Source organism: Eleutherodactylus coqui, chromosome 7, assembly GCF_035609145.1.
Source record: "Eleutherodactylus coqui strain aEleCoq1 chromosome 7, aEleCoq1.hap1, whole genome shotgun sequence".
In the NCBI taxonomy this organism is placed as follows: Eukaryota; Metazoa; Chordata; class Amphibia; order Anura; family Eleutherodactylidae; genus Eleutherodactylus; species Eleutherodactylus coqui.
The window spans coordinates 90840498-91417213 of NC_089843.1; the positions used below are offsets into that span (position 1 = coordinate 90840498).

Sequence of the window (576716 nt, forward strand, 5' to 3'; positions counted from 1 at the left end):
ATACACTAGCCATATTAGAAAATGGCGCTCTGACATCTCAAACGTTTTTTAAAAATGTGTAGTATCCAGGTGAATTTATAATTATGTTAATTTGTCCAATAACTATGGAGTTGTGAAAATGGAGGGAGTATGTGAAAAAACAGACTGTAATTCTTAAATGGCTATTGAAATATATGTGTTAAACCCTTAAAATTAAAGCTGGGAGTCTAAACTTCATATTGATGTCTTTGTCTCAAATCCATTGCTAAATTATGAAAACTGTGTCACTAGCCAAATACTTCTGGACCCAAGTCTATGTTTTCTGCATACTGAGATCAGTTTGTGTTCTCTACTGTAAAAGTGACAGGTCTTGTTGGAGTGCTGTATGGAACCTCTGATCAGGACTCAATGAACCCCAGGGTTCCTGAGAACAATGGCTGGCAAACACTGGCATATAATGTACTAAAGATACTGAATTATTATCATCATTAGGTAGGTATCATACTGTTGTTGTTAACGGAGGCTATTCTGAACAGAGAAGAGTTACAAGGGGTGACCACAAGGGTCCATCCTGCGTCCTATTCTTTTTAATATGTTGGTGAGTGACATAGGAGAATATTTAATAGGTAGAGTTAATCTGTTTGCTCATTGCACAAACATGTACAGTAGGGTTGATACTCCTGGTTGTGTCTTGAACATGGAGAACAATTGAGTCTTACTTGATAAATGATCAAAAAATGGGATCTGCAGTTCAATGTTTCGAATGTAAAATAATGCAGTTGGGGAGAAGGAATGCTCAGACTGTGTATCAGAGCAGGTCTTCTGTGTTATCCAGAACTGCAGAAGAGAAGGATTTAGGGGTTCTGTTTTCAGACAGCCTTTACACTTTCCAATCCACTGTCTGACGTCTAAAGACATTTTAAATGAAGGCTGTACAGCTCCAATGTCAGAATACATCTGGCAGGGTATTCTTACTATAGATTACTGGCCGCTCTGTTGTCGGAGGCCTCTCCAGCATGTCACATACCGCAGTACTGGCTCTAGCCAGCATATGGCGCCATTGTATAATGGCAGAAAGAGAAAGCCCCCTAGGAAACCCTGAATCCAAAATTGGATTGCAAAGCGGTAAACTAGTCCACAGTGTGGTCAGGCAGCTAAAGTAAAGCAAGTAGGATGCTTGGCTGTATAACTAGAGTTATAACCTGCAGAAAGAGGGAGATTGTAATCTTGCTGTATAGAGCTTTGGTGAGGCCACATGTGGAATATTGTGTTCAGTTCTGAAGACTTCATCTACAGAAAGACACTGATAAAATAGAACGAGTCCAAATACAGGCTAAAAAAGTGGGGGTCTCAAGCACAAAACCTACCTGGAAAGACTTAAAGAACTTAATTTGTATAGCTTAGGCCGGCTGCGCATGGGCAGATCAGATTCCGCATGCAGAATATGACCTTCTACCCAGCCGGCATCCGTGAGTACCTGGCTTTCTTTCATCTTCTCTGTACTGTGGATGGTCTGCACGGTGAGTCGTCAGAGAGTTGTAGTACAGATTTAAATTTTTTTTTAAATCTCTGCTTTAAATGTAATTGCAGAAGGATCACAGATCAGACAGCTTCCATTGACTTCAATGGAAGCTGTCCACGCAGAATCTGCGCACAAATAGAACATGCTGCAATTTTTCCTCCGCGAGCGGAAAATCGCAATTGATTCCGCAGTGCAAATCTGCCCGTGTGCAAGCGGCCTTAGAGGAGAGAAGGAAGAGGCGGCGACATGACTGAACCTTTATATATGTTACAGGGGAGATAAGGGACAGGAGGGACATGATGGAAACCTTTATATATGATACATGAAGGAAGAAGGAGAAGGAGAGAGGAGAGGAGGAGGATATGATTGAAACATTTACATATATGTTACAGGAGGAGAAAAGGGAGAGGGGAGACATGATGGAAACCTTCATATATGTTACAGAAAGAAAGAAGGGAGAGGGGAAATGATGGAAACATTTATATATGATACAGGAGGAGAAAAGGGAGAGGGGAGACATGATAGAATTCTTAATATATGTTACAGGAAGGGAGAGGGGAGAGGGGAGAAAGGGGACATTATGGAAACCTTTATATATGTTACAGGAAGGAAGAAGGGAGAGGGGAGACATGATGGAAACCTTTATATATGATACATGAAGAAAGAAAGGAGAGGGGGGATATGATGGAAACCTTTATATAAGTTACATGAAGGAAGAAGGGAGAGGGGAGACATGATGGAAATATATATGCTACATGAAGGAAGAAGGGAGAGGGGGGACATGATGGAAACCTTTATATATGATACAAGAAGGGAGAGGGGAGACATGATGGAAACCTTTATATATCATACATGAAGAAAGAAGGGAGAGAGGGGATATGATGGAAACCTTTATATATGATACAGGAAGGAAGAAGGGAGAGGGGAGACATGATGGAAACCTTTACATAGGTTACATGAAGGAAGAAGGGAGAGGGGAGACATGATGGAAAGCTTTACATATGATACATGAAGGAAGAAGAGAGAGGGGAGACATGATGGAAACCTTTACATATGTTACACGAAGGAAAAAGGGAGAGGGGAGACATGATGGAAACCTTTATATATGTTACACGTAGGAAGACAGGAGAGGGGAGACTTGATGGAAACCTTTACATATGTAACACGAAGGAAGAAGGGAGAGGGGAGACATGATGGAAATATATATGTTACATGAAGGAAGAAGGGAGAGTGGAGACATGATGGAAACCTTTACATATGTTACACGAAGGAAGAAGGGAGAGGGGGGACATGATGGAAACCTTTACATATATTACATGAAGGAAGAAGGGAGAGGGGAGACATGATGGAAACCTTTATATATGTTACACGAAGGAAGACGGGAGAGGGGAGACATGATGGAAACCTTTACATATGTTACACGAAGGAAGAAGGGAGAGGGGAGACATGATGGAAACCTTTACATATGTTACATGAAGGAAGACAGGAGAGGGGAGACATGATGGAAACCTTTACATATGTAACACGAAGGAAGAAGGGAAAGGGGAGACATAATGGAAATATATATGTTACATAAAGGAAGAAGGGAGAGGGGAGACATGATGGAAACCTTTACATATGTTACACGAAGGAAGAAGGGAGAGGGGGGACATGATGGAAACCTTTACATATATTACATGAAGGAAGAAGGGAGAGGGGAGACATGATGGAAACCTTTACATATGTTACACGAAGGAAGAAGGGAGAGGGGGGATATGATGGAAACCTTTACATATATTACATGAAGGAAGAAGGGAGAGGGGAGACATGATGGAAACCTTTACATATGTTACACGAAGGAAGAAGGGAGAGGGGGGACATGATGGAAACCTTTACATATATTACATGAAGGAAGAAGGGAGAGGGGAGACATGATGGAAACCTTTATATATGTTACACGAAGGAAGACGGGAGAGGGGAGACATGATGGAAACCTTTACATATGTTACATGAAGGAAGAAGGGAGAGGGGAGACATGATGGAAACCTTTATATATGATACAGGAAGGAAGAACGGAGAGAAGGGTTATATAAGTTAAATGCATAAATAAGGTTCATGAAGTGGTAATTTTATTAGGAAGCTAAACACCAGAACAAGGGATCACAATATAAGATTAGTTCGGGGAAAAAAATCCAAAGCAACATCAGAAAATAGTTTTTGCAAAAATAGTAAATGATTAGCACAAACTTCCAGCAAACATGGCTGGGAAATTAACAATAAATAAACATAAGTATGTCTGGTATAAACAGATATATATACCAAGCAAATACTAAGGGCTAGATGGACCCTGTGCTATTTATCTGCCATCAATTTTCTGTTTCTATGTATCAGTTCATTTGTTAGTTTGTATCTTCTGTGACTAACTCCCAGGTTGATTGAATATACGGCTCCCAGATTCCCTTTAGACAAATGTATATGAAATCAATTGTACTGTTCTAATTGATCACTTTATCTTTGGGTTAATTGAAGAGGGGTGCTAAATTCTGAAATGTATTCATGAATGAGGATGAGGTTTATTCCTATGGATGGTAGGCTGACAGCTGAAGCTGTGAACTTCCAGAGATTAGTGCACAGCTAAACTCTTCTGCTCATGACCTACATACATACTCTCTATGGGTAGACTGCTCCCGACAATAAGGCATAACATGTCGTGATATGATGGACGACTGGTGACTGGGACCCGAGAAGCTGATCCTGATCTCCAGGCACCTGCACGGCTTATTATGCAATCAAGAGGCAGGAAAAGAGAAGCAAGGTCACATGAGCAGCAGCAGCAGCATCCCCCCTCCCGTCCCCGGCACATCATGCCTCTCTCTAGCTGCCAGTGCTGAGGATCACTACTCGGAGCAAACGCTGCTTCTTCCTGCTACGTCTGGACCACCAACACTTCTAGCAGCCCCTGACCCTCCAGAGCTGGCATCATCCCGGACTCACTGACAGCCTGCATAATCATCTGCAGCAGGAGGGCATGGAGGGGGCACATCATGCCAAGCTGTGTAGTTTGAGCTTCCATGGTCACAATGCTATGCACTGATTGCAAAACACGGGCTCCAAGGCTGGCATCGGTGGCAGGTAATTAAGGCATGCTATGGCTAGTCTTCGGTTAGTCAATGAATGTAAAGGGTAAGAGTTAGGAAATGCAATAATATCCCATTTATGTCTTCTGTATGAGTATAGAGCATGCAGTGATGTACTGAGAGTATGTATGTAACTAGTAATCCCCTTCTGTATGGTATAAGCACAGTATGATATTCAATATATGTTTTCAGTAAGAGTATAGAGGGTGCTATAATATCCCATATATCTTCAGTATGAGTATAGAGCATGCAGGGATACACTATGTACAGTAAGTATAGAATGTGTGGTAATACCTTATGTATGGTATCTGTACAGTATGAGTAGCTGGATACAGTGATATTCCATATATGTAGTCAGTAGCAGTATAGAGTATGCACTATGTATCCAAGTATTGAGTGTGCAGTAATACCTTCTGTATGGTATCGGTAGAGCATGAGTAGCACAGTGCAGTGATGCCCCATATGTCTTCAGTTGGAGTATAGAGTGTGCAATGATACCTTATTTATGGTATAGTTACTGTATGAGTAGGCAAAAGTACAGTGATATTCTATGTATGTCTTCAGTATGAGTATAGAGGGTGCAATAATATCCTTCCTATGTATGTCTTGGATATGAATATAGAGTGCAGTGATGTCTTATCTGTGCATTGAGTATACCTATAGAAGATGCAGGGATACCCCATGTATGTGTTAGGTATGAGTATAAAGCAGTGGCCTCCAACCTGTGGCTCTTCAGGCTATCCTGGAATCAGAGATTGTAGTTTGTAACAGCTGGAGAGCCAGAGATTGAAGACAACTGTTATAGAAGATACAGTAATATTCTGTGCATGTCTTGGGCATGGAGGGTAATGTCATATATCCCATGCATGTGTTTGGTATAAGTGTAGAGGACACAGTGTATCCTATGCATGACGTAAATATGAGCCTAAAGGATGCAGTAATGTTCCATGCATGTCCTTGGTATAAGTGTAGAGGTTGCAGTGATATCCCATGCCTGTATTTGGTATACATGTACAGTAATATTTTATGCATGTCTTCGATATAAGTGTAGAGCAAATGTGTCAAACTCAAGGTCCGCCATGTCGCTTTATGTGGCCCACGACGAGGGCCGGACGCAGGACTATCTCTCCAATTTCTCTGGAGGAAACATCCAATGCTTGGCGGAGGGGGGCAGTGCCAGCACATGGAGCAGGTGCCATCTTGAATTCTGAGCTCCAGCGCACACCTCCACAACATTCTGTTCAGAAACTCACAGGTGATGGCACAGCTCTGAGAGCCCTACCCAGCCACCCTCCAAGGTAGCAAGCTCAGTGCTAAAGAGGTGGACGTGGAGAAACACCATTGTAGTGCATAGAGCTCCAAAGCCAAGTTAAGAAGAAGTTACATTTAGGGCTCATTCACATTGGCGTATGCTGTTTCGGTCCGTGAACCAAAATTGTGTGTATTCACTGTGTATTTGGACCGTCTTACATTTTTTTGCATACAAATTCACAGTTTTTCATGTGCGGAAAGAAAATGTAAGGAGGTTCCATAGATATTTCCAGTCTTCATGTGGAAATATGCAGTGAATACACATGTATAATGCGTATTCCCTGCAGATTAACACAATCCCACCGGCTGTCTGAAATACAGATCAAAATAAGACAAGCTGAGATTTTTTTCACACGCATGAAATAAGTGAAACTCTTATGTCTGAATACCCCAATGCAGAGTCGTAACGTGAAGCTCCTGGGCCCCAATGCAAAACCTGGAACGGGGCCCCCAACTGTAATGCTTTATTCATAGTACTGGGCTTCCTATATGGAGAAGAGAGGCCTTATGGGCCCCCCAAGGCTCCTGGGCCCGGGTGCAACCGCATCCCCTGCATCCTCTATAGTTACGCCCCTGCCCCAATGCGAATCAGTGGTTTCTAAGCTGTCCGTATTACACAGGTAGTACCGAGAGCAAAATATGTCCTTGTGAATGAGCCCTTATAAATAGCCCTTTGAAGGTAACCATAATGCTGATATGGCCCTCGATGAAAATGGGTTTCACACCCCTAGTGTAGAGGATGCAGTTTATCTCATGTATGACATAATAGACATAAATCATACAGTAGTATCCCACATTTGTCTTGGGTATGGGCAAAGAGGGCACAGCGATAGCCCATACATGTTTTTGATATAATTATAGAGGATGCTGTGATATCTCAATGTATGTTGAAGGGAGTTGTCCAGAATTAGAAAAACTTAGTTGCTGCCTTTCAAAAACAGCGCCACACCTATCCACAGGTTATGTCTGGTATTGCAGGTAAGCATCATTGCATTCAATGGAACCAAGCTGCAATGCACCTCACAAACAACGGACAGATATGATATTTTTATTTTTTAAAAGCAGCCATGTTTTTCTAATCATGGACAACTCCTTCAAGTATGAATGTAAAGAATACAGTGGCACAGAATACATGGTATGTGTGATATCATATGTATGTGTGATAGACCTTGTAGACCTTGACCGTGAGTTCGAAACTGCTGTGACTCCCCCCACATGTCTTTGCTATGAATGTAGATTCTTCATGTCCTTTGGACATGATGATGGGGAAATCAGTAACACCATATGCAGATTTGGGGTATGCATTTAAAGAGTGCAATGATACCCTATATATGTATTGTTAGTGTGCATAATACATTGACGCATCATGTATTAGTATGGAGAATCCAATGCCTTCTTTTGCAAGGTATGAGGGTGGAGATGGCAGTTGCACTTTTATATCTTGACTATAATAGGCACGGGAAAATCCAATAATACCAAATAAAAGACAGGTATGAGTGATGAGAATGCAGTGATACCCTATGTATGTTATGGCTATACATATAGAGAGTGTGTCGTTATACCCTATGTATGTTATGGCTATACATGAGGAGTATATAGTTATTCCCTGTGTATGTTATGGCTATGCATGAGGAGTGTGTCGTTATACGCCATTTATGTTATGGCTATGCATGAGGAGTGTGTTGTTATACGCTATTTATGCTATGGCTATGCATGTAGAGTATATAGTTATTCCCTGTGTATGTTATGGCTATGCATGTAGTTATATCCATTGCATGTATTTGATGTGAGTTCAGTGACAGCCTGTCAGTATGTAAATGGATACCAGGAGATTTGACCTCTGAAGCATAGCATGTGTTATTATTACGGTGTACAGATGACCCCCATTGCGATAAATAAAGGTTATTCTAGTCGTAGAAAAGGATATCGAAATGCTGATTTATTTGACCTGAACGGAGGCTTGAGTCCTGGTAGCTGCTAAGTGATTTCTCAGCGTTTATCTGGCACAGATGATGTTAACCGTGCAGGGCATGACCATGTAATAGTCTGGAGATGAGGAGATAATTTAATAGTGGAAATATATAATTAATAGGAAACATTTATAATTCAGTAAGAGTGTTTGGACATTTGGTAAATGGTGTAAGACTCTTGCAGCACGGACGCTGGCAGCAGATGTGTATCCCAATTCAATCACATTTGGGAAATCATTTGGCTGTGGAGTGTCTGCGGCTCGATTGAATGTGGTTGCATTTCTGGGGCTGTGATCAGCATTGTGAGGCTAAAAATATATATATATATTTTTTGTATTTAAGGAACAAAACGTGAAAATTCAGGTGTTTCTAGATAATATGACCTATGGGGATTTGCGGGAGGATTATGATAAAGGGTGCAGTCCAGCAACTACTCTGAGATAAACTAATGTGTAGCTTAGACTTTGTTCACATCATGTGAGCCATACAGCTGAGGCATAGGTTTGGTCTAAAAAGGGAAAAACAAGCAGGTGAACATATGTTTTTGCATTTATCTTTTTTGTATAGTTCAAATTAAGGCTGAATGATTTAATTTAAAATTAAATATCAATTTTTTTTCTCAGTCTTTTCTCGATTTTTTTTTTTTCAGTGTTAATCTCAATTTTCTTCTCTTTTTTTTTTTTCTTTGGTTGTTAAACAGGATAAAAATACCAAGACACCTGTTTTTTCCATAAGGGAATCACATACACAGTAATTTCGGTATACAGAGCCGCACTCTTCAGCTTCCTGCGCACCCCACTTCCGCTAGTCCGATATTGGCTCGACCCACACAGGGCAGGGCTAATCTTGATTTCATGAGTCCGACAAAAGTTAAAATTTTGCCTCAGCAAAATGACGATTAATCAAGTTAATTTGATTAATTGCACAGCTCTAGTCCCAATTAATATGTCCACCGACCAAGGACTAAAGTTTATGTTCAGTTCCATTTTCCTTTCTTTCATTATATGAAGCTCTAGAGTTACCTTCTGAACAGGGTTGACAGTTTACCACCTTACTAAAGCCTCAAATCACTCTCCACCTAGAGACATAGCTAGGAAGGGTTCAGGGGGATCCTGAGTGGGTTTTTAACCCAGGTAATGCATGTTTGCAACTGTAGAGGTGCATCCTAATCATAGTGGTTATACAAAGCCCAATATTACCACTACAAAGTGGTCATATGGTGGTAAATACCAGTTCCACACAGGCCCATTGCATAAATATGATTACAGTACAGTAAAACCCAGTGACGTCCTCTCTGACTGGAGTCGTTCTCTTTTCCTGTCTTTTTGATCTGTTCCAGACCCCCATGATTCCTTCTTCCGGTCATACCTTGTCTCTGCAAACTTTGCAACGCAGACATTTTTGTCTCCTTGCAATTCCAGAACCACACCAATATTTTCCCAATAAAAACAAAGACTGTATCTTTATCTACCCCTAATTCTGTGCCTGTTGCTGCCATGGTGCCCCCATATACTCTGCTTCAAAAATAATATTGACATAACTAGAATTAGTTTCCCTCCCCAAAAAGTGCCACACAGAAGCACGTCTGAAAACAAAGTGCAAGTTAGATAATGCCCCATATTGTGCCGTAGGCAGTTATAGTACACCACACCATAGAAGTGAAACACATAGTAGAGCTGAAGCAGCCTATAGTGTACAATACAAAGAAAGGTAGGGCATGGAACCTATAACTTCCTGCTTTACCATAAGTCACAACTGTATATAGATAGGAGTCCAGGGGGCGGTTGAAATCAGTGACTGACAACCATCTCTCTATAAACAATCATACAGGGGAAGACTGTCAATCACCTAAATCCAGAATGAGCAGGAATTAAAGGGATTGTACCAAGATTACAAGTTATCCTCTATCCATAGAATAGGGGATAACTTGCTGATCTGTGAGGGTGTCACTGATCTTGAGAATGGGGGTTCTGCATCCTTCTTAGGGCTCTTGCACACTTGCGTTTTTTTCACGCGTTATAGCTGCCATTTTTTCACGTGACATCGCTGCTTTTTTTCACGCGATTGTCAATGGGACTTTCTAATGTTCAAAACGCTGGTGCGTTTTTAACATTACAAAGTCCAATTGACAATTGCATGAAAAAAAAGCAGTGATATCGCGTGAAAATAACGCAAGTGTGCAGGAGTCCTTACTGTGGAGTTACTGCACACCCCATAGTGAGAAGGAGACTGAATGGTGCTTCATTCCGTTTAGTGGGACTGTGGAGATAGCCGATTGGCACCGGCTCGAGTATTTCCGTCAGCCCCGTTGAAATGGATGGAGTGCCAATACCTGTGGATAGGGTAAAACTTGTAATCTTGGTACAAACCCTTTAAAATGAAAACAAAATGACAAGCTATGCAGAATTTTTTCCTGGGAAACTATATAACAATCTGCTTGGCTCCTCCCACTCTATAATATACTGCCTGCAAATTGAACTGAATATTCAATGGGACAGGTTCCTTTTAAGGGCAGCTGATCTAAAACTAGATCCAGCAAAAGCAACCTTGGTTTTAGCTTTATAATTTCTGCTAGCAGACTAAAGATCAATGTAAATATCTCCTCCCATATAGATGGGTCATGGGTGCAATCCCACCACATGTGCAGTAGTGTACCTTGCTGTAAATAGCCCATTAAGCTAGTTGATGGACACGATTCTATATTTTTGACGAATAATGCCAACGCAATTAAATCACACATACAATCTCCACGTGGTTATTGCACTTCACATATTTTATGGACTCTATCATGGCCTTCTGACAAGCCTTTATGCAAAAGGAGATGCCTCCTTTCTCTGTCCAAAGGAGCAGATTTTTTTCTTCTACAGTTGAGGATTGTTTTTATTTTTTTTTATGCTATTAGGATAAGGTTCTACACAGTGGTAAACCACATGTGGTCAATGCCCTTCCCTCCCATGGCCACCAATGGGCAAAGTACTTTGCTATTACAGACGCTCCCCTACTTGCGAACAGGTTCTGTTCCAGGAACCTGTTCGTATTCCGAACAAATGTCTGTATGGAGCGGATCGCGGGTGGATCCCGCTCCATACAACGTTGGGTGCAGGCTGTTCTTACAGCAGACACCCAGCAGCTACAGTTCCGACGAACTGCGTCGCTTGTCGGAACTGTTTTTAAATACCGCTGTCAGAGCGGTATTTAAAGTGTTAGCAGTTTCGATGAGCGGCGCGGCTCGTTAGAACTGTAGCTGCTGGGTGTCTGCTGTAAGAAACAGCTGGCACCTGACGTTCAGGGGGCCCGTACAGTGTCCCGTGATAAGATCGCGGGACGCTGTGCAGTTGCTAGACAGCCCTGGGACCTTCTGAAAGGCCCCAGGGCTGCCTATGCAGAGTGCCTATCAAGCGCACGGCTTGATAGGCGCTCTGCATAGGCAGCCCTGGGGCCTTTCAGAAGGCCCTAGGCTGCCTAGCAACCACACAGTGTCCCGCGATCTGACCGGACAGGCTTCTATCAGGTTTGATAGAAGCCTGTCCGGTCCCTGCACAGTATGATGTAATGCCATAGCATTACATCATACTGTGCAGGACAGATTGTTCGTATCTTGCAAAGTTCGTAAATCGAATGTTCGCAAGTCGGGGACTATCTGTAGTACCCTTTCTATCAACAAAATCTTCTGGCTGTTGGCCATGTGGGTGGGCTTTTGGCCTTATGCTATTTACATCCTCACTGATCAATATGAATTTCACTGACTAGACGCCTAAAATAATACATTTTATTAGATACTAGCTAAAAATCGGGATAATAGAAAAATCGCCCATCCATGGCCAAACAAACACAAAAAACAATCAGGAGACTAGTGTTATACACACTGGTCCCTGCGCATAATTCAGCAATGAAGCCCCTATGTCTAGGAAAAAAGGAGGAAATGGGTAAATTATATTTCAGTTTAATAACCAAAGCAAATTTTGACGCGCTAGTAGGGTCTGAAATTGCAGCCAGCAGTGATTTGGACTAGAAGACCCGAGCACTGATGTTTACTACAGTTTATGCGCTAATTAGGTCTACTGTTCATGCTCATTATGTTATGGGCTGAAAGGTCCCAATTTGGCTACTAACACTAACGGGCCAACGCGTTTCAATAGAGGTATAATCTTCAGGGACCTAAATACTCTAATACAGTGTTAGGCCTCATGTCCACGGGCAAAAGATGATTTTAAATCCGCAGCGGATCACCCGCACGCGGATCCGCACCCCATAGGGATGCATTGACCACCCGCGGGTAGATAAATACCCGCGGATGGTCAATAAAAGTTAATTAAAAAAAATATGGAGCTTGAAAAAAAATGGACATGCTCCATTTAAGCGGGTCTCCCGCGCGGACGGCTTCCGCAGGCTTCTATTGAAGCCTATGGAAGCCGTCCGGATCCACGGGAGACCTAAAATAAGAATAAACTTACCCGCAGCGGACCGGGCAGGTCTTCTCTTCTTCACGACCGGATCTTCTTTCTTCAGCCCGGCAGATGTGCCCGGCGCATGCGTGCGGCACGCTGCCGGCGTGCCAAGCACATCCGTCGGCCGAAGAAAGAAGATCCGTCCGTGAAGAAGAGAAGACCTGCCCGGTACGCTGCGGATAAGTTTCTTCTTATTTTAAGCGCTCATGTCCACGGGGCAGGAGGGACCCGCTACGGATTCTCCATGGAGAATCCGTAGCGGGATTGATTTTCCCCGTGGACATGAGGCCTTAGAATAATGTCCTGATCGTGGTATGTCCCAGATACAGATGGGTATCCTACCCCACGATCAGGAAAGGTGGTATCAATTAGAACTAACTACCATCTGAGCAGAGTCCACACTCTCTTTCAAGAGCTTGCCCCAAGTGTAACCACAGTGTCCTAGCATTAGCAAGATAATGAAAGAAATAACCAACAACCCTGATAGTGGATTGTCAGTGCAACTGAGCTGTCCCATTCTGTCTCCTTTTATATCTTCCCAAGGTGCAGCCTCCTGGGGGTGTGTATCCCAAATCGGCCAATAGATGTTACTCCTCATAATGACATCACTCTTAACCACCCTCTATTCATGTGATATACAAATCACATGGGTTGTAGTTATGGAAAACATCCATACACATCTATGTGCCCAGTTTCTTTATAGGAACATGTCCCCAGATCTGCCACAGTACTGTCTAACCATAAGCGGCCACATGACAGCGGGCGCCGCTGCCAGCGGACATCTGCCACACACCCCCAGCAGGCACTCCATATCATAGTCATGATGGATATGCTGCAAAGTACCTGCCGGGGGCACACAACAAATGTCCACCGACAGGGGTTCCCACCACCATGCGACCGCCCCTGACGACCGCCCCTTTCCATAACTAACAATGACATCTGTGAGGCAGCCTCTGAAGAGACAGGTTGTGTCCGGGTGAAGTTGTTATGTTGGTCTGAACTGGATGGAGAAGAAAATTAGAATGCTAAGTAGGGACTATGGATATTAAAAAGCAAAGAGCCAAAGACATCTGTGAGGCATCCTCTGAAGAGACAAGTTGTGTCCAGGTGAAGTTGTTATGTTGGTCTGAACTGGATGGAGAAGAAAAGGAGAAAGTAGAGAGGAGGTCATCTGTTAGTCACAGTATCATTGTTTATTCTGTCTGTAGAGTGATAATGAGTAGTAGCATACTGTTTGTGATCTGACAACACCTATCATATTTTACCATTGTTCAGGTTGACTTTACAGTTTATCCCTTTATTGATCTTATTCTGGTTCTGTATTTATGTACCAAGCTTGGTTCTAATCCTATATTTATGTACTGAGCTTGGTTCTGGGGCTGTGCTAATTTAATAAACTGTTCTAGTATTAATGATTGCAATAATATACAGACGAGTCACATTATTATCACCACAATCGCTGTGTGCTGCATGGACAGCAGCTAGACAGATAGTTGCTGGAGGGTGCGTGGCGAGCTGCTCCACTGTAGTGTTTTCATTGGCCCTGATGGAACGTGATGCTCTGCAGTTTCCACATTGGTTGTTCCCAAAGTTGCTATTTGTCCACTAAGGATAGACTTTTACCACTAACTGCGCTGTTTGATAAATGCTGCCACCCTTGGCCCAAATAATTATATATATATATATATATATATATATATATATATATATATATATATTGCTATTTGACTGAGCAGCAGAACGGCTCGGAGTGCCCTGCTTATGCAGGAGACTTTAGAGCAGAGTCCAATTTTCCCTGTACAACTCCTTAGTTTTAGGCAGCACGGAATCCATGTACCGCCATATGGTGCTTTGGCAGTACCCCATGTTCTAATATGGTGAGGGGAGGGACACCTACTTTATAGCTGCTTCATAGAACATACAGCTATATTATGGCATTGGGTATGAGGCCGGCCCCATGTTGTGAAGCTCTGCTTTTAGGCTCAGTGGCCCACTATGCCAGCCCTGTATGAACAACTTCACTCCCATAAAGATGTCTGTAGTCAGCTCATAAAAGCAATAACACTATCGTAAATGTGATTTATTAGATGAAACAGTGGTAAAGCGATTAAAGATTTCTGGATTTGTGTTCCTGTAGGCTTTGTCATGTTCACTCAGAAGGATATTAAATTTTATATTATAGCTGTAACATAGGAAGAAATTGGAATTTATGTTTTGTACCCTGCAGCCCTAATAATTGTACCTTTTTCCTTAAAGGGAGTCTGTCAGCTTGAACATTCTGTCCAAACCCGCAGGCGTCATGTTATAGAACAGGTGGAGCTGAGCAGACTGATATATAGTTTTATGGGGAAAGATTCAGTATAACTTGTATTTTATACATTTAAACCTCTGCTCATTCTGAGCTGAACAGTCCAGTGGGCGGAGCTATCAGTGATTGGATGTACAGCCATACACAGCTGTCAATCACTGATAGCTCCGCCCACCGGACTGTTCAGCTCAGAAGGAGCAGAGGTTTAAATGTATAAAATACAGGTTATACTGAAGCTTTCCCCATAAAAGTATATATTAGTCAGTTCAGCTTCTCCTGCCCTATAACATCATGCCTGCAGTTGGACAACATGTTCAAACTTACAGGTTCCCTTTAATAATATAACATAGTATATTAGGCCAAAAAAAGACATATGTCCATCCAGTTCAGCCTTGGTTGATGTGAAATCATTTGCTATACAGGTTACAAAGGCTTGGGGAAGGGGGAGGGGTCATGGATGAGCAAATGTTTCTAGTAAGTAAACTACTTATTGTGAAACCATAGATAAGAGACCTAACAACCAACATAAGGGATTTTTTTTACTGTGTGCTTGGTGCAATCTAAAAGTTTTATGTGTTACTCTATTGTTGACCGCTTTGTTCCTGTGCTCAGTTGCTCATTGTGGCAGCCTCAGATGCCCCAATTGCAGTCCACGACAGCTATATACTGTATGGCCTTTAGTCTGCACTAGTGACAGATACCACTTTAACATCAACAGCTACAGATATACACAAAACAGTGACAACCATAAGTGCCCTGTTTAATAGTGACATCCCATAGCAGACCCATATAATTTGCAATAAACTGTCACTTTATTAGAGACACGGACCCTTTCACGATTGGAGACGGGCGCAAATTGTTACTTCCGTATTGAATGTAAATTTTATGTCCTTTAGGCCTCCTTCACACGGGCGACACAGCATCGCCACGAGAAAATCGCAGCGATATCGCATCGCTGGTCTGTGCGATATCGCTGCATCCTCTTGCAGCAATTCTGCGATTTTGTAGCGCTACAAAGTTGCGTGACTTTGTAACACCACATGCGAGGATTTTCGAGGGGTGGCTTGAAATATAAGGCATAGTCTGAAAATAAGTCCTGACTGCAGAAAGAAGAAGAAAAAAAAGTATACTTCACCTAGAAACACTGTCCTGGGCTCCGCTGCAGCTTCTTCCTGGTCCCTTCATTTCTTCGGGCCGGGGATTGAAAAATCCTCCCGATGAATGGCTGTGATAAATTCATCGAGCACTGACTGTGATTGGCTAAGCGTCAGCCAATCAGAGGCAGCGCTTCCACGAGGCAGGGATTTTTCAATCCCCAGCCAGAAGAGATGAAGGAGAATAGTGCCGGAGACCAGGGAGAAGATGCGGCCGGGCTGACAGCGCTTCTAAGGATATGTATACCGTTTTTTCCCCCCCTGCAGTTAGTGCTTAGGTTATGGCTTTAACAGTTGGATTTCCTACTGTCAAAGTTGAATCATATCGCACGAAAATCGCGTTTACATCTGATGCGATGTAGCAGAGACGAAGGCTCCATAGGAAAAGATGGGCTACAAAACCTCACGGGTCGCGTGCATATCGTGGGACTCGCAAGGTTTTTGTGTCGAGATATCGCATGCTACAAAACATTGCATGTGTGAAGGAACCCATAGCAGAGCATGGGCTGTACATACATGCAATTTGTAGCAACGCTACAAAATTGTGCGACTTTGTTGCCGTGTGAAGGAGGCCTTAAGGACAATTATATACATAAAGTACAAATGCAGATCACATAAAATAACATGGGGAATCTGACCTGCTAATGCCAGGAGACCCTACCTGAAAGTGGAGCACTCCTCCTGATGAGGACGACCCCACATCAAGAACCTGGGGCGACCCTGACTTTCCTTAGCTTATGACAGGGAATGTGACAAAAGGTACATGTTACTCAAATATATGAACTACAAATTTACAGGAGGTAAGATGTAACAATGCCTCAGACTAAATGGATCACCAGACAGACTTATCTGAACTGAGACACAGGACTGGACCATAAGCCACTGACTTGACCAGAAACCCCATCAGACTGAGAGTCAATCAAGGAGTCAAACAGGTGTGGCTAACCTGACTAGACCAGATCTTCAAATAGAGAGAACAAACAAGACTGAATGAATAACTGGAGCCCTCATAGAGGAGCAACCAGAATAAATGTACACAGACTAATGCGGATTGGCTGGCTGGGTTGTCCTGCTTCCCAGCCAATCAGTCTGTTCATTCACATGAGAAGTGTCACTATTAGAGATGAGCGAGTATACTCGCTAAGGCACATTACTCGAGCGAGTAGTGCCTTAGCCGAGTATCTCCCCGCTCGTCTCTAAAGATTCGGGGGCCGGCGGGGGGCGAGGAGCGGCGGGGGAGAGCGGGGAGGAACGGAGGGGAGATCTCTCTCTCCCTCTCCCCCCCCCGCTCCCCGCCACAACTCACCTGTCACCCGCGCCGGCCCCGAATCTTTAGAGACGAGCGGGGAGATACTTGGCTAAGGCACTACTCGCTCGAGTAATGTGCCTTAGCGAGTATACTCGCTCATCTCTAGTCACCATCATTGTCCAACACTGAAATGACAGTGAGTATGTGCTGGTATGAAGATTCTGTGAGTTTGGGCTGTGACGTCACCCTGCTCCTGTTCCTAAGTTGGGGCCAGCGCGCTGTGACATGGAGTGAGGAATGTCTCCTTGGCACACCTTGGGTCCTCTGATACCTGTGGATGGTCCCCATGATGAATTGTTGCAGTTCAAAGGAAGTCCAACATGGGTGTTTGTAACAAAGTTGCCATTCAGTGTATAACAGTATCAGACCCTATATGTCGTCCTCCCGTCTTTCCTGCCCATCCTAATCCTTCTGTCCAGTGACATGCCATGATGCCTCTCTAAGGAGATTAGTATGAAAGATACCCTTAGGCCTCCTGCACACGGGCGGAAATTCCGCGGTGGGATTTCCCGCAGAATTTCCGCCCGTGCCCGCTGCCATAGGACTGCATTAGATAATGCAATCCTATGCAGACAGCTGCGATTTGGCCACATGAAAACTTGCACGGTAAACAAATCGCGCATGTCCTATTTCTGTGCGAGCCTCGGAGAGGCCCACACAGAAACGTCATGGCTGACACACAAGCTCTACTTTGCGCATGCGTCGGCTGGGCACCAGCCGGCACATCACAGTGCAGAGAGAGAAGATGCTGGACGGTTGAGTATAAGGTCAGTACCGGGGCACGGGTCGCATCCCGCTGCGAGAATTTGATCTGACCCGGCCGTGTGCAGGTGACCATAGACATATATAGAATTTGGTTGAAACTGATAGCAAGTGTTTGTAATAATAACTATCTCTGCAACTGTCCTAAGAATACATACTGTGATTGTTCTCAGCCAGAGAGTAATCTTGTAGATATGATACCTTTTAATGGCTAACAAAAATACATGATGTAATAATAGCGAGCTTCCGTACCAACGCAGGGTTCTTCTTCAGGCTAATGGATTGGATCTGAAGAGGCATGCATATTTATACACACTTATAACATACATACTTCATACAAGGCACAGATATGGATGTGATTGGTTCGCACTTTAAAAGGAATTCTGCAACAGCAAACAAACTTTTTTTGTCTAGGCACTTTGTTTTCAAGAATACATACAACATGTGTGATATACTTTATAATGCTGGGTAGTGAGGATGTTGTATTATTATTATAACAGCAGTGATTCTTGTCATCAGAATATATTAGGGAATTGCTAATTATCCATCTCCCTTATGTGAGATCCAATCTGTCAAGTTACTAAATTAGACCAGGATTACCCCCGGGCACGATCTAATATGTCTATAGACAGCCTCTGAATCTGGGAAGAAACCTGCCATGGCAATACAAATAAATAGTCCTGGGATATGTGCAGCACGGAGTATTAAATCTTTCATGCATGTTGCTATAAATATATAGCTTCTTCTGTGCTTCCTGATCGCCCCAGACAAGCCCTGTCCTTGATGGACATGTAGGCGTTGTTGTGCCTTTCTCATTCATGCAATTCATTTTACCCTCATTGATTTATTGCTTAGATCTCAGCAATGCACTAGATGAGATAGAAATAATGAATGCAAACCAAGCAGCTCAGACGGCGAGGCACCCATAGAAAATGACACGAGAAAAGACGTGACGGGATCATGGCTCGGACTCAGTAACCTTTTCACCTTGCTAGTGACAGAATGACCTACGTCTTCGAGCTGTTAATTAAATCTGCAATGAAAAACTAATTGTACTTTCTGAATTCTGTATTGTGAACGTGGGGTTGATGCATTTCACATACTGCCTTGTTCAGGAATAGCAGTAAAAAGCGTATTCAGTATACGGACGGATTCACATGAGCGTACGGGTATTTGCGCATAGCGTTTTTGCGGAACGAATGGGAAAGTGACAGCAGGAGCCGATAGGGGAGATGGGAGGCCAACGGGGAGAGTGACAGTGGGGTCAGGATTGCGGAGATGGGAAGCCGCTGGGGGGGGGGGGGGGGGGAGGAACATGGCAGTGGGGCCGGGAGCGTAGATGTCAGAAGGCCAGGGACATGCGTGAGCTGTCAGCTTGGATGTCCGGTACATATGTGTGTCTGTGGAGATGTGTGTGCATCAGCCAATCCGCAGCTGTGCCCGTCACCTTGCCATCCCCTATAACACAACCCATACAACTCCACCCATACTTCCGGTGGAGACATAATGCATCAGTATCGTATTTATGATCACACAGTGGGGTCCACCAGCTGACATCATATTGCTGCCAATGCTGGAGTTATGCCTCATGACTTCTCACTATATACCGGAGGGTTACAGATCACGTGATTGGATCCAGGTGACATCATTGTGCTGCTGACCATGTAATAGGGCCTACCAGCTGACTTCTTCATATTGTTGTTGGTGCGGAAGACATGCATCTACATTTCTCCTGAACATCCCAGATTCTGCTTGACATTTACAGATTTTGGGGACTGTCCTGCTGTCCCGGGAGCCAGGAATTAAATTAAAAAAACAGCCTATACTCACCCCTTTTGCTCTTTCCTTCACTTTGGTCAGAGCTGCTCATGTCTCCTGCTCATTTCCAGGTAGCATGATCATGTGCCATCTAGCAGTGAGCGGGAGACCAGAGCAGTGTGAACCGAAGCAGCGGGAGAAGCAAAAAGTGTGAGCATAGTAGGCTGTTTATTTATTTCATTGCATAAAAGGGGGCATTATTATTGAGTGGGAGCAATGCAAGGGCATTATTACCAAACATGGGCATGGGGGGAACTATTACTGAGAGAGAGAGACTATTGCTGTGAGGGGGGTCAGTAACGGGCACTATTACTGTGTGGGGACACAAGGCCGTGGCTTAGTGTAAAGGGGTGTGGCCTGAAGGTAAAACAAAATACTCCACAAGAATAGTCCATTTTTCCACTGTTGGGAGGTATGGAGCTGTCACTGCTAACTATAGACAGCAGTGTTACCAACAATGTGATTGGATCTAGATGAAGTCATCATGCTGCGACACACAGTATTACCAATCACCTGATCGGCTCCACCAGCTGACATCATCATATTATAGTTTTAGTGATCACGTGAGGTAATCCATTCCCCAGGCTCTTTCTTTCCATTTTATATTCTTCAGTTCTTTTCCATAGAAGGGTCCTCTTAAAGGGGTTATCCAGACAAGATGGGCCCTATACCACTGACTGTGTTAAAGTAACAAAAGGAGTCGTACTTACCTCTCCCTTGCCACAGTGATCAAATGCTGTAGCCCGGCCATCTTCCCAGTGTTTGTTGTGGACGATGATGTCACAGGAAGTCATCTGACCGCTGGAGCCAGTCAGAGGCTTCAGTGTCACTGCCTGTTTTCCTGGCATCGACACTCACACCTAAGCGCCATGATGGAAGGAGTTCAGAATGGTGACACCACAGCTTCTGATTGGCTGCAGCAGTCAGGTGACTTCCTGTAACATCATCTTCCTTAACAAACGCCATGATGATGGCCCCTCTACATGAGTAGAAATCAATTTGCCATTTGGAAAAATCACAGCATGCTCAATTTCTGTGCGGATTCCGCACGGATGGCTTCCATTGAAGTCAAAGGAAGCAATCTGACCTACAGCCCTTCCGCAATGGCATTGCGGAAAGGTTGTGGATCCTGCGTCATCGCCTAGTGATGACACGGGAAAAGCAGGTATTTAAAAAAAAATCAAGCTGTACTGCGCATGTTTGACGGCTCACCATGCAGACCATCTGCAGTACAGTAAAGAAGAAGGAATGTCAGGTACACTCGGATGCCGCCTGGGCACAGGGTCGGATTCCACTGCGGGCTCCAGCATGCAGAATCTGACCCAGTCGTGTGCAGCCGGCTTTACTCTAAATGATTATGACTCTCAAAAATGGAGACCTCTATTGCAGTGCATGGCTACTATGTAATCTAGATGAGCTGCGTTTGACACTTGATCTCACTGTGATACCTCATAGCTTTTCAATGGTGAACCTTATATCTATACAAGTCTTTTCAGAATAATTGGTCTTGTGAGACAAGAAATAGCATTTGTTTTCACATCCGCTAGTCATATGGGAAACACTGTTATCAGCCACCAAGGCCCTGTTGCTACGTACCCGTGACAATGGATGTGCCGGCTATTTATAAAGGTAGTGTGGTGGCGACTGATAAAGGAAGTCATTAAAGGTGTATTCCCATCTCAGCGAAACGTGGCTGAGGTGGGAAAACCAACTGGAATGGGACCAGGGACCAGTGGTAGACATTATGGAAGCAGTTGAGCTAGATGTTCTACACTGTTTGGGCAATTCCAATTCACGTCTGAGAGTCACAGAAACAGCATAAGTCAATGTACAGAAAAAAAGTGGATCCCCGCTCCTTAAGGAATATTATTCGCCAGGGAACGATTGTAACGATCAACTCTTCTTTATTCCTCAATGTACAACGCGTTTCGTCATTAAAATGACTTTATCAAGCAAACAGCATAAGGGTTGCCTAAAACAGCCAGTTCATTTGGTAAATCAGGACGGTTTCAACCTTTGGATAAATTCCACAGCTGTTCTGCAAGTGAAAATACAACTAAATCCATAGCATGTGAGCAGGTTGTTTTAAAGGGGTTTTCCAGTACTGGACAATTGATGATGTATCAACAGCTGATTGGATCCACCAGGGATCAGTTGCTTACTGTACAGAACCGGAAGCCTGTAAGGGGAAAGGGGAAAGGGGAAAAGGGACTTGTTATTTGTATAGCAAGCCAACTATAACAAGCAGGGTACTCATTTTTCCAACCTCGGAAGGATGAAAGCCAGCTACCTGAACCTGAAACCTTCAGGTTGTGAGCGAGAGCTTAGGACTGCATACTGCTGCCTTAACACTCTGCACCACACGAGGCCTATAATGTTATTGCAAGCACAGTTCCCATCATTCATAGAGCTGAGTGTTTCTGGCTCTGTACCCTGACACAGCTGATCGGCTTACTCCTCCCAATCAAGTATTGATCACCTATCCTGCAGATGGGCGATCAATTTTACAGTCTTGGAAAAACCCCTTTAATGGCGTATCCATTGAATATGCCATAAATGCATTAGATGGAAATACCTCTTTTATGGCTAGAGAGAAGGAGGCATTATAGCATGTACGGCTGGAATCTAAGGACTATTTATGACATTGCACCAACTGGTTTTGTTTGTGGAAATAGTCTAGCAGTTCTTCAGGGCCGCTTGAAATTAATTTACTTCCACTTAATTAAATACTGTCCTTACCTGACCTGAATCCGTTGATAAACTAAAAGTACCAATGACTAAATGTTCAATCATTCAGCCTATGTCATCGTAATATTAATGGATTACATAGAACATTTAGGTAAAATAGCATTATACGGTATAGCAGGATTCATGTTCAAGGTCAGCTTGCTTCTCTGATTTTTCTGACAGCTGATTCATAGATGTCAACTAAGGGCCCATTTACACACAAAGATGATCGCTCAAAAGATGGCTTTTGAGCGATCATTTTGCATACCAATTAGTAGCTTATTAATAAGTGTCAGGTGCGGCAGCTATATTTAGAGAACAGCGGGTGGGATGTACTTTAAATACATTCCCTTGTTCTGCTGGGGGGGCTGACAGCTGAGACAATGTTATCAGTGCTCTCTGCGGAGAACACAGTGTTAAGTCCCTGCTATCAGCTTTTCTGCTGAACGATGGATTTTATGCCAAACATAAAATCATCGTTTGGCAGAAAAGTGAAAGATGGGCACATTTACACGCAGCGATTATCGCTCAAAAGATGGCTTTTGAGCGAATTTTGAGTGATAACCGTTGTATGTAAAAGGGCCATTAGATTTCTTTTTAGACTGGGTTCACATGCCGCATTTTTGGAAAATATCACTGCGATTTAAAAAAATTTTTTTTTTATACAGTTTGAGCGAAAACCAGAATTGGATTCAAAGGAATGGAAAATATAGAGGAAGAACTCATACTTCTGAATTCACTTCTGGCTTTTTCTCAAAAAATACACCAAAAACTGCCTTAGTGTTTTTAAAAAAAAAACCAAAACATTGTGTGAAACCAGGCACTCTCAGAGACATCGAAGACACAAGGTCAACCATGTAGTGTCTTCCCTTGTCATATTACTACAGTTCCTCAGACATTTAGACATTTATCTTTCAAAAAGATAGATGTTAGGAAAAGAAAAATCAATAGTTCCCTGTTTGTGCAGAATTTTAAGAGATGTAAATGCAAAAGCTCTCTGATCATTCTAGAAGGTGCGCACAAGCCCGGCACAGTCCTTGAAGGCTACTTGAGGCTCTTGAGCTTCTGCCAGATATATATCCATAAAAGATACTTTATAGTGGTTAAGCTATAACAATGGCTCTCATAAGAATGAATGATAATGACAATGGCCTTGAATAGATGCGAAGAGTGAAATATGTATATTTACTCATATACTGTTGAAGTCATCCAATATTGATGGACAGGGATCACTGCAAGCCCTCTGCAAGCCCTCTAGTCATCTAAATGAAAACCTAAATAATCCGGAGAGAGAATTTTGTCAAGTTAGTTATTCGTTTTAAAGCTCTCATGATATGAATCTAAGTAGTTAAAGGGGTTGTCCAGTTGCAAACTGTTGATGGAGCTATCTGCAGGATAGGCCATCAATAGTAGATTAGTAGGGGCCTACTGCCTGGGATCCCTGCCAATTAGCTGTTCTCTGGACCAGTATGCTTATGCAATGAACTGATTTCTTCAGGAAGTGGACAGCTCTGTTCCCACTGCAGTGGTCAGGTTTTGTGTTAAAGGCCAAGTTCTCATTGAGATGAATGGGTGTAATGCCAAGTATGGCCACTGCAGTGGAAATGGAGCTGTGTAAACTCCAGACATAAACTCCAGGCACAACTGCATCGGCCCAGCAAACAGTGGACACCTACTGATCTATTATTGGTGGCCCATTCTAAAGATATGCCATTAATAGTTTATAACTAGAGATGAGCGAGCACGCTCGGATAAAGCAGTTACTCGAGCGAGCATCGCTCTTCTCGAGTCACTGCAGTCTCATCCGAGCAGGCTCGGGGGGAGGGAGCGAGAGTGAGGGAGATCTCACCCCCCCCCCCCCGCTACCCTCCCCGAGCCTGCTCGGATGAGATTGCAGTTGCTCGAGAAGAGCGATGCTCGCTCGAGTAACTGCCTTAAGATGCTCGCTCATCTTTAGTTATAACTAAACAATCCATTTAAATGGCCTAGTTTGGCCTTCAGTAAAGGTTTTAATTTTTTTATCCCAGTAATCTGACAGTCAGAATGTTTTATTTTACAATCGATGTAGTTGTATGAGCAAATATTTTTTGCAGGAGGGTCACATTTTTCAGTGGAAACATTTTCGGGTACCTAAACTGATTAACTTTTACCAATTTTTTTCAACGGGGTGGGAGAAAAAAACCATTTTGCCATTGCTCCTATTGTTTTATTTTTATGTCATTCATTGCATGGTATAAAAAAACCATTTTAACTTTATTCGACAGTGCGTTACGTTTACGCCAACACCAGATATGTGTAGATTTATTTTATATTTTGATACTTTTGCACAATAAACGTTTGGGACAAAAAATGTTTGCAGCTCGCTCTGAGAGCCAGAAAATGTTTATTTTTCTATCATAGTAGCATCATTAGTGCTTTTGTGGGATGAACTATAATTTTCAATGTTACCAATTTAGGATACATATTGATTAATGTTTTTAAATTTTTTTTAATGGGCGGAGCTACAAAAAAAGGAAATGAAATGTTTTTATTTTTGTGTAATGGTATTCACTGTGTTGCATAAATAACATTTTACCTTTATGATGTGAGAAGTCACAATACCAAATATATATATTTTTTTACTTTTACTACTTGTACACTATATGTGAATTTTTATTGGGAAAATAGACTTTATAATTTTTTTTCTTTTTACTTTAAACCTATTTTTTTAAAATAAACTTTAAGTTGCGATTATTCTTTTCCCACTATTACCGTTCTCTGACAGCATGTAAATCATTGCGACTCACCACGGTGTGACATCCAGCGGTATCGGGCCTCAATTATAAAAACTGTCTAAAAGACAAACCATCTTTGTTCCCCACGGCAATCAATCACAGTGAGGCTTTCATTTTAGCAGAATCATCTGAGAAATGAAAGTTGAGTTGTGATTCGTTGCTCTAGGCAACAAAGAGTTTGTCATCAGTCATGTGTACTTCTGAAAACTGCAAATTTGGTATCCCAACACTTCCCAACACTGAGGATGTAACCATTAATTTTCTTCAAAATAAAGGATTCCTACTAGAGATGAGCGAACGTACTCGGTAAGGCCGATTTCGCAATCGAGCACCGCGATTTTCGAGTACTTCACTACTCGGGTGAAAAGTACTCGGGGGCGCTGTGGGTGAGCAGGGGGTTGCAGAGGTCATGCTGAGGGACCTTGGGGCAGTTTGAAATGGAGAAATAAAAAAGAGCGAAGAATTGTAAGACACCGTAGAGTCATATTCTGTAGCATTTGCTTGGAGGCAGACATCATATGGAGTCATATTTCTAATTAATAAATTGGTTCTGTGTCAATTTTATTTTATTTAGGATAGTTTGGTAGTGGTGGCATGGTAGTGGCATCTAGGAAACACAATAGTACCCTTTAATTATTATAATTTTGTTTAGTCCTATAATACTCCCCTGATTACTCCCATACCACACTGGCAATATTTCTGTATTGCAGTGTATTATTGACAGGCACCCTACATAAGCCCTAATAGACAAATTCACATGGCAGATGCTAGGACCTTTTTTCTTCCCTAACTACCATGACAAACCATCAGCACCCTGTTATCTTGTTGTGTGGATGACAATGGGGTGACAGAGTTGCCCCTCCCTCTTATAGACTCTTTAAATATTGTGGAATTATCTCTGATTGCAGCGATTACAGTGGGATGTCGGCTTTGAGTTATGACCAACCCCGATTGGTATAATAGTACATTAGTTCGCGAGATATATTATTATGTTATGGGGTAGGAATGAACTAGAGGGATTACAAATATGAAATCTACTTGATCTGATTTTGCATTTTGAATGGGAAACATCTCATGCATCCAGGTGATATTCTGTTATGTTCAGCCTCACCTGTGTTAGAGAATGTAACCCAATTTCTGCTAACGGGCACCATTTTTAATTAGTATATAATCTATAACCTGGACTGTACATTGTAGGAACATATTTAGTGTAACAGTAAAACATAACTACATTTTTAAGAATCTTCCAACCCTTTTTCAAGTATACATTTTTCATAAAACATCGCTATAAGCTAAAAGTATAGATCTAACTGTTTCTCTCCAGGCTGGTGCAATTATCCATTGTGAAAAAAGAGACATGAAAAACATTTCTGAAATATGCCAACCGCCATGATCTATTATCAAAGATTGACAGATGGAAAACAACCCATTAGCTGCTCAGCGGGACACTTTATCCTCTGCAGGATATTAAGAATTGAGATCTACAGAGTTAGTGCCCTTAAAGCTAAATAGCAATTGTGATGAAAAGGAAATGATAATCGTCCTCTCATCCCATCGCTACATAAATGACCACTCGGAAGGTAAAAGCTTCTTAATATAATATTCTATCAGTTTGCCAGGTATCACTTTGCTCCCCGTGGCTTAATACTGTGCCGAGAAGTTTTTTTTTACTTAAAATGTTATTCATTGTCTATGTAAGTTGAGGGGGGGGGGGGGGGGGTTCCGTGAACTTTATTGGTTTACTTGCTTGATAGTTTTAACATTCATGTTTTTAAGTACCCAGCTTGTATCATCCATCGCAATCACGGAATAGTGTTAGACTGGTGATACACAACCATATTTTGGACATGTGTTTCCCAGCCTGGCAACGGATATCCTGACCCGAACTCCGAGCATCATAGGAATTTATGCTAATGCATACTTTACAGTCTGTGATGTCCTAAGTAGCAGCTACGGTATGTCCACAACTGACAGGTTACTTACCTTCATTTAGAGTCCATCAGCTCCTCTACAAACTACTCGTATTTGAGCCAAAAATGGACCCCAAAAAATCAACTCATCGGCCAATCTCTCTTGCTGTTCTCCCTCAGTAGGTCTTTTTTTCCATTTTCATACATCGGTCTATCTCTTGGCATGTGGTCACTTTAGATAACTGTTTTTCTAATAGGAAAAACTCCACGAGGAGCAATTTTGAAGACTTTTTCTTATGAACTGCAGAATAATCCAATGGTTTCTGTAAGTTAAGAGCTGATAACAGCACTGGACTCTTTCCAGTTTTGAAGGGAAGTGAATTTGCTGTCTCTCGGGTGTTGCAGTCAGTTTCCATGATTTCTCGTACTCAGTTGTCTGATTCTTTTTGCTTAAGAAGAGTACAGATACCATTTTATCTACTTTTGATGGTCATGGGCCATTAGAATTCTGACATGTAAGACAGTTGGCAGTGCTTGGAAATGTAGGGAATATTACAGCTATTACACTACAGAACAATTATTTTAGGCAACTCCCGTTATTTAAATACTACTGTATTTTCTACTCCTCTAAAAAAAGTGCCAGAACTTTAAAATATTCCAAAATTCAGTTTGCTTGAATCAGTTGAGCAGTCAAAGTTTTTATCATTCTCCTTAAGCTAGATGTTATGCAACTGCTCAGCAATCTTTTTATCTTTCAAGGTTTTACACATATCCGGTGACTTCAAATGCAGATATCTTGGAGGTTTTGCATTTTTTAAGACATGCCACTTGAATAGCGTTGGGATGGGCATCTATAGAAATATATAATTCTCCTACTTGATCTTTTAGCAACACAAGATGCAGAAAGAGGCCTTTTTAGGATAACATAACTCAATAATGCTGATGAGAATATCATGTTCTGGAGCATGCATTTAGTGTGTGATGCGCCGCAGGAGAGACTGTCGGGGTGCACGTATTAATAAATGTCACCCAATGTTTTAGAATAAAAAGCATACATCTATTATTTCTTTGGCTTTAATATTTCCATCACAATAAATCAAATTCCATACTCTCTGAAGCTGAGCAATGAGAATATACCAATGATATAAATAATAAATAAAATGTAATACAGTACTTATGACTAGGGATGAGCGAGTATACTCGCTAAGGCACTACTCGGTCGAGTAATGTGCCTTAGCCGAGTATCTTCCTGCTCGTCCCTAAAGATTCGGGGGCCGCCGCAGCTGACAGGTGAGTTGCGGCGGGGAGCGGGCCAGAGCGGGCGGGAGAGAGAGATCTCCCCTCCGTTCCTCCCTGCTCTCCCCCGCAGCTCCACGCCCCGCGGCGGCACTCGAATCTTTCGGGATGAGCTGGGAGATACTCGGCTAAGGCACATTACTCGAGCGAGTAGTGCCTTAGCGAGTATACTCGCTCATCCCTACTTATGACCTTAAAAGTCGATGACTGATAACAGAAAAGTAAAAGCTGTGACATAGAATGGTTTTAACCAGTTTGTATGATCTTCTCCTTTAACCCATTTAGTGGCAAGTCCGGAAAATCTCCGGGGCTTGCTGCACTGACCATGTAGTTAAACCCCAGAAGATTTCCGTGGACAGCTCTAGTGCTGAAATGTACAGAGCACTGAGCTGTCATCTGAAATCTTCCGGGGTTTTTACTGCATACTCAGCGCAGCAAGCCGCAATGATTTCCCTGCCATAATATGGTGATAATAAACCTGCCACTAAAGGGGTTGTTAGAGTTATTAAACCATAGTTTCAACTGATTAAAGTATTGTAATTAAAGTTATTTTCTATTTGGTCTAGAATGTTCCGGGTGTTAAAGCAGAATGAAAACCAAATGTAGTAGTCTATTACATGGAGGATTATACAATAGCCCTATCAGGAAAGTCGTGAAAAAAACAATCATTTGATCATTATCCAATTTCTGCGTTAAACATTCAAGCTGAAAGATGCGCATTAATAATTGTGGTTGGTCTTTTCTAGCATGGACTATGAAGCTGCCCAGCTGGAGAATCAACATGTGCACAGCGTGTATGAGAGCACAGCTCCGTACTTTAATGAAGTGCAGAGTAAAGCATGGCCAAAGGTTCGACAGTTTCTGCTAGAGCAAAAGCCAGGCAGTCTCGTTGTTGATATAGGTAAGCATTCCTTATTTTAATAGTAGCTCAAACTAAAATCCATCTTCCTGAATAGCTCCGTATGGGGCTAATATAGTGGTTCCTGAAAGTGAGCTAACACTAATTGTTTCCCTGTCTTATTTTATACTACATTAAGTTATTTAGGTCTCTTGCTTCTTGTGGGACAACTGGGATAAGGAATTTGGTATGATTTACTGTAAACTCAGTTATTTCAGTTGCACTACATTTAATTCAACCTTGGACTTTGTAATTAATGTATTGAGTGCTTGAGCACTCATGTTTCCAATCCATACAAACGCAGTAGGAGTTATGGAAACAGCTAAGTACAGAAAATTATTTTGTCAACGTCTGTGACAGCTGCCGTCAGTTCCTCCTACCTCCTCCATCTGGCGGTCACAGTCCTTGAACCTTTGCTACTGTCTGATGTCACAGATGCTGTATCCTTCTCCAGGCTACAGCTCTTGTCAATGCTGCCTGAAGGGCTGCATGGCCGACCTGCCTCTTAAATTACCAGTGGACACACCTAGATTTTCCACTTCTTCCCAATTTGGATAGGCCTGGTTGTTTTAGGTACCCTCTTCCACCACTGGGTGCCTGAGCAGTTAGTCTAGTTTGGTATTCAAGGGTGTGCAGTGCACTTATTCTGGCTGATTCCTGATTTGACCCATATTTGTTCTACCCAACTTTCCCGACTTCTCTCCTGATATTGGCTTGTTTTTGAACTACACTTTCTCTGTTCGCTGCCTGCCCTGACCCTTCACCTTCTATTTTGTTATACAAGAATTTTTCCTGTGCTGACTTCAACTCTGTTCCACTGCCATGCCTTTGTCTGCCCCTCCAATACTGTGATACAGTTATCCTGACCAGTTTGTATCAACTTCTACAACCCCAATTCGAAAAACGTTGGGATTCTGTGTAAAATGTAAAAAAAAAAATATAATGATTTAGAAATCCCATATAACTGTATCTTATTCATACCGTAGTAGAACATAGAACACATATCAGAAGGTGAAAGGGAGACATTCTTCCATTTTATTAAAAAAAAATACTCATTTAGAAATCGATGGCAGCAGCACATCTTAAAATTATTGGGACAATGTTAACAACAGGCTGAAAAAGTAAGTGGTACTAATGAAAAACAGTTTAAGGGTCAAATTTCTACTAAGTCACATGACTGTGTATATGAAGAGCATGTTAGAGAGGCAGAGTCTCTTAAAAGCAAAGATGGTCAGAGGTTCACCAATCTGTGAAAAACTGTGGAACAATTTCAGGAAAATATTCCTCAACGTAAAATTGCTAAGACTTTGAATATCCCACCATCTAAAGTACATAATATGATCAAAAGGTTCAGAGAATATGGAGAACTTCATGTGCACAAGGGATAAGTCCAACAGTCAATATTGGTACTCAAGATCTACAGGCCCTCAGGTGCCACTGCATTAAATGCAGACTGCAATGCAAATCACTGCATCGGCTCAGAAATACTTCCAGAAATCAATCTTTGTGAACACTGTTTGCCATGCAATCCACAAATGCAGACTAAAGCTGTATTATGTAAAGAAGAAGCCATGAATAAAAACATAAGAAATAATTTATAGTCTGTGAAAAACGTAAGGTAAAATATTTCTTTGAAAGCTTGGGGTTAAAAGGAATCCGAAAGAGATGGACATTTTAACTTATTTTCAACATCTTAGAAGTGGGTCATTCCGTGTCAGTTCAACCAACGCTCCCAGTCGACCATCTCAGATTTCAGTGAAACTTTGCACAAAGATAGACCCTGGCCCTAAACTAAGATAGCCAAAATATTAGGCTTTAAAGTGCTTTGGTTCATAAGCTACAGGTCTTAATCTAGGGGGTTGTCATGTGATTACAGCGCGCAACCTGAAAAAAGTGGCGATTTCAATCTATTGCCAAGCCAGTTCCAATGACTAGAGCAATGAAACTTCACACACTAGGAGAACTTTTGGTGCTGAATCCAGCTAAGCTACTCAGACTGCCACTCTTATCATCATTCTGCCACCATTGCATGTCAAAGTAGCTGAAAAATTCTATCGCGCAAAATAAAACTCATATTTTAAGCAGTAATAACTCATAATCAATGCAATCCAACTCAGCTATGAATTTATCAATGTGTACTCCATAGAAATGGTTCTCATTATTCACATTATGGACCCAAAAGGATGCATAGCTCTTAAGATACAATGAGTCAAAAATGGCAAAAAACAGTTTTATGCAAATTTTTACCTTTTTTCAGAGGCAAAAATCGGAATGTACTCCATTTTTTTTTTTGGTCTATTTGAAAGATAATTTTTTGCTCTACAAGATTCGATGTTTTTCATTTTGTTCCCAGACCTTCTAGATGGGAAATTTTTGTTTTGCGTTTTGTCATTAAGCTTCTTCATAGGATCTGTTGATCAGCCGGCAAGCTACAGCTTGACATGGCATCCAGCAGTTGCGCTTCCTTTCTGCTCATTTTGCACTTCACCTTTGCTGGTGCACAATCAGTCACTTGTAAACTATAGTTATTTATTACACAAATGCTAGCCTTAGATAATCTTAGTATCCAATATCGATAGAGTGCTAAATAAGCCCAGTGATCACTGTAATATACCACAATCATTATGCAACACTCAATGATATTCTGACCATCTTAGGCCAAAGCTTGTGGCTCACCTGAACTCGCCATGCAATTTTTGATCACATAAGTTTCTTGAGCACAAAAAGTTGTCTCATTCCAAAAATAATTTACCTTCTCATGATTTCTAAACTAATTATACATCCATGCAAAACTTACACTTATTTTATTATTTGACCTCCGCGAGTGCATAGGACCTTCACAGACATTGATATTTTCCCATCTAGAAGGTCTGGGAACAAAATGAAAAACATCAAATCTTGTAGAGCAAAAAATTCTCTTTCAAATAGAGCAAAAATAAAAATAAAAAAAATGGAGTACATTCCGATTTTTGCCTCTGAAAAAAAGGTAAAAATTTGCATAAAAATGTTTTTTGCCATTTTTGACTCTTAAGAGCTATGCATCCTTTTGGGTCCATAATGTGAATAATGAGAAACATTTCTATGGAGTACACATTGATAAAGTCATAGCTGAGGTGGATTGCATTGATTATGAGTTACTACTGCTTAAAATGTGGGCAAGTGAGCAGCGGGCCCACACGAACGTTACCGGAGATAGGGACTACCAACAGGAGCCAAACACTCACCATGCATACCAGCCCACATAACAGATGGAATTGCTATGAAAGTACGAGGTATTGGTTCGTGGATTGGCCAAGACACTTAAGCCGCAAGCCCATGTTGTCTCACAGTCCCTACACTAATGAGACAACTATCCTCTGACTGCAGGGAGAATAGCTAGACCCTACCTATAAGCTGGGCGACCTCCTCATTAAAGGCGGCCCCGCACTGGAACCTCGGACCTGACTATTCCTAAAAGGTAATATACAGAACCAGACAGCACTGGCACACAGATAGAACCAGATGGAGCTGGCAGCAGACAGATGCAGGACAGAGTGGATACAAACTGACATGAAAGCGACAGAAAATAAACATAAGAACCAATACAGATTTGCAGGAGGCCTCAATACAAGCCAGAAAGCCAGAAAACAGACCTGGGACAGAGAGACAGAAAGGACACAGATCAGATAGCAAGCTGCAATGGAACATGACTGCTCACCAGGGAAACCAAACCATAGAGTGAAGGAATACCAGCTACCTCTTGCAGAAGGCGGATATTTATCTGCAAATTAACCGGCGGTTATTGGCTAGCAGGAGAACACCACACCCAACCAGCTTAACCCTTTGCAATCCAATTTTGGATTCAGGGTTTCCTAGGGGGCTTTCTCTTTCTGCCATTATACAAAGGCGGCATCTGCTGGCTAGAGCCAGTACTGCAGTATGTGATATGCTGGAGAGGCCCCCAACAACAGAGCGGCCAGTAATATACAGTAAGAATACCCTGCCTGCCGGAAGTCATCCAACATCGGAGCTGTACAGCCTTCAATCAGAATGTCTTTAGACGTCATACAGTGGATTGGAAAGGGTTAATCATTAGAGATGAGCGAACACGTTCGGCCCCGCCCCTTTTTCGCCCGAACACCGAACTTTGCGAACACTTCAGTGTTCGGGCGAAAAAAGTTCGGGGGCCGCCGTGGCAGCGCGGGGGGGTGCGGCGGGGAGTGGGGGGGAGAGGGAGAGAGAGAGGGCTCCCCCCTGTTCCCCGCTACTGCCGCCCGCGCCGCCGCGCATCTCCCCGCCCCCCGGCGGCACCCGGACCTTTACGCGCGAACACTGCAGTGTTCGGCAAAGCCGGTGTCCGGGTGCGGATGTGTCCGTAACGGACATGTTCGCTCATCTCTATTAATCATGCCACACCTGTAGAAATGTTCTCCTAGAAACCATAGTACTACAAGTCCCAGCAGCACAACCTAATAGTACCTCTCCTTTAAAAAAAAGGGGCCTCTGAATTCTTAAGGCATAAAAAATTTACCTCTAAACAGGGCCACTGTGCCTTATACCAAAAGGCCACCGAACAGTAGCCTGCATTGAGTATGAACAAATCCAGAGGGGGAAAAATATGGAAATCTCTCCTGCTGAAATGACATGCACAGAATGCATATATCTATATTCCACAACACTTCTGCTCACAACCTGATTGGTTGTTTGGGTTGGCTGATTCACAGTAATTGGTTGTTTGGGTTGGCTGATTCACAGTGATTGGTTGTTTGGGTTGGCTGATTCACAGTGATTGGTTGTTTGGGTTGAATCGAGCAGAAATGCTGTGGAATATAAATATACAGGACGTATCTGTATGGGCCTGTTGTGCACGCCAACCAGTCAGCTAGGGAAGGTACATACCACAGCAATCTGGTGCAAAATGGTAGTAGGCTGGTCATTAAATTATGTTCATCCTGGACTACCAAGAGAAAGCAGAGTATGGGAAGCAGCCAGAATGGACGCCGGGAACTAGGAATATGGGTAGCTAGACACAGGACATGAAATGGATACAAACCGGATGAGCTGCCAGAAACACCAACAGGACAGAGACCAGAATTCAGGCAACTGGACACACGGACAAAACAGAACAGATCAAACAAAGCCCTACATCCACCTACCAATGGACAAAGGGAACAGGATACGGATCGGGCGTTCGGCCACCAATAGACTGGTAGACATACAGAACAAGAACTCGAGCGTCCAACAACCAATGGACGGGTGAATCAGACATCGGATGGAATACAGACATAAACCATGACTGACAGTAACATAGACGTGTCACTAACACAACATAGCATCATGTACAACATAGACCAACATACATCATAATTCATAACCAACATAATGGACAACCAACATAATTCCCCACAGTTTCAAAAGCGGGGCATTATGTTACGTTCATGTGGGCAAGTGAGCCCCAGGCCCCCACGAACATTACCGGAGATAAGGACTGCCAACAGGACACAAAATCACACACCAACACACTAGGGCTAACATGCAAGACAGAACAACCACATAGAACAGGACAGTTCACTCCTCATGTCTAGCCACCAGCACAGACATACAGAACATGACACTGTTCACACCATATACACAGAACAGGGCTATCCACACCTGATGTCTGGCCACCTGCACAAACACTGGACACGACACAGTTCAAACACATAACACAAATACAGGCATGCAAGACCAACATACCCTAGAGCACTGATGGCGGGCCTTTTAGAGACTGAGTGCCCAAACTCTAACCTAAAACCCACTTATTTATCGCAAAGTGCCAACATGTCAGGGGCGGGGCTTATTACGACATATGATTTTTAACTCCTTAATTTAAAAAAGGATAGGGTCACTTCAAAATAGACAGGGTGCAGATTTTGACTGCTTTTTGGATGCGGAAATGCTGCAGAATTTGAACATGGAAATTTCTGCTGAGGACATTCTGCAGTATTTCGCCACGTGTAAACATACTCCAGCAGTGACAGTGACCCCCTGAGCGGCCCCAGCGGTGACAGTGACCCCCCACATAGCGGCTCCAGCGGTAACAGTGACCCTCCACAGCGGCCCCAGCAGTAATAGTGACATCCCACAGTGGCCCCAGCAGTAATAGTGACATCCTACAGTGGCCGCAGTAGTAATAGTGCCCCCCTGAGACCCATATACTTACCCACTTACCCCCTCCTCCTCGTGGAGGCGCTGCTGCAGACTATGATCCCAGGTGCACACTGTGATGTTAGTGTGTGCTGCCGGATGCCTCCTCCCCCTGCTCTCACGGAACCATGGAGGAGACATCAGGGGAGGGAGAGGAGAATCATGGCTGCACACTGACGTCACAGTGTGCCCCGGGATCAGCGCCGCTGAGTAAATACTGGCAGGGGAGCTGCGGCACCACTGACGGTTTTCACTAACATGGTGAGCGGCCGACGGTGGCCCAGCAGGGAGGGCTCTGCGTACCGCCTCTGGCACGCATGCCATAGGTTCACCACCACTGCCCTAGAGTGACGGGATACCAGCTTCCTCTTGCAGAGAGAGGATAAACCCCTTTAAATATACATTAGCCATGAAGTGATATTTTCCAGCAAAGTGAAATATATCTAACATGTCTAGCAAGTTGTGCCAAATTTTTCATGCCATTTTGATAAATTTGTTGCATTTTGGCACCATTTTCGTCAGTGTACAAATTCATGCTTCCAATAAATATTGTTCATCTTGTGGTTTGTCATTTAACCCTTCCATGTGTTTTAACGTAATTCTTTGGAAATGTTTTGTCTGTGTCTTTAAGATGCCTGATAGACATCTTGCTGGCCCCAGCTACCTGAGCTGTGAGTAATAGCAGCCTCCCCTGTACAATGCCAGAAATAGACAATAGATAAAAATAGGCTGCGAAGTGTCACTGCGCCCGAGATGACACCTGAGTAAGCACGACGTACCCTGCATGAAGCATGAGCCACCAGTTCTTATGTAATAGTCAATGAAAGGAACATTTAGAGGAGCAGAAATTATAGCCGCGGAGACAGACCCAGCTAATAAATGCAATGAGTTTAGCTATTTTAACCATTAAGAATTTCAGACTGCTATATTTATTGACCCTGAAAGAACTCTATATCATGAATAATTCTAACGTTTCTCTCCATAGCGTTGTGTGGTAATATATTTTATTGCCTATATGGATTTATGGGCTTTTCATAAAGTATTTTTCCTGGAATTTGAATCTGTAAGAACATTTAAAAATGCTGTGCAGGACTATAAAAAAATATGTCTCCATTTGTTCGGGAACAGCGCCACACATTGTTCATTGGTTTTGGTTGGTATTACAGGTGAGTACCACTGAAGGAAATAGGATTGAGCTGCATTATCACACCACCTCCGGACAGCTGTGGAACTGTTTTTTTGAAAGAAGCAGCCAGGAAGGACAGGAGTATATGTTCTGCTATAGGGGTAGAGACTATTCTGTGAGAGGGCCATGTGTTGGTGTTGTGAGGGGCTGATGGGGTGCTGCAAGGAAGGGGTGTTGTTTGTATAAATGGGAGATATGACGCTGCAAGGAGGGGGCACTAGTGCTGTGAGAGGAAGGTGGGGTAGTGCAGGGAGGGGATGTTGGAGCTGTTTAGGGTATATGTAGCGTTGCAGGGAGGAGGCATTATTGCAGCCTCTTGAGCTACTGCAATACTACAATGTGGTCTGCCACCAAAAGTTCTGCAACCTTGGTATACAGTACCAACACTTATTGTAAGAAAAATCCATCACCTAGAAGGAGTTGTCAGAATCAAATTAAACTTTCTCTGTGTGACTGCAACATTGATATAAGTAAGTGATTACAATATCAGAGCAAAGGGATAATGTATTGTGGAAAACTGAACACTTGTATAGAGGTTGTACCACCTCTAGCTTTCGATGCAAGATGTGATATGAGGGGCATGAAGGCTATGTTACCCTGTTGTACCGCCCCAGCTTGGATACAAGATGTGATACGGGCAGGCATGGAGGCTCTAGTACCCTGTTGTACCACCTCTAGCGTGGATCCAAGATTTGATATGGGGGGGGGGGGGGGCATGAAGGCTATATTACCCTGTTGTACCACCTCTAGCTTGGATACAAGATGTAATACAGGTGGGCATGGAGGGTCCAGTACCCTGTGGGTTGCCTCTAGCTTGGATGCAAAATGTGATACAGGTGGGCATGGAGGCTCTAGTACCCTGTTGTACCGCCTCTAGCTTGGATGCAAAATGTAATACGGGTGGGCATGGAGGGTCAGTACTCTGTGGGCTGCCTCTAGCTTGGATAGAAGATATGATACGGGCGGGCATGGAGGCTCTACTACTCTGTTGTACCACCTCCAGCTTGGATACAAGATGGGATACGGGTGGGCATGGAGGCTCTAGTACCCTGTTGTATTGCCTGTAGCTTGGGATAGAAGATGCGATACGGGCGGGCATGGAGGCTCTAGTAAACTGTTTTACCGCCTCTAGGTTGAATACAAGATGTAATACGGGTGGGCATGGAGGCTCCCGTACCCTGTAGGCCGCCTCTAGCTTGCATACAAAATGTGATATGGGTGGGCATGGAGGCATACAGGTTCACTATGGTGTCCTACAGCATATTGGTCCACATTTACTGTAACTGGGCCTATAGATCATGCAAACTCAAAGGTTGTCGAAGGTGACACCCAAGATGGTCCCGAACATGTTTTTTTTGTGATAAATAAATCTGGTGATGGGTAGGCCACAGAAGTGTGGCAATGTTGTGGAGGCATTCTTGTAACACCCCAAGTATGGCTGCAGGATGACCTAAATATATCACTGAGATGTCATTGTCCTTTGTACCAGTATACTAGGTGTGACTGACTGTTGTATGCGATGGTTCCCCTAGATCATCACACCAGCAGTGGGGGAAGTGGGGCAAAGGTAAGATTGAGGTGCTTACCCCTAGGTCTCCAGACATGTACATGGCTGTTGTCATAAGCTGATTCGCGAGCCGTTTGAACGAAAATTAAATGATTGCCGATCGACATGAGTGTTGATCAGTGCTCGTCACATCAGGCCAAGACTTGTTCACTTGTTAAAGGACCCCTTTTGTTTCTGGGTAATAGTCCTTATTTGTCCTCTCCATCTGTTTACCTGACCCTTGTGCCTAATCCCCCTCCTTTGTTTTCTAACAGTGCAGTGTCTGTGGAGAACAGGCTCTTAACACTTAGTGCAATGGGACTAATATTGACTAGTGTTCACTTTTTCCAGGGGCCTTATAAGGACTGATTCTGTATTACATACATTTACCCACATTATACCTTTTCAGAATTTTAGTGACTCTGAAGTAGTAAAAGTATTTCTATCGTCTTCCAATGTATGCTGCATTATTTAGCTTACTTTCTTTAAAAAATAGACCTTTTCTTCATTGTATATAAGCAAACTTTATGTAAAATACCATCTGGTTATTGCAGGTTGCGGTACAGGAAAGTATCTGAGTGTGAACTGTAACACATACAATCTTGGCTGCGATTACTGTGAACCGCTAGTGGAAATTGGTAGAAATAACAACCTTGAAGTCATGGTATGCGACAACCTGAATCTCCCGTTTAGGGACAAATGTTTTGACACTGTCATCTCCATTGGAGGTAAGTCTGATATTTGTGTAGAGCAATTGTTGTACATCAGCATACATTGTAAGAGTTTACATAAATCATGCTACAGATTGAATCCATATCGATATACAGGGTGTCACAAATGTGTGGAAACACCCATATAGAATGAAAAACGTTTGGCAGACGATGATCCAATTTTGCATATAAGATGTGGAGGAAGTGGGAAACCTGTTAGGCAATGTCACCAAAATGACAGCCATTTTGAATGCTGCATTCTTGGACTCAACTCTCTTTTTTTCAATGGGAAGGTTAGGTGTGTGATATATCAATCTGGCAGAGAATTTCACCAAACAAACAATATTCCCTATAAGTCAGTTAAATCATCAGACTTCTTCAGGAAGAGAAATTTGGTTGTAATTGTAACTCCTGAAACTTCAGTAAAACTTTTCTTAATTCTTTGGTGATTATTTTGTGAAAGATTACTGTGTCATCAGAGACAAAAGGGCAAGTAGGCTTTTATAGCAATGACTCATATGTACCTGCTTATTATTAGGTCTGCTTAGTCTCCATTTACTTCTCTATAAATACTGATCACTAAAATACACAGACACCTTTCTTCGTCATTCTCAGTTAATACAATTTATCTAGCCATATTGAGTCATCAATAGAGTTTTTTCTTCACATGCTTAAAAGGATATTACAATGTCAGCATATAAAAAACTAACTATATATATAAAGATGAAAGCCCTCACTGACTCACTGACTGACTCACTGACTGACTCACTGACTGACTGACTCGCCAAAAGTTCTCCAACTTCCCGATGTTGTAGAAACATGAATTTTGGCACAAGCATAGATTATCTCCAAAATAGGAAAAGTAATTTGGTCCCAACTCGATTATTCAATTCTAGCGCAAAAGAATTAGCGTCAAAATTTAACGTACATAATCGAAATCTCTCACTTCCCAATGTCACAGAAACTTAAAATTTGGCACGGACATTGAATATGTCATAAATAGGAAAAGTTAATGGGTCCCAACTCGATTATTCAATTCTATGCGCAAAAGAATTAGTGTCCAAATTTTACGTACGGAATCTAATTCTCTCACTTCCCGGTGGCATAGAAACTCGAAATTTGGCAGGAGCATTGATTATGTCATAAATAGGAAAAGCTAATGGGTCCCAACTCCATTATTCAATTCTATGTGCAAAAGAATTAGCGTCCAAATTTTACGTACGGAATGTAATTTTCTCACTTTCCGGAGTCATAGAAACGTGAAATTTGGCAGGAGCATTGATTATGTCATAAATAGGAAAAGCTAATGGGTCCCAACTCGATTATTCAATTCTATGGGCAAAAGAATTAGCGTCCAAATTTTAGGTACGGAATGTAATTTTCTCACTTTCCGGTGTTATAGAAACATGAAATTTGGCACGAGCATGGATTATGTCATAAATAGGAAAAGCTAATGGGTCCCAACTTGATTATTCAATTCTATGCGCAAAAGAATTAGCGTCCAAATTTTACGTACATAATCTAAATCTCTCACTTCTCAAAGTCATAGAAACATGAAATTTGCCATAAGCATTGAATATGTCATAAATAGGAAAAGCTAATGGGTCCCAACTCAAAGGTTCAAATCTAGCGCAAAAGAACTAGCGTCCAAATTTTACGTACAGAATCTAATTCTCTCACTTCTTGGTGTCATAGAAACATGAAATTTGGAACGGGCATTGATTATGTCATAAATAGAAAAAGTTAATGGGTCCCACCTCGATTGTTCAATTCTAAGCGCAAAAGAATTAGCATCCACATTTTACGTACAAAATCTAATTCTCTCACTTCCCGATGTCATAAAAACTTGAAATTTGGCACGGGCATTGATTATGTCATAAATAGGAAAAAATAATGGGTCCCAACTCGATTATTCAATTCTAAGTGCAAAAGAATTAGCGTCCAAATTTTACGTATGAAATCTAATTCTCTCACTTCCTGATGTCATTTTATATAAAGGAAACGTCGCATGATTACCTCCCCGTGGTGTTTCCTGGGTAATGCAGAGAGCTATGCAAAATGGTGAACATATGTTTTTCCGGTATCTCTAAAGTAACCACGACTTCATAAGATTTTCCGTGTGAATACCAGATAAACACCAGTACCAAATTAACTCGGGCGAAGCCGGGTATATCAGCTAGTTTATTATATGATGAAGTTTTTTCAGTTTTTCAGCATACTTTCTATCATTTCAGCAATTGGTGGGGGTCTGAGAATCCTGAACCCCATTGATCAAAACTTCAGGCATGTTACTATAACATTTCAGAAGTTTCCTGGATCAACGGTGACACGTGAATTCCTCGTGGTTCTTTTGATCTCTGTTCACAACTCTTCAGTAGGAACCTTCATGATTTATTCCAGCGGACTAGTCTGTCCTGGTTATGTGAAGGATGCACAGGCTCTTACAACATAACCACAATGAGCCGAGCATCTTTGTGTCCATCACATGACCAGGACGAATGGAAGTAAAAACTGAAGGTCACACTGAATGTCACAAGTCTTTTTATGACCATTGTGCTAAAACATGAAATGTCTGCAAACTGTTTCTATAAAATTAATAGTACATAAGTCGTTAGCATTCCTTTTTCTTTGGCTTTGTGTATTTTTATAGTATAACTCTAGGGTATGGCGTATCATTTGGGGTCCTGCATAGTAGGTGGCCGGGAGCACAGTGGCACCTTTATTCCATGAATTGGTAAAGGTCCCTACTACAGCTGGATCCTCATCCTAGAAAAGTGTCATTATATACTATGGTGGAAAACAACTTTAGGATTTCCCAACACTGAAACCAACTGTCCCAGCCCAAGTAATGAAAAGCAACCCAAGATATACCTGCATCTGAAAAACTAAATTTGTCCACCAGAGGACTAATGGCAGCAGTGGTGGTAGAGAGAGCTGTCAAAAAAAATCAACAATGCCCTGGGATGGAGACTGGACCAGCTCACTTCACTGACATGTCCCCAGTGGCCAGCACTTGTAATTACATACACATAGCAGTACTAACCGAAGGGACTTCTGAGCTGGATTACACAATAGAAATAATCAGTTATATAAAAATTATTTTGCATAAAAGCTCATTGATTTAAAAACAAAACTGTGCACAAAAGTGTCCTTTGCCTTTATGAGGTTATCTCATCAGGACAAGCCCTGTTTGCTAAGGCATATAGACACCATACATGGTACTCTCCTCTATGAGTCATAGTGGAGAAACAAAAAGCAGCTCTCACTTTAATCAACTCAGGATGCCCATATTTTAGTAGATTGCCTTTCTTAGGGATTTCAAGAGCTAAAAATAAGGTCTTGTGGAATGAGCCAATCCCTTTAAGTTGCGTTCTTCAATTCTCATTTGTATGATGTTGGAATATAAATGTGTATATACTCTTTTGTTGCATATTAAATCTGTTGTATTCAATAAGAAAGAAACAAATTAAATTTTGATTCAACGTTTTCTTTTCTAGTTTTTGGGCCGGTCGTGTCTTTAAATAGCCGCATAACAATAAATTCCGATGTTTCCTTTTTTCTTCTTAGTGATTCATCATTTTTCCACTAGACAAAGAAGAGTTCGTGCAATAAAAGAAATGGCCAGAATTTTGCATCCTGGTGGGCAGATTATGTTGTATGTTTGGGCAATGGAACAAAAAGGCCGTCGGTTTGAAAAGCAAGATGTATTTGTGCCATGGAACAAAGCGTTACTGCCTCGACGGACCCCAGAAACAAACCAGTGTGAAAATAAAGTGAACCACGATGAGATAAGCCCAAAATTAGTTCAAGAGCCAGAGAGCATCAGCTTACACTTTGATTCTAAGCAATTATACAATACAAACACCCGTAGAGCGGGTGAAACGTGTTGCATGAAGTTTCCCAATGACGAGAGTAGACTTTACAGTGCTATCGGAAGATCTATTCGCTCATGGTTCTTCTCCAGATCCCTTGATGAGTCCACCTTGAGGAGGCAGATTCAGAAGATGAAGTCTTTCAGCCCTGTTAGTGGGTGGGTGAATAGTGCCGTGTCTGTCCAGCCTTCTCGACACTGTAGTCTTGACCTTGGACACCAGAGGCTCCTACTAAAGGAGCAAAGTTTTGATGATGATGAGGTTTTTATTAAAAGTGAATCGCACAAGAAGCATCAATGGTTTTTAGCTTTAGACCCCTCGAATAATGAAAATGGAAGGCATGTTGGTTTAGTCCGCAATGATATAAAGCAAAACTTTCAGCCGGATGCCAAATACTGTAGCTGTATTTGTAGCAGTGAAGGTGATTCATGTACCCAAAAAAAAGTGTTAAAGAGAACTTCGACAACAGAGTCCAGTGACTCGGTCTTGGATGAGACTGTGGCAGCCAGTGACCAAGAGGCAGATGCTTTTGACTTGAAGGCATACATGCGATATTATCATGTTTTCCGCGAGGGAGAACTGTGCAGTCTCTTGGAAAACGAGGTCCCAGAACTTAACATTATAAGTTCTTCTTTTGACCATGGTAATTGGTATATAATTGCGGAAAAAAATAATCTGATCCCATAAGTATTTTATTTTTCCATGAAGTCATGGTTAATTCGTACTACTAAGTTTTAATGTATTCCCTTTTTTTGTACTGCAAAAATACTAGTTTTGTTATTAATTCTATTTGTTATATGTGCAAAGAACAATACTTGAAAATGTTTTTATACAGAATAGCCATTAGTTCATAAGGTGTATTTTTTACTATTTTTGTTTCCTGGTCTAAATATTCTTTCATTCATTTTTTTAACAAAAATGGATAATGAAGCAATACTAATTACGGAAAAACACATTACATGAGGATTTCGTTGCTGCCAGACATCATTTGTGCTTCATTTACCTGTATCTGTCCGGTAATTGGTATTATCAGGATAATTAGAGAATTTTTAGATTATTATTACCATCACTCTTTTTCTAGGCAATTACCTAAGAAGTATCAGATTTTTTTTCACTGCACACTTTATACAGCAAGTAAACCGGTACTTCAAGGCACCTTCAAACATAGTATTTAGTGACTTTCACTACAGCAGGAAGAGGGGCGCATCGGCACCCGGATGCGCCCGTGTGACTAAGCCCTAAGGCTAAGGCTCCCTTTACACTAAGCAACTATTGTCTAAATAGTCGCCCAGAAAAGTCATGGAAGAGTGTGAACGATAGCTGGTTGAAAGCTTTTACAGTAAGCGAGAATTGTTTATTATTCGTTTTGTAAGAAGTCATTCGGGAGGATAGAGGTTCCAGGTACAGTTGTCCCCAAGGTGTTAAAAAATATCAATGACTATGCCTTTATAATGGATGACTTTTCATCAAATAACTTCAGTTTTTTAGCTGAGCTAAAGCTAAACGATGAGCAAATTACAGCTCTTCACCCGGTTGGTGGCTGTGCTTACATTGGACAACTGTCTTCTGCATTCTGTTTGTCAAGCGATTATTTGGCCGATAGACCGTGTAATGGTACCTAAATATGCTGCGTGATGTTGGCTTGAAGTCCATACCAAAATATGAAATACATGAAAAAAATACCATAAAAGCACTTCAAACTGCACTTGTTTTTGACATATTTTATACACACAACAAACCCTTCCTAAATCTGGCACAAAGTAGTCATCATTTATCTGGTAACATCTACAAGATTCATGGTTTATATGGGTTAATTTTAGTTTGTAACAAGTAGTCAATATATAGTCCCTCACAATCAGCATTCAGAAGAGACTGGACACTATTCTTGTCCACCAGCTAAAGTAGGCAGAAAGATTGGGCAATACAAAGATGTAATATGGCTACCATAGAGGTCCTCTATACAAGGATGGAGCTTTTACCACAAGACATGGAGGCCGTGAGCCATTGTTATTAGAATCTGCCAGTAGTTCTGCCGCAGAATTTTGGTCCGTTGAGGTAAAGGCCTTTAATCAATTTCTTCTGGTGGATCTCCTTTAACATCAGCCAAGCAGAGGCATACTGTATGGTCAGTTTCATTGAAGTGTATTGCGGACACACATTGCACTCAGCTTTTTTTAAAGTATGATTTTTCGTAAACATTGCAGTGTTTCAGAATAAAACTTACATGTCTTAGTACATGCCGCCTCACACATGGTTGTGCTGGGTCCTCCATCCTCCAGAGTGAGAGATTTTACTTTTGTACTCAAAAAGAGAGCTCCCTTTTAAAGGGGTTATCCAACCTTACGAAAGGAAAACCCATAACACAGCTGCCATTTGTGTAAAATAAAGATAGGGCCGGTACTCCCCTGTTTACCCTCAACAATCCAGTGCAGCAGCCCCGAAAGTTCCCCGACGGACTTTGTTTACAAGTGTGCAGCAGAGACTTCTAGTGACCGCACTATGGCCACCATTGCTGAGCGGTGATGCCGGTAGTACGGTACATGACCACTGTGGCCTCTGATTGGTTGCAGCATTGACATGCCACCTGCTTGTACACAAAGACCAAGACGATCGTGGGTAAGTGCTGGATCGCCAAGGGAAGCAAGAGGAGAGTAGTGCTTCTTTTTATCATTTTACACAAATGGATAACCCCTCTAAGGGGACATGCACACGGACTGACAAAAAGTTGCATCTGAGTTTCTCTGTTGTAATTCGCATCGGACAGCACATGGACACCACAATGTACAAGACACCGAATTGCCATGTGCTGTTTTTGTCCAAAAATCGGCTATCGGACAGGAATATGGCATGCTGCGACTTTTTTAAAAACTATCAGATCGTGTAAAAAAAAACCAAAAAAAAAAACATCCTGTGTGTATATAATGGGTCCTATTTCCATCCAATTTTCGGACAGATTTTTTAAGCCCGAAAATCAGACAAAAAAACCCTTAGGCATCGGTCAGATGAGCGTTTTTTCCGCGCACGAATAGGCACGCAAAAAGATTGCGTCTATCACAACCAATGCTTTTCTATAAAAGTTTTTACATGTACGTTTTTTAGAGGCGCAAAATACTTGCATCTGCCAAAGATAGGACATGCTGGTGCCACAAGCATCTAAAGGTCCGTGGTGCGCAAAGATAGGACCTGTCCTATCTTTGGAGCGTGCTTTCCATAGACTCCTATGGGAGCTGGAAAACATGCACCTCCGATTGTGTCAATGGGCTACTTCAAATAGCTGGAATTCACCCGGCCAAGTGATTTTTTCCAAACACGAGGGGTAAGCTTTTTGCGCGCCTATTCGTGCACGGGAAAAACACTCGTCTTACTGAGGCCTAACTGTGAATTTGTTGAGTATTTGCTGTAGGTTTTCTGCACCCAACGAATCATTTGAAGTGCTGCATTCTTATTAACAAGAAACCTAAATCGTGTTATTGACCACAATACAAATGTTCGTGTTCGTTTTCCAGTGGACAATGCAATAAACATGCTGCTGTGTACAGTCTGATCTCGTTCTTATTTGTAGTGATGTCAATGATGGCAGACCAGCCCATTGTGTATGTATTCTGGTATCTGTCAGTAGGTGTATAATGGTCGCCTCATACAAGGAACTTGATTGTTTCAAATTGAAACTGGTGTTTTGTAAGGAATAATGTGTTGTATAATGCAATGACAGCAGTAATAAATCATGTTAAATAGTAGGTAGTCTCGCAGTTTTAAATACTCCTCCCGTCACACGCTGACTGTTATCTGGTAGACTGTTGGCATAACCTCCTCTTCAGTGCTGGACAGCGTTGACTTCTATGTAACCAGCTTATGGCCCAATTGAGGCAGCAGCATTTGGTCAGTATTTGTAAGCCCAAACCAGGAGTGGGGCCAAAATACAGAAGAGATGCAAGATTTTCCATTATACTTTTTCTTTGTTGTCCAGGCCCCACTAAAACGCTTCCGTTGAATTTGCTATCACTACGTCCTCAGGCAGAGAGTTTCATAGTCTCACTACTATTACAGTAAAGAACCCCCTTCTATACATTTTGGCTTCTAAATACTGACCGAAATACTGCCGTGTGAAAAGAGCCCAATGCTTACACCTACTAGTACAGACATGGTTTGCAAATTATCCACACCTCCATTCTGCGCCCCACACCCTGGAGAACTTAGCTATAACAGGGTGGGCATCCAAAAGCTGCCCCTTCCTGCAGTACCAACACAGATCAGTGCAGGCGGCAATACAAATGACTGCTTGAGCACTTTGCTGATCACTAAGGTAACTTCATGCTTGCATCCTGCTGTTTACAGGGTAACAAACTTTGCTGACCTCTACGGATGATGCTGCCCCCCAGATTAGCTTTCAGTTGTCAAATACTGATGGGGTATAAAATGTTTTTTAAGTGTTTACTCTCAGTGACTCATTTACCTCTGTTATACAATTATGAATCTTAGAGTTCTAATAATAATCAGATAGTATATTAGTATCTTTTTTTTAATGCTGTGTTTCCCTGAAAATAAGACACTGTCTTAAATTAATTTTTGACCCAAAAGAGGCACAGTGTTTTATTTTCAGGGGGTGTCTTAATACTCCCCTAACAGGCGCCATGCTGGTCCCTCTCACTGCTCTCTAGGCGCTTCGGCAGTCTTCCGTGTCATCCTCCAGCAAGAGATTGCTGTGATTGGCTCAGGACCGTGGCCTCAGCCAATCACAGCTAGTGCTTGATGAGCTAATCACAGCCGTTCAATGAATGACATCATTGAACGGCTGTGATTGGCTCATTGAGCGCTGGCTGTGATTGTCTGAGGCCATGGTCCTAAGCCAATCAGAGCAGTCTCTTGAAGGAGGTGGGGTATTCAACCCAGTTACCAGGAAGAGAATTCTCTGTCACTGCTGAGGATGACACGGAAGACTGCCGGAGCGCTGGGAGAGCAGCGAGAGGAACCGGGACGGTGCCTACGAGGTGACTTTTTAAAAAATGTAGTGTAGCTAGGGCTTGTTTTGGGGGAGAGCTTATATTTCAAAATCAGGGTAGGGATTATTATGGGGGTAGATCTTATTTTCGGGGAAACACGGTAGTAACAGTATGTTAGGCCAAAAAAAACCATATGTCCATCTAGTTCAGCCTATTCCCCCCGTCCTTTTCCAACACTAATTTTAATCTAGCAGAAGGCAAAAAAAAACAACAAGGAGATGGCAGGCAATTTTCCTTTTTTAAGGGAAAAAAAATTCCTTCTCGGCTCCCAGTCTGGCATTCAGAACAATCCCTGGATCACCGACTCTTCTGAAGTAATTAGTGACTATAACATGTTATAACTAGAGATGAGCGAACGTACTCGGTAAGGGCGATTTTGCAATCGAACACTGCGATTTTCGAGTACTTCACTACTTGGGTGAAAAGTACTCGGGTGCGCTGTGGGGCGGGGGGTTGCAGAGGGGAGTGGGGGGTAGCAGCGGGGAACAGGGGGGAGCCCTCTCACCCACAGCGCACCTGAGTACTTTTCACCCTAGTAGTGAAGTACTCGAAAATCGCGGTGCTCGATTGCGAAATCGCCCTTACCGAGTACGTTCGCTCATCTCTAGTTATAACACTTAAGAAAGGTGTCCAGGCCCAACTAAAACGCTTCCGTTGAATTTGCGATCAATACGTCCTCAGGCAGAGAGTTTCATAGTCTCACTACTCTTACAGTAAAGAACCCCCTTCTATAACAGTGTAGAAACCTTCTTTCCTCTAGATGTAGAGGATTTCCCCTTGTTACAGTCGCAGTCCTGGGTATAAAAAGATCATGGGAGAGATCCCTGTATTGTCCCCGAATATATTTATACATAGTTATTAGCTTGCCCCTCACCCATCTTTTTTCTGGGTATTGTAGTCCATCCATTCCATTTATTAACTTAAATGCCTGTCTCTGTACCCACTCAAGCTCTGATATGTCTATCTTGAGTACCCCTGCCAAAAACTGTGCACAATATTCCATGTGTGGTTTAACCAGTGACTTGTAAAAAGGAAAAACAATGTTTTCGCCATGCAGCATAAACGATGGATGATGAGCTGATCGCTCAGTGTAAATAGTAGCTGTTCAGTACTGAACAGCCGCTGTGTTAAGGCAATGGAGAGGGGCGGGGAAGCGCGAGGAGAGAAATCTCCTGCCGCCCAACTGTAAGCCAGCAATACTAGCTCCCTTGCAGGTGCTAGTAGAGGTAAGACTTACCGGCCTGTAGTTTTTTAGTTCAATTTTTTCCCCCTTTTTTGAATATTGGCACCATATTGTCGATGCACCAATCCAGTGGAATAGACCCCATCACTATACTGTCTGTCTAATACATTACTTAATCCCCTTAGGACCCAGGGGTGTATGCCATTGTGATCCGGCAATTTGCCTATTTTAATCTTTTTAAGGCTGCTCTGCACTTGGGTTAGACTGATGACATTTAGTGGAAAGTTTCCATGATCAGTCTGCATCTCATCTATCATTTCATTTTTCCCTGTTAATACATTGGAGAAAAAAAACTGTTTAATAGATGTGCCTTTTTAAAATTTCTTTAGCAATGAGTTTCTGTCTCCATCTTTACTGTTTTTAACATCATTTATTTTTTCCTTATAGGGTTTTAGTGCTTCTTCGCTGCGTTCTTCTGTTAGTAGTTTAAACACTTTCTTTTTGCTATGTATTGCTCTCTTTACATCTTTATTGAGACATATTGGTTTTCTCCTGTTCCTAATTCCTCTTATTCCTGTAAGGTATGAACCGCTCACAGTAAGTAATTAAGATGATTTTAAACATTTCCCATTTATTGTTTATACTCTCTATTTTTGAGGACATTGTCCCAATCAATAAGGTTAAGGGCATCTGAGCTGATCAAGCGTTGCCTTCATAAGTTTAGTATTTTTGTAGCTCCCTGATAGAACTCCCTTTGCAATGGGAAATTTATTATATTATGGTTACTATTTCCCAGGTGCCCTTCAACTTGCATCCCTGTAATTCTGTCAAGTCTGTTGGTTAATATTAAGTCAAAAATGTTCGTCCCTCTGGTTGGGTCCTGTACAAACTTATTAGATTCGCAGGTTTCAGTTTCCCAGTGTATAATGTATATCCAGATATATAAAGCCCCCCATAATAATTACTTCATTATGATTTGCTGCTTCATCTATTTGCCTCAATAATAGATTTGCAGTGGCTTCTGTTATATTTGGTGGCCTACTCAAGACTTCTCTTCATGTTGTATTATATAGAAATATATAAGCACATAGGTAACCAACAATGATCTCTTTCAGCCTGAGAACTGTGACATGACTATGATGTCAAGAAGCTAATCACTAGCCTCTTGACATCATAGTCATGTCACAGTCTACAGCACAGTCATGTCACGCTAGCCATTACTAGCGGTAAAGCCTAAACTTTACCACTAGTGGCTAGAATGACATGACTGTACAAGGTAATAGAGCTTCAGTGCATGGCAGTCATATGACCGATTGTGTTACACAGTAAACAGTCGTTCACATGACTGTCCTTCGGATCAGGGAAAGTCCTGTAGGCCCTGGGAGCAGTGGTGCAGCAGAATCAGATGAGGCATTGAACCCTCGTATTTCAAGGGTTGAATTCCGCAGCATAAAAAAGGCATACTGTAGATTTAGAATCCACAGTGTTTTTGAAAAATGCTGTGGATTTGTTGCGAAAAATTTCTGCAACATGGGAAGGGGATTTACCAAAACACTTCATTCGGATTGGACAGAATAGTTGTCCAAATATGACGGAAATACACTCACAATATGACAACTTGACAAAACTATTAATAACAGAACTAAGCAATAGGAAAAGGGAGATCCTACCCTATCAGATTAATATGGGAAAACACTGCCTAAAAGCAGGGCAATCAGACTGATGAGGACTGCCGCACATCTGGGACCTGGGGGCAACTTAGACTGTCCCTAGGATGGTAAAGGGGTTGACAATTGGCAGATGTAAATAACAATAGTAACTACAGTGCGAGGAAGCAGATCTTGCAATACCGATAAATAAGTATATATAGCGGAGACTTATCTGTCAATGAGATGACACCAGGAGGATGCGGACCAGTCCAGAACTCCTCCATATAAAGGAATAACCGGCACCCTCTAATAGGAAGAGCGGGAATAAATGTACATCATACATGGCTGATTGGATAGCTGGGGGAAACACCACCCCGCCGACTAATCCTGCGCCACGCCAGCGCATGATGTGAATAGATTGGTGTCCAGCGCCAAATGAAAGGGCACATGTGCCGAAGACGCGATCACATGGGCCAGGACGCATGCCATTACGTCACCCCGGATCCACTTCCTGGTTGTGGCTGGTGCGCATACACCCAAAAAATATAATAAATGATAATTTATTATAGACAATGAGCAAACACCACAATTATCGAAAACCATTTAAAATCAAAAGAACATTAGATATAGGAAAAATATGTCACTATGGGAAACTAGCAATGTCCTATCTAACCATGAAAGTGACAAATACTCTTCTGAGCCACGTTCACGTGTATCACTGTGCACACAGTTTACACAAGGATTACAATATCTAATGGCCCTCTGGCTTCATTATATGCTTGGACACTTTACTTCAGGCACTATTACACTATAATGGGATTGTCCTACTTTGGGATTATGTTCATTTTGTCTCTGGTGCAATATTAATTATTTGTATGATTGTTTTATTATTAATGGTTTCCTACATTGGCTATATTTATTAATCTTCCTCATTTATTGTATGGCATCCATTATTTGTATACACATAACAGTCTATAATAAGACGGCTAAGTGCTTCGATCAGTCTCACATTATTGTTATGAGTCTTCCTTTGGATCAACTAGGGGTTAAAACAGGTTGAACTAGATGGACATTGTCTTCATTCAGCCTAACATACTATGTTACTATGTTATTCTTTCTTTTGATTTTAGGTTGTTTTTGATAATTGTGTTTGCTTTGTCTTCATTATATTTTTTGGAAGTGTGCAAAATTCATGATATATCCATCTTTTTCTTTCTTACAATTATTATTAGAGCATATTGACAACATAAATAAGTTGTCGCTACACATAAAAGTTATTATTATTATAAGAAGTGCAGACCTTTTGCCATATACAGTAATTGGACCCCAATATTATAGATGGCATATGGTGGGACTGTCCCTTTTATAGGTTTTACATTAGGGCCCAGGAGCTTTAAGTTACATCTCTATAAAAGGGGTTGTCTAAAATGTAACCACTTTATAAACTCCTCAGAAGAGAGTCCATTAGTTCCTCTCTTCTGTCAGATGTTACACAATGTTATTCATAATTATGTAATTTCTTCTTCGTTGTACCTTTTTGTCAAAAAGCTGAATGATATCCAATATGGCTGCAGAGGTTATCATCCAGCTTTCTTATACTCGCCACTCTCTCGCTTGTGACCAATCAGATTAGGGCTTGTTCACACTTTTGGTTTTGCATATCTGTTTCTCTGTTCCATATTTGAAGCAGAGAAATGGAAATTGTCATGTCCGCAAGGTGCACCACGCCTCAGCACGGATGCAAGATGGTATCACGTCCAAACAGGACGCGCTGGATCAGGTTGGAGACTTAAGATACTGCACAAGTGAACACCAATGGTAAGAACTACGTAATGGACTCACACGCAGACATAACATAAGGACCGTACTGATGATCAAAACACGCACCAAACACCGTGTACACATAACCAGATGGAAGAGCTATAAAAGTACAAGGTATTGGTTCATGAATTGGCCAAGACACTTAAGCCGGCAAGCTCGATTCAACGGTCTTCATTGTCTTGTGGGTCCCTACTCTAGCAAGACAACTTCTACATGAATCCTGCCTGCATGTGGGGCGATAGCCCCGCAAGAGACAGCCCCATGCTGGAACCTAGGGACCTAGCACCCTTGATGGTAAAAGATTCACGCAGAACAGGACACTCCAACACATAAGTGGAGGCATACCACACAGAAGCAGAACTGATAATACACCACATGTCCAGCCATCTGCACAGAATACACAGGATACGTCACTGTTCACACAAACTCACACAGAACAGGACTGTTCACACCTCATGTCTGGCCACCTACACTGAAGCTGACACTGTTCACACAAATACTCGCAAACACCAAGCATGGAGAAAACATCAGGATGTTAAGAAATTAGCATCCTCTAGCAGAGGGGCTGGTTGATTTCGATGGGTTTTCAAAAAACAAAATATTTTGTTAAGTTTACTTCTGTTCTGTTTTGGTTCAGTTTTTCCTTTACTGGAACAAATAGTCTGCTGCATTGCTTCTTCCAGTAGAAAAAAACGGAATCAAAATGTAACTGAAGCAAAGTGAAATGTAAGAGGGTGCCATATTGTTCTTTTCTCCATTGCCCTGGTAACCAGGGTATGATATAAAAGAGCAGTATGAGAAAAACTAGAGTGAAAGCAGACGTAAGGCCCTTTTACACGCAATGATTATCACTCAAAATTCAGTCAAATGACTTCAGATGAGTGATCATCGGTGCGTGTAAACGCTGCTATCGTTTACTATCCAGCTGAACGATGATTATAAGGCGATCTTAAAATCCATTGTTCAGCCGGGGATAAGATAACACAGATTGCACGCTGTGTTCTGCACAGGAGTTGGAGATTACATTGTATTCTGCTGATAGCCCATGCGAGAGCAAAGGAGCTGTGTGCAGAGCTCAGACCACATGCTGTGCTCTGCAAACAGCCTCTAGAGGCCCTTTTACAGGCAAATTAAGCTAATAGTGTTAATGGACATTGGGCCATTAGGAAGTCTGGAGCTGAGTGAGCTGAATCTAGCCTCTGGCTGGGAGAGAGACGGGGAAACACCTTGAGAAGTGCACGAACTGCTCCCCAGCACTCATGGAGAGAGAGAAACCCGCTGCAATTATTAAGGTTGGTTTCCATTTTACTGCAACCATGGGTTGTGATTCTGGTCATCCCAGTTTTCTGAATTGTCATCAATCAGCCAGAAAGAAATGCAAGCTGGTCAGTAGGAAGGGGCAGCAAGATGGCAAGGGATTCTCTGGTGCCAGGGGACCGTCTTTGGGCAGAGGGAGTCAAGCTGGATTTTCCACTGAAGGACTCCACTGACAAATCTACTGGTAGGCCTCTGTTCCCCCAAAGACTACGCCATCCACATGCCGATCCCAATGAGCTGGAACCCGTCAGGCACCATCTTTTGCTGAAGCAAACGGAAATACTTTTTTCTTTAAATATTTCAAAATTAGAGGGATCTGAGGAATCAGGGAACAGCCAGTCAGTATTGTAGCCCATATCACGAGACATGCATGGTTTGACAGAGCCGGGTTCTATTGTAAAGTGGTGGTGCATCTATATTCTGATTTTGTGAGAATAAGGAATGCCGGAGCTGAGGCCCACTGGGACTAGGAGAAGGCAGGCATGACAAAGTTAACGGGGAGGGAAAGGGTTAATTTATTGCAGGGTTGGCAAGGGGGGGAGGGGGGCTAGTGGGGGAATAGTGAGAGAAAGAGCAGAAAGAAGAAAGGGAGGAGCTTATTCCGGGAAAAGAAGGACAAGAAGAACCAGGAAGAAGGACTGAGCAGCAGGACAATGAAGAGTCCCACCCACCCGCACGTTGTGGTGGGAGAAGATAGAAGATGAATTCAAGGAATTGTCATAGCAGAGGTTGGGGTCCTCACAAACGTGGGGTGGGGGGAAGGCAGGGGCCGGATTGCTACCTTCCCCCTTTTTGATGGCTAGCAGGTCTTGGTGTCAGGAGGTAGGTGACTAGAGGCCCACAGACTGGCCCACAGACAAAGGTTCAGAGATAGTATGTGTACCTCTACTCCTCCTAAGCACTGCATCCCTGGACTGCTCCAAGCTGCTATGCACCTTCTTCCATATATCCCACATGTCCTGAACCTGAGCGCCTGCAGATTGTTCGAGGAGTAGGGGACGGACACCGTGAACCAGGAATTAAATCCAAACTTACAGAAGAAAGGAGACACACCAGAATGTGAATGATTATTGATAGCAAATTCAGCCAACGCTAGATAATTGACCCAGAGACTCTGACAATCACTCACATACATTCTGAGATACTGAGCCACTTCCTGGTTCATATGTTCCATCTGCCCATTAGACTCCGTGTGGAAGGCAGAGGAAAACAACAACCCAATATTCTTACAAAAAACTCTCCAAAACCTGGCAACAAATTGGACTCCCCGGTCAGAAACAATATCCTATGGGACCCCATGCAGGCGCACAATTTCTTAGATAAATATGGTGGCTAACTCAGCTTCTTTAGAGCAGTAAAATGCGCCATCTTGGAAAATCTGTTGACGACCACCCAGATGACCAAGCACCCCTGGGACTCGGGCAGGTCAGTAATAAAATCCATCGACAGATGGGTCCATAGCCTCTCCGGAATGGGGAGAGGACAAAACGGACCCTCAGGTCGTCTCCGTACACTTTTCCCTCGAGAACAAGTAGGGCAGGACCTGACAAATTCCCTGACATCCCGAGACATTTGTGGCCACCAATACAAATGGCCACACAGCTCCAGGGTGCCTCGGACCCCTGGATGCCCTGCTAAAAGCAAAGAATGAACCTCCTCCAGTATGAGGAGCCAGAAGGCATGGGGAACAAATAGCCTCCCCTTTGGGAGGCCTTTGGGAACAGACTGCTGAGCCGGCCGGAGTAAAACAGAGGTGTGATATGTAAGAGCGGCTACAACCACGCCGGGCCCAGAATACTCCCTGGCTGAGGCTCCTCTACCTCAGGAACCCCGAAGCTGCGAGACAGCGCATCAACTTTGACATTCTTGGACCCAGGCACATATGTAATTACAAAATAGAAACGCGAAAAAAACAATGCCCACCTTGCCTGACAAGCATTCAACTGCTTGGCGGACTCCAGATAAACCAGATTCTTGTGGTCCGTGAGGACCGTAATAGTATGACGAGCGCCTTCTCTAAGAAATGTCTCCACCCATCAAATGCCCATTTTATGGCCAATAATTCCCTGTTGCCAATATCATAGTTGCTTTCTGCCTGATTAAACTTCCTGGAAAAGAACGCACAGGGTTGAAGACCAATTCGGCCAGGAGATTCCTTCGAGAGGATTGCCCCCACCCCATGCTCAGAGGCATCCACTTCAATGATGAACGGGTGATCTAGCTCCAGCTGAGCCAACACTGGTGCAGTGGAGAAAGCCCTCTTGAGACCAGGAATCAACCCAAGCCCCCTTCCTGGTCAAGTCAGTCAAGGGTTTGGCCACCACTGAGAAGTTGTTAATGAATCTCTGATAGAAGTTTGCAAACCTCAAAAAGCATTGTAACGCCTTTAAGTTGGTGAGTTCCACCTAATTGGTGCGGGCCTTGACCTTGTCCGAGTCCATCCGGATGGCCGATGGAGAAATGTCCCAGAAAAGCAATTTCCTGTACACCAAAAAGGCATTTCCCCACTTAGCATACAATTGATGGTCTCAAAGGCGGAAAAGCACTGTCTGTAAATGCCTGACATGGCTCTCCCAATCAGGAGAGAATATCAGAATGTCATCCAAATATACAACCATAAACATGCCCAGGATATCATGAAAAATGGTATTCAAAAAAACCCGAATGGCATGACTAGACATTCAAAATGCCCCAACGGAGTGTTAAACGCCATTTTCCATTCGTCCTCCTCTCTGATACGGATGAGATTATAAGCTCCCCAAAGGTCTAGCTTGGAGAACCAATGGGCCCCTACGACCTGGTTGAGGAGGTCAGGAATCAGGGGTAAAGAGTACTGGTTCTTGATGGTCAACACAGGGCCGGAGGCCACCATGCTTCTTCTCCATGAAAAATAACCCTGCCCCTGCTGGTGATTTCGAAAGGACGTATATGTCCCTTGTCGAGACTCTCAGTAATATACTCCTTCATGGCCTCGCATTCAGGAACATTTACATCATATATTTCCCCCTAAGGGATCTTGCTCCTGGGAATAAGATCGATCTTGCAATCCCATTCCTGGTGCAGAGGTAACGTCTCAGAAAGTTGTTTGCAAAACACGACAGAAAAGTCCTCAATATACGGAGGTAACCCCTTTACCGTACACTCTGTGGAATGCAACTGGACGGAGACCAAATGCTCACCACAACCTTGCCCCCACCGTACTAGTTCAGAGGTGGACCAATCAAACGGGGGGTTGTACTGCCGTAGCCAGGGTAACCCAAGTACTAAATCCTCCAGGAAGGAACACACCTCTGAATGTAGCGCCCTAATGGAAAAAAATTAGTTCAGGAGGCCTCTTGCTGATTAACCCCGCTGACAACGGAGTGGAGTCGATACCTGAGACCCGGATGGGAGGATTCACTGGTTAAAGACATGCAGACATAGATTTGACAAACTCAAAATTAACAAAGTTCGCGGCAGCCCCCGAATAGATGAATGTCCAACCATTGAAGATATGAGCATTATACGAAATAGAGAACGGCACTAACAATTTAGAACATTCTGGAAATACCTGAGCTCCTAGGCGATCTCTCCGCACATCGCCTAGGAGCGGAAGTTTTCTGACAGCTGTTTCTTGGGGCAGCTGGCAACAGAATGACCTGGACCTCCACAATAAAGGCATAATCTGTTCCTGAGTTGGAATTCCTTGTGCTCCTTTGAGAACAAGGAGTCCACTTCCATTGCCTCAACTCCGTTGGTAGCTGAGGTCAAGGGCGGATTTTCGGACCAGGTCACGGGCAGTTCGAGTCTTGCATCAGACCCTAAGATGGAGGTCGGCCTTTACCGCGATAGTCATAGCCTGTTCTAACGTCTCAGGTTCCGGGTGCGACAACAACAGATCTTTAACAGACTTAGACAACCCAGTCAGAAGTAAATCTTTCATAGCGCGGTCATTCCATCTAGACTCCACACAAAACTGCCGAAACTGGGAGCAGAACTCTTCCGCAGAACGTCTTCCCTGCAGAAGACTCAATAACTTACTCACGGCGTATACCGCCCTATCTGGCTCATCATAAATCTGCCCAAGGGCCGTAAAAAAGGCATCAACCAATTGGCGGGACTGTGAGTCGGGGGGTAGTGAGATACCCAGTTTTGAGGGTCGCCTTTCAAGCGTAAAATTACAATGCTTACCCTCTGGTATTCAGCACCTGACGATTGGGGGTGTAATTCAAAATCAATTCAACGTCCTACGGTCACCCGAAAAAAACATCAGGTAGTGCAATCTTGGGTTCGACCCCCGAGCCCGGGACTGCAGCAATAGTGACAGGAGTACCAGCAACGGTCTGCTCCTGCTGCTGGAGCCTAGCGGACAGATCTTGCACCAACCCTGTTAAGGCTTGCATCTGATTAGCAAGGGCCGCAACAGCCTCCATATCTGGGTTCAAACGGGAAGGTCGAAACAGGTTCCCAGCAACAATATGGCCAGTGTTTCTGTTAGGGCTGGCCAGGGGATCCCTACGCCAACCCTCTCCTGTGTCCCTACCTACTTGCCCCCCTGGGCTAGACCCTGGGGCGACAATTGGGCAACAGTCCCTGTGCTGCTCTAATGTTAGGGTCCCCAAGAAGGAGGGACTGGGAGACCGACAGGTGGCAACCGTGAGCAGACTAGGACAACGATGCGCCGACCAGAGAATAGTCAAGACAACAGGCAGGTTAGAACCAAAAAGTCACGAGCGGAGTACAGGAGGGCAAAAACAGAAGCAGAGTCAAATGCAAGCTGAGGTCAAACCTAAAAACACATTCGAGGTACAGGAGGGTAAAGCAGAAGCAGAGTCAAATGCAAGCAGAGGTCATAACACTATAGTCAGGTCAATGATTGCGGGTGTAGTCAGAACAAGTAGGCAGGACGCGGGACATGCCGCCGTGACCAACCACCAGAGTGGGGGAACCCCAGATTAAGCCGCCAGCCCGGGCCCCAGGAACCCCAGGACGAGCAGTCCGCAACAACCGGACCCCGGCGCCCCTAGTGGTAACCTCATCTCTAACAAAACGTTTGCTACTGATATGAAACCAACCTAATGAAGTACAGTCCATTCATGGTAAGTAAAGAAAAATGGCTGACTTGTTATGCACAGAGATTTGACATCTCGCCAGTGGTGTCCCAAAAAGATTTTAATTAAAGAGGTTGTCTGTTTACTAGACAAGCCCACTTCGATAGGACCCCCTGTATTAAAATAATAAAGTAAACTATACTTACCTTGCTGCTGCTGCCAGGATCCAGCACTGCAGCCCAGCTGTGGTCCTGGTGATTTCTGTGATAGATGTTACAGGAAATCAGGGGACTACTGCAGCCAATGAGAAGCTGCAGTGTCTGCACCCATTCTCCTGGCATTGACACTCACATCCTGAGCACAATGATGCCAGTAGTTCAGAAATGTGATGCTATACAGTTGTCTTTCAAGCCATGGCTGTGGTATGGCTTGATAGACTGCCTGTTATACTGCAGTATAATGTAGGTCCCAGGACCTAATAAGATACGAACTGACAGTCAATAATACACTGCAAAACAGAAGTATTGCAGTGTATTTCATCACTAAACTGCAATTACACCTGTAGTTCTTTTCCTCTGGCAAATGTTACAAAAGTTTTGATAAAAAAATATCACTGAAAAATACGGACGCTAGACCCAGGTCACTGGACTCAAAAGAGTCCTCGTACACTGGCGTCACTAGTTCCTGATGTCTTGACAATCACAAATATAGATCCGCGCCACCACACAAATGAACCGAAGTAAAGGGGATTTTTACTCACCTGGTGCACAGCGGGATTCTTCGTGAACGCAAAGAACCCGCTTGCACCGATGATCCCCGTTTGCCTGTAGAAATAAAGCTGTTTTCTTCTTGCAAAAAAAGGATCCCCAGTGATCCTTAAAGGAGATGCAGCAGTAGGAAAAAACCCCAGTGGGTGATAACACCCCACAATGGGGAAAATACAATCTGTAGAAGACAAAAAATCCTCCTGCGCTCTTTGTTTGGGGCTTTTTGCAATCCGAAATAGGGAGGAAAAGTAAGTGACTCTATATAAAGCAACTAAGATTGTGTTATGTCATGCTTGAAAAAGACGCTCTGAATAGCGTCGAAACGCGTTGCAAGACTGTTATAGTCCTTTTTGTATAAATAAAATATACTTTACTGTATATTTTGGTGATTTGGAAGTCCCTATTTCGGATTGCAAAAAGCCCCAAACAAAGAGCGCAGGAGGATTTTTTGTCTTCTACAGATTGATGTCTTGACAAGGTATTAAACCAAGTTACAATTGCATTCTTCAGAAATCCTTACCCTTCTGATGCTCAATACAGTAACACCTGGATCATACAGGTAATTGTGAACCTATTAGCATTGTATATTGCATATTCTAGAAACTTCCACTCATTACAGAGAACTTGACCTCTTTGCTGCTTGTCCCTATGACATTCTTCACTGCACATTTCTTGTAGATGGAGCTGACATGTCAAATGTTCACAGTGTGTTGTCTATAGCGTTTTATTGCTGTTAGAAGTCAGCCGGCAGACACGGCAGCATATTTGTGGACAGACAGATGACGAAGATGCTTTATTCAGTCATCAGTGAAACATTTGTCTACTTGTAAATTTGCTGCTTGTTTTTTGGTCTGGAAGCGAAGTTTCCAAAGACCGGTCATAGCATGTCTGACAGTCACAAAGATATTGTTTTACCAGTATGAGCACAGCGGTAAGAATGTATGGCTGGGTAGAAATAGCCTCCTGGATAGAGTTTCAAAGTGTATATTTTTATTTTATGCTTTAAATATGTATGTTTTATACATTATTTAGTCTTTGTATAATTAAAAAATTCTATCGCTGGATGGAAACAAGAGTAAATCCATCCACTGACAGTAAGTAGAAAATCTGCCTAAATTAGAGTCTCAGAACTATTCATTATACAAGAAGTATCCATTATTTACAGACATTTGGAAAAGTCCTTTAAGAGGGAAATATATTCACACAATGGTGTACACCAACATCCAGTTCAGGGCGAAGGAACCTGTACATGGGACGATTGTCAGGCGCATAAGCGTCTGACAGCCATTCCAGCGACAGTCTGTCCACACTGATTGGACAGTGTCAGAGCTGTAACATACACACCACTTTGCATTAGAGTGCTGGTGTCTGCCCACTTGACACATTCAACCTTAATTAGCGCATCGTGTGCAGAAAAAAGTGGTCCCAATATTCAGGGAATAGGAGGGAGAGGGCTGGTGAAAAAAAGTGGGCTACCTTAGTGGATCGGTGCCGAGGATGGGTAGCAGGAGCTGAAGTTTTTTTCTTAGGCCATGTTACATCCTTTTAAAGCCAATGTCTTGAAATGCATTTGCAAACTGATAATATTGATAATCGTGGAGAAATGTTGCGGTAATGTGTCGAATATGACAGATCCTCATAATAGAAATATTTCATAACTCAAAATAAAAAATGCTTTGTCTGTGGTTCCAATATTTAGTAAAATATTTGATTTGCTGAGATGTGTGAAAATAGAATAAATTCCATAAATTGTTCTCATTCCACTCAGATGAATGTTATTTATATTTATATGAAGACTGGTCGTCAATCTGAGGCATGTATCAAGAACAGATGGAGTAACAAAACTTGGATCATTTCTTAAAGTGTATACTAAGTGTTCTCCGAAAATATGTAATATACAAAAATAATTCCTGGAATTTAGTATTTGGGCAAATTGTCAAAGGTTATTAAGTATCTGCTAAGGAGAATGTATAACTCTAACATCAATTCTGTAGCAACTCAGCACTTCACTAGGTAGATCCTCCACTGCACTACTGGGGTACTCTGAGGCAACTGTGTACTGACAATGTGGTCCATCACCACTGCATTCACTGACCAATGAGCCAGTTACCCATCATATACTAACAATCTCAGGCATGCCTAAGGCTGGCTGTCCACGGGCGATGCGGTATCCTGCGGCGAAGCTCCACCACGGGAGTCGTCGCCCGGGAGCAGGAGCTGCCGCCAAATCTCAGCCGGTCAGCCCTATCTAATAAATAGGCTGACCATGGAGAATTGGGGCAATTCGCAGCATGCTGCGAATTGCCCGCCGCGAGCGGAGAATCGTAATGATTCTCCACTCGTGGACAGGTGCCGGCGCTTTGGGAAATGTCGGCCGGTGTGATTCGCCGGCGGTTTACGGCGAAAACACTGCCATGGACAGGGGGCCTTACACTCTGAACATGTATCAGAGAGCCTAAACAAAAGATAAAGCAAAGGACAGTTGGCTAAATTCTAGCTTCATTTCCATGGCCAAAAAGGCCTATCACCAATGGCTAAAGGCCCCTTTAACGCAAAGCTAATCTTTCAAATGACTGAAAGATTGAAAGATTTAGCAATCTTTTTGCATAAAATGTTAATGGCCATTAACACTGTATCATCTTCGTTTGCATGTAAAAGGGCATCCAGTAGCTGTTTGCAGAGTCCAGCTTGTGATTAATCACATGCCTAGCTGTGCACACAGCTGCATTCTCCTCCTCATGGCTGCCAGAATGTTATCTGATGGCTCCCCATGGAGATAACAACCTGCTGTGCCCTGGTGGGGTTTATATTAGGATTGGCATATGAAACACCAGTCTTAATAAATTCCCCTCTATAGCTTGTAACTCAACCTGGTCCAGAGCAAGAGCGTCAATCGCAGATCACAGAAAACCCCTTTAATCTTTATTGTAGGCAAAATATTTGAAGGTTTTTAAAGAGATGCTATTCTGGAGTACCTTAATGAAAACATACTTAGAACTCAGTATCAGGCTCCGTTATAGAAAGCAGAGCGTGATATGATACATACTAAGATTTGGTTACCGATACTAGTGGGGTACCACAGAGGTCAGTATTGGACCTTATGGCACTTTTACATGAGATGATTGTATCAGACGTGAAAGTACTCGACAGTCGTCCCAGCAATAATTGTTCCTGTGCTTTCATACAGGAGTGATAATCGCTCAGTGAATGGAAGCGGAGTAGGCCAGAGATCACTCCAGCCACCCGCCACCATTCACAGTAAACAGGCCCTCGTTCATAAGTTGCTGATTTTTTTGATAAGCAGACTGTTCATTATGTGTCTATTGAACACATATGACATATCTATATAATTGATGAGGCAAGAACACAATAAGTTGGACAATATAAATAGTCCTACGGATTGGAAGCCTTTAAGTCACAGCCTGCATTGAATGTCTACAAGAAAGATTCATTGTGCAAAGAAGATACCAGAGGTAAAAGCGATGCAACACTTTTCACGGTAAAGTAACATTTGATTGATGACGAATATGTCAATCATTCAGAAAATGCAAGAACAATCCAGCTGTTCCGCAAATAAGAAAAGCAGCCAAATCGGCACCTAGATTGTGTGGATCTGGCCTCTGTGGAATTCCTGTGGCTTTTCCATTGCAAAATGCCCCCAGTGATTCCGCCAGGTGAGAAGGCGCCCTAAAGAATTGTTATGAAGAAAGAATGATGTGATGGTACGTTTTCTGCACATTAACCCATGCTTATATACCTTCATATGATAGTCGCTTTGCCCCAATCACCATCACATCTAAACTGCCCCCCTGCTGCACAGTTGCAATTACCCCACTCTTAAATGTCTCCAAAAATCATTTTTACTTATGCATCACCAACATATTCCGCAGCGGTAGACAACAGAGCAAGTAGCAAACAAGAAAGATAACTAAATGTCAAAGGATCAAAAGAAGTAACTAACCATGAAGCAAAAAGGAGAAGTGTAGTAAAGAATGATCCATCTATCCAGACACACAAACATATAAATATATATATATATATATATATATATATATATATATATATGGACCTAGAGTGTGGCGAGAAAACAATCCCCACACCATTGGGGACCTGTTACATGGGACAGAGTATTCTGCAACAGAGAACTGACATTGAAGAGCTGTCCTGCATAGTGCTGGAAACATGTCTGAATGTCAGCACAGGGAAATCTAAATATCAGACAAGGTCCACACTGGATTGGAAAGGGTTAATATTATCTACAATCAGGAGGTAATTCTAATGTGCAACATGGTCAGGTGTTGGTTTTTATATAATATTGTTTTCATGTAACTTTGTGTAGTTTGTCATAATGCTTTATTAAATATTTTGGTTGTAGAAAGTAAGATGTGTGAACACTATTCTCTGACTCAAATTTTGAGAGAAGAGAACCTCCCAACACTCTTGTTCCTCAAAGACGAGCCCTTTCTTTCACTGACTACCCTTTGCACAGTGAATACAATTCTTAACCAGTGCCAGGCTTCCTTCAGCTGGCAGCTAGGAAACTGTTTCCTGGTGCCCAGCATTACCGTTAGGGTCTGATGCCACCACCGCATGCAGTGGCTTGCTAGCCCTTTACAACCAAAGTGGCTAATAGGTGCATATACAAATATAGAGCTCAGCGCGGGGATAAATAACAAAAGGGCCACCACTTACATAAAAGTGGCAATATTGCGTATACCCCCTTATAAGTAGGACAAAATCACTTTTACAAGGTATGTGTTATGTTCGTGCAGAGAGCAAGTACAGCGCCCTTCATGGATGTCACTAGCATGTCAGACCAAGATGTAATAAATATTTTCGAATGGATCAATATAGACATATATTATATTATCAGAATGCAGGGAACACAAGTGTCAGGTTGTGCTGCTGGGATCTGTTGTACTACAGGGTTGCAGGAGCACACCTTCACAGGTGGGGGATAATTGAGCTGGCTGGTGTTGAGTTCCTCCTACCTACCAATCCCCACGGGTCTGCTGCATATATATTCACAATCCCCTCTGTAAGAGGAAGCTGGTATTCCTTCTCTCTAGGGTTTGTAGTCTTGCATGCCTGTGTATGTGTTAGGTGTGTGAACAGCGTCTTGTCGAGTGTCTGTGCGGGTGGCCAGACATCAGGTGTGGACAGTCCTGTTCAGTGCTTATTCTGTCTCTGTTTGTGGTGTGAACAGGTTCTATGTGTGGTGGGTGCAAGAAAGTTTTGTTTCGCTGGATTCCTGGTTAGTGTAGGGACTACCGGTATAGCCAGCAGCCGTGACGTGGCCCACTAGCTTCCATATTTTGATTAAAATGTCAACTAATACCTGGCATTTATAGCTTATCATCTGCTACTAGTGTTTGGCTGTCGTATGGTATGATTTCTGGCTCTGTGTGTCAGCTTACTCTGTCCAGTTGTCCCTGTCGTGGTGACATGTTTATGCGTCCTTTCCTGGGTGCATGGTACCGGGAAGCAGCAAGGGCCCAGATCCGAAGATCGCTGGGCCGCCCTTTACAGGGGCGATGTCTCCACTCAGGTAGGTCTTTGTCACTAAACCTAGTAGTAGATCGGGAGAGGTGTATATCTTGTGTTTCCATAAATCCGTGCTTTCGGGTCACGTTCGTGTGGGCCTGGTGCTTATTAGCCCACACAAACGTAACAACAAGATAGGGCAAATAATGATAACAAATATGGGAATGGGAACACTATCCCTTACCAAGTTTGGTGTGACAGATCCTGATTAGAAGCAGGGTGATTGTCCCGATAGAGGCAGACCCATATCAGGAACCTAGGAAGCCAAGTCTGTCCCTAGATGGAAGATGGGGAAGATGTTTAATGCAGAAGGAAAGAGAAATGTATATAACACAGTACTTAGTAGAAGTTAATAAGTCTCACACAGAATAAATAACCATAAGTACTTAGCTGATGGGAGTTCACTGTCTCACTAAATACCTACAGCAGGACAATAACCGGCGCCCATGTAGAGGCGGGCCCAGAATAAATACATTTCCATTATGGCTGATTAGTTGGCTAGGGAAACACCTCCCTGTTGGACAATCAGCCTATACACCACAGGAAATGTTTTAAAAGGGTTATGTAGGAGGACTCAGTATACACTGAGTCCACTGAGGGATTTTCAACAGTGAACACCTCAGAAGCCCTCTGCAATGACATGGAGAAGGCACTTACTGGAACCCAGCACAGAATAAGCCCATTTTGTATATTTTGTAAATTTACTTCATATGTGCTCAGCTACGTGCAGCATTATTAAGTATAGAAAAACAGCAAAAGCAAAACGTGGTTGCAAGCTTGAGAACAGTTAAAAGCCGAAACAGTGCAGTTTGTGCATAGACTGTACTTGAGAAAATAAAGGGACAATTGCAAAAAAAACCCAACATATTCATCCATATTGTTCTGTGTGATATGATAATCTAAAGTGAAAAAATGTAGCTATTCGTCTTCCTCTTCTGCTCTTCAACTCTTGGCCCTCCAGTAGTAGAGCATGTGAAACTCCAGGTCTAGGAAAAGGATCAGGGTATAGGCCTCTATGTCTCTACCTTTAAAAGCTATGTATACCTTTGCTCTTGTTTTTCTTTTAATCAATTTATTTTTGGAAATAAAGCTTTTTTGTAATTGGTTTAAACTAAAACGTTCTAAATATTTGATTTTTATGCTTGTATTGTTTTCCAAGGCACCGCAAATTCTTAGCAAATTCTATAAGTCAGTAAACTGACAGTTCCTTCCCTAGCCTGCGCCCCTGTTGTGAAGGTGCATTCACTGCCTTTCTGCTGAGCTATTACAGAAAGCTGTATGATAATGCCAAGGGATGATGGAGGAGATCAGGAGACCAGAGAGCAGACAAAGCTACTATTACAGAGGGCTGTAATGCACTCTGGGTGAATTTTCTGCTCTTGTCAGTAGGGAGGGGAAACAGGACAAGCAGCTACTCAGAGAGAAGATGAGAGCTGTGTAGTATGGAGTGGGCGTAGCTATGCTACACAACCTCTGAAGGAGAGAGGAGGGTGAGCTGAATTTTCGCACATTCATGAGAGAGACTAGTTGATCAGTGCTGGGAAGGCCCACTGAGCCAGAAACTTGAATGTAGAAGAGTTTGCAAACCAAGTGTTAATGCACTTTTTTTTCAGTAGAGACTTAGTAAAATATGTGTGTATTGATTTTTTTCATGTGCAAAGTTTTCCAAAGCCTTTACGGCAGCTGACAGCAGGAGAAACCTTCCCACAAACCACCTCTCAGCTAGTGCCTGGCAGAACTTTCCTTTCTATCCCTTTTCTCCATGTTAGCATATAGAAGTCTACTACAAATATTACAGGGATTATTCCAGTTGCCAGATTGGAACCAGAAAGTTATTTTTTCCCCTTAAATGGGGAAAATTGGCTTCTACCTCATTGTTGTTTTTTCCCCCCCGTCCTCTGAATCAATCAACATTGGGGGTAATAGGCTGAACTGGATAGTCATATGTATTTTTTTTTGTCCTTGCATACTATCTTATTAATGTTACTAAATATATTGACAGCTGATGACAAAACTGATTTCATAATTGGATACTGGAACAGTTTATTTGTCTGACTGTATCAGTTGTGATGCTGGAGGTGTGCCTAAGCCGGACAGAGAATGTTGTATGCAACATTTCTGTCTGACTATGTCGGATTGGTAGCTCAGGGCATTAAACAGCTAGCTGGACAAGACTGATATGTATAAACCTTCTTTAGCCAATCCCTATATCTAGAATAAAATACTATATTTGTAGCGTTAGAATTAGAGATGAGCGAGTATACTCGCTAAAGGCAATTGCTCGAGCGAGCATTGCCCTTAGCGAGTACCTGCCTGCTCGAGATGAAAGGTTCGGGCGCCGGCGCGGGGGAGCGGTGAGTAGCTGCAGTCAGCAGGAGGGAGCGGGGGGGGAGAGAGGGAGAGAGAGATCTCCCCTCCGTTCCTCCCCGCTCTCCCCCGCAGCTCCCTGTCCGCCGCCGGCACCCGAACCTTTTGTCTCGAGCGGGCAGGTACTCGCTAAGGGCAATGCTCGCTTGAGCAATTGCCTTTAGGGAGTATACTCGCTCATCTCTAGTTAGAATATTAGAATATTATATAATTTGCATTGTAACTATTATTCCTATTTCCACTGAATAATTTTCCCAATATATATATATATATATATAGAGAGAGAGAGAGAGAGAGAGAGAGAGAGAGAGAAACTGCAGTCGCCACCCTTTCTACTAGTTATTAGATAACTTTTTTTGCAGGATATATGCTTTGTTTCTGCTGTGTGTTTTGCTACCTGCTTCTATTTCTGTTGGGTATGTGTTAGTTCATTACTGTCTATCCCCTTCCGTTATAAATGTCTAAAAGTCATAATGAATCAGGATGCTAAATTATGTAATTTGCCTGCAACAGAAAAAAGGTTATAGCCACTAAAACAGCACATCTACTTAAACATGCTACACTATGGCTGGTCAATAAATTAGATTCAATATAGATAAATGTAAATTCGACATCTGGATACTAGTAGTCTGTATGCACCATGTGTCCTATGGGAGCCACTAGTAGAGAAAGAGCTAAGTGCATTTGGATTGTAGATCATAGACTACATAACCGTTAGCAATGCTATTATCAATATGCTGCTTCTAGGGCCAGCAAGATCCTTCTTTAGTCCACATAATCTCCATTACCAGTATGTCATTTTCTGGTCATGCTATATATCTGAGTTCCAAGGTACCCTGGCAATTAAGGGTTAAAATATTTTCAATCCGAAAAGATCAGTTAATTTCAGAGTCACACAAATATTGGTAAAGTATTAGGCTCAAGCTACCCGGTGATGAGATCTTGGACATTTTGTATCATATTTATCCCTGTGATTTGCATATGACTATTAGTCGCTCTGTACCCCCCATTGTATCTTAGCATTATAGAGGCACAGTGGTTGGCAATGGGTTTAAATGGAGCTGTTGAAGGATATAGTGGGATTTCTGGGATAGAGACTTGTGACTATCAATTTTCTGTGCAATATGGTGCAATCTGGCAGTATAAAACGTGACATTGTAAAATTACAGTCAAATTCATGAACTTTATTGAATCTGGATCCTTTATTGCATAAACCATGAATATTCGACACCAAATAAATACAGGAAAATTGTTGCAGCAGATATAAATCAGAATACACATATTATTGGCTAAATTACAAGACATTGAATCATACCAGTATTTTCCCACTAGGGGGCACTCAATCCTTAGTTCTGAAATGTAAGTAAATTTCTGTTACCTTGATTGACTTTTATTCATAAGTTTCAGCATGCAGCATGACTGGATCCTTTTACTAAACTGGATAGGGACCGTTCACACTGAAGTCCTGAGTAACACTGCACAACCCCTTGATCCTGTAAGATCTTGGGGAGGAATGGAGCCGTGCCACATAAAGTATGGCCAACAAAGGGGGCTCTATTTTCATTTGCCTAGATGAACCCACTCTGTGTATTACCATTAAGCCCATTTTGTGTATCCTCTAAATTTGCTTCATTATTATTATGTATGAAGAACAACAAAAGCAAAACTTTAAACCAACAAAACTTGGTTGCAAGCGTGAGAACATTACAGAAAATAAAGGGACACGTTCCGCACAACAAACACAACAGTTCTGGTAACTTGGCTTCTCTTGCTCCTGTTCTGTGTGATATCATATCTAAAAGTGAAAAATTAAAAGGAGTCTTTACATACTGAACATGTAACTATTTGTCTTCTACTCTGCTAACCCTCCTCCTTAGTACTAGGGCATGTGAAACAGCAGCTCTAGGAAAAGGAGCAGGGCATAGGCTCCTACATATCTAGCTTTAAGGCAGCTGACAGCAGTGGAAACCTTTCTCCAACACCTCTCAGCTTGTCCTCGGCAGAACTTTAATTTCTTTGCTTTCCTTCTCTTCCTCCCTTCGCTCTTTTTCTCTCCATTCCTTTTTCTTTCCTTCTCTTTCGTCTTTTCTTTCTTTCCTTCTTTCTCTTTACTTTCCCTTCTCCTTCCTTTCTCTTTCTCCCTTCAGTCTTTGACTTTCTTTTCCTCCCTTCCCTCTTTCTATCTCTCTCCCTTTTTTCACTCTTTCCTTTCCCCCTCTCTCCCTTCCTTTCCTCTTCTCCCCTTCCCTCTTTCTTTTCCTCACTTTCCTCTTTCTCACTCTCTCCCTTCTGCTTTCTTTCTCACTTACTTTCTCTCCCTTTCCTCTTTCTCTCTTTCCTCCTTCTTTCTGTTCTCTTCTTTCTCTCTCTCCTCCTTCCTTCTGTTCTCTTCTTTCTCTTTCCTCCTTCCTTCTGTTCTCTTCTTTCTCTTTCTCTCTCTCCTCCTTTCTTCTGTTCTCTTCTTTCTCTTTCTCTCTCCCCTCCTTTCTTCTGTTCTCTTCTTTCTCTCTCTCCTCATTCCTTCTGTTCTCTTCTTTCTCTCTCTCATCCTTTCTTCTGTTCTCTTCTTTCTCTTTCTCTCTCCCCTCCTTTCTTCTGTTCTCTTCTTTCTCTCTCTCATCCTTTCTTCTGTTCCCTTCTTTCTCTTTCGCTCTCTACTCCTTCCTTCTGTTCTCTTCTTTCTCTCTCTCTCCTTCTTCCTTCTGTTCTCTTCTTTCTCTCTCCCCTCCTTCCTTCTGTTCTCTTCTTTCTCTCTCTTCTCCTTCCTTCTGTTCTCTTCTTTCTCTTCCTCTTTCATCCCCCTTTCTTTTTTTGATTCATTTCCCCATTAGCATTTGGAAGTCTCCTTCAAGTATGTTGACAAGTAATGACAAAACTGATTTCACCATTTGATATTGGAACAGTTGTTTGTCTGACTGCACCAGTTGTGATGCTGGAGGTGCGCCTGAGACGGACAGAAAATGTAGGCAGTATTTATCTGTCTGATTATGGATACTGGATCGGTAGCTCAGAGCATAACCCAACTGGCTGGACAATATGGGTATGTGTGAACTATTCCATGTATCCAGAATGGGATATAATTACTAAAAATAAAAACAATGAAATCCTAGTGTAAACCCACTTACCCCTGATCACCAGAACAAGGTAAACACTGAGACTAAAGGCCCTTTCACATTGCCCGGTCATTGGGCACAAACGGGTCGTATAAAAGGGACAACAATCAGTTGACAAACCAGCAAACACTCATGTATCTGCTAATTGTTGCTTTTCATCAAGCATCAAAATGCTTGCTGGTCAGCTATGTCAGTTATACATCTCCCCTTGTGAAGCCTTAGCTGTACACCCTTTGAGCTGTACTGATTGACTATGTACTAAATGGACCTTTGACTTTACTGCTCGATCTACATCGGTGCATTGGCCTCTAGCTTGCTTCTGTGAAACATTAATTAGCTAAACAAAGCCCGACTACTGTTTACACCTATGAAATATTCAGTCAGTGTCATTTTTGAGAGTTGGAAACAGTGTTGTATCCACCAGAAACGGAGATCCAGGCTACTTGTGTTGGTCATATGGTTATGTCAGTAACCTGAAGCGATCCAATCCGTCAGCACTTACTCTTCATGGTGATGGAACAGCACATAGAAGATTCCCGTGCAATGTGTTACATGACCTTCTACCACTTGAGTAACAGGATTAAATACATTCCGATGAGGTTTATTGGAGCTTAAAATTGCATTAATTGCCATTAACCTGTAGGATCAAGCATTGACATATCTTATCATATCGCTGCTCCAAATAGTACCATTGTATATACCTAGGAAATATGAGATTTCCTGTGCTCACAAAATATATTATTAAATGCTCAAAAAACACTGGGCTCCCTTGTACATTATGTCTTCATGAATGATATCTAATATCTGGATTAGTATGGTTTTAAGAGCTAGTTATGAATTACTAAAATGAATTGGAATCCAGATGAGGGGAGAAACAATACATAGAGTGATGATTTTGTCCATCGGACTTCATTGCAATGGAGGTACAGTGGAACCTCTTCTAAAAACCACTTCCTTGAGAAGACCAACCCTCATTTAGACACATTTTTCCATCGAGAAGTTTTTTGCTTTTTTTAAAAGGACCTCCACTCTAAAAATATCAACGTTTAGTACGATTTTAAGATGGTTTCGATTGTATATTTTTTGCATGAACCAGTCACCCAAACAATCTACAGTAACATTCCAAAAGTCATGGGACAGGAACCTCTATAATATAGGACCCCCCTAGCCATCAGTGAAACGCGAGCTGTACAGCCTGTTGGGGAGATAACAAACTGATAGGTAGGAGGAGAACCAGGAGAGAGCAGTGTCCTTTAGGCCGATAGAGCGAAGCATACTGAGGAGGAGTTTATGGTCAACAGTGTCAAATGCTGCGGAAAGGTCGAGGAGGATCAGTAGGGAGTAATCGCCCCTCGATTTGGCTGTCAGTAGGTCATTGGATACCCTTGTAAGGGCAGTTTCTGTCGAGTGTTGAGGTCGGAAGCCAGACTGTAGGGGGTCTAGGAGAGAGTGCTCTGATAGATACCTTACAAGGTGGGAGTAAACCAGGCGTTCTAGTAGTTTGGAGATGAAGGGGAGATCAGAGATGGGTCGGTAGTTGGCAGCCTCAGTCACGTCCAGAGTCGGCTTCTTTAGCAGTGGGGATATGATGGCATGTTTGAAAGAAGAGGGAAAGATGCCAGAGGTCAGAGAGAGGTTGAATATAGTGGTGAGATGGGAGATGACCACTGGGGAGAGGGATCGGAGGAGGTGTGAGGGGAGGGGGTCACTAGCGTGGGTGGTGGGGCAAGCAGAGAAGAGCAATTTGGAGACTTCTTGCTCTGTCGCTGATCTGAGTACAGACAGTGAGCAGGAGCTAGATGCAGTGCTGACAAGACTAGGGTCAGGGCTAGTCTGGGATTGGGAAGTTATTTCCTGATGGATGTCATCAATGTTCTTTTTGAAGTAAGCAGCCAACTCTACAGCACTGAGATCCATCACAGGGGCTGCGGTTTAAGGCTAAGAAGGGGGTGAAAAGTATCAAAGAGCCATGTAGGGTTGTGCGATAGTGAGGAGACTAGAGAGGTGAAGTGGACTTGTTTGGTGTGGTGGAGGGCGAGGTTGTAGGTTCTGAGCATGAATTTGTAGTGGAGGAAGTCTGCGAACATTTGCGACTTCCTCCACAGCCATTCAGGACTTCTAGAGCACCGCTGGATGAAGTGTATTTGAGGCGTGATCTAGGGTTACCGCGTTCTACATCAGATTGCTCGGGTCATGGGGGGCGCTGCTTCATCCAGGGCATGTTTGCGAGCGGTGTTGTAGTGAGCGGCAGCCAGGTTGGGGCAGGAGGGGAGAGAGATAGGGGACAGAGAGGACTGTAGGGATTCAGCAAAGTCCTGGGTGTGAATGGCCTTAAGGTTCCTGTAGGTGCGGTAGGTAGGTGGGTCTGGAGAGATGTTAGGAAGCGTGACAGAGAAAGAGAGGAGGTTATGATCTGAGAGTGGGAGAGGGGAGTTATTGAAGTTGGAAGCAGAACAGAGACGGAGGAAGACCAGATCAAGAGTGTTTCCATCCCTGTGAGTGGGAGAGGCTGTGAGTTGAGAGAGACCAAGGGAGGAGGTGAGCGAAAGAAGCTGAGAGGCAGATGGGGAGGTGGGGTCATTAGTATAGTATGTAAGGCCGAATGAAGACAATGTCCATCTAGTCCAGCCTGTTATCCTCCTGTGTTGTTGATCCAGAGGAAGGCAAAAAACCCCAAAAGCAGAGCCAATTAGCCCTTTTGGGGGAAAAATTCCTTCCCGACTCCCTAATGGCAATCAGACTAATCCCTGGATCAACCCAGGATAGGAAGTGGGGGAGCCAGGCAGCAAAGTGGTCCAAAAACAGGCGAGGAGCACCTGGGGGGCGGTAGATAACTGCTACTCGCATGGACAGCGGACGGAAAAGTCGTAGCGTATGTACCTCAAATGATGGAAAAGTGAGTGAGGGTACAGGGGGGATGACCTGGTAGGTACATTTCGGGGAGAGAAGAGCACCTACTCCTCCACAACGCCTGTGTGTAAATACCCTAAACCTGCTCATACACATTCAACAACTGTTGGATGAATGATTGTTCATTTAACAGCTGTTTCCCCTGGCTGCCCCATACACATGAATGTTCGACTCTTGTACGTTCATGTGTTTGGGGAGGTAAGCTGCAGCCTGACAGCTCTGTTGGTGGCTTATCTAGAGGGGAACAATTGAATCGAGCGTTAAAATTCAACGTCCCCAATCTTTCTTTTCCCTGACATAATCTGTCAGAAAAAAAGGTTGCACTTCCCCCATATACATTAGACAGTCATCTTACTCTGCAGTTATTGGTGGGTTTGGATGACTAAAGTCTAATGTGTATGGAGGCCTTAAATCATGGTGAGAACTAATGCATGGTTGTAGATATAGTTTAGCTATATATAGAAAATAAAATAATTGTGAGAATGAAAGGCAATGTAATCAGCACAGACTAATACAGCGGAGAAGAGTAGGAAATGAAAAAGAACTGAAGCAATCAGGGGCATTTCCTGGAGTGGGGCAATGTAAAAGGCTTTTAATTTCGATTAGAGAAGGGAGTAGGATGTTGTAAGCTTCACTGCCTGGTTCTTTGAGATAACGGAGTACTTTCATCATATTACCCATCCACTATCCATATGCTTGTTGTATATCGTTTATGTGTTCCTAGAATATAAGACGTTATTTGTATTTTCTATGTATATAGATATATATATACATATATATATCTATATACATAGAAAATGAAATATTACTTTCTTTTCTATGTGTCTTTATCAACCTTGGGTCTTCTACCAGAGACCTGGGAGTTTGAGGGTTCTGTATAGAATTTTGGCTGTTCCTAGTACCAGACTCTTCTAGATAGTGTACTCAGATGTTCTTCCTTGGATTCCCACAGCTTAGGAGTCACAGCCCCAAGTGCTCCTTCCACCACTGGGACCACTTTGGCCTTCACTTTCCACATCCTCGCTAGTTCTTCTTTCAGGCCCTAGTACTTCTCTAGCTTCTCATACTCCTTCTTCTTTATGTTGCTGTCGGTAGTAGCACTTCATCTATCACCACCGCTTCTGGTCCTTGTCAATTACCACAATGTCTGATTGGTTGACCAGCATCTGTTTGCCTGTCCAGATCTGGAAGTCCCACAGGATCTTAGCCCTCCACAACTTTCTGTAGAGTCTTCCATCTGGATTTGCATATGTTTCCTTTATCGTTATTTATTATTTTCCATTACATTTTATCTATTCTGTATAAACATTTGTTTTTTTGTTCAAAAAGCAGTTATTCAAGGGATTTTTTCTAATAGCATCTTATCTCCCTCTTTTTTTTTCAATTGTTGATGTATGTACTATTCCTGGTCCCACTATTCTGTAGTTGTGTGCTTGAAAAAGGAACCTGTAGGTTCCGAAACGCGTTGTACTTTGTTCTATTTTCCACTGGATAAATCAGCATTTATTTACGCATTTCCCTGACCAGTTCTTCACTGCGTCCACTATTTTCTAACACTTATAGCCTCTTGATCTGTATCTGACCGTCTTTTGGGGCTGTTATCTACACTGGAACACTCTGAGCGCAGGGTTTTTTCTCTTTCTTTACTTCCAGTTCCCATCTGGATTTGGGGGGGTTTAGCTCATCTACTATGCAGATGTTCCTGTACACAATACCCACTACTTGGTTGTGCACCCAGAGTATACTGTTCCTTCTTACATCTTGCATCCTGCCACTATGTAGTGGACTCAGACTTCTCTGCACAGTCTACACCTTGCATCCTGTCTAGTGTGGTAGATCTGGTGCTAAACCTGACTGGAACCTACCTCTACAGTAGGGGCCCTTGGGCAAGACCCCTAACACTCCACATGCCTACTTCAAAAGAAATAGAGAATGATATGAACTAAGAGGGTCATGACGACTCAAACATCACTAGGATCATAAAAGTCTGAATCAATGTTGAGGAACCAGGCAATTCTGATAAGTGGGCTCCTGGAACAAACCATGCATTGGCAAGACAAGACTATATATATATAGAATGTGTGGTGTGTGTCTATGGTAATATAGATATATCCTGTAACCTTCCTATCTGCAGTCTTCGGAGAGAATGTCGCCTACCTGCAGGTTATAAAGGGAAGAATTACACACATTTTATACCCCAGAGTAATGATAGCAGTGTATCACCCTGCTAAGGGAGACAGATTCTATGAAGAGTCGATATATTGTAATTTCAGGCTTAGATTTCATCCGTTTTGTCATTGCTTGAGGGTATAGCAGCGCAAGGTTCAGGATACGATGCAGCAGATGGAGTCAACAAAGCATAAAATATTCATTTGAGAACACAGAAATAAAACAACAATGGGATAGTAATGAGTAAGCAACTCTAGACATGATCTACTGTTAACTAGAACTAGAACTTACTGTAGTAATACCTTCTGAATGATATCAATAACACTTTGCTAATTTCAATAACATAATACATAGTTTTTCTTTAGAGGTTGTTTTCTATTTCCCTTTGCGAAATATCTCAGTCCAAAAATTAGAAATTTTTGACACTCCCCCACAGGCATGAACAACTCTCAACCAACACCAAATATCCTTACCAGTTGAGAATTTAACATACAGACATATTTGGCTCCTTGCGTTTCTAGCACCTTCCCTACATCTTCCACATCTGTACACAATCCCCCATCCATGGTGCCCCAGATTATATTTAAAGACCACACAGCAAGTAACGCTTTTAATTCCCTCCACACAGTAAATGTGCCTTATTTTATGCCCCCATACCATAATAATATGCTGTTTTATGCCCCAACATAGTAATAATGTCCCCTTAAGCATAGTAATAATGCTCAATTGTGACCTCTATCAGTAATGATGTCTGGTTATGGCCCCCAGCAATAATCACTACCTCCACTGATCCACTCCAGGATCGGTCCTTCCTCTTTCCGGTAGCTGCAGTTGCCAGTCCCCACCCTTAGATGCTGTAGTGTTCACATGCTGCTTAGCGCTATTGTTTTACCCTGAAAGTGGATGAACTGAAGCAGGAGCTGATCAGTGGGGAAAGTGAGAGAGGTGGTTATAGTATTTAGTTCTGTATGGCTGTTTTGGTCTGGGGATCTCAGGGGGCTTCACTGACTCCCCAGTTGGCCAGCCTAAACCTGCTACTGACTGGTTTCCATCGTGGTGATGTGGGGTGCTGTGGGCTCAATCACAACTATTGCTTACTAGAGTCTGCCCTGAGTCTAAGGTCTCTCATTAATATTTGAATGAAAATTATTCACGCATATAGATATTCTCACGAAAGTGGATCTTCTACACAAAGAACCATAAGTGTCTCTCGTTGACTGTCCAAAAGGGTTGGAGGTATGTCACAGGTCCTAATGTAGTTTTTTTAAGAATGATCAGATGTTAAGACAATTACTAGCTTGAAATTTTGCTTAAGTTTTCATGTGAAAGTAAGAGGACAAAGTAACTATCACAATTAACACATGTAGTTAGCAAGAAACAGAGAAATACAAAGAGGCCTTCAGAAACAGTTGGCCATTACAATAGTGTGAAGCCAATGTTAGGAAGAGAGTAGTTGTGAATATTCGAAATTAACCAAGTAATAGAAGGGGACCTGGTATTTCACATACAAACACAGACAGACACAAATGGACCCAACTTACAAGAGGTTACAATCTGTCAGTAGTGTGAGAAGACGCCTTCTGCTGATCTCAAGCAAGTGGTAATTATTTTACAAGCCTGTCATTACCCTGGTGTATATCCTTGGTCAATCTATAATGAACTGGTGAAAAGCTCATTTACATATTAATTAAAGAATGTCATTTTGCTGGGACACATATTTGTACAATTAATTTGTAATAATGATACTATTTACGCTGATTGTACTGCATGGAACAATGCAGTGTAAGGGTAGGTTTACATGGACAACCGTCGTATGAATAGTCGCTCGAAAAAGTTGCAGCAGCAAGTTGTTAGCATGCCAACGACAAAGCAATTTTTGCTCTTCAAGTTCCGAGAGAGAAAGAGAGAGAGAACACTGGGCTAGCCATTGAAGGAAAGACGATCGCCTGTGTACACCTTACGATAACCGGTCAACCTTCAACTATTTTTTAGGTTAGCTGAAATGAAGCGACTAGTGAACGAATTCTCTCTTCTCACTCTGTTGGTGGCCGTGTTTACACGGAACCTACTCTCGCTTACATTTTCTCTATCAAGCAACTATTTGGACTATAGTTGTCCCTTGTAAAACTGCCATAACTTGCTTATCAGTAAGTGAGGTCACTTTTAGGATATTCAAATCCAGAACGCAGAAAACTTTGCTAATAGAGATGACCGAACGTACTCATTTAGGGCGATTTCGCAATCGAGCACCGCTTTTTTCGAGTAACTGACTACTCGGGCGAAAAGATTCGGGGGGCGCCGGGGGTGAGCGGGGGGTTGCAGAGGGGAGTGGGGGGGGGGGGGAGAGAGCTTCCCCCTGTTCCCCACTGCTACCCCCCCGCTCCACCATGCCGCCCCCCGAATCTTTTCACCTGAGTAGTCAGTTACTCGAAGAAAGCGGTGCTCGATTGCGAAATCGCCCTAAACGAGTACGTTCGGTCATCTCTATTTGCTAACCTTTGAACCCAGTCTACAGGAGATGCACTCAGGGATGTGTTTTGCCCTAGTCATTGGTGCAGAATTACAGATAGCCTGAGGCTGCGAGGATGTGTTGAGACAAGATTAAGCTCCCCATGGAAATAAAGATAGGTAAGTATTTTAAACTGACACTATTTACTGTAGAGCACTCACTGTCTGGCACAGATTTACGTGAAGCACTAAGAGCGGCACTATCCATGGCACAATTTACAGAGGGTAATATATAAGTATGAGACACTATTTAATGGCAGAACTTTATATGAGGCACTATTTAAGGGTACTATATAGTACAATTCTCTATGAGGCATTATCTGTATAGTGAGATCTATTGTCGGCCACTGGCCATAAGATACAATTATTAACATTTATTAATTATAGGGCACTTTCTATATAGTACTGCTTACTCTAATGCACTTTGGGTGGCACTATATGTAACGTAGTATGTAAGGCCGTAAAAATACACGTCCATCCAGTTCAGCCTATTTACTCCCCATGTTGATCCAGAGAAAGGCAAAAAAACAAAACAAAAATTTCCTCCTGACTCCAATCTGGCAATCAGAATATTCCTCGTATCAACGACCCTTCTGAAGTTATTAATGATTATAACATATAATATTGTATCGCTGAAGAAAGAGCAGTATTGGGAGTTTTCAAGAGACCAAGCCTGAAGCCAGAGATGTCTGTAGTGAGTATATTCTAGCAGGGAAGGTCTCCAGCATCAATCAATAAAGTATAATATGGTCCATATAATATAAAACATCCCAATAAAACTAACAGCTAACACTTCAAAATGCATAAAGTATGGTGGCCAGTAATATTTAGTCACTGAACTTATTATTTGGATGTAGGATTAATTTATATGAAGTAAAGTATTAATGTATTAATATTAGAAATGAGCGAGTATACTCGGTAAAGGCAATTGCTCGAGTGAGCATTGCCTTTAGCGAGTACCTGCCCGCTTGAGACCAAAGGTTCGGGTGCCAGCACGGGGAAGCAGTGAGTAGCGGCAGTCAGCAGGAGGGAGCGGGGGGAAGAGAGGGAGAGAGAGATCTCCCCTCCGTTCCGCCCCATTCTCCTCCGCAGCTCCCTGCCCGCCGCCGGCATCCGAACCTTTGGTTTCGAGCGGGCAGGTACTCGCTAAAGGCAATGCTCGCTCGAGCAATTGCCTTCAGCGAGTATACTCGTTTATGAATGCAAACATGATGGTTTCTGGGTATATGTATTGAATCCCCCCCAAAACAATGTTCTTACTCATAGGAGCTAAGTTATGTATACCGATTCTGGTATAAAACCCTGTATTCCCCCAAAACCCATGACTATTGGGGAGCACAGTCCAAAAAATGACCACCAGGACCCGTACTTAACCTAACTTGTCAATGAATGATTGCTAAACTGATTGTTTTATTTTGAATCTTCTACTTCATTAGCACTGTCCAATATCAGTGCGATTGTTCAGGAGTGAGGGCATCATGATGACATTTAGAGAGTGTAAATGGGCCATTAATGGGGTGTATCTAGGTTTAGTGTCTTGGGCACTATATTCTGTAAATATGACCTGGATGCACTTTATATGACCAAATCGTTATCTTCTCTGTATTCTATGTCTTCATCATCACATCATCCCATGTTTTTGTACCCCCATTGCTTTCCTGCTCTTTCACTACATCCATCTCTGTCTGCCTGACCTGGTGGTCCCTTCACTCTTCTCACCTCTGTTCTTTCTCATCTCATCCATCTTTTCAATGACATTCCCTGGATTATTTTATTTACTAACCACAAACTGAATATTTTTATTGTGTGATGTAATTTTTGCTTTTTAAGCCCCTTTTACACGCGATGCTTATCATGAAAATGGCATATTAGATCGAGCAGTTTGCATAATAGTTGTGCATTGTGAATGCAGGAAGTGAAAGTAAAATCAGCAATAAATCTTCAATCAGATCTTTCATACAGACCTAAAATCGTTGTTCTGCTGCTGCATTGATCAGTGGAAGGTCTCAGTTAGACAAGCGTGTGTTTTGCGCTCTCATAATGCACGCTTCTAAAAGAACCAATGGATTCCTATAGAAGCATTCATATGCGCGGAATTTGAAAAGCAAAACAGCTCGCACCTAAAAAAGATAGGACATAGGTGAGCGCTGTGCAGGAGTTTCCATAGAGTCCTATCGGAGTTAATGGAAACTCCTGCGCATGGAATAGCTTCCCTGCCGCTTACAGAAGAGCATTTAAAAGGTGCTTCTGGCCAGAAGCATCTTTTAAATGTCCCGTTGTTAACCCCTTAGTCCCCGTGGGGACGAGGGGACTCCCAGAGGGTTCCGCTTATCCCCATGGGGAGTCTCATCATCACTGAACACTGTGACAGCACTGTCAAAGTGTTCAGTAATAAGGAGACTGCAGCGGGGATGAAAGAATCCCCTGCCACAGCTGTAGCAGAGGACCGCGATGCTATCCCATTGCTTGCAATGGGGCCGGAGCTGCTGCCACCCCATAGAAAGCAATGGGATAAAGGCAACCCCCCGCAGGGATTTTCAGGGAAGGGCTTAAAACATAAGCCCTTCCCTGAAAATAACCCCTAGCTGCTGGGAAAAATAAATAAATTATACATCACCTAGCAGCACTGTCGGGCCTTCGGCGCGTCTTCTCCCTGGCTCCCCGGCACTCTTCTGAATCATTTCTTCTGGCCGGCGATTTAAAAATCCCTGCCTTCTGGAAGTGCTGCCTATGATTGGCTGAGCGCTGTGACCAGTCAGAGACCACTCAATGCTGTCACAGTGTTCAGTGATGAGGGGATCTTTGTGGAGCAGCTGCTCCAGTGAACGGGCAAAGTTTCATGCGCTGCGCCTATGAAACTTTGCCTGTTCACTCGATTTCCGCTTATGTGAGGAGCACATTTGTTTTGCGCAGACAGGTGCGCAAAAAGACAAGCCCGTCTGACCAAGCCCTAAACTGCCTGTTTACTGTGAATGGAGTTAAGTGGGCCAGAATAATCTCTGGCCCTCTCCTTCTCCATTCACTGAATGTGTAAAAGCACTGTGTAAAACCACAGGAGCGATCATCGCCGGGTCAGCTGTCGAGCACTGAAGTATCCGACAGTCCCATGTAAAACGGGCTTAAGAAAGAATTAATGTATACCAAAGCCACAAATATGGTTGGATGTATAATAAAGAACACTGATAATACTGAGAGAAACAATTAAAAATAAACAATAGAAGTAGAAGGGGCGCTGAGAGAAGAAAGACCCTCTTCAGTAATGGTATTTACTTTTTTGACATACATATAGCTGGAACCATATGGTGGCACCACTTTTGCCAATATACATATAAGAGGATGAGCGGATGAGAGTTCAACAAGGAGTTATGAGAAGAGGAGATTTTCCCGAGATTTCAAAAATTTACAGGGAGCAGCGGAGGATAGTAAAATAGAGAAAAAGGAAATACTAACCCCTCTTACGCGAAAGTCATAGTGACATCTCAAAAGTTGGGATTGGCAGGAGTCCAAGTGCTGAGACCCTCACTGATCGCTAAAATGAATAAGCAGAAGCGCTGTGCCCCTTTGGCTGTTATCAGCCAGTATTCTACAGGCTCTATAGATTTTCTATGCATCACGTACACTACTCCTAGTAGGGACAGAAATGGCTGAAGGGGTGCAGTGCCTAGCCGAACGCTTCTACTTGTTTGTTTTAGCAATTGGTGGAGAGCCAGCTGAGCATGTAAGTGTTCTGAATGTAGACCTCGGCCATTGGTGAACAGTCAGGAGGGCCCCATACACACTAGATGATTGGCCGTATCGCCCCAAATCAACGGATTTGGAAGTTGTACAGTGCATAGCAACATTAAATGGGTTTTCTGGGCATTTAACTCCTTGCAGTACTGATGACCTATATTCAGGATAGGTTTTCAGTGGTTGATAGATGGGAGTCTGCTGCTTTTGACCCTGGCGATCAGCTAATCTGAGCCCGTGCACTCACTGCAGTGGGCCAGATGTTGACAGCTCCGTCTACATTGGGGTTGGAAGTGTCATAGAAAGTATAGCTCCCATTGATTTCAATGGGAACCAATCTTTCTATGACACTCTGAACTCTGATTCCAGGGCTAGAGCCAGAAGTGTAATGAAAGGCTTCATTCACATTGAAATCAGTAGGAGTTATACCTTCTATGACACTTCCAGCTCTTACCACCAATACGAACGTCCAGCCTAGCTGCACTGAGAGCCTGACAGAGGATCAGCTGATCAGTGGGGATCCCAAGCGGCAGACCCCCACCGATCAACTTCTGATGACCTATTCTGAGGATACGTCATGAGTACTGTAAGGGGCTAAATGCCCGGAAAATCCCTATAAATCTCTTTTAAGTTACACATGAAGTTTTTCATGCATTTTTATGCCAAACACAGGAGTGGATACAAAAGACAGAAGTATTCACCCTTCCTTCATACCTTTACTTCTTTTTGTATTTATTCCCATGTTTGGTTCAAAAAACTGCCATGAAAACAGTGTGTGATGCCAACTTACTGTCCCTCTTTGGACAGTTCTTTGGATTCCATGATTTGTTTAATACAGTATCACCTGAGGTACAGAGGTTGTACTTTCGCTCAACTTTAGAAACCTTTCATAGCAAGTCTCTTAGATGTGATTTGATAAAGGACACAAGTCTAAACAAGGCTCAGGTCAAGAAAAGGCCAGCTCAACACAAGTTTGTTAAGCAGTAAATAGAAAACAGTAAAAATAATCTTTCTTCCTTTTTCTCTTTGTCTCTACTTTGGTCTGAATTGCACATCCTTCAACTTTACTGCTCCAGGGCAAACTGTTTGACAAGATGACTCCTTACCATATCTGATGACCCTCGGCTTGCTCAAGGTGGTGGAAAAGCAGAAGGTCCTTCCTCTTTAAAAACTTTGCAACACTGTTACATAAAGTCTTCCCCACAGTGCTCCATGTAATGTGTAATTGGCCTTTGTGGTATAAGTGGTATACCTATATATACAAATTATTCCTGCACTAGTCTGGTAAATATTTTTTAAGGCCTAATTTGGATGGCCATAATGTTGCTGTTTTTTAAAGGTACCTTTTCAGGGGGTGACTACCACCCAAATAATCACTGGAAACAGTGGATTTGGATGATAGTTGTCCCAAGAACACACAGCAACCAGGGCAGACGGGGCAGGGGATCAGAGTGAAGAGAGAATCAGACACATGGCAGAAGATTGTGGCACATAAAGCACCAGAAAGTATAAAGCCCCTCCCCCTCCCAAAAGGGTCCAGACTCTCTTGAGCACCATGTAAAAGGAATTGATGCTGCACTACAGGAAGGGGAGCGCAGAGTGTAGTCCGCTGCATAGTGTTGCCAGAGCACTGCAGACCGTGGGTGCAATATTCTGCAGAGAGAGAACAGGGAGCAGTGTGCAGGAATTGTTGGAGCACCAGCGAGAGACTCAGAAGTTGTGAGGGGTACTGCTGAAATGCTGTAAAAGAAAGTTGTAAGTCTGCAGAGATGAGAGAAGCAGCAAAAGCTGTTACAAGGAGCCCTAGGTCCGCTTAATTAAAGGGGTTGTCCCGCGCCGAAACGGGTTTTTTTTTTTTTCAACCCCCCCCCCGTTCGGCGCGAGACAACCCCGATGCAGGGAGGTAAAGAAAGCTCACCGGAGCGCTTACCTTAATCCCCGCGCTCCGGTGACTTCTCTACTCACCGCTGAAGATGGCCTCTTCCTCCGTGGACCGCAGCTCTTCTGTGCGGTCCACTGCCGATTCCAGCCTCCTGATTGGCTGGAATCGGCACGTGACGGGGCGGAGCTACACGGAGCTACACGGAGCCCCATAGAAGACTGCAGAAGACCCGGACTGCGCAAGCGCGGCTAATTTGGCCATCGGAGGGCGAAAATTAGTCGGCACCATGGAGACGAGGACGCCAGCAACGGAGCAGGTAAGTATAAAACTTTTTATAACTTCTGTATGGCTCATAATTAATGCACAATGTACATTACAAAGTGCATTATTATGGCCATACAGAAGTGTATAGACCCACTTGCTGCCTCGGGACATCTCCTTTAAGTATTGGGAAGCTGACTGGGGCAACCATCTGAACAGCAACAAGTATTCCTAGAAATTGTGTTAGAGGAGCATTCCTGACCCTGGACTAGCCAGGGCCAATCAAAGTGAATGCTCCCACTTGACCGTAAGGAATAAAAAATGGATATAGCGCTCACAGGATCCGGGGTAAGCAATTCAGAAGTGGACGAGAGATAATAATGAAAATCCCGTCTTTAATAACATGCTACGCGTTTCGGCTATTAAACACCTTTGTCAAGCATCTTTGAATAGCTGAAACGCGTAGCATGTTATTAAAGATGGGATTTTCATTATTATCTCTCGTCCACTTCTGAATCGCTTACCCCGGATCCTGTGAGCGCTATATCCATTTTTTATTCCTTATGGTTTTATGTTTAAACGAGGACTCCTTTTTGTGAGGAAGCATCTCGGATATTTGGCTTGCTCTCCAGAGGGCTGGATTATGGATAGGGATTAATTCTATATGCCTACTTGGATAACAGGTGCTAGTGGGTCCCCTTTATACTAAAGGTGTGTCCCACCAAGCACCAGGTGAGTTGCTTGTCGTCTCATTGTTAGACTTCTCTATCCTTGGTTTGCTCCCACTTGACATACTGTAAGTGAGGCTGGCCTCTATCTGACTGTAGTTGTGAACACCACAGACACTCACTTACACACCAGGCCTGTTGCGTAGGACTAGAGCAGTCCTATCTGGCTAGCAGTTACTGACTAAGTGCCACAGAGATGAGAGCTTATCCAATAAAGAGATTAGCTGAGTTTCAAGAAGAATGTGTTGCTAGCAGTAAAGCGGTAACCCCTTAAAGAACAGACTGCATGCTTTATAATTCTATTTAACAGGTCTGATCTCCCCACAGCATTATTGAAATTGTTTTTCACATTACTGTTATTTCATACTTTGCATAAAGCATGCTAATCCTAGGATTCAATTAGCTGTAACTAGAGTAATGTGATTCTATAGTAAGGCCTGGCTCACATGAGCATATCGGCACAGCGTATTCTGCGAGTGGGTATTGTGGATGCGTTCCTACTAGAGATGAGCAAACGTACTCGTTTAGGGTGCTTTCGCAATCGAGCACCGCTTTTTTCGAGTAACTGACTACTCAGGTGAAAAGATTCGGGGGGCGGGGGGTGGGGGGCGTGATGGAGCGGGGGGTAGCAGTGGGGAACAGGGGGGAGCTCTCTCTCTCTCCCCCCCACTCCCCTCTGGAACCCCCCCCCCCCCGCTCACCCCCGGCGCCCCCTGAATCTTTTCGCCCGAGTAGTCAGTTACTCGAAAAAAGCTCTGCTCGATTGCGAAATCGCCCTAAATGAGTACGTTCGCTCATCTCTAGTTCCTACCTTATAGAATACATCTCCCTTGGGCCACAGCCTACAAATAAAACCAAGGAAAGTAGGATATGGTCCAATTAAATGGATAGGAGGTAGATTGGCAGGAGTACATGACAACGCGGGAATGCATGACAAGGCGGAGGCAGCCACAACTTCACCACTGTAGTAGACGTACAAACAAAAAAGAAATATCAGCACTTCCCATATAGAAATCTATAGGTGCATGTTAAACTGGGGTCACAACATGTCTTATCTTAGTGTCTATTACATGAGCAGTGCCGTAGTATGGGTCCTTATTACACAAATTTGTAATACTGCATTTGTGAATGAGACCTAAGAGCTTTTTATCAATATGGGCAGCATGATAGTAAAATAAAACTAGTGTTAAGCAAAATGAAGGACACTGATCAGATTCCCATAAAATCTGCTTCTCTTATTTAGAAACAGTGTCTCTTTATTTTGGTCTGTAGGAATCGATGTAGAGATAGAAAAACGATCAAATGGAGCAACCCAGGTGTGGAAAGATCTGGAATGAGGAGCCCGGAGCTTGGTCACAGGGATAGGATGAAGAAGTCTTTTTTTTATTTTAGGAAGGCCCATTCCCCCTACGAAACATTATACCCACATGGTAAACGTATAGAATCGCAGACAACAAAGGAAAAAACTTTCTTTTGGAGGGGTAAATGTGGTGCAACCTTCAGACATCGATAACTGTAATATATATTTGCCAAAAAGATCTTAGTTTATTGCTAAGAACCAGCTTGTTAATGCGCTTCGAGGTATGTGAACCTCTTCCTCAGTACTCGCTGGGGATACACTACATGTATAATATACAATACGTATAAAAACATAATGGGATGGGGAATAATAGATCGAAAATAGAACATAACTCAGGGATAAAGTAGAAAATAGTAATATATAAGAAAAAGGAATGGAGAAAATAAAATACATAAATAAGTACATATATAGTTCAATAATGTACAGAATCAATTAAATGGCTAGTATAAAAATAGTAAGGCTGGGTTCACACAGGGCGGATTTGCCGCGGAAATTCTGCGCGGAATTTCGCCATGGCAAATCCGCCTGCGGCCGCTAATCTCGAGATTAGACAGCCATGTGGACGAGATTTCTCAGAAATCACATCCACATGGGACGGCCAATCCGCTGCAGTAAGTCAGGCAGGAGCCGCGGCTGCGGCCGCCGCAGCCGCGGCCGCCGCAGCCGCGGCTTTCACATATGCAGTATGTCTATTTATCTTTTCTTTCCGCCGCGCTCTCCTCTATGGAAACGCCGGCCGCAGCGGACGAGTGAGCGGCCGTGCCACTTCAAAGCCGCCGCAGGTTTTTCCGCTGCAGTTCTCCTGGCAGAAATCTCGCGTTTTTTGCTGCGGCCAAACCGCGAGATTTCCGACGGGAAAACGCCCTGTGTGAACCCAGCCTAAGAATGCAAACGTAATCATAATTAAATCCCTAATAAACATTTGTCGTGCCATAAAATGTCTTTTTTATCGTTGGACCTAAGTAGACGATTTATGACATGACAAATGTTTACTATTATATAACGTTTTTTATACATATTTGTGCATTGTGTCCCTAGCAAGTACTGAGGAAGAGGTTCACATACCTCGAAACGCTGGATCTTATCAATAAACTAAGGTTTTTTTTGGCAAATATACTTTACAGTTATCTTTGTCTGAAGTTTGCACCACATTCTCCCCTCCAAAAGAAAGTTTTTTACTTCCTTGTCTTTATGCATTTTTGACTTGCCGTTTACCATGAAGTATTGAGTTACAGGCTTGTTGTCTGCTGGAGGGGATAAGTACTATTTCCTATGTCCATCTCCGATGATACACTTCATTACATCAGGCATGTCGTGCGCACAAACAGGATCTTTATTCCTATCACTCAGCACATATTCCAGAGTGGCTGCAAAGCTCATTTGTAATGACAGGTCGGAGGCACCGCACTCAAATGATTTATTCAATGCGTTTGACAAAGTCATGTACCTCCTTAAGTGGTATGGTGCAAAGGTTCCTTACAATACGCTCCGCAGACACATCTTTTTTCCCAGGAAAGATAATGCTGCTGACATTCTGATAACTAGAACACCAGGTAAAGGGCTGGAGGGAAATACTTCAAATCCTTGAGCGGTAATCTCTGTGAACTACAGAAATACTTTCTGAATGATTTCACTGTGAAATCTTCCATTGCTACAGGGACCAGACTGCACCATGTGCTCGGTGCATGATAGCTATGCAAACTATTCCTCTCAAGAATTGGGACCAACCATTCACAGATGTTTAATCCATGACAAATTTAAAAGGACCATAGTCTATCTCGTATACATTTCCTTCTGAGTTCTTGCTCTCATATGGCAATAGGGGTGTAGCTATATGGGACGCAGAGGTAGGAAGAACACATGAGTCCTGGTGTTTGAGGGGGGCCTAAAGGCACATTGGCCACTTAAGAAGACACCAGTATTATAAATGGCACATCTCATAGTTAAAGGCTCAGGTTGGGTTGTCTCTAGACTGGTGAAGCCCTGCTTAGCGTGTATTACAAGTAAGAGGTCAGTGCCGGTAATTTTACTTAATAGGCTTGTGTATGCACAGTCACATTATGTGCTATCTGAAACTTTGCTTCTACTTTGCAAGACTCACCTACCGCCCAGGACATCAATAGTGAGGACTAGGTCACAGGTTGGACTTGTGCCACAATGGCAAGGCAGCAAACGTTTAGAGACTTGGGCTACAGGAGTAATTCAAAAACTGCGTGCACCCACAGTTGAGAGAAGACTGGAGAATGCTGACTTAAGATATTCCGGTGACGTAAATCCGTAATGGGACGATTTCACGAAAGTCATTGTATATTAGGACGGTCGATTCTGACTCCCATTGCAGTCAATGGGAGTAAAAATCTAGTTAATTAATTTGCCCTCTAGAACATCCCCATTGCATCCAAAGCACCTCCAAATTGGATGGGAATACAGCCACTTATCTGGGGAACACTGTGCTCCTCCCAAAAATTGGTCAAAATAGTGTACAGTGGTGTAGAGGTCACTCGGGGCACAGGGGTGTCACTGAAATCAAAGCAAGGCCCACATAGGGTGTCCTAGATCAAAAATTACGCTCAAAGAAGACAGCAGGCGTGCGGCTTGGTTTAAAAGCAATCTCATTAAATTTGCAAAGAATAAATTGTACAATGTGAACAGAACAGCCAAGCATGGGCCTTCTCCAAGGAAAAGCTACAGAGAAGGGTTTCCCAAACTGCAGTCCTTGCAAACCCCAACTGGTCATGTTTTCAGGATATCCTATAGAGAGAACGCCTGTGGCAGTGTCTGAGGCACTGACAATTACATCACCTGTGCAATACAGGGGAAATCCTGAAAACATGACCTGTTGGGGTCCGTGAGAACTGGAGTTGGGAAACACTGACGTAGAGCTACAGCTGTTTCTTGTGCTTTAGAAAATTTTTCATTTTGGGAGGAGGAGAAAGAAAAATGGTGGAAACAGGAGAACAGCAACAGTTCCACCAGCAGCAACAGCACCCTGAGGGCACTAGGTAATCTTTGATATAATTCTATGCTTGGTCATATGTGAGTAAAACTTGCCAGAGTGCTAATAAGTGGAGTCTACCATGGGGGTGCAGAAGTCAGGTGAGGCTGTGAGCCTCAATAGCTGGAGTTAGGCTCATGTCCACGACCGTGCGTCGCTGCAAATTGCATGCGAGTTGCAAGAATGTGTGATAGGCGGTTAATGGAGTCAAAAAAAGTCAATGGACTTTCATTGATTCATGTACACTGGCGTGTGGACACTGCATATCAATACGCAAAAGAAATAAATTGTAGCCAGCGTTATTTCTCTACATACGTATGCAGTGTGGGCCCTATACATTTATATAGGCTGCGTATGATACGTTGCCCATACACAATACATTGATTATGGGCGGCATTTTTATACACATCCCATTTGAACAGAGTGGGAAATAAAAAAATTAAAAAAAAGTCACACAGCGCATGTCCGTGTGACACGTGGGTATGTGCAGTGCCATACACAGTCTCTGCCGGCTCTCTGCCAGCAGAGCGTATGTCTGCAAAATGGGTAAAACGCTGCTGGGAGACCCGCAGTATTTTATGCATACACTGGAGGGTATGACCCCTTAGGCCTCATGTCCACGGGGAAAATCAGGCCAGTGCGGATTTCTGCTGCGCATGCACAATAATTGTCTTTTTTTTTTCATGCGGGAGATCAATTGAGATATGAGTTCTATGAGCTCCCGCACGCATGATCCGCGTTCAAATAGAGCATGCCGCATTTTATTTCCCGGGCGTGAAATCCGCGAATCACTTAAAATACCATCCGCGGCTATTTAATTAACCATGGATGGTCAATGCATTCCCATGGGATGCGGATTTGCGTTTTTTTCTCCCGCGCGGATTTGATAAATATAATTTCCCCGTAGACATAAGTCTTTAGTGATGGATGGAAGCAACGCTGCATATTCCCCTCCCTGCCTCTGGACCTGTATTATCCCCCTCCACTTCCTCCTCTACACTTCTCCAGTGGTTAGAGAAACGTGTTGGAGAAGACCCCCTTTTCTATCCCTGTTCTGCATGCTACAGATGTAATGCACAGGCAGAACCACTTATAAAGAATGACAGTGGGCTTCCCTCGCCTCCAGCAGAACTCTGGGAAGTTGCTTCAGAGGGAGCCGCTCAAAGTGCCGAATTGACCTGTCTTCTACCATCTCCACCACTGACACATCCTCAACCCCTTGCTTTCTTCATGTTTCTTTTGTATTTAGTTTGTTGGGGTTCACATTTTACTGTAGTTTAAAGCAACTTATCAGCTAACATTGCCGTTTGCAGAAAACCACTGCTAGCTGCGTAAGGCCTGCAAATAATTCGTAGTGGCGGGACCGCAAACTGAATAAGCCGCAATTCCTGCTTGGCACGATCTGTGGAAACACAAGGCCACAGAGTATAGCTTGTATTTTGTGAGCTGTACCTGTTTGACGCAACATAATTGAATTCCCCAAACCCCACTGGTAGCTGCGTAAGGTTTGCAAATAATTCATAGTGGCCGGACTAGTGACTTTGAACAAAGTTTGAGGCCACAAACAGAGAACTGCAATATTCTTCATGCCAAAGTGTACTTTGCCTGCATTGCTACTATATACGTTGACAGCAGCAGAAATACCCCCTCTCCCCATGCACAGACCATGTTTCGTATAGGCATATAAACGTGATGCAGCTTCTTTCTCTGCTCCTTCCACTGGAACCCTGTTTAAGTTCTCTGCTGCTATACAAGCTTTCACACCAGCTGCAATATATCCTCTGTAGGATATCTGTCCCTAACAACAGACCGTGTGTTATATAGGCATGTAAATGTGATGCAGCTTCTCTGTTCTGGGCTTAACTGTAACATGGATGTTGGTTACATTGTCCCTATGTTATATATGGCTAAGTCATGTGATGCAGGCATCCAATGAAACTGATGCCCATAAGCAAGATGGAGGACACATTTGATGACATCAGCAGGTTGCCCTGGCTGCTGATTGGCTGTACACTGTTCTCTGCAGCAGACATTGTGGGAAATTAGATTTTCCCATGATTTTCACCATAAGTCGGTTTAGACTAACCCTTTAAATTGAAAGGTTGAAATCAGCTACAGATCTGCACCAAAATCTATATCAAAATGTGCAGCAAATCAGCAATGTGGGAATGCACCTTTTAAACTGACCCTCCAGATTCGGGACAAAATACTATGCTGGGACGGGGGGTTGGGGGTGGTGGGAGTTATGTTACCTGCAGTTGGAATTCTGTGCTAAACCTCCAATTTGCTGGCTCTGGACCATTTTTGGCTGTCCAAGGTAGCTGAAGCAATTTTCTAACTACCTAATGCACACTGTGCACTACTCTCTGATTGGCCAATGCTGATCACATGAGCAGCACTAGCCTATCAGAGAGGAGGTATAGTGCACTGGTAGTCTGACACTATCCGTGCACTGTGGGGATCAGGTAGTCTGAAGATTGCATCGGCCATCTTGGATGGACAATAATAGGGCCCAGAAGTGGTGGATCGATGGGATTAAAGAAAAGAACAACTGCAGATTCTGGGGCAGAATTTTGTCGCTTTAACTCCCTATTATACAGAGCCTTGCATGCCAGCCATGGCAATGAGTCCTCACTTATGACTCTTTGCTTAGCATGGTTAGCAAAATGACTCTATATAATAGGGAACAAAAACATGCATTATTTTTACCCTTAGGGCTCAGTCACACGGGCGCATCGGAGCCGGTCACATGTTCTTTCTTCCGGTGGTGCAGAGAGTCGTCCACATCTGCAGTGCGGCCGTCTTTTAGTGCAGGAACACGGGCGCCCAGGCGCCCATGTGACTGAGCCCTTATGGTGTGTTTGCACATGGCTGATTTACTGTGGATTTTGTCATAGATTTGCAGCAGATTTCATACCTTCATTTTGAATTGAATAGAAAGGGTGATATCTGCTGCAGATCTGCACAAAATCTACGACAAAATGCACAGCAAATCAGCGACATGTGAACTAAGCTTTGTTTTGAAAGGTTGTAGGGCCCATCAGTATGTATGAGTCATATAGTCATAGTATGACTCTAAGGGTGGACACCAACTAGCGGTTTATTTTCTTGCGCTGTGAGATTGAGTGAAAACATTCGCCTCACAGCACAAAAAAAATGCTGCAATATTGCAAATGCTTTCAATGGGGCCGGGAGCAGCAGCAGCAGAGCTAGCCCCATTGAAAGCATAGGGAGTATATCGTGGACTTCTGACACAGCTGTGGCAGAAGTCCAAGATGCTATTCATCAATGAATATTTAAGCACTGCTTGTAATTGGCTGAGCGCTCAGCCAATCAGCACAGCCCTTTCAGGAGGCCAGCTGGAGGACGTGCCTGAGCGGCGGAGAGGTGAGTAAAGAATTTTTTTGTTTTTTTTTCACCAGCTAGGGATGATTTTTCAGGGAAGGGCTTATATTTCAAGCCCTACCCGAAAATCATGCTGCGGGGGTTGCCTAAAAACCACTGCTTTCAATGGGGCCGGCAGCAGCGCCGACATTGAAAGCAATGTGATAGCATCCTGGACTTCTGCCACAGCTGTCACAGCTGTGGATGAAGTCTGTGATATACTCCCTATGAAACCATTGAAAATCATTGGTTTCATAATCATCACTGTCATGTCTCAGGGAAAAAAACCACAAGTGGGTGTCCACCCTAAGGGCGTATTCACATGGGTGTATAATTGAACCTTGCATTGTCTATGTATTTTACAGACCGCAAATGACCCCGTAATAGTCTATGAGACTACTCACATGCCGTCACCAATGCAAGTACCCAATCAGCAGCTGCCTGGATGATGTATAAAGCTTACCAATAGTCCTGGCACCAGCACAGTCACTGTACCACAAGGAAGAACTACTAGATGTAGCCCCTCCCATCTCTGCAGGTCTGGTGGCCCCCCGAGTTTCAGAGTTGGCCTTTTGTATTTTTTCCTCAACTTCCCTGCTGGCTTCACTTACAATTATTTATTTTTTGTACCTTCCAAGTGCCACATCCTTGCCTAGTTTGGTCTGGGATCTGCATTTCTGAGGAAATCTGGTTTGGGGACCTATATTTAGGGAGAGTCTGGTCTGTGGGGTCTGCATTTAGAAATAAATCTGGCTTGGTGGTCCCTATTTAGGCAACAGCCTAGTCTGGGGGGTCTTTGTTTAGGGCAGAAGTCTGATCTTGGAGTCTCTATTTAAAGGGGTTTAGACAAACATGGCTGCTTTCTTCCAAACACAGTGCCACCCTTGTCCAAGGGTTATATCTGGTATTGCAGCTCTGCTTCCATTCACTTCAATGGAGCTAAGCTACAATATTACACACAAGCCTATGGACAAGGGTGGTGCTGTTTTTGAAAAAATGCAGCCGTGTTTCTCTAATCCCGGACAACCCCTTTAAATACAGACTCCAAGAGCAGACTTCCCTCCTAAACACAGATCTGATCTGCAGTCTGTATTTAAGGCCAGTCTGGTCTGATGTCTATATTTAGGAAAGAGTGAGGTCTGAGGTCAGAATTTAGAAGGTTTATTTTTCTGTAGTTTTCCTCACAAATTACATTCCAAGAAACCTTCTGAAGGGTGAATTCACACATAGTGACCGATGAACGGCTGCAAGACAGTCAAAAACCTCAATCATATGCAGTTCTACCAGAAATTGGCTCAGCTTTTACATTTATTATTAATGGGCGTGAGGTTTTGTCGTACTGATGCTTACCAACAAAGCCAAGAGCCATCAACAATTAATCCCAGGAACTGTGCCATTTAAAAATGCTCGTCAACAGAGTTTTTAGCCACATGTGACGTCTCCCGTCACAGAATATGCCATGCATGTCACCTAGGGGAATCCTCATCTACTGGCCATACAATGCACTGGGAAAATTCCTGGTAGGCCAGGCGGGTCATGGACTTGGTGGAGGAGAGGAAGGTTTTTTCGTTTTTTCGTGAAATGAAAAAAAAGCTGTTCTCACCTGTGTCACTCCTCCCTCTGTAGTCCACACCTGCACTGTTCACCCGCTGAATCCTGGGTAGGGCGATCATGTGATGATGTGTCACATGATTCTCTACCCAGAACTTAGCGGGTGAACAGTGTGGGTGAGCACAACTTATTTTTTTCTTACTAAAGATAATGGGCGCTACTGAGTTCAGAGACAGTATGGAGGTAATTACACGGGGCATTACCATGATATCGTGTGTGTGTAGTTTATTTTTCTTCAATTGACAAAATTGTCTGCCATAGAAGCTAAATATAAGCCAGTCTATAATGTTCATTTGCGTCATGTAGGCTAATGGGTTAGAAATAGTTTGCAATGTATACCTCCAGTCAGAGGTATAACTTGAAGCTCCTGGGCCCCAATGCAAAACTGTAACGAGACCCCAAACTATAGTACTGGGGTCCCTATATGGAGAAGAGAGGCCTTATATGCCCCCTAAGGCTTCTGGGCCCGGGTGCAACTGCATCCCCATGCATCCCCTATAGTTATGCCAGTACCTCCAGTCCTACTTTGTTCTGTGCTTCACGGTAAATTTACTGCAGCTGACTATGCACACCACACAGGCTTCTCCTCTCCTACCATCTTCGTAACTGCGGCTGACCCCTACTTACTTGTATTCACCCAACTTGCTCCCGGTCTGGGCCCATGTACAATATGGGCCCAATTTGTAAATTTTTTCCAGGGTCACTTTGATTTCCAAATCTGCCCCTGCCTCACTCATCGAGTGGACCTGAATCCACCAATTCCTGCCCACCACAATCTCCATATACAGTGGAGTCAGGGTTAGACTAAAACGCAGCCACCTTTTCATGGAAGCTTATGGAGAATGTAGTGGCCATGATTTGGCAAACGGGTTCAGGTAATATTTGCAGGTAGCTGTAGGGTGGACTCCCAGGTCAATTGTATTGGTGGGCCTTAAACACCTCAGTCCGACAATGGAGGCTTCTAAACCTTGTGAATATCTGCTTCTCATTTCAGACCACGTTTTGCTATTATCGTTTATGGAAGTGACATTGTATATTTTTTCTAACATCTCTTAAACCATTGGATATGGTTATGCTGTGATGTGTATCTGATCGCTAACATATGGTTTAACATTATTGTTGCCTGCACGTGACACAACCTGCTGCGGGATTCATCTGTTGTTGACTTGATGGCTAGCCACTCATTTGAGTGGTTGATAGCGTGTCAGACATCAGAATTCAGGCTCTAAATCAACTGCAAGTCACTCCAGAAGTTTTCATCATGTCAAGTTTTCAAAACTCTAAGTTTACTAATGAAATATTTTTTCAAATATTTCTCAATATCTACTACTTTCTTGAATAAAGATTAGCCAATTTTTAAAGGTACAATTGCATATGGCTAGTGTGTTCTCGTTATCAGAGCACATTTAGCATATGTGCTTTTTGAGTTCCCAGGACATTCACCCAGTGGAGGCCAAGGGAATGTCGCTTTGTTAAAACGTAACCTTTAAAAAAAAGATATCTTAAAATAAGTGATCAACTTCCTAAGTGCATGAAATACAGTTATGAACCACAAGTGAACTAAAAGGCATACAACTGTGAGCCCTCTACAATATCCACAGGGTGAAGGACCTACAGAAAAGTATATGTCACAGAACATGGAACTTTCTTACCCCAAGGATGAAGATTCCCATGATAAATACTGCGGCATTGTGATGATCACAGCAGTTCCAATATGTACATCCATTCAAAAAATCATATAGGTACTCGATGCAGGGCTTTTACTGATAGGGATATATACAGTAATATTGCATATCATTTTCTCATAATACATTAGATACTATGCAACCCTATGGCTCAAATATGGAGCCAACACCCTGAAAAAGGCAACTCTGTCTGAGGTTTAGCCCTAGCCAAATCACCCTAGATTACCCTAATTGTAAATAAAAAGATGAATAAGAATGCCAGAGAAATATTCCTATGCATTCCACCCACCACATTGGATGGGCCCACCAGAGAACAGTAAAGTATGACAAATAAGGGTACCATTAGGCACTTGGGACATCTGGTCAATCAGGGACTGACATAAAACTTCCATGGAAAAAAGAACAGCTGGCTAAATGTATGGGAATGAGCCCTAAATATATTATCTCTAAATAGCATACCAGAACAAGAGTAGCCTGTAAAGTAGCCTATATATGTATTCCATTTAGCTTTTATGCCCATGGCATTACCATGTGTACAGAGCCTGAACAGTGGCACACATGTCTGTATTACTGCTGTTGGAGAAACGTAGCATTGTATGCCAGCGATTAAAACGAGTAGCCGACCATATAATTCATGGATGCGTCACCACCAGCTAAGTGGAAGCTGTTCTAATATGGCATATGAATAGGGGTTGTCCATGGGAGAGAATCTTTTTAAAAGTTTAGTGCCAGGATCACAAGTTATTCCCTATCCACAGAATATGGGATAACTTGCTGATTGGTGAGTCTCACCACTTAGACCTCACCAATTCTGAGAATGGGGGTCCTGTGCCCCCCATCCTCATCACTGTGGGCTTGCTGCAGCCCCCTTCCCGACAGTAAATAGGAGACTGAAAGGAGCACCGGTCGCTCAAGCGCACTGCCACTCCATTCACTTTCAATGTGACCGCTGATGCCAAGTGACAAGTGCTCAAGTACTTCCGTCAGCACCATTGAAATGAATAGAGTAGTGCCCGTGCATCCTCGGTCAGTACTCCATTTATTATGATGTCACTGTAGGGGGTGAAGCGACCTCGCAGTGACAAGCAGAGAGAGACACAGGACCTCCATTCTCTGGATCGGTGAGACCTTCACCGATCAGCAAGTTATCCCCTGTCCTGTGATCCTGGTACAACCCCTTAAACATTTAATAACTACAAGGATTTAATATTCTGCTTTTTTTTTGCAGTACAAAAAAGGATGTTTTCTTCCTAAATAACACATGTAACTAGATAGTTATGGAGAGGTTTTACCTTCCAGAAGTGTGCAGTGATGGCTCGGGGTAGCGATCCATACCTCCTGCACTAGTGATTCGTCAGGCAGAACATAGTCTACAGTCCACCAACAATAGTTCCATTTGTAAGACAATCCCCATGATGTGTGGCAGAGCCGCTCTCAGCACAACAGGGGAGGGTCTTCCCTTAACCCCCCACTTGGTAATACTATGACTTTTCACAGTCAACCAGAAATGTATACTTCTTTTTGACAAATTGCCTTAACTTGTCAATCACAACACAATTCCTCATTGTGAACATTTCCAGAAGACTTTCTTAGTGAAATAAAACCTGGTATTATGTTTCAGCGATGGCCCTTACATCAACATACAGTACAAACATGAGATCGCGGTAGGCGCAGCGCAGGAAAGACTTGTGTTCATTATGGACAAGATAGTTTCACTTGTTGAGGTGAGTGAAAGGAATGTGAACACAAAGACTGGTAGGAAATTAGGGGCCTGCTAAGGGGTGCAACATGTAGCATTTGTGAAGAGAACATATATTTGATATGATGAAAAAACAATGGCCCAAACTATAGCGAGATGCAGTGTTTGTAAAAAAAAAATCACTTAGAAGGAGTTGTCATTTTGTTGCAAGACTCGACATGCATTTACATCTCACGCAGATATGCAAATGATTAGAGTTGTGGTGTGATTAGATGAATGGTCTTGCCACCTGAGGCCCTAAAATTGGTTCCACCCTTGCCCTATAAAAGGCTCTCAGAGGCTCCCTATATGTAGTGACTAGAGATGAGCAAGTATACTCGCTAAAGGCAATTGCTCGAGCGAGCATTGCCCTTAGCGAGTACCTGCCCGCTCGAGGCAAAAGGTTCAGGTGCCGGCGGTGGGCAGGGAGCTGCGGGGGAGAGCGGGGCGGATTGGAGGGGAGATCTCTCTCTCCCCCCCGCTCCCTCCTGCTGACTGCCACTACTCACCGCTTCCCCGCGCCGGCACCCGAACCTTTCGTCTCGAGCGGGCAGGTACTCGCTAAAGGCAATGCTCGCTCGAGCAATTGCCTTTAGCGAGTATACTCGCTCATCTCTAGTAGTGACCTCTTTTTCTACTTTTGTATATAATATATACATTTTTAAGCATTTTTTATGGAACATTGTGCTTTGGCGAAAAATTGCATAAAGGTGCCTGTCACGTCCGTGCGGCAAAAGTGAACCACGCACAGCACGGGCGCAGGGTGACGTTAATACTTAATGCAGTTGTATTACACCATGCACTGTAGGACAGTTAGCACCACTCCAGGAAGATGGAAGCCTGTATGTCTTGTCTGTGCAGCACAAGAGCACCACTCCTTGCACAGACGCAGGGTGACGTTCACACTATATGCTGTTGTATAACACCATGCACTGTAGGACAGTGAGCAACACTTCAGGAAGATGAAAGCCGGTCCCTAACCTACCAGGGGGTTGAAGGGTCCCTGCCTGAAAGTGGAGTAGTTGTCCTGATAGTTGTCCAGCCCCACTGTCTTCTTCCTGGGCCCTGACTATCCATATAGGAACCCCTGGAGAGATGAACTGACACTAAAAAGCAAGACAATAAGGGTAACAAAAATACAACTGATCGCAAACAACAGCACTAATCTGAATACTGAGCAATTCACCCAGCCTAGAGGAACACCGAACTCCAGCCTTTTCTCTAGGGAACTGAATAAGCAGCATGGAGTAAAGGGAGGGGTAAGAATATAAAGCTCTCCACACCTGTTGATTGGAAGAGCAACTAGAGAACCACACCCCAACTCTCTCCCAGGAATGACTAATAGTCAGCATGCACCCATGCAGCATAGAGAGCCAGCAACCAGCAATCTCTACACAATATGCATTAACCCTTGTCATGCCAAACAAGGTTATAGGTCTGAGCCTGCATCGAGGCTACCATGCCACAACGCTGTTGCGACCGACAAGCCTCAGCAGTGCCATGTATATAAAGTGCTGAGTAGCATTTTTACAATGTACGAGGTGTCTACTTTCAGAAAATATTAGTATGAGGTTTAAGAATGATTTTTTTTCATTTTGTAATGTAGGAGGTAATTACTAAAGGGGCAAAATGTCCAGAAACCCACTAACAATATTTGGAGAAAAGCATAACATGCGTATCCCAATGGCATATTCTATTTGTGTTATCAATTTCTTAATGCTGCTGTCATTGTCTGAGGATTTCAAGAATTCCTGCAAGATGTAATCAACTTTTGAGAACTAACACAATATAAATGACATTAATGCTTGTGGTTTTCGGGTCATCTCAGTAATGCGCGCTAAACAAGTGGAAGCAAATACAGGAGTAAAACCTGAAAATGCTCTAAAATATGATGACCTCCACCTAGGGTTTGAGACTTTGTGGAGCGAGACAGTAAAGTAACATTGAATGTAAATGTTTTAGGAAACCATATGATATTTTTAAACCTTTATGTCCACCACATGAAGGGTTTGCTTCTCCTCTACTTCACTCTTCAGATGTTGGAATGATGTGGTCATAATTGAAGTTCTGGAGATGCCTTAGTGAAGAACTCTGTCTCTGGGGATTATTATCTGTTCCCATACAACGTAATGGTATAATGACTGCAAGCTGGTCCTGACTGTGTGAGAAATCTGCTTTAAAGCTCATATTTCATCTGGTCAGAGAGAAACATCCCATCCCTTGTAGAAACTTGTATAATTGCAGCATTTTGATCCACTAAGCCATGCATTACAGATTTACATTATAACTATACTATTGTTTTGATATAAACCAGTCCCGCTTTTAACTACATGGTAGACATCACACAATAAAGAACTATGAGATTTTGAATGCCATTGTTGAGTGACGTCATCAGAGCTACTTTAATGTGATAATAACAGCTGTTCTTGCCAGTATCTCGTTAACCAGAAAGAAGATGTCTCTATTGTTGGAGATTTAAAAGTAAAGCTTTTCAGAGAATATAGAAAAAAATAATAGGCTCAGTTCTACTTTTGTTGTTACTTGTGTACAGAAAAATGTAACATGACTCAATCCGAGAAGAGAACATGTCTTGTGACATTTATTGCTAGTCAACTCTTATAAATAATCCATTCATTCGAAGTCTTAAATACTGAAGCTGCTCAGCTAAGCATCTAATAAAATAATTCACTAGTCATATAAAAAGTGGTGGATTGACGGTTTTCTGCGCATTGTAAGGCTTTGTGCTTATTGTCAATGGAAGCTCCATTTTTGTAGAGTTTGTCGGCAGTCTCTGCAGATGTGATGGAAAGAATAGCGACGCATGCGGCACTATTCTTCCCTTCAAAAAGAACCTGACGAACCTCATTATAAGTCTATAGGGATAGCAACCCGCAGCACTCACATATACATCAGTCGGCGGAGCAGATATGTAGATCAGATGCCAGCCTAAACCAGGATCAGACCCTGATCCACCACACAATTCCAGTACACATAAGTACACATAAGTAGAAAGTATAACTTTAAAACAACTTTATTCCCCCAGGTCCATGGTGGCAACGTTTCGATCTCCAGAGATCTTTGTCATTATAAGTTCATGGGGGTCCATTGGGTGCTGGTAGTATCCAGTTCAGGATTCTGTCTTCTGCCAAAAATGCAAGACAGAACTATACATTGAACTCAGAATTATCTGTTGAGTCCACATGGCATGACCACATCAATCTATATGTGGGCTGATGGTCCACAAACTAATCAATGTACTGGTCTAGTTTTAAGCCACCATACTGTAAGTTGTGGTTGGTCAGTGGAGGAGGCATAGTGAAGAATTTGCCTTGTTCTCCCACAATGGAAGGTTGGAAAATATTTATAGACTACAAAGCTCAACATTCTATGAATTACTTTAAAAGTGCCTTTTATGATTATTGGCTAACGGTACACTTTTAAAGGTCCAACTATCAGCTGTAACATTGCTTGAAGAAGCAATTTTGACTGACCGTTGCCTGTGTAAGCGCAGGACTTGACATGGTACTGAGCGAGAAATCTCCCATTAGTCGCTACTAGTCAGCTTTGTTTCAGCGACTAATGAGCAACTTCTTGCTTAGTGTAAAAAGGTAGTTGTATATCTTTGAACCTTGTGGCATCATACTCCAAAAGACTTGAGGCTACAACCATTGCCAATGGAGCTTCATCTAAGTACTGAGTATAGGGTCTGAATACTTATATCAATGCAAAATATTAGTTTTTCATTTTTTTTTAATTTACAAAGATTTCAAACGTTCTATTTTCACTTTGTCATTATGGGGTATTGAGTGCAGAATGATGGGGAAAAACTTTTTTTTTAAAATTTGCACAAGGCCACAACATAAAATCTAAAAAAGTTAAAGGGTCTGAAGACTTTCCAAATGTATTGTATATGAAGTGGCTGCTTAGTACATAGATAAGGCACCCAAAGGGTGCCAGCCTCACTAATATGTGTAGTGCACCATGCAGGCTTATAGCCTATTAATGATGCCACATTTGATTCAGCCTGGCAGGTTTCCCTGCAACTGAAAAGTGAACTACACTAACACCGTCACCCTGGGCTCCCCCAGCAACTAAAGCCAGACTGCTTGCTGCAAAAATAATAAGTACTGATAAATACAAGTTATTGGCCAAAATATGTAAGCTCACAACCCATGTCAAGGATTCTCATTTTCTTCCAAGTCCCTACACTAGCGTTACAAGGGAATAAAAAAAAAGGACATATCAATTCACAGAAGGTAGCCATTAGAGATGAGCGAGCATACTCGCTAAGGATAATTACTCGATCGAGCATTGTCCTTAGCGAGTACCTGCCCGCTCGGAAAAGAAGGTTCTGCTGCCGGCGCGGGTGAGAGGTGAGTTGCGGCAGTGAGCAGGGGGAGCAGGGGGGAGAAAGAGATCTCCCCTCCGTTCCTCCCCGCTCTCCCCCGCCGCTCCCCGCCCGCCGCCGGCAGCCGAATCTTTTCTTCCGAGCGGGCAGGTACTCGCTAAGGGCAATGCTTGATCAAGTATGCTCGCTCATCTCTAGTAGCCATACTTACTGTTATACTGATACAAAATGCAAGTGCAGGTATAGACTCGACATCCACCATCACATTTGTACCAGTATATCAGTATGTAAAACCTGTGTAGAGGATCAATGACAATGGAAAAATGGCAAAAGGGAGAGTTTAAAACTTGGCGTGGCTACGATGTGGAGAGAGCAGTAAATCCACCACCATGATTGTTATTTTTGTGCTATGTGAAAAGTTTCAGTTGCCACAAGAAGCATAACTGGGTGTATCCTGATTTGGAACCAGCAAGATGACCTGTGCCACATAGCAGATATTTCAATACCAATGTTTACCAGACTACCTGACCAAATACATTTTTTGCATTTTGCATGTTTTTTCAATGAGTATCCAGTGTTGGCCAATTTTTGTTATTCTAAGGCCTAATGCCCACGGCCGGATTTCCAGGGCGTTTCACTGCAGCTATTGGGTTCTATTGAACCTAGCAGCTCAGTGTACATGCTGCGGAATTCCACCGCGGAATTCCGCAGCATGAAATTACCCACAGCATGTCCTATTTGCTGCGGTTATACCGCGGATGGCTTCCATTGTAGTCAATGGAAGCCGCCCGTTACGCTATACTTCTGCTGTAGCACAGCGGAAGTATAGCGTGAATACGCATCCCACCCACCGCCGAGCGCGTCATATGCCGCTGCCGGCGGGTCATGCTGGAGCATCATGTGGGACTTCGCACGCCGAACCCGGAGATAAGTATGGGGTCTTTGGGGGGGGCGCCGTGACGGACTCCGCTGCGGAGCCCGTCACAGCCGTGTGCATAAGGCCTAAGTTCTTAAAGTAAAGTTCGAAAGAAACTCATCTCCCTGTCTCAAGTGTGTCATTATTTCCATGAGTATTCCAGAGCATGCCTACCCCTCTCTCCCTTCCGGGAAATCTCTGCACCCCTTTACAAATACACAAATTTGTAATAGAAATGGTTACGTAGCAAAAATATTCTATTAGCCATTAAAGCAAGTAACAAGTGGTAGATTATGTCAGCTGTTCCCATTGCATGAACTAAAATCCATCCATGACATGAGGACCAACCATCCTTTCCGATAGGTCTTCTCACAGAAACGTCTCTTGATGCCTAAGGGAAATATCCATTTCTTACTGATGTATATTTATTAATTTCAACGTGATAGAAATGATGTAATCTTCATTCACCCCTGGCTATATACATTATTTGACAGCTCAAAAGTAAAGAATGATGAACTTTTGCTACATCCCAAGATCTTTCTATGGCCCTCCTGTCATCTTCGCCTGTTGTATAGCAGTTACAGAATGTCTGATGTTTAGGCAACCATCATCTTCTGTCTGTAGGACTTGTCTGAGTTCTGTTAATTGTCCCTTTAAAATGCCTTCCTTTTAGTTCCACAATATGTGAGATATTAAGCACTTTCTAATATCAGAAGTATGGTGCTGTAAAACAGCTCTCCTCAAATTGCATTTAGCTTCCTGCTTTCCGCTTCTATTTTCTGCACTGATTTACATTTTTTCCAGATTGCATGAAAAGTTTCTATGATGTTATATATTCACGTGCCAACTTTACATTGAATTTCTTCCAAACTGACTGCTACATCCATTAGCAGGTAATTGTTGTAGGAACTCATAAAATCTGATTGAGTATGGTTTTATATCATTAGCCTGATAGCTTCAGACAAAAGGAACAAGTGAAACAGACGTTCAACATTTCAGGGCTCATTCACAACAGTGTCAGGGAGTTCCATTTTCCTGCTCCGTTCGAAAGGTGCCGGAAAATGGCACTCCCTGGCCGAATGGAACTATTTTATGACGGAACTAAACAGCGCCGAGTGGACCCCCATTGAATATCCGTTCAATTTCCGGCCAGTAGTCCGGCGTTTTATCAAAGTTCACAGGACGTAGTACCACAACTTGCTGCGCTAGTTCATCCTGTTTCCTAGCAGAAATCAGTGACCGAGGTTCCGAATGGAGCCTCTGATGCCGATGTGAACGAGCCCTTATTGTATATCTTTAGTAAAAAGAAAAATAAAGTATATGGCATTCTTTCAGGTGCCTCTTGGTAAGGATTCCTTGACCCACTTACATGGCCCCACTAGAGAATAGTGCAATAACAGAGGTAGACACCGGTGTTAAGTATATTTTATTCCATAGGAGTTATAAAGTGTAGCAGTTGGGTATAGGCTTGCTGGTTATGGTGGCTTGGTAGCTACTATACTGGCACAGGGCTTTATGGTTACAGTTTCTATAAGGGAGGCTTCACACGGGCGTATGCGTAAAAATGGTGGTGATAGCATGACTTTTTGCACAGTGAAGGTTGCGCTATCGTCCATATTTTTGCGTGGTTTTTGTGTCCTTTTTGCGCTGCCAGTGACACACCCGAGCTATGATTTAAAAGGCTGTGCAGCTCAATTAGCCACAGTGTTTTCGCTTTTCACGCAAAATTGTGTAGTTTGAACACGCTCGTGTGAAACCGCCTTAAGAAGAAAATTAAAGGGGTTGTCTTGTGAGTACACCATAGGGATAACTTTATGACCACTTGGAGATTGATCACTGGGATGCCCACGAAGAGTGGTATCAGATTTGGCAATACGCTCGCTCCAGCTCAATTTTTTTTGCAGAGAACGAGCATATTTTGCCCGCGTACCTGCACAAAAATTGTGCATCTTTGCGCAGGCACCACTCGTTCACACGAGCGGGAGAATCACCCTGCCCTGATTTAAATGGCTAATTAGCCTAACGAGGTGTCGGTGATCACGCGCATGCGCAGGGTTTATCACATGCCCAGATGTGCGTGTTTGTGCACCTCCCATAGACCTCTATGGGGCTCTTTGGTGTGCAAATACACACAAAATTGAGTAGGTCCTATTTTTTTTATGCCTGCGAAAATCGGGTTGTGAGATTGAACCCATTAAAATCAAAGGGTTCTATTCTCTGTGTTATTCAAACAAGCATGTCTGAAGGAGCCCTTATGATGAGAATGAACGGAGTAGTGGTCTCACATGTATTCTGTCACTACATTCAATAAGATTGCCGGAGATAGTCCCATTAAAGTGAATGTGCTGGTATAGTGCATGTGCAACCGCCACTCGATGCACTGGATTCTCATTCTCACTATCGGTGGGGCATCCAGTGGTCTTACCTCCATGATTAGCAACGTATTCCCTATCCTGTAGCTAGGGAATTGCTTGTTTTTGTGGGATAACCCCTTTAACTTGGGGGTGACAAGCAACAAGAACAGTATCACACTGAAGGCACACAGCTTACTGTTACTGCCTCTTTGCAGGGCACTTAGCTTATCAGTAGAGATGAGCGAACGTACTCAGTAAGGGCGATTTCGCAATCGAGCACCGCGATTTTCGAGTACTTCACTACTCGGGTGAAAAGTACTCGGGTGCGCCGGGGGCCGGGGAGAGGCGTGGCGGCGCGGGGGGTAGCAGCAGGGAACAGGGGGGAGCCCTCTCTCTCTCCCTCTCCCCCCCACTCCCCGCTGCAACCCCCCGTGCCGCCACGGCGACCCCCGAATTTTTTCGCCCGAGTACGGAAGTACTCGAAAATCGCGGTATTCGGGCGAAAAAGGGGCATGGCCGAGCACGTTCGCTCATCTCTACTTATCAGTTACACTATGTGTTAGGGCTTAAACAGATGGGCACAAGCGCTAATACGCTTGCCGCTATGGAGTGTATTAGCGTATGAACCTGTGGGTTTTTTTGACTATTCAAATTCTGAGCTATTGCGCACAAGTTTGAAAAAAAAAAAAAAGCGGGAAAAAAGGTCCTGTTCTATCTTTTCTCGCACGTAGTATTAACGCGTGAGAATCCCGCTAGTGAAAAGGAGACCATTGATAGTCACGGCCACAAAACGGGAAAAAATCGTCGGAAGAAGCCTTCACTATCATAAGGCAATCCCTTGAACAGAACACAAGGCAACAAGTTACACTTAACTCCTTTGGTCCCCTCAGCAGCTTTTACAGGACTCAACTAGCTCACAGCCAGGATGGCGGATCACTGCCAACATGATCTCAGGGCCTTTGCTTTTGCCGTACTCTAGCAATCTCCAGTATTCTTCAACCTCACAGGAATGCGCGTATGACTCGTGTACTCATCAGTCTTAGGGTATGTTCTCATGGCCTTTTCTTACCATGGATTTGACACAGAATCCATGGGTTGTGGAATCTGCATCAAATCTGTGACAAACCCGTGTCCCATTACAGTGTGGATTTTTTCCAGACGTGGATTTCAAATCTGCATGTGGAAAAAATAGTTGTGGCATGTCACTTTGTGATGAAGATTAGGCACCATTTCCATGAGAAATCTCAGTTGGGAAATCCACAAGTAGATTTCCCCATTGAAAAAAGGCTAAATCATTATGTGGATCCGCCTTAGGGCGGCTTCAGACAACCATATGCGTAATTGTGCATGCCTCAGAGCAATATATTTGCACAGTGAACAAGGCTTGATGAGGTAGATTTACATGCGTATCTGTGGATAGTACTGTACTTTTTGCACAAATACGATCTTGTGATATCATACCGAGCTATGGGATACAATATGATGTCAAAACTTCTTGGACTCCCACCTGGACTTCTTCCCACAAAATCTTGACACTGTCGTTGACCAGCATGGCGAGCGTCTTCATAAGCAGATTTCTATGATGGAATGGTGGTACCAAGACAAGTGGAGTCCCAGTATGCCGGCTGACTATTGTTGGACCATGAAGAGAGAACTCCCACAAGCGAAATATTCCCATCAATCATCATCAAAAACATTCTAGGTAAACTGGATTTTACATAATGTTGACTTAGAAGTACTAATTTTATAAAATTTGAAATGTGTGTCACAAAAAAAAAACACTCCCCGATGGAAAATACATATTTGAATTCAGGAGGCGAAATATTACTAAAATCACCATTAAATATTCTTGTGAAAAAACTCACATTAACCAGTATTATAATCTCAGACTCTACCCTTGATGGAGCCCTTGGCATGGTCCACACTCTTCACTCGGGACCAATCAGACATTATAGTATAGCAGGCGATCATCTATTTAGGCTCCACACTACCTGCAAATAAACATGGTTAGCCCATTACATGGTAAACTGTAATATCAGTAGGGTGGTCCTAGTCATAGTCATTAGGACGTTGGCAGTCCACAACATAACAATTGGCAACTTCTCAGTTCACACTTTTGATAAGGTGGTGCAGTATATGGTCCCCCCTTAAAAGTGTCTGGAGGACCTGTGTCACAGACAATCCATTAGAAGTGTGTAATGATTAATTTGCCCGATGGAGTTGCTGCAGGGGAATTGTAAACTTGCTGACAGATTTTCCCACAGATAACAGCAGGGGACACTTTGTGATCTGCTTATTGTCAAGGGATCCTTCTAACAAGCAGGAGTTGCCAAAAGCACTTGTCACCTTATAACATAAATGATTGACAGGGGTTGTATATAGAGGTGGAAGGGTCTATCAATAGAAGTTGTGAAAACAGCTGCTTCAATACATGCCAAGACATATTTTCTTTCATTGTCTATCTAGATGTGGAGACCACCTTGAAGGTCCTTGTTCTCCCCTAAGTGGTAGAGGAGCCATTGGGTCTTCCACCGATCACTACAAGAAGAGACCCAGGTCCCCCAAAACCCCAAACACACAAGTGTGGCAAGAAGTAAGTTTGAATTGGGTGAGATTAAGCATGTGCATTGCCTCTCCATGTGAAAAGTACAACTCTATGCATGTGCCCTACATCTATGTACACAAATGGTGGTCCTTTTCTAATTTGAAACAACCCAAATTAGGATTTCAAAAGTATGTGGCAAACTTTGGAAATTTTTTGAGGTAGCTGTAGTAGAATTTAAATGAATGGGGGGCAGATCACTGGAGATAACTAGACATAATACAACATGCCAATGGTTCCCTTGGTACTGACTATGGTGCACACCTGAAGAGTAGTCATGTATGGAATAGCTTGCCCTTTCAAACAGTGGGGAGCTATTAATTTACTATACATGCCTTCATTGTATTAACATTCTAATACAGCAACTGAATCATTATAACAACCAGACATATAAAGACCCGGATCTCCTCCTACAGCAGGAAATCACAGAAATTACTGAATGGTCATCAGAGTCAACACTGGGAAAATAATCATAAACTGTTTTTTGGATTGTGCGTCTGGCCAGAGCACTTTTGGATAAGTGAGGAAACCTCATCTACACCTCTGTGGATAGGTATTTGTGTGGGTGCATTCTCTTATGTCAAATGAGCCTGATTTGGAGGACTTTAAAGAACAAGGAAATTGCCTTTATTAATAGCATTAGCATATTGCTTAATAAATAAAAACTCCATGAAAAAACTGACAACAGATCTACAACCAATAAAAAGATAGCTACAGAGGCGTATGAACCATGGAGGCAGACCATGTGGCTGCTATGGGGCCCATTGAGAGAGGGGTGCAGCAGGGGTGTAACTATAGAGGGTGCAGGGGTTGCGGTTGCACCTGGGCCCAGGAGCCTTATGGGACCCATAAGGCCTCTCTTCTCCATATAGGGAGCCCAGTACTATGAATAAAGCATTATAGTTGGGGGCTCTGTTACATGTTTTGCATTGGGGCCCAGAAGCTTCAAGTTATGTCTCTGTGCAGCAAGGTTTAGGTATGGGTACAGGTACAGATACAGATAGAGGGGGGGCCCCAGCTTGCGTTTTGCATCAGGGCCCCTGAGCCTTTAGTTACGCCCCTGGGGTGCAGAGATATTTGTTCGCAACCTATTTTCTACCGTGTGGCTGAAACCAGTGCAGGACTCCCCTCTGTAGAGGGACGGAATTATTTGAAAACAGGGGGTTGAGAATTGCTCGATGGACGTTTCACACGGGACAGGATTAGAGATGAGCGAACGTGCTCGGCCACGCCCCTTTTTCGCCTGAATACCGCGAATTCCGAGTACTTCCGTAAATTCGGGGGCCGCCGTGGCGGCATGGGGGGTAGCAGTGGGGAGTGGGGGGAGAGGGAGAGAGAGAGGGCTCCCCCCTGTTCCCCGCTGCTACCCCCCGCACCGCCACGCCTCTCCCCGCCCCCCGGCGCCCCCCGAATATTTGCGCGCGAGTACTGAAGTACTCGAAAATGGCGGTACTCGGGTGCGTAAGTACTCGTAACGAGTATGTTCGCTCATCTCTAGACAGGATGCTACGCAAACAAAATCCGCACTGCTAACTGTGTATTTTGAAGCAGAATTGCCAGCAGGATTTTGCTATTTCCGGTTCTGGACCAAAATCCACATTTTAGCAGTGCAGATTTTCGAGCTGAAAATTCTGTAGGAGGACATATTCCGCAATGCTGTTGTGCAATATTCTGTCCCTGCAGGGCTGTGGAAAGGGGGTGGAAAGGAAAACCAACACTAGAACCTTCTCTTCTGGGTTCCAAAGTTCAGCACTTTAATAAGTGGCCTACTTTGATCTTTTATGGGGCCCCCTTCTTCTATACATACCACTGGATGGCTAATATCTAGCTTTTTATATTTGTGCATGTCTGCAGAAAGGAGTTATATCACAAGATACTAACGCTTCTTTCCCTTCAGTAGTTATCATCATCATACATGTACGTCAAAATACTAACGACCACCTGTCCGTCAATGCGTGAGTTACATGCTCCGTCCCTGATCACATGATGGTGACATCATCACAGGTCCTTTATCCCTGTGCAGATTATGGGCAGACTACATTCCCTACAAACCTCCTGCGGCCTCAGTTGCCATGAAATACTAATGACCACGTAGCCGCACAGCAGCCGTTTGCGTACAGGACCTGTGATGATGTCACTGTCATGTGATCACTCACCTGTGTGGGAGGAGTCAGGGGTCATATAACCAAGGGGTGATCAGTGTGTGCAGGACTCTGCTGTGCTGCTTGTTATCTCTGTTGTATGGGATAAAGAATGTATGTAGCAGAGCTGTATCTGATGTACATATATCAGAGCTGTGTGTGTGTGACGTGCATGTAGCAGAGCTGTGTAATTTCCTAATATAATTATTAGTCTATAAATATATGCCAGATACTCAATTGAGGGTGGAGATAATGGAACTAACCAGGAACAGATTGATAGTTCTATGGGATGTACAGCAGCACTTCAAGCCCCACATGCTATACACAGCCCCTGTACAGCACTGTGTTACCCCCTGAAAAAATAACTAATGCGGCATTTGATGCAAGAAGTTGAGATGAAGCCATGAAGAAAAGCCATCTGTACACCTCTGTATGAACTGTGGAATACAATAGTAAGTATTTCTATGGGGGCCTTAATAGTGGACCTGCAATACAGCTGTGTGCATGAGTCCTGACTTTCCACTTTTTAAAAAAAATGCGGTATAAAGAGAACACTTGAAGGAAATCTCCAGTTTTAGTAAATGCTTTAATTTAGTAAAACAACATTTCTATTTCAACGCAGTTGGGGCCCCTACAGTCTAAGAGCCTCTTGCTGTATACGAAAAGAGATTTTCACAACCTACATTTCAAATATGCACTAGAGGAGTAGGATGAATCCGGCTTCAAACTGAAAAAAGACCTCCGGAAGGGTGGTGGTACACAAACTTATTTTTTTTTTTGTATGCAGTTTTCTGAGCCAAAGCCTGGAATGGAAAATCTAAAGGAAGGCCTTCGGTTCTGCTCACATGTAGTGTAAATGCTGCGCATTCTCTATGTAGAATTTCAACATGGAAAATTGGTATCATCTACATTAGAGGATGAGATCTGAACAAAAAAATCCGTAACGGAAGTGACATACTGTATGCTGCGGATTCTAGGTCTTTGTTGCATGGAAACGTACACCCAGAAAGGATTGTTCAAATAATCTTTGAATCGGGTGAAAAGTTAAATCGTTATGCAAGCAAAAAAAAAATCATTTTTCATTGTTTGCTAGAAGTTCCGTGTAAAAGGCGATCGTTCAGTCATTTGCAAACCATTCTCAAGCATTTCCAGACTCGCCTGACCAACCGCCAATGGACTGAATGAACTATGATAAAACAATGTAAACGATTATCTGTGCGTGTAAAAAAAGTTGTTTGAAAGCAAACAACTCGTTCACTCATTGCAGTGGTTAAGGCTGCATGTCCACGGGCGTGATTTCGCTGGCGATTTATAGCGTTGCTATGGAAAGCGCCACCGCGGCATCCACGAGCAGAAAAATCATAGCGATTCTCCGCTCGCGGGATTCAAAACGCAGCATGCTGCGATTTGCCGCGATTCTCCACGGTGAGCCTATCTGTCAGATAGTCTCAGCGCGGAAAGCCGACAGCTGTCTTGTGGAGATCTGCCACTAGATATCGCTACGCTCATGGACAGGCAGCCTAATTGCTCTGTGTAAAAGGATCCTTATGGTGCGTTTAGACGAAATGATTATCATTCACAAAATCGTTCCCTTTAAATGCAAGCCAATGACTGAGCCGTCATCGTTCAGTTTCATCCGGCATAAAAATCAGCGCGGCTCGTTTACTTGTTGGGCAGTTTAAACACTGATCATTCAATGTTTCACTTAGTAATGTGAAAAACTGAAGATAAGTAAACAAGAATGGCGCAATTCTCAACGAGAATCATGCAGTCTACACCGGCTGCCCGAGTGCGAACGAGCTGGTGATGACGTCATCAGCTCGTTCGCTCTGGCAAAAGAGAATTGTGAGAGTCTCATTCTGGGCAATTACATGAAATACTTTGAAAGAAACTTTTGCCCAGTATAGCCCATCCCCCATATTTGCCCCCTTTGTATGCCTGTCCCAAACAATGCAGACTGGCTGATTACAATGTATGTCTCACAATGTCACCCTGGAAGAATAGTTCCATTCTTAAGAAATTAAAATATATAAACTGGGGCAATTGGGAGAAGGTAAAACTGTTAGATGGTTCCACCCTGTAATTCAGGATTAGACATCCTGTGTGTCTGTAAGAGTTCTACATCACATTTTACCATCTCCCCGGGCTATGACCTGTGTAGCTGCAGGAGGAAGAGGATGGGGTTCACATAAAAAGCCTTTGTTGTATATAGAATGACTTTTTCTGTTTGCCACTGTTCCTTCTCTTCCATGTGAAGGTAGCCTTGGCTCAGTCCTTGCCTCTTTGTTGTACTTGTTTTGATGACATGTAATGTGGCAGCCTTTACTTTTATGGTCACTCTAGGAATACTTGGGGGTTGGCCTCTGGGCCGCTCTGTGTTTTGATCTTTTATAGGGTAGGATACAGTTGCACAGCTGAAGCTAATTTAATGCTGTGGAACAATTCTGCATGACATCTGCTTCCTCCGCGTCCGTGCACCATACGTTTCTAATAGCAGTAGACATGTTTACTGGCTGTTCATTAATAAGCAATCACTCGACCTAGAAAGTATTTATATCAGGAAGCAATCAGTATTTGTGAATCAATAAAATGTAACGGAAAACAATCACCCCTAAATTTTACTTGGCTGGTCACAGACCCCAAGTCAATGTAGGATTATGAATCAATTAATTGGGTTGTTGCAGAATTACAAGTTATCCCCTATGGACAGGGAATAATTTCTGATCGGTGGGGGTTAGAGATGAGCGAACGTGCTCGGCCACGCCCCTTTTTCGCCCGAATACCGCGATTTTCGAGTACTTCAGTACTCGGGCGAAAAAATTCGGGGGTCGCCGTGGCGGCGCGGGGGGTTGCAGCGGGGAGTGGGGGGGAGAGGGAGAGAGAGAGGGCTCCCCCCTGTTCCCCGCTGCTACCCCCCACGCCGCCACGCCTCTCCCCGCCCCCCGGCGCACCCGAGTACTTTTCACCCGAGTAGTGAAGTACTCGAAAATCGTGGTATTCGGGCGAAAAAGGGGCGGGGCCGAGCACGTTCGCTCATCTCTAGTGGGGGTCTCACCACTGAGACCTCACCAAACCTAAAAATGTGGATACTGCCCACCCCCCCCCCCTCCACTTCACTGCATACTAACTGCACCTCTCATAGTGAGGAGGAGAGTGAAGGGAGCACTGGTTGTACAAGCATGCAGATGCTCCATTCACTTTCACTGGGACTGCGGAGAAGAAAGTGCTCAGGTATTTTAGTCAGCCCCTTTAAAATGAATGGAGCCAATGCTTTATTCATTTCGATGACACTGTGGAGGAAGAAGCAACCCTGCAGTGACAGACAAAGAAGGACACAGGATCTCCATTCTCAAGATCAGTGGGGGTCTCAATGGTAAGAACCCATTCTATCAGCAAGTTATCCCCTATCCTGTTATTCCCTCTGCAGGCTATATCTGTCATTTTCAGTTCTTTCTGAGGTGATGGGAGGAGTCTCTTCTTATGATGTCTTACATACACTGTGCATAGAGAAAATTACATAATTTATTGTATTTATTATACTCCTTTATATAGTGCATAAAAAGTCTGCAGTGCTGTCCACAAGCCTGCATCACTTAAACTGGGCCCTATACCCACAGTGGCTCACACACAGACAGATATAACATCATCATGCAAGACACTAGTAGAGTACTGAGCAGAGGAGATGTGATTTCAGTAGCTATAATATGGTGAACATTCACTATTGTCTGCAGGCAACACCTGTGTGACTCTGCTTCTGTCTGCCCCCTTCCCTCTGCTCTCCATAGACTTCAACTAGCAAAGGGCATCACTTGACAACAGGCAGTGGACAGCAAACTGTTAAAAATTACAAAATGTACAAAATCTGATAGCTTCCCTGCAAACATTACCGGTTTTATACATGAACCTGACTGTGCTTGTTAACAGTTTTATATGGTAATAAGTACTGCCATGAAATAACAGCATATAAAGATTAGTGTATCATATATGGATATAATGAGCATAGAAATAGAGATGTTAAATAAGACACCAGGCTGTGACGCTAATAATATGGGAAAATCTGAAGCCGAAAAGACTAACATGTAAAATGAGATGTAGGCTGACTGACACGATGTCATTAAAAGTAAAGGAAAACAAGAGTTCTTAGATCCTTTGTATTTTTGATGTTTAAAGTGATAATCAGCTTCAACTAGTTCTTAGGAGATTCCCTCTTGTTTTGACTTTAATCCGAGGTGTCACTTATGCTCCAATTTTCAACAGATTTCCTAATTTGTTATTTTGCTTGCGAAGAATTCGCACATTTCCTGAACTGTCAGCATCTCTTCCTGATAAGCATGAAACTGGCAGACTGACCTGTCTGAACCCGTCCTTTTATTCTTCTGGCTCCGTGTTCTATTTCTATATACATAGTTACATATATGAACAAGGTTACATCATTACAAATCAATGGAAACAAAAACTTCACCAACAAAATGTTGAAACCAGCTAAAACCTGCTGGAGTTAGATGATATTGAATCATGTCTTCCTTGTTCCCAAAGTCATTCCTAAAAGGAGTTGATGTCAGGTCCTAAGTATTGAGGGCATGATTAATAAATAAGTATATCAGCAATGGAAGGGTACAATTATACTCTAAATTGCACTGACGAATGATAAGTAGAAAGGAGAGATGTACAGTAAATATTTGGTCAAGCAGTGTGCGTGGAGCCAGATATCTCCCTTATATGGAGTACCATGACTTCCATGTACATGCTCCATCGTGACCCTTATGTACTCTTATATTCTCCACTAGAGAAAAGTACTTCTAGGGGAGAAAAGCTCTGATATTTGGCATCCGATGGGGCATGTCAGTAGGATTTGTATCGAATCCAACAGGAAAAATCTCCATATGCATTCATGTGAAATCATAACGGGGTTGATCCATCAAAAGACGTTGTCCACTTTCCACAGAATAGGTGGTATCTAGTAAATTGGTGGGGGTCTGAATGCTGGGACCTCCACTAATCATGAGAATAAGGGTACTGAAGGTTCCTGGATGAATGGAACTATGGTCTTGCATGCATACCACCGCTACATTCATTTCAGTGGGTTTGCCAGATTTAGGCAAGTTTAGGTACTTGGCTATTTCTTGCCGTCCCACTAAAATGTATGGAGCGACATGGCATATGCTTGACGACCTCTTCATTCATTTGGAGACCCTCAGATTCCCGGTTCTCATGATCATCGTTGTCCCAGTGGTGGACCCCCATTGAGCAGCTAGTTATCCCCAATCCTAGGAGTAACGTCTTTTGGTGGGGCAAGTTCTTATGTATATGGAGTTGCAGTCAGTTTCCATGTCTCTCCATGAAAGCCCTATTATGACTTTGTGCAACACAGAGCCAAAATATGTCCTTGCCTGTATAATGAGCCCTTGCACTCAAGAGAGTACATGTGCTAGAGGCAACCCCTTTGGCTACTATATGCTATATGACCTGTGTGATTCTTTGTCCCTTAGCAGCTTTAGGTCCTTCTTACCTAAGGATGGTATGTACTTGTGCATAAATCCCCCTCTCCACAGCTGCTGCAATACTAGCAAGTAAGGGGCAAACAAGCCAGGGGTCAATCCTTCCTGTCCTGGGATGACATAGTGTCCTGGAGCAATCCAGTACCAAGAAGCAGGAAGGCGAGAGAGCTTCTGCTCCGTGCTCTCCAGTATTTCATTTTTTTTATAAAGTTTTTATTTTATCACAGTTTTGGGTTACCCATCCACCCCTTTACAGATGATTTAAACATGTACTACTATATTAGCAATGCTCCGAAACCACATAGAAGGCTAAGATCATAGAGTGTATGGTTTAATTAGAAGACAGAAGGAAATACCAATAATTACTCAGCTTCTAAGAATATTTTCAAGGAGCTACTAAACTAAACATATGGGAAACTGTACATTCTCTTAACCACAATATAAACTCCTTTGAGTTTCTTATTTAAACATGAATGAAGCCTGAAAAAATACTCCGAAAAGTCAGAGCTTGTCTTGGATTTTCTTCACCCTTTTTCCATACCATTTCATTTGATTCATAACATTCTTCCCCAGCTTTTCATACTTATGAAACTGATGAATGGCAAATCCCATGTATATTTTACTTGGGCAGCAGTTACATATGGGGAAGTGAATGAGTAATGTCTCATTACTTCTGACCACTTCAATTAGTATATTTCATGCAAAAATATTTGACAAAAATGTATGCGGAGTTTGCTTGAGATAGAATGTTTTATATATAGCCGACATAACTAAGCTTATATCAAAAGAGTCTTAGACACAAAATTCTTTCCTAGAACCAAAGGGGGGAACTATCTTACCTGCTGTTGTTCTCTGCTGATATTCCTCCTACCCGCTGGTTCAAGATCCCACTTTCAGATGGCCACTGCAATCTTCTAGCTACCTAATGCACACCGCTCTCTGCTTGACCAGTGCTGATCATGTGAACAGAGCTGGCCAATCAAAGAGCAGATATAGTGCAATAATTAGATAGTCATAAAATTGTGCCGGCCACCTTGAATGGCTGACTACAGGATCCAGAACCAGTGGATTAGAGGGGCATTAGCACAAAAGACCAGCAGCAGTTGTAATAACTGCCTCCTCTGATCTAAGGACAAAATTTTGTCACAAAACTGGAGAGTCACTTTAACATTTGTACAAGTTTTTTTTGCTTATTTCTGTTATAATCTTTTGTTCAGATCCCCATTTAATCTTTTATAACTACAAGAACATCAAGCCAGTATTTAGTAGAGGCATCCTTGCTAACAGATTAAAGCCTTGACTCTATGACTGGCCACACACTTAGGTTGGGTTCACACAGGGCGGATTTGCCGTGGAAATTTTGTGCGGAATTTCCGCCTGCGGCTGATAATCTCGGGATTGGCCAGCCATGTGGACGAGATTTCTTAGAAATCTCGTACACACGGGGCGGCCAATCCACTGTGGTTAATCCGTCAGAAGCCGCAGCTGCGGCCGCCGCAGCCGCGGCTTTGCCGAATGCAGCATGTCTATTTATTTTTTCTTTCTGCTGCGGCCGCGCTCTCCTCTATGGGAGCACCGGCCGCAGCGGAAGAGCGAGCAGCCGGGACGCTTCAAAGCCGCCGCGGAAAAGCCGCTTCTCCCGGTGGAAATCTTGCGGTTTTTGCTGCGGCCAAACTGCAAGATTTCCGACGGGAATCCGCCCGTGTGACCGTGGCCTAAAGATTTTGTGAGATTGAAAAGGCTGATTTAGACCATTTGCTGCCCACCATCAGTGCTTTTTCATGACGCAGACAAGCGTGACAGATGCCAACCGACGGCAGATATCTGACGAAAAGTTGAGTTGTCGAGTTGGATTTGTTTAGTCATTGTTTGATGCTGTAATTCCCATCAATGACAGGGCAGACTAGGCCACAGATCTCGACAAAGATGGTTTGGTAATTTGTTGTTTTAATTTAACCCAATGTTGTTCAAGATGACAATCTTCACAGACCAACCATGAACATCAAGCTGATCAGTAAACAGCCATTAGAGATGAGCGAGCACGCTCGGTAAAGGCAGATACTCGAGCAATTGCGGGGGGGAGCGGAGGGAAGCGGGGGGGGGGGGGGAGAGTGAGAGAGATCTCTCTCTCCCACCCGCCTCCCCCCCGCCGCCCCCCGCAATTGCTCGGACGAGTATGCAGATACTCAAGAAGAGCGATGCTCACTCGAGTATCTGCCTTTACCGAGCATGCTTGCTCATCTCTAACAGCCATCTGAAATCCCTTATGTATGGTCAGATGAAGTTGGCATCAGATTTACATTTTTGCCATTTTAAATTTCCTGTTCTGCCATTCATGATAATATTCTCATCTGTATCTGTGACTCTATGTCTGTATTCGTTACTTTGCAGGAATATTAAGCTTTTCCTAAAATGCAGTTCTCCTGAATACAACAGATTTCTTTCCTACACACCACTGTATTCATTATAACTAGAGATGAGCGAGCGTACTCGGAAAAGCACTACTCGCTCGAGTAATTTGCTTTATCCGAGTATCGCTGTGCTCGTCCCTGAAGATTCGGGTGCCGCTGCGGCTGACAGGTGAGTCGCAGCGGGGAGCAGGGGAGAGCGGGCGGGAGAGAGGGAGAGAAAGATCTCCCCTCCGTTCCTCCCCGCTCTCCCCTGCAGCTCCCCGCTCCGTGCCGGCACCCGAATCTTCAGGGGCGAGCACAGCGATACTCGGATAAAGCAAATTACTCGAGCGAGTAGTGCTTTTCCGAGTACGCTCGCTCATCTTTAATTATAACCATCATCTAGGCCTAGGGAGAACCTGTCAATCTAACCAACCTGGGCGGGGAAAGCTATTAGAGATCCACCCCTTTGACTCTTCTCATTCTCTGCTACTCATTAGAGTATGTTTTCACTGAAATGCCACACTCAAGTGCCTATTGCAACCAATTTCAAGCTGCAGAAGATCATCATCACAGCCAGTGATTGGTGGCAGAGGTCACATGTCTGAATCAACATGGACCAAGAAGCACAAAGATGGGCGGATGACCCAATTGGGGGCAACTGTAATTAAGAAAGGAGAACATACATCTTTTTATTATTTGAAAGCATTCTGAGTGGATGGTAAAAAAAAAGTGGTTGGACAACCTAATATCCAGTAATAGTTTACTGCTGAGCTGGTGTATCTCAGACTATCATCTGTTATAAGAATTGTTTTCATTTTACACATAATACACATCTATTTATCTACCTTTTTTTACAAATTTTGCTATGATTAAAAATTGCACATTTTGCCATCCACACTGCCATAAAAATGACATTCCTTTTTGGATACCACATTGCATACATGAAGTCATACAGTCTTGAGATTAACAACAGGCTAATATCCGTTTCATAGAGAAAACATTCCTCAGCTATGAGGCTATCAGGTGTATTACATCATGTCAGTTTTTCCTGCAAGCTTTACAATGATTGATTTCACACCCCTTTACAATGAAATCTGCTAATTACAATCGCATGTAGCAAATGCTGTAATAAAACCCAGAATGTCAAGAGATGAACCAGGTAATTCACTTAGCTGATGTATGGGAGAACGCATAGCACTAATTGGTATGAAGAATAGCTGCCAACATAGTATGCTATAGTTTGTTCCCTTAGGGGTGGGTGGCCAGCTGAAAGCTTGAATTTAGATTACAAAAATGTCACGCTAATATTACTCTACAGTGTAACACAATGTAGACATTCAGTCGTAGTATTACTTATCTTACCTCGTTCCAGCGGGAAACAACTGGACCCTGCCTCCTTCCTTGCTTTGGCTCCTGGTCATCAGCTGCTCTGGATCCTCTGCAGTGTCAGGTTGCTGAGGCAGTCAGCGGCCGAAGATCACGTGGATGACCATGAAGATAATTTCTCCAGCACCAACATATGATAAAAGAGCAAACGTTTATTGATACAACAAGTTAAAAAAATGGGGTGTAGAGCTTGGTTATATAAAGCACATGCTATTCTGAGAGTAGGGGACTTCTATTTGTCTGAAATGCGGAAGTGGCTTTATTTTATAGGGCGTTACACACTCATTTTTTTAAAACCTTATATATCAATAAACGTTTGATCTTTTATTACACATTAGTGCTAGAGAAATTCTCGTCCTGGTCTTTCGCGTATTACCGGAGAGTTGGCTAATCTCATCTCCATGGACCTACCTGGATTTGCCATGTCCTACTGTTACCCCTGGTGGTGAGCTCATACATACACCTTACTAAAATGTGTCTGAGAATCACATCAGGCTTGATGGCATATTTGAAAAAGGCTTCCGGCCATGCCTTGCCCAGTGTCTGAAGTTTATCCTGTCTTGGCTCTTGCTCCCATGCTTCTGCTACTGTGTTCATTCCTGAGATTGTTCCTGACTACGCTCTTACCTTGTCCTTTGGATCGTCTGCCTGGTACCTGTTCTTCTAGGCCTGGTTCTGACCTTTGACTCTGCTCTTGACAGCTCTACCATCTTGTCCTCTGGGCTGTTGCATTTATGACTACTGTCCTGGTGACGCCTTTTGACTCAGTTCCTGGCGCATTGTTGTTGCATCACTGCTACTGTTACTAAGCTGTGACTATTGAGGAGACCACAACCTGGGGATCTTTCTGTAGCAAAGTCCACATGTCCTCGCTGGAGGGGGAAGCCAGAGAATTCCTTAGCTTTCTCACCCCAGTCTAGTCAGTGCTGAATGGTTTGCAGCTTTAAGAATCCACATTCCAGTATGGGATGATAACAGTAACATCAGGTCAAACATTCTGCATCTGACTCCCTGCTTATGGATGTTTTTGAACTTGCCCAACAAGTAGCCAAAAAGGTTTTTGCCAGCAAGAAATTTAACTGGCTCTCTGAGAAGTTTTCAGACATTTGAAAGGCTTGCAGTCATCAGCTTTCTTTCCTTATGTCACTGCAGCCTGTGCCTACTACTCTGGTTCCAACATCTCATCTCTGTGATCCTGAGACCTGCTGGGATTTCATCAGCGAGTGTATTACATACTTTGAACCAGAGGTGTAACTTGAAGCTTCTGGACCCCAATGCAAACCTGTAACAGGGCCCCCAACTGTAATGCTTTATTCATTCTACTAGGCTTATTATATGGAGAAGACAGACCATGTGGGCCTCCTAAGGGTCATGGGCCCAGGAGCAACCACATCCCCTACAGTTATGCCCCCTGCTTCGAACTTTGTCCCTAGCAATTTCCCCTTAACTGTACCAAGATAGACTATATAATTCCCTTGCTATCAGAGGATGCTGTTGTTATGGGTATCACCCTTACTGGGGTGGAATGACCCAATTGTGTTATCCCCGACCACCTACTTTCCTACATTTCTAAGAGTTTTCAAGGAACTGGTTCATGTCTCCTTTGCAGCCTCTGCATTAATGCATCTGAAACAGGGAAATTCTACAGTCAGACCATATGTGGTCAAGATCTCTACCCTGGCTTCAGAGTTGGCATGGACGAATGAAGTGGTGGGTGCTTTCTATGAAGGATTGTCTGGCCGCATCAATTAAGAATTGGTGTGTCATTTCTTAATCATGTATTACCTATCTTATCTCCATTTTCTGGAAAGGTCTTAACAGAGGGAACATATTCGTTAGTACCCTCATCTAGCTCCAACCTCTGTCTTCCCACAGCTGGGATAGGTCAAACAGCTCTGTCTGAGAGAAGGCCTAATGGTCCATTAACACGTAACGATTATCACTTAAAATTCGGTCAAACGAATGAAGTTGAGTGATAATCGTGCAGTGTAAATGCAAAAACAATTGCTCACTATTCGTTCAAAAGCTATCACTGACTTTCAGCCAGCATGAAAACTATCGCTGGATTGCGGGCTTCTCGTTCCGTGTTAACACTCACACTCCGTGCTTCACATGGAAGGTGAAGCACTAAGCGAGAAGCCCGCAATCCAGCGGTGTTCTCTACCTGTGTAAACGCTCTGCACAAGCGCTAACGGCCATAATGGTGATGTCAGCGCTCGTGCAGTCGCTTAGCCGACTGTCGTTCCATGTAAAAGGGCTATTAGTGAAAGTGGATCCATCCTCTTGGGTGTGACGTCTCCTTTCTACAATGACAAATTCTTGGTTTCTTTCACCATTGGTTTTGGGTCCCTTTGCAAGTCTTGCCTTGCTTTCGTAGACTCAGGAACTGGACAGAACTGCATTGACTATTCCCTCATCAAGATACTCTAAATTCCTCTGCTACCATTCCAGAAACCCTCAAGCCTCACTTCTGTCAGCAGATCACCAGTTCCTCGGGGTGATGTCAGTCATCGCACAGTTCCAGTTCATTTCCAAGTGGGAGTCATGCATACTGAAAAGATTACTTTGCTGGTTCTTCAGCATTACACCAGTTTTGTGCCCTTTGGGTTACCCTGCGTTAAACAATATTCTCTATGATTTGAATGATCATTTGGCCAGATCTACCAATGGGCTCATTCTGTTTATGCATTGCCTCCCAGATCTAGGTCGCATCTGACCGCTCATGTTTTGCACAATTTCTTTTCTGGCTGGATGTCCACTTCAGTACCAAAAGTTCATAGATGTTATTTGCAAGAAGCAAGCAGATACTGTGTTTCCCCAAAAATAAGACATCCCATGAAAATAAGCAGGGGTTTTGCTGAAGTGCTAAATATAAGGCCTCCCCCAAAAGTAAGACCTAGCTCTGTCCCTGCTGTGTGAGTCTGCTGTGATGAGCTCCCACTGGTGTCCGGAAGCTGCAATACTGTCCCTGCTGTACAAGTGGTCCAGGAACTGCTGTGGGTGATCGTTACAGTCTTCAGCCAGTGTGTAGGAGCCAGGTACTTTACACCCTTAATTTTTGTGGCCCTGTGTATGAGTCAGGCAACCAGTGTGTCACTTCGATTCTTTAGGGGGTGATTGTTACAGTCTCCAGACAGTGTGTACATGGAAATAACGGTAGCAACAACAAACTCTTGCTAGGATTCACAGTTTGTCTTGTTATGCTGGTTTGTGATGACAACTACTGTACAGTATATAAGAAATGTTCATTTTTTTTTGTTTAACAATAAATGTGAATTCTTCTTCATAGCAAAATAAGACATTTCCTGAAACTAAGACCTAGTACATCTTTGGGAGCAAAAATTAATAAAAGACACTGTCTTATTTTTGGGGAAGCAGGGTACTCCCTATTTTTGAAGGGCTACAAAATCAGAGATTCAGTGGCAACATTTAAACCAGCAAAATGCAAATGAATACATATTTGAATGCAGGAAGCTTGGGGTAAACATTCAGTAGCATGCCAGAGGCCTGTAAGCATGTTATTGCTGCAATAGGAGAATTATTTTTTTTTTTAATACGCAGAAAGTATTTCTTGTCTGTCATTATCTTGATGTACTGTATGTTCATCATATAGCCTAGCCTTGACACATGTAATTACATGCTATGAAGTTGTAAACACCACCTGATTAACATTGTAAAAAAAATACTTCATCTTGAATCGAAAAGTGTAGTTGACTATACTAGGAGAGCCCTTCAGAATGAAAGCCTGTGGGTTAGCCATTGGGGACTGGCACGGAGACTGATCCCTATAACTACCTGCGTATTTATTAGATATATGGCAAGATACACTATTCTACCAAAAGTAATTGGACATCTGAGCAAGAATCAAAAGTAGTGTTTATTTACATATGTTAATATTTAGTGGGGTCTCTTTTCACCCTAATGACATTAGATACTCTCCGTGGCATACTTTGTATTAACGTTTAATACACTTCAGCTGGTATTTCCCTACATTCATCCTGCAAACATCTGGCAAATTCTCAAAAGGATGTATCAGCCCATTTACAATGGTGCAAAGAGCGTCGTTATTGGACAGTTGAGCAATGAAAGTATGTTCTATGAAGTCACGAATCACACAACTCCATCTGAGGGTGACTACCCACTACAGTTTTTTTTTACTGCGAAATTCGCAGCGTTTTTTTTTCTGCAGGGGTCTATGGGACTTGTAATGTTAAAATCGCGATCGCGCAAAATCGTGATTTCGCGGTAAATTGCGATTTTGCGCGATCGCGATTTTAACATTACAAGTCCCATAGACCCCAGGAGAAAAAAAATGCTGCGAATTTCGCAGGGAAAAAAAAACGCCAGTGGGTGGGCGCCCTAAGACTGGGTTCACACAGGGCGGATTTGCTGCGGTTTTGCCACAGCAGATCCGCCCGCGGCCGCTAATCTCGGGATTAGCCAGCCATGTGGATGAGATTTCTCAGAACTCTCGTCCACACGGGACGGCTAATCCGCTGCGGTAAATCCGGTTGAAACCGCGGCTGCGGTTTTAAAAGAAGCAGGATGTCTGTTTACTTTCTTTTTTTTGTTTATTTACGTCGCGGCCGCGCTCTCCTCTATGGGAGCGCCGGCCGCAATGGAAAAGCATGTGGCCGGGCCGCTTCAAAGCCGCCGCGGCTTAAACCGCGGCGGTTCTCCCGGCGGAAATCTCGTGGCTTTTGCTGCGGCTAAACCGCGAGATTTCCGACGGGAATACGCCCCGTGTGAACCCAGCCTAAGTGGTCTAAGACACTACATGCTGCTTTGACTGGCCAATTAAAGCAGGGTGTAGTGTCTTAGACCACCGATGCATATTGCGTCTTAGACGAATGATATATAGTAATGCACAGTGTGCGTCAGGTAGTTAATTAAGTGGTGTGGCCATCTTTGTTTGACCAGGAGCAGAGGATCACTTTAACCACTTAGTGTTACAGGACGTATCTGCAGGTTCAGGGTATGTATGGAAGGGGATCACAGGTCGATCCTGCTCCATACAATGCGGGTGCTGGCTGTTTCTTAAAGCAGACAGCTGCTCGCAACAGCTCAGATAAGCCGCGCTGCTCATTGGAGCTGTTAGCTATAATAATCTTTATTTGTATAGCACCAACTTATTCCGCAGAGCTTTAAAAGCACGGAGGAAACTATTGTGATCGCGATATTTAAATGCCCCGACCGATGTTCGGCGGCCTGGCATTGCCACCCGCGGGTGGCCATTTGGTTGTCATAGCAGTTGGGGGCCTTCTGGAAGGCCCCAGCACTGCCATTGCAGAGTGCTTGTCAGATCACGGTATAATGTAATGGTATGGCATTACATCATACTGCAGGAGCAACCAAAGCATCACAAGTGTTTGTCCCCTATGGGGACTACAAAAAAGAAAGTAAAAATTAGTTTTAAAAAGTTTTATTAATTATTTAAAAAAATTAAAAAGTAATCAAGGTTTTAAAAAAATTAACAAAAAAACCCTTTTGCCATGTTTATAATAAAAAAACCTAAATAATAAAACAAAAAAAAACATATTTGGTACCGCTGCGTCTGTAAAAGTCTGATCTATCAAAGTAGAGCATTATTTACCCTGTGAACGTTTTAGAAAAAAAGATACCAAAAAACACCAGAGATGTGCTTTTTTGGTCACTCTGTCTTCAAGAAAAAATGAAATAAAAAGTGATCAAAAAGTTGTATTTAATGATACCATTAGAAACTACAGGACGTCCCGCAAAATGTGAGCCCTAGCACAACTAGGTTGAGAAAAGAAAGTTATGGATGTCAGAAGATGATGTCCGAAAATAATTTAAAAAAAATGTAGTATCTTTGGAAAAAAATATAGTGCAGCAAGCTATATAAAATTGGTATCATAGTAATCATACTGAGATGAGCGAACCTACTCGGCCACACCCCTTTTTCGCCCGAGCACCGCCTTTTTCGAGTACTTCCGTACTCGGGCGAAAAGATTCGGGGGGCGCCGTGGGTAAGTGGGGGGTTGCAGCGGGGAGTGAGGGGGATAGGGAGAGAGAGAGGGCTCCCCCCTGTTCCCCGCTGCTACCCCCCGCTCCGCCACGCCTCCCCCCGCCCCCCAGCACCCCCCGAATCTTTTCACCCGAGTACGGAAGTACTCGAAAATCGCGGTGCTCGATCGAGTAATTACTCGAAACGAGTATACTCGCTCATCTCTAATACTGACTCATAGAATAAAGTTATCATGACATTTTTGCTGCAGTGTGTACACCATAGAAACAAGACGCACCCAAAGATGGTGAATTTCATTTTTTTTTCATTTCACTCCACTTAGAATTTTTCAAAAGTTTTTCAATACATTTTATGGTAGTATAAATAGTACCATTGAAAAATGCAACAAGCCGTCATACATCTACATCGATGGTTAAATAAAATACTTATTATGATTTTTAAAAAAGGCAAAGGAAAAAACGAAAATGGAAAAACAGGTCCGCGTCCTTGAGAAGTTAAGGATGATGACGGAAACCAGAAAAGAGGAGAAAATGTGATGATATGCATGGAGCTGTGTTAAATTGGTAATAAGGGATTTTTTGGGGCGGAATTAAGATTTGAGTTTTGGATATTCATGAATATGCCCAGTGGGGGATATACATCTCAGGAACATGTAGGCACATATTATCTGGCTTCTTAAACCCCACCCATCAAATAGAACAACTTAAAATGAGTTGTCCCAATATATAAACTTACCCTCTTTCCCACAGGATAGGGTTTGCATGGGGGAAGGGAATAAGGGTCATCAGTAGACTTCCAACTATGTGGGTTGCACAGTATCTGCCCTTAAGGTCCAGATTTGTAAACATCGTTCAGACAGCATGCATACTGATGCAATTAACATATCTGTGGTTTCCAAGCATTTCTGTGAAGTCCACAAAGGAGATACACCTGTCTGCCAAGTCATTGGTATAGGAAAGGTTAAGTCATCGGAGACAGGTGGAGATAGGAGACGTTTGTTGAACCTGGGGGGTTTTCCGGCTTTTTACTTTAAAAACCAGATACCCAGCAGTCAGAGGTACGACTTATCATATTATTAGGGTGCTTTCACATCTGCAATGGGGATTCTGCTTTCCTACACCATTCAGGGAATCCCTGTGGCCAAACACTTCTGTCTCTGGTTTGCAGAGACAGAAACCCTGAACTGAGCGCTAACACAGATGTGAAACCACCTCAAGTGTTGCTTTGGAAGATGTTTTAAAGCCTGGTTTAGACACAACGATTATTGCTCAAAAGATGTCTTTTGGGCGACTTTTGAGCGATAATCATTGTGTGCATTTACAGGGCAAGGTGATCACTCAAACGTTGCGCTCTGAGCAGGGTATGCAGAAGACAAGCGGGGCCGCTTGTCTTCTGCATCCAGCGGTTCTCTGCTCAGAGCACTCAGCTGGTATACAGCTGAGCGCTCTGAGTGGGGTATACAGAAGACAGCTGGACCGCTTGTGTTCTTCATACCCTGGCTGTTCACAGAGCGCTCAGCTGGTATACAGCTGAACGCTCTGAGTGGGGTATACAGAAGACAGCTGGACCACTTGTGTTCTTCATACCTCGGCTGTTCACGGAGTGCTCAGCTGGTATACAGCTGTGCGCTCCTTGCGGAGTATGAAGAACACAAGCTGGACCGCTGTGTTCTTCATACCCCGCCTGTCTTCAGGGAGCTGGATAAAGCTGAAAAATAGTATCAGCTGCATCCCGCTGTGAATTCCTGATAAGGCTGATTGTTCTATTTCAGCATGTTGAAAGACAACGATCAGCGACTGGTTAACGAAAACTGCACGATGTTCGTGCAGTTAGACCCAACGATTACCGCTCAAAAGACGGCTTTGAGCGAGAATCATTGTGTGTAAATCAGCCTTAACTTAAGGTCATTTAAATAAAGCATTTTTTGTATCCTGGAGTCTAGAAACCGGTAATAAAAGAGTGACAATAAATGGACACCACAGAGCTTCTTTTGAGACATTTAATAGTGCACTTGGCTATATTTTGATAAGACGTATGCATCAAGATATAAATCTATTTTCTAAGCTCTTTTATTTTTATATTTATCACATTTAGCATATTTAAAATTGAGGGAATGCATCCAGATACTGAAACAAAATATCCGAGGTATAAATACAAGTATACATTAAATAATTACGTATGCCATGCAGGTACTATCCAGAACAATACACATTACATGAAAGTGGTATGTACAGCGACACCTTACAGTCATGATGATTACAATGAATAGACGATGTAGATATATATATTGAATGGAATATGTGGAAACACTGATAATGAAAACATTATTATGACTGTTACATTAAACGGATTCTTCATTGCAAAGCATTTAACATAATACTGACAACGGTAACGAAAACAGTCTTTCATCACTTTCATTCCAAAAAGTTCTCCTTTCAGACAGCACACAATTAATTTACCTCTAAGAACTTCCGAGTTTCCTCCTCCTTACTCTAACAAATCTATTTAAAGAGACATCCTATATCTTTTGGGTGCCACAGGCTCATATCATTGCATGGCAATGACTTGACCCTTGATACCCACTGCATTAATCACCTACCTAAGAAGTCTTTACTGTATACGATTGTCATTGAAAGGGATCTCTACACTGGGCAGGGACCATGCTCTTATATATACACAAGCAGTATCCAGCTTTTACATGGAAGCTAAGGATCACCACCATTAAAGTAATTAAATAGTAATATAAATTACTCTGTTGCCTCAAGAGGCACCTTGTCTGTACGTAAAACGATCTTATAGATTATGAACATTAAAGCATATATGTTGCATCTCGTTGAGGTGTATATAAGGTCTATCTTTTCATAACATATAAGAGGATGTTTGTATAGTGTGAAGAGTGATTGACAATAACGGAGTGGAAGGCTCACATGGTTTTGCTGTAGGGTCTAATGGATGTTCTCCAGACGAGATTACTTGTACAATGACAGGTCAGCAAATCTGGGATAGGCAAGAATAGGTTGGTACGATTTGTTGACCATTTGAACTAAACCTGAGTTTAAAACCATTACAAACTATCAGTGTACCAGACACTTAATGACGCGTTGATGATGATGATGATGATGATGAAATTCACAAGGATAGCACTCATTCACACATCTTCACTGTGCAAATATCTGGTAGATAGAAGTATATAGATACCTATACAAAATAAAAGAATGAGTACCAATTATTCCAGTGGATGCACCAGTCCCCAAGAACCAGGATGATGATTTACATGAAAACATCATGAAGGAATGTGGCTTTGTTTTTTTATATTTCTACACGATGCATCTTTCCAATAAAGTATTTTTGCTTCTCAGAAGCCAATTCGGTTCATATGTAATAAAACATATTTGATGATAAAAGTTGAGAGTCTATAGGACGAGTATTTCCAGTCCAGGGCATTAAGCACCATATGGATGAAAAAGCAGCTTGAAATCTTACATATAACCAGTTCTAAACAACAACATACAAAAAGATCCAACAGGTGGGTTCCTAGTCTTCTTTTAACCCCAGCGATCCTAAGGATGAATGATTTCCTCCGAGTTGTGGGTGACGGTTCCTAGGTTTGTCACCTTGACTTTCCAATATTGCTTTCAGTTTGTGGATTGGTAAAAGAGTCTCGAATCCTTACAACTTCAGCTGCACACAATTGTCCGAAAACTTTACTGTACCATTCTGGCATGTGGCCCCTGAAACAGAAAGCAAATAGTAGATATTAGGCATCTATCTACAAATACACTATGTAGCATAGCATCACTTCCATAGTGACATAGTTTATAAGGCTAAAAAATAAGCCATCCTTCTATGCAGCTCAGATTATTATCGTGCAATGTTGATCGAAAGGCAAGCAAAAAAAACTCTATAAAGTAGAAGGCAATTTTTCTAAAAAAAAAAAATTTCTTTCTTGACCCCAAATTTGGCAATCAGAACAAATACCCAGATAAATAACCCTTCTGAAGTAATCTAGTGACTATAACGTCCGCTAAATATCCCTTTAAATAGGAAAAAGGCAGGGTGCAGTCAAACTTCAGTCCAAATTATGTAAGATATGCATAGCTATGCAGGGCTACGTGCTAGTACACATGATTCCTTATCAAGAATATAGTTTGATGTCTATTTCAGAAAATGTCAACTTCTTGGAAGCACAAGATGAAGAATAGTGGTGTGCTGATTACTGATAGATATCTCTAACCCTCCTGACGTTCCGTGCAAGATTGTACTTGCCGAATGAATGAATTACAGCTTTTAGATAGATCATGGATCAACAGAATTTGTCCTCTACATGTTTGGAATTACTAAAGCTGGTTGTAGACGTAAAGATTTGGCAATGATACCATTAGAATTCAGATTTTTTTTAAATTGGAAGTCTTGTTGGGAAGGGGATATAAATACATAAAATATATATCTTATACTATATGAAAGATGATGCATTTGCATTGCACCATTTGTATTTTACTCAGCCCATAATATACTAAACACTAAAGGTCCATTTACACAGGACGAATGTCGGGCATTGAGATAACACAGCGGCCGTTCATTTGTGAATGGCCGCTGTGTTATCTCAATGGAGAGGGGCGGGGGAGTGAGAGGAGAGAAATCTCCTGCAGTGTCCTGCCCCCTGCTGGCCGCTCCGTGAGTGAGCCAGGACCAGTAGCTCCCGTGCAGGAGCATGGGAGTGAGGAAACACAGGGACGAGTGTCGGGCATCGTTTGCCCGACATTCGTCCCATGTAAATGGACCTTTAGAATTGAAGCTTATCTACTAAACACCAATTACATTTTTAAAGCATAGGTGATAAGTGTTTGGCTCAATGGGACAAATTTTCATTTGTTGAAACTGAGATTATAATACTACAGATGTAACGATCATAAAGAAGGAAGTGCGAGAGGTTGTTAAGGATTAGAAAAGCATGGTTGTTTTCTTCCAGAAACAGCGCCAAATTTAGCTGTGGATTGTGTATGCTATTGCGGCTCAGCTTCACTGAAGTGAAGGGACTGAGCTGCAGTACCATACACAACCTGTGTCCAGGTGGAAGTGGTTTCTGGAAGAAAGTAGTCACGTTCTTCTAGTCATGGAAAACTCCTTTAATGATAATTGTTATAGCGAAGGCCATCTTAACTTGAATATCCAAAAAGTCACAGAGTAAAAGAAAGGTCAAAATAATCTTGTCTTATGAGATATTTGCCTACAATGCCATTTTCTTGCTCAAGGCAGTTGTTTTTTCATGTAGTTTTGGGCCCCCCATGCCCAAAACTATATAGAAGTAATATATTCACTGTGACGCCGGACTTCTGCTTTGGTGCTCCAGCACCATGGTGATTGACAGGTGATGTCACCAGGTCTTCTGGCCTGGTGATGTCCCGTAAACCTGTCATGTGGGCTTATAATGTAGGAGGTGGTAGGTTTATGGCAAATTATTGATGACGTCCCTATCAGGCCTTCCATTGGCTGCTGCAGTCAGGTGGATAAACAACCCATGTGTTAGGGCTGGTCAGGGCAGATGGACAGGGAATCCCTATGCCAGCCCTCTCCCGTGTTCCTACCTAATTGCCACCCTGGGCTAAGCCCCAGGGCGACAACTGGGTGACGGTTCCTGCGCTGCACATAGTGTCAGGGAACCCGGGAAGGAGGGACTGGGAAACAGACAGGTGGGAACCTGAATAGCAAACAGAACCTAAACAGCGACCAGAAAATAGTCAACCAGGCAGGCTCTGAACTGAAAACGCAGTACCGAGGTAAAACCAGAGGCGAAATCAGAGGCAAGCAGTAGTCAAAACACTAGAAGTCAGGTCAAAGATAGCGGGTGTCAGCTGAACCAAACACTGGCAATGAGAGTCTGGCTGACCAGGTTTATATGTGAAACTCCCCGCCCAGTAGGCGGGGAGAAGTCACATCACCACCAGGGGGAATTATGAAACCACCTCCCCACGGCGACGTGCACAGACCAGAGTGCCGCGCAGCCGACCAGCAGACAGGCGCGCCCGCACACGATGCGGGGCGCACCGCCGGCCGCCGCGACCAACCACCAGAGTGGGGGAACCCCGGACAGAGACGCCAGCCCGGGCCCCCACACCCCTGGTGGTAACCCCAATTCTAACACCATGTGGCTGCTGCAGCAAAAGTAAATAGAAGACCAGAGGACCGGAGCTGGCAGTGGGGAAGCAGCACGATGATGAGAGGTATTATTTTTATCTTTATATACACCTTGTTCCTCATAACAAAGTTATCAAATATCTATAGGATAGAGGATAAATAGCTGATTGCGTAGAAGGGTCCGATGCTGGGACTCCCACAAATTACGAGAATGGGGGTCCCAAAGGTCCTCGAATGGAATGGCAGTCGAGCATGTGCACCACCGCTCCATTAATTTTAATGACACTGCCAGAGGTAAGCTCAGTGCTTGAACTCAGCTATTTCTGACAGTCCCATTGAAATTTATGGAGTGGCAGTGCACATGCTTGACTACTGCTCCATTCTTTTGCAGAGCTTCAGGATCCTTGCTCTCGAAATTGGTAGGGGTCCTAATGGTCGTACCTCCACCAATCAGCTAATTATCCCCTATGCTGTGGATAACTTTGTTTTATGGGACTACCCCTTTAATGCAAGACACAGATTACCTCTTACCTCATATCTGCTCTGCACATGTAGGTAAGCTTGGATTTTCCTGTGCCAGAAGGCTCAATGAGGTATTTGGACAGAAGCACATTGACTCTCAAGCCAAGTAAAGGGGCTTGATCATGTTCCACAGATGTAGTCTGAAGAGCACAGGCTCCTTTCGGCAAATTAGTTCTCCAAGATCTATGGGAATTAAAGAATTGTAAGCGGCATACAAAAACAAACCTAATGACAGTAAATATTAAAATTTCATTACTATTCACCTTAAGACAACAAAGTCTCTGGCAGGATGTGGAGCCATGTTATTTTGGACATATTGATAAATATCAGTCTGTTCATCTAATGTCTCAATAACTTTGGAATCCAGAAGATCCTCGTCCCACATGTGTTGCTCTTTCAGTAGACGCTGAAGAACATTTTCTGGTTGGGCCGGGATCTCTATAGTGCTTTTCCATAGTCGAAGTGGAGGACCATCTGCAATCTGTGCAGCAAAGAAGCAGAAGTTAGATAACATGGATACAATCTACTGTGAAGAAAACTGTATAATTAATAGAGGGGTTACTTTAGTTTTCATTCTTCCCAGGAATTACTACAAATCTAAACAGGTCCCATTTAAGGTGGTCATACACATTAGCTAGCCTTGGGTCAAACATTCATTGGGCTGACCGTTACCTTGGCCGACACTCCCATACCATACAGATGCATGTTTGACTTGCACACGTATGGGCTGGCTGTTGAAATCTAACTCTCAAATCATTATCTCCTCTGACAGCTGCTGTCCGGAGATAGTCGGGAGACCCCTCCCACTGGGAGTTTCAGCTGATATACATTTAAGGCACCCCTACACAGGGCGATTATCACTTGAATAATTACTTGAAACAGCGATTTTTACAGCCACCGACAGGGCATGGAGCGAGAAATCGCTTGGAAGTCGCTAGTCATTTTGTTTCAGCTCATTGAAACAAAGCAACTAGTGAGCAACTTCTTGCTCACTGTAAACAGGAGTCATTCAATCTTTGATTGACTACCTGTTCAATGTGAATGGAGGTGGGCACCTGGAATCTGGGATCTCGGCATGCTCTGCCTCTAGTCACTTAACGACTATCACTCCTGTGTGAAAGCAAAGAAGTAGACTTTGATGACCTATTCTATTATGAACCTATGTTCTAAAAATACTCACTTTTTTGTAGGCGAGATCAGCCTGCTCAGACGTGGAGCAGCTGACCCAGCCTTTAAACTTGTCCTTGGCCTCTTTGAGTAGATTGTCAATACCCTCTTGAAGGTAGGACTGATAATCACAGGGGCCTTCAGCATTTCCATTAACCAGTTCCTCCAGGCACACTGGCCTCAAGTCGTGTTCCATATAAGAATTGCGACATTTATTCATTTCTTCTGGAATCTAGAAGGTAAACAATAAAATAAAGCCAAATCTGATAATCTGTTCTAACAAAAACTTAACTGTGGTGGATTTACTGCATTTAGGAAACAATTGGGCAGAAATGGCTAAATGGCTCACATCTTGTTATTATTGGCATAGAGAGCAGAGTGCTAAATTTGTATTATTACAGAAGAATGCAACTATTCTGTTAATCCAGAGTTTAAACCATTATGTAACAAGGATGGAAAAAATAGATTTACTATGCAAAAAAAAAAGGGGAAGGCATTAATTTGCAGCTTGCAGTTATGCAATGTCCTCTGTGTGACTGTAATATTTAATATAACCTGGCTCAAAGTACCTGGAAGAGTTTTTTGCATTCAGCAATCATATGTGCCAAGCCTTGGGTGGCAGCAAGGTTTTCATTCAGGTCCTTCTGATCAGGTTTTCCCAAACTTTGCTTTCTTTGCATTACCCTGAGAAATAAACACACAAGTGATAAGATTTCGCTATGGAAACGATTATTTATGACAAAAAGATTCAAAAACATTAAAGAACACTCTGGGCGAAAGTGCTATACAATGGTATGCCTAGGGCATGACCCTAGGTGGTGTGGTATGACAACAGCATTCAAAGAAGGCACAAGAAAGAATCCATGTGCCATGCACCACCTTCTCCAGCCCTGCACTAGGTATAACGCAATGCATCACTTTTGTCATGGGAGTTCCCTGCCCTACAAAAAGAGTGCAGAAGATAATAAACTATTGTAAATATGAGCCGTTACCTTGGGGAAGAGTTTTCTCTCTTTAATGTATTTAAGTGGAATAATGAAGGTGCTAAACAGACAGCCAGGTTGGTTGGTGTCATCTGATTTTCTTCCACAGCTGCAGCTACATCACTCAGGAAGTATAGCAGAGTCTGGAGAACCTCTCGGTTTTCGTCAGGCAGAAGCATAATGGCAGCTTTTATTGCTTGGAGACGCTGGTCCTTTGGAACATCTAAAAACATCATCCAAACATCCAATTAATGCATAGAAAGACAAAAACAGCTCTACACAATGCATTCACAAGGCTAATTAGTAAGCATATCTATTACAAGCAAGCCATAACAGACCATGGGCTACTGATTTTCCTGTGGGTGTCATTTCTATGTATCTTTTGTCAAGGACGACAGTCCAGGGGCGTAACTATAGGGGATGCAGAGGATGCGGTTGCACCCTGGCCCCAAAGCCATAAGGGCCCATAATGCCTCTCTTCTCTATATAGGGAGCCCAGTACTATGAATAAGGCATTTTAGTTGGGGGCCCTGTTACAGATTTTGCATTGGGGCCCAGAAGCTTCAAGTTACGCCTCTGGATAACACCAATGCTTTTCTGCAACTCCAGCTTCCACGAAACAGGTAAAGCCCAGATCCTAAATAGTCCATAGACTATAAGGTTTTTGGATCTTGATAGAATATTTTAGGGGAAGGAAGAATTGAATTTATTGGGTACCACTTAGGCAAGAGATACACAGTGACTTTTGGCTGCGACTGGGGTTGCATGACGGAAAATTGCTGTGGAGCCCTGTGGCCTCACACTCACATTGAGATTGATGGGGTTGCAGTGCAATTCACAAGTTGACTGCAGGTCGCAGGTTTCAAAAAAACACCAAGATTAGTTTTTTTGAGACCTGTGACTCGCATTATGACCTGGTTGACTTCAGTATGAATGCCAAGTTGCAGGGCTACACAACCTTTTTCTGTTGTGCAATCGCTGTCATGGTCAAAAGTTGCCATGTAGCCCTAGACTTTATCTAAAGGGAACCTGTTTCAGTTCCCTATAAACTAATATACTGAAAATGTAAAAAATGCCCAATATTGCTCAATGTGCTTTCTGTTTTTAGTGCTCGTTCACATCAACGCTGAGCAGCGCTGTCTTTTTCCATTGTTCAGTTCTGCTATAGGAGTCTAATAATGGCAAAAGTGGAAGTGCCAGACCAAACCATGCTGAATGGAACCATTGAATATAATGAGTTTCGTTTGGCACCATTATGCATTCCATCAATTTCACAGATAAAACGGCGCTGCATGCAGTGCTATTTCTTCCATTATGTAATAATGATAATGGAAATCAGCAACAGACATTCTGAATAGAGCTTCCATCACTGATGTGGTTAAGCCATTACCAATGTATATCAATAAGTCAAATAAATCAGAAATAGTATTCCTCCAACTTACACTGGTAGATCTGAAGAAATGTTTCTGAGAGCTTGTTGGTGAGAAGTGGCTCCGGCAGGTCCCTGAAATACTGTTTTAACATATCTGCCACATCATAAGCAGATTGTGCCTCATACATCAGGGGATCAGAACTGTTCTCACTTATCTCCCGTAACGCCAGAATCCTGGACTTGACTCCCGATTTTCTGAACAATCCCACCTTTACAAAAAAATATACCAGATTAAGTATCCAACTGATCACAATGCTGCCAACTGAATAATCCTCCAATGTTTCCCCCATAACAAACCTGATCCAGGCACTGACTGCGCAGATATCGCATAGCTTGCTGTATGTTCTGTGGCAGCGGTTGACCAGATCTTTGGACATTAACAGGTAAAGGAACGCCAAATACGATTTTGTCCCTGTAATCTGGAACTTTAACACGCTTCATAAACTTTGGCACAGCCCTGAAATGGAAACATAGAACATGAAACATTTAACAGAGTGAAGACTATGAAAAACACAGTAAAAAGCCGTGTACTCCTTTGTACTCTTTTTTTTTTTAATCAATTGGTTTTTGGAAATGAAGACCTTTTGGAATTAGTTTTCAATAAACATTTCTGATTGTTTGATTTATGTATTTCTATTGTTTTCCAAAGCACTACAGACTAGAGGAATGAAATCTTAGTAGATTCCGTCTGCAAATTCTGACAACTGCTTCCCTAGCCTGCTTCCCTGTTGTGAAGGTGCATTCACTGCCTTTCCACTGAGCTATTACAAAGGACCCTAGGCCAGTGCTGGGGGATGGTAAAGGAGACCAGGAGGACAGAGCAGAGTAAAATACTATTACACAGGACTGTATGGGTGAAATTTTTGCTCTTATTAGCAGTGAGAAGAAACAGGACCACCAGCTACTCAGAGGATGAGACAGACAGAGATAGTTGTGTAGTATTGAGTGGGTGTGGTTTTGCTACACAGCCACTAAAAAGGAGATGGGAGGATGAGCTGAACATGTCTGCATAAATAAAAGTAAACCATGAATGTAGGAGAGCCTGCATGCATGAAAAAGAAAACTCAATACAAAGAAACTAGATAAGTGCATCATTTTATCTGCAGGGAGCTGTCATGCACAAATGTTTCCATATTCTTTAATGGCGATTGATTGCGTGAATGCTGTAGTACCAGAAATGCCCAAGGACAAAACAAGAATGCTGCTGCTTTCCAAGAAGTTATACATTTACAAGATGACACATTCAGCTGGAAAAGCTTGGGAATACAAAGCCTTTACCATGCATTTATTTGGGGGTGTATATATAGGATTTCCAGGAAAGAAGTGTAGTCAGAAGACACGATTCTATTAGCACGGCTACACATATTAGAATAATGGGAGACAGAAGCCAAGAAGTAAGTCAATAAATCCTGTGGTGCAAGTCCCCTAATAATGTCACTTCTTCACCCCCCTCTTCATCAAGAGAAAATAGCCTTGTTAACAAAGGAGGTTTTGTACATCAACTTTTGCAATTAACAAAAGGCTCCAAGTTGGGTCTGCCACCCAGCAGCAGGCATAGCAGCAGGGATCTGGTGTAAAGCATTAGAGGATGTCAGCCAGAAACATCAGTTCTACAAATGAGTGCTTTATAAAAGAAAGGCAATTGAAAGCTACATGGCCCGTTTAAAAAGGGTTTAGCCGAAGAGTCACGTAAAACAATGCTCTAGAATTCCCTTTTATGCTCAAACAATATAAAATACATCTAACACTTGAGCACTCGGCCCACTCGCCGACCTTTCCTTACACACAAATTCCTCGGCACACAATGAACACTGGTCAGATTTTGTTACTTATGTTGCCGTGTTGGCTAATAGCAGAATTAATGAAATGAATAATCCCTTCTTTGTGCATTACAAATAAACTGAAAACATTACGAGTCATCATGAGAAATAACTTTTCTATCCGCCATGACTGTCCTCACATTTCTGGGAACTTAGATAATAGCCGCTCTGAATGGGAAGCACTTTGATGCTGCGGGTTACACATTTTTGTGGTGAAGAGGAAGAAGGGACAATGTTACTTATTTTATCTATGCCACAAGCAAACCTACGAGCCATTCCGGAGTCATCTGATAGTCCAACTAATCTCTGGCTACTATGTGCATGCAAGTTACAGCAAAGAGAACCATTACACCTATAGACAGGGTATAAAAAGGAATTGCCTTGGGCTACAGTAACGAGACATTCATGAATAGGGAGCTATAACATATGATAGACATGTTACATGGACTATTTGTTCCCATGCCTACCCCAGCCAATATTTACTTGGATACATCACAGAAGCTATATACTCACCAGCTGAATCCATGTTTGTTTGATGGGGTGTACTTCTCCAGAAGAGCAGTCAGTTTTAACAGTGAATATTTCTGCAGGAGGTTAATCTGAGTCACTGATTGACAATTGATTTGCAATGAAGCAGATCGTAAACTGGGACGATGAGAACTTTGAAAGCTGTGCCATCTGAACCGATGCCTGTGATATATAAAGTGATGATTAGGATATGAGTGATACTTTTAGGTATTTATAAGTAATTCAATGGCAAGCTCTGGCATACTCGTATGAATCAGACATTCTGGAGGTCTGACTTGCAATTTCCATTACAATGACTGCTCACCGGAGCCGCTGTCTATGCATGCAGTGAGTAAATGTGATTTATCAGATAACATTACACTACAACTGTAAAAAATTGCTATGTGGGCAGGTAAAGACTCGGCCAAGAGTTGCTATTTTTCGTAGTGAGTGACGATCTTGTGGTATTTCACAGTTTTCAAGAGTGCTATGTAACAATTGATAGCTGATATATTGTAATAAATTAAATAATGAATACAAATAACAGCAAATTGTAATCAAGATGGCAAATGAGTGGAGTAAGCATGGTTTCTAGAGATGAGCGAGTATACTCGCTAAAGGCAATTGCTCGAGCGAGCATTGCCTTTAGCGAGTATCTCCCCGCTCGAGACGGAAGGTTCAGGTGCTGGCGCGGGGGAGCGGTGAGTAGCGGCAGTCAGCAGGAGGGAGCGGGGGGGGGGGGGGGGGGGAGAGAGGGAGAGAGAGATCTCCCCTCCGTTCCGCCCCACTCTACCCCGCAGCAAACTGCCCGCTGCTGGCACCCGAACCTTCCGTCTCGAGCCGGGAGATACTCGCTAAAGGCAATGCTCGCTCGAGCAATTGCCTTTAGCGAGTAAACTCGCTCATCTCTAATGTTTTCACATCTGCGGTAAGGATTTCACTTTCCTGCTCTATTCGGGGAGCAGGAAAGTGGAATCCCCACGACCGAACCGTACTGGATGAACGGATGGACTCCATTGACTATAATGGGGTCCGCCCGCTTTCCACCCAGCTGCCTGGCTTTTGGATAGAAGAAAAAGTGCTGCATGCAGTGCTTTTTCTTTTGGTATTTTCAGCCAAATCTATGACGGAACCTCCAGCCGGAGATTCCAATGCAAATGAGAAACCGGCCTAAACTACATTATGTACAATGGTCTAATGAATAATAGTAACCTAGCAATGAGGAAAATAACAGTGGGAGGCTACAGTAGCTACATCCCAGCCAGATATTCAGTAGCTGCGCCCTGTGGCATTTTACGGACCTATGGTCCACTTGGTGGTAAGGCTTGAAGGGAAATGAGGTGATAGACTTTAGGCATCCAGTTAAAAACTGTATTGTAATATGAAACAAAACTGGATTAAAAACTCGGGTCAGATCCTCGTAAGTGGTCCAAGTATTGTGTTTTCTACTTTCTTTTTAATGTCTTTCTGAAGGGTATTTGAGCTGTCAACATTTGTCACCTGTGCTAATTTAAGATTGTTGGAGTTTGACCACTAGAATGTGGGACTCGAGTTCTCTGTGTCATCCCATCAGGATGTCTGCATTGTGTATGGAGCAAAGTCTACCTATGAATGCTACTGCTCCATAACATCCTATGGACCGTACTGAAACAGATGTATGATCATGTTGATAGGTGGTAAGTCTTTAGGGCCAGAATACCACTTTAAGCATCAGATAAATAACTGATTGGATCGTTCATTCTGGCATTGAAACGGCTGCTCTTCAGCAGCACATCCCCCCATGTAAACAGAAAAAAGTGCTGCCTAACGAATGCAAATTGTATGGAGACATATGATGATAGTAGCAATTGTTCATCCTCATATTTGCGATCATCTTGGCATATATAAACTATTAATGAGCCTATTGACATGCCATGTAAAAGGCCCCTTTAGGTGTTTCAATCAATTCTGAACGAAACATTTTCTCACGATTGTTCTCAAATTCCAAATCAACATTGAGGTTAGAAAGTAGTAGACTACGATTTCAGGGTTTGCACTACTTAACAGCACACACTACAACTAATTGTCTTCGTCTTGTGTCAACATTCTTCAGACAATGGAAACGCCTCCAAATATTTAAAGTAGTTGCATATGTACCTTAAAGCAACAATTACAATTTACAGTAACAACAAATCATTTACTGGCATTAATGAATAACAAAAAGACTCACCTGTTGGATCTGGTCAAGGATGCGCCTACACCAGAGTCTCTCCGTCCTTGGATAACTGTTGTCTCCTCACAATCATTCAAAGAGTTCCCGGTGCTGTCCAGGTCACTGAGGGCATTGCAGTCATTATCAATATCTAAGTGAATCTGTTTGGGAGAGGAAGGACACGGAGACACAGAGTCTAGAGCCGAATCTGAATCCCCCTCGTCATAAAATTTCTCTGTCCATTGATTTACAATTCTCTGCATTCCCTTGACATGGTACAATATGTCATCCAGTTCAGGGAAAATGTCCTCATGTTCCAGATCAGCCAAGTCACCATTACTGGAGTACAGAAATGTTCCGGGGACATTGTCATAAATGCTCAACCGGCTTCCTTCAGAACAACAAGAAGTACGTCTTCTACTACTAAAAGAACCTTTGCAGCTGTTGACGCTGCTGACACTGTTTTCCCTTGTGAAGCTGAGATGGTTATGTCCATGAAAACTCACATTTCTCCAGCTCACAGAACAGCTACTGTCTGTAGGGGACAAGTTACCATTTGAAAGTGCTTTTGGAAATGTTCCAGGCTTGTGGTCCTCAGGGATGAAAAACACAGCATCATCACCAAAATTCCTCTGGTTCTTATAGTTTTGTTCAAGAACATCACTAAAAGTTGACTGGTTGAATGGGTCAAACCCTTCTAAGTACATTCCCACTCTCTTGTGGCAAGCACTTAAACTACGTGTTCTTGTAACTGGGCTTGGCGTGCTCACGGCACTACTTGTTTCTGATTGACTACTACTACTGCTGGTTTGTGTGGAGTTTGAGATGCTCCTTTTGCGCACTTTGGGGGCATTAATATGGTTTCCATTCAAAGAGGTTATTTCCACACAGTTCAGCTGCTTTAGCTTATCATCATCTACCCCTTCTTGTAAGATAGGTTCACTGATTGTCAGGCCTGGTTTGGACTGAGATTTTTTTTTGCTGTGAGAAGTTTTGATCTTTAAACTCTCCATTCTTTTCAGAAGGCTCTTCGTTCTAGACCTTGAGTTCTTTTCATTTGCTTTGATGTTGAAGTTAAAATTGGAAAGTTCCTTAGGTGACGGAAGACTACCAAATGAGTCATCATTTGCAAAAAAGTTTCCAGATGAACAAACACTGGTGACAGAGTTGGTTCTAGTGGTGCCCGCCTCACTGGAAACGCGTGCTCTTTGACTGTCACTGCTGGTACTATGAATTGATGAAACTTCTTGGTGCTCACTCAGGTCTGTAAGGATGCTATCCTGGCTTATAGCATTTCCCAACTGATGATTGTCACCCAATGACGGTTTATGGCCTTGAAACACATCAAATTCTTCCAATCTCGACCATCTCTTACTGTCCCGCTGGAACGTCCATTTACCACTGATTGCACAAGGTTCATCTTCATCTGAATCTTCACTCTATGAATTGGAAAGGGATGGTTGTCATTAGACCATTCTTTGAGCAAATAGCATTGTATACTAAAATACTTAAAGGGGTTGTCCAGTTGTAAAATACTGATGGCTTATCCTCAGGATAGACTATAACTGGTAGATTGGCACGAGTTTATAACCCAGAAACCTGCCAATCATCTGTTTATAGGGATGGTGTGCTCATGCACAGAGCTGCAGAAAACAAACAGCTCCATTCACACTGCAGTGGCCAGGCTTGCTATTGTAGGACAAAATTCTCATTCATTTCAATGGGAACTTAGCATGTAAAGCCAAGCCTGGCCACTGCAGTGGGAAAAAAGTTGTCAGATTCCTGCAGAAATCAAATTTGTGCATTACTACATTGGCCCAGCAAACAGATGATCAGCAGGGGTTCCTGGCAAAAAAAAAAACCTTGCATATCACCTACGGATGGCCTATCCTGAGGATTGTCCATCAATAGTTTGCAAATGGACTGCCCCCTTTAAAAAGTCACAATAATATGCTATAATAAATTAAGAATACTATTGAAATAGACATGGTTATTAGTGGAGATATGAAAGTTGGACAACACAAAAGATGGCAATTGGCAACTTACTGCTCTCATTGAGCCTTCAAATCCGGCCATATTAGGCCATGTTCATATCTGCATCAGAGACTCAGATCGCACACATAACACTGGGCAAAGCAGCCCAGCATGTTCCTATTTCGTTCAATAAAATTCTGAAGCCCCACAAAGACAATAATAGTTAATGGGATCCGTCAGGTGCTGCTTGCGCCTGTCATGGGCCAGTTCCAGCACTGTAGTTATTTTTCTTGCTCAACTCCTATAACGGAGCTATATGCAAGAAATGAAAAGCATTGGTGTAAACCCAACTTTACGAAGCACAGAGCTTCGGTACAAATATGGATGGTTTCAGACGAATGTATTTTAATACATCTGTAATATGGATCCATATTATGGACGTCTTGCAGATGACATTATAACCATAGGTCATCAGTATTTGCCTCCATATTGTTTTTATTTTCTACTGGACAAATACTGATCCGTATTTGGCCAATCGAAAATAGCAATATGGAGATAGAAACGCAAAAAATAGGTCATGCTGTGCTTTTAAAAGACGACGACCATAAAAAATATGGCCATATGAATAGATGCATAAATTTACATTAGCTCTGTAATACAGTCTCTAAGGCCTCATGTCCACAGGCAAAAGAAGAATTAAAATCCGCAGCGGATTTTAACTCTTCTCCCGCACGCGGATCTGCACCCCATAGGAATGCATTGACTACTCGCGGGTAGATAAATACCTGCGGATGGTCAATAAAAGTGAATTTAAAAAAAATGGAGCATGAAAAAATCTGGACCATGCTCCATTTTCGTGCGGGTCTCCCGCGGGCTTCTATTGAAGCCTATGGAAGCCGTCCAAAGAATTAACTCACCCGCAGCGGACCGGGAAGGTCTTCTCTTCCTCACGGCCGGATCTTTCTTGCTTCGGCTCGGCGGATGTGCCCGGCGCATGCGCGGCACGTCGGCGACGTGCCGCCGGCGTGACGAGTTCATCTGCCAGCCGAAAAAGAAGATCCGGCCGTGAGGAAGAGAAGACCTTCCCAGCCCGCTGCGGGTGAGTTAATTCTTTTAAATTCCTATTTTCAGCGCCCATGTCCGCGGGGCAGGAGGGACCCGCTGCAGATTCTACATGTAGAATCCGTAGTGGGCCTGATTTTCCCCGTGGACATGAGGCCTAAGGGCTAATGTCCACGGACAGATTTCTGCGGCGTTATTATGCAGCTATTAGGTTCTATTGAACCTAATAGCTTTCTGCCTGCCAATGCTTACGCTGCAAAATTCTACCGTGGATTTCCGCAGTGTGAAAGAAATCACGGCATGTTCTATCTTCTGCGGAAGCACACGCGGCTGGCTGCCATTGTAGTCAAGCAATGTGTGAGCACAGCAGAAGTATCGTAGGAATATGCGTCACCGCCTATCACCGACGCGTCATGTGCTGCACTGTGCATGCGCGCCGGCTCACCAGAAGGGACTCTCACGGCAGATCCGGAGAGGTGAGTATGGGGGGGAGTGGGTGTCATGTCGGAATGCGCTGCGATATTCTGCTGGCGAGAATCCGACACTGCTGAGGACATGTGGCCTAAATCAAGGACCAAGTATGGATCTAGAATTTGCTAATCTAAAACTGGCCTAAACCAAAATACTGCTGTCAAAAACCTTATTTACACATTGCAGGTTGTGTTAGAGTTTTGCATCTGTATTTTGAAGCCAAAATCAGAAAATAGTCTTGGTTTTGATCCCAAATGTTGATGCAAAATGGTGATCGGATAGGCAGTGGATGAATTAAAGTGAAAAGCTGGTTGAGATGTGTGCAAGTCACAAACACATTTACCATCCTCCAACTTACTAAGGTAATTAACTACAAAACTGCTAGAGGCCAAAACTATAGTAAACAAGGGAGACTAAACATCTGTATTCTAAGCAAAACCAGTAAAACCAGCAATTAGCCTCCATAAGGTAGATAAACAAATAGAAGCATCAGGACAAGAGTTATTTCTGTTGTAGGAATGTTTTGGACCAACTCCGTGGCTTAGTCAGTTTAACCTGGCATCCAAAAAACTGCAAATTAGAAATAACTGGTCTAAACTTTCCGTATCGTTTCGGCCAGCCTTCGCTGGAAATCTTTTAAATCCAAATATACCAAAAATCTACATTATTCAAAATAAGGCAAAGCAAAAATGTTAAAATTAAAGCAACTCTAAAATGACACACTCAGGAGGATCCAAGAAGTTTTTGGTCAATTGATTTTCTTTACTACCAAAATATAAATGGCAGCAATAAACAACAGAATCTACGTCCAACTTATTAATAATGCACAGGTACCATTTTACTTGGAATATCTAGATAATCGCCATTTCACCAGTGCAAGAATCCTGCCAAACAGCTGCCCATATCGCAGATTCCTAGCTCTCCGAGTATACCATGAGGAGAGTGGGATATTGGCGTTTTCTCCAAGAATACCTGAGCTATCAAGTTTTAAAGTTGAGATGGTTCAGTCAATTATCGTCCCATGTAAGGCCTCATTCACATCATGTTTCAGCCTATGTCCTTTGGTTCCGATTGGGTTTCCATTTGGATTGCTGAAAACAGAATCCAGATGGAACAATAAACAGAAATCAAAGTGGCAAGCTTTGTTTTCTGACTATCTTTCTGTTCCTTTAGGACATTTGTGCTGGCCAGAATAACGTAGTAGACTACACTATTCTGTCCAATACCAGAAATGCCAGAAAAGAAGCATGATCAAACTGAAATCTTACTGATCTCCGTTTGCCTAATGAAAGTTTATGGTTCTGTCCAGGTTTTTATCTGTATGCCGTTTTCAGTAATACAGACAGAACCATGGGGCAGCATTGAAGAACTATGGCCTACTGGAAACCAGATTAATCATTTAAAGGGGTTATACCAGAATCAACTTTAATCACCTATTCTTAGGATAGATGCTTAAAGTCTGATCGGTGAGATCACCACTGAGACCCTCATCAATTACGAAGAGCAGGGGTCCCATTTCCCCCATGCTCCTTACTGCACTCATTCCAGTGAGGAGGAGATTAATGAAGCCATGTATCTGCGGTGCCACTCCAGTCATTTTCAATAGGTTTCCTGGTGATAGCCAAAAATAAGCGCCCATTTCCGTCAGCCCCATTGAAATGAATAGAGTGGTGGTCGTACATGTGTGACCATTCCTCCATACAATACGACATCACTGAGTGTAGGAGAGGCATCCCCACAGTTACAAGAAGAGGGAGACGTGGGTCGCCCATTCTCAGCATTGGGGGATGGGAGTCAGCGTATCACCTATCCTATGGATTGTTGATAAAAGTTAATTCTGGCACAACGCCTTTAATAAATGACATTCTAAATGACTTTATTTCTATTATTGATAATTTTACTCTTTTTTTCTACCATCTCCCACATCGTATCTACTTTATCTACATAGTTCATTAAGATTCTTTTAAAACTGCAAGTCATTTTAAAATATGGCAAGTCACTTAGCTCGCAACTTCAATGTTAAATAAATTGTAAAGGGAACATCCAATTACATAGCTGACCGGGAAATTAATAAGTTGCATTGTATCTGCTTTGAGATAATTCTTACCTTCTTTCTATTTCGACTGATTTCCAGCTTCATCACCGCACATTTATTCAAAGTATTCAGTCTCCTGTTAGAAATAGAAGAATTAATCTGTAACTTTATATTTAAAAGCGGCAGCTACATCGCTTCTTTGTAAGGTCTCATGCACAGAACTTTTTGAAGTGTATGGAACAATACTATGTCTATGTAGGCCTCTCATTTCACAATGAGGCATAAAGATGCTATTTTTCTGTTGGATTCCATAGTAACAGCAAATAAATCATGTCATGTCTTAATGGACTCAATGTTGAGGCAGTGTAGGGAGCACTATGGGGTGCGTACAGCTACGTGGCACTCAGCTGCACAGAATCTATGCGCCTCTGCAATATGCAGAATGGTCTAAAAGTACATATTTTTTTTAAGGCCTAAATTTTTCATTATTTACCTAAAGTCAGTTCAAGAATCTCAGAAATGGTTTATGTCCAACACATTAAACAGTACAAATAAAACACCGTAGATACATTTTGCACATTAAACCTGCACTGGTTTAGACTTTAGCAAAGCAACAAATTATTTTCATATAAACAGCTTTTTTTAACCTACATGCCAAATGACTTTAAGAAAATTCTTCAAAAATTTGAAAAACAGCCAAGACAAGCAATTCTGTGTCTAAGTACGTCTGTCTTTACTCACAGGTGAAATATGCTGAAATTGCAAAAATCGTAATATAAGCTTTGTACCAATGAGCAAACAGACACCAGTTTAAAGTCCTTACCTTGGATGTATGCTTTACAACCAGCAACGAATATAACGGCACCCTTTATATGTAGTTGCCTGCAATCTTAGGCTATCACATATAAAGCTATGTTAGTAAGCTTTATGTTTATCCAACTCACTAAAAACACTGTGTCTCCAGTGGACTTGTAATTGTCTATCTATCTATCTATCTATCTATCTCATATCTATCTATCTATCTCATATCTATCTATCTATCTATCTATCTATCTATCTATCTATCTATCTCATATCTATCTATCTATCTATCTCTTGTCTACTATCTATCTATCTATCTATCTATCTAATATCTATCTATCTCATATCTATCTATCTATCTATCTATCTATCTATCTATCTATCTATCTAATATCTATCTCGCCATCTCATATCTATCTCTCTATCTCATATCTATCTATCTCTCTATCTCATATCTCTCTATCTCTCTATCTCATATCTCTCTATCACATATCTATCTCTCTATCTCATATCTCTCTATCTATCTATCTATCTCATATCTATCTCGCTATCTCATATCTATCTCTCTATCTCATATCTCTCTATCTCTCTATCTCATATCTCTCTATCTCATATCTATCTCTCTATCTCATATCTCTCTATCTATCTATCTAATATCTATCTATCTCATATCTATCTCGCTATCTCATATCTATCTCTCTATCTCATATCTCTCTATCTCATATCTATCTCTCTATCTCATATCTATCTCTCTATCGCATATCTATCTATCATATCTGTCTATCTATCATTTAAATTTTAGGAAAATACAGCAATGTTGTAGGACCTGTCTGGGTAAATCTCCACAATTTTCCTAACAGCCACTAGCCCCTTTTATTTCAACACTAGTGCATATGTAGTGCCATAAAACTAATGCTCATATACTAGTTAAGCCAACAGCTATATTTCTTGACTCCTTCATACACATGAACGTTTTGTTTGGCCAAGCATTATTGTATTTTCAGTGGGCAGAGGGGAGTAAGGGCCCTAAGCCACTGCAAGACACTTCTGGCAGTAGCCTATCTCTAGGGAGAACAAAAGGATCAGGTGTTGAAAGTCAACGTGTCCGATTCTTTTTTTCCCTCCAACATCATCTGTTGGGTTCGAGGCAGGAGGGTTTCCATACACCTATTGTAGTTGGTCGCTCCTGACAAAATTGGAGGATTCCAATGACTTTTCCCTAATGTGTCTGGAGGCCGTAACCATTTAAAGAGTTCTGTAAAATGCAAAAATACTAATTCTGTAAATATATATATTTGTATATCTATCTTATAATTTTGTTAATCTTTTAAAAACCAGTTCGGTTATCACAACGGAGAGGCAATGATTTTACAGAAAGCATGTTCATTCGCAGATGTGAGACCTTATTGTACATGAGGTATGCACAACAAGCACAGACTGCCCTTTCTTCCACATTTACACATCCAAATGCTAAATCCTAAGCAAATAAGTAGTGCGGTCGACTAATGTTTTTACCTTGCCAAATATATCCTTTACAAACTATTTGAAAAATGTATTTGATATATGCAGCCCGAGTCAGGCCCCAAATATTTGTTAAGGAGCAAACAGACAAGAATAAATTAAATGTTTTTTTGTAGAACAGAAAATTCTTTACTTTTTACATTTTATCTCTTTTCCCAGAATATTCTTTGAGGAAATGACCATGGAGTGTAATCAGAACATCTTGAAATGATTTAACAGGATGACCATTAATTACCTGCTGATAACCCAACTACAGTTATAAAGTAAATGAGTTTTCACAATCATGTTGTCTATAGTCACAGAAGTCATAGAAACACTTCTCAAAGCCGTATGGTATTTAGACATCTAGCGTGGATTGCAATAGAAGATCTAATAGGAAAACATGGCTGCATTCTTCCAGAAACAGCGCCCTTCTTGCCCATAAGGCTGTGTTTGGTATTACAGCTCAGCAGCATTTTTTTGTAATCACATATAAGTGCTGCTGAGCTGTAATACCAAACACAGCCTTACGGGCACGAAGAGCGCTGTGAAAGCATGCAGCCATGTTTTTCTAATTTCATATAACCCTTTTCTTAAACTGTACATACATTTTGCTCATTCAATTGAGACTTCAAACAGTTTTATATCTTATTACCCATTAGTTGAAGATGTGGGCAAAAGGCTTAAGAGCTCCATTTAACCCTTTCCAATCCAATTTCGGATTCAGGCTTTCCTAAAAGGCTTTCTCTTTTCGCTGTTATAGAATGGTGCCATATGCTGGCTAAAGCCAGTGTGTGTGTGTGCGCCAGAGAGTCTCCAACAGCGGAGTGGCAGGCAATAGATGGTAAGAATACCCTGTAGGACGTCTTCTGACATTGGAACTGTACAAGCTTCAATCAGTATGTAGGAAGACGTTAGACAGTGGATTGGAAAGGGTTAATGGGACTTTCTCAAGACTAAGATATTGATGACCTATACTAATATCAGATCGGTGGGGTCTACTGCTTTAGATCCCTGTTGATCAGCTGTTTGAAATGGCCGTGGCACTCAGGGGAGAACTGCAACTTCTTCAGATTTTACTAGGCACAACGCCATACACTGTATAGTGGCTGTGCCTGGTATAGCAGCTGAATCCCAATCATTCCTGTATCCCCAGCGAAATGAACAATGATGAATTTATTTAGTGGTACATGCTTCTTGTGGCTGGTGGGGATCCCAGTAGTTGGAATCCCACCAGACACTTATCGGACATCCTATAGATAGAGGGTAAGTGTTAAAGTTGGTACAATCTTGTTAAAGTCCTAGAGAACCCATTTAATACTCAATAAACTATATGAATGTAACATTTTGCTTATTCGCCCCAAATTCATAATTCCTATATGGAACAGATTACACAATTTTAAACAACAAAATCACGATACGAACACTCACAAATGTTTATATCTACTTCTAGAGAAAACTATTAATACGCATTAAATGACTGGAATACAACACAAAGCAACTGAAATGCTAGAATTATCTAGTCCCATCCAGCTGCACAGAATTTGCCTTTGTGACTGTCCGGATGACTTTGATGTGCAGAGGAGAATCTTGAGTCTTGCTGATAAGACTGTCTAATCTGGGAGACTTTAGTTTAATGTGTCTACACAACAAAATCGCAAAGTCGGCTGAAAAGGATACAGCGGTCTGTTGGGAAGATAAATTTTTACTGTTTGGAGTGTAAGGGAATAGTTCTCAAAATCCGAGGTAAAATCTGTCTGATACGCATGGTGTCAGTTACAAGAAAAATCACGTCTGCTAGGATTACATTTCTTCTGTGTCACATTTTTTGGGTGCCAAGAACAAAACAAGTGAAATATCTTGTCTTTCCCTGACCTTGAGTGTTCCTTTGCTGCTTGGTTGGATCAGTCTCCCTTACACATCCCACTATAAAGGTGCCACATAAGGCAGGAGGAGGACAACGCCGGGTCCAGTGGAAAGTGTTGAATGTGATCCATAAGCACCGAAGATACATTTGTTTCTGTCATGCTCTAGAAATGATTCCTAAACCCCGATTTAAAATCTATGATATCCAATAGGCGTTACGTTTTATTACAGTCCGCCATACATTATAGCGTGTAATCTATATATAGGTTTTCAGTTACATTTTTTATTATACTATTTCATGGCTATACTATTCTATATGTGAAATGACTTAAATCTAACTAATACAGCTGTGCTATTCAATGTGTATATTGTTTTCAATAATCTGGTCTCTTGTATCATAGGGGTCAGTGGCTAACCACGACTTGCTACGGCTAACGTTGGCTTCACATAAGCATTCGTCTAGACTGCAGTTTACGATATGTCAATGTTAAGCAGATGCCTAGAAGAGTGAACAAAACCCCCATCCTTTCGCTTATTTAACAGAAAACGTATGTATTGCAGTTTAAGGAAAGGTGAAACTCATGCTCAGCGCACGTGGTAATGGCGTTCTTTAGATTATAGCATTTGGTTTACTCAACAAAACCCTAAATCAAGTATAGATGCCACCATAAGCCACGGTTCAATGCCTTTTTACTAGTAATGAGCAAACTTTTTCAAAAGGTTCGGATTGGTTCAATTAGTTGGAGCTGAAGTGGACGTTCACCCCACAACTGGTGTATAACACTGTCTATGAGCCATAAAAGTCCTGTATAACACTCTGAGAGTGTTATACAGGTTTTATGGCTATTAAAGAGTTGTACAGCAGTATTCAGCAAACTGAACCAGTAGAACCCAGTTTTGGGTAGAACTGGTAGAAAAGCTCAGTTTGGGTTTTGTGCTGAACTTTCAGCGAAGTTTGACCCGAAAAAGGATCGCTCAACACTATTTTTTACTAGAAGGCACCTTAAAGGGGTTGTCCAACCAATGATTTAAAACAACTAAACCCCTTACTGTGGTGTAACTTAACATTTGAGTGTTGTTCCCATGCTGACACTACACTGGGCACGGTGGTAACCTCAGTGGTGGTGTCAACATTTCATGACAGCCAGTGATCGGTTTTAATCGGTGGTAATGTCTTCAAATATAAAGTTGTATGAGATTAGCAGAAGATCTCTGTCTCTTTTTCAAGTAACCGCCTAAGTCTTGTATATGTGCAATGTCTGGAATTGCAACCTAAAGTAACCCCACACCTTCAACAGCCATTTGCCAAACGCTCATTCGGCTGACCCCTATTTTTCCCAACTCCCCCATACTCATAAATGCCGAGTGTTAATGGACATTCAGTGGCACAGGGGAGTAGGCAGAAGCAAGGCAGCTTTGGTGGTGGTTTATCTCCTACCAGAACAAAAGGATCATGCGCTGAACTGAAATTCAACATCCGTCTTTCCTCCAACATCATCTGTTAGGGAAGAGTTAGGATGCCCCCATGCGCATACTATAGTTGTGCACTCCCACCAAAATCAGAGGGTTCAGATGACGTTTCCCTAATTCGTATGAGGTAGTTAGTCCCATTCATGTGAGATTGACATGCAGTACCAGACATGGCACAAAGACAACAGTGGTGCTGTTTCTAGAAAAATACAGACTAGAGCTGAGCGAGTATACTCGCTAAAGGCAATTGCTCGAGCGAGCATTGCCTTTAGCGAGTAACTCGCCCGCTCGAGACTGCAGGTTCGGGTGCCGGCGCGGGGGAGCGGTGAGTAGCGGCTGTCAGCAGGAGGGAGCGGGGGGGAGAGAGGGAGAGAGAAATCTTCCCTCCGTTCCGCCCCGCTCTCCCCTGCAGCTCCGTGCCCGCTGCCGTCACCCAAACCTTTCGTCTCGAGCAGGGAGATACTCGCTAAAGGCAATGCTCGCTCGAGCAATTGCCTTTAGCGAGTATACTCGCTCATCTATAATACAGACCTTTCCTTCTAATCCGATATACTTGCATAAACACCAAAGTACATAAAAACAGTAAGTAAGCATACATCTTATTAGCAAAACAATGAATGGATCTATTCACACGATGAACACCAACCTGCATAAGGCTTCGATTGCATCTCTGTCCAAGAAGTCATGATCCTTCTTCACAGCAGAGATGTCAATGGGAAACAGTAGATCTAGAGGTAACAGAAGTATAATAGTAAGTGAATTATTTTTTTAAAGTAGTATCTAAAGATGACACAAAAACAAAAAGGTATAAAATGTTTTTTACACTGATTATATTAGACACAGTTTAGTAAGAGGCCGGCGTCAGTGGAGGTCTTAGGAACATAAGGTAACTATAGGGGTTAAAGGAACCAGATGTTTCCTGCACTCTCTTGTTAAAAGCAAAAAAACTTCTAACGATAAATGACTCCTGGTGCCATCTCACATACCATAGTGCTAAACCGGTTCACAAGTTGGAGGTCTACATGTAACCTTGCTAAAATTCACATGGGACACACTGGCAAGGTCAGGGAAGCTGGGCCAAGCAAGAATAAAAGCCTAAAGGCAGAGTGCAAGCCAGCTAAATTTAAACCATCTGCACAGGATCAAAGCCGAATATGATGTGCAACATCCTACCCAAAGATAAATATTTGCCCGCTCTGTACTCATGTTGATAGTATCTTGCAAAATCAGAGGATTAGTGATCAATTATTCACTATGTCAGTGGAACCATTCTGAAGACCGGCATTTGTAGAGGGAGTAGCCAACCTTTAAAGCTTCATCTTATTGGACTGCACATTTTGACATTGTCTACATGATACAGGTTGGCATTTGTCGGGGGTTTTCAAAGAATTTAGATAAGCAGAACAATTTAGAAAGAAAGGCCTAACCAGAGCCAGGGCAGACTGCTGGGTCATGAAGAGGTCTGCTTGACCTATTGTTTTTTCTTGTTGCATTAAAGGAAACAGTCATGCATATGGTTTTAATTCTACAAATCATTACATATATACTTAACTAAAGTGAAAGACAGTTTCACTTTAGTTACAAATTGGGAGTACCCCAAAATGATCCAAAATTGAACCAACCTGGCCATACAAAGATATAAACCAGTCATATTTTAGCATCCACAATATAGTTGAAATACCCAAACCTTCAGCCGTTATACTGACCTTACATCATCTTAGGGTTGTATGGTGATTTCAGTTTGATTCACCAGAGTGTAGGAAGTTCAAGCTTGCATGTGTATTTTAATTGCTAGAGATGTAGCCATACATGTTAGATACATATTGGCCAATCAACGGGATCTGCTAATCACCTAATGTGTATGGGCACCTCCTGACTATCTACCAACATCAGATGTCGGGAGGAATAAGGATAGGGCATTTGGATTTCAATTGCCTGATCCTTTTGTTCTTGGGAGATAAGCCGATGCCAGATGGGTCTTGCAATGCTTTTCATCATCCTGTACATTCAGAACAGATTCACACTCAGGGATAAGCTGCCAGAGCTGTCTGGCAGCGGCTTTCTTTCCCTTTTCCTTTACATTCCACTGAACAGCATATGTAGTGAGGGGAGAAAGTCAATGCCAGACAGCTCTGGCAGTGGCTTGTCTCTCGAAAACAAAAAGATTGGGCATTAGATCAGTGTGTCTCAAACGTCTGTCTTCATGACCCCCCAACAGGTCAGGATGGGAGGATATCTTATAGAAAGAAAACCTGTAGCAATGTCTAAGGCCGCCTGTAGACAACTGGGTCGGATCCGGCAGCGAGAATTCTCGCAGCCGGACCCGACCTGATCACCTGCAGAGAGCACCGCGGACTCACCCGCTCCCGCAGCTCCGGCTCTCATGTGCCGGCTGCCAGGCCGCCGGCGCATGCGCAGAGCGGAGCCGGCGGCCGGTGAGTGACATTTCTGTGCGGGGCTCGCAGAATTAGAGCGTGCCGCGGTTTGTTTGCTGCGCGTGATTTCGCGCAGACAAACCGCGGCCGTCTGCATAGGATTGCGTGCTGTAATGCAATCCTATGCAGGCGTCCAGGGGCGGAAGTTCTGCGGGGAATCCCACCACAGAATTTCCGCCCGTCTGCAGGCGGCCTAAGGCACAGACAATAACTACATAATCTGTACAGTATTATGGAAATCCTGAAAACATGGCCTGCTGGGTATTCATGAGGACTGGAGCTTGGGAAACACTGTAGTAACACTTATCAGCAATAAATTGCCACTTGGAGGTTCCATGCAGACCATAAAATCATTGTTGGTCTGCTCCTGCATTGTTCAATTTAAACAGGCAGTCATACATTTATGAATGACTGCCTGTTTACTGTGAATGTAGGCGGGCAGGCCAGAACTATCTTGGTCAGTTCCGCCTACATTCACTTAGCGGTGTTCCTCCTGTGTAAGCCCACAGTAACGATCATCGCTGGGATGGCTGTAGGGCACTTCCCATGTAAAAGGGGCCTTATATGATCTCCTGGTTATATGAGATATATGTGTATGGCCACTTAAAGTCACTGTCAAACACATGTCACAGCAACTTCTCTTACACAAAAGAGTAATGTACAAGATTAGAGATATCCATGCACCCGATACAACCAAAATTGGTAGGTTTTATTTTATGCATATAACCAGCTTTTCTATAGTTCTGCACATAAGGAATTAGTGGAATTTCCTACATTCGAATTTAGGCATCTGTGAATCATATATGTTCTTATAGAAAAAAAGAAAAAAAAAAAAAAAAGAGTATAAAAACATATAGCTTCATATCATAAACCCATAGACTAGAATAGGTCAAACACTTAAAAAATGCACTTTTGACTACGTTTGACCTCCCATACATTTGTGAACATTTTTTGCGGGATGGAAAAGCATAGCCTACTACACTCACACAAAAAAAGCGTATGGAAACATATCTTTTTTTTTAAACATCACGGTCAATGGAAAATGTATGGTTGTATGTTTCCATATGCTTGAAGGAAAAAAAAGGTAATCAATTAGAAAACGTTATTAAGAAAAAAGGGCTTTACAGTGAAAAACGTATATGTTTTTCAATGTACAATCAGACAGGAGCACATATAAACGTATGGCTATCCATTTAATACAAACGTTTAAAAAAAGTACAGGTATGCCTAAAATGGCTTACGTTTGTATACGTTTTTTTGCGTGTATATGCTAAACGTACATGGGAATCCTAATGTGAACAGCCCCTTACCTGGGTAGTAATAAATGTACTACCATCGCTCATAAAAGAGCTTGAAATGAAGGTTAATGTGACAAAAATGTGGCTATGAATCTGAGTACTAATCACATATTTAGATTTTTAAGCAGTCACAGAGGTTTCCATATAATCCACGTAAGAAATGGAATTTACAAAGAACTGCAAAAGCCATTGAAAGCAACGAGCCTAAGGCTGGCTGCCTAATCATTCCATATGTTTTCCTCTTTCTACGTGGCGCTTGGAAAGACTATATTTACACATCTCCTTATGAATAGTGGGAAGTGTTTGCTACACAATGAATTTCATACTAAACTATTCTGCAGTGGACAGACATTGAACAGCTGCGTTCAACATTTCTTAGCAATATTGGTAGTAAATGACTGAAAGTCATCCTAAAAAGCGCTAAGAACGGCTTTACTGATGGAGAATGTACGCAATCGGAAGATTGTTTCTCATCTCCATTTTCCAATACACGATTGCAGCCTTTACAATGCCCTAATAACATAAAGTTACCTTTGTAATGTTGTGAGAGTTTAAAACAAACTGAACAAGGAAGAACAGAATGTCCAAGTCCATGACTATTGTCATAAAACGCTCACATATCAACAATAGATAAGTTTGTATAATTACTGATTATTGGTTTAAAAGTCTACATAGGCTTAAATATTATGTTCCTGCAGGGCCCAAGTACAGCGCCCCTCACAGACATCACCAACACATCAGGCCAAGACATAATTAATGTCCACAATGGAGATATAGATCACCAAAATGCGGGAAACACAAGATAGGGCAAATAACAGTAACAGAAATACACGGATGGGAACACTATCTCCAACTAGCTTTGATGTGGCAGTCCTTTCCTAGAAGCGGGGCGATGACCCCAGTGGGGAAGGTCCCATGTCCGGAACCTATAGGGCATAGTCTTTACTAAGATGGAGGATAGGGAAGAGGTTTAATGCAGATGGAATGGATATAACACAGTATTTGATAGAAGTGACTAAGCCCAATACAGAGTAAACAGCAACAACTACTTAGATGACAAACGTCCACTGCCTCAACAAACACCTCAGACAAGACAATAACCAGCGCCCATATAGAGGTAGGCCCATAATAAAACCACTTCTATTATGGCTGATTGGCAGGCTAGAGAAAACACCTTCCTGTTAGCTAATCAGTCCATATACCATAGGAGATGTTGAAATAATGCTGTGGAAAAAGGGTACATTATATACTGGGCCCACAGAGGGATTTCCGAGAGACAACACCTCAGGGACCTTCTGTAGTGAAAGGTCGAAGTTGCGGTCAAATTGGCCAGGGTCATGATGTCACCGTGGCACCTCTTACAGATTGTGGCTGGTGTGCCGCAACATTAAATATGGATCAATTACAGTTTTTCATCATAATATCCATTTTGGCTCTGCACTACAGTACTCCTGAGTAATGCTTTGGCCTTCAAAGTAGACATCATATAGTATATTGACTTTTATGTCACATCTAATAGATATGCTAAAATGACTTACAGTTTTTATTTATCAACATACCAATACCAGGGAAGATGCAGGAAGTAAACAAACCAGCTCACTGCCCATTAGAAGCTGATGGAAGAAGGAGGAGCAGGCACCAGACTAGTTCCCAGGTAAAAGTGTAGCAGAAGTAGACTCCAGCAGCAACAATTAACAAAGTTTAAAGGGGTTGTCCAGTTGTAAACTATTGGTGGCCTGTGTGAAGAATAGGTCATCAATAGTAGATGAACAGAGATCTGACGCCAGGGATCCCTGATGATCAGCTATTTGCTGAGCTGGTGTTCTCATGTATTGCGCTGATTTCTGTAGTAAGTGGAAATGGAGCTGTCTACTTACTGCAGAAATCAGCTAACCACATGAACACACTGGCCCATGATTGGCAGAGCTCCCTGGCGTCAGACCTTCAGTGAGAGAAGACCCATTGGCCTCTCCCCAAAAGTTTTGAATAACTGGACACTCCCACATGCTGATGTACTATTGATAGTCTATCCTAAGGGTATGGCTATAAGTAGTTTACAACTGGACAACCCATTTTAGACGTCATGCTTTAAGAATAGACCAAGTTAAAAGCTCATGGTATGCAGGCCATGTAAAAATACTATATTGACATGTTTCATGACAAAGGTGTTGCACGGACAGAAGAAATGTAAGCATTTTTTTCTTAGATCGCTGTAGTCACATCTGTATTTGATATTTTTGTGATATGAGTTAATGTTTCGTTATCTATGCATATAGATGATTTTAATTACTCCCTGATATATCATTGACTGACAGGTATGGTTTAGAGATGAGCGAACGTACTCATTTAGGGCGATTTTGCAATCGAGCAGAGCTTTTTTCGAGTAACTGACTACTCGGGCGAAAAGATTCGGGGGGCGCCGGGGGTGAGCGGAGGGGTTGCAGAGGGGAGTGGGGGGGGGGGGGGAGAGCTCCCCCTGTTCCCCACTGCTACCCGCCGCTCCACCACGCCGCCCCCCCGGATCTTTTCGTCCGAGTAGTCAGTTACTCGAAAAAAGCTCTGCTCGATTGCGAAATCGCCCTAAACGAGTACGTTCGCTCATCTCTAGTATGGTTTCTTCTGGGTTTTCATCCTCCCTTTGCCTCCATGTCTTTGTTTTTGTCTTCTTCTTTCCCCCTCCTCCCTTTTCTACTTCTTACATTTCTGAAACACGTCAATGTGGTGTTTTACATGGTTTGCATACCATGAGCTTTTAACTTACTCTATTATTAAAGAATGAAGTTTTAACTTTTCTTACGTTTTGGTGCTGGAGTCTACTTTTGTTACACCATATAAGAGAAATGTTAAAAGGACAAGTGCTTGACTGATGCGCCTAGCTCATTCCCATTATTACAGGCGTGAACATAAAACCTATTATCTTTCAGGCCTCACCAATGTATAATGGAATGAAGTTATTTTTAACAAAGAGGTAGAAGCAATTGAAAAGAACTACAGTCAAAGCCTTGTCCAGGAAATGGCCTTTACTGACCTACATCTGCAAGTGCAGCTCACATCTTCGTTATTTTTGGCATACTACAAGTTGTTAACCTCTTCTCAGCATGACAGGTTTCCCAGATTTACAAGGACCATTCATTCTTTTGGTTCAGGGAAGCTCAGCCTTTTTTTTAAGGAATTATTTTAAATCAAGTCTCATTAGATAAAAAAAAACAATCCTTTTCTATGAATCAGCTGTTTCCGCTAGACTGTGTGGAATTCTCCTACTAGGTCAAACCATTTTATGGATTAAGAGAAAAGTCTCTTTAATGATGGGGAATAATTGTAGGAAATGAGTTTTCTTCTCCAGCAGAGATGATCCACATCTTTGCCTGCAACAATTCTTCACGTAAGAGGAAGACTCCTAGTAGACATAACAGAGGAAAAGGAACCTGCAGGTATTTAGCTTTTGGCTCACAGTTATCTTACATGCAAATCTAGATTCTTAATCACAAAAACGTACGCATGTATTAGAGCGTCCCCACAAACTGACAAGGTTTTAGAATAGAAATTGCAGCAAGAACTCATAAAATATATAAAACTAGCTATGAAATATACAGATAAGGGATATATTTAACAAGTACTTTTCTTAATCAAGGGTCACAGAACAACAGGCAGATACTTCAATAACGGCAAAAGTGTCAGGAGACGATAGGCTGTATTTAAGCTACCCTTTGACTCTCCTTCTACCAAAGGACAAGTACTTAAAAAAGTAAGGCTGGCCATATATATGAGATTAAAGTTGGCTGGATCTAGACATTTCAGCATAAGCAGCAAATACCCTGTGTATTAAGGATTCACGACTCCCTTACAGCAGATGTTGGGAGGAAGAAGGATTGGGCATGTTGGATTTTGACATGTCCAATCCTAATTTTCACAGTGAGAGAACCATGCATGCTCGGCTGACTGGTTAGTGTAAGGCAGATCAATATATATGTGATTGTTCAGCATAAGACATTCAACAGTCCTTTAGGGTACAACACAAGGCTTAAAGGGCCTCTGTCAGTACCTTTGAGGACCATAAACTATGCTATGGTGCTCAAATCTGATGGAAGAGGCAGTCTAGGGAGGTATGTTTTATACTCACAAGGTCCCCCATTTCTGTGTTGTGTCACTGGAAAGTCAGTGCACGCATACAGAGTGATCCTTCAGATGGTTTTGTGCATCTGTTCTGCCATAGAGATGAAAGGGAAAACACACACACTGAGCTGTCTGAAAAGAGTTACTCTGTGAACGCACAGGGAAATAGTGCAGGAATGGGGTACTGGGGGAGTTATGAACATACCTCCCATTGAACAAGGCCTGCATCACAACGGAGACCTTCTGTTTATTAAAAGAGACTTTCCTACATTTCTTCCAAAAGTGCTTTGGGATTTATTGTTTGCAACATAATTGTTAAAGTTGAAGCACAGGGGTGTACACCGGAGAATATTGCAAATTGTTTGAATAAAAGTTTATTGTTGCTTAAGACGTTAACAGTGCCCTCTGGATATCTGTCTGAGCCTGAGAGTATCCTAGAGGGGGCCCATGCCTGGGGAATAAATATCCCCAGAAAAGGCTGTGGGCGCAGTTGGCAGGCCTAAGTGTAGTTCCCCTGTTGCCCGTGGGACCAGTACACACTTCCCAGGGGCCATGTCCACCGAGAACCTGTCAAAGAGCATCCTCTGCAGGAGCGCCCCTTCCTGCATGTTACAGAGGAACCTCAGACGCAGATGTGAGTAGAGCCACTGGCGTAACTATAGGGGATGGGGTTGCACTCGGGCCCAGGAGCCTTAGGGGGCTCATAAGGCCTCTCTGCTCCATATAGGGGGCCCAGTACTAAGAATTACACATTATAGTTGGGGGCCCTGTTACAGGTTCTGCATTGGTGCCTAGGAGCTTCAAGTTACGTCTCTTAGCTGGTCTTACATGTCATGGCACCAGATCTGTAAGGCCAGAAGTTCAAAGTAGCTAAACCTATATAATATATCTAAGGCCAGAAGTTCAAAGTAGCTGAACCTATATAATACATCTAACTACTGTAACCTAACCTATAACTGGTTTTATGGTTACCAAAGTCTTATACTAGGTCATTGGTTCCTGGTATCTCTGTTTCTCTTTATGGAAAAACAAGCATTTAGCTACTATATATGGTTCCATCTGTGAGTGACCATCAGGTAATACTATATACTATAGGGAAACACAAGATGGCAATGAGATGCTGTAAGATACTGTATATAGCACCTACTAACTTGTATGATATGTCATTTCAAAAATGGTGGCAATTCCTGTCTGACTAATGTTATTTGCTACACCAAGGAAATAACATCATTGAATTAAGAAAAGAGTAGAACTATTCACCAATGTCCTCCACAAATGGGTTAACTAATGCAGAATGTACTACAAGAGTCACTTTGTGGCAGGAGTACTTACCTTCATATAATTGTGCATATTGAGGAAACCCTGCTGCCCGTAACCAATCACATGCTTCCTTTGCCTCAATTTCTGTAAGAGAATGAAACACAAAAACCTCCCTGTTAGTGATTTGCAGAATAACAAGTTCCCCAGTATACTTCCATTAATCTCTATGGAAACAGTATTACCATATACATTTACTACAAGGAGTACATAGCTTTGTCTATTGTCATTCATGACAGCTCCCATTTTCAAAAGTGAGGATTACTCTCTCCAACTTCCTTTTGCTTGTTAGTTAAATCACTAATATATGTGTCTCTCAGCATTGAATAGCAATCAGCCACTTTTAACTTGGTTGACCAATGAATTTTTAAAGGCTTTGTGAAATGAGAATTTGATGCTTTAATTCAAAGATGTGGTATTCAACTGCTACTAATTAAAACAACTTTTGTAATGACTTAACATTAGAAACAGTCCTGATAATCATGTGCAGGGTGATTCAAAAAGAATGGTGCAAAAGTAAAGCCGATTTCTTCATACTTGAACTGACATACAATAGTCAGAATGACATGAACATATAGAAGATCTCTTCAAGATTTTAGTGCACCTTACGATGGGGGCGCCATTGTTGACGCCAGACTACATAAAATAGCACATCTCTCCTGCAGTGGAATTGATAATAAAGGATATTCTGTGACACGTTTGAGCAAGACAGGACTACTAACTTGACATCTGTCATGTCACCAATGACGTCTCCATTGATCATCTGTAAGGTGCATTAAAAACCTGAAGAGTTCTTCTAACTTTTCATGTGATTCTGACTGTTGTATGTCAATTCATGTATGAAAAAAATTAGCCTTACTTTGGCGCCATTCAACCCATGTTATCCCACGGCTTAGCATTTTGAGTGTTCATTCTTTAACCCCCATGTAACAACATGGTCCATGCTCATTAACTTAAACTACCAAAACCAGCACACGATAACTACCGTGTTTCCCTGAAAATAAGACAGTGTCATATTAATTTTTGTTCACAAAGGTTTAACTTTTTTACATGTATAGCTGCCTGGACACTATTTAAATTGACTTTTTTAATTAACTGTTAGCAGGGCTTAAGTTTGGAGTAGGGCTTATATTTCAAGCATCCTCAAAAAGCCTGAAAAATCATTTTGCATCCTCAAAAATTCTGAAAAATCATGCTATGTCTTATTTTCAGGGTATGTCTTATTTTCAGGGAAACAGGGTATTAAGTTTCCCGATCTAATACTAAAATCTACAGTTACCAAAAAAATAATTTCAAACTTCTGAATCTTTGATAATTGTCACCATAATTAAGATTCAACAGACAACAAGCACCATAAACATTATCTCAATCTTTTTCATTGTAGCAGCACAAGAAAATTATACATTGTCAGCTGTACATCATTTTTTGAAAACTTTCGTTAACTTTTTTTAATTTAACAAGTCACCCATCAAAATAAATAAAAGGAGAAAAACAATAAAGTGGGGGCCATAAAGGAAATACATTTACTAGTACTCATCTTGCCATCCAACTATTTGTTGTGACACAAGCAAAGCCAAAGGCGAAATGTTATAGCACACAAAGTTGATAGAACTATGTCATTTTGGTGTTAGAAGCCTATGTGGTGATTCCCTGTTGGTAATAAGTAGGTGACACACAAAGCGGTGAAACCCAATGAACTGGAAATGACTCAACGTCAACAAATAAAGTTCAACCTGTGCTAGATGCTTTGCACAAAGAACACTTACTAGATCTACTTAAGATCAGTCTACATATTTGTTACCACCACCTGTTTAAATTGATGTTTAAGAGAGTTATTCATGTCAGCCACTACAAATTCAAAATGGCTGTGTGAGCGGTACACTTGGCTTTGACAGTCTACACTACAGTCTTTTCTCCATCTCTGATCCAATATAAAGTACAGTGACACAATTCCAATCTGCAGATCTGTGTTATGGCACGGATGGCCTGGGGCTAATGATTATGAACAGCATTGTGTCACCTCCTCAAAGTAACAAGGCGACATACATGCCAAGAAGAAAAGGCCAGGACCCCATAGAAAAGCGGATCCTTTAGTACTGTGTAAAACGCACTCCATTAAGTGAAATGAACACTGACTCTTTCACATTTTGCTTAATCAAGCAAACAGGTGGTGAGCAATCAAATTCTCCATGTTTATCCAGCCTTGACTACATTCAGCCTTCTTGATGTGCCAGAACAAAAAGACTTAATTAGACACAACTGACTAGACAATTTTACCACCTACTTGGTTAAGATACTATTGCTACTCAACATTAACTTGTGACACTTCATCTATTTCTACAAAATCACGTTGAGGTCACTAAAAAAAAAAACCTTTAACATTTGACCCCGTAATTTTAACACTTGGAAAATGTAATAATAGGCAGGTCAAGGCCAGTAAACTTATCTATAGACTCCTACAATAGGTCCAACCAGGAATGCTGTCACTCCTAACCCTCCAGCTCTAATTAGTGAAATGGATTTGGTGAGCGTAGAAAGTGTTGTAGAACAATTCTCATAATCCCAGTGTTGGGGTCTCAGCTCCATAGATGAAATGATTTACACAATGATCAAGTCATTAAAGGGGCAAGGGGTCTCACTGACATACGAGTATTTACAGAACTGGACTTTTGCTGTTTACTGCTGCCATTAGGTTAGAAAAACACATGGAAAGTGGCACGTAGGACTTCTACATGGATCCAGCGATTGACAACTGACCTACTCTAATAACTAATGCCTCTGAAAAGAGCACGCTCTGGAATTTAATTTAGACAATTTGCAGCAGAACATGAAAAGAGCCGTTGAAAAGGCAGGACAGAGGCAAGTACAGAAAAGATTTGGTGGATTCCAGCCAACATGTACAAGAGATGAGTTGATGCAAGAGAAAAGGCTCTTTGGTTACAACATCCTAACAAATAGGAAATGGCTCACACATTGTCAAGAGCTCATATCAGACAACTTAAGCGTGAACCCAGCATAAGATCTTACAATGAAAGAAGAAAACCGACTATAATTGTAATGTGCATTCGCATTATATGAATTTGTATTGGACACATGGTTGACAAGTTCATATTCAGTAGCGCGACGACACAAAATGGAAGAAATTCATGGTTTAATGCAAAACACATAATGCAATGAGTTAGCTGTGATTATACTCAGGAAAATGCTGTAGATGGTAAAAAAGAAGACCCTTGGAAATCTACTAATAGTTCTTTAATAGGCAGCTCAATGTCAAATGGTGGATATGAACAAAGCCCAATGGACCCATTTTAAAGGAGTTGTCTGGGACTTTTTTAATTTTTTTTTTATTGATGACCTGCCTTCAGGACAGATCATTACTTGGTGATCAGCAGAGATAGGCCTCTTAGATCCCCGCCGATCTGATGATGACTGGTGCTGCTGTCATTATGGAATGCTAATATATTAGGTGTGAAGCAGTCTGAGCATGCACAATGGACTGTACAAATGAAATAGTGAGTACACTGTTTTTAGCAAATGACTTTAGTTTATTGACCAGTAAATTTCGAGAAATTGTCCCAGATGTTTCATGATCCAACTAAGGAAATGCCCCAAATCAATTAAGGTGGTCATACACATTAGATAGAAGGTTGATGGTTGAACAACTATTAAAGAATTGTTCACCATACAATTGTTTGTTCAGCAAATGCAGCCATACATGTTTAATGACAAATGGCAAAGTAGGAAAGTTTTTTCTGAGAACAGTCAGTCATACAAAGATCATTCATGGTCGAAAGATATTTCATCAAACCATTGGTCTAAAATTTCAAACATGGCGGACTTCTTTACAGGCATGGGTGGTCCGGTATTGATTGGCTAAAATGCTTGGTGCAATTGTCCATTTTCTCTGAAAATGGTCTGCTACCCACTTGATCCGGGAAACTCCACAAAGTCATGCAAGGCATGAGGCTTAAACCTGCAAGTGCACTTTAAGAACACTCGTCAGACAGCTTAAGCAATCAATGGCATGCACATCCGCAAGGCTGCAAAATACTGAAAAGATGTCGCCCTGAAGGAGCAATGAATTCCCTTTCGTTGTTACAATGGAGGTTTTGGCTGTTGTGCTTAGGCCAAACAGTGGGACTGGACACAGGGACGGTGGCCCAAGAAAAGGAAGCAAGAATGTAGAGAGCAATACAGAACTTAAAGGGTTGGATGTTCATTCTCTACTCATCAAGCACAATCAGGTGAACAAGGCCACCAAGATGCGCAGGTGAACTAATTGTGCTTATAGTCGCATCAACCCAGGGGCATAGCTAAAGGGCTCATGGGCCTCAGTGAAAAAGTTAATCTTGGGGCCCCCCAACGTCTCTTAATCAACCCCTACATGAGCTCCCCCTACCACACTGAGATGACTGGATGAAAAGGAGCAGATTGTTCCCAAACCAGAGGAGGAAGTTGCTTAAAATAAAAGAAAAATTTCTCAAAAGAAGCTGAAGATGCAGAAGCTCATGGCTTGGGAGTAAGTGTGACTTGTACAGAAATAAATCAAATCCTTCTTAAAAAACATACTGCGTTGTATATGGTTTTACCTATGATGGCCCCCTCTATAGGAAAGCACAGTCCATTCCTTTTTATATATGTTACACCAGGGGGGTGGCCACGTGTGGATTAACGCCACTGAATGGGGATACTCCATGTGTGGATTGTCCTGAAATGTCAAAATGCAAATCAGCAAAAGAAATCCGATTTCTACTGCAGATTCCTAGTTTGCATGCTGCAGAATCTGCTGCACACAGATGAGTTCCAGTCAATGAATCTGCTGTGGATTACAATATAAAAAGCCACTACTTTTTATGGCAGACTGTGAATAAAAAGGTCTTCAACAGCATCAGTGTAAACTCTTTTCACACTGTAGCAATTAGTTGCTAATTACTATTCTAAAACTTACATTTGCACACTTGGCGTACACAAAATAATTGATATAGTTCCATGTTCTACATTTAGTTTGTATAAAGTCTATATACTCTGTTAAAACAGCATATATACAGACATAGACTGGCTCCTCATCACCAGATAGCGCCACTCGTTTAGTAGCCGAATTGGTCTTTTGATAATTTCAGAACACAGATAAGATCTTATTGTTTGCTAGGAACTCTGGAAGATGCAGCATATAACATGCACCAGGAAGTCTCTCCTGTACTGCTGTATTGTAATACGCATGCAACAGGCACAGGAGGGGGAAGGAAACAGGAAATTTTTATTGGAAGCAGCCTTATTTGTTAGATGGCTTCACAAAGCGAGGCTTGCGCGTCTAAATGAAGTTTTGCAGATCTCCTTTGTGTACAGAGCTGGGAACTATTAGGCTATATTAACACACTTCCTGGGACTTTAGGACAACATCCTTCAGCCTACGCATAAATGATAACACTTTCCAAGCCAAAGAACTTAAAACTCATCACTTGATCAAATAACGTTCCTGAGATTTTCTAATACAGTAACCATGCAAAGAATACAATGTTCCTCCTTCGCCCCTTCAAAAGATTGTGAAGTAGTGTGAAAAATATCCCCGTAGAGTAGGAGGCAAAATCTTATAGTTGGTTTGTAATAGACAATGTAGTACCATAGAAGAGTACTGACAACATGTTTCACATTCATATTTCATGTGGACATTAAAGACATTTTTGAATTGTAAACCATTGATGGGCTATCCTCAGGATAAGTCATTAATAGTAGATCTGCAGGGGTCCATCTCTTGGGATCCCAATCGATCAGCTGATACCACGTCTGGCCACTGCAGTGGAAATATGATTACAGTGTCCCAGTAAACAGCTAATCGGTGGGTGAGGTCCTTGGTGACAGATCACCACCATTCTACAGTTGATGACCAATCCTGAGATTAGGTCATCAAATGTTGTTAGCTCGCTGGCTTCTCATTCCGTGTAAACGCTCCCTGCTCAGTGCTTCACCTCCTAAGCAAAAAAGGACAAGAAGCCCGTGATCCAGTGGCAAGTCTTTCTGTGTAAATGCTCTGCACGAGCACTGACAACCTTAGCCCTGACGTCAGCACTCGTGAAGTCGTTTAGCCAACTGTCGTCCCATGTAAAAGGGCCATAAGAAATACTACAATTTGTATCTAATAAAAAAATCTGTTGATCAACTCAGGTTTAATAAGAGCAAGAGTCAAACAGATGGCCCTAGAACCTATAACTCAGATGTCCTCCTGGTCATCCTGGCTCCTTGGAACAGCAGGGGAAGATTTGCTTATCAGTGCTCCTGGGTCTTTTAGGGATGCATGCCCTGCCAGATGCGGTGACTATGTACAGATCCACTTCTGTTTACTGTCCCATCAATCTCTCCAGTGGATGTTACCATAGCCTTTTGCTACAACTGAGGTCTTCCGTCTACCAGCAGTTTCTCATTGGACTTTAGGAGATACAGAAGTGTTCACATATAAAGCTGAGGTTAGTGGGTTTAGGGTTGTGTAGCTGTACTACTTCCAAAGGTTGCAAACTAAAGTAGATTGTAAAGTAGTCACACAATAGTACCAGCATTGTGTTCTTGATGTCGAGGCGATGCCATAAGCGGATATAACCAAAGAGTCTATCATAAATGATTTAGTATAAATTGCACTATATAGGATTCTACACTGGTATTTGGTTGTCTACTCCTCATGACCATCCGAAAGCAACCCAGGCTGTAAATCTACAGTTCTTATAACGCAATCCTAGTATTGCTGATTATTTTATCCAACATGCTATAAAGGCCAATGTTTTCTCCTGCCATTTCCTCTCTGCTTCCTTCTGCTCCTTTGTACTTCTACATACTTATGATGAGATTAGAGAATTCAATAAAGGAGCTTTTGTAAGTCTTTGAGAGTCAGATGTACCGAGCTAGCTCCTAGAAGAAGAAGGTGCATTCTAATAACACGATCCCTAGAAGGAGATGGCATGCCAGCCCTTTCACAGAAACGTGATGACAGTTGAAGAATTACTTTATTTGCATCACTGACTGCAGCTTTGTACCCTGGGTTGACATTCTTAAAAGCTACAGAGGCATTTACAACTTCCCAGCAAGACTGTACGTGTACTGTTCAAAGTATACACAAAGTTGTATTACATACCAAAAAGTGTTAGGACGCTCACATCACATACCACTAATCAGACTTGGCTTCTCACCAATTACTTATTGTTCAGGACATTTCAGTCCAGCAAACAAATGTGTCCACTGAGAGTTTAATCGTCCTTCATTCAGTGTCATTGAACACGTATGACTAAAATGAATGACCATAACAGCCAATATTGACCAAAATGTGTATAGCTCTGTCAACATAAATGATTGTTACCCAAACGTTCATTCACCTTCTGGTCACCTTAAAGGGTGTGATGCCAAGATACACAACCCCTTTAAGAATTCAGGGGATTGGAGCGATCAGCTGATCACCTTAAATGCCACTCTCAGCAGCCCCGGCAAGCAGCTGATTTTGCCAGGGGAAGCTTCAGACAGACATTTCACTGCAGGGGAAATGTAGTATTGTAGGATGGTCATTGATATAAATGGCTGTCCTGTAATAACAGGAAGATCCACCAGGAAAGATGTCGCTGTTACCAAGTGGCTCTCCATTCTGGGACATTACGGGTGGTCCCAAGAGGGTGATCCTACTTTATGACATTCATATGGACTGTACAAACAGGATATGCCATCTTGGCCCAAGCCATTTAAGACTGGCAAAACATTTTTTATACGGCATCACAATATTCTGTAGTGATTTACAATTAAGGTGCATTTACACACAAAGATGATCGCTCAAAAGATGGCTTTTGACCGATCATTTTGCATAAACTGCTACTTGGTATTAATGTCTATTAGTACCAATTAGTGGTGTGTGAGCGGCCGAGAGCTGTATTCAGAGAACAGACCACCTGCTGTTCTCTGAATAAATTCTCTTTGTTCTGCCATGGGGCTGATAGCTAAGACAATGTAATCAGCGCTCCCCGGGCAGAACACAGCGTGTGGTCCGTCTTATTAGCTGTTCTGCCATGGACAGGGGGCCTTACTGTCCGCCCTAGAAGCCAGAACTCAGCATGTACATCGGGTTCATCTTTTCATTCAGTGCACACGCACACACACTGTTCTCTATGTGTGTGTGACACGCATCAAATTCAGAAATGACCCAAATGCATTGACATAGGAACAGCTTCCAGCTTTGTCCATGAGGAGACGAGAAGACAGGTGAGTAGAAAAAGTACACTCACCAACCTCAGTGCCCAGATGCTCATACGACTTGGCAAGTTTCCTTTAAAGTGGTAGACTCATTACAGTAGTCATGAAGTTACAGAAAACTGACCATTTCTACTGACCACTAGGGGTGACCAGAGATATTACATCTAAATTGGCCAAATCTACGAATTTCAGCAGGACCAACCAATCATCTAATGTGACAACTCACATCAGTGGAGATAAGCATCGATCGGGCAGTTGGATTTCAAATGCCCAATTCTTTTGTTCTTGGGAGATAAGTCACTGCCACGATGTACGACAGCGGTTTTCTGCCTACGTGCACAACATATGCATACTCTGCTAAGCCGAGAATGTCTTTATATAGGAGTGTCAGTCAAGATAGCCACCAGCTAAAAGAGCATTCAGCTGACCTATCTAAAAGGTATGGGCAGCGTAAGAATAACCTGGTTCCAAAATACCTCTCGAAAGTTCAATATTGGCCTCAACAAATTTGAGCTCATTTTTAAAACCAAAAATAAAAAAGCTCCATGTTTTATATGATCAATCTAACATTAAAAAATGTGCAACATTAAATAGGAGTTGATGCTATCAATGATGTCATTCATCAAAAAGTAATTTCTGCACCGTGGTGAAAGCAGGAAGCTATTCGTGGGCAACACAGATATCAGTGTTTTCAATAAGTGTCATAGAGGAAAAAGATAAATAAATAAACAGAGCCATTCATTCATTCCCTCACTCAGCCACATGGCCTAGCCCTACCATTCATTTTCTAAATGCCTTCCCCCCCAGTCACAGTGCCAGCCACCGCTGGAGGGGAGCGAATGCATAGACTGAGAGGAGCCAGGTGTTTGGGTATACGTGATTCCTGGTAGTTTGGTGTTCTACCTCCATGTAGGACTGTCATGATATGAAACAGTGCAGACTAAAGACTAATCTGAGCTGAGTGACATGATTACTGGTGCGTTCAGTGGAAGATTGTGAATATAGACAAAAATACAAGTTTATAATATATATCTCAGATCTCAACTTTTTGATCCCAAACTATCCTAAAGGGCTTTTTAGGATAGTATAAAAGTACATTAAGACAGTACTATAAAGTCAACAAGACCAGTAGAGCAGCCACTTTTTTATTAGTAGACAGATAATAAGACCTCATGTTGAAACTACCAACTCTCTCGGATTTACCGTTGACCCCAAGACATCCCTGTGACTGGAGTTTCTTTCCAAGCAGTGATCCTGGCCAGGGTAAGCACTACCAGTGCCAGTGCCCCCTCCCTCCATGCTGACCCATCCCAGAGCCTGAGCGTCACTCTACACCAGTTTTAATGAATATTCTGACCCCTGTGTAATTGTATAGGCATTATTACACACTACAGGCAACACATTGTGACTGCTTTAGAGAATTTTTGCTGTGGGTGGTTGCATAAGTCAGAAGTGTTTCTCTTGCCATGATCTGCTTACTCAAATAGTCCTGGGGAAATTTCACAGCCTTAAAATTCTTCCATATTCGTCAGCCTTGTGGTCAAACATAATAAGCAATAAGAAAGACAATCCTGACATCCTGTGCGCCACACACATGGTTATTTACACTACTCTCCGGCTCCCTGTCTGTCAATGTTTAAGAACAAGTAAGAACTATGTTAGGAATGGCTAAGACAAGATGGCAAAAATGTATATGAACTGCATCCAATAACGTGTCAGAAGATCTAACTACTTAAAATGTGATAGAGAGTAGAGAAAATCAGTACAGATGACCAAATTGGCAAAACTAGCCTAATCTTGTACGCTCCAAGTTATTTTATATCTTCTGAATTTCTTGTGTTTTTAATCTAAATCCCTGAATTTGCTTATGCAATTCCTGTCCAGCCCATAGAGAGGTACAATGTTATTTATCGCAGACTATTTCATGTCTATAAGGGTGGCCATACACTTTAGATATAGATTGACCAAACCCACCGATTTCAGTAGGGACAGCCAGTCATATAATGTATATCAGGGCTTCCCAACTCTTCCCAGCGGTCAGGAAAGATAAGCACAGAGCAGCTGCATTTCAACTGCCTGATTTTTTTCTTCTTGGGAGGTAAGTCATTGTCAGATGTTTGGCATTGGGTATCTCCCCTTACAACACTCAGAACCATGCTCAGCGTACATGTGTTTGGGGGTGTCAAATAAGATAGCTATTGGCCAACAGTTATCTAAAATGTATAGGCAGCCAAAGGTGACTGACAGATCATCCAAGAATGAAATCCATGGGAGAATCAGATTTTGACCTAGTCAATCCTTTTGGTTTCCTGCCTTCACCACAGAAATAACATTCCCCTTTGGCCAACCTGGTGCCTTTAGGAGATATATGGTCAGCTTTAAAGACGTTTTCCAGATCTTAAAAACTATTGACCTATCCATAGGATAGGTCATCAACAGTTGATCAGCAGAGGCCCACTTCCTGGCGAATATCGGATTGGCTGTGTTCCTAGGTGTGGACCTCCACTGCTCAACTATGTTCACCGGGCCACTGTCACTATGTGGGGAGCAGATGGCTCCATCCATTGTACAGCGGTCCAACGTCCTATTACAAGCACAGCTCCCATTCCCGTTGACGCAATGTGCCGTGTCCGTGACTATCCGACAACACATGGACAGGCGTCTGTGTGCTATCCGATGTGAATTGTGCTCCAGTATCTCAGGTGCAACTTGCATACAGATGTTTCACTACGACCTTAGTTCTTCAGCTCCTTGACAGTGTCACCTATTATAGTGATTGGTAAGATGGAGACATTGGTCTATTCGTTGTGCACACAAATGCTTTCATGGTATCTTGGTGACACAATACATAGGTACAGTTTATATTAAATACATAACTTCGATACTGGAAGGTTTTTTTTCACTTACAACATATCTAATATACAATACTGCGCCTTCCTAATGTGTCTTTCATACAAGCAAAGGAAGAGGAAACATCTGAAGGTACTATTATGTTTAGAGTGCTTTTTGTCATATACATTGCACGTCAGGGTGGGTCTGGCATTGTCTGGAGCCTCTAGGAGTCCAAAGGCATTGCCTCATTTCCTTCTTCCTGTCACTAGGGAGGACAGAAGTACAAGACCCCTTGTTTACCACTGCTGTTCATCCTGTTCAAAGCAGCATCCTAGTTTCCAAGCCAAGATAGACACCACCCAGAAACGGCATGCCACTAGTCACAATAGTAGATGGACATTTAATATCAGCAATTTGCTTAAAATAATGGCATTTGAGACAGAAGAGCACTTTGAGTTCAGACATTTCACAGTGATATAACTAAGGCCCCCCGCACACAGGCGCTTTTTACTGCAATTAGTGCGGCAATTTCAGCACCACGCTAATCGCAGTACAACGCTCCTATTATTTTAAATGGGACCGCTCACACAGGCGCTCAATCGTGGCACTTATCAGCACCGCAATTTTCGAGCGGTGCATGTTCTATTTTTGGCTGTTTCAGCGATTTTAAACGCTGCGCGTTGCCCATTGTGATGAATGGGCAGAGTTTTCAGCACTGCCGAAAATGCGGCACAACTTGGTGTCATGTTTTTGACAGCGCTAAACGCCCTAGCTACACTACCTGCAAAAAAGCAATACTCAGGCACTGCCCATTTCCCTCCCGCTGGTCTCCGGCGCTCTGGCAGGCTTCCGTGCAGTTGTCAGCACCGACAGCTCATCTTGTGCTGGTAACGAAGATTGAAAACCCATTTAACGAATGGCTGTGATTGGTGCATCGAGCGCTGCTTCGCGAGAGCTGGCTCAGCCAATCAGAGCAATCTCTTGCTGGAGGCGGGGTTTTAAATCCTGGTTACCAGCAAGAGATGCTCTGTCGGGGCTGAGGACTGCAGGGAAGCCTGCCAGAGTACCGGAGAGCAGCAGGAGGGACCTGGACAGCGCCCACTTGGTGAGTATTGTTTTTTTTTTTCGGCTTCTTTGGCTGCGTTTTCAGCTGTGCAAAACACTGGCAAAATGCATGTCAACACTGCTGAAACTGCAGTAAAAACAGCATTTTTGCAAACACCTGTGTAAGGGAGGCCTTAGAGGTATAACAAATCCATTGGCAAAAAATTGTGGCATGTTCGAGAGTATTACACATTATGCAAGTGTCTTAGGGAAACACCATATAGTGGCAAAGAATACCTGTCCATAGGATAAGTCACATAAGTCTGATTGTCACATAAGTCTCACCACTGAGGCTCCAGCTGAGCCAAAAAATTCAGATCCCAAATCCCCTACTGCTCCTCACTGTATAATCACTGCACACCCCACAGTAAGTTGGAGATTGAATGGAGCAGTGCTTGCGCATGCGCACTTGTACTCGGCCGTTTCCATCAGCGCCACTGAAATGAATGGAGCAGGGCCATGTATGCACGACCACCACTGTATTCAATCTTGATGTCACTGGGCAGTGACAAGAGCAAGGGGGACACGGGTCACCCGCTCTCAGGACTGGTGGGGATTTCAGCAGTGGGACCCCACCAATCAGGCTTTGATAACCTATGCTATGGATAGGTAATAAAAGTCAACAATGGTACAACCCCTTTAAGTATGAATGAAACACAGACCATATAAAGGTAACAATACACATTAGAGGAGAGTCTGCCAAAGCTGCTGATTTCAGCTGTAATGGCCGACTATCTTGTGTAAGGGGGTGCCCTGCCTCCCAAACAGCTAATTTGGAGGGGCGAAAAATCCGCTGCTATAAATGTAGTTGTGGTTTACGCCCTTCTCCCTACTGAAAACACATGCACACTCCACCGAGCATGCACGTTTATGGGAGAGTCGAGAACAATAACTGTCAGCCGGACAAGCTGTTCAGCCTACAGCTATTAAAAGGTATACGAGCACCTAATAAAAGCTGAAAAAACTGCATATTAGAACAAATTTACACATGTTTCTTATTAAGAATGAACTCAATTTGTAAAGCAGGTAAAACCACACATGATGCAGTTGCCTTATGAATTCTCATTTGTTACAACCAAAGTGCCTACAAATGATTTGACTGCATCCAAAAACACTGGAAATCGGTTAATTCTCACTTATTCATAGTAATTAAAAAAAAACTTTTAGATATTCTGTATTCTTTCACAGTCATTTAAATAGAAATCTGAATATCCTATTGCAATGGCGCCTCTAGTGGCCAAATTGTACCAATGACAATGAGCACATAAACCAGTGAATAGCTGATGGAATATTCAGCATATTGTCCTGAAAGATATTTTGGCAGAAATATACCAGAATACAAATACCAAGTGCCATTTGTTTAAACAAGTGTCAAATATCCAAATAAAGGACCGTTACTGTGATGCGAACGCATCTGATAAACCTTTTCCACACATTCTTTTCATGCTAGATCTGTCAGGGAAATCTATGCAGAAGATGGTCAGGTAATATGTACGGGACTGCCACCATCTGCTATGATGGGAATGACAGCATTGCAGAACGAACTTTTTAGGTTAAAGCCATCACCTAACACCAATTAGCCACGCTGTAGACTAGCAATAGCTTGTGGGCCAGATGGATGCTGAATTATATCACCCTTCCCGGGCTGCTGACAGATTTATACTCTGAGGTTGTTCTACAATCTGTTACGGTATTATTTTTCAGATGAAGCACACAGAAATTATCTGGCATGCTGCACTTCACCCAGCGAATAAGAGGCTTAGCAAATAAAGTGACCACAAGAAATGCGCAAAAACCACCCCAAAGGGGATCAAACTGTGTACAGATTAGCAAATTAGCTACCACCCTTTTAAAAACAATTTCAGTTTGTTTTCAGAGTAAATAACTATTCCCAGAAATAAATGAACCAAGAACTTGGTATGCGGTCTCCTACATCCAAGACCAAAAGCAATTTAGCCAGACAAAGAGTCCTAAGCAGCCTCAAAAAGTTTACAATCCCAAAGCCAGTTGGTTGACCAAAACAGAACATGACCTTCAGGCCAAAGTTACACAATTAGACTAATGAATTGGCCAGTGATCATACAGCTTTCCTAGAACTTCACTGTAGGAAACAATGATGGTTTTTATGATAGGTCCACCAAAAAGTATCACTAGAAAGCCCAATGAAGTTATTAACTGGGTAGATTAGGTTTATGGGAACTTTGTCATGCTTTAAAGTTCAAGTTGTATTGAAAATAGTGGTGAGAGGTCACTCATTGGTCTAATTGTGGTAGTAATTAAATCGAAGAGTATGCTTGTAAAAATATTTGGGTGGTTTCATCTTTATGAATGTGTATAAACATTTGATCCATTAAGAGAGCATGTAAGGCTGAAAAATAACACATGTCGATTCTGTTCAGCCTATGATCCCGCAATGGTGATCCAAAGGAAGGCAAAAAAACCTCATCATTTAAAAGACGATTTTTCTCATTTTAAGTGAATAATCCTTGGATCAGCAACCCTTCTAAAATAATTAGTGACTAGCACATATAATTCTGTTGCACTCAAAAAACACGTCCAGGCCCCTATTGAAATTTTATGAGTTTAGCATCACCATGTCATCAGGCAGATAGTTCAATAGTCTGACTGCTCTTACTGTAAAGAACCCCCTTCTATGTTGGTGTAGAAGCCTTCTTTCATCTAGATGTAGAGGGCGCCCCCTTGTTACAGTCACAGTCCTGGGTATAAGTAGATCCTTGTATTGTCCCCTGATATATTCATACATAGTTATTAGGTTGCCCCTCAGCTGTCTTTTTTTCTACACTAAATAACCCCAATTTGTATAACCTCTCTGGGTATTGCAGTCCGCCCATTCCATTTATTGCTTTAGTTGCCGGCCTTTGTACCCACTCAAGCTCTGATATGTCCTTCTTGAGTACCGGTGCCCAAAACTGTCCACAATATTCCATGTGTGGTCTGACCAATGATTTGTAAAGAGGAAGGACAGTGTTCTCATCATGTCCACCTAGACCTCTTTTGATGCACCCCATGATCCTATTTGCCTTGGCAGCAGCTGCCTGACATTGGTTGCTCCAGTTCAGCTTACAGTTAACTAAAATCCCCAAGTCCTTTTCCATGTCAGCTTTGCCCAGTGTTTTTCCATTCATTTACAGTTCCATAGACTTTTCCGATTAAACACATTTTGGCAATTCAATCCGTTTGGAAGTAGTCTAACATCTGAGACCAGTACAGAATGAGGGATCCCAATGAGCGGTCACCACCCATCTCCTTACTATCCACCCAAATACTTGAGATTTAAAGAAACCAAGTGCTCTCCTCTCCAGTGAATACCTCACATTGGACCTCTTGATAAATGGGCTTGCCTGTTTAAAACCCTTTAAATGGAAGCAAATATTTTACAGCTTTACTAATAATATAACACATCTGTTTTATGGTCCTTATGCACTGCTTCTGTAAAGTATAGAAGAATTATCTTAGTCGATCATCAGATTGTACCCCTTGCATCTCATAAAGTATGCTAATCCTTATAGTATACAGAGAGAACCCTGTACGAGTACTACATTTTAGCATCAGCAGACCCTATGTTTTACTTGGAGGTAGACAAACAAGCATGGCAGCTTAAGGACACAAGGAAAATTTGTTTTCTATTTGCCCAAGATATATATGGCTTTTACTACCAGCAGGAGGTGTTGCTTTTAGGGAGGGATCAAAAGGCAAACTTATGACATCATAGGCACCACAAACAGGAGGGGGTCATTTGCTTTCTAAAAGGCAGCAGACTAATTAGTGAGCACTTCAAAGAAATGATTTCTTAGGTCTTTGACTTTTAATAATACCCACATAAACGTGTAAGAGTCTACACAACCCTTAAATTATGCAATGCCTATAAGTGTACACACATTATGTACATGCCAAGCTGAAAGGGCATTCCTGACTGGCACTCTCCTTAAGGAGAAACTTTATCTTCCCAGACTGGAGCAACCGTGTTGAGCAAACCGAACCAGTAGACTCTTGTTTTGGGCTGAACTTTGCTAAAAGTTCTGTTTCCTATACACCTGACCGGTTTGGGTCGCTCAAAACTCATCCTGAACACTGGTGTACAACACTGTCTTAAGAGCCATAAAAGCCATGTATAATACTCTAATAGTGTTATACAGGGCTTTTATAGCTCTTAGACAGCATTATACACCAATTTTAGGGTTTTTGGTGAACTTTCACTTTAGTTAAAACTAATTCGGACCGAACTGAACTTCTGCAAAAGTTCAGCAAACTGTCTGGATCCAACTTTTCAAAAGTTTGCTCATCACTACTAGGCAACTTAGGAATAGGTGGCACTGTGGAGGTTTTATTTCATCTTCCTTATTAGGAAAATTTTCATACATTATAACCAAAAATGACCAATTCTAGATTTGTGTGATCTCACATCACAATGAAAAGTACCATTTAATCAAATCATTAAGATACTTAACTGAAAATTATTGGATACGTTTTGCAATAAGTACTGATTTGTGATCATAACTGTAGTTGTGACATAAATTTGGGAATCTAATGAGTTCTGAATGAGAGATCTCTGAGGTGCCTTGAACATACTATACTGGTCATACATTCCATTGATATGCTCCTTGTCACATATTCATCCTTCTTGCATTTTATTTAACGTGCGAGAATAAATCCGGATGCAACATGTGCGCTTAAAAAAAAAGTATATTACACAGCACTTTATAGAACGTGGTATTGGGATCTCTTCCCATTGGGGATCACAGCCTATATTCATCTATCTGTATGTTTTCAGACTATGGGAGGAAAAAAATGCAGTAACAATGCTGCAAAGGTCACAAACCAAAATTGCATACGTCCGTGTGAATGAGCCCTCAAAGAAACTCAAGCCGGAGGGATTAGTAGTAATATTTTATTAACCTCCAAGGGCTGGGGCTTGTACATGTAGTACGTGCAGCATCCAGGGCTCCGACTAGTGCCGCACAATCCCCTCACCCCCCCAGCAAGTTGCCCATCACTTAGATCACAGAAAAATAATTAAAAAGCGACGGAAGGTCCCCGACCCCCTGTATAGTATAGTGTATAGTCTATATACCTGCAGCTCAAGCTTCCAGCAGCTTTCTTAATGAAGTGCTGCCCCTCCAGCCTCAGGCAGATCCCTACACATAGGCATTCCCACGCCTGGGAAGTAGAAGTGTGCAACTGGATACAAAGTCATAACAATATATCACAATATTAGAATAAAATGTATCTTACGTGTGAGGATCATTATGTCCAGCTTCTCTTTACACATAAGTGGATCCAGTGCTGGCACCTACAAAGCTCCTGTACAGACCTCCCTGGCTGAGGATGTCACAGTCATTGCAGATCAACAGAAACAGGGAATCATTTGCTCCATTGAGTTAAAGTATCCAAAGTTTTGGAAGAAGGCAAAAGTTACAGGTGGGCTGTAATCCAGAGGGTATCCCCCACACACAGAGAAGCCATGATGAAGGGTCTTCCTCAATGGGTGTATAGGGGTAGATAGCAGCCTGGAGGTTCCTAGTCCATCACCCACAGAGCTGCTCACATACTGCAGCTGGAAGCACATCTAGGCTCTCACAGCAGCTCTATAGGCGGGTCACCCCATCCCTCCCCTACTAGGAGAATCAATGACGCCTACTATGTGTTGCTATACAATGAGCGCCACCTACAGGGCACATTACTAGCATGCTCCACAAAATGCTCCATTCATACTCAGAAGAAAGCCACAGGTTGTCTTCCTCTCCTGAGCTGAGAGAGACGTGGCTCAATTTTACAGATTTCCATAGTTGGAGCTGTTTTCGATTTGGTTACTGAATCCTGAATATATCTACTTAGAGGTTGCATGTCTGACTTTGTCATTTATTCTTTGTGGCCGCAGTGTGACAACTGTTCCACTTAAAGGAGATGTCCCGCGCCGAAACGGGTTTTTTTTTTTTTAAACCCCCCCCCCCCCGTTCGGCGCGAGACAACCCCGATGCAGGGGTTAAAAAAACCACCCGCACAGCGCTTACCTGAATCCCGGCGGTCCGGCGTCTTCATACTCACCTGCTGAAGATGGCCGCCGGGATCCTCTGTCTTCATGGACCGCAGGGCTTCTGTGCGGTCCATTGCCGATTCCAGCCTCCTGATTGGCTGGAATCGGCACGTGACGGGGCGGAGCTACACCGAGCTACACGGAGCCCCATAGAGAAGAGGAGAAGACCCGGACTGCGCAAGCGCGGCTAATTTGGCCATCGGAGGGCGAAAATTAGTCGGCACCATGGAGACGAGGACGCCAGCAACGGAGCAGGTAAGTAAAAAACTTTTTATAACTTCTGTATGGCTCATAATTAATGCACAATGTATATTACAAAGTGCATTATTATGGCCATACAGAAGTGTATAGACCCACTTGCTGCCTCGGGACAACCCCTTTAATTATAATGCAGTACTTGGAACTGCAGTGTCATTAAAAAACAGAGCTGAAGGCCCTTTTACACGATATGATTATTGTTCAAAAATCACTTAAAAGACCGAAAGTCAACAAAAATCGTACAGTGTAAACGCAGCCAAGGATCAAACGATAAATCGCACAATGTTCATTCAGTGTTCATTGTATGCAGCATTAAATTAATCATTGGTTCATTCACTAATCTTTCAGTTTAAATACCGATCGTTCAGTCGTTCTCATTCCCTTATACAGCGATGATGTATCTGCCTGCATAAACAGCGGATTCTGACTTTGTTCGCTCATTCAAACAATTAATCGTTTGGTGTAAACGGACCTTAAAGGGGTTGTCTCGCGAAACAAAGTGGGGTTATACACTTCCGTATGGCCATATTAATGCACTTTGTAATATACATCGTGCATTAAATATGAGCCATACAGAAGTTATTCCACTTACCTGCTCCGTTGCTAGCGTCCTCGTCTCCATGGTTCCGTCTAAATTCGCCGGCAGCTTGCTTTTTTAGACGCGCTTGCGCAGTCCGGTCTTCTCCATTCAGCACGAGCCGCTTCAGTGTGCTCCCCGCTACAGCTCTTCTGCGCATGCGCAGACGAGCTGTCACTGCTCGGGAGCGCGCTGGAGCGGCCATTCTGTACCTTCCTCTGTTAGAGGAAGGTGCAGAGCTGCCGAGCTGTCCGGAGAAGCCGCCCAGCTGTCCTGGTAAGTGATGGGCCGGGGGGGGGGGGCTGTCCTGGTAAGTGATGGGCCGGGGGGGGGGGCTGCCGCTGCGATGGGGGGGGCTGTCGCTGGGCCGGGGGGGGCTGTCGCTGGGCCGGGGGGGCTGCCGCTGTGATGGGGGAACTAGCGCTGGGCCGGGGGGGGGGGAGGGCTGTCGCTAGGCCGGGGGGCTGCCGCTGTGATGGGGGAACTAGCGCTGGGCTGGGGGGGGGGGCTGTCGCTAGGCCGGGGGGGCTGCCGCTGTGATGGGGGGGGCTGTCGCTGCGCCGGGGGAACTAGCGCTGGGCCGGGGGGGGCTGTCGCTGGGCCGGGGGGGCTGCCGCTGTGATGGGGTGGGGGGGGGCTGCGCCGGTTACCTTCTGCCTGGCGGTGGGTGACAGGTCGGCCGTGTTCACTCCAGGGGTCCGGTCGGCGGCTGCGGGGCGCCTGGTTGCCATGGAGACACATCTGGTAGCGTCTCGGGAGCGCGCACGTCGGGCTACAGCAAGCGATGCGAAAAGAGCTGGCGGCCATCTTGGGAAAAAGTTTTATAAGTTGCTGAAACGCTGGAACGGTAAGTAGAAACCAGCTAGGAAAGTAATTTACAGGGGTAATTAGTAATGTATGTTTAATTAGGGGGACTGGGCAAAAAAAAAAATTCACTGCTTCCTCCAGACATCTCCTTTAAGGGCTCCTTCAGACGGGCATATGTGTTTTTGCACATATTTGCACTATGTACCAGACTGTTTTGCATGCATATTGACGCATTTTACTGCACTTTTTGCACATCAGGGCATGTTCATTTGCATGCAGCAGATGAACACGCCCCGATTTAAATGGCCATTTAGTCTAATGAGTTCCAGATATGTTCTTCTTTTCACTGAATCGCGCAGCATGTTGTGCATATTGCACGTCTCACATATACTTCTATGGGGACCTTGGGTGCGCACAAAAATACAGCAGGTCCTATTTTTTTGCACACATGCGCGCTTAAAAAATGGAAATGTGAATGAACCCATTGACATCAATGGGTTGTATTTTCTGCCTATTGCGCATGTTAATTAAGGTTCAAGTCTATAAACATATTAGAGCTGTGTACACCCTCCAAATCAGAGACTTCTGTGGGGTTCCACTGTACCTCTGTTTTTACAGGCTTAGTTTTGCACACTTCCTTGGGCATCATATAATTACGGAATAGCAATCATCGCCAGCCTTAGCTATGTGTGACCTGTGCCATTGCACCGGGTGCGAATGATCAGATTGTGGAGGGGGGGGGGGGGGGGCATCAGGAAGATGTATGCTGTGGCTCATTGCCCCCTTAGGTCCACCTGGTCAGATGATCTTGCTCCATACAGAAGCATCTTGTGGAGTTATACGAATCATTCTTCTTCTTTCTGATGTTTTTAGGTGTCACTGTCAGCCCATCCCTTAGTCACTTTGTCCACTCTCACACATGCACTTTTTACCGCGTCATTTTGAACACCGCGGTAATCGCGGTATAACGCTCTCATTGATTTCAATGGGACCTTGCAGACATGTGCTCGATCGCGGTATTAGAAAATGCAGCGATTTTTGAGCGCTGGCTGCTCTATTTTACGTTTAACGCACTTCATCACCCATCACAATTATGGGATGCGCTAAAATTGACTCTCTGAGGTAGAGCCTGCATCCGAAAAAGAAAGTAAAAGTGTGAAAAACGCCATGATCAAAATGTATGAGAGTGGCTAAGTTCTGCTTCTGTATTGATGTTATGAGCTTGGTTCTGGTATTGTAATTATGCACTAAGCTTAGTTTGTGCTGAATCTAAGTTATAAGCTTGTTGTAGAGCTGCATTTATGTTATGAGCTTAGTTCTAGAACAGTTTGTATTCTCTGAGGTGTTTTGTATTGCCTAGATAATAGTTCCATAATACAATGTTATTACCTTAAGGCCTCATGTCCACGGGGACAGAACTGCAGCGGGTCACCCGCAGCGTGATCCGCTCCCCTTTGGGATGCATTGGACACCCGCAGGTAATTAAATACCTGCGGATGTCATTTTCCCTTGAGGCGCGGATTGTGTGTGCAGGAAAACACCCGCAGCTGAATTTCTGCTCTCTGGCGCGGGAGCGCAGGAGATAAAAAAAAAAAGGAGTGCACGGCGCATGTGCGCGGCATGCTGCCGGCGTGCCGAGCACATCCGCCGGGCCGAACAAAGAAGATCTGGCTGTGATGGAGGGCAAATCCGCAGCGTCCGGACAGGTAAGTAATGCTTACTTTTTTGCCTCATGTCCGCGGGGCAGGAGGGACCCACTACGGATTCTACATGAGGAATCCGTGGCGGGCCTGATTTTCCCCGTGGACATGAGGCCTTAGACACACCATCAGTTAGCCATGGAGTGTACAGTGAATACCTGCAATGCTGCTGGGAGAGTTCAAAATCTTAGGGCCTGTTCACCTCACGTTTGGCTATCCTGCTGTAATGATCGTTAGATTTATGTGAATATTAATAAATCGATAGGTTTTCAAAAGGACTTCTGTCATGTTTGAAAGTGTCTGAATGTCTCTTTAGATTGCCATAAAAAAAGTCGTCAGTCTTCTAAGAGACCTCCAAGATTTGCTCTGAGGCTAATAATTAAAGGGACCGTCCCGTTAGAAATGCAGTCTTTAAATTTACAGCCAAATCACTTAAAGCAATAAAACAAACGTGTTCTTCTCTGCGATCCAGCTCTGCAGCCTGCAATTCTCCCACAGACCTCTATGGAGCTCTTTGGTGCACAACCACGCCCAAGATGGACCAGGTCCTATTTTCTTGCACCCCGGCGCAAGAAAAAGAGTGAGAATAAACCCATTAAAATCAATGTGTTCTATTCTCACGCACGCATTTTCCGCAGCATATCACGCTCTTCTCTTTAAGCCCTTAGGCTGTATTCACACAAGTGATTTTCCTGTATGAATTCTGTCTGATTCCAAGATGGACAGAACTCAGATGGGGAAAAAAATGCATGAAAATCGCTCAGAAAACTGTCAGTTTTGACTGACCAAAATCACACTCACCCAAGTGAATACAGCCTCAAGGACAGAGTTTTCTTTTGTAACAAAATACTAAGAAACAAGCGATAGATCAGAACTCTTCCCTGTAGAACTATATTTTATGTTCCTTTAGGGATCACTTATGACCTTTAAGTGAACAAATAGAACAATTATGTAACATGCTGATCATTTCAATGCCATTCTACACTGCCGATATGGCTGGTATGATAAGTCTGTGAATGCATGTCTCCAACAGAGAAGTAACAGAAGCCACAACTCTAGTTACAGTGCCCCCAACTCAAAGTGCCCCTAACATAAGGCAGTAAGCCCCAGTGCTCCCAGTGACAGCCACCGTGTGCCCAAGTAACCTTCAGCGCTGTCTGACAACCACCATGGCAGTGTGATTTGAAATGTGAAAACATCCAACATCCTCTCAGTCCATACATAAAGCCTTAGTAACAACCCATTATATATACGGCACGTAAAAACGTTGCTCCGTAAAAAATGGAACATATGTGACTAAAATACGCGCCGGAATATACAGCGGGTAAAAAGTTGGTTCTGGTTCCATCTTTTGACTGATATATGGCGGCGGCTCCCACAGACTCCTGTGGGAACTAGAAAAAAAGACATTTTAGCAGCACCCAACACAGGGAAGAGCTTACAGGTGCCTCTATGTAGGCATTGGAAGGCATTCCGAGGATTTATGCCGAGCGAGAGTTTTCCGGGGTGCAACATATTTTTTTGCTAAAAATGTCGCACCCAGTCATGTGAATGGACGAGAAAACACTAATTAAGCATGGGACTTGATTGTGGAAAATCTTCCATTCATGCGAATTTACGATGTGGACAAGAGAACATAAAGAATTCAAAAATATTCAGAGACGCTGTATACTTACATTTCATTCCTGCAAATGGCAAAACGGAACAATGGCATTATAGTGCCACCTATTGGAAGGCAGCTGTGGCACTGTAGAAGCATTGTTCCATCTTTCCGTTTGCATAAATTTCCCAGAGGAGGATGCATGGCCTTACAAATCTTCTCATAAGGCGAAACTATACCCTTCCTGACCAATGCCATAATCCTCTTGCTAGCCAAGCCAGCAACCTACTGCACACTGATGAGGGGCAGGAACCCCAAAACAGCTGTATGTGCATGGTTTAACTGTGCCTTCCAGAAAAGACTCTAGCTTTGGCTCATATTCCCAGTCATTGTTACAAAGCTTGTTAAATGGTCGGACATTCACTTATAAGAATGCAGCCTTCCAATAGGTGGCACTGTAGAGGCATTTTTTCCATCTTTCCATTTGCATAAATTTCCCAGAGGAGCATAAATTGCCTTAGAAGTCCCCTCAGTAGGTGCTCTCCCTAAGGAGAAACTATACCCTTCCTGACCTACATTTCATTCATCATGTCCAACTCCTGAAATAGAATTTCTGTCTTCTGAAAACATAACTACCCATCCTGTTTTATAGAAGTGGAATGATATGATCTGAAAAGCTGCCATTAAATCATTTGCCGTTGAAAATTAAATTAAGTCTGTCACTAAAGTGAGGAAATTCCCTTGTAAATTCAGAAAGACCCTTATTGTCTCCCTAATTGCTGCTCTCTGCACATGACCAGACCAGAACACTTCTATGTACTGAAGTTCTAAGGAAGATTTATCATTGGCTGAAGAACACGGGAGTTGACTCTCTGGTCACTGGTCATCTCTGTTCTTACAGCCTGTAAAGAACAGAGGCTACATACATTGGTCATATGCTTTTTTTGACCAAATAACCCAGGAAGGGTGAATAGGTTATAGAAGTACTCCCAAGCTAGAATGTCATCAGTCAGCTATGTGATGGGAAAAGCACTAAGAGGATAAATCTTGTATTCACCAATTTAGACATATTCTATAGAATTAGATGGCATAGCTTTGTAACATGGAGATCTGATTGTCTGTCAATTATTCTATTAAAGTCCATACCCATGGCCAAATTCCTACTTCATACCTACCACAAGCGTTGAAGCAGACCTTACTCGTATGGTGTGGTTGCATAAAGCGTTGCAGTCCCAAACTTTTGTGCTGATCCAGTTCCTTTAGAATGGTGTTTTCTATATAACCCTTTTACTATACAAAAAAGGAGGTCTTTTCAGTTACTTGTTTTAAAACCAACTCCCTCCCTCCCTGCGCCGCCTGACCTGAGGTCTACTGCATCCAGAGGCGTAACTTGAAGCTCCCGGGCCCCAATGCAAAACCTGTAACAGGGCCCCCAACTACAATGCTTTACTCATAGTACTGGGCTCCCTATATGGAGAAGAGAGGCCTTATGGGCCCCCTAAGGCTCCTGGGCCCGGGAGCAACCGCATCCCCTGCACCTTCTATAGTTACGCCCCTGACTGCATCTATACACATCTTTTAGTCTCTCACTGTTTGTAGGAGACACTTGTACAATGCTCCACCATTGTGTAACAGCCGCAGTCAGGACACCTTTTCTGTGCAATGTACAGTTGTCCCATACATTACACACACAGCAAGGCACGGAGGACCCATGTATGGACATCTGTGTCTCCTCAATGCAGCAGGGTGCTGTGGAGTTAGAATACGTTTTTTGTTTAAAAAAGTAATTAAAAGGCTTTTCCGGGACTCCTTAGGATACATCATTAATAGGAGATTGGTGGCAGTCCATTGCTTGGAACTCACCCCAATCAACTATTTAAGAGGCTCTTCACTGCATACCAGGCACAGCACCGAATATTTTGCAGTGGCGGTGCCTGGTATAGCAGCTTAATCTCATTCTGAGCTGCTCTTAGACCACATGACGAATGAACGCGATGTCACTGGCCTGAGAAGACGTTGAAAAGCTCAATCCAAGCATCTTGTTCTCTTCAAATAGCTGATCGGTGAGTGTCCAACAAACGACATCACATAGTCAGCACATAGCAATAATGAATTTTCAAAATAACATGTTTGGCAAATTAATTCACAATTCATAAAATAATGGATGAGGAATGGGAGAAGGAGGAATAGGAATCTCTCTGTGGAGGTAATGTTGCATTTGCTAAAGGGGTTGTCCAGTAGTAAATGATTTATGGCCCTTCCTCAGAAAAGACCATCAATAGTAGATTACTGGGGATCTATCTGATGGGCTAGTGTGCTCAATTTAGCTAATTTCTACAAAAAGCAGACAGCACCGTTCTCACTGCAGTGGCCAGGCTTTTTAGTACACCCATTCATTTCAGTGTGAACTTTGCCTTTAATACCAAGCCTGGCAACTGCATTGAGAATGAAGCTGTATAATTCCTGCAGAAATCAGCTTGGTGCATTAGCTAGGTACTCAGCAAATGCTGATTAGTGGGGGTCCCAGGCAGCTGACCACCACTGAACTACTACTGATGACGTATCTTGCAGATATAGGTGTAAGGACTGGCGGTTCGCAGGTCCGTCGTGCCCGCACCGCCGGTCCGATCACACGTGCGGCCGCTGTGCGGCGCAGGGGAGCCTCGGTCCTCGTCACCTCCCCTGGCCGCCGGGCTCCGCCTCGCCGCCGGGTTGCTAGGGACGCGGTGGGTGTTGCCCCGCGTCGCGTCCTAGGTATCCTGGCAACCAAACGTGTGTCTCCTGTCCTGCCTCCTGCAGGGCTGGGGGCGGGTTCCCCAGTGCTGCTGGGTGCACTCAGCTGCTGTCAGGCTCCTTACCCCAATCAGCTGCTAGGGCGGGAGCTCTGACAGCATTTAAACCTGCTGGTGTCTCCTGACCAGTGCCAGTGTTAGTCTTGGATTTCCTGCTACACCAGCGAACTGCATCTTTCTGACTCCTGACTCCTGTTACCGACCCTCCGCCTTTTGACCTGACGTTGCCTTTGCCTGATCCTCTTGTACCGCGTACCCTCTCGTTGCTGCCCCGGATTGTCTGACTCTCCTTGCTGTTGTTTGTTCCAGTGTCTGTCTGTTTGTTAGTCCCCGTGTCCCCCTTCCTTAGTGAGTGTAGGGACCGTCGCCCAGTTGTCGCCCAGGGGCGTAGCCCAGGGGGGCAAGTAGGAAGGGACAGGGGTTGCGGGTATTTTCAGGGACCTCCAGTTTCCCGGACCCCGTGTCCTGACAATAGGCTATCAATTGTTTACACGTAGACAACCCCAAAATAATACCAATCTTCATTTCAAATTACACGCAACAATTCTGGTCTATAGAGAACTTTGGTGTATGCACCAGGAGCAGTTCCCAGTATACTGTATGCCAAAACGTATATGCACAATGCAGTATACATAGCCATTCTCTTGAGACCGAAGAACTACCAAGCAATGCTTACTGTAAATGTAGTTACTTCTATCTATCTCATATCTATCTATCTCATATCTATCTAATATCTATCTCATATCTATCTATCTAATATCTATCTCATATCTATCTATCTAATGTCTATCTCATATCTATCTAATATCTATCTATCTCATATCTATCTATGTATCTCATATCTATCTATCTATTTATCTATGTATCTCATATCTATCTATCTATGTATCTCATATCTATCTATCTAATATCTATTTTATATCTATCTATCTCATATCTATCTATCTATCTCTCATATCTATCTATCTAATATCTATCTATCTCATATCTATCTATCTATCTCTCATATCTATTTAATATCTATCTATCTAATATCTTTCTAATATCTATTTTATATCTATCTATCTCATATCTATCTCATATCTATCTAATATCTATCTAATATCTATCTATGTATCTCATATCTATCTAATATATATCTATTTAATATCTATCTCATATCTATCTATCTATCTATCTATCTATCTATCTATCTATCTATCTATCTATCTATCTATCTAATATCTATCAATCTATCTATCTATCTCATATCTATCTCTCTATCCTTTATCTATATCACATAGCTATTTATTTCATATGTATCTATAATATCTATTTCATATATATCTATTTATTTCATATCTATCTAATATTTATCTATCTATCTCATATCTATTTATCTATCTATCTCATATTTCTCTATCTATGGCCGCCTGCAGACGGGCGGAAATCCCGCGGTGGTATTTCCCGCGGGATTTCTGACACTGAAAGTCTGCATAGGAGTGCATTACAATACGCACTACTATGCCGATGGCCGCGCGAAATCTCGCGCGGCAAACAAACCGCGGCATGTCCTATTTTTGTGCGGGGCTCGCATTCACCCGGCCGCCGGCTCCGGTCTGCGCATGCGCCGGCTGCGCGGCAGCCGGCACATGAAAGAACCGGGGCCGCCAGGCGCGGGTGAGTACGCGCTCGTCACTGCAGGCTCTCGGGTCGGGTCCCGCGGCGAGAATTCTCGCCGCCGGATCCGACCCGCTCGTCTGCAGGCGGCCTATCTCATATTTCTCTATCTATCTCATATTTCTCTATCTATCTATAATCTATCTATCCATCCATTCATCTCTTTATCTTTTTCCCCTTTCATCCTTTGAATAAACTCATTCTTTTAGACTGTCATATAAATCAAATATCTCACAATAAAGCTAATTAAAGAAATATGCTGTAGTGGAGTCACAATATGACCTCCAAGGTCGGACTCTTCTATCTAATATCTATCTATCTATCTATCTATCTATCTATCTATCTATCTATCTATCTATCTAATATCTATTCATCTCATATCTATTTTATATCTATCTCATATCTATCTATCTATCTATCTATCTATCTATCTATCTCATATCTATCTATCTATCTATCTCATATCTATCTATCTCATATCTATCTAATATCTATCTATATATCTATCTAATATATATCTATCTCATATCTATCTATCTAATATCTATCAATCTATCTATCCATCTATCTCATATCTAGCTCTCTATCCTTTATCTATATCACATAGCTATTTATTTCATATCTATCTATAATATCTATTTCATATATATCTATTTATTTCATATCTATCTAATATGTATCTATCTAATATTTATCTATCTATCTCATATCTATCTATCTATCTAATATCTATCTATCTCATATTTCTCTATCTATCTCATATTTCTCTATCTATCTTTAATCTATCTATCTATCCATCCATCCATCCCTTTATCTTTTTCCCCTTTCATCCTCTGAATAAACTCATTCTTTTAGACTGTCATATAAATCAAATATCTCACAACAAAGCTAATTAAAGAAATATGCTGCAGTGGAGTCACAATATGACCTCCAAGGTCGGACTCTTCAAGGCTAAGCCAGAACTGATCTTGAGCAATGACAATATTTTGCATTTCTGGGCTTCAGTGCTAGCTATAAATAGCTGGAAGCTTGCACAATGGAAGTAGTGGAGGGAAGAAAGCTGAAAATAAGGATTTGGGGATCTGAATAAATATTTTTTTGCCAACAAGCGAAAGGCAGAAAAACCAAGTTATATATGGAAGAAGAACCTATTGTAGTCACAGCTAGAGAAGTTTTACAGAATTACAATAGTTCACCTAATTTATACTACGCACATGAGGGAATAATGAGTCTTCTTTTTCTTTCTATTTAGGAAGCTATATTCCAAACGTTAGCCTTCAGTTTATATTAGATGAAACACCAGTAACTCTTTTCCTCCCATATTGCTCTTTATTTAGTCACACAGTCTTTTATATTTCTATAAAGCTTTAGTGAGGGGGAGTAATGACACGGTGACCTCAGTCTCATCATGTAACAAGGATCCCTGTAATGACGTTGTTAGGCACTTAGCTCACAAAGTGATTTCTGTGGAGGTCTACACAAACATGAGATGGCATTGCACTTTCCGCCTGCCCTTGGTATCTAATGTGCATAAAACAAGTGCAAAAGCTATGCTTCTACCTAAGGCCGCTGCAGACGGCCGGGTCAGATACCACTGCGAGAATTCTCGCAGTGGGATCCGACCAGCGCCCTTGCAGGGACCAGTGCAGGTTTCGCCTGCTCATGCGGGTCCGGCACTGTGATGTGCCAGCTGCCGACCAGCCGGCACATACACAGAGTGGAGCCGGCCCGGCACTACTGACGTTTCTGTGTGGGCCTCTCCGAGACCCGCTCAGAAATAGAACATGCCGCGATTTGTTTCCTGCATGTGATTTCACGCGGACAAACCGCGGCCGTCTGCCTAGGATTGCGTTTTCTAATGCAATCCTATGGCAGCGGCCACGGGCAGAAATTCTACGGGAAATCCTAAGGGTCCTTTTAGACAAGCCGATTCTCATTTGAACGAGTAAATGAGAGACTGACATCACCATTAGCTTGCTCGCCTTTCTGTAGTCTATTTAGGCAGGCAAGAGGCATCGTTGGCTCGTTCAAAGAAGCATCATTCAGTCTCTCACATTTGCTGTCCATTAAGTGAATGAGCTAATGATGGTTTTTATGCCTGCATAAAATAACAACCCTTCACAGACTAGACCAACTAAAATTACATTTTCATTTAGAATATTTAAAAAAACATATATAGGGTACCCAGACGAACATCCAAACATAAATAATGAAAATTAGAGTCGATACATTTATATAAGGAAGAGACAACCACTTTTTTGTCAATCAGTGTGAAAAATCTAGGTCTCCATGGTTGAATCAATTCTCAACACCTTAGAAAAACTAAGACTGAAACACTTTCTAGGTATTAGATCTACCTTCAATATAGAGTGTTATAGAATTATGGGGTAGCATTGATCACTTGAGGGCGATATGATGGAATAGCTCTCAGCCATAGCTTTATACAGATGGGTTAAATTCAAGTAAGCCTTATACAGATGGAATATATCAAATGGTCTAATGGTCTAATAATGCATAAAAAGACCATGAGTGAAAAGCGCATGATTCTCATTCGTAGTTCAGTCATTGACTCGCATTTATCGTTCACTTTCGCTAATTTCATCGATTTTTTTGAACACAATCGAAACAATTCTAAATGCGTCTAAAAGCACCATAAGCAGACTGCACAAGAGCGAACGAGCTAGCGGTGACATCACTTGTTTGTTCAAACGAGATTCGGCTCATCTAAAAGTATCCTTACCCAGGTTGAATGGAAGAAGAATCTATGATAGAAGCACCATAATGCAACTATAACCCCCTGGAATGGTCTACTGATAACTGTCTTCTGTTCACACTTTGCAAAAAAGACAAAAAAAGCAAAGTAATGCAACCAAATTAAATGAAGCAAAGATGAAGGTGAACACTGGCATGACTGAAATACAGCAGCAGAATGCTTTCATTTCTAGGATGTACAGATGGGTTACTCTTTAGCTTGATTCGTAACACAACATGACATTGCGGTGTTCCGGGCTATCAAGGTGGTTTATTTATAATTTGAATTGCATTACAATGTGATTTCTTGTGTTTACATAAGAAAACAATAGCTTTTTAAGGGGTTAAGACAGTTTTCTGTGCTGTGCATCTGTATGTAGATGTAAAATATTTGGATTATTATGAATTGCATTAGTGTTATATTTGCTATACTAAATGTCAAATTCTTAGATTATTTGTCAACGATAGGGCAACTTCTTCAGTGGTAAGTCTGTTAATGTCAGTCCCATCTGAAGAAGTTTATTGTTGTTGATAGGCTGAGAATCTCAAATTTATAAGTATAGTAAATATAGCAGTCATGCAATTCAAGATAATCCATATATTCAATGTCTACATATGTTTTATTGCCTAGAGCAGTCTGCTGCTGTATGTTGTATTTGTCTGCTTCAGTACATACTTTGACAGATCAGACTTAGGGTCAAATTTATTAGGATTAATGTTTCATATGCCACTCTTAAACCAGATTGTTTTTAAGAGGCGCATACTTCTTAGGTTGTCTCAAAGACAGAAAATTAATTAAATTTTCCTCCGCTTTAAAGGCTGGTTTAGACACAACGATTATTGCTCAAAAAAATCGTTTGAGCGATAGTCGTGTGCTTTTTGCAAGTTGATCGCTCAAACGAGCGGAGAATGCAAAAGACAAGCGGGGCTGCTTGTCTTCTGCATCCAGCTGTTCGCTGCTCGCAGCGACCGGCTGTGTAACAGCTGGGAGCTCTGAGCGGGTGATGCAGAAGACAAGCGGGGAATGCAGTAGACAAGCTGGGCCGTTTGTCTTCTGCATCCAGCTTTTCCCCGCTTAGAGCGCCTGGCTGTTATATAGCCGAGCGCTCCAAGCGGGGAATGCAGAAGACAAGTGGGGTGGCCCTACTTGTCTTCTGCATCCAGCTGTTCGGTGAGCCCGGCTGTTATACAGCCGAGCACTCCGAGCAGGGTATGGAGAATACAGCTGGACCACTCTGTTCTTCATACCCCGCCTGTTTTCAGGGAGAGGGATACAGCTGAAACAATAGTATCAGCTGTATCCCGCTGTGAATCCCTGATAAGGCTCATTGTTGTCTTTCAGCATGCTAAAAGATCAGCGATCAGCGACAGCTTAACGAAATCTGCACAATGTTAGTGCAGTTAGACTCAACGATTATCGCTCTAAAATGGTGAGAGGCAGGAAGAACATGCTGGACCCAAACGGTGCCAGACGGACCATTTGGGCTATAATGGGATCCATCCATCTTCTGGCGTTTCAGGTGAAATTCACCCAGACGAAATGTTGTGCTATTTAGTCCAGATTTCATACCGGTCTGTGTCAGTAGGTCTGAAGGCCTTCAGTACAGATGTGAAAGGAGCGTTACATTACTCCTATCCAATATTTCAGTCTGAAATTAAGAAATATGGGATATTACCTTTTCCATAACGTAGACTTGGGAAAAAGAAAATTATTTTAAAAAGGTTCTGTTATTTTTAATAGTGTTTTCACTGCCACAAATCAATTAGCATGTCATCAAATTTTCTCCTCCCCATTTATGTAGTTTCCATTCCTGATGGTCTCCCATGGACATCAGTAACTTAAATGAGAAATTTTGCCTTTGGCAAATGAACAGTGAATACATTTTTAAGGGATGGGATCATTACAAATGTCTATGTGGTTCCGCCTTGTGACATGACATAACTTTATACTACTAAGCAAAAATATCATGGTTTTTAATATCTTGGATTACTTTAATGCATTTTTGAATCAACTTGAATTACTTTGAGAAGTTGTTCCTCTTCGCATAACTCGGGGATGATTGTTGGAATGTAGAATCAAGCTTACTGCATACCTGGTAAGATGACTAAGCAAACGTATTTTGAGTTTTAAATAGTCAGAGAAAAGGAATTTATGAATGCCTTGTATGTTAAAGTTATGTATCTATCACCAAGGATCCTACGGTGGATCATCCTATAAAAGGGAGAGAAATTAAAATAAGAGGCTTTTTCACCTGTGAGAGCTGAAATATGCTTCATATGATTATTAAATATCTGTGTAGCAAAGTCTACATTTGGCAAATTACATGTCCAGTAAGGGTGTATTTAAATAACCATTGTTCTACCATCAAGAACCTATGCCCAAAAAACTAAAGAGAAAGATGTTACAATAATTGAGGATAATAGACCTTGCAAAAAGTATGGTGAAATCGGCTTAGCCAAACACTTTTTTGAGTTTGAGTATAGGGTCTTGGATTTAAAGTGGTGCATTTTATTGGAAATCACAGGTTCTAATGACAAACAAATTAAAGGAATTTCCAGAAAGTTAGGCGTTTTTTTCTTTTGATGACCTATCCTCAGTATAGGTCAACAATAGACGATTGGTGGGGGTCTGCCGCTCAGGATCCCCACCAATTAGCTGATCGTTCAGCCTGCTGTCAGTGCAGCAGACCGGACATCATCATCAGTGGTCAGCACTGGAAGGGTAATAGCTGGCGTCCATTGAAATCAGTGGCAGTGATGCCTCCTACTAAACTTCCAGCTTCTCACTGTGGTCAAGACTGGACATTGCAAGCATGTGTCCACGTCTTTTGCCCCTCCTGACTGCTCTCCACATTGGGATAACTACCTGAGGATTTGCTCTACATACTCATGACCATTGCTACTTGCTGCATTATGCTGTCTGGTAACAACAGTTATATGGTGATTATACTTATTCTAAAGTTTGTAGTTCTTCTTTAGTTTACAGATTTATATACTCGTAGTGCATACATATCCAAAGCGCTTTACATCTCTTGAGTCCCTTGAGAAATAAAGTCTGGACATGTGAGGGGCCTTTAATACGGGACGGAATATTCTGCAACAAGTGAAGACTAAAATGTGAATGGCTTACCATTTACTGTGTAGGTTTAGCTACAGTCAGTTTATGTTATACCCTAAGAAAAAAAAAGTCTAACCAGTCTTAAATAAATGAATAAGTGCCATTTAATCTGGAAGAAAAAACAAGAAGGTAATTAAATTAGCCAGACGGATTAAGGCTTTATTATAGATGAGCTGGTCTGCCTCCACTAAGACTTTGTATAAACATCATATAGTTAACACTAAAGGTCACAAAAAGGATCAAAAGGTTTAGCTGAGAGATTATCATTTCTGTAAATATAGAGTATTTTTCTGACCTCCCTTTGGGTTTTCTGTATATATTTGTAAATGGGGGGGGGGGGGGGGGTGTTGTGTATTATTTACTGAATATCAGTTACAGTTGTTTCTGGAGGCTTCATAGAACGCTTAAATATCTGGTTGGGATTTTATTAGAGTTTTGCACCAAAGTCTTCATTTTTTTCTTTTTAATGTTTTATTCATTTGCTCACTTTGATGCGTAATGATGTGAACATTTACTGTGTGTATGTGACATACATACCTACATTAAAAGGTCTAGTAAATTTGGGCACATTCAGAGTACTATGTGTTGAGCACGGTTTCTATGGAACCATTAGGCTCTGTCCACATCACCCCAAGGGCATCTCCTGACGGAAACCTCTAATGGATGGCTGTGGTGCATCCCACTGCACTGGGGATGCATCTCACTTTGGGATATGTTGCTAATAGGCTCCCATTATAAATTAACATACACCACAAAGTATATGTTTTTTTTTATTATATACCTCGTAGTGGCCTGGTCTACTAGCTTATTTCATACCACAAAAAAATAAGACAATGCATATAGGTCCAACAAATGCCAAAAGGACACTCTCTTGGTAAATACTGAATTGCTATGAGCCTATGAATACATCCTGTGCATACTTAAGGAGTCTTCCCTACATATATACTAAACAAGATGTGAATAGGTCATTAGATGTTTATGTGCCATTCTTCCTTAAATGATTGCTTCTAGGGGTTTACCTAGAACAGTATACTTGGGTCTATAGGCACTCCATGTGCTACTGTACCATTTGGCGGCTGTGTGAGGCATTGTACACTCTCCTAGAAACAATTCTGCTTTAATCACAGATTCCAGGAAAATTCCATGGAGGACATTTATTGTGTGCTTTATGCCATCTTACTGGCATTGAAAAGTCACTTTTTTTTTGTTTGTGCAAAACTTTTGCGACTTTTCCCTCTTCTGCACTGCCCGTGACACTTTTCTGAAAAGTGAGTGGGGCTTGTCCTTAGGGGACGGCCTGATTTTTGGATAATTTATGCCAGATATTGGCGTAAATTATGCCAAAGATGTACACTAGGTCAGAGCTGACGCACATTTCTGTGAGGGCACATGGAGGTGCACCACGCCTTATGGAAAATTATACTAAGAGCAGCTTTGGAAATGCCAAATTTCCTCCCATATGGTTTGATGTAAAATCAGTATTGCATGGGATACAGTATTGGCCCAAATAATCCATATACATATTACACATCCACATTATATAAGTTTATATTATACACATTCATTATAAGACCACAAGCATGCGCCTTATGTACAACAATGATAATGGTCATTTTAGTAGCATGACAAAATTACTGGAATATAACTTAGCATCTATTGCTATGCTAAATTTTGAAAGGATGCTTATAATATTTGACATTGGTACAGTGAGTAATATATATTATCTGACACAAAAGATAAGGGGGCTTGTCACAAATTGAAGCTCTTATGACTAAGGAGCTGCCAAGGATACATTTCACTCATGAGTGGGTGTACCTTCATGGAACATACTGCATAGTTCACACTAATTTTTCTTGAGAAGAACAGATTATGGGGCCTTTTACATGTGATGACTATCGAGTACAGAAATGCCCTGACAGTTGTCCCAGCAATAATTGCTCAAATCCCTTCAACCCAACCCAAGTGCCTCCATTCACAGTACACAGGCAGTTGTTCATAGGTGAATCGGCCAGGGCTGGTATTGCAGTTAATGTTCTAACTGAGTTGCAGAGTACAATGCAGAGTAATGGAGCTGTCTGCTTCTGGCTTCACACACAATGACAGCAGCCTGGCAAATAGCTGATCAGCAGATGACCTGAGTGGCAGACCCCCGCCGATCAACTAATGATGACCTATCTTGAGGGTTAATAGTTCAGTTGTGGACAACTGCTTTAATGCAGTTTTTTAAATATATATTGACTTTAATAGGAGCAGTACAAAAACCCAATGGAACCAAGGAGACAGAAAATGAGTTTTGTGAAGTGTGGAACGGTTTTCATATAGCACGCAGAATATTTAAGGGAATTCGCCAGCTACTTTGAGTCCTATAAGCTAAGCCTATGAACTCAAAGTAGTGGATTCACCACTGAGTTTGGGGATGTAAGTTTTATACTCAACCCCCAATTCCCTTGTTGTGAGCAGTCAAACCTACCACTGGATGCATTGAGTGGACTACATAGCCATACGCTACGTAGTCCTCTCACTCAATGCATAGAATGTAAGGACTAATTAGCATGTACCTCAATGCATTCAGTGGCAGGTTTGAGTGCTGACAATGGGGGAACGGTGGGGAAGGTAAGTATATATAATACCATGAGCAAATAACTGAAAAATCAATGTAAGATGCTGTGGAGCACTGGTAAACTATTGTCAGGCACATTACTCTGCGGAGAGCAGGCGGTAGTGGTATAGAGGGAATAATGCATGTCCCTTTAGATAACCGTTACAAACTACATTGTAAGAGAAAAAAGTAGAAAGATGATGGAAGTTTGAAGAGTACTTAAAAGGAAGGGGGTGGGGGGATTCCATTCACAAATACTATTGGATAGGTCATCAATAGTTGATCGGTTGGGGTCCACTGCTCAAGAACCCGGCCAATCAGCTGGGGGGGGGGGGGGGCATGCTGTTAGTGCTATTACACACAGGGGTCAGAGCAGAAGCTGCTCTAACCCCTTAGTAGTGGTTGTGCTTGTAACTGCAGGCGCCCTCTCATTGAAATCCATAGGAGTTATACTTGCAATTCCAAGCGCCGGCCACTACACAGGGGTTGGAGAAGTTGTTTCTGCTCCAACCCCTACGTGTAGCAACTCTGACAGCATGCGTCTTCTCAGCTGATTGGCTGGGCTCCTAGGCGACGGATCCCGGCCAATCAACTATTGATGACCTATCCTGAGGAAAGCTCATCAACAGTATATGTGCCTGGAAAACCCCCTTAAGAATCATCAGTTTTAATCTTGTGATTTGTGAAAATACATTATAGAGAGAAGCATAAAGACATGCCAATAAAGAACAAATGATTAATGCATATATATAGTAAATAATGCTGCATCAAGGGACAGATGAGATCACACATCTCGGGGAAATATTACATAGATTCTATTTTAGTGGTTCACATTTTGTGATTATAGATTTCATCATCCAAAAAGTTGATGTAAGTTCAGAATACCCGCCCCCGCTTCTTGTTTCAATATTGCTCCTGTCAGCTATTCTGTACTCCAAGGCTAAAACAACAACATAATCTCCAGTCATTAATCATTAACCCTTACTACAATTATTTTTGCAATTTCATTCTATGTTGGTTGGTAAAATACGTACAATTTCTATGCTATATGATGAGTTAGAAAATGTATTAGTATTCCATCTGAATTTAAAGGGAATGTGTCATCAGAAAATGACTTATGGTAGAAAACACATTTTTATGTTATACATATTTTACAATAAAAATTTTATATCACACTCCATTTTTAAAAAAATCTCAAATTGTAATAAAACACAATAAATGGTATTTGTGCTCCCCTAAACCACCTGAATAGATTAACTGACTGCCACCAGAATGAAAAACATTTGCGGCTGGATAAGCACAGGGTTTGCTCCAAATGGTATCTTGACTGCATTGATATAATGCCAGGCGGACAAATAAAGGAAAGACACGTGGTGTAAGTATCCATCAGTACAACACACAATATGATGACCAATGTGAAAGGTGCACAAACTGTACTGAATGTATTTAGCATCACAGATGGAAGAATTGGATGTAAATCTTTTAATAAATGACATTCATGTTTATATCCAAAAATCTTTGTATAGCGCTTGTGATGTATAGGATACGTACCTGTGTGCGAATGAACCTCCAATAGTAGCTCCAGGTGGCCCTGGAAGTCTGCTTATAGCATGAAAGCGGCCGTGTTTTGTTATAAAATTCTTAAATCTTGCAGTTTTCGCTCTGGTCTACATACATACTCATACCCCAGGATCCACCATTCACAATAAGTGATATTTACAGTTTACCCATTCCCACTCACTACACAATGACCTCTGGACACATCACAGAGCATGTCCACAACACTCTCCCTTAGGTCTTCTTCTCATGACCATATTTGTGCATGTTTTTGCGCACGTAACATTTCTGTCAAAGTGTGTGTTTACAGCAGAGAGAGAGGGGAAACAAGCAGGCTGCATAGAAGATCTGTGATCCTCCTGTCTTTCGGCCTGTCCCAGGGTAGGGGTGATATGAATTTTTGTTTAAATTTTCACCCCCCCATCAATCAGAGATCATATCTGCTCTCTGATTGTTGCATATTGGGTCTTCCCCAGAAAAGGAGTGAAATGATGAGGATTTGCTCATCTAATCGCTCCTCTGCATAGTTTAACCCCACAGATGCTGCAGTCATTGTTGACCAGGACATCTAAATATGTCTTTTACAGAAAAAAAGGATGTAAAAACTTTTTTCCGCACAAGGCTTTAAATATTGAAAAAATAAAAAGAGCAAGAAAAGCTACATATAATTGGTATTGCCAGGGCAATAATAACCCGTACTATTAAACATTACATCAATAAATTCCATTAAAAAAATTCAAAAATTCTAAAACAACTATTTTCTGAACATCTTAATTCTTGAAAACAAGAAAAAAAAAATTAAAAATGGTGTATACCTCAAAATGGTTCAAATAAAATCTACAAGTTGTCCCACAACTGATACAGCTTTGTTGACTGAAAAATAAAAAGGCTCTGGTCCAGGAATGTGGTGCCACATAAAAAAAAGAGTTTATATTGTGCAGAAGTGGGAAAACGTAATAAAAACCTCTATAAATTTGGTGTTGTCATAATTCTAATGATCCATAGAATAAAGATAACCTAATGTTTATACCACATGAAGAATGCCATGAAAATAAGTAACAAAAATCTTTGGTAAAATAGCTGTTTTTCCACTGATCGGCAGCAAAAAAATTTAATAAATTAAATACATTATATGTTCCCAAAATCGGCTCATATAAAAACTAGAACTTCTGTCACAAAATGCAAGGTGTTAGACAGCTACATTGACGAAAAAGTAAAAAAGATTATGACTAGAGATGAGCGAACATACTCGTCCGAGCTTGATACTCGTTCGAGTATTAGCGTGTTCGAGATGCTCGTTACTCGTAACGAGCACCACACGATGTTCGGGTTACTTTCACTTTCATCTCTGAGACGTTAGCGCGCTTTTCTGGCCAATTGAAAGACAGGAAAGGCATTACAACTTCCCCCTGCGACGCTCAAGCCCTATACCACCCCCCTGCAGTGAGTGGCTGGCGAGATCAGGTGTCACCCGAGTATATAAATCGGCCCCTCCCGCGGCTCGCCACAGATGCATTCTGACAGAGATCAGGGATAGTGCTGCTGGTGCCGCAGCTGCTATAGGGAGAGCGTTAGGAGTTATTTTAGGCTTCAAGAACCCCAACGGTCCTTCTTAGGGCCACATCTAGCCGTGTGGAGGCTGCTTTTTGCAGTGTTGCACATTTTTTTTTTTTGTATATCGGCCGTGCAGAGCATTGCGTCCTGCAGTAATTTTACATTGTCCAGGGCCAGTAGTGGTGAGGCAGGGACAGAAGACATATTTAATGTATACAGGCAGTGGGCCTTTCCAAAAACATTTGGGAAAAAAAATCTATTTGGGCTGCCTGTGACCGTCCTCAGTGTACTGGGTCTCTGCTGGGGGTAGTTGTCCTAATTCATACGCAGCCAGCTAAGTGTTACAGCAGGCTTGCGCAAAATTCTTTCCTGGCTCTGCTGTGCGTTCCATAAGCGAAATCAGCCTCCAACCACAGGCCAATAAGCGGCACATTTAATTACAGCGTTTTGTTTCTGCACTACTGGTAATACAGCATGCTGAGGAGTAGGGGTAGGCCTAGAGGACGTGGACGCGGGCGAGGATGCGGAGGCCCAAGTCAGGGTGTGGGCACAGGCCGAGCCAGTGCGGTGGCCAGGGGTAGAGGCAGGGCCAGACCGAATAATCCACCAACTGTTTCCCACAGCGCCCCCTCGCGCCATGCCACCCTGCAGAGGCCAAGGTGCTCTAAGGTGTGGCAGTTTTTCACAGAGACGCCTGACGACCGACGAACAGTGGTGTGCAACCTTTGTCGCGCCAAGATCAGCTGGGGAGCCACCACCACCAGCATGCGCAGGCATATGATGGCCAAGCACCCCACAAGGTGGGACGAAGGCTGTTCACCGCCTCCGGTTTGCACCACTGCCTCTCCCCCTGTGCCCCAACCTGCCACTGAGATCCAACCCCCCTCTGAGGACACAGGCACGAGTGCCTACCGGCCTGCACCCACACCCTCACCTCCGCTGTCCTCGGCCCCATCCAGCAATGTCTCTCAGCGCAGCGTCCAGACGTCGCTAGCGCAACTGTTTGAGCGCAAGCGCAAGTACGCCGCCACGCACCCGCACGCTCAAGCGTTAAACATGCACATTGCAAAATTGATCAGCCTGGAGATGCTGCCGTATAGGCTTGTGGAAACGGAGGCTTTCAAAAGCATGATGGCGGCGGCGGCCCCGCGCTACTCGGTTCCCAGTCGCCACTACTTTTCCCGATGTACCATCCCAGCCCTGCACGACCACGTCTCCCGCAACATTGTACGCGCCCTCACCAACGCGGTTACTGCCAAGGTCCACTTAACAACGGACACGTGGACAAGCACAGGCGGGCAGGGCCACTATATCTCCCTGACGGCACATTGGGTGAATTTAGTGGAGGCTGGGACAGAGTCGGAGCCTGGGACCGCTCACGTCCTACCCACCCCCAGAATTGCGGGCCCCAGCTCGGTGCTGGTATCTGCGGCAGTGTATGCTTCCTCCACTAAACCACCCTCCTCCTCCAACGCAACCTCTGTCTCGCAATCAAGATGTGTCAGCAGCAGCAGCACGTCGCCAGCAGTCGGTGTCGCGCGGCGTGGCAGCACAGCGGTGGGCAAGCGTCAGCAGGCCGTGCTGAAACTACTCAGCTTAGGAGATAAGAGGCACATGGCCCATGAACTGCTGCAGGGTCTGACAGAGCAGACCGACCGCTGGCTTTCGCCGCTGAGCCTCCAACCGGGCATGGTTGTGTGTGACAACGGCCGTAACCTGGTGGCGGCTCTGCAGCTCGGCAGCCTCACGCACGTGCCATGCCTGGCCCATGTCTTTAATTTGGTGATTCAGCGCTTTCTGAATAGCTACCCACACTTGTCATACCTGCTCGGAAAGGTGCGCCGGGTCAGCGCACATTTCCGCAAGTCCAAGAAGGACGCTGCCACCCTGCAGACGATGCAACATCGGTTTAATCTGCCAGTGCACCGACTGCTGTGCGACGTGCCCACACGGTGGAACTCTACGCTCCACATGTTGGCCAGACTCTATGAGCAGCGTAGAGCTATAGTGGAATAACAACTCCAACATGGGCGGCGTAGTGGGAGTCAGCCTCCTCAATTCTTTACAGAAGAGTGGGCCTGGTTGGCAGCCATCTGCCAGGTCCTTGGAAACTTTGAGGAGTCTACCCAGATGGTGAGCGGGGATGCTGCAATCATTAGCGTCACCATTCCTCTGCTATGCCTCTTGAGAAGTTCCCTGCAAAGCATAAAGGCAGACGCTTTGCACTCGGAAACGGAGGCGGGGGAAGACAGTATGGCGCTGGATAGTCAGAGCACCCTCATGTCTATATCTCAGCGCATTGAGGAGGAGGGGGAGGAGCATGAGGAGGAGGGGGAAGAGACAGCTTGGCCCACTGCTGAGGGTACCCATGCTGCTTGCCTGTCATCCTTTCAGCGTGTATGGCCTGAGGAGGAGGAGGAGGATCCTGAAAGTGATCTTCCTAGTGAGGACAGCCATGTGTTGCGTACAGGTACCCTGGCACACATGGCTGACTTCATGTTAGGATGCCTTTCTCAAGACCCTCGCGTTACACGCATTCTGGCCACTACGGATTATTGGGTGTACACACTGCTCGACCCACGGTATAAGGAGAACCTTTCCACTCTCATACCCGAAGAGGAAAGGGGTTCGAGAGTGATGCTATACCACAGGACCCTGGCGGACAAACTGATGGTAACATTCCCATCCGACAGCGCTAGTGGCAGAAGGTGCAGTTCCGAGGGCCAGGTAGCAGGGGAGGCGCAGAGATCAGGCAGCATGTACAGCGCAGGCAGGGGAACATTCTCCAAGGCCTTTGCCAGCTTTATGGCTCCCCAGCAAGACTGTGTCACCGCTCCCCAGTCAAGGCTGAGTTGGCGGGAGCACTGTAAAAGGATGGTGAGGGAGTACGTGGCCGATCGCATGACCATCCTCGGTGACGCCTCTGCCCCTTACAACTACTGGGTGTCGAAGCTGGACACGTGGCCTGAACTCGCGCTGTATGCCCTGGAGGTGCTTGCTTGTCCTGCGGCTAGCGTCTTGTCAGAGAGGGTGTTTAGTGCGGCTGGGGGAATCATCACGGATAAGCGTACCCGCCTAACATTTCTTAACGGGCTTTTCTAAGATTTGACAAATACATTTTTTGCCATCATCCAGTGCCTGGGAAAAGATTTTGGGGACCAGCTATACAGACTACTGTGTTTGATGACATATAATATGTCCAGAGGGGAAACAGAAAATGTCACTCTACTCATTTTTTATTTGATAGGTTGACATGCAGTATGCATTGCTAGAACCACCAACTGATCAGTATACTTCTATATAAGCTTAAATCGACCATACAGCTACGGTCACCTGTCTAGCCAAGAACCATTTCTCCTGACTTCACCATAAACATGCACACTTTACTTGTCCAAATGTACATATTTATTTTAAAGGGTTTCTCAGATTTAATAAATATTGGTGGCAGAGGGGAAGGCATAGATTAAAAAAAAAAGAAAAAAACCCATGACTTGCCAGGCTTCTCCTTGCCACTGTTGTCATCCTTCAGGACTTCTGGTTACTTGCTCTGAAGCAGTCATTTGGGTTGTTTTCCAATGTGATCGATACAGCCAAAAGTAGGCCTGCAGGGGCGCCATCAGTGATGTCCCTTAAACCTGCCACGGGCTTCTATATTAGTCAGAGTCTTCTGGTCTAGTGATGTCGTCTATCAGATGCCGTGGTGCTGGGGGCTTAAAAGTATATAAAATAACCTCTGAAAACCTGTTTAATGGTGATAGGAGAATAAGCTAGTGGCAGACCCCTCTGTGACTCCTCTGGAATTGGTCATGTTGAAAACCAAAATTTGTCCTTCTTTCCCATGATATTTGCTTTCAAAGGACAGTCAGAAAGCTCATAATCACATGAGATTGTTGGCCAATCCCTTCACATAGGCAAAGAAATGGGAAGACGTAATTTATAATTTCTTAAAATCATGAAAAATAGACTGTAACAACAAAATGGACCTACAACGTGTTGTAATATACATGAAGGGGTTTCTGGCCCAGACACAATAGATACGCACAGATTTCTCTTACTCTCTCCCACGCTCACCCTCGCCGCCCCACCGAATCTGCTCGGACGAGTATGTAGTTACTGGAGACGAGCAATGCTCGCTCGAGTAACTGCCTTAACCGAGCGTGCTCGCTCAGCTCTACTGATTATTTTTTAAAAACAAAGCCTCACACAGCTATATTAAAACAACTAAAAAAAATATGAAAAGTAAAGAAGAAATATTTTAAAAATTGTCTGCCCTATAAAGCTGAAAATTGGCCCATTTATGAAGGGGTTAAAAGTCTGGACAGCACCATTAATTACTGCTTTTTCTATTATGCCATCTTAAAAGTCGATTACAAAAAATGCTGAACTTTCTGTACTTCTTCATTCTAAACAACTATTGTATACAGCCTAATCATGTTTGATGTGCCTACCCCCTATATACAATGGTAACTATTGTCCTGCCATGGTTGTTGATCGAAGAGTAAAGACAATAATAGTCTGAATGCAAGATACAATTCTAATGAGTCCTTGAAGTTATTTTTAATGGGATACAGCAGGGAGCACATGGCTCTTTTCCCCTTCAGAGTGATGAGAGCATTGCCAGATGCAATTTGTTTTTTCGAATCACCCAGGTGCCGTACATAACAGGAGCATAGAAAACCCATCAATGATGGACACAGATGTTTATGACACATCTCATCCGCATTAGTCCTACAAGCCTCCTAGATTAACCATATTAGCTATAAAATCACACATCATAAAACCAAAGATAATAATCACTAAATGTACTTGTCGTTGAATAGTAGACTATGTCTGACGTCATGTAACGGTGACTCACAAGTTGACTTTTAGTATTGTGGACCACAGTTTGAATTACATTGCAGCAAAATCAGCACAGAATTTGTTGGCTCCATTCTTGGCTGGAAGGTGATATTGAACAATGGGCCCCCAAGGAAAATGGGAAATGAAAACGGATTACTGGAAACACTGGTGTTTATGATGGTTAGCACCCAGTGACAAAGCAGCTGTCATGGTGCTGCTGGCACTAACAACAATTGGGCATGGTGTGACATAATGGCATGAGTGCTGGACCAAGCCATGTGATTATCGGCACATGTGCAGTGGCATTCGGTTCTGGATGCTGAGGAAGAAATATCTGTCTTCTGTTGTTGTCATGATAGGCTAATTGAAACGATAGACAGCTCAGCCCGCCTATCAGCGGCTTACGTAGGGTGTTTATTCTGGCTCCTCTTTGCAGAAGATGCTGGTATAACATTTGTTCGGTGCCTATGGGCGTTTGCCTTGGTACTTCTGAATGTTTCTTTTTGGCCCTTTTATGAACTTCCGACTTCGGACTATTGGTGCTCTCGAACTTGGACTTCTTCTTGTTTATTTGTCTATTCTATCTCATCCTCACATATTCCCTTTCTTCCATATTATACCTAGGGGCGTGTAGGTAATCCATCTAGATTCCATCCATTGGGTCACCCTTTTTGGGGTGGGTGCTCCGTTGCACTGATGATTCAGTCAGGGCAGATTAAAGAAAAGATTCTAGGCTTTACCTCCTGTTCCACCACCATTAGTAATATTATTTTGCATGTCTCATGACCCAGAAATCCTCTGTTTTTTTATACATCATTCAGCCTGTCCCTGTCCTCTATCTCTGAATCAGTTTGTCAGTCAGGACTGAATAGATGTGACAGTAGCATCTTACAGTGGCCAGCAATCTCTTCTTTGTCCTATGTAGAACTTTATTCAAACTGTGCACTGTTTTAGGTGTATAGGCCCGGAAAATCTCAAATTCCATACATTTGCATATGTCATTAATTCCTTTTGTAACAAAATATATACTGTATGATATACATTTTTGGCAGGTTTCATTTGCACACTACCCTGCAGAAATTTGGAAACACTTCATGTTGCAGACAAAAAAAAAAAAATCACTAGTCGAAATGTCTCTGGGAGGCTGTCCATCAAGAATGGAAATGTATCCAGACTGAAAAACCTAAAAGTTGATTCACTGAATGCCGAGATTAGCCAAGGCTGTTATACAGGCCAAGGGTGGATACTTCAAGGAGTCCAAAATTTGAAGTTATTACTTGATTCCAAAAGTCTCTTGGAAGATTGAACTGTTCTTATTTTGTTTTTTAAGTTCAATAAACACATACATCCTAAAGCATTGAGATTTTTGATTTCTTTCCACGTTTACATTTTAAGGGGTGTTTTTACATTTTTTGTGTTTTACATTTTCAAGGGGGTGTTTTTACATTTTCAAACGGGTGTTTCCAAATTTTTGTAGTGTACTAGATTTAAAACCATGATTGAATATGCTTAACTGTTAAACAATAGGTATGCAAGTCCATCTGGTTGTGAAGTGTGTAATCTATATATCCAGTAGCTTTCTGATTGCATTGTCAAACTTATTGTTGCCCGTTTCTGGAATGTAATCAACTTGTACAATAGAGATGGGAGCTTCTTCGTGTTTAGGAAAATGTGCACAGTGGAAGGAGACGCTATGTTCCCATCAGCCCTTTCTAATGTTTTATTTATCTTGGCTTATTCAGTGACTCAGGTCCTGCACTGTCCGCCCTACATACTAATTGGCAAGAACATTCAGTAACATAGATTACATAGTTTGTGGCACAATTTAAAGCATATTTGATATGAAAACCCTCCCATTGCACCTGGTTGTAATACTGGCGATCCTAACTCTAATGATAGAGCAACATAGACATCTAGTTCTCCCACGTTTAAAATGCCCTTGATGATTTAGCTCTTTATATATTAATGAACTGGTAAGTTAGTGGAGGCAGAAGGCAGCGTTATTGACCTATGATCTGCTGTTCCACCCCGCTCACTCACCGGAGTTTAACCCTTTCCAATCCACTGTCTGACGTCTGAAGACATTATGATTTAAGGCTGTACAGCTCCGATGTTGGAAGACGCCCATCGTGGTTCTCTTACTGTATATTGCCAGCCTCTCTGTTGTCGGAGCCTATCCAACGTGTCACCTCATGCAGTACTGGCTTTAGCCAGCATATAGCGCCAATGTATAACAGCAGCAAAAGAGTAAGCCCCCTAGGAAAACCAGGATACAAATTGGATTGGAAAAGGTTAAATGTTCTTCCATTTCTCTGCACTGATATGGCCTGATAAAGACGCCAGTCTGTGGTGGTGAAACTCGTTACCCTGTCTTTTAACTTGTGGAAATAAAAGGATTTTATTTTTCTTATGTCTCCTGGTAGTGGCGCCCTACTGTGTTTCTGAGGTCTATCTATCTTAGGCCTCTGCGCACCTTAGTCTTAGTGTAGAGGACTGAAAACAACCGATACATGTCACATAAGTGCCTGACAGCTGTATCAGCAACTATTGCTCCTATGCTTTACACAGGAGCGATACTCATTCAAATGAATGGAGGCTGAGTTGGCCGGAGATCTCTTCTGGCCGGCCGCCTCCATTCACAGTAAACAGGAGCTGGTCATTGATTGCGAGAAGCAGCTTAGCATTCGTTCTGTTTTAATGAACTAAACGACTAGCGACAAGTGAGTGACTCTCTCAGTGCCTTCTTGTATGTACACGGACCAACAGTCTCCTGAAATCACTAATTCGAGTGATTATTTGGTTGACTATTGGCTTGTGTAAAGGTAATTTTAATCACTCTGTATCATGGATAGTTCGATCAAGCAGGCACACATGAAAAACACATTTTTCATCTGCAGTTTATGAGGCCTGTGCTGAACTTTCATCTAGGAAAGTTTCTATTTCTGGTTTATATGCTGCTGTACGGAGACGTCTGTAGAACACATGGATACTTAGAACAGATTTCCTTTTAGTTTAATTACAACTGCACATATCAGAAAACATTAGGCTCCTGATTAGTTTTTATATTTCTTCTAGGTTGTTATTTTATGACATTCTATATTATTTTTAGTCACTGATACAAATTAAATATTTACCCTTTAGGGTGGAAATTTGTTAGAGAACAATTTGGGGAAGAAAATGGACAACTATATTGAATACCCTTCAGTCTTTGAGAAAGATGGGAACATAGAGAGAAGTCTGTTTGGAGGAGGGAAAAGTCTGTAGGAGAGGGGCATAAGGAGCCGTCTGTGTGTAGAGGCATGTTGAGTCTGTGTTAAAGGGTGGACCATGGGACCAGTCTGTGAGAGACAAGGGAAACTATGGGGGGCAGGGTGTATAATACCCCATTTACACTGACAGATGATCGCTCAAAAGTCGCTGAAATGATAGTTTGAGTGACAGTTTTGAGCGATCATCTCTGCATACTTTATAGTAGCTAATTAACTACTATAAAGCTATGCAGGCGCAGCCGGACACCGCCGCTTATCTCTTGCCGAACACTACAGCTGTTTTGCATGAACAAACAGCAGTACTGTTCTCTGTGCTTACAGCCTGTGTCCCGCTGTGAATTAACACCAGGACACCGGCACAGAGAATCTTATCAGTGCAGCCGGCTGATAACAGCCTGCTCCTCTGATAACAGCTGATCACTCAATTCTAGCAAGACATCGTGCACAAAAACTGCATGATGTCCCTGCATTTAGACAGAACAGGAATCACTCAAAAGATTCTTTTGAGTGAATTTTGAGCGATTCTCATTGTGTCTAAATCAGCCTTAACAGACGGAGGCTTGGGGAGAAGTTATGTGAGGGAGAGAAACATAAGAACAGTCTGTGTAAGACAGGGGGGCATGGAGAGCAGTCTGTGTGAGATAGGGGGGCATGGTGAGCAGTCTGTGTGAGATAGGGGGGCATGGAGAGCAGTCTGTGTGAGAGAGAAAAGCATAAGAACAGTCTGTGTGAGACGGGGGTGCATGGAAAGCAGTCTGTGAGACAGGGGGGCATGGAGAGCAGTCTGTGAGATAGGGGGCACGGAAAGCAGTCTGTGTGAGACAGGGGGCATGGAGAGCAGTCTGTGTGAGATAGGGGGGCATGTAGAGCAGTCTGTGTGAGATAGGGGGCTATGGAGAGCAGTCTGTGTGAGATAGGGGGGCATGGAGAGCAGTCTGTGGGAGAGAGAAAGGCATAAGAACAGTCTGTGTGAGACAGGACATGTGGAGCAGTCTGTGTGAGACAGGGGGGCACGGAGAGCAGTCTGTGAGATAGGGGAGGCATGGAGAGCAGTATCTGTGACAGGGGGGCATGGAGAGCAGTCTGTGTGTGACAGGGGGGCATGGAGAGCAGTCTGCGTGAGACAGGGGGCATGGAGAGCAGTCTGCGTGAGACAGGGGGACATGGAGAGCAGTCTGTGTGAGACAGGGGGGCATGGAGAGCAGTCTGCGTGAGACAGGGGGGCATGGAGAGCAGTCTGCGTGAGACAGGGGGGCATGGAGAGCAGTCTGCGTGAGACAGGGGGGCATGGAGAGCAGTCTGCGTGAGACAGGGGGGCATGGAGAGCAGTCTGCGTGAGACAGGGGGGCATGGAGAGCAGTCTATGTGAGACGGGGGCATGGAGAGCAGTCTATAAGCAGGGGAAAAAGAGAACAGTCTGTGTGAGAAAAAGGGGTAGACCGTGTAAAGGCCCATTTAACGTAACGATTGTCATTTAAATGTACAAACGAATTAATAATGCCTTTTTTGCTTTTAAATGCGGAGCGTTTACACGTAAAGAAAATTGTCTGAAATCCTCTCCATTTCCCTCATTAGCTAAGTAAACACTGTATATGTTGTTTGCTCAGGTGGGCATGTGTTTATGCGAGGAATTTCTGTCTGGGAAGTTTTTAATTAATGTGTTTATGCGAGGAATCTCTGTCTGGGAAGTTTTTAATTAATGTGAAGAAAAGCCATTGTCTGGTGCCACATGAGTCATTGTGATTAATTGGGTAAACAATCACACCTACCCCTCAAGTCATTTGAAAGACTGAATGAATCTCATGCAAACCAAACAAACTAACGACTTTTTATGCAGGCTGAAACTCAGCGGTAAACGACAAGTGCACAAACAGCGCACGATGGACGCGTGTTTACACATAACGATTATCTCTCACTTTCGTTCGTTTGAACGAATTTGGAGCAATAATCTTTGCAGGTAAATGGGCCTTAACAGAGACAACAGATGTGAGTTATCCTATAGCTTAATATGTGTGTCAAAACAATGAAAGGGTTGTCTGTGGCCATCTTGCAACAACTTTTTACATGGCTGAACTATTGAATGGATAAAAGGGACAATTACCCACGCTCCTTCACTATCTAGAGTCCTTCAATGTCGAGTTCCTTGAGTGCATCCAGCTCTAACCAACAGCAGACGTGTGACTTTGAGAATATTTATATATGCTGCGCAATTCTGTGGAAAAAAAGAGCACATCAGGACCTCATTAGGCTAAATAGCCATTTAAGCCAAGGTGGTGGGTGCGGTGTACGCATGTGAACAGCCCCCGTTTATGCAAAAAATACTGCACTATGCACCAATACCCCAGCAAGTCAACCTCATTCATGGCGTAAATGCTTTGCGCTGACGCGGGTACAATTGCATGTAAGTCTGTTTGAAGGAGCTCTAATAAAGGCTTCTTCAAATTGGCAATCGCAATTTTGCCGCAAGAAAATCGCGGCAAAATTGCAATTGTGTTCACGTGATTTTTGAGCGTCAGCAATGATTTTTTACGCAACGCATTGCTGTTGCCCGCGATTTTCACACACGATAATCAATAGAAGTTTCTAATGTTACAACTAGAGATGAGCGAACACCAAAATGTTCGGGTGTTCGTTATTCGTAACGAACTTCCCGTGATGCTCGAGGGTTCGTTTCGAACAACGAACCCCATTGAAGTCAATGGGCGACCAGAACATTTTTGTATTTCGCCGATGCTCGCTAAGGTTTTCATGTGTGAAAATCTGGGCAATTCAGGAAAGTGATGGGAATGACACAGTGACGGATAGGGCAGGCGAGGGGCTACATGTTGGGCTGCATCTCAAGTTCCCAGGTCCCACTATTAAGCCACAATACCGGCAAGAGTGGGCCCCCCCCCCTCCCAACAACTTTTACTTCTGAAAAGCCCTCATTAGCATGGCATACCTTTGCTAAGCACCACACTACCTCCAACAAAGCACAATCACTGCCTGCATGACACTCCACTGACACTTCTCCTGGGTTACATGCTGCCCAAACGGCCCCCCTCCCCCCCACAGCGCACACCAAAGTGTCCCTGCGCAGCCTTCAGCTGCCCTCATGCCACACCACGCTCATGTCTATTTAGAATTGCGTCTGCCATGACGAGGGACCGCAGGCACACACTGCAGAGGTTGGCACGGCTAGGCAGCGACCCTCTTTAAAAGTGGCGGAGCGATAGCCCACAATGCTGTACAGAAGCAATGATAAATAGAATCCTGTGCCACCGCCATCAGGAGCTGCACACGTGGGCATAGCAATGGGGAACCTATGTGCCACACACTATTCATTCTGTCAAGGTGTCTGCATGCCCCAGTCAGACCGGGCTTTTTAATTCATAGACACAGGCAGGTACAACTCCCTATTGTGAAGTCCCTGTCGACCCACAGCATGGGTGGCTCCCTGGAACCCACCGGCGGTACACAGAAATATCCCATTGCATTGCCCAACACAGCTGAGGTAGTAATGTCGTGCTTAATGCAGGTGGGCTTCGGCCCACACTGCATGCCCCAGTCTGACTGGGGTTCTTTATAAGTGTACAGATGTAGTAAAAACTCCGTGTGCACCTACAGCATGGGTGGGTGCCAGGAAGCCACCGGCGGTACATAGAAATATCCCATTGCATTGCCCAACACAGCTGAGGTAGTAATGTTGTGCTTAACCCTTTCCAATCCAATTTGTATATGGTTTTCCTAGGGGGCTTACTCTTTTTCTGCTGTTATACAACGGCGCTATATGCTGGCTAAAGCCAGTACTGCATGAGCTGACACGTAGGATAGGCTCCGACAGCAGAGAGGCTGGCAATATACAGTAAGAGAACCCCGACGGACGTCTACCAACAACGGAGCTGTACAGCCTTAAACCCTAATGTCTTCACAGGTCACACAGTGGACTGGAAAGGGTTAATGCAGGTGGGTTTCGGCCCACACTGCATGCCCCAGTCAGACTGGGGTTCTTTACAAGTGGACACATGTAGGTTTAACTCCCTGTGGACCCACTGCCTGGGTGGGTGCCAGGAAGCCACCGGCGGTACATAGAAATATCCCATTGCATTGCCCAACACAGCTGAGGTAGTAATGTCGTGCGTAATACAGGTGGGCTTCGGCCCACACTGCATGCCCCAGTCAGACGGGTTTTTTAGAAGTGTACAGAAGTATTAAAAACTCAGTGTGCACCTACAGCATGGGTGGCTCCCTGGAACCCACCGGCGGTACACAAAAATATCCCATTGCATTGCCCAACACAGCTGAGGTAACGTCAGCTGTAATGCAGGTGGGCTAAAAATTAATTTGATTACACTGTAGGCGAGGGCCCACAAAAATTGCTGTATCAACAGTACTAATGTACATCCCAAAAATTGGCCATGGCCAGCCAAGAGGGCAGGTGAAACCCATTAATCGCTTTGGTTAATGTGGCTTAAGTGGTAACTAGGCCTGGAGGCAGCCCAGTGTAACGAAAAATTGGTTCAAGTTAAAGTTCCAATGCTTTTAAGCGCATTGAAACTTATAAAAATTGTTCAGAAAAATTATTTGAGTGAGCCTTGTGGCCCTAAGAAAAATTGCCCGTTCAGCGTGATTACGTGAGGTTTCACGAGGAGGAACAGGAGGAGGAGGAGGAGGAATATTAGACACAGATTGATGAAGCACAAATGTCCCCGTTTTGGATGGTGAGAGAGAACGTAGCTTCCATCCGCGGGTGCAGCCTACGTATTGCTTACGTATCGCTGCTGTCCGCTGGTGGAGAACAGAAGTCTGGCGAAATCCAGCCTTTGTTCATCTTGATGAGTGTTAGCCTGTCGGCACTGTCGGTTGACAAGCGGCTACGCTTATCGGTGATGATTCCCCCAGCCGCACTAAACACCCTCTCCGACAACACGCTAGCCGCAGGACAAGCAAGCACCTCAAGGGCATACAGGGCTAGTTCAGGCCACGTGTCCAGCTTCGACACCCAGTAGTTGTAGGGGGCAGAGGCGTCACCAAGGATGGTCGTGCGATCCGCTACGTACTCCCTCACCATCCTTTTGCAGTGCTCCCGCCGACTCAGCCGTGACTGGGGAGCGGTGACACAGTCTTGGTGGGGAGCCATAAAGCTGGCCAGGCCCTTAAAGACTGTTGCACTGCCTGGGATGTACATGCTGCTCGATCTACGCACATCCCCTGCAACATGGCCCTCGGAACTGCGCCTTCTGCCACTAGCGCTGTCGGCTGGGAATTTTACCATCAGCTTGTCCGCAAGGGTCCTGTGGTATAGCAACACTCTCGAACCCCTTTCCTCTTCGGGAATCAGAGTGGGCAGGTTCTCCTTATACCGTGGATCGAGCAGTGTGTACACCCAGTAATCCGTAGTGGCCAGAATGCGTGCAACGCGAGGGTCACGAGAAAGGCATCCTAACATGAAGTCAGCCATGTGTGCCAGGGTACCTGTACGCAACACATGGCTGTCTTCACTAGGAAGATCACTTTCAGGATCCTCCTCCTCCTCCTCCTCCTCAGGCCATACACGCTGAAAGGATGACAGGCAATCAGCCGGTGTACCGTCAGCAGCGGGCCAAGCTGTCTCTTCCCCCTCCTCCTCATCCTCCTCATGCTCCTCCTCCTCCTCCTGTACGCGCTGAGAAATAGACAGGAGGGTGCCCTGACTATCCAGCGGCATACTGTCTTCCCCCGCCCCCGTTTCCGAGCGCAAAGCAGCTGCCTTTATGGTTTGCAGGGAATTTCTCAAGATGCATAGCAGAGGAATGGTGACGCTAATGATTGTAGCATCGCCGCTCACCACCTGGGTAGACTCCTCAAAATTACCAAGGACATGGCAGATGTCTGCCAACCAGGCCCACTCTTCTGAAAGGAATTGAGGAGGCTGACTCCCACTGCGCCGCCCATGTTGGAGTTGGTATTCGACTATAGCTCTACGCTGTTCATAGAGCCTGGCCAACATGTGGAGCGTAGAGTTCCACCGTGTGGGCACGTCGCACAGCAGTCGGTGCACTGGCAGCTTAAAGTGATGTTGCAGGGTGCGCAGGGTGGCAGCGTCCGTGTGGGACTTGCGGAAATGTGCGCAGAGCCGGCGCGCCTTTACGAGCAGGTCTGACAAGCGTGGGTAGCTTTTCAGAAACCGCTGAACCACCAAATTAAAGACGTGGGCCAGGCATGGCACGTGCGTGAGGCTGCCGAGCTGCAGAGCCGCCACCAGGTTACGGCCGTTGTCACACACGACCATGCCCGGTTGGAGGCTCAGCGGCGCAAGCCAGCGGTCGGTCTGCTGTGTCAGACCCTGCAGCAGTTCGTGGGCCGTGTGCCTCTTATCGCCTAAGCTGAGTAGTTTCAGCACGGCCTGCTGACGCTTGCCCACCGCTGTGCTGCCACACCGCGCGACACCGACTGCTGGCGACATGCTGCTGCTAACACATCTTGATTGTGAGACAGAGGAGGAGGAGGAGGAGGAGGAGGGTGCTTTAGTGGAGGAAGCATACACCTCCGCAGATACCACCACCGAGCTGGGGCCCGCAATTCTGGGGGTGGGTAGGACGTGAGCGGTCCCAGGCTCTGACTCTGTCCCAGCCTCCACTAAATTCACCCAATGTGCCGTCAGGGAGATGTAGTGGCCCTGCCCGCCTGTGCTTGTCCACGTGTCCGTAGTTAAGTGGACCGTGGCAGTAACCGCGTTGGTGAGGGCGCGCACAATGTTGCGGGAGACGTGGTCGTGCAGGGCTGGGACGGCACATCGGGAAAAGTAGTGGCGACTGGGAACTGAGTAGCGCGGGGCCGCCGCCTCCATGATACTTTTGAAGGACTCCGTTTCCACAACCCTATACGGCAGCATCTCAAGGCTGATGAATTTTGCGATGCGGACGGTTAACGTTTGAGCGTGCGGGTGCGTGGCGGCGTACTTGCGCTTGCGCTCGAACACTTGCGCAAGCGACGGCTGAACGGTGCGCTGAACTACACTGCTGGATGGGGCCGAGGACAGCGGAGATGAGGGTGTGGGTGCAGGCCATGAGGCGGTAGTGCCTGTGTCCTGAGAGGGGGGTTGCATCTCAGTGGCAGGTTGGGGCACAGGGGGAGAGGCAGGGGTGCAAACCGGAGGCGGTGAACGGCCTTTGTCCCACCTTGCGGGGTGCTTGGCCATCATATGTCTGCGCATGGTGGTGGTGGTGAGGCTGTTGGTGTTGGCTCCCCGGCTGAGCTTTGCGCGACAAAGGTTGCACACCACTGTTCGTCGGTCGTCAGGCGTCTCTGTGAAAAACTGCCAGACCTTAGAGCACCTCGGCCTCCGCAGGGTGGCATGGCGCGAGGGGGCGCTTTGGGAAACACTTGGTGGATTATTCGGTCTGGCCCTGCCTCTACCCCTGGCCACTGCACTGCCTCTTGCAACCTGCCCTGCTGATGCCCTTGACTCCCCCTCTGAAGACCTGTCCTCCTGAGTAAGCGTTGCACACCAGGTGGGGTCAGTCACCTCATCGTCCTGCTGCTCTTCCTCCGAATCCTCTGTGCGCTGCTCCCTGGGACTTACTGCCCTTACTACTACCTCACTGCAAGACAACTGTGTCTGATCGTCATCGTCCTCCTCACCCACAGAAAGTTGTTGAGACAGTTGGCGGAAGTCCCCAGCCTCTTCCCCCGGACCCCGGGAACTTTCGAATGGTTGGGCATCAGTGACGATAAACTCCTCTGGTGGGAGAGGAACCGCTGCTGCCCAATCTAAGCAGGGGCCCGAGAACAGTTCCTGGGAGTGTTCCCGCTCCTGAGCAGGTGTCATTGTAGTGGAGTGAGGAGGCTGGGAGGAAGGAGGAGCAGCAGACAGAGGATTCGGATTGGCAGCAGTGGACGGCGCAGAACTGCGGGTAGACGATAGGTTGCTCGAAGCACTTTCTGCCATCCAGGACAGGACCTGCTCACACTGCTCATTTTCTAATAACCGTCTCCCACGTGGACCCATTAATTGGGCGATGAATGTGGGGACGCCAGAAACGTGCCTCTCTCCTAATCGCGCAGCAGACAGCTGCGACACACCTGGATCAGGAGCTTGGCCTGTGCCCACACCCTCACTTGGCCCTCCGCGTCCTCGGCCACGTCCACGTCCACGTCCTCTAGGCTTACCCCTACCCCTCAGCATGCTGTATTACCAGTGATTAGATTTCCCAGGCAGGAAATAAATTGGCGCAAGACTGCAGGGCAAATATAATTTTTGCCCTTTTTGGAAAACGAAAGGCCCCACTGCCTCTAGTGAATGAATTATCTAAGTTTAATAACTGTGCTGTGTCCCTGCTTATGTGTCACAGAACGTGAGGGTAGCAGAGTTATTATAACTCTTGGAGAGCAGGTATTTTTTTTCCCAATTAAGGAAAGCAAATGGCGAAGCCAGCAGTAAAGCGTAGCTGGCTGCGTATGATTTAGCAATGTTTTTCACACAGCTCACACGTGTCCACCGCCCGTAAGGACGGACAGAGGCTGGACAAATAGATTTGTTTTCAGTTTTTTCCCACCAACAGGCAGCACTGCGTATATTCTATGAACCTGAGAAGTTTAATAACTGTGCTGTGTCCCTGCTTATGTGTCACAGAACGTGAGGGTAGCAGAGTTATTATAACTCTTGGAGAGCAGGTATTTTTTTTCCCAATTAAGGAAAGCAAATGGCGAAGCCAGCAGTAAAGCGTAGCTGGCTGCGTATGATTTAGCAATGTTTTTCACACAGCTCACACGTGTCCACCGCCCGTAAGGACGGACAGAGGCTGGACAAATAGATTTCTTTTCAGTTTTTTCCCACCAACAGGCAGCACTGCGTATATTCTATGAACCTGAGAAGTTTAATAACTGTGCTGTGTCCCTGCTTATGTGTCACAGAACGTGAGGGTAGCAGAGTTATTATAACTCTTGGAGAGCAGGTATTTTTTTTCCCAATTAAGGAAAGCAAATGGCGAAGCCAGCAGTAAAGCGTAGCTGGCTGCGTATGATTTAGCAATGTTTTTCACACAGCTCACACGTGTCCACCGCCCGTAAGGACGGACACAGGCTGGACAAATAGATTTCTTTTCAGTTTTTTCCCACCAACAGGCAGCACTGCGTATATTCAATGAACCTGAGAAGTTTAATAACTGTGCTGTGTCCCTGCTTATGTGTCACAGAACGTGAGGGTAGCAGAGTTATTATAACTCTTGGAGAGCAGGTATTTTTTTTCCCAATTAAGGAAAGCAAATGGCGAACCTAGCAGTAAAGCGTAGCTGGCTGCGTATGATTTAGCAATGTTTTTCACGCAGCTCACACGTCTCCACAGGCGTAAGGACGGACACAGGCTGGACAAATAGATTTGTTTTCAGTTTTTTCCCACCAACAGGCAGCACTGCGTATATTCAATGAACCTGCGAAGTTTAATAACTGCGCTGTGTCCCTGCTTATGTGTCACAGAACGTGAGGGTAGCAGAGTTATTATAACTCTTGGAGAGCAGGTATTTTTTTTCCCAATTAAGGAAAGCAAATGGCGAAGCCAGCAGTAAAGCGTAGCTGGCTGCGTATGATTTAGCAATGTTTTTCACACAGCTCACACGTGTCCACCGCCCGTAAGGACGGACAGAGGCTGGACAAATAGATTTGTTTTCAGTTTTTTCCCACCAACAGGCAGCACTGCGTATATTCTATGAACCTGAGAAGTTTAATAACTGTGCTGTGTCCCTGCTTATGTGTCACAGAACGTGAGGGTAGCAGAGTTATTATAACTCTTGGAGAGCAGGTATTTTTTTTCCCAATTAAGGAAAGCAAATGGCGAAGCCAGCAGTAAAGCGTAGCTGGCTGCGTATGATTTAGCAATGTTTTTCACACAGCTCACACGTGTCCACCGCCCGTAAGGACGGACACAGGCTGGACAAATAGATTTCTTTTCAGTTTTTTCCCACCAACAGGCAGCACTGCGTATATTCAATGAACCTGAGAAGTTTAATAACTGTGCTGTGTCCCTGCTTATGTGTCACAGAACGTGAGGGTAGCAGAGTTATTATAACTCTTGGAGAGCAGGTATTTTTTTTCCCAATTAAGGAAAGCAAATGGCGAACCTAGCAGTAAAGCGTAGCTGGCTGCGTATGATTTAGCAATGTTTTTCACGCAGCTCACACGTCTCCACAGGCGTAAGGACGGACACAGGCTGGACAAATAGATTTCTTTTCAGTTTTTTCCCACCAACAGGCAGCACTGCGTATATTCAATGAACCTGCGAAGTTTAATAACTGCGCTGTGTCCCTGCTTATGTGTCACAGAACGTGAGGGTAGCAGAGTTATTATAACTCTTGGAGAGCAGGTATTTTTTTTCCCAATTAAGGAAAGCAAATGGCGAAGCCAGCAGTAAAGCGTAGCTGGCTGCGTATGATTTAGCAATGTTTTTCACACAGCTCACACGTGTCCACCGCCCGTAAGGACGGACACAGGCTGGACAAATAGATTTGTTTTCAGTTTTTTCCCACCAACAGGCAGCACTGCGTATATTCAATGAACCTGCGAAGTTTAATAACTGCGCTGTGTCCCTGCTTATGTGTCACAGAACGTGAGGGTAGCAGAGTTATTATAACTCTTGGAGAGCAGGTATTTTTTTTCCCAATTAAGGAAAGCAAATGGCGAACCCAGCAGTAAAGCGTAGCTGGCTGCGTATGATTTAGCAATGTTTTTCACGCAGCTCACACGTGTCCACCGCCCGTAAGGACGGACAGAGGCTGGACAAATAGATTTGTTTTCAGTTTTTTCCCACCAACAGGCAGCACTGCGTATATTCTATGAATAATAACGGTGTTGTGGCCCTGCCTATACAATTCTTTCCCTGCAGTATCAATGGAGGGTGCAATGCTCTGCAGAGGCGATTTTGAGAAGCCCACAAAAAATGCAGCACAGCTAACAGCAGCCTGGACAGTACTGCACACGGATAAATATGGCCCTAGAAAGGACCGTTGAGGTTCTTGAAGGCTACACTCACTCCTAACACTCTCCCTGCCTATGCAGCACTTCTGTCCCTAATGCCAGGTGCAACGGTCTGCAGAGGCGATTTTGAGAAAAAAAAAAATCCCACTGCTAACAGCAGCCAACACACAGCTATCAGTGGCCCTAATAAGGACCTTTGGGGGGTCTTGAAGCCTACACTAACTACCAATTCTTTCCCTACAGCAGCTCCGGTATAAACAGCACTGTCCCTCATCTAACTCACACCGCATCTGAGGCGAGCCGCGGGAGGGGCCGACTTTTATATTAGGCGAACACCTGATCTCGCCAGCCACTCACAGCAGGGGGGTGGTATAGGGCTTAAACGTTGCAGGGGGAAGTTGTAATGCCTTCCCTGTCTTTCAATTGGCCAGAAAAGCGCGCTAACGTCTCAGGGAAGGAAGTGAAAGTAACCAGAACACCGCATGGTGTTCGTCACGAATAACGAACATCCCGAACACCCTAATATTCGCACGAATATCAAGCTCGGACGAACGCGTTCGCTCATCTCTAGTTACAACACATTGCATGAAAATCGCAAGTTCATGCATTGCGATGGGATAAAAAGGAGGCTCCATAGGGAAACCTGGGCTAGAAAAAAATTCAAAACACAGAAACATGGGACATGCCGCGATATTTTCTCTCACGCCACATCATATGAGTGAAAACATCGCTAATGTGAAGGACACCATTGAAAATCATTGGTTTCATATAAAGCATATATTGGAATTAAAAGTTAATTAAAGTGTCAAAAATGTTCAAGAAGTTCATGGTTAATAATAATTCATCCGACTCGGAGCACAAAAACACAACAAAAACCATAGAGACCTATCTGTAGCCCAATATCCCAGAAACAAATGTGTTTAGGTGGGCTCTCTGCCAGTTCATTGTTAGGCAGCTCTGCAAGGAAAGACTCATTTGCTAGATTTTGAATTATATATAGACTTTTTTACTCCTTGCAACAATGCGGTCCCATTCTCATTGTTCCTGTTATGTAATTGAGGTATTAGCACGCTCTAAACAATTAATTATTGTCCGTTATTATGCTGTATATGGCCGAGAAGTGCTGCCAATAGAGGAAGGGTGAGGTGAAGGGTGTTTGGGGGTTGGTCGGATGAAGGAATACAGACAAAGAAAACCTCAAAGGAAGATGCAAGACACTGTGCCTTTTGTTTTTCGTTCCAAGATGGAAATAACTGTCTCCAGCTCTGATAAGCTCTCCTTTTGATCTCGCTTTCTTATAATTAGTGATAGACACTAGGCCATTTTATGCGTTTTTTTATTTCACATTTTAGGCTTACGGGTAAGCTTATATATGGTCACCCTTAACTCCTGCTGACCGGTATTAATGAGATGGCTTTAGATCGCTGCTACTGTTTGGCTACATTACGATTCACAGACTGGACCACAGTTGTGAATGTTTTGTTATATGAATGCCACATGTAAGCATTTAGCGACTTACATTTCAGCTCTAGGTTTGTGTGTGCTGATTCTATTACTTTATATTTTAGGAATAGATTAAATCCAATTACTAGTATGTTGTCTTGTGAGCACAGCAGTGATGAAACATGGCTGAGTTCCCATATACCCGACCATTGAGATCTCAGACACTCGGCCATCCAGCCTTTTTACCCTACGAAGTTATAGTAAAATGCTGGAGGGAAACTGATGGCAAAACTGATCCCATAGCTTGGTATGAACCAGTTCCATAGCATCTGGCACAATCATTTAGATACCGGATGCCTCCCTGTAGCAGATAGAAAAATGTTGCAAGCAGTGTTTTTCTGTCCGGCTATGAACACCAGATTGGTGCAAAAAGTGCACCAAAATGACATCACTTGTGTTCAGCTTCAGCATGAAAACACTGGGCAGACACAACTGATATATTGAAAGTGAGCCCAAGGCCGGGCTCACACGAACAGGTCGTATTCTGCATGCGGGAGGCCCACAGCGGATTCCAGCTGTAAGTCCGGCCTGTCACCCCGTCTACCTGATTTCTCTGTATTGCGGATGACTGCAGCAGCTCACCATTGGTCATGCGCAGTACAGTTTTTTTTTCATTCCTTTGTATTTTCAGCATTGATGCAGGTACCCACAGCCCATACACAAAATTAATTGCGTATAGGCTGTGGGTCGGATGCCTCTATTGACTTCAATGGAAGCCGTCCACACAGAGTCTGCGGCAAAATAGAGCATGCTGCAATTTTTCTTCCACTTGCAGAATACACAATTCATAAAGTGTGAAGGAACAATCGAATGTTTGTGCTTTTCAATGCCTGTGTTTTGCCGCAGATCCTCCACGCTGATGGCGATCGCGGACTCCACAATTAGAATCTGTTTGTGTAAGACCCCTCTTAGGGTGCTTTATTGTTCAAAAAAATCATTCAAACAAGCGAAAGTGAACAATACTTGTTCTATCTAAATGCAAGCCAACGACTGAATGAACAGGAATGGTACGCTTCTCGCTCATCACTCATTTTATGTAGCATACAAATCATTGTTGGCTCGTTCACTTCTCGTTCAGTTGAAACACGGATCGTTCAGTGTTCCACAGTTGTTATGTTAAACACTGAATGATTCTCATTGGACAAGTCAACAATAAATCTGGCTGTCTAAACAGGCTGCATGATAGCAAACCAGCTAGCGATGACATCACTGACGTGTTCCCTTGTGCAAACGACAAAAGCTCTGTCTGAAAGGAGCCTTGGGCTGGTTTCAGACAAGCATATTTAAGTTTCACAGGGGGCTTTGTTAACTAAATTGGGGTACAAAGAGGGCACTGTTCACTAATGGGGGCAGTATTATCTTGTGGGGCATTATGGGGGCACAAAAGGAGCACTATTAGAGGGGTTGTCTCGCGCCGAAACGGGTTTTTTTTTTCCCATAGGCCCCCCCGTTCGGCGCAGGACAACCCCAAGGGATGTGTTAAAAAAAAACAAAACATATTACTTACCCGAATCCCCGCTCTGCGACGTCTTCCTTCTTCTTCCTTCACCAAGATGGCCGCCGGGATCTTCACCCACGATGCACCACGGGTCCTTTCCCATGGTGCACCGTGGGCTCTGTGCGGTCCATTGCCGATTCCAGCCTCCTGATTGGCTGGAATCGGCACACGTGATGGGGCGGAGCTACGCGATGACGCGTAGAAGGGGGCGGAGCCAGAACTCCGCTCGTGCCGGACAGAGCAGAAGGGGAGAAGACCGCACAGCGCAAGCGCGTCTAAAAAAGCAAAAAGACATCAGAATTAGATGGATCCATGGAGACGGGGACGCTAGCAATGGAGCAGTTAAGTGAATAACTTCTGTATGGCTCATATTTAATGCACGATGTACATTACAAAGTGCATTAATATGGCCATACAGAAGTGTATAACCCCACTTGCTGCCGCGAGACAACCCCTTTAAGTAATGGGAGCACAAAGAGGGCACAATTAAGTAATTATTAAGTAATGGGAGCACAAAGAGGGCACAATGATCTAATAAAGACTCAAAGCAGACTTTTTAAAAACTAATTGGGGCACAAAGAGGACACTATTAACTAATGATGGCAGTATTGCCTTGTGGGGACATTATGGGGGCATTATTACTTTGTTGGGCACAAAGGAAAAAGATAGGAGCACACAGGGGGTGTTATTACCTTCTAGCAAGCACTGATGGATCCATTTTTATACTCATAGTGGATATATTTTTCTTCTTACAACTTAAGCTATTTCCAATACTATATCTATCTAGTAACCTTGTTTCTGGTACCGTATCTATACAGTAAGCTTGGTTCTGGTACCGTAACTATGCAGTAAGTATCAGATCATACTGACAATCTTCAGTCTAGGGCCCATGGAAGACATCTGCTATTTACAATTTTTCAATTGTCCACACCTGAGGATTTTGCTGTGGATTTGCAGAAAATCTGCAGCACAATTTGAAACAATTGGGTTTTCTTGAAAATTTTGACTTTGCCATTGAACAAAATGGGGAAAATCCACAACAAATCTGCAAACATTATGCACCAGAAATTGACATGCTGTGGATTTACAAATTTGCACTGAATGTCGGCTTCTGCATGTCAAATATTTGCAAGGTGTGGATGAGAATTGCTGTCATCTCATCTACTGTACCAATAGATGGGATTACAACATCCTGATGGAAACTTCACAGCAATTCTGTTGTATGTGTGAACAAACCCAGAAAGGCGTCTGCCATCAAAATGTTTCCTAGTAAGGAAACCATTTCTAATGCAATTAAACCAGCTTTGGCCCCTCTTTAGAGGACTGGTACAGTTTTAGTGCCTGTAACTTCAGACATTAGCTTTGCAGATCCACCCCCATGTTTTCTTTAGTAAATAAGCCTACTGATGGAAATTGCAATGAAAATATGAAGCGCACATGTAACTAATCGTATAGGTATGCTAAAGGAAGTTGCATTGAGAAAGCCAGATTAGCTGTGTATATGTCAGAAATATTTAGAAGGTGATGTGGACTTCGGAATAACAGAATCAAATGCTTATGCTGTGATGATTGGCAGGGGGACAAATATTACTTAAGGGAGAACCTGTTCTCCTTTTCAATGGTCTAAAGAAAAGCGCAGTTAACATTTACCAGAGTTACAGCATATTTTCCACATATTTCTGTGCTCCATGATTATTTTATTTGCCTATCCACCTACTGAAAACATAATAAAGTTTGTTTCTCATAAGTACTCCCCACCTTCAACCTGGTATTTAAAGACATATTTAAAATTTATTGCCCGTTTATTTAAAGTCTTGTATAAACCTTTCTATTGATATGTGGTTATGTGTTGGAACCTGAAACTTTAAAACATTTTAAAGGTACGCCTGTCCTGTATATCACCAAAACACCAACTTGGATAGAGGATTCAAAGCCATGTCCAATGCACAAAATCAGATACAGTTGGCAAAGAGTGAAGCAGTGCTCATATCAGCCAGTCGGATTACTTTCATTTTCTAATAGTTATTCCCATAGAATCCCTATTCCAATGGGTTTCTATGGTCAATTGATTTACCTTTTTCTGTACTGGATGTTAGGGATAAGGTTTAATATATGTTATGGATGTCAGATAACTGGGTTGCAAAAAGTGGAAAAACAAATTGTGGACAAATTTTTCTATTCTTTTATAAACTGTACAATTAAATATTTTGAAAGAAAAAGTAAAAAAAGTAACATTATTGTCAGATTACAGCAAAGAAATTAGAGAAATAAGACTTTAACATTCTTTTAACTCATCAGTTTCTATCATATAAGGTAGCATGTCCATTATTAATAGCTATACCTACCATTACTATTTTGAAAATGGTTAAGCAGCTACCTTTCCAACTACCCAATCCAAAATGTAACACTTAAGTCGGGCTCACACTACTGGGTCGGATTGCGCATGCAGAAGGCCTGCAGCAGATTCCGACTGTGAGCCCATCTGGTGACCCTACGTACCTCCTATAACTGTTCTGTGTATGACCATGGAGGCTCACTGCCAGTCATGCACAGTACAGTTTTTTTTTCTTCTTTTGTATTTTCCATGCCGTCGCTGAGCAATGATGCGGGTACTTGCAGCCCATACGTAATGTTAATTGAGCATGGGCTGCGGGTCAGATGGCCTACATTGACTTCAATGGAGGTCATCCATGTGGATTCTGCAGCAAAATAGAGCATGCTGCGATTTTCCTTCCACTCGCGGAATAGGCGATTCGTATTCGCGAGTATGAATGAAAAATCGAAAGTGCGTGCCTTTCAATGCCTGCATTTTACCGCAGATCATCCGTGCGGACATCGATCACAGAATCCTCAATACAAATCCAGTTGTGTGAGACCCCCTCCTTAATATCTGCAATAAGTATTTCTAAATACCCAATCTACTTCCCCATTATCACCATTATTCTCAAATTCTTTTTTTCAAAGAAGCTCTCTGAGCAAACCAAGATGCCCACACCACTCCTCTGATTACCTGAAGCACACTGTACACTAGTATTGCCTTGATGGCTTAAGACACTACACACTGCCCTGATTGGCCAGTGGTGCTCATGTGATCAGCACTGGCCAATATGAGCAGCATGTAATGTCTTAGACTACCAAGCCACTACCAATGCACAGTTTGCTTCAGGTTTTCAAAGAAGCAGTGGGGCTTGTCCAGGACTGGAGGGTTGTCTTTAATTTTTTTTTCACTTTCAAGTTCTTGAAGTTGTGCATACAAAATCTCTACAACAGACCTCTATGTAACCTGCTGCACGCAAGACCTCTAAAGCAGAACCCGATGTAACTTGAACCTCCTGGGCTGTAGTGCAAAATCTGTAACGCGGCCTCCATCTGCTATGTGCCGTATTAAACACTGGAGTGTTCTTATGTTGCCGAGAGGCCTTTAGGCTCCATCAAGCGACTGCTAGCTCTGCATCCCCTATAGCTATGGGCCGGCTCTAAACTAAGTTCTCAGTAGATCATTCACAAATGACCTGTTCCTGGCACCAGTCGTAGCAATGAATCCAAACTTGACAGGAAAATTCCAACTAGTCTGGTCTATTTTTCCATAACATCAGACATAGGGAAAGAGTCTTGAATCCCTAGCAGACAATAGATTGTCAGCAACATCTGCTAAAAGCACATAGTTCATCATTCGATAGACTAGATTAGCAGCACACCTGCCTTATGATGGTTCAGGAGGTACGACTTGGTGCCAAGCGACAAAACATCCTGTTTCGAAAGACTGCAGATACAAAGGTTGCAGAACTGCCATTCAGATGTGTAATATTTTATAATCAAGAATATGTACATATATTTCCTTTGAATAAAGGATTCTGCATTGGAACGGAAGTGCTGGGACTTGTTCTTCTTTTGCATAGTTTATCATCAACTTATAAGAACGTAATGTGCATTCACGGCTTGAAGAGAAGCTGACAGAAATAAGTAGAGTGTAGAGATGAGCGAGCCTACTCTGTTCGGGTGTTTTTGCACTCAAGCACCGCTTTTTCTGAGTAACTGACTACTCGGACGAAAAGATACGGGGGATGCCGGGGGTGAGCGGGGGGTTGCAGAGGGGAGTGGAGGGGGGGAGGGGTTAAGAGAGAGAGCTCCCCCCCCGCTCCACCAAGCCACCCCCCCGCCCCCCGAATCTTTTCGTCCGAGTAGTCAGTTACTCGGAAAAAGCGGTGTTCGAGTGCAAAAACACCCGAACTGAGTACGCTCGTTCATCTCTACTAGAGTGCGAAAAAAGAAGCAAAGAAGACTTTTCCATATTCCTCATGAAGTTTAGCGGATAAAAGAGATGGTATTAGGTGGTGTGCACGATTCTTAAGAACTATATCATCATCTCCCAAATGAATGAGCAAAACATAGCTACTCTTCATTCAATCTCCCTATTCCCATTCTCTTTGCTTTCCTTGACTATTTCTCCCTATTTCTCCTTCTTTTGTTGAGTAAAATTGTTGAAAAGTACCATAAATTTCCACTTTGAACGTGCATGCGTGATGGTGTTGGGCAAGGAAGCCGTTGGTCAAAAGACCGTTTGGCAGATGGTAATTTTTCTAATTTGTATGGCTACATTCATAATGCACCAAGATCACCATTTCATCCCCCCAGTATAAGTAAACACAGTGCCCAGCTACAAGTGATAAATGTATTAAGAGATGGAAGTCTCTTAATATATTTGTTTCATCTGCTTGCACTTCTGTGTGCCAGGTCAAAACTTACTTCAGCTAGGAGCTAGAGTAGATTTTTGCTATAATTTATGCCAGTTTCTGGTTGGGAACATGCCTCCTAAAGATGGGCCCCACCCACTTTTTTGAATAAGTGGCAGGGTGCTGCATAACCGTCTAAAAAGTAGCAATTTTGCCAAAATTCCAGCTTTTATCCTCAAGAATTCTGGTGCAATTGAAATAATAAACAGTTCCCTGTGGCTTCTTCACAGTGTTTTCTTGCACAAAAATGCTATTATTACAGCTCGCCAGCTTACCTGTCTTAACAGCTGCGGCGCATGTCTTCCTGTCCCCCTCAGCAGACATCCTGCTCTGGAGCCTGCCTGGTCTCTGACAGCGGCCGGGAGGGTGTGCGCACATGTCCATGTTCTAAAATGGCACCACATGTACGTTGCAAAAATTTTTCCGGGTAATCAGATGGTACCCTTGACTATATCAGACATCCTCCCGCTACAGAAAGTGGCTGAGTTTGTGGTCTTTAGATGCTTAAGGTGCTATTCAAATGTGTTCTGATTCTCTGGTTCCTGGCCTTGGCTATTCCTGGCTTTGTTGCATTTTCCGTTCCATACCATGACTTCCTATACTGACCACACTGACCTCTGGCCTGTTGTACCATGCTTCTGTGTGATCTGATCTCCAGCTTGTTTCTTGTCCAAATTATGCTACCTGCCCTGATCCGGATTGTCTGACTGCACCTCTGTTCACACCCACAGGTGTCATGCCTTAGGTTGGCTGTCCACGGGCGATGCGGTATCCCGCGGCGAAGCTCCGCCGCGGGAGCCGCCACCGAATCTCCGCCGGTCAGCCCTATCTAATAGACAGGCTGACTGTGGAGAATCGGGGCAATTGCCCGCCGCGAGCGGAGAATCGCAATGATTCTCCTCTCGTGGACTGGTGTCGGCGCTTTCCATAGCAATGCTATGGGAAACGTTGGCAAATACACTGCCATGGACAGGGGGTTTTAGACTATAGTAACTTCAGCTGCCGTATTACTGGAACACTTCCTGATTAATGGCCTGGGATCCAGAGCTCCTGGGCCCCAAAGCAAAATCTGTAACAGGACCCCCAACTATAATGCTTTATTCATAGTACTGGGCTCCCTATATGGAGAAAAGAGGCCTTATGGGCCCTCTAAGGCTCCTGGGCCCGGGTGCAACTGTATCCCCTACAGTTACGCTCCTGCCTGGGGACCCTGCAGCAAAGCTCACATCCTGACTGGTGAGGGTAAAGGGTGAAGACCGGGGCATCTCAGATGTCACCTCTGGATCTAGCCCTAAGCCTAACCAAAATGTGGAACAGTGGATCTACATCTGCTGTTCCTGACAAATGTTCTGGAACATAATAACGATATGCCATGAACAGTCTACCATGGGAATATCCCTTTTCGATCTCCGTTTACACCATGCAAGCGGAATAGGTAATTCTAATGCATTTATAAGGCACAGTTCATTTTTATTATACTGGAAAAATATTTTCCAAAAAGAGGTGGTTATTAGTATAACGTGATAGACGATACATGGATATGCACAAAAGTCACTGAAAAGATGGCAACTGATTGGTAGATCGCTGGTACTGCTCATAGAATGGCAGCATGCCATGTGATGAGGTTACAAGTAGAATTAAAAAGTTTATATACATTTTTCACATTATGACGCTGGCAAATAAAACCAATCTTTACAGGACACCGGAGAGGATGAGGGAAGGTTTAGTAATACTAAGATACAAAACATATAGTTAATGTTATGGTAACAAGTGAATGTTTACATCCTCTCCTTAATAGAAAGTACCAGTCTGGAAAAAAGTTTAGAGTAGCTCTTATATTACCAGCATCAGTATGAGAATCGTTCACTTACCAAGTAACAGGTGTCTGGAATGATGAGCAATTTGATATGCCATGTAAAACTGTGCTGCCAGACCAGTTATGTCATTTTCCCCTCCTTTTACCCTAGAAAACACTATTCCTAAGTAATATAATTCCTGCTGGGCATGTAAATAGTGGACAAGTGTATATATGAAGAAGATTAGACAGCTGTTCTGTTGGAACGGTTTAACAATATATGGTTATTTCATCATTTACAGTTGGCAGAGAGAAGAAGTGGGAGTTTTTAGGTCGATTTACTGCATAATTAAAGGCTTTCTGGTTTTGGGTGGATTTGGGTGAATTTTCAAAGACAACGTATTCCTCTTAACATAATACTTTGTTAGGATGGATCCCACATCATAGACTTAGAAGAATTTTTATAGAGGTTGAATATAAAAGGTATAAAGGTTTATAGAGGCTGAATATGTTTATTGAAAAACAATTGAAAGAGAATGTTGGGGAAATGTAGATGGTATGTCCATGTTTATGACCCATATTGACTATAATGGGGTCGGTCTGGGTTCTGTTTTGCCCTCCAGCATTTTCCAGGATGAATTATTACTACTTTGTCCTCCAACACAAATGTGAATGAACCATTATAGCCATAATTATATTGCAGAGCTGCACTCACAATTCTAGAAATAGTTGACAATATTTTCATTAGACACCCGCTCTCACAATTTAGACCCCTTTTAGGCTGGGTTCACACAGGGCGGATTTGCCGCGGAAATTCCGTCCGGAATTTTGCCGCGGCAAATCCGCCTGCGGAAGCTAATCCTGGGATTAGCCAGCCATGTGGACGAGATTTCTCAGAAATCTTGTCCACAGGGGACGTCGAATCCGCCACGGCAAAGCTGGCAGAAGCCGATGCTGCGGTGCGGATTCACCAGCCGCAGCATGTTCATTTTTTTTTCTTCTTCCGCTGCGGCCGCGCTCTTCTCTATGGGAGCGCCGGCCGCAGCGGAAGAGTGAGCGGCCAGGCCACTTCAAAACCTGCGGCTAAGTGCCGTGGGTTTTGAAGCAGCGCTTCTCCCGGCGGAAATCTTGCGGTTTTTCGTTGCAGCCAAACCGCGAGATTTCCGCCAGGAATCCGCCCCGTGTGAACCCAGCCTTACACCTGTGTTTAGTTTTTCCATTGTTCGGCTATGTGATAGGAGCCAAACAATGGAAAAACTGAAACACCAGATCCAACACATGATAGACATGAACAGCACTGGATGGAAGCCATTCACTATAACAGGTTCCATCCAGCATGTTCTCAGACACAATAGCACAGTATACTATGCTATTTCACCCAGGATTTTATGCAGGATCTGTGCTGGCGGCTCAGAACCCAGGGGGATGTGCTGCTGAAAATGAGGATTTTTTTTCAGCTGTACAAAAGATGCGGTCAGCCTATGAACGAGTGTTTGCTTGTTCGTTGGCTGAACGAGTGTACTTTCACATGGCCTGATGGTTGGGCAAATGAACGTTTATGTGAACGCTCATGCCTGATCAGTGGGCCATGTAAATAGGGCCTTATTTTTCCTAAATTGGATTGCTGTACAGTGTTTGGCACAAAAAGGACACTTGTCAGAATGCAAATTGTCAGTGCAAACATTGAGCTAGGAAGGAACGTGAAGAGAATGCAGCTCTAAAGCCTGCAGAATTGTGAATGCAGCTCTTAGCTGTAATACAGGTTGTAACTGAAAATCAGGGCCCTAGCTAGAGATGAGCGAGTATATTCGCTAAGGCACATTACTCGAGCGAGTAGTGCCTTAGCCGAGTATCTTCCCGCTCGTCTCTAAAGATTCGTGGGCCGGCGCTGGTGACAGGTGAATTGCGGCGGGGAGTGGGGGGGAGAGAGAGATCTCCCCTCCGTTCCTCCCCGCTCTCCCCCGCCACTCCCCGCTGGCCCCCGAATCTTTAGAGACTAGCGGGGAGATACTCGGCTAAGGCACTACTCGCTCGAGTAATGTGCCTTAGCGAGTATACTCGCTCATCTCTAGCTCTAGCGTTTTTTTATCTGTGGGTAGTATGTTTAAAAAAATGGGCCAGACATGGACAGCATATGGACCCATATTATTCTACGTGGCAATATACTCTGCATGAAAAAATTCAGCGCATTCACTAATTTGATCGGTTTTACGGATGAAACGCGCCCATTTAAGTCAATCACGATAGAAAATAATGGGCAGCTCACGGATGCCATCTGTGTGCAGTCTGGAAGCTGTCCATTTCTCTTAAGTGATGCAGAAAAAAAAGAATTTGGTCCGTTTAAGTGAAAAACAGATGTCACATGTAAGTAAAAAACCTGACACGCAGACTGCATATGGATGGCACATGGATCACACACAGAAATGCAGACGTCTGAAAAAAAATCAGTTTAAAAAACGTATCATGGACAATTTCTTTAATGCAAATAAGCACCTAGTATACATACATCATTTCTAAAGATGTGGCTTTGAAACAATTTATAGGCAAACGTAGGATAAATTTATAAAAAGCTGTGACAAATTCCCTTTATTCCTTCATATGATTCCCAGATCCAACCTTTGTTGCTTACTACATCAAGAATTTGAAGGAGAATTTCCAATCATTGCAAGTGATGGCATCAGTGGTGAAGATCCGAGTATAATCTGTAACAGACCTCCCCACAGTTATTATGTGCCATTTATAATAATGGTGGCTTCTAATGTGGCAAAGAGGCTACTGGACCCCTCAGGTTCCAGGGCCTGGGTGCAACAACTAACTCTGCACCCCCTATAGCTACACCCCCGAACAGCATATGTTAAGGCTACACCTTAAAGGGATTCTGTCATCATATTCATGCTGCCAGAACCATGGGTAGCATGAATCCAAGAAAGAGATGCCTATTGCCCCCTTGAGGGTTTTATTCTGAAACGCTGCAGTATTTCAGAATAAATGCGTTTTGAAGTTTGATTTATAGCCGAGCTCCGAGTCACATGGGCGGGCCACACTGGTCTCTCCTCACCCACAGCATGTACAGTGACAGATCTCTCCAGATGCACAAGCAAGGAGAGGAGCTGTCAGTCTTCACACCGCTGGCAGGGAGAGGATGGCACAGCCCACCCCCAAAGACTCAGAGCTCAGCTAGGAGTCAAACTTCAAAGTGCATTGCTTCTGAAAATAAGGGAGATAGACCAATAATTCTGCAGCACCACCTATTGAATGGCAGCATTCTTTCAAATCAATGCTTGCTCCTTTATACAGATCTGTTGAGTAATGATTGGGAATTGAAAACAACCATGGCTCTACAGACCTGTATAAAGGGTCAAGCATTGATTTGAAGGAATGCTGTCATCCAATAGGTGGTGCTGCAGAGGTATTGTTCCATTTCCCTTATTTGCATATTACCCAGAGGAGCATGGATGGCCTTATAAGTCTCCTCACTCACCTTCTTGATGCTCTCCTTAAGGAGTGATGTTACCCCTCCTGACCCACTTTATTCTGAAACTCACACCATTTCAGAATAATACACTCACAGGGGCAATGGGCACCCTTGCATCGGGTTCATGCTGCTCATAATTTGGGCAGCATGAATCTGATAACAGAACCCCTTAAATTTGTTGCTTGCTGGAGAATTCAAGCAATTGGACCACCACCCAACACAAGATGAAGTGGTCAAGGTCTTCTCAATGCCGCATCCTTTCACTCGAATAGAATTGAGTTGGAATATCTGCACAGTGGACTACAGTCCTTTTTTTTAGCAATTAATGAGGGCCCAGTAGTGTGAACCCCACAAATTAACAAGTGACATCATATGTTAATCATATACTCTTTCTTGTCACTGCTAGAATATGCCTTCAACAGTAATAAACGAGAAAGTTCAACTATATCTAGAAATACAGCAATGGCTCTAAGGAAGTAGCCCAGTACAGGGGCGTAACTATAGAGGATGCAGGGGATGCGATTGCACCCGTGCCCAGGAGCCTTAGGGGGCCCATAAGGCCTCTCTTCCCCATATAGGGATCCCAGTACTATGAATAAAGCATTACAGTTGGGGGCCCTGTTACAGGTTTTGCATTGGGGCCCAGCAGCTTCAAGTTACGCCTCTGGCCCAGTGGATTGGTAAAGTAAGGATTTTCTGGGGCTTAATGTTAAGAAAAATTCGGAATTCACACATGTGACGAGTTCATGTCCATTTTATATTTTAGAAGCTTCCATGAAATGTTATTTTACTGATGCTAAAAACTTCAAACTTTCTAACATGACTGTTCAGGGGGATTTAGGTGTAAGTAACATGATGTAATGCAATAAAAGCCTGCATGGATACAGTCCGTAATGATCATTATATGCAAGCAGAATATCTTGGAGACAAGTAAAGCATAGTATAAGAGTGACAAAAGACTGAGATGTATTGGTCTCAGGTTACTGCTGGGCAATAGGAGCCTTCTTTTAGTATGTGAACCCATCTCACATCTGGAGAAGGGTGGTTTCTCAAGGCTAAAATGATGCACTTGAAAAAACTTTTATTACACTTTTCTTTTCCAACACATGAAGTCACTTGGACGCTTTCCATTTCAGCAGCTTTTACATGTGTTTCTAGTTTCTTATGCCCCAGCATCAGCCATGGACTTTACTGAATCATTATGTTTTCAGAGTACGGTGACATTTATTTATTTTTTTCTTTTCTTTCGACAAGATCGAATGTCAGATTGTAATATTATAAAATAAACTGCAATGTTGGCTATTATGAAATATAAATCAAATTTAATGGACAAAACTGAGGCTGTGTAAAGGCTGTTCTATTAGGGGGCTTTCACACTGGCCGGAATTTGGCTACAGGACGCTCTGCGCTGCTGAAAATATTAAGCCATTTTCAATTCAGGCAAATTTTGGGTGTGGAATTTTTGTGGTGTGTCCTGCAGCCAAATTCCACCCCTGTGAAAGTTCAATTAAAAGCCTTTGTCACAGATTCCATCGAAATGGCAGAAAAACAGTGCAATTTTTTTCTGGAAAACTGATGGATACTATGGCAGAGACCCGATGGACCTCATCATGAGAAGATTTTTCTTAAAGGGAACCTGTCACCTGCTATAAGAATCATAAACTACAATAAGTTATGGTTCTTATAGGATAGGTCCCTTTAAGTCCAGGGGTATAGTTTGTATTCTTACCGGGCTCACCTATTCCTGTGCGGTCACCCTGGAAAATTGGCGCGTCATCTACCACACTGTGCGCTGGCACTCCATTGTTCTCCATAGGAGTACAAACACACGGACTGAATGAAATGAAAAGAGTCATACTGATAGATGAAGAACCAACTTCCCGGGTTGACATACGGGAACAAGAAGCCTGGTAAGTATAATAATTACACCCCTGGACTACAAACATTATAACTTAGTTTATGGTGGTTATAGATGGTGACGGGTTCCCTTTAAAAGGTAAGAGGTGTGAGCAGTCTAGATATAACCCATCTCACAGCACAATGTTCACTTCAATGGAGCAGAGCTGCCATACCAGATATAACCCATTCACAGAGGTGGCGCTATTTCTAGAAGAAAGCAACCATGTTTTTCTAATGCTATATATTAGTAAAGTCGAAAGTGTTGTGTTTGCACCTCTACTGTTTCTATACAATATGCCACCAAGTGTTCATTCTAATTGAGAATAACTAAGACAAGGCTTAGAGTTACCACAAACTTCTGACCGGAACATGAATGGCGTGTTTTCAGCTAATAGAGAAACATTGTTGCGTTGTTGGAGACTATTTAGTAATGAAGAGGTAGAAGGAATGTTCAGTTGCTTCTTTGGACCTTCGGTCACATTGCATCAAAGTCAATATCAATTGCATGGCGGCTATGTGTTTACTGCAGATAAACAGTACATTGTCCTCTGGCAAAGCATTAAAAAACCTTGCTGAATGATCTGAAATGTAAGTGGCATTGGTTTTAGCAAGTTTTGCTTTTTATTACTAGTGTGTATGAGGTCTTGAGAGCAGGACCATTGTGAAGGAGACAGCTGGCTGTTCAACTACAAGTGATATGATGGAAGCAGGCTCTCCAACAAACATATGACATTTGCCAGTTTCTCTATAGGTCTTGTTTCTAAGTAAGCGATGTCAGCAATAGAAATTTAGATGTCTTAGGGGGCTTCACATGAATGGATTCTAATTGCAGAATCCGCGATCGCCGTCTGCTCAGACTTTTCTGGGCAAAACTCAGGCTCGCTCGAGCAATTGCCTTTAGCGAGTATACTCGCTCATCTCTAATAATTAACATTGTGTATGGGCTGTGGGTACCCGCTTCATCGCTAAGTGATAGCGCGGGAAATACAAATAAAGAAAAGAAAAATCGTACTGCGCATGACCGCCGGTGGGCCGCCGCAGTCATTTGCAATACAGATAAATCAGATACACAGGGTCACCAGGTGGGCTCACAGACCGAATCTGCTGCGGGCTCCTACATGCGGAATCTGACCCACTCATGTGAGCCTGGCCTTAGAGAACAGAGCAAGTGATGTAAAGCAATGAAACACAATAGTAAGTTGAATTTATAAGCAGCAGTTATTTTTGAGTAATGTTTATTTTTTAATTTATTTTTTTAATTTTTACATTTTTAATTTTCATCTATTTGTTTATAGAATAAGAAATGATACAATTTTCTAATATACATGCGTCTAAAATTCTGTTCACATACCTTCCTTATAAGGCCGCCTGCACACGGGCGGAAATCCCGCGTCGGGATTTCCCGCGGGATTTCCGCCACTGAAAGTTTGCATAGGAGTGCATTACAATACGCACTCCTATGCAGACGGCCGCGGTTTGGCCGCGCGAAATCTCGCGCGGCAAACAAACCGCGACATGTCCTATTTTTGTGCGGGGCTAGCACTCACCCGGTCGCCAGCTCCGGTCTGCGCATGCGCCGACTGCGCCGCAGCCGGCACATGAAAGAGCCGGGGCTGCCAGGCGTGGGAGAGTACGCGCTCGTCCCTGCAGGCTCTCGGGTCGGGTCCCGCGGCGAGAATTCTCGCTGCCGGATCCGACCCGCTTGTCTGCAGGCGGCCTAACACTCCATTTGACCACTGTCTGCACAGTAGAATGGCATAGCCCATAGATCAGTCCTTTGTTCTGCATCTATGGTTTAAATGATTAGAACTAAACATGGTGTGAGGCATGTGACCCTCTACACAACATGTGACCCCACGCATTCATTAAAGTGTACCTACAACTATAACCAATTTCCTTAGATGAATAGTATAAGTGAAGATAAGGGTCCTTTTACAAGGTCAGATGTTCCGCCCCATGAAGAGCATTGATCTCTGATAATAGGATGTCGTTCAGTATTTTCCTACTGTATTTAAAGGGAGCAATCATTGGGAGTATTGGGATGAACAATTGCTAAAGGTACTTTTACACGCATGAGCGCCCAACAGTCGTCCCACGGACTATCATGTCTTTGCTTTACAAAGGAGACATAAATTGGTCAGAGAATATAATAATAATAATCTTTATTTGTATAGAGCCAACTTATTCCGCAGCGCAGAATGGAGGTGGAGCGAGTTGGAGATCTCTTCCGACCGCCTGCCTCCATTCACTGCAAACAGGCAGTCATTAATAGATGAACTACTGCCTTTTCACACGGGCTGATAATTGCTTGCTTTTAAGGTGAACTAAAAACCAAGCGACTCCGACAAGTAAGCAGTTTCTTGCGTGGTTCGGTGTACACAGGACGACTACTGCTTTAAATCGCTGTTTCCAGCGATTTTTCGGGTGATATAATTGTCCCTTTTGCAGGTACTTTAATACAATCACTTATCCCCAAACAATCTGCATATTTTCGGCAGCACATCCTCTGCTTACATGGAGAGATGTGCTGCCAACAAACAATTTTGTTGCCTGCAGGAAAAATGCAATCAGCGAAAAATGAGAGTTTGCATGTTTGTCAGCTAATAGCTGCCATATGTACATGGGGTAATGATTGGGTATGAACACTTCTTAGGCTGGTCAATGGTGCATATAGAAGTCTCTCAAGTAATATGTCGCTTTATGTATAAATGCCTCTTTCTCCACTTAGCAGACATTTTTCATACCCCATGCCTCCCCGCTTCCGTAATGGTATAATCACATGTGACGAATTTATTGCGGATTTTCCATTGCAGACAAATCAGCATCAAATGGTGTTCTTGACACTGATTTTGGTGCAAATTTGCCGCAGATTCCACTTCTTCAACTGAAGGGGATGAAATCCGTGCCAAAAGACATGTTAAAATCTGCACCATTACGAAATTTACTAGTCTGTACTGGATATTCTTTATGGCTAAATGCTGCGAGCCTTTGAAATATATAATCTTGCGTCTGCTAGAATATTATTCTGGCAAACCAAGTATTTTTCTTTTTATGCAGATGGAAAAAATTGAGCAGTGATACGTAAAATTATGAAAGAAATTCAGACAGTCGGCCATGTGGTCCAACTTAACTTACAAATTTAGAATCTTAAAAAGTAGATATTTTTAGACACGAAGCACAAAAATTTTACATATCTGCTGTCATTTGTGTTGAGAAATAGCTCGTATAAAACGTTATCTCAAGAATGATTCCATTTCGATATTCCAAATAATATATCAAAATTTAAAGGGGTTGTCCATGTAGAAAAAAATTGAAATCAGCTCAGAATGCTGAAAAACCCAAAAAATCATATTCATTCTTACAATACCTGATCCCCTGCTGCTCCCGTTCCGCTGCTGCACAGTTCCCTGCTACTCTGTACGTTCGGCTGCAGTGAGCCATCAATGACATTACGGACACTAGGGATAGGTGACTGCTGCAGTCAATCCCTGGCTCATTTCATGAGATGATTAGCTGCAGTGGTCACATGTCCTGTTGTTGTGACATCATTGATGCTGCAGGCAAAAGTGAAGGGTGACAGGCAGGGCTGTAGCTAAAGGCTCATCGGCCCAGTGCAAAAGTTTATCTTGGGGCCCCCCAACTTTTCTCAACCCATTAATGCAGAGGCGTACCTCTTGGGCCCCAATGCAAAACCTGCAACAGGGCCACCAACTATAATGCTTTATTCATAGTACTGGGCTCCCTATATGGAGAAGAGAGGCCATATGGGCCCCTAAGGCTCCTGGGCCCTGGTGCAACCACATTCCCTGCATCCCCTATAGTTAGCCAGTGGTGACAGGGAATCAAACATCTGTGAAAAAGGATTGGGGGGTGGGGTGGGGGGATGGGATGAGGCACGTATATCTGCTTTTTTGTTTTTCCAGCTTATTTCAATTTTTTTTCCTACCCATTCTTCTTCTCCAAGACCACAAAGTTCCCTACTACAATACATAAGACAACATTAGCTAAAAAGTGAGACAGAATTGACTCATGGACCCCATCGTTATTTACTGCCACAAAGGATGGGAAGGAAGAACAAGAGTCAAGACCCTCCTATCTGGGCATGACACATATGGTAACCTAAAGGAGTGCTAGAAAGAAGGTGCAGTTTAGATTTTGGCTATAAATCTCAATTTCTCTATGTATACCCAGATCCCTGAGCCTAAATGGATGCCTATTTACTTCAAGTTGTGACTTAACAATGTAGCTACAGAATTAGAGAAAGGATATAAGGAGAGTCCAACAAAAGTTAGAAAAACTCAAAAAGGTACAAAACCAAGAATCGAAGCAGAGACCAGGTCAGAACGTAGGTGGGACCAAATATTTGGGTACCGTTGTGGATTATATTTTTAATGTTTGTTTCGTTACACACTTTTTTGACTGTACAGCGTCCTGTAGAGCAAAAGTTATATTTATGTTTACAGGTTAACTTTACTTTCCAGAACTGCCTCCCACAAAATGATATGTTCCCTCGTAATAGATACTAGGTAAATCATGAGATGTGCTGCTTGTAAACAATCTAAGGAAATGCCAGAGGATGGACAGAAAGGACACATCAGTCATTAATAGTATGTTCCAACGCCAAAGAAATGTTTCCTTTTTAATGAATTATTCCACTGCAGGCAAAAGGTAGTTTAGTGGTCAAATAGATGTTGACAGACTAACTGGAGCCTCCAGTCGGATTCTATATGATGGCCTCTTGTTAATTTAAAGGAGTTCTTCTAAATGAAAGTAAAGCAGATCCTCTATATTTAGTCACACCTAGAAAATATTCTGGACAACTCCAAATATCTTTTGACACATTGAACATTAATACAATAGAGTCAACTGCTTCATATTGTGCTTTGAGGCCTCAGTCAGACGGGCGTTTTTTTGCCCGATTTGCGCATGCGTCCGGCGATTTTATAAAATCATTGCTTTGCAATGGTATCGGACACATGAGCGCTTTTTATGCACTCGTCCGATAAATTATAGAACAGAAATCGCAGATCGCACCTATCTGCGATCTGCGATTCCTGTTCTCTTCTCTATATGTGCTCAATGGGGCCGGCGGCAGCAGCGCCGACCCCATTGAGAACATATAGTAGACAAATCATTCTCCTCTGCCACAGCTGTAACAGCTGTGGCAGAGAAGAACGATGTTTGCCCATTGAATTCAATGGAGCCGACAATACAGCCGGCTCCATTGAAAGCAATGGGCTGCCGGCGATCGCACAATGAATTTTCAGGAAGGGCTTAAATATATAAGCCCTTCCCTGCAATTCATCCAGAAATGTGTAAAAACAAAAAAAATATATATACTCACCTTGTCCCGGCAGACGGAGTTCAGCCGCGGCCGGCGACAGTTCTCCTGAACTGCTCTCTGTAGTATTCAGCAGCCGGGGATTTAAAATCCCCACCTGCTGAATGAGCTGCCTCTGATTGGTCACAGCCTGACCAATCAGAGGCAGATCTCACTCACACCCATTCATGAATTCATGAATGGGTGAGTGAGTGCTGCCTCTGATTGTTGTTACACATTTCTGGATGAATTTCAGGGAAGGGCTTATATATTTAAGCCCTTCCCGAAAATTCATCCCGCGATCGCCCACAGCGCATTGCTTTCAATGGAGCTGGCTGTATTGCTGGCTCCATTGAATTCAATGCGCTGGACAGCTCCGGCCCGTTTCTATTGAAATGCGGCCAGGAGCAGTATTTTCGGGCGATTTTTCGGCCCCGGTCATGCGATTTGCGGATGCGCATCCGTCATGCGATCCGCAAATCGCGGGAAAAAACGTCCGTGTGACTAAGGCCTTATATTGTTAATATACTGTAGTTTTAGACTGTCATAAACAAGAGAATTCTGCTTTTCCGTTTTATTTTTTAGGATACTCTGTTAATTGATATTTACGAGTCTCCAGAATCTTCTCTTGAGATGCATGTTTGTGAGAGTACATAAAGTATGCAAACAATTTTGTTTTGGTATGTTGTCAGGAATTGTGGAAAATAACACCATTATGAAGGACAGATAATTCCACTTCTGACACATAGCATACAATCCTCCCTTTGATAGGGCTAAAACTAAATCCATAGTGGCATACTCAGAAAAGGACATTGAGTCCCAAACAAGAAATAGCAAATTCGCAAGAGGCTCCAGCCCCGAGACAGTAGAATGACCAGCGTTTCATGGCAGCAGTCTTATGCTGTCAATAGGGCTTTGTCATTTTGTTCCCTAGGCTGCTGTATATACACATTCCAAGCAGAAAAGTGGATAAAAAAATATGTGTGATTCACTGGTAGGGGAGTTGTTGAAAATCTGTAATTACTTAGCTATGCAGTTGTAAGATTTCTACAAAATACCACAAGCTTCGTCTGGATAAATATGGAATATATAGCAATTTCCTCTTAGCAACGCCTTAATTTTAAGCAACTTTTAGAAGTGATACATGGTATCTATGGAACATATGCTTAAGATGTCTTAACAAATCATTTCACTTTAGAGATTATGTAATGGAGAGCAATGATGAACACACTTTTCATCACCAAATTATAAACATCATTTATTTTTTTCACTTACACTCTAGAAGAAAGTGTCATTTTGCTGCAAAGCTCGGCATGCAGTTACATCAGATATACAAGTGATTAGAGTTGTGGGGTGATTAGATGAACGGTCTTGTCACCTGAGGCCCTAAAAGTGGCTCCACCCTTGGCCTATAAAAAGGCTCTCGGAGGCTCCTTGTGTGTAGTGACCTCTTCTTCCAAGTCTGTAGAGCTTGTTGACCACTAGACGCCTCTATGAAATAATTGAAGAGAGATTTCACCCAGTTAGCAGAGTTCGAGAGGGGGTGCATTACTGAAATGTGAGAAGCTGGATGGTTGTATCAATGAATTGCCCGTCATCTAGGCCATTGTGACCAGACTGTTAGGAGGTGTTGGGACCAGTGAATGTGTGGAGGCATACACAAGGGGACCTGGATCGGGATTCCCTCGACAGATCACCAGTAGAGAGGATCATCTGACAAGCATGACCAGCTTCAACTTCAACTATTTCATTGTCTGCCATCCAGAGACAGGTGGACCCATTGTTACAGGCGCCTGTCTCTGTAGTAATGATTTCCAGATGCTTGGCTAAAGGATGTTTGGACTCACGGTGCCCATGACATGTACTGTCTTTGACACTCATCCACTGTAACTTCAGTTTGCAGTGGTGTCATGAATAACAAACTGGACTGCTATGGAGTAGAACAAAGTTGTCTTCAGCGATGAATCCAGGTTTAGTTTGAGCACCGACAATGGCTGTGTTCATGTCTGGAGACATGCCTCAATCCTGCCTTTGCTGTGAAGCAGCACACTGCCTCCAATACTAGTGTGATGGTCTAGTGGGCCATCGCATACAACAGTCGGTCACCCCTAGTAGTGGTACAATGCACAATGACAGCTCAGCGATATGTTCAGGACATCCTGCAGCCACATGTGTTCCTCTCATGGCGGCTTCCAAGAAACATTTTTTAGCAGGATAATGCTCAGCTGCACACACAAGTGGGGAACCGGAATGCCTCCACAACATTGCCACACTTCCATGATCTGCCCAGTCACACTTCATTAAGCTAAAAACTCCCTTTTGTATTCTGCAATGTGTAAAACAACCTGCCTTAAAGGGGTTGTCCCGCGGCAGCAAGTGGGTCTATACACTTCTGTATGGCCATATTAATGCACTTTGTAATGTACATTGTGCATTAATTATGAGCCATACAGAAGTTATAAGAAGTTTTTCACTTACCTGCTCCGTTGCTAGCGTCCTCGTTTCCATGGAGCCGACTAATTTTCGCCGTCTAATGGCCAAATTAGCCGCGCTTGCGCAGTCCGGGTCTTCTTCTTTTCTCAATGGGGCCGCTTGTGCAGGATGCCGGCTCCGTGTAGCTTCGCCCCGTCACGTGCCGATTCCAGCCAATCAGGAGGCTGGAATCGGCAATGGACCGCACAGAAGCCCTGCGGTCCACCGAGGGAGAGGATCCCGGCGGCCATCTTCAGCAGGTAAGTAAGAAGTCACCGGAGCGCGGGGATCCAGGTAAGCACTCTCCGGTGTTCTTTTTTAACCCCTGCATCGGGGTTGTCTCGCGCCGAACGGGGGGGGGGGGGGTTGAAAAAAAAAAAAACCCGTTTCGGCGCGGGACAACCCCTTTAAGTCATGGAGGCGGGCCGCCTGAGACATGAGTCAGTGTTCTCACCCCTTGTACAGCTCGGCTGCCTCCTCTTCACCGCTGACATCAGCACAAGCAGTGGTGAAATCCTGTACATCCGCTGTGTGGCTGAGACAGAATGCTGCACTTCTGATCATTAGAAAGTATTGATATTACGGTAAATCTGTTAAGTGATCCTTCCCAGCTAGGCTAGTTTTACATAGCATTTCTGTGTAAGCCCAGCCTTTCCTTCATGGGGTTCCATCTGAATTGTAGAAAATGGAACCGTTGTTTTTCATTAGTAAATCAGAGATCACCTTGGTTGTGCTTGAACAGGTTTCCATTTCTTTCTGGCATTTTTGCTGGGCAGAATAGCATAGCCGACTGCTCAAACCAAACCTCGCACCTTGGGCTTCTGTTTGAGTAGTGAAAACCTATGGTTTCTTCCAGGGTTTTATCTGGATGCTGTTTTGAGCAATTCAGATGGAGCCCCAGGACAGAAGGGCCATAGCAGACATAGAAATGCAGTGTGAACAGAGCCTAAGTGGAGCTTTTAAAGACAAGTAGATTCCTGACAAAAGTTTGGTATTGGCAAAGGACTTGGCTGGTTATGGCCAGAGTAACCTCAATGGGTCTGTGTCTACGATGGTTGTATTTCCACTTGCCTATAGTATTAATTGAATTCCTACAAGGACAATTAATTTTAACATATCTTTTTACAGATTGTTAAAGATGAGTGTAAGCATACTCGTCAACAGTTCTGATTTCGGCAAAACAATCCCATGAACCGGATTGGGGATGTTCCTGGACATTCTGGGATCTGGGGCTTTAATTTGGCATTCCAAATGTTTGTACGTATGGTGTAAGACCAACCCTTTTTAATATAGTCCTTCTCTTGCCTATTCTGTCCATATATCTTATTGGCTATGGGTAAGATCAGACATAGTGGAATTTTTCCATTTTGGATCTTGTCCTGAACTACAGTGCTCTGAACACTTCTTTATGGAGCCCTCAGTATTGACAGTATTATGTAGAGTGGATACATGGGACAGGCAAAGCAGGAAGTCTGTGAAGTTCAGCTTTAGCCACGATTGCAGAACAGGAAGTGATTTCAGAGATGGAGGAAGCAGATTTGCCAATTTCCACTCTACAGTTTAGTAATCTGAAGCAATAGCAGTAATTGGTTGTGGCGTTAAGGGCTGATAGTGTAGAAAGCACCTAGGAAACTTGCATGAGCGGGACCAGAGTGAAAGAATTGATGGCCACGATGTGCTAAATGACTTAATCGTACCATTTTAGCAATTATGAAAATATTTACAAAGCTCCACTTTATAGGCCTACACATTGCACATTATTTTAATTTCCCCTTCTAAAAGTATTAGCAATGACTTTACCTGTATTGCCCCAGAGTAGACATCTTCCCCTTATAAGAAACATTTAAGACATATTTGCAGTCAGACAGAAGTGTTCCCATATGGAGTAGAAACACCAGCCAAGTCTGAATTTTTATCCTCTTATAAATCTATAAGCACTCTCGCTGAAGATATAATCCTACTTACTGTATATATGTCAGCATTCCACAATGAGGTTATAACACAAATCACATGTTGCAGCCTTCATGCCAAAGTATAACAACTGTGCACTTTTTGTGTCTGATTTAATGTGTTGAGAAAACACAGCTATGAACAGCTGGCGCTAAGAGGCACGGACTATGTGAATCTTTTTGTTTAACAGATGAAAACCAAAAGCCATCTTGGTTTATTATTTCGCTGTATTGTTTAATAAGGATCTCTTGTATTGCACGGCTCTACAGTCAACTCTTTAGCGGAGCAAATTTACAATATTTACAGAATTCCACATATCACTCTTAGAGTGTTTAAGATGTTCCAGATGTTACTGTTCGGTGGCCGTGTTGGAGGATCGGGACCAGAGTGACATCACAGCGTCAGCCCCAGTCCACGTCATCCTCATGTATGCTCACTTCATTTCGTCATCGGAAGCTGACGGGTACACTTTTTTGTATGTATGTGTGTGGATTGGTTGGCTGGGCGGTATGTATCTCAGCTGACCAATCAGCGCTATCCTCTGCGCATTTATTCCAGAGGACATCCATTATACTCTCTGTTTAGAGGGGTTTCTGGTCAAGTTAGTGGCTTTTTTTAAATTCAGAACTGTTTCCCAGTTCAGATAAGTCTGGTTATTTATTCTATCTAGGACGTTGTTACATTTTGTTTCCTGTACATTTGTGGTACATTTATTTGAGTAACATCTGTTTTCTAACATATTCCGTCAGAAGCTAGGGAAGGCAGGGTGACCCCCAGGTTCTTGACATAGGGTCGCTCTCATCAGGGTAAGAACTCCGATTTTAGGTAGGGTCACCTCATGTTAGTAGGTTAGGGTCAGATTCCCCATTTCCCCACTTTTTAAGTTGTTTTTTTTTTACTATTTTGTGTTACTCACATCTGTTCCTTTAATGTATATTCATCCATTAGGGAGTTAACATTTGCGTTCCATCTGGATGTAACCAGATGTAGCAGTATGCTTTCAAACTAAATTTATACATTTTTTATATACAGGGGTGGACAAAAATATGAAAACACCATATGAAATGCGTGAAATTTTAACCATTAGCACAGAGCTTCCCTTTTGACCCCTGCGTGAGTGAGAGCTTTCCCACCAAATTTGTGTTTACTTCACCTCTTGCCCTGCTCTGGGTGGTTTTGGGAGCCAGCTGGTAACAGCAGCTGAGTGGCTCAAACATCTGACCAATTGAATTTTGTTGCTTAGACAGATGTTCATGGCAGCATCTGTGTCATATTACCTCCACTTAACATCAGTCTCTACATGTCTTATTGAAACATGATTTATAATGTCATGCAAATTAAGGCATGCATTTCGTATGGTGTTTCCATATTTTTGTCCACCCCCTGTATATACTTACAGTATAGATTCATTTATGATCCAGTGTTACAAAATAAGGCATGCATTTCGTATGGTGTTTCCATATTTTTGTCCACCCCCTGTATATACGTACAGTATAGATTCTTTTATGATCCAGTGTATGCTTTCTCCATGTGACATATTGTAAGTATTGAGGATGCATCACTTGACCAAGCAGGTCAATTGTGGGCAGCCTCACTAACATGTTTTCCGTATTGGTATCGAAGCAGCAAGTAATGATCAAAGGGGTTGTCTCACGAAAGCTGGGTCTATACACTTCTGTATGGCCATATTAATGCACTTTGTAATGTACATCGTGCATTAAATATGAGCCATACAGAAGTTATTCACTTACCTGCTCCGTTGCTAGCGTCCCCGTCTCCATGGATCCGTCTAATTCTGCTGTCTTCTGGCGTTTTTAGACGCGCTTGCACAGAAGGGTCTTCTGGCTTCTCTTCGGTCCGGCACGAGCGGCGCTCTGGCTCCGCCCCTTCTACGTGTCATCGTGTAGCTCCGCCCCGTCACGTGTGGCGATTCCAGCCAATCAGGAGGCTGGAATCGGCAATGGAACGCACAGAGCCCATGGTGCACCATGGGAGAAGACCCGCGGTACACCATGGGAGAAAACAGCAGTGCATCCCTGGGAAAGGACCGGCGGCCATCTTGGGGAGAAGATCTTTTAAAGTTCATATTTTGTCGGATTGGTGAGTAGCAAGCGGTTTAAAAACCACTTTAAATTGCTATTTTATGCCAGGGGGGTGACAGGGTGAATGGGGTAATGTAAAATTTTGATGTTTGCCGCGAGACAACCCCTTTAAGTTTGTTCAAATGATATGGTTTCAGTATAGATGACATGTCCTCATGTATAGGAGGAAGCAAATTACAGGTATCAACATGGCAGGGGGGATTAGTAACAAATATAATTCATGAAATTGAACACTTTTTTTCTTTTCCCTTAATTTACATTTCTTTGAACTTTTTGGGGAGTACATTATTATCTACAGTACGTCATCCGTATACTGACAGGTTTTCTCAGCATATTCCTGTCTGAATACATGACCTACAGTATTGCCTTTTGTCCGACTGTTCACTTGTGTTTATTAATCACATTTGTGAAATCTCAACAAAGTTGGAGAAAGCTGACTACTTCATTGTACTCATAGGGCTTTCTGCACTTTAACATCATGGCTGCCGTCCATAATGGAGTCATCACAGCCATGACGGATTCGTCTTTCAAGCAGATTCCAATGAATTCAGACGGATCCCCACTGAGTTATAATGGCATCCATCAGGTTTCTGTCGGGACTCCAAAAATAGCGTTGCAAGCTGTACTATTTTTTTCAGAAAAAAATCCTTGGACCTCTGTTTTAATATACACTTGCTTTGTAGCTAGTATATGCAAATACAGATGCAGTAGCGCTGGATTTGTTTTTTTAATAGTTTTATATTTGCATGTAAACAACTCAATTGAAATGTGATAAACCAGAAAACTTAACTGCAAGTCCTAAAGGAAACCAGAGATGATACATCGTAATATTCCAAGAGTTGCACTCAATAAAAAACTCAGACCGAGGGCTCGCTCACATGAGCGCATTTTGGTTTAGTATTATGTGCATATTTTATAAGTGAGTAATACGGACAGATAATGAACTTGCATTGGGGTATTCATACATGCGTTTTTCACACATGTATTTCATGCACATGAGTTGCAACATGTTCTTGTCCTATTTTGGCTTGTATTAAAGATCAAAATTGCCTATGCAAATCTATGGGTGTGTTAAACATATGCACTGAATATGCAGGATACATGTGTATTGACTGCGTATCTATGCAGGAAGGAGGGATAAATCTCCTGCACTATTTTGCGGGGGGGTTTTTTGTGCGCATAAAAGCGTAGTGATCACTTCGCGTTTATGCTAGAAAAAAAACAAAATACGCAGGGAATATACACATTTTGGTCATGTAAATATGCAGCGTATTTAAGCTACTGAATACGTTATGTCTGTGTGTATGTCCTTATATATAGAACTACTTCAGATTTAAACTGAAACAAGTCATTTCAGACAATCACTATGTTAGGGCCTCCTTCACACGAGTGATGCGTTTTCACTCAGGTCACATCGCGTCACAAAACTCATGGCAACACTGCATTGCTGCTGTGTAATTCTAAAAGGAATTAGCGTTTTCTCATCCATTCACACGGCTGCGTCGCATGAAAAGGACACTGCAGCCGTGGTCGGCAGAATGGCTCTGTTTAGCTTAAATAGCTCAACAGAGCCAGCTGTCTTCTTCAATGAGTGCTGGAGGAGGTAACCTTCCTCCCCCTCCCTTTTTTTTTAAAGCTACCATACGAATCTATGGTAACTCCCAGCGATTTTCGTCAAAAGATAGGTCATAGCCTATCTTTTGGCGCTGCGAGGAAAAATCGCCGGCTATTTGGCGATTTTCAGTCGCAATTTTTTTTCTCGCGGCTAAGAATTGCCCATGTAAATGTATGCATTAAAATCCAATGCTTTACATGGTTGAGATTTTCTGGCAATGTTTTCTCGTGGCTAATAGCTGCGAGAAAACGCTAGTCTGAACAAGGCTTAAAGGTTGTAATAACCAGTCTACTTAAGACGACTCAAACTGTTTAGTTCAAAGGTAGATTGGCAAAGTGCTCACAATGGAGAAAAGGGTTCAGGTCTCCTTAACATATTTTAGCATTTATTGATAATATAGCTGTAGTATATTTCATGGACAATCTCATAGGGTCCCAGTGCCGGTGCTGATGTAGACTAGAGATAGGTAAATGAGATACATCAATCTCGGTATGAAATCATGGTAAATAGATAACCAATGGATTGACTAAAGAGAACAACACATGTGACTGCAACATATTGAAATGCTATAAGTGTTTTTACTGTAAAACCTTAAAATATGTGACCTTTTATGGAAACAAATCAGACTTTTAACAGCCCTTAAAGTTCAGACCCAAATACTTTGGCTTCAGGCCATGCTGAATGCCATCATTTCAGGAAACAAAATAGAGACTAGAACTGAAAGACTAAGTAAATCAAATAGCTGCTGCTGTTTCCATAAACCCGTGTCTGCTGACCTGAATTTTATAGGCGATTTCATTTTAAAATCTGTACTTCGAATGTCACTAAAATACTTACTTTCTATGATAGGAGTTAAAATTTAAGGGCATCCTAAACTGCATTTTTATGTGGAAAACGAATTGAGGGATACATCTGCAACCAATTCTATATACTCAGTTCAAAGCTAGATATATACCGTATTTGTAGATTATAAGATGCGCCTTAAAGTAGTCGTCCGCTTACTCTATCAGCTTCAAATGTTAGCTGCATCTGTGTGAAAACAACAAATTCAGCAGTACTTGCTCATCCTCCGCCCCGGCGATCCAGTATTGCAGCCTCAGAGATTTCCCTGTCTATAGTGACAGTGGAATTCGGGTGACCGCTACCTGCCAATCAGAAGTCACAGCATCCCTGTTCAGAACGCCTGGCATTGTGGCGCGCAGGATGTGAGTGCTGATGCCAGGAGAATGGGCGGTGATGCTGCAGCCTCTGATTGGCAGGCAGCGGTCACCTGACTTTCGCTGTCAAGCATAGAACTGCATGGCTGGATCACTGGGGTTGAGGATGGTTAAATAACGCTGAATGTTATTTTCACACAGATGCAGCTTGACATTTAATAGTCAAAAACCTTCCTATCAAAGGTTGGACACTAATGTCGTTTGAATGAATTTTGAGAGATAATCGTCCGGTGGAAATGCCCCTTAAGCAGCAGTGAGCTATAATACCAGTCAAGGTCTTTACAAAAAAGGACAAAGCTGTGCTTGGCAAACAGCAAAGCAAACCATTCTATCAGCTGATCATCAATCTGCAAACAGTTGCCCCCCCATCCCCAGCTAATCTGAGATTAATGGCTTATCCTAAAGATTGGCCATGTATTGTATAGTCCCACTCCCACATAACCCCTTTAAACTAACTCGTTTTTCTACTTTAGGCCACCAAGAAATAAAAATGGTTGCAGTGATTAGAAAACATATATGCAAACAAAAGCAAAAGTTACCAGCTACCCATCGCCAGACATAATTAGTCCAAATTTCTAACACAGGTGCACATACATATATACATTCGCTCTAGAAACGGACAAATATATCTTCTAAAAAAGAAAAGCCTCTGGCACTAAAAAGTATATTAAAAATTAACTTTTATTGCATCGGAATAAAAACAGAGGAGCAGAAGATAAAAGAAGGACAGAAAAAACTCACGCATTTCGAGCCAGACTATCTTTATGAGTTAGAGCCAATATAGTCTGACTTGAAACGCGTAAGACAGTTTTTATTCCTTCTTTTACCTTCTGCTCCTCTAAAAATTTTTTATTCAAATGCTCTGAAAGTTAATTTTTAATATTTTTTGGATTGCTGGAGAATTTTCTTTTCTTGAAGAGTGATGAGAAAACCCCTTTCATTATCCAATTGGAACATCCCCCATTTGTATCCTTTTAAGTAACTTTTATCTATCTAGATATTTGATATATTAGCATTAATAAAGGTGAATGCAGGCAGCTGGGTCGGATTCCGACTGCGAGATTCACGCAGCGGGATGCGACCTGTGCCCCTGCAGTGACCCACGGCTTACCTGTCCGGCTGTGCGAATGTGCCGGCTGGTGCAGATGCGCAGTGCAGAGCCAGCGCATCAGCGATGACGCGTCAGTGCGAGTTTCTGCAAGGCGCGCACTGAAATAGGACATGCGGCGATCTTGTTATCGCGGGAGTTTTCCGCAATCAAAATCGCGGTTGTCTGCATAGGATTCCATAAACCAATGCAATCCTACGGCAGTGTGCAGCAGCAGAAATTCTGCATGAAATCTCGCCACGGAATTTCTGCCCATGTGCATTCCACCTGAGTTGGAAATCAACATATACTACACAAAATTAAATCATACACAGTACCAAACTAGTGATAATTATTCACTATAAAACAACAAACTGGATGTTATGATAACACTTGCAAACATTTAATGCACCATCTGTCACTGCTGACAAAACAAAATACTAAGTGCCACAAGCACATATCTTGTATGACATATGTATCATTTAGAACAATGAAAAAATGGATAAATGGATTAGCTGTTCTGCAGATCTGTTAATTCTAATGCCAAATGGGTCTTGTGTAGAAGTCTGACAGTCGTTAGTATGCAAACAACATTCAACACTGGCTGCTATGTACTCTAATCAGATGCCTCTGTATCTTGGAGTAAATCTGTCCCCTCTTACTAAAGGCCCATTTAGACGGAACGAATGGCGAGCAAAGATTGCCCGACACTCGTCCCTGCACATACTCTATATTATCGCTGGCTCACAATGGGGAGGCTGGCGGAGATTTCACTCCTTGCTCTCCCCCGCCCCTCTCCATTGTCTTAACATAGTGGCCGTTCAGTACTGAATGGCTACTATTTACACTGAACGCTCATCGTTCAGCTCATCGTCCATTGTTCATGCTACATAAATGATGATCGATGAGCTGAACACTGATCGCTCAGTGTAAATAGCAGCCGTTCAGTACTGAAAGGCCGCTATGTTAAGTGAATGGAGAGGGGCGAGGAAGACCAAGGAGTGAAATCTCCTGCAGCCTTCCCACCCCCTGCTGGCCGGTCTGTCAGAGAGCCAGCTATACTAGCTCCCGTGCAATAGCACGAGAGAGTGTGTGTACAGGGACGTTGGGCCTCATTTGTCCAACATTCGTCCCGTCTAAATGGGTCTTTAAACTATACTTTAGGCTCTTTTTAGACAAGCTGACTCTCGTTTGCATGAATGAACGAGCCGGTGACGCCTCAACTAGCTTGTTTGCTCCTGTACAGCCTGTTTAGACAGGCGGATTCATCGTTGACTCGGTTACTGAGAATCATTCAGTCTTTCACTGGTGAATGTGAAAGACTGACCGATCAGTGTTTTTAACAGAATGACATGTGAATGAGCCAACGATGAATTATAAACAAGAGTCTTGTTCCTTGTTCACTCGCATTTAGACTGAACAATATCATCACTTCCGCTCATTTGAATGATTTTTTAATGATAATCATTCCATTTAAAAGCACCCTTAGATTTACTAAGTCTGTAGGTAGCCATACTTCAATAACAGCTATTCCTCCCTATCTTCCCATACACAAACTCAATTGGCCTGATAGCTCTGATAGTGGCTATCAGGATCAGCATATGCAGTTTAATTTTGGGCCAAAGCCAAAGGTAACACCTAAGATACTCTGGTCTTCATCATTTAACGCCACCAATTGGGAAGTGGCCTTCGTTGCAGGGTCCTCAGACCATTATACCAGAGGTGGTCCCAGTAACGTGGCAACTGATGCTGCTATATACCAAGGGGTGGTACCTGAGCGTGTTAATATTGGTGCAGTCAGATCAATCCACTTCGAGGTAGGTAGGAACAAGTTGAAGGCCAAACAAAGAGAGCAGGTTGAGCATTGTACAACAGGCCAGAGGTGGGACAGTTAGCAATTAGTAAACTGAAGAGAATGCAGCAAAATCAGGAATAGCCAAGTTCAGAGAGACAGAATAAACAAGATAGTACGTTAAGCTGGCACAAAAGACTAACAAACTCAGGTACCTTCCTTATAGTGAGGGTGCCTGATATAGCCAGGAATATTTGATGATTGGCAGATAAATATTTACCATGGTTTACGCTGGCACTCCAGGCCGCCAATAGAGAAAGGGCAGATGCCAGAGCTTAGCACCTGCCGGACTGAGGAGCAAGATGCACGTTACGACTTTATGTGTGCACGCCATGACTTTAGGATGCACGCCAGTGGGAGAAAGAGAGGTAGCTGGAGGCCATGGCCACATACTGTAACAGTGGCTTATCTCCCTTAAGAACGTAAGGATCAGGCATATTAAATTCAACATGCTCAATCCTTATTCTGTCCCAGCATCTGCCAAACAAAGGTCATTGAACATCTAATATACATTAGATGATTGTCTGGTCCCATCGAAATTGATGGATTTGCCCAACTTTGGTTTAATGTATATGATAGCCTTAAAAGCTCATGCATAGTTCTTTTGGTTGTGTACTATGGAGTTATAGACATTTCTTCTGCTGCTAAATGTTGCATCCCCCCAGTATCATTTTATAGATTTTTTTTTGCACAAGAAGCAATGCTTCTAGTGGAGACTACTTTGTAGGATGGCTGGAAACTGAACATGTCATACATTGTTCTTATTGATTCAGAATTTAGAGACATGTCTAAATACAGTCAGGCCCAGTATAGACTACTATGGCTGTCATATTACCACTCTGTATTCCAACTATCAGGTGCGTAGCTCCCTCCAGTTTTGAACTATAGGGGTTTCATTAGATACTTTAGAAACTATTTAGATAAATCTGTTACAATTCATCACAGTCATTTGGCTACAACAATAAGCTAAAACTCCTCTACTTCATATATGTTAATGGCATAAATGTACTCTTTAAGTGTGCCATTAAATCCTTTGTGGTAAACACTTTGAGGTCACGCCTTAAAGATCTAATGACATATCATTGGGTAATATTGCCCTACCTCCTTTCAATTGTCTTGACCAGTCACCAAGGCAGAAGTACACTATTATTTGGCAGATAATTATATTCCAATAGGCAGCTAGAGAACAGTAAACCCCAGATTTAGAGTAAAAGGACCAAGGAGAATGGTTAGTTGCATGAGACTTTGATGTTGCCAAAAAAGCTATAAAAATAACATGCTGGACAAAAACAAGCAGATGCACAAACATCATTGTCAGGAGAGAAAACCTTTGATGTTTTCGCCAGTTTCTGCTACCGCTAATCTGGTTCCCTGAAGACACAAGTAACTTTGTTTCTATAGCAAATGGCTCTATTTAGGATAATTCAGCTCTGTACATGGAAGAAAATGTGGACTTTTTGGAATCCTCTTTGATCACCAATGATTACTATGTAATACTGAAGGATACTTTTTTCTTCCTGTTGGTCAATGGATATGTGAGAGGAACCTCAATGGTTCAAACATGGACCAACTGTAGTCTATAGGGCAGACTTACTATTGAAAATGCACAAGTTTTCTGACAAAAACTACAGCAGCAAACTGCCTTAAATGCTTTGGACCACAATTCTAATGTTTTAAAAGCTTTTGCAAGCAATTTTTTTCCATGGCCGTAACTTTGTGTCAAGATGACATGGATTCATAGAAAAGCGAGAGAGGCCTAAACAAGATATTGTGCACCGAAAAATGTGCCAAAATTTTTTTCTCAAAAACTGGTGTAGAATTAAGCCAACTAATAGATGGTATAAACTTAGGGACCTTTTACACGCAACGAATATCGTTCAAAATTCAACCAAATGGCTGAAAAAATGGCAATGGAGTTAACAGTGATGCAGCCTGTATGCAGCCTGCACTGTTAGCAAGAGAATCTCACAAGTCCTCTTTATGGATATTTTGGTTTGGAAGTAATTCACTTCCAGTGTGTTATTTACTAGAGCAGCCTAAAAGCCCATTTACACGGAGCAATGATTGCTCAAAAATCGCTCAAACACCAGTTTAGTAACAGCTTTGAGCAATCATTTTGCATAAACTATTAAGTAGCTACTCAACTACTTAATAACCCATTAGCGTGCAAATGAAGCCTTTAGCTGAATGCAGTTAATAGCCCGAGGGCTCTTATCTGCATTCAGCTCCTTTGTTCTCCGACGGGTCAAATAGCTGAAACAATGCTATCAGCACTACCCACGGAGAACTCAGCATGCGATCCTGATAAGACCGCATGACCTGAATGTAACGATCAGCTAGCAGTGCACGAAAAATGCACGATGGCCGTGCATCTAGACGCAACGATTATCGCTCAAACGATTGCTTTTGAGCGATCATCGCTCCGTGTAAATGGGCCTTTATTGATGCCCTCTTTTGTGTCAACTTGCTAATTGGAATGCAGAAGAAGAATCCAAAACCCTTAAAGGGTTAGTCATTGGCCTTCATTTAAACTTGGACATATAGGTGCAGTAAATATCTGCTGACCCAAGCAATTTTGGCAAGATGGCCATCAATCTAATATGTTTGCCAAGCATTAGAGAGAGCTTAGTACCTTGATCTGTGACCTTGAAGAAATGATGGATGAAGCAAGTTGGTTTTCAACATACCTTATTATTTGATCATCCATGAGATAAAGTCTGGCAGAAGTGTCTGGCAGTGGTTCACCACCTTCTATTTTTTTAAATTAGCATACCCGAATATGAATGTTCATCTGATAGCTATTAAGACAAGTAGAATGAGCCTACAATGTCTTTCCATAGTGATCTTCATCCTGAGTTGTAGGTCTCATCGATGCCCTTCTTTATCTTTTCACTAGAAATATACATTTAGTTTTAAAGGGGTTGTCCCGCGCCGAAACGGGTTTTGTTTTTTTTTCAACCCCCCCCCCCTGTTCGGCGCGAGACAACCCCGATGCAGGGGTTAAAAAAGAACACTGCACAGCGCTTACCTGAATCCCCGCGCTCCGGTGACTTCTTACTTACCTGCTGAAGATGGCCGCCGGGATCTTCTCCCTCGGTGGACCGCAGGGCTTCTGTGCGGTCCATTGCCGATTCCAGCCTCCTGATTGGCTGGAATGGGCACGTGACGGGGCGGAGCTACACGGAGCCGGCATCCTGCACGAGCGGCCCCATTGAGAAAAGAAGAAGACCCGGACTGCGCAAGCGCGTCTAATTTGGCCATTAGACGGCGAAAATTAGGCGGCTCCATGGAAACGAGGACGCCAGCAACGGAGCAGGTAAGTGAAAAACTTCTTATAACTTCTGTATGGCTCATAATTAATGCACAATGTACATTACAAAGTGCATTAATATGGCCATACAGAAGTGTATAGACCCACTTGCTGCCGCGGGACAACCCCTTTAAGTCATCAGTTCCTCCTTGACCTTTGGTAATCTAAGCGAGGAGTCTTCTAAAAGTAATTACATATGTTCATCTTAATTAAAATACTTTTTAGCTGGGTAAATAGAAGTAAATTATACAAGCAATCACTTGGCTTCATTAGGTAAGCTAGCACATGGGAATATCTAAGTATGTGAGTTTAGATACTATCTGCCAAAACATGTGTTGGTACCATTAGATTTGTATCACTTTTTGGATAAATTACAGCACATACTTTAAATGTAGCTTGAAAATAAATTGCGAGAATTTCTACATTCTAAAGGAGGGAGGATATGTTACTGAATGCATGAGCAATCTTTTAAATAGATCAGGCATCATGCCAGATTTATATATGTATTTTCAAAGCCAATTTCATGTTTTTACCATTCCAAGTTACTGTCAAACAAAGGTATTTTAAGGTGTTTTACAGTAGAATTAACTGCACTGTTACAAGTAAAAGTTGTTAAGAGAATGTGAATTAATATTGATTTCCAAACCTAAAGGTGGCAATACACTCAAAAAGACCCTCTGGGCCGGGGCAAACAAAGATGGCCACTCCACTTCTCTGACTACCTGATACACATTGTGTATTGGTATGCTATGGTAGTCCATGATACTACATGCTACTCTAACTGGCTAGCACTGATCATGTGGGCAACACTGGTTAATCAAAGCAGGTGTAGTGTTTTAGGACTAATGATGCATACTAATGTACAGTGAGCACCAGGTAGTCAGAGAGGCTGGAGTGGCCATCTTTGTTTATCCAAGCCTCGCTTTCAGACAGCTTCTAGTCAAATGCTCATTTGGCTGATAGCTAGAGATGAGAGAGTATACTCGCTAAGGCTAACTACTCAAGTGAGTAGTGCCTTAGCCAAGTATCCTCCTGCTCATGTGTAAAGATTCGGGTGAGAGGTGAGTTGCAGCGGTGAGCAGGGGTGAGCGGGGGGGGGGGGGGAGAGATGGAGAGAGAGATCTCCCCGGTGTTCCTCCCCGCTCTCCCCCGGCGCTCCCCGCCCCCTGCCGGCCCCCGAATCTTTACAGACGAGCGGGAGGATACTCGGCTAAGGCACTACTCGCTCGAGTAGTTAGCCTTAGTGAGCATACTCGCTCATCTCTACTGATAGCTATTCCTCCCAACCCGACCATAAATTTTTATTTTCAATAGGGAGAAAGACGCTGCCAGACATCTCCGACGATAGCTTATTTCCTGTGACAACAAAGGATCAGACATGTTGAATTCCAACATGCCCAATCCTTTATCCTTTTGACATCAACCAAAAGAGGAAAGTGAGAGGACCCCCATGCATACATTAAGAAATGTTCACATCAGCATTGGGTACTCCTTTCAGAGCCTCCATTGCTGAATTCTATTAAAATCTCAGATGAAATACCCAACATGCAGCGCTGTCGCCAAGGAAAATGCTAGACAGCATTTTTGGAAACCTGACATACCCCATTAAAATCAATGCGGCCCATTCAGTAAGTATTGTTTTCCATCAAACTGTTCAATTAGGCCAGAGGATTCCATTTTCCTGCTTGAATAACAAAGCAGGGACATGAAAAAAGACACTGATTTGATCATAGTAAAAGATAATTGGCCAATCTGACCAAAACCATCATTTGATAGTGTGAATGTTGACTTTGAGAATGGGTATTGCAATGGCTTCATTATGCAGCTAAAATAGGGCTCAGAACTGTTTGGGTCTGTGAATTGATGTCGTAGTTGTAAAAGTCATTAAAGGGGTTTTCCAGGGAAATACTATTGACCTATCATCAGGATAGGTCATCAATAAGTGATCGGCTAGGGTCCGTTACTCAAGACCCCGACTGATCAGCTGAGCGGGTGCATGCTGTCAACACCACAAATACATAGAAGTCGGAGCGGAGCATCTTTTATGTAGTATACAAGCAAAATATTGAATGATTGTATATTATTTGTATTGTGTGGCAGGTTTTCCATGATGAGACTTTCCATTGAACAACTTTATGTGTCTTAATAAAGTATTTAGTTGATTTAAACAGCACAGTTGCTCAGTAGTTAGCACCGTGGCCTTCCAACACCAGGGTCCTCCAAGGACAACATCTGCATGGACTCTATGTTCTCCCTGTCTTTGTGTGGGTTTCCTATGGGTATTCTAGTTCCCCCCCCCCCCCCCCAAACTCCAAAAACATACAATTATGTGTACTTAGGCAGTGAGCCCCAATGGGACATCAATGGAAGGACAGCACTGCTGAATAAGTATGTTCTATGTATAAAAAAGTTTTTGGGGGGCCTAATATGACAGGAATCCCAATGTTTATCACCATATTTTTGGCTTTGATGAGTAACAAATCATGGAATTCTCAATGAGTCTGAGGAATTGGTTAGAGAAATATCATGTTGGAAAATTATTGTTGTGGATGGCACACTGGCTCTTTGGTGATCAAGGCTATCTTTCGGCACTGAGTTCCTTGGTTAGTATCCATTCAGTAGTAATATCTGTATGGAGTTTGTAGGTTCTCCAAGTGTTTGCTCAGGATACTTTAGTTTCCTTCCACACTGCTCCATACACATAAGTCTACAAATATAGATGCACACACATGCATCCAAAAAGGGGAACAATTATATTGGCATATTATTTTTGGGAACGTGTAAACTTCCCGAGTTGAAAGCCATTACAGCCATGACAAGGCTTTAATAGAGTCCTGAAGAACAAACCTACCTACTTATTAAGATTACAGTATTTGTGTATTACACCCCCAGATGTTTAACCAACATTTCAGTTTTAGTTCCAGAAAACTTTTATTATGGATCTCCAGTTACCATTGATGTTTTTTTGCATCCGAGTAACATAATACATTTAGTAAAATGTCTTGGTCCACATTCCTTGTTTTCTCCCATGTAGGTCCTGAGTATTACTAATTTAGATGTAAAGAAGGATTAAAGTTTCTAAGCCCTAGGAGCTTAATGTCATCACGATCATTACATGCTCCTCACTGATGGCTGTTATTTGAAAAACGTACAGTAATTCAGATACCATGAGATGTATGTCAACATGAAAAGATCACATATTATCATAAATCATCCTGTCAAGATCCCACCATGCAGAGACAGACAGAAAATTAGCTTATTAGAAGCTGTAAATACACATACATTTAGTTATGAAGAAGAATGGAAAATAAAGGTGAATTCCTTTTTATACAAAGATTTGTTCTTCTGGTTGGAATAGGGGATTCTTCAGCAAATTAGTAACTGTTACGATCAACAGAAATTCTCCTATTGCTTCATATCTTGCCTTCTCGTTTGTTGTTGGGGCAGTAGCTATGCAAATGTCACAATACTGATCCATTACTGGGTCAGCTGACTATACTGCTCAGCCCTGGCTCCTTTGGGAAGGAGTTTCCCATTGGACAGTCCTTCTCTGAATATTCCTGGCTTCTGCAGTGTGTTGCTGGTTATAGTGTTATCTATCTGTATTTAATTCCAATACCCCTTGTTAACTTCTAGTACCTTGTTTTCTTGTCAGTGTAGTCTTGCTCCTATGGTTATAACTAGTCCAGTTCTTACTTTGTAAGCCTTGTGGTTCTGTCTGTTCTTTCCTTGTTTGTATCTGCTAAGTCTTGTTCATAGTTCAGCTTGCTTTGTTTGGCTTTCTGGTCATTGGGTCCCTCTCATTGTTGATCAAGGACAGGGTTTGAGATATGGTTTGCCAATAGGAATAACGGAGCTTTACTCAGTGCCAGACAGTGGTGTTTGGTGTTAGTGTCAGGGATATTATTAGAGAGAGCTGGTGAAAGTATGAGGTATTGTCCAGTTGTTAGTCCTGATTCAATCAACCATCTGCTTCATTATCTGACTATTGCCATCAACCATCATCATTCTGTTCCTGTCATGCACTGGTGATTCCCTTGTTTTCCGTTTCCTATTTATGTTGATATATGCTTCATATACTTGTTCTTGCGATTGTCAGGCTGTAACACTGTTTAGCTTTACAATATGTTTTGGAGGTATCTGAGTACTGGGGGACACTATTGCTATGGGTGAAGTTAATTTCTGCCTTCTAGTATCCTGCCAGCGTTGTTACAGCAACATTTCACATTAGTAGTTGAACCTGTCCTGGTGTGACTTGGAGATATCTGCAAGGGAATTTAGGATAATCTGAGCAAACAATTTCTCTGGTACAGGATCTAAAAGTGGAATAAATTTTCAAAAATGAGGATATGTAGGATCATATCAATAGTCTGTGCAGGTGCTAATAGAATTGTGATCAGGAGGAAATGACTTGTGATCTTGAAAATGATCACCTCAGTTCTAAATGTGGTTCATTTTCAGTTTCGGTATTGCTTAATGTGAATGAGTCTTTCTGCTTGTAGATTTCTTTGTTTTCAGTGAAATAATAACATAAATGGTTAATTTTCAATCTAATTCTGCTGTTGGGTGAACAAAACAATTACAGAGTTTTCATCGATATCAAAGTCTATCTACTATATCCAATATTGTCACTCTCCAATCAGAAGACCACTACAGCTGTCAGTCAGAGCTGTGAACTAGTTTATCGGTCAGAGAGGGAAGGCACTTCTGGAGTAAGCCCCACCCCAGAGCAATTGTGGGGGCCCAAGTAGGTGATCAAAAGTTGATTTAGGCCAGCCACACACGGGCAAGCCAGATTCCTATTGCGGAAGCCCATAGCAGAATCCCATTATGACCCCGGACAACGACCGCTCGTACCTGCTTTATCTGTAATGCAGATAACTGTGGCGGGTCACTATTGGTCATGCACGGTACAGTTTAAAAAAAATTTGTATTTCCCATGCCATCGCTAGGTGGTGACACAGAGACCCACAGCCCATTCGCAGTGTTAATTGGGGATGGGCTGCAGGTCAGGTGGCTTCCATTGACTTCAATTGAAGCTGTCCGCGCTGAGTCCGAAGCAAAATAGAGCATGCTACGATTTTTCCTCCGCTTGTGGAATACGCAATTTGTATCCATGAGTGTGAAGGAAAAAGTGAAAGTACATACCTTGCAATGCGTGTGATTTGCTGTGGATTCTTAGTGTGGATGACAATTGTGGATTCCGCAATAGAAATCCGGTCGTGTGAAGCTAGCCTTAATCAGTGATGTTGCTACTAACCAGCTTCACAAAGGTTTGATCTAATCCTTTTCTCCTGTCCCAATATAGTGCTGTCAGTAAAACCGCTAACAGACTCCCTTTGAGCACATTTTACACATTCACAAAGCCTTCTCATGACCATTTAACAGTCCATTCAGCATTTGATAGAAAATGATGTCATTCACTGAATGGCTGTGATTGGCTCATCGAGCGCCGGCTGTGATTGGCTGTCGACACTCAATTAGCCAATCAAAGTGCTCGCTTCGCTGGAGGCGGTGTATTCAAAGCCTCGGCACCAGCAGAATGTCCGCTGTGAGGCGAAGAGGATGCAGCTTACTGCAACGCCGCCGCCGAAGACCATCAGGAGGCATCGGGACGAGGTGAGTATAAGCCCCCCCCCTCAAAAAAAGACACTGTGCCCTTTTTGGAGCAACAAATAATATAAGACAGTGTCTTATTTTCGGGGAAATGCGGTATTAGGTTCAATAGAACCTAATAGCTATGGCGTAACGCCGGGGAATTCAGCCGTGGGCATTAGCAATAGATGTGTAATTTTGCAATCCTTCAAAAAATATATATAAATCCTACACAGGGCAGACCTCATGGTAATGTCTTGCTGTATCCTTAAAGGGGATGTCTAACTTAATTTTTTTATATAGCTTTGGCCCCCCACATGCCCAAAACTGTATTTTGGTAGTATACTCACTGTGATGTCGGAGCTCCATATCAGCGCTCTGGTGCCACCACATTTGACAGGTGATGCCACCAGGTCTTCTGGACTGGTGACATCCCAACAATCTGTATTCTAATATAGAAGCCCTCGGGAGGTTTACAGGATGTCACTGTATCAGGGCCTCCTATTGGCTGCAGTAGTCATGTGAGTAATCAAACTACTAGACTGCTGCAGCCAAGGTAAACAGAAAATTGGAGCATCGGTGGTGGAGCAGCGTAGTATGAGTATTCTTCCTATTTTTTTTATATATCATTTGCCCCCCAACTGCCACCAATGTATGTATTAATTGTAAAAAGTGCATTAAGTTACTGAACACTGGTTCTTTTCAACTTTGCTCTATTTATATGTGATAAATCATTATTTTCTATCTGAGCACAAGTATATTGTATGTCAGGTATAAAGATACCATGAAGAAGTGTAATAATAACTTAGACACATTTGGAAAAAGGCAATTAGCTGCTTGAAGCCATCTGCTGTCCAAACTCACATTACAATATTGACTTCCCTGCCAGCTGGAATTGGTCCATTAGGAGGAAACATGGGAAACCATATATTCTTTATAGATGCAAAAACTCACAGATTGTCATAAAGACACGTGATACATTGTTGGCCTTGCAGAAAACTTACGAACTTTATAATGGCTGCCCACAGTCGTGAAGGCACTCAAATGAAAGGGTCTACCAAAGATGTGATTTAGACTGCTAAATGTCTTTGTAGTTAGATGGTACTTTGTTACCAAGAGTGTCGAATTTGTAAAAAAATGAACTATTGCAAGATTGTGACACATTCTTCAGAAAATGGGAAAATGTACATACAGAACATACACACATCTCATGGCTGTTCTTTATCATTGTACAGAGCAATAAGATCTAATGGCTTATTTGTGAATCTATCTAAAATAAGCTCCAAATGGGGTTATCATCTACTGGCTCTTTGGAGCTCATTACGTTACCTGTCTGGTAGTGTGATGGACCTATCTGACCCTAACTATGTCTCAAGATGGACAATACAACTCTTAGAACTATTTGCATAGGGCTGGGTTCCCACGAGTTTTGGAGCTGTTCAGCCGCCGGCATTCTATTACGGATTTCTCTCCCCATAGAGAGGAGTGAGGCTGCAAGGGAAAACAAAAGAATTGACATGCTGCGGCTGTCAATTCTGCACCGCATCGCACTTTGCCGCGATGGATTGGCCGCCCCGTGTGGACGAGATTTTTGCAAATCTCATCCACATGGCTGACTAATCCCGGGAATAGGAGCCGCGGGCGGATTTGCCGCACAGAAATTCTGCACAGAATTTCCGCAGCAAATTTGTCCCGTATGAACCCAGCCGAAGAGTTCCAGAATTTAAATACAATGGAAATTAAACAATGCAGGAAATTCTCTATTCAGCTGAGTGTGTATGTGTATTGGCATGATGGAGAAGATAGCTCTATCCAACAAACGAGTGTTCAACCAATATGTATGTCTACCCTTACATCTAGACATGGACCTTGATCATTCACAGCTTAGGAGCAAAACTACCAACATGACCATATTTTGACAGTCTGAAAAATGGGGTCATTAGGATCCCCTTATCTGTGATGTTCATGTAGTTTGTATGCCATCCTGTTTAGGTTCTCTTATACCACTAAGGCTTCGGCAGATGTTTTTCTAAGCAGAACATATTGCATAACTAACGCATTTTGCACTGGATATTAAAACTGTTGTCCCAGGTTGATACTCTAAAGAAAGGCATGAAAAGAAATATGTTGGATGCAATTTATGTGACTTCTAGTTGCTCTTGATCTACAGTTTGTTACAATATGAGTGTTGTAATGTCACTTAGGCTCCTTTTCCAGAGGCAGATTATCTGTCCATGCTAAAAAGTGCCGACTGAAAATGGGTATGTCCATCAGCGCTCGTTCATTTAGCGTAGGTGAGCAGATTATCTTCAGTATGGGGACAACCGATTGCCATAGCCCCCGTACTGCCATCACTGGTTGGCTGCACATTTCTCTGTACATATGGGATATGTGCATCTGATGAGCAAGCATTTTTAAACTCGTATAAACGAGTCGATCAGCTATCGACCAAGCAATTGCTCATATGTCTGCTGACCTTTTGCACAGTCTGATGATAGGACAAACGAACATTTGGGCGAATTTGCTTGCCCTGTTGTCTGGCCTTGTAAATGGCCCATTAGTCTGCTGTGAAAAACCTTCCCCTATTTCTCACGATTTACTGATATTTAGCAGATCAGAGAAACTATAATCAAAGTGACCATATATGGAATGATTTTCTTCTTAATTCAACCATTAATGATAATGGTTACATCTACGATAGTAAAAAAATAATATATAAAAATGGTCAAAATAAAAAAACATTGCACATTTGCAAGTGACATCACACATAAATATTAACCTCCAATATTATTTAGTTATGAACATTCTTTCAAATTTGTCTTATTGTCAACAAATGTAGCAATCTACTGGCTGGCAGTGCCCACATGTAATTTTGATGTAAATAAGAAGGATGCTCAATTGTGTTCTTTTCTGATGCCCCTCCAAATTGCTGCTATTGGCATTCCAGATGGCCACAACAATTTTCTAACAACCCAATTCATACTTCGTGTTGCTCTCTGATTGGCCAAGTGCTGATCATGTGAGCAACTCTGGCTAATCAGAGAACTAGTATAGTGCATTTGTAGTCTAACATTACCAATGCACTGTGCAGATTAGGTAGTCTGAAGATTGTGCCGGTCATCTTGGATAACTGAAAATGAGACTTGTAGCCTGTGAAGAACAACTACAAGTAATATACCCCCTACCCCCCTCTGGTCTAGGAAAGCATTTTGTCCTGAAACTGGAGGGTCACTTTAAGCAAGTAAACAATGTCAGATGTTCCTAACAGGATATTTGAATATGAATTTTCTTATAGGATTATTCCAGTCAAAAGCATTTATCACCCATCAATATTATATTGGTGGTGGTCCGCCCACTGAATCCTCCACTGATCACCAGAATAGGGGACTCTGGTCCCATTTTGGAAGAATTACAATGGAATGATGGTTCAACATTTGCTCTGCCACTACATTCAAAGTCCATGGCACTGATGGAAATGGGGGTGTTTGGATGGAAAATGGTGCTCCATCCAAACTCCTATTAGCAGCAGTCTTGCAGCTCGGGTGAAGAAGGGACTTGTCTCCCCCATTCTGGTGATGGGTGGGGGTCCAGTATATAGGTGATAAGTGCTTCTGACTGGAATACCAATTACTGCATGTTACCATTACTGCAATGTAAACTTACACTGGCAGGAGGTCATGGATTCATTATAGCTGGGGTGGCAGAGGATTTCAACACGTGAGTAGAGAGTTTTCATCTACTTTTTTGCCACTGCCAAGATTAAAAACAGTACAAACACAGTAAATTGATACAGTCCAGTGAATCTACTTATCAGTGACAAGTCTAACTTGTTAACTTTTCATAGTTTGTCAAAGATAAGAATGTTTTGTGGACACTCGGGAACCCGTGTCAATGACCCATGCAAAAACCACAGTAAGCAAGGTTTTATAATGTCAAGGCTTTTCAGTTTTTTTTTTCTCGTAGTTCAGCTAATCCAATGTAGAATTTTGTTTTATACCTGACCCTTAGAATAGCAAAAAACTTCAGCTCAGCACTTCTCTTCACACATAAAACATACACCAAGGATACACTAGAAGGATTTTGTATTTTAAATCCAGGATAAAACTTTCCACTGAAATGTTTCCTTTCGTGCCCAGTTTGTTGGACCACAAAATCAACAACGGGCACTGCCTTCATAGCTCCATTTAGAACTGACATTCCTTCGCTTGTCTTAACTAGTATTATCGCTTACCTAATATTGCTTGTAGGGTGCATACAAATGCAGGAGGCATCAGCTATAATGAGCATACTGCTCCCTGGCGCCATACAGTATTAGAGGCCATGGGAGAGGTCTGGCAACTGTTACCATACTACCTAAATCCTTGTGCAGCAGTTATTAACCCTTTGCAATCCACTGTCTGACCTCTGTGGAAATTATGATTTAGGGCTGTACAGCTTCGATGTTGGAAGACATCCGTCGGGGTTCTCTTACTGTATATTGCCAGCCTCTCTGCTGTCGGAGCCTATCCAACGTGTCACCTCATGCAGTACTGGCTTTAGCCAGCATATAGCGCCATTGTATAATGGCAGAAAAAGAGTAAGCCCTCTAGGAAAACCAGGATACAAATTGGATTGGAAAGGGTTAAATGAAAGTCTAGCAGTGTGAATTTCTGCCCTACCATTCTTAGAAAACAGGCGTGTTGGAGTCAAATGCTATGCTTGACTATGTTTAGTGACCCAATTAGGTCTATTTTGTAAAATTCTGTATTCTACGCGGAGTCTCACTCGTAACTAATAACTTACGGCAGTCTTTTTCAACTTCAGTCCTCAAGTACCCTCACCAGTACCCCTTATGATTTAAGTACATCCTATAGAAATATCCTAATGCACTGGATATAAATACATCAGCAGTTTTAAGAAAATACTGAAAACACAACCTGTCAAGGCTATGAGGATACTTGAGGACCAGAGTTAGAAGACTGACATAGGGCATTGGCACATAATGTCTCCTCATTCTAAATCTAATGTATAGTACAAAGCGATGGGTATTTTACAATGAACTTACAACTTTATCACTATTTTACTATATTTCAATGAAATAATTTTTTAGTGTCCGTTTTTATTTTTCTTTTAAATGCTTTGGCTGGATCTGAACTCTTAAATAGGTACTGTTGGATTAACAAACATTGCATTAATCAGTAAAAGGGAAGTTGGGACAAGCGGAGTGCCAAGGGGTCCAGTGCAACAAATGCACCTGCCCCATCTCCTCCAAGAAAAAAAAATTCTTATATATATACACACTCTATTAGAGATGAGTGAGTATACTTGCTAAAGGCAATTGCTCGAGCGAGCATTGCCTTTAGCGAGTACTTGCCCGCTCGAGACGAAAGGTTCGGGTGCAGGCACCGGGGAGCGGTGAGTAGTGGCTGTCAGCAGGAGGGAGCGGGGGGGAGAGAGGGAGAGAGAGATCTCCCCTCCGTTCCTCCCCGCTCTTCCCCGCAGCTCCCTGCCCACCGCCGGCACCCAAACCTTTTGTCTCAAGCGGGCAGGTACTCGCTAAAGGCAATGCTCACTCGAGCAATTGCCTTTAGCGAGTATACTCGTTCATCTCTATCCTATCATAGGTAACTGGACACCTGAGCAAGAATCAAAAGTATTTCTTTCCATATGTCAATACTTAGTGGGGCCTCCTTTTGCCCTAATGACATTGAATACTCTGTGGTATACTTTCTACTAACATCTGATACACTTCAGCTGGTATTTCTCTCCATTTTTCCCATTCTCGCACAATGGACGCTGTTCATATTTCCTGACCTGATGTTCCAGTTCATCTCAAAGTTGTTCAATAGGGTTTAGGTTTTGACTGTACAGTCAGTCCAATCGTGGAACATCCATATCCTAAACCATTGTTAAATGTGTGACAAGGAGCGTTGTCTTGTTGGAAATATTGCTGAGCTGTCGAGGTACACCTTCGTATTTATGGTTCTTGCCCTACAACCAACGTATCGAGACCATACTACATAAAACACCCTCGCCATACTTAACTGTTGGCACAACACACTCAGGTAAAAGGCGTTCCCCAAACATCCTCCACACCCAGGTACATCCACCTGATTTGAAGATGGAGAAGTGTGATTCATGACTCCATAGAACACTCTTCTATTGCTCAACTGTCCATTGACGACGCTCCTTGTACCAGCTGTAATGTAAAGAACTGTCTGCTTTCTGCAGCAAATATCAGCACTGTATACAAAGACATTCACCCCGGAGAACAGTTGATCTGAGGGGGTCCCAGGAGTCGTAGATCCATCTGCCATTGAGAATCCCAAAGATAGGTCAATAGATAGAAATGGGACAGCCCCTTCGAGTGTATGTTTTAACTGGCATGGGTAAAGAAGCTGATTTGATGGATACTAACCAGTTACTGTTATCTAACAGTTCTGGAGCAATGTGACCATTTGCTCATTCTTCTCGGCGTAATAAATAAGGTTTCTTCATAATCCGGTTGTAAGTCTAATTTCCCATCTATTTCGTGTCGGCATTGTGTAGGCCTGCCTGATGCACATAACTGAAAGATAAAAGCTATCACTTTACAAAGGCCTAGAACATAATCTTTATTAAGCGGACATGAAAATGTTGACACTGCAGTCTGGGACCGAAGCCAACTAGACTACTCTCATTATTGCTTTATCCTTTGGTTTTTAATGCTTTTTTCTGTTACGTACTGGCTTACTTAGCTGTAATGCACCATTAATTTACCAAGGCTGTATCTGCAAGACAGGCGCTTAATGGACAGAAACATTTTAAAGAAGCCTGGGGATGACGTATCAAGACAGTAGGAAACAAACTTAATTACAATACCTGCTTTTACCATTGTAATATACAGGGCCAAATTTGTGGTACATAAGGTAGTAATGTAAATCCTATGCGCAAAACAGGGCTAAGGGATCTTATGACACCCTATAAGCAAGACGTTTGGTTGACAGATAGAAGTCCTGAGTGGTAAAAAGATATGCAGCATACATACAGTTATGGCTCTCCTATGCAGTCCTAAGATCTCACTCACGAGCTTAAGGTTGTGAGTTCAATCTCCGCATGTGTCAGGTAGCCGGCTCAAGGTTGACTCAGCCTTCTATCCTTTCGAGATCAGTAAAAGGAGTACCCAGCTTGGTGGGGGGTAATAAATAAATTACCTGAAAGCACCTCAGAATAAGTTGGCGCTATACAAACAACAAGTCCCTTTCCCCTTTAGAGACCTATGTTTTGGTGCATATGCTGGGACAAGCTCCTGGCATATATGTCTCCTTTTCTCCAGCATGGTATAGCGTAGTATGTTGTACATTTTACAATCGGAGCCTCTTAGTGATGCATCTTATTGTATGTCTATTCAGTGGGACACATCACAGCTTTCAACAGGGGTATACATCAGAGGATCCAACCAACATATACCTCCAACTTAAAGCCCATTTACCCTTAACGATTATCGCTTTAAATTCGTTCAGACGATCAAAAATGAGCAATAATCGTCACATGTAAACATGGGCAGTTGTGCATTTTTCATTCATTATTCGCTCATCGTTGACTTTAAGTTTGCATAAAATCCATCGTTTGGTTGTTCACTTTTCGTTTGGCTTAAATGACAATCGTTCAGCGATTCGTGGGGAGGGGCTATCGTTTGGCGGGGTGTACTTTCTTGCGTCTAAAAAGGCAGAGCAATTGGCTGTTAGGCGGACAAAGCAACTCTTTTTAAACGCCCTCCTAGTGCTCAACCATTGGCTGGTACATCATCGTCTGTTCTGACGTACCACAGGAGCTACAAAGAGCATCGAAAATACATTTGCCATCTTTTACTTCGCATGCAAACGTCATGGTATCTACATCGAGGATTTATCTTTGGGCGCCAGCAGATTTCGCTACTTCTTCAGACAAAAAAAGAACTGTGAACTTGACACCTAGAGATTCTGTTAAAGGTCAATTCACAAAACTCCTTGTTTTTTTAGCATAAACCTACCACCTACTGTTTTTTCTCAATGCCAATGCAGAGAACGCCTATACTAGCCATTGTTTTTTTTCCAGTGAATACAAACTTGACACCTAGAGATTCTTTTAAATGTCAATTCACAAAACTGCTTGTTTTTTTGCACTCAAATTCTGCACCCACCTAATTAGACCGACTTTCAAAGGCCAATCCACACTTGCTGATTTTTATTCCTTCACTAATGCACATGCCCTCCTATCAAACTATCATCCGCTTAACTTCACATGTAAACGCTACCAAGCGAGACACCGAACGACTGAAATGCCCAGACGCCATGTCCATTTCTGGCGATAATGGTTATGTTTAAACGCTCATCTTTAAAAGCAAAACCATTGATCGTTTGAACGAATTTTGAGCAATAACCAATACGTGTAAACGGGCCTTTAGACTCTTGAACAGCACCTTATAACAGTATCTTTTCATAATAAATTGACAAAATATTAAAGGGGTTTCCAGGACTAGAATTCTATGTCTGTGGAATGGTATAAAGCAAAGAAATAAGCCATACTCACCTCGTTAAGTGGTCCCATGCCAGCACTGGATCCCTGGTCTCCACCGGTTTCTACCTGGAAACACAGGTTCCAATAGGGCAATTGAGCATGAAGCGTCACTTGTCAGAGTCGCTTCGTTTTTAGCTCACATAAAACCAAGCAACTGTCGGCCCATTCAAACAGGTAGTCATTCATCTATGCTGCCTCACTGAATGGAGTCAGGCGGCTGGAAGAGTTCTCGCGCTCTGCCTCCATTCAGTGAGCAATCAACACTCCTGTGTGAAAGCACAGCAGCAATAATCTTGTAAGCATGTAAAAGGAAGCTTCGACTGCAGTTTCTATATACAGTGATACGTAGAAGCTGCAGAAGACAAACTGTGCATAATTTTTAATTAAGCCGTAGTGCAAAAAATACATCCATTTAAGTGTAAAATGCATGTTGCCCCCCACAAACATGTTCATAGCCTTTAATATATGCGCTGATCTGTTTTCAATGTACTGTATACATTAAAGGCTATGGAAAAAAAATTATGAAATGGAAATATTATATACATAATTATTAGAGATGAGCGAACACCAAAATGTTCGGGTGTTCGTTATTCGGAACGAACTTCCCGTGATGCTCGAGGGTTCGTTTCGAACAACGAACCCCATTGAAGTCAATGGGCGACCAGAACATTTTTGTATTTCGCCGATGCTCGCTAAGGTTTTCATGTGTGAAAATCTGGGCAATTCAGGAAAGTGATGGGAATGACACAGTGACGGATAGGGCAGGCGAGGGGCTACATGTTGGGCTGCATCTCAAGTTCACAGGTCCCACTATTAAGCCACAATAGCGGCAAGAGTGGCCCCCCCCCCCCCCCAACAACTTTTACTTCTGAAAAGCCCTCATTAGCATGGCATACCTTTGCTAAGCACCACACTACCTCCAACAAAGCACAATCACTGCCTGCATGACACACCACTGACACTTCTCCTGGGTTACATGCTGCCCAACCGCACCCCCTCCCCCCCACAGCGCACACCAAACTGTCCCTGCGCAGCCTTCAGCTGCCCTCATGCCACACCACCCTCATGTCTATTTAGAAGTGCGTCTGCCACGACGAGGGACCGCAGGCACACACTGCACAGGGTTGGCACGGCTAGGTAGCGACCCTCTTTAATAGGGGCGGGGCGATAGCCCACAATGCTGTACAGAAGCAATGAGAAATATAATCCTGTGCCACCGCCATCAGGAGCTGCACACCTGGGCATAGCAATGGGGAACCTATGTGCCACACACTATTCATTCTGTCAAGGTGTCTGCATGCCCCAGTCAGACTGGTAATATGCACCTTAACAGTAACCGCGTTGGTGGTAATGTGGTGGTGACTGCGGACCTAGTAGCACGGTTGTATTTTGTTGGTTTTCGGAATGTGGCCAGGATTAAGTAGGCCGTGGCGGGGGGATGGTGGGGGGGCTCTCTTGTAGTGTCGGTAAAGGTGAAATTCTTGGACTGCCACCAGACGAACCAATGCAAAGGCATTTGCCAACAATGTTTTCCCTGTTGGAGGAGGAGGGGGATGTTTTTGAGGCACTACGTGTCCTCTCCACGTGTCCGTGGTTATATGCACCTTAACAGTAACCGCGTTGGTGGTAATGTGGTGGTGACTGCGGACCTAGTAGCACGGTTGTATTTTGTTGGTTTTCGGAATGTGGCCAGGATTAAGTGGGCCGTGGCGGGGGGATGGTGGGGGGGCTCTCTTGTAGTGTCGGTAAAGGTGAAATTCTTGGACTGCCACCAGACGAACCAATGCAAAGGCATTTGCCAACAATGTTTTCCCTGTTGGAGGAGGAGGGGGATGTTTTTGAGGCACTACGTGTCCTCTCCACGTGTCCGTTCCATGTCAGCAATAGTAGCACTCAAGACAGGCCCCAGTAACAATTCTGAAGCAGCAGTATAGCGGGAGCGCAGTCTTCGTTCCATGTAAGCAATAGTAGCACTCAAGACAGGCCCCAGTAACAATTCTGAAGCAGCAGTATAGCGGGAGCGCAGTCTTCGTTCCATGTAAGCAATAGTAGCACTCAAGACAGGCCCCAGTAACAATTCTGAAGCAGCAGTATAGCGGGAGCGCAGTCTTCGTTCCATGTAAGCAATAGTAGCACTCAAGACAGGCCCCAGTAACAATTCTGAAGCAGCAGTATAGCGGGAGCGCAGTCTTCGTTCCATGTAAGCAATAGTAGCACTCAAGACAGGCCCCAGTAACAATTCTGAAGCAGCAGTATAGCGGGAGCGCAGTCTTCGTTCCATGTAAGCAATAGTAGCACTCAAGACAGGCCCCAGTAAGAATTCTGAAGCAGCAGTATAGCGGGAGCGCAGTCTTCGTTCCATGTAAGCAATAGTAGCACTCAAGACAGGCCCCAGTAAGAATTCTGAAGCAGCAGTATAGCGGGAGCGCAGTCTTCGTTCCATGTAAGCAATAGTAGCACTCAAGACAGGCCCCAGTAACAATTCCGAAGCAGCAGTATAGCGGGAGCGCAGTCTTAGTTCCATTTCAGTAGCCTTAGTATAGCCAAGGCACAAGTGACATTTATGTAGCTAAAGTGTAGGCCAACCCCACACACCTTTCTGTACCATGAGTGCAGGCGAAGAACATAGAAATTACTATGATTACACTGTAGGTGAGGGCCCCAAAAAATTGGTGTACCAACAGTACTAATGTACCTCAGTAAAAATTGGCCATGCCCAACCAAGATGGCAGGTGAATCGCTTTGGTTAATGTGGCTTAAGTGGTAACTAGGCCTGGAGGCAGCCCAGTGTAACGAAAAATTGGTTCAAGTTAAAGTTCCAACGCTTTTAAGCTAATTGAAACTTATAAAAATTGTTCTGAAAAATTATTTGAGTGAGCCTTGTGGCCCTAAGAAAAATTGCCCGTTCAGCGTGATTACGTGAGGTTTCAGGAGGAGGAGCAGGAGGAGGAGGAGGAGGAATATTAGACACAGATTGATGAAGCAGAAATGTCCCCGTTTTGGATGGTGAGAGAGAACGTAGCTTCCATCCGTGGGTGCAGCCTACGTATTGCTTACGTATCGCTGCTGTCCGCTGGTGGAGAACAGAAGTCTGGGGAAATCCAGCCTTTGTTCATCTTGATGAGTGTTAGCCTGTCGGCACTGTCGGTTGACAAGCGGCTACGCTTATCTGTGATGATTCCCCCAGCCGCACTAAACACCCTTTCCGACAAGACGCTAGCCGCAGGACAAGCAAGCACCTCAAGGGCATACAGGGCTAGTTCAGGCCACGTGTCCAGCTTCGACACCCAGTAGTTGTAGGGGGCAGAGGCGTCACCAAGGATGGTCGTGCGATCCGCTACGTACTCCCTCACCATCCTTTTACAGTGCTCCCGCCGACTCAGCCGTGACTGGGGAGCGGTGACACAGTCTTGCTGGGGAGCCATAAAGCTGGCCAGGCCCTTAAAGACTGTTGCACTGCCTGGGATGTACATGCTGCTCAATCTACGCACATCCCCTGCTACCTTGCCCTCGGTACTGCGCCTTCTGCCACTAGCGCTGTCGGCTGGGAATTTTACCATCAGCTTGTCCGCAAGGGTCCTGTGGTATAGCAACACTCTCGAACCCCTTTCCTCTTCGGGAATCAGAGTGGGCAGGTTCTCCTTATACCGTGGATCGAGCAGTGTGTACACCCAGTAATCCGTCGTGGCCAGAATGCGTGCAACGCGAGGGTCACGAGAAAGGCATCCTAACATGAAGTCAGCCATGTGTGCCAGGGTACCAGTACGCAACACATGGCTGTCCTCACTAGGAAGATCACTTTCAGGATCCTCCTCCTCCTCCTCCTCCTCCTCAGGCCATACACGCTGAAAGGATGACAGGCAATCAGCCGGTGTACCGTCAGCAGCGGCCCAAGCTGTCTCTTCCCCCTCCTCCTCATCCTCCTCATGCTCCTCCTCCTCCTCCTGTACGCGCTGAGAAATAGACAGGAGGGTGCCCTGACTATCCAGCGGCATACTGTCTTCCCCCGCCCCCGTTTCCGAGCGCAAAGCAGCTCCCTCTATGGTTTGCAGGGAATTTCTCAAGATGCATAGCAGAGGAATGGTGACGCTAATGATTGTAGCATCGCCGCTCACCACCTGGGTAGACTCCTCAAAATTACCAAGGACATGGCAGATGTCTGCCAACCAGGCCCACTCTTCTGAAAGGAATTGAGGAGGCTGACTCCCACTGCGCCGCCCATGTTGGAGTTGGTATTCGACTATAGCTCTACGTTGTTCATAGAGCCTGGCCAACATGTGGAGCGTAGAGTTCCACCGTGTGGGCACGTCGCACAGCAGTCGGTGCACTGGCAGCTTAAAGTGATGTTGCAGGGTGCGCAGGGTGGCAGCGTCCGTGTGGGACTTGCGGAAATGTGCGCAGAGCCGGCGCGCCTTTACGAGCAGGTCTGACAAGCGTGGGTAGCTTTTCAGAAACCGCTGAACCACCAAATTAAAGACGTGGGCCAGGCATGGCACGTGCGTGAGGCTGCCAAGGTGCAGAGCCGCCACCAGGTTACGCCCGTTGTCACACACGACCATGCCCGGTTGGAGGCTCAGCGGCGCAAGCCAGCGGTCGGTCTGCTCTGTCAGACCCTGCAGCAGTTCGTGGGCCGTGTGCCTCTTATCGCCTAAGCTGAGTAGTTTCAGCACGGCCTGCTGACGCTTGCCCACCGCTGTGCTGCCACACCGCGCGACACCGACTGCTGGCGACATGCTGCTGCTAACACATCTTGATTGCGAGACAGAGGAGGAGGAGGAGGAGGGTGCTTTAGTGGAGGAAGCATACACCTCCGCAGATACCAGCACCGAGCTGGGGCCCGCAATTCTGGGGGTGGGTAGGACGTGAGCGGTCCCAGGCTCTGACTCTGTCCCAGCCTCCACTAAATTCACCCAATGTGCCGTCAGGGAGATGTAGTGGCCCTGCCCGCCTGTGCTTGTCCACGTGTCCGTAGTTAAGTGGACCGTGGCAGTAACCGCGTTGGTGAGGGCGCGCACAATGTTGAAGGAGATGTGGTCGTGCAGGGCTGGGACGGCACATCGGGAAAAGTAGTGGCGACTGGGAACTGAGTAGCGCGGGGCCGCCGCCTCCATGATACTTTTGAAGGACTCAGTTTCCACAACCCTATACGGCAGCATCTCAAGGCTGATGAATTTTGCTATGCGGACGGTTAACGTTTGAGCGTGCGGGCGCGTGGCGGCGTACTTGCGCTTGCGCTCGAACACTTGCGCAAGCGACGGCTGAACGGTGCGCTGAACTACACTGCTGGATGGGGCCGAGGACAGCGGAGATGAGGGTGTGGGTGCAGGCCATGAGGCGGTAGTGCCTGTGTCCGGAGAGGGGGGTTGCATCTCAGTGGCAGGTTGGGGCACAGGGGGAGAGGCAGGGGTGCAAACCGGAGGCGGTGAACGGCCTTCGTCCCACCTTGTGGGGTGCTTGGCCATCATATGTCTGCGCATGGTGGTGGTGGTGAGGCTGTTGGTGTTGGCTCCCCGGCTGAGCTTTGCGCAACAAAGGTTGCACACCACTGTTCGTCGGTCATCAGGCGTCTCTGTGAAAAACTGCCAGACCTTAGAGCACCTCGGCCTCTGCAGGGTGGCATGGCGCGAGGGGGCGCTTTGGGAAACACTTGGTGGATTATTCGGTCTGGCCCTGCCTCTACCCCTGGCCCTGGCCACCGCACTGCCTCTTGCAACCTGCCCTGCTGATGCCCTTGACTCCCCCTCTGAAGACCTGTCCTCCTGAGTAAGCGTTGCACACCAGGTGGGGTCAGTCACCTCATCGTCCTGCTGCTCTTCCTCCGAATCCTCTGTGCGCTGCTCCCTTGGACTTACTGCCCTTACTACTACCTCACTGCAAGACAACTGTGTCTGATCGTCATCGTCCTCCTCACCCACAGAAAGTTGTTGAGACAGTTGGCGGAAGTCCCCAGCCTCTTCCCTCGGACCCCGGGAACTTTCGAATGGTTGGGCATCAGTGACGATAAACTCCTCTGGTGGGAGAGGAACCGCTGCTGCCCAATCTAAGCAGGGGCCCGAGAACAGTTCCTGGGAGTGTTCCCGCTCCTGAGCAGGTGTCATTGTAGTGGAGTGAGGAGGCTGGGAGGAAGGAGGAGCAGCAGACAGAGGATTCGGATTTGCAGCAGTGGACGGCGCAGAACTGCGTGTTGACGATAGGTTGCTCGAAGCACTTTCTGCCATCCAGGACAGGACCTGCTCACACTGCTCATTTTCTAATAACCGTCTCCCGCGTGGACCCATTAATTGGGCGATGAATGTGGGGACGCCAGAAACGTGCCTCTCTCCTAATCGCGCAGCAGTCGGCTGCGACACACCGGGATCAGGAGCTCGGCCTGTGCCCACACCCTGACTTGGCCCTCCGCGTCCTCGGCCGCGTCCACGTCCTCTAGGCCTACCCCTACCCCTCAGCATGCTGTATTACCAGTGATTTGATTTCACAGGCAGGAAATAAATTGGCGCAAGACTGCAGGCCAAATATAATTTTTTCCCTTTTTGGAAAACGAAAGGCCCCACTGCCTCTAGTGAATGAATAATCTAAGTTTAATAACTGTGCTGTGTCCCTGCTAATGTGTCACAGAACGTGAGGGTAGCAGAGTTATTATAACTCTGGCAGAGCAGGTATTTTTTTTCCCAATTAAGGAAAGCAAATGGCGAAGCCAGCAGTAAAGCGTAGCTGGGTGCGTATGATTTAGCAATGTTTTTCACGCAGCTCACACGTGTCCACCGCCCGTAAGGACGGACAGAGGCTGGACAAATAGATTTGTTTTCACTTGTTTTTCCACCAAAAGGCAGCACTGCGTATATTCAATGAACATGAGAAGTTTAATAACTGTGCTGTGTCCCTGCTAATGTGTCACAGAACGTGAGGGTAGCAGAGTTATTATAACTCTGGCAGAGCAGGTATTTTTTTTCCCAATTAAGGAAAGCAAATGGCGAAGCCAGCAGTAAAGCGTAGCTGGGTGCGTATGATTTAGCAATGTTTTTCACGCAGCTCACACGTGTCCACCGCCCGTAAGGACGGACAGAGGCTGGACAAATAGATTTGTTTTCACTTGTTTTTCCACCAAAAGGCAGCACTGCGTATATTCAATGAACATGAGAAGTTTAATAACTGTGCTGTGTCCCTGCTAATGTGTCACAGAACGTGAGGGTAGCAGAGTTATTATAACTCTGGCAGAGCAGGTATTTTTTTTCCCAATTAAGGAAAGCAAATGGCGAAGCCAGCAGTAAAGCGTAGCTGGGTGCGTATGATTTAGCAATGTTTTTCACGCAGCTCACACGTGTCCACCGCCCGTAAGGACGGACAGAGGCTGGACAAATAGATTTGTTTTCACTTGTTTTTCCACCAAAAGGCAGCACTGCGTATATTCTATGAATAATAACTGTGTTGTGGCCCTGCCTATACAATTCTTTCCCTGCAGTATCAATGGAGGGTGGAATGCTCTGCAGAGGCGATTTTGAGAAGCCCAAAAAAAATGCAGCACAGCTAACAGCAGCCTGGACAGTACTGCACACGGATAAATATGGCCCTAGAAAGGACCGTTGAGGTTCTTGAAGGCTACACTCACTCCTAACACTCTCCCTGCCTATGCAGCACTTCTGTCCCTAATGCCAGGTGCAACGCTCTGCAGAGCCGATTTTGAGAAAAAAAAAATGCCACTGCTAACAGCAGCCAACACACAGCTATCAGTGGCCCTAATAAGGACCTTTGGGGGGTCTTGAAGCCTACACTAACTACCAATTCTTTCCCTACAGCAGCTCCGGTATAAACAGCACTGTCCCTCATCTAACTCACACCGCATCTGAGGCGAGCCGCGGGAGGGGCCGACTTTTATATTAGGCGAACACCTGATCTCGCCAGCCACTCACAGCAGGGGGGTGGTATAGGGCTTAAACGTTGCAGGGGGAAGTTGTAATGCCTTCCCTGTCTTTCAATTGGCCAGAAAAGCGCGCTAACGTCTCAGGGAAGGAAGTGAAAGTAACCAGAACACCGCATGGTGTTCGTTACGAATAACGAACATCCCGAACACCCTAATATTCGCACGAATATCAAGCTCGGACGAACGCGTTCGCTCATCTCTAATAATTATATTTGGTCCATTTCCCCAAATCCTATAGAACACTATGAACGTGGGATTAATAATATATACACTGCTCACTCTGGTGACATCGTTTGAGTAAACTGTGGTTAACTAGGAGTGCAGACAAGTATCTGTTACTCATAGAAAAATCACCTCTAAGGACGTGCAAACTTATGAAATAACAAGAAAATGTAGCTTATGAACCAAAACGTCTGTGGCTGCATAGAGTGTTTACTGTGCAAATTCACTTAATTGTCACTCATTGGAATGAATGTAACCCCACAGCAATTTAGAAATTCCCCTACCCCCACAGGAAAATTCCATGTGTCGTACATTATGGAATGCTACAAGCTTTTTGGGTTGTTGGTAGTCTTTTTGCTGGAAAAAAACAACTAAATTTCACTATACAGTACTATTTATTACTACTAGCACTATATAGACATGATGAGGGCAATATTCCAGCACAGTATGTAGTGTAAGACCTAGATTCACAACCTCTGGTATGTGCACTCAAGAGGTACACAGTATGTCTCCTGGGGATACTTGTACAGTTCTTGGGTTTTGCAGAATAAGGGCTCTTTCACACGAGCGTATATCGGCCCGCCATTTTCACAGTCGGCCGATATGTGCTATGATCTGATGCATTAGATTCCAATGCATCAGATCACAAGAGCGCTCGGCCGAGCCAATATAGCACTGGTCGCTTTTACGTTGGGCCCAAACGATAGTCCTGGAACTATCTTTTGGGCCGGAATACGTCGGCCGCTGCATGGGCTCCTATGGGAGCCCATGACAGCGGCCGGAGAAGGGAGGTGGGAGGGAGTTTAGCAGCGTGACTCCCTCCCTCTTCTTTCCTCCCCTCTGGCTGATTGTAAGGGGAGGTGGAGGGGCAGAGCTAAGCGTCGCCCCGTCCCGCCTCCTCCCATTGCTGGCTGCAGACAAGGGGTGGGAGCTTTGCTCCATCCCCACCCCGTCCCCTTCCATTGCAAACAGACAGAGAGGAGGAGTGAGGAGGTGAGCCAGTGAGGGGGAGGAAAGTGGAAGGGGCCACAACATGGTGGCCTCGGCGTATATGCGCCTGGGCTCATGTCGTCTGATCGGGCACACAAACGTTAGCTTTGCTCCGTCCCTAACCCGCCCCCTTCCATTGCAAACAGCCAGAGAGGAGGAGTGAGGAGGTGAGCCGGTGAGGGGGAGGGAAGTGGAAGGGGCCACTACATGCCTATGCCGTCTGAACGGGCGCACAAACGTTAGATTTGTGCGCCCATTCAAGAGCTCTTACTCCTCAGATGGTAGCGTATATCGTCCGGCCGTAAAAACAGCGGCCGATATACGCTCGTGTGAAAGAGGCCTAAGGGTGCGTTCACACGAACGTATATCGGCTCGGTTTTCACGCCGAGCCGATATATGTTGTCCTCGTGTGCAGGGGGGAGGATGGAAGAGCCAGGAGCAGGAACTGAGCTCCCGCCCCCTCTCTGCCTCCTCTCAGAGAGGGGGCGGAAGCTCAGTTCCTGCTCCTGGCTCTTCCATCCTCCCCCCCCTGCACACGAGGACGACGTATATCGGCTCAGCGTGAAAACCGAGCCGTTATACTTTCGTGTGAATGCACCCTAAGGGATAGGGCTGTGATGGAATAATGCTGATTAAATAAAATAAATCTTGGTATTTGTATAGCGCCAACGTATTCCACAGCGCTTTCAGGTAATTATTAGTTTTTACCCGCCACCAAGCTGGGTTCTCATTTTACCGACTTCGGAAGGATGGAAGGCTTAGTCACCCTTGAGCCGGCTACCTGATTCATGCAGGAACTGAACTTGCAACCTTCAGATAGTTAAAATCTTTTGAGCGAATCGGTGTGTGCATTTACACGGCAAAATGATCACTCAAAATTTGCTCAAACGGCTGTTTGAGTAACAGTTTTGAGTGTTCACTTTACATAAGTGTGTAAATGAAGCCTCACACTGTACGCAGAAGACAAGCGGGACCGCTATCTTCTGCATACAGCTGTTGCCTTCTCAGAGCACACAGCTGGTATACAGCTGAGCGCTCCAAGCGGGATATACAAGACACAGCTGGAACACTGTCTTCTGCTGTGTTCACGGAGCGCTCAGCTGGTATGCAGCTGAGTGCTCCGAGCGGGGTATGCAGAACACAGCTGGAGCGCTGTCTTCTTCATACTCAGCTTGCTGAAAGAGAACGATGAATGACTCGTTAATGAAAACTGCACGATGTCCATGCAGTTAGACCCAACGATTCTCTCTCAATAGACTGCTTTGAACGATTTTTGAATGAGAATCGTTGGGTCTAAATGGGCCTTTTCAGTACAACTTTAAGTATTCTTTTCAGTTGGATGCCAGCCATGGTATAGTCCTCCCTCTGCCTAATTCTGGTTGCTGTGTAAGTGTAGAGTGGCTGTGGTTTTAGGCAAGGGTTCAGGATATGACAGACAACACGAAAGCATGAAGACAGAATTTGTAGTATTTACTATTGAATCCTAAATAGATTTGAAACAAATGGATCTGATAGAGTAACGATTCCGAGTGTTATAGAACAATGTTCTATTGAACCTGAAATTCTAGGACAACTGGAATCCAGTATGGGTGGAAGTGAACGATACATTCTATTGGTTTAATGTCTTATCATTACGCTGTATAACCAAAACAGTATAAGCTCTCTTTGAATAGTTCTTCTATGTTATTATTAACAAGATAAAGAATTCTCTCAATTTTTAATAATATGGCCTCTGTTAGTGGTACAGACACCCGCTTTTCTTGGGGAGTACTCTCCACTACACAACAGGATGAAAAATGGCAGCAAAAGTCTCAAGCTCAAAATAGTAGTGCTTGACCACTTCAAAGATAGAATTCATTCCTAGCTGCTCTTAAGTGTGCACACTGTACTTTTATCTTAGAGACCGGTCTCTACCTACAATTGTTTACATTCGGTAATAGCTCAATAATCAAAGTCTGACAGTGTATCAATTTCAAATGCCGGATAGTGGTGTATGGCATAGCTGATTCATTTTGCCCCAGCAGCACTGATCCATCTTCACAGAAACCACTGGCAAACCATTTCTATAAACTCCTCTCACGTCACTTCTCTATACTCAGTAGCTATCTCTTAGCTTATGTGGTCACCTTTTTCTTTCTGTGCAGTCAGCTGTAGGGATCATGTTCACTCCATCCATGCAAGCAATCTCCTCCATCATCAGTCCCTTCCAAGTGCACTCTCTCAATTCTGACCAGCTCTTACCCAATCAGATGACCCAAACACACCAACCAGCAAATTGCAGACGTGTTGTTATACAAATTAGCAACTAGATGCCACTGTAATATCAAGTTCTATATGAACCCTTTTGGGTTTTTTCGGCTACAACTATTATTAATACATTTTCACACGTTCCAGCAGGGTGGCTCCCAACATTAGGGTAGCTCACAGCACCTCATAATTTAGCTTTAAATGGGTATTTTATAGATGCTTTTCTTTAATTTGCCTCTATTTCATGTTTGATGAACTATAAGGCTAGTGCCAACCAGTGACTTGTGGTTGCCCATATGTTGCTGTAAATTCACGTCCTTATCACAATGTAATCCCAAGGTTACACTTTTTGTAAGTGTCCAAAATTCACCTGTAATCCTGTTTTGCATAGAGAAACACTGAGGTGATATTGTAGCAATAGTGTGATTTATTGTAACTAACGGATGACCAAATGTTACCATGCAGCTCTAGCTATAAGAATCTTAAATCTAAGGCCTCGGTCACACGGGCATTTTTTCCCGTGATTTGCGAATCGCATGATGGATACGCATCCGCAAATCGCGTGACCGGGGCCGAAAAATCGCCCAAAAAATCTGCTCCTAGCCGCGTTTCGTTAGAAATGGGCCGGAGCAGTGCAGCGCTATCCAGCGCATTGAATTCAATGGAGCCGGCAATACAGCTCCATTGAAAGCAATGGGCTGCGGGCGATCTCAGGATGAATTTTCGGGAAGGGCTTAAAAATATAAGCCCTTCCCTGAAAATCATCCAAAACTGTGTAAAAAGTAAAAAAAAAAAATACTCACCTTGTCCCGGCAGACGGAGTTCAGCTGCGGCCGGCCAGCAGTTCTCCTGAACTGCTGTGAGTAGTATTCAGCAGCCGGGGATTTAAAATCCCTGCCTGCTGAATGAGCTGCCTCTGATTGGTCACAGCCCTCACCAATCAGAGGCAGCTCTCACTCACCCATTCATGAATTCATGAGTGGGTGAGTGAGTGCGGCCTCTGATTGGCTCAGCGCAGGGACCAATCAGGGGCAGCTCTCTGCCCCTGGGGGGAAAAAACGCCCGTGCGACTGAGGCCTAAATCGGACGAGCACATAAAAAGCGCTCATGTGTCCGATACCTTTGCAATGGTTCTATAAAAACGGCAGTCGCATGCGCAGATTGCACCGAAAATCGCCCGTCCGACCGAGGCCTAAGAGTGCGTCATATTTGTTAATATTATCCATTGCCATAATTATATATAAATCTGCATAGTTATATATACTTTAAGAAGATTAAAGCTTTGTCAGAACAGAAGGAAAAGGAATTTGACCCTACAAAGCATGAAATTGAACCTTTTAGCTGAGACGTGCAATATGGAGCTGTGCATATCATCATTTTTGTTCAAAGCTAATTGACACAGAAAATAATATGCCCAAAGGGTTCCAATGTGTCAGTAACTAGATGTATGCTGTGAAAGCAAATCATTACTATAATCAAAATGTAACAAATAGAAAGAGCTGAAAGAAAAATAACTTAAGGGCAGCAAAGGGAATGTGAACACACTGGTGGCTGAAGCTTCTTCATGACGCTCTTATTCTCATTCCAAATTAATGAAGATTGCATTGTTCCATCTGGAGGGAAATGAAATTGGAGCTTATCTTCCTTTCGGTGCGTTATTTATACCTCAGTGTACTCGCACAGGCCGAGCTCTAATCTTTATAAATCATACAAGGAACAGTGTGTTCATTTTTTACTATAGCTAAAATAACTTTCCATCACAAATGTTAAGCTTTCTCCTCACGGGAAGTGAGCATTTGTCAGCCGGATTGTGATAAGGCATCTTGGATCAGAGGCAACATCTGACAAGATGGACAATGTATCTTTGGGGTTGATATGAGCAACACTGCCAAGAAACCTTGACTTGAATCTTAATTGAAAAAGACTGCTATCAATGGTTTTTTATTCCGGATTTATAACAACAACATTGCAAGCCTGGTTTAGAATAATCATCGGTAAAAATCCTATAAACTTTAGAGGCCCTTGTAAATGACCTTGAATGAAGAATTGTGGAGCAGTTATCTATGGCAAGCAATTAGTTCGTATTACTCAAATGGTCTTGGAAAATGAAAACTGAACTTGATAGGTTGCAATAGGCAACTGTTCAACTTTTCCATTGCATTAGGTTTTGTGAAGCACCTTTGCAGCAGAGGCTTTTGGTTTTGCGTGGGTATAGAATGGACAGCGAGTAATCTGGTGACCTGAAAGATGTTGGAGGATACAGCTTGTAATGGGCGGCAGCAGAGGCGTAACTTGAAGCTTCCGGATCCCGATGCAAAACTTGTAACAAGGCCCCCAACTATAATGCTTTACTTATAGTACTGGGTTCCCTATATGGAGAAGAGAGGCCTTATGGGCCCCCTAAGGCTCCTGGGCCCGGGTCAACCGCATCCCCTGCATCCTCTATAGTTTCCACAACGAAAATTCTCAAACAAAACTTCTACCACAACACTGTAATAAAAGATTTGCATTTTGACTATATTGACTGCTTTCCAATAAATTGTGACATTGCAAGCCACACAATATCCCCAAAACTATTCTCGAACCTCATTTACACAAGATCTGCTGTTCAGATAATATAGTAATAAAGAATGCATCTATCTACATTCTAAGTGTATTGAGAATAACAAGTAACAGTAAGCAGAGAATGCCGTGTTCCAGGAATGAACCATTGTGTCATCTGTGTTCCAGAATCTGTAGACACGCAGCACCATAATAAAATATGTTTGATATGCAGGACATGTGCTACATGTGAAAGAACAAATGAGCTCTGCTTCAAGAACAGACTGGCCATTGTAGTGTTGATGTCACACATAGTTCAACCGCAAAAATGACATAGTCCACATTGTAGCATATTAAAACTACAACTCTGCCGCTGATAAATTCTCTTGTCCCATTGAATATGGTCGAGGTCTTATACAGATGTGCCCACCCACAAATAAGCTTGAATTTTGCTAAGATACACAATTTGTCATATTACGAATTCAACATATTCTTGCATCATCTAGTAAAAAAAGTATACATTAAGGCATATGTTTTTTTAACATGGGAGCCTACGAGTGATCCATCACAGTGATGCAATAGGAAATGTACACATTAAACATTTACATTAAACATATTCGATGGGCGTCTATCTGTGACGGATGCAATGTGTCAAGACATAGTTTGGAAGGAAACTTTCTTTTTTTACATTAATTAAAGCATAAATCTTGGGGTATGTTGGGTTTATGCTGTGTTTACATCTGCCAGTACAGATCTAGCATGACATCCTGGGCAAAATAACGCTAAATGCTCCACTGTTTTGTCCAGGAAAGTGCCGGGGGCGGCTTGATGGAAGCCTGATGGACTCCGTTTTTGTCATATGACAGATCTGTCCTCGACTGACATTCTATTTTCTTTTTCCATCACAGGAGGTTTTGAATGCAAATGTAAACAAAACCTTGAAGACAAGTCAAAGAGGGACACATCTGTAAAGGCCCATTTACACCAGACGATTATCGCTAAAAAAAAAAACCGCTAATCGACAAGCGTTTTAGCGATAATCGGTGTGTGTAAATGTGCGCCCATTGTCTGCTTTTCCACTGATTGTTAAATTCAGTCCAACATAAAAATCATTGCTCTCTTTTATCTGTAGTTCTCAGCAGGTAGTGCTGATAGCATTGTTTCCCAGTGGAGAACAAAGGATCTGAGCACAGATAATAGCCTTGGGCTATTAGCTGCCTTCAGTGAAGGCTTCATTTGCATACCTAATTGGTATTTAAGTAGCTGAGTAACATTTTATGCAAAATGATCGCTTAAAGCTGTCACTCAAACTGTTGTTTGAGCGATCTTTGAGCGATCATCGGCCCGTGTAAATCAGCCTTAAGTCACTGTGAAATGTTTTCTCTTGCAGATACTTTTAGGTTCCCATTACATGTCTGGGATTTGATTCCTACTGCTGGTGAATAGCCAAAAGATTCTTAATAATGTTGACATATATAGAAACCATTGGTGCTGCTATGTGCCAACATTTCTATCTTGCATTAGTACTTTTTCTGCTTTCGATTGATATTTGATGGCTAATACTGGAGGGCGCAATGTTCCACACATATGATACATGTTTGACAGCTTATTAAGTCTATATCATGTGCAAGTAAATCAATAAGCTATTTCATCATGTGGATCTGAACATTGGTCTTTCTTCTAAACAGAGATTTCTTAGGGCATTAACTAATTTTGCAACTTTTTCTTAGATTTTTCACTAAGTAATGGGTAGGTTAGATTGTTTTTCTCCTTGTTGAAATTATAGGAGTTTAAACTTGTATATTTCTAAGTTCTCAGAGAAATTTAATTATTTGTTAGAAGGGAAGAAGCTCAAGTGACAAGTAGTCCCTATGCCTTGGAAGAGGCTGAAAGAGGCTAATGGGACCTGCAGATTTTGGGGCCTAATTTATTTGTAAAGCTTTTACTAGGATAGCAGTTTTTCTCATTGACAGCTACATGAGGTCTTGTATTTTGTAGGATGAGATATATTCTTCAATGATGCCAATCAAAATACCATATAATGTATTAGAAAATTTTTTCACATTTCTAAGTGAGGAAAAATGTAAAAAAAAAATGCGTTTGCACGAGGTTTTTGTTGGAGGGTGTTTTTACAGCACTCATTGCAGAAAAATAACATTTTATAATTACTTTGTGGGTTGGTATGATTATGGTGATACCAAATTTCTATAGTTTTACATCTTTCTTTAGTCCCCACAGGGGACTTGAACTTTCAAACACTTGATCACTCATACAGTATAATGCAATACTATAGTGTCGCATTATGCTGTATTCTGACCTGTAATCTATCAAGAAATGCTTTCAGCAGAAACCGTTCAGAACCCCCGAATGCCACTTAGGGCATTTTAGTTCCGCTGATAGAATTGACAGCAGCATTTAAAGGGCTAACAGCTGGGATCAGGTGTTATCTCCAATTGCAGCTTTTGTGGGCAGGTGTCAGCTATCAAAGAGGGCCGTCACCAGCCATGTCCCATTCCATTTACAAGCAACCAACGTGAGTTGTCGGGTAGGAATGCTCCTGAGTCCCAATTCAAAATCTGTAATAGAGCCCCCACCTACCATATCCCACTTACAATACTGGTTTCTCCTTATGTGGTAGAGGGGTCTTTGAGCCCCATTAGGCACCAGGGTCTGGTTGCAACTGCCACCTGTGCACCTGCTATAGCCCCAGGCAATGCAAACAGGTCCAATGAGCAAAGAAGGAGAAAGAAGCAACTCCATCATTTTGCAATCAGTCTGTACAGATAAAATTATCTAAGTCATCCACCGTTCTGTACTAGGCACAATTAAGAAACTATTCATTGGTAGACAGTAAGTAAAAGCATCTGGAATTCCTCAACACGAGCCTGATGTAATGAAACATTCTAAACGTTGATAGTCGAATTACAGCTCTAATCACCTTCAAATAAAAAGAACAACATTCCAAATAATGTGACCCAAAAGCATGGGGGAGAGCGAGTCTAAGAGCCCATTTTCTAAGTTCATATCTGGGAGATGGAATAAAAGCCTGTGGGAGATAAGCATATTGCTGGTGTGCAGTGCCGAATATCCTACATCCAGTCAAACATGAACAAGATGTTGTATCTGTTTATACTAACACTCAACCCAGCCAAAAGACATAGTGCTGAAGGTGCAGTATATGGTTCTAATCGCTCACATCTGCTGGAGCTTACATGGGAACTTCAAAACAATTTGCTCTCCCTGGATATATATTTACTGTATATGAGAAGGCAATAATGTATTTCAGGACAACGTGCGGCTTTAAAAATAGATCTAATATTTATCTTTCTCACAACAATCCAGATGTTAGTGATAAAAAGGAATTCTCGGACATTGATATATGTGTTCGGAGGAGCTTATTGCTTTTTCTTGGCATTGATAAGAGTGACTTTTATTGACAGCTATTTAAGGGTTTGTCCACTTTGGACCCTTTCCTTAGAAAGGTTCCCCAGTGATAAGCTGATCACAGGGCGTTCCACCGCTGGCTGTTCATCAGCTGTAATATGTGGGGGACAGGGTAGCCAACCTGTATTATTTTCACTTTTTTGGACAACTTATTAAAAAATAATGGACAGCTAACATATTTTAAGTACCCAACAAAGTACTCACTTCCTGCCGCCTCACTACTCCTCCACTGCCGCATGTCACCGCTTAGGTCTTCTGTTTACTTTGGCGGTAGTGGTCATGTGAGTTGTTTACATATGTGACCTCTGCAGCCAATAGAAGGCCCGACAGGGATATCCCTAATGACATCACATAAAGCTACTGGGGACTTCTACATTAGAATCCACATGACAAGTCTATGGGATGTCACCAGGTCTTTTGCCTGATGAGGTCACCTGTCAAAGGCCGTGTTGTCGGCCCACCAAAATGACGATACTGCACCACTGTGAGCATATTGATTTTATATAGTTTTGGGCACCAAAATGATATAAAAAATTAACTTGGAAAACCACTTTAACTCATAGGTTTGTGTTTCAGTGTGGTACAGATGTAGAAAAGTTTAACTCAACTATGATAAGGTTCTGTGACAAGTTATCTTATCGTTAACCACTAAAAAGCTATTGTTATCTTATTACAACAAAATCTATTGTAAAGCACCTGAAAGGGCATACAAAATATTTCCAGCGGCCACCTCGCATGCAGCAAGTCCCTAGTCCCTTGGTGGATCACTTGCTGAACTTGTTTGGCCATTTGTGAATGAAGCATTACCCTGGTAGAGATTGTTGTTGTAATACCATTATAATACATAGCAGCTGGGAATCCGGGTAAATTCTAGAATTTCAGTTTAGTATTAAATAATGCATTAAGAAAACCTAGTATTCCTTTAACCCCCATTATGTCCGTATATTGTAATAGTGCAAAATCTAGTGTTATTGGCCATTCCCTTTTATTAGTAGGACGCTGACAGCCAGAAATTCCATTGAGTACGAAAACAGTGTAATCACAAATAGCAAAGCCTATACTTTTCCCTATACTCCTACACATACTTCCTACGATACTGGACAAGTGAGCAAAGCAATCCCCCAAAGTAGTAGTATAGGTCAGTATTACTGATTTTATATTTTGACTCTTGCAATGGTATTTACTTTCCAATGTATAGTTTTTGAAACATCTAACAACATCAGCACTCATGAAAGAAAATGATAACATCAATACCCAGAATTTATGGAGCTTACATAACAGGTGCCCACCAAAGCCAAACGATAGAAAGCTTATCTCAATGAGGACTGTCTGAAATGTTCTAAATTACCCTAGAATAGCTGACACCATATATATCTATACTGTAGGAAATAGACTGATACTATGTTGAAATATGCTCCTAAAGTTACATACTAAAAGCCAGTTGACAAGTTTATTTAATGTATAAATTGTGTCCTGTCGGAAGCATGCAATATGGGAGGCATATTGTTTAGAAAAGTCCACAGGGAAAGTAATATGTATCAGCTTGTTACAATCAGACTATAAACCAAACCTGTCACATCCATTTAGTCCTGTCAGTGCAACCAATCTACAGATTCAGAGGTGGAGGACAAGGACAGGCTGAATGATGTGTGGAAAACGGGTAACATCTGGAACACTAGACATGCAAAGCAGTAGGAGTAGTACAATTCACAATACTACAAATGGAAGTCAGGCAGAGAATCTTTCCCTAGATCTGCTCCTTACTGGACCTGTCAGTAAAGCGGAGCACCCGCCCTGAAAAGGAACCTAAATTGATTTCCTATACATCCCTAGGTGTAGATTAGAGGAAAGGGAATATACCGGAGCAGTGCAGGACAGAATGGTGAAATAAACAGACTAAGTCCAAGTATGAGAGTGACAATAGTTAGTTCCAGAGGGAGAAACAGACAGACTAATCTGTGACATCACACCAGACTCACGCAATCGCCCAGAGTTTGCTGTTATCAGCAAAACCATTAAGGAGGCAGTGAGCTAGAATCACCTATGCAGTTTTGGTTGGGGCTTTTGATGCGTTTTTTTTTTGTCAAACACAAGATCCCAACAGAAGTCGGAAGGAAAAACAAACATTGCTTCTCCTTTTTTTGGATCCACTCCTGTGTTTGGCTAAAAAAACGCATCAAAACTGCATGTGGGATCCCAGCCTTCTAGTGCATTTCATTCATTCTGTCTGAACCTTATTCGTTAAAGAAACACACAAAAGGCAAAACTGATACATTGTGTAATGTAGGAAAACAAATTCTGCTATTGAAGTGAATACTATGACTAAGAACTCTATTGCTTGCTTACAAGCCCATCCATCTGTATGACCTAAGTAATATAGTTAGGAGGCTAACAGCACCTTTCTCTATGCCTTTGCATGTTCTGACTGTTGGAAGTAAGACTGGGATCACACTGCATTGAGGACTGCGTTCATGGCTTCCATCATGGATTCCTTTTGAGTATCTGAAAGCTGTAGTCAGACGAAACCCAGAATGGAACCATTCATTGTTATGAAGCAGACAGGCATCAACAATAGAAACATTGTCCTCCGTTTGACATGGTTCGACTACACTATTGTGTATTCCAAAACTGATGGAAAGAAAGAGAAACCAAGTTTGTGTCTTTGCTCCCCAGATTTCTTCATGACAGTTAACATTTGAGTGCTGCATCACCAGAAAGTGGGTGATGGGTATGTTTCCCCATGGGTCCCATCCCCCCAAAATGGGCGACGGTTTCCTTTACTCTAATAGGAAATATTTGAATAAGACGAGTGACAAGCAAAACTCAGGTGACAGCTGTACTCTTGTAATTTGGGCCTCGCATTCAATGCTGGGCATTCAACGTGTTAATGCTTCATGGTTTCCTTCTGAGTACTGTTTTGGGGTACTGAATCGGAATTCAGCAATGGAAACCATGGGCATAGTTCTGAATGCAGTGTGACCAGCCTTATTGGCTACTATAGCACCACATCTCCAGTGTTCAGCTCAGTACTGAGGAGGTTAGTTCAAACTGACTGTTCCCATTTAGTATGAAAACATGTTGGTGGAAAGCCGATGAGCGAACTGTAGGATCTTAAGCAATTTGGTGGTATTACATTTGTATGTTTGCACAAGTATCACTGTTATGTAGGTACTGTATAGAAACATATAACCAGGCATACAAGTAGGCTTTTACTAATATTAGCGTAATACCAAGCCTATTTGTGTTCCATAATGATAGCAGGTGCTGATTTAGTCCATACTTATGGTCAAAAGCAAGCAACAAGGCTAAAAAGTGCAATGAGCCTGAGAGTTGGCCCTTCCATTCTACTGCAAATGGAATTAGTAGACGTGAAGTCAACATCCGCCCCTTGGCTCAGGAAGATACTGTACACTACGGAGCCCGATGACCAGTCTCTATAATAGAGGTATTATAGAATTAGTTTCTTTAAAACCATTATCAGTTTAAAGCTTGAACTTAAAAATAGAGAAATAAATGAAACCTAGTCGGACAGGAGGTGAATGGCTGCGCATCCAGGGTTTTTTTTATGCTGTTTAGAGAATTAGTATCTGCCGTTCATACTTTCTCTACTTTTACGTTCAACACTTGATTTTGGCTTTAACCCTTTCCAATCCACTGTCTGACGTCTAAAGACATTCTAATTGAAGGCTGTACAGCTCGGATGTCTGAAGACGTCCGGCAGGGTATTCTTACTGTAGATTACTGGCCGCTCTGTTGTCGGGGGCCTCTCCAGCATGTCACATACTGCAGTACTGGCTCTAGCCAGCAGATGGCGCCATTGTATAATGGCAGAAAGAGAAGGCCCCCTAGGAAACCCTGAATCCAAAATTGGATTGCAAAGGGTTGAGAGCTGCATCAAAAAATCTGAATAAGGGCTCTTTTATACTTAACGATTATCAGATTTTTGTTGGGTCGCGGGAACCTGAACTATAATCGTTCAGTGTAAATGCAGGATCGGAATGTTCGTTGCTCGGATGAAGGAAGCATAAAAAATAAACTATCGACCTATTAAAACAGGTTATGGTTCATCTATGAACGACTGCCTGTTTACTGTGAATAGAAGCTGGTGGCCAGAGTTATCTCTGCCCCGCTCTGCCTCCATTCACTAAGTGATCCTCGCTCCTGTGTTGGGCACTCCTGTGCCTGACAGTCATTCCATGTAGTAAAAGGCCCCTAGGACCGTTTTCTGACAAGCATACTAGACCATCCGTAACACGGATCTGTACTATGGAGATTACAGAATTACAGATGACATTACAACCCATATGCCATCATCATTAGCCTCCATTATAAAGGTCATTGTTTACATTCTCTATCCGGCAAACACTGATCCATATTTGATCAATACAATAGAAAATAATAGCAATATGGAGTCAAAAACGGAAAAAGTAGGTCATGCTGCATTTTTAAAAAACGGCCGTAAAAAATACAGCATATTACGCACACGGGTTTTGCGTCTCTAATACACTGCACCAATCTGCCATGTTGCCGCTCACACATATTGCGTGCAATAAAGATCGCAGCATGTTCTATCTTGGCCAGTACTGCATGCGCATACATGCATGGTGATTGGCGGCGTGCAGCAAGTATGGAAGGTCATTGCGTACTTGCTGTGTGCTACATGACTTCTTATGTGGGCTGCATGCAGCGAATTACGCTCTTTGTATAAAGCTGCCCTAATTTAGGAAAAACTCCCCATCAGGATCTCTAATGAAACCAACGTGTGATCCTTCTCTCCTGCCTTTTCGTGCTCCTTCGTAGTTGCCCCACGTTCTGTAGATGTTGAGGTCATAGATTTAAATAAACTATTAAAAGGCTGGCGCTGGCAAAAGTCAACACTGCCCTGGAATTGAAAGCACAGTGTTGCTGCCAGAGGAAATGCCATCAATTTCTCACTACATAGCTCACATATGCCAACTGACACACTCCTTGGCAATAAAACAGAACAGGTTTATTGCAAGCTGTAAATCAGCGCAGTCTTCATCTCAGAAGGGTACAGTAAGCTTTTCGAAATCACTTCACAATATGACCAAGATAAGAATAATATATATATATATATTAACCCTTCATGATGCAACCCAAATCCCATCTCCGCACTGCCTGCACCTATACCAAGGATAAATGGACTAATTCTATTGGAAACACTTAAGTGATTATATCATCATCCAATTTCTTCTTGTGCATAAATGGGTTTTAAATCTCCTCACCTGCCAGACGCTTCTGCCTCGCATTCTTCCAGATAACATCCAGAGCCTTAGCAGTAGAGTCTCTTATATGGTCACTGAATGATCTCCTAAGAGGACTTCTGAGTGGCTTGGCCATTTTACGTAAACCATCGAAAAGCTACATCAGTTTCTGCCAAGGAATTTGCTGGCCGCTTCTTGGTCCCAGCAGCAGAACAAGGCGTTAATATTCAGCTCCAGCAGTCTTCATAGACAGGAATCAGGCAATGCAGTCCTCGCTGCAGACACAGGATAGCTCATACTGCAGGCAAGATGTTGACAAGCTGCCAGCTTTGGCACTATTAGTATATCTGGAATATTTTACAAAGAACTGAGGATAGACTGGTATATAATGCTAATGGTCAGTCAATACTTCTTATCTTACAGATGTATAGTGTTTGCTAAACTAATTAAGCCGATATGCAAATACTTTTTTTTTTACAATTATTTACTAGCACTGAATATTCAGAATGCTCAGCAGATAAGGCATGCTATTCTGTATTTAACAGGATTCTACCCTGTGGCCTCTCTCATCCCCATGACTAATGTAAACCACCCAGCAAGGCTTAACATAGAGGAGAAGGGGTCCATTAGCAAAAATCAGATGCCCGGTGGTAGAAAAGGATGGCTTGACCTTTGGGTAGCTTCACCTCTTCCTTTTTTCAGTTTTGCCTATGAGTGGGGGCAGTTCTGCTGGATTTCTTATGACTATGGGAAAGTTGGATGAACCAAGTGAAATACAAACTTCCATTTTTTAGCACTGGTACAATGTACCTGTAAAGTGAATATCGATTCATTATGTACATTTTAGTGATAGTGTAGGAAATATATGTGTATAGGATACATTTGCTGCCCTATTGAAGAGGACGCCATAGATGGCCAATGCTTGTGACTACAAGTCTTACTGTTAATTGCATAGTGCTAGTATTAGATTATAGTTGAAGAATTCATTTAGCCATTGCATGGTGGGGTTTACTTAGACATTATATGGCACTGTTGCATTACATTATTATTAATTGTGTATATTGTAGTGTATGACAATATGTAATATGGGAAATGCCAACAAAAGGTACTGCAAAGGGCACTATACAATACATAGGTAAGTTGCAAATAGCTGGATTACTTCTGAGCAGCCAATATATAAGAACACCCACAGAGATGACTTCTTACTTTGCTATTCTTTTGTCCAGGCAGTGTGTCTATCTAATATCTATGGCCAGCTGTCATATACTGTATGTGGGAGTTTCATTGCTGAGACCCCCAACAATCATGAGAAGAGTCCCATGTCCCACTCTTCTTGTCAATGCAAGGTCACTTCTCCCACCAGCAGTGATGCCAGACTGAATGAAGCACTGGCTGCACATTCAGTTCAATGCGGCTGATGGAAATTGTCAAGCACTTGTACTCGATTATCTCTGGAAGTCCCAGTGAAAGTGATTTGAGCAGCACTGCACATGTGCGACTGCCGCCTATTCAATCTCTTTCTCAATGCAAGGGGGGGAGGCAGCAATTAGGAGAAGGGACACAGGACCACTGTCCTCAGGATCAGTGGGGGTCTCAGCAACTCCACTGATCAAAAAGTTATGCCCTATCCTTTAGATGGGGCATAAATTTAGATTTTGGCATAACCACTTGAAGTTTACTGTGTATTCCATATATTGGAGTACCAAATATGTTGACATTATATACTATAAATGTTGGGTAATGTAAAGCATACATATATGTAGGGGTATATACATTATATTATTCATCTTACATACAGATTTGTTCTTCCTTAACTTAGCCTTTTATTTGATATATCCTAAGATTTGTGGTGAGAGATAAAAAATAAAAAAGTATACATTTGACATATACCTCTGATGGATGCCATCTACTGACCAACCATCACCATAGGCTCCCATGTTAAAAAAAGTATATGTTTTTCGTATTTGTTTTTTTTACTAAATGGCTGTAATGGAAGTCTCAGATGCCATCTGCCAGCCATGTATCACCCATAGGCTCCCATGTTAAAAAAGTATACATTTAACATTCACATTATTTTACAGGATAAAATGAGATTGTATGATTTTTTATCATGAAAAATCAGAGTAATAAAATAATTCAAATCAAGATACTGTAAGGATGGACAAGACTACACACCCATCAGCCATAACATTATGGGTGACACAAATTAGATATTAGAAAATACTTTCTGACAGTGAGGGTGATCAGTGAGTGGAACATGTTACCATGGGAGGTGGTGAGTTCTCCTTCAATGGAAGTGTTCAAACAAAAGCTGGACAACTAACTGTTTGGGATGATTTAGTGATCATGTACTGAGCAGGGGTTTGGACCCGATGACCCTGGAGGTCTCTTCCAACTCTACCAACTATGATTCTATGATTAAAACCATTTGCCTAATATTATGTAGGTTCCTATTGTGCTGACAAAACTGCACTGATCCATTGAGGCATGGACTCCATAAAACCTATGGTAGCTCTGTGGGATAGGACCAGATGGACTAAACTTCACTCCCCACATGCATCAGTGAGTTGTCCACTTTTACTAGTCTACCACTTTTGGTAGGTACTAACCACCACATACCAGGAACACCGCACAAGACCTGGTGTTCTGGAGATGCTCCAATCCAATCATCTAGTAAATGTCCCTTGACGAAGACACTTGACCATTTTTCTTTCTTCCAGCACATCAACTTCAAGAACTGACTGTTCACTTGCTGCCTAAACACTTTCCACCCCTTGACAGGTACCATTCTTACTGGATAATAAATATTACTATCTTCACCTGGTTTTAATGATATGCATCATCGGTCTATATAATAGATATTTTTCCCCAATCAGAACATTATTCTGCTGATTTAATCAACGTGGTATTTTTAATGATTCCAGCGGAGATCTGCACGATAAATCTATTCCCTAGTGAATTGCTGAGGAAATTTCAGGTCAAGTACTCCAATTGCAGGATTTTACTGCTAATCATATAGGATACCTGGGGCTATGCCTGGACTTAATTTTAAAACCACTTCTCAGTGACTGAAAAAAAGGTTTTTTTTTTGCTAAAACAACAGCCACACAGCGACAGCTTGAAAAAGTAACTCTTTTCCTCACATTCTTTTATTCTTCGTAATTGGAGGGCTTTTCTTTGCAGCATAGTTCTTTTGTACGCTGCATTTCCTGGGGTGAGTGCTTTGCCTCTTTTTAAGAGCTTTTTGAGAGCTTTAATTCAATCTTTCTGTCAGTTCCACATGCCGAATTCACAGGATGTCAGGTGACTTCTACTTCTTAAGCTCTTGAAGTCTCGGAGATGTCTGGTGTACAGAGAACACTAGAATAATGTATTTTAATCTTATACTATTCCCTTTAATTCATTAGCCCATCATTAAATAATTATTTCTCTGAAGCTCATTTCAGCATTATCCAACGTCACCGCTGCACATGTTCTGCCCTATCTGGTGATTTGGAGCCATCTGCTATACACAGATACAGGAGAGAGTTATTTAATCACATTAAAGGATCACCTTTCATGTCACTTAAGGCATTGGTCATAGGTCAGCACATTATACAATATGATCCCTGACAATAAGGACACAAGCGCGTTGACCGAGAGTCCGTACAGCTCCTGCAGTATGGTAGTATGGTGCTGCATAACCCTCTGTGTTGTTATACAGGCTTCATTTGACTCCATAGGACAGATTTTACATAGACTGGGATGTAATATGCCATCTAATTAAAACTTTGTTGGCGTGAAGACAACAAATGTATCAAGAGACTCAAGCCAAGAGGACAGTAAGGAAAGGACACATTTGGTACCGGTTCCTAATCACTGAAGAATACAATGACGTTACCAATGAAAGAGACATATAAGCTGAGATATTGATTACCTGTAGATTATTTCACATCATTTTCTGAAATACGGTTTAACCAGATGCTTCTTATGAGAGTATTTATGGACAACACACTTAGAGATGCTCCCCTCCCCGCTTAATCCTCGGATACAATTAGCAAGCAGTATTTTTAGCATGTCTTTAGAAAGCCTTTACAGTCATTCATTTCTACTTCCAGCTACGAAAAAAGTTTACAAAAAATTGTCTTCCGTATGTGTTGACTTTAAACTCTGGACTGATGTTCTGCCCTTGAGGACTGAACTTCAGGAAACCTGATTTGTGGAAGCGCATCTGGACTTAGCACATCAAAAGAGCTGTACAAATAGTTCCTTCTGAGAAACGTCAGCTCTTTTCTGAGCTAACATCTCAAGGTTTTCATGAACTTTGTGCTTTTTAACATTTTACCTCATGCAGTTACTTTCCAGACAATATGGACCAGATTTATTTCATATGCCTGTCTGAAGAGGAGTAAAACTCTCCAAATGTATTCAGAAGAAGATGCCACTTAATAAATATGGCATATCTTTTGCCAGTCCATGCACCAGAACATCTAATCTATGCCAGGTATGACTTGGCATGCAAAACCCCCACTTTATAAAAGGGGCAAGCACAATGTAATATCGAAGAAAGCGCCACATTTTTATGCAAAGAGTACGTGTGCCAAAACTGGCAATTTTTTTAGGCCAGAACTTGGCACAAGTGCCTTGATGAATTCACCCCTATCGGTTTCTACTTTTAATCATCTTGTACCTGGTTTCTTCTCCTTTCCATGAAATAATTCAGCTCATGTATTATTTCTTTGGTGACGTATGTGTATTTGTATTTTGGATGAATGCTTTAATGTAGCTAACTATTAAATGACTACTGGCTGATATCTAATGTGCATGGGCAGCCTAAGTGGCTAATCATTGTAAGCTGCTAACCAGTACTATGTAGTCTTCATTGGCCTGCCTCCGAGGAGTCCGTTTCCTTATGTCAGAGGAGGATTTTGAAATTGACTTTAGATGTCTAAGTAGAGAAACAGTAACAATGGCATATATGGATAACAATGGCATATATGGACTTCCTAGTGGTCTCTTATCATCGATGTGTTCTTTGAAGATGAAACTGGGATGCCAATTTACTTTTTTTAATTACTCAGTGGAGTTACTGGATTTATCAGCCATATCCAGGGAAATAGAGAAATATTCAGAGAGTGTTTCAGATACAGGGCTTTTACATTTTTGTGACTTCTCTCATGCAGATGTCAGTAAAATACAGGTGTCATTTGCTGTCCCTTTTTTTCTAGAAGTGTAAGGTTCCCAGTGTACTGTACAGTTGACTGTTGAAAATGATTATACTGTTATCTTGTTGCTTTAATGTGAGAGCCCCAAAAACTGTGAGTTGATCACAAGAGACTCAGTGTAAGTAGAACGCAGGGTACAAGTGTGGAGTGTCTCCTAAGAGCAGAGTGGTGAGGCGTCTGCATTGTATCATCTCACAGACTGAGAGCAGAGGAAAAAGTAACTAATCTGCAACAGTTTAACTCCAGATAAATGGGGTTTAGTACAAGGACTGAGCCTCTGTTTCTGCCTCCTCCACAGCGCTCTTCTTACTGACTTACCTTGGGACAGTTTTAAGGCAAGTTGTTAAAGGACTATTGATCAAACAGCTAACAAATTGTTCCCGTTTGTCAGCATGACTCTCCAGCCTCAGCACGAATCCTTTAAGGCCCATTTACATGTAGCGATGATTGCTCAAAGATCGCTCAAACGACAGTTTGAGTGACAGCTTTGAATGATCATTTTGCATTAAATATTAAATAGCTACTCAGCTACTTAATAGTAATTAAGTGTGCAAATGAAGCCTTTAGCTGAAAGCAGTTACTAGCCCAAGGTCTCTTATCTGCTTTCAGTTTCTTTGTTCTCTGACGGGAAACAATGCTATCAGCACTACCCGCTGAGAACTGCTCATAAGACCACATGACGATTTTTAGGTTGGACTGAATTTAATGATCAGCTAGCAGTGCACAAAAAGTGCACGATAGCTGCACATTTAGACAACGATTATCGCTCAAACGATCACTTTTTAGCGATTTTTGAGCGATCATCGCTTTGTGTAAATGGGCCTTTACCCTATATTGCTGTTAGCTATAATATTCCTTCTCCTCCTATTTTATAAATGTTGTAAATTTTTTTTTTAAACTTTCCCTGGGGACGTCTATGTTGGAGATATGCACACTTTCTTCCTGTGGCATAGACTGTATAGCATAGTGTTTGTGTTTTATGGCAGCTAAACTGAATGGACATTTACTGACAAAGAAATATCAAAGGGTTAGTCCTGTTTAAAGCTCACACTATGGATAGATATATGGGAGGGAGATAAACATGTGGAGTCTGTATGAGTAGAGATACATGGAGGGGAAAACTAATAAAATCCTTAGGGTTTTTCTATGGGCCCTCAAATATAACAGAAGCCACTGAAAATCTATTGCTGGAGCTAATAAATGAAGCCATAAATCACAATGAGGTAATTATTAAGCTTAACTGGAGCAATCAGTGTCAGGCAGCTGCTGCCAAGGCAAATAGGATCATGGGGAGAATCAAAAGAGTTATAGGGCCACATGATGACAACATTGTTCTTCCTCTTTACAAGTCACTGGTCAGACCACACATGGAATATTGGGGCACCGGTACTCAAGAAGGGCATATCAGAGCTTGAGCAGGTACAAAGACGGGTGACTAAAATAATAAATGGGTGGACTACAATACCCAGAAAGGTTATCAAAATTGGGATTATTAAGTTTAGAAAAATGATGGCTGAGGGGCGACCTAATGACTATGTCTAACTATATCAGGGGACAATACAGAGATCTCTCCCATCATCTATTTATACCCAGGACTGTGACTGTAACAAGGTGGCGCCCTCTACATCTAGAGGAAAGAAGGTTTCTACACCAACATAGAAGGAGGTTCTTTACTGTAAGAGCTTCCTAATGCCGGGTTATACACAACGATTGTCACTCAAAAGACATCTTTTGAGCGATAATTGCTGTGTGCATTTACACAGCAAGATGATCGCTCAAAATCTGCTCAAACAGCAGTTTGAGTGACAGTTTTGAGTGTTCACTTTGCATAATTTTGTAAAGGAAGGCTCACTCTGTATGCAGAACACAAGCGGGACCGCTATCTTCTGCATACAGCTGTTGTCTTCTCTGAGTGCTCAGCTGGTATACAGCTGAGTGCTTTGAGCGGGGTATGCAGAAGACAAGCGGGGCTGCTTGTCTTCTTCATACAGCTTTTGTCTTCTCAAGCAGGGTATGCAGAAGACAAGCGGGGCCGCTTGTCTTCTGCATACAGCTGTTGTCTTCTGGGAGCGCACAGCTGGTATACAGCTGAGCGCTTCGAGTGGGTTATGCAGAACCCAGCTGGAGCGCTGTCTTTTTCATACTCCGGCTGTGCTCTCTAGGCGGGATACCAGCTGAAACAGTAGTAGCCGCGGTATCCTGCTAAGAACTCAGCGCGCGGCACTGATAAGGCTCATCGTTCTCTTTCGAACGATCAATGACTCGTTAACGAAAACTGCAGGATGTCCATGCAGTTTGACCCAATAATTCTTGCTCAAAAGGCGGCTTTAAGTGATTTTTGAGCGAGAATTGTTGGGTCTAAATGGGCTATAACATACTATATTATTGTGTTACATTATTTCTCCTTTAAACACGTGTATCTATTGAAGAAACTAAAACGTAATACAGGACACATTTCCTTCAAGATGATTGGACTATTTTTTGCTGTGAATCATCTCAATCATGGGTCAAGCAGCGGCAGGTAGATGTAGACCACCTGATGCTACTTACAAGACAATAAGAAAAAAAATCTTTTTGCCGTGGGCCTCATTGCTGACAGTGCTGCTGCTTACTTTCATAGCCATCTGAGGTAACCCCACTGGAATGTTATGGATTTTTCCATGTGCGTTTAACTACTTAAGACGTTTTTTTTTTTTAGTTTCTGAATCTTTACTCAGCGGTAAAATAGAAAGTCAGAAAATGTGGGGTTATGTGTTGAGATATATGGAGATGGATGTATGCATTATGTATCCCAAGTAGGACAAAAAATGTGACATAATGGAGTGTCTGTAGGTGTCTGAAATGAAGAAGGATTTTAGACGACTTCAGGGATTTCGAGGCTGAAGGTTTCACTCTGCAGAATTTTTATGATTCCACAGCAATAGCAATTAATAAGGAATAAAAATATGTGGTAGCCACAGCAATTCCAGCAGTATTTCATGAAGCAGCGAGAAGCCAACGGCGTCTCAATGTGTTAACTTTACAACATCATAGGGATAAAATATTACTAGTGTAAAAACAGCCGAGGAATTACATCTAGAAACTTCAGGGCAGTGGTTAAAGGGGCGCTACCACTTCCAACAAGCTTTGACTATACTAACAATTGGGACATGATTAATAAGCTGTTATTGCCACCTGATCATGCTTAGAATGGGAGATCTTAGATGCAGACACCCGAATCTCTCTTACTTTCAGGACTTCTTGTGTCATTCTGACCATCTGCCAGTCTCTTCAATACAAGCCAGGGTAATGTATGCCACATCATTAGTGACATACCGACATAGCGTTCACTAGGCCGAATGTACTGCTGGTGTCTATTTATTTCGACCCGCATTTGCAGGTTTGTTTGCAAATCCTGCATGCACATTTCTGATAGAGACCTGCACACTACTTGTCTCCATTGTGAATGCTTTCATATTGCACCTGTGCCCAAAGAGTGGAGACCAGCGCGTACATGACACTGTTGGGTGTAGTGGGTGGGATTTGGTCACTGAAAGGGAGGTGTGCAGGGAGGATCTAGTGCTGGATGAGAACCCAGTGCTAGAATTCATGGGTATTGACCTCAACAGAAGCCATTGTAGCACGAAGTCATTGCACAATAGGAAACTAGGTTATCGGTGGAATGAGGAGAATGGGGAGGATTCAAAGCCGAAAGGTAGTTGAACGTTTAATCTACAGGCTAGCCAACGAAAAGTAGGCCGGCACCACACTCTTATGAAAGCTGTCTAGTAGCAAATCTCTCTGTTACGCATAGCAACCAATCACAGCGCAGCTTTAATTTCTTATACTGATAAGGGGAATTGAAAGCTGCAATGTGATTGGTTGCTATGAGCAACTAAGATTTTCTTTTAGACAGCTTTCATAAAAGTGTGGTGCCAGCCTACTTATCTGTGGTCACCCTGTATAATATTTTTGCCATTTTGGACACTGGAGAAAAAAAAAAGTTTGGGACTGTTAAATCCCATTTTGTATCAGATTAGAAAAACATTTCAGCTTTCTTCTAAAACCAGCCGTTATACCTGTCTATGTATTGTGTCTGGTAGTGCAGCTCAGTCCCACTAAAATGCATGAGCCTCTGCTGCAGTACACAGTCCATGGACAGGTGTGGCATTGTTTTGGGAAGAAAGCAGCCATGTTTAGCTGATCCAATACAGTCCATTTAATTAGGCAACTCTGCATAGACAGAATATGGTAGTGGTAGAAGATAAATGATAATGATTGATCTGCCTATAAATGGACTGGATCTGATAATATTTTACAGTAGCATTACTATATGGGGGCTGAACTATAACTACTTATGTAGCCCCTTAAGCATAGGTTTGGGCGAGGATGAGGAGACTAACTGCTGGTGGAGTTACAGATTTTTGTGCCGCTGTCCAAGAGTTTCAAGCTCCACCATTGGTAATCCCAAACAGAGTGGCTAAAAGAGCTTATTTAGATTGTGAGAAATGTGTATTCAAAAAGGAGATGTCTATGAACCCATTGGAATTTATGGCTTCTATTCTTTGTGCACGGCGTACGTCCATGTGAAGCAGCTCTAAGGGCTCCTTCACATTGGCGAGCATGATATAGATACGAGAAAATCGCTGAAATATCACATATTTGCTCATGTGATGTTTGAGCGTCAGCGATGCTTTCTTCTTAAAAATCATCGTGCATCGCATCACTATTGCCTGCGGTTTTCTCACGTGATAGACTACAACAGGAGTTGCTAATGTTAAAAACACATTGCATTGCACGTACATCGCAAGTTTGTCTGTTGAAATACGATAAATCAGAGGCTCCGTATGAGAACATGGACGAGAAAAATAGCAAATCGCAGAAAGATGGGGCATGCAGTGATTTACAAATTGTGCAACATCACATGACAGGAAACATTGCAAATGGGAATGAAGTCATTGAAAAGCATGGGTTTCATAATTATACGTTTTCTCGCACTCTCGCATCGCTCAAAAATCGTGGGATTTGCTCGCCACTTGTGAAGGCAGCCAATTTTCTCTTATATCCCTCCATTGCTTTTTTTTGTCTACAAAAATGTGTATGGCATATCTTTTTTGACATTTTTTGTGGCATTTTTCTCATTGCAATTCATTAGACTCAAAAAAAGATCTCTGAATCACATGACTTGCTCTATGAAAATTGTCACAAAAAGCCACCAAAAATGCATAAAAAAAATGCATGTTACATAAAAAAAAACCCTCTGAATCTACTCCTACTTTGGGCTAAAGCCTGGTTTAGACGCAACAATTTTCGCTCAAAAGATGTCTTTTGAGCAATAATCATTGTGTGCATTTAGAGGGCAAGGTGATCGCTCAAAGAGCAGTTTGATTGACAGTTTTAAGCGATCACTTTGCGCTCCGAGCAGGGTATGCAGCAGACAAGCAGAGCTGCGTGTCTTCTAAATCCAGCTGTTCTATTCTCAGAGCGCTCAGTATGCAGAACACAGCTGGAATGATGTGTTCTTCATACCCCGGCTGTTCACCGAGCGTTCAGCTGGTATACAGCTAAGCGCTCCGAGTGCTGATAAGGCTGATGGTTGCTTTTCAGCATGCTGAAAGACAACGATCAGCGACTGCTTAACAGAAAAAAAAAAAAATCGGACGATGTCAGTGCAGTCAGACACAATGTTTCTCGCTCAAAAGACAGCTTTTGAGCGAATTTCGAGCGATAATCGTTGTGTCTAAATGGACCTTAACAAATAAACCTGCACGTTTCTGACCTGTGTGGATCTGGCTTGGTGTTTGCTTTGGAGTTTGGATAACGCACATCTTGCTTCTAGTGGTCAACATGTGCTTGAAGCTGGTGAAGGACAGAACAATCATTACTTAGGACTGTATATCCAATATTTACACATCACCTGGACAATGAGATGTGTCAGGGGAAAGAATGATATCTAAATGAAGTTGTCTCCACTCACAATTATTTTATGCAAGGCATCACCCTCAATATCTCTTTAAGTCTGCCGTAATCTTGTGAGAAATGAGAGTGGATGAATGAGGAACGATTTTCCTTTTAATGAGTGTTTTTTCCCAGGTATCTACATGTTATAACTAGGAGTTATTCTGCTGTCTGTCAATAAGGTTTGTGGAAGGACTAAAGGAATGTAAATAGGCATGAAGGACCAGCCAAACTTCAAAGGAGATGGTTTTTTTTTTCTTCCTTCAAGTATTCAGTGAAAGAGAATGTTCTGCACACAGAGTGGGACTTTGAAGGCAAATAGACAAATACTTCAGGCAATTAGCCCTACTATAGGCTGAGAAATTAAAAACAAGCAAACAAACACAAATATATATGTGTGTGTACTATGGTACAACATAGAACTAAAATATCCAAAGTATTCCGTGCTTCATTGTTTACACACATTTCATTGTGTATTCTGATACTTATTATCTAAAGGCATATTCCCACACAAAGTGCTTTTGGGTTTGTATTATACAATGTAGTCATATGCTGCGTAATATATTGGCGCTATACACTAATTGAGGAACAAATTCAACAAGGTAGCAAATATCTTCCATACTTAACTGCATGTCCACAGCAGCAGCTCCATCCATTTGGGCACATTTTGTGGATAAGTGGGAGCAGAGCACACAGCCCTTCCAGCGTATCCCAAACATGTTCAATGGGGTTACAGTACGATGAGTTTGTGGGCCAAGGCAGTGTGGGGAATTGTTGTGTTCCTCCAACCATTCCCTAGTTATCCGAACTCGATGACATGGAGTGTTGTACTGATGAGAGATGGCACCGTGGTTAGGAAAGACTTCCTGAAGATATGGGGCCAGATGGTCAGATAGCAAATCCCTGTAGCATTCACCATTCAAAGATTATGATATGATGACCAATGATCATAGGCCATGCCATGGAAAATCTCCTCACACCATGAAACCACCTGTTGAACCCTAATAGTTCACCCATGGGAAATAGCTTCATGCTGTTTATGCCAGATGCAGACCCGACCATTTGTATGGTTCAGAAGGGAATGGGACTTGACACTCCAGATGACCTTCTACCTTATGTCTAAGGAGTCTTTCCTGGGACCATGATAGGCATTATTTCTGATGACGCAGGGTCATCAGGGGCACCCTTGTCAGTCTTCAACTACTGAACCTCAACACAAGATACACTGCATGGTCATTGTGGAAATTTGTCTAACTTCCTCACTATTGTGCTGCTGGGGCAGTTGGTCCACTGTGGCATGTCTTTGCTGAGATACCAGATGGCCACCTGATACTTCCCTCTAAGATAAACCACATGTAGCCTGTGGCTGTGAGATGTCTGTCCATGGTTCAATCAGTCTTGGTACACTCTTAATACTGTGATTTGAGAACATCCAACAAGTATGACTGGTTCAGAAATACTGGCATCACATGTATGGGCTCCAGCAATCTGTCCAGCATCAAGGTCACCCAAGTCACCAAGTCTACCCATGACTGCCAATTGTTGCCTCCTGCTATGCAGAGGAGAGTTCGACACATTATCTGAGAACAGAAAGTGACATGGCTACAACATGGTACCTCCTTATTGATAACAAGATGCCACACACTGTGTCCCAAATCTATGTGTTACACTGTATAAATGAGCAAAATGGCAAGCAGAACAACTGTGATATGATTTTTACTACCCCAAATAGGGAATACTGGCAAATAGTCATTGTACAGAATAATACTAATTATAAGTTCTTCCTTTACTGCTGCATTGTAAACCTATTTGCACATCTCTTATATGAAATAGACAAGGAAATAAAAATGTGTGAACCCTGAGAATTTGTCAAAATTTACAAAAACAAGACATGGAATGGAAGGGTCCCGGGAGTCCACATCTGTTTTCAGTTTCCCCAAGGATGCTCTTGACATACTGTACAGAAAGTATTGTACCTTCCAAATCACATAAGGTTACTATATCTCTCTATCTAGTTTTGGATATCTAATTCTCACTGACTTTACATTTTCCTTCTTCAATATTTATAAAGATTTGAAATATTTGTTCTGAATAAATATCATAATCGGAAATGGCTGGCCAGAAGCTAGATAGTGCTGTAAGGGAGTATGATAGATACCACATCTGGTCTGGATTTGCTGACATTGGTTTTATGCTATGAGGTCAGGCATGTCACCTCTCTGGAAATTATTAGGACAGTTTAGAGATTCCAGATTAATTCTGTACAGATTTTCTAGTGAAAGGTATAAATGAAAATACCTGAATAATTCTATTACAAGGTCAGCTTGTCCGGAGAGAAGATAGATGGTTCACACTGGTAACTTTTTTAAGGCCTCGTTCATATCTGCAATATTATTTTTAGTTTTCTGTTCCATTATAAAAACAGAAAAATGAAAGTAACGGCAGTGCTGGATCAGCAACATTAAGGACACCAATGACGCCTGACGGACCACATTGACAATAATAGGATCTGCTGGGTAGTCATCATTTTGATGAAAAAAAAGAAAAAAACATGCAGTATGGTATTTTTTGATTAATCTGCAACAGAGACCCCTAACAGAGACACCAGAACAGATGTGAACAAAGCCTAAGGCCTCATGTCCACTAGGTAATTATATTTAGTAAATCCACGCGGGTGACCCGCACGCATGATCCGCGCCCATAGGGATGCATTGGACACCCGCAGGTCATTTTTCCCTGCCGCGTGGATCGCACGTGTGGGAAATCACCCACAGCATGCTCCATTTTCTGCGGGTTTCCCGCACGGACTGCTCCCGCAGGCTTCCATTGAAGCCTATGGTAGCCATCTGTATCCGTAGCACACCCGCAGCTGAATTTCTGCTCTGCCACGGGAGCGTGGGAGTGCAGGAGTTCAAAAAAAAAAAAGAGGGCATGGTGCATGCACGCGGCAAGTTGTTGGCGTACTGAGCACATCCTCCGGGAATGAAGAAAGAAGATCCGGCCTCGACGGAGGGAAGATCCGCAGCATCCGGACAGGTTAGAGATCTTATTTTCAGGCCTCATGTCTGCAGGAAAGGAGGGACCCACTGCAGGATTCTGCATGGAGAATCCAGCAGGCCCGAATTTCAGAGTGGACATGAGACCTAAGATGTTTCCAGGTGAATGTAACACACATGTATATGGTTAATGTACTGTAACTATGTGAAATATGGCAGATGTTGCAAGCTAATCAATAATTAACTTTTGAAGGTGAACTTTACTAGTACACATTAGGTTGCATTTTTGTACTTTGATGGATGAATTATTAAAGGGGTTGTCATGTGAAAACAACCCCTTTTTAAAAGAACTCACCAGGACTGACTCCTCTACCCTTTGGAAAAGGGGAGGGAAAGCCACTGGCAGCCAAGCTGTGTAGTGTAGAATTATATGCTGGCCATTCAGATGTATGAACACTGAACAGCTATGTAATGAATGGGTGTTTCGGGTCCACCAGAGAAGGAACTGATCTGAGCCTTCCATTTTTGCAAATAGAGAAGAGTGTCAAGTGGGGAGTCCCCTCCGTGACGTCCATATGCCCTAATGTACAGGGGATTTAGAGAGAGAAACTCTTTAATAAATACAGTATAGGGTATTACAAATAATCTTCCCTATTTGAAACCCTCATAACTCACGTTTAATGACAGTCGGATACATATATTTGATAACAATGGAAACAAACTCAAAAAACTTAATTCAGCAAAACTGTCTAAGAATAAGTAACCAATCACAGCGCAGCTTGCGTTTCTCAAGCTGCTGAGGTAAAAAAAGAGCTGTGCTGCGATTAATTGCTATCAGTAACGAGGACAGTCTTACTGTTAAGATAGTTTTGCTACATGAGGCCCAAAAAGTTTTATTCTGCCGTAGTTGTTGCTAGGGGATATGAGACAAAATGGCTGCTAACAAAGGCAGGAAAGCCTTTGTGTCCTTGATTTTTGCATCTACCAGTCTGTTATTAAAGTGCAGTGTTATTTTTGAACAAAGTGTGGCGAAGATCCAGCAAGTGGGCACACAATTTTAAGGAAAAATGTTGCATCTGTAAGCAAAAGTCACCCCAATTTAAAAAAAAAAAAAAAAAGGATTTTTTGTGCAAAAGTAGCAAAAAGAAGGAAAAAATATAAATTTGGTATTGCCATAAATCGCATTGACTCAGTTAATATATTATTTATACCGCATAATGCATGCTTTAGAAAAAAAACAATGCCAGAATTCCGGCTTTCCAGTTATGTGGATGCTAAGAAACACAATAAAATGTGATCAAAAAGTCACATGTAGCCTAAAATGGTACCAATTGAAACTAAAACATGTCCTGCAGCCCTCCACAACAATCATAGGCCACATGATTTTACCAGTAATCATTTAACCATTGAGTGAACAATGTGGTCTCCGTTTGTTTCCATAATATGGAAGTATGTTCTGACCTGACTGCGGGCCTCCTGACCTGAACTGCAAGCATCATAGGAATGTACGATACTTGGACATTTGATCAAAAGTCCCGCAGTCAGTCTGGGATGCACTTCTGTATTATAGACAGAAAACGGAGGCCAAAATATGGCAGCGTATCACCGGCCTTGTCGTCTCACAAGATTATGATAAGACTACAGCTCCCAGCTATCCTCAATGTCTGGAACTGTCAGGGCATGCTGGAAAGTTGTAGTTCTATCAAAATCCCAATGGGTGGAAGACATACAATTCCCTGCATGCCCTGACAGCTGCAGACCAATGGCATGCTGGTAGTTGTAGCAAGTTGATCTCCCCCACCAGCCAGCACTTTTTTACTCCCTAATCATCCCTCTTCCACTAGACTTACTCTCCTTCACTCCCCTCTCCGCTATATGTGATGCTGGAGGTCGAAAGAGCTCCTCTCTTGTATCCACTGCAAGCTGCCTATTAATTAGAAGATGAAGGACCTGCGATGGGCATGTGACTGTGATGTCATCACAGGGCCTTCATCCACTGTACCTTGGTAACTGCACTGAGGAGGTGGAGGAGGGTGCCGAACATGCCTCCTTCCACCCAAGACAGCAACTCAGTGCTGTCCTGCAGAATCTGGGACAGCTGGGAAGCCTCCATTGGGATCAAAGGTGACTCATACAACAGCCAAATGAAGCACCTCGCGAACTCTATAAATAAATAACTATTAATGCATCTTAACAAATAAAACCATTGTCAACAGGTCTACATATTAATACCCACCCAGCTACACAATCAGAGATGGGACAAGCTTCTTCACTCCCCCACATGCACAAGTACACAGTTTTACGAACGTCAATAAGAGCTGTGTAGCGATTGGATAGTATATATCTGGGTACACATTTTTTCAAAGGCATTCAATGTTTGATACAAACACTAAACATCTTGTTTGTGCAGTTTTAAATATACACAGGAATGGTTTGCCTAATGGATTTCATTTTGCGAGAGCAGTCATTAGAACTGTTTCCAATTTCCACATTAGGAGAAGTACTATGTGTTACTGTACAGTCGTTAGCTCTGCATCTCACTATTATGTTTTGAAAACCACAGGCAAAACATTTTGGAAGCCTTGGTGTCCTACATTTAATCAATTTAGGAGACTGACACAAATAATGGATTAGTCGTGACAACGGATACAATTTTCTATGTGGGGGATCTAGACTTGTCATCATTCAGACTTAGTTCAAATGACAAATGGAATTGAAAGAATTCTATTAGGTCATCTTTACGTAAGTGGCTTTGTTGTGTCTTGATTTCAGAACTGGGATGGGGCCAATACTGTCACAGAAGCTCGTAGAAAAACATTTTAAGGCTTGGCGGTCTGATTTTGGTTTGGACAACCCTAACAAGGAGATATTGATGCTGGGAGACCTCTGCAGAGCTTTTATCACTGGTGGAACCACTTTGTAAGTGCTCTATGTTCTCCAGTGCCATGGAATGAAAACTGAGGCATTCAAAAATTTCAATTCAACTCAATAGATGCCAGCAGCTATTTCAATGCTCACATTGTTGCTCTGATTTTCTGCTCTAGGGGGAGATCCCATACATATGTAGTTTTTTTTTTTTTAAAGTAAATCATTGGATTGAAGAACGTCACATATGGATCAAAAAGACAAGCTTGAACACTGGGCTGCGACTGATGGAAAGGTACTTAACCGGGAGATGTGCAAAGTCCTACATCTGGGCAAGAAAAATATTAGAACCAATTATAGACCAGTCAGATCCCTCACTTGTGACCTTCCTCTATGAGCCAGAACAAAGAGCCAGAGAATCCCTCAAATGTTGGGTTGGTTCCGTTATAACTTGAGGTAATGTAAAAGCAGAGCACTGTGAAGACAGAGAAAAGACTGGATTCTACATTTTACGATATGGGAGTCAACTGAGGTTGGCTACAAATGATTAAGGTTTTTGTATGGTTTTCAGAATTTCGAGCTTGAAAATCCAATATCTATAGACATATTTCTATTTATGGTAATTCTAGATTATGGACTGACTTTCCAACCTAGTAAATCATAAGCTCCGAACGCACAGTCAACATTCTTTTTCTCCTATTTGATTTTGCCAACAGATGCATAGTACATGTCAGACATGGAGTCATTGCAAGCAGTGAATAGTAACTTTGAGCAGTTGTGCAGACATGACTCAAGTTCACACATGAAGTTTAAATATTTTTTTTCCTGCTTTACAGGATATTTATTAAGATGTCTGGACTATGTTTGTAAAAGTAGCCATAAACATTATTAGGTATAAGCTCTTTATATGAACGGTCTATTGATATCGGGCTGGTTAAGACATATGTCCCCACACAACACACTTCCTGTACACATGTTTCCAATGACGCTTTTGCTTTAATGCTTTTATAGATGGTTGCTTTGGCTGCTATGACATTGTGGATAGAATTTATCATTTTTAAATAGCCCAAGAAACTCTAGATTCTGCTGGATTATTAGGGAATTACATTCATAATTATAGTTCTAATTGAAATCCTTGTCTTTAGCGACCCAATAACAACACATGTGTGCATGGAATTTCAAATTTCCCACACGTGTGGCCCAGAACCTGCCTATGTGCTGTCTATGAGTCTATAGAGCAAGGATGTGGGATATACTATTGTATAAGATAATTACAGGTGTACTGTATGCCTCACTGTAGAATTGAGTAGGCAGTTTGTATACAAGATTGGCGCTGATAGTTTTTGTATAAGGGGCGGGGTAAGTTGAAGGGGAGATCACATGATTGGCATTTTGATGCAATAATTAAACTCTGCACTCTTTCGGTCTCATGGGGGGGCAGAACTAAAAGTGACCTTTAGATCATTGTAAGTTTATTGTATATTGCTGATACAAACATTGATCTAAATTTTAAGTTGACAGACACCCCTTTCCTGAAACAGAGCTTCCGCCTCCATGCTACTGTGAGGATTGGGTAACCAATAGTGTCACTTATTATTCTGGAGAATGCTTAGTGGAACCTTCATGTCACTAAAATACTCAGACCCTAAACAGCCATCCTCTTTACTTGGCTGAATGTTCAAGTTAAAGGGAATGTGACAAATGAGAAATTTGAGTAATTTTTTATTTTTTTTTTCAGTCAAAATTTATTGAAAAAAAATCCCGAAATACTACATTTTATACGCTGACCGCAGTGCCTAATAGTAGGCTGCTAATTACTGATCTGTAGGCAGGATTATATTAGGAGGTAACACCTATATGTAGAGAACATAGGAGCCACCATTCACAAAACGTAATCAGCTGTGACCATCTACTCCCCAATCCTGCTAAATGACCTCTGCACAGGTCACAGGACATGTCTAGAACAGTCTCCCATACAAGTCAATGGGTTCCCTCTTGTCCACTGTGTGACTGGCCCACGAGGCTGCTGTAAAGTTTGCAGCATCATTAAATGCCATTAAATGTAGCTTAGGAAAGATGGCTGCCCCCATAGTCATATACAGACAACAGAACAAAAAATTCTACAATCAGAAAATATAAACTGGTTAGAAAAATATTTCTCTACCTGGTTTTAATGAATAAAAATACATTTTGGTGATACTGTCCTTTTAAAGACATTGTTTGAAGGCAGACCCCCTGTTTATTTTGAAAGCTTGTGTAGCTGATTTTACCAAGGGGTCATGTATCCTGCTCCTGATTTCCCCTGCCAGGGCTATCAGTGGCACTCCTCTCTGGCTCATAAAGAATGGTCCTGAGTCGGAGATGTACAAATGCCTCAATATGGCTTATGGACATGAGTAGTCCTTACGGGACAACTCCTCTAATATTTTCTTATTTAGCCTTTGTTTATATCATGTTCAGGGCACAGACATATTTCCCAAGCATATGTCTATGCAATTGCACATCTACCATTGACTCATGGTTTTTTTGGACCCGCTATATCAAAAAGCATAGTTAAAAGGAACCTGTCACATCCCCACAGCACTATAAACTAAGCTATGGTGGTATTAGGGGACAGAACTGGGAGCCAGATGATGTATTTTTTATTCTCGCCATCTTCCTCTGATGCAGCGCTGTCACCCACTGAAGTAAGCACGCACCCCAAAAATCCAACTCTTTTCAGAGTCCCATGCGTGCGCTCTCCTATACATATGTATGCTGAATATAAATCACAAACGGGATATGAACAAAACTTTACTATGAGCTTTGGAAGAGGGCCTAGTGGAAAACCTGCAGGAGACTTTATATCATTGATGGAGGACTTTTTAAAGGTGTCTCCAAAGTTGAAACTTAATGTTAATTCTTTTAATCCCCAAATACAGCTTGCTTTGAAATTCTGAATGTTAACTGGAAACATGTTGGCTAGTTGGCTTCTTTGAATGACTTCTACTCTATACTCAGTGCAGCGACAATGTCTCTGCTCCTTACACTATAATATACTTATCCTATATTCTAAAAAAAAAATCTACATTTTAATAAACTATTATTATATTTTTTGAGCAAAAGTACTTTTGGAAGTAGAATTTGTATTAACCATTTAAATTACTCTTCAAGTTTATGAAAGATAGGATAGATTTCCTTTAGTTTTAATAAAAGGGAGGGGGACTTTGGCAAAACAAACAGAGAAGGAAAGTTGTAATCAACAGAAATGTTTATGCAGTGGGAAAAAGTTATCCCAAAGAAGCTTGAACTCTCTGGGAAAACAAGCTCCTCCTGCCAAGCGCGCCAATTACAGCATGTTTATATTAGAGATAGTTCTGGGAATTATTAGTGACTGAATACTCTGAAATGCTGGTGACATCCTGACATGGAGCAGCTGCTCTGCTGGACGACTTTGAGATATTGTTCTCATAATTTAACTGAAATAGGTTCATTGGAAAATGAGACAATTGTATAATGCAATGTATGACACTGTAAGAGGATATTAGCAGCCATTGTAGAATGACATCATATTAGAATATTTCTATCTTTTTGGTAGAAATATGGCTTATGGTGATATTATCCAGGTAGAAAAATACATATACAACCATTTATGAAATGATTCTTTAGTTCAAGTGAACAAAAACTTGTAGAGCTATATAACTGCATTAGTAATAACTAGAAATGAGCGAGCACCAAAATGCTCGGGTGCTCGTTACTCGAGACGAACTTTTCGCGATGCTCGAGGGTTCGTTTCAAGTAACGAACCCCATTGAAGTCAATGGGCGACCCGAGCATTTTTGTATTTCGCCGATGCTCGCTAAGGTTTTCGTTTGTGAAAATCTGGGCAATTCAAGAAAGTGATGGGAACGACACAGCAACGGATAGGGCAGGCGAGGGGCTACATGTTGGGCTGCATCTCAAGTTCCCAGGTCCCACTATTAAGCCACAATAGCGGCAAGAGTGCCCCCCCCCCCCTTCCCAACAACTTTTACTTCTGAAAAGCCCTCATTAGCAATGCATAACTTTGCTAAGCACCACACTACCTCCAACAAAGCACAATCACTGCCTGCATGACACTCCGCTGCCACTTCTCCTGGGTTACATGCTGACCAACCCCCCCCCCCCCCGCACTACCCAGTGTCCACAGCGCACACCAAACTGTTCCTGCGCAGCCTTATGCTGCCCTCATGCCACGCCACACTCATGTCTATTTATAAGTGCGTCTGCCATGAGGAGGAACCGCAGGCACACACTGCAGAGGGTTGGCACGGCTAGGCAGCGACCCTCTTTAAAAGGGGCGGGGCGATAGTCCACAATGCTGTACATAAGCAATGAGAAATCCAATCCTGTGCCACCTCCATCTGGAGCTGCACACGTGGGCATAGCAATGGGGAACCTATGTGCCACACACTATTCATTCTGTCTAGGTGTCTGCATGCCCCAGTCAGACCGCGGTTTTTTATAAATAGTCACAGGCAGGTACAACTCCGCAATGGGAATTCCGTGTGCACCCACAGCATGGGTGGCTCCCTGGAACCCACCGGCTGTACATAAATGTATCCCATTGCAGTGCCCTCGACAGCAGAGCTAACGTCAGATTAAATGCAGGTGGGCTTCGGCCCACACTGCATGCCCCAACCGGACCAGGGTTTTTAATTCATAGACACAGGCAGGTACAACTCCCTATTGTGAAGTCCCTGTGGACCGACAGCATGGGTGGGTGCCAGGAAGCCACCGGCGGTACATAAATATATCCCATTGCATTGCCCATCACAGCTGAGGTAATAATGTCATGTTTAATGCAGGTGGGCTTCGGCCCACACTGCATGCCCCAGTCAGACTGGGGTTCTTTAGAAGTGGACACATGCAGTTACAACTCCCTGTGGACCCACAGCATGGGTGGCTCCCTGGAACCCACCGGCGGTACATAAATATATCCCATTGCATTGCCCATCACAGCTGAGGTAATGTCATGTTTAATGCAGGTGGGCTTCGGCCCACACTGCATGCCCCAGTCAGACTGGGGTTCTTTAGAAGTGGACACATGTAGTTACAACTCCGTGTGGACCGACAGCATGGGTGGGTGCCAGGAAGCCACCGGCGGTACATAAATATATCCCATTGCATTGCCCATCACAGCTGAGGTAATAAATTCATGTTTAATGCAGGTGGGCTTCGGCCCACACTGCATGCCCCAGTCAGACTGGGGTTCTTTAGAAGTGGACACATGCAGTTACAACTCCCTGTGGACCCACAGCATGGGTGGCTCCCTGGAACCCACCGGCGGTACATAAATATATCCCATTGCATTGCCCATCACAGCTGAGGTAACGTCAGGTTTAATGCAGGTGGGCTTCGGCCCACACTGCATGCCCCAGTCAGACTGGGGTTCTTTAGAAGTGGACACATGTAGTTACAACTCCGTGTGGACCGACAGCATGGGTGGGTGCCAGGAAGCCACCGGCGGTAGATAAATATATCCCATTGCATTGCCCATCACAGCTGAGGTAATGTCATGTTTAATGCAGGTGGGCTTCGGCCCACACTGCATGCCCCAGTCAGACTGGGGTTCTTTAGAAGTGGACACATGTAGCTACAACTCCGTGTGGACCGACAGCATGGGTGGGTGCCAGGAAGCCACCGGCGGTAGATAAATATATCCCATTGCAGTGCCCAACACAGCTGATGTAACGTGAGCTGTAATGCAGGTGGGCAAAAAATTAATTTGATTACACTGTAGGCGAGGGCCCCCAAAAATTGGTGTACCAACAGTACTAATGTACCTGAGAAAAATTGCCCATGCCCAACCAAGAGGGCAGGTGAAACCCATTAATCGCTTTGGTTAATGTGGCTAAATTGGTAACTAGGCCTGGAGGCAGCCCAGTAAAAATAAAAATTGGTTGAGGTGAAAGTTTCAACGCTTTAATGAGCATTGAAACGTATAAAAATTGTTTTGAAAAATTATATGACTGAGCCTTGTGGGCCTAAGAAAAATTGCCCGTTCGGCGTGATTATGTGAGGTTTCAGGAGGAGGAGCAGGCGGAGGAGGAATATTATACACGTTTTGGATGGTGATAGAGAACGATGCTTCCATCCACGGGTGCAGCCAACGTATTGTTTAGGTATCGCTGCTGTCCGCTGGTGGAGAACAGAAGTCTGGGGAAATCCAGGCTTTGTTCATCTTGATCAGTGTAAGCCTGTCGGCACTGTCGGTTGACAGGTGGGTATGCTTATCCGTGATGATTCCCCCAGCCACACTAAACACACTCTCTGACAAGACGCTAGCCGCAGGACAAGCAAGCACCTCCAGGGCATACAGCGCGAGTTCAGGCCACGTGTCCAGCTTCGACACCCAGTAGTTGTAGGGGGCAGAGGCGTCACCGAGGATGGTCGTGCGATCGGCTACGTACTCCCTCACCATCCTTTTACAGTGCTCCCGCCAACTCAGCCTTGACTGGGGACCGGTGACACAGTCTTGCTGGGGAGCCATAAAGCTGTCAAAGGCCTTAGAGAGTGTTCCCCTGCCTGCGCTGTACATGCTGCCTGATCTCTGCGCCTCCCCTGCTACCTGGGCCGTGGAAATGCGCCTTCGGCCACTAGCGCTGTCGGATGGGAAGTTTACCATCAGTTTGTCCACCAGCGCCCTGTGGTATAGCATCATTCTCGAACCCCTTTCCTCTTCGGGAATGAGAGTGGAAAGGCTCTCCTTATACCGTGGGTCGAGCAGTGTGCACACCCAGTAATCCGTAGTGGACAGAATGCGTGTAACGCGAGGGTCACGAGAAAGGCATCCTAACATGAAGTCAGCCATGTGTGCCAGGGTACCTGTACGCAACACATGGCTGTCCTCACTCGGAAGATCACTTTCAGGATCCTCCTCCTCCTCCTCTGGCCATACACGCTGAAAGGATGACAGGCAAGCTGCATCTGTACCCTCAGCAGTGGACCAAGCTGTCTCTTCCCCCTCCTCCTCATGCTCCTCCCCCTCCTCCTCCTCCTCCTCCTCCTCCTCTGGCCATACACGCTGAAAGGATGACAGGCAAGCAGCATCTGTCCCCTCAGCAGTGGGCCAAGCTGTCTCTTCCCCCTCCTCCTCATGCTCCTCCCCCTCCTCAACGCGCTGAGATATAGACATGAGGTTGCTCTGACTATCCAGCGACATACTGTCTTCCCCCGCCTCCGTTTCCGAGTGCAAAGCGTCTGCCTTTATGCTTTTCAGGGAACTTCTCAAGAGGCATAGCAGAGGAATGGTGACGCTAATGATTGCAGCATCCCCGCTCACCATCTGGGTAGACTCCTCAAAGTTTCCAAGGACCTGGCAGATGTCTGCCAACCAGGCCCACTCTTCTGTAAATAATTGAGGAGGCTGACTCCCACTACGCTGCCCATGTTGGAGTTGGTATTCCACAATAGCTCTACGCTGCTCATAGAGCCTGGCCAACATGTGGAGCGTAGAGTTCCACTGTGTGGGCACGTCGCACAGCAATCGGTGCAGTGGCAGATGAAACCGATGTTGCAGTGTCCGCAGGGTGGCAGCGTGCGTGTGGGACTTGCGGAAATGTGCGCAGAGCTGGCGCACCTTTCCGAGCAGGTATGACAAGTGTGGGTAGCTTTTCAGAAAGCGCTGAACCACCAAATTAAAGACATGGGCCAGGCATGGCACGTGCGTGAGGCTGCCGAGCTGCAGAGCCACCACCAGGTTACGGCCGTTGTCACACCCGACCATGCCCGGTTGAAGGCTCAGCGGCGCAAGCCAGCGGTCGGTCTGCTCTGTCAGACCCTGCAGCAGTTCATGGGCCGTCTGACTCTTCTCTCCTAAGCTGAGTAGTTTCAGCACGGCCTGCTGACGCTTGCCCACCGCTGTGCTGCCACGCCACGTGACACCGACTGCTGGCGACATGCTGCTGCTGACACATCTTGATTGCGAGACAGAGGTTGCGTAGGAGGAGGGTTGTTTAGTGGAGGAAGCATACACTGCCGCAGATACCACCACCGACCTGGGGCACGCAATTCGGGGGGTGGGTAGGACGTGAGCGGTCCCAGGCTCTGACTCTGTCCCAGCCTCCACTAAATTCACCCAATGTGCCGTCAGGGAGATATAGTGGCCCTGCCCGCCTGTGCTTGTCCACGTGTCGGTTGTTAAGTGGACCTTGGCAGTAACCGCGTTGGTGAGGGCGCCTACAATGTTGCGGGAGACGTGGTCGTGCAGGCCTGGGACGGCACATCGGGAAAAGTAGTGGCGACTGGGAACCGAGTAGCGCGGGGCCGCAGCCGCCATCATGCTTTTGAAAGCCTCCGTTTCCACAAGCCTATACGGCAGCATCTCCAGGCTGATCAATTTGGCAATGTGCACGTTTAACGCTTTAGCGTGCGGGTGCGTGGCGGCGTACTTGCGCTCGCGCTCAAACAGTGGCGCTAGCGACGTCTGGACGCTGCGCTGAGAGACATTGCTGGATGGGGCCGAGGACAGCGGAGGTGAGGGTGTGGGTGCAGGCCAGGAGACGGTAGTGCCTGTGCCCTGAGAGGGGGGTTGGATGTCAGTGGCAGGTTGGGGCACAGGGGGAGAGGCAGTGGTGCAAACCAGAGGTGGTGAACGGCCTTCGTCCCACCTTGTGGGGTGCTTGGCCATCATATGCCTGCGCATGCTGGTGGTGGTGCCTCCCCAGCTGATCTTGGCGCGACAAAGGTTGCACACCACTGTTTGTCGGTCGTCAGGCGTCTCTGTGAAAAACTGCCACAGTGTAGAGCACCTTGACCTCTGCAGGGTGGCATGGCGCGAGGGGGCACTTTGGGAAACGGTTGGTGGATTATTCGGTCTGGCCCTGCCTCTACCCCTGGCCACTGCAGTGGCTCGGCCTGTGCCCACATCCTGACTTGGGCCTCCGCGTCCTCGGCCGCGTCCACGTCCTCTAGGCCTACCCCTACCCCTCAGCATGCTGTATTACCAGTAATGCAGAAACAGAACGCTGTAATTAAATATGCCGCTTATTGGCCTGTGGTTGGAGGCTGACTTCGCTTACGGAACGCCAGGAAATAATTTGGCGCAAGCCTGCTGTAACACTTAGCTGGCTGCGTATGATTTTGTAGAACTACTACACCCAGCACACACAGACCCAGAACACTGAGCACAGTGACAGGCAGGCCAAATAGATTTTTTGCCCAATTTTTTTTAGAAAAGGCCCACTGCCTATATTCAATCAATAATGTGTCTTCTGTCCCTGCCTCCACACTTCTGTCCCTGGACTATGTCACAGAACTGCAGAGTGTTGCACTGTTAACTGCAACACAGCGGTGATTTCAGAGCCCAGAGAGAGACAGGAAATAATTTGGCACGAGCCTGCTCTAACACTTAGCTGGCTGCGTATGATTTTGTAGAACTACTACACCCAGCACACACAGACCCAGAACACTGAGCACAGTGACAGGCAGGCCAAATAGATTTTTTGCCCAATTTTTTTTAGAAAAGGCCCACTGCCTATATTCAATCAATAATGTGTCTTCTGTCCCTGCCTCCACACTTCTGTCCCTGGACTATGTCACAGAACTGCAGAGTGTTGCACTATTAACTGCAACACAGCGGTGATTTCAGAGCCCAGACAGAGCCAGGAAATAATTTGGCGCAAGCCTGCTGTAACACTTAGCTGGCTGCGTATGATTTTGTAGAACTACTACACCCAGCACACACAGACCCAGAACACTGAGCACAGTGACAGGCAGGCCAAATAGATTTTTTGCCCAATTTTTTTTAGAAAAGGCCCACTGCCTATATTCAATCAATAATGTGTCTTCTGTCCCTGCCTCCACACTTCTGTCCCTGGACTATGTCACAGAACTGCAGAGTGTTGCACTGTTAACTGCAACACAGCGGTGATTTCAGAGCCCAGAGAGAGACAGGAAATAATTTGGCACGAGCCTGCTCTAACACTTAGCTGGCTGCGTATGATTTTGTAGAACTACTACACCCAGCACACACAGACCCAGAACACTGAGCACAGTGACAGGCAGGCCAAATAGATTTTTTGCCCAATTTTTTTTAGAAAAGGCCCACTGCCTATATTCAATCAATAATGTGTCTTCTGTCCCTGCCTCCACACTTCTGTCCCTGGACTATGTCACAGAACTGCAGAGTGTTGCACTATTAACTGCAACACAGCGGTGATTTCAGAGCCCAGACAGAGCCAGGAAATAATTTGGCGCAAGCCTGCTGTAACACTTAGCTGGCTGCGTATGATTGTGTAGAACTACTACACCCAGCACACACAGACCCAGAACACTGAGCACAGTGACAGGCAGGCCAAATAGATTTTTTGCCCAATTTTTTTTAGAAAAGGCCCACTGCCTATATTCAATCAATAATGTGTCTTCTGTCCCTGCCTCCACACTTCTGTCCCTGGAGTATTACTGCAGGGCGCAATGCTCTGCACGGCCAATATACCAAAAAAAAAAAATGTGCAACACTGCAAAAAGCAGCCTCCACAGTACTGCACACGGTTGGATGTGGCCCTAAGAAGGACCGTTGGGGTTCTTGAAGCCTAAAATACTCCTAACGCTCTCCCTGCCTAAGCACTTCTGTCCCTGGAGTATTACTGCAGGGCGCAATGCTCTGCACGGCCGATATACCAAAAAAAAAAGTGCAACACTGCAAAAAGCAGCCTCCACAGTTCTGCACACGGTTAGATGTGGCCCTAAGAAGGACCGTTGGGGTTCTTGAAGCCTACAATAACTCCTAACACTCTCCCTATAGCAGCAGCACCAGCAGCAGCACTTTCCCTCAGCTATGTCAGAACGCATCTGTGGCGAGCCGCGGGAGGGGCCGATTTTTATACTCGGGTGACACCTGATCTCGCCAGCCACTCACTGCAGGGGGGTGGTATAGGGCTTGAACGTCACAGGGGGGAGTTGTAATGCCTTCCCTGTCTTTCAATTGGCCAGAAAAGCGCGCTAACGTCTCAGAGATGAAAGTGAAAGTAACCCGAACACCGCGTGGTACTCGTTATGAGTAACGAGCATCTCGAACACGCTAATACTCGAACGAGTATCAAGCTTGGACGAGTACGTTCGCTCATCTCTAGTAATAACATAATACTGGAAGTAATGTGTATCACATTTCATTGCGATGCAATATCCTTTTAAAATAATTTAACCCACTCCCCCTCTGTAACATACATGTATGGGATGAAGTGGGCTCGGGAGTTGAGCCTGCTGTATACACAGCAAGTGCCAGCTTTTTATGATAGCTGACACCTGCCACAAACAGTGGCAATCTGAGCAAGCACTGATCATGGCTGTTTCACACTTTACATGTACACTGTCTACCATGGGGGAAAGTTTACCCCTCTATGACTCAACATCAGTTCCCTTATGATGAACTTGTGGGATGATGATGATTGCCAGAGCAGCCGTGGGCCTAATGAAGGTTCACAGGGCTGCCATGTAATCAAACATATTAGGCTCAGCCTACGGCAGGGCTTAATATGTGAACATGAATAATATAATATAGTGTAATACTGATGAAGTATTGCAGTATATTGTAAAAGTGATAAAATGATTGTAGGTTCAGGTACCATAAGGGGACCAAAAAAAATATAAAATTGAAATTAAATTAAAGGTTTAAAACTCTTTATTTTTGCCACAATATAATCAAAACAATGAAAAAACATAACAGTCTCCACATATGAAAAACCCCCAAATTATCAAAGTATCACATTATGTGTCTCACACGGTGAACACTGTCAAAAAACAAAAATACGTAATGCCAGAATTATGTTTTTGTTGGTGACCCAATTTTCCAATACAAATAGAATAAAAAGTGATCATAAGAATCATATGTATGCAAGAAATAGAAGCAATAAAAACTATAGCGCACGCTACAAAAAATGAGCCTTCACATAGCTGCTAAACAGAATAATGACACAATTATGGCCCAACTAAAAAGCATTTTTCTTTTTAGCAAAAAGGTTTTAATTTTTTGAAAGTAGTAACACATAAGAAAAAAACATGGTAGCATCAAGCCGTGTTCAACCCCGCCCCAGTTTTTGGCTCCTCCCCGCCGTGACGCAGTGTGCGTCATTGGCAAATTTTTGAGAGAGAGAGAGCTAGGAAAAAAAAAAAGCTCGGCACCCGGCGTCCCACATACAAAAATGCTCGAGTCTCCCATTGTAGTCAATGGGGTTCGTTGCTCGAGTAGAGCTCTCAGACTAAAGACTGTTTGGTAAACTCAGTATCATTTATTGTTTCCAGTTAACTGGGCCAGGACTCTGATTAGCAAGCGTTCATAGTCTCTTGAACTCTATTGACAGACTGAGATATTCCAGATTACCAGGTCACAAATTACCATTTTTTTGTTCAATAATGGCAACTCCTGCACCCTATGTTCATCAGGCTGACATGGGAAAGCCCTAAACCTGCTGCCTGCTGTCCCTTACACACACAGAATACAGTGAGGTCTCAGTTTTTGTTTTTTTTCCTTGTGCTCTTTCTTTTATTGCAATGATATTATGGCTGCTCACAAACCTGAACTTTGAATGTGTTAAGCTAACGTAACATACACTAGCTTTCAATAAAGCCAGCTATGTGAGTAATCCTATAATAATTCCCTGTTTTCTAAAAACCAGAGAAAATGTCACACATGGGAAAAATATTTTGCTGCTAAAAGTAAATATATGAAACGAGAAAATTCAGAATTCCAAATTTATGTATTCACAAATGAAAAGTGTACTAGTAATTATTCACCTCTACATGTAAAGCCATCTGTTCTATACATTTAGTTTTTCATTTGATACAAATCAGCCTGGAAACATAGGTTTCATTTAACCATATAACCATTACTCACCATTAAAATATTTTTTAAGTAATTATTTTAATGGACCTTTAAGTCTAAATACATTTATACTTCCTGACCCTAATTTGGTATAAACATTTATTATATTAGTGAGACTGTACAGTGTTTCATTTTGGGTGGCACCCAATAAACTCTAACAAGGAGTGTGGTATACTTTTTCTCAATTTAGATTTTTGTCATCTTATTTAGGGTGTACAGTGCTTCTAGAATGCATTTAGACACCTGTTTTTTTTACCTTTTTGGATAAATATTGTTTTATTCTTAACAATCTACACACTAAACCCTATAAGAAAATTAAGCTTTATAAAAATTTGTGCAAATTTATTAAAATGAAAAACTTAAATATCATGTTTACATAAGCATTCAGTCCACATTACGTCTGGCCCAGATGTGCTTAAGTTCTGAACGTGGGTATGAAGTGCCACACCTCCACCCCATCTCATTTCTTTGCATCTGTTTGAGAAAGGGAGTGGTATTTATTATGAGTTTTACCCCCCAAATGTGTTTCAGTTTACTCCTATGTTCCTGTTGACAATAAAGCTCTTGGATTATTCCACCCATGAACCGTTCATGAACCATCTGCTTATGACATGGGAGGTTGTTGAAAAACTCCTGTTCCTACCAGACCTCCCTAATGAAGTAAGTCACCTTTTTTAACATTTTGTGTGATTTACACTATCTGTCCATCGGAGGTACATCTCCCTGAGTGCCCTTTCCTGTTTTCTCTCTTATGTTTAATATTTCGAGTTTCTTGTCCTTTTGGTGACCAGTTTTGTGGGATTGGTGCACTCCGAATAGATATCCTGGCTGGAGAGCCCTTGCACCATCTACTCATGAATACTGTAATCGTTGAAGGTATATGTGGCCTTGTAGTAGGGTGGTCTGGTAGTGCCACCATACTAGGTTAGTTTATTTTTAGAGATGAGCGAGCACCAAAATGCTTGAGTGCTCGTTACTCGAGTCGAACTTTCAGTGATGCTCGAGAATTCGTTTCGAGTAACGAACCCCATTGAAGTCAATGGGCGACTCAAGCATTTTTGTATATGACTGATGCTCCGCTAAGGTTTTCATTTGTGAAAATCTTAGCAAATCACCAAAGTCATGTAAAAAACACAGAAATGGATAGGGCAGGCGAGGAGCAACATGCAGGGCTGCATTTCGGGCTCCGAGGTCTCACTATTAAGCCACAATAGTGGCAAGAGTGAGACCCCCCCCCCCACTGTCAGCATAACGATCGTTCTCCTCTGCCACAGCTGTAACAGCTGTGGCAGAGAAGAACGATGTTAGCCCATTGAATTCAATGGAGCCGACAATACAGCCGGCTCCATTGAAAGCACTGGGCTGCCAGCGAGCGCGGGATGAATTTTCGGGAAGGGCTTAAAAATATAAGCCCTTACCAGAAAAAGAAAGATTTTCGTGTAGAAAAGAATAAAAATGCAGGCATTCTCAATTGAAGACAATGGTCCGCTGGCACACCTGAATTCTTTTCCAGGGAAGGGCTTTACATATAAGCCATTCCCTGGAAATTAATTAAAAGTGATTTAAAAAACAAAAAAATAGATACTCACCTCCCTTCAGCTGCCGGGGCACAGCCGCGTCTTCTCCTGCTGTCCCCTGCACTGTGGTGCTGAACTGCTGTCATTCAGCTGAGAGCTGCGCTGAGCCAATGAGAGGCAGCATTCACTCACCCATTCATGAATTCATGAATGGGTGTGAGTGAGATCTGCCTCTGATTGGTCAGGCTGTGACCAATCAGAGGGAGCTCATTCAGCAGGCGGGGATTTTAAATCCCCGGCTGCTGAATACTACTCACAGCTGTTCAGAGCAGTTCAGGAGGACTGCCGCCGGTCGCAGCTGAACTCCGTCTGCCGGGACCAGGTGAGTATATATATATATTTTTTTATTTTTACACATTTCTGGATGAATTGCAGGGAAGGGCTTATATATTTAAGCCCTTCCCGAAAATTCATTGTGCAATCGCCGGCAGCCCATTGCTTTCAATGGAGACGGCTGTATTGCCGGCTCCATTGAATTCAATGGGCTAACATCGTTCTGCCGGGACAAGGAGAGTATATATTTTTTTTACTTTTTACACATTTTAGGATGATTTTCAGGTAAGGGCTTATATTTTTAAGCCCTTCCCAAAAATTTATCCCGCGCTAGCCGGCAGCCCATTGCTTTCAATGGAGCCGGCTGTATTGCCGGCTCTATTGAATTCAATGGTCAGTGCTCGTTTAATCGAGACGAGCACCGCGTGGTGCTCGTCTCGAGTAACGAGCATCTCGAGCACCCTAATACTCGAACGAGCATCAAGCTAGTTCTGGAACACTCTCCTACTTTTTGAATTGTGTGTTCTAATATAAAGAGGTCTGTTTGGTGACGGATCCTCTCGAATATACAACATGCTGCCCTAAATATCAAAAAGTAAGGTTATTTGTCATATTAAGCTCCAATAGATACTAAAACCACGAGATATTCCCTTCTATCTGCAATGGTCCATTACATGATCACCAAACACATAGTGTAAAAGATTCTATACAATCTTGAGAACCTGGATTTCAAGTGATAACACATGAAGCTGTCTCACAGAATTTTTGAGCATGTAAGTGTCTAAGGCCTTAGTCAGACGGGCGTTTTTAGCCGCGATTTGCGCATGCGCATGCGTCCGGCGATTTTATAAAACCATTGCTTTGCAATGGTATCGGACACATGAGCGCTTTTTATGCACTCGTCCGATAAATTATAGAACAAAAAATCGCAGATCGCACCTATCTGCGATTCCTGTTCTCTTCTGTATATGCGCTCAATGGGGCCGGCGGCAGCAGCGCCGACCCCATTGAGAACATATAGAAGACAAATCATTCACAGCTGTGGCAGAGAAGAACGATGTTTGCCCATTGAATTCAATGGAGCGGCAATACAGCCGCTCCATTGAAAGCAATGGGCTGCCGGCGTGCGCGGGGTGAATTGTCGGGAAGGGGTTAAATATATAAGCCCTTCCCTGCAATTCATCCTAAAATGTGTTAAAATAAAAAAAAATTGTATACTCACCTTTCCGCTGCAGCTGGAGTCCAGCCGCGGCCGCTGTCAGTTCTCCTGAACTGCTTCTCGGCACTATTCAGCCGGCAGGGCTTTAAAATCCCCGCCTGCTGAATGATCTGCCTCTGATTGGTCACAGCCCTGACCAATCAGAGGCCGGTTTCACTCACACACCCATTCATGAATTCATGAATGGGTGAGTGACTGCTGCCTCTCAGCGCTGAGCCAATCAGGGGCAGGTCTGACTCACATCCATTCATGAATTCATGAATGGGTGTGAGTGAGGCATGCCTCTGATTGGCTCAGCGCTGAGCCAATCAGGGGGCAGGTCTGACTCACACCCCCTTCACACCCACTGCAGGACGGCCGCGCGGAGCTCCGGCTGCCGGGAGAAGGTCAGTATACAATTTTTTTTTATTTTAACACATTTTAGGATGAATTGCAGGGAAGGGGTTATATATTTAAGCCCTTCCCGACAATTCATCCCGGGCTCGCCCGCAGCGCATTGCTTTAAATGGAGGCGGCTCTATTGCCGTCTCCATTGAATGCAATGCGCTGGACAGCTCCGGCTCGTTTCTAATGAAACGCGGCTAGGAGCAGATTTTCGGGCGATTTGCGGGCGACTTGCGCGCACCGGTCACGCGATTTGCGGATGCGCATCCGTCATGCGATCCGCAAATCGCGCGAAAAAACGCCCGTCTGACTAAGGCCTAAGAAGGCAGAAAATATTAGTGTTTGCCAGATAATTCTGGCACTGCTTCAAGTTGTCTATGGTTGGTTGTTGGTGTCTTTAATACCTCCCTAGACAGTGTTTGGTAATCTTTACACACACACGTCTCACTATAAGAAAGCTTATGTTTTGGGGGAACTAGAAGTAGCCAAGCTAGGAAAGAAGAAACTCTTGTAAGTCCACAAAAACACTGTCAGTAGCTATTTAAGGGAAAAGAAAGGATCTTTACTTTTAGTCAAATTACATAATTGTTGGAGTTTGAGGAACAGACTCAGCAACAAGGACTGTATGCTTAAGAGTGGGGAACATGGAGCAAATAATTATTCATGAAAGCTGGAATGAAAAAGCTCATAGAGTAGACTTGAGGTTAGCTGAAGGGAGAAATTTTAACATCTTATTTGTATGTCTGGAGCTAAGGGAACGTCCCAGCAATTAAGGAGAAGGTGGAATAGGAGTTTTAAAGGAGTGATTACAAAATAAGATGGAATGCTAAGGAGCTTTAACCGAACAAGGTCAGGAGGCCAGATTGTAACGTGGGACTAGAAGGAGTGAAATGCATCAGTTTCAGCATCTGACGGAGGCATAAATGGCTAATGAAAGAGTCTGGAAGGGCAAGGGTCATAAAGCTGGTGTAGAATACAATGCAACACTGATGATTGCTGCTTCTATTTAATTTCTGAAGTGGTTAGTGTAGTGACCCAGACTTGTCATTGGGAAAGTAGTGTTCTAGAACTGTTTTATACTGTGATAATTCTATATTGTTTTTCCTGTTAAATAGGCTTAATAGATGCTTAAGGCTGGCTGCACGATTGGATTTGCATTTCGGAATCAGGGGTGGGCTTCCGCCCCCGGGCTCCGCAGCAAATACCTTCCATAGCATGCTATGCAAAAGTGATTGTTCCTGCACACTCACAGAAAACGATTGCATTTTTTTATGAGCGGAGGAAAAATTGCAGCATGTTCTATTTTAGGCGGATTCCAAGTGGACAACTTCCATTGAAGTCAATGGAAGACGTCCAACCCACGGCCCTTCCGCAATTAACATTGCACATAGGTTGTGGATTTTGCGCCATGTGGAATCCAACCCGTTCATCTGCAGCCAGCTTATAGTGGAGTTGGTGATTGGAAATCCAAGGGATAGAGTAGCCTTTGATCTGCAGTATTACTTAGTGTATTGGCATAGCCTCTCAGCCAATCTATGCTGCTGGGAGGACCCAAAGGTTTATAAATATGCTTGCTTAGTTACAGAATCGTGAGGTGAGGCAAGCACAGTAGATGTAGCAAGAAGAGCATATAGCTGGTTAAGGGACAGATATATGCAGCCTCATCCCTGAGTATGAGGAAGGTGTTAGGTGCCAGATACAATGCTGTAGCATTCTTCCCAGGGCCCCAGTGAGAAATCTGGGCAAGCAATACAGGAATTTTTGTGTAGGACTGGTGGTGTCTCCAGTCATCAACTCTGAGCCTGGATGCATGGGAATGACCTGTATGGACAGTCACCTTGTTTGCCTGAAGCTTCAATAAAAGTTTTGCTGTTAACCCCTTCCATACTCCTGGAGCTCTTTCCCACGGGAAGACCTACACTGCGCTACACTCTAATATCTACCCTAAGAGCACAGATGAGCATATAACATCAAGTCCCCCTTACATTACTGTAGTGCAGCCAGGTGTGGGTTAAGGATTGTATCAACCATGACCCTAGCTGCTCCCACTCTACATTAGCAAGGTTTCAGAATGAAGCAAAAACAACTAATTAACAATTACAGGATAAAGACATTTTAATTAACGTCTAAATATTCCAAAAAGCATATTTTACAGGATAATTCAATAGGTATAAAAGATGAAAATTGTGGTTTATTCTCCTGAACAAAACAAGCATAACAAAATGTTAATATCACTATGGTGCAATATCAAATGTATGTCCAAACATTATCTTCCAATTAGTAATGCCATGACATTGTGTGCAGATACCTTACTGTCAAAAAATATACTGGATAGTATTCCACTTATTTTGTCGCATAATCATTGAAAATGGGAATTGAAAATGTATTTGCAAACTAGGGGCACTGCAAGGGGCACATGGTTTGCCTAATTTGTTCATGGGGATTTTAGAGAGTTGCTCATTTAGTGTAATGCACGATGAATGTATCCGAGATACATAGATGATCCAATTATCATCTGAGATGGATACCATGAGACACTTGCAGAATTCATCATTAAGCTTAAGTACAATGATTGAGATTTTTTTCTTTACGAGTAGAATATCTGAAAATACAATTGATTATTATCTCGATTTAGGGCTTGTTCACACTTGCTTTTATCTCAGTTTTGGTTTTCCATTTCTCTGTTCTATTTTTAAAGCACAGGTACGGAAGTGAAACGGATTACTTTTTTTCCTCATTGATTTCAATTGGTTTAAAAAAACGGAATGCTTTCACTTTTAAGCCCATAGAAATGTATTAAAGCGGAAGGTCTTCAGTTTCAATCCATTTCTATGTTTTCCACCTCCATTCCATATTTTTACACTCGCTCAAAAGCGTAGACTGCTGCACTTTTCTTTCCAGTTTCTGAAACGCAATAGAGATGGATGTATGCAAGTACTTGGATGAAAATGGAGTAATTAACCAGAGTCAGCATGGGTTTGTAACAAACAAGTCATGCCAGACGAATCTAATTTCCTTCTATGACAGAATCACTGACTGGGTTGATCAGGGAAATGCAGTGGATATAGTTTATCTTGACTTTAGTAAAGCTTTTGACAAAGTATCTCATACTATACTTATTGAAAAAATGACCAAATATGGGATTGACAATCAACTGTTATGTGGATTCACAACTGACTGAGTGATCGTACTCAAAGAGTGGTCATAAATGGCTGCACAGCCAAGTGGAAGAATGTATCAAGTGGGGTACCACAAGTCTCTGTCCTAGGCCCATTTTTCAACATTTTTATAAATGATCTGGAGGAGGGAATTGATGGGAAATTGATCAAATCTGCCGATGACACAAAGCTAGGAGGGATAGCTAACACTAGGGAAAAGAGAGAGAGAGTATTCAAAAAGATCTAGAAAAGGTTGAACAGTGGGCTGCGACTAACAGAATGGTATTTGACAAGGAGAAATGCAAAGTCCTACATCTGGGCAAGAAAAATGAAAAAAGCACATACAAAGTGGGATGAATTGGGCTAAGCAACAGCATATGGGAAAAAGACTTGAGTATACTAATAGATCATAGACTGAACATGAGTCAACAATGTGATGCAGTAGCCAAAAAGGCAGACACAATTCTGGGATGTAATAGGAGAAGCATAGAGTCTAAATCACATGAGGTAATTATCCCCCTCTACTCTTCCTTAGTCAGACCTCATCTGGAATACTGTGTCCAGTTCTGGGCACCCCACTTTAAAAAAGACATAGACAAACTGGAGCAGGTTTAGAGAAGAGTTACCAAGATGGTGAGTGGTCTGCAAATCATGTCCTATGAGGAACGATTAAAGGATCTGGGAATGTTTAGCTTGCGTAAAAGAAGGCTGAGAGGAGACTTAATAGCTGTCTGCAAATATCTGAAGGGCTGTCACAGTGCAGAGGGATCAGCCCTATTCTCATTTACACAAGGAAAGACTAGAAGCAATGGGATGAAACTGAAAGGGAGGAGACAGAAATTAGATATTAGAAAAAACATTCTGACAGTGAGGGTGATCAATGAGTTGAACAGGTCACCATGGGAGGTGGTGAATTCTCCTTCAATGGAAGCGTTCAAACAAAGGCTGGACAAATATCTGTCTGGGATGATTTAGTGAATTCTGCACTGAGCAGGGGGTTGGACCTGATGACCCTGGAGGTCCCTTCCAACTCTACTATTCTATGATTCTATGGAAGCAGAAACAAATTAACGTTTAGTGACCTAGCGCCGTAAGTATACTGAGCATTTACTGTAACAGCTGCAAGCGGGGAAACTTCCATTCCTTATTCCATTCCATGTCATTATATTTTTTTCACTGGACAGTGAAATAAAATAAAATCTCTCCCAAAAAGGTGGAATTTTATTTTTTACAAAACATTATATGCAGACCAAAGTGGTGCCGTTAAAAAATACAACCTGTCTTGCAAAAAAACAAGCCCTAGTATAGCTATGTAAACAAAAAAATATAAAAGGTCATGGCACTTTAAAAACAGCAATAAAAAAACTAAAAAACTAGCCTGGTCATTAAGGTACAAAATAGACTGGTAACTAAGAGGATTAAAGACAATCCCTTTTTCATTTGCAGTTTTCTGCGTGGTGGTGCCACCTCTCCAATATGGCTCAGCAGTTAGCACTGTTGCCTTGCCGTGGTGGTGTCCCAGGGTTCAAATTTCATCAAGGGCAACATCAACTTTAAAAAACTCTGCACAGCCATCACCATTGGGCAGATTTCAACCTAAAGCTCCAGCCCTGCAAAGCAGCAGTGTTAATGACTGATCCACTACACTTGTGCTTTTATTGCCAGATAAATAGAAGAGCAAGAATAAACACAAACCCAAAAAGCCAACACAGACATTATCCTTGGTTACATTTGACCCTGCAATTCCAGCACTGCAAGGCAGCAGTACTAATGACTGAGCCACCACAACTTGTTACACTGGTGTTCTAGGTTCACATCTGGCTATGGGCAACATCTGCTTGTAGGTTGTAGGTTCTCATGGTGTTTAATCTTCTCCTTCTTCTTAAGCATGGTGGCGCAGTCCTTTATTCTGTTGCCTTGCAGTGCTGGAGTTGTGGGTTTAAATCTGACCACGGATTATATCTCTATTGACTTTTCATGGATTTATGCCTAGAACTAAAGTATTGTTTGACTTCAAAAAGGTACTTGGTGTAAAATTATATTGGTAGGCTTTTGATCCTCAATAGTTAAATATGGACTAAAACCCCTAGAATTATTGAATGGATTGTACAGGCTTAGAAAAACATGGCTTCTTACTTCCAAAAATAGCACCACCCCTGTCCACAGGTTATGTCTAGTATTGCAACTCAGCAACATTCACTTCAGTAGATTGGAGCTGCAATAACCGGCAGAACCCGTGGTTGGGTGGAGCATCGTGCTTTTTGGAAAGCAGCCATGTCTTTCTAATCCTATAGAACCCCTTCAAAGGAAGCCCATGTCTCTAACATGCATTTAGTATTTGAAACAAATCTTAACATTTGATGTGCCAATAAAAGAGGAAAGTAACTACTATTTTTATTTTCCTCCATGGTTCCAAGTGCAAAAAATTCAACTTTCTGCACTTCCCGCACAGTATGCAAATCACTGTCAAACCATTTGATGAGCAGTTTGACTGCTAAAGTTGTCTAGGCTTTCTTCCCCTCCATACTCCATACATTCCTCTTACGATGATGATTGGCATCTCAAGCTCAAGCTGCAGATCGCTTGCATCTGCATCAGCACCAAATTTCCAGCCTCAGTGAATGCACAATGACATCTGTTTTTCTCTCCAAAGCCTCAATAATGTCACACGCATGCAACAAAGACGGAAGTATGGTGCAGGCGCATGGTATCTCCAGCTTGAGGGATGTACTTGCGTGTATGGAGGGGGAGAGAGTCTGCATGACTTCCACCCATCAGACGGTTCAATAGTGATTCGCATATCTCTCAGGAATAGCTAATCATTGCATTTTTTAATTGACAGCACAGGGATAATAAAAAGGTACCATTACTTTCATTTGTCGTTGGCACATCATATGTAAGGATTAGTTTCATATACTAAATGTAGATGACAGACTTCCTTTAGCCTGGCTATAGACAGAAGAAGAACCATTGGCCAACTGATGGTAATCATTAAATTTCCCCATTGACATGCAGGTTCATATCTGCCCAATGTGCACGTTATTTCAGGGGGGCCGGATGAGGAATAAGAGGCTGTTTCTCACCAGTGGTGACACTTATTTCAAGGGGAGACTAAAGAAAAGCCCATTCCGTTAGACATTTTTCTCTGGCAGCCTTTATAAACCTTGGTCTTGGACTGATGTTTATAGTTTGAAACTGTAAATTTCTTCATTTTCCATACAATAAATGTACATACCACTGTCAAAATGATATGTCTATTTTATTGTGTCCAGACATATATAAAGTAGAGTTCTTTATCGTATCAATAAATTACAGTTATGAAAAAGCTGACTGCTTTATCGAGCCGGTAAGCCTGCCAGTGTTGGCTTACGTCCACATAACTCTCAGCTCATATGCATGGCTGCATAATCAGAGTCTTCACATGTGCACCACTTATCTCTGAGCTCATCATTCATATCTTCGTTCTATCCCTCTACAGGATTTTACACTATAACAAGCCCAAGTCTGGCATCTCTCCTCTTCCATGAATTTCTGCAGCTGGAGATATTTCTCTTCTCACATTCTTACTTAATCTCACATGTCTAGGGATAATCTTAATAACCTTTTCACTTTCACCTGCTTGTGCGGTCACCTTCCTTTTCATCTATTCCGAGCAGTGTTCTCTTCTTATGGAAAAAAAAAGCCTTACAGAAAATGACCCTTTGCCCTTTCTTCCATCACTTGTCTTTTCTTGACTAAAAATGAGCACACCTGTAGCAACAGCTTTCTTTTCCTGTGGTTTATTGCATTTCCAAGGTATTACAAGAAGACCTTTAGTGGGGTTTTTTTTTAAGGGAAAAGTTATTAAAAAAACTTTTTGATTAAAACCTGTGAAAGTACGCCTTTGATTATATAAACATCTTTACATTAATCACTAGTGCAAGAGAATTTAAGAAACTTTCTGATATGTTAAAATATCTTTTTAAAGAAAATTCCCATTTTCTCATCTCATCAGGTTTTCTCCTATCCATTTCCAGAGAGGTTATGGTTTATCAGTAGAGATGAGCGAGTATACTCGCTAAGTCACCTTACTCGAGCGAGTAGTGCCTTAGCCGAGTATCTCCCCGCTCGTCTCTAAAGATTCAGGGGCCGGCGGGGGGCGGGGAGCGGTGGGGGAGAGCGGGGAAGAACGGAGGGGAGATCTCTCTCTCACTCTCTCCCCCCCCGCTCCCAGCCGCAATTCACCTGTCACCCGGCCCCCGAATCTTTAGAGACGAGCGGGGAGATACTCAGCTAAGGCACTACTCGCTCGAGTAATGTGCCTTAGCGAGTATACTCGCTCATCTCTATTCATCAGCTTCACTAAGAGATGAGATTAAGGTTGGCTATAGAAGTCTATGTAGAGAGGAGGAAAGCACAGAATCAGGAGACTAGCTGCTGTGATGTATATCATACACAACACATAGAGAAGAGGATATCCTGCGTCCTTTATCTTTCTGTAGCATACCTTAAGGAGCAGCAGCAGCATGGAGGACATTATAAAGCGGTACTGAGCAGTGTAGCGGTGAATCCAGCAGTGGGGTAAGGTAGAAGACTTACTGGTGTTTTCAACAGCAGCTCTGTTTCCTTCTACATCTCTCTCACTCTGCAGATTCTTTCTGCTTTCTTTCTCCACTCTACAGAATTCTATAGACAGCATGTAATCTGACCTTTTAGCAGAGCTGAAAAGCTGTATCCTCTCTGCTGCTTGGCTTTTATCAGTGAATTAAGGATGCTCTTACGCTCATCGCTTTTTACCATGACATCCCGAGCACCGCACTAACCATGGTACACCACCACCATTGATTTCAGTGGGGCATCGCAGGCCAGTGTTGGAATGCAGGGTTTCTAATGCCGCAACCTTTGAGCGCTGTCTGTACTATTTTTGCGTTTTTTAACGCACCTCATCACCCATCACAATGATACGCTGTGACATGCGTTCAAAAACGCCATTCAAAATCACGCATGTGTGAGAGTGGCCTAAGAGTGAATTATCAGTAAAAGGTGAGTTGGAGAGAAAAGTGGAGAGAGAGAGAGACACTTTCCCCTTATATGATATTTTACAAAGTCTCTTATATTTACCTGTACTATTCATTTACGGAAAACTGTTTATAATTGGAGGTACACTTTAATTTTATGCATATGCTCTATTAACTAGGAAATTTAAATTTAATCTGCATGTTCATTACAATATACAAGCCCAGTAAATATCACCAGTAAAGACCTCATTCCAAAATCAATCTAACAAAAACAAAAGGTTTATGCAGCTAGTAGTAAATTATACCAAAATCCCATAGAAACTTATTCCATTACATTGAGTTCATCTAGGGCAAAAATACTCAATCCAAACAAAATTAATCTATTTATAATAAATCCACAGGCTTTCATATATTGCATTTCATCAGCACATATCATTAGCCATCTCCAAAATCTGAGATAATTGGTTTTTCCTAAGCTCAATATGGTATAGGGTAGTCTGGTGCAGGGATAACAGTGGGATCACTGATGATACTAGAATAAACAGAATATATCCAGCTCTTGCATCCCCTTAAAATCCTCTTTAAACTTAACATAAAATCCATATGATAGTATTTAACTCCAGTGTGATCCTGACTTCCCATTAAATCCATATGACAGACCTGCTAGCAAAGCTATGGTATGAATTTTATATGGAGTTTGGAATAAAATCACAGCATGCCACGATTCTCTGTGATAAACCTATCATAAAATAAATAAATAAATAAATAAAAAAATCGGAAAAAACCATGGCTGAGTGCTGTCATTGGCTGCTACAGCAATTGTATGGGATGTCACAGCAGGCTGTAAACAAAGACCAGAGCTGGCTGCAGGGGAGCGCGAGAGGCGAGTTAACCACTCATATATTATTTTAATGCAGGGAGGACCTGATGACAACCTCTTTGATTTCCTGCTGCTGTTCTTCTCAATTGCTCATTTCTCTTATTAGAAAGCTGATAATGTCTGGTAAAGTGTCCTTATATGTCCACAGTAATCTGGCCCATATTCACAATATCACACAGGTGAAAGTGTTGCTGGGAACAAACTGCTAATTTAAAGCATGTTCATATATGCCTATAACGTTACTAACTAGAAATACAAGCAGGATTCCCAACCTCAGTTTTTTTCTCATCAAAAAGCACAGACCGCCAACATTGGCAACCAACTCAGACAAATTGGAAATTCAAAATGCATTAAGTAACCACCATACGTCTATAGGTCCATCAGCAGCGTTTACTGTGACCTGCAAAATACTAATGCTTAAGTATCACCAACTTCAGAAAAAAAACATAAAGAAGTTCTCTATTTTTATAGATTGTCCAAGAACACAGCTCAGAGCTATGCAACACGTAACGTGAGGGTCGACTGAACCCTATGCAACATGGGTAAGAGTCTATCACCAAAAGCCAATCAGAAAAGAGCCTGTGGATATGTTAATCAGCAAATACTAGAAATGTACTTACCCGCCTTTTCCTTTTCTGAGATCACAGGCAGGGCCTATAAGAAAAAAGGAAAATATTGTGAACGATGATAAAATAATGGTTTGCCCATGTGGATGGACTTGATGAAATGTACTCACTGTAGAAAGCATCTCACATCTGTGACAGCGGATCCAGCCTGACCGCTCCATCCAACCTTCTCTTAGTGAGGATGGACAGGAGCAGCTGTCACAGCAGTCACTAGTCACATCCTTATTTTCCAAGACAACCTCTAGGATTGTTGCATTTTCTTCAATTGTCTTATTATTAAAATAATTTACAAGCTGTACATTTTAATGTCATAGACAATAAAGTTGCTTAGATTAAAATAGCTTAGCAATATTTGGGGTTTTATAGCATCTCATAATGTGTTATATTCTTATAAGGTAGGTTTATGGTTGATCAACCACTGAAAAAACAATTGTCCGGTGAACAGTCATTTTGCAGATGCAGCCATGCACATTCTAAAGGTCCATTTAAACACACAGATGATTGCTCAAAACTGAAACTGACAGTTTTGAGCGATCATTTTGCATTAGCTACTAATGCGTTAATCGGCCCATTAGAAGCTAAGTAATTTAATTTGCATGTATTTAGCGAACAGCAGGTGGGCTGTTCTCTAAATACATTACTATTTTTCTCCAGTGGGACAGGTGCTGAAAGAATCTTATCAGCTCTTATCAGCACTGCCAGCAGAGAACTCAGTGTGGATTCCATCTTATCAGGGACAAGGATTTCATGCTGACCTGAAGTCAGCGATGGACGAAAAGTGCAAGCTAAGTGCACGATGGCTGCCCATTTACATGAAATCGATTATCGCTAGAGATGAGCGAGCATACTCGTCCGAGCTTGATGCTCGTTCGAGTATTAGGGTGCTCGAGATGCTCGTTACTCGAGACGAGCACCACGCGGTGCTCGTCTCGATTAAACGAGCACTGACCATTGAATTCAATGGAGCCGGCAATACAGCCGGCTCCATTGAAAGCAATGGGCTGCCGGCTAGCATGGGATGAATTTTCGGGAAGGGCTTAAAATATAAGCCCTTACCTGAAAATCATCCTAAAATGTGTAAAAAGTAAAAAAAAAATATACTCACCTTGTCCCGGCAGAACGATGTTAGCCCATTGAATTCAATGGAGCCGGCAATACAACCGGCTCCATTGAAAGCAATGGGCTGCCGGCGATCGCACAATGAATTTTCGGGAAGGGCTTAAATATATAAGCCCTTCCCTGCAATTCATCCAGAAATGTGTAAAAAATACATATATATATATACTCACCTGGTCCCGGCAGACGGAGCTCAGCTGCGGCCAGCTGGCAGTTCTCCTGAACTGCTCTCTGTAGTATTCAGCAGCCGGGGATTTAAAATCCCCGCCTGCTGAATGAGCTGCCTCTGATTGGTCACAGCCTGACCAATCAGAGGCAGATCTCACTCACACCCATTCATGAATTCATGAATGGGTGAGTGAATGCTGCCTCTGATTGGCTCAGCGCAGCTCTCAGCTGAATGACAGCAGTTCAGCACCACAGTGCAGGGGACAGCAGGAGAAGAGGAAGCTGTGCCCCGGCAGCTGAAGGGAGGTGAGTATCTATTTTTTTGTTTTTTAAATCACTTCTAATTCATTTCCAGGGAATGGCTTATATGTAAAGCCTTTCCCTGAAAAAGAATTCAGGTGTGCCAGCAGACCATTGTCTTCAATGGAGTCGCCGGCAGCAGCAGCAGCGGCTCCATTGAAGAGAATGCCTGCATTTTTATTCTTTTTTACACTAAAATCTTTCTTTTTCAGGTAAGGGCTTATATTTTTAAGCCCTTCCCGAAAATTCATCCCGCGCTCGCTGGCAGCCCATTGCTTTCAATGGAGCCGGCTGTATTGCCGGCTCCATTGAATTCAATGGGCTAACATCGTTCTTCTCTGCCACAGCTGTTACAGCTGTGGCAGAGGAGAACGATCTTTATGCTGACAGTGGGGGGGGGGGGGGGGGGTCTCACTCTTGTTGTATATTCGAGAGGATCCGTCACCAAACAGACCTCTTTATATTAGAACAAACAATTCAAAAAGTAGGAGAGTGTTCCAGAACTAGCATGAGGAGACAAATGGAAAATAAATAGAGATGAGCGAGCATACTCATCCGAGCTTGATGCTCGTTCGAGTATTAGGGTGCTCGAGATGCTCGTTACTCGAGACGAGCACCACACGGTGCTCTTCTCGATTAAACGAGCACTGACCATTGAATTCAATGGAGCCGGCAATACAGCCGGCTCCATTGAAAGCAATGGACTGCCGGCTAGCGCGGGATGAATTTTTGGGAAGGGCTTAAAAATATAAGCCCTTACCTGAAAATCATCCTAAAATATACTCTCCTTGTCCCGGCAGAACGATGTTAGCCCATTGAATTCAATGGAGCCGGCAATACAGCCGGCTCCATTGAAAGCAATGGGCTGCCGGCGATCGCACAATGAATTTTCGGGAAGGGCTTAAATATATAAGCCCTTCCCTGCAATTCATCCAGAAATGTGTAAAAATAAAAAATATATATATATATACTCACCTGGTCCCGGCAGACGGAGTTCAGCTGCGGCCGGCGGCAGTCCTACTGAACTGCTCTGAACAGCTGTGAGTAGTATTCAGCAGCCGGGGATTTAAAATCCGCACCTGCTGAATGAGCTCCCTCTGATTGGTCACAGCCTGACCAATCAGAGGCAGATCTCACTCACACCCATTCATGAATTCATGAATGGGTGAGTGAATGCTGCCTCTCATTGGCTCAGCGCAGCTCTCAGCTGAATGACAGCAGTTCAGCACCACAGTGCGGGGGACAGCAGGAGCAGACGCGGCTGTGCCCCGGCAGCTGAAGGGAGGTGAGTATCTATTTTTTTGTTTTTTAAATCACTTTTAATTCATTTCCAGGGAATGGCTTATATGTAAAGCCCTTCCCTGGAAAAGAATTCAGGTGTGCCAGCGGACCATTGTCTTCAACGGAGTCGCCGGCAGCAGCAGCGGCTCCATTGAAGAGAATGCCTGCATTTTTATTCTTTTTTACACGAAAATCTTTCTTTTTCAGGTAAAGGCTTATATTTTTAAGCCCTTCCCGAAAATTCATCCCGCGCTCGCTGGCAGCCCATTGCTTTCAATGGAGCCGGCTGTATTGTCGGCTCCATTGAATTCAATGGGCTAACATCGTTCTTCTCTGCCACAGCTGTTACAGCTGTGGCAGAGGAGAACGATCGTTATGCTGACAGTGGGGGGGGGGGGGGGGGTCTCACTCTTGCCACTATTGTGGCTTAATAGTGAGACCTCGGAGCCCGAAATGCAGCCCTGTTGCTCCTCGCCTGCCCTATCCATTTCTGTGTTTTTTACATGACTTTGGTGATTTGCTAAGATTTTCACAAATGAAAACCTTAGCGGAGCACCAGTCATATACAAAAATGCTCGAGTCGCCCATTGACTTCAATGGGGTTCGTTACTCGAAACAAACTCTCGAGCATCACTGAAAGTTCGATTCGAGTAACGAGAACTCGAGCATTTTGGTGCTCGCTCATCTCTAATTATCGCTCAAAAGTTGACTTTTGAGCGAATTCTGAGCCATCATCAATGTATGTAAATCAGCCTCAACCCATATTGGACAATATAGTCATTCAAACTGTATGTACCCTTTGTTTTATTGTTTGAAATCATTTGGATATCATTTTAGAAAGTTACTTCTTAAATGGACAACCTCTTTAACTAACTGTACTTTTAATAAACTTTTGATATGTCATAGAGACATGTCAAAATTTTAACTGGTGGGGATCCGGTGCTGTGCTGTGACCTTCACCAACTGCTAGAATGAAGCAGCAAAAGCACTCATCAAAGTACTGAAACTGCTTGCTAAATGAAGATGGGCTCAATTCCAACTCTATGAGAAAGCAATAGTGAATGAGCTATATGAAGAGAGAAATGCATTACAGACTCATGGATAAAGCCACATATGCATTTGACTTATCAGTTAGAGATACTACTTGGGCTTTCTCAAGCCCACTACTTGAGAAAATGCCCCAAGTGTGACTCAGAAAAGGACAATCTTTGGCATGGTATATGGAGTTGCCCAAATATTGGGAAAATTTGAGAGGAGATACATAATTCTATTAAAGGGATCCTAAAAAAAGATGTACAGTACCGTTCACACCATAATCAATGATCTTATATTATATGGTGGTAGAATCAGGAGGTTCAAAGTCTAAGATATGTGCTTCAAAATGTGTTACTAGCAACAAATAATTGGCTCCAGTCAACAGCCCTGGCATTTTCTAAAGTTATAAACACCTAGAAACCTGTACTGATATAGGATAGATACAGAACGACTAGAGTTGAGCGAACATAGTCTTCCGAGCTTGATGCTCGTTCGAGTATTAGCATACTCGATGGTGCTCTTGAATTTTCCGAAAAGCTTGACTCGAATAACGCGGACCCGAGCATTTGGGTGCTCGTTCATCTCTAAGAACGACATATAGAAAAAAGCACAGCATTTTTTTTAACAGGTGGAGGGTTAGTATTGAGAACAATTATGCATGTAGAGAAATATCACAATTAATGTCTGTTTTTAAGTATATCACATTGTACAATATGGAATGCTTTAACGGGTCACTGACTTTTCAAACAACTTGTGCTTATAGATCTAATGGTGAGATCTTTTGCTGTGTATCCACATGTACACTGCTAAATCTTTCTGTACACTCCTCCATGAGGAGGTTACGTCTCTGTGTGTAATAGGCATTTAGAAAGCATGCATCTCTGTAGTTCTCTGTGTACAGCACACAAAGTCACATGAAGGCCAGAAGGTTACTCATCTTGTACACACGTGGCAGCTTATTCTGAAAGATTACCTGAAAACTTAGGTATGCTTTAAAGGAACATTTGGCAGCTCAGTTGTTAGCACTGCTGGCTTTTAGTTCTAGGCTCAAATCTGATCAAAGACAACATCTGTATGGAGTTTCTCAAAGTCCATTTAGATATTGTTATTGATGGGATTTGAACTTAGGACCCAAGCGCTAACAGGAAACAGTGCTAAGCACTGAGCCAACCCAGGACTTTCTGAAGGCCAAATTAGTGAACTCGATTTTTACTGTCCTTGACTTTAATGGGCATCAGGTGGGATTCTGGTGTAAATCATACATAAATCTGTCAGTCTGGGATAGCCATGCCCACTTCTGAAAAGCCACACTCACTTTTCAAAAAAGTGGTGTGGATAATGACATTTTTACACTAGTTCCTGGTGTAAACCGTTTTATAAATGTGCCCCTATCCCTTTGCCTCTGAATTGTTTTAAAAAGGCTGTGAGTGATTTACAACCATTAGGGATCCTCAATGTTTTGGCATAAAATCATTACTACCATCATTGGGTGTCCTCTCTGTTTCAACATGAGGAAAAGACACAGGAAACCTATTGCAGGAGCTTGATCCATGTCAGAATTCGTCAAATTTTTTAAATCTATACAGAAGGTTGCATGATTTTTTTTTGCACCACCCAAAGTCATTGGAAGCCCTAACCTGTACAACTAGTTCTTGTCCTTCATTCTGGTGTTATGGAGGATATTGTCTATGAGTGCATTAGTCATACATTACAGACCCTATGGAAAACTGTTATACACCCTGCATACTCCATAAATGTACACAGACTGTTGTTATCTCCTTTCTCTCTCTCCTACTTTCTCCCTTCCTTCATTTCAGTCAGTCTTGAATAGGTACCTTAGGAAATAGAAGGATAAATTGTTCCTCTTGGGATTCATCCAATACACATGAGACTTAATATAAAGAAAATATAAGACCCACTAGGAACCAATGATTGTAATTGACTATATTAAGTTAAAAGGGTTTTCCGAGATCTTTCTATAAAATCCAGCCCCCCTTGCCATAAAACAACAAATAGTCATAAATTCACCTCTCCCGACTCCCTGCTGTGCCCCGTGCCACTGTTCCTGGTCTCCCCTCTCCCTCACGTTTACAGGCTTCCCCATCCTGTTTATGGGATGTCATAGGCGCTGTCGCCAATCATAGAGCTCATCGATCGAGCGCTGATCTCTGTCTTTGGCTGCAGTGTCTGTGACATTCTGTAAACTGTACAGGATCGGGAGCGAAGACCGAGCATTGGCACGAGACACAGCAGGGAGATGGGAGTCTATGACTATTTGTTGTTTTATGGCAGGGGGAGTGGTGTTTTATATAAAACCCCTTTAACTAACATAAAAAAAATCTGAAAACATCTCCAAGATTTTTTTCCTATTACTTTCCAAGAAAAACTTTCTAACTCCCACTCTCTCGTAAATAGCTTTCTATATGTAGAACTTGAAGATTTAACAACTTGATGGTTTAAGTTTTGCCTCCCACAGTGTTAGTGGAAACTAGATTTATAGTTTACATTTTACTTTTCTGGAAATGTACGTTTCCCGCTGACGTAATAAATACTGGAAATCACTGGATGGCTTATTGAGTATTAGTATTCATTGTCAGTATTACTTATAGCTAAGGACAGTGCATGTGTGCAGCTTTACATGTCGGATGTCTTATAGTCTACCAAAAGGATTGTACTGATTTCCATTAAAATATAAATTGGCGCCAAACTAAGGTTATGTTCATGTAGTGTTTTTTCCCTCACGTTTCTTACATGCTGAAGGAAAGCTCCCAGTGCATAAGTCAAATGTTTCCATAGGCCTTCATCCACCCAAAAGAGTATAGTTTTGGCCTCCGTCGTGCTAGTATTCGTCAGTGCACCTTTTTAAAAAAAGTGTATAGCAAAACGTAGTTTGCTGTACTTTGATATACCGCGGATCAAAACATAAAAATATATGCCATGTGGTACATGTTTTCTTTTTTTTTTTTACACTGCGGTCTCTAGGCAATGTGTACCAATGTATGGCTTTCAATGGATGTGCAGTGCCAGTGAATGTGAGCGATTAAATGATTGCTGTTTACATGCAACGGTCTGAAAAACGAGCAATGATTTTTATACATAAAATAAACGATGAGTGAGAAGTGAACAATTCTCGTTTGTCATTAACCCTTTCCAGCTCCAGGACGTACATTTACGTCCTGGAGCGTCGGGGTATGTATGGAGAAAGGTCGCAGGGTGACCTCTCTTCATACAGCACTGACGTCAGCTGTTTATTACAGCTGACACCCGCGTGCAATAGCTGCAATCGGCCGCGCGGCCTATCGTGACTATTAACCCTTTAAATGCCGCTGTCAATTCTGACAGCGACATTTAAATCTCCCAAACGAAGTTCGGGGTCCCGCACCTGCCTCCCTCCACGCGGTGAGATCGGGGGAGCTGTGCAGGTGTCATGGCAGCTAGGGGCCTTCTGAAAGGCCCCAGGGCTGCCTTCGGAGACTGCTTATCAAGCCATCCCCGTGGGGTGGCTTGAAAGACTGCTGTCCAATTGCGGTATAACGTAATGCTATAGCATTACGTCATACTGCAGGAGCGATCAAAGCATTGCATGTTGTAGTCCCCCAACGGGGCTTAAAAGAAAAGTGAAAAAAAGATCAATAAAGTTTTATTGATTGTAAAAAAAAAGTAATAAAAGTTTAAATCACCCCCCCTTTTATAATTAAAAAAATCGAAATCATAAAATAAAAATACATATTTGGTATCGCCGCATCCATAAAAGTCTGATCTATTAAAGTAGTGCATTATTTACACCGCATGGTGAACGTCGTCTGAAAAAAAAAAAGAAAGCCAGAAATGCACTTTTCCAGTCACCCAGTTCCCAAGAAAAAATGCAATAAAATCGATCAAAAAGTCGTATGTATAACAAAATGGTACTAACGGAAACTACGGGACATCCCGCTAAAAATGAGTCCTTGTTCAACTACGTCGACAGAAAAGTAAAAAAAGTTATTGTGCACAGAAGAAGGCGGTAGAAAATAATTAAAAAAAATGAAATGTCTTTGAAAAAAAAAAAAGTAGTACTGTAAAAAAAAAAAAAAACTATACAAGTTTGGCATCGTAGCAATCATATTGACCCATAGAATCAAGTTATGTTGTTTTTGTTGCAGTTTGTTCACCGTAGAAACAAGACGCACCGAAAGATGGCAGAATGTCATTTTCTTTTTATTTTACTCCACTTAAAATTTTTTAAATGTTTTTCAGTACATTATATGGTACTTTAAATAGCACCATTGAAAAATACAACTCGTCCCGCAAAAAACAAGCCTTCATACAGCTACGTCGATGGATAAATAAAGGAGTTACGATTTTTTTAAAGGGGGGAGGAAAAAATGAAAATGGGAAAAAAAGGGGTCGCGTCATTAAGGGGTTAAATCATTGGCCGTGTTTACACTAAACGATTAACACTCAAATTTGCGCAATCTAACAATTTTTTTTAATGATAATTCGTTCCATGTCAGGTTTTTGCTGGATATAATTGGATCTGTAAAGCTAGAGATGGGATATTGGAGTAGCTGCAATCTCATCAGATGTTTTAGGTTGGCTATGACTTTCTACATGTGGAGTTTTGTGAAAGCCACTGAAACTCTAATATGATGCTGATTGTGTCGGAATTGATACAAATTTATGTCAGATGTAGTAATATTGTTACAATCTATAAATCCTTCTCTGTATCGATGTATTCAAAATAAAATGTATTAGAGATCATTTCAAAACATAGGGCTACAGACACGCACGTCACTGCGCTAATCTCACTCGTTTGCTATGTGGCGAATGTAGAGATGAAAGTGACTAGACATCAAACATAAAAAAAACTCAGACGTACATAGAGATGAGGAATCACTTTCAGTAGTTCCCCAGCAGTCCCCTGGGTCCATAATTATAGGGCACAGAGTAATGCAGATCCACTTCCAGAACTATAGTAAGCAGTGTATCGTGATTTTTTTATTACTGCACTACTATATTCAGGGCGACTGTGAATTTCTTTGATACTAGAGACCATAAAATGCAGTCCCTAGGATTTTAAATTGCGAGATAGATGATTCACAGTTTGTTCTGTTTGCGATCCTCAGGGTCTTATTTCTACGATAGATTAATTTTTGATATACTTTATTGATCTCTTCAGATAGTAATTTTATAAAATTAGTTGGTTCATAACTAGAGATGAGCGAGCGTACTCGTCCGAGCTTGATACTCGTTCGAGTATTAGGGTGTTCGAGATGCTCGTTACTAGAGGCGAGCACCACACGATGTTCGAGTCACTTTCATTTTCTTCCCTGAGAAATTTGCGCGCTTTTCTGGCCAATAGAAAGACAGGGAAGGCATTACAACTTCCTCCTGTGATGTTCCAGCCCTATACCAACCCCCTGCAGTGAGTGGCTGGCGAGATCAGGTGTCACCCGAGTACTAAAATCTGCCCGCCCCCGGCTCGCCGCAGATGCATTCTGACAGAGATCAGGGACAGTGCTGCTGATGCCGGAGCTGCTCTAGGGAGAGCGTTAGGAGTGATTTTAGGCTTCAAGAACCCCAACGGTCCTTCTTAGGCCATAGTCAGAAATCGCAGATCGCACCTATCTGCGATTCCTGTTCTCTTCTCTATATGCGCTCAATGGGGCCGGCGGCAGCAGCGCCGACCCCATTGAGAACATATAGAAGACAAATCATTCTTCTCTGCCACAGCTGTAACAGCTGTGGCAGAGAAGAACGATGTTTGCCCATTGAATTCAATGGAGCCGGCAATACAGCAGGTTCCCCCTGATTGGCTCAGCCTGAGCCAATCAGAGGCAGGTCTGACTCACACCCCCTTCACACCCACTGCCGGCTGCGCTGAACTCCGTCTGCTGGGACAAGGTAAGTATATATATTTTTTTTATTTTTACACATTTCTGGATGAATTGCAGGGAAGGGCTTCTATATTTAAGCCCTTCCCGACAATTCATCCCGGGCACGCCGGCAGCCCATTGCTTTCAGTGGAAACGGCTATAAGCATGTAACCCAGGAGAAGTGACAGCGGAGTGTCATGCAGGCAGTGATTGCGCTTTGTTGGAGGTAGTGTGGTGCTTAGCTAAGGTATGCATTGCTAATGAGGGTTTTTCAGAAGTAAAAATTGTTGGGAGGGGGGGGGCACTCTTGTCACTATTGTGGCTTAATAGTGGGACCTGGGAACTTGAGATGCAGCCCAACATGTAGCCCCTCGCCTGCCCTATCCGTTGCTGTGTCGTTCCCATCACTTTCTTGAATTGCCCAGATTTTCACAGATGAAAATCTTAGCGAGCATCGGCGATATACAAAAATGCTCGGGTCGCCCATTGACTTCAATGGGGTTCGTTACTCGAGTAACGAGTAACGAGCACCCGAGCATTTTGGTGCTCGCTCATCTCTATTCATAACTCTATTGATCTTTTCAGGTAATAGATTTATAAGATAAATTAGTTCACGGCTCGACGCGCTTCTGTGCTCTTTTGGTAGTTCATCAGGAACTCTATGAACCAGTCCTGGATGAATATGGAGGAAATACCGTATATTCCAGCGTATAAGACAACCTTTTAACCCCTGAAAAATCTGCTCTGCAGTTGTGGGTCGAGTTATACGCCAGCTATACAAAAAAAAAAAGGGGTAAAAAAAAAAAACAGTACTCACTTCCCCCAGCGTTCTGCGGCGCTGCTGCAGGCTGTTGCTCCCTCCTCGCCCCCGACCAAGCATTGCTTTCTGGATGCGGGGCTTGAAATCCCCGCCTCCAGAAAGCTAATGCTGTGATTGGCTAACTCACACGCCGTCAGCCAATCACAGCCATTCATTTACATCATTGAATGGCTGTGATTGGCTGACACCATGTGGCATCCAGAAAGCAATGCTTTGTCGGCGACGAGGAGGGAGCAATAGCCTGCAGAAGTGCCACAGAACGCCGGGGGAGGTGAGTACTGCTTTTTTTTTTTTACACTGTATTCCCGGCGTATAAGGTGACAGTTGGGGGGTCGTCTTATACGCCCCGTCGCCTTATACACCGGAATATACGGTATGTGCAACCCCGAAGAAATGAAAAGAACTATTAACCGTATGAACCGGTATGCATATAGTTGTGCCTACAGTGCATAATGGTCTGAGCACCTGATATTAACTCTATGCACGTCTGAGTTTTTTTATGTTTGATGTCTAGTCACTAGCGCCTCCACATTCGCCACATGGTAAACGGGTGAGATTAATTCAGTGACATACGTGTCTTTAGCCTTATGTTTAAAAATTATCTCTAATAAATGTTAGTTTTAATACGTCTATACTGTGAGGGGGTTTTAAAAAAATTGATATATAGACTTTTTCCTGCTTTGGTGAAAGTGTGTTAAAATGTATAAAAACTATTGATGGGATAAAAAAGGAGTAAGCAGGAATTCCTCTGTTAGGGCTAGTTCACACTAGAGCTTGGGGCTTCCAAAGGCGGCACACCCTGGCCAAATAAATTCGTCTTAAGAAAGAGCCAAATGGCGCCGAACAAACCCCATTGAATGGGGCTCATTCAGTTTTCATCTGTCTGTCTGGGATTTCACAGAACAAAATAAAGCAATGGTTCTGAATGTTACCTTCGATGCTGATGTGACTTTAGCACAACAAAATAAATTATTTTTTACTTGGAATAATTTCTTAATTTCCTAATTGAAATCATAATATATCTCTAACGAGCTATTGTTATATACATTTCAAAGAAAGATAGAGTGAGGATGTACGATAAAACATTTGCAACCTTCACTGAATGGTTCTACATTCCTAATCAAATAGATATGTTGTGATATGTCGTATCTTAATATCTTTTGTTGTCTTATGTATCAAGTATCTCGGAGGTTGGATAGTAAGTAGTGTTGAGTGAACTGAAACAGTCGAACCCTGTTTCTGGTCAAACTTTGCTAAAAGTTTGGTTTAGCAAGAATCCGAACCTCAGGTGGCTTATATTGACTAAAAGAAGATGAAGGAAAAAGAAGAAAGAAAAAGAAACATTCATTCGGCGAGAGCTGCCTGTGATTGGCTGAGCATGTGAGCTAATCACAAACAGCTCTTTCTGCAGGCGGGGATTTTAGATCCCCACCTGCTGATAGATCAGCACTAGAGAGCCAGGGACAGCCAGGAGAAGACGCGGCTGAGCACCGGCAGCCGAAGGGAGGTAAGTATGTATTTTTTACTGTTTTTTACAGCACTTTTACTTGATTTTCAGGGAAGGGCGAACGTACTCAGTAAGGGCGATTTCGCAATCGAGTGCACTGTGGGTGAGCGGGGGGTTGCAGCGAGGAGTGGGGGGGAGAGGGAGAGTGAGAGGGCTCCCCCCTGTTCCCCGCTGCTACCCCCCACTCCCCTCTGCAACCCCCCGCCCCACAGCGCACTCGAGTACTTTTCACCCGAGTAGTGAAGTACTCGAAAATCGCGGTGCTCGATTGCGAAATCGCCCTTACGGAGTACGTTCGCTCATCTCTAGTAAGTATATCATAGGCGCTGTCGCCAATCATAGAGCTCATCGATCGAGCGCTGATCTCTGTCTTTGGCTGCAGTGTCTGTGACATTCTGTAAACTGTACAGGATCGGGAGCGAAGACCGAGCATTGGCACGAGACACAGCAGGGAGATGGGAGTCTATGACTATTTGTTGTTTTATGGCAGGGGAAGCGGTGTTTTACATAAAACCCCTTTAACTAACATAAAAAAAATCTGAAAACATCTCCAAGATTTTTTTCCTGTTACTTTCCAAGAAAAACTTTCTAACTCCCACTCTCTCGTAAATAGCTTTCTATATGTAGAACTTGAAGATTTAACAACTTGATGGTTTAAGTTTTGCCTCCCACAGTGTTAGTGGAAACTAGATTTATAGTTTACATTTTACTTTTCTGGAAATGTACGTTTCCCGCTGACGTAATAAATACTGGAAATTACTGGATGGCTTATTGAGTATTAGTATTCAACGTCAATATTACTTATAGCTAAGGTAAGGGCGATTTCGCAATCAAGCACCGCGATTTTCGAGTACTTCACTACTCGGGTGAAAAGTACTCGGGTGCACTGTGGGTGAGCGGGGGGTTGCAGCGGGGAGTGGGGGGGAGAGGGAGAGAGAGAGGGCTCCCCCCTGTTCCCCGCTGCTACCCCCCACTCCCCTCTGCAACCCCCCTCCCCACAGCGCACCCGAGTACTTTTCACCCGAGTAGTGAAGTACTCGAAAATCGCGGTGCTCGATTGCGAAATTGCCCTTACCGAGTATGTTCGCTCATCTCTAGTAAGTATATATATTTTTTTTACATTAAAATTTTTCTTTTTCAGGGAAGGGCTTATATGTAAAGCCCTGCCCTAAAAAAGAATGCAAGCCGTGGCTCCATTGAAAACAATGTGTGCATTCCCTATGTCCTATCTTTGCAGGCACACTCCTGTAAAGCACAGGCATGTGCACACACCATAGGGAATGCAATTTTGCAAATAGAAGCGTGTTTTTGTGCGTGCGTATGCACGCACAAAAATACGCTGGTGTGAAGCCACCCTAAGAGGCTGGAATGTAATTGAAAATAACAAATGTAGCATAGCCAACAGCCCTGATGGTGGACTGCTATGCTACGTTTGTTTTTTTAAATTTTTATTTCATTCTAGTCTCTTAGGCAGGGTTATTGCACTCTATCTTTTGCCACTAGCAAAAATGGCTTATTGCTTGCTAGGTGGTCTATACTTTAGGGTTATGGCTGAAAAGATTTTTCAGTCCCATTATGGACCTATACGCTATTATAACATCATTCTTTAGGGATCGACCATTGAGTTTTTTCCAACTAAAGAGACTTATGTGGCTCCTGATGAACTTCGCCCTCCAGGGAAACGCATTGAACCAACGAATTTAACAAACATAATTGAATCATTGAACCTATAAACCAACTTATTTATAGGAATTTTGGCTATTAATCCTACTTGTTCTCATTGGAGACAGCTTTGATATTAATTGAGGCTATTATTGAGTATCAGGGATATTAGTGGGCCTGAGGCCTTTATCTATACCTCACTATATGACATAGATTAGGGTTTGCTGTAGGCAGGCCGGTGAGAAGATAGGGCTCACTGCTTGTACTCCTGGTCTACTACATTCTCCTTGATGTGGGTGGGTCTACCTACTAGGTCTTTTTTCCTGTTTTGTATGTTTGTCTGTATGTTCACATTATCACCATGAATTATTATTATTTTAAGTTTACTATATGATCTCAGGATCATCGTGTCACTCATAGTTTGTCCAGCTGAAGTCCTATTTTAATTGCATCAATAAACTTTAGTTTTAAATGTTGTCTATACTGTGAAGGGTTAGACCCAAACATGGTCAGAGCAGTGTCATAGCCAAGTTTTCCTTCAACTGGATTAAAGATTCTGTTTGATGACCTAGCCCTGTAGCTAAGTAACTTGCCTAGGGCAGAGTGGCTAGTTTTGCCCCCACCTAGAACCCAACATGTGGACATCATGCCCCGTTAGACCTCCAAACACTTGCCCTGGTCAAAGGAAGATACACTGATGCTCAAGTGATGTTTAACTATCACCTATTTCAGCTTTATCATTTTTTAGGAAACCGTAACATGTTTTCCTAAGTAGGATATATACGGAATGGAACTTGTCAAATCCAATCCCATGAGAAAAGCTTAAATAATTATGTTGTTGTGACAAGTAATCGTATGATAGTCATTAAAATGTAATTTAACTACTTGATTATTTTAACTGCCTAGCCAACAGACTGCTATGTGGGATTCATTTTCGAGTTTGCCTGTCCCCAGAGAGGTCATATGTGGAAGTTTGGAATGCCTTTTAGCTGCAACACACAGACGTCCACGTGAACACCGACACGTCAGCCTTCAAATAGGAAACACAGTATATATAATGTATGAATAAATTAATGTCGATATGTTCTTACGAAGACCATAACATTTTATAAAGTTACTAAGCAACATAAATGGACCTCATTTATCAAAACTGTGTAACACAAAATAATAGATGCGGTAAAGGGAGGAATCCAGAGCGATGTTGAGTAATGCTGAAGGACCAAGAGACAATATTCCTTTATTAGAGACAGGAACCCTCAGCAATGCTGTGGATTTCTCCCTTTACCGCATTCAGTATCTACTAATGACGGAGGTGCGTCTCCTCTTGTGTCATTTCCAGGTACTTAGCAGAAGAAAGTTTAGTGTCACGGCTGCCATTAACACCCCAATTTTGTCACCTTCGTTTGCAGTGGTGTTATGAATGAGAAATCTGGACTACTATGGACTGGCACAGTATTGTCTTTAGCGACAAATCCAGTTTCAGTCAACTCCCGTTTGGGAGTCATGTTAGAATATGGAGACCTTATGGTAAGCACTTCAATCCCGCCTTTGCTGTGAAGCAACACATTGCCCCAACTGCTGGTGTGATTATCTAGGGAGCCATTCATAAGACACTTTCTTGGTCTGCTTGGTCCACAGATTTACTGCCGATCAAGCTTTTTTGGGACCAGCTGGGATGCCAGCTTCAGCAGCCTATGAGTATGCAGGATCTAGAGGCTCAATTGTAATATCTGTGGGCAAATGTGTCATAGGATAATATATGGAGCCCGTAACCCTTCATCTCGACCGTATTTCATCATGTATCCAGACTATAAGCGGCCCTCTGAATTGTACAACAGTTTTCCCCAATAAATGTAGCCTTTCACTCTAATATTGCAATCATTTCCATATATTATCGTTATGCTCACACATATAAAATTTCATTTGATTCCAACTACTCCTTAGTAGAGATGAGCAAGTATACTCGCTAAGGCACATTACTCGAACGAGTAGTGCCTTAGCCGAGTATCTCCCTGCTCGTCTCTAAAAATTCGGCGCCGACGGGGTGCGGGGAGCGGCGGGGGAGAGCGGAGAGGAAAGGAGGGGAGATCTCTCTCTCCCCCCTGCTCCCCACCGCAACTCACCTGTCACCCGCGCCGGCCCCCGAATCTTTAGAGACGAGCGGGGAGATACTCGGCTAAGGCACTACTCGTTCGAGTAATGTGCCTTAGCGAGTATACTCGCTCATCTCTACTCCTTTGTCAGTGAGGGTATGTTCCAGGGTCAGAGAGATTAGCATATCTTGAAAAGTATGAGCAACTATTTTGCATTATATTAAATGTATAAAAAGAAAATACTGCACCAAATGTAAATGTATGCATCAATCACTCAATCATCGCTGCTAAATCATATGTAACATTCAGGTGCTAGACAATAATTGCATTGATAGGTTCGGGGAGCTGGTGTGTGTCATGTATAAATGTAGCACTAAATAGAACAGACAGATTTAGCAAGACTATCAGCAGAAATGTGAAAAAGTCTGCTTTCAAGGAAAAAGGCTTCCTCTAATCAGAATTCATTTTCATGTGACTAGATGTAGATTTTTAAGATTCAGGCTTTGTTGGGATCCATTTCAAAGCAATTTGCCAAAGCCACCATAGGTCCCCTGCACACAACCCGATTTGAATTGCGGAATTCACAATTGTCTCCCGCGCAGATGATCCCCTGCATTCCGCACCAATCCAAACCAATGGAGTATCTGTATGTCTGCTCACACGAGCAGACTGTGACTGCGATTTTCCGCTTGCGGAAGAAAAAACGCAGCATGCTCCATTTTCGGGTGGGCTCCGCACAGACAGCTTCCATTGAAGTCAATGGAAGCTGTGCGCCCCACGGTCCTTTCACAATTAACATTGCAGAAAGGTTGCGGGACTTCCATCATCATCTAGCGACAGAGCGGGAAAGATAAACTTTTGAAAAACAAATCTGTACTGCGCATGTCTGTTGGCTCACCTGCCGGACCATCCACAGTACAGAAGAAGACAAGAAATGACAGGTACGTGTGTACACCGACCTGGCACAGGGTCAGATTCCACTGCGGGATCCCGCATCTGGAACCTGACCCGTTCGTGTGCAGGCGGCTGTACTTAACGCCTTTAAGAAGAAGTAATGGCTAGAATGTGAATGGAGATTTTTATTAAGCCACAAAAAAACATTATTTGAATGAATACACAGCTCTTGTCTCTTCATGTACAGAATCAACGGGCCAGAACAGAACATATCCGTCTATGATAAGACAAGAAGGCATAATGAGCCTACTGTTAATGTGTAAAATGAAGACACTCAGAGGGCATGTAGAACGGATGGAGAAGGAAAACAGATATTATATTAATGGGTCTAATAGCAGTGCAGCTAGGAAACATGATAAGCATCCAAAAGGATATATATTTTCGAAACATGCTTACAACTTTGAGGGTGAGAGGTTAGTCTGGTTGGCTAGTTTGGCGCATTCCATAGAGCGGGAGGCTTGGAGACAGATGTGAGATAGAAGATGATGGCTCTAGGTCATTGGCAATTTTAAGTAGGAAAATAAACCTTCAAAATTAATAGGCGTAAATAGGTGCAGATATGTTGTAGGCTTTGAAGAAGACATGATTGTGCAAGGTATATCATTTGAGAAGTGAAGGACGGGTCACTTCTAAATAAACTCTAAAACAACAGCCTTGTGTTTTAAGACAGATAAAAGTGTTGGCAGCACAAAGAGGCATCAGGTGTGAGGGTGTTAATGGAAGGAGTCAACACCGGCTGTCACAGATTAAATTTCACATAGAAGGAAGACAAGACAGGATTCAGTAGAGAAAAGGTTAAGAACTGATTTTCTTGTACCGCTAGCTGGCAGCCTTATGTGTCAAGCTTCCTGTGAACCACCTGGAAAAAGTAGATGTCCTCAGGGACCCCCAACAGGTCATGTTTTTAGGATATCCTATAGTAAGAACACCTGTGGCAATGTCTGAGGCACTGATGATAATTACATCACCTGTGCAACACTGAGGAAATCCTGAAAACATGGCATGTTTGGGGTCCCTGAGAACTGGAGTTGGGAAACACTGATTTAGGGCGCCCACCCACTGGCGATTTTTTTCCCTGCGAAATTCGCAGCATTTTTTTCTCTGCAGGGGTCTATGGGACTTGTAATGTTAAAATCGCGATCGCGCAAAATCGCGATTTCGCGGTAAATTGCGATTTTGCGCGATCGCGATTTTAACATTACAAGTCCCATAGACCCCTGCAGAAAAAAAAATGCTGCGAATTTCGCAGGGAAAAAAATCGCCAGTGGGTGGGCGCCCTAAGACTATGGTTTTAAAGCATTAGTCAGCAAATGTGAGCAGTCTAATAATGATACAGAGGTCAATAATCCATGTGGCAGTCATGCATAATTCAACTGATTAGTGAATTTTTGAAAAGTTCGGCACGACTGATTCACTAAACTTTTGCAAAAAGTTTGTTTGGCTTGAATTAGTTTAAACTGAATCAGAAGTTGCCCAAAACCCTTAAAACTGGTGTATAACACTGTCTAAAAGTCATAAAAGCCATGTAAAATCTCTGTGTAGTAGATTCAATGGAGATTAGATTGTCAGACAACAAAAATGTATAGTCTGTGAGCAGCTTAAGAAACAGAGTTCTTTTTGTTTCCAGTAAGTAAGGGCTGTAGTGTTATATAGGGCTCACAGATGGGTATATAGAGCAAGCCAAATTAACCTATGATTGGCACATTGGGAAGTCATTAAGTTGTCTCAATTGTGCCTTTCCCAGTGACAGTTACCATATGAGATAAACCATTAACAAACAAAATACAATATATATAGTACAGGTTTAAAGTATACAGAATATTTAAAATATTCATACTTTTATGTGACTTCTCTTTTTATCTCCTGACTATTTCTATGAACGTTGCTACTTCATATTAGAATTACAATCTTTAGAGCTTTATGTCTCTTAAAGGGGTTGTCCCGCGGCAGCAAGTGGGTCTATACACTTCTGCATGGCCATAATAATGCACTTTGTAATGTACATTGTGCATTAATTATGAGCCATACAGAAGTTATAAAAAGTTTTATACTTACCTGCTCCGTTGCTGGCGTCCTCGTTCCCATGGAGCCGACTAATTTTCGCCCTCCGATGGCCAAATTAGCCGCGCTTGCGCAGTCCGGGTCTTCTGCAGTCTTCTATGGGGCCGCTCGTGTAGAATGCCGGCTCCGTGTAGCTCCGCCCCGTCACGTGCCGATTCCAGCCAATCAGGAGGCTGGAATCGGCAATGGACCGCACAGAAGCCCTGCGGTCCACGGAGACAGAGGATCCCGGCGGCCATCTTCAGCAGGTAAGTATGAAGACGCCGGACCGCCGGGATTCAGGTAAGCGCTGTGCGGGTTGTTTTTTTAACCCCTGCATCGGGGTTGTCTCGCGCCGAACGGGGGGGGTTAAAAAAAAAAAAAACCCGTTTCGGCGCGGGACAACCCCTTTAACCTTTGCTTTATGAAGGTGTTGCATTTACATGCCATTTAGGAAATGTTTCTTTTGAATTTTTGAGGCCCCTAAAATAATACCTTACTATTAGTGATGACTAAACTTTTGAAAAGTTCGGTTCGGCTGGTTTGATGAACTTTTACTAAAAAGTTTGGTTCGGCTTGAATTAGTTTGAACCGGACGTTCACTGAAACCCCTAAAACTGGTATAAAACACTGTCTAAGGGTGGCTTCACACAAGCGTGTTTTTGTGCGTGCATATGCACGCACAAAAACACGCTTCTGTTGGAAACAATGCATTCCCTATGGTGTGTTCACATGTCCGTGTTTTACAGGTGCGTGCCTGCAAAGATAGGACATGTGTGCACCATAGGAAATGCACGCATTGTCTTCAATAGAGCTGCGGCTGCTGCCGGCGGCTCCATTGAAGACAAAGGTCTGCCAGCACCCCTGAATTGTTTTTCAGGAAAAAGTTTTACATATAAGCTCTTCCCTGAAAAACAAGAATTTTAGTGTAAAAGAAAAAAAAATGTAAAAAAATACTTACCTGTCCGCCGCTGCCATGTCCCCGTGGGGATGAAGAACACATCTGCCGCATGCGGCAGATGTTTCCTTCATCCCTGTGAGGAAAAATAGTTCCCTGCTGCACCTGCCACATTTGTGACAGATGCAGCAAAGGAATTCTTCATCCCTGCCACAGATGACAGCTACAGTAGGGGATCCAGCTGCTAGCATCCTGTAATTGTTTTTCAGGGAAGGGCTTTACATATAAGCCCTTCCCTGAAAAACATGAAAAAAGATGATAAAAACAAAAAACAAAAACATACCTTTCCTCTGCTGCTAGGGCTCAGCCGCGTCCAGCTGGCTCTTCTCCTGCACTGCTTTGAGGAGTATTCAGCAGGCGGGGATTTAAAATCCCCACCTGCTGAATGGGCTGCCTCTGATTGTCTGAGTACTGTGACCAATCAGAGGCAGCTCTCAGCTATTGAATGACAGCTGAGAGCTGCCTCTGATTGGACCCTGTGCTCAGCCAACCGGCATTCACGAGTGTATTTGCATTTACATGGGTGTGCACCTATGTACGCACAAAAGCACGCTCGTGTGAAGCCACCATAAGAGCCATAAAAGCCCCGTATAACACTCTGAGAATGTTATACAGGGCTTTAATAGCTCTCAGGCAGTGTTACACATCAGTGTTCAGGACTAGGGTTAAGCGAACCGAACAATTATCACCCTGTTTTGGATCAAGCTTTGCTAAAAGCTTGGTTTGGGTTTGTGCTTAGCTGAACTTTGAGCAAAGTTTGATTGAAAACAGGGTTCTCCTGGTTCGGTTCCCTCAGCACTACTTACTATGATGTCTTGCAACAGTATTCAAGCATATAACTTACATCTGTGCAATAATTATCTGGGACTTTTTCAGTTCAGCTATGTAAACGCCCCACCTTACTGACTTCTAACTTTGCTATTCTGTCTAGTTCTGGTTTATTTCAACAGTGATACAATGTAGTACAATCAATGATAGTTTTCCAGAAATGGGAATACGTTCTGTCTACAGTCCTTTAGTTTTACTGTTACAAGCAATACGCTGATTTCATGACTTGCAGTAATGGCATGCAAGTGTCTCATAGACTCACATTTGTGCGTAATTCAGACACATTTAGTAGTAGTGCTGGTTGAAGTGTGAGCTCATACTTGGCAATCTGATACATGTTATAAACGATGCTGCTACTATAGAAACAAAACGGAGTCAGAATAACACTCATATCAAAGGGACAAAGTACTGCAATGCTTTTACTTGATGAAGAGCTGACTGCTCTTTGGCTCCAATGTCAAATACCTTAGGACATTTAATTATGCTATCTTGAAATAGAAAAATGTATCTTGCCTGCTGTCTACAACTTACTCCTTTAACCTTAATTGCACAGTATGTTTTTAAAATGTAAAAAGTCAATTAAAATAGCGGAAGATCAATGGTGGTGTCAAAAGATTTACTGCATAATAAAATACAGGGTTTCTGAAAAAAAAAAAAAAGATTTTGGGATTTAACCCTTTGCAATCCAATTTTGGATTCAGGGTTTCCTAGGGGGCTTTCTCTTTCTGCCATTATAAAATGGCGCCACCTGCTGGCTAGAGCCAGTACTGCAGTATGGAACATGCTGGAGAGGACCCCGACAACAGAGCGGCCAGTAATATATAATAAGAATACATTGCCGGACGTCTTCCGACATCGGAGCTGTACAGCCTTCAATCAGAATGTCTTTAGACGTCAGACAGTGGATTGGAAAGGGTTAATTACAAACAAATTACAAAAGACAGGTACACAATCCGCACATCACTGAAAAGGGGAAGGTTCAGCGTTTTTTTGCCATACAAGTAAGTTACATTTTCTGCCACACCACAGCTATGTTTCTTGTTAGTTATAGTCTATAGGAAAATGGTGACACCGCCGGAGAAATCGTTTGATTGAGAAATGTGATTGTGTCTGCTAAGTGGGAATCCATTATTCAAGTGCAACGTGAATTCCATTGTCAATTCCAAAAACAGGTGCCCCGTCAAAAGCAAATTTACAAGTGGCAAGAAAAATGTGTTGAACTTGGTTGGATAGGCACCTCAGGGACCATAAAACTGTAAATGAGACACCCAGTGCTGTGCCATAGCAGGAAATGGAACTTACTGGTATGTCATAAAAAACACTGAACCTTCCTCTCTCCAGTGATGTGCGGATTGTGTACTTGTCTATTGTAGTTTGTTTGTAATTAAATCCCCAAATCTGCTCCTCCTTTTTGCTCAGTAGAACAGACTTCCATAATATCTTTCATACAAGCACCATAGTACCTCATATTTGATTAGTTAAAGGGATTGTCCCGCGCCGAAACGTTTTTGTTTTTTTTCAACCCCCCCCCCCTCGTTCGGCGCGAGACAACCCCGGTGCAGGGGTTAAAAAAGAACACCGCACAGAGCTTACCTGAATCCCCGCGCTCCGGTGACTTCTTACTTACCTGCTGAAGATGGCCGCCGGGATCTTCTACCTCGGTGGACCGCAGGGCTTCTGTGCGGTCCATTGCCGATTCCAGCCTCCTGATTGGCTGGAATCGGCACGTGACGGGGCGGAGCTACACGGAGCCGGCATCCTGCACGAGCGGCCCCATTGAGAAAAGAAGAAGACCCGGACTGCGCAAGCGCGTCTAATTTGGCCATTAGACGTCGAAAATTAGACGGGCTCCATGGAAACGAGGACGCTAGCAACGGAGCAGGTAAGTGAAAAACTTCTTATAACTTCTGTATGGCTCATAATTAATGCACAATGTACATTACAAAGTGCATTAATATGGCCATACAGAAGTGTATAGACCCACTTGCTGCCGCGGGACAACCCCTTTAAGGCCCATTTAGACACAACAATTATCGTTCAAAATTCGCTCAAAGGCAATCTTTTGAGCGATAATCGTTGTGTGCATTTACACGGCAAGATGATCACTCAAATTTGCTCAAACGGCAGTTTGAGTGACAGTTTTGAGCATTCACTTTATATAAGCCCTTAAGTAGCTAATTAGCTACTTAAGAGATTATTAGTGTGTAATTGAAGGCTCCCGCTGTATACAGAAGACAGGTGGAGCGCTGTCTTCCGTTTACAGCTGCTGTGTTCATGGAGCACTCAGCTGGTATATAGCTGAGTGCTCTGAGTGGGGTATACAGAAGACAGCTAGAGCGCTGTCTTCTGCATACTCCTGCTGTGCTCTCCGAGTGGGATACCAGCTAAAACAATAGTATCAGCGGTATCCCACTGAGAACTCAATGCACGGTCCTGATAAGACTCATAGTTGTCTTTCAGCTAGCTGAAAGACAAGGGTGAGCGAATCCTTAACGAAAACTGTATGATGGCCGCGCATTTAGACACAACGATTATCACTGAAAAGATGGCTTTTGAGTGAATTTCGAGTGATAATCGTCTCTAAATGGCACTTAAGAATGGCATTTGCTAATATTTTATGCAAAGGTCAATGCATTTTAGAAATCTCTCTCCATCTTAATGGAGTCTATGTAGCATTAAAGCACATCAACTGTATACTAGGGACAGTAGGTAGTACTTCATCAGTTTGATCATATTGCAGAATTTTCCGATATGTCCAAGTATGAATTTCCATCATAGGAGAAAAATCATAGGGGGAATTTATAAAGGTACTTGCTCTAGAATTTAAAAAAAGATACACATCTTTGTGCAAGTCATACTTGTGCTGAAGTAAAATGTGACAAATTTATTGAGCAGCGCATACCTTTCAATACATTTTCGATCATCTTTGACTGTAGATGCAACATAATTTTAAATCAAGGACAGTTATGAGCTATTGATTCCTAGTGTAAATTATAGTAAATTTCCCTGGCCACAAGGGGTCTTATCTGCTCTGCAAAGCTAGCTCATATTCTCATGATTTTTAAAAAAATTGGATATGAGCATCGGAACTGGAACAATATCCACTGTCTGTAATGTTATTCCTAGCTGGTGGGCATACATAGCATATATGTTGAGGACGGCCTCACTTACGATTTTCTTGCAAAGTATTCACGCTGAGTCAATCAGCCTTTCCAATCAGTAAGTCCCAGATTCTGTAGTATTGTGTCCCAAGTGTTTCTGGTGCTGGCTCCTCTGCCCTTTGTACTGCATCTACAGCTTTATACAGTCCAGCTTCTCTACTTCACTCTTGGTTCCCCTGTGCTCGCTCTGGCAGAAGCAGCTTCTCAGCAGAGTTTGTATCTACTGTTTCAGCTTCCTAGCAGCATCTGTGCTCACTTATGTCTCATGGCCACGGTATGTGCGGACTCCAAGTGCAGAATCCTGCAGCAGATTCCACCCATGCCCACAGACATGGACATTTTCCCACCTGTTCGGATGCGGTTCTTCTCTGTCCCGGCCAGATCTTATTTTCTTCTGCACTGCGGAGCATGTGGGCACGCCAGACGGCATGCTGCGTGCATCTGCAGAGCATTTTTTTAAAAAATCTCCTGCTTTCCTGCAGATCTGTGGCACATCCACAGTGTCAGCTGCAGTTGTGCCGCAGATCGGATGGCTTCCATTGACTTCAGTGGAAGACGTCCATGTGGGAATCCGCAGAAAATGGAGCATGCTGTGATTTTTATCCTGCACATGTGATCTGCACGCAGGAATAAAATGACATCTGCAGGTATTTAATTACCTGCAGATGCCCAATGATTGTCTATGGGCATATTGAACTGCAAATCGCCCGCACAGGTGACCCGTAGGGATTCCGCAATTCAATTTTGCCTGTGACATGAGGCTTCTGCCCTGTGTATGGGCCAGTGTCTGCATGGAGAAACACAGATGCCGGGGAAGAGGTCAAGGGCCACAGCGTCTGATGACAGCACAGTGGCCGACTGACTGGACCTGCGGACAGTGAGCGCACTGCTTGTGGGATTCCTACCCAGCTGGCTTGCAGCTGGCAATTAATTTTTTTCAGACATTGAAAGCATCAATACACAAGAAAACCAACACATATTTGAAACATTGAGACTTGTCTGAAGTGTTAGTGTAATAGTACCCATAGTAGTGGACTCAAATACTAATAGTGACACCCTTAATGACCCCAGTAGTAATACTGACCCTATTAGTGGTTCCAGTAGTGATAATGACCCCTATTGGAGTCAGTATTATTAGTTACTCCCATAGTGGTCCCAGTATTTATATCGATCCCCATAGAGTCCCCAGTAGTAATATTGACTTCCATAGTGGCCACAGTAGTAATAGTGTCCGCCATAGTGGCCCCAGTAGTAATAGTGTCCGCCATAGTGGCCCCAGGATTAATGTTGACCCTCATAATTGCCCCAGTAGTAATAGTGCTCTCAATCGTGGTCCCAGCAGTCATACTGACTACCATAGTGGCCTTAATAGTCATAGTGACTACCATGGTGCCCCCAGTAGTCATAGTGACCACCATAGTGGCCCCAGTAGTCATAGTGACCACCACAGTGGCCCCAGTAGTGACAGTGACCGCCATAGTGGCTTCCTTACTAATAGCGATACCCGTTCTGGACCTCCAGCCGGACAGAAACCCCACAAACCATGCACTCACTCTAGCTGCAGCTCTGTTTGGGCAGCGACCACGCTGTCAGAGGCTGTGACTTCTGACTTCTCCCTCTGGCTTCTGCCCTGCGTATGGGCCGGCATCTGCAGAAACACAGATGCCAGGGGAGAGGTCAAGGGCCACAGCGTCTGATGACAGCACAGTGGCCGACTAACTGGACCTGCGGACAGTGAGCGCACTGCTTGTGGGGTTGCTACCCAGCTGGCTCACAACTGGCCATTAATTTTTACTGGCCATTAACACGGCTGGTAAAAAATAAATACTGGCTGGATGGCAACCCTCTGCCCCTCTGAGGTCCTGCAGCCTGCTACCTCAATGGTAGACGGAGGTTGCTTCATGGAAGGAGCGCCCCTTGTTGTAGGGTATGTGGAAATGGTTATCAAGATGAGTTAATCCCTTCGTCCTGTGATACATATATTTTACTGTAAAAACAACCTCCGCAGTCATAATGCCAAAATAGTTATGTGCATGTCTTCTATCTACTTCATGAACTTCAGACCTTAAACCTTTGATTATCGGTAACCACCTCTGACTGCTATAGTATTTGGCTCAAATGTCAAATATTTCACGACATTCAATTATGGTATCTTGAAATAGAAAAATGCTCCTTGTCTGCTGTCTACAACCCCTGTAACCTCAACTGCATAGTATGTTTTTAAAATGTTAAAAAAATTTTTTTATCCATCAGTATCTTTTTGAATTGTGATAGGATACTAACGTACCAGAAAAAAAAACACACAGTATGTACATGAAAAACTCCGCATAGAGTTCTGTAAGGAAGTGGTAATCATACAGATGCAACAATAGCTATGGTGGTGTTACTCGGGGAATCCATCTGCCAGTGGTAATGAGCATCAACCAATGTCGAGACAATGAGTACATCAGTTGGCGCTCATTAATAATATAGAATGGGGACGAACGATTGTTACTTTGGTCGTTTGTTCTCATACAAGAGGCATTTGTGGGCAGCACATTTCCATGGGGAGATTTGCTGCCATGCAGCAAGCATTTTTATGCCCACATAAACAACACAATCAGGAAATTAATGAGAGTTTGCTCATTTGATGGGTGATCGGGTGCAGGTTCACGTGGCCCGATGATCAGGCAACCAAACATCTGTATCAATGTTTTTGTCTGAGCATTGGGTTGTGTAAAGAGTCCTTTACATTATAGACACTGTACTATGCTATAAACATAGCACAATACAGACCAGCTATGCCATTCACAGAATACGCTATCAATGTAGCACATTGGTCTTATAAAGTTACCATTAGAGCCATGTGCTACAATTAAAACATAACGGCACCATATGTAATGGTTAGGATTAGAGATGAGCGAACGTACTTGTTTAGGATGATCTCGCAATCGAGCACCGCTTTTTTTGAGTAACTGACTACTCGGGCGAAAAGATTTGGGGGGCGCCGGGGGTGAGCGGGGGGTTGCAGAGGGGAGTGGGGGGGGGGGGGGAGAGAGAGCTCCCCCCTGTTCCCCACTGCTACCCTCCCCCGCTCCACCACGCCGCCCCCCGCCCCCCGGCGCCCTCCGAATCTTTTCGCCCGAGTAGTCAGTTACTCGAAAAAAACGGTGCTCGATTGCGAAATCGCCCTAAATGAGTACGTTTGCTCATCTATAGTTAGAATTACTGCATCTGTACTCGATATATGGTAGGTATGATCTAATTTGATATATCAAAAATCAAGACATAAGCAGCAACTGAGTGTACTACTATAGAGAGCAATCGGAATTTACATTACTACTTTATAATTTATGGTCTGACCAATATATTTTTTTTTTATTGAAGACAATTAACATAAGTAATGTTGTAGGATAAAATATGAAACAGGGTTTCCACCCTATATAAAATTGACAGCGTCCTGGTCCCAAGATGACACATCCATAGTGCAATGGAATAAACAAAGACTAACAGATGAACACAAAATTGTCTGCATAGTAGCGACAAGGGATTTGAAAGGTTAGTAGAAAAGGATTTACTTTATAAAATTTAGTTGATCTACAAACTTTTTATGGGCCTGGAAAACCGCCTTCAATCTTATAATTCTAAGGCAATCTTATTATGGGACCAGAAATGGTAATAATATTCACTAAATGACCAATCTGGCCAACAGAACGACTATATTTGGACATTTTTACTGAAATCCCTTACAATAACTATTGCATAACAGCACGTGTTAAATAAATAGAGAAAAAAATGTGATGAAAAAGTTAAACTCTAGATGATAATAATAGGACAGGCCGGAGTCAGAGCCATTTCCCTAGATTTACCAAAGGAGACTGTTTTCTTCTGTTTGAATGAAGTATTTCCGAAAACAAAAAAACAAAATGATTTAACGTATTGTCCTCAGCTAGTTCAGAAAATCTCAGGACAAAAGGCTTCCTGACTGAGAACTGAGACCGAAAATTAGTGAACAAAGGGTTAGCAAGGTGATTTGGCAGGATGTTTGCTTTTCTTTTTAAAGAAAGGTCACCTGTCAGGAGCGAGGGCAGAAGCATCATTAAATAGCTCCGTTTTTTATACAATATCTCCGGCACTTCATAATTTGAGCAGTGACTTAAGACCACTTTTCTGACTGAACAAGTCGCAGTTCATTTATTATGTTTGGATTTTTTTGCAAATCATAACTGTATAATAAATGGAATAATAGAACTTATGTTATAAACAATGGATAACTTCGCAATAGAATCCTGAACAAGGACTACTTCACATTTGCATTTAGGAGCTTCTGTCTCTCTGCTCCGCTATTCTTCGCTGTTGTGCTATTTGTTCCAGAAAAAAAAAAAAATTATGAAACGGCAGCAAACTGAAAGCATTCCATTTTTTTAAAGACCCATTGAAATCAATGGATAAAAAACTAAAAAGTTTAATTCCCTCTAAATTATGTCCAAAACACAGAGATGGAAGACCTAAAAACACAAATGTGAACTGGCCCTTAATTATTCAACATCCGTTTACTAAAAGACAATATGAAAAGAGGATATAGTAAAAAAAATACTTTATCTATTTACCTGAAGAGGAACATTCTGAGACATTTTTAGTGTCCTTATAGGAGGAAAGTGGTTGAATCATGCCGGTTAATGCTTATACTTAGTGCTGAGTGAACTGAATCAATGTGATTTTTCCCAGCAAAAGAAAACACATAATCTTGTAGATATGATACCTTTCAATGGCTAACAAAAATACATGATGTAATAGCGAGCTTGCGAACCTCTCAGGCTCTTCGTCAGGTTAAAAATGGAATAGATCTGAAGAGGCATCTATTCCATTGTAGCCTGACAAAGAACCCGAGAGGTTCGCAAGCTCGCTATTACATCATGTATTTTTGTTAGCCATTAAAAGGTATCATATCTACAAGATTACTTGGTTTCTCTTGCTGGGAAAAATCACATTTTGCTCCACTGGCTAACACAGTACCAAACCTTTGCTTTCATTATAACTAAACCAATAGAACCCTGTTTTGGGTCGAATTTGGAAAGTTCAGAGAATGAGCCTAACCAAACTTTTGAAAAGTTGGCTTATCACTACTTATACGTATTGTGCCACTGTAATACGGTCAACGCTTTACTTATCTTTTTTTTTTTTTCAAATCGGATTTTTATTACCATTTTTTGATATTACAGGGTACAAGCGATTTGTGACAAGTAGATATATGGTATCAGCAAACTAATGACCTCATGAGTGGTACATAGATTGAAATCATCGTACATCAAGTCATAGCAGGGTGAGCAGCTTTTTAATTATATGATGTTTTATTCTTTGTTCAAGCTTCAGAATGTTTCTAGATTCAGAAAACAGTGTATTTTGGGCACTGAGATACAACTAGAGTTGAACTGTTTTGTGACATCGATGTCTTTGTAGTGCAGATAAGCCACAGACAGGTTCAATGAAAGTTTTCTTATCACTTTGGGTGTAAATGGTGAAAATAAAGTTGATGCTCCAAAAGAGTGTAATTTAGAGTGTTTAGTTACTTTTAAATTCTAAGGATACCATTTGTCATGGAAAAAATGGTTTTCTTACGTTACAATACTTTAAATTAAATATTTTCACTAAATTTGAGGCTGCAATCTTCCCTCTTTTATTTATTTTCAGACTCCCAGATATGTAGTTTGAAACCTGCTGTTTCAGACGTTTCTCACATGGACCTGTCCCCCTAGTATTAGATGCTGGATGTGAGGTCTGTGTGTCCAGGATGCTGCTGCCTTCACTAGCTCTTATGCACAGTATAAGCACAGCTTCATTCCTGCTCTGATGTCCTCTTTTACATTTCATTAGGAGGTTCATCTGCCTTGTGTTGACAATCCATAATGCTGAGAAGTGTGCGATCTCTCCAAAGAATCTGGCAAAGGTTCTCTCCTTTCTATACCAAGACACAGCTTGTGTAATCTCTTTCCAACCTCACCCCTGTGGGTGTACTTTTCTACTGAGACGTTTTTCCCCACCTCTACATTCTGATCTGTCCTTTGCAACCTCCATCACCTCCATGCTGCTATCATCAAAGGCCAACAAGCAACAGAACAAAATGTTCATATGAACATTTATTCCAAATCATTATCCATTGTAAAAGGCTCTGTAGTCAACAGACTAATGAGAAAAGAAACATGATTTGATTGCATCTCGTTTTTAATCAAAAATTGATATTTGCTAGTTAACACACCTTCCCATGTAAACAGCCGAAATGCTGCAGACAACAATGTAAAGTGTATGAGAGTAGGCAATCTGGACGATTACATGAGCAATTGCTTGTTCCAACACCTCCCGACCAGTGAAAATGTAAAACAAGCATCAATCAACTTGCTGTAGCATCAATCAGTGCTTGTTGCAAGCATGAATCTGTTCTTGTGAAAGGGTCCTAGGCAGGAGCGTAACTAATGGCTCAGAGGCCCAGGTGCAAAGGTGTAGCTGCCCCCCCCCCCCCCACTTCCATCTGTACCCATACCAAAGGCATAACTTGAAGATTCAGGGCCCCAATGCAAAGTCTGTAACAGGGCCCCCCAACTGTAATGCTTTATTCAAAGTACTGTGCTCCCTATATGGAAAAGAGAGACCTTATGGGCCCCCTAGGGGTCCTGGGCCCGGGTGCAACCGCATCCCCTATAGTTACAACCCTGGTCCTAAGCGAAGCGAGAGAAGAGCAGGAATCCAGCAGGAGCAATCTGCTGTCGAATGTAGATCAGAAGCATCACAGCAGTCAGCTGAAGGAGTTACACAAACTCTACAGCATTAAAATGGTAGGAAATTTCAAATGAAGAATATTTAGAAAGTTACCCTGTTTATATGCTTTATTAGGGCACTTGAATGTCATAGAGTGGGGTTCCCCATTATATCACAGAATGGATTGCGGCTCAGATGCTTTCATATTGGTGGACCTTCTACCGCACTGTCATGTGACTGGCCATCCTGTAATACTATATTTTCCCTCCAGTGACAGCTGCAGGGAAATATCAGCCTGGCTGTTTGCTGGGGCTGCAAAGAGTGGAACCGTTAGCAAACTGCTGATCAGCCTGAGCCCCTCATTCTCCAGGGGTTGTGCACATTGGAACAGCCCCTTTCATTTAGGCAGCAATTGAACAATAAAAAAATTCAGTATAAAGATGGCCACAGCCTTTAAGTAGATTTTTAACAAAAATGCAGTTCAAAAATGTTTTGCAGCTACACCATTTTCCCTATGTGTAATGTGATCCTGATTATATGGGCAACGCATAATGCTATTATTTCTAGCGCCACATGTTGCAGTTATATGATATGATTGTTTGTGCACCACGGTATAAGGTATAAGTACTATTCAGTAGTGTTGAGACAATTGAAATAGTAAAACCATGTTTTTGGACGAACTTTGTTAAAAGTTTGGTTCGGCATGAAACAGAACTCAGCTTTTAGCAACATTCTACCCAAAACCGGGTTCTATTGGCTCAGTTAGCGCATCACTAGTCCTGAACACTGGTGTATAACCCTGTCTAAGAGCTTTTAAAGCCTTGTGTAACACTCTCATAGTGTCTCTAAGGAGCTTTTATAGCTCTTAGACAGTGGTATACACCAGTTGTAGGGGTTTTTGGTAAACTTCCAGTTCACTTGGAATTAATTCGGATTGAAGTGAACTTTTTGCCAACGTACGGCAAACTGGCCAAACAAACTTTCCAAAAGTTCGCTCATCACTGCTATTAAGGGTTGCCTGGCCACATTATGATGGTAGCATTTTATATTCTATGCCAAATGGAAAAGCTGATATAAGTATTGGTATAAAAGCACATAACATAGATATACATAGTATGTAGTGATAAGGTTCTTTCACACGAATGTAAATACGCAGCATATTACGCATGTTATATGCAGTGAATTGAGCCCATTGATTTCACCTATAGCCGCGTGAATAAAACACAGCATAACCCAACTTGGTGTATATGATACACTGAAATAGCCCATTGAAATCAATGGGGGGGGGGGGGGGGGCACTTAAATATGCAGTAAGTACACAGGAAATGGGGATTTCCTGAGTTTCTGTTTATGTGCGTGTACGTAATATAGCCATGTGAAAGAGCCCTTAAGCGGAGTTCATAATGCTGACAAAGGCTCTGATTAGAGAGAGCTTTTCCTCCAATAAAAGCTGATTTCCATTATAGTTTTGATAATAAATGTCAAGTATTTACAAACCTTTTTTTTTCGGTGGTCACATTCTTTGATTCCTAAAATAACTTGTGCGTACGACTTGTTCTTTGGTCTGTAATGTGGTCAGACAGCAAATGGGGTGTCTAGACAACATTGTTTTTCTGATTTTCACTTGATGAGACTCAAATTTAATGATTTTACATCATGCAGAAAACGAATAGCCCGATTAGTCACTCTTAATATAGAAATACCAGTTTCATTACTTGTAACACTGCTCTTGTTCAAGGTCACGATACACTAACGTTGACCACATATGGACTGACCTTGTTGCATAGGCGTGTGTGGGCAGGAAGGAGTCCAATGGACTGTTGGGAATAGACATTTATTATGCTGATGTGTAATAAGTATTTCAGCAGCACATGGCATCGTTATCTCTACTTGTTAAAATGTCACTAAGACCTGTGTAATAAATAAATCTTGTTATTTGTATAGCACCAACCTATTCTGCAGCACTTTTTAGGTAATTTTATTACCCCCCACCAAGCTCTGGTCTGGACGGAGCCAAGATGTTCTGTATCATGGGTCATATGATCGGATCTCTGCCCTAGGGAAGACGGACTTTCTGATGGCGTCCGCTGCGACTACCACATGTGTGAGTTTTAAGATGGTGATATATCTTTGTGTGTATATAAGATCAATTTTAGCTAATGTGCCTGTATATGTTGCTTGAAAAAGGCGGTTTTTGAACGCCAGAACGCGTAGCAAAATAAATAGTATCAACAATTTACAGACCTGTGGTCTGCATCTTTTGGTTTAACCCTTGGAGAGATTTTTGTCTGTTATGGTGGTTTGTGCTAAGCCCTGGTCATCCAGTGTGCTTTTCTTATTAGCAAGTACATTTTACCTAAAGTACCTAACATATTGATTTTCCCAGAAAGGCTTTATCTAAATTCTTGCCTACGAAGTTTGTGTGGTTGTTTTCGAGCTACAAAATCTGATTAGACGAACCCAGCAGCAACCTCCCTGAACAGTGTCATGAACTAATTAGTAATAACATGATGTACTGTATGGAGGGACAATCTGATCTTTTGTAAAAGCTTAATTGACTGAAACCTCATTTCCATGCGGTGGTCGAAGTTGGAAAGAAAACACTGAGTCATTGTCCAAAGGACCACGATTTAGTTATTTACGGGTCTCTTCAGTCTGTATTGTGTCATGTTACTAATTGAATGAGAAATCTAAAACAGACAAACTAATCACAAGATGTTCGAAATATGTCCCTTTTAAACAGCTAAGTTAAAGCTGTCCACTGTCTACACATCTATGTCTTCAATTAGACTATTATATTGAATTTTTAAATTCAACATCGAATTTACAGCTACACAAAAATACTTACAAAAATGTCATAAAAAATATTCACCTATATCTCTTAGAATCGGAAGAGTAGCTGAGAACACTGTAGTCAATGTTTTAAGATATGATCATCAAAAGAAAAAAAAAATTGTTACAATTTACAGCTGCAGCCACCCTTTTCCTTGTCTCTCTCTGCTGGCGGCTGTGGCACGCACTCTCCCCATGTCCGTGGCAGACATCTGACTCTGACCTCCTCTCTGCTGTCCAAAGGGTGCAAACACCTGAACACCTAGAGGTTCACTGCGCTTCCTGCTATTTTGTCACCTGCCGATCATAGAGCACCTCTGGTTATATTAGGCACCTTCCCCCTAAAGGAAGGTGCCTGATATGGTCATCTGAATCCAACTATTCATTTGTGCTAGCATCCTGGTTCCTGATTCAGGCTATATGATTTCTTTGCATTCTCCCCTCCTGACCTCAGTTTGTTTTATTGACCATTCTCCTGTATTGTCCAGATCTGGACTGGTGGGGTGAAAGGGTGAAGATTGGGGTTCCTCAGGTGTTACCGCTTGACTTGACTCACAGTCAAACCAGTGTTTGGCACGGCGGGTTCACATCTGCTAATCTGAAGATGCATTTAATTATACAGAGGATTCAACAGGGGCGTGAGGAAAGGAAATTCAGGAATGTGGAGAGGTATATGAAGATAATTGGGGAATTGTTAAGCTTTAACATACTTTATTATTAGCTCCATTTACAGTGTAGCTTTACCAAACGCTAACATTTACTTTGGGCTTTAGTTCACAGACATAAAACAAAATAAAACTTTCACTCAGCTGGAACAGGTCTATTTGCTTATCCTTCCATAGTAGCAGATGGTCTTCTACATTAACAGCTAATGTAGAAAATGAATGCATTTATTATTCTTCAGCAACCCCATCTCAACAATGTTAAACGTACTTAGCCTATAAAATACATCACTGATCAAGCATTAATGGCTAGAAACCAAGCATGGAGTGGTCTAGCTATGAGAGTAGCTTCTCTATATTGCAAGATGTCTGGGTAAAGAACCCTAATCAAGTATAGTAATATTAGTAATACAGATGTAGCAAATGTTAGCTTGACATTGTGTAGCGAGGTGCCCCTCTTGCGGGATGGACTTGTGCGCATTGTTGCTTATTTTATTTTATATATAAAAAATTGGCACCGCTTTTTTAAGGGAAAAGCACAGTGGATTTGGGAGTGGCCCTCTCGCAAGAGATTTATCTGGAGAATATATAATGGAATGGGCCAGAGTAGTAGTAGGTGTGACAGAAGTGAGAGAGATGTCTGCATTTGAGCAGGAAGAAAAGTCACTGCATATATAATTCCCTGGCATCCAGCCCATGGGACTACTGGCAAAAGTTCCACCAAAAGGGACCCTCTATGAGGGAGAAATGATTCAGAGAGTCTGAAAGGTTTTGCAGAGACCCATGCTGCCGATCCTTGTAAACTTTATTACTAGTAAGAAAAATCTGTGCCTTGTTTGACTCCTATTATTAAAAGTTGGAAGCAGCAGAGTGAAGTGGCTGGCATATAGTCATGACCCATTACAACTCCTTTGTATGTCGCTCACATGGAGAATGCTGAGATCGGACTTTCCTCCAGGCCCATCTACTGCTGTACTACCTGAGTCCTGTGCAGCTCCATGACCCAAACTGCCCCGACTGTAACATCTCCTCTGCCCTCTCACCTCAATCCTGTTGAGCTGGTTGAATGTGTATTGGCAGCTTTAGTTTTCATGAACTAGCAACTGTAATGATGCATTCACAATAAAAGCAATAAAAAAGGATTTTGGGGTTATGTCAAAAGCAAAAGAAAAGTTAAAGTTGCTATTGGATGCTTACAAGATGAAAATGGTGAATTGGTTAAGAATGATGTTAAGAAGGCCGAACTTTTAAATTCCTATTTTGTATCTGTTTTCTCTCAGGAAGTAGATAGAACATCAACTGATCTTCCCTGTGCAATTGGGGGAATAAAGAATGCAGGTTATCTGAAAGCAGAGAGATGGTAAGGGAACACTTAGCTAACTTAAATGAATTCAAGTCTCAAGGTCCAGATGAATTACATCCTAGGATACTAAAGGAAGCAGCGAACGTAATTGCTGAACCACTCGCCATAATCTTTGAAAATTCCTGGAGAACAGGAGAAGTCCCAGAAGATTGGAAAAGGGCAAATGTTGTCCCTATCTTCAAAAAAGGCTAAAAGGTGGATCCAGGAAAGTACAGGCCTGTGAGCCTGACTTCTATACCGGGAAAGATCTTTGAACAAATTATTAAACAGCATGTATGCAAACACAATTGGATGAAAATTGAGTAATTAACCAGAGCCAGCATGGGTTTGTAACAAACAAGTCATGCCAGACTAATCTAATTTTCTTCTATGACAGTATCACTGACTGGGAGATGCGATGGATATAGTTTTTCTTGACCTTAGTAAAGCATTTGACAAAGTATCTCATACTATACTTATTGAAAAAATGACCAAATAAGGAATTGGCAAGGCATCTGTTAGGTGGACTCAGAACTGGCTAAGTGATCGTACTCAAAAAGTGGTCACAAATGGCTGCACATCCAAGTGGAGGAATGTATCAAGTGGGATACCACAAGGCACTGTCCTAGGCTCAGTGTTGTTCAACATTTTTATAAATGATCTGGAGAAGGGAATTGATGGGAAACTAATCAAATTTGCTGATGACACAAAGCTAGGAGGATTAGCTAACACTAGGGAAGAGAGAGAGAAAGAGTATTCAAAAAGGTCTAGAAAAGCTTGCACAGTGTGCAGCGACTAACAGAATGGTATTTAAGAAGGAGAAATGCAAAGTCCTACATCTGGGCAAGAAAAATGAAAAAAGCACATACAGAATGGGAGGAATTGAGCTAAGCAGCAGCACATGTGAAAAAGACTTGGGTATACTAATAGAGCATAGACTGAACATGAGTCAACAATGTGATGCAGCAGCCAAAAAGGCAATCACAATTCTGGGATGTATTAAGAGAAGCATAGACTCTAGATCACGTGAGGTAATTATCCCCCTTCTACTCTTCCTTTGTCAGACCTCATCTGGAATACTGTGTCTAGTTCTGGGCACTCCACTTTAAAAAAGACATAGACAAACTGGAGCAAGTTCAGAGAAGAGTTACCAAGATGGTGAGTGGTCTGCAAATCATGTCCTATGAGGAACAGTTAAAGGATCTGGAAATGTTTAGCTTGCAAAAAAGAAGGCTGAGAGGAGACTTAATAGCAGTCTACAAATATCTGAAGGGCTGTCACACTGTAGAGGGATCAGCCCTATTCTCATTTGCACAAGGAAAGACTATAAGCAATGGGATGAAACTGAAAGGGAGGAGACAGATTAGATATTAGAAAAAACTTTCTGACGGTGCTGGTGATCAATGAGTGGAACAGGTTACCACGGGAGGTAGTGAGTTCTCCTTCAATAGAAGTGTTCAAAAAAAGTCTGGACAGACATCTGTCTGGGATGATTTAGTAAATCCTGCACTGAGCAGGGGGTTTGACCCGATGACCCTGGAGGTCCCTACCAACTCTACCACTCTATGATTCTATGGTTCTATGATTCTATGAACTGTAATGATGCATTCACAACCTGACAGAATCTGGCTGAATTGAGGCACTCCTACAGACAAAAGAGGATCCCATCTACTAATAAAAAGTTACTGCTAGTGTTAAGTGAACTCAGCCAGTAGTTTTGGGTTAAATCTTGTAAAACATTTGACTCGGCACAAATCTAAACCAAGCTTTTAGCAAAGTTCTATCCAAAACAGGGTTCTACTGGTTCAGTTTACTCAACACTAGTCCTGAACACTGGCTGCTGTTTATACCGATCGATGTGTCGATCAGATTTTACGCTGCTTATAAAAGTGAACGACTGGATGATTCTCGTCCAGTTATTCAGTTTGAGAATACTATTACACGGGATGATAATTGTTCAAACCCCAACGGGAGAACGATAGTCGTCTTGTGTAAAAGGGTATTGGGGGGTTTTCCTGAACCTCCGGTTTGATTTAAATGAATTCAGACTAAATATTTTTGCAAAAATTCGTCGAACTGGCACAGCCAAACTTTTCAAAAGTTCACTCATCACTGCTATTGAGGATTGCCTGGTCACATTACAACTGTAGCATTTTATATTCTATGCCAAATGGACAACCTGATATTGTCACTACGTACTGACGCTATTAACAAAATTACAGCTGAGTATATATAGTTCTCTTCATGTAATATTTTACTTATTAACAACTTCCCATTTTCACCCATGAAGACCCAAAATATTACTATTCTGTTACAATTTTGATCAAGTCAAAGTGCAGAATGGGGGCATAAAGTAATTAAATAATACAGCTGCACACATCAAATGTGCTACGTGCCATGACTTTTATGGTCTATAATTTGTACCTGTCCTATAATGTCTACAAAAGGCTACTTGTTCTAATGAAATGTTTCATCCAATCTATTCTGCTTTGCAGTGTTTTCCTTTACCTTGCATAATTAATATCTAATGTACTGCTGGTGGGTTTCCTTTTCTGTGGATTTCTACATTTATGAGAAAGTTTAGTGCTACTAACCACATTTACACATTTTATTTAATGAACCATAACATTGTACATGAATGAGTCTATGTATTTGCAATTAAAGCATCAGCATAGTGACCATGCTATTAATTCATTTTTCCTGGCAGAGGGATTGTAAAAGTGGGACTGCTACTAACTAATGCATTGCATATAAAAGACACTAGTTACAATTTACTGTTTTCTTTTAGGCACCTGAAACTTTTGGAGTAATTTGTAGGAACATTTTAAGCCATTAGAACTAGTATAACTTTTTTCCAGAGAAGGATCTTATTTAAAGCATTTAATGCCCTGGTGTGTTTGCTCTTTCCAAAAACCTTTTAAATTAATAAAAAAAATGTAATGTATATTTGTAGTCATAACAATGATGGTAACTGGAAAGTTAACAATTGTCCATTCATATATACAATAGTATTGACTAACCTAATTCCATATTGTATATCTTGTAGGAAAACTATACCCAAAGCGACGTACTACTTTTGTAAATGAAGGGTAATTTCCATATTACATTGCTTTGGCATTTTGCTATGATATGTAAATAACATTCGGATGGTTCGGGGTCCGATTTCTGGGAATCTCCTGATTCTAAGAACAAATAAACATACATAGGTCCCTGCAGCTTTTTAGGCTCAACAGCGATACTCCCATTGACCGTGTAGGCAACTGTAGCACATCTCTATTCAAGTGAATGGGACCATGTTGTTGTAAGGGGGTTTTAACAGGCTTTATAATATGCCTGTGTTGCACAGTATTGTATTGGCATATACATATATATTTATTTAAGATCTTATGATTGATAAAGAATAGAGATGAGCGAGCACCAAAATGCTCGGGTGCTCGTTACTCGAGACTAAATTTTTGCGATGCTCAAGGGTTCGTTTCGAGTAACGAACCCCATTGAAGTCAATGGGCGACCCGAGCATTTTTGTATATCGCCGATGCTCGCTAAGGTTTTCATTTGTGAAAATCTGGGCAATTCAAGAAAGTGATGGGAACGACACAGCAACGGATAGGGCAGGCGAGGGGCTACATGTTGGGCTGCATCTCAAGTTCCCAGGTCCCACTATTAAGCCACAATAGCGGCAAGAGTGGCCCCCCCCCCTCCCAACAATTTTTACTTCTGAAAAACCCTCATTAACAAGGCATACCTTAGCTAAGCACCACACTACCTCCAACAAAGCACAATCACTGCCTGCATGACACTCCGCTGCCACTTCTCCTGGGTTACATGCTGCCCAACCCCCCCCCCCCCCCCGCACAACCCAGTGTCCACAGCGCACACCAAAGTGTCCCTGCGCAGCCTTCAGCTGCCCTCATGCCACACGCTGGCCTCATAGCCACACCACCCTCATGTCTATTTATAAGTGCGTCTGCCATGAGGAGGAACCGCAGGCACACACTGCAGAGGGTTGGCATGGCCAGGCAGCGACCCTCTTTAAAAGGGGCGGGGCGATAGCCCATAATGCTCTACAGAAGCAATGAGAAATCCAATCCTGTGCCACCTCCATCAGGAGCTGCACATGTGGGCATAGCAATGGGGAACCCATGTGCCACACACTATTCATTCTGTCAAGGTATCTGCATGCCCCAGTCAGACCGGGTTTTTTTCTAAATAGTCACAGCAGGTACAACTCCGCAATGGGAATTCCGTGTGCACCCACAGCATGGGTGGCTCCCTGGAACCCACCGGCTGTACATAAATAAATCCCATTGCATTGCCCATCACAGCTGAGGTAACGTCAGGTTTAATGCAGGTGGGCTTCGGCCCACACTGCATGCTCCAGTCAGACTGGGGTTCTTTAGAAGTGGACACATGCAGTTACAACTCCGTGTGGACTGACAGCATGGGTGGCTCCCTGGAACCCACCGGCGGTACATAAATATATCCCATTGCAGCGCCCAGCACAGCTGAGGTAACGTCAGCTTTAATGCAGGTGGGCTAAAAATTACTAGGATTACAATGTAGGCGAGGGCCCAAAAAAATTGGTGTACCAACAGTACAAATGTACATCCGAAAAATTGGCCATGGCCAACCAAGAGGGCAGGTGAAACCCATTAATCGCTTTGGTTAATGTGGCTTAATTGGTAACTAGGCCAGGAGGCAGCCCAGTTAAAATAAAAATTGGTGGAGGTGAAAGTTTCAACGCTTTAATGAGCATTGAAACGTATAAAAATTGTTTACAAAAGTTATATGACTGAGCCTTGTGGGCCTAAGAAAAATTGCCCGTTCGGCGTGATTACGTGAGGTTTCAGGAGGAGGATGCATATAATACACAGATTGATGAAGCTAAAAGGTCCCCGTTTTTTATGGTGATAGAGAACGATGCGTCCATCCGCGGGTGCAGCCTACGTATTGTTTAGGTATCGCTGCTGTCCGCTGGTGGAGAAGAGAACTCTGGGGAAATCCAGGCTTTGTTCATCTTTATGATTGTAAGCCTGTCGGCAATGTCGGTTGACAGGCGGGTACGCTTATCCGTGATGATTCCCCCAGCCGCACTAAACACCCTCTCTGACAAGACACTAGCCGCAGGACAAGCAAGCACCTCCAGGGCATACAGCGCGAGTTCAGGCCACGTGTCCAGCTTCGACACAGTAGTTGTAGGGGGCAGAGGCGTCACCGAGGACAGTCGTGCGATCGGCTACGTACTCCCTCACCATCCTTTTACAGTGCTCCCGCCGACTCAGCCTTGACTGGGGAGCGGTGACACAGTCTTGCTGGGGAGCCATAAAGCTGTCAAAGGCCTTGGATAGTGTTCCCCTGCCTGTGCTGTACATGCTGCCTGATCTCCGCGCCTCCCCTGCTACCTGGCCCTTGGAACTGCGCCTTCTGCCACTAGCGCTGTCGGATGGGAATTTTACCATCAGTTTGTCCGCAAGGGTCCTGTGGTATAGCATCACTCTCGAACCCCTTTCCTCTTCGGGTATGAGAGTGAAGGGTTCTCCTTATACCATGGGTCGAGCAGTGTGTACACCCAGTAATCCGTAGTGGCCAGAATGCGTGTAACGCGAGGGTCCCGAGAAAGGCATCCTAACATGAAGTCCGCCATGTGTGCCAGGGTACCTGTACGCAACACATGGCTGTCCTCACTAGGAAGATCACTTTCAGGATCCTCCTCCTCCTCCTCAGGCCATACACGCTGAAAGGATGACAGGCAAGCAGCATGGGTACCCTCACCAGTGGGCCAAGCTGTCTCTTCCCCTCCTCCTCATGCTCCTCCCTCTCCTCCTCCTCAACGCGCTGAGATATAGACATGAGGGTGCTCTGACTATCCAGCGACATACTGTCTTCTCCCGCCTCCGTTTCCGAGCGCAAAGCGTCTGCCTTTATGCTTTGTAGGGAACTTCTCAAGTGGCATAGCAGAGGAATGGTGACGCTAATGATTGCAGCATCCCCGCTCACCATCTGGGTAGACTCCTCAAAGTCTCCAAGGACCTGGCAGATGTCTGCCAACCAGGCCGACTCTTCTGTAAAGTATTGAGGAGGCTGACTCCCACTACGCCGCCCATGTTGGAGTTGGTATTCCACTATAGCTCTACGCTGCTCATAGAGCCTGGCCAACATGTGGAGCGTAGAGTTCCACCGTGTGGGCACGTCGCACAGCAGTCGGTGCACTGGCAGATTAAACCGATGTTGCAGGGTCCGCAGGGTGGCAGCGTCCGTCTTGGACTTGCGGAAATGTGTGCTGAGCCGGCGCACCTTTCCGAGCAGGTATGACAAGCGTGGGTAGCTTTTCAGAAACCGCTGAACCACCAAATTAAAGACGTGGGCCAGGCATGGCACGTGCGTGAGGCTGCCGAGCTGCAGAGCCGCCACCAGGTTATGGCCGTTGTCACACACGACCATGCCCGGTTGGAGGCTCAGCGGCGCAAGCCAGCGGTCGGTTTGCTCTGTCAGACCCTGCAGCAGTTCGTGGGCCGTGTGCCTCTTCTCTCCTAAGCTGAGTAGTTTCAGCACGGCCTGCTGACGCTTGCACACCGCTGTGCTGCCACGCCGCGCGACACTGACTGCTGGCGACGTGCTGCTGCTGACACATCTTGATTGCGAGACAGAGGTTGCGTAGGAGGAGGAGGAGGGTGGTTTAGTGGAGAAAGCATACACCACCGCAGATACCAGCACTAAGCTGGGGCCCGCAATTCTGGAGGTGGGTAGGACGTGAGCGGTCCCAGGCTCTGACTCGGTCCCAGCCTCCACTAAATTCACCCAATGTGCCGTCAGGGAGATATAGTGGCCCTGACCGCCTGTGCTTGTCCACGTGTCCGTTGTTAAGTGGACCTTGGCAGTAACCGCGTTGGTGAGGGCGCGTACAATGTTGCGGGAGACGTGGTCGTGCAGGGCTGGGACGGCACATCGGGAAAAGGAGTGGCGACTGGGAACTGAGTAGCACGGGGCCGCCGCCGCCATCATGTTTTTGAAAGCCTCCGTTTCCACAAGCCTATACGGCAGCATCTCCAGGCTGATCAATTTGGCTATGTGCACGTTTAACGCTTGAGCTTGCGGGTGCATGGCGGCGTACTTGCGCTTGCGCTCAAACACTTACGCTAGCGACGGCTGGACAGTGCGCTGAGAGACATTGCTGGATGGGGCCGAGGACAGCAGAGGTGAGGGTGTGGGTGCAGGCCGGGAGACAGTAGTGCCTGTGTCCAGAGAGGGGGGTTGGATCTCAGTGGCAGGTTGGGGCACAAGGGGAGAGGCAGTGGTGCAAACCAGAGGCGGTGAACGGCCTTCGTCCCACCTTGTGGGGTGCTTGGCCATCATATGTCTGCGCATGCTGGTGGTGGTGAGGCTGGTGGTGGTGGCTCCACGGCTGATTTTGGTGCGACAAACCTTGCACACCACAGTTCATCGGTCGTCTGCACTCTCTGTGAAAAACTGCCAGACCTTTGAGCACCTCGGCCTCTGCAGGCTGGCATGGCACGAGGGGGCGCTTTGGGAAACAGTTGGTGGATTATTCGGTCTGGCCCTGCCTCTACCCCTGGCCACCGCACTGCCTCTTCCAACCTTTCCTGCTGCTGCACTTGCCTCCCCCTCTGAAGACCTGTCCTCAGTAGGCTTAGCAAACCAGGTGGGGTCAGTCACCTCATCGTCCAGCTGCTCTTCCTCCGAATCCTCTGTGCGCTCCTCCCTCGGAATTACTACTACCTGAGTGATAGACAACTGTGTCTCATCGTCATCGTCCTCCTCACCCACTGAAAGCTCTTGAGACAGTTGCCGGAAGTCCCCAGCCTCATGCACCGGATGCCGGGAACTTTCCAAAGGTTGGGCATCGGTCACAACAAACTCCTCCGGTGGGAGAGGAACCATTGCTGCCCATTCTGGGCAGGGGCCCGAGAACAGTTCCTGGGAGTCTGCCTGCTCCTCAGAATGTGTCATTGTAATGGAGTGAGGAGGCTGGGAGGAAGGAGGAGCAGCAGCCAGAGGATTCAGAGTTGCAGCAGTGGACGGCATAGAACTCTGCGTGGTCGATAGATTGCTGGATGCACTTTCTGCCATCCACGACAGGACCTGCTTACACTGCTCATTTTCTAATAAAGGTCTACCGCGTGGACCCATTTATTGTGAGATGAATTTGGGGACGCCAGAAACGTGCCTCTCTCCTAATCCCGCAGCAGTCAGCTGCGATACACCTGGATCAGGAGCTCGGCCTGTGCCCACACCCTGACTTGGGCCTCCGCGTCCTCACCCGCGTCCACGTACTCTAGGCCTACCCCTACCCCTCAGCATGGTGTATTACCAGTAGTGCAGAAACAGAACGCTGTAATTAAATGTGCCGCTTATTGGCCTGTGGTTGGAGGCTGACTTCGCTTACGGAACGCACAGCAGAGCCCGGAAAGAATTTTGCGCAAGCCTGTAGTGAGACGTAGGTGCGTATGACTGAGCTAGTGGAATTCACAGCGCAGAAGCAGCCAAGTGTCCAAAGGCCACTAGTAGGCCTTAAGTATTTTGCTTCTATTTTTTTAAAGGCTGAGCTGAGACAGCAGACAGATACTGTAGGCAGCGTATATATGTATAGTGTTTCCCTCTGGACGGGATGACGGCGGTGATGTAACGAGCAACGCAGAGCCAGGAAACAATTTTGCGCAAGCCTGCTGTAACACTTAGCTGTGTATTAATTAGGACTACTACCCCCAGCAGACACACAGTACACTGAAGACGGTCACAGGCAGCCCAAATATAGTATTTTCCCAAATTTGTTTGAAAAAGCCCACTGCCTATATAGACAGTATATCTCTTTCACCTTTCCCACTGTCCCTGCCTCACCAGTACTGGCCCTATACTATGTAAAATTACTGCAGACTGTTTCTCTCTGGACGGGATGACGGCGGTGATGTAACGGGCAACGCAGAGCCAGGAAAGAATTTTGCGCACGCCTGTAGTGAGACGTAGTTGCGTGTGACTCAGCTAGTGGAATTCACGGCGCTGAAGCAGTCAAGTGCCAAACGCCACTAGTAGGCCTTAAGTATTTTGCTTCTATTTTTTTAAAGGCTGAGCTGAGACAGCAGACAGATACTGTAGGCAGCGTATATATGTATACTGTTTCCCTCTGGACGGGATGACGGCGGTGATGTAACGGGCAACGCAGAGCCAGGAAACAATTTTGCGCAAGCCTGCTGTAACACTTAGCTGCGTATTAATTAGGACTACTACCCCCAGCAGACACACAGTACACTGAAGACGGTCACAGGCAGCCCAAATATAGTATTTTTCCCAAATTTGTTTGAAAAAGCCCACTGCCTATATAGACAGTATATCTCTTTCACCTTTCCCACTGTCCCTGCCTCACCAGTACTGCCCCTATACTCTGTACAATGACTGCAGACTGAGGACGCAATGCTCTGCACGCCCGATATACAAAAGAAAAAATGTGCAACACTGCTAAAAGCAGCCTCAACAGTACTGCACACGGTCAGATGTGGCCCTAAGAAGGACCGTTGGGGTTCTTCAAGCCTAAGATAACTCCTAACACTCTCCCTATAGCAGCAGCATCAGCAGCACTTTCCCTGAACTATGTCAGAATGCATCTGTGGCGAGCCGCGGGAGGGGCCGATTTAAATACTCAGGTGACACCTGATCTCCCCAGCCACTCACTGCAGGGGGGTGGTATAGGGCTGGAACATCACAGGAGGAAGTTGTAATGCCTTCCCTGTCTTTCTATTGGCCAGAAAAGCGCGCAAATGTCTCAGAGATGAAAGTGAAAGTAACTCGAACATCGCGTGGTGCTCGTCTCTAGTAACGAGCATCTCGAACACCCTAATACTAGAACGAGCATCAAGCTCGGACGAGTACGTTCGCTCATCTCTAATAAAGAAACATTTTTTTGCAACTGTTCCTTTAAATTTTGTACCTCCAGGTTGCTGAGTGCAGTGGTGCGTAGCAAGGAATGTGCGAGGAGGTGGTTCCTCCTGTAATCAGACTGTTGGGGAGATACCTACGTAGTGCATCCCATCTCTTAACGCCTGTTCTGTCTGCCGAAAGTACTACCTGAGGTCTGCAAAACATTGCTGAACTGTTAGAGCAGCAGAGAGAAAGAAGCTGCTTTTATTGACAAACCCTGCAGCATCTGTCCATGGCACTCTGCATCGGGTAATCGAAGTGACGGAAAGAATTACCGGTGTTTCTCCCCGTTGAAGTTACTCATTGACCCTCGTAACATTACAGGGTGTACATTTCTGTCCCGGGTGTGTGGGGTTTATATGGGGTGAGATTGCAAGCCTGTGGTAGCAGACACCCGCCTGCAACAGCTGTGATCAGCAATAACGCTGATCATAGCCGTTAACCCTCTAAATTCTGCTGTCAATTCTGACATTGGCATTTAAGTGCCCTGATCACTTCCTGACAACTAAAATCGAGGGGTGATTACTCCCTACTGATCCTTCTTGATTTCTCTGCAGCATTTGACACTGTTGACCACAAACTACCCACAATATGCTTTACTCCATCGGCCTAAAGGACACTGCTCTCTCTTGGTTCTCCTCCTACCTAACTAAATGCTCATTTAGCGTTTCCTTTGCATGCTCTATCTCTTCTCCTCTTCCACTTGCTGTTGGGGTCCCACAAGGCTCGGTCCTCGGCTCTCTCCTCTTCTCCATCTACACAGCCCCTATTGGACAAACCATCAGGAGATTTGGCTTTCAGTTCCATCTCTATGCTGACGACACCCATGACATAACAGTAGCATTCCTCCAGAACGCCACCGACTATCCGCTGTCTCTAACATTATGTCCTCACTTTACCTAAAACTGAACCTCTCAAAAACTGACCTACTGGTGTTTCCACCCTCTGCTAACTGACCTCATCCTGACATCTCCATCTCAGTGTGTGGCGCCACCATAACTCCCAGACAACACGCCTACTGTCTTGGAGTTATATTTCACTCTGATCTTTCCTTTACCCCCTACAATTCAATCCCTTGCCCGCGCATGTCACCTACACCTCAAGAACATTGCAAGAATCCACCCTTTTCTCACCATGGATATGCTTAAAATGCCCACCGTTGCCCTCATCCACTCTCGGCTCGATTATTGCAACTCGTTGCTGATCGGCCTTCCCTGCACCAGACTCTACCCTCTCCAATCCATCCTGAATGCTGCAGCCAGGCTCATCTTTCTGCTGCTACTCCAGCCGCTACTTGGACGCTTCTGCCGTAAGCCAGTCATTACACTGGCTGCCCGTCAAATACAGATCCCAATTCAAACTCACTACCCTACTCCACAGAGCTCTCCATAGCACTGCTCTCATCAACCGTCCCCTGCAGTTATACCGATTTGGCCACTATACGGCTCAACTAGACCATTGTCTATGTGTATAGCATCCCACACTCTCCATCTCGCCATACCATGCACATCTCCAGCCCCTTTACCTTCTGTATAACCCCATTATTTGTAGTACATAAGCTCATTGGAGCAGGACCCTCACCACTACTGTCTCCATCAACTGATTACTAGATGTAACTGTGGTTTTGTTTCTGTTCCCCCTGTTTTGTAAGCACTGCAGAATATGTTGGCACTATATAAATAAAGATTATTCTCATCTTATTTGGAAGGGTTTCAAATGGGGTGCCGTTTAATTTCCATGGGAGCCAGGAGCCTTCTGAAGGCTCCAAAAGCTGCCATGAATAAATGCCTATAAAGGCGTGACTATGGCACACCTTCAGAGACTGCCTATTAAAATGTTGTATAATGTAATACGAAATGAAAATCGGTCTTCCACTTGGTAAGTCTAGGGAACCTCCTGAGAGAGGGCCCCTTCATTGTAGTTTCCTATATAATGGGTGGAAAACATAGCAGCCCCTTCATTCTGCTGATCAATCAGGATCACAACAGTTGAACCAACACTAATCAGTAAGTGATGGCATATGCTAGCGATGTACCATCACTACTTGTCGTGAGAACCAATTTCAGTGTATGATCTGCTTTCATTTAAAAGAAGATAGATTTAGAAAAATTATTATTTATATGTTGTAGCATTACATAGAATTTTTGCTACTTTTCTGCTCATTAATGCTACATAAAAATGGCATAGAGCTCTACATAAAACAACCTCTATATTTCTTATCACTGTTGTTTTAATCCACTTATCCAAGGTCAATTTCAGCCTTAAGAAATAGCTGAGAGCTGCCCCTGATTGGTCCCTGCGCTGAGCCAATCAGAGGCAGCACTCACTCACCCATTCATGAATTCATGAATGGGTGAGTGAGAGCTGCCTCTGATTGGTGAGGGCTGTGACCAATCAGAGGCAGCCCATTCAGCAGGTGGGGATTTTAAATCCCCGGCTGCTGAATACTACTCAGAGCAGTTCAAGAGAACTGCCGGCCGGCCGCGGCTGAGCTCCGTCTACGGGGACAAGGTGAGTATATATATTTTTTTACTTTTTACACATTTTTGGATGACTTTCAGGGAAGGGCTTATATTTTTAAGGCCTTCCTGAAAATTCATCCTGCGATCGCTGGCAGCCCATTGCTTTCAATGGAGCCGGCTGTATTGCCGGCTCCATTAAATTCAATGGGCAAACAGCATTCTTCTCTGCCACAGCTGTTACAGCTGTGGCAGAGGAGAATGATTTGTGTTGTATATGTTCTCAATGGGGTCGGCGCTGCTGCCGCCGGCCCCATTGAGCGCATATAGAGAAGACCAGGAATCGCAGATTGCAGATAGGCGCGATCTGCGATTTCTGTTCTATAATTAATCGGACAAGCGCATAAAAAGCGCTCATGTGTCCAATACCATTGCAAAGCAATGGTTCTATAAAATCGGTGATCGCATGCGCAAATCGCGGCAAAAAACGCCCGTGTGACCGAGGCCTAAAAAGTAAGTAAACTGTACAAGAAATAAACTATGCTGTACCTAAAAGTTACCCTCCAAGTCAAGGACATTTGCCTTCTTGCTTGAACTTGGAAGAGTTCTGAAGAAGAGAAGACGACAGTGGTCTGTTTATATGGAGTACATGTTGATGATAGATTGCCGGTATCTTATGGCTGCTGTCTAATTTTAGATGACACAAGCATAATTCCTTGAATAAACAGACAATGCTTGGTAACACCCAGACTGCTAGAAGGGGAATGTCAATGTCACTTCAGAGAATGAACAGCTCTAATCCATCATTTTAATTAGGACAGACAAATACACCTTTATACGCTACACATAAATCAGAGATACCCTATCAACTTAACCAGAGTATCTTCAGCTATGGGAACATAGTAAGAGACAAGGACTATGTATACATACAAATAGGACACTACTGACCTAATGGGGCTAAGCATGTTTTACTTGCAAGATAAAAAAAAAATTACAAGCAAACCATTTCAGTTTGGATGTAAGCGACATAGAAACAAGTCAGGGGATAGATGAAACTTCATCCCAGATTGTACTTAAGTCAAACAGGCCTAGCCATTTCCCTGAAAATAAGACCCACCCCAAAAATAAGCCCTAGCATGATTTTTCAGAATTTTTGAGCCCTACTCCTAAATTAAGCCCTAATTACAGTTAATAGAAAAAGTCAATTTAAATAGTGTCCAGACAGCTATACATATAAAAAAGTACAATCTTCTGGAGCAAAAATTAATATAAGACCCTGTCTTATTTTTGAGGACACAGGGGTATCTGAACTGTATGGAAGGACAGGAGCTGCTGGCTGGACCACAGACACCTTCAACAAGAACTATAACCGAAATACTCTGTGAAGAGAAACCAGAATAAATGTATACAGTCGCACACTGATTGGCTGGCTGGGACACATGCAATCCATCCACACACTTTCGCGGATGGAAGGGGAGAGGCCCTGACAGATCCCGCCTTTATCACCAATTTGCGACAGATCAACTGTTCCCAGCACTCTCATCGCTATGACTGCTTGTTATGGCAGAACCTCGATCGATCACTCTAGCAGGACTGCAAGTGTAGAGTCGTTAGAATACCGGTGGATCTGGCTTCTGCACGCATGCATACCGGAAGCTCAGATCACCCCCTGCTCTATTCTAAGGGCCCAGCACCCTGCAATACACACACAAATACACACACTGCCACCACCAGTTGTTAAGGGAATCTGGGACCCAGACTATGAATTATGAACACAATCTTCGGAATTCTGGTTCGTTTTACAACAGACAAGGCTGACTAAAAAATTGCAGATTTATTCTAAAAAAAACTAGCAGTGCAGATATATATGTACAAAGGATATACAAAAAAGGTTGTTACATGGGAGTATAGTATTTTAAAATAAAACAGGAAGAAAAATAAACGAAAGATACCAGATTTGGGATTCTGATCCGTGCAACGCCACTGCAACAATGGGAAAGTCCTTATGCTGGGTGTATCTCTGAAGGTCTGACAATTTGGATAAAGAACCCATTTAGCTTTAAGCCTCCACAGAACCACACCTCTGCTGGACTTTTTCTGATGTCATCAAGGCGGGTTGAGTAATTGCGAGGAAGATCTGTAGGAAACCCCATTTAATATTTCAGCCATATTTCCCCAGGAGGTGCTCCAATGGGGAAGACATGGCTGTCATGTTCAATATCAGGAATTTACCTATCCATAGATGCTAAGCATGATAGGGGACAGATGATCGGCTACGCCTATAGGCAATCCTGGGGGTTCTGGGGGTCGCACAGAGATGGGAGTAACTGCACCAGGTCCACAGTGTCCTCTCGGTCCTGAAAATGTACCTGACGTTAAGCTGGGGTCTCTGTGTGACCCATAATCTCCAATAATAATTTCTCCTTTGACACAGACACTAGCAGTCACAGCCCCAGCATGTTTATGAGAAATATCCAAGGTGTGGACCCTCACCGGCAGGGGGTTAATTAACATCTACCTGTCACTGCCTTAACTTTATTGCCATCATAATCAAAGACTTCCAGAGGAAGAATGAATATCGGGAATGTGAGGGGGGAAAGGGAGATTAAAACATTGAGTTCATCTTTCCCAGTATCCTGACCGGCAAGTTGCTATGGATAGTTGGGGGGGACACTATCAATATCTCTGTATCACACACACCAGCTCAGGAGTGCTCATCTCAATGTTAACTCCGAAATGACAATTTCAGCATGCAGTGGCGTTTGGATCACGTAAGCTGGAACTGGCACCATTGTCATGGGGTGTGGTGCACGATGCAGGTTTCAGGATAGGATGGAGCCAATGGAATACCAAAAGAGATACATAATTCATTGCAGAACAGAATTTTGTACCATTATATATAAAGTTGCTCCAGGGTGAAGTCTCACTTTATTAAGTCTGTGGCGCTTATACAAGAAATCAGACCATTAACCTAAAGCTACCTTTACATGGTACAATTATTGGAAGCATAAGCAGCCGATAGCCGTACCCGTGACTACCCGCCTCCTGTGCCGGGGATCAGTCGGACCCACCCGCCTCCATTCACAGTAAACAGGAGTTGCTTATAGAATGACCAACTCCTGTTTACGCTAAGTAAGAAGCCGCCAAACAGTCATTCCGATTTAGCAAGCTGAAACGGAACGGCAAGTGTCGGGGGCTGTGTGTGCATGGGCCAACAGTTGCCCAAAATAGCTTGTTTGACCGATTATTTAGGTAACTATCAGCATGTGTAAAGGTACCTTAAGCTGTTCTTAAAAAATGTCAGACTCTCCAGATTTGTAACCAGGGCTTAATATTTTGTCAACTGTTATTTTACTATTTAACACATGAAAAGATAAACTGTTTAGCAGCAGGCCAGGATAATGTTTTAAATTGACCAATGCACATAGGTGGCCAAAATTAATCACATGTAATCATTTGGCCCTCGGGACAAGTAGTCAAAACATTTCTGAGCTATACGTAAATTAAAGCATTTTAATTATATAAGACGTGTATACAGAATACTTTGGAAGTGTATACAGAAAGCTTTATGTGGCATTTATGTATTACAGAGTGTCCTGCTGAGCTGTCCGCAAAACTTCCTTTATTCCTTGTATTAATATTCAACACAAATAGGACCTTGATCTAATGTGCAAACAGTAGGAGAAGAATCTGAGGTCAGGTCAGGTAGAAAAGCCTCAGTGCCTAATCAACCTAAGAAATTCCTGGTGTTTATACAGTATGTACACTGTTATCTGTCACCGAGACTAATCTCTGCATGTAGAAACAAACTCAGTTTCACAACTTTATACTTTCCGCTAAGAGCCATCATTTCTATTGTGTCAGATTATGTATACAGTAAAGGCTAGGGGAGCAAGTGTTGGTATAGAGATTCCATACTCCAGTTCATAAAAATTCAAAGGCTAAAATTGGGTAATTTTATTAGGTTTTTGGAGATGTCTAATTGGGATTTGTCTTCAAATAAGAGAGTTGTTAGACTTCAGCATATAGACAAAAGATAGTCCATCAGTCCCCTCGTCCACATCAAGTCAGACATTTTGTATTATGGGCCAGGCATAATTTCAGAATACTACTACACCCTATAGTCTGTGGGAGGAGGGATTGTTTGAAGTCATGAAATAATAGATGATCATACCTACAGATGTAATCATGTTAGTAGTAGTGATTACAAAGCAAACAAAATGCCACAGCTAAATGTAATTATGTTATTAACTAAACCCCAAAAAGTTTTCTTAATGAAGTAACCCCTTTCAAAATCCTTAAATGTTTTGCCTGATTTCATGACCCACTTTCAGTCTTGGTTCTTGAACAAACTGTTTATCAAAGTGGTTTTCGGGGCACACCAAAAAGCTACCAGATATCATAATGAGGACATGGTAAGGCCCCAATACACATTAAGGAAAAGTTGTCTGAATGCGCCTATTTTGGCAGGACCAGATGACTATTGGACGTGTATGGGGGCCTCTCCACTTTCGTGTTGGTGGAAGAAAAATGAAGGATGTTGAATTTCAACATCTGATCAGTTTGTTCTTCATTGCAGATAAGCCACTGCCAGAGTTTGACTGCAGTTTTCTCAACTCTATGGAAAACACATAGATGCTTGACCTAAACAAGTGTTCATGTGCATGAGGGAGGTGGAAAAAACAGTTGTGTTTGTCAGACAGACAGATGTTGATCAGCCTTGCCACATACCGGTTTAGCAGTGGGCTAACTGAAGAGGCTGTTTTTCATACTTAAGCTCTCCAAACAGGATGCCAACTTTGAGTGGTGCCCCCAAGGTGTTACACACAGAGACAGTCCCAGTTGTGTGGCTGCTGACACTACACTGGACCAAGGTGCGGTACCTGAAGGTCTGAACAGGAGTGTAGTGCAGAGACAGGCTTGAGTCAGGGCTGCCATGACAGGTGTGTAAACAAGGTCCAGTCTGTAGGTCATGGCAAGCAGAGTCGAAAATACAGAGCTGAGGGCAGACAACACAGTAGTCAGGATAGTCAAAACTAGCACGGATCAGAACCAGGAACACATGAACTGGGGCTTTGTCACAATGGTAGGAGACCACTTACTTAGACATTCATCCCAGGGTGTGATTGCCTAATATAGCAGGTTCAGATTGGAGGAGGACAGGTGAGGGGAGCACATTCTAGTCGTTTAGGAGGAGGAGTGAAAGTGTGCGAGCCCTAAGGGCAGAAACCTGAGAGCTCGCAGAAGAGAGGCATGCAGTGTGAGAATGACAGTGATGCCTGACCACATAGTGGTCTATGGAGATTTGATAAATAGTAGTGGTAATAGTGAGGAGCTGAAAACATTTATGACTATTACAGCTTAGATTAAAAAAGTGCGGCAGGGTTCCTGATATTCCCATGAAGCTCGTTATGTTGGAATTTTAGGGACTCGTCCCATTGCCCTCTACATTCTGCCCGGCATAAATAGGGTTTCCCCTAAAACTATGCCCTCTAGTAGCTTGATACTAGTAGCTTTAGTCCAAAATGTCGCTACATTTTTTTGTATATGTGAAACCTTTAATGCAAAATGAAATACAGCAATTTTTATATCCATTTTAAATCTAAAGTCTGGTGCGATTGTTCTTTTTTCTGAAATTATCTGAACCGATAATCAATAAATAACACAACTGACTCTTCATTCGGAAGGTTATGAAAGGCAAACTGAAATAATTGTATAGTGAAAGGTATGATGACAATATTTTAAATGCACGTGGACTTTATCAGCTTAACACAGAAAGTGTAATTGAAGCACATAATACAACAGAGGTCATGGCTCATATTTCCAAGGTGTTGTCCAGCTTGTGTAATATGGTATAATGTGGTGTCTCAGCAAGAGCCAGAACAAAGCGAGTATGTAGAAGTGGAGTCTAATTCCCGCTGTGAATGGTGTAATCCAAGAAAGACAGTGTTATCTACAAAACATGTTATGAAGATCATGAATGAGTAATAGAGTCTTTCTTTGACCCTTATAAAGGAGTATATAGTTTTAAACCACACAGAATTTTAAAAGTGACTTTCTACTTTCATGCATACCTTAAGGGCCTCTTACATGCAAGGGAAGACCATACAACTGCAATGGGGCCCATGAAACTGAATTGTTAGCAAGCAAGGAGGTAGAGAATTGTCCATCGGTCATATTAAAGGGCATCGAATAGAAAACAAACACAGGGCCCTCGTATCCCAGGTGGAGTGGCAAAAATGGGCACCATAATGGGGGGTCCATTTAAGTTTTTTGCTACTGACATTGCCTGAAAATCAGGCTCAAACAGTAAACTAAATGGTCATTTCATGATTGTCGGGCTATTTAAAAGTCAATGACCATTGTCGACTAATTGGCTCATATATGGAAGCAAAAAATTGCCAGCTGGTCGTTTTTACATCCCTTTTCACAACAGTGAAATGTGTAGCTGTGTCAGGGATGAACAATAATTCTAGCAATCATTTGTCCCCTTACAGTATATAATCTGCCTATCTAGTCAAAAGGAACCACTGTTGATTGAGTTGTTCATTATCGGTTACCATTCACTGGCACAGGCAGGTAATCTGCTTGTGTAAACGAACCCTTAAGGTACCCTTTACATGTGGCAATAATCACTCAAATAATTGCTGAAAACAGCAAATTTTGGCGATAGTCGTACCCTGACACATGGCCCCGAACAGGGCGTTGAGCAAGAAATGAGTCACTTGTCTGGGTCACTAGGCTTTAGCATAGCTAAGCAGCAAGCAGCTTTTGGTCCTTCTAAACAGGCAGTCATTCATGTATGAGCGACTACCTGTTTGCAGTGAATGAAGGGGGGTGGTCAGAAGAGATCTCCAGCATGCTTTGCCTCCATTCTCTGAATGACTATCGCTCATGTGTAAGTAAATGTGTAAAGACTTTGAGTCGCTTTACTTAGGATGACCATCATCCAAATAATCGATTAAAATAGCGAATGTAAACAATGCTCATTCCTTGTAAAGAAGGCCACCAACACTGTGACTAGCAATAATTCACTCGCAAGTCGCTAGTCATTTTATTTCAGCTCACCTAAAAAATAGTTGCTGGTTGATCAAAAGTCATCTGATGTAAACTCACAGCCAATCATTGAGTTGCGCTGATCTTGGGATGAATCTGTTCAGCTTTTTCAGTATCTTTCATATATGATGATGGAGTGTGACCAAGCATATATGCCCATCTCCCTTTTAGCAATGAGGAACTGTGGGCATTCCTCTTCTCATGATCAGTGGTGGTTCCAGTCCAGACATTTGAGACATATTGAATCAACAGCAAATAAATGTTTATAGTGGGAAAACCTGCCATATGTGTCCATGAAAAAGTGAAGCAGCAGGATATTCCTCAAAGGTAACCTATCACTATTTTTTTATACCTAAAACTGACTACACCATTTAAACCCTGATGATATGAACATTTTAACAGTTGCTTTCTCGTTTATGCAGTTTCGCTCATACCATGTGAAGAGGAGACAGGAGAGCTGAACCTTACCCGTACTGAGTACCGGGCTTACTCCCACAGCTATGGAATGTTTTTTCCTTGGAGAGTGTGAGAAGCAGATCTTGTTCTCCTGGAGCCAAGGGGGGGGGGGGGGGGTGAATGCATGGTTGTTCTATTCATCTACCACTGCAGTTAGCACCCCAAAAGCAACTGAGTAATTAGAGTTATGAGAGTGACTAAACAGAGAAAAGTAGAGTGTATGGGATAAGTGTCAAACAAGTAATGGGAGCACCCCGGAAATGGTCTGACAGATAACTGAGACTGTGAATATTCAAAGGGAAAACTTGTTGAGGGAAGAATTAAAAAGAAGTGTTTGCATTGTTATGCTTAAGACTTTTTAATGCCGTGTAAAGAAGAAAATTTGCATTTGACTATTCAAGTAAAAGAGAACAGTGTGCCTCTGATTTGAAACCATTTCCTTGATTGTGGACTTTGTTATTTACTTCATTCACTTTAAAAGGGCACTGGTGTCACGAATCAAACATGTAATAAATTGATGCAGCACCATTATTATACCAGGTCCTGCATGCAGCTAGTCCGACCGTGATATGGGAGCTTTGAGGGAGAAGATAGAAGAGCCACCCATGACCAATGAAGAGTTTAACCCAACTTCTTTCTCTGCCAAAGAACTGACCCTGTCTGCTACAACTGTTAATATTGTTTACACTGTGTCTGCAGATCATTCAGCGTGTGAGAGCAGCCTGTGAAGATAGCCTTTTTTCCACAGCTAAGTGAATGTCCCAGCATCCAAGTACTACAGAAGCTCAATACCTAGCAACAGGTAATGAATTGCAAAGGAACTGGAAGGGAGACCCCTAATGGCAAAAACCTGAAACTTGATTTACAGTGGTAAAACAACTACAGTTTTGATGAAAGTATATTACAAGATTGATGACACACATACAGGCTATTACATGAGCATAAGTTGTCTGAAAAGTTAGAACCCCTTTAAGTGTGAATAATAGAATCATAGAATGGTAGAGTTGGAAGGGACCTTCAGGGTCATATGGTTCAACCCCCTGCCCAATGCAGGATTCACAGATATTTGTCCAGCCACTGTTTGAAGACTTCCATTGAGAGAGAACTCACCACCTCCTGTGGTAACCTGTTCCACTCATTGATCACCCTCACTGTCAGAAAGTTTTTTCTAATATTTAATTTGTGTCTCCTCCCTGTCAGTTTTATCCCATTGCTTCTAGTCTTTCCTTGTGCAAATAAGAATAGGGTTGATCCCTCTGCACTGTGACAGCCCTTCAGATATTTGTAAACAGCTATTAAGTCTCCTCTCAGCCTTCTTTTTTGCAAGCTAAACATTCCCAGAACCTTCAACCGTTCCTCATAGGACATAATTTGCAGACCACTCACCATCTTGGTAACTCTTCTCTGAATTTGCTCCAGTTTGACTATGTCTTTTTAAAGTGGGGTGGCCAGAACTGGACACAGTATTCCAGATGAGGTCTGACTATAGAATAATAGAGGGGGATAATTGCCTCATGTGATCCAGACTCTATGCTTCTCTTAATACATCCCAGAATTGTGTTTGCCTTTTTGGCTGCTGCATCACATTGTTGACTCATATTCAGTCTATGATCTATTAGTATACCCAAGTCTTTTTCACATGTGCTACTGCTTAGACATTTATGGTATATACTTTTGATAATCCATAAATGTCTCGTTTATATTTATTGTGACCCCAGCTGAGATTCATTCAGTCTGACAACGTAATCTTCAGAACAGAAAAGGTTGTACACTCCTGGACTAGACAACACGAGGCCTTTAGTGGTCACATAAGAGAGTCTCAGCTTACGTTTATGATTAATCATAGCTTCTTTGACTCACTATATAAATTATAATTTTTGAGGACTCACCTTTACCACTATGGTGCTGACTGTGCTACATTCATCTGATGCAATGTCATGCTGCTTTGCAACAGTGATCTTGCTGTGCATGTTTTATGAATTTTTGTGGTCATGCGACTCAATAGATACCTTTATATTTACCAACATTTACCTAACAAAAATTTATGAACCCTTGTGACACATTTAATAATTATGAATTAAATATCTTTCATACCTGAACTAGGGTTGACTAAATAAATATTGATTCTGTGGAGAACAAGTAATGACTTACAAATGCCATGTCTAAATCAGTGTAACTGTTACAAATCTGCAACTGGGCATTCAACAGCAACTAAACATTTACTTCAGGAAGAATCATTAAAATGTTTATGCATCTTATCACACAACCCGTGATAGAAAGTCTGCTTTATGTCAGGGAAACAGAAAAGCCTTATGTATTATATGTTGCAAGCACCACCAGTGTAGACAATCCTACTTCACATATACACAGGGTGCTGATACATGGCTGATGGAGCCAAAGTGTTTGCTTAGATTACAAGCCCAGTAGCAGTCCATGGACAGGATCAATATAATCCCTTACTTAGCGATATAATTTATATACTAGGGTATAGCAAAGATCCTCCTACCCCAAATACAAGTCCAATATATAGAATACATGAACCCATGCATATTCATATGAAGTTATTTGAGGTATGTATAATCATAATGTAAGTTTTTAGCACACATTCAAATTTAAATATTTCCTACAGAAAATATTTAATATTCACTACAACACCGAGAAAATATAATACAATGCAGATAAAATAAGGAACATTAAGATTTTGTCGCAGTGTTATGCAATTTTCACAGTTTTTGACAAAAACGCTATGTAAATTCATGCAGTTTCAGGCCAACCACATGATCTGGAAGTGTGATAAAAGGCAAAAATCAGTCTGTAAAGCTAACTTTGGCAACATTGTCACATCCACGGAAATTGCTTTGTGTTATTGTTTTTGTGTCTGGATAAAGATTAAGGAGGGAAGATATCTCTAAAGGCCCTTTTACATGCAACGATTATTACTACAACAGCCAAACGACAAAACAAACTGACATTTTCGCATTGTCTTCTCCCTTCCTGAGTAAACAATGTACTCATTATGTATACAAGGCAAATGCAATGAGTACATTGTTTACTCTGCTCAAGTCCACGAGCCACTCAAAAGACTGCACGAGTTCCATTAAAATGGAATAAATTTTGAGCGGCTTCATGATGGTTTTTATGCGGGCATGACTGCCCGTGTTTACACAGAATGATTATCGCTCACTTTTAGTCGTTTGAACGAATTTTGAGCGATAATCATTGCATGTAAAAGGGCCTTCAGATGCCTTTAAGAACTATTTTATCAAATTGACAAGTTTACTAAAGGTTCTATTGTACGACTACGCACATCTGGTTAGTCTTTGCTCTGCAGCATAGCTGAAACTCAACGGGATTCAACAACCGTGCATTGAATTTGGTGATGGTGGTCAGCAGAACGAGATGTGCATTGTTGTAGTGAGACTGGAGTACTGAGATGAAAGTCACAGATTTATGCAACCGGCATCATGCAGCAGCAGCTCCATAATCCACAGCTGGCAACGCTCTGCAGAGTGTAAGGAGAGATTCAAATGTTCTTATATTGACGATGACCATTTTGTGTAGATTGACTATAGTAGGTTTGCGGTCAAGCTGTCTGTTGCAAAGACTGACCCTCATACTGCACCATAATCCTGAATGCTTGCAGTAGTGTCACTCTGGAGCTACTTGGTCTGAAAAATGGAAATTCTGTCTCAGGAATGAGGATTGCTGAGCAAGGGTCTTGGGGCAACGTGGAAATCAGGCTGATGCTTTCTCCATCTTGAGCACATCACAACTCATCAATGTGAAGTCATGGTTTGGGGTGATATCAGCAACAAGAACTGATCACCTCTACTATGCATCAGGGAACACTGATATGTCGATGAGGTGCAGCAGCCCGTAGCATTACCATCTCTTCAGGGAGCATCGAACACCAGTTTCCAGAAAGATGACATACAGCCCCACACAGCAAACATCAGGAGGCATCAATTGGAAGATGTTCAAGTGATTCCTTGGCCAGCACAATCCCCAGGTCGCTCTCCAAACAAGAATCTGTGAGAAACGACTGAACATTGAGTGAATACTCTCCCAAAGCCTCATAATGAAGACGAACTGTGGACTATGGTCAGCACCGCATGGTCAACACTATTCAATGCCAGTATTCAAGCACTCACTGAATCTATGCCACATCACATTAACGACTGTATCACCCAACAAGGTGGTCCAGCTACTGATTGAACATCCTGTTTATTGAGTCACAGGAGTTCTGTAATTGTGTGAAATTAAAATTATTAAAATTGATTATTTAGAACTTAATTCTCTGTTTATGAAGTTTTGTTTCAATTCTCTCATTTCTTTAGAGTGTGGCATTTGGTTTGTGAGGAAATGTATTATAACTTCATATGCCATAAATGTCTTCAGCTCCTTTCACATTTCATTTTTTCCTCTACTTTTGGTGTCTATATTGGAAAATGCTCCTGATGTGTACTATATATCAATGTATACTATCTGAAAGTATGCGAAACAGCCACTATACATTGAGCCCATTATACCCCATCTGTTTATTGTATATATAATGCCAACATATTTTACAATGTTGTAAAGAGATTTATCTAATTTCTCTAACTCTCATGCACAGTAGAGCCAATTTCATAGGCAGTAAATAACCATGGTGTTGTTGAAGTGTGGAAGGAAACCAGAGTACCAGGAGGAAATACGTGCAATTATAGAGAGAAAAACGAAATCATGCAGATGTTGTCTGGTCAGATTCAAGCTCAAGACCCCACAGCTAATGGGCAATAGCACTGATTATTCAGCCATTGTGCCATACACATGTTCTGGCATATATTTTAAGAACATTTCTAAAAATATACTTAGATCTTAGGGAGAAAAGGAGACATGAACATTGTCTTAAAGGGGGATTCCGGGCACAGACTAACATTTTAAAATCTAATGTACATCATCACAAGAAGTCATTTTGTAATAGGTTCACTGCATCTGGTCTAGCTACTAATTTTCTATGTCACGTGACCCTCCGCTTGAAAATTATCTCCACTACCTCTGACATCTTGCCTGCATTTGCTACTTCCTCCCCGGTCTATAGCCTCCAACTTCCTGTGAGCAGTGCATGATGGGATGACAGGGGCGGTAGCACTGTGCTCTATTGCTCATGTGGGTTTCAGATTGCCAGAATCTCCTGTCTGTTTGCTTCAGCAGCTTTCTCTGGCACACTGAGTGAGAGAGAGGTGGTGCTAGTAAGTTGCAGGACTGGTGAGCTGTAGGTGGACCTACAATGCTGGCCAGGAGGTAAGTTCTATGCATGCTAGAAGTTGTAGGTAACTGCGTAAGTGGTGCATGTGAAGACAGTGGCAGGTCAGCAGTTGCACAAGATGAAGAAGGTCCACAGCGGCAGACAAAAGGTACAGGTTTCCACTACTTAGATATACCTCCAAGATTTCAGCTTTTTCAGAATTTCCATTTTGTGCCTTGAAAACCCCTTTAACCAAAGAGACTCCACTGCTGAAATTGGGATTGAACACAGTCCATGGACAAGAGTGGCATGAGGTCTAAAAAATATGCAGACTTTTGTCAGTTTATCGAACCCCTGTCATTTTTTAAATCTTAGGTGGGAATGTTTCTTTATATTAAGAATAAATTACAACTAGCCACGGTGCGAGGCATTAGGTAATAAAGAGAAGAGACAACATGAATCACTGAAGACATTTTTGGTCTAAGGAACTACCAATCAGTTTTTGTGGGTTCATAGCCCAAATCTAGACAATGATCATGGAATTGGACTGGAGAACTAATGATGATATCTTATAAAGCTGTATCACCACTACAGTGTAAGAGCAATCATTTCAAGAATAACCAATATTGTGTTTGGTACCAAGGAACAAAATATAACTATCTTTTCTCACCGAAGTCTTTGGTTTTGCTCCACAGGCGAGTACTTGAGCTGATGATGCATAGTCCACAGTCTGAACCTGAGAGATATTGTTATGAGGAAGACACAGCGGAGATATATCTTGTGCATTTTCAGAACCAAATCTTGTAACCTGGACAGAAGACAAGTAAAGGTACATGAATTTTAGTTTGTGGGTTTTTTTTTACAATTTATTAGTTGTTAAATTCGTAGTTTGTCCTCAATTGATGTTTCTTTGGTGTCACCTTTTGACAATGCTGGTCCACCATGCAGTGCTTGTTACTATGCTGGATCAGAATTATATACAGTATCATTGTGGTAGGTGGTTGAACTTTAAATACAGACAATTGATTGTTTTTTCAAGTACTTTTTAAATGCAAATATTTACAACATGACAGCAATGAGAATATTGCTTCTCTTTAAGGAGACAACAATGAGGTAGAATGTGGACAATGTTGACTAGGAAATGAATGTAAAAAGAATTTTGCCAAAAGGAACAATTATCTTTCTACTACTTCTAGGAGGCTATTTTGTACGTCAACATCTTACTGCAGGTGTTCTTATGCACACAGTATATCATGTCGCAGCCACCCCCAGGCACCCATTCTTCGGACAAATCTGTCTCAGTTGTCAGCTGTCATCCATGAACAGAAAGAAGTCTGGTCAGTTATGTGAAATACAATTAAAGGTGATACTTTAGAATGCAATAGAGGGGGCCATTAGAAGGAAAACCACCACATAGACGGACCCTCCAACTAGAGGATCTAGCTCATCTGCTCATTGCAGGAGAAATGAACCCTGGATAGCTGCTCCTCCAGGCTGATAGTGTGTAGTACTAGCATCAGACCCCTCACATAACCAACTTATTAGGGGTACTTTAGATACCTTTAAAGGCTTTATTAGGAACTAGCTGATATACCTGGCTTTGCCCAAGTTAATTTGGTACAGGTGTTTACCTGTTTGCACAGAAAATTTTATGAAGTCGTGGTTACTTCAGAGGAACTGAGGAATAAAATATGTATACACATAGAGGAGCTTTAGATTCTCATCAGACTGAATGTACCGATGTCCCTCTGCAGAATGTACCACCTGTCCCACACTCCACACTTTTTAACCTTAAAGGTAATGCCCCTTTTTATTCCAATTTACACCCAGACTGGAGGTTGCAGCCGTTCTTAGCCTTAAAAGGCATGCTCCATCCCTGCAGTCCATTGCAGCTTCCTTATGTACTTTACAGCCTTTCAGTACATGCACACAGAAGTCAGTTATATTCTCCTTAGTATATACACATAGAGGAGCGTTAGATTCTCTTTAGTATACAAATCATTTCCTTAGACTTTATGGTTTCTGATAAAAGAACTATCTCATGTGTCACGGATTTTCAGCTTTTCCCGCTTAAAATTGAATATTGAAGTTGCAACCCCTTTACTTTTCCTATTAGGATGTAAAGAATGGTTGTGGCAAATTTCATGTTTGTGCGATACAGATATAGGTTATTAGTTACCTTATAATGACCCCCTATATAAGTGACCCCTACTTTTATAGTTGGTTACTTACTTTCATGCTTAGAATTGAATAATCAAGTTGCAACCTTTACTTTTGCTATTGAGGACCTAAACAATGGTTCTGCCAAATTTCATGTTTGTAGAACACCAGGAAGTTAGAGAATTAGATTAGGTACATAACATAGGGGGTCACTTACTTTTGCATTTAGAATTGAATAATTAAGTTGTAACACCTTTATTTTTCCTTTTTACGACCTTAAGAATGCTCGTGCCAAATTTCACGTTTCTGCAACACCAGTAAGTTAGAAATTTAGATTAGGTACCTAACATGGGGGGATAACTTACTTTTGCACTTAGCATTGAATAATCAAGTTGTGACCTCTTTTCTTTTCCTATTTAGGACCCAAACAATGGTTGTGCCAAATTTCAAGTTTGTACGACACTGGAAAGTTAGACAATTAGATAACTACATTACATTACACAGGGTTTTACTTATTTTTTGCACTTAAAATTAAATAATAAAGTTGCGACCCCTTTACTTTTCCTATTTAGGACCCAAAGAATAGTTGTGCCAAATTTTAAGTTTGTACGACATCGAGAAGTCAGAGAATTAGATTAGGTACATTACATTCCGGGGGGTGTCACTTATTTTTGCACTTAGAACTGAATAATCAAGTGGCGATCCCTTTACTTTTCCTATGTAGAACCTAGAGAATAGTCATGCATTGGTCAAACCGTAAGGCATCACAAGATTTTCAAAATGATCTTGGGGAGTATTGAAGGCTGTCTTACATTCACCCCCCTCTCTGACCTGTATTAAGTTGTATGTCCCCGACAAGTCCAACTCAGTAAACCAGCAGGCTCTCATTAATGACTAAAAAAATCTTGAATGACAGGTAATGGATAAGGGTTTCGCTTAGTGATCTTGTTGATTTCCCTAAAATCCAGACAGAGTAGCAGATCCCCATCTTTCTGCTTAACAAAGAAGAAACTGCAGCTACTGGCGAATTGGATGGGCGTATGTGTCTCTCAAACTGTCCGCGATTTACTCCTTGAGAGCCTGCCTCTCCTGACCTGACACATTTTACATACGACTCTTGGGTAGCTTGCAACCTGGAGTGAGGTCAATAGTGCAATCCCCCTGCCTATGAGGGGGTAACTTATCGACTCTCTCCTTAGAAAAAACATCAGCAAAATCCTAGATGTACTCCGGTGACTCTTCAGTTTGTACCGCATGCAGTTCTGTCTACAAGAAGGATTCCACTAAACCAAGTCTCCCTTTTCCCAATCCAGCACTGGGTTGTGTAACTTCAGCCTTGGCAATCCCAACACCACCTGTGAGGGAAGCGACTCCATGACAAACAACACTATTCTTTCTGTATGGAATAACTTAATCTTTAAACAAAAATCTGAAACCAAAGATTTTAAGCACTTCTGGGACAGTGGGCTGGAATCAATAGCAGACACAGATATAGAGAAGTCCAAGGGTTTAATATCAAGTTTCAGATGTTTGGCCACCTCATAATGAATTAAATTGACTCCGGCTCCAGTGTCCAAAACAATTTTCACCGGACAACTATGCCTAGCGATAAGAATCTCTGCGGGAAGAACCAACCTGGAGGATGATATCCAGGTGAATTGCGGGCCCAAAGGGAACTTCCCCTTAACCTCCAGGCCAGCTAGTTTCCCAATGGAGACCCCCGAAAAGGGCATACCTGTATGAAGTGTCCTTTACAGCCACAGAAAAAATAGCGACTACTGCCACCTGCTTCTCCCTTTTCACCGTTTCACTAGATAAAGAACCTAATTTCATGGGTTCATCAAGTTCCATGAGCTCTACGGATGAGGCAATGGATAGCTCACTTGCCCGCTCTCTCACCCACCGACCAATCCATATGGATAGGGACCTGGCTTTGTCAAAAGTTCTAGGTGTGGGATGTGAAACCATGAGATCTTTTATCTTGTCTCAAAGCATAACTGACTCTGCAATGTAGGGTCATTCCACTGTAAATCATTGAACCAACGGCAAAACTCAGCATAAAAGTCTTTTAATAGGTGACTTCCCATGACGTAGGCCTCCTCCACCAGGGATACCCTATCAGGGATATCATAGATCAGGTTTTACGATTGTGTGGGCAAAATAAGCACGGGGCCCACACGATCGTACTCAAAGGGGGACTGGGATGGATGCACGCACACAGGTTGCACACGGGTTTCACACGGATCACAGGCAACTGACCCTGTGCTACAAGGGGGATGACAGTGGCCCTACCTATGCGGGGACATTGCACCAAAAAGAGGGCGGTCCAGCGGTCTTCGGAACTGGGCCCTAGCTGATCCTAGAGCCACGCCACAGAACAGGAGACATACACATGCCACAAAACAGGGACTGAACAACAGGATACACAGAGCCAGAAAACACAGCATACAGCAGCCAAAATGCAACCACTAGTAACAGAGAATAAGCTGAATATAAATACCAGGTATTAGTTGACATTTTGTACAAAACATGGAAGCTAGCAGGCCATTTCGCGGCTCCTGGTTATACTGCTAGTCCCTACACTAACCAGGGGTCCAGCAGAAGCAGACAGAGTTCACACAGAACGCTGCAACAAGACAGGACACAGATAGCAGGAAATCCTTACAAAATGTGTTGAATCAGCACTCCAGGGGTTAATCATGAATAAAACAGCACTTTATTCCTCAATGGTAAAAGACATAGCTGCAACGTTTCGATCCTACACACAGGATCTTTGTCAAGCATGTAGAAAGAGAGGACACAGATAGCAGGTCACACAGCAAGCTTACACAAAACTGAGAGAATTTAAACAAACTAACGGACATAAACCAGCAAGACACAGATCACATAGCAAGCTTGCATCAGGAACAGGAAAGAGCATAGGGCACACAGCCAACTGCAACAGGAACAGGACAGACAACAGAATACTTGCTTACAGGCACAGGCTTACAGCAGACTACAACATATAGTGAAAACCAGACAGACTCCACCCAGAGCTCAAATGCACACAGATTAAACTCACAGCAAGTCTATGTGTCCTCATACCAGGGGGAATAGACAGTCAGCCACACAAGCTGACATAGGGAACCGTGTCAAGTTACACCAACTGACACATAGAGCAGACAGTCAGCTACACAAGCTGTCATAGGGAACCGTGTCAAGTTACACCAACTGACACAGAGCAGACAGTCAGCTAAACAAGCTGACATATAGAGTAAGACTTAAGATGTTTGGAGGCTGCACCTGTAAAGAGCGAAGGAAAGGGGAGCTGCATGTACCACAGACAAGGATTACAGGTGTCCAAACTGTCTAGAGGGAAGCAGAGAGACACAAACAGACCTACTTACAAACACAGGTCTGAGTGGGAACAAGGCAGATCTGTCCAAACAGTGCAAGACCAGATTCAGACAAGGATTCATGACTGCTCACTCTGAAACCAGACAGAGACTGACAGGAGCAGGGTTTATATGTGAGCACAGACCCAGGAGATTGGCTAGCAGGAAGTACCACACCCAGCCAGCTCAATCATTAAACCTCGACCTCCTATGGAGCTATGCTGCTGACAAAGTTAGAACTACAGATCCCAGCAGCACACGTAACATCAGGTCCAAAGCCGAAAAAAACAGAGATGGGAGGTAATGAAAACACCCAAGCCTGGGGATCTCCCTTCAACCTGGAGATCTCCAACCCTACCATCCGAGACTCATCACCAGAAGAAACCGCGCAGTTTAAAGTATAATTTGCAGGATTCTTTAAATGCAAAAAACTCCAGCCTTTTACCAGAAAAACGATCTGGCAGATCCAGCTTATGTTCTATAACTAAACCCATACCACCTAAGCATTGTTGCTTAACTTCAGCAATCTCAATAGCCAGAGACCTAAGCTGGTTGGATAATGCCTCAATGGGATCCATGACCCTGCAAGAAAAAACAAAAACCCACTGATGAAATGTCTGCTACTCATTATGTTATGTCCATGCCGCACACGAGCACCATTCTCAGCATGGATGCAGGGTGACGTTCACAATTACTGTAGTTGTTAACACTATTCACTGTAGAACAGTGAGCACCACATCAGGAGTATGTAAGCCAGTATGTAAAACCCGTGTGGCACAGGGTACCACGCTCAGCATGGCGTCAGATGCCGTACACACTGCTGGAAATAGAAGCACACACGCAATGCTGGTCAGAAGCATCACTCCAGGGAGAAAGAAGCCTCGCCCTTTCTGACCCACATCTATAGGCCTCTCAGTATCCAAATCAGAAACCTACTGTACACTGATGAGAGGCAAAAACCCTGAAACCGCTGTCTGTATATGGTTTTTACAATTCCCAGTCATTGTTATAAGTCTTGTATAAAAATTCTGACATTGACTTGCAGGAATACTGCTTTCCAATAGGTGGCGCTGCAGAGGTATTGTTCCATTTTACTTGTTTGTATATTTCCCAGGGAAACATGGATGGCCTTATAAGTCTCCTCGCTCACTTCTAAGTGTTTCCTCACACATCATCTAGGTGCTCTCCTTAAAGAGAGACGATCCACGTTTTAAGCCTCTCACAGAAGCCAGAAACCTACTGCACACTGATAAGGGGACAAAAGCCCTAAACAGCTGTCTGTGTATGGTATTCTGGCTTGGTTTTTAATTCCCAGTCATTGTTATAAGGCTTGTCTAAAAAGTCTGACATTGACTTGCAGGAATGTTGCCTTCCTGGCGCTGCAGAGGTATTATTCCATCTTCCCTATTTGCAAGATATGCTGTAATGAGCCCTGTACCTGTGTCAGTTGGATATGAAAAAAATATATCAGGAAAGAAACTGAAAATATATAAATCTTTTCATTCTAATAAGTGTTACTCATATAAATTCAGGAAATCCATTTAAGGAGGCAGGTAATGAAATTGGTGGCAATCAAGACAAAATGTTTTCTTTCTCACGGCTACAACAATGAAGAGAATACTAGTAGAGCAGTAGGAAAATGTGGAGCATCTCTTTCGGGACCAGAACATGATAAAAAAGGAAGGATTAACAAGCAGAGCAATAGATGAATTAACCATTTCAGACTTCTTTATGAAAAATGCTTAGAAAAAAAAGGCATTTTCTACTGTGCAAGACACATGTCCTCCGTCATATGTGAAGGTTTGTGACATATTTTATATAATATAAAGCAAAACCTTACAAAACCTGGAAGAGGAGAAAAAACACAAGGAAAACTTATAAAATCCATGCAGATGGTAATGAATGGGTTTTCCAACCACCAGGTGCTGCAAATAATAGGAAAGATGTTAAGATGTCCTTTGTCAGATTTGAAACTTGAACCCTAGCTGTGCAAAGCAACAGTGCTAACCACTGAGCCACTGTGCTCTTTTTCCTTCCACCTTCAGAGGAGTAAGAGAAGATCTTCATCTCCTTCTTTTTTTCCTTCATCTCCATATCAAATCTCACCTTCCTCCTCCTAATGAGAAAAGGGAGAAAAGGGAAGGAGGACCATTGTGGCTGGAGTCGTAAGTTCAAATCTGACCAAGGACGACATTTGCATGGAGTTTGTATGGATTTCTTCATAATAGTCACCTTACATAGTGCATACATTTATATAGAAGAAATATAAACACAAGGAGAACATACAAACTCTACACAGATATTGTCCTTGGTCAAATTTAATCCTAGGACCCCAGCACTGGAAGGCAACAATGCTAACCAGTGAGCCACCATCTTTTTCTTCTTGTGGGTTTGGCTGGAACAAACTGCTCATGCTTCACACCAAATTTTTAGCAAAATTTAGCCCTGAAACAGGGTTCTACTGATTTGGTTTGCTCAACAATAGTTTTATGCTTACAGAAAAATACTTTGTTAGCGCTGTGCCGCTGATGACGTCAGTCTATGGTGTAACATGTTGGGGGGGTTTGATTTGTTTTAATCAAGCAGTTTAGCTCTAAGCAGCCTTTCACTAACAAGATGCTCTATCTGCAGTAAGAGGTCATGTTTAGCTCCTTACACAAAGCGAAAAAAAGGTTTGGTGCCGTGTTAGCCAGTAAAGCAAAGTGTGATTGTTCTTAGTGAGAGAAAAAGTAATCTTGTAGATAGGATACCTTTTAATGGCTAACAAAAATACATGATGTTAAAGCGAGCTTTCGGATCTTCTGTCGATCCTTCCTCAGGCTAAAATGAAACTGGTTTGGATGGGCACTTTCATCTTTTGGCCAAAGTGGAGAGACATTACAAAGAGTGTCTCTTAAGCGGGAGGATCTATCTTGCCCTGTATTACACAGACAACACATTGATTTATGTGGACACTGTGTAATGCTCAGATTCTCATATGGTGGTGCTGCAAGAAAACAGGGAGTCAAATTATCTCATGGGTAGGAACATTAATGAAAAAAATCTCAGGATGGGTAGAAGATGTACTTAATGCACTGTGAGGAATACAACCAGCTACTTGCAGGACACCATGGACATACTGAAAAAACTGTCAACCATGGGTTCTCTCCCCAATGGCACCATCCTGGGCACCATGGATGTGGAGTCCTTATATTCTAACATCCCACGCAAAGATGGACTGACTACCTGCCAGGCATACCTTGAGGCTAATGGTATTGCCTCTGAATTGGTGTTACAACTCACAAGATTCATTCACACAATTATTTCTCCTTTGGCAAAGGGATATTCCTACAACTCACTGGAACGGCCATGGGCAGTAAAATGGCACTGCAATATGCCAACCTTTTCATGGCAAAGATAGAGAGTGACTTTTTAGCCTCCTGCCCCAGCAAACCATTGGCCTATGTCCGCTACATTGATGACATCATAATCATCTCGACCAACTCCGAACAAGAACTAATAAAATTCCATGAGAGATTTAATGCATTTTACCCCACCATAAACCTGACATTAAGCTACTCGTATACAGAAATCAGCTTTTTGGAGACCACCATAAAAATTTCCAACAACTCAATACAGACATCCCTATACCAAAAACCAATTGATCGGCCCACATACCTCAGATAGGACAGCTTCCACCCTAAACACATCAAAAAGTCCATTGTCTTCAGCCAGGCCATCAGATACAACCAGATCTGCTCCAACCCAACAGACAAAGAGGAACATTTGTACAATTTCAACAAAGATATAAATCCCACCTCAATTGATGACCAAATCACCAGAGCCACCAGTATACCCAGGAATCAACTACTCCAATACACAGAGAGAAAAAACTGACATGTGCCTCTAGTAGTGACCTACAATTCACAGCTAGAGGTACTAAGAAAGACTACAAAGAAACTCAATCATACCCTATACAAGGATGACTGTCTGAAAACCATATTGCTGAACCCTTTCTCCTACGCTACAGGCAACCTCCAAATTTGAGGAACTGTATAATCAGTGCATTGCCCACACAAAAAGGAACTTATCTCAGTACTGTAAGGAGCTGCAAGACCTGCTCACATGTACTGACCACACACAGGATACAAATCCCCAACACACAACAGGATTGTAAGATCCTGGGGACATTCACATGTTCCACAGACAATGTTGTGTACCTGATCCTGTGCAGTAAATGTCCTGTTGGGGGCCTTTATAATCGGGGGAAACAGGACAAAAACTGAGAGCCAGGATGAGATCTCATCGCCACACAATTAGAGAGGGGAAGACTGAACTATCTGTGGTAAAACATTTTTGTGGTCATGGACACAGCATAGAGCAGATCAAAGTTATCATACTGAAGGGCAACTTCAAGTCACAGCACCACAGAAGAATTTGGAAGTATACATTTATGGTCATTTTTGATACCCTTAAGAATGGAATGAACCTCGGAGCGGGGTTATTGTATCAGTGGAGATTATGAAAGGTCTGAAGGAAGTCCAGAGGGGTGTCCTTAAGGAGAGAACCCAGGAGGTATGTAGAGACACCTGGGGTGAGTGGGTCAGGGGATGGCATCATCACTCCCCAAGGAGAGCACCCAGAAGGGGCACTATTCCTAATCATTGTTTTACAGACATGATAAAAACTCATGCATTAATTTGAAGGAATGCAGCCATCCAAGAGGTGTCGCTGCAGAGATATTGCTCCATCTTCCTTGTTTGCAGGTCTGAAGGAGAGATTTCACATTCCTTTTCAATGGACTAATTATTTACTGTTATGGTCATCCCTCCCTGGTATTTATCTAAATACTATTAATCCCAACATGTTTGTGCCCTCTTACCCTCTCTCTCTGGTATTTATATAGTGCAAATTAAGTTCACCATGTTCGTGGCCTCCCATGTGATCATGTGTAATAGTAAATACGTCTTTAGATTAGTTCCATTAGCCTGAGGAAGGACCCTAAGAGGTCTGAAAACACGCTATAACATCATGTATTTTTGTTAGCCATTAGAAGGTATCATATCTACAAGATTACTTGGTTTCTCTTACTGAGAAAAATCACATTTTGCTCTACTAGCTAACATGGTACCAAACCCCTTTTTTATCGTTTTAGATTCCTATGAAACTGGTGATTACGTGATGTGTGAGGATGTATGTGGATGTACAGTATATATCTAAGTGTTTACCTGTTATGTCTACAGGAAAAAGTACGGATGTGAGCTGATGCATTCAATGCACAAAACTGCCGAATATAAATGCTAAATAACTAACCCTTTGAGGCTGAGGTCAGATAAGTGTTGTTTACACGCTGCTAAGCAACGTGTAAACCACGCTGCTGACATGCAGGGATTATGCGTGTTAATGGACTGCCTCTAGCTGCTCCACATCCATGGTGCGGGCAGCCTGGTTCCCACGGCTCCAATAGGACTATGGAAAGAACACTGCACAGCGCGTCGGCACTCTTATGTCCTAACTTTGTTAGAAGTGCAGATCCTGTGCTTCTACAAAGTGTCCATGTGAGCACTTTCATAGCAACCTATTGGTTGCTATAGATGCGATGTAGCAGCGCAAGAAGAACGCTTGTCTGACCGAGCTCTAAGGATGCGCCCCTTTTTTTGATTTTTATTTTTGCTTTTTTCTCCTCACTTCATCATAACTCCTTTCTTTCTCCATCGACATAGATGTCTGAGGGTTTGTTTTTTGCAGGATGAGTTGTATTGTTAATGGAACCCTTTACTGTGCTGAAAAGCTTTTAAAAATTACTTAGTGGAATTAAATGGAAACCCCCCCCCGTAATTCTGCTATCTTTGGGCGAGTATTGTTTTTATGGTTTATATACTGTGGCAAAAATGACATGATAACTTTATTCTGTGGGTCAGTACGATTACGACAATACAAATTTATATATATTTCTTTTGATGTACTTTTTTGATTTACTTTATTTTTTCGTTGACACAGTTGTGTCAGGCTTGTTTTTTCTCAGGACATCCTGTAGTTTTTATTGGTATTATTGTGAAGTACATATGACTTTTTTTTACTTTTTACTAATTTTTTTCTTGAAGATTGAGTGACCAAAAAAAGTGTAATTCTTGCATTGTGTATTTTTTTTTCTGACAAACTTCACTGTGTGGGACATAATGTGTTACTTTGACAGACTGAAGTTTTACAAATACAGCGATACCAAGTATGTTTTTTGTGCTTTATGGTTTTGATTTTTTATTATAAATATGGGATGATGGGGGCTTAAAGGGGTTGTCCCGCGCCGAAATCAAAACATTTTTTTTTCAATAGACCCCTGCATTATGCACTGTTAAAAAGAATGCATTTGTTAGTTTAAAAAAACAAAACATTTCGCTTACCTGCATCCCCGTTCTGCAGCTTTGAAGATTTCTTCTTTTAAAGATGGCTCGGCTGGTCTTCTCCCACGGTGCACCGCGGGTCTTCTCCCATGGTGCACCGTGGATTTTCTTCTCCTGTCTTGCGTTCCACTGCCGATTACAGCCACCTCATTGGCTGACCGGCACCACGTGACGGAGGCGGAGCTACGATGACCATGCACAGACCAGCTCTCCCGGCGCGAGCGCGCTGGAGCGGCCCCATTCAACAGAGCAGAAGACCGCACAGCGCAAGTGCGTCTAATGGAAGGAAAAGGCAGCTTTAGTCGGCGCCATGGAGACGGGGACGCCAGCACCGGAGGAGGTAAGTGTATAACTTCTGTATGGCTTATATTTAATGCACGATGTATATTACAAAGTGCATTAATATGGCCATACAGAAGTGTATAACCCCACTTGCTTACACAGGACAACCCCTTTAAGTTTTCAGCTTCTTTTATTTTTTCTAATAATTGATAACATTTTTTTTCGTCCCCACTGGGGAATTGAACTTGCGATGGTTTCATTGCTCATGCAGTATAATGTAATACCATAGTATTACATTATATCACAATCTGACAGCCATTCTATCAAGCCGCGCCACAAGCATGGCTGAATAGGCAATCACCCCAAGCTGCCATGTTAACCAAATGGCACCATACGATTGAATCGCGGGAAGGCCATTTGGGACCTCCAAACTTCAATAAGCGGATTTAAATCCTGCCATCTTTGGGCAGCTGTTACCGGCGGGTATCAGCTCTCAGAAACAGCCAGCACCCACATTGTATAGAGTGGGATCGACTCCCAATCTCCCTCAAAGCAAACCCTGAATGCACAGAATGTAACTGTACATCCTGTATCGTTAAAGGGCCTTTTAGATGAGACAACTGTTGGGCAAACGATGCCCGAACTCGTCTCCGCACATACTAGCTCCCGTGCACTTGCACGGAAGCTAGTATCGTTAGCTCTCACCGTGAAAGGCTGCAGGGGATTTCTTTCCTTGCGCTCACCCACCCCTCACTATTGACATAACGTAGCGGCCGTACAGTACTGAACGGACGCTATTTACACTAAATGATGAGGGATCAGCTCATCGTCCATCGTTCATGCAGCATCGCTCATCGTTCAGTGTAAATAGCTGCCGTTTAGTACTGAACAGCCACTATGTTATATCAATGGAGGGGGTTGGGGGAGCGAGCGGAGAGAAATCTCCTGCAGCCGCCCCGCCCCCCTGCTGGCCATTCTGTGAGCGAGCCAGCGCTACTAGCTTCTGTGCAGGAGCACAGGAGCGAGGACTCACATTCGTCCGGTGTAAACCTACCCTAAGGGGTTAATACTTAGATTTCAAGGAGCAAAAAAATTGTTGCAGTGAAGCACAATTAAAAATGGTTTACAGATGAGATCATAGATAGCACCTCGCTGATTGGCCAGTTTTTTGCAGTCGTGTGAGATCATACGCTTGTCAGTAAACACTTCTTAATACGTCCTGTAATCTTTTTTTAACCTGCAAAGTGTTTACAAGCTGCGGACATCTGGAAGAGATTAGGGATGTGCACTGATATCATTCCAGAGACATTTATGACTGTGTGAAAGTTTTACACATTGAGAAACAACAAGGACGCGTTCTTCGTCTACAGGAGATGTCCTCCGTTCTCTCAGTCAAAAACCATGAAACAAAATATTGTAGCATTCTATGAAGTCTGTTTAAAAATACTTAGAATGGTTTTCAGGGACCAATATCGGGATAGGTCATCAATATCAGATCGGTGGCGGTCCTCCCCTCGGGATGCTGCAGATTAGCTCTCTTCAGGCCTGTGATGTCAGGTTTATTGGTCACATAGCCTAAGAGCAATTCAGTCTCCTTCAAGTGAATAGGATTGAGCTGTTATAGTAGGCACAGTTGCTAATGACACCCCTCCAACCGCTTGGACCGGCTACACGCAAGCGTAATTTCCTGATTCCATGCACTATTTTAGCGTGCATGTGCGCATAATACGCGGCAACATAAAACATGCTGCGATCTTTATTGCACTGATATTTCACACAATATGCATGATCGGCAGTGTGGGAGCCTATGGCAGATTGGTACAAAGTATTCCCAGTGCAAAACCGACACGTGGAATATGTTGTAACAACACTGTCGTGTGAAGGAGCCCTTAGATACAATGCGCACGGACTTAAGGGGGCACTGTTAAGGGGTTAAATAGTCAGGTATTCTGGTCCTCTCTTCTCCCTACTTTACCCCTGTTGGTAGGGTCTCGTGATTCTCAAATGGTAGAGCACAAGGGGAACAGACAATTGGCTTTGTTCCTCCTATCATTAAGGCCCATTTATACAGAAAGATGATTGCTCAAAATTCGCTTAAATGGCAGTCATCACTTTGCATAAACTCTTAAGTAGCTAATAAGCTACTTAAGAGTTTATTAGCATGTAAATGTAGGCTCCTGCTATATGCAAATGACAGCGGGAGCAAGGTTATCTGCAAAGAACTACTTTGTTCTCAGCGCTGTCAGCGGTATCCAGCTGAGAACTCTGAGCAGAATAACAGCTGAGAGAATACTATTAGTGCTATCCCGCTGAGAACTCAGTGTGCGGCGCTGATAAGGCTCATTGCTGACTTCAGGCTGGCTTGAAGTCAGAGATGAATGAATAGTGCACAATGGGCAGGATTTTAGACACAATGATTATCCTTTTGAGCGATAATCGTTGTGTCTAAATGGGCCTTTAGTCACTTCCCCTGGAATGGAGTAATCTCTCTCTCTCTCTCCCTCAATCCCTCCCACTTGGCGCCTCGCAAACAAGCATGGAGGAAGAGAAAAAGGACGTTTGAGTAAGTTCTAATGTAAATCAAATGTATATAAGGAACGGTTTTGCGATGTCTATGTATGCTTGAAAAAGACGCTTTGTACAGTGCCGAAATGCGTTGCAATAGATTTTGTTTTTTAGTGTTTGTCTTGATTAAACAGGACTATTAACTTTACAATAAGGATTATCCATCTGCATTTTTATTTCTCTCCTATTTTGGGTGGATATGAAGAGTGGGGGCTTTTTTTGAACAGTGCCCCATTTTCCTTCCACTTTTCCCTATTATTGCATGGGAGTAAGAATTCTTTATTACAAATATTAACCTGATCCCATAAGAGCGCAGAGGCACTTTTTTGCACCTCTTTGACTATATTTATCTACCCATTTTTTTGGTTAAAAATTTGGGATTGGTTCGGTGTTCTGCTCTCCAGATTTATGGATAGATATACTGTGGGACAGAAAACCAAGCAAGTAATATCAGGGCCTGCCAGGACTACAGGTGCCAGTCACCTGAGACCCCCCTATGTCTGGCGCCAGGTAAGTCCGATCCTTCATCTATTTTATTTGGATTTTTATGAAAATATCAAGGCGCTGCCCTCCTCATTTGTTTCTTTTCCCCTGAAAGAGGTATTTAAGGTGTTGGTGCCCTCTCTCACCCTCTTGGTTACCGAACAAGCCGTTGTCCCACCCTTCCAACCTTTTTGCAATGATTTCATTTCTGGGTTGGAACATGGGGATGTTGGTTATGTTGTTGCTTTGTACATGTCTTACATATATTTTACTTTAGTGTTTTTCTTACAAGTTCAAGTCCCAGCATGATGCATTTGTAGATGTTAGAAGTCTGTGGAGAAGCAGGAATGACGGACTTGCCCGCTGGGAGTCGGGCGGTCAGCGTACCATTTCTCGCTCAGCATTTATGCCCCAAAGTGCCTGCTGAATTTTTATTAGTTTGTTTTGAGTGGTTTGAAAAAGTTAAATAAAGGTTGGGGCCGACCTTCACCCAGCTAAGAGTAACTATGGTGTCCTGTATATTACTTTGGGTTTGGTCTATAGGTAGAATGGGCCAAGATTTTCCCCTGGTTTATAGCTTTTACAGCCTGTCAACAGTCCTGTGCCCAATATGTAGTGAAATGGCCGTGGCACTTACTCAAGCATTACAGCCATTTAAGACAGCTAATCAGTCGGGATTCCGAGCGACGGACCCCCCACAACGTGAAATTGATGACTTAACCCAAGCATAGGTCATCAATATCTTAGTCTTGGAAACCTCCTTTAATGCTAATTAAATTTGCATGCATTTGTAGTGCATAAATTGTAAACTCCAATGGGAGACAGGGATCAATATAAGTAATGATAAATTCCGGACAGCGCTGTGGAATATATATATATATATATATATATATATATATATATATATATATATATATATACACACATATACACATACATACATACATACATACAGAGAGAGAGAGAGATATGAGATAGATAGATAGATAGATAGATAGATAGATAGATAGATAGATAGATAGATAGATAGATAGATAGATAGATAGATAGATAGATAGATAGGAGATAGATAGATATGAGATAGATATGAGTCAAAGAAATTAACATAAACAAGAAAACTGCTAAAATATAATTAATGTCTTGAGATTTGCTTGAATATCCTCACCCTATTAAATGGAAAGATTTTTTTTTTCTTTTTATACAGCTCCCTCGTCTGGAAGCTTTTATAGTTGCAGGCAATAAGTTAAGAAAAGTTGGAGTTGAAATGCTAATAAGTGGGGCCATGCTCATGGAAAGAAGTAAAACTGTGCAGCTATTAGATTACATCTATACTCTTTTAGTTGGGAAACATTCAACCAGAAAGAACAAGAACACTACTTTTAAAAAATGCAGGATGTTGACATTTTTTCACAATAATGTCAAAAGACCGAAGAACTGAGAAGAGGCTGATTTGTATTCCAAATCTGGTGGTAATGTATTCCTATAAAGGCGCAAACTGCAGTATTTTCATATACTTTTTATACAGATCCCGTAATCCAATCCATAACACAAGAAGTAAACATGACTGAATCATACAGACCACAATACGGTGCACATTCCAGTTCCAAAATATGTGCAATGCAATATTTAATAGATCTTATCCATGTAATGATATTCGCCATTAAGAAGGCAATTTTCACAGAGTGGATCTGGATCCAAACACACCTTACATCTACAGTACAAGTTAAAAGGAACCTGAAAAATCTGGACACACAGAAATAAATGCTTAAAGGAATGTAACAATGTAAGGGCTCCTTCCCACGGACGGATTTCCGCCGCGTAATACGTGGCGAAAATCCACCGCGTTGCACGCATCTATTAGCATGCAACCTCTTCCCCGACCACCGCTGGCCGTATCATATAACGCGGCTGGCACGTCATGTGATGCTGTGGGCGTGTCATATGACGCGGGACGGAAGACGCCGGATCCGGAGGTAAGTATTGGGGTCTCTGGGGGGCGCCGTGACGTGCTCCGCCACGGAATTCCGTGGGAATCCAGCCTTAAGCTGCAACAGAGATTTCCGCGGCAGAAAGGCAGCTTCAAAACCGTCCAACGCGGGTTTTGAAGCGGCTTCGCCGCCTGAATTCCGCTGCAGCGATCTCTCCCCATAGAGAGGAGAGAGTCTGCTGTGGAAACGGTGATACAATTGACATGCATCTTTGAATTCCGTGCAGAATGTCAGCTTCAGCGCGGCTTGGACACAATGGTTTGTCCGCGGTGTGTGGATGAGATTGTTGCAAACCTCGTCCACTTTGCTGCTTAGGCAAGTCCGCACGGAAATTTCTCTGCAATTCTGTCCCGTGTGATCTCAGCCTGAGATGGGTAAAATTCTGGCGTACAGTCCTAAGTAGACTGTTTTCTGAAAATGATATTTCTAATAGTTGAACTGAAAATGGCTGATGAGTGTAGGCCGTAGATTTGTGAGGTGGAGGGAAGATATGAAGTGTTGTAACTAGCATGCAAAAATGTAATTGTCTTCTGTGTTGTAACTAGCATACAAAAACACTCAATATAAATTATCTAACAGGCAGCTGGAAATCCATCTACCATTACTCTCAGGGGAAAGGACTGGTGCACGAAAGGTGCAAGAGGATCTCCAGTGGGCTCCAGTAGAACACAACCCCATTTGTAGGAGACAACCACTTGGTTGGTAATGCAGGCGCAGCTCCCAATGAAGGCAATTTGCATTAACAACCCAACCACCACAATGTGGATAGAGCTGTTTGCTTTGGGCTCTGTTTACACCAACAGCAGGTGCAGTGAACAGTTGATCGTGGGGATCCTAAATGGCAGCCCCTAACAATGAACTATTGTTGACCTATCTTGAGGATACATCATCAGTAGTTAAGTCCCAGTAAATCCCTTTGAGTGAACATATTTAAATAGTTAATCTTTGTGGGAAAAATAATATATGTGATGTTTACAAAGCGTTAATCATTCCGTCCCAGGATTTCATCCCAGAATTCTGTCTGAATACCTCTGGTACAGTAAAGGAATCCTGGAGTTCTGTCCTAGGATTCAGTTTCTTCCGTCCCCTGGTTTTGTTTCCTCTGTCTCAAGGTTCCACTGTTCTGTCCTTAGGGTTCTGTTTCTTCTGGCCAAGGTTTCCGTTTCTTCTGTCCTTAGGGTTCCATTTCTTCTGTTCTAGGGTTCCGTTTCTTCTGTCCCAGGGTTCCGTTTCTTCTGTCCCAGGGTTCCGTTTCTTCTGTCCCAGGGTTCCGTTTCTTCTGTCCCAGGGTTCTGTTTCTTTGGTCCCAGGGTTCTCTTTCTTCTGTCCTAGGGTTCCACTTGTTCTGTCCTAATGTCCAGTTTTTTTCTGTCCCATAGTTCTGTTTCTTCTGTCCCAGGGTTCCGTTTCTTCTTTCCTGGGGTTCTGTCTCTTCTGTCCTGGGGTTCTGTCTCTACTGTCCCGGGGTTCTGTCTCTACTGTCCCGGGGTTCTGTCTCTACTGTCCCGGGGTTCTGTCTCTACTGTCCCGGGGTTCTGTCTCTACTGTCCCGGGGTTCTGTCTCTACTGTCCCGGGGTTCTGTCTCTTGTGTCCCGGGGTTCTGTCTCTTCTGTCCCGGGGTTCTGTCTCTTCTGTCCCAGGGTTCTGTTTCTTCTGTCCCAGGCTTCTGTTTCTCCTGTCCCAGGCTTCTGTTTCTCCTGTCCCAGGCTTCTGTTTCTCCTGTCCCAGGCTTCTGTTTCTTCTGTCCCAGGGTTCCGTTTCTTCTTTCCCAGGGTTCCGTTTCTTCTGTCCCAGGGTTCCGTTTCTTCTGTCCCAGGGTTCCGTTTCTTCTGTCCCAGGGTTCTGTTTCTTCTGTCCCAGGGTTCTGTTTCTTCTGTCCCAGGGTTCTGTTTCTTCTGTCCCAGGGTTCCGTTTCTTCTGTCCCAGGGTTCCGTTTCTTCTGTCCCAGGGTTTCATTTGTTCTGTCCTAGGGTCCAGTTTGTTCTGTCCCAGGATTTTGTTTCTTCTGTCCAAGGGTTCCATTTGTTCTGACCTAGGGTTCCGTTTCTTCTGTCTCAGGGTTCCATTTGTTCTGTCCTAGGGTTTTATTTGAATCCTATTTTCAGAGATTCAGAAAGAATCTTGTGATGGACCCCTGAAACTGAATTGTTAACACTTGTAAACAAAGTTGTATTCCACAATTTGTTCTGTTGTGTCAGAAAAGCTATTAAAAAAAGCCTTAAGGTCTAATATTTGAGAATACATTTTCCCACTGTGATGGAAATTTTTAATTAATTTCTAGGAATTTTCTAAGAAATGTTTTAAAGGCCACCAAAATTTCCACATTTGCTGTTTAAAAAAAAATCTTATTTGCCTGTGTTTATATTTTTGCTGTATTTATAATTACGGTAATTACATTCCAAATTAAAATATGACACAGACGCCTTATTATTTGTAAGTAAAGGAAGAACTCATCATTTGAACAGTACTGAAGAGTGTCAATAAAATTAAGAGTTGCGTTATTTTAATAGTTGGATTTTAGTGACCTCTAGAGTCTCCTCTGTGTAATAACCAGCATGCAAAAACAAGGCATTCTCCATTATAAGTATCATTATCCTACAGTAGGTCTATCACACCTTTGTGTGGGTAAAGTTGACCTTTAACTGGCATAGACTAATTCACCTATGGAGTCAGTGCTCTGATATACTGTGCTATATGGATGCTGATTGTTTACTAGCAAAACATGGGTGAATAAGTGTAAGAAATTGCAATGCAGAGTCTTAGCCAGTTCTTCTCACCAGGGACAAAGCTGTCCAAGTCCTGTAACTAAACTCTTTGTCAAAACAAAATCAAGCACCTAGAAGAAATTGTCGTTTCGCTGCAAATCCCAGCATGCAGTTACATCTCAGGCGGATATGCAAATTATTAGAGTTGTGGTGTGATTAGATGAACGGTCTTTCCACCTGAAGCCCTAAAAGTGGTTCCACCCTTGGCCTATTAAAAAGGCTCTCAGAGTCTACTTGTGTGTAGTGGACCTCTTTCTCTGCTTGTGTAGAGTTTATTGACTTCTAGACGCTTCTACAATTCTATCAGAGTGATTTTGCCTAGTTAACTGAGTTTGAAATGAGGCTTATTGGAATGCAAGAAGCTGGATGGTTGTATCGATAAATTGCGCTCCACCTGGGCCATTCCAACTGGACTGTTTGGCGGTGTTGGGACCAATGGATGCATGAGGTCACACATGCAAGGCGAAGGACTCAGGATGCCATTGGCAAACCACCAGTAGAGAGGATCATCTGATCGGCTGACATGCACAAGTAGCTGCAACTGTTTTGCTACCTGCCATTCAGAGGCAGGTGGCAATATCATTACAGGTCCCCAGGTCTGTCAGAACTCTTTCCAGGTGCTTGGTTGAAGGACATTTGGTTTTACCACACCCATTACATGTACGGCATTTTATAACCACCCATTGTCACCTCCGTTTGCAGTGGTGTCGTTAGCGATGAAACTGGACTGCTATGGAGTGGAACAGGGTCATCTTCAGTGACAAATCCAGGTTTAGTTTGGCCAATGACGAAAGCCGTGTTTATGTCTGGAGACCTAGAGTATTTTAATCCTGCCTTTGCTGTGGAGAGGCACACTGCCCCCACTGCTGGTGTGATGGTCTGAGGGGCCATCACATTCAACAGTCGGTCACCCCTAGTAGTGGTAGGAGGGACAATGACAGCCCAGCGATACGTTCAGGACATCCTGTATCCACATGTGTTCCTCTCATGGCAGGACTTCCAAGAGGCATTTTCCAGTAAGATAATGCTCGGCCGCACACACAAGGATGTCACAGGAATGTCTCCACAACATTGTCACACTTCCATGGCCTGCCCGGTTACCAGATTTATAACCAATAGAACATGGGACTATCTAGGATGCCAACTTTGACAGCCTATGAGTTTGCGCAATCTAGAGGCTCAATTACAGCAAATGTAGACCGCAGGATACCATATGGAACTTGTATGCTTCTATGCTAGAGGTGCAGCGTCCAAGGCGCAGGCCCGCAGCCGAGGAGACAGCAGGGTAGAGAAAAACTTTGTTACAGGGCTCTCCTCCGACTAAGGGTAGCTCGGGTCCTGACCACGTTACTGCTCGGGTAGATCACAGGGATAGTAACCAGGGTTTACCTGTAGTCCGATTGTTACTCGTGATGCCACCATTCCTTCTTCAGGGATAGATCTTGTAGATGAAAAAAATAGCCCACCACAGAAGTGTATATCTTGGAACAAAACCGACAATGGTCGATCTTGTCCATTTACTTAAATGTTTGAATAAAATCAATAACAACAGCTGGCTGAAAAACATCTCATGTACATGGAGTTCTTTCTCTGTGTGACTTCGATCCATATTGCAATCAGACACAATTTGCACGAGAATATCTATCATCTGTGAAAATACACCTTTAGGCCTCCTTCACACGAGCGACACTGCATTGCTGCGAGAAAATCCCAGCGATATCGCATCGCTGTACCGTGCGATATCGCTGCAATTTTCTCGCAGCAATACCACGATTTTGTAGCGCTACAAAGTCGCATGTGATGCTACAAAATCGTGCGACTTTGTAGCATCACATGCAAGGATTTTCGGGGGGGCTTGAAATATAAGCCCTACCCCATAAATAAGCTGTAACTAAAGAAAAATAATAATATTAATAAACTTTATTTGTATAGCGCCAACATATTCCGCAGCGCTTACATAGACAGGGGATACAGAAAGACAAAAGTACAAACATTACAGAACCACAGTTACATAGTAATCAATTGATGGAAACAATAGGGGTGAGGGTCCTGCTCCAATGAGCTTACATACTACAAGTAATGGGGTGATACAGAAGGTAAAGGGTCTGGAGATGTGCACGGTATGGCGAGGTGGAGAGTGAGGGGTGATATACACATAGACAATGGTCAGACATTTAGCCGTGTGACGGCAGAAACAGTATGACTGCAGGAGCGGTTTATGATGGCTAGCAGGGATTGCAGTCAGTAGGTCAGGGAGCATGTTATCAGGCGGAGTACAGAGGGGTTTGTTTAGGGAATTCGGTATGCCTCCCTGAAGAGGTGCGTTTTTAGAGCACGCCTGAAGTTCTGCGAGTCCTGGATTGCTCGGGTAGCCTTTGGTAGTGCGTTCCAGAGGACCGGTGCTGCTCTGGAGAAGTCTTGGAGGTGGGAATGAGAAGTTCGAATTAAAGGGGCGCTCAATCTGGTTTCGTTAGCAGAGCGGAGAGCCCGGGCTGGTTGATGGATTGAGATGAGGGAGGCGATATAGGGGGGGGGGGGGGGCTGCACTGTGGAGGGCTTTGTGGATGAAGGTGGCGAGTTTAAATTGAATTCTGTATTTAACGGGCAGCCAGTGCAGTGACCGGCACAGGGCAGAGGCGTCCGAGTAGCGGCTGGACAGGAAGATGAGCCTGGCTGCTGCATTCAGGATGGATTGGAGAGGGTAGAGTCTGGTGCAGGGGAGGCCGATCAGCAACGAGTTGCAATAATCGAGCCGGGAGTGGATGAGGGCAACAGTAAGCGTTTTTAGCGTATCCACAGTGAGAAAAGAGCGGATTCTTGCGATGTTCTTGAGGTGCAGCTGACATGTTCAGGCCAGAGATTGGATGTAGGGGGTAAAAGAAAGATCAGAATCAAATATGACTCCAAGGCAGCGGGCATGTTGTCTAGGAGTTATGGTGGCGCCACACACTGAGATGGAGATGTCAGGAGGAGGTCGGTTAGTGGAGGGTGGAAATACCAGCAGGTCAGTTTTAGAGAGGTTTAGTTTTAGGTAGAGAGAGGACATGGTGTTAGAGACAGCGGACAGACAGTCGGTGATGTTTTGGAGGAAAGGTGCAGAGATGTCACGGGAAGAGGTGTATAGCTGGGTGTCATCAGCATACAGGTGGTATTGGAGGCCAAATCTCCTGATGGTTTGTCCAATAGGGGCTGTGTAGATAGAGAAAAGAAGGGGGCCGAGGACAGAGCCCTGGGGGACCCCAACAGCAAGGGGAAGAAGAGGGGAGGTAGAGCCAGCAAAGGAGACTTGTTTGGCATGGTGGAGGGCAAGGTTGTAGGTTCTGAGCATGAATTTGTAGTGGAGGAAGTCTGCGGACATTTGCGACTTCCTCCACAGCCGTTCAGCACTTCTAGAGCACCGCCGGATGAAGCGCGTTTGAGGCGTGAGCCAGGGTTGCCGTGGTCTACATCGGATGGCTCGGGCCCTGGGGGGCGCCACTTCATCCAGGGCATGTTTGAGAGCGGTGTTGTAGTGAGCGGCAGCCAGGTTGGGGCAGGTGAGGAGAGAGATGCGGGACAGAGAGGACTGTAGGGATTCAGCAAAGTTCTGGGTGTGAATGGCCTTAAGGTACCTGTAGGTACTGTAGGTAGGTGGGTCTGGAGAGATGTTAGGGAGCGTGACAGAGAAAGAGAGGAGGTTATGATCCGAGAGCGGGAGAGGGGAGTTAGTGAAGTTGGCAGCAGAGCAGAGCCGGAGGAAGACCAGATCCAGGGTGTTTCCATCCCTGTGAGTGGGAGAGGCTGTGAGTTGAGAGAGACCAAGGGAGGAGGTGAGCGAAAGAAGCTTAGAGGCAGATGGGGAGATAGGGTCATTAGTGGGGATGTTAAAATCACCTAAGATGAGGGTTGGAATTTCACAGGATAGGAAGTGGGGGAGCCAGGCGGCAAAGTGGTCCAAAAACAGGCGAGCAGCACCTGGGGGGCGATAGATAACTGCTACTCGCATGGACAGCGGGCGGAAAAAAAAAAAAGTATACATCACCTCTCCCGCACTGTCCGGAGCGCAGGCGCAGCTTCTGCCAGGGTCCTGGCACTGATCTTCTTCTTCATCTTTTGGCCGGGGATTGAAAAATCCCTGGCTCCTGGAAGCGCTGGCTGTGATTGGCTGACACATAGTCAATCACAGCCAGTGCTCGAAGAATGGCTGTGATTGGTTCAATCACTGCCATTCATCGAGCGCTTGCTGTGATTGGCTAAGTGTCAGCCAATCACAGCCAGCGCTTCCAGGAGGCGGGGATTTTTGAATCCTGGGCCAAAAGAGAAGAAGAAGATCAGTGGCGGGACCTGGGTAGAAGCTGCAGCCGGGCTGACAGCTCGTCTAAGGTGATGTATGTGTGTTTTTTGTTTTTTTTCCTGGCAGTTAGGGCTTAGATTATAGCTTTGACAGTAGCATTTGCTACTGTCAAAGTTGCATCGCATCGCATACAAACCGTGTTTTTGTGCGATACAACAGGGAGGAAGGCTCCATAGAGAAACATGGGCTACAAAACCTTGCGTGTCGCGGGCATATTGCCGGACCTGCGACGTTTGTGTGTCGGGTTGTTGCATGCTACAAAACATCTCATGTGTGAAGGAACCCATAGGAAACCATGGGCTTCTCATACATGTGATTTGTAGCATCATAGCAATGCTACAAAATCGTGCGACTTTGTCGCCCGTGTGAAGGAGGCCTTAGGGTACATGCACACGGGTTTGTTTTCCATCTAACTTTCATACTGAAAAATCAGTCTGAAATCTTGATGGAAATAATGCCCATTTCCACCCATTCATTTGAATGGGTGTATGCACGTAGGCTTTCTTTTACTTGGACAAAACTTTTGTGCAAAAAAAAAAAAATCGCAGCATGTCCTATTCTTCTCCAATTTTCAGACAAGAATAGTACATGTGGACAGCACATGCATGGGTTATCTGAGTTCTGTCTGATGCCAGTTGCGCCTGAGCCTGAGCATAGAACCCCATGACGGAACATTGACAGTGCCATATATATAAGGCAGTATTTCTCTGCCCAGTGTAAAAAACTCATAGGGACAGAAACTATGTGAAATAGAGACCAAAGAGGTCTCCATCTTGCTTATTCTTCCTTAAGGCGCCGTCCATGTTCAGTCCTGATTAACATCCCCATGCAGTTCTCTGTACCGAGGACAGAACCAGCCCTGGTTTCACAAAACGCAACGTGAAACTAGCCTAAGTTTTGACTGCTTTCTGATGTATTTATTTTCCACTGAATACGGCTGTCAGAAGTGATTTCACAGATTTACTCTGACGTTATACCAATTGTTGCCAAACTTATGTCTCAAATAATGATTATGTGCACAAATCCCTCTTGCCACCTAGCAAATGTCAAACCAAGCCGTGATTATAACTAAGCGTGATGAAGGCAAGAAAAGATTCTGGATTCAAACACATGGGAAAAAGAAATGGCAGGATAATCATCTAAATGATCCTGCATCATAAGATGTGTCAGCATCTGCCAAAACAGCAAGGTTTAATGGGAGATAAATCTTTAGTCCCATAATCTGGTATGGGAAACAAAGATTTTGAGTTTAATAGTAGAGTGTTGTTGGCATGAGGCAATGGCTGTGGAGAAAAGCCAAAGTTATGAGAAGTAACAGATCACAGGGTCGACACGGTGCAAGATAGTTGATGCACAGCAGTCCAGTAATTTAATCTGCTGGATGAACCCATTGGAAAAGACAATAAAGCTTGGTAAGTATCAAGAATATAGAGCATAAAGTAATACTGGATACGTCAACCGCAGAAAATTTCCAAAATACATTTCATCTACTCACGTTTTCCATGATAATTGGGTTTCAAGACATATACGGTACACATGTAGATAGGTTTTAAGCTGCATTTTATATTATACTTCTTGACTATGACTTTTGGGCATTCAGTAGGATGTAAAGAAGCAATATGTGATAGCCTCTTATGGCCATTATATAGTGTTGAGATAACTGACACAGAAGTCTGCTTTGGGTCAAACCTTGTCAAAAGTTTGGTTTGACGCAAACCCGAACCTCGAGTGATTCATGTTGACTAGAGATGAGCGAATATACTCGTTTCGAGTATTTACTCGATCGAGCACCGCGGTTATCGAGTACTTCCGTACTCGGGTAAAAAGGAGGAGTGGCGGAGCGGGGGGTAGCAGCGGGGAACAGGGGGGAGACCTCTCTCTCTCCCTCCCACTCCCTGCTGCAACCCCCCACTCACCCATGGCGCCGCTCGAATCTTTTCGCCCGAGTACGGAAGTACTCGAAAATCGCGCCGCTCGGGCGAAAAAGGGGCGTGGCCGAGTAGGTCCGCTCATCTCTAATGTTGACCGAACCCGCTAAAAGTGTTCTATTTTTTCCTTCTTTCAAAAAGAAGGAAAAAACGAAGAAGAATATAGAATAAAGAGAAGGAAGAAGAAAAGGAAAGAAAAAAGAGAAAAAGAAAAAAAGGAAATTAAAAACAAGAAGATGAAGGAAAAATAATCTTTTCCTCTCTTCTTTTTCCTTCTTCTATTCTTTTTCTTCATTACCTTTGCCTTAAAAACAGCTAAAAAAAACTTAGATATACTCCTAGGTGAGCTAAGACTGTTGTACAAGGCATTTATGGCTCTTAGATATTGTAATACACTAGTTTTAGGGGTTCTGGTGAAGTTCTGGTTTGGTTTGAACTCATTTGGACCAAACTAAACCATTTGCTGAAATTCGGCGAACCAACCTGATTTTTTCCAGAGGTTTACTCATCACTAGCCATAATTAGTGGAAGATTACAAAAACATGAAATACTTACTTGTGTGGTTTGGAGATATCTTTGACTGAAAACTTGCTTTCGAGGCAGTGATGGAGAACTCAGCGCATTGTCTATATCTTGGTCCAGCTGATCCAGTTTCATTATTAGCAGCACCATAGAATCCAGTCTTGAAGGATCTCTGCCTTGTCTAAATTTCTAGAAACAGAAATACAATTTCACATTAATTCCCATAAACTAGCAGAACAGAGTGTTGCTGCATACTACAGCCGAAGAGAACCTGACAATTCTTAGCATTAGAGGTGGTGTTGTCTATATGTCATAAGAACACAGTTTCCAACACTTCCTGTCCGGGCACTAATATTAAAAGGGTTTTCTGGACATATACCTATCCTCAGTTGATAGCATTGCTGCCTTGCTTGGTCCTAGGTTAAAACCTGAACAAGGAACACATCTGTATGGAATTTTCCAATTTTATGCAGATGTTGTCCTTGGTCAGATTTGAACCTAGGGCCCAGCATTATACGGCAGCAGTGCTAACCAGTGAGCTATACCCATAGAAGAGACACCACCAGCATACTGTTCAGTAATTAGGTTTGTGTTCTCGCCAAACCACATTTTAAGCACAGTTTAACCCGTTGAAAATAAGGGGCTCTATTCACATGCAAGTTCTGTGCATCTCGCAACGTGCTAGTTTCACACGTGCAATCAAGATTTTGCCGTGAGAAAATTGCGGCAAAATCGCGTCTTTGCTCACTGCGATTTTTGAGCATCAGCGATGCATTTTTTAGGGAATAATCTTGCATCACTGCCGCCCGCGATAAAATTGCGCAATTTTTTAATCGCAAAGGTCAATGGGACTTTCTAATGTTAAAATCACATTGCATCGTAATTCATGTTTGTTGCGTTTCAATGCGATAAAGTGCAGGCTCCATAGGGAAACATGGGAGATAAAAAAATTTGCACATCACAGAAAGATAGGGCGTGCTGCAATTTTTTATTCTCTCAATATCGTATCAGTCAAAACATCGATGATGGGAAGGAAACCATTGTAAATCATTGGTTTCCTAATCTGCTTTTTTAATGACTATCGCATCAGGCGAAAATCGCACGATTTTCTCGCCTGTGTGAAACCACTCTAATGCGATACGATTTTAACATTAGAAAGTCCCATTGACTTTCGCAATACGAAAAAAAATTCCCACGATTTCATCGCGGGCAGCAGCAATACGAGATTATTCCTAAAAAAAAGCATCGCTAATGCTCAAAAATCACAGTGAACAAAGACGCGATTTTCTCACGGCAAAATCGCGATCGCCTGTGTGAAACTAGCCTTAGGGCTTTTACCCACTAGCGTTTTTTAACGCTGCGATATCGCTGCATTGTTTTTTACTGCAAGCGTCAATGGGACTTTCTAATGTTAAAATCGCATCGTGCAAAAATAGCAGAAGCGCAAACTTTAGAGGCCGATCGTTGTTTGATTTTTCTACTTGCACAATCCAAATGACAAATGAATTAATGTTTGTCGTTCTGATCATATAGACATTTACACTGAATGATTACCATTACGATTCCTGTGATCCAGCGAGAACCTGAATGATAACCTTCAGTGTAAAAGGGCCCTAAGTTCTTAGCAAGAAAGTCAAAGACAGAAGAAATAGGAAAGCAAGAAACCAGGGCCAGCATTTTTCCCATGAGTTGTGGACACCTGCAGGGAATCATAACATAAGATAATTTCATAACGCATCTGAAGTCATTATCTCTTCCCGTCTAGCGAGCCAAGTCTTGGCTTTGATACACACAATTCTTCTTGCGGACAATTCATGTGACTAACATTTATTTTCGACCTGACACAAAATATCGAGCAGCCTATTTATAATGTAGATATATTTCCATAAGCACGTCCTGAGAACATGAAGAATTAGGACACCGGACCTTACTCCTAGTAAATTACAGTCATTGTTATGTGGATACAATAAATATTGTTTGGGGAAAAAAACAGCTCAGCTATAACTTGTCCAGAGTGTAAAATATTGTGAATTCCTTACAATGTAAATCTCTAATATTTTAGCCAATTTTTAGTTACACCGCTCAACTACATATCTAGCAGCGCGAACACATGTTGCATTAGCGTGCTAGTCCGTTAATGAGTCGCACTGAGCTACACTAATTGTGTAACATTGTTGCTTTTCACTATGAATATCCTTGCTGGCGCTGCTACATCTGTATCTTCTGCAAAGCTCAAAAAAATAATGTTCTTTTACATGGGCTAATAGTCGTCTCAGTGATTGCTCAAAAAACACAGGACCCGATAGGGCAACTGAGAGAGAATCACTGATTTGTCGGAGTAGCTTGGTTTTTAGCTTACCTAAAAACCAAGCAACTGTCGGCCCATGTAAACAGGCAGTTGTTCATGTGAGGACCGGCGGTTCGCGGGTCCCTCGTGCCCTCACCGCCGGTCCTGTCACATGGGCTGCCGCTGTGCGGCACAGGGGAGCCCCGGTCCTCATCACCTTACCGGGCCGCGGAGCTCCTTCTCGCCGATGGGTTGCTAGGAACGCAGTGGGTGTTGCCCCGCGTCGCGTCCTCGGTATTATGGCAACCAGGCATGTGTCTGCTTCTCTGCCTCCTGCAAGGCTGGGGGCGGGTTCCCCAGAACTGCTGGGTGCACTCAGCTGCTGTCAGACTCCCCGCCCCAATCAGCTGCTGGGGCGGGAGCTCTGACAGCATTTAAACCTGCTTGTGTCTGCAGACCAGTGCCAGTGTTAGTATGGTCTTCCTGCTACACCATCGTACTTCTTGTTGTGACTCCTGACTTTTGACTCCCTGTTTTTTGGACCTGGCGTTGCCTTTGCCTGACCCTCTTGTACCGCGTACCCTCTCGTTGCCGACCCGGATAGTCTGACATTCCTTGCTGTTGTTTGTTCCAGTGTCTGTGTGTTTGTTAGTCCAAGCGTTCCCCTTCCTTAGTGAGTGTAGGGACCGTCGCCCAGTTGTCACCCTGGGGCTTAGCCCAGGGGGGCAAGTAGGTAGGGACAGGGGTTGTGGGTATCTTCAGGGACCTCCAGTTTCCTGGACCCCAAGTCCTGACAGTTCATCTATGATCAACTGCGCATTGAAGTCTTACTTGCCTACTTTGTCATGAAGGAAAATCTCACTGCTTATATAATAATAATAATCTTTATTTATATAGCGCCAACATATTTTACGGCGCTTACAAAAACAGGGGAATACAGAAGGACAAAAGTACAAAAATACAAAAACCACGGTTACATGTAGTAATCAGTTGAAAAAAACAGTAAGGGTGAGGGTCCTGCTCCAACAAGCTTACATACTACAGATAATAGGGTGATACAGAAGGTAAAGGAGCTGGGGATGTGCCCGGTATGGTGAGGTGGAGAGTGAGGGATGCTATACACAGACAATGATCAGACATTAAGTTGTGCGGTTGCTGAATCTGTGACTGCAGGGGGCGGTTTGATGGAAGCTAGCAGGGATTGCAGTCAGTAGGTCATGTTATTAGGCGGGATACAGGGGGGTTTGGTTTAGGGGATATGGTATGGTATGAAGAGGTGCGTTTTTAGAGCTAGCCTGAAGTTTTGTGAGTCAGGGATTGCGCGGAGAGCTTTGGGTAGAGCATTCCAGAGGACTAGTACTACGCTGGAGAAGTCTTGGAGGCGGGAGTGAGAGGTTCGAATTAAAGCGGCACTCAGTCTGATTTCATTAGCGGAGTGGAGGGCGTGGAATAGGCGGTGGGTTGAGATGAGGGAGGCAATGTAGGGCGGCATGCTGCTGTGGAGAGCCTTATGGATGAAGGTAGTTAGTTTAAATTGTATTCTGTATTTGACGGGCAGCCAGTGCAGTGACTGGCACAGGGCAGAGACGTCCGAGTAGAGGCTGGACAGGAAGATGAGCCTGGCTGCTGCATTCAGGATGGATTGGAGGGGTAGAGTCTGGCTCCGGGAAGGCCGATCTGCAGCAAGCTGCAATAATCAAGCCGAGAGTGGATGGAGGCAACAGTGAGCGTTTTTAGCGTTTCCACGGTGAGAAAAGGGCGGATTCTTGCGATGTTCTTGAGGTGCAGCTGACATGTTCGGGCCAGAGATTGGATGTAGGGGGGGGGGGGGGTAAAGGAGAGATCAGAGTCGAATATAAATCCAAGGCAGTGGACACGCTGTCTAAGAGTTATGGTGGTGCCACACACTGAGAGGGAGATGTCAGGATGAGGTTGGTTAGTAGAGGGCGGAAACAGGAGTAGGTCAGTTTTTGAGAGGTTCAGTTTTAGTTAGAGAGAGGACATAGTGTTAGAGACAGCGGACAGACAGTCGGTGATGTTTTGGAGGAAAGGTGCAGAGATGTCACGGGAAGAGGTGTATAACTGTGTGTAGTCAGCTTGGGGGTGGTATTGGTGGCCATATGGAATTGTATTAGTATACACTGATCAACCAAATCAAAAAATATAAACACCTGATAAAGGGGTGAAATATATTAAGCAGCAAATGAGCAGTCAATTCTTGAAGTTGATAGTGTTGATATTGAAAGCAGGACAAATGGATTAGTGTTAGGATCTGAGTGACTTTGACATAAGCCAAATTGTTATGTCTAGAAGACTGGGTTGGAGCATCTCCAAAACTGCAGGTCTTGTAGGCTGTTCCTGGTATGCAGTGGTTAGTGCTTACCAGTAGTAGCACAAGAAAAGACAATCAGGGAACTGTCAACAGGGTAATGGGTGCCCAAGGTTCATTGATGGGTATTCGATCCATGGAGGACCCACTTAATGGCTTAAAGTGAACATACTGCTTCATCTCACCACTTAAACTTGTCCCCTGTTATCCTAATGAGCCCTTGTATCTCTTTAATTAGGTTCTAAAGTTATCCCACACCATATGCAGATCAGCAGAGAAGAGTCATCTGTTGGAGAAGAGTAGAGATGAGCGAGCATACTCGTCCGAGCTTGATACTCGTTCGAGTATTAGGGTGTTCGAGATGCTCGTTACTCGAGACGAGTACCACGCGATGTTCGAGTCACTTTCATTTTCTTCCCTGAGAAATTTGTGCACTTTTCTGGCCAATAGAAAGACAGGGAAGGCATTACAACTTCCCCCTGCGACGTTCAAGCCCTATACCACCCCCCTGCAGTGAGTGGCTGGCGAGATTAGGTGTCACCTGAGTATTAAAATCTGCCCCTCCCACCGCTCGCCACAGATGCATTCTGACATAGTTCAGGGAAAGTGCTGTTGATGCCGGAGCTGCTATAGGGAGAGCGTTAGGAGTGATTTTAGGCTTCAAGAACCCCAACGGTCCTTCTTAGGCCATAGAAATCGCAGATCGCACCCATGTGCGGCAGCAGCGCCGACCCCATTGAGAACATATAGAAGACAAATCATTCTTCTCTGCCACAGCTGTAACAGCTGTGGCAGAGAAGAACGATCTTTGCCCATTGAATTCAATGGAGCCGGCAATACAGCAGGTTCCACTGAAAGCAATGGGTTGCCGGCGATCGCGGGATGAATTGTCGGGAAGGGCTTAAATATATAAGCCCTTCCCTGCAATTCATCCAGAAATGTGTTACAATAAAAATATATACCGTATATACCGGCGTATAAGGCGAAGGGGCGTATAAGACGACCCCCCAACTGTCACCTTATACGCCGGGAATACAGTGGAGCAAAGAATAAAAATCATTACTCACTTCCCCCGGCGTTCTGCGGCGCTGCTGCAGGCTGCCGCTCCCTCCTGGTCCCCGGCAGAGCATTGCTTGCTGGACGCAGGGCTTGAAATCCCCGCCTCCAGAAAACACACGTGCCTTCAGCCAATCACAGCCAATGACAATGATGTCATTGAATGGGGGGCCCACTCTTGCCGCTATTGTGGCTTAATAGTGGGACCTGTGAACTTGAGATGCAGCCCAACATGTAGCCCCTCGCCTGCCCTATCCGTTGCTGTGTCGTTCCCACCACTTTCTTGAATTGCCCCGATTTTCACAAATGAAAACCTTAGCGAGCATCGGCGATATACAAAAATGCTCGGGTCGCCCATTGACTTCAATGGGGTTCGTTACTCGAAACGAACCCTTGAGCATCGCGAAAATTTCGTCCCGAGTAACGAGCACCCGAGCATTTTGGTGCTCGCTCATCTCTAGAGAAGAGTCTTGCTGAACTAATCATGCTTCTTCCTCTTGATAGACAGGATTTCATACAATGGGGTTGTCACAAGCTGTCTATCAAGAGAAAGCGGGTGTGGTTATTTCAGCTGCACGTGAATTAGTGTGTCTCTTCTCGGCATACACAATATACTGCAACACTTCACTACTGCACCATATAATAACTTTACAGGCATCCTATTAATAGGCAGAAATCTATAAGCCCTGAGGGTCGTTACAAGGCCTGAGCCTGCCACTGCAACTGAACTGCAGCCTGCAATCGTGCTTGGGTGACAAGAGGGAACCCCTTCCTTTGTTAGGCCTTTTAAATGTCATTGTCAGAATGAACAGTGGCATCTAAAGGGTTAACATACGGATTGGAATTATGGCTGGCTGTAAGCTTTCAAAGATAGCTAACATCTGGCTCCTGAGCCCGCTTTATACAATGGCATGTGGCATATGTCAAGAGGTGGGTTAACCAACTAAAATTACCTGCTGCTAATATCTTGGTGCCACCTTCAGAGGTCTTGTGGAGTCCATGACTCAACAGATCAGAGCTGTTCTGCTAGCACTAGGGGAGCTTTCACTATCTTAGTTACAGCTAGATAATTTTATGGTTTTGGCTAATTGCTGTATGTGTTGTATTTACTTAATAGATGCCTTAGAGCAGAGGCATAACTTGAAGCCTCTGGGTCCCAATGCAAAACCTGGAACGGGGCCCCCGAACTATAATGCTTTATTCATAGTATTGGGCTCCCTATATAGAGAAGAGAGGCCTTATGGGCCCCCTAAGGCTCCTGGGCCCGGGTGCAATCGCATCCCCTATAGTTACACCAGTGCCTTAGAGTAAAGTCACACACAGCGTCATTTTTCTGCAATGCATTTCCCTGTGAATGGATTACAAATCCAGAGCAAATCCACAGCAGGGATCAGATCTCCTCTATGCACCAATAGTTTCTTATATTGTTTAGAGCAATGTTCCTCAACTCCAGTCGTCAGGACCCCCAACAGGTCATGTTTTCAGGATGTTGCACAGGTGATATAATTATTTTCAGTGCCTCAGACATTGCCAGAGGTGTTCTTATTATAGGATATCCTGAAAACATGACCTGTTGGTGGTCCCTGAGGACTGGAGTTGTGGACCCTTGGTTTAGAGGATATCCACATGCTTTTATGTTTAATCCATAGTGAAAAAACTGGTTGTATGTCCCATTTTAAGTCTAATCCCACTGGCAGAATCACTTTTCTGTACTTGAATAACAATAAAATAACTTGCATCATGGTGCTTCATATCAGATCCCCTATTTTGTGTACTTTTTGGCACATCTGTCTGTGGTTTTACAGCATATTTCCTTCAATAAACATAGCTTGTTGCATTTTGGAAAGTCCTCCTTACCATCATCTGCATTCATTTAATAAGAAGAGACTTGGATCACACTGTGCAGTCCTAGCATGGTTTGCACTTGCATTTCATTTAGGTAAAACTGGGAACAGATGCAAGATAAGAGAAAAAAAACAGAAAGCCTTCTAATTCTTGCTTCTTTTTAGTTGATTCACTTAAGGCCCTTTTAGACGGGACTAATGTTGGGCAAGCGATGCCCGACACTCGTCCCCACACATACTAGCTCCCGTGCACCTGCATGGGAGCTAGTATTGTTAGCTCTCAGCGGGGAGGCTGGAGGAAAATTCTCTCCTTGGCTCCACGCGCCTCTCCATTGACTTAACATAACGGCCGTTCAATACTGAACGGCTGATATTTACACTGAACGATGAGTGATTAGTTTATCGTCCATAGTTTATGCTGCATAAACAATGGACGATGAGCTGATTGCTCAGTGTAAATAGCAGCCGTTCAGTACTGAATGGCCACTATGTTATGTCAATGGAGAGGGGCGACTGCGCGCGAGAAGAGAAATCTCCTGCAGCCACCCCTAAGATTTCAGTCCTCCAGTGTGCAGCGCCTTGGATCATAATATAGGCATAGAAATCAAACAATCTGAAAAACACAATGGAAGAAATTTACTAAGCTCAGCATTTCTGACACCAGGCTTAGTATAAATTCTCTGGGCATGCGGTGAGGCACAACCGCGTCTTCGTGTATTCAGCACATCACCAGCAGTTCCATGTGTCTATGCAAAAATGTACTGCAGGTCCAACCTTGGGTACATTTCTGGTATGATTTATGCCATTATACATCTGTCAGTCTGGGGTTACCATGCCTCCTCTCAAAACCCTCACCCCTTTTCAAAAAAGTGGCCAGGCCACCGCAAAAAGGAGAAATATCACAAATTTTTGCACAAATACACCTTTGCACAGAAATATGTGACTTTTTACGACAGAGGCTGGGGTAAAAACATTTGTAAGAGTGCCCCACTTGTATACAGACTTTAAATTGAAATCTGTTCAATGTTCTATAAAAACATTTTAAAAATTCATATTCACCTCACCCGATGCCCTGCAGTTGCCGTTCTGCAGTCTTATTTAAGGTGAAGTGATGATGTCCCATCACAAGGACATGTGACTAGTGTAGTTATTTTCTGGCAGGTATGTAATTTAAGATTAGCTGACAATTAGCTGTCTCTACTCCTCACTTCTCTCTAGCTCTTTCTAAAGCTTCATGCAAAAAGATTTGTGTGTGTGAAAAGCTTTTGTTGCAGTGCACCGCCACAATAGTGTAGTTTTGGGGACATTTTGACATCAGATCCTGCCTATGTGACCGCCTTCTTCTTACTGCATAAAGTGCCTAAAGTGTAATCTGTCTGAAATTCCTCAGTGGGCTCAGTATATAATGCACCCTTCTTCACAACCCGCTACAGCTTCCTCTATGGTGTATGGGCTGATTAGCCAACAGGGAGGTGTTTTCCTTACCTGACCAATCAGACATAATGGTACTGTATTTATTCTGGGCCCACCTCTATATGGGCACCAGTTATTGTCCTGCCTGAGGTATTTGGTGAAGCAGTGGACATCTGTCAACTAAGTACTTGTTGCTATTTATTTTGTGTGGGGCTTATTCCCTTCTACCATACACTGTGTTGTATACTTTGCTCTTTCCATCTGCATTAAACATCTTCCCTATCCTCCATCTATGAACAGACTAGGCCCCCTAGGTTCCTGACATGGGGCCGCCCTTATTGGAGCGATCACCCTGCTTCTAGGCAGGGTATGTCACACCAAAGTTCATTAGTAATAGCATTCTCATCCACCGTATTTCTGTTACCATTTTTTACATTTATTTTGTGTTCCCCGCATTTTGGTGCTATAAAACATGTCTATATTGGTCAATTTGGTCTGACGTGTTGGAGGCATTCATGGAAGGCGTTGTACTTGCCTTCTACTCAAACATAACAGCTTTAAAGGACTTCTCCACCAATATAAATGTTTTAGTACTTGGCAGAAAACTAATTTATAATATAAGCCTAGCCTTTATACATTTTAAATTTGATATCAGATCCAATTACATCAGCAGCATCTGCCAACAATTATCTAGTGTTTTTGTCCATTGTTGAGCGGACAATCTAATGTGTATGGGGGCAGCTCAACAATCCCCATCATCTTCAGGGAAAAGATGTTGGATTGCATATTCTCCTCCTTTCATTGAATTAAACATCCATGTTTGGGAAGATCTGAATAGCCTACACCAGATGGGGGAGCATAAGATGAGCATTATATACAACATTCATCCATTATTTACCAAGTCATTGGTGCTGCACAAGAATCACTCTTTTTAACTGTAGACATTTCCTAAATATAAGAACTGCTATTGTAGCTACATCCTATAATTATGCATGTGTATCCCAAAAGAGCCTGTCCTCTCTTATATATCTGCAGTGATGTTCACAGCTGCAGTGCTATTCCCTAAAGTTGTTGCTCTTGTTGATGTGTATATATTAACATCTGTGAATGTTTTTATTCTCTAAACAGGGTGTATAACCCACAAACAATTTTGCTTCCAGCAAACACAGATATTCTTTTTTGGCAATCTGTTATATTATTCATTTATAACTAGCTAATCCTCTCCGTGACCCTCGAGAAAATTCGCGAGTGACAGTGAGGTCAACTGTGTGCCGAATCTCCAGTTCAATCATCAGGGATTTCATTTCCAAAAGGAACTTGCTAAGGCAACATTTAAAAGCGCCTAAAACACACACGTATTCATTACCTACCTGGAAAGATAGTTATCCATAGTCAGTGAAAATAGTTACTTTTACAAGGCAAGAAAGTTTAATTTGAATGATAATCATAGTTCTTATCATGGAGATGAGTGCAGGGAAGGTTAAGAAAGCACTGTACAACTGCAACTGTACGGCTGTACAGTTTTGTGTGTGATTGGGCAGAGCAATATACAAGTGCTCTGCCTGATCATTTGGCCTCATTCAGGCAGCTGCATGGTGAGTTATGTCCAAGACGCTCGGGCACGACTCACATTGGACAGCACACAGACACCCATTTTGTTGTGCTGTCTGATTTGTGGGGACAGTGCACATTGCATATCTTACTCTCTCTCCATTATACAGATCAGAACAGGACATGTAGCAATTTTTTTCACGTCGACCATTGGTCTGTGGGAAAAAGTGCTCATGTGTATATCTTCATAGGCTAAATTGTGTCCGTGTACTGACTGAAATATACATACAGCAGTTGAATGGAAAGTACGCCTGTCTGAATAAGCCCTTAAAGAGGTTTTATGCGAAGCAGACTATTAATGAAACATCCTCACAATAGGTCATCAATAGTTGATTGGTTTGGGTCTGATTCTTGGGATCCACACTTGTCAGCTACTGAAGTGACAGCGGCTTTTGTGTGATCACTGATATCACTTCAGTCCATACCAGGCACATTGACGTACATTGTAGAGCGGCTGTGCCTCATATTGCAGCTCAGTCCCATTCACTTGAATTCTCAGGCCATTTGACTAAGGAATGTGATGTCTGATGAGAGGCTGCAGCACTAACCTGAGCTCTTTGGCCTCTTCAATTAGATGATTGGCGGAAATCCCAAGCGGCAAACCCCCACTGATCAACTATTGATGACCTATCCTGAAAATAAGTCATCAATAGTTTACTCCCGGAAAAGCCCTTTAAGGAGAGACCTTAGAGAGTCTGCAGGGGAGCAACCTTTTCCTGAGAGAGTATTACCTTTGAGTTCTGACAAGGGGGTTTGTGGGCAACCTAGAAACCACCCTAAATTTGCCCCTGAACATATCCTACTGCACTGTCATTTGCCTGACATTCGTCCCGTCTAGAGATGAGCAAGCACGCTTGGTTAAGGCAGTTACTCGAGCGAGCATTGCTCTTCCCGAGTAACTGCATACTGTTCCGAGCAGATTCGGGGGGGCGGTGGGGGCGAGCGGGGGGTGCTGGGGGGGACCGGGGGGGGGGTGAAGAGAGAGTTCTCTCTCACTCTCCTCCCCGCCACTCCCCGCCAACCCCTGAATCTGCTCAGACCAGTATGCAGTTACTCGAGAAGAGCGATGCTCGCTCGAGTAACTTCCTTAACCGAGCGTGCTCGCTCATCTCTAGTCCCATCTAAATGGACCTTACTTAGGGCCAATTGATAAGAAGGCATTGAATCAATAGACATTCAACCTATCGGTAGGTTTTTGGAGTGTGGGGTGAAACTGGCTGTGCATATTTTAAAGATCTTTTTGTTTCAAACTGTTTTGGTTTTAACCCTTTCCAATCCATTGTCTGACATCTTCCAACATTCTGATTGAAGCCTGTATAGCTCAGATGTCGGTATTCTTATAGTATATTACTGGCCGCTCCGTTGTCGGGCGCCTCTGCAGTACTGGCTCTAGCCAGCAGATGGTGCCATTGTAAAATGGCAGAAAGAGAAACCCCCTTAGGAAACCCTGAATCCAAAATTAGATTGCAAACGGTTAACATGCAGCCACTTATAAAACATATTAAAAAAAGGGATAATCATATCCATAAAGAACTTTGAGCGTACCACACTATTAACACACTGAATGCTTGTTCCTCAACTCTATCCCCTCAGCGCACATTAAGTTTATGAAAGCTGCACCACAATAAATAGCGTAGGTTCATTGTTGGCTTAATGGCTGCTACATCTGCATGTTTAGGGATTGTATTTTATAAAGATGTAACCAACTACATTGCCAGATGATGTGCTGGATACAATTCATACATAGAATTATGTTTTCATCTGTAGCTTATTTTCAAGTTGTAGATCACAGGCCCAACTGTTTATTAAATGAGTTCTTAATCGCTTACTGATGCACTCCCCAAATTACTTGGAACAGCTCATTTCCTTTTATGTGGGATTCACACACTGACAATAGAACGCTAAATTATTGTAAATTTAGACACCATCTTTGAAATGTCCGACGTAATTAAAACCTTGGCCTGTGATAGAACTGCTCACTTTGCTTTATGAATGGCTTGAGAAAGCTGAAGCGCGGAGCCGACCTAGGATTTTATGGGAGATTGACTGTGCGCGGCATATGTGACAATTTGTGTGTATGACTACAACTCAAGCCTTTTTCATCTTTTGTCACATCTGGCTATAGGGTGAAATTAAAGGGAGTGCTGGAGGAACGTACAGGGGCTGCACTGTATTAAATAGTAGGACAAAATAATGATATATTCATGTTTACAGTCAATAATTTAGAGAATAGGACATTGGTGTTAAGGCTGGGGTTGGGGAAATGCACAAATATGCTAGAAGGGATTTCATGGATAATATAGATAGCACTCATTGAAATAAGGACTGGAATCTTGCACTATGAAATATGTGTTTGGAAGCAAATCAAGAGCAGATGTCAAGGAACCACAGCTACATTTGTTAACATACAATATTTTCTAGGGTAAGGTAAGCAATCAAATTAGTCCATCAGAATATCATAAGGCCATCCAGTAAGCTAAGTTATGACACAATTATGGACCTCAAGCTGTAGTAGAAGACAATTCATGCACAGCAGTATTGCTCACCAGACTTGTCTTCACTTTGTGAAGGAAACTATATCTTGTATGATTTAGTTTGTATTTCAGTTTAATTTCATCTAGATCAGCAAGCAGAATGTTCTGCAGAGTAAATTCCTCACATAATATTAATGCAAATTTAATCCTTGTTTATTATCACCTGAGAGAAAAAGACAGAAAGTCACCAAATACAAGATAAACAAGATTTCTATCAGCACACTGCCAGCAAAGAAGTCATCAGAACATGATCATTCTTTACACATCAAAGGAAAACTAGTTTGAACCAAATAAATGATGTACCTGTGTTTGGTTTTGTAACACCCCTTTCTGCCTCAACTTGAAACCTACCTATTTGTCTATAAAAAGCTGTGTCATAATATAATAAAACAAGGAATCTCTTAAGGCCCATTTACATGCAAAGATAATCTTTCAAACTATTGAAATATTGACAGTTTTAGCGATTGTTTTGCATAAAGTGCTAATGTACACTAATGTCCTTTAGCACTTTATAATCTTCATTTTCGTGTAAATGAGCCTCCTGGAGCTGTTTGCAGAGTTCAGCAGGTGGTCTGAGCTCAACAGACACAGCTCCATTGTTCTGGGAAGGGCTGTCAGCTGAATACAATGTAATCTTCGATTCCCGTGCTGAACACAGTGTGCAGTCTGTTATCTACTCTCCAGCTGAATGATGGATTTTAAGCTCAACTTAAAATCATCATTCAGCCAAAAAGTAAACTATGGTAGCATTTACACGCAACGATTATTGCTCATATGCCATCATTTGAACGAATTTTGAGCGATAATTGTTGCATGTAAATGGAGTTTTAGTTAACACATCCCATTGTAGTGTGTAGAATAATTTTCTCCGAGCTCCTACCAAGCACATCTAATTTGGGACCCACAGTATATCAAACAGTGGAATTGCACTAACAACTTCAATCAGACAGATCTTTAAAGGTTTCTGGAAAATGGGTGATTTTAGATGATCCCGTATAAGTTGCTGATGATAGCACTAAATTCCAAGTCGAAAAGTCCAGCACTCGGTCCATTGAAGAATATAAAACCAAAGCTTTATTTCATGAGTTCAAAAAAAAAAAGCAAAGTCAGGACCTCCTGGCTAGTCTACTAGTTTCTAACGACACAGGGTTCTGACTCATGGCAAGACTGATACAGAGCTGCCATAGATAGAAGACAAAACGCCTGTAATAATCTGCTAACTAATTAGTAGGATCAATCCCTTCTTGTGTTCATATACAATAGACAGACACACTACATAAGATATACAAATGTTCAATAGATATGTAATAAATCTGACTTATAATTAAGCCCATTGGGAAAGCAGGTTTTAAATTTGAAAGTCCCCAAAACATCACCCCTTCTTGATTTACTAACATGTTCTAAATGCTATTGCCTGCAAACTTTTGGTATCACTTCCATGTTCCTGGCCGCACCTGACACACTGCTTGAATGGGGATTCTGCATATTTCGGAGGTGCTCTCCAATGCATGTCTTTAAAGCTCAAGAAGAATTACTTCTAGGAGAGAATATCTCTGTAATGTGGCACTGCATGTAAGCAGTATACTGTGGCCCGCGGACCGCCTGCGGAGATACTGCTGCTGATTTATTTAGCTGTCTAGAGAAAGCCTAGACATGAAACAAAACTAAATTCTCAGTTTTGTCAATTATTAGATTTAGATAGGTTCCCAACTCATCCAAAATGTTTACCTGCCTGCAAATATAGATCTTTAAAATGTTGAAAAATGGAAACAAAAGTACATTACAAAATTGTAGCACTTCATGGTGCTTAAGCTTTATTTCCGGAAACTTGGAAAACGGCTTTAACCTGAATACATGATTTATCGTATTGGACTCTTGTAAGAAGAATGTTCAGAATATACTACTGCACACAGAACAATACGCCGAAAGTCTTGAGAGATTTGTCAAGTCCTAGGCTAAAAATAAGCAGTTTGGCAACGAGTACCTGAAAGAGCCATTTTTTCCAAGAACTGCTTAATGCAGCTGAAATGTGTTTACCATCTGCAGGGATTTAACTGTTTTCTATTTCATATTTCCTATATATTCATCACTTTATATTCAGTACTGACTTTGTATTCAGGCTGGACTTTCTGGGAGGTGACCTTGAATTTATTGTGCCCATAAGAATGAAAGTCATTACTGGGGGTTAAATGTTATTAATATAAGAGTAGTACCAGAGAAATGTCTTGTCTGAAGTGCACTTAGTAATAGAATAGATCATCGAGAATAATTAGTTAATCGCCTATGGTCAATCAAAGGAGTTTTATTTACATTAGTAGTATTATGAGTCTTTATTTAAGTCAGTTTCACACAAGTTATATTGTAACACGTCCGTAATACCGATCCACAATACAGATGTGTTACAGATGACATTGCAGCCATTTGCCATCAGTATTTCAATGTCGGATCTGTATTAGCCTCCGTATTTACTGTCATGATACTGTCAAAGCTGATACTGGCATGGATATCACACAACTGAAAGAAGCAGTGCAAAACCGAAAAACATGGAGGGAGGGAGCCTTTAGGGTCGCCGAAGGTCGTGGACGACTAAATGGCTAACAATAATAATAATTACTGTCATTGGTTTTAATTCCTCCTCATTAAATATGGATCTGTATTTGCCCAATAGAAACTAATACCAAAGAATGCAAACATGGAGGCAAAACAAACAAAAGTAGGTCATGTTGCATTTTTTTGAACATGGCTGTGAAATATATAGTCATGCAAATAGAAACATAGATATATATTATGGTCTACAAAACACAGACCAAATATGGAGTCAAAATAGTTCAATACATCTCTTTGTAGAGAATACAATTTACAAAGTTAAAGCATGAAGAGGCAAAACACAGAGAAGTGCTGTTTATCTGAATTGAATAGTAAAGCTGGTCATACACTTTAGATATCTGTGGATCGAATTGCCATTCAGACAACGGCTATTCCTTTCGAACCCTTCAGACGCATACATGGTTGGCTCAGCTGAGCATGAATAGTTTCTAATTGGAGGAGGGGAAAAAGCTTGCAAGAGGGTCAGTTTTTATCTGTCTTTCTTAGCCCTTTTGATGGGCCCCACTCAAGGATGATACAATAACTGACAATGAATCAGACAACAGCAGCAATTTATGAATATTTTACTCCACAAGAGGCATAAAGTGTAGTAATTAAAGTAGGAATAAGACCATTGGTCACAAAATCTATATGTGGCACAGAACTTGGGGATTATAGTTATAATGGTACACGGCTTGGCAGTTACGGTTGTCCCTATCATCAAAAAAGGGAAAAAGGTGGACCCAGGAAACTTACTGAAGGGTATTCTCTTCAGGCCACAGTTTCACACAAGACCACAGTACACAGTCCAAGAGGACAGGGCAGCAATCACCACTGACAGCATCTTAGGGTCTTCGGCTTATCTGTACAATCACTAGACCCAATTCCAATCTCAGAAGAAAGTAAGTAGGACTCTCATACCCCAATCAGTCTTCGACTCACTGACACTGCTGCGTTGACTATTACTACATTACCACCATGTGGCATGCAAAACAGTTCCAACTGCAGGGTCAGACTCCACCATTGATACAGCCATGCGGTACTATCACAGGATTCCCACCTGCGACCCGGGACCAATCACATGCATTATAACATAAAGGGCAGTTTACTATTTAGGGTCCAGACTACCTGCAGATAAATTTTATTAGCATATAACTTGGTTAAAAGGTGAACATCAATGCGCTTGTGCTAAACTTGTCTTATTATAGTCACTAGGACCATTCACAACATAACACAGTTCCGTTCATACTCTTGATAAGAGGGTGCATTACATGGCAGTATCAACATCTATCTCCTTATAAGCTCTTGACAAATAGCTCTGGCTTATCTCCCTTGAGAACCCACATGAACCTTCTTTCCCCCCTGACAGAGAGTCAGAACCCCACCATACATATTATATGGTCGCTGGCCACATCAATATCAGCGGGTTTAGCTAACATTCATCTAATGTGTACAGACAGCTTTAGGCTTGGAATTTTGGCTTTGTAGCAAATAATAGGAAATATTCTAGAATTTTTGGAGCAGCAAGCTAATCATTTATAACGTCTTACAGTAGAAAGAGTATAATAGTTTCCAATATATTATGAGGTCATAAAGCAATTTACTTTCTAAGAATATGACTTTGATAACCTTGACTGAAGTCATTTACAGCATAACACATCTATTCCCATTTATGGCCTATGAAACTGATGTAGAGATATAGTCTAGACAAACTTGGCAGGCCATTGGAATTACTAAGCAGACACTGCCAAAAAACGTATAGATGGTAAATGTATTTAAGGTTATAGGATAAAATAGTCTGGCAAGCATTCTGGGGACATACATTATGAAGGAATATTTTAGCGTGTTGGGTTATGTGACTTTCTAAAAAAAGGATTACACATAAAAATATAGTTGCGATAATACAAACCAGCCTGTCAGAAACGTGGCCCTCTCCTGCTCAGCATTAAAACTGACAAGCAGGAGTGCCTAAGTGCTGCGCAAGCAAATCCCGGGGATGCCTCATAGCACTCTGTTTTCTTTCCTCCATTGATCTCTGACCTCTGAAATCAATGCAGGAAGAAAAACCTAAATGCTCGTATCCACTCTAATCATTTTTACAGAAATAATGAAATGTGGAGCTCAGTAATGTTATGTGTAATGTATCATCTGGAAATAATTGGCTTATATATCACTTGAACACTCTGTTAGGCTTCCTTCACACAGTTTTTTTGCAGTTTTTAGCCTTGTAAAAACACCATGAGTTTCTTGTGATTTTGTAAGCTTTTGTTGGTTGCTTTTTTTGCCTTTTGTCAGGCATTTTCTTTTACTATTGAGAAGTCTACGGAAAATACCTGAAATAATGCAATAACCTTTCCGGTGCCTACCCACTAGCAATACTTTTTCCTGCGCTGCGAGAGCAAGTGCTTTGCAGCGCAGAGAGAACTCTGCGATATTGCACACTGCCTCCAATGTGGCCGGCGGCAGCAGCGCCAGCCCCATTGAAAACAGGAAATACATGGCGGACTGCTGCCACAGCTGTCACAGCTATGGCAGAGGATCCCTTCATTCCCGCAGGGACCGTGGGGATGAAGGAATCCTCTGCCACAGCTTCCACAGCTGTGGCAGAAGTCTGTGATGCTATTCCATTGCTTTCAATGGGGTCGGCACTGCTGTGGCCCCATTGAAAGCAACGGGTTGCAGGCAACCCCCGCAGCAATGATTTTCGGGGAAGGACTTGAAATATAAGCCCTTCCCTGAAAATCATCTCTAGCTGTAAAAACAAGTTAAAAAAAAATTATACTCACCTAGAAAAGCCGTTTGGCTTGGCAGTCTTCTTCTGTGTTCTGGAGGCCCCCAGAAAGCGCTGGTGTCATTGGCTGAGCGCTCAGCCAATCACAGGTAGTGCTCAGCCATTGAGTGACAGGTGAGCGCTGCCTGTGATTGGCTGAGCGCTCAGCCAATCACAGGCAGCGCTCAGCCATTCCATCGATGAATGGCTAAGCCCTGTCTGTGATTTGCTGAGCACTCTGCCAATGACAACAGTGCTTTTTGGGGGCAGGGATTTTTCACTCCCCAGCCTCCAGAAGACAGAAGAAGACTGCCATGCCTGAGGCCTAGTTGAGTATAATTTTTTTTTACATTTTTTTACAGCTAGGGATGATTTTCAGGGAAGGGCTTATATTTCAAGTCCTTCAACGAAAATCATCGCTGCAGGGGTTGCCTGCAACCCACTGCTTTCAATGGGGCTGTAGCAGTGCCAACCCCATTGAAAGCAATCGGGTAGCATCACGGACTTCTGCCACAGCTGTGGCAGAGGATTCCTTCATCCCCATGGTCCCCAGGAATCCTCTGCCATAGCTGTTATGGCTGTGGCAGAGGTCCGCGATGCATTCCCTAGGTTTTCAGTAGGGCCAGTGCTGCTGCTGGCCCTATTGAAAAAACTGAGCGATATCGCAGATTTTTTCTCTGCGTTGCGAGACTTAGAAGTAAAAATCACAAATGAGTATGGAACCATTGAAAATCTTCAGCTTCATAATCGTGTTTTCACTCGTTCTCGCACTGCAGGAAAAAAATATCGCTAGTGGGTAGCCACCCTTATGCTGTGATTTGGAAAAAAATGTTAGGGACCCCCAAAACACACCATATATGAGGAAAGATGCCACAAAAAATGTACTGTCTGTAGCGGGTTTCATACTTCCCTCTTAATCAACATCAAATATTTGGAGACAAAAGGAGGGAATTTATCACCAGGGGAATTTTTGCTGTCACTTTTCTGGCAGACTTTTGTTTCCTTGTCCAGTTTAAAATGCAACAAATTTATCAGACGTTGCACAGTGTTGATAAATTTGTCACATCTTTGAATATGTCGAGAGGTGCGTCGTCAATTTTTACATCACTCAGTTTTTTATAAAAAGTTGCATATCATAAATATGTCAACATTCTGGCCAAGCAGGTCTCACTCCACTTTTTTAATCAATTAAGTGGAGTGACAGGAGTAACATCTATTCTTTTTGGCACAGTAAGGCCGGCTGGACACGGGCGATTCGGATTCCGCATGCGGGAGCCCACAGCGGAAACTGTCTCTGACCCCGACTGATGACCCTGCGTACCTTCTCTTTTCTGTATTGCAGATGACTGTGGACGGTGTTGCGGGGTACAGATTTTTTAAATTAATATTTGTGTATCCCGAGTCGTCGTTGGATGAAGACACGGGTACCCGCAGCCTATCTGCAATGCCAGTTGTGGATGGGCTGCCGATTGGACGGCTTCTATTGACTTCAATGGAAGCAGTCCATGCTGATTCTGCACAAAAATAGAACATGCTGCAATTTTAAATCCGTTTGCGGAAATCACAATTGCTATCGGCTTATCTGAGTGATCTATTTTTTCAATAGGTGCAAAATACCGTGGATTGTCCATGCGGTTGATGATCGCGGATTCCTCAATTGAATTCGGTTGTGTGCAGCCGAAATCCGATTTGCACCAAAAAAAGGGTGCAACTTTTTTTTGCCAGAACACAAGTAATAACTGTGCCCCAGGTGATATACTGCTACCAATGGTATAAAAGGGTAAAACATGATAACAGGTTTACTTTTTCTATTTAGACCTGCCAGATATTATGTTGAACGTCACTATTTCTGCTTTGCCTCAACAGTCTGGTTTTAGATTGGTAATATCTGAAAAGCATCACTTTGCCCCTCAATGAGGGCAATGTTTGACCAAACATAAGAATAAAGTAACAGATTCTCTTCACCCTCAAAAATCAGCAGTTGTGCACAAGACTTAAATTTGAGCACCATCCCACAAGAATTGCTATTGAATTGACAATGTACTTACGTGCTTTAATAAAAGTAAATAATGTTTAGGCTCATGACTGCCAAAGAAAGAGAACTTGTTCCAGCATCCATCAAGCTATTACCAACCTGACACATGCGGAGGCAGACAGATGTTGCATAATGGTACAAAAGATTGTATGAAAGTTCTTTAGAATATAAAATGAGAAAAAAGAACCTAAAACATGAATAATATAATTGTGACAAACTCCAAGCACACAAAATCTAATCATTTGCAAAAGCTTGTCATTTCTGCAGCACCTGTTAAAGGAACTCTGCTAGTTTCTATGAGCCCCACAAACCAAAGTTATGGGTTCACAGGGGTACTGATATATTCTTTGTAGTTTTGACTCCGGTGGCGTGCTACGTCATTATTATAGTGTGTCTATTAGAGGTGAGCGAGCGTACTCAGTAAAGACAGATACTTGAGCGAGTATCGTCCTTACCGAGTACCTGCCTGCTCGCCCGCAAAGATTCGGGTGCCGGCGGGGGTGAGCGCTGTGTTGTGGGAGTGAGCAAGAGGGAGCAGGGGGAAAAGAGAGATCTCCCCCCCCCCATTCCCACCCGACGCTCCCCGCTGGCACCCGAATCTTTGCGGGCAAGCAGGCAGGTACTCGGTAAGGACGATACTCGCTCGAGTATCTGTCCTTACCGAGTAAGCTTGCTCATCTCTAGCGCCTATGCTATTTGTGCAGCCTTGAAGTCAATAGACTAATAGTGGGCCAAGTAAACAATGGTGGGGAGCCTAACATTTATTTAGCAAAGAATACGTCCATAGGGATCTGCGTCTTGGGATGTCACTCTCATACTTACCTTCCTAGCCATTTTCTCGCTGTCTGCCTACAAACCACTTCTTTCTCTACACAGCAGGCTACTTATGCAACTGTTCATAATGTAGAGGACTAGTCCATCATTATGGGTGCTCACATCAGAAGTCTGCTGCACACAAGGAGCATCGGCTTTGCTGGCGTCAAGTGTGAGTGGTGAAGAAATGAGTATGAGAGAAGCATCTTCAGACTCAGCGTTCCAACTCCTATGAGGCTCATGGGAAGCTGCCAGGATCTCTTTAACCCCACTGAAGGACACGGCCTATTTTGGCCCAAAGTATGCACCGATTTTTTTTTTTCAATTTCATCTCCACTTTTCAAAAGCAATAACTTTTTTATTTTCCCGTCATCATAGCCAAATCAGGGCATGTTTTTTTTGTGTGGAGAACTTTAATTTTTATTGGTAAGATTTTTAGGTGCATATTAGGCCGTCTGCACATGACCTGGTCGGATTCCGCATTCGGGAGCCCGCAGCAGAATCGAACCCTGTGCCCAGCCGACATCTGCGCGTACCTTTCTTTTCTTCTTCTTTTCTGCACTGTGGATGGTCCGACTGGCGAGCTGTCGGACATGCACAATACTGATTTTTTTCTAAATCCCTGCTTTTCCTGTGTCATCGCCTAGCGATGACACGAAATCCACGACCTTTCCGCAATGTCAATTGACTTCAATGAAAGCCATCCGTGTGGAGCCCACACAAAAATAGAGCATGCTGCGATTTTTCTATGCCAAAACTGCAATTCCGTGGGGCATGGGGAGACATTTCCCTTCCCTCCCCCGCGTCGGGACACTTCCTCTCCTCCCCTTTGGCCATTTGCAGTGGGAGGGGGTGGGATGGAGCAGAGCTAATCTACAGCCCATCCCCGCCCCTTGCCCACAGCCAGCAATGGGAGGGGGTGGAGCTGGTGGAGCTTTGCCATGCCCTATCACGCCCCTTCCATTGCAAACAGCGGCAAGGGGCGGAGAGGAAAATAGAAAGGGGAGGGAGTAAAGCAGTCACGCTGCTAGACTTCCTTCCACCTCCCTTCTCCAGCGGCTAGCATAGGCTCCCACAGGAATCTGTGCAAATGCCACTGCCAGCGGGGAAGCGCCCAACCCAGCTCCTTCAGTCTGTAGGTGGTCTTGTGCTGTTTGGATGAATCTGTTATGTTCCCACTCAGATCTGTGTTTGTAAGTAGGACTGTGTCCCTCTGCTTCCCTAAAGACGGTTTGGACACCTGTAGTCCTGGTCTGCAGCACATGCAGCTTCCTTTCCCTTTCCCTTTACAGGTGCGGCCTCCAAACATCTTATGTCTCGCTCTGTGTGTCAGTTGGTGGATCCCTGACACAGTTCCCTATGTCAGCTTGTGTGGCTGACTGTCTATTCCCCCTGTATGAGGACACATTGTGTCTCTCTGCTTCCCCAAGATGGTTTGGACACCTGTAGTCCTTGTCTGTGTTATATGCATTCCCTTTACAGGTGCGGCCTCCAAACATCTTGTGTCTTGCTCTGTGTGTCAGTTGGTGGATCCCTGACACAGTTCCCTATGTCAGCTTGTGTGGCTGACTGTCTATTTCCCTTGGTATGAGGACACATAGACTTGCTGCCAGTTTCATCTGTGTGCATGTGAGCTCTGGGTGGAGTCTGCCTGGTTTTCCCTATATGTTGTAGTCTGCTGTAAGCCTGGGCCTGTGAGCAGGTGCCCTGGTTGTCTGTCCTGTTGCAAGCTTGCTGTGTATTCTGTGATCTGTGCACTGTCCTGTTCCTGATGCAGCTTGCGGTGGGATCTGTGCTCTGTCCTGTTCCAGCTGGCTGTGTTATCTGTGCGCTGTTCTGTCCTGTTGCAAGCTTGCTGTGTGATCTGTGTCATGCTGGTTTATGTCCGTTTGTATGTTCATTTTCTGTCAGTTTGTGTCAGCGTGCTGTGTGAACTGTGTCCGGTTCTGATGAACTCCTGTTTAGTGTAGGGACTAGCGGTATAACCAGGAGCCATGAAGTTGGCTCACTAGCTTTCACCATTTGTACAAAATGTTAACTAATACCTGGTATTTACATTCAGCTTATCATCTGTTACTAGTGGTTGCATTTCGGCTGCTGTATGCTGTGTTTTCTGGCTCTGTGTATCCTGCTGCTCTGTCCCTGTCATGTGGCATATGTATGTATTCTGTTCTGGTGTGCGATTCCTAGGATCAGCTAGAGCCCAGTTCTGAAGACCGCTGGGCCACCCTCTTATTGGGGCGATGTCCCCGCTTATGTAGGGCCACTGTCATCCCCCTTGTAGCACAGGGTCAGTTGGCTGAATTCCGTGTGAATCTCCTGTGTTCCCGTGTGCGTGCATCCACTCCTTTGGGCACGATCGTGTGGGCCCCATGCTTAGTTTGCCCACACGATCGTAACAATTCCTTTTTTATTTTTACATGGATGGAGCTGTAGTTTTTATTGGTAACATTTTGGGGTACAAACGGCTTTTGCGTCACTTTTTTATTGTATTTTTTGGGAGGCAAAATGAACAAATTAAGCATTTTGCCTCAATTTTTATTTTTTTTACAGTTTTTATCATGTAGGATAAATAGTGTGTTCAATTTATTGCAAAGGTCATTATAAATATGATGATACTAGATGTGTGGGTGTTTTTTTTGTATACAAATAGGTTAAAATGTGCAAAAAGGTGTTTTTTGTTATTTTTCTACACTATACACTATTTGTATTTTTTTTTTAATTCTTCATGTTCCTATATTAGACTTGAACCATAAAAGCTATGTTCTATTACAGTGGGGGCAACAGAGGGGCTTATACTACTGTGGAGGGTACAGAGAGAATTATTTTACTGTGGGGGCTACAGAGAGGCTTGTGTTACTTACTGTGGGGACTACATAAGGGATTCTATTACTGTGGGGGCAACAGAGGGGTTTCTATTATTATGGGGGCACAGGGGGACCTCTATTACTGTGGGGGCACAGGTGGGTTTATATTACTATGCATGTTGGTAGAAAGCAGCATTAATTTGGATTTTGTGAGCATGATGGAGGAATGCAATGATTATTGTGTGAGGGCACTAAACCTATTACTGTGTAGGGGACACTGAGAGGAACATTAGAGGTAGTGGTAGAATGAGGAGAGTGTGCTGGAAGAAGTCTTCACGGCGGTCTGGGTCAAATAATAAATGGGGAGTGTTTGGAGAATGAGGGTGAAGATTTAGCTTACAGTGGAGCAGGTTAGACTGAAAGAAGACAGAGGAAAAGGCAAGCACCTGCATCCAGAGAGATTAAGCATCAGTGTGAGGTCACCTCAGGAGAGCACAGCAACAATTGAGCACCACGGTGTGCAGGGTTAGGAGAGTATAAGCTTTTATTTGAGGTATCCAAAAAAATCTGAAGGAAGGGGGGGGGGGGGGGTAGAGGCACTTAAGACACCTTTGCACTGGGCCAACCAAGGTATTAAGAGGGTCTTATATTCTTGCTGTTGATGGTGATCATCATGCTACATATTAGTCCTCTATAGTATTTAATTGAAAAATAGCAAAATAAAAGTTCTGCCATTTATGAGTAAAAAGATTAGGTATGTTATATATGTTCACGCAGGAAAACCACTTTATGTAGTCAGTGCATTTCATCAACTGTTCTAAGGGTTAAAATGTCAGCTTTTATCCTCGTTTTAAACTTTACGACTATGACATGGTTCTCGACAAAAAAAAGTCTGTTTCTCCTCACAAAATGACAAAATGTATGCATCATAGGTCAACAGAATACAATACAATGAAGTGTAAAGTGTAGAGGGGAGGGGTTGTCACATAATTCAGTGTTTCATATACTTACAGCTACAGAGAATTCTTACCTTTTTTCTGCGCAGCCTAACTTGATCAGCTATGCCTTCACAGGTAGACATGTTATCCTTGGTGGGTATAGACTGGGCACAATTTGTTGTACTAATTTCTTGCATACCATCCCGTTGTACGTTAAAATCACCATTTGCCTCATTATGTGACTCCTCATGACTTTCTATGTCCCTGCAGAGAGGTGATGCATTTTGGTAGCCTCTAGTGCATTCTTTAGGTTCCAGATGAGAAGATACACAACAATGCAAACTGTCAACCGGATCAATGGACATCACACTGCAGATATTCTGTTCATATACAACTTTTGATCCATCAGATTTTCTTCTCTGCTGTGCAACTCTAGCAGAATGTAGCAGCTGTTCACCAGACATATCAATTTCCTCCAAATCTGTATTTCCATATAGCATTTCATCGAAGGACATTCCATCTAACGCACTCACTTTGACTTCTTTGTTTTCATGATGGGTATCTCCGCCTTCCACTTCTGTACATTTGTTTTCTCCAACATCATCATTGGTATTGGTATCCTCAAATGTATTGCTTATATCTTCTTCAAGTAAAGTCTTAACCATTGAGCTAATTCCATCCTGGCTTGGCACAAGATCCTCATTCTTCATCTTGAGTTCACTAGACGGCAAGAGCGCAAATGTTTCCATACCGGTGTCTGAAGACGCACAACAATCTTCTGGGTCTACGTTATCATTTTCATCTATCTCTTTGGAGAGATGTTCTCCAACCTCTAAAAAATCATTGCAATCCTCTAAATAAACACACTCTGGTAAAGAAGTTGTCTCCTTTACATCCTCTTTTCCATTTTCTTCCATAGCTGATTTTAATTTCTCTACTTTAATTCCATGGCAACATAATTGATCACAACCAGAAGACAATCCAATCCATTGAGATACATGATCTTCCCAGCTTTTCTTCCGAACAGCTACAGACATGTCACAAACCAAAGTACCAGACAAGATTCGTAGACAGAGGGGCATGTGATTTCAATACAGGAATGCCGTGAAGAGCTATGCAGTTGACCTGGTGAAGTATCATCTACAAAACAAGAAATCAAATCAGTTAGGGTTTAAATGTTGACTAATGATCAACAAGCAGAACAGCAGTCCTTGTCTAGATGAACAGCCTGTTTTCTTATACAACCATAATAGTTTCTGCTAGCCAACTTTTGTACAATGGGATTCATTTTATTTCAGGATAACTAATTTCATGCATCTGAATTCTATAAAGTCTCATGACTCTGTTCTACTAATAATGTAATCACTCACTAGAGGATTCACTAGACAACTTAAGGAGCCAATTCTACCCAACAGTTACATAAGTGCATTCCACATTAAAGTAGAAAAATTACATTATCTGAAAAAAATGTGAAATATTTGCTTAGCATCCTTCACATTCAGTGAAGGAATGATTAGTGCCATAGAACATCTACGCTCATGTTGATCTAACATTGCTGTAATATCTGCTATACAAAGTCACAAAGTAACTAGATTTGGGAGAATCCAAGTCAGAAAATTATTTTAAAAGGGCTGATATTTCAAGCAAAAAAAAACAACATAAGCCAGAACTTCTGATAAATTAATTCAATGTGAAGATATACATAAGTAGAGATGAGCGAGTATACTCGCTAAAGGCAATTGCTCAAGGGAGCATTGCCTTTAGCGAGTACCTGCCTGCTCGAGACAAAAGGTTCGGGTGCCGGCGGCGGGCAGGGAGCTGCGGGGGAGAGCAGGGCGGAAGGGAGATCTCTCTCTCCCTCTCTCCCCCCCCCCCCCGCTGCCTCCTGCTGACAGCCGCTACTCACCGCTCCCTCGCGCCGCCACCCGAACCTTTCGTCTCGAGCAGGCAGGTACTCGCTAAAGGCAATGCTCGCTCGAGCAATTGCCTTTAGCGAGTATACTCGCTCATCTCTATACATAAGGCATGGCTGTGACAAGTACAGTAACAGAAACACATGTCTCAGTATTCATACACATTTAATATCTAAATAAAATTGCACATGTTGAGGCAGTGCGTCTGTTACTGTATTTGTCGCAGCCATGGCTTTCATGTACCTTGACATTAAATTTATTTACAGGAAGTGCTTGACTCTTTTTTGCTGGGAGTGTGGCCTCCTTCGCTTTTGTTTTGCACTCCATTCATTTATCTGTCTCAGGTGGTTTAATGAATGTATATAGCCAGTAGAGATGAGCGAACGTACTCGTTTAGGGCGATTTCGCAATCGAGCACCGCTTTTTTCGACTAACTGACTACTCGGGCGAAAAGATTCGGGGGGCGCCGGGGGGGCGGGGTGGTGGAGCGGGGGATAGCAGTGGGGAACAGAGAGGAGCTCTCTCCCCCCCCCCCCCCCCACTGCCCTCTGCATCCCCCCGCTCACCTGCTCAAACCCGGCGCCCCCCGAATCTTTTCGCCAGAGTAGTCAGTTACTCGAAAAAAGCGGTGCTCGATTGCGAAATTGCCCTAAACGAGTACGTTCGCTCATCTCTAATAGCCAGGTATCCACCTCTCCCTGAGTTCATTGGAGGCCTCTGGTCCAAACAGAGTGTTTTTTAGCGCTACGGTATGTACCTGTCCAATAAGGTTTGCCTGGACGTGGCGGATGGGCCCATGTGCTTTGATCAAAATATTTGCTAAGAACCTTGCGTTTTTATATGGTCAGTATAAATAACAGTTGTGCAATTTTATTCAGATATTAAATGTGTATGATTGCTGAGGCATGTGTTCCCGTTACTGTAAGGCCTCATTCAGACAAGCGTGTGTTTTGCATGCACATAATGCATGCTTCTAAAAGAACCAATGGGTTCCCATAGAAGTGTTCATATGCGTGGAATTTGAAGTGCAAAACAGCGCGCATCTAAAAAAGATAGGACATAGGCGCGCGTTTTGCAAGAGTTTCCATTGACTCCTATAGGAGCAGGAATTAATGGAAACTCCTGCGCACGGACCAGATTCCCCGCTGCTTACAGCAGGGCATTTAAAAGGTGTTTCTGGCCAGAAGCACCTTTTAAATGTCCCGATGTTAACTCATTTGGTCCCATGTCGATGAGGGGACTCCCAGAGTGTTCAGTTAATCCCCGCAGGGAATCCCCTCATCACTCAGTACTCTCACAAGTGATCAGTGATGAGGGGACTGCAGCAGGGATGAAAGAATCCCCTGCCACAGCTGTGACAGCTGTGACAGAGGAGCGCGATGCCATCCCATTGCTTTCAATGGGGCCAGCAGTAATTCATACCAATGAATATTGGGTAATCCTCTAAATTACTGATTTAGAACAATTTCTTAAATGATATTCATCCCAATTCGAATGTTATCAATTGTAATCTACTTTTTCTTAGCGTATACAAAAGGACCACAGCAAGGTTTTCAGTGATAAAATGATAATAGTAAAATATAATGTCCATGAAGCAGGATAAGGGACCTGTGAGTCCTGTAACAAGCACTTTGTTCATGCTAAACAAAATTAGCTTGGGCAGTATGAATGAAAAGAGAGCTGTCACAATGCCACTGGTGCTGACTGGTACCAGGCGCATATGTGGGTCCTTGATGATGTCACGGCATCAGTACCGGACCACATGATGAGCCTGCTAGCGTATTTGGAATGGCATTTGGAGTTGGACACTGTCATGGCAGACCGCCACTGCCCACATTACTAACCTGCTGCTGGGGTTGCGGTCGGGCGCTGATGCTATCCATGCTGTTTCGTAACCATTACGACAAAGCCCCTGTTAATGTTGTTCTCTGGTTCTAACCTCTGCCTGTTTTCCTGATTATCCTGACTTCTGTACTTCCTGACCTCAGTTCTGATTCCTGGACTTTGTTATTGCATACTGCCTATTCTGAGCTTCTACCTGTAACTCATGATTGCTACTGGGCTGCCAGCCCTGATCTTTGCTACATTTCTGGATAAGCTTCTTTTCACAGCATCAGGTACGGCACCTTTGCCCAGTGCAGCATCAGCAGCCATACAACCAGGACTATTTGTGTGAGTAACGGCTTTGAGACCCCACAACAAAGGCTGTATCCCACTTGGTAGGGTCAACAATAAAATCGGGGTTCCCTTAGTGCTGCCTCTTCAGTTAGCCCAAAGTCAAACCAATGTGTGGCAAGGGGATCTACATTGGGCTGTCTGACAGATTCCAAAGGAGAGAAATCTCCCTTCTGTTGAAGCACTGATAGGCTGGCTAAGCGGTTTACCATCTCAGTCAGCCTATCAGCAGTTTGCTTAGGGTATTTGTTCCAGATCCTCTTTACAGAGGATGTCGGTATTACACGTCTGTTTTACCTAGCCTGTCTAATATTGCTTCTGGGTATTATTCTGTGTTTCAGGCTACCTACTCATGGGGGATCGCAATATCAGGCTGAGAAACTCAGCTTGATATTGCACACGTGAACATGCGATTTACCCGCAGATGCAAGGCGAATTTCAGTCAAAAATGCCTCGTATTGCATCTGTGAAATTCCGATCTTCTCGCATGAGTTTCACACGTGATAGAGGATCAGAAGTGTTCCCATTGATTTCAATGGGAAACCTCACGTTGCACTTGCATGCACATTGCATGGCATGCGAGAGCCATGCATTGCATTAAAGATCCCATTGAAATCAATAGGCAATAGGTTCCATTGAACTCGAAGAGATAGCACATTGCTCGTGTATATGATTTCATTCAAAAGAATGGGGTTCATATTCGAACAAAATACACAAAAACATCTCACAACACACAAATCTCGTGGCCTAACGGTTTAGACTTTGGACCGCATCTCTCTGCCTCTTCTGGCGCTGACTGCAGTCACACTTGTGCTTTGTCTGCAGCCTGCCTGTTTTTTTCTGTTCCGCCCTCTCCTGGTGTAGTCCCCATCTTCCATGTTCCACCTAGGAATGTACAGAGCTTCTCCCCACAGAGAACATCAATTATACTTCTAGTATGTTGTAGGTCACGTCAGCAGCTCCTGTCCTGTTTCACACTTCAGATAAGTCTGTTTGGCTTTACTATAGTAATTAGAATAAATTTGTTCAAGCTATCTTTTGATTACTTGCCATCTATGCGTTGGTGCATCATCTAGTTCATTGTGTGCTTGTGAAACACCCTACTCTACATACATTGTTATACATTATTGCTGTCATTATCCCTGTTTCCAAGAGCCAGGGTCGTCCCAGGTACCTGATGTAGGGTCGCCCTCATCAGGGCAAGTACTCTGCATCTAGATTGGTTCTTCTGCCTTAGTAATTTTTGGTCACGTTTCCCCTGCTCCCCACTTTTTGTATTTCTCATTTACATAATGTTTTATCCATGTTATTATATTGTGTAAATATCTGTCCTTTTTACGTGTAATCCGGACAAGTTGTTTAGCATACAATTCGGAAGTAACATAGAAGCACGGAAAGAAAGTGTTCCCATGAAGGCAAGGTATTCTCTGATCAGATACATTCTACATTTATAGATCTATTTTGGCAAAATGTTTTACACACGTTCGAGAAAATGTTGCACGTGCTTTCAGAGTCAACAATTGCGTTTGGTAGGCAACATTATGTCTTTGTGCGCAACTGTAGGTATTATAATACAGTCCCGTCCCTCAGAAGTCACATAAAAACCCTTTTTAATGATTTTATTCCAAAAGCGATTCCACAGATGCTTAGCATGTGAATCTTCCGTAAATCTGCAGCTGTACTACTTGTTTTCTGAGTGCATTCCACTGAAGAATCCAAGCTGTATGGCAAGAGATCATAAAATACAAGACACACCATGCAGAATATTGAGAACACAGTAAAATGACAGCTGACTCCTTTGACTCACACCTTTAAATCTGATATGTATCTGTTCATTAAGTGCACTGACTACTGCTTAGCATCACACTGCTATTCCTTCTGGGTCATTTTAGTTCATGCAGATAGACTAGCTGTATATCCAGCCGCAGTATCACATGCCAAAGGAAGGAGCGCAACAAATGTCTTATCTGCCGACTAGCATTCCAACTCTTTATCTATTAATAATAATGTTAGATACTTGGGCTTATTTCATAAAAATGTTTTAGACATATAAGCTTATAAGCTGCAAAATAAACGATTTAAAAATTTTAGCACATTGCTATTGGTGAGTGTACAAGAAAGGCCGCCATGTAGCAGAGATCAAAATGGCCTCCCATTATGCTACTGCATTTATCCATCCATCCCAGAAGGGCTTACTATTTGTTTCCCCTGCAATACCTTTTTTAGCACCCTTCCACCAGTTCTCCTCACTGTTTTAATGCAGTTCATTAGTAAAGGGGAGTCATGCACAAGTCTTCACTACCCACTAGCAAGAGTTGTCACAAAACCTCTCCCCAAGGGCCTCAGAGCATCTGCCTGGGGTTCTTGTACAGAGAATTTATTTTTTGGCAGCTTACATTTGCAGAATTTGTTCATCTGTTTATTTATAATAAATTATCCAGACTTCAGTCTCAGCTATGTATTACATTATAGGCCAAATGTTCCCACTTTAGCAGAATAAAGCCTTGCTTTTAGCCAAATTTGGGTTTCATTTTTGATCATTGATGATTCTTTTTATCAATGATAAGCATTTGCATGAAGTGGTCCAAAAAGATTGCAGTTAATTTGCTTTTTTTGTACTCTGTCTGTAATGCCATCCTACCAGGCAGGGGGGTAACTAGAGGGGATGCGGTTGCACCCGGGCCCGGGAGTCTTAGTGGCCCATAAGGCCTCTCTTCTCCATGTAGTGAGCCCAGTACTAAGAATAAAACATTATATTTGGGGGCCCTGTTACAGGTTTTGCATTGGGGCCCAGCTTCAAATTACGTCTCTGCTACCAGGCATAGGTGTTATGGGGGAACTTTAATCTACATTATGCCAACCAGCACACTGAGCCAGTAGGGCACAAACTCAGTATGTGTGCCAACTGGTGAGGGTCTACCTGTGTATTTTTGGAGACTCTAGGATTCTTGTGTTCTGTGGGAGAGTCAACTCAGGTAGAGTGCGGGGTTGCAGTGTGAATGGCAGTCAGAGACCAAGACACCAGTTACAGTCCATACAGGCTTCGCCTGAGTTTATTAAACAAGTACAAAAATCAACGAAACATAGCCTTAGCTTTAGGCCGCCTGCAGACAGGCGGAAATTCCGTGGCGGGATTTCCGCCGCTGGAAGCTGCCATAGGATGGCGTTAATAAACACAATCCTATGCAGATGGCTGCAAAATCTTGCGTGGCAAACAAATCGCGGCATGCTCTATTTCTGTGCGGGGCTCGCAGAGCCCCGCACAGAAACGTCACTCACCGGCCGCCGGCGCCACTCTGCGCATGCGCCGGCTGCCGTGGGAAAGAGTCGGGGCCGTGGGAGAGGTGAGTGCCCGCGCTGCTCTCTGCAGGCGCTGGGGTTGGGTCCCGCTGTGAGAATTCTCGCAGCCGGATCCGACCTGGCCGTCTGCAGGCAGCCTTAGGCACAAACAAAATCCTGCTTCTCCAGCACTTACCTAACAGAGTAGTTCCCTAACTATACGTTACGGCTAGCTGCAGCCACACGGAAACCAAATATTTGCACAAAGTCTAGTTTTTTCCCTTGGTCTGGAATAAAGCATCTCTTGAGGCCAGCAGCCTCCAGCATACTTAGCTGCTCCCGGGCCTCCCTCTGTCTGCAGCTTTGCAGACTTTATTGACCAGCTAATCTTCCTGCCTTTGCACCTGAGCAGCTTGCCTCCATACAATTAGACCTGGAGTGGAGGGAGTGGAATGGACAGCCCCAATGCTGAACCTGCCATCCATTCCAAAAAATCCAGGCCCAAACACATTTTACCAAAACATCTGCAGCAACTACCTTTGCTGGAGATCACATTACATTCCCTGGTTTTCCCCTGTCCCACATAGGGAGACACGAACTCCCTTCACTCCTAATGGGCGCAATATCTAAACCCAGGCAAAATATAGTGACTGTCCAGAATTAACCCCTTCAGTGTCTCACAGTGCGCAGACTCTAATCATCTGGTGTATGCAGAATTAGGGCAAAAACACATTGCCGTAGGCGCAAATATGCTCAGCAATACAGAGCATAGCTGGCTCTGAATGAGGGAGATTTCTTCTCCCTGGCCAGCTGTTCACACGCCGCACCAGAGCGCAGGAGTTTGAAAAAAAAAAAAGGCGGGAAGATAACGGCTGCCTGATCGTCCCCACACCATGTGTTCACTACGTGCGGGGAAGATGGGGCATGTCTCATATTTTCTCGGCCGTACAAATCACGCCTGAGAAATCCCCTCAGTAAGAATGTAACCACTGAACTCCTATTGAGATTAGTGGCTTTGTTTTTCCCTTATACAGCTGCGATTATCACATCCATTCAAAGAATAGAACATTTGCATGTAATAGTGATTTCTGCGAGCGGAAATAAAATCGCAGTATGTTCTATTTTAGTGTGGATTCCACACAGACGGCTAATATTGAAGTCAATGGAAACCGTCCGACCTGCGGCGTATCCACAATTGATATTGCGGATAGGTCGCAAGTACCTGTGTCATTGCCTGGTGACGACACAGGAAAAACAAAGATTAAAAAAAAAATCTGTACTGCGCATGGTCGACAGCGGGCATCTGCGGTCATCCGCAATGCAGAGAAAATAAGGTCTGCGGGGCCAGCAACTCCTGCATGTGGAATCCGACCCGTCCGTGTGCCACCGGCCTTAAACAGTTGATGGAATTAGTCGCTACAGCAAGTTGTTAGTGTACAAACAACTGTTATTTGTTGCTCATGCTTGCATTCGCTGAAGCTCCCTGCAAAGTTTATTGGCTAGTTGTTGTAAGGCAAACAATTGCCTATTTACACCAAACAATAATTAATCAACCAGCGACTAATCTTTGTTAAGCTGAAACAAAATACGCTGTGTGCGTCCACCCTCAGTGGCCCTGAAGCTTCTATGTGTGTGGACTGTAGGGGATTCTGTGGGATTTGGTGCGGTTAGTTCCCATGAATGTTTTTGGAGGCTCCAGGGTTATGTCAGTATGGATTGCAAATTGGTGTGAACTTGTCTCCACCTGCTAAAAGCAAGTGCTGTGATCTCTTCCAAAAGCTTCGCTCTCTTTGTGCTATTGTAAGTGCTAGTACCATATAAACTACTGTATATCCTGCTGACAATATCAAAGCAGTGGCTTGTGAAATTGTTGGTTAGTTAAATCATTTTTTCTTTGTTTTCACTGGATTCAGGAAATTCCTATGAGCTCTATTTTATTACGTGTGATTCATGTATTATTTTGAAACAAGTGATTCGGCCACATAAAGTTGGCCCAGGAAACAGATTTACTAACCTTCATTTAATATAGTCAATTAATACCAACAGTATATCAACTTCCCCACCCAAAACAACCCTTTAAATTTTCAAAACCTGCCATGAAAACACATCATATGGTGACGGCTGTAATAAACATATGTTCAACTTTATCATCTTGGAAACAAACGTCTGTTAGATCAGATGCCACGGAAACAAGAACAAACTGCAAAAGAAGCATAAACAGTCCTGGGCCACCATACTGCTGTCACATGTTTGGCTGACATGTTCCATGTGTTATTTCACTGGAGTAAATCCTTAAATATTTGGCAGGTCAGTTTTTGAGTTACTAAAATCTTAAGAGAAAATCTAACACGAAAAAAACCCACCAAATTAATAATATAAAGACTATTTTACACAGGTCGATGAAAGGCACAAAGAAGTGTGAAAACACAAGGCACACTGTCAATAAATAAAAGATCTAAAATATTATTACAGAAAATAGTTCATGGAGAAAATGTAAAGATACAATTAAAAACATTTTAAAAAGGCGTCAAAAAGTTATCCAATAACCAAAGGAGACTTTTAACCTTACAGAGTGACGACCAATAACTCACCCCCTATATACAGAAAAAGTAGTCATGTAAAACTTACGAAATAAAAAAAAGGAAAAATTTACCATGCCAGGCATCAGGCATACATGAAGGCCTCATGTCCATGGGCGGATTCGATTTGCGGAATCTGTGCGGGTCACCCACGCAGAAGATCCGCAATTCAAGCCGCCCATTGGGAAGCATGGGTGTTCGCACTGTAATTAAAACATGTGGATTTGTTTTCCGATTTCTGTATACGGAAAACAAATCGCAGCATGCTCAATTTTAGGACAGATTCCAATTAACTGCAATGGAAGCCGTCCAATCCGCGGCCCGTCTGCAATTGACATTGCAGACAGTCGCGGATTCCGTGGGAAAGTAGGAGTTTAAAAGAAAAAAACTGTACTGCGCATGTGCACCCGCCGCTGCTTCCGCAGTACAGAAAATAGAAGACCCGGGTAGGTAAGCAGGGTCCTCGGCCACGGGCAGGGTCGGATTCTGCTGTGGGCTCCTGCATGAGCAATCCAAACCGCCCGTGAACATGAGGCCTAATAGTATGTGTAATATGTCAAACCTTAGTCCAAAAAGTTTAACCTGAGAGGCTCCCCAGAAATTCCACCTAGTTTTTTCAATAATTAAATTGGAAAAAATACTCCATGCACTTTCACCTCCTGTTTCTTTAACATAAAGGAAGCTGTCATGATAAGTATACTTGGGGGTAATTTATAAAGGTTTTAGGTTGTTAAAAAGTTGCAATTTTGGAGCGAGCCTCACTGGCGCCAAAATTTGCAAGTTTTCTGGTTTTCACACCACCCTTGCCATGTTTACCAAAAGAGGGCATGGCCACCCACACCAACACATTTATATATAATTTACGCCAGAAACTAGCATAAATTATAGCAGGTTGGACCTGTCATATCTTTTTGCGTGGCACACAAAAGTGCCGAGATGCACCTAATATATAAAGAGGTGTGAGCCTCTTCATATATTAGACGCATCATGAGTCGGAGTGGATTATATTAAGAATGGAGTTTAAAATGTTGGTCTTAATACATTTCCCCGACTGTTCTATCTGCCAGTAGCATATTATAGAGCAGGAGGAGCTGAGCAGACTCATCTACTGTATAGTTTTGTGATTTGATATAAAGGCTAATAAACCCCTTAACAACCACACATATGCCATTTACGTTGGTCATTAATGGGCTGTATTCTGATGCAATCACATTTTTTAGGCGCTGTATGAGAAGTCGGGCACAGGTCTCCCATGCTATGGGGGGTGGGTGCTTGGCTTTGCATGATAGCTTGGCATTTGTGCAAACAGGGGAGACTAAAGAAATCCCTGATCCTCACTGTTTAGCCCTTAATATTTGCAGTCAATGCAACTGCGACATGTAAGAGGCTGATAGAGGGAGGGAGTTCCCTCTGTCACCAATCAGACCCCTGTGATGTAATTGTGCGGTCCCGATGTTTTGCTAAAGCAATCCGGGGGCTTAAATATGGTCTCTGGGTTTGCCAGTTTTGATCGCCTCTTAAATGAGTACACTATGTAACTTGCAAGGTCCACACCATGCAAAAAAAAGCATGTCAAAAATAGCTAATTTTACCTATCTTCCCTTACAAAAGACAGAATAGAGAGCGATCAAAACATTGTATGGATCAACTAATGGTACCATTAAAAGGTACAACACAAGTAAAAAACCCTTATACTGCACCATTGATAAAAGAAGAAAAATGTTAGGGGTTTTTGAGTGCAGCAATAAAAAAAATATTTTTCTTTAAAAAAGTTGCAAAACAAAAATAAAACCCTATATAATTTTGTTATTAACATAATCATACTGCAGAATTAATTTAACATATCATTTATACTGCATGGTGAACGTCGTTAGAAATTGAAAAAAAAGCCTGAATTGCAAATTTTGTTAATTTTGCCCCTGGAAAATAAAATGGAATAAAAAGCAATCAAAATGATATATCTTCCCAAAAAATGGATAAATGAAGACTAGAGTTTGGGTCTTGGAATGTGACTGACAACACAAAAGCAATTCTTTTTTTTTTTTTTAAGTGGTTTTTGTTTACAAAAATAGTAAACCATAAAAAAACTTGTATAAACTTGGTATCATGCTGACCCAGAGAATAATGTTATTACATTATTTACTTTGCATGCTGAACGCCAATAAAAATTGAATTAAAAAAATAAATGGTGGAAACTTTTTTTTCCCCGATCCCCCTAAAAAAGTTATAAAATAGAGTATATGTACTCCAAATTTATGTAATTAAAAACAACTTGGCCCACAAAAAACAAGCCCTTATATGGCTATGTTGCTGGAAAAATGAAAAGGTTACGGCTCTAGGAATGCAACAATGAAAAAAACTGAAATATCAGTGGGTTATTAAGGTATAAACAGGCTTTGTCACTAAGATGTTCACAAGCGCAGTTAAAAAATTCTTCCATGTTGCAAACAAAAAAAAGGACAACACAGAAAGGTCATTCATGTATTCTCCATATTTCGTGGATGTTGACTCGATTGGTTGAGACTCACTCCACAAACTGAACAAGAATAGTGCATGCTGAAATAATTTTCCATTAAACCAAATTACTAACAGTAACTCACCACCAACAGAATGTGGAGTATAACCCTGCGGAATCTTCACACAGTTTAAATCTGAAATCTCTTGATATGAACACATGTGCATGGAACTGGTCTCAGCCAGCCTGCTAACGGGATACCCTGCATGTGCTATCTATTAAGCCTGCTATACAATCAGGGTGTAGGTTCCCAGCAGTTACAGAACTTTGATTAGTTGGAGTATGACAAATAACAATTCTTATTGATTATATATTTTAAAGTTCAAATTGTTACCGTTATTTGACCTATTTTAGGTTTCCAGTATTTTGATGATATATTGGTCCATTGTGGACATTGATTACATCTTCACCTGACATGCTGGTGTAATGGGCAAGGTCAGTCCTTTGGTTGGCGGTGAAAAACCTGATGTGTCATGGTTGGCTCTACCATGGGTGGCTCTATGTTGGTGAGGTCCTTGAAGGGTGCCGCACTTGTGCCCTGCACAAATGTAACATGTTTCAAGTTGGCGTTTGCTACATCTATATATGAAAAAAAGTTTGGTATTGTGTTAGCCAGTAGAGTAAAGTGTAATTGTTCTCAGTAAGAGAAACGAAGCAATCTTGTAGATATGATACCTTTTAACAAAAATACATGATGTTACAGCAAGCTTTCGGGGATATCTCGCCCTCTTTGTCAGGCTAATGAATGAAACTAGTTTGGATGGCACATAATTATAACATACAGATGCAGGGGGGAGGGGACAAACCCCTCTTGATCTAAATAAATGTTCACACACAGAGATTTAAGACTTAAAAAAACACAAGACAATCTGAGCAGAGGGATAAACACTAAATCAGTCCATGGAGCTGAGGAATGTGACAGTTTTATGATGTCTGTTATCTTGAGTCTGAACACATCTTTTGGTTGTCTTCTAACAATCTCAAAAATACATTTTTAAATCAGGGCTACTATCCCGCCTTAATTGATGACCAAATCATCAGAGCCACCACTACTAAGGAAGACTGCAAACAAACTCCATCTTACCCTACACAAGGAGGACCATCTGAAAACCATATTCCCTGCCTCCTATGTTACAGGCAACCTCCTAATTTGAGGAACTTTATAATCAGGAGTGCATTACCCTCGGACACACAAAAATGAACTTATCCCTGTAATGTGAGGAACTGCAAGACGTGCTCACATATACTGACCATGGACAGGATCCCCAACACTGGGATATTCACATGTTCCACGTCCAATGTTGTGTACCTGATCCGGTGCAGTAAGTGTCCTGTTGGGGGGCTTTATGTCAGGGAAACAGGACAAAAACTGAGAGACAGGATGAGATCTTACTGGCACTCAATTGGAAAGGAAAAAACAGAATTACATGTGGCAAAACATTTTGTGGTCATGAACATAGCATGGAGCAGATAAGAGTTATCATATTGAAGGGCAACTTAAAGTCACAGCATCACAGAAGAATTTGGGAGTAGAGGTTTATGGCCATGTTTGACACCCTCAAGAATGGAATGAACCTCAGCCCGGGATTCTTGCATAAGTGGGGAATATGAAAGGTCTGAAAGAGGTCAAGATGGGTGTCCTCTTCCCAATCATTTTTTGTTTTTTGTTTTTCTCATAAAAATTCAGAAATTGATTGTAAGAATGTTTCCATCCAATAGGTGGTGCTGTTGAGGTAGTATTTCTATCTTCTTATGTGTGCATTAGAGAGAACAGACATCATAAAACTGTCGCATTCCTCGGCTCAGTGAACTGATTTAATGTTTATCTCTCTGCTCAGACTGTTGTGTTTTTTTAATTCTCAAATTTCTGTGTGTGAACATTTATTTAGATCAAGTGGGATGTGTCCCCCTCCCCTCTGCATCTGTATGTTATAATTATGTGCCATCCAAACTAGTTTCATTCATTAGCCTGATGAAGGGGGAAATATCACAAAAGCTTGCTATAACATCATGTATTTTTGTTAGCCATTAAAAGGTATCATATCTACAAGTTTGCTTGGTTTCTCTTACTGAGAACAATCATACTCTACATCTTTATAGTACAGTTCTCTAGCAAATAGGGAAAGAAAAAAATATTAATGGAACTATTTTGCTTGGAAGAAATTTTTGGATCACATATTGGTTTATTCCTTTCATGCAGGAAAAAAAATTGGATAACAAATGTTAGAAGTTTGCAAAATCTTTATTTACTCAGAAGGCAACCAGAAATAATGAAGGGATTCTGGTAATCTTTGGAAAGGTTTACAATACAAAAAGGGAATCAATCCAACAGCTGAATGCAAGATACACATTTTATTGATGTTAACAATCAGAGAAAAGTACAGAGTCAAGTATTGGGCTGCTTTATCTTCATCCAGCTGCTATAAAATTAACAAACAGCATAGTCTGACCTTTTATTGTATTATTAGGTTTGTGACCAGACTATAAAAGATACCATCCAGCATTAAGAATCATACTCTATTATCAAGAACAAAGAACATAAATATAAGTACAAACCAAGCATTAGTTTGGTTTTGCACACAGCGTTTCTTTTGGGAAAAAAACTGCAGTTTTTAATGCAGTTTCTGAGCTAAAACTAAAAGTGGATACAAAAGGAATGAACAGTATAAGGCCGGCTGCACACGACTGTGACGGGCTCCGTCACGGCGCCCCCCAGAGACCCCCAAACTTACCTGCGGATCCGGCGTCCTCGCTCCCGCATGACGCTTCGGCGTGACACGCTGCAGCGTCATGTGACACGCCGGCCACGTCAAATGACACGCCCACCGCGTCACATGACGCGGCCGGCTGTGTCATGTGACGCGCCAGCGGTAGGCGGGGAAGCGTTTTCACGCTATCTTCCGCTGTGCTACAGCGGAAGATAGCGTGAACGGACGGCTTCCATTGAGTGCAATGGAAGCCGTCCGCGCATACACCCGCGGCAAATAGAGCATACCGTGGGTGAGGACGGGTGATTTCACGGTGTGGAATTCCGCACCGTGAGCCCTGAGCTATTAGGTTCAATAGAACCTAATAGCTGCAGGCAACGCAGCGGATTTCCGCCGCGAATTACGCGGCGGAAATCCGTCCATGGGTACGAGGTCTAAGGTAAGGACTTCTAATGGTATTTCTCCTTCCTGCTGGATCCACATTACTAGCTTTGGGTCAAAAAAAAAAATCAAAAACTGGTGCGACATCTAAAAAATAATGCTGCATGTGAAACCACCCTAACAGTACAATGCCACAGTGTGACAGCAACATTCAGTCCCAAGCTAACATGGGAATACAGAATGAGTGACCATACTGTGTAACTTTTGTGACATTATTGGACAGTGAAGTGCAAACTTGATATGTAGACTATGAAACTTGGAAATGTGTGGAGACTTCTGTGTTTACCTCCAGGTTTATTGGTATTTATTTCTTTGGCTTTTGTTCTTATATTAGTGTTTAGTACACCCTCCCCTGATTCATAGGTTGTGTATAGCATAGCCACACCCACTCAATACTACACAGCTATCTCATCCTCTGAGTAACGGCCATTCCCTGTCCTTTCTGATAAAAGCAGAAAATTCACCCAGAGTGAATTATAACCCTTTGTAATAGTATTTTTCTGTGCTCTGCTCTCTGTCCTCCTCCACCTCCTGGCACTGTCATACAGCCCTCTTTAATAGCTCAGTAGAAGTGCAGTGAATGTATATTCACAACAGAGAAGTAGACATGGGGAGGTGCTGTCGGTTAGTCTGAACATTTTCAATCCTCCAGTCTACAGTGCCTTGGAAAACAATGTACTCATAGAAATAAAAAATTGTAACGAAAAACAATTTCCAAAAACAGACTAATTCAAAGAAAAAAAAAAAAGAGTGTAAAGGTGTACATAGTCTTTAAGAATTAGGACAAAGTCTAAAACCTTAAAATAAAGTTTAGTGACCAATGGACTTAGCTTGCAATCCATACTAATATAAATGTGAAAGTAGCTCTGTCTGTCTGTTTGCTACCTTTTTACAGCTGAACCGCTGAGGCGATTTTGATGAAATTTGGCAGGGAGATAGCTTGTATCTGGAGGAAGGACATTGGCTATGTTTATCCCACAGATGTATTGAGTTCTCTAAGGAGTGTGGCAAGACAGATTTATTTGGTGATGCGTAGGCGTTAGAGTTGAGTGAACATACTCTGGCGAGCTTGATACTCGTTCGAGTATTAGCGTACTCGATGGTGCTCGTTACTCGAACGAGCATCAAATCGCGTTCGACCCCGCCCCAGCTTTTGGCTCCTCCGCGCTGTGACGTGCCTGTTTTGGCCTCTCCTTGCCACGGCACAGCACGCGTCATTTGAAAATTTTTGGTCTGCCAGGGAAGGGGAAGGGGAAGGGGAAGAGGGAGAGGGAGAGGGAGAGAGACGAACCAAGAAAGAAAAAAAAAAACCTCGGGACCCTGCGTTCCACATACAAAAATGCTCAAATCTCCCATTGTAGTCAATGGGGTTCGTTACTCGAGTAGAGCTCTCGAATTTTACGAAAAGCTCGTCTCGAATAACGCGGACCCGAGCATTTGGGTGCTCGCTCATCTCTAGTAAGCGTACCTCCATGGTGCCATGTGTTGAGACGGAGGAGAAGGAAGTGCACATCATAAGCCAGGCCTCCCTAAACGGGCAGATACATGAGGATAGACGTCCTTGCCACACGTTTGCTATTATTTAGCTAGCAGGGATACCTTACATGGATTGAGATCTTAAAGAAAATCTGTGTTGCCCATAGCCACCAATCACAGTACAGCTTTTATTTTACCTCAGCAGTATAACAAATAGCAACAAATCACAGCGCTGCTTTTATTATACTTCAGCTGCGTAATAAATGAAAAATCTAATCTCTAGCAACCAATCATGGCACAGCTTTCATTTTACCTCAGCAGTATAACAAATGAAAGCTGGGCTGTACGACCCAAACAAAAAGGTTTTGCCTTACATCTTAAACGAAAGACACACTAACATGGATTGAGATTTTAAAGAAAATCTGTTACCCAAGGCATCCAATCCCAGCACAGCTTTAATTTTACCTCAGCAGTATAAGAAATACCAACCAATGACAGTGCAGCTTTTTTTTAAACCTCAGCTGTGTTTCCTTTTGATAATTGCATTTCCTATCCATTTTATGGTCTTCCTGTTCTATGCCGTGCAAGCGCAAGTCAGGTCTAGTGCAGAGCTTAAGCTGCAAAAATTACTAGATTCCAAGAATCTGATGACCACACTGAGGCAAGAAGGCATCAAGAAGCTGAAAGACAAGCTGCTCTTTGAACAGTTGAGACCCCGTAGCAGTCTCAGGCCCGTCGGGCCTTAGGCCTCATGTCCACGGGCAAAAGAAGAATTAAAATCCGCAGCGGATTTTAACTCTTCTCCTCCCCGCGGATCCGCATCCCGTAGGGATGCATTGACCACCCGCGGGTAGATAAATACCCGCGGATGGTCAATAAAAGTGATTTTAAAAATAATGGAGCATGAAAAAATCCGGACCATGCTCCATTTTCGTGCGGGTCTCCCGCGGGGACGGCTCCCGCAGGCTTCTATTGAAGCCTATGGAAGCCGTCCGGATCCGCAGGAGACAAAAATCGGAATTTACTCACCTGCTCCGGATCTTCCCCTTGCCGCGGCTTCATCTTCTCTCTGTCGCGGCCGGATCTTTTTTCTTCGGGCCGGCGCATGCGGGGGGCACGCAACCGACGGGCGAGAGGTGAGTTAATTCTTATTTTTATGCCTCATGTCCGCGGGGCAGGAGGGACCCACTACGGATTCTCCATGGAGAATCCGTAGCAGGCCTGGTTTTCCCCGTGGACATGAGGCCTTAGAGTATGGGCGTCACGCGTCTCTTAGAGCTGCAGAGAAATTAGAGCAATCTCAGGTCTGCCGAACCCTAGATGCTGACTGTCACGCATCTCTCACTGATAGAGATACATTGGAGCAATGTCAGGTTCGCAAAACTTTAGATGCTGGCAGTCATTCATCTTTTAGAGCTACACAGACATTTGAGCTATCTCATGGCCGCCGGACTATAGATGCTGAGTGTCATGCGTCTCTTAGAGCTGGCAAGACATTGGAGCAATCTGACGCCTCCTGGACCTTAGATGCTGAGCGTCACACATCCCTTGGAGCTGCCTAAACCCTAGAGCAAGCTCGGGCCCGTCAGATTTTAGATGCAGAGCATCACACATCTCTGACAGCTGAAGAGATGCTTGGAAGCCTGCCGTATGCGATGGCTGCCAGACCATCACACCAGCACTGGGGGCAGTGTGCCACTCCACAGCAAAGTCAGGATTAAGGCACTCCCCCCTAAGTCTCCAGACATGAGCATAACCATCGTCAGTGCATAAACCTGGATTTGCCACTTAAGACAACCTGGTTCCACTCCATAGCAGTCCAGTTTCATTGTTCACAATACCACTACAATCATAGATGATGGTGGGTGGGTGTCAAAGGCAGGATACACAGTTAGTACTGTGAAACCAAATGTCCTTCAGCCAAGCACCTGGAAATGGTTCCAACAGACACAGGGGCCCATAACGATGGTGCCACCTATCTCTGAATGGTGGGCAACAAAACAGTTGGAGCTGCTCATGTTTGTCAGATGATCAGACTGTCCTCTCTACTGGTTGTCTGTCGAGGGCGTCCTGAACCTGGTGTCTTTGTGTGCGCGCCATCCTGCATCTACTGGTTCCAACACCTCCTAACAGTCTGGTGAGAATGGCCCAGGTGGTTGGCAATTTGTCAATACGACTGTAGTGGCCCGAAATACATATATCTGGCCCCTCCATAATTGTCTATAACTTTTGTAAATGTTATGTCTTCAGTGTGGATGCACTGTGCAAATTGTCTTGTGATTAGTTATGTGCATTGCACAGCTGCAGCATGTAAAAGGTTAATGTCTGGGATATGTCTGGAAGTTGTAACAAATTGTTATGTCACGTGAGTATGCAAGTATATATATGAGTGCAAGGTGAAAATGTGGTGGTTGTTTTTCCATTGCTTCAACGATTGGATGTGAAGAGAGAGTGCCGGCCACATGGGGGTACCTTCAACCCTCATGTAGTGAAGAATGGAAGAAGAAGAGAGGTTTCCCTGATTATCTTATTCCAGGATTACTAGCTTATAAGAGAGAAAGAGCGAGTTAAGAGGGAAAAAGGTATCACCGTGTAGTGTCCTGAAACCGTCAGCAAGTGAGTGTCAGTGGAGTATTCGTGTCCTCCTCTGGAGTGTGTGTGTCCAGGAGCAGAGTCATACAGATAACTCGGCTGTAGGCCTGGTGTCATCCTGTGTTCTCCTCCATGACCTCCTGCACTTGTCTTTCCTGCACTGGTGTGTGAAATCCCACAAAGAATTGTGACTGTATGTTCAAGAAGTATTTCTGCAAGTAAAGCTCCAGTTGTTGACCAGCAGCTGTGTTTCTCAAGTTAACTGTATGTGTGGACTCTCATTTTTTCCGTCAGATATCCTACAACGACGTCACCCGAGACAAGATTCTTCCCATCCACTACACCATTTATTTAGGTAATCGCTGCCCTAGCATTGCCTGGAGAGGCCTGCCAGTGCCTTGGTCGAGTGTCAAATACGTCCCTCCAGGAATGAGTTGGTAGTGCCACCGTGACATCCCTAACAACTACCCTGCCATCTCCTCAGTGGTGTGCCTTGTGTCTCAGTCGCTGCATGACCATCCAACTTCTCGTATTCCAATAATGCGCCCCCCTCTCAAAATCTGGTAAATGGACAAAATCTCTTGGATTGTGTCGTAGAGACGTCTAGTGGTCAACAAGCTCTAAACAAGTGGAAAAATAGGTCTACTTCACATAAGTAGCCTCTAAGAGCCTTTTTTTAGGCCAACGGTGGTCCAATTTTAGGGCCTCGGGTGGCAAGACCGTTCATCTAATCATGCAATAACTCTAATGATTTGCATATCTGTCTCAGATGTAACTGCATGCCGAGTTTTGCAACAAAAGAACAACTCCTTCTAGGTGCTTGATTTTTTTTGACAGAGTGTATGTTGTGTTTCTAAACAGTTTAAAAAGCTGGTCATACACATGAATACTCATTCAACTGACTGCTAACTCTCCTGACTCTACTACTAATATACATTAATACAGATGAATCTGCCTGTTTATTTCAAGTGAGAGGGGAATAAGTCACGGATACCTTACATCTGCATTATTTTTATCTGTAAGACCCTTCTCTATCTTTAGAGCTTGCATTCCAAGGTATGTAATAACTGGGTACCAACTTATTAATACTTCTCTATGTCATGTTCTACTAGACTGCACAGAATATCTGCCGTTGTCTATATAAACTATTGTGTCTGTTACATGTATGAGTAAAGTGTAGTCATTGGCAGCCAAGGAGAAACAAGCCAACAGAAGATACATAAGTGATTAATTTAAGGGTTGTACCACAATTACAAGTTATCCTCTATAGACAGAATAGGGGATAATTTACTGATTGGTGGGGAATTAGAGATGAGCGAGTATACTTGCTAAAGGCAATTGCTCGAGCGAGCATTGCCTTTAGCGAGTACGTGCCCGTTGGAGACCAAAGGTTCGGGTGCCGGTGTGGGGGAGCGGTGAGTAGCGGCAGTCAGCAGAAGGGAGCGGGGGGGAGACAGGAAGAGAGAGATCTCCCCTCCATTCCGCCCCGCTCTCCCGCGCAGCTCCCCGCCCGCCGCCGGCACCCGAACCTTTGGTCTCGAGCGGGCAGGTACTCGCTAAAAGCAATGCTCGCTTGAGCAATTGTCTTTAGCGAGTATACTCGCTCATCTCTAGTGGGGATCCCACTGCAGAGACCCCAGCTGATCTAAGGAATAGGGCTCTTGTATCTCGCTCTCCTTTCACTCTTAACCCCTTAGTGACCAAGCCTGTTTGCGCCTTAATGACCAGGCCAAATTTTGCAAATCTGACACGTGTCAATTTAACATGAAAAAACACCAGAAAGGTTTTGCATATCCAAGCGATTCTGACATTGTTTTTTCGCCACATGTTGTACTTCATTTAGGCAATAAAAAAAGACCGATAGAATTTGCGTTTATTTATTAAAAGCGCCAAAATTGGGAAAATTTTGAAAAAACCGTCATTTTTTCACATTTCCAACTGCAATATCTCAAATATGTGCAAACATAATATAGAAATTTTTGCTAAGATATATATTTCCATCCGTTTACTTTATTTTGGGCGCACATTGGAAAAACTTTCGCTTTTTTTTTAACCATTTAGCATTTAACATTACTTTTTAGCATTTTGAGGAACACTTTGTTTTCCTACACCAAGCCAAGATTGGAAAGGCTCATAGGAGTCAAAATGATAGATACCCCCACAAGTGACCCCATTTTAAAAACTACACCCCTAAACGTATTCACTGAGGGGTGTCATGAGTATTTTAACCCCACAGGCTTTTTTTAGGAGTCAATGCAATTTAGAAGAGAAAAACTAAAATTTCATATTTTTGCAAATATGTCATTTTAAAGACAGGACTTTTTTCTATAATACACATGAAAATGAGGATTTGCACCCCAGAATGGATACGCCTGTTTGTCCCGTGCTCAGAAACATACTCATTGTGGCCCTAGTATTACGTCTGTATGCACAATGAGGCCCAAAATGGCTTTCGGACCAGAAATATTGCTTGAAGGAGATTTAGGCCCTATTGCACACTTGTAGAGCCACTGAGTAACTAAAACGATGGAGAACCCCCACAAGTAACCCCATTTTGAAAAGTAGACCCCTTATCGAATTTATCTAGGGGTACGATGACTTTTTTGACTTCACAGTTTTTGAATGAATCTAAGCCAAGCTGACGGGAAAAAAAATTACGATTTTCATTTTTTTGGTAATTCTGTCATTTTAAAAGCAGTTTTTTTGTATAGCACATATATGAATGAAGACTTGCACCCCAAAATGGATACCCCTGTTTGTCCTGTGCTCAGAAACATACCCATTGTGGCCCTAATCTTATGTCTGGATGCACAATGGGGCCCAAAATGAAAGCAGCAACCGGTGGCTTTCGGAACAGAAATTTTGCTTGAAGGAGATGTAGGCCCTATTGCACACTTGTAGAGCCATTGAGTGACCAAAACGATACAGAACGCCCACACGTGACCCCATTTTGAAAAGTAGACCCCTTAACGAATTTATCTAGGGGTACGATGACTTTTTTGACTTCACAGTTTTTGAATGAATCTAAGCCAAGCAGAAGGAAAAAATTATGATTTTCATTTTTTTGGCAATTGTGTCAATTTAAAAACAGTTTTTTTATTCCAGTGTACATAGGAATGAAGACGTTCAGCCCAAAATGGATACCCCCGTTTGTCCTGTGTTCAGAAACATACCCATTGTGGCCCTAATCTACTTAAAGGAAACATGGCTAGGCCTATAATGGAAGGAGCACCCGTTGGATTTCAGGGTACAACGGAATAAATTCCAGGCCCCATTGCCCACTTGTAGAGCCATTGAGCGGCCAAAACAATAGAGAACCCCCACAAATGACCCCATTTTGAAAACTAGACCCCTTAGAAAATTCATCTAGGGGTGTACTGCGTATTTTGACTGCACAGTATTTGAGTGAATCTAAGCAAAGCAGAAGGAAAAAATTATGATTTTCATTTTTTTGGCAATTTTGTCAATTTAAAAACACTTTTTTTTGTACAGTGTACATAGGAATGAAGACATTCACCCCAAAATGGATACACCTGTTTGTCCCGTGTTCAGAAACATACCCATTGTGGCCCTAATCTACTTACAGGACACATGGCTAGGCCCATAATGGAGGGAATGCCCCCCCCCCCCCCCGCCATCCCCATTTTTTGGCATTCCCTAAATATTAGATAAAGGTAATAATATAAACTGCGTTTTATGTCCGAAGACAGGGGTAATTACGAAGGCTGGTTGGGTTGGGCACATGGGGCAAGAAAACCGGGTATCCCCCCTCCTCTCGTGCTTTTTGGGGGGTATTTCGTAACCTCAGCAGCAGGGATGGGGTGTAAAAAGTGGCGCTCTGTGAGGCTTTGTAATCTTGCTGCGGTGCAGCGGTCTCACAGAGAAGGCGCTCAACAACCTGCTCCTGGAACTGCATGAAGGCGAGCGTTCCCGGGGCTTCTTGTAAATTACAGATTACAGGTAGCAGTCTGAATAACGCCGGGCTCACACAGCCGTATGCAGAATCGACTTACGGAGGCCCGCAGCGGATTCCAGCTGTGAGCCCGGCTGTGACCCTGCGTACGGCCACGTAATGTACTGCGCATAACTGTCTATTCAGACAGGCGGTCATGCACAGTACACCGTTGTTTGTTTTTACTTCCCGTGCCGTCGCTTAGAGATGACCCTGGTACCCGCAGCCCGTACACAATGTGTTTGCATATGGGCTGCGGGTATATCCGCGGTCATAGAGCACAATGGGCTCTAGGTCGCGGATATCCGCGGTAAAATATAGCATGCCGTGTTCTGTTTCTGCGAGTGGATTCCGTAATTCCGACCCACTAATTGGGGGGAATTGTGTAATCCAATGCATGAGATTGATCCGTGGATTACCGCTGATCAAGCGCATGCAGAGCCCGTAATTCCTCTCCGGTCTTGTGTGACCGGCGTAATGTTAGATCGCTACTTTATCACGTGACCAGGGACCGCTCAACGAGGCCTCCGGTCACTGCTCCAAGCACTCAGCGACCGTTGGTCGCTTGGAGCATGGAGGTTTAAAATTTCCTGGGCTCCCCGACTCCTGCGAATGTGTCCGGCAGTTTGCCGGCGGGCGCATGTGCAGCAGCCGGAAGGGTCCATGGAGGATAATCGCATCTGGATTCAAATGCAGAAAACTCAGAGAAGATGTTTCATCTCCTCTCACCGATCGCATCGGTGAGGGGAGATGAAACTGCCACTTTTTAAAGAACTTTTACGTGATCGCCATTATGCATTGGATAACAGCGATCACGTGACCAGTAACCGCATACCGCAGCTCCCCGTGACATCTCCAGGCTCTTGGCTACCTTTGGTAGCCAGGAGCAGCGAGATTTTAAATTTCTCGGGCAATATTTCACTTTTGCGCATGTGTCCGCCATCATGCTGACGGGCGCATGCGCAGAAGCTGGGGTAAGGTCCACGGATGAACATCCCATTAGGGAACAAATCCGGGGACCTTGGGTACGTAATTTCATCCCCCCTTACGGATACGATCCGTAAGGGGAGATGAAACTAACTTTTTTAACTTTTTTTAACTTTTAACTTTTTTTTTTTTTAGTTTTTAACTTTATATGATCACTGTTATCCGATGGATAACGGTGATCATATGACCGGAAACCGCATACAGCGGTCCCCAGTCATATCTCCCTGCACTCGGCTATCTGTGACAGCCGGGTGCAGGGAGATTTTGAATTTGCCGGGCTTGCTGGCCTTCTGCGCATGCGCAGAAGCCAGCGGGGGGTCCAGAGACCGGCCGGAGGGCATGGAGGAAGCGGGTTGAGTATTTTCACCTCCCCCCATGGATCCGATCCATGAGGGGAGGTGAAACTTTTCTTTTTTTACCATCTTTGTTTACTTTTCCGCGATCGCCGTTATCCATTGGATAACGGCGATCGCGGTACCGGGGACCGCTCACCGCAGTCCCCGCTGACATCTCCTGCCTCCCGGCTACCTACAGAAGCCGGGAGCCAGGAGATTTTAAATTTCCCGCGCAGCCGGGCCTTCTGCGCATGCGGCTGACGTAGTGCCGCCTGGCGCGCATGCGCAGAAGGATGGCTTCGGGACCCGAAGGACCAGGACAGCGGGAAGCCATGTGGTGGACGGGGGTGAGTAATTTCAGCTGCCCTGATGGATCCATCAGGGCAGCTGAATCTTTAACTTTTTAAAAACTTTTTTCAACTTTTATGCGATCGGCGCTATCCAATGGATAGTGCCGATCGCATTCCGGGGGGGGGGGGTCCCCGCAGCCCGGGATGACAGCTCCATGCTGTCAGCTACCTGCGGGCACCGACAGCATGGAGCTGTCACGTCCAGAGCCCGAGGGGCTTTATTCTCTGTAGGACGCATGTTTTTACGTCCTCAGAGAATAAAGCCCACTTCGGGAGGACGTAAAAAGGCTATGGCCCGGTCGTTAAGGGGTTAACGGAGCGTTGGCCTCACATGCACAGTCAGCGCTCCATTCTTTTCAATAAGGTTGATGGAAATACCTGAGCGGATGCTGCTTGGGTATCTCAGCAGTCCCATTGAAAGTAAATGGAGCCCTTATGCGGGGGGGTGCAGTAATCCCACAATGAAGAGGATTGGAGGCACAGGACCCCTGTTCTTGGGATCAAAGAACAGGGGATAACTTGAGATTCTAATACAACCTCTAAGTAGAAATAAATAGTAGCTTGTTGTAAGAGGCAGTTGACATTAAAAGGGCAGTTAGCCTTTCAGCACGGATTAAATGTATCCCGTATCATTAGCAGGACTGGCAACATTCTTACCGAACATGTAAGAGCAGCTCATACATCTCTTTAAAATTGTACCAGTAAGCAAAAAAAATAAAAAATAGAAACACTGTACACAATCATAAAATTACCTTATACAGTGTATCATGTTTCTACACCCTCAGTCTTTTAGTGTAGACCCCTCTCTATCTATGAGCATTGCAGTTATTGATGGAAATTTTTTGCTGTATTTTGGCAAACACTCATTATTCTAAAGGAGATTCCCATAACAGAATTTGCCCAGTTCAGTCAGGAATATGTTCCAGCCCTCATCGTTTTGGAATAATATGTGGTATTAAATGTTGAGAACAAATGACTGGACCTCCACCAATATGACCTTCTGACACAGCAGAAATATCAGAATATCCCTTTGTGCCTCTTGGACCAGTTTACACAAATCAAGAATCGTTATAAAATGAGGAAAAGAAAGATAATATAAGCTCTAAACAGAAGACTAAAGTAATAGTTACATGCCAGATATGACTGGAGGAGAGGTTTAGGTACAGCTTGAGAGTCTGTTACTAAATAGCACAAGAGAAACATGGAGACAATTATAGGATTTCATCATCTCTGTTGTCGCCAGGGAGGGATCTGCTGCTGAGTAATTAAAAAACATTCCAGCTCCACAAAGCTGAAAGATGAGCAGAACGTTTCACCAAATTTACATTGTGTACATAGTTGACTATTGTATGGCAAAAAACGTTTTTTATGATTTTGCAAAAGTACTGTATTTTTTCGTATTAAATTTCTAAACATGGCATAAAGCTGACAATACATATGAATGTTCCTTCAGTTCATTGTACGCTTTATTGACCCATCCACCCCCATGCATGGATTCACATTGGCCAAATGTGCATGTTTATTTTAATGGGGAGAATGGTAATAAATTGCATCAGTCACTTCTGATAGCGGCAGATCTCCTCTATTATCAAAGAATCAGATATGTTTAAATTTAACATGCCAAATCCTTACTTCCCTCATGTTTGTTGTTGGGTTGCTCGTATGCACAATTGTCAACTGATCTTGATAAAATCAATTCACCTTATGGCCAGCTTTCCAAAAAACAAATATAACATCTCATAACTTGTTTAAATATATTATAATGAAAAGTTCATAACAGTAAAGAACCTTCCAATACAGAAGGGGGTTCTTTACTGTAAGAGCAGTGAGACTGTTGAACTCTCTGCCTGAGGATGTGGTGATGGCAAAATTGATGGAGGAGTTTAAGAAAGGATTAGATGTCTTTCTAGAGTGCTATGATATTACAGGATATAGACATTAAATAACCAGCAGGGTTGTTGATCCGGGTCTTGGAGTCAGGTAGGAACTTTCAAACATTGATCCAGGGATTATTCTGACTGCTATTATGGTGTCGGGAAGGAATTTTTCCCCCCAAATGGGCTTAATTGGCTTCTGCGTCGTTGAGGGTTTTTTTGCCTTCCTCAGGATCAACAAGGGGGGGGGGGGGGGGGGGGTCCTGTTCTTTTCTATGATCCCTGGTGCAAATAATGTCTCAGTACAATGGCAGTGCAAAGGAGGGACGTCGTATCATGATCATTGTATGTGAATGAATTAAAAGTGTATTTCTATCATTTAATCTTATATCATATAACAAAGATATTGGTAAGTTCATGCAGCGCGCAAATACACGTCAAACAACAGAAACAAAAATACGGAAATGGGAATGCTATCTCTAACCAACTTAGGAGAGCCATATTCTGCCTAAAAGCAAGGCGATCACCCCAATAGTGGCCCTACATCAATAAGGGCATTTTGCTTGTCTCTAGATGCAGTAAATCAGAATAAACCACTGGTACTTAACTAACAGGTGACTACTGCCTCATCAGATATCATAGGCAGTAGAATAACTGACTCCCTAGAAGAGGCAGGGCCAGAGTAGATACACTTCCACCATGGCTGATTGTTCAGCTAGAGATGTCTCAACCAATCAGCCCATACACTACAGGGAGGTGTGTACAAGTTGGCGCCCAGTGCCAAATGACAGATCACACGCGCCAAAGTCATGGTCACAAGGCCCATAGAGGATATTGTGATATCACTCTAGACCCACTTCCTAGTTGCTGGTGCACCGCAACAGATACGTCATAACATAGTGAATGAAGGGTTGAGGTCCTTTTGGCATTCCTCTGCAAAGAAGTGTTCTACTGAGAAGTGGTGAAGGAGTTGAATGATTGCTGCACCCATTTCAGTCTAAAGAGCGGTGAAGGTCCAGGCAGCTGGACTGCCACCAATCAGTAAATCATGGCATATCATAGCAATATGTCATTACTTACTTTAGTAGGTAAATCTCTGGACTCTTAAGGATACAATATTTTTTTTCCTTGTTGCTGCCCCAAATTTTGACATTTGTAACATTTTATATTTGTGCTAAGATGACTACAGTATGCCTTTCTTTTTCTCATGACCTGAAAGTTGCAAGTTCAATCCCCGCATGGCTCAGGTAGCCGACCCAAGGTTGACTCAGCTTTCCATCCTTCCGAGATCAGTAAAATGAGTATCCAGCTTGGTTGAAGGTAATAAATAAATTACTTGAAAGCGCTGCAGAATAAGTTTTATTTTTATTTATTTTTATCAGACACATGTACATATTTAGACAATTTATGTGGTGACTTGTTAGCATTTAACCTATGTGACCGGGTGTTAAATTGGGCCAATTTTTGCTATATCGGATCATCTTGCTTGATTTTTAGCAAAAAATGCCCAAAAATATCAGCTTTCTGCTTTGAGCTGACTTACAGTGCTGGAGTTCTAAGTTTGAATGTGACCTTGATCAGGATTTGAGCCTGGGACCCACCACTGCATGGAACCAGTGTTGTTCCAGGAACATTTTGGAGGCCAAATTAGAGAACCAGATCTTTATTCCCATTGCTTTTAATGGTAGTTATAATTGGAAGTCTCGATTCACAATTATTTTTGAAAATTGGGTTGGTCACTCCTGACTAGATTACTTCAATAATCACTCAACACTATTGAGGATTCCATTTTATCTGTTTTTAAATGTGTGGAACTTTGTTGTACTGGTTTTATAGTCATGCAGACACAAAACATGTATCCGCTCTGTACTATTTTGTGACAGTTATTCTCTTTTACAGTATTTATTGTATTTTTGGTGATAAAATAACAGATTTATTTTCCATTAGGAGACTTTTACTCTTATTTTTTATAGCTATAGTGTACTGGAAGATATCATTGTGTTAGCGCATTATACTTGGGCATAATAATAGGCATCTGCCTACAGTATGGCCTAGCAGGTATCATCACAAGACCCATCCTTTGAACTTTATTTAGAATGTAGAATACTTGCATAAAAGGGTAAAACCTTTAGATCGTGTCACCGGGGCTAAAGGCAAGTTAGAATAGGGAACCTTTGGTGAAAGGAATCTGTCATAATCCCACAATCCCTTTTCATTTGTGGCATCTGTAAGTCTAGTTTCTAAATCACAAACTGGGTTTCAGTTGCACCCTTAATGGGTGTTCAATTCATCTATAGTATCGCAGAAGTACCTGCTAGCTTCTTTTCTTAGAGCATCTAACAAGTCCCAGAGGTAAAAGAGTCTCACCTGGTGACAGATTCCCTTTATCAACACTATTGGGGTAATATTAAGTGCTAAACCAATAAGAGCAGAGGTTTCTACAACTTTATGTGGTAGTGTGACTGCCAATCACAGCTATCTTCCCATAAGTGATATTATGGGCTTAAGGTTTGTGCCTTGTACTGTCACTAGGGAAAAAAAACTTATCAGTGTGTAGACTTCCATCTGCCTGGTATGTACCGTGTTTCCCTGATGGTCTTCGGCGGCGCTGCAGTAAACTGCCTTCTCCCCGTCTCACAGCTGAGCTTCTTCCTGGTGACGGGGCTTTGAATACCCCGCCTCCAGCAAAGTGCGCACTGTGATTGGCTAATTGAGCCCCAGCCGATCACAGCCAGAACTCGATCAGCAAATCACAGTCACTCAGTGAATGACATCACTGAGGGGCTGTGATTGGCTCATCGAGCGCCAGCTGTGACTGCTGGCTGGGGCTCGATGAGCCAATCACAGCACGTGCTTTGCTGGAGGCAGGCTATTCAAAGCCCCATCACCAGAAAGAAGCTCAGCTTTGAGACAGGGATGACAGAGTTTGCCGCAGCGCTGCCGGAGACCATCGGGAGGCATTGGGACGCCGCGGACTAGGTGAGTAGATTTTTTTTAATGCAGGTTAGGTGAGTCTTATTTTCGGGGGATGCCTTTTATTTCAGGCCTCCTCCGAAAACTGGGGTAGGTCTTATAATTAGGGTAGGTCCTATTTTCAGGGAAACACGATATGTATTTGTCAAGGTGTTACTATGTTGCAACGCATTAAAACACAGTTCACCCTTAGAGATCTGCTCTCAAATACTGAATTAATGAGAATCTATGCTACAAGGAATGGTCTCATCATATGCTTGTTTTACATAACTCATTTAGAAAAACCCCGACAGCCTATGGGTGTTCTCAAATTTGTACTTTGTTTTTCTCCATTAGAGGGATGTATTGACAACTTATGAGTCACATATAGTAGCAACTAGGAAGCCTAGTCTATCCCTAAATGTATTGCTGGTAAAAGGTGAATAAACCCCATACAAACAATATCACTACTGGTACTTAACTGCAGAAAACTGCTTCCACATCAGACCCCTCTAACAGGTCAGGGTACAGGGGTCTGACAACCAATCGGATGGAGGGAGAACAGGCAGGCCAGGACTCAGGCATATGACAAACCATTGGTTGGAGGGAAGAGACAATATAAGACTCAGGCATTCAACAATCCAGGAAACTGACAAGGTCACAGACAACCCATCTGATGAAGGGAAGAAACAGAACATAGACCAGACATGGATAAAACTGGATCCAGGCAAACAGATAAAGGTTTGCCCAGCATACATGCACATAGGAGAATAACTGGCATCCATGTAGGGACAGGCCTGGAATAAATACACTTCTATTACAGCTGATTGGCTGGCTAGGGAAAATAGCTCCCTGTTGGCCAATCAGTCCATACAACACAGAAGAAGCTGAGGCAGGGAAGAGGAATTTCCAACAGACAACACCTAAGGGACCTACTGCAGTGACAGAAAAAATGTACTTATCAGTGCCCAGCTCCAAACGACAAGGCGTATGCGCAATCACATTGGCTGGAGCTGATGTTGTGATATCACTCCGTGATAACGCGCAGCAAGCCACAACAATCTGTTTATGTTAGAAGGTTTTCTTGAACATAAGCTACAACAATCATTTGTAAGCTTTGGGGGAACCTAGTAAAACAAGTGTTCAACTTCCCTGCAACCCCTACACAGGAAAAAAAGGAACATTACATATACAGCAGTTCTAGGGAAACTAAGGCTGTCTGAGCTATGCCTGGATATGACACATCCTCCAAATTATAAAATGCTTTTTGTAGTCACTCCAATTAAATCAGGATTAAAGAGAATCTGTCATATTGAAAATGCAGTACATTCTGCAGGCATCATGGTATAGAGCAGACTGATATATAGTTTTATGAGGAAAGATTCAGTATAACTTGTATTTTATTCATTTACCTTTGCTCAATCTGAGTTAGAGAGTTCAGTGGGCGGAGCTATCAATGATCGATAGCTACCCCTGTACTTACGGTCATACACAAATAGCTATCAATCCCTTATAGCTCCGCCCACTGGACTGTTCAGCTCAGAATGAGCAGAGATGTAAATGAATATAATACAAGTTATACTGAATCTTTCCCTATAAACCTATATATCAGTCTGCTCAGCTCCTCCTGCTGCTCTATAACTCTATCATGCATGCAGTTTGGACAGCATGTTCAAGGTGACAAGTACCCAAGGTTACTTTAAAAAAAAAAATAAATAACACATTTAATAGTTTCAAACTTTAGGCATATTTGAAATAAGGAGAGTAGTAAGTATCAATGAGGACAGACTGATATACAAGTGGTTATAATATACAGCACTATGAAACATATTGGCACCTCGTGATGAAGATAGAAAACCCTGATTCCCCAAAAGTTGGGATGCTGTTTAAAGTGTAATTAAATGTAAAAAAAGAATTCAAGGATTTCAAAATCTCATATAATCATATTTTATTCAGAATAAAACATAGAAGACACATCAGAAGGTGAAGGAGAGACATTTTTCTATTTCATAAAAAAAAAAAAAACTTATTTAGAAATTTCTGGCAGCAACACATCTCAAAAAAGTTCGGGCAGGACCATGTCTACCATTCTGTAGCATTCCATGAGGAGACCAATTGCTAGAGTTTTGGGAGAGGAATGTTGTGCCATTCTTGTCTGATGTAGGATTCTAGCTGCTGGGTCCTTGGTCTTCTTTTTTTTGTCTCAAAATGCACCAAATGTTCTCTATTGGTGAAAGATCTGGACTGCAGGCAGGCCAGTTCTACATCCAAACTCTTCTTCTGCAAGGCCATGCTGTTGTGATGGATGCAGTATGTGGTTTAACATTTTCTTGCTGAAACATGCAAGGCTTTCCCTGAAAGAGACGTTGTCTGGATGGGAACATATGTTGTTCTTAAACCCCTATATACTGCTCAGCATTCATAGTGACTTACATATAGTGTCAAGAAGTGTAAGCTGCGCTATTGCAACCCCATCCCATCCAATCTGAGATGCAGGCTTTTGAACTGTGCACCTATAACAAGCTGGATGGTCCCTCTCCTCTTGAGTCTGCAGGACATGGCGTCCATGGTTTCCAAAAACAATTTCAAATTTTGATTCATCTGACCACGGAACAGTTTTCCCTTTTGCTTCAGTCCATTTTAAATGAGTTTTAACCTAGAGAAGACAGCGGTGTTTCTGGATTTTGTGGATATATGGCTTCTTTTTTGCATAATAAAGCTTTCATTTGCATTTGTGGACTGCATGGCGAACCATGTTTGCAAACAGTAATTTCTGGAAGTATTCCTGAGTCCATGCAGTGATTTGCATTACAGAATCATGCCTGTTTTTAAGGCAACGCCACCTGAGGGCTTGTAGATCTCGAGCATCCAGTGTTAACTGTTGGCCTTGTCACTTGTACATATTAATTATTCCAGATTCTCCAAATCTTTTGATGATATTATGTACTTTAGATGGTGGGATATAAGTCTTCGCAATTTTCTACGTTAAACATTTTTCTGAAATTGTTCCACAGTTTTTAGATGCAGCTTTTCACAGATTGGTGAACCTCTGACCATCTTTGCTTCTGAGAGACTCTGCCTCTCTAACATGTTCTTTTTATACACAGTCATGTGACTTATTAGAAAGTTGACCCTCCAGCTGTTTTTCATTAGTACCACCTACTTTTCCAGCCTTTTGTTACCCGTGTCCCAAGTTTTGTGAAATGTGTTGCTGCTATCAGTTTATAAATCAGTTAATTTTTTTCATGAAATGGAAAAATCTCTCACTTTCAACTTCTGATATGTGTTCTATGTTCCACTGGGAATAAAATATGATTATATTATCATAATATTATTTTTTCTTTACCTCTTACACAGTGTCCCAACTTTTTTTGAAATTGGGAGTTGTAGTATACACACATAAACAAACCCTATATACTCAATAAAGTCACGATACATCAGAACTAGAGATGAGTGAACGTACTCGTTTAGGGCGTTTTTGCACTTGAGCACCGCTTTTTCCAAGTAACTGACTACTCTGGCGAAAAGATTTGGGGGGTGCCGGAGGTGAGTGTGACGTTGCAGAGGGGAGTGGGGGGGGGGGGAGAGAGAGAGAGCTCCCCCCTCTTCCCCACTGCTTCCCCTCGCTCCACCACGCTGCCCCGCCGGCGGCACCCGAATCTTTTCGCCCAAGTAGTCAGTTACTCAGAAAAAGCGGTGCTCCAGTGCAAAAACGCCCTAAACGAGTACGTTCACTCATCTCTAATCAGAACTTATCAAGTATAGTACACTAAAAATTGCTAAAAGTGAAGAACTCATTTCAAATGACATATGGACAGCATTAGTTTATAAAATACGATTCATGATAAATAATAATAATATAAAATCCTGTCTAAATACAAGGATATAGATTTTCTAAACTTTTAAAACAAATTAAATAATATTTTGCTTCCTGGAAAACTTTGCTTGGGGTGAAGCAATACCCATGCTCATGCCTCATTATACTCAATGATGATTATTTGCATTCAATATTTCCTATACTGGATATTTGCTGCTATACCAACCATGTTACAGCTACTGTTACATTAACATTGCATTACATATGGAATCTATTATTACATATATTGTCACCTATATTCCCCTTTATGTGACTATTAAGTATATTAACCCTTATTAATCCACATTTTAAATAATCCACAAGATTATCTAGGACATTTCTGTGTATTTATAAATCAGTTACAGATTTTTACTAAATATTGATTAGAGATTTTTTTTCCAAAGCTGTAGACAGCAGTCTTACCTAATCCTACACCAGATGATGACCACGGATTTGCTGTTACTGTATGTTGCAAGCAGATTCCTTCTGATGCTTTAAACAGCCTTTATAGCTGTCAGGAGCATGAAATCCTATAAAAAGTTGTAAAACCGTCTCCCTCTAATAACTTCTGTCCTCTAAAATCTGAAAGGTGTTTGTTAAAAACGGCCCCTCAAGAAGCAGGCCTGGATCACAAGGAAAGTATTTCCTGCCTTGAAGAAGTATGCATGTACTAAAAGAACGGAGTAAGACGGAAAAACTAGAAACTAAAAATGGAATCTGCAAAAAGAAAATAAGAAGAGGAAAAATCTTCACTGCTGAGTCCAGAGGTTTGATTTAGGAGACTGTGGTGCTTACGCCTACGAGTCTGACACAGCTTCAACAGAAAAAAAATCCCAGTCGCTCTGCTTTATTAAACAGATATATAACACAATGATCTAGTATGATGAGAATGCAACTTTCCATCTATCTATCTATCTATCTATCTATCTATCTATCTATCTATCTATCTATCCATACTACCTACACACATCCAGATCTTGCAGAGCTGAAACTGTCATTTAACTGTTCATAACCAAGATGCTTCATTAGTGTCCTATGTACTACGGGAGATAACACATTGTGATATGCCAAATGTAAAAGTTCTGCTACGCCACTGCACATTAATAAACGGAGCTTTGCTGTGCAACCCACTGATCTGACCGAAAGTCATAAGAATACTAAATTATAGGAAAATAATATTGCCATATAGCTTTACCTCTTGAATTTACTTCTACCACACTCGAAAAACATTTACTGTGGCCAATGTCTTCATAATTGTCCCATGAGAACTGTGCTGACGTCTTCCGAGTCAAGTAATACGTGCACTAAGTTTGCAGTATAACCTTCTGTCTTCAGGCTTTGTAGAACCGTCGACCATTATTTTTTTTCACTCTTCTGTCTCCGTAGAATGACTTCCCTCTGACTGCTGCTCTAGGCTGAGAACTTGGATCCTCATTTGGTTTTGATTAAATCCAGACAGGCTGCTTAGATGTTCAGATGTAAGCAAAAGAAAAAGACATGGCACACAGCAATATAACCACCGGATTGATTCGATAATTACTGTAGCAAAATCTGGTATCTGCCAGAGTGATAATATAATAAATGTATTTCTTCAATGTGTGAATTGGCTAAGTTCTTTCTCCACTTTGGATTTGCTGGTTCATTGCTGATCCAGAGGAATTTTAAAAGCGTAAGTTTATTTGTTGCTAATATATTATTAATGTATTGTTAAAAAAAGCTATATTTAAAGTGAACCTGTCATTATATAGGTTCATTATGAAATTAAAGGGTTGCCCCCCAAAACCTCATTCTTTTTATTTTTATAGAATGTTAATCAATACGTTATGTTGTGGCTGGCCTCTGGGACTCCCACCATAGCCAAGAGGGTCTCATTCTCAGCTGCCCCATATACTTGAATGTGAGCATAGGAAATAGGTGACTGAAGGCTCAGATTTTTTTTTTTTTTGAAGACTTGTGGGGCTCTATTTGCTCTCAGGGCTTAGTCAGACGGGCGTTTTTTGCCGCGATTTGCGCATGCGCATGCGTCCGGCGATTTTTTAAAACCATTGCTTCGCAATGGTATCGGACACATGAGCGCTTTTTATGCGCTGGTCCGAAAAATTATAGAACAAAAAATCGCAGATCGCACCTATCTGCGATCTGCGATTCCTGTTCGCTTCTGTATATGCGCTCAATGGGGCCGGCGGCAGCAGCGCCGACCCCATTGAGAACATATAGAAGACAAATCATTCTTCTCTGCCACAGCTGTAACAGCTGTGGCAGAGAAGAACGATGTTTGCCCATTGAATTCAATGGAGCGGCAATACAGCCGCTCCATTGAAAGCAATGGGCTGCCGGCGTGCGCGGGGTTAATTGTCGGGAAGGGGTTAAATATATAAACCCTTCCCTGCAATTCATGCTAAAATGTGTTAAAATAAAAAAAAATTGTATACTCACCTTTCCGCTGCAGCCGGAGTCCAGCCGCGGCCGCTGTCAGTTCTCCTGAACTGCTTCTTGGCACTATTCAGCCGGCGGGGCTTTAAAATCCCCGCCTGCTGAATGATCTGCTCTGATTGGTCACAGCCTGACCAATCAGAGGCCGGTTTCACTCACACACCCATTCATGAATTCATGAATGGGTGAGTGACTGCTGCCTCTCAGCGCTGAGCCAATCAGGGGCAGGTCTGACTCACATCCATTCATGAATTCATGAGTGGGTGTGAGTGAGGCATGCCTCTGATTGGCTCAGCGCTGAGCCAATCAGGGGGCAGGTCTGACTCACACCCCCTTCACACCCACTGCAGGACGGCTGCCCGGAGCTGCAGGCAGAAGGTGAGAATGCAATTTTTTTTTATTTTAACACATTTTAGGATGGATTGCAGGTAAGGGCTTATATATTTAAGCCCTTACCGACAATTCATCCCACACTCGCCCGCAGCGTATTGCTTTCAATGGAGCCGGCTGTATTGCCGTCTCCATTGAATGCAATGCGCTGGACAGCTCCGGCCCGTTTCTAATGAAACGCGGCTAGGAGCAGATTTTCGGGCGATTTGCGGGCGACTTGCGCGCACCGGTCACGCGATTTGCGGATGCGCATCCGTCATGCGATCCGCAAATCGCGGCAAAAAACGCCCGTCTGACTAAGGCCTTAGGGTGTATTCACACATGATGTTTTCATTGTATTATTGGCACACCACTTGGTGCATATGATAACACAATATCTTCCTGCCATAAAAAAGCAAAAGGGTATATAATAATCCAAAATGTCATGTCTATATAATTTAGCTCATTACGGTTGTTTTGAAGATTTTTCACCAAACACACACCAGAAACACATAGGGACAGAAATTGATTTTAAATTTACCGAATTGATTACATATAGCTTTTCTCAATTGTTGTGTGTAGAGATTTAAAACAACCCCCTTCCTTCCCCCCCAATTTCAGTTTTGGGACAAAATTCTGTCTCAGGACCAAAGGGTGAAGATGATGTATTACCTGTACTTGATTTTCTCACCAGTCCATGTGTTATGCCATTTACTGTTTCTATATTCGGGTGGCCAAGATGACCACTGCCATCTTTAGACTATCTAATCACCTACAGCGCATTAGTAGCCGTTAGGATTACAAATTTAATGTACCTTTTATGTCATTGGCCAGTACTGCTCCTGTGATCAGTGCTGGTCAATCACAGAGCAGTGCATAATATAGTTAGATATTATAGTTTGGCCACCCAAAAACAGCACCTGGAACTGGCAGAATAGATGGACAACTGAGAAGAACAAGTACAGTTAACATAGCTCCTTCACCCTCTGATCCCAAAATCAGAGGGTTACTTTAATTGACACCAGGCAGGCGCAAACACAATGAACCACAAAGTAGTAGCTGCATACAATACATGTGCCCAATAGTGGCTGTAGTGGCTATGGATGGCATTATGCATACTGCACAGCATGTGGTGCACACATAGAGCAATAGGTAAACTCTAAAATGCAACATAGGGGAAAATTTACTTAGACTAGTCTAAGTAAGGAGTTCCTTGGAGTGAAATGCACCATGTTTATTAAAGGGTCCCATCAGAAAAAAACACGTTTTTCCTTCCCTGTCCCCATCACCTGATTGCCTGTTATACTCTGTAGGTCTCCTTTGTTTATTTCAGTCACTTCCATGCAGTGCAGCCTCCTGTCTGATACTTACCAGACACTATATGTTGCTTGCACTTTCACATCACTCCCATAATGCATCAGATCAGCATCCCATGATCAGCTACAGTTTGTACCATCTTTGCAACAAAGTCATTAACTTATGTATTCTATATTCACCTAATTAAGCTACAGACCACAAGTATACAGTCAGGAGGATGAACTGTGATCTCCTCTATAACAACTATTTCACTGGAGCTTTGTGATCAGCAATAACTGTGATAGGAGTGTTTGTGTCCCAATCTAGTCAGTTTCTGTGATAGGGTCCATGTAATTGAATCACACAGGTTGAGAAACTGACTTCAAACTGAACACATAATCCCAAGTAAATCTGAACTGGTCAGAATTGGGATCACATGACCACCTGAGGCACAAGAGTACCAGAATTTTAGAAAGAGAGAAATAGCTAACCAAGGTAATACTAGCCCACTTATATATACCGGGGATAGCTACATAATGAATGAAAAAAAAATCACCAGAGTGATTACTTCCATGTAATTCAGATTTGTTTAAAGAGTTTGTTTTGACTTTTATTATTGATGAGTTATCTTCACTATAGGTTATAAATAGTTGATCTGCGGGGGGTCTAAGGCTGGGTTCACACGGGGCGTTTTTGCTGCGGAAATTCTGTCCGGAATTTTGCTGCGGCAAACCCGCCTGCGGCCGCTAATCCCGGGCTTAGCCAGCCATGTGGACAAGATTTCTCAGAAATCTCGTCCACACGGGACGGCAAATTCGCCGCGGCAAAGTCGGCGCTGCGGTGTGGATTCGCCGGCCGCAGCATGTTAATTTTCTTTCTTCTTCTGCTGCGGCCGCGCTCTCCTCTATGGGAGCGCTGGCCGCAGCAGAGAAGCGAGCTAAAATCGCGAGATTTCCGCCGGGAATCCGGCATGTGAGAACCCAGCCTAAAGTTTGGGATCCCTGGCAATCAACTAATTGAGCTGTCAGCGGGGACAGTGCTGGAAGCAGATAGCGCTTTTAACTTTTCAGCATCCTGGTTTGGTATTACAGGCACAGCTGTCATTAAATGGGACCTGGGCCTGCAATGCCAAATCGAGCCCTGCAATATGGACTGCGCTATCTATTTACAGTACTGTCTGCACTGACAACAGGCTCAGGGATCAGCTCATCAGCAGGAAACCTTAGTGGCACCCCCCCGCCGATCCACTATTGAAGACCTATCCTGAGGACAGATCATCGATAGTTACAGTCTCAGACAGTGATGAGTGACCCTTTCAAAAGTTTTGTTTGGTCAGTTCGCCAACTTTGGCCAAAAAGTTATAGTCCAAATTAGTTCAAGTTAAATCTCTACGTCACCTAGGATTGTATATACGTATTTCTGAACTATTTTTAAGGCAAAGTTGAAGAAGAAGACTAGTACTGGATAGCCACTTTAATCCAGCTGTTAGGGTTTCTGGATGACTGCGCACTAGATTAGCATATTTTTAACAAAATGTGGTGGGTAAAAGCAATATGTCTGCACAGCCACATTTGTCATTCCCCTCCAACCCTCGCCCCCTTATCTAATGAGGAATAAAGGAATAATTTCAGCCCGTGAATATATTGGAATAGAGATTCAGCAATAACTTCCAGGAAGACATGTGGAAAACTAGTCAGTGGTAGGTGGGTGTAATTACAAAGGAAGCAGTAATGGTGTGACTGAATGTTGGGAATGAATTAATGTGTGTGGTCGTGCTCTGTGTTATTGTTGATTTCTGTATGTATGTTTAGCATTACAAAAATCTGCTATTCCCCAGAATTACTAAACCTTGTCATCCATGTCCCGGGTCAACAGGGGGCTTTCTACAGATGAATAATAATGAGGCATATAAAAGCTCTGAGTAATCCATGTATTTGGAAGCAATATGTCAACCAACATGCTAAAAATATTACTATATGTTCACAAACTCATCCATGCCCTACAATTATTACATTTACCATTACCCCTGGAATTGCAATATACGTACCATACTGTGTATTGTTTTTCATTTGTTTAGTCAACTTTCAATGACATGTTTAGAATATCTTTGTGCACAATACACAGTGTGGATAAATTTATTTATGTATTCATTTACACAGATTGTTTTTTAATGAAACTCAACCCCAACAAAAAGAGTAACAGGAATACAAAGCCAGATTAAATACATTTTTTTGCAAGAGACGTAAGCACATGCTATCTTAAGACTATCACTAAGAAAAGCAATGCAGTGTAGCTAACGAAAGCAAGCCAAAGCCAGTTTTTTCCATGAGATATTATAGCTCACTTAAGGGAACATACTGTATAAATATACAAGCATTCTGCTTAGGTCAAAATGTAGTTTCCAGGAAGATGTTCGGGATTACAACTGAACTTGTCTTAGAAGAGTTGTCCTACTAGGATAATATCACGATAAAGTTGGTGTCACGTCTCTTACATCCGTGAACTGCAAACGATACTTGCCGGAGAGACATAAAACAACAACTGACAAATGCTCAAGATACTCACCATACATACCTGCACACATAATAGATGGAATTGCTATAGAATGTACGAGGTATTAGTTTGCGATTGGCCAAGACACTTAAGCCCACAAGCCTGCTTCAAGGTTCCTCATTGTCTCGCAAGTTCCTGCTCTAGCGAGTCAACTTCCACATGAAACCTGCCTGCACGCAGGGTAATTGTCTCATTATGGCCCCATGCTGGAACCTACGGACCTAACTTGGCCAGGATGGAAAACGATCCAAAGCAGGACAGGGTGCAGTTCACACCAGGATACTATGGATTGCATTGAACACAGAACAGGACTGTTCATACCTCATGTCTGTATACCTGTGCAGACCCACAGAACACATCACTGTTCACACACATGTCCCGCCACCTGCACAGACACACACAACACATCATGCATGGAGCAAGCGCCCGAGTGTTGGGAAACCAGCATCCTCTAGCAGAGAGACTACTATATATGAGCAGCAGACCAGGGGAATAGGCTTGCTGGAGAAACTCCACACCTAGCCAGTTCAATTATGCCACACTTGTGAAGGTGTGTTCTTGGAAACCCATAGAACAACAGGGCCCAATAGCACAACATAGCAGGTGGACACATACATTAGTTGAACTCATCCAATTTCAGATGCACTGGCCAATTCCAACTCTCTTCTGACATCTGCCATGTTGGATTTCTTTTCTTTTCCCCAGAATGGTAACTGTAATTTTATTTAAATCAATTAGATCCCCAAGAATAAATCATTTTCTAAATACTTTTCATTAAAAATATTCTACAAAAAAACCTGATTCATACCATCATGTAAATCAATCCACTTCTGGCGCAGTTTGCTGTGGGAAAATGACACGCTGCATGCAAGAAAACTGACAGACTATTATAGTCAGTGATATCCTGAGGTCCCTGCGCTGAGCCAATCAGAGGCAGCACTCACTCACCCATTCATGAATTCATGAATGGGTAAGTGAGAGCTGCCTCTGATTGGTGAGGCTGTGACCAATCAGAGGCAGCTCATTCAGCAGGTGGGGATTTTAAATCCCCGGCTGCTGAATACTACTCACAGCAGTTCAGGAGAACTGCCGGCCGGCCGGCCGCGGCTGAACTCCGTCTGCCGGGACAAGGTGAGTATATATATTTTTTAACTTTTTACACAGTTTTGGATGATTTTCAGGGAAGGGCTTATATTTTTAAGCCCTTCCCGAAAATTCATCCCGCGCTCGCCAGCATCCCATTGCTTTCAATGGAGCCGGCTGTATTGCCGACTCCATTGAATTCAATGGGCAAACATCATTCTTCTCTGCCACAGCTGTTACAGCTGTGGCAGAGGAGAATGCTTTGTCTAGTATATACTCCCAATGGGGTCGGCGCTGCTGCCGCCGGCCCCATTGAGCGCATATAGAGAAGAACAGGAATAGCAGATCGCAGATAGGTGCGATCTGCGATTTCTGTTCTATAATTAATTGGACGAGCGCATAAAAAGCGCTGATGTGTCGCAAAGCAATGGTTTTATAAAATCACCGGGCGCATGCGCAAATCGCGCGAAAAAACGCCCGTCTGACTGACGCTTAATAGTGTTATTCCTCATGTACACATACGGAAGCTTATTCTGAAACGGCATCCGAAAAGTAAGTTACTCTTTATGTTTAATATAATAGTTCTCTGTCAGCAGCCAGACTTTGTACCTGACCATGCTTCAGCTGTAGGGTGTGCTGAAGTAACAATGACTGCTGGGACTCTATGCCTGAGTTGTCCCAAAGGCTCAGTATTGCAGTATCAATAATAGTATTGCAGTATAATTGGAAGATGGAAGGTGAGAGGCCATTATAGATTTTGCATCGTTGCCCAGAAGCTTCACTTTTTCCCTTAGCTTAAGTCTTGGGCTACATGGGAATATCTGTAAGCAAGAATAGGTGATATGACAGAAGGGTGAGTCATCCTGAAAAGTCAGATGTATAAATGAAATTACATGAGAGGAAGCTTATTTTTATGTCATAACTTTATCTCCCATTTTCCTTCTACGATGAATTACAAGCAATTAGCTGTTATTAGCAAAACTAAGATGATTTCAAAGATTAGACATAAAAGATTTCCGCCAGACTGAGGAGTATAAATATTCCATTCATACCTAAGTGATGCTTTCTTCCTCTTTTTTCAAACTTGGTATTTTTTTTGGCAAGTCGCAGTCTTCTTCTGGTATTCCTGAACAGAGAATTATTCTGCAGAATTTTGCTTAGTAAACCATTTTCTTTCTCATATTTCCAAAATGACTTACATTGACTGCCACGATTGTTCAAAATATGGTAAAGTCGCCTTTTAAACCAGTAAGATTGACAATGATAAAAGTTGTTTTCACAGCTTTTTCAGATTCTGGATGTTTAATGTAGCCATATTTAATGAAACAATGCCGTTTTTATTTCAATTTGTTTCTGTTATGTAATGTCTTCAAACCTATACAGTAAAGTGTGATATCATACTGAACAACGGAACCATTGTAATAGAGTTATCTTGATACACTGGTATAAGCTATTCAATTATTTTCCTTAGCTAAATACACATTGTCTTAGATATCAGACCAAGGCAAGTTAGACCTAGACATTTCAGGAAAATAAAGGTGTTATTATTAGCAAGGGGTAAAAGACAGGGCACCATCATGCTAACTGCTGGGACAAAAAACATTTCCAAAAATTTAGAAGATGAGGAAGATGGAACAATACCTCTACAGCGCCACCTATTGGAAGGCAGCATTCCTGCAAATCAATGTCAGACCCTTTATACAAGTCTTTTTAACAATGATTGGGAATTGAAAACCAAGCCAGAAATCCATACACAGACAGCTGTTTTGAGGTTTTCACCCCTCATCTGTATGCAGGAGGATCTGGGCTTGGCTAGTGAGAGGCCCATGATGTGGGGCAGAAGGGTATCATCTCTCCTTAAGGAGAGCACGTAGACCAGTGTTTCCCAGCTCCAGTCCTCAGGGACCCCGAACAGGTCATGTTTTCAGGATATCCTATAGTAAGAACACCTGTGGCACTGTCTGAGGCACTGACAATAATTACATCACCTGTGCAACACTGAGGAAATCCTGAAAACATGACCTGTTGGGGGTCCTGACGACTGGAGTTGTGAAACACTGACCTAGAAGGTGTATGCAGAGACTTATAAAGCCATGCATGCTCATCTGGGAAATATGCAAATAAGGAAGATGAAACAATACCTCTGCAGCGCCACCTATTGGAAGACAACATTCCTGCAAATCAATGTCCGACCTTTTATACAAAATTTAGAGTGATCGAAAAGTCTTAGAAAAGGATTTTTGTTAATGCGTGGTTTAAATCACATATGCTAAATAACTGCATCTCCTGCATATGTGCGCATGTTTGCATCCATACATGCCAGATGACTATGGTGCCAATAGTTGGCTGCAGCAGCGATGATCTTATGGATGGAATATTACTGCTGCCGCTGCAAATGTCATCTGACTTGTTGTCAGTAATGGACAAGGGTGCACTAGACACTGTTTGTATGTCTTATCTATGTGTAAGTAAAAAATACTAATCAGCTACTTCCCCCAATATGTGGTAAGTATGTGAGTGGTTGTTAATTGCATAGGTATACAGGAATTTGGCTGTCTGCATGCTGAGGAATGTGGTGTCTATACCTACCCTTGTATTCTGGATCAGTATGACGGTAGATATGGTTGTTTCTGTGATTTTTGACATTTTGACACAGATGTACTAGACCAATGATGGGAGACGGTAGCTCCTATATATAAGTATAGTAGATAAGCACACTAAATATATTAAGTTTCTTCATTTGTAACTTTAGACCCACTTGGATATACGGTATTTTTACATTTCAAGAAACTTCATATAAGTAATTGACAGTAATTAATATCTGCATTGAGATGACCAAACTCTACCATTCCCAAACGCTGTTTCTGTATCTGTATTAGCCTGATTAAACTATGCTTGCCTTGATAATACTGTATGAAGAAAGCATTTCTTTCTATTTGGTAGCTCGCTGCAGGCTTCTGTCTACTCTTTCCTAATGGTCCATTTACATGGGGCGAGCTGTGGGGCAAACAATGCCTAGCAGCTCGTCCCAGTGATGCCCGCATCTGTGCTGTTACACAGGAGTGAGTATTGCTGGCATCGCTCAAAGTGTTGCTGGAATGGAGGTGGAGTGGGCCAGGGAGAGCTCTATACCCATCCGCCTCCATTCACAGTCAGCAGATAGTTATTCAGAAGTGAACGACTGCTGTTTACATACGACGATGCAGAAACTGAATGACTGAACAATTCTCATTTAGTCGCTGCATGCATTTACACGGGATGACTATCGTTCAAATTAATTTTGCATTATGTTAACACTATAGGGCTTTATATGAGCAAAGTATAGTTTGACTTTATATGACATTATTTTAGCAAAGTATTTTCTTCTATGTATTTTTACAATTCATTGCTCTTACTGGGTACTCTGACTTATTTGTGTAGTGTATGAATTAAATGGGTAATATGGGCATTTGCCAATCTTCTCTATACAATGTATTCAATGTCTATAGAGGAACTATGACAATTTGTTAGTATATATTTTGAAACCTATATATTGGTAACAATGGCTTTTACTGGAGAAAAAAAACCCCTGACAGGGCATGAACTCTGGAGCTCCTGGCGGTGGCTATTCCTGTTGAGCTATCCAACACAATAAGCTCTTCTGCTGAATCCTCTCTTGCTCCTTACTCTTGGCCCAGTTTCCTGTTTTTTGGCTCTGCCCCATTCCTGATTGGATGCTCTACATAAGCCTGACCGGTTGTCTCCCTCATTGCGAGATTATTGTGCTCTAAACCTGTAGTCAAGCTCCACCAACCACCTGCTACTCTGTACTGAAACTGATATTCCTGTGTACCGACCTCTGGCATCTCCTGACTACACTACCTGCCCACACTGGTCACATTTAGAGGCTCCAACCAGAATTGAGACATTTTCTCTTTAAGAAAGTTGGGAGAATAAAACTCATGAGCATAGAAAGCAATATGACCAGCAGTGATATGGAAGTGTTATACATGTAACTATTATGGGGTCTGTATTGTGAGGGCGCTGATTGGGAATGACAAGTACATGTGCTTCTTTCTCAGTGAGAACCAAACCTAACAAAATCTTGCATAAAAACCTGTATATAAGTTTGCAGATAAAAAAGTCATTTTTAATTTTACTCTTCCATCATTCTTAAAAGGTCATTTTTTGAGAAATACCTTAATACTGCTCAGATCATGTAATATGTCACTACATGAGTAATTGCCACAGGTGTTTGCTTCATGGGAAATCCTTAAAACATGACCTGTTGGGGTACTTGAGGACTAATGTGGAGAAAGACTGCTAAAGAGAAGACCAACATTATAATTTCAGCAAGAAAAAAAAAAAAGAGAGAAACGCAGAGTCCAAGAAAGTTCCGTATAAGTTGCTGATCTGATCTTTTCAAATTACTGATGAAAACCAGCTTGTTTTAGAATGTTAAATATATGTTTAGACCACAACTTTGGAAAGGTCGGTGACAATAATGTCCAACAATCTGTACTCACCATCCCCTTCATTACATCAGTAAGGGGTTATTCCAAGAGGAAGGTCAAACTTGTAGAATTAGTCATAGGCACAGAGTAACTCATTCTTTCCAAAGACTTTTTAACCTTCTTCTTACATTTCCTACGCACACTGAAGTCTTTCATTAAAATATTTCCTTTCTACCATGAACCTTTTACTTCCCAAAATCAGAGTTTCTCATCACGTTGTGTATTTGTTCTAGGACTACCTTGAAAATGTCCAAATCACCTAATATGATACTCTTTAATATAGTGTATAGCATTTGTACAGTATTAGATATAATGTGCAACTTTACCCCCATATTTAGGAAGCATTTGGTCAAAAATGATACTTCTGAGAGAATGCTGGGTAAACAATTAGAGGCAAAAAATAAAAACAATATTTGACTTTTGCTTTACATGTTATAATATTAAGGTGTTTTCTGCTATAAATTATACATTGGTGGCAGTGGAAGGGGGTTGTAAAAAAATTAATTAAAAAATACCTCCTAAGCACCTGTTACTCACTTCTTCCCGCTGATCTCGGTTTACATTGGCTACTGCAGTTACGTGTGACTGCTGCAGCCAATGTCCTCCTAGCAGCAGCCTGAGTAGAATGACATTAGTGATATCACCTGTACAGGGTGAGGGGTATCTGTTCCTAGCCTTCTTACCCTTGACAATGTGACCTGTATATACGGGATGGCACTCAGCCAGGAGCTAGTAGTCATAGGTCACATGATGCACCATCAGAACTATCAAGAGTAGTGGATAGGGAAGTATACAGGAAATAGGCGGTGGGTGGTGGGGGTATTACAGTTCTAAAAAATATATTAGAAAACTCCTTCTGGTTCATAGTATTCAGGAAGGTAAAACTTATACAAGATAGTAAACCAGAACTTGTGTACTTAGAACATATAATGTATGAGAGCACCAGGAGGTTAGTTTACTTCAATCAGTCTGTCTATCAATTCTCCAAAGCTGAAGGTCATATTCGTTTTACTGTACCTTAGAAATTAATGGCAACCTACAGTTGGCTCTGTCGCTGTTGTTGTCTAGACTAAGAATTTCCTTGTTGAAAGATGATGAAATTTCAAATACTGTTGTAGAAAATAGCTTGGGCTATGGATTCTAGTCAATCCAAGACATGCAGACAGTGAATGAATAGTCAACATCTGAATATTATAAACAATAGACAAAATAAAATAGTTGGAAATGTTACAGAATTGTCTGATGTAATTCTTTTTCCAAATGTAGTTATTAACTCTTTCTTCAAGCAAAATTTAGAATTTTGGTAAACGTTCATGAGACCAAGAACATACAGTCACGTGCTCTCTGAAAGGATGCATCCAATGTTCAACTGGACATATATTTTGTGTAGCTGTTGGCTGAATGCTCTCCGCCCCCAACCCCCCCCCCCCCCCCCCATACACATGCATAGTCAGTCAAGTATGTATCTGTTTTATTGGAACTTTTACAAATAGTGAGAAATCGTTTGCCTGAATGAACGAGCAAGCAATGTCACAGTTTGCTCGGGCGATCAGTTTAAACGCAAAGATAAATAGTTACATTTTTTTTAACAGGATCATTCAGTCATTTAGTTCACCATATAAGTGAATGAGAATGACTGAACGATCAGTGATAAAACCGAACGATTAGCAAACAAGCCAAGAATGATTTTTTTTGCCTGCATATGATGAATGATTAGCAGATAAAATATTGTTCATCATTCAATCGTTGGCCATGTTTACACTGAACAATTCAAACTCACATAATACAGGATTTTTTTTAATGATAATCGTTACGTGCACCTTAAATGAGGAGAGTGAAATAAGCCACTGCCAGATTCCTCTGGCGGTAGCTAATCTCCTCAAGAACAAAGATCTAGCAAATTGAAATACACCTACATGAACCTTCAGTCCCTCGGCATTTGCTGTTTAGGTAGAGTCGGAAGGCTCCCGTACACATTAGGTGATCAGCCAATCCTGCTGAAGTCAGTAGATTCTGCCATCACTAATCTAATGTGTGTGGTCAGCTTTAGCCTGTAAAGGCCCATTTACATGGGATGATTATCGTTAAGAGTTGTTCAAAACCCCGCCCTCCCGCAGGAGTTTGAATGATAGTCAGTCCGTGTAAATGCATACAGAGACTGAACGACTAAGCATTAGTTGTTCAGTCGTTCAGTTTCTGCGTGCAGAAACCTGAACAACTAGCCATTCAGCAGTGTAAACAGCAGTTGTTCACTTCTGAATGACTATCTGCTTACCTTACTGTGAACGGAGGCAGGCAGGATAAAGAATGCACACCAGCCGTCCCACCTCCATGCCGGCGGTGCTCTGAGCGATTCCAGTGATACTCGCTTCTGTGTAAAAGCATAGGAGCAAGCTTCACTGGGATGAGTGTCTGGCATCGTTTGCCCAACAATTTGTCCATGTAAATGGGGCTTTAAGGAGATACTTATATAATCCTTCTATAATATATACAAGACCTAAGAGGCAAAAAGCCAGCTAGACATAATCTATCTCAACTACATTCTACTAAAAAGCATCTATTTTAAATCAGCTGCTGGCTTCCATTATAAGTATTCTGCACTGAGCTATTGAGCAATACACAGAATAAGAAAATACGACTAAATTAAAACAAGAAAACCGAAGTTTAAAGTCAACTAGACAAAAGATAATTAGAGAATGACAATTACATTAAATGGTTGGAAGTTCTGATTGTCCAGTGTAAATGCATAAAAGCTCAATAAAATAATGCAAGATAAGTGTATACTACCATTTCTTGCATCATAGTGGCTCCATCCATTGAGCGCTAATTAGGGGGGGGGGGGGTTGAAAACCTGTCCTTAGCTCATGTGTAAGGTCATATTACAATTGTAAGGGAACAACTGTACAAGTGATATAAAATATGGCACCCATAGAAATCTGTATGAAATACTTTATCTCCGCAAGTCTTTATTTTCATATTTTCATACCAAGATTTTTCCTCTCTTAGTCATACAAGATCTGAGGATCAGGTGCGATATTGTGGAGATTTTCTTCACTAGGAGTAGTGATGAGCAAACCTTTGTAAATTTGCCTTGGCCAGTTTACCCCAAATTCATCTCTACCTGAATTAGTTTGACATGTACTGGAACTTGACCAATTCCCTTAAATCACCAACTCCTCCTCCTGGCTCAGTGGTTCACAATGTTGCTTTGCAGCATTGTGGTCATAGGATCAAATCTGACCAAGGACAACACCTGCATGGAGCTTGTGTGGGTTTCTTCATAATAATCACCTTGTATAGCACATACATTTATTGACAAAAATGGGAAGAACAAAAACAGGGAAAACATACAAAATCCATGCAGATTTTGTCCTAGGGCCCCAACACTGGCACTAACCACTAACATTCCTTTTCTTCTTTTGAAAAAAAGGGACATCTCCTCCTCTATTCGGACTGTTGTCTTATAGCTCTGGGGTCCTAGATTCAAATCTGACCAAGGGCAACATCTACATAGAGTTTGTATGAATTTTTGCAAAATCTCACACAAAACATCCACGCAGCAGCTGTCCTTGGTCAGATTTGAACCTAAGGCTTTAGAGCTGGAAGGCAACAGTGCAAACCATTTTACCAAATTTCAACCCGAAACAGTTTCACTATTTCATGTTGCTCGACACTAACTAGATGCAATGTAATATGGGAGAGGTTCCATACAACTGTCTCTACCTTGTGCATTAGCCTTAAAGGCAAGGCTTGTTAATGCTAAGCAGCCTGGCAGCAAGCTGCATTTACGAGCCGAGCATTTTAAAAGACTATCACCTGCCTTTGCCTGCTTTGCTGGGACTATATAATATTATACGTCACTGATCTTGGATGCCATTGGTGTGCATGATTGTGAAAGGTGAACATTTTCCTAACTTTACTGAAATGTGATGATTTATTCTCAATTAAAGGGGTCAATCCAAGGACACAACCCTAAGGGCTTATTTACACGAGCGTATATCGGTCACATTTTCACACCCGGCGGATATACGCTCCCATCTAAGCAGTTCCCCTCTTCCCTCCCAGTCACCGGCTCTCTGCCCCTCTCCTCCCCTCCAAGCGAGTTGCAATGGGAGTGGGTAGGACAGGGGCGCAGTTAAGTTCCCGCCAACTCCCCACCCCTTGTCCATAGCCAGCAATGGTAGTGGGTAGGACAGAGCGGAGCTTAGCTCTGCCCCATCCCGCCCCCTCCCATTGCAAACGCTGGACTAGAGGAGAGAGGCAGAGAGCCGCTGAATGGGAGGGAAGGGGGACCTGCTTAGATGAGAGTGTATATCGGCCCGGTGTGAAAACCTGACCGATATACGCTCATGTAAAGAAGCCCTTATACATATGCCCTATTAGGATGCAGGAATGCCAGAGGGCAGAATCCCCACTAATGACCCCCCTTGTGAACCAGAACACAGAGAAGCTCTGTAAGTCCGGCTGCACAGGGCGAATTGGATTCCGCATGCAGGAGCACGCAGCGGAATCTGGCTCTGACTGCGGCTGGAAACCCCACGCATTTGCTTTCTCTTGTATTGTGGATAACTGCAGTAGCTTTCCTTTGGTCATGCACAGTACAGATTTTTTTTTTTTTTAAATCGTTGTTTTTCCTGCGCCATTGTTAGGCGATGATTCGGGTACTTGCAGCCTATCCATAAGGTCAGACAGCTTCCATTGACATCAATAGAAGCGCTCCGTGTGGAGTCCGCACAAAAACAGAACATGCTGCGATTTTAAATCCACTTACGGAAATCTCAACTGCCATCCGCCCATGTTAGTGGATATGCGAATGTTCTACTCCTTCAATGTGTGCAAAATACCGCAGATAGTCCGCGTGGGTGACAATCACAGATTCTGCAATTCAAATCCGGTCCTGCGCAGCCGGCCTATGGTTGCATTCACGCATTGCGCTTTTTGCTATGGTTTTCTACCGCATTAAAAAACACATCTACATAAAAATAAAAAGTGGGTATTATTAAAAACTGCATGTATTTCTTCATGCGTTTTTTTAATTGCAGTTAAAAAAAAACAAAAAAAAAAACGCCATGTTTGAATGCAGTCTAAGGGTTTATTCAGGTGTCTGTATATCGGCTGGGTTTTCACACCCGGCTGTTACACGCTGTCCCTCTCTGCAGAGGAAGGAGGCAGGACGGGAGCAGTGCAATAAGCTCCCGCCCCCTGTCTACCCTCTCTCCACCCCTCGCTACTATTTGCAATTGGAGAGGGAGGGACAGGTCGGAACTATTCCGCCCTCACCCCTCCCATTGCAAACAGTGGTGAGAGCCAAAGAGGAGGCGAGAGGGGGCAGGAGCTTATTGCACTGCTCCTGGCCTGTCCTGCCTACTCCCCCTGCAGAGAGGGACAGCTTATATCAGCCAGGTGTGAAAACTCGGCCGATATACGGATGTCTAAATAAGGCTTCTTTCCTATGAGCGTATATCAGCCAGCTGTTTTCACATACGCTATGTTGGGAGAGATAAAATTGGTGAACAGGTGCACAAATCAAACGTTTGTGCAACTGTTCAGATGACATGGGTCCCAGCACAAATGCGCCGAGACTACCATGCCATTGCTCCTTTTCCCTCCCTCCTCATCGCAGGCTCAGCATTCTTCTCCTGCCCGCTTGTTCTTCGTAATTGGAGGGAGCGGGAAGGGGGCAGAGTTAAGTGCTGACCTGGCCCGCCTCCTTCCATTGATGGCTATGGACAAGGGGCGGGGAGAGGGTGGGAGCTTAGCTCTGCCCACATCCCACCCCTTGTCCACAGCCAGCAATGGGAGGAGGCAGGACGGGCCGGCGCTTAGCTCCACCCCACCCCATTGCAGAGAGCCAGCAGGGAGGAGAGGACAGATGAGCCTGCATGGGGGGAAGAGAGAAGAGGGAGGGTGTTTAGCAGCCATGCTGCTAAACTCCCTCCCACCTGTGGCCGCTGCCATGGGTTCCCATAGGAACCCATGCAGCGACTGACGTATTCTGGCCCAACAGATAGCTCCAGGACTATCTTTTGGGCCCGACAAAAAAACGCCTGTCGCTATATTGCCCTCGCCGGTCGCTTTTATGTCTCAGGAATACGGCCATGTGATCTGATGCTCGTCGTAAAGAAGCCTAAGCCCTAAGAACGATTCCTGTTTGGTAGACATCCTTGTATTATAGGACAGTCAGCTGTTATGTCAACATTTCAACTGCAATGGCTGCAACAAGGTAAATGCCCGACAGGCTGTGGCTTTCCCCAGCGAGATCAGGGGTGTTGGAAGCTAGATACTAGGCCTGCACAACACATACTGAAACGGGTTGTCTCAGTCTGGACAAATTAACATAGCTACAAAAAAAAAGATTTATATTTGATAAAAAAGCATAAACCACACAATACACAACTAAAACGACACATTTATTACCACTTTATAGTCTAATGCTGGAGAGGAATAATAGAGTCTATTCCACAAAGTCCACTTCATATTTTACTGCATGGGAGTTAGGAAAACAAAACCACAGGAAAAAAGGCAATTAATTAAGTGAATGGAAATAAGTAGCAAAGTTCAACCTCTTCATTCAATTAACTGCAGACAGTCTCTCCAGGGAGACATAGACATCACAGCACAATGGGCTGCAGAGCAGATTCAGCACAGGGCGGCTCTGCATCCACCCTGACAATAATGTCATACAGAACGCCACCTGATAGAGCGCCTCACACATGCATAGGCGGATACCATCCCTATGGACCGGGTAAGACAAAATCGTTTACACGTCAAATGTAAATTTATACAGAAATGGTAAACTAAGTCGAAAAGAAGCAATACATATGTGTAAAAAGAAACACTATTTATTTCTTAAAGTCTTTATTTCTCCAAAACATAAATATTTACAATATTATCCAGGTAGTACAAACACAACAACAGCCTGCAAGTTAGCATGGAATGGGTATATATTGAAAAAGTGGTGACAGATAACCCACAAGCACTGAAAAGAACTATATAGAAAAATATCATTTCTTCCGGGACATATCAGAGAGAAATCTGACAGATATGTTTCTATGCAGCACATTAGTTGTGGACCTGTTCTATATATCTCAGGAGCGTCTGTAACAATCCATGCACATGCTGCAGAAACAACCCCGTCAGCTGTGGCAATCCCTGCAATATATCTGCTGCGTGTAAACAAAGCCATCAAGGGACCGTTCACACGGGACAGAATTACGCCACAGGACGCAACCAAATCTGCAGCTGTGGAATTCCCCACTAAAAAGCCACAGGTCTAACTGCAGATTTTGATGCAGAATTGCAGGCGGGTTTTAAGCCATTTTTAATTGTGCATCAAAATCCACAGGTAGCTTGCAATTTTGGTGCAAAATTTACAGCAGCTTTTGGGGCATTGTGCAACTTTTTTCACCCCGTGTGGAAGGTCCTATTTAAACTCTTAAGTTACCCAAAAGGGATCTTGCAATGTACAGGGTTGTTATCTATCGTGGAGCTCAATTTGTTATTTGCCACATGGTGACATTACAATTTGTAATCTTTGGTTTAACACAAGACTGTAACATTTTTTTGCAGCTAAACTGTTGCAGGCCTACAGACTCTAAAGATAATTTCAGTCCTGCTAAATCTGCAGATTCTTATAACTAATCATACAAAGCAAATAATTTAATGTTTTCTCTAAGGGGGTCCCCATAATTACATTGGTATTAACAAATCCAGTAGAACTGTTTTTCTGATCCACCAAATAAATGTATCCATTATCTTAAAGTTACAACTATGCAAACAAAAGAGCCATAAATAGCTAAATGGCAGCATCAGCTCTGCTACATCAGCCCATTCCCCCCCCAATACATAAGTAGTACCGGTAGTACATTTAAGATGAATGCATAGACGTCTCTCCAGCTGTTGTACTCCCAGTTTATGAACAGCTGGAGAGCCGCATGTCACAACCATTATACATCCACAATGAACTGACTGTTCTGTAATGTCCTACCACATACTAAGCAAGAATAGTAGTAAACCTATCTATTAGTGGAATGGAAGCACTTACTAGCAGACTGATGAATGCATGAGTGTGATATACATGGAAATGCAAGCTTTCCTTACCTTTGTCAGTAATGTAGGCACAGGGGAAGGAGTCTGGAGCATGTTACTGCTCATCCATTTCTCACTACTTGCTAGGAAATCATATTAAGATCCTCAGCACAGCGGGGTGGGTCTCTGTCATGTAGTAAGACAGGGAACATGCCTAGAGATAATGATGTCACAGGCATGGGATGCACTTTAACTTTATTATCACCAGCTTTTAACTGATTACTTTCCTAATTGCATCATTTGCTTAGCAGTGGCTGGGAAAAAGAGGCACTTTTTCCAATGCATGCTGACTTCGACATAGAACAATGTGTAAGCCAATTACCTCATAAGCAGCATTCAAGTGAACGGATTAAATGTTCTAGTCCCATAGGTACCAGAGCTGTCTGACCTTAAATTCTCATTCACATATGTATCTGCAGTAGATGTAGGCAAAGAAATGTATACTATCTTATCTATCTAAAGGCCCATTTACACGTAACGATTATCGCTCAGAATTCGTTCAAATGACCGAAAATGAGTGCTAATCGTTACATGTAAATGCAGGCATCATGCGCTTTTCGTTTTAATGAGGATTTTAAGGTGAACTTAAAATCCATCGTTCATCTACTGACAGGTAAAGCAAACCACAGGCTGTTATCTCCATGGGAGATGGGAGATAACATTGTAATCTACTGTCAGCCATGAGCAAAACAATACAGCTGTGTGTACAGCTGGACGTGTGATTAATCACCCTCTAGGCTCTGTAAACAGCTCCTGCAGGCCCTTTTAAGTGGAGATGATGAAGTGTTAATGGCCATTAACACTTTATGCAAATAGATCGCAAAATCTTTCAGTCAGAAAGATTATCTTTGTAAATGGGCCTTATCTATCTATCTATTGCAGAGGTAATTGTCACACCTAGTTCTATATGAGAAGACACAAGTATAAAGGCCCATTTACACCAGCCGATGATCGCTAAAAAATGGCGATTGTTTTAGCGATAATCGGTGCGTTTAAATTTGCACCCATCGTCCGCTTTTCGGGCACTGTTAGCTGATCGCTAAATTTAAGACAACCTAAAAATCGTCCTTCACTTTTATCAGTAGTTCTCCACAGGGAAGTGCTGATAGCATTGTTTTCCCATGGAGTACAAAGGATCTGAGCTCAGATAATAGCCTCTGGCTATTAACTGCATTCAGGGAAGGCTTCATTTGCATACACCCCGAAGATGCAGAAGACACCCCGCTTGTCTTCTGCATCTTCCGCTCCGAGCCCTCAGCTGTGTAACAGCTGGGCACTCAGAGCGGGGAACAGCTGGATGCGGAAGACAAGCGGGGACATCCCGCTTGTCCTCTGCCTCATTCACTCCGAGCGCTCAGCTGTATAACAGCCGGGCGCTCAGAGCGGGGAACAGCTGGATGCAGAAGACAAGTGGGAACACCCTGCTTGTCTTCTGCATCCTTCGCTGGCAGCGCAAGGTGATCGCTGAAGGTGAGAGATCATCTTGCGCTGTAAATAACACAACGATTATCGCTCAAAAGTCGCGATAATCGTTGTGTCTAAATGGGCCTTTATACGGGCGCAAGAATGCACCCATAAGATGCTTGCCTGAAACTAGCCTAAGTGTATATTCATATGCAGCTGACTTGCCGAAATTTTTATGACTGTCCCTTCTAAGGGCTTGTTCAGACGACTGTATGCGCCAAGAATGTTCACTGCAGCATATTTGTGCATAAATGAGATTGGAAGAGATTGATTTTCGCACGTGTCTGCACATAGTACTGCACTTTTTGCACACACAGGGCCAGTTCACATGCGCGCGACACACGCATTCCGTGGATTAAAAGGTCCACATGTGTTCTTTTCCCTACGCAGTGTTTCCCGCTTCCCCTTGCGTATTTGCACACCTGCCATATGGGGGCCTTTGCTGCACAAAATGCAGAAAGATAGAGCAGGTCCTGCTTTTTTCCGCGCATATTGCGCTCATGAGATCAAACCCAATAAAAATCAACGGGTTCTATTCTGTGTTTTGCGTGCACAAACATGGTCATGTGAAAAAGCCCAAACTGAATGGGGCAGAAATCCATATGCTTGCCATGAGAGCAGCCCATGAATGGAACTGACTTTCAGTAGCAAATATTTTGGCATCATCTTGCTTGTCTTCATTGAAGTTTATTTCAGTTCCCTTACAAATATTTGCCATGCAACTTGTAGCTATGTCATTATGGTGTGAATATAAAGCCAAACATATTCTACATGGGAACTTGTGAGCATATCCAGAAAACGCAATAACCTATTTCTAACACTATCTTAGGGCTCCCTCAAACGAGCGCTTTTGTACATATTACTGCATGTTTTGCACTCACAGGGCCATTTCACATGCTTTTAAAGGGTATTTAGCCAAATGAGTTCCAGATGTGTTTTTTTTTCCTGCGGAATTGCGCAGCCATGCGGGTACTGAGTGTGCATTTGCGCACCTCCCATAAACTTCCATGGGGTCTTTGGTACACAAAAATAGAACATGCCACATTTCGCGAGATGTGCGCATAGACAAGTTCTGAGAATGAGCCCATTAAAAACAATGGTTTCTATTTTCTGCATATTGCACTCACAGATTTTGCATGTGCAAATACTCGCGCAAATACGCTTGTGTGAAGCAGCCTTTAGTCAAAAACAAAATGTGGGTTATCATTTACCATATTGTATGCATATATACGTTCACTGGCACCACACCTTATTACTAACAGATTGTTCTATGAAATGTAATGTATTGTAATGCAAGGAGGTACGAGTGTGGAAGTCTCTATGTATTGTTTCTGCTTGTTCAATTGACTCTACTTTACATTTATTGGCGCATTATTCAGGCATTACTGATGCAGAAGTGGAACCAGAGGGCGGATCGCCCTTGAGCAAAAACAGTATTGACCATCTCTTTCACGGCTCTCCATTTCTTTTTGCTGCATGCTGGCAATTGAAGGACTTTGCTATTTGACCATCTGTGACAAAGTGCATTTCCTATTTATTATCCAATCGGATTCTGCATGTCGCATACATTCTGCATGTACGTAATACTGAATGATGGTTGTACATAGTATGTATGGACTGCATGCACCACTGTCTAATGATGATTGACAATATACATCACCATGTAATAACTCCTGTTTGTCTTTGATGGAAGTGCTAAAATCTACCGCCAGCGCCTTATGTGTAAAATGATCCTGCGCAAGGAGAACTAGAGGGGGACCGATTATAAATATTCTGCTTGAGAATACTTACAGCAGAAATGTTGGTGAGCTCATAAGGTAATTTATTGCTCCCATTTGATGAGTAAAAAATCCATTAAAAGCAATGCCTAGATACAGTACTAAATCAATAAATCAACAGCTCTGGAATGAAAGTGCAAAGAAATGCAAACCATTTGTATAGATACATATGAATAGATTAATAGTGTAATGCGATAAATAAAGTTTATCATACTCTTACGTTACATAATACACACCTACCTTACACACTAAGTATCGCCATGCTAAGGAGCTTTCTACAAAGTTTTCTAGTCAAAGAAATGCTAAAGAAAGTTTGTCAGCTCCTAGGAGCTAAATGTATGGACTCCAAGTGGCTGACATGCTGAATCTGGAGATGTAGGTATTACAAGAGGGTGATGATAAGTCCTTGGCTTTAAGTACAAATAGACATAGAACAATTAAATTTTACAGTTCTTCTACATAGCCCCCTCTGATATCAATGCACTTCTGACTCATGTTGCAACTTCTTTGGTTGGGAGGTAAAACAGGAGTCAGCCACTGCGACTGTGTCAGAAATGGAGGCTAACTTGGTTCCCAGATGATAGTCCGAGGGTGCCAGGTCAGGTGAATATGGAAGATAATCCAGTGTTTTACCAAGTCAGGATGCAAATGGGCAAGATGGCTCAATGTTATAATAGTAAAATCACAGTCTTTTACTGTAGGAGTCATACAATGAATACAGACTTAGTAAAACATCATAAAATACATCCACGATAAACCATAATCTTCTTTACATCCTAGTCAGCACATTGGATGGGAAAAGCCCTTGATTCGGTTGAGGCAAGAGTCACGTCTGTATCAGAGTAAGGCTGCATCGACACAGGCAACATGTGAAAGAACCCATTGGAAACCATGGGCTTCACATTGTATCAATGATTTTGTAGCCCGAGCGGATGCAGCCTAAAGGCCGCATCCACACGATCTACAAAACGCATGTATGTGAAGGCCATGGTATCCAATGGGTTCTTTCAGGCTACAAAACATCTCATGTGGATGAACCTATTGGAAACCATGGGCTTCACATACATGCATTTTGTAGCAAGATTTTGTACCCTGTGTGGATGTAGCCTAAAGGTCCCAGGCACCTCATCAGGTCTGTAGTTGAGCTTTTGCCTATGTCCTCTCAAACCCATCTTATATATTCTTTACAAAAAGTGTCTGCATGCCTATATACACATAGACATTCTATTTTTCATGTGTGATGGCTCATATTAATCTTTGCCCGACTCTGTTGTCCCATCCCCAAGCATTTAAAAGATGTCTTGAAAAGTCACAAATCAACCCAGCAAACATTAAAAAGTTTCTGTCATAAAAAAAGAAAAACTCTATACCTACCTATTCCTCACCAGACAGTCTTCTTACCAGCTCTTTACCTCACTGATCTTTTCCTGGCTCCTCTAGTCTCCTGAGTCGCCTCTTCCTGTGATAAAGCATACAGTGCCGTCATTCTGCTTTCCACGGGGCAATTTACGCTATGTCACTAGTGACGTAGCATTGACTGCCTAGCAGGGAATGCCAAATGCTCAGCAGCCTGCTTTAGCGCGACTGCGCATGCGTGAAGTCTCGCCACTAATGTTTCATATACTATATGAAAGACTAGTGGCAAGACATCGCGTATGCACGCTAAAGCAGGCTGCCAATGTTACGGCATTCCCTGCTAGGCAGTGAACGCTACAGAGAACAATACAATGCCTGTGATTGGTTCATTGGGCACTGCATTGATTGGCTGAGTCGGGGCGCTAGAGAACCACTCAAAGGCCGCCTGCAGACGGCCGGGTCGGATCCGGCTGTGAGAATTCTCGCAGCGGGACACAACCTGAGCGCCTGCAGAGAGCAGCGTGTACTCACCTGCTCCCACGGCCCCGGCTCTTTCTTTCCCAGCCAAAGAGCGCTACAAAGTCATGATATAATTTTTTTTTTTTTCAGAACGACTAAATTGCAATATTGTCGCGAGAAAACGCAGTGATATCGCACAAATTGCGGGAACACAGCTACGATACTGCTGTGATTTTCTTGTGGCGATATCCCTGTCACCCGTGTGAAAGAGGCCTGACACTCATGAACTCAGAACGCACCTCTTGTGGGCACAGTCCTTTAATTAGTAACAAAAAATATCTAGATAAAAATATATTCTTTTTCAGTGAGAATCCTTATTAGGGATGAGCGAGTATACTCGCTAAAGCACTACTCGCTCGAGTAATGTGCCTTAGCTGAGTATCTCCCTGCTCGTCCCTAAAGATTCGGGGGCCGCCGCAGCTGACAGCTGAGTTGCGGCGGGGAGCAGGGGAGAGCGGGCGGGAGAGAGGGAGAGAGAGATTCCCCCTCCGTTCCTCCCTGCTCTCCCCGTCGCTCCCCGCCCCGCGGCGGCACCCGAATCTTTCGGGACGAGCGGGGAGATACTCGGCTAAGGCACATTACTCGAGCGAGTAGTGCTTTAGCGAGTATACTCGCTCATCCTTAATCCTTATGTAAATAGCATTCAGTGTGAGAGTTGTCAAGCTGACAGCTTTATTATAATTATTCTGAACCTATGCTAAGGGCATGTGTATAGGTAAAACCGAGTGAGCCGAGCCGAGCACATTCTCACAATAATGTATAGCAGAATCTGTACCTTCTTTAATTTGTCAGATGCGCACTGTTCTTTGTCAATTCACTTATTAAAACTGTATTGTTTGAGTTTCATTATTATATAAAATCATGTTTCTAGTACGCAGGAAATGTTGGTGCTATAGAATAAATAATAATGCATGAAACTGAACGTGATAAAAAAACTACAGTTACTATGAGCCAAAGTAATAATTAAAGTGATTTACAACAAAAAAATATCTTTTGCCTATTATTGGTGCATTAGAGGAGATAAGACAGTAGAAACCTCCTTGGGTAATTCAGTTCCTTGCTTTAAATGTGGGTTTAAACCTGCTATTAACCTTTATTTCATTGCAAAAAAGAACTTCACTTACACCCTTGTTTCCGATGCTGCTCTTCACTGTATTTTGTAATGTTGTTACATTATGTTCCATGTGGTTACATCATTGTTCTGTGCAGGTCTGCAAGTTAGTGAGAGTATACCGCTCTGAGTATACGTCGTGGGATGTGGCGCACAATGTAGGCTTCAGGATAGAATGCAGCCAGCAGAATACCAAAAGACAAACAGAATTTATTATAGACCACGGAAATGTAGTGAATATCGGTTTGAGAGTAAATAAGGAGTAGCGTCAAACATCCTGACTGTCACTCAATGGTAACGTAATGCTATTTGCAATTATTCAGTTCTATGAACATTATTCACTAAGGCCTCATTCATACGATCGTGAAACGTACGCCGTATGGGCCGCACAAAAAAATCGTGGCTAATAGAACTAAGCATTGCTAGGAGAAGGTTCAGATGGGGGAATTTTAAGTGCGTAAAAAAAATTGCACATAAAATAATAGGGCATGCACAACTGAAATTCCCTGCTGCGTGAAAAGATAGGACCTAACCCATCTTTGGTTCGCGAGGCGTAGGAGTGTCCATAGACTCCTATGGGAGCTGGATAATAAGGGGGAGGGGGAAGGTTGATTAGGTAAAAATTCTGCTTATGGGGTTGAGGGAGTGCTGCCGCATCACTAAATACAGAAGCACATTTTAAATGTCCCGCTGTAAGCTCCTGTTAGTCCCCATGGGGATGAGTGGACTAACAGGAGTTTACAGCGAGACATTTAAAAAGGGGTGTTCAGCTGTAGAGAAATTCCCCATAGCAGGGATAGAAGGAATTCCTCTGCAGGGGAACCTCTCTCCCTGCAGCAAATAGAGATAGAGGTGAAAAAACCCCTGGGGGAACCCCCTTCTCTGTCGGGCTTCCCTTCATCTCAACCGGGGTTTCCCTGTAGGGGAGAATAAGGAAATAGGGGGCAGGGCTACAGGGAACAGCCTTCTAGCACCGCCCTCTCTCTCCTTGCTATGGGGAAGATACTAGGAGAACCCCTCTAGCTTTGCCCTCTCTCTAGCCCTGCCCTCTCTAGTTCCACCCCCACTCTCTCCTTGCTATAGGGGAATTCCGGAGAGTCTGGGTTTGCCGGCAGGGAAGAATAAGGAAATCCCCAGCAGCGCGCTATTGGGGTTCGCCTGCAGGCGAAAATAAGGAAATCCCGGATATCCCTCCAGCCGCGGCTGAGATGAAGAGCAGCCCTGCAGAGAAAGAGTTTCCTCCAGGGCTTTTCTTCATCTCTCTCTCTCTCCCCTCTCAGAGCTGCAGTGCTTGTTTTCAGCGACACACAGCTCCGGATCATGTGAATGGGCAATTTCACGCTAATTAAGCTCGTGGCTTGATTATAGGAAATCATCCATTCATGATATTTTTCATGCACTTAGCCATGATTTTTTTTTTCATGTGAATGAGGCCTTAAGCTGTAAAATAACAACGGTGTTAGAAACACAGTATTAACAATATCTTGAAAGGGTTTGTACTATAACACTAAACTATATGGTTTACAGCTTACAATATACAGCAATTTTAAAAAAATCTTTTTTAAAGATTTTCAATACCTTATATCGCACATGTCAAACACAAGGCCGACGGCCTGAATCCGGCCCGCCACCTCATTTTCTGTGGCCCGCCGGCTGTGCAGCAAGTTCCCTCACCCTCCGTGCTGCTGTCAGTATCAATTTGTCTATCGGCTTGTTCTGTCTAGTAGAGCAGACAAAAATAGAGGAGTGCCGATAGCACACTGACAACGGCCGCGGGGCAGGGAAGAAGCCTGAAGATAGCATGATCCCTGGTGCAAGGAGAGCAGGACTGAGGAGGAGGAGGAGGAGCAGCTGCAGGGTGAGAGCACTCACCGGCCCTCCCTCAGTTCATAGCAGCAGATCTGGGGAGACATCAGGGGCCCAAGTATGCAGGAGGATAGCAGCCAGTATACCTGCCATTGCGACCACATTGGATACAGGTAAGTACACAGATTGTTCTGTCTGGTATATAAACATGCGTTTGCATTGTGTATAAAAATGCTAAAGTGTGTGTGTGTGTATATATAACAGTGTGCGTATATAATATTGTGTGTGTATATATGTGTGCATCTGTGTGTGTATTTATATATATATGTATAAAAGTGTGTGTGCATATATATATTTCTGTGGAGTCACTTTTTACTACTTTGGCCAATGTAGGGACCACAATGGGGGACCCTATTACTACTGGGGCCACAATGGGACAACTATGACTTCTGAGGCCATTATGAGGGTTACTATTACTACTGGGGCCACTATAAGAGCACATTCACTACTGAGGCCATTATGGGTCACAATGGGGGTTATTACTACTGGGGCCACTATGGGTGACCCTATTACTACTGGGGTCACTATGGGGACTTTGTAACTACTGGGGCCACTATGGGGGACCCTATTACCACTCTGGCCATTGTGGGGTTCGCTATTACTATACAGTCTTACAATTACAATCGGCCCTTTTGAAGGCAACCATAAGGCTGATGTGGCCCTCGGTGAAAATGAGTTTGACACCCCAGCCTAATATCATACATTACATGGCATCACTGAAAAATACAACTCTGACTGCTACATCAATGGATAACTAAAAGAATTAGGATTTTTTGAAAGTGGGAAGAAAAAACAACGATGAAGAAAAATAAAGGCCCACATCTTTAAGGCGTTAATGATGAATCAGAAGGCTTGTATGCAGAACTAAGCACAGTCAGACTTTGACAGATACATTTTCCTTATGAAATCAGCATAAAGAGGTACAGAAGTGTCCATTGAAGTCTATGGGTGCTATATTAGAATGTGTAAGAGGGGTAAAGCAGAGCCTTTGTCCCCCTCTTACTATAGCAATTCTGTCTTCTCTGGTCAAATGATGTGGCAAGGCAAAACAAGAACCGCAAGTGTTTGGGATAAGGCTCCACCTCCAGGAATGCCATAAGTGTGCAGAGCTGCTGCTTGACAGGTTCAGTAGTCTGCAGTGGAGCTGCTGCTACAGAGGAAACTACAGAGGGAACCTGAGCCCCTAGATGTGAGAGGGACTGCTCAAGTTGCTATTGGTGTACTGTCTTACTGAACACCAGGATCCAGGAAGAAGAGTTGTCTGGAGGATCTACAGTGTGTGGCACTGCATGGCAGACCAATAGATCAAGACCAAAGAGAACACTGAGAGGTTTTCTGGTACTGAGTTGTAAGTGAGGTTAGCCTTAGTAACAACTGTTAGGTATGCACACCTCAAAAGACTAAAAAGTTAATCAGCAGGCCTGCTGCAGATAGGAACAGAAGCAAAGTGGCCGTTTAAAATTCTTTGCTCAAGAATGCAGATGTGGACTGAGATAATTGAATTAATAAGGACTGAGCATTAAAGATTCGGAAACACTGCTACAGGAGTTTAATTTAAATTATGCTACTACATTTTCTGTGTATCGTGGATGTGAAGTGTTAACCCCTTGTCACGACGAACTGTGCATAACGTTATGTGATTGAGATTTCTGTTACACAGGACTGACCTGCCTGAAGCGTTATTGAAACAGTTTTTCCAACACGGTTCTTGTTTTGTACCAAATACCATGCATTACTGCTCTTTATTGAGCATAAATCCTAGGATTTAGTTAGCCGTAGCCAGCGATGGGTGATTCTACGGTAACAGATCAATTGCTGATTTGCTATTGTAATACTGTTTATTCCTTTGTTTAGAAGTGAAAATTGTGTATTTGTTGCAACAATATGTGGCTTTACATAAGACAATGATCATCAGAATAGTTGCTTGAAATCGTTGTTAAATAACTGTTTGTGTGCGTGTACACAGCGATTGTTGCTCAGTTGTTCAATTTCACGATTGCTGAACAAATTGTTGGGAGAGCATTTACATGGGCCAAATATTATTTGTTGAGAAGTTAGGGTGCACAAGGTTCTTTGGCCCGTGTGCACTTGAAATTTTGACCCCTCATCAACACACACTCATTGGTTGACGAGTCTACCGGTTGCACAAAATTATGTGTAAAGCGATCTTTGAGTGAACATTCACTGCTACTACAGGCCACGGTACTGAGTGTCCATTGAAGGCCAAGCCAGTAGGAGACTGCAGCAGCAAGTGCATCTTCAAAGACTAAAACCAGCCAGAGACTGTAGCAGCTAATATTCTTTTGAAGACCAGCAGGGATTGTTCAGTTGAGGATCACTTGCATAAATTTGTGTTTTCAGGAACCAATGAGCTGAAGTGGCCTCTAGTCCTGGAGAAATATAGATGACCAAATCACTTCTCTGACTACCTGATGCACACTGCGCATTGTATGCATTGGTAGTCTGACCGACCGACAGATGTGGATTCGCCCTGCCACAGATGGCTTTGGCTGTGGGGTAATTGAGGTGGCAGCACCTGAGGAACCCCGGTTTTCACACATAACCCCTCTAAGTGGGATGCCAGCTTTGCTGCGGGGTCCGCAGGCCATTGCATGCACATTCCCAGACAGGACTTCAAACAGAATGGGAGTGGTAAGGAGATGCAGGGGTAGAGGTCGTATGCGATAGGCATTTGCTTTTAATGGTATTTTTTTGCAAGCAGATATCCGCACACATTGCTATCAATGTGATAGCAATGTTGCCGATCCGCGCGGAATCCGCGGCAAAATGGAGCATGCCGCGTTTTTCTCCCGCGCATGAAAAACGCAATTCTTTTAAAATGCCATCCGCGTGTGCAAAAATCAATTTAATAGATCGCGGATGGCCAATGATTCCCTATGGGCAAAATCCGCTGCAGAATCCGCAATTCCATTTAGCTAGTGGACATGAGGCCTAATAGTCAGGGCTGGAAGCAGACAAAGCAGAATTCAAAATACATAAAGCTGAAATCAGCGAGTATAGAAGTCAGGATAGTCAGTACAGAGGCAAGGGTCAAAAGCAGAACATACGAACAGGGGCTTTATCACAAATGGCAGAATGAGACCAAATTGTTTAGGCACTCACCCTAGGAGGTGCATACCTAATATAGCAAGTGCAGGATCAGCATCGGAGGGAGAGGAGTAATGGGAGCACGCACTGGCTCTTTAGGAAGCTGGGCAAGAGTGTGTATGAGCTCGATGGGCAGAAGCCGGGAAACAAGAAGAGAGGAGGCGTACTATGCGCAAATGGCTGTGATGCCTGACTGCAGCCCCAGTAGTAGGTGAGCGATGTGAGCAGTGGCAGTGCTGCGGCATAGTCTAAGACACTACATGCTCCTCTAACTGGCCAGCACTGCTCACGTGGACACTATTGGTTAATCAAAGCAAGTATAGTGTCTTAGACTAATGATGCATACTAGGGATGAGCGAGTATACTCGCTAAGGCACTACTCGCTCGAGTAATGTGCCTTAGCCGAGTATCTCCCTGCTCGTCCCGAAAGATTCGGGTGCCGCCGCGGGGCGGGGAGCTGCGGGGGAGAGCAGGGAGGAACGGAGGGGAGATCTCTCTCTCCCTCTCTCCTGCCCGCTCTCCCCTGCTCCCCGCCGCAACTCACCTGTCAGCTGCTGCGGCCCCCGAATCTTTAGGGACGAGCGGGGAGATACTCGGCTAAGGCACATTACTCGAGCGAGTAGTGCCTTAGCGAATATACTCGCTCATCCCTAATGCATACTAATGCACAGTGTATACAAATCAGTCAGAGAAGCTGGTATAGCCATTTTTGTTGTTTGGGAGGCGTATGCAAGTTGTTGGCAAGTCATTGAAAAACAAGTTACCTGTTTACACTAAATATTAATTAAAGGGACTTTGTCATTATACCAAACACTGTCCCCCAGCTGAGCCCTGCTTAAAATAACTAGCAAGGGTATACTAATCTCTGCTGGGGCCCCGAAATGCTTCTGACAGCCAGCGGTGACTTCTGGGAAGACTGGACGGCCATAACCACGTGACTGCCGTGGCGAACCGTCGGCACTCTTGGCATCAGCACTCATATCCTAGCCACCACGATGCCAGGAGTTTGGGGACGTGATGCTGCACCCAGCCTGCCTAGGTAGAAGTCACCACCGACGCCAGCTAACTGTTAGCGGCTTCCCAGAGCTCCAGGAGAGGTGCGTATACCCTCATTTGTTAATTGAAGCAGGTAGGGTAGGGAAGAGGGTTGTGTTTTAATGACAAAACCCTTTTAATCAACCAGAGACTATTTTTAGGTGAGCTGATACGAAGCGATTAGAGAATGGTGACTAAATTCTTGCTGGTCATCTGATTGGTGGCTGTGTTTACATGGAACAACCGTTACTTATCTTTGCCTTATCGAGCACGTATTTGGATGATGGTTAGAGATGAGCGAGCGTACTCGGAAAAGCACTACTCGCTCGAGTAATTTGCTTTATCCAAGTATCGCTGTGCTCGTCCCTGAAGATTCGGGTGCCGCTGCGGCTGACAGGTGAGTCGCAGCGGGGAGCAGGGGAGAGCGGGCGGGAGAGAGGGAGAGAAAGATCTTACCTCCGTTCCTCCCCGCTCTCCCCTGCAGCTCCCCGCTCCGTGCCGGCACCCGAATCTTCAGGGACGAGCACAGCGATACTCGGATAAAGCAAATTACTCAAGCGAGTAGTGCTTTTCTGAGTACGCTCGCTCATCTCTAATGATGGTTGTCCCATGTGGAGCCACCCTATGACTTCTTTCACTACTTGCATTTTTAGACCATTCTATTAACAGCACTTCACCCAAAACCATGTTCCTGCCTTGTGTAGCACTGGAGAATACTTTGTTACTGTCGCTGGCATCGAGTTTACTAATGGCCTACAGGGTAATCTGATAAATAATATAGGTCTCCTTTTAGAAATAACTGTGGAGTTCTTAATTATTCATTCTGCTACATTGTGTGAATGCTTTTTGCTCTACTGACCCTCTAAGTATATTAGTCGTGGATTGGAATTCCAGAATCTTACACAGTGACAAATTGCTTTATCTCCCAGTCATATTTGGAGCTCGCATTAAATTACCGGCTTACTGTTTTTCTCCTCCTTCCATATTATACTAATAGAAAGTAGCATGACTGCCGAAGGTCGTTGATTCAGGATCGAATTAATTTAATTTCACCATTTTCCTTGCTGGTATGGGAGAGAAACTGTATCTGCCACTCATTGTGTTTCTATAGAGGAGACTACATCCATTAGTGATCAGAATGCCGCTCTCTCCTAATCACATTATAACAGCAGTCTGTAGGAGGAATATGTTGGGTGCTAAAGAAACTTTAGTACTAAGATTGTCTTTCTTCTGGGACGGCATTAATCATTCCACTCTTGTATTATTTCCCAGTCCAACTTGTGCATGTTCTGCGCACATCAAAAAGTTAATATTAGTTTGACAAAGAATAACAGCGGCATGTAATTTTCTGTCTGGAGAAATGTGCTGTGGTCTGATGTATGGTACCAGTGCAGCCAGCAGTATTGAGGTAGGAATCCCTGTAAGGTTGCTGCTGTAGTTTTACTTCTGCCAACCCTGGAGGACTGTGGTTACGTTTCTATATTAAGAGCATTTAGTTCAAAACCTTTAATTGCATTAGAACTCGTCTGCCAATACTTTAAAGGGTAAAAAAAAAATGCTACATACTGGCTCAGCAGATTGTTCATTGATGCTCTAATCTGGCCTACAAATATAGGATTCAGATTGAAAATGAAGCCACCGCTTATTACAATTAAAGACATTTTCCGCTACTAAGATATTGATGATCTATGCTCAGTACAATGGAGGTCTGCCACTAAAGACCTCCACCATGGCCACTATACCAGGCACACTGTTGTACATTTTATAGTGGCAATGCCCGGTATTGCAGCTCAATCCCATACTCTTATTGTTATCCAAACTTCTCATTAACACCAAAGAAGGTTGGATAGCAAGAGAAAAATTGTTGTAAATGGCTATAATGGTATAATACAGCAGGTAGAACACTATATGCAGTGTATATAAAAGTGAACATTTGTTTGCATATAATGAGTGATTATTGGAATGATCGGGTTAGGAGTGATAAGTCCAATTTTTCAAAAATAATTGAGACGACCCAATGATTTCCATTAAAGTCAATGGGAGTAAAAATCAGGTTCACTAATAAGGTCCCTAATACAGCCAAATTGCATGGGAATACAGATGGTGATGATGTTTCAATGAATGTAGCAGGCTTTGGGTCCTAGGTTCAAATCTCATCAAGGACAACAACTGCATGGCCTTTAATAACTTCATACAGAGGTTGACCTTGGTCATATTTGAACCTAGAACTGAAGTACTGCAAGGCAGCGGTGCTAACAACTGAGCCACCATATTTGTTCTTTTATTATTTCTTTTATTTTTTCTGGAAGAGAAGAAGAAGAATAAACACAAAGGGAACAGAACTACATACAGTTGTTGTCCTTGGTCAGATTTGTATATTATAGCATGGTTTGCCTCTTACACTCCTCATCATAGTTGTAGGGTTACTTGACTATTTGCCTGTAGTTCTAAATAACCCTTGTTGCCAACATATGACATGGTTATAAGATGACCACTGTTGGCAAGCTTTAGTAACAGATTAACATAGTTTTTAAGTCTGAAAAAAAGACATATGTCCATCCAGTTCAGCCTATTTCCTGCAATGTCAATCCACAGGGAGGCAAAAACCCCATCAGGTAGACGCCAATTTTCCTCTTTTTAGGGAAAAAACTCCTTCGAGCCTCCTTCCTCCATTTATTGTTCTACACGTTTACCCACTCGGTATATCAGCTAGGGTGGGCAGCACCAGTGGTATTTAAACCTCCCCGCCTCACAACAGTGTATTAGGGTCATACCCCCATTTGTTACCACATTTCCTTTTTCACCAGGGTTGCTTCACCTTTTTTTCCATATATTTCATATTAGACTCCAGAATAATCCCTGGATCAACAACCCTTCTGAAGTAATCGGTGGCTATAACCAGTAATATTGTAATGCTCAAAAAAGGCGTTCAGGCCCCTCTTGAACTCTCTTAGTGAGTTTGCCGTCACCACATCCTCAGGCGGAGATTTCCACAGTCTCACTGCTCTTACAGTAAAGGATCCTCTTCAATATCGGTGTATAAACCTTCTTTCCTCTAGACGTAGAGGGCGCCCCCTTGTTACAGTCTTTGGTATAGTAAATAATAATATGCCTGCTTTCTAGTGTCAGTGGTATGGTAGTAATGCCCAGAACATGGCTCAGTAACATTATGGGAGCACTGGGTACTGCTAAAATTCATCCTATCTTCGCTAAGTTGGGTAGGTGACTCAGAGTAATGAGGAGAGTGAGAAGAGTATTCATGTGTCCATGCCCCGATGAAGAAGATATTAAAGTTTGTGTGGGGTGCTGGCAGATTTTTATACAGTAGTGCCAATACAGCTTCAACCCTTTGCTTAATGATTAAAAAGTATACAGTATGGGATTTATCACACCATGACAAATTCACAATTTTTGACAAGTCTTTTCAATGAAAAGAATAAGTTGCTGCAGGGACTAAGGATCGAGCACCCAACATGCCCAATCCTTAAATCCAACATACTCAGTCTTTCATTCTGCCATAGGAGTGTCAGGAAGATCTCATACACATTAGGCGTATTTTAACAACAAAACATTTATTATTTTCTGAAGATACATTAGACATAGACATAAAGACTCCGATTCCTTCATCGCCAGGATGACCTTCAGTTGCTTCTGCCCACATTTGGTGTTCCTTTATCCTGGTGGTGATGTGCTGAATAATCAACTATAGAGGATGTCACAGGCTGAAAATACAGATGAAATACAGTTAGATTTGTGAATAACGATATTAACTCCATCAAACTGATTAATATACATTAGATTTGCAGAAAAATCTACATAATACTATCAGATTTTGCAAGAATAAACAAACAAGGACAATAACTACCGAAATCTGCTGGTGGTCTTGATATTGGTCCCCTTGAGGATGACGGTGATGTTGTAGATACGGTTGATGATGATCTTTATTATTAATGATGATGATATTGCTTGGGTTAATGATTGTCTTTGTGATGATCTTCTGGTTGATGTTTCTGATTATGATATTCTTTGCTATTTATAAATATTTGCTATTTCTAATGATTATAAATTTGATGATCCTTTTGATTCGGATCTTGATGTTATTAATAATTATAATGAAAAAATGACTAATTAAATATTGATGCTGTTCTTTTTGTTCTTGTTGGTATTTCTAATGATAAAGGGAAACTGTCACCTGCCTAAAGCATCATAAACTGAATTCTAGTGCTGATAGGGAAGCTGACAGGGAGCTGGGGAATGTATTGTTTATACTTTCCTGGTTCCTGCAGTGCCCGCCGTCGAGGTCTGCAGTGCCCGCCGTCGAGGTCTGCAGTGTCCGCCGCCGAAGTCTGCAGTGCCCGCCCTCGGAGTCTGCAGTGCCCGCCCTCGGAGTCTGCAGTGCCCGCCCTCGGAGTCTGCAGTGCCCGCCGTCGGAGTCTGCAGTGCCCGCCGTCGGGGTCTGCAGTGCCCGCCGTCGGAGTCTGCAGTGTCCGCCGTCGGAGAGTGTGCATAGCGCTCTAAAAAGAGTCAGATTTTCAAGCACTGCACGAACTTCAGAGGGGGTCACCGCAGGAACCAGGGAGTTGGTGAGAATAAAGAATACAGCATTCGGCTCCATGTCAACTCCCTTAATGGCACCATAGCTTAGTTTATGGTGCTGAGTGGACATGACAGTTCCCTTTAAGATGTTATATGATTATATAGACAATATTATTGTCTATAGCTGTTCTTTTCTATTCAGCCGGCCACTGATTTGCTCCAGAGCTGAATTTCCTTCTCATCAATGTCTTCAAACGGATTGTCTGGTGAGAAGCAGAAGAAAAAAATGTTGTAAACAGTTCTTTAATTTGAATGCAGCAATCCTACATGAGATGGGAGTTAGTACAGATGTAGCAATCACCACCTTGATCACCATGACAGACTACAGAGAAAATATAGTGCATCTACGCTATTTACGTAGACTGTTGCCCATTTTAGTAAATAGCAATGGTACTCTGCACTATTAACATAGAACGCCAGTGGTCAAAAGTGGCGAGCGCTATATCTGTTGTAGAAGGGTAGCAAACAGAATAGGCTGTAGGGGCCTGTAGACAGGCATTCTGATGACCTGAAAGGAGAGAAAACACTAGTGACAGTAGTATGGGCACCATGTAGATTGGGTATATTATTGTTACCTTGGTTATGTACCAGGACTTCCTCCAGCTCATCGTCTCTATGAGCTTTTAGCATCTGCCTAAAAAAGAAAAAGCGAAAGAGTTGTAAAGCTGGCGGTACAGGAATAACGTACTGTTCATGTTCCCAGAACAACACCGTCACACTTGACTGACAGATAGGCTCACCGCTGAGAATCGCAGCATGCTGCGATTTGAGTCCCGCGAGCGAAGAATCGCTATGATTCTCCGCTCGTGGACAGAGGGCTGTGCTTTCCATAGCAACACTATAGGAAGCGTGCACTGCGTTACTCGTGGCCGGATTATCGCTGCGGGTAACACAATGCACAATCGCCCGTGGACAGGTGTACTATGGGTGGAGGAAAAAACAATAATTAAATTTCTCATAGGGGTTTTCTATAGACCACTGAAAATCTATTACTGTGGCAAATAGATGAAGCAGCAAATCACAAATACACATGTGCTTGAGTGAAGAAGCCCTAAGAACAGAATCCATGCATGATGTCAATCACTCACCAGATGGAATGAAGCAGCCAAGCAATACAAGCTAATGCTAATATTGCCAGAAAAACGGTCGCACAAATTTTCACTTCAATAACGCCTGCGTAATAATAAAGAAATGATTAGAAAAGCAGGGAATTGGCATTTCTAGGAATTCCTTCCATGAACCATAAGCATACAGTAGTCCTGCACTGTTCGGTACATTTTCTTATTTACTAAGACCGCATACTGCACCTAATCACCAGAACTAGAGAGCGGGATTAGAGAGGCAAAGTGGCGGAGGATTGCAGAGTTTCTCCCATTGTTTCCAATATTGGGCGACCTCATTGCGTGCACCGAGCACATGATGCGATGCTGCCGCCGGCCCCATTGAGAACAATGGGCGATGCGAGAGCACACAGCAAGATAGAACATGCAGTGATATGTTTCCCGCATAGCATCGCGGTGGCATGCAGGAAAACCTCGCTCATGTGTATGACCGCATTCAGAAGAGTGGGGTTCGTTTTTGTGCGGGATTTGCGCATCTTGCGACATATAAATCTCGCAGATTTTCTCTTCCATGTGAAGCCGGCCTGAGGATGTGTTGATGGCAAATTAAATAAGAGTACAAGAGGGGCTGGATGCTTTGCTTGAGCATTACAATAATACTTGTTATAGTCACTAATTACTGCAGAAGGGGCGGTGATCCAGCGATTACTGTGATTGTCAGATTTGGCGTCGGGGATGGGGGTGGGGGCGGGGCAAACAGGCTTCTACTTCATTGGGTTTTTTTGCCTTCCACTGGCTGAACATCGGCCGGAGGGGAATGGGCTGAACTAGATGGACATGCCTTTTTTTACCTAACGTACTATGTTATGAAGACCCTCCGAAGGACCTAATCTGGGAAGCAATATTAATCCTCATTGGTCACCAATGGCTGCAGCAGCACGTTGGAGGGTGTTTAGCAGCATGGCAGCATGGCTGCTAAACTCCCTCCCTCTGCTCTCCTCCTCCAGTTCAGGCTCACCTGTCCTCTCCTAACCTGCTCGTTCTTTTTCAATGGGAGGGGGCGGAACAGGGCGGAGCTAAGCTCCGTCCCGTCCCGCCTCCTCCCATTGCTGGCTGTGGACACGGGGAGGGACGTGGGCGGAGCTAAGATCCCACCCTCTCCCCGCCCCTCAACCTCAGGCCTAAGGTATATACATATAAGAAAGCGAATCTAGAGAACCTGGATGAATATCTTGGAGTACATACCTGCCATCTCTCTACTCGCCTTCACTAAACCCTCAAAGGGCTTAGCCAGCTGGTCAGAGGTATAAACCCAGATTCCACATTGTGACATCATCCTCTGTAATACCTATAGAGCATCATCCTATGTACTAGCTATGGGACATCATCCTCTGTACTAGCTATGGGACATCATCCTAGTGTCATGCATGTAATATATGATGATGTATCCTCTTATATAATATCTTATAGACTGGTGGTTATTATCAGAATGACTATATGGTGGGACAATGTCTGGAGTCACTGGTAATGCCTGTATAGGATGGAACTAATGAAATCCCTCACAACTACATGTTACAAGTACTGCATACAGAATGGCTTGCTATGATAGCACCTATTGCATATTCAAAAGAAGTATGAAATACTGCTATGCGATTAGATAGAAGTCTGACTTAGGCTCCCTTCACACAAGCGTATGCTTATTTGCACGTGCCTGAGCGCTGCTTATCTGCGCAATGAACAATGCTTTTTGCGCATGCAGTGGTATATTTTATTGTACTTTCTGCGCCTACAAGGCATGTTCATTTGTGCGCTGCAAATAAAGATGCACTAATTTAGATGACTAATTAGTCTAATGAGTCCCAGATGTGTTCTTTTCCCTGTACAATTACACTGTTTCATGCATCATGTAGCGTATTGCACGCACATTTGTGCACCCCCTCTGATTTTTATGGGGACTTTGGGTGCGTAATAAATGTGCAGGAAAATAGAGCATGCTGCATTTTTTTCTTTATTGCACAACCAAAATGCACAGGAAACAACAAATGGATTCTATTCTCTGCGCATTGCGCACGCAAATTCACACTTGGTTTTGCCGTGTATATTCAATTCATGCGGCAGAGTGATTATTGGAATAATTGGGTTAGGAGTGAGAAGTCCAATTTTTCAAAAATAATTAAGACGACCCAATCATGATTTCCATTAAAGTCAGGGCGCGGTCACACGAGTGTAGGCGTATTTACGTTCGCACGTGCGCAACGTTTAAACGCCGGAAAGAACCTTTTTTCAGGGATTATGACCAGAGCTAGAAAGCGTATTATCATTTGTTCCTACTTTGCAAACTATCTTTTCGGCCATCGAATATGCGTTGGCGCGTATTTCGGTCGCATATGTTCCGGGTTTTTTTTGGGCTGCCGTTTTTACACGCCGTAAAATCGCCCGTGCGAACGAATACATTGGAAACCAATGCCTCAGATGGTCACGTTTATACGATTGGGCGCAAAAACGCGCCGTTTATGCGCTTGTGTGAATGCACCCTTAATGGGAGTAAAAATCAGGTTCACTAATTGGGCATCCATAAGGTCCCTAATACAGCCAAATTGCATGGGAATACAGATGGTGATGATGTTTCAATGAATGTAGCAGGCTTTGGGTCCAAGATTCAAATCTCATCAAGGACAACAGCTGCATGGCCTTTAATAACTTCATACAGAGGTTGACGTTGGTCATATATATATTTTTTTTTTTAAATCCAAGTTTTTTGAGTTTTTAACAAAGTACATATAATGAACAGTCAGACAGGTCAGAATTATGAATCCAATGGCTAAATAACAGGCGGAAATCGCGTCATAGAGCGTTTGGTTCTGCTCTGCCAGATATATATATGTATGACCATGTCTAGACAAAACGAGTAAACAAACAATGACATACATAGGGGGGTGGAGGGGGTCAGGGAAGAGGGGGAGGGGTGGGGGGGTGGGGAGTGTAGCTTGTGAAGGCTTCTCCCGCAGTGTGGGGTCCTCTCGAGATAGCCTTAAACCGGAAGCTCAACTTCCGTCTCTCCTCCGAGGGTCTAGAGTGGGAGCTCAGAGCGTATTCTGCGCCAGGGGCCCCAAGTCTCTAAATATTTCTCATGTGAGCCTTTTGACCAGCTGGAGAGTTCCTCCAGATTATAAGTCCGGTCCATTCTGTCCCTCCACTGAGAGAAGAGAGGGGGAGACTTTTGCAGCCACAGGGGGGGGGGGGGGGGGGGATAAGTGCCTTGGCCACGTCGATTGCGTGTGCCAGTAGTCTTTGCCTCAGAGGGCTAAAGTCACCCGAGGGCTTCCACAAAAACATCACCTCTGGTGTTAGTGTAAAGTTGGGTAGTATTCTTTTAAGAGATTCTGCTATTTTTTGCCAGAAGGTAGATAGGAGCGGGCAGCTCCACCAAATATGGAGGTATGAGCCTGTGTCACCCTCGCATCTCCAGCATTTGCTGTTGGTCGCTAGCTTGTGGTCGGCCAGCCACTGCGGTGTCCTGTACCAACGAGCTAGTAGTTTATAGTGAGCTTCTTGGTTAATGATGCAAGAAGATAGCCCGTATGCGAGCTTTAAAATTAGTTGGGTATCAGAGGCGGACAGGGTGATGTTTAGTTCCTTCTCCCATGAGGAGAGGAACGCGGGCTTGAAGGTTAGGGAGGGCGGAAAGCATAGCTAGCGAAGGAACGCGATTCTTCTGGCAGATGGACTACTCACCCCTACCGCCCTCTCGAAGGCTGTGAGGGGTCTTGTGGATATGAAAGTCTTCTTGAAGTCCTTAATTACCCCCTCTATTTGGGCCTGTTGGAGGAAGGGCAGTGGCTGGCCGGGCAGCAGTGTCTCCACTATCTCCCTAGGGTTCAAGTGAATCGGGGACTGTAGCTCGCTGAGAGGTTTGCTACCAAATTTTTGCCAGAGCCTGTCCGTGCAGGGGTCTGACGGTAGACCCATAAGGGTGGGGAGAGTGCACAGTGGGGAGACTGGGGAGGGTGTTGGGGCCAACACTTCGCCCCGTGAGTCCCAGGCCTCACTGGGTCCCCTCAGGAGCAGGTTAAATTTCCTGTTTCTATAGACAGATTTTTTAGGAAACCACAGGACCTCTGTTAAAGGGGGTCCATACATGGTAGTAGTCATCTGAAACAGGAAGGGGTCTCCTGATGGCACGGTCAATCTCATCCAGTAGCTAATATGAGACGCGGAATAGAAGTCAGAGCTGTTCGGCAGACTGATTCCTCCTTCCTCTCTCCTCTTCGTCATAAGGCTGTATGGCAGTCTGGGGCTCTTTTGTCTCCAGATAAACTTGGTAAACATCTTGCGGAGAGTATTGAAGAAATTAGCTGGGAGGTGGATCGGGAGGGAGCGGATTTGAGGATTTGATAAAGGATTATTGGGAGTATGTAGGATTTTATTATATTTTTTCTCCCAAACCAGGAGATGTAGGGGAGGTCGTAGTTATGTAACAGGGTTTTAATTTTAGTAATTACTGGGGGAAAATTAGCTGCAAAGAGGTCATCTCTCTTCCTTGTCAACTTTACCCCCAGGAAGTCAATTGCGGTATTGGACCAGGAGAACGGGGAGCCGGACATCAGGTTCTCACAGCGAGCTCTCGGGATCGAGACGTTGAGTACTGTCGATTTGTTAAAATTTATTTTAAAGTTCGAAAGAGTCCCAAAATATTCCAGGCAGGCAGTGAGTTTAGGGAGGCCCGTTTCGGGATTGGTAATTAAGAAGATGATGTCGTCTGCAAAAGCAGCTGCGGACAAAGAACATTCTCCCGCTGTTAGTCCCCGTATCTCCTGGTCCATCCTGATGTACTGAAGAAGGGGTTCCAGGGCCAGTATAAATAGAGTAGGGGATAGGGGGCAGCCCTGGCGTGTTCCATTTTTTATTTCAAAGGGGGGGGGGGGAGGATATTATTTATTTTCAATCTAGCAAAGGGCTCGGCATATAGGGAGAAGATGGCCGCGACAAAGGAGGAGGGGAAGTTGAAGTGGAGTAAGACAGATTTCATGTATTGCCAATCAACTCTGTCAAAAGCCTTTTCGGCGTCAGTACTTACTAAGGCGAGTGGTATTCTTTTTGAGTGGGCGTAGTGCATTGCGTGCAGGACGCGGATGCAATTATCCCTCCCCTTCACAAAGCCGGCCTGCTCCCTATCTACCAGGTTTGGGATGTGGGCTTCCATGCGTTTGGCAAGGAGTTTGGCCCATAATTTGGCATCCAGATTAATTAGGGAAATGGGCCTGTAGCTGCCGCACATCTCTGGGTCTTTGTTCTCTTTTTGTATTAAAGTGATGTGGGCCTCTTGGGTCTGTTTCGGAAGTCTACTGCCATTTAGGAGGGCGTTGAACATTTCTGTTAAGCGCGGTACTAGCGTATTGCGAAAGGATTTATAATATATAAGGGGAAGGCCGTCCGGGCCTGGGCTTTTGCCCAGGGGGGAGGAGTTTATCACTCCGTCGACCTCCGCCTCCGTTACCGGGGACAGAAGTTGGTTGGCTGTCTCCGAATCCAGTTTGGGTAGGGATAACTTTTTTAGAAAGTCCTTTATTTGTTTGTTAGGTTCACCCATATCATTTTGGTCCTGCTGCGGGCGTAAGTTATAGAGTTGGGAGTAGAAATGTTGGAATTCTGCTGCTATGTCTGGGGATGAGGTGACTCGGGAGCCTGAATGAGTTTTTATTGCGTCAATTTGGTTCTTAGTGTGGGCTTTCTTGATCATAGCTGACATGTATTTGCTACCTCTATTGCCTTGGGCGAAAGCTATATGTTTGAGGTATAGACACCTTTTGTTAAATCTTGATTCTAAGCAAAGATTCAGTTCTTTTCTGATGGCGGTCAGTTTGGAAAGGTTTTCTTTACTAGCAGAGAGTTTGGTAGCGTATTCTAATTTGGCGATTTGCATCAGTAGGTCATCAATATCTTTTTGTTGGCTTTTCTTTTTCCTAGAACCAAGTGCTATCAGCACCCCTCTGATAAACGCCTTGTGCGTTTCCCACACCACTGGGGCTGATTGATCACCAACCCCATTAAGCTCGAAAAATTATTTTAATTGATTGGAGATCGTGGCTCTGTCTTCCGCGGAGTCCAGGAAGGAAGCATTTAGTCTCCATCTCCACTTCCGGGGGGAGCCACATAGAGGTCTCAGGTCCACGTGCAACGGCGCGTGGTCAGAGATGGTGGTGGGAGCAATGGAGGAGTCTACTAACAGAGGAAGGAGATTAGAGGCTATAAGGATATAGTCCAGCCTCTGAAAGTTGGCGTGGACATGTGAGAAATAAATATAGTCTTTGGCAGAAGGCGAGCACTGGCGCCATGCATCCACCAATCCCATCTCCGAGAGGCACCCCAGCAGGCGTCTCAGTTTGGGTTGTGATATCTGGGAATAGCCGACTGACGAATCGAGCAGAGGATTTACCGTGAGGTTCAAGTCCCCTCCCAGAATAATGGGTCCTTCCGCGAATTCCCTAAGGGTCTCCAGCTGCCCGACCAGCCACGCCACTTGATTACAGTTTGGAGTGTAAAGGTTGGCCAGGGTAATCTGGAAGTTATTTATGCGTCCCCTCAGAGAGATGACTCTACCCTCTCCATCAGTATGCTGTGCCTCGCACTTAAATGTAATGGATCTATGAATCAGAATGGATACCCCTTTTGAGGCGGATGTCGGGTGAGGGTTGTGGAAGCCCTGTGGAAACTGTCTGCCCGGCAATGATAGGCACTTACCCTCCTTGTAGTGGGTTTCTTGTAAGAAAGCGATCTTGGTACCATATTTTCGTAGTAGTTGCACTACGTTATGTCTTTTGAAGGGAGAATTGAGCCCTCTTACGTTGAACGAGGAAAGACGGAAGCGGTCATCCCCAGTAGGTGGCGGAAGAGGCATGGTGGGACAGTGAGATGTGCTGTTGTAAAGAGAATCAAAATGCTCAACAAAACAAAGTGCACTTTGTCAGTAATAAGGGAAGGGCGGTTGTGGGGGGGGGGGGCAAACACTGAAGGAAGGAGGGAGACACAGAAGGGATAGTAATACTGTAATGAAAAACAAAGTATTTGTGTTGAAAAAGACCAATTCGTCCGGAGACGGTCAGTGGGGGTGGTGTGCAAGGCGGTGTTCACCACTAGAGTGGAGACTGGTGCTCACAGGCTAACCAGATGGAGACCGAGTTGCACTATACCTGCCCTGATCGACTCCTGAGGACCGTTTAAAGTTACAGAATAAACCTAACTATGAAATTTGACTTGGTTGAGTCAGAAAAAAGGAGGAAGGGGAGCACAGGGGAGAGAACAACATGTTAGCTGTAAACTGACAAGCTAGTGAGTCCGCAGGGGGGCCACCAGCGCGTTGGCGGTGCTTCCAAACAAAAGAAAGGGGAAGAGGGACATGATCCCAAAGTTCGCCATTGTCCCTGTGTGGACCTGAACTCGTTCGATCCAGCTGGGGCACCAGGACCTCAGCTTTGCAATCAGAGGTCAGATGAGAAAACTTCTAGCCCAGATAGTAAGCGGGCAGGAGCAGTTCCTCATTCGCATGCCGGGGTGGGGTCTCGACTCTTCTTCTTCTTGCTCTTAGGTGATTTGGCTGGGCCCGCCGTACTCCAATCGGCTGTGGATGGTAATTTTGTGAATTTGGGTAGCTCCGGGAGTGGGAGCCAGCAGGGGAGATCTAGGCTCCATCTCTAGGAACTGCCAGCATGCCTGGAGGTCTTCCGGGTCACGGATATTTAGCCTTCGGCCTTTGTGTGATATGCTCAGGCCGAAGGGGAACAGCCAGGCGTATTTAATTCCCCTGTCTCTCAGGGCATCCAAGAGCGGGCGGAGGAGGCAGTGCTTTGCCAAGGTAGATGGGTCCAATCCTGGAAGATCTGTATAAGGGCCTCAGAATATTTCAAGTCTCTGTGGCTTCTGGCCGCCCTTAAGATAGCAAATGCGTCTTGAAAGGAGAGGACTTTGCAAATAACATCCCGTGGCGGTTCTGTATTAGCCGGGAGGGGTCTAAGGGCTCTGTGGACCCTTTCAATCGTGATGGGAGCTGCTCTCTCAGCCCCGAGGAGGAGTGAGAAAATCTCTTTAGTCACCTTGGGGAGGCAGTCCATAGCCCACGACTGCGGCAGCCCCTTGATGCAGATATTAGAGGGCCTGTTTCTATTCTCTAAGTCCTCCTGCATCAAGAGGGCTTTGTTAATGTGGTTGTGGTGCTCCCGTAAGGTACGCGCTACTTCTGTGGCGTGCGTAATAATGGAGGAGGTAGAAGTCTCCAGGTCCTCCACTCGCCGACCCAGGTGCCTAATATCCTCCTTGATCTCCCCCAGCTCTGTCACTATGGGGTTCAGGGCTTTTATGATGAGGTCTTTCATGAAGCCTCTGGACACGGCTTCACCATCCTCACTGTCTGAGGCAGCCCCCTCCTCCCCCCCCTTACTGTGTGCTGCGGCCGATAGCTGAGCCGGCGCCATCTTAGCTGGGAACAGCGGTGAGCGGGAGCTCTTCTCCTTTAGATATCGCTGCATATCCGCCTGCCCTCTGCTCGCCCGCGGTGTCCCCGAGAGCTCCGTGCCCCTCTCCTTACCGACTCTTCTCATTTCTACGCTGATGGAAGCTGCTGAGGGTCCTGTAGGGAAGTCTTGCCGAGGGAGCTGTACTCTCATGCGGCCATTCTTGTCAGCGGTCAGGCTCCGCCCGACGTTGGTCATATTTGAACCTAGAACTGAAGTACTGCAAGGCAGCGGTGCTAACAACTGAGCCACCACACTTGTTCTTTTATTATTTCTTTTATTTTTTCTGGAGAAGGAGAAGAATAAACACAAAGGGAACAGAACTACATACAGCTGTTGGCCTTGGTCAGATTTGTATATTATAGCATGGTTTGCTTACTCTCCTCCTCATAGTTGTAGGGTTATTTGACTATTTGCTAAGTGTCTGTAGTTCTACATAACCCTCATTGCCAAATATGAAATGGTTATAAGATGACCATGTTGGTGAGCTTTAGTAACATATTAACATAGTTTTTAAGTCTGAAAAAAGACATCCGTCCAGTTCAGCCTATTTCCTGCAATGTCAATCCAGAGGAAGGCAAAAACCCCATGAGGTAGAAGCCAATTTTCCTCTTTTTAGAGAAAAAACTCCTTCCAGTCTCCAAATCTGGAGGAAAGAGGAAAAAAACAAGAGGAGGGCGAAACGCGTATACAAACTGGTTTTAATAATAAACTGAGATCTTTTTGGGCTAATACACCTCTCTCATATTAATATTTGCGTAAAAAAGGTTGCGCCAACACCACCCTCAAAAAGGTGTGTGTGTGTATGTATGTGTATATATATATATATATATATATATATATATATATATATATATATATATATATATATATATATATAATATATAAAAAATTATAATCACCCTCTTGTTTTTTTTTCCTCTTTCCTCCACTTGTTGTTCTACATGTTTACCCACTCTGTATAACATCAGCTAGGGTGGGCAGCACCAGTGGTATCTAAACCTATCCATCTCATAACAGTGTATTAGGGTCCTACCCCCATTTGTTGCCACATTTCCTTTTTCACCAGGGTTGCTTCACCTTTTTTTTTCCATATATTTCATATTCGACTCCAAATCTAGCAATCAGAATAATCCCCAGATCAACAACCCTTCTGAAGTAATCGGTGGCTATAACCAGTAATATTGTAATGCTCAAAAAAGGCATCCAGGCCCCCCTTGAACTCTCTCTTTGTGAGTTTGCCATCAACACATCCTCAGGCAGAGATTTCCATAGTCTCACTTCTCTTACAGTAAAGGGCCCTCTTCTATGTTGGTGTAGAAACCTTCTTTCCTCTAGACGTAGAGGGCGCCCCCTTGTTACAGTCTTTGGTATAGTAAATAATAATATGCCTACTTTCTAGTGTCAGTGGTATGGTAGTAATGCCCAGAACATGGTTCAGTAACATTATGGGAGCACTGGGTACTGCTAAAACTCATCCTATCTTTGCTAAGTTGGGTAGGTGACTCAGAGTAATGAGGAGAGTGAGAAGAGTATTCATGTGTCCATGCCCTGATGAAGAAGATATTAACCCTTTGGTGACCAAGCCTGTTTGCGCCTTAATGACCAGGCCAAATTTTGCAAATCTGACATGTCACTTTAACATGGAAAAACACCAGAAAGGTTTTGCATATCCAAGCGATTCTGACATTGTTTTTTCGCCACATGTTCTACTTCATTTAGGCGGAAAAAATAGACCGATAGAATTTGTGTTTATTTATTAAAAGTGCCCAAATTGAGAAAATTTTGAAAAAATCGTTATTTTTTCACATTTCCAACTGCAATTTCTTAAATATGTGCAAACATAATATAGAAATTTTTGCTAAGATTTATACTTCCACCCGTTTACTTTATTTTGGGCGCACATTGGAAAAACTTTCGTTTTTTTTTAAACATTTAGGAGACGTACAAATTTAACACTACTTTTTAGCATTTTGAGAAATACTTTGTTTTCCTACACCAAGCCAAGATTGGAAAGGCTCATGAGTGTCAGAATAATAGATGCCCCCACAAATAACCCCATTTTAAAAACTACACCCCTTAGTGTATTCACTGAGGGGTGTTATGAGTATTTTGACCCCACAGTTTTTTTTCAAGAATTAATTCAATTTAGAGGAGAAAAAGTAAAATTTCATATTTTTGCAATTCTATCATTTTAAATACATATTTTTTTTCCTATAGTTTACATGAAAATGAGGATTTACTCCCCAAAATGGATACCCCTGTTCCTCCCGTGTTCAGAAATATACCCATTGTGGCCCCTAATTATTTCTGAGTCCACAACGGGGCCCAAAACGAAAGGAGTAGTCAGTGTCTTTCAGAACAGAAATTTTGCTTGATGTCCTTTTAGACCCCATAGCACACATGTAGAGTTCTTGAGCTCCCAAAACCATAGAAAACCCCCACAAATGACCCCATTTTGAAAACTAGACTCCTTAATGAATTTATCTAGGGGTGTACTGCATATTTTGACCCCACAGTTTTTAAATGAATTTAAGCCAAGCAAAAGGAAAAAATTAGGATTTTCGTTTTTTTGGCAATTCTGTCATTTTAAAAACCGCTTTTTTTGTACAGCACACATATGAAGGAAGACTTGCACCCCAAAATGGATACCCCTATTTGTGCTGTTTTCAGAAATATACCCATTGTGGTCCTAATATTATGTCCGCATGCACAAAGGAGGCCAAAATGAAAGGAGTAATCGGTGGCTTTCAGAACATAGATTTTGCTTGGTCTTTTTAGGCCCCATTGCCCACTTGTAGAGTTCTTGAGCGCCCAAAACCATAGAGAACCCCCACAAATTACCCCATTTTGAAAACTAGACCCCTTAACGAATTTATCTAGGGGTGTACTGTGTATTTTAACCCTACAATTTTTGAATAGATCTAAGCAAAGCAGTAAGAAAAAATTACGATTTTCATTTTTTGGGCTATTGCGTCAATTTAAAAACAGTTTTTTTTGTACAGCACACATATAAATGACGACTTTCACCCCAAAACGGATACCCCCGTTTGTCCCGTGTTCAGAAACATACCCATTGTGGCCCTAATAGACTTACAGGACACATGGCTAGGCCTACAATGAAAGGAATACCCGTTGGATTTCATGGTACAACTGAATAAATTCCAGGCCCCATTGCCCACTTATTGAGCCATTGAGTGGCCAAAACTATAAAGAACCCCCACAAATGACCCCATTTTGAAAACTAGACCCCTTAACAAATTCATCTAGGGGTGTACTGCGTATTTTGACCCCACAGTATTTGAATGAATCTAAGCAAAGCAGAAGGAAAAAGTTACGATTTTCAATTTTTTTGGCAATTTTTTAAATTTAAAAACAATTTTTTTGTACAGGGTACATAGGAATGAAGATGTTCACCCCAAATGGATACCCCCATTTGTCCCGTGTTCAGAAACATACCCATTGTAACCCTAATTTACTTACAGGACCCATGGCAAGGCCTATAAAGGAGGGAACACCCGTTGGATTTCAGGGCACAACTGAATAAATCCCAGGCCCCATTGTTCATTTGTACGGAATAAAAATTGACTCCCTAAAAATTCCCCCCCCCCCCCCTCCGCGCCCTTTTTGGTGTTCGCAAATCTTAGATAAAAGTAATAATGTGAACTGTGTGGTAATTCCGAAGACAGGGGTAACTACGGAGGCTGGTTGGAATGGGCCCATGGGGCAATAAAACCGGTATTCCCCTCCTCTCAAGCTTTTTGGGGGTCATTTCTTGACCTCAGTAGCGGGTATGGGGTGTAAAAAGTGGCGTTCCATGAGTCTCCGTAAGCTTGATGAGGTGCTGCGGTCTCACATAGAAGGCGCTCAACAAGCTGCTCCTGGAACTGCAGGAAAGCGAGCGTTCCTGGGGCTTCTTGTAAAATACGTATCACAGGTAGCGGTCTGAATAACGCCGGGCTCACGCAGCCGTAGGCGGAATCTGCTTGCGGAGGCCCGCAGCGGATCCCAGCTGTGAGCCCGGCTGTGGCCCTGCATACGGCCACGTAATGTACTGCGCATAACTGCGTACTTACACAGGCGGTCATGCGCAGTACCTTTTTTTTTTGTTTGTATCTCCTGCACCGTCGCTTAGCGATGACGCGGGTACCCGCAGCCCGTATACAAAGTAGTTGCGTATGGGCTGCGGGTATATCCACGACCATGGAGCACAATGGGCTCTATGTCGCGGATATCCGCGGTAAAATAGAACCTGCTGCGTTTTCTTTTCTGCGAGTGGATTACACAATTCCGACCCGCTAATGTGAGCGGAATTGTGTAATCCAATGCAATTAATCTGTGTATTACCGCGGATCAGACGCATGCCGAATCCGTAATTCCTATCCGGTCATGTGAGACCGGCCTAAGCTAGATCGCTACCTTTTTATCACGTGACCGGGGACCGCTCAATGAGGCCACCGGTCACTGCTCCGGGCTCTCGGCGACCGTTGGTCGCCGGGAGCAAGGAGATTTTAAGTTTGCTGTGCTCCCCGACTCCTGCGCATGTGTCCGCTGTTTTGCCGGCGGTCGCATGTGCAGAATCCGGGTAAGTTCACGGATGAGGATCGCGTCGGGGTGCAAATACGGAGGCCTCCGGTAAAAAGTTTCATCTCCCCTCACCGATCGCATCGGTGAGGGGAGATGAAACTTCAATTTTTTTTTTTAAACTTTTACGTGATCGCCATTATCCATTGTATAACGGCGAACACGTGACCAGGAACCGCTCACCGCGGCCCCCCGTGAAATCTCCAGGCTCTTGGCTCAGTTTTGTAGCCAGGAGTAGGGAGATTTTCAATTATCCTGGCAATCCACAGCTTTTGCGCATGCGTCCGCCATTTTGGCGACGGGCGTGTGCGCAAAAGCTGGGGTAAGGTCCGCGGATAAATCTGGGGGCCTTATGTGCGTACTTTCATCTTCCCTCATGGATATGATCCGTGAGGGGAGATGAAACGTACGCTTTTTAAACTTTTTTTAAACTTTTTAAAACTTTTACTTTTTTTTTTTTTTTACTTTTTCACACTTTTTTTTTAACTTTACATGATCACTGTCATCCATTGGATGACAGTGATCATGTCCCCAGTGACATCCCTCTGCTCTTGGCTACACATGGCAGCCAGGAGCAAAGGAATTTTGAATTTCCCGGGGCTCGAGCCCCTCTGTGCACGCGCCCAATGTCAATCATCGGGCGCGCATGCGCAGAGGGGGGCTTCAGGTCCCGGACCATCGGGACATCGGGGAGGACTTAGGTGAGTATTTTCACTTTCCCTCATGGATCCGATCCATGAGGGGAGGTGAAACTAGCACTTTTTTTTACTTTTTAAACTTTTTCGCGATCGCCGCTATCCAATGGATAGCGGCGATCGCGGGCCCGGGGACTGCTCACCGCGGTCCCCGGTAACACCTCCTGGTTCCCGGCTACCTTCAGGAGCCGGAAGATAGGAGGTTTTGTATTTGCCGGGGGCTCCCCGGCTTCTGCGCATGCGCCTGACGTAATCGTCTGGCGCGCATGCGCAGAAGGCCGGCGGCGGGTCCGGGAGGACCAGATCTCCGGGAGACACCGCCGACAAGCCAGGTAAGAATTTTCAGCTGCTCTGATGGATCCGATCCATCAGGGCAGCTGAATATCTATCTTTTTTTACTGCCTAATTTACATTTTTGCGATGCCGGGGGGGGGGGGGGGGGGGGGTTCCCGCAGCCCGGGATGACAGCTCCATGCTGTCGGCTACCTGCGGGCACCGACAGCATGGAGCTGTCACGTCCAGAGCCCACGTGGCTTTAGTCTCTGCAGGAAGCGTGTTTTTACGTCCTCAGAGAATAAAGCCCACTTGGGCAGGACGTAAAAACACTATGGCCCGGTCTTTAATGGGTTAAAACTTGTGTGGGGTGCTGGCAGATAGCTATAGAGTAACTTATATTGATGGTTTTCTGGGTTATACTCATCGCTCCTTCTTTCTGCTTCCAGAAGGTTCTAGAGGATAGGCAACCCTGCTAGGTATGTGGCTACATGTTTATACAGTAGTGCCAATACAGCTTCAACCCTTTTCTTAATGATTAAAAGGTATACAGTATGGGATTTATCACACCATGACAAAGTCACAATTTTTGACAAGTCTTTTCAATGAAAAGAATAAGTTGCTGCAGGGACTAAGGATCGAGCACCCAACATGCCCAATCCTTAAATCCAACATGCTCAGTCTTTCATTCTGCCATAGGAGTGTCGGAAGATCTCATACACATTAGGCGTATTTTAACAACAAAACATTTATTATTTTCTGAAGATACATTAGACACAGACATAAAGACTCAGATTCCTTCATCGCCAGGATGACCTTCAGTTGCTTCTGCCCACATTAGGTGTTCCTTTATCTTGGTGGTGATGTGCTGAATAATCAACTATAGATGTTGTCACAGGCTGAAAATACAGATGAAATACAGTTAGATTTGTAAATAACGATATTAGCTCCATCAAACTGATTAATATATATTAGATTTGCAGAAAAATCTACATAATACTATCAGATTTTACAAGAATAAGCAAACAAGGACAATACCTATCAAACGGTGCTGGTGGTCTTGATATTGGTCCCCTGAGGATGACGGTGATGTTGTAGATACGGTTGATGATGATCTTTATTATTAATGATGATGATATTGCTTTGGTTAATGATTGTCTTTGTGGTGATCTTCTGGTTGATGTTTCTGATTATGATATTCTTTGCTATTTATAAATATTTGCTATTTCTAATGAGTATAAATTTGATGATCCTTTTGATTCGGATCTTGATGTTATTAATAATTATAATGAAAAAATGACTAATTAAATATTGATGATGTTCTTGTTGGTATTTCTAATGATAAAGGGAAACTGTCACCTGTCTAAAGCATCATAAACTGAATTCTAGTGCTGATAGGGAAGCTGACAGGGAGCTGGGGATTGTATTGTTTATACTTTCCTGGTTCCTGCAGTGCCCGTCGTCGGGGTCTGCAGTGCCCGCCGTCGGAGAGTGTGCATAGCGCTCTAAAAAGAGTCAGATTTTCAAGCACTGCACGAACTTCAGAGGGGGTCACCGCAGGAACCAGGGAGTTGGTGAGTATAAAGAATACAGCATTCGGCTCCATGTCAACTCCCTTAATAGCCCCATAGCTTAGTTTATGGTGCTGAGTGGACATGACAGTTCCCTTTAAGATGTTCTATGATGATATAGACAATATTATTGTCTATAGCTGTTCTTTTCTATTCAGCCGGCCACTGATTTGCTCCAGAGCTGAATTTCCTTCTCATCAATGTCTTCAAACGGATTGTCTGGTGAGAAGCAGAAGAAAAAAATGTTGTAAACAGTTCTTTAATTTGAATGCAGCAATCCTGCATGAGATGGGAGTTAGTACAGATGTAGCCATCACCACCTTGATCACCATGACAGACTACAGAGAAAATATAGTGCATCTACGCTATTTACGTAGACTGTTGCCCATTTTAGTAACTAGCAATGTCACTCTGCACTGTTAACATAGAACGCCAGTGGTCAAAAGTGGCGAGCGCTATATCTGTTGTAGAAGGGTAGCAAACAGAATAGGCTGTAGGGGCCTGTAGACAGGCATTCTGATAACCTGAAAGGAGAGAAAACACAAGTGACAGTAGTATGGGCACCATGTAGATTAGGTAGATTATTGTTACCTTGGTTATGTACCAGGACTTCCTCCAGCTCATCGTCTCTATGAGCTTTTAGCATCTGCCTAAAAAACAAAAAGCAAAGAGTTGTAAAGTTGGCATGGTACAGGAATAACGTACTGTTCATGTTCCTAGAACAACACAGTCACACTTAACTGACAGATAGGCTCACCGCTGAGAATCGCAGCATGCCGCGATTTGAGTCCCGCGAGCGGAGAATTGCTATGATTCTCCGCTCGTGGACAGGGGGCTGCGCTTTCCATAGCAACACTATAGGAAGCGTGCACTGCGTTACTCATGGCCGGATTATCGCTGCGGGTAACACAATGCACAATCACCTGTGGACAGGTGTACTATGGGTGGAGGAAAAAACAACAATTAAATTCTCATAGGGGTTTTCAATAAACCAGTGAAAATCTATTACTGTGGCAAATAGATGAAGCAGCAAATCACAAATACACATGTGCTTGAGTGAAGAAGCCCTAAGAACATAATCCATACATGATGTCAATCACTCACCAGATGGAATGAAGCAGCCAAGCAATACAAGCTAATGCTAATATTGCCAGAAAAACGGTCGCACAAATTTTCACTTCAATAACGCCTGCGTAATAATAAAGAAATGATTAGAAAAGCAGGGAATTGGCATTTCTAGGAATTCCTTCCATGAACCATAAGCATACAGTAGTCCTGCACTGTTCGGTACATTTTCTTATTTACTAAGACCGCATACTGCACCTAATCACCAGAACTAGAGAGCGGGATTAGAGAGGCAAAGTGGCGGAGGATTGCAGAGTTTCTCCCATTGTTTCCAATATTGGGCGACCTCATTGCGTGCACCGAGCACATGATGCGATGCTGCTGCCGGCCCCATTGAGAACAATGGGCGATGCGAGAGCACACAGCAAGATAGAACATGCAGTAATATGTTTCCCGTATAGCATCGCGGTGGCATGCAGGAAAACCTCGCTCATGTGTATGACCGCATTCAGAAGAGTGGGGTTCGTTTTTGTGCGGGATTTGTGCATTTTGCGACATATAAATCTCGCAGATTTTCTCGTCCGTGTGAAGCCGACCTGAGGATGTGTTGATGGCAAATTAAATAAGAGTACAAGAGCGGCTGGCTGCTTTGCTTGAGCATTACAATAATACTTGTTATAGTCACTAATAACTGCAGAAGGGGCGGTGATCCAGCGATTACTGTGATTGTCAGATTTGGCGTCGTGGGTGGGGGCGGGGCAAACAGGCTTCTACTTCATTGGTTTTTTTTGCCTTCCTCTGGCTGAACATGGGCCGGAGGGGAATGGGCTGAACTAGATGGACATGCCTTTTGTTTTTACCTAACGGACTATGTTATGAAGACCCTCCGAAGGACCTAACCTGGGAAGCAATATTACTCCTCATTGGTCACCAATGGCTGCAGCAGCACGTTGGAGGGTGTTTAGCAGCATGGCAGCATGGCTGCTAAACTCCCTCCCTCTGCTCTCCTCCTCCAGTTCAGCTCACCTGTCCTCTCCTAACCTGCTCGTTCTTTGCAATGGGAGGGGGCGGGACAAGGCGGAGCTAAGCTCTGTCCCGTCCCGCCTCCTCCCATTGCTGGCTGTGGACACGGGGAGGGACGTGGGCGGAGCTAAGCTCCCACCCTCTCCCCGCCCCTCAGCCTCAGGCCTAAGGTATATACACATATGAAAGCAAATCTAGAGAACCTGGATCAATATCTTGGAGTACATACCTGCCATCTCTCTACTCGCCTTCACTAAACCCTCAAAGGGCTTAGTCAGCTGGTCAGAGGTATAAACCCAGATTCCACATTGTGACATCATCCTCTGTAATACCTATAGAGCATCATCCTATGTACTAGCTATGGGACATCATCCTATGTACTAGCTATGGGACATCATCCTATGTACTAGCTATGGGACATCATCCTAGTGTCATGCATGTAATATATGATGATGTATCCTCTTATATAATAACTTATAGACTGGTGGTTATTATCAGAATGACTATATGGTGGGACAATGTCTGGAGTCACTGCTAATGCCTGTATAGGGTGGAACTAATGAAATCCCTCACAACTACATGTTACAAGTACTGCATACAGAATGGCTTGCTATGTATGATAGCACCTATTGCATATTCAAAAGAAGTATGAAATACTGCTATGCGATTAGATAGAAGTCAGACTTAGGCTCCCTTCACACAAGCGTATGCTTATTTGCACGTGCCTGAGCGCTGCTTATCTGCGCAATGAACAATGCTTTTTGCACATGCAGTGGTATATTTTATTGTAATTTCTGCGCCTACAAGGCATGTTCATTTGTGCGCTGCAAATAAAGATGCACTAATTTAGATGACTAATTAGTCTAATGAGTCCCAGATGTGTTCTTTTCCCTGTACAATTACAGTGTTTCATGCATCATGTAGCGTATTGCACGCACATTTGTGCACCCCCCTCTGATTTCTATGGGGACTTTGGGTGCGTAATAAATGTGCAGGAAAATAGAGCATGCTGCATTTTTTTCCTTTATTGCGCAACCAAAATGCACAGGAAAAAACGAATGGATTCTATTCTCTGCGCATTGCGCACGCAAATTCACACTTGGTTTTGCCGTGTATATTCAGTTCATGCGGCAGAGTGATTATTGGAATAATCGGGTTAGGAGTGAGAAGTCCAATTTTTCAAAAATCATTGAGACGACCCAATCATGATTTCCATTAAAGTCAATGGGAGTAAAAATTAGGTTCACTAATTGGGCATCTATAAGGTCCCTAATACAGCCAAATGGCATGGGAATACAGATGGTGATGATGTTTCAATGAATGTAGCAGGCTTTGGGTCCTAGGTTCAAATCTCATCAAGGACAACAACTGCATGGCCTTTAATAACTTCATACAGAGGTTGACTTTGGTCATATTTGAACCTAGAACTGAAGTACTGCAAGGCAGCGGTGCTAACAACTGAGCCACCACACTTGTTCTTTTGTTATTTCTTTTATTTTTTCTGGAGGAGAAGAAGAATAAACACAAAGGGAACAGAACTACATACAGTTGTTGGCCTTGGTCAGATTTGTATATTATGGCATGGTTTGCTTACTCTCCTCCTCATAGTTGTAGGATTACTTGACTATTTGCTAAGTGTCTGTAGTTCTACATAACCCTCATTGCCAAATATGAAATGGGTATAAGATGACCATGTTGGCGAGCTTTAGTAACAGATTAACATAGTTTTTAAGTCTGAAAAAAGACATCCGTCCAGTTCAGCCTATTTCCTGCAATGTCAATCCAGAGGAAGGCAAAAACGCCGTGAGGTAGAAGCCAATTTTCCTCTTTTTAGGGAAAAACTCCTTCCAGCCTCCAAATCTGGAGGAAAAAAACAAGAAGAGGGTGAAACGTGTGTACAAACTGGTTTTAATAATAAATAGAGATGAGCGCGCGTACTCGTCCGAGCTTGATGCTCGTTCGAGTATTAGGGTGTTCGAGATGCTCGTTACTCGAGACGAGCACCACGCGGTGCTCGACTCCATTACATTTCCTTCCCTGAGAAATTTGCGCGCTTTTCTGGCCAATAGAAACACAGGGAAGGCATTACAACTTCCTCCTGTGACATTCCAGCCCTATACCACCCCCCTGCAGTGAGTGGCTGGTGAGATCAGGTGGCACCCGAGTATTTAAATCTGCCCCGCCCACGGCTCGCCACAGATGCGTTCTGACAGAGATCAGGGAAAGTGCTGTCTTGCTGTAGCTGCTATAGGGAGAGTGTTAGGAGTTATTTTAGTCTTCAAGAACCCCAACGGTCCTTCTTAGGGCCACATCTGACCGTGTGCAGTACTGTTGAGGCTGCTTTTAGCAGTGTTGCACAATTTTTATTTATTTTTTGTATATCGGGCGTGCAGACCATAGCGTCCTCAGTCTGCAGTCATTTTACAGAGTATAGGGGCAGTACTGGTGTGGCAGGGACAGTGGTACAGGGAAAGAGGTATACTGGCTATATAGGCAGTGGGCTTTTTCAAAAAAATTGGCGAAAAATACTATATTTGGGCTGCCTGTGACCATCTTCAGTTTACTGTGTGTCTGCTGGGGGTAGTAGTCGCTAATTAATACCCAGGCTTGCGCATAATTTTGTTCTGGCTGCACTGTGCTTTCAATAACCACAGTCATCCTCCAACAGGGAAATCCATATACAGGCTATATAGGCAGTGGGCTTTTTCAAAAAAAATTGGGGAAAAATACTATATTTGGGCTGCCTGTGACCGTCTTCAGTTTACTGCGTGTCTGCTGGGGGTAGTAGTCGCTAATTAATACCCAGGTAAGCGTTACAGCAGGCTTGCGCATAATTGTTTCCTGGCTCTGCTGTGTCCGTTACATGATCGCCGTCATCCTGCCAGAGGGAAACCGTATACATATATACGCTGCATACGGTGTCTGTCTAGTTTTTCATCTCACCATTTTAAACAATAGAAGCAAAATACTTAAGGCCTACCACTGGCCTTTGGCCACTTGACTGGTTCTGCGCTGTGAATTCCAGTAGCTCAGTCATACGCACCTAGGTCTCACTACAGGCTTGCGCATAATTATTTCCTGGCTCTGCTGTGTGCTCCGTAAGCGAAGTCAGCCTCCAACCACAGGTCAATAAGCGGCACATTTAATTACAGCGTTCTGTTTCTGCTCTACTCGTAATACAACATGCTGAGGGGTAGGGGTAGGCCTAGAGGACGTGGATGGGGGCGAGGACGCGGAGGCCCAAGTCAGGGTGTGGGCACAGGCCGAGCTCCTGGTCCAGGTGTATCGCAGCTGACTACTGCGAGATTAGGAGAGAGGCAAGGTTCTGGGGTCCCCAGATTCATCTCACAATTAATGGGTCCACCCCAGAGCTTTATTAGAAACTAAGCAGTGTGAGCAGGTCCTGTTGTGGATGGCAGAAAGTGCATCCAGCAATCTATCGACCACCCAGTCTTCTACGCCGTCCACAGCTGCAAATCTGAATCCTCTGGCTGCTGCTCCTCCTTCCTCCCAGCCTCCTCACTCCATGAAAATGAATTCTGAGGAGCAGGCAGACTCCCAGGAACTGTTCTCGGGCCCCGGGAAGAGCAGCTGGACGATGAGGTGACTGACCCCACCTGGTTTGCTAAGCCTACTGAGGACAGGTCTTCAGAGGGGGAGGCAAGTGCAGCAGCAGGGCAGGTTGGAAGAGGCAGTGCAGTGGCCAGGGGTAGAGGCAGGGTCAGACCGAATAATCCACCAACTGTTTCCCAAAGCGCCCTCTCGCGCCATGCCACCCTGCAGAGGCCGAGGTGCTCAAAGGTGTGGCAGTTTTTCACTGAGAGTGCAGACGACCGACGAACTGTGGTGTGCAAGGTTTGTCGCGCCAAGATCACCCGGAGCGCCACCACCACCAGCCTCACCACCACCAGCATGCGCAGGCATATGATGGCCAAGCACCCCACAAGGTGGGACGAAGGCCGTTCACCACCTCCGGTTTGCACCACTGCCTCTCCCCCTGTGCCCCAACCTGCCACTGAGATCCAACCCCCCTCTCAGGACACAGGCACGACCGTATTCCGGCCTGCACCCACACCCTCACCTCCGCTGTCCTCGGCCCCATCCAGCAATGTCTCTCAGCGCAGCGTCCAGCCGTCGCTAGCGCAACTGTTTGAGCGCAAGCGCAAGTACGCCGCCACGCGCCTGCACGCTCAAGCGTTAAACGTACACATAGCCAAATTGATCAGCCTGGAGATGCTGCCGTATAGGCTTGTAGAAGCGGAGGCTTTCAAAAACATGATGGCGGCGGCCCCGTGCTACTCGGTTCCCAGTCGCCACTACTTTTCCCGATGTGCCGTCCCAGCCCTGCACGACCACGTCTCCTGCAACATTGTACGTCCTACCCACCCCCAGAATTGCGGGCCCCAGCTCGGTGCTGGTATCTGCGGCCGTGTATGCTTCCTCCACTAAACCACCCTCCTCCTCCTCCTTCTCCTACGCAACCTCTGTCTCGCAATCAAGATGTGTCAGCAACAGCACGTCGCCAGCAGTCGGTGTCACGCGGCATGGCAGCACAGCGGTGGGCAAGCGTCAGCAGGCTGTGTTGAAACTACTCAGCTTAGGAGAGAAGAGCCACACGGCCCACGAACTGCTGCAGGGTCTGACAGAGCAGACTGACCGCTGGCTTTCGCCGCTGAGCCTCCAACCGGGCATGGTCGTGTGTGTGACAACGGCCGTAACCTGGTGGCGGCTCTGCAGCTCGGCAGCCTCACGGACGTGCCATGCCTGGCCCACGTCTTTAATTTGGTGGTTCAGCGGTTTCTGAAAAGCTACCCACGCTTGTCAGACCTGCTCGGAAAGGTGCGCCGGGTCAGCGCACATTTCCGCAAGTCCAACACGGATGCTGCCACCCTGCGGACCCTGCAACATCGGTTTAATCTGCCAGTGCACCGACTGCTGTGCGACATGCCCACACGGTGGAACTCTACGCTCCACATGTTGGCCAGGCTCTATGAGCAGCGTAGAGCTTTAGTGGAATACCAACTCCAACATGGGCGGCGTAGTGGGAGTCTGCCTCCTCAATTCTTTACAGAAGAGTGGGCCTGGTTGGCAGACATCTGCCAGGTCCTTGGAAACTTTGAGGAGTCTACCCAGATGGTGAGCGGCGATGCTGCAATCATTAGCGTCACCATTCCTCTGCTATGCCTCTTGAGAAGTTCCCTGCAAAGCATAAAGGCAGACGCTTTGCGCTCGGAAACGGAGACGGGGGAAGACAGTATGTCGCTGGATAGTCAGAGCACCCTCATGTCTATATCTCAGCGTGTTTTGGAGGAGGAGGAGGGGGAGGAGCATGAGGAGGAGGGGGAAGAGACAGCTTGGCCCACTGCTGAGGGTACCCATGCTGCTTGCCTGTCATCCTTTCAGCGTGTATGGCCTGAGCAGGAGGAGGAGGAGGAGGATCCTGAAAGTGATCTTCCTAGTGAGGACAGCCATGTGTTGCCTACAGGTACCCTGGCACACATGGCTGACTTCATGTTAGGATGCCTTTCTCGTGACCCTCGCGTTACACGCATTCTGGCCACTACGGATTACTGGGTGTACACACTGCTCGACCCACGGTTTAAGGAGAACCTTTCCACTCTCATACCCGAAGAGGAAAGGGGTTCGAGAGTGATGCTATACCAGAGGACTCTGGTGGACAAACTGATGGTTAAATTCCCATCCGACAGCACTAGTGGCAGAAGGCGCAGTTCCGAGGGCCAGGTAGCAGGGGAGGCACGGAGATCAGGCAGCATGTACAGCACAGGCAGGGGAACACTCTCCAAGGCCTTTGCCAGCTTTATGGCTCCCCAGCAAGAGTGTGTCACCGCTATCCAGTCAAGGCTGAGTCGGCGGGAGCACTGTAAAAGAATGGTGAGGGAGTACGTAGCCGATCGCACGACCGTCCTCCGTGACGCCTCTGCTCCGTACAACTACTGGGTGTCGAAGCTGGACATATGGCCTGAACTCACGCTGTATGCCCTGGAGGTGCTTGCTTGCCCTGCGGCTAGCGTCTTGTCAGAGAGGATGTTTAGTGCGGCTGGGGGAATCATCATGGATAAGCGTACCCGCCTGTCAACTGACAGTGCCAACAGGCTTACACTCATCAAGATGAACAAAGCCTTGATTTCCCCAGACTTCTCTTCTCCACCAGCGGACAGCAGTGGTACCTAAACAATACATGGTCTGCACCCGCGGATGGAAGCATCGTTCTCTATCACCATAAAAAACGGGGACCTTTTAGCTTCATCAATCTGTGTATAATATTCATCCTCCTCCTCCTGCTCCTCCTCTTGAAACCTCACGTAATCATGCCAAACGGGCAATTTTTCTTAGGCCCACAAGGCTCAGTCATATTTCTGTTGTAAACAATGTTTATACGTTTCAATTAAAGCGTTGAAACTTTCACCTGAACCAATTTTTATTTTAACTGGGCTGCCTCCAGGCCTAGTTACAAATTAACCTTTTAACGACAAGCCCATAGTGTTTTTACGTCCTCCCAAAGTGGGCTTTATTCTCTGAGAACGTAAAAACATGTGTCAGAGAATAAAGCCCCTCGGGCTGTGGACGTGACAGCTCCATGCTGTCGGTGTCCGCAGGTTGCCGACAGCATGGAGCTGTCATCCCAGGCTGTTCAGCCCCCCCCCCCCCTGCATTGCGATCGGCGCTATCCATTAGCGCCGATCGCAAAAAAGTAAACAAAACTGCAAAAAAAGGTAAAGATTCAGCTGCCCTGATGGATCGGATCCATGGGGGCAGCTGAAATTACTCACCGAGGTCCGCCGCACGACTCCCCGCTGTCCTGATGCTCCGGGCGCCGTAGCCGTCCTTCTGCGCATGCGCGCCAGGCGGCATTACGTCAGCCGCATGCGCAGAAGGCCCGGCGGCGCGGCAGACTTAAAATCTCCTGGCTCCCGGCTCCTGTAGGTAGCCGGGAGGCAGGAGATGTCAGCGCGTACCGCGATCGTCGTTATCCAATGGATGGCGATGATCACGGAAAAGTGAAAAAAAGTGTAAAAAAAGAAAAGTTTCATCTCCCCTCATGGATGAGGGGAGGTGAAAATACTCACCTCAGGTCCGCCGATGTCCTCCGGCCGGTTTGGGACCCCCGCTGGCTTCTGCGCATGCGCCGATGTGGCGCGCATGCGCAGAAGGCCGGCGAGCCCGGCAAATTCAAAATCTCCCTGCGCCCGGCTGTCGCAGATAGCCGAGTGCAGGGAGATATAACTGGGGACCGCTGTATGCGGTTTCCAGTCATATGATCACCGTTATCCATCGGATAACGGTGATCATATAAAGTTAAAAAGTAAAAAAAAAAAAAAAAGTTAAAAGTTAAAAAAAGTTAAAAAAATTAAAGTTTCATCTCCCCTTACGGATCGTATCCGTAAGGGGGGATGAAATTACATACCCAAGGTCCCGGATTTGTTCCCTGATGGGATGTTGATCCGCGGACCTTACCCCAGCTTCGGCGCACGCGCCCGTCAGCATGATGGCGGACGCATGCGCAAAAGTGAAATATTGCCCAAGAAATGTAAAATCTCCCTGCTGCTGGCTACCAAAGGTAGCCAAGAGCCTGGAGATGTCACGGGGAGCTGCGGTATGCGGTTACTGGTAATGAATAATGGCGATCACGTAAAAGTTCTTTAAAAAGAGGAGGTTTCATCTCCCCTCACCGATGCGATCGGTGAGAGGAGATGAAACATCTTCTCGGAGGCTTCCGCATTTGAATCCAGGTGCGATTATCCTCCATGCACCCTTCCGGCTGCTGCGCATGCGCCCGCCGGCAAAATGCCGGACACATTCGCAGAAGCCGGGGAGCCCAGGAAATTTTAAATCTCCTTGCTCCCAGCGACCAACGGTCGCTGAGTGCTTGGAGCAGTGACCGGTGGCCTCGCTGAGCGGTACCCGGTCACGTGATAAAGTAGCGATCTAACATTAGGCCGGTCACGCATGACCGGAGAGGAATTAGAGGTTCTGCATGCGCTTGATCAGCGGTAATCTACGGATCAATCACATGCATTGGATTACACAATTCCCCCCAATTAGCGGGTCGGAATTACGTAATCCACTCGCAGAAGCTGAACACGGCATGCTATATTTTACCGCGAATATCCGCGACCTAGAGCCCATTGTGCTCTATGACCGCGGATATACTCGCAGCCCATATGCAAATACATTGTGTACGGGCTGCGGGTACCCGGGTCATCTCTAAGTGATGGCGCGGGAAATGCAAACAAAAAAAAAGTACTGCGCATGACCGCCTGTGTGAGTAGGCAGTTATGCGCAGCACATTACGCGGCCGTACGCAGGGTCACAGCTGGGCTCACAGGTGAGATCCGCTGCGGGCCTCCGCAAGCGGATTCTGCATACGGCCGTGTGAGCCCGGCGTTATTCAGACCGCTACCTATAATCCGTAATTTACAAGAAGCCCCGGGAACGCTCGCCTTCCTGCATTTCCAGGAGCAGCTTGTTGAGTGCCTTCTGTGTGAGACCGCCGCATCTCAGCAAGATTACAAAGCCTCACAGAGCGCCACTTTTTACACCCCATACCCGCTACTGAGGTTACGAAATACCCCCCAAAATACATGAGAGGAGGGGGAATACCCGATTTTCTTGCCCCATGTACCCAACCCAACCAGCCTCCGTAATTACCCCTGTCTTCGGACATAAAACGCAGTTTATATTATTACCTTTATCTAATATTTAGGGAATGCCAAAAAATGGGTATGGCGGGGAGGGGGGGGGGGGGGGGATTATTTTTAGGAAGTCAAATTTTTTTCCGTATAAGTGGGCAATGGGGCCTGGAATTTATTCAGTTCTGCCCTGACATCCAGCGGGCATTCCCTCCATTATGGGCCTAGCCATGTGTCCTGTAAGTAGATTAGGGCCACAAGGGGTATGTTTCTGAACACGGGACAAACAGGGGGATCCATTTTGGGGTGAACGTCTTCATTCCTATGTACACTGTACAAAAAAACTTTTTAAATTGACAAAATTGCCAAAAAATGAACATTTTTTCCTTTTGCTTTGCTTAGATTCATTCAAATACTGTGCGGTCAAAATACGCAGTGCACCCCTAGACGAATTTATTAAGGGGTCTAGTTTTCAAAATGGGGTCATTTGTGGGGGTTCTCTATCATTTTGGCCGTTCAATGGCTCTACAAGTGGGCAATGGGGACTGGAATTTATTCCGTTGTACCCTGAAATCCAACGGGTGCTCCTTCCATTATAGGCCTAGCTATGTTTCCTTTAAGTAGATTGGGGCCACAATGGGTATGTTTCTGAACACGGGACAAACGGGGGTATCCATTTTGGGGTGAATGTCTTCATTCCTATGTACACTGTACAAAAAAAAAACTGTTTTTAAATTGACACAATTGCCAAAAAAATGAAAATCATAACTTTTTTCCTTCTGCTTGGCTTAGATTTATTCAAAAACTGTGAAGTCAAAAAAGTCATCGTAAATGGGGTCACTTGTGGGGGTTCTCCATCGTTTTGGTCACTCACTGGCTCTACAAGTGGGCAATGGGGACTATCTCCTTCAAGCAAAATTTCTGTTCCGAAAGCCACCGGTTGCTCCTTTCATTTTGGACCCCATTGTGCATCCAGACGTAAGATTAGGGCCACAATGGGTATGTTTCTGAGCACGGGACAAACAGGGGTATCCATTCTGGGGTGCAAATCCTAATTTTCATGTGTACTATAGAAAAAAGTCCTGTCCTTAAAATGACATATTTGCAAACATATGAAATTTTAGTTTTTCTCTTCTAAATTGCATTGACTCCTAAAAAAAATCTGTGGGGTTAAAATACTCATGACACCCCTCAGTGAATACGTTAAAGGGTGTAGTTTTTAAAATGGGGTCACTTGTGGGGGTATCTATCATTTTGACTCCTATGAGCCTTTCCAATCTTGGTTTGGTGTAGGAAAACAAAGTGTTCCTCAAAATGCCGAAAAGTAATGTTACATTTGTACGTCTCCTAAATGGGTAAAAAAACCAAAAGTTTTTCCAATGTGCGCCCAAAATAAAGTAAACGGATGGAAATATAAATCTTAGCAAAAATTTCTATATTATGTTTGCACATTTTTGAGATATTGCAGTTGGAAATGTGAAAAAATGACGATTTTTGGCGCTTTTAATAAATAAACACAAATTCTATCGGCCTTTTTTTCCGCCTAGATGAAGTACAACATGTGGCGAAAAAACAATGTCAGAATCGCTTGGATATGCAAAACCTTTCTGGTGTTTTTCCATGCTAAAGTAACACGTGTCAGATTTGAAAAATTTGGCCTGGTCATTAAGGCGCAAACAGGCTTGGTCACTAAGGGGTTAAGCCACAGTAACCAAAGCGATTAATGGGTTTTACCTGCCCTCTTGGTTGGGCATGGGCAATATTTCTGAGGTACATTAGTACTGTTGGTACACCAATTTTTTTGGCCCCTCGCCTACAGTGTAATCCTACTAATTTTTATGGGCTTCGCCTGCACTCATGGTACAGCAAGGTGTGTGGGGTTGGCCTACACTTTTGCTACATAAATGTAACTGGGGCCTTGTCTATACTGGAACTACTGAAATGTGAAAGAGACTGTTATCTCCCTAAACTGCTGCAACGGGAATGTTACTGGGGCCTGTCTAGACTGCTACTACTACTGAAATGGAACTAATACTGTGCTCCCCCTATACTGCTGCTAGTGATATGTTACTGGGGCCTGTCTTGACTGCTACTATTACTGAAATGGAACGAATACTGTGCCCCCCCTATACTGCTGCTAGTGATATGTTACTAGGGCCTGTCTTGACTGCTACTATTACTGAAATGGAACTAATACTGTGCTCCCCCTATACTGCTGCTAGTGATATGTTACTGGGGCCTGTCCCTAATGCTACCGCTGAAATGTTACTAATTCTGGGCTCTGCCTATAGCGCTGCTAATGCTATGTCACTGGGGTGTGGAAACAGAGGCTTCCCAAAGACATGATGGCGGCGAGGCCATTTCCCACCAACGCGGTTACTGTCAAGGTGCATATAACCACGGACATGTGGAGAGGACACGTAGTGCCTCAAAAACATCCCCCTCCTCCTCCAACAATGAAAACATTCTTGGCAAATACCTTTGCATTGGTCCGTCTGGTGGCAGTCCAAGAATTTCACCTTTAATGACACAAGAGAGCCCCCCCGCCATGGCCCACTTAATCCTGGCCACATTCCGAAAACCAACTAAATAAAACTGCGCTACTAGGTCCGCAGTCGCGACCACATTCCCACCAACGCGGTTACTGTTAAGGTACATATTACCAGTCTGACTGGGGCATGCAGTGTGGGCCGAAGCATTTAATCTGATGTTACCTCAGCTGTGCTGGGCACTGCAATGGGATTTGTTTATGTACCGCCGGTGGGTTCCAGGGAGCCACCCATGCTTTGGGTCCACACGGACTTCACATTACCTGCCTGTGTCTATGTATTAAAAACCCCGGTCAGACTGGGGCATGCAGTGTGGGCCGAATCCCACCTGCATTTAATCTGACGTTACCTCAGCTGTGCTGGGCAATGCAATGGGATTTGTTTATGTACCGCCGGTGGGTTCCAGGGAGCCACCCATGCTTTGGTTCCACACGGACTTCACATTAGGGAGTTGTACCTACCTGTGTCTACTTATAAAAAAACCCCAGTCTGACTGGGGCATGCAGTGTGGGCCGAAGCCCACCTGTATTTAATCTGACGTTAGCTCTGCTGTCCAGGGCACTGCAATGGGATTTGTTTATGTACCGCCGGTGGGTTCCTGGGACCCACCCATGCTGTGGGTCCACACGGAGTTGTACCTGCCTATGTCTACTTATAAAGAACCCCAGTCTGACTGGGGCATGCAGTGTGGGCCGAAGCCCAGCTGTATTTAATCTGACGTTAGCTCTACTATCCGGGGCACTGCATTGGGACAAACTACAGGAGCAATACAGTGCTGATGAGACATACACAGCTACGCTAGCATTGGAGTCCGCTGTAGACACGCGATTGCTGAGGGTTTGTGCAGAGGCCTATGTCCTGGGTGCAGTGAAAGTCTGTTTCCAGCCTAGGATTGCTGAATCTGTGGGCCGAGGCCTATGCCGTGGGCGCGGTGCAAGTCTGCCATGTTTGGCCGCTCAGATCAATTTTTTGTTTATGTCTTGGGTTTCCTAAGACCCAACTATGCTGTTGGTGCAAACTTAGTTCCCATTGCGGTGTTTGACCTGTCTGGCACAAAGGCACTGACTGCCTGGGGTAGGGGGCAGAGCACTGACAGCTTTCCCCTTGCAGTGTGGATTGAGCTATGCGACACCTTGACAGAATGAATACTGTGTGGCACATGGATTCCCCATTGCTATGCCCACGTTTGCAGCTCCTGACGGAGGTGGCACAGGATTGGATTTCTCATTGCTTCTGTACAGCATTCTGGGCTATCGCCCCGCCCCTTTTAAAGAGGGTCGCTGCCTGGCCCTGCCAACCCTCTGCAGTGTGTGCCTCCGGTTCCTCCTCATGGCAGACACACTTATAAATAGACATGAGGGTGGTGTGGCTATGAGGACAGTGTGTGGCATGAGGACAGCTGGAGGCTGCGCAGGGACACTTTGGTGTGCGCTGTGGACACTGGGTCATGCGGGTGGATTGGGCAGCATGTAACCCAGGAGAAGTGGCAGCGGAGTGTCATGCAGGCAGTGATTGTGCTTTGTTGGAGGTAGTGTGGTGCTTAGCTAAGGTATGCATTGCTAATGAAGGTTTTTCAGAAGTAAAAATTGTTGGGGGGGGGGGGGGGGGGCACTCTTGCCGCTATTGTGGCTTAATAGTGGGACCTGGGAACTTGAGATGCAGCCCAACATGTAGCCCCTCGCCTGCCCTATCCGTTTCTGTGTCGTTCCCATCACTTTCTTGAATTTCCCAGATTTTCACAAATGAAAACCTTAGCGAGCATCGGCGATACACAAAAATGCTCGGGTCGCCCATTGACTTCAATGGGGTTCATTACTCGAAACGAACCCTCGAGCATCGCGATAATTTCGTCCCGAGTAACGAGCACCCGAGCATTTTAGTGCTCGCTCATCTCTAGTGTGTATGTATGTGTATGTGTGTATGTATATGCATATATATATATATATATATGTGTATGTGTGTGTGTATATGTGTATATATATATATATATATATATATATATATATATATATATAAATTATAATCACCCTCCTTGTTTTTTTTCCTCTCTCCTCCACTTGTTGTTCTACATGTTTACCTACTCTGTATAACATCAGCTAGGGTGGGCAGCACCAGTGGTATCTAAACTTACCCATCTCACAACAGTGTATCAGGGTCATACCCCCATTTGTTACCACATTTCCTTTTTCACCAGGGTTGCTTCACCTTTTTTTTTCCATATATTTCATATTAGACTCCAAATCTGGCAATCAGAATAATCCCTGGATCAACAACCCTTCTGAAGTAATCGGTGGCTATAACCAGTAATATTGTAATGCTCAAAAAAGGCATCCAGGCCCCTCTTGAACTCTCTCTTAGTGAGTTTGCCATCACCACATCCTCAGGCAGAGATTTCCATGTTCTCACTTATCTTACAGTAAAAGACCCTCTTCTATGTTGGTGTAGAAACCTTCTTTCCTCTAGACGTAGAGGGCGCCCCCTTGTTACAGTCTTTGGTATAGTAAATAATAATATGCCTACTTTCTAGTGTCAGTGGTATGGTAGTAATGCCCAGAACATGGCTCAGTAAAATTATGGAAGCACTGGGTACTGCTAAACTTCTTCATATCTTCGCTAAGTTGGGTAGGTGACTCAGAGTAATGAGGAGAGTGAAATGAGTATTCATGTGTCCATGCCCTGATGGAGAAGATATTAAAGTTTGTGTGGGGTGCTGGCAGATGGCTATAGAGTAACTTCTATTGATGGTTTTCTGGGTTATACTCATTGCTTCTTCTTTCTGCTTCCAGAAGGTTCTAGAGGATTGGCAACCCTGTTAGGTATATGGCTACATGTTTAGGCCTTAGTCAGACGGGCGTTTTTAGCTGCGATTTGCGCATGCGCATGCGTCCGGCGATTTTATAAAACCATTGCTTTGCAATGGTATCGGACACATGAGCGCTTGTTATGCGCTCGTCCGATAAATTATGGAACAAAAAAATCGCAGATCGCACCTATCTGCGATCTGCGATTCCTGTTCTCTTCTGTATATGCACTCAATGGGGCCGGCGGCAGCAGTGCCGACCCCATTGAGAACATATAGAAGACAAATCCTTCTTCTCTTCCACAGCTGTAACAGCTGTGGAAGAGAAGAACGATGTTTGCCCATTGAATTCAATGGAGCGGCAATACAGCCGCTCCATTGAAAGCAATGGGCTGCCGGCGTGCGCGGGGTGAATTGTCGGGAAGGGGTTAAATATATAAGCCCTTCCCTGCAATTCATCCTAAAATGTGTTAAAATAAAAAAAAAATTGTATACTCACCTTTCGGCTGCAGCCGGAGTCCAGCCGCGGCCGCTGTCAGTTCTCCTGAACTGCTTCTTGGCACTATTCAGCCGGCTGGGCTTTAAAATCCCCGCCTGCTGAATGATCTGCCTCTGATTGGTCACAGCCCTGACCAATCAGAGGCCGGTTTCACTCACACACCCATTCATGAATTCATGAATGGGTGAGTGACTGCTGCCTCTCAGCGCTGAGCCAATCAGGGGCAGGTCTGACTCACATCCATTCATGAATTCATGAATGGGTGTGAGTGAGGCATGCCTCTGATTGGCTCAGCGCTGAGCCAATCAGGGGGCAGGTCTGACTCACACCCCCTTCACACCCACTGCAGGACGGCCGCGCGGAGCTCCGGCTGCCGGGAGAAGGTGAGTATACAATTTTTTTTTATTTATACAGTATGGGATTTATCACACCATGACAAATTCACAATTTTTGACAAGTCTTTTCAATGAAAAGAATAAGTTGCTGCAGGGACTAAGGATCGAGCACCCAACATGCCCAATCCTTAAATCCAACATGCTCAGTCTTTCATTCTGCCATAGGAGTGTCAGGAAGATCTCATACACATTAGGCGTATTTTAACAACAAAACATTTATTATTTTCTGAAGATACATTAGACATAGACATAAAGACTCAGATTCCTTCATCGCCAGGATGACCTTCAGTTGCTTCTGCCCACATTAGGTGTTCCTTTATCCTGGTGGTGATGTGCTGAATAATCAACTATAGAGGTTGTCACAGGCTGAAAATACAGATGAAATACAGTTAGATTTGTGAATAACGATATTAACTCCATCAAACTGATTAATATACATTAGATTTGCAGAAAAATCTACATAATACTATCAGATTTTGCAAGAATAAACAAACAAGGACAATAACTACCGAAATCTGCTGGTGGTCTTGATATTGGTCCCCTTGAGGATGACGGTGATGTTGTAGATACGGTTGATGATGATCTTTAATTATTAGTAATGATGATGATATTGCTTGGGTTAATGATTGTCTTTGTGGTGATCTTCTGGTTGATGTTTCTGATTATGATATTCTTTGCTAATTATAAATATTTGCTATTTCTAATGATTATAAATTTGATGATCCTTTTGATTCGGATCTTGATGTTATTAATAATTATAATGAAAAAATGACTAATTAAATATTGATGATGTTCTTTTTGTTCTTGTTGGTATTTCTAATGATAAAGGGAAACTGTCACCTGCCTAAAGCATCATAAACTGAATTCTAGTGCTGATAGGGAAGCTGACAGGGAGCTGGGGAATGTATTGTTTATACTTTCCTGGTTCCTGCAGTGCCCGCCGTCGGAGTCTGCAGTGCCCGCCGTCGGAGTCTGCAGTGCCCGCCGTCGGAGTCTGCAGTGCCCGCCGTCGGAGTCTGCAGTGCCCGCCGTCGGAGTCTGCAGTGCCCGCCGTCGGAGTCTGCAGTGTCCGCCGTCGGAGAGTGTGCATAGCACTCTAAAAAGAGTCAGATTTTCAAGCACTGCACGAACTTCAGAGGGGGTCACCACAGGAACCAGGGAGTTGGTGAGAATAAAGAATACAGCATTCGGCTCCATGTCAACTCCCTTAATAGCCCCATAGCTTAGTTTATGCTGAGTGGACATGACAGTTCCCTTTAAGATGTTCTATGATTATATAGACAATATTATTGTCTATAGCTGTTCTTTTCTATTCAGCCGGCCACTGATTTGCTCCAGAGCTGAATTTCCTTCTCATCAATGTCTTCAAACGGATTGTCTGGTGAGAAGCAGAAGAAAAAAATGTTGTAAACAGTTCTTTAATTTGAATGCAGCAATCCTGCATGAGATGGGAGTTAGTACAGATGTAGCCATCACCACCTTGATCACCATGACAGACTACAGAGAAAATATAGTGCATCTACGCTATTTACGTAGACTGTTGCCCATTTTAGTAAATAGCAATGGCACTCTACACTATTAACATAGAACGCCAGTGGTCAAAAGTGGCAAGCGCTATATCTGTTGTAGAAGGGTAGCAAACAGAATAGCCTGTAGGGGCCTGTAGACAGGCATTCTGATGACCTGAAAGGAGAGAAAACACAAGTGACAGTAGTATGGGCACCATGTAGATTAGGTAGATTATTGTTACCTTGGTTATGTACCAGGACTTCCTCCAGCTCATCGTCTCTATGAGCTTTTAGCATCTGCCTAAAAAAGAAAAAGCGAAAGAGTTGTAAAGTTGGCATGGTACAGGAATAACGTACTGTTCATGTTCCTAGAACAACACAGTCACACTTGACTGACAGATAGGCTCACCGCTGAGAATCGCAGCATGCCGCGATTTGAGTCCCACGAGTGGAGAATCGCTATGATTCTCCGCTCGTGGACAGGGGGCTGCGCTTTCCATAGCAACGCTATAGGAAGCGTGCACTGCGTTACTCGTGGCCGGATTATCGCTGCGGGTAACACAATGCACAATCACCTGTGGACAGGTGTACTATGGGTGGAGGAAAAAGCAATAATTAAACTCTCATAGGGGTTTTCTATAGACCAGTGAAAATCTATTACTGTGGCAAAGAGATGAAGCAGCAAATCACAAATACACATGTGCTTAAATGAAGAAGCCCTAAGAACATAATCCATACATGATGTCAATCACTCACCAGATGGAATGAAGCAGCCAAGCAATACAAGCTAATGCTAATATTGCCAGAAAAACGGTCGCACAAATTTTCACTTCAATAACGCCTGCGTAATAATAAAGAAATTATTAGAAAAGCAGGGAATTGGCATTTCTAGGAATTCCTTCCATGAACCATAAGCATACAGTAGTCCTGCACTGTTCGGTACATTTTCTTATTTACTAAGACCGCATACTGCACCTAATCACCAGAACTAGAGAGCGGGATTAGAGAGGCAAAGTGGCGGAGGATTGCAGAGTTTCTCCCATTGTTTCCAATATTGGGCGACCTCATTGCGTGCACCGAGCACATGATGCGATGCTGCCGCCGGCCCCATTGAGAACAATGGGCGATGCGAGAGCACACAGCAAGATAGAACATGCAGTAATATGTTTCCCGTATAGCATCGCGGTGGCATGCAGGAAAACCTCGCTCATGTGTATGACCGCATTCAGAAGAGTGGGGTTCGTTTTTGTGCGGGATTTGTGCATCTTGCGACATATAAATCTCGCAGATTTTCTCGTCCGTGTGAAGCCGGCCTGAGGATGTGTTGATGGCAAATTAAATAAGAGTACAAGAGGGGCTGGCTGCTTTGCTTGAGCATTACAATAATACTTGTTATAGTCATTAATTACTGCAGAAGGGGCGGTGATCCAGCGATTACTGTGATTGTCAGATTTGGCGTCGGGGATGGGGGTGGGGGCGGGGCAAACAGGCTTCTACTTCATTGGGTTTTTTGCCTTCCCTAGCTGAACATCGGCCGGAGGGGAATGGGCTGAACTAGATGGGCATGTCTTTTGTTTTTACCTAAAGTACTATGTTATGAAGACCCTCCGTAGGACCTAACCTGGGAAGCAATATTAATCCTCATTGGTCACCAATGGCTGCAGCAGCACGTTGGAGGGTGTTTAGCAGCATGGCAGCATGGCTGCTAAACTCCCTCCCTCTCCTCTCCTCTCCTCTCCTCTCCTCTCCTCTCCTCTCCTCTCCTCTCCTCTCCTCTCCTCTCCTCTCCTCTCCTCTCCTCTCCTCTCCTCTCCTCTCCTCTCCTCTCCTCTCCTCTCCTCCTCCAGTTCAGCTCACCTGTCCACTCCTAACCTGCTCGTTCTTTTTCAATGGGAGGGGGCGGAACAGGGCGGAGCTAAGCGCCGTCCCGTCCCGCCTCCTCCCATTGCTGGCTGTTGACACGGCGCGGGACGTGGGCGGAGCTAAGCTCCCGCCCTCTCCCCGCCCCTCAGCCTCAGGCCTAAGGTATATACACATATGAAAGCAAATCTAGAGAACCTGGATCAATATCTTGGAGTACATACCTGCCATCTCTCTACTCGCCTTCACTAAACCCTCAAAGGGCTTAGTCAGCTGGTCAGAGGTATAAACCCAGATTCCACATTGTGACATCATCCTCTGTAATACCTATAGAGCATCATCCTATGTACTAGCTATGGGACATCATCCTATGTACTAGCTATGGGACATCATCCTATGTACTAGCTATGGGACATCATCCTAGTGTCATGCATGTAATATATGATGATGTATCCTCTTATATAATAACTTATAGACTGGTGGTTATTATCAGAATGACTATATGGTGGGACAATGTCTGGAGTCACTGCTAATGCCTGTATAGGATGGAACTAATGAAATCCCTCACAACTACATGTTACAAGTACTGCATACAGAATGGCTTGCTATGATAGCACCTATTGCATATTCAAAAGAAGTATGAAATACTGCTATGCGATTAGATATAAGTCTGACTTAGGCTCCCTTTACACAAGCGTATGCTTATTTGCACGTGCCTGAGCGCTGCTTATCTGCGCAATGAACAATGCTTTTTGCGCATGCAGTGGTATATTTTATTGTACTTTCTGCGCCTACAAGGCATGTTCATTTGTGCGCTGCAAATAAAGATGCACTAATTTAGATGACTAATTAGTCTAATGAGTCCCAGATGTGTTCTTTTCCCTGTACAATTACACATTGTTCCATGCATCATGTAGCGTATTGCACGCGCATTTGTGCACCCCCCTCTGATTTCTATGGGGACTTTGGGTGCGTAATAAATGTGCAGGAAAATAGAGCATGCTGCATTTTTTTTCTTTATTGCGCAACCAAAATGCACAGGAAAAAACAAATGGATTCTATTCTCTGCGCATTGCGCACGCAAATTCACACTTGGTTTTGCCGTGTATATTCAATTCATGCGGCAGAAAGGCTCCTTGGGAAGCTGTCATACAAGTCCTTCTCCAGGAACGTTGGCTGGCATACCACCTCAGAAGGGTTCTGTGGACCTTCACCCAGCAACAGTAGCTGGTACTAGTAACACCCCACCCACTGGAAGAAGAGTCTTGTTTCTTTTGGTTCCCCCTTGTATAGTGTTATTACATGAAAACTCTATTAAAAACTCTAGTTGCATACCGAATGGTAGTATTCATTAATGATACCCTGCAGTGACGCAGAGTAATAACACTGGCGTAACTATAGAGGGTGCAGGGGATGCGGTTGCACCCGGGCCCAGGAGCCTTAGGCCTCATGTCCACGGGGAAAATCAGGCCCGCTACGGATTCTCCATGGAGAATCTGCAGCGGGTCCCTCCTGCCCCGCGGACATGAGCGCTGAAAATAGGAATTTAAAAGAATTTACTCATCCGGCGCGGGCGGGGAAAACCTTCTCTTCCTCACGGCCGGATTTTCTTTTTCGGCCGGCAGATGAACTCGTCACGGCGGCGGCACGTCGCCGACACGTCTCCGACGGGCCGCGCGCATGCGCCAGGCACATCCGCCGAGCCGAAGCAAGAAAGATCCGGCCGTGAGGAAGAGAAGACCTTCCCCGCCCGCTCCGGATGAGTAAATTCTTTTAAATTCCTATTTTAGGTCTCCCGCGGATCCGGACGGCTTCCATAGGCTTCAATAGAAGCCCGCGGGAGCCGTCCCCGCGCGAGACCCGCACGAAAAATGGAGCATGGTCCAGATTTTTTCATGCTCCATTTTTTTTAAAATCACTTTTATTGACCATCCGCGGGTATTTATCTACCCGCGGGTGGTCAATGCATCCCTATGGGGTGCGGATCCGCGCGCAGGAGAAGAGTTAAAATCTGCTGCGGATTTTAATTCTTCTTTTGCCCGTGGACATGAGCCCTTAGGGGGCCCATAAGTCCTCTCTTCTCCTTATAGGGAGCCCAGTACTATGAATAAAGCATTATAGTTGGGGGCCCTGTTACAGGTTTTGCATCGGGGCCAGGGGCTTCAAGTTACGCCTCTGAGTAATAACATTGTGTGATGATATCCATTGAGAGGGAAGTACAGTTGCATTTCTGTAGAGTTTAGCCTAAAGCATGATGAGTGCAATCAACTTTCTCTGTTTCCCTTCTTTTTAATCTAGTTCATTGTTGGTAAATATCTATGTACATTGTAAGATTTCTTGTTTAGACTATTCAGCTTTAAAAAGTTAAAAGGAACCTACCACCTCTGAATAGCACCATAAACTAAGTTATGGTGCGGTTTGGGGGGGGGGGGGGGGGGATGTATTTTTTCATACTCGCCCACTTCCCCGTTCTTGTGCTATACCTCATTGAAGTCTACAGGTGGTAAGAAAATCTGACTTTTTTCAGATTGCTGTGCATGCATAGAAGTCTATGGAAAAGCGCATGCACAGCAATCTAAAAAGTGTCATATTTTCGTGCCGCCCATATATTGCCATGTGCATGTTCTCCTGTAAGGCCTCATGTCCACGGGGACAGATCCGCAGCGGGTCACCCGCACGTGTGATCCACGCCCCATAGGAATGCATTGGATACCCGCAGGTAATTAAATACTCAATTCCCTTGAGGCGCGGATTGCGTGTGCGGGAAAACACCCGCAGCATGCTCCATTTTAGTGCGGGTCTCCCGCAGGCTTCTATTGAAGCCTATGGAAGCTGTCCGGATCCGCGGCACACCCGCAGCTAAATTCCTGCTCTCCGGCGCTGGAGCGCGGGAGAGCAGGAGTTAAAAAAAATAAAAATTGAGTGCACAGTGCATGCGCGCGGCATGCTGCCGGCGTGCCAAGCAGATTTGCCGGGCCACAGAGAGAAGATCCGGCCACGACGGAGAGAAGATCTGCAGCGTCCGGACAGGTAAGTAATTCTTCTTTTTAGGCCTCATGCCTGCCGGAAAGGAGGGACCCACTGTGGGATTCTGCATGAAGAATCCGCGGCGGGCCTGATTGTCCCCGTGGACATGAGGCCTAAAAGTCCATGAGAGCACATGCCCCGCAATCTGAAAATAGTCAGATTTTTATGCCGCCTACAGACTTCACCAGGGTTAGCATAGGAATGGGGAGCGAGTGAGTACAAAAAACACATCCACGGCTCCCCCCCCCCCCCCTTCCCAAACAGCACAATAACTTAGTTTATGGTGCTGTTTAGAGGTGACAAGTTCCCTTTGGGGACCTTTCACATGGCACGGAATTACGCTGCAGGACACTGACAAATCGGTAGCTGTGGAATTCCACACCAAAATCTAAGAATTAACATCCGGAGCGTTTTTCCCGCACGCGGATCCGCGCCCCATAGGAATGCATTGACCACCCACGGGTAGATAAATACCCGCGGATGGTAATTAAAAAATTTCTGGAGCATGAAAATAAATGGACATGCTCCATTTAGGTGCGGATCACGCGTGCGGGAGCTCACAGAGCACATAGCTCAATTGATCTCCCGCATGAAAAATAAAAGACAATTACAGTGCATCCGCAGCCCAAATCCGCATTACAAATCCGCAGCGGATCTGATTTTCCCAGTGGACATGAGGCCTAATGGATTTTGATGCGGAATTGCAGGCAGGTTTGAAGCCATTTTTTTGTATATATTCTTTATTTTTCAATCATTTTTAATTTGCCATCGAAGTCTGCAGGTAGCCTCCGGATTTGATGCAGAATTGACCATGGCTTTAGGTGCTTGTGTGGCCTTCTCCGTCCCGTGTGAAAGGTCCCTTAGGGAATTATTCACACAGTCATTAATTGCTGTATTTCGTCCAAGAATTTAGTCTAAGAGTTTAAATACAAAAAATACACAGACAGCGCAGAATATACGAACGGCGCGTGAACTGAAAATATGACCGGTAAATAGACCCTCAGAAACCCTGCCGTACACAGCCTGGAATGTGGGACTTGGTTCTTCTCCACCCTAGACGATGACGGAAATGCCTATTAATTCCTTCATTAGAGTATGCTTCCATTAATTTGAAACACCAGACCTTGGACTGCCAGCAATTTGAAATGTGATAGATATTTAACTTGTAAGCTCCCTTTTTTAACCCCTTGTTGGAACTTTCTAACATTGTTGTGTAGAGCCATCGATGCTGTAAATGCTTTAATGCTAGATTCCATTTTGTTCTGTCTGTAAATTGAGGTTTTCATTTCTTTCTTTCTTTCTTTTTTTGATGAGGGATGTCATTTCACTGCTTGCTTCAGAGATAAGAAAGGTTAGGTGTACCTGTGAGGTAGGGTAAAACTAATAGGATTTTTTTGCGCATGGGAAAATCCCCCGCCCCTGCAAAATGTGTAAATAGAACCCATTGATTTCAATGTGTTCATTCTTACTACTTTTTTTTTTTTTTTTTTGCACCTGCTGTTTTCGCAGATACAAAAATGAAGGACCTGCTCTATTATGTGCATATTTGCATATCAAAAAGCCCTGTAGTGGTTTATGGCACTAAACCCTGCACATACCCATGACCATCGAAACTTCGTTAAGCTAATTAGCCATTTAAAATCAGAGCGGGGTGATGAATGGAAAACTGCGCAAAAAGGGTTTTGTTTTTTTTACCCTATTTTAATTTTTTTTTGATGTCCCTGTAGGGGACTTGAACCGTACAAGCTATGATCACTATGATGGTGTATTGCAATACTTCTTTACTGTTATGCTTTACAATAGTGATTATGGGCCAAGACAGGCCCGGGACACCAATATCTGGCATCTGATTGCCATGGCAACCCATTGGCCTTCTGCGATTACATCATGGCATGTATGGGGTTAACAGCGAGGATCGCTGTTCTCATTGATCCCGCTGTTGTAGTAGGAGGCCAGCTATCAGTCACGACTGGCTCCCGCTGTAAGATGTCGCGGGCTCACTTCTGAACCTGCGCCATCCACAGGATGTAAGTTTATGTCCTGTTAAGTACCCTGCGGCCAGAACATAAACTTACATTCTTTAGTGTTAAGGGGTTAAACTAAATGATTAATGAACAAGCCAATGGTGATTTTTATGCTTGCATCAAATGAGCGATAAATGAACAAATTGTTGTTCATCGTTCTATAGTTGGCTGTGTTTAAACTGAACAACTAATTCATTTGCACTCGTTTTTTTTTCAATAGTTCTTATTTACATTTTTCAATTTTGCCAACAAAGTATAACCTGCTGAATTAGTGGGACATCCGATACAGAGTGAGAAATCCGTTGCAATTTTCATAAAAAACACAAGATATATATGGTACATTTTCTGAATTTGGTCATAAAGCATATAACGTTAAATATTCTTAATATAATGGTTAAATAAACATAATAACTATTAGAAAGGAGCAAAATGGATAGTGTTTAACTAGCAGGTAAAGTCCAAGTGTTCTTATCTAGTTTTATATCGTTTTCGTACGAATCGATGCAACTTTGATAGTAGGAAATCCTACGGTCAAAGCCCTATAATATGCACGAATTGTAGGGAAAACAAAAAAATACATCACCTAGAAGCACTGTCAGCTCCATTGCGTCTTCTCCATGGCACTCTTCTTCATTTTCTTCTTTTTGAAAAATTCCTGCCTCCTGGAAGCACTGCCTCTGATTCTGGCTGGCTGAGCGCTTTGATCAATCACAATCAGAGGTAGCAGGGAGAAGATGCCCCTGACCCGGTCAGCGCTTCTAGGTGATATATATTTTTTTTTCCTGCAGCTACGGCTTATTTTCGGGGTAGGGCTTATATTTCAAGACTCTCCCCTGAAAATCTATGCGAGGGTTGCCTGAATATACGAAATATTTAGATCAGAGTTGTTTAAAAGGGATAAGGGATCTCCTTGTGAAATGTAAAAAAGTACATTGATAAGACCACACTCACGGGAAGATATATTCCAGTGTACAGCAATAAGAAAAAAGATAGAATAGAATAAGACTCACCTGGTGCAAGGGGTCTGTCTAATGGATACACCCCCCTCCACCAAAGTCCAGTTCAGCCTTATTTGGATAAGTCCTGTTACCGGCTCCCAGTCCTCTGGTGATAGGGGGAGCATCAGTCAGATACCCAGGGTAAACAAAAAAAAAGCTGCGTTTCTAGGTAAACCTAAAGAGATTAATGTAGCGGTACAGGAAGAAATCTGGAGTACTTACTTCTGCGGGGAGACTGTTTGTTTAGGGCAGAACTCCTCTGTGTCCAGGTTTGCTTGTGATAACCCTTAATTAGATGCCCATGACACAGGTAGTTAGCTTAGAATTATTTTATGACCTCTAATGTGTTTTTTCTAGGGAGGATATAGGATCCATTTACCCCTCAATGACACGGCCCATTTTGGCGTTGAGGACCAAATGATTTTTGTTATTTTTTCATCTCCATTTTTCAACAGCCATAACCTTTTTATTTTTCTGTCGACGCGGCCGTATAAGGGCTTGTTTTTTGCGAGACGAGCTGTAGTTTTTATTGGTACCATTTTGAGGTACATACGTTTTTTAAATCACTTTTACTATGTTTTTTGGGATGCAAAATGCTAAAAATTAGCATTTGTGCCTCAGTTTTTTAGCGTTTTTTTAAACACTTTTTGCTGTGCAGGATAAAAAGCATGTTCGCATCGTTGCGAACGCGTTAATACCAAATATGTGGGAATTTTTATTTTTTTTATTTTTTATGCTAATACATTTTTAGGTTTTGATCTATATTTTTCTCTTTTTTTAATACCATCTACGTCCATCTGAGGGACTTTCACCACAGCACTGCAGATGGCTACGATAAGGCATGGCAGGACTTCTCTTCTGCCACACCTTATCGCTTATTACAGCGATCTTGGGCTATGGCAATACAGGATGCCAGTATCTGTCGTCCTGTTGCCATAGCAACCAGCCGCGCTCTCGCGATGTTATCGCGAGGGCCGGCTGGAGTCACAGAGGGAGCGCACTCCCTCTGTGAACCCTTTCTCTGCCGTGATCTACTTAGATCGAGGCAGGGAAGGGGATAACGGCGGGTGGGCGCAACTCTGATGCAGCAGGACGCCGGATATCCCTGACAGCCGGCCCCCGCTGCGGGATAGCGCGAGATCTGCTATGATCTCGCGCTATCCCTATGACGTAAGGGTACGTCATTTTGCGGGAAGTACCCCGCTCCCATGATGTACCCTTACGTAATGGGGCGGGAAGGGGTTAATAGATAATATTGTCAGCGAATAGTGATATTAGATGGGAACTATCTCCAATCCATATGCCTTTGATAGACACGTTCTCTAAGAGCTAGTGCTAGAAGTTCCAAAGAAAATATAATGGGGATAGTGGACAATCCTGTCTAGTGCCATCTGTAATATTGAAGCCGTCTGATGGGGTCTCATTTGTATGAACTTTTGCCAAGGGTTCAGAGTTTAACAAAGATATAGCTATAAGAAAAGGACAACAAAACCCATTTTTAGAGCTGCAAAAGCATATGGTTTTCTACGTCCAAAGCTAGGAACGCTGCTAGGTTTATTATTTGTTTCTATGCAGTGGGTGAGATTTCAGACCCATCTAGTGTTATCTGGTGCTTGTCTGTCTTTCAAAAATCCCAGTTGACCCTCTTGAATAAGAGTTGGTAAGATGGGGGCTAGTCTGGAGGCTAGTAGTTTTGCATAAGGTTTTATATCTGTTTTTAATAAAATGGGTTGGACATTTTGCGGGCTATCTGATTGTTTATCTGGTTTAGGGGGAGTGACAATCAGAGCCTGTTGGATTTCTTTGGGAACATGTAGTCACTACAACTTGAAATGTTTTGCACATAAATGCAGATAGCATTTCTCGAAATGTCTTTTAGTAGGCCTGGTGATTTACCCGATGATAGGGAATGGTATGCTTGAGCATTTCTGTAACTGTAATTGGGTAGCAAGTAATTCTTTTTGATTCTCAGAGAGAGTAGAAAGGTTAACCTCTTGTAAAAAATATTTTTGGACTTGTTGTGATGTACTTGGCAATGTGAAGGGGTCATCTTTTTGATTATAGTGTGCCAAATAGTAATCTTTAAAGCTATTTGCTATATCTTTAGGGTTTGTGAGCTTATCTATTTCTGTCTAGTAAATACGGAATTCACGATTAAATATTAGGAGATTTAAGTCGGAAAGCCAAAAGCTTCCCTGACCTGTTTTGTGACTAACATTAAGCCTTAATTCTTTGTAGTTTCCATTCATAATTTTGCAGTAAATAGCATTGTAAGGGTTGATTGTTTTCGTATGTGTTGTGTGTCGAGGATCTTAATTTTTTCCTTGCTCCCGGCGACTAACGGTTGCTAAGAGCCTGGAGCAGTGACCGGTTGCCTCATTGAGTGTTCCCTGGTAATGTCATAAAAAGGTAGAGATCTACCTTTGGCCGTTCTCACATGATCGGATTGGAATTGCTGATCCCGCATGCGTCTGATCCGCGGTAATACGAAGATCAATTGCATTAGATTACACAATTACGCTCACATTAGCGGGTTGGAATTATGTAATCCACTCGCAGAAAACAGAACGCAGCATGTTCTAGTTTACTCTGGATATCCGCAACATAGAGCCCATTGTGCTCCATGGTCGCAGATATACCCACAGCCCATACACAACTACATTGTGTACGGGCTGCGGGTATCCGTGTCATCGCTAAGCAACAGTGCAGGAAATACAAACAAAAAAAGGTGTACTGCGCATGACCACCTGTGTGAGTAGGCAGCTATGTGCAGTACATTACGTGGCTGTACGTAGGGCCACGGCCGGGCTCACTGCTGGGATCCGCTGTGGGCCTCCACAACCGAATTCCACATCCGGCCGTGTGAACCTGGCGTTTTTCAGATCACTACCTGTAATACGTAATTTACAAGAAGCCCCGGGAAACCTCGCTTTCCTGCAGTTCCAGGAGCAGCTTGTTTAGTGCCTTCTGTGTGAGACCATGACACCTCAGCAAGCTTATAAAGCCTCACAGAGCGTCAATTTTTACACCCCATCCCTGTTGCAAAGGTCAAGAAATACCCCCCAAAAAGCATGAAAGGAGGGGGGATACCAGATTTTATTACCCCATGTACCCATCCTAACCAGGCTCCGTAATTACCCCTGTCTTCAGAAATACCATACAGTTTACATTATTACTTTTATTTAAGATTTGGGGAACGCCAAAAAAGGGGGATTATTTTTAGGGAGTCAATTTTTTCTTTTTGCACAAGTGAGCAATGTGCCCTGCAATCCAACGGGTGTTCCCTCTATTAGAGGCCTAGCCATGTGTCCTGTAAGTAGATTAAGACCAAAATAGGTATGTTTCTGAACACGGGACAAACGGGGGTATCCATCTTGCGGTGAATTTCTTTATTCCTATGTACACTGTACAACAAAAGTGTTTTTTAAATTGACACAATTGCCAAAAAAATGAAAATCGTAATCTTTTCCTTCTTCTTTGCTTAGATTCATTCAAATACTGTTAGTCAAAATACGCAGTACACCCCTAGATAAATTCATTAAGGGGTCTAGTTTTCAAAATGGGGTCATTTGTGGGGGTTCCTTATTGTTTTGGCCGCTCAATGGCTCTATAAGTTGGCAATGGGTCCTTGAATGAATTCCGTTGTACCCTGAAATCCAACGGGTGTTCCTTCCATTATAGGCCTAGCCATCTGTTCTGTAAGCAGATTAGGGCCACAATGGGCCTGTTTCTGAACACGGCACAAACAGGGGTATCCACGTCTTCATTCATATGTGTGCTGTACAAAAAAAAATGTTTTTAAATTGACACAATTGCCAAAAAATGAAAATCGTAATTTTTTTTCCTACTGCTTTACTTAGATTTATTCAAAAATTATAGGGTAAAAATACGCAGTACATCCCTAGATGAATTCATTAAGGGGTCTAGTTTTCATTTGTCGGGGTTCTCTATGGTTTTGGCTGCTCAAGGGCTCTACAAGTGTGCAATGGAGCCTAAATGTCCGTCATGCAAAATTTCTGTTCTGAAAGCCACCGACTACTCCTTTCACTTTGGGCCCCGTTGTGCATCCAGAAGTAAGATTAGGGCCACAATGGGTATGTCTCTGAACACGGCAGAAACAGGGGTATCAGTTTTGGGGTGCAAGTGTTCATTCATATGTGTGCTGTACAAAAAAAGCTGTTTTTAAAATGACAGAATTGCCCAAAAAACAAAACTCATACTTTTTCCCCCTCTGCTTTGCTTAAAGGGGTTGTCCCGCGCCGAAACGTGTTTTTTTTTTTTCAAACCCCCCCCCCCCCGTTCGGCGCGAGACAACCCCGATGCAGGGACTTAAAAAAAAAACCGCTCAGCGCTTACCTTAATCCCCGCGCTCCGGTGACTTCTATACTTACCGGCTGAAGATGGCCGCCGGGATCCTCTTCCTCCGTGGACCGCAGCTCTTCTGTGCGGTCCATTGCCGATTCCTGCCTCCTGATTGGCTGGAATCGGCACGTGACGGGGCGGAGCTACACGGAGCTACACGGAGCCCCATTGAAGAAAGCAGAAGACCCGGACTGCGCAAGCGCGTCTAATTTGGCCATTAGACCATTTTAGACGGCGAAAATTAGACGGCAACCATGGGAACGAGGACGCCAGCAGCGGAGCAGGTAAGTGAAAAACTTTTTATAACTTCTGTATGGCTCATAATTAATGCACAATGTACATTACAAAGTGCATTATTATGGCCATACAGAAGTGTATAGACCCACTTGCTGCCGCGGGACAACCCCTTTAAATTCATTCAAAAACCGTGGGATCAAAATGGGCAATACACCCCTAGATAAATTCATTAAGGGGTCTAGTTTTCAAAATGGGGTCATTTGTGGGGGTTCTCTATGGTTTTGGCCACTCAAGGACTCTACAAGTGGGCAATAGGGCCTAAATCACCTCCAACCAAAATCTCTGTTCTGAAAGCCACCAGCTGCTCCTTTCGGTTTGGGCCCTGTTTTGCATACGGACATAATATTAGGGCCACAACGGGTATGTTCTGAACATGGGACAAACAGGGGTATCCATTTTGGAGTGTAAATTATCATTTTCTTGTGCAGTCTAGAAGAAAAATCTGCCTTTAAAATGACATATTTGCAAAAATATGAAATTTTATTTTTTCTCCTCTAAATTGCATTAATTCCTGAAAAAAACTGTGGGGTCAAAATACTCATGACACCCCTCAGTGAATATATTAAGGGGTGTAGTTTTTAAAATGGAGTCATTTGTGGAGGTATCTATTATTCTGACGCCTATGAGCCTTTGCAATGTTGGCTTGGTGTAGGAAAACGGTGTTCCTCAAAATGTTGATGATAATCAATGTTAAATTTGTACGTCTCCTAAATGGTTAAAAAAAGAGAGCTTTTCAAATGTGCGTCCAAAATAAAGTAAACATATGGAAATATATATCTTATCAAAAGTTTATACAGTATGTTTGCACATATTTAATATATTACAATTAAAAATGTGAAAAAATGACAATTAAAAAAAAAAAATTCTCAATTTTGGCGCTTTTAATAAATATACACAAATTCTATTGGACTATTTTACCACCTAAATGAAGTACAATGTGGCGAAAAAACAATGCCAAAATCGCTTGGATATGCAAAACCTTTATGGAGTTATTCTATGTTAAATTGACACATATCAGATTTCCAAAATTTGGCTTTGTCATTAAGGCGCAAACAGGCTTGGTCAATAAGGGGTTAAAGCTGTGATGCCTTTATTTATGTGCCTAAGGCCTCCTGCAGACAGCGGAGTCAGATTCCGCTGCGAGGGTGTGAGCCGTGCCCCTGCAGTGACCACCGTGGCTCACCTCCTCCCAGGGTCTTCTCCGCTCTATGTGCTTGCTGCCACCCAGCCGGCACATGCGCAGAGCAGAGCTAGCATGTCAGCCGTGATGTTTCTGTGCGGGCCTCTGCGAGTCTCGCACAGAAATAGGACATGTCGCGATTTGTTTATTTAATGCAATCCTATGGCAGCGGACACGGGCGAAAATTCTGCGGGAAATCCCGCTGCAGAATTTCCACCCATGTGCAGGAAGCCATAGACTCATTTGCCTGGCTATGTGAAAATTTGTTTATAGCCCCCTAGGCTGTATTTGTTTTTTGTTGCATTTTTGAACTACAGTATAAAAAAACACATACAAAAGCTATATGCAGCATTCAAAAACCACACGCGTTTTTAAGAAACTGCATACACTATTAAAAACTGCATGGGGATTTAAACATTACATATGTATACAGAGCCTCTAGCCAGGCTTGGATAGTGGAGGCGTTTCCCAAAACTGTTTTTCAGGGCTGCCTGACATCCACAGCACAGAGGTCTCACAGCAGAAGATGCTTTACAGCTGGTAGTAACTCAGCGGGACAACTCTGGCACCACATGTATAACAGGCTGCACTCTGCAAGGGAAGACCGCAGCCGGCGGGAGCCTTACAGGAGATCTGTGGGAGCTTCCCACAGTAAGTGGCTCATAGACCATCTAAGTAGCCTTACTCCTCACTCCCTGAAACAGGCATAAAATGTCTTTCTTCACAGTGATATCGGAGCTCTCTTCACACACGTCCTTTCTATTCCAATGATAAGCGTCGCGCCAACCCTTGTATTTTAAGGGTTAAATCCTGCAGTGTGATTCTGCAGCATAAATAATCATGCTGCAGAATCAGAATTTGCAGAATTTTATAAAAGTGGTCGAAATTAGTCGTCGTAATTCTCAACGCCATGTGAAGAGGATTTCGTAAATCCTTCCCCCCCCCACCCCCCCTTCCCTTGGGGTGTACTGTAAATGCTATGGAATTTTCACAGTGTTTCCACGAGGGGAAGTTCTGCAGCAGATCTTATTTGTGTGAAGGCAGCCTTATGATACTCAAGCGTCCTAATACATTTGTTTCATAAAGTGGCACCTCCTTGTACCAGATGAAAATCTACTACAGCTAGGAGCTGGTATAGCTTTTTGCTATAATCTAAGCCAGTTTCTGGTATAGGTTATAGCAAAAGCTTCAGGCCACATGCAACTATGCCCCTAAGGTTGGGTGCCACCCACTGTTTTAAAAAGTGGCAAGACATGGCATGAAAGTCACGGCTTGGGCATGAGCACCAAAACAGCAACTTTGGATGCCATAATTCTGGGGTCCAGACATTATTAAACAGGCCACAGTTTATTTAGCAAGCACAAATGACTTGTACTACAAATATAATATCATTGGCTCAGAATAATACAATGGATACCACTTGATTGCCAATTTGCCACAAACAATATAGTGAAATTGTCATGGGTCTGGCGCGGGACTGGAATCTCATGTTGTAGCCACTACTGGAGGGTAGCATGGTCAAGGACTAGCCCGGATCTGGTACACAAGATGGCGGTGCAGTACAGTGGGTTCAGGCAGAGTAGTTAGGAGGTAGCTGAGATCTGGTAATACGAGAGGACGATCAGTTGGTAGAGAGTCAGGTATACAGAGAGAGGAAGCTTGATTACGGGCTCAAAGTACAATAAACTGGCAAGGAAGGAGAAAACAGGGTTATGTTTAAATAGTAGACAAATTGGGGAAGGTCTAATCCACTGGGTGGATTAGACAGGGAACACACGGAGCCAAGAGCATGGAACATGAGACAAAGACAAGGAACATGGGACTAGGACTCAGTGGAGCTATCCAGCATGCTGAAATGGCACAATAGGTAAGGCTACTATATTGAGTACAGGTGGTCGTAGGTTTGAATCCTGACAGAAATATCTGTAACACTTATCTTTGTCTTTTACTTTTGGCTATGTCTCTTTAAATTCAGTCTTGGGCTGATGTAGCCAGAGTTTATGCTCATCATAAAATGGTAGAGTTGCAAGGGACCTTCAGGGTTGCAGGATTCACTAATCACCCCAGACAGATGTGTGTCCAGTCTTTGTTTGAACACTTCCATTGAAGGAGAACTCACCACCTCCTGTAGCAACAGGTTCCACTCATTGATCACCCTCACTGTCAGAAAGTTTTTTTCTAATATCTAATCTGTGTCTCCTCCCTTTCAGTTTTATCCCATTGCTTCTAGTCTTTCCTTGTGCAAATGAGAATAGGGCTGATCCCTCTGCACTGTGACAGCCCTTCAGATATTTATCATTGATTACTAGTAGTTATGCTTAAAAAATGTAATCTATCATTAATCATTTGGCCTCATTTTTGTCTTTCGGCTACGGCATGTAAGCCAGTTTGAAATTTCATTTCTGATTTTAACTTGTGGGATCACACCCATGTTATTCTATGCATGGTGGAAACAGGGCCCACAGAGACTGTGTCATACATACCAGAATATGACTAATAACAGTCACAAAGCCAACAAAGTCCAGCTGCATAATGGGAAAACTAATGGCACAGAAATGTATTACTTTTTACATTTTTTTTAATAAAGCTAATATTTGGATCACATATGACATGAGCACTGCAGCAAGTAGAAAGAGCTTAGCGAGTATTTACTGAAAATGACATTATGAAGAAGACACATTTTATAGTGTGCGCTTCTATATGTGGAATATATAATATCTTGAAAAGATTACAGATTTTGTGTTAAGTTCATAAAATATATTGATAGCAGTTGGTGTTTCAGTTTCAAAGTCGAAAATCCCCCAAATCCCTTCTCACAAGCATAGATTTAAAGGGGTTGTGTCACTACAAAAAAAATTGAAAAAGAGAGTATACACACCTGTCTTAGAATCATAGAATCCTAGAATGATAGAGTTGGAAGGGACCTCCAGGGTGATCGGGTCCAACCCCCTGCTCAGTGCAGGATTCACTAAATCATCCCAGACAAATATTTGTCCAGCCTTTGTTTGAACACTTCCACTGAAGGAGAACTCACCTCCTGTGGTAACCTGTTTCTCTCATTGATCACCCTCACTGTCAGAAAGTTTTTTTCTAATATCTAATCTGTGTCTCCTCCCTTTCAGTTTCATCCCATTGCTTCTAGTCTTTCCTTGTGCAAATGAGAATAGGGCTGATCCCTCTACAAATATCTGAAGGGCTGTCACAGTGCAGACCGCTAGTCTCCTCTCAGCCTTTTTTTGCAAGCTAAACATTCCCAGATCCTTTAACTGTTCCTCATAGGACATGATTTGCAGACCGCTCACCATCTTGGTAACTCTTCTCTGAACTTGCTCCAGTTTGTCTGTCTTTTTTAAAGTGGGGTGCCCAGAACTGGACACAGAATTCCAGATGAGGTCTGACTAAGGAAAAGTAGAGGGGGATAATTACCTCACGTGATCTAGACTCTATGCTTCTCTTAATACATTGTATTTGCCTTTTTGGCTGCTGCATCACATTGTTGACTCATGTTCAGTCTATGATCTATTAGTATACCCAAGTCTTTTTCACGTGTGCTGCTGCTTAGCTCGGTTCCTCCCATTCTGTATGTGCTTTCTTCATTTTTCTTGCCCAGATGTAGGACTTTGGTATTTAACAAGGAGAAATGCATTCTGTTAGTCGCTGCCCACTGTTCAAGCTTTCCTAGATCTTTTTGAATACTCTCTCTTTCCTAGTGTTAACTATCACTCCTAGCTTTGTGTCGTCGGCAAATTTGATCAGTTTCCCATCAATTCCCTCCTCCAGATCATTTATAAAAATGTTGACCAACACTGGGCCTAGGACAGAGCCTTGTGGTACCCCACTTGATACATTCTTCCACTTGGATGTGCAGCCATTTATGACCACTCTTTGAGTACGATCACTCAGCCAGTTGTGAATCTACCTAACAGTTGCCTTGTCAATCCCATATTTGGTCATTTTTTTCAATAAGTATAGTATGAGATACTTTGTCAAATGGTTTTCCAAAATCAAGATAAACTATATCTACCGCATTTCCTTGATCAACCCAGTCTGTGATTATGTCATAGAAGGAAATTAGATTAGCCTGGCATGATTTGTTTGTTACAAACTTATGCTGGCTCTGCTTAATTACTCCTTTTGTATCCAAGTACTTGCATACATGCTGTTTAATAATTTGTTCAAAAGGCTAGACTTTTAACCCCTTCATGACATGGCCTATTTTGGCGTTGAGGACCAAGCGATTTTTTGGTATTTTTCCATCTCCATTTTTCAAAAGCCATAACTTTTTTATTTTTCCGTGGACGCGGCCGTATAAGGGCTTGTTTTTTGCGTGGCGAACTGTAGTTTTTATCGATGCCAATTTTGGGTACATAGACTATATTGTAAATTTTTTATTTTTTTTTTTATGATAGCAGAGAGAGAAAACGCATCAATTCTGCCATAGATTTTTTTATTTTTTTTTTACACCGTTAATCATGCAGCATAAATGAGACTTTCCATTTTTTCTGCAGACCGGTACGGTTACAACGATACCAAAATTCTAAAAATTTTTTTAGGTTTTCCCACTTTTCTGCAATAAAAACCCTTTTTTTTGGAAATCTTTTTTCTATTCTAAATTGCTGCATTCAAAGTCACGTAACTTTTTTATTTTTTGATGTACAGAGCTCTATGAGGGCTTTTTTTTTGCGAGACGAGCTGTAGATTTTATTGGTACCATTTTAGCGTACATACGACTTTTTTGATCACTTTTATTGCGTTTTTAGTGAGGCAAAATGCTGAAAATGAGCATTTTGCCTCAGTTTTTTAGCTTTTTTTTTAGCGTTTTTTTCGGTGCACAGTCAAAAGCATGTGCAACTTATTGTACGCATCGTTACGGACGCGACAATACCAAATATGTGGGGTTTTATTTTTTTTTTACCTTTTTTTATGCTAATCTGAGAAAAAGCATAAAAAATGGTTTTTTTACTCTTTTTTTTTAACATTTTTTTTAATTCATTTTTTAAATCTTTCTTTTTTTTATACTGTTTGTGTCCCTCTGAGGGACTTTAACCACTGCCCTGATGATCGCTGGTATAAGGCATGGCAGAGCTACTGCTCTCCCATGCCTTATCGCTCATACAGCGATCTCAGGCATAGGCAATACAGGACGCCAGTGTCTGGCGTCCTGTTGCCATGGTGACAGGCCGGGCTCTCGCGATGACATCGCGAGAGCCGGCCGGAGACACAGAGGGAGCCGCGCTCCCGCTGTGAACTCTTCCCCTGCCGCGATCTACTTAGATCGCGGCAGGGAAGGGGTTAAAAGTGGCGGGCGCATCTCCGATGTCCCCCCGCTGCTGCAGCGAGACGCCGGCTGTGACTGACAGCCGGCTCCCGCTGCGGGATAGCGCTGGATCACATATGATCCAGCGCTATCTCCAGGACGTAAGTTTACGCCCTGTTGCGGGAAGTACCCCGCTCCCAGGACGTAAACTTACGCCCTGCAGCGGGAATGGGTTAAATTCCTATTTTGTATCCTTTTTCACTCAGAAAGTGATCCAATAGTAAGCATCCAATAGCATCTTTAATAGAGATGAGCGAGCAAACTCGTCCGAGCTTGATGCTCGTTCGAGTATTAGGGTACTCGAGATGCTCGTTACTCGAGACGAACACCATGCGATACTCAAGTCAACTGCATTTCCTTCCCCGCATGTTTAGCGCCATTTTCTAGCCAATAAACATGTGGGGAAGGCATTACCCCTTCCTGCTGTGACGTGCCAGCCCTCTCCACCCCCCCCCCACAGTAGTGAGTGGCTGTGCCGATCAGGTGACCGCCGAGTACTTAAAGTGGTCCCGCCCCCGGCTCACCTCAGACGCATGCTAACAGAGGTTAGGGATAGTGCTGCTGCTGATATAGGGACAGTGTTAGAGTAGGATCCTGTCATCAAGAACCCCAACGGTCCTTCTTAGGGCTACTCCTCATAGTGTGCATTACTGTTGTGGCTGGCTGGGAGCAGTAGTGCACCAATTTTTTTTTTTAAGCATCTCAGGCTGTGCAGGCCATTTCAACTATAGCGTTCTCAGTCTGCAGTGTATTACGCAGAGTTTAGGGACAGAGCTGCCTATAAAGTGAGTTTTACAGGACTCCTGATCCTCATTGCAAGAACCCCAATGGTCCTTAGGGGTACATAAGACCGTGTGCTTTACAGTTGTGGCTGGCTGGGAGCAGTAGTGTACCAACTTTTGTATTACGCATCTAGGCCTGTTCCCAGCCTTTCAGTAATAGCGTTCTCAGCCTGCAGTGCCGTACAACCAGCTCTCAACGAGAAACTGCACTCTAACATTTCCTAGCCTACTGCAAACTAGTTCAGTTATATCGTTCTATGTCTGCAGTGCATTAGACGGAGCTCTCACTGCTAAACAGTACTGTAATATTTCCTGGGCTACTGCAAAGTATTTCAGCTTTGCCAGTATCCAGAGCGTCTCACAATACCCTTTCCTTGGTGGGGTTGAGATAGCCGCATTTACCAGCACTATCCACTGGCTTTAGAGTCTTCTCCCACCCCATACAGCCTCTCTTATCTACAAGTCTCTGCGAGCGGTAAATTACCCCTAGGTATCAGCGCAAGACAGCGGGTTAATTTTTTCAAGTCACAGCATAGAGCCTCCGCTATCTACAAGTGTCTGTGTGTGGTGAATTAGCCACAGTTGTCAGTGCTGTACAGTGGGGTGATTTATTTTGGCCCTGCTCTATTCTTAATCCGCCATGATGAGGAGTAGGGGTAAGGGTTGAGGACACGGACGTCCAAGGGAGGGTGTGGGCACAGGCCGAGTTCCTGGTCATGGTGAATAACAGCCGTCTGCTGCGGGATTAGAAGAGAGCAAGTTTCTGGGCTCCCCAGCTTCATATCACAATTTATGGGTCCGCGTGGTAGACCTTTATTACAAACAGAGCAGGTCCTGTCGTGGATGGCAGAAAACGCGCCCAGCAATGTATCGACCACCCAGTCTTCTACGCAGTCCACTACTCCTGGCCTAGGGACTGCAACTCTGAAACCTCTGGCTGCTCCTCCTTCCTCCCAGCCTCCTCACTCCATGAAAATAACATATTCTGAGCAGGCAGACTCTCAGGAACTGTTCTCGGGTCCCTACCATGAGTGGGGAAAAAATGGTTCCTCTCTCACCTGAGGAGTTTGTCTTGACCGATGCCAAACCTTTGGAAAGTACCTGGAGTCTGGGTGATTAGTCTGTGGACTTCTGGCAACTGTCTCAAGAGCTTTTTGTGGATGAGGATGATGAGACACAGTTGCTGTCAGTGAGGTAGTAGTAAGGGCAGTAAGTCCGAGGGAGGAGCGTACAGAGGATTCAAAGGAATAGCAGCTGGACGATGAGGTGACTGACCCCACCTGGTTTGCTAAGCCTACTGAGGACAGAGCTTCAGAGGGGGAGGCAAGTGCAGCAGCAGGGCAGGTTGGAAAAGGCAGTGGAGTGGCCAGGGGTAGAGGCAGGGCCACAGTGAAGAATCCCCCAACTGTTTCCCAAAGCACCCCCTCGCGGCAAGCCTCCGTTCAGAGGGCTAGGTGTTCAAAGGTGTGGATGTTTTTTTAGTGGGAGTGCGGACGACCGACGAACAGTGGTGTGCAACCTGTGTCGTACCAAGATCAGCCGGGGAGCCACCACTACCAGCCTCACCAGCATGCGCAGGCATATGATGGCCAAGCACTCCGCAAGGTGGGATGAAGGCCATTCACCGCCTCCGGGTCACATCACTGCCTCTTCCCCTGTGCCACAACCTAGCACACAGATCCAATCCCCCTCCCAGGACACAGGCACGAGCGCCTCCCGGCCTACACCCACACCCTTACCTCCACGGTCCTCCACTCAATCAAGCAATGTCTCTGAGTGCAGTGTTCAGCTGTTGCTAACACAAGCGTTGGAGAAAAAGCGGAAATATGCCGTCACCCACCTGCATGCACAAGCTTTAAACTGACATTGCCAAATTAATCAGCCTGGAGATGCTGCCATACAGGCTTGTGAAAACAGAGGATTCAAAAACATGATGGCAGCGGCGGTCCCGCGCTACTCGGTCCCCAGTCGCCACTATTTTTCCCGGCGTGCCGCCCCCGCCCTACACCAGCAACAAAAAACATGCCCTCACCAACGCGGGTTCTGGGAAGGTCCACTTAACCATGGACACGTGGACAAATACAGGCGGGCAGGGCCACTTTATCTCCCTGACGGCACATTGGGTGAACTTGGTGGAGGCTGGGACCGAGTCAGAACCTGGGACCGCTCACGTTCTACCCACACCCAGAATAATGGGTGCTACCTTAGTGCTGGTATCTGCCACCTCCTCTGCCACCTCTACCTTTCAATTAGGAAGTGTGAGCACATCGCTAGCAGTCCGTAGGGTGTGGCCTGGCAGCACAGCGGTGGGCAAGCGTCAGCAAGCCATGCTGAAACTAATCAGCTTAGGTGACAAGAGGCACACAGGCCCCAAGCTGTTGCAGGGTCTGACAGAGCAGATCGACCTCTGGCTTTCGCCGCTGATCCTCCAACCGGGCATGGTCGTGTGTGACAACGGCTGTAACCTTGTGGCGGCTCTGCAGCTCGGCAGCCTCACACACGTGCCATGCCTGGCCCACGTCTTCAATCTGGTGATTCAGTGGTTTCTGAAAAACAACCCCCACTTGTCTGACCTGCTCGGCAAGGTGCGCCACGTCTGCGCACATTTCCGCAAGTCCACCATGGAAGCTGCCACCCTGATGACCCTGCAACGTCGGTTTGAGCTGCCAGAGCGCCGACTGCTGTGCAATGTGCCCACACGCTGGAATTCTACGCTGCATATGTTGGCCAGGCTGTACGAGCAGCGTAGAGTAATGGTGATATACCAGCTGCAACATGGGCGGCAGAGTAGTCAACCTCCGCAATTCTTTACTGAGGAGTGGGCATGGATGGCAGATATCTGCCAGGTCCTCGGAAACTTTGAGGAGTCTACCCAGATGGTGAATGGCGATGCGGCCATCATTAGTGTTACCATCCCGCTGCTTTGCTTGCTGAGAAGTTCGCTGCTAAGCATAAAGGCCGATGCTTTGCAGTTGTAACAGGAGACTGGGGATGAAAGTATGTTGCTTCATAGCCAGACCACCCTCATGTCTATATCTCAGCGCGTTCTGGAGGAGGAGGGGGATAAGGAGGAGGAGGGGGAAGAGACAGCTGTCCACACTGCAGAGGGTACCCATGCTGCTTGCCTCCCATCTGTTCAGCGTGTATGGGCTGACGAGGAGGAGGATCCTGAAAGTCATCTTCCTAGTGAGGACAGCGATGTGTTGCATACTGGGACCCTGGCACACATGGCTGACTTCATGTTAGGCTGCCTTTCCTGTGACCCTCGCGTTAGACGCATTCTGGCCACTACGGATTACTGGGTGTATACCCTTCTCGACCCACGGTATAAGGAGAACCTTTCCACTTTCATTCCTGAAGAGGAAAGCGCTATGAGAATGATGCAATACCACAGGGTCCTGGTGGAAAAAGTGATGCTAAAGTTCCCATCTGACAGCGCTAGTGGCCGAAGACGCAGTTCGGAGGCCCAACTAGCAGGGGAGGCGCGGGGATCAGGCAGCATGTCCAGCGCAGCAGGGGAACACTCTCCAAGGTCTTTGCCAACTTTGTGGCTCCCCAACAAGGCTGTGTCACCACTCCTCAGTCAAGGTTAAGTCGGAGGGAGCAGTGTAAAAAGATGGTGAGGGAGTACGTAGCCGATCGTACCACAGTCCTCCGTGATGCCTCTGCTCCATACAACTATTGGGTGTAAAAGCTGTACATGTGGCACGAACTTGTGCTGTACGCCCTGGAGGTGCTGGCCTGCCCTGCCGCAGGCGTCTTGTCAGAGAGGGTGTTTAGTGCAGCTGGGGGAATCATCACGGATAAGCGTACCCGCCTGTCAACTGCCAGTGCCGACATGCTTACACTTACAAGATAAACAAAGGCTGGATTTCCCCAGACTTCTCTTCTCCACCGGTGGAAAGCAGTGGATCCTAAAGAATCTTTTTGCTGCAACAGGAAAAAAAATGCATCCTCCATCACCCAAAAAAGGGGAGAATTAGCTTTGTGTATTCCTCTCGGATATTATTACTCCTCCTAAAACAGCATGTCATCATGCTGAACTGCCAATTTCTATGCAGCCCAAAATGCTCTGTTGAAAACTTTTTTAAAATTTTAAAACTGTAAAAACTGATAAAACGTTAAACTTAAACCAATTTTTGCGGAGGGATGCCTCCAGGTTCTGTTACAAATTAACCAATAACGAGCTGTATCTTCAAAAAATGTTTGTAGGTTCCACCTGTAATGGGGTTCGTTACTCAAAACGAGCTCTCGAGCATTATGAAAAGTTCGACTCGAGCAACGAGCACCTGAGCATTTTGGTGCTCGCTCATCTCTAA

The 576716-nt window shown here is 43.4% G+C and overlaps 3 protein-coding genes across 5 annotated transcripts; 1 reads left to right on the forward strand and 2 right to left on the reverse strand.

Moving 5' to 3' along the window:
• Window positions 1-4378: 4378 nt before the first annotated feature.
• TRMT9B (tRNA methyltransferase 9B (putative)) lies at window positions 4379-43615 on the forward strand. 2 transcript variants are annotated; one of them, XM_066574653.1, is made up of 4 exons: window positions 4379-4612; window positions 29151-29305; window positions 38754-38927; window positions 42477-43615. In XM_066574653.1, exons 2-4 carry the CDS (start codon window positions 29152-29154, stop codon window positions 43466-43468), a joined length of 1320 nt encoding a protein of 439 aa, XP_066430750.1. In that variant the 5' UTR covers window positions 4379-4612; window position 29151; the 3' UTR covers window positions 43469-43615. The 2 variants fall into 2 exon arrangements, with proteins under 2 accessions (XP_066430750.1, XP_066430751.1); XM_066574654.1 differs by lacking the exon at window positions 4379-4612 and adding an exon at window positions 26698-26778.
• Window positions 43616-127141: 83526 nt separating this feature from the next.
• Window positions 127142-291068, reverse strand: DLC1 (DLC1 Rho GTPase activating protein). Of its 2 annotated transcripts, none has more exons than XM_066573376.1 (14): window positions 291024-291068; window positions 160271-160342; window positions 151739-151820; window positions 145528-145591; window positions 139932-141352; window positions 137729-137905; window positions 135693-135852; window positions 135406-135604; window positions 133973-134186; window positions 133550-133664; window positions 132994-133212; window positions 132077-132294; window positions 131823-131996; window positions 127142-128887 (listed from the first exon to the last, which is right to left on the reverse strand). In XM_066573376.1, exons 4-14 carry the CDS (start codon window positions 145558-145560, stop codon window positions 128767-128769), a joined length of 3051 nt encoding a protein of 1016 aa, XP_066429473.1. In that variant the 5' UTR covers window positions 145561-145591; window positions 151739-151820; window positions 160271-160342; window positions 291024-291068; the 3' UTR covers window positions 127142-128766. The 2 variants fall into 2 exon arrangements, with proteins under 2 accessions (XP_066429473.1, XP_066429474.1); XM_066573377.1 differs by lacking the exon at window positions 291024-291068 and adding an exon at window positions 177665-177991.
• On the reverse strand, window positions 266305-480705 carry LOC136573524 (rho GTPase-activating protein 7-like). The gene is made up of 8 exons (XM_066574804.1): window positions 480645-480705; window positions 446330-447377; window positions 421248-421403; window positions 395104-395241; window positions 333954-333987; window positions 331943-332121; window positions 268428-268481; window positions 266305-266445 (listed from the first exon to the last, which is right to left on the reverse strand). The coding sequence occupies exons 2-8, from the start codon at window positions 447317-447319 to the stop codon at window positions 266305-266307; spliced, it is 1692 nt and encodes a 563-aa protein (XP_066430901.1). The 5' UTR covers window positions 447320-447377; window positions 480645-480705.
• Between the last annotated feature and the right edge of the window lie 96011 nt (window positions 480706-576716).

Bases quoted from the DNA above. Each gene is read 5' to 3' on its own strand.
- TRMT9B (XM_066574653.1), top strand. From the start codon at position 29,152: ATGGACTATGAAGCTGCCCAGCTGGAGAATCAACATGTGCACAGCGTG. The intron at 29,306-38,753 runs GTAAGCATTCCT...TGGTTATTGCAG, and splicing joins CAGTCTCGTTGTTGATATAG to GTTGCGGTACAGGAAAGTAT. The intron at 38,928-42,476 runs GTAAGTCTGATA...TTTTCTTCTTAG, and splicing joins CACTGTCATCTCCATTGGAG to TGATTCATCATTTTTCCACT.
- DLC1 (XM_066573377.1), bottom strand. From the start codon at position 177,701: ATGTGTAAAGAGAAGCTGGACATAATGATCCTCACAC. The intron at 151,821-160,270 runs GTAAGTACTCCT...TGTTACCTCTAG, and splicing joins ATATGCACAATTATATGAAG to ATCTACTGTTTCCCATTGAC. The intron at 133,665-133,972 runs GTAACGGCTCAT...TTTATTTCTCAG, and splicing joins AGAGAAAACTCTTCCCCAAG to GGTAATGCAAAGAAAGCAAA.
- LOC136573524 (XM_066574804.1), bottom strand. From the start codon at position 447,319: ATGCCCCTCTGTCTACGAATCTTGTCTGGTACTTTGGTTTGTGACATG. The intron at 333,988-395,103 runs GTGAGAAAAGAT...TTTTTCTTATAG, and splicing joins GAGCAAAACCAAAGACTTCG to GCCCTGCCTGTGATCTCAGA. The intron at 268,482-331,942 runs GTATGCTACAGA...CTGTGTTTCCAG, and splicing joins TGCTGCTGCTGCTCCTTAAG to GTAGAAACCGGTGGAGACCA.